General features: G+C 49.3%; 12 protein-coding genes, 3 long non-coding RNA genes and 7 pseudogenes across 83 annotated transcripts, besides 121 other annotated features; 11 read left to right on the top strand and 11 right to left on the bottom strand.

The window, feature by feature from the left end:
• Positions 1 to 4085: 4085 nt before the first annotated feature.
• On the bottom strand, positions 4086 to 41241 carry FAM76A (family with sequence similarity 76 member A). 6 transcript variants are annotated; one of them, NM_001143912.2, is made up of 10 exons: positions 41041 to 41241; positions 39666 to 39730; positions 36869 to 36970; positions 34545 to 34599; positions 33019 to 33171; positions 22391 to 22548; positions 18048 to 18134; positions 11872 to 12007; positions 7575 to 7676; positions 4086 to 6707 (listed from the first exon to the last, which is right to left on the bottom strand). In NM_001143912.2, exons 1-10 carry the CDS (start codon positions 41119 to 41121, stop codon positions 6621 to 6623), a joined length of 1026 nt encoding a protein of 341 aa, NP_001137384.1. In that variant the 5' UTR covers positions 41122 to 41241; the 3' UTR covers positions 4086 to 6620. The 6 variants fall into 6 exon arrangements, with proteins under 6 accessions (NP_001137384.1, NP_001137385.1, NP_689873.1 ...); NM_001143913.2 differs by lacking the exon at positions 18048 to 18134; NM_152660.3 differs by lacking the exon at positions 36869 to 36970.
• On the bottom strand, positions 26370 to 27272 carry RPEP3 (ribulose-5-phosphate-3-epimerase pseudogene 3; annotated as a pseudogene).
• Positions 40717 to 41416: a silencer, noted in NCBI's record as "silent region_528". NCBI's record gives its function as "represses an Ori minimal core promoter by ATAC-STARR-seq in GM12878 lymphoblastoid cells {active_cell/tissue: GM12878}" and the evidence as "EXISTENCE:reporter gene assay evidence [ECO:0000049][PMID:35858748]".
• Positions 40717 to 41897: a biological region, named in NCBI's record as "ReSE screen-validated silencer GRCh37_chr1:28051816-28052458".
• Positions 41255 to 41897: a silencer, noted in NCBI's record as "fragment chr1:28051816-28052458 (GRCh37/hg19 assembly coordinates)". NCBI's record gives its function as "represses an EF-1alpha promoter that drives an FKBP-Casp9 reporter gene in an ReSE screen in HepG2 liver carcinoma cells {active_cell/tissue: HepG2}" and the evidence as "EXISTENCE:reporter gene assay evidence [ECO:0000049][PMID:32094911]".
• Positions 73367 to 73471, bottom strand: RNU6-424P (RNA, U6 small nuclear 424, pseudogene; annotated as a pseudogene).
• Positions 79762 to 80393, top strand: CHMP1AP1 (charged multivesicular body protein 1A pseudogene 1; annotated as a pseudogene).
• Positions 84450 to 84744: an enhancer, noted in NCBI's record as "tiled region #2074; HepG2 Activating DNase matched - State 2:TssF". NCBI's record gives its function as "activates a minimal TATA promoter and a strong SV40 promoter by Sharpr-MPRA in HepG2 cells {active_cell/tissue: HepG2}" and the evidence as "EXISTENCE:reporter gene assay evidence [ECO:0000049][PMID:27701403]".
• RNU6-949P (RNA, U6 small nuclear 949, pseudogene) lies at positions 91493 to 91599 on the top strand (annotated as a pseudogene).
• Positions 94639 to 94978: an enhancer, noted in NCBI's record as "active region_568". NCBI's record gives its function as "activates an Ori minimal core promoter by ATAC-STARR-seq in GM12878 lymphoblastoid cells {active_cell/tissue: GM12878}" and the evidence as "EXISTENCE:reporter gene assay evidence [ECO:0000049][PMID:35858748]".
• Positions 95010 to 101138, top strand: IFI6 (interferon alpha inducible protein 6). 3 transcript variants are annotated; one of them, NM_002038.4, is made up of 5 exons: positions 95010 to 95079; positions 97856 to 97957; positions 98667 to 98744; positions 98827 to 98976; positions 100727 to 101138. In NM_002038.4, exons 2-5 carry the CDS (start codon positions 97888 to 97890, stop codon positions 100819 to 100821), a joined length of 393 nt encoding a protein of 130 aa, NP_002029.3. In that variant the 5' UTR covers positions 95010 to 95079; positions 97856 to 97887; the 3' UTR covers positions 100822 to 101138. The 3 variants fall into 3 exon arrangements, with proteins under 3 accessions (NP_002029.3, NP_075010.1, NP_075011.1); NM_022872.3 differs by having other exon boundaries at positions 97856 to 97969; NM_022873.3 differs by having other exon boundaries at positions 97856 to 97981.
• Positions 97757 to 97816: an enhancer, noted in NCBI's record as "active region_567". NCBI's record gives its function as "activates an Ori minimal core promoter by ATAC-STARR-seq in GM12878 lymphoblastoid cells {active_cell/tissue: GM12878}" and the evidence as "EXISTENCE:reporter gene assay evidence [ECO:0000049][PMID:35858748]".
• Positions 103833 to 104348: an enhancer, noted in NCBI's record as "H3K27ac-H3K4me1 hESC enhancer chr1:27989365-27989880 (GRCh37/hg19 assembly coordinates)". NCBI's record gives its function as "activates a minimal SCP1, AML or CMV promoter by ChIP-STARR-seq in primed H9 embryonic stem cells {active_cell/tissue: H9 hESC(primed)}" and the evidence as "EXISTENCE:reporter gene assay evidence [ECO:0000049][PMID:30033119]".
• Positions 104349 to 104864: an enhancer, noted in NCBI's record as "H3K27ac-H3K4me1 hESC enhancer chr1:27988849-27989364 (GRCh37/hg19 assembly coordinates)". NCBI's record gives its function as "activates a minimal SCP1, AML or CMV promoter by ChIP-STARR-seq in primed H9 embryonic stem cells {active_cell/tissue: H9 hESC(primed)}" and the evidence as "EXISTENCE:reporter gene assay evidence [ECO:0000049][PMID:30033119]".
• Positions 104418 to 104627: an enhancer, noted in NCBI's record as "active region_566". NCBI's record gives its function as "activates an Ori minimal core promoter by ATAC-STARR-seq in GM12878 lymphoblastoid cells {active_cell/tissue: GM12878}" and the evidence as "EXISTENCE:reporter gene assay evidence [ECO:0000049][PMID:35858748]".
• LINC02574 (long intergenic non-protein coding RNA 2574) lies at positions 104480 to 106874 on the top strand. Its single transcript, NR_151722.1, has 2 exons — positions 104480 to 104525; positions 106480 to 106874. It is a non-coding gene; the product is annotated as a long intergenic non-protein coding RNA 2574 (long non-coding RNA).
• Positions 107117 to 107356: a silencer, noted in NCBI's record as "silent region_527". NCBI's record gives its function as "represses an Ori minimal core promoter by ATAC-STARR-seq in GM12878 lymphoblastoid cells {active_cell/tissue: GM12878}" and the evidence as "EXISTENCE:reporter gene assay evidence [ECO:0000049][PMID:35858748]".
• Positions 107466 to 107966: an enhancer, noted in NCBI's record as "H3K4me1 hESC enhancer chr1:27985747-27986247 (GRCh37/hg19 assembly coordinates)". NCBI's record gives its function as "activates a minimal SCP1, AML or CMV promoter by ChIP-STARR-seq in naive H9 embryonic stem cells {active_cell/tissue: H9 hESC(naive)}" and the evidence as "EXISTENCE:reporter gene assay evidence [ECO:0000049][PMID:30033119]".
• Positions 112289 to 112691: a silencer, noted in NCBI's record as "fragment chr1:27981022-27981424 (GRCh37/hg19 assembly coordinates)". NCBI's record gives its function as "represses an EF-1alpha promoter that drives an FKBP-Casp9 reporter gene in an ReSE screen in phorbol 12-myristate 13-acetate-treated (for megakaryocytic differentiation) K562 erythroleukemia cells {active_cell/tissue: K562(+PMA)}" and the evidence as "EXISTENCE:reporter gene assay evidence [ECO:0000049][PMID:32094911]".
• Positions 115084 to 116050: an enhancer, noted in NCBI's record as "H3K27ac hESC enhancer chr1:27977663-27978629 (GRCh37/hg19 assembly coordinates)". NCBI's record gives its function as "activates a minimal SCP1, AML or CMV promoter by ChIP-STARR-seq in naive H9 embryonic stem cells {active_cell/tissue: H9 hESC(naive)}" and the evidence as "EXISTENCE:reporter gene assay evidence [ECO:0000049][PMID:30033119]".
• LOC729973 (uncharacterized) lies at positions 117262 to 117823 on the bottom strand (annotated as a pseudogene).
• Positions 122921 to 123020: an enhancer, noted in NCBI's record as "active region_565". NCBI's record gives its function as "activates an Ori minimal core promoter by ATAC-STARR-seq in GM12878 lymphoblastoid cells {active_cell/tissue: GM12878}" and the evidence as "EXISTENCE:reporter gene assay evidence [ECO:0000049][PMID:35858748]".
• Positions 129834 to 129893: an enhancer, noted in NCBI's record as "active region_564". NCBI's record gives its function as "activates an Ori minimal core promoter by ATAC-STARR-seq in GM12878 lymphoblastoid cells {active_cell/tissue: GM12878}" and the evidence as "EXISTENCE:reporter gene assay evidence [ECO:0000049][PMID:35858748]".
• Positions 132017 to 155138, top strand: FGR (FGR proto-oncogene, Src family tyrosine kinase). Of its 3 annotated transcripts, none has more exons than NM_005248.3 (13): positions 132017 to 132137; positions 142051 to 142113; positions 143273 to 143511; positions 144058 to 144160; positions 145545 to 145643; positions 149906 to 150009; positions 150196 to 150345; positions 151358 to 151513; positions 151589 to 151768; positions 152276 to 152352; positions 152619 to 152772; positions 153852 to 153983; positions 154080 to 155138. In NM_005248.3, exons 3-13 carry the CDS (start codon positions 143286 to 143288, stop codon positions 154286 to 154288), a joined length of 1590 nt encoding a protein of 529 aa, NP_005239.1. In that variant the 5' UTR covers positions 132017 to 132137; positions 142051 to 142113; positions 143273 to 143285; the 3' UTR covers positions 154289 to 155138. The 3 variants fall into 3 exon arrangements, with proteins under 3 accessions (NP_005239.1, NP_001036194.1, NP_001036212.1); NM_001042729.2 differs by lacking the exon at positions 132017 to 132137 and adding an exon at positions 140605 to 140742; NM_001042747.2 differs by lacking the exon at positions 132017 to 132137 and adding an exon at positions 140951 to 141156.
• Positions 132892 to 132941: a silencer, noted in NCBI's record as "silent region_526". NCBI's record gives its function as "represses an Ori minimal core promoter by ATAC-STARR-seq in GM12878 lymphoblastoid cells {active_cell/tissue: GM12878}" and the evidence as "EXISTENCE:reporter gene assay evidence [ECO:0000049][PMID:35858748]".
• Positions 134522 to 134571: an enhancer, noted in NCBI's record as "active region_563". NCBI's record gives its function as "activates an Ori minimal core promoter by ATAC-STARR-seq in GM12878 lymphoblastoid cells {active_cell/tissue: GM12878}" and the evidence as "EXISTENCE:reporter gene assay evidence [ECO:0000049][PMID:35858748]".
• Positions 134800 to 135300: an enhancer, noted in NCBI's record as "H3K4me1 hESC enhancer chr1:27958413-27958913 (GRCh37/hg19 assembly coordinates)". NCBI's record gives its function as "activates a minimal SCP1, AML or CMV promoter by ChIP-STARR-seq in primed H9 embryonic stem cells {active_cell/tissue: H9 hESC(primed)}" and the evidence as "EXISTENCE:reporter gene assay evidence [ECO:0000049][PMID:30033119]".
• Positions 134972 to 135111: an enhancer, noted in NCBI's record as "active region_562". NCBI's record gives its function as "activates an Ori minimal core promoter by ATAC-STARR-seq in GM12878 lymphoblastoid cells {active_cell/tissue: GM12878}" and the evidence as "EXISTENCE:reporter gene assay evidence [ECO:0000049][PMID:35858748]".
• Positions 135242 to 135291: an enhancer, noted in NCBI's record as "active region_561". NCBI's record gives its function as "activates an Ori minimal core promoter by ATAC-STARR-seq in GM12878 lymphoblastoid cells {active_cell/tissue: GM12878}" and the evidence as "EXISTENCE:reporter gene assay evidence [ECO:0000049][PMID:35858748]".
• Positions 141750 to 142044: a silencer, noted in NCBI's record as "tiled region #6936; HepG2 Repressive non-DNase unmatched - State 22:ReprW, and K562 Repressive non-DNase unmatched - State 22:ReprW". NCBI's record gives its function as "represses a minimal TATA promoter and a strong SV40 promoter by Sharpr-MPRA in HepG2 and K562 cells {active_cell/tissue: HepG2 | K562}" and the evidence as "EXISTENCE:reporter gene assay evidence [ECO:0000049][PMID:27701403]".
• Positions 142869 to 143690: an enhancer, noted in NCBI's record as "H3K27ac-H3K4me1 hESC enhancer chr1:27950023-27950844 (GRCh37/hg19 assembly coordinates)". NCBI's record gives its function as "activates a minimal SCP1, AML or CMV promoter by ChIP-STARR-seq in naive H9 embryonic stem cells {active_cell/tissue: H9 hESC(naive)}" and the evidence as "EXISTENCE:reporter gene assay evidence [ECO:0000049][PMID:30033119]".
• Positions 144107 to 144316: an enhancer, noted in NCBI's record as "active region_560". NCBI's record gives its function as "activates an Ori minimal core promoter by ATAC-STARR-seq in GM12878 lymphoblastoid cells {active_cell/tissue: GM12878}" and the evidence as "EXISTENCE:reporter gene assay evidence [ECO:0000049][PMID:35858748]".
• Positions 148644 to 148803: a silencer, noted in NCBI's record as "silent region_525". NCBI's record gives its function as "represses an Ori minimal core promoter by ATAC-STARR-seq in GM12878 lymphoblastoid cells {active_cell/tissue: GM12878}" and the evidence as "EXISTENCE:reporter gene assay evidence [ECO:0000049][PMID:35858748]".
• Positions 152157 to 152704: an enhancer, noted in NCBI's record as "H3K4me1 hESC enhancer chr1:27941009-27941556 (GRCh37/hg19 assembly coordinates)". NCBI's record gives its function as "activates a minimal SCP1, AML or CMV promoter by ChIP-STARR-seq in naive H9 embryonic stem cells {active_cell/tissue: H9 hESC(naive)}" and the evidence as "EXISTENCE:reporter gene assay evidence [ECO:0000049][PMID:30033119]".
• Positions 153642 to 154142: an enhancer, noted in NCBI's record as "H3K4me1 hESC enhancer chr1:27939571-27940071 (GRCh37/hg19 assembly coordinates)". NCBI's record gives its function as "activates a minimal SCP1, AML or CMV promoter by ChIP-STARR-seq in naive H9 embryonic stem cells {active_cell/tissue: H9 hESC(naive)}" and the evidence as "EXISTENCE:reporter gene assay evidence [ECO:0000049][PMID:30033119]".
• Positions 159750 to 160598: an enhancer, noted in NCBI's record as "H3K27ac-H3K4me1 hESC enhancer chr1:27933115-27933963 (GRCh37/hg19 assembly coordinates)". NCBI's record gives its function as "activates a minimal SCP1, AML or CMV promoter by ChIP-STARR-seq in primed H9 embryonic stem cells {active_cell/tissue: H9 hESC(primed)}" and the evidence as "EXISTENCE:reporter gene assay evidence [ECO:0000049][PMID:30033119]".
• Positions 159750 to 160784: a biological region, named in NCBI's record as "Sharpr-MPRA regulatory region 12291".
• Positions 160490 to 160784: an enhancer, noted in NCBI's record as "tiled region #12291; K562 Activating DNase matched - State 5:Enh, and HepG2 Activating DNase unmatched - State 4:PromP". NCBI's record gives its function as "activates a minimal TATA promoter and a strong SV40 promoter by Sharpr-MPRA in K562 cells, with weaker activity in HepG2 cells {active_cell/tissue: K562 | HepG2}" and the evidence as "EXISTENCE:reporter gene assay evidence [ECO:0000049][PMID:27701403]".
• Positions 162714 to 163253: a silencer, noted in NCBI's record as "silent region_524". NCBI's record gives its function as "represses an Ori minimal core promoter by ATAC-STARR-seq in GM12878 lymphoblastoid cells {active_cell/tissue: GM12878}" and the evidence as "EXISTENCE:reporter gene assay evidence [ECO:0000049][PMID:35858748]".
• Positions 162975 to 232957, top strand: AHDC1 (AT-hook DNA binding motif containing 1). 26 transcript variants are annotated; one of them, XR_007059182.1, is made up of 9 exons: positions 163015 to 163042; positions 163708 to 163805; positions 208319 to 208496; positions 208672 to 208897; positions 214017 to 214128; positions 214273 to 214310; positions 215013 to 219941; positions 221881 to 221946; positions 232286 to 232957. XR_007059182.1 is itself a non-coding variant. In XM_047418011.1 (9 exons), exon 8 carries the CDS (start codon positions 215087 to 215089, stop codon positions 219896 to 219898), a length of 4812 nt encoding a protein of 1603 aa, XP_047273967.1. In that variant the 5' UTR covers positions 163019 to 163042; positions 163708 to 163805; positions 176543 to 176667; positions 208319 to 208496; positions 208672 to 208897; positions 214017 to 214128; positions 214273 to 214310; positions 215013 to 215086; the 3' UTR covers positions 219899 to 219941; positions 232286 to 232957. The 26 variants fall into 26 exon arrangements, 23 of the variants coding, with proteins under 23 accessions (XP_047273975.1, XP_047273978.1, XP_011539557.1 ...); XM_047418011.1 differs by lacking the exon at positions 221881 to 221946 and adding an exon at positions 176543 to 176667 and having other exon boundaries at positions 163019 to 163042; NM_001371928.1 differs by lacking the exons at positions 163015 to 163042; positions 221881 to 221946 and adding exons at positions 163058 to 163096; positions 163339 to 163474.
• Positions 163804 to 163883: a silencer, noted in NCBI's record as "silent region_523". NCBI's record gives its function as "represses an Ori minimal core promoter by ATAC-STARR-seq in GM12878 lymphoblastoid cells {active_cell/tissue: GM12878}" and the evidence as "EXISTENCE:reporter gene assay evidence [ECO:0000049][PMID:35858748]".
• Positions 164367 to 164416: an enhancer, noted in NCBI's record as "active region_559". NCBI's record gives its function as "activates an Ori minimal core promoter by ATAC-STARR-seq in GM12878 lymphoblastoid cells {active_cell/tissue: GM12878}" and the evidence as "EXISTENCE:reporter gene assay evidence [ECO:0000049][PMID:35858748]".
• Positions 165090 to 165686: an enhancer, noted in NCBI's record as "H3K27ac-H3K4me1 hESC enhancer chr1:27928027-27928623 (GRCh37/hg19 assembly coordinates)". NCBI's record gives its function as "activates a minimal SCP1, AML or CMV promoter by ChIP-STARR-seq in naive H9 embryonic stem cells {active_cell/tissue: H9 hESC(naive)}" and the evidence as "EXISTENCE:reporter gene assay evidence [ECO:0000049][PMID:30033119]".
• Positions 165217 to 165266: an enhancer, noted in NCBI's record as "active region_558". NCBI's record gives its function as "activates an Ori minimal core promoter by ATAC-STARR-seq in GM12878 lymphoblastoid cells {active_cell/tissue: GM12878}" and the evidence as "EXISTENCE:reporter gene assay evidence [ECO:0000049][PMID:35858748]".
• Positions 166397 to 167352: an enhancer, noted in NCBI's record as "H3K4me1 hESC enhancer chr1:27926361-27927316 (GRCh37/hg19 assembly coordinates)". NCBI's record gives its function as "activates a minimal SCP1, AML or CMV promoter by ChIP-STARR-seq in naive and primed H9 embryonic stem cells {active_cell/tissue: H9 hESC(naive and primed)}" and the evidence as "EXISTENCE:reporter gene assay evidence [ECO:0000049][PMID:30033119]".
• Positions 167353 to 168310: an enhancer, noted in NCBI's record as "H3K4me1 hESC enhancer chr1:27925403-27926360 (GRCh37/hg19 assembly coordinates)". NCBI's record gives its function as "activates a minimal SCP1, AML or CMV promoter by ChIP-STARR-seq in naive and primed H9 embryonic stem cells {active_cell/tissue: H9 hESC(naive and primed)}" and the evidence as "EXISTENCE:reporter gene assay evidence [ECO:0000049][PMID:30033119]".
• Positions 168311 to 169266: an enhancer, noted in NCBI's record as "H3K4me1 hESC enhancer chr1:27924447-27925402 (GRCh37/hg19 assembly coordinates)". NCBI's record gives its function as "activates a minimal SCP1, AML or CMV promoter by ChIP-STARR-seq in naive H9 embryonic stem cells {active_cell/tissue: H9 hESC(naive)}" and the evidence as "EXISTENCE:reporter gene assay evidence [ECO:0000049][PMID:30033119]".
• Positions 170355 to 170880: an enhancer, noted in NCBI's record as "H3K4me1 hESC enhancer chr1:27922833-27923358 (GRCh37/hg19 assembly coordinates)". NCBI's record gives its function as "activates a minimal SCP1, AML or CMV promoter by ChIP-STARR-seq in naive H9 embryonic stem cells {active_cell/tissue: H9 hESC(naive)}" and the evidence as "EXISTENCE:reporter gene assay evidence [ECO:0000049][PMID:30033119]".
• Positions 170881 to 171406: an enhancer, noted in NCBI's record as "H3K4me1 hESC enhancer chr1:27922307-27922832 (GRCh37/hg19 assembly coordinates)". NCBI's record gives its function as "activates a minimal SCP1, AML or CMV promoter by ChIP-STARR-seq in naive H9 embryonic stem cells {active_cell/tissue: H9 hESC(naive)}" and the evidence as "EXISTENCE:reporter gene assay evidence [ECO:0000049][PMID:30033119]".
• Positions 172021 to 172150: an enhancer, noted in NCBI's record as "active region_557". NCBI's record gives its function as "activates an Ori minimal core promoter by ATAC-STARR-seq in GM12878 lymphoblastoid cells {active_cell/tissue: GM12878}" and the evidence as "EXISTENCE:reporter gene assay evidence [ECO:0000049][PMID:35858748]".
• Positions 173019 to 173592: an enhancer, noted in NCBI's record as "H3K27ac-H3K4me1 hESC enhancer chr1:27920121-27920694 (GRCh37/hg19 assembly coordinates)". NCBI's record gives its function as "activates a minimal SCP1, AML or CMV promoter by ChIP-STARR-seq in naive H9 embryonic stem cells {active_cell/tissue: H9 hESC(naive)}" and the evidence as "EXISTENCE:reporter gene assay evidence [ECO:0000049][PMID:30033119]".
• Positions 173593 to 174166: an enhancer, noted in NCBI's record as "NANOG-H3K27ac-H3K4me1 hESC enhancer chr1:27919547-27920120 (GRCh37/hg19 assembly coordinates)". NCBI's record gives its function as "activates a minimal SCP1, AML or CMV promoter by ChIP-STARR-seq in naive H9 embryonic stem cells {active_cell/tissue: H9 hESC(naive)}" and the evidence as "EXISTENCE:reporter gene assay evidence [ECO:0000049][PMID:30033119]".
• Positions 174741 to 175314: an enhancer, noted in NCBI's record as "H3K27ac-H3K4me1 hESC enhancer chr1:27918399-27918972 (GRCh37/hg19 assembly coordinates)". NCBI's record gives its function as "activates a minimal SCP1, AML or CMV promoter by ChIP-STARR-seq in naive H9 embryonic stem cells {active_cell/tissue: H9 hESC(naive)}" and the evidence as "EXISTENCE:reporter gene assay evidence [ECO:0000049][PMID:30033119]".
• Positions 185228 to 185757: an enhancer, noted in NCBI's record as "H3K27ac-H3K4me1 hESC enhancer chr1:27907956-27908485 (GRCh37/hg19 assembly coordinates)". NCBI's record gives its function as "activates a minimal SCP1, AML or CMV promoter by ChIP-STARR-seq in primed H9 embryonic stem cells {active_cell/tissue: H9 hESC(primed)}" and the evidence as "EXISTENCE:reporter gene assay evidence [ECO:0000049][PMID:30033119]".
• Positions 191150 to 191289: a silencer, noted in NCBI's record as "silent region_522". NCBI's record gives its function as "represses an Ori minimal core promoter by ATAC-STARR-seq in GM12878 lymphoblastoid cells {active_cell/tissue: GM12878}" and the evidence as "EXISTENCE:reporter gene assay evidence [ECO:0000049][PMID:35858748]".
• Positions 198184 to 198803: a silencer, noted in NCBI's record as "silent region_521". NCBI's record gives its function as "represses an Ori minimal core promoter by ATAC-STARR-seq in GM12878 lymphoblastoid cells {active_cell/tissue: GM12878}" and the evidence as "EXISTENCE:reporter gene assay evidence [ECO:0000049][PMID:35858748]".
• Positions 203601 to 204328: an enhancer, noted in NCBI's record as "H3K27ac-H3K4me1 hESC enhancer chr1:27889385-27890112 (GRCh37/hg19 assembly coordinates)". NCBI's record gives its function as "activates a minimal SCP1, AML or CMV promoter by ChIP-STARR-seq in naive H9 embryonic stem cells {active_cell/tissue: H9 hESC(naive)}" and the evidence as "EXISTENCE:reporter gene assay evidence [ECO:0000049][PMID:30033119]".
• Positions 209631 to 209720: an enhancer, noted in NCBI's record as "active region_556". NCBI's record gives its function as "activates an Ori minimal core promoter by ATAC-STARR-seq in GM12878 lymphoblastoid cells {active_cell/tissue: GM12878}" and the evidence as "EXISTENCE:reporter gene assay evidence [ECO:0000049][PMID:35858748]".
• Positions 211232 to 211787: an enhancer, noted in NCBI's record as "H3K4me1 hESC enhancer chr1:27881926-27882481 (GRCh37/hg19 assembly coordinates)". NCBI's record gives its function as "activates a minimal SCP1, AML or CMV promoter by ChIP-STARR-seq in primed H9 embryonic stem cells {active_cell/tissue: H9 hESC(primed)}" and the evidence as "EXISTENCE:reporter gene assay evidence [ECO:0000049][PMID:30033119]".
• Positions 223668 to 224185: an enhancer, noted in NCBI's record as "H3K27ac-H3K4me1 hESC enhancer chr1:27869528-27870045 (GRCh37/hg19 assembly coordinates)". NCBI's record gives its function as "activates a minimal SCP1, AML or CMV promoter by ChIP-STARR-seq in naive and primed H9 embryonic stem cells {active_cell/tissue: H9 hESC(naive and primed)}" and the evidence as "EXISTENCE:reporter gene assay evidence [ECO:0000049][PMID:30033119]".
• Positions 224186 to 224704: an enhancer, noted in NCBI's record as "H3K27ac-H3K4me1 hESC enhancer chr1:27869009-27869527 (GRCh37/hg19 assembly coordinates)". NCBI's record gives its function as "activates a minimal SCP1, AML or CMV promoter by ChIP-STARR-seq in naive and primed H9 embryonic stem cells {active_cell/tissue: H9 hESC(naive and primed)}" and the evidence as "EXISTENCE:reporter gene assay evidence [ECO:0000049][PMID:30033119]".
• Positions 229061 to 229662: an enhancer, noted in NCBI's record as "H3K27ac-H3K4me1 hESC enhancer chr1:27864051-27864652 (GRCh37/hg19 assembly coordinates)". NCBI's record gives its function as "activates a minimal SCP1, AML or CMV promoter by ChIP-STARR-seq in naive H9 embryonic stem cells {active_cell/tissue: H9 hESC(naive)}" and the evidence as "EXISTENCE:reporter gene assay evidence [ECO:0000049][PMID:30033119]".
• LOC105376892 (uncharacterized) lies at positions 236482 to 244715 on the bottom strand. 3 transcript variants are annotated; one of them, NR_188658.1, is made up of 2 exons: positions 244656 to 244715; positions 236482 to 236916 (listed from the first exon to the last, which is right to left on the bottom strand). It is a non-coding gene; the product is annotated as an uncharacterized LOC105376892 (long non-coding RNA). The 3 variants fall into 3 exon arrangements; NR_188659.1 differs by lacking the exon at positions 244656 to 244715 and adding an exon at positions 241317 to 241425; NR_188660.1 differs by lacking the exon at positions 244656 to 244715 and adding an exon at positions 241317 to 241425 and having other exon boundaries at positions 236482 to 236842.
• Positions 237640 to 238354: an enhancer, noted in NCBI's record as "H3K4me1 hESC enhancer chr1:27855359-27856073 (GRCh37/hg19 assembly coordinates)". NCBI's record gives its function as "activates a minimal SCP1, AML or CMV promoter by ChIP-STARR-seq in primed H9 embryonic stem cells {active_cell/tissue: H9 hESC(primed)}" and the evidence as "EXISTENCE:reporter gene assay evidence [ECO:0000049][PMID:30033119]".
• Positions 238744 to 239103: a silencer, noted in NCBI's record as "silent region_520". NCBI's record gives its function as "represses an Ori minimal core promoter by ATAC-STARR-seq in GM12878 lymphoblastoid cells {active_cell/tissue: GM12878}" and the evidence as "EXISTENCE:reporter gene assay evidence [ECO:0000049][PMID:35858748]".
• Positions 239124 to 239233: a silencer, noted in NCBI's record as "silent region_519". NCBI's record gives its function as "represses an Ori minimal core promoter by ATAC-STARR-seq in GM12878 lymphoblastoid cells {active_cell/tissue: GM12878}" and the evidence as "EXISTENCE:reporter gene assay evidence [ECO:0000049][PMID:35858748]".
• Positions 241244 to 241333: an enhancer, noted in NCBI's record as "active region_555". NCBI's record gives its function as "activates an Ori minimal core promoter by ATAC-STARR-seq in GM12878 lymphoblastoid cells {active_cell/tissue: GM12878}" and the evidence as "EXISTENCE:reporter gene assay evidence [ECO:0000049][PMID:35858748]".
• Positions 241244 to 241900: a biological region, named in NCBI's record as "H3K4me1 hESC enhancer GRCh37_chr1:27851813-27852451".
• Positions 241262 to 241900: an enhancer, noted in NCBI's record as "H3K4me1 hESC enhancer chr1:27851813-27852451 (GRCh37/hg19 assembly coordinates)". NCBI's record gives its function as "activates a minimal SCP1, AML or CMV promoter by ChIP-STARR-seq in naive and primed H9 embryonic stem cells {active_cell/tissue: H9 hESC(naive and primed)}" and the evidence as "EXISTENCE:reporter gene assay evidence [ECO:0000049][PMID:30033119]".
• Positions 243812 to 244394: an enhancer, noted in NCBI's record as "H3K27ac-H3K4me1 hESC enhancer chr1:27849319-27849901 (GRCh37/hg19 assembly coordinates)". NCBI's record gives its function as "activates a minimal SCP1, AML or CMV promoter by ChIP-STARR-seq in primed H9 embryonic stem cells {active_cell/tissue: H9 hESC(primed)}" and the evidence as "EXISTENCE:reporter gene assay evidence [ECO:0000049][PMID:30033119]".
• Positions 261806 to 262392: an enhancer, noted in NCBI's record as "H3K27ac-H3K4me1 hESC enhancer chr1:27831321-27831907 (GRCh37/hg19 assembly coordinates)". NCBI's record gives its function as "activates a minimal SCP1, AML or CMV promoter by ChIP-STARR-seq in naive H9 embryonic stem cells {active_cell/tissue: H9 hESC(naive)}" and the evidence as "EXISTENCE:reporter gene assay evidence [ECO:0000049][PMID:30033119]".
• Positions 262393 to 262978: an enhancer, noted in NCBI's record as "H3K27ac-H3K4me1 hESC enhancer chr1:27830735-27831320 (GRCh37/hg19 assembly coordinates)". NCBI's record gives its function as "activates a minimal SCP1, AML or CMV promoter by ChIP-STARR-seq in naive H9 embryonic stem cells {active_cell/tissue: H9 hESC(naive)}" and the evidence as "EXISTENCE:reporter gene assay evidence [ECO:0000049][PMID:30033119]".
• Positions 262979 to 263566: an enhancer, noted in NCBI's record as "H3K27ac-H3K4me1 hESC enhancer chr1:27830147-27830734 (GRCh37/hg19 assembly coordinates)". NCBI's record gives its function as "activates a minimal SCP1, AML or CMV promoter by ChIP-STARR-seq in naive H9 embryonic stem cells {active_cell/tissue: H9 hESC(naive)}" and the evidence as "EXISTENCE:reporter gene assay evidence [ECO:0000049][PMID:30033119]".
• Positions 274451 to 274500: an enhancer, noted in NCBI's record as "active region_554". NCBI's record gives its function as "activates an Ori minimal core promoter by ATAC-STARR-seq in GM12878 lymphoblastoid cells {active_cell/tissue: GM12878}" and the evidence as "EXISTENCE:reporter gene assay evidence [ECO:0000049][PMID:35858748]".
• Positions 275704 to 276248: an enhancer, noted in NCBI's record as "H3K27ac-H3K4me1 hESC enhancer chr1:27817465-27818009 (GRCh37/hg19 assembly coordinates)". NCBI's record gives its function as "activates a minimal SCP1, AML or CMV promoter by ChIP-STARR-seq in primed H9 embryonic stem cells {active_cell/tissue: H9 hESC(primed)}" and the evidence as "EXISTENCE:reporter gene assay evidence [ECO:0000049][PMID:30033119]".
• Positions 276249 to 276793: an enhancer, noted in NCBI's record as "H3K27ac-H3K4me1 hESC enhancer chr1:27816920-27817464 (GRCh37/hg19 assembly coordinates)". NCBI's record gives its function as "activates a minimal SCP1, AML or CMV promoter by ChIP-STARR-seq in primed H9 embryonic stem cells {active_cell/tissue: H9 hESC(primed)}" and the evidence as "EXISTENCE:reporter gene assay evidence [ECO:0000049][PMID:30033119]".
• Positions 276249 to 276801: a biological region, named in NCBI's record as "H3K27ac-H3K4me1 hESC enhancer GRCh37_chr1:27816920-27817464".
• Positions 276662 to 276801: an enhancer, noted in NCBI's record as "active region_553". NCBI's record gives its function as "activates an Ori minimal core promoter by ATAC-STARR-seq in GM12878 lymphoblastoid cells {active_cell/tissue: GM12878}" and the evidence as "EXISTENCE:reporter gene assay evidence [ECO:0000049][PMID:35858748]".
• Positions 276892 to 277071: a silencer, noted in NCBI's record as "silent region_518". NCBI's record gives its function as "represses an Ori minimal core promoter by ATAC-STARR-seq in GM12878 lymphoblastoid cells {active_cell/tissue: GM12878}" and the evidence as "EXISTENCE:reporter gene assay evidence [ECO:0000049][PMID:35858748]".
• WASF2 (WASP family member 2) lies at positions 277035 to 362972 on the top strand. Of its 2 annotated transcripts, NM_006990.5 has the most exons (9): positions 277035 to 277216; positions 338269 to 338441; positions 348114 to 348248; positions 348780 to 348933; positions 351100 to 351217; positions 352239 to 352369; positions 354475 to 354630; positions 356996 to 357510; positions 358856 to 362972. In NM_006990.5, exons 2-9 carry the CDS (start codon positions 338312 to 338314, stop codon positions 359011 to 359013), a joined length of 1497 nt encoding a protein of 498 aa, NP_008921.1. In that variant the 5' UTR covers positions 277035 to 277216; positions 338269 to 338311; the 3' UTR covers positions 359014 to 362972. The 2 variants fall into 2 exon arrangements, with proteins under 2 accessions (NP_008921.1, NP_001188333.1); NM_001201404.3 differs by lacking the exon at positions 356996 to 357510.
• Positions 277332 to 277391: a silencer, noted in NCBI's record as "silent region_517". NCBI's record gives its function as "represses an Ori minimal core promoter by ATAC-STARR-seq in GM12878 lymphoblastoid cells {active_cell/tissue: GM12878}" and the evidence as "EXISTENCE:reporter gene assay evidence [ECO:0000049][PMID:35858748]".
• Positions 277932 to 278131: an enhancer, noted in NCBI's record as "active region_552". NCBI's record gives its function as "activates an Ori minimal core promoter by ATAC-STARR-seq in GM12878 lymphoblastoid cells {active_cell/tissue: GM12878}" and the evidence as "EXISTENCE:reporter gene assay evidence [ECO:0000049][PMID:35858748]".
• Positions 283965 to 284014: an enhancer, noted in NCBI's record as "active region_551". NCBI's record gives its function as "activates an Ori minimal core promoter by ATAC-STARR-seq in GM12878 lymphoblastoid cells {active_cell/tissue: GM12878}" and the evidence as "EXISTENCE:reporter gene assay evidence [ECO:0000049][PMID:35858748]".
• Positions 285005 to 285054: a silencer, noted in NCBI's record as "silent region_516". NCBI's record gives its function as "represses an Ori minimal core promoter by ATAC-STARR-seq in GM12878 lymphoblastoid cells {active_cell/tissue: GM12878}" and the evidence as "EXISTENCE:reporter gene assay evidence [ECO:0000049][PMID:35858748]".
• Positions 311694 to 311843: an enhancer, noted in NCBI's record as "active region_550". NCBI's record gives its function as "activates an Ori minimal core promoter by ATAC-STARR-seq in GM12878 lymphoblastoid cells {active_cell/tissue: GM12878}" and the evidence as "EXISTENCE:reporter gene assay evidence [ECO:0000049][PMID:35858748]".
• Positions 336179 to 337152: an enhancer, noted in NCBI's record as "NANOG-H3K27ac-H3K4me1 hESC enhancer chr1:27756559-27757532 (GRCh37/hg19 assembly coordinates)". NCBI's record gives its function as "activates a minimal SCP1, AML or CMV promoter by ChIP-STARR-seq in naive H9 embryonic stem cells {active_cell/tissue: H9 hESC(naive)}" and the evidence as "EXISTENCE:reporter gene assay evidence [ECO:0000049][PMID:30033119]".
• Positions 348737 to 348916: an enhancer, noted in NCBI's record as "active region_549". NCBI's record gives its function as "activates an Ori minimal core promoter by ATAC-STARR-seq in GM12878 lymphoblastoid cells {active_cell/tissue: GM12878}" and the evidence as "EXISTENCE:reporter gene assay evidence [ECO:0000049][PMID:35858748]".
• Positions 361703 to 361997: a silencer, noted in NCBI's record as "tiled region #8314; K562 Repressive non-DNase unmatched - State 14:Gen5'". NCBI's record gives its function as "represses a minimal TATA promoter and a strong SV40 promoter by Sharpr-MPRA in K562 cells {active_cell/tissue: K562}" and the evidence as "EXISTENCE:reporter gene assay evidence [ECO:0000049][PMID:27701403]".
• Positions 363620 to 363689: an enhancer, noted in NCBI's record as "active region_548". NCBI's record gives its function as "activates an Ori minimal core promoter by ATAC-STARR-seq in GM12878 lymphoblastoid cells {active_cell/tissue: GM12878}" and the evidence as "EXISTENCE:reporter gene assay evidence [ECO:0000049][PMID:35858748]".
• Positions 364730 to 364809: an enhancer, noted in NCBI's record as "active region_547". NCBI's record gives its function as "activates an Ori minimal core promoter by ATAC-STARR-seq in GM12878 lymphoblastoid cells {active_cell/tissue: GM12878}" and the evidence as "EXISTENCE:reporter gene assay evidence [ECO:0000049][PMID:35858748]".
• Positions 367103 to 368055: an enhancer, noted in NCBI's record as "H3K4me1 hESC enhancer chr1:27725651-27726603 (GRCh37/hg19 assembly coordinates)". NCBI's record gives its function as "activates a minimal SCP1, AML or CMV promoter by ChIP-STARR-seq in naive H9 embryonic stem cells {active_cell/tissue: H9 hESC(naive)}" and the evidence as "EXISTENCE:reporter gene assay evidence [ECO:0000049][PMID:30033119]".
• On the bottom strand, positions 371388 to 374580 carry GPR3 (G protein-coupled receptor 3). The gene is made up of 2 exons (NM_005281.4): positions 374465 to 374580; positions 371388 to 373408 (listed from the first exon to the last, which is right to left on the bottom strand). The coding sequence occupies exon 2, from the start codon at positions 373401 to 373403 to the stop codon at positions 372411 to 372413; it is 993 nt and encodes a 330-aa protein (NP_005272.1). The 5' UTR covers positions 373404 to 373408; positions 374465 to 374580; the 3' UTR covers positions 371388 to 372410.
• Positions 372192 to 372989: an enhancer, noted in NCBI's record as "H3K27ac-H3K4me1 hESC enhancer chr1:27720717-27721514 (GRCh37/hg19 assembly coordinates)". NCBI's record gives its function as "activates a minimal SCP1, AML or CMV promoter by ChIP-STARR-seq in naive H9 embryonic stem cells {active_cell/tissue: H9 hESC(naive)}" and the evidence as "EXISTENCE:reporter gene assay evidence [ECO:0000049][PMID:30033119]".
• Positions 373818 to 374353: an enhancer, noted in NCBI's record as "H3K27ac-H3K4me1 hESC enhancer chr1:27719353-27719888 (GRCh37/hg19 assembly coordinates)". NCBI's record gives its function as "activates a minimal SCP1, AML or CMV promoter by ChIP-STARR-seq in naive H9 embryonic stem cells {active_cell/tissue: H9 hESC(naive)}" and the evidence as "EXISTENCE:reporter gene assay evidence [ECO:0000049][PMID:30033119]".
• Positions 374377 to 374876: a silencer, noted in NCBI's record as "silent region_515". NCBI's record gives its function as "represses an Ori minimal core promoter by ATAC-STARR-seq in GM12878 lymphoblastoid cells {active_cell/tissue: GM12878}" and the evidence as "EXISTENCE:reporter gene assay evidence [ECO:0000049][PMID:35858748]".
• Positions 374891 to 375427: an enhancer, noted in NCBI's record as "H3K27ac-H3K4me1 hESC enhancer chr1:27718279-27718815 (GRCh37/hg19 assembly coordinates)". NCBI's record gives its function as "activates a minimal SCP1, AML or CMV promoter by ChIP-STARR-seq in primed H9 embryonic stem cells {active_cell/tissue: H9 hESC(primed)}" and the evidence as "EXISTENCE:reporter gene assay evidence [ECO:0000049][PMID:30033119]".
• Positions 375428 to 375964: an enhancer, noted in NCBI's record as "H3K4me1 hESC enhancer chr1:27717742-27718278 (GRCh37/hg19 assembly coordinates)". NCBI's record gives its function as "activates a minimal SCP1, AML or CMV promoter by ChIP-STARR-seq in primed H9 embryonic stem cells {active_cell/tissue: H9 hESC(primed)}" and the evidence as "EXISTENCE:reporter gene assay evidence [ECO:0000049][PMID:30033119]".
• Positions 383869 to 388026, top strand: CD164L2 (CD164 molecule like 2). Of its 4 annotated transcripts, XR_241190.4 has the most exons (7): positions 383869 to 384050; positions 384535 to 384702; positions 384803 to 384874; positions 385378 to 385422; positions 387007 to 387151; positions 387693 to 387770; positions 387891 to 388026. XR_241190.4 is itself a non-coding variant. In XM_011541441.2 (6 exons), the coding sequence occupies exons 1-6, from the start codon at positions 383963 to 383965 to the stop codon at positions 387892 to 387894; spliced, it is 522 nt and encodes a 173-aa protein (XP_011539743.1). In that variant the 5' UTR covers positions 383869 to 383962; the 3' UTR covers positions 387895 to 388026. The 4 variants fall into 4 exon arrangements, 3 of the variants coding, with proteins under 3 accessions (XP_011539743.1, NP_001317377.1, NP_997280.2); XM_011541441.2 differs by lacking the exon at positions 387693 to 387770; NM_001330448.1 differs by having other exon boundaries at positions 387693 to 388026.
• FCN3 (ficolin 3) lies at positions 392378 to 398092 on the top strand. 2 transcript variants are annotated; one of them, NM_003665.4, is made up of 8 exons: positions 392378 to 392474; positions 392751 to 392846; positions 393193 to 393237; positions 393682 to 393714; positions 393939 to 394066; positions 396230 to 396359; positions 396472 to 396606; positions 397725 to 398092. In NM_003665.4, the coding sequence occupies exons 1-8, from the start codon at positions 392384 to 392386 to the stop codon at positions 397964 to 397966; spliced, it is 900 nt and encodes a 299-aa protein (NP_003656.2). In that variant the 5' UTR covers positions 392378 to 392383; the 3' UTR covers positions 397967 to 398092. The 2 variants fall into 2 exon arrangements, with proteins under 2 accessions (NP_003656.2, NP_775628.1); NM_173452.3 differs by lacking the exon at positions 393682 to 393714.
• Positions 399375 to 400316: an enhancer, noted in NCBI's record as "H3K27ac-H3K4me1 hESC enhancer chr1:27693377-27694318 (GRCh37/hg19 assembly coordinates)". NCBI's record gives its function as "activates a minimal SCP1, AML or CMV promoter by ChIP-STARR-seq in primed H9 embryonic stem cells {active_cell/tissue: H9 hESC(primed)}" and the evidence as "EXISTENCE:reporter gene assay evidence [ECO:0000049][PMID:30033119]".
• On the top strand, positions 400241 to 412018 carry MAP3K6 (mitogen-activated protein kinase kinase kinase 6). Of its 6 annotated transcripts, XM_047433689.1 has the most exons (30): positions 400241 to 400944; positions 402290 to 402306; positions 402400 to 402429; positions 402518 to 402541; positions 402808 to 402998; positions 403117 to 403285; positions 403654 to 403760; positions 404181 to 404351; positions 404449 to 404561; positions 404952 to 405111; positions 405335 to 405497; positions 405575 to 405682; positions 405807 to 405856; positions 405950 to 406045; positions 406194 to 406281; positions 406364 to 406497; positions 406834 to 406961; positions 407208 to 407344; positions 407680 to 407785; positions 408336 to 408493; positions 408591 to 408783; positions 408883 to 409021; positions 409326 to 409491; positions 409626 to 409802; positions 410088 to 410193; positions 410453 to 410612; positions 410702 to 410814; positions 411103 to 411176; positions 411457 to 411533; positions 411733 to 412018. In XM_047433689.1, exons 1-30 carry the CDS (start codon positions 400605 to 400607, stop codon positions 411809 to 411811), a joined length of 3774 nt encoding a protein of 1257 aa, XP_047289645.1. In that variant the 5' UTR covers positions 400241 to 400604; the 3' UTR covers positions 411812 to 412018. The 6 variants fall into 6 exon arrangements, with proteins under 6 accessions (XP_047289645.1, NP_004663.3, NP_001284538.1 ...); NM_004672.5 differs by having other exon boundaries at positions 402290 to 402429; NM_001297609.2 differs by lacking the exon at positions 402518 to 402541 and having other exon boundaries at positions 402290 to 402429.
• Positions 400317 to 401260: an enhancer, noted in NCBI's record as "H3K27ac-H3K4me1 hESC enhancer chr1:27692433-27693376 (GRCh37/hg19 assembly coordinates)". NCBI's record gives its function as "activates a minimal SCP1, AML or CMV promoter by ChIP-STARR-seq in naive H9 embryonic stem cells {active_cell/tissue: H9 hESC(naive)}" and the evidence as "EXISTENCE:reporter gene assay evidence [ECO:0000049][PMID:30033119]".
• Positions 400513 to 400622: a silencer, noted in NCBI's record as "silent region_514". NCBI's record gives its function as "represses an Ori minimal core promoter by ATAC-STARR-seq in GM12878 lymphoblastoid cells {active_cell/tissue: GM12878}" and the evidence as "EXISTENCE:reporter gene assay evidence [ECO:0000049][PMID:35858748]".
• Positions 400653 to 400872: a silencer, noted in NCBI's record as "silent region_513". NCBI's record gives its function as "represses an Ori minimal core promoter by ATAC-STARR-seq in GM12878 lymphoblastoid cells {active_cell/tissue: GM12878}" and the evidence as "EXISTENCE:reporter gene assay evidence [ECO:0000049][PMID:35858748]".
• Positions 400943 to 400992: a silencer, noted in NCBI's record as "silent region_512". NCBI's record gives its function as "represses an Ori minimal core promoter by ATAC-STARR-seq in GM12878 lymphoblastoid cells {active_cell/tissue: GM12878}" and the evidence as "EXISTENCE:reporter gene assay evidence [ECO:0000049][PMID:35858748]".
• Positions 401583 to 401652: a silencer, noted in NCBI's record as "silent region_511". NCBI's record gives its function as "represses an Ori minimal core promoter by ATAC-STARR-seq in GM12878 lymphoblastoid cells {active_cell/tissue: GM12878}" and the evidence as "EXISTENCE:reporter gene assay evidence [ECO:0000049][PMID:35858748]".
• Positions 406293 to 406362: a silencer, noted in NCBI's record as "silent region_510". NCBI's record gives its function as "represses an Ori minimal core promoter by ATAC-STARR-seq in GM12878 lymphoblastoid cells {active_cell/tissue: GM12878}" and the evidence as "EXISTENCE:reporter gene assay evidence [ECO:0000049][PMID:35858748]".
• Positions 406453 to 406582: an enhancer, noted in NCBI's record as "active region_546". NCBI's record gives its function as "activates an Ori minimal core promoter by ATAC-STARR-seq in GM12878 lymphoblastoid cells {active_cell/tissue: GM12878}" and the evidence as "EXISTENCE:reporter gene assay evidence [ECO:0000049][PMID:35858748]".
• Positions 406677 to 407212: an enhancer, noted in NCBI's record as "H3K4me1 hESC enhancer chr1:27686481-27687016 (GRCh37/hg19 assembly coordinates)". NCBI's record gives its function as "activates a minimal SCP1, AML or CMV promoter by ChIP-STARR-seq in naive H9 embryonic stem cells {active_cell/tissue: H9 hESC(naive)}" and the evidence as "EXISTENCE:reporter gene assay evidence [ECO:0000049][PMID:30033119]".
• Positions 407213 to 407748: an enhancer, noted in NCBI's record as "H3K4me1 hESC enhancer chr1:27685945-27686480 (GRCh37/hg19 assembly coordinates)". NCBI's record gives its function as "activates a minimal SCP1, AML or CMV promoter by ChIP-STARR-seq in naive H9 embryonic stem cells {active_cell/tissue: H9 hESC(naive)}" and the evidence as "EXISTENCE:reporter gene assay evidence [ECO:0000049][PMID:30033119]".
• SYTL1 (synaptotagmin like 1) lies at positions 413270 to 425180 on the bottom strand. 7 transcript variants are annotated; one of them, XM_005246022.4, is made up of 15 exons: positions 424835 to 425180; positions 421677 to 421905; positions 419633 to 419781; positions 419322 to 419394; positions 419190 to 419235; positions 418050 to 418122; positions 417704 to 417804; positions 417437 to 417550; positions 417070 to 417230; positions 416717 to 416813; positions 416250 to 416408; positions 415866 to 415944; positions 415647 to 415746; positions 413714 to 413919; positions 413270 to 413489 (listed from the first exon to the last, which is right to left on the bottom strand). In XM_005246022.4, exons 1-15 carry the CDS (start codon positions 424890 to 424892, stop codon positions 413350 to 413352), a joined length of 1785 nt encoding a protein of 594 aa, XP_005246079.1. In that variant the 5' UTR covers positions 424893 to 425180; the 3' UTR covers positions 413270 to 413349. The 7 variants fall into 7 exon arrangements, with proteins under 7 accessions (XP_005246079.1, XP_006711053.1, NP_001180237.1 ...); XM_006710990.2 differs by having other exon boundaries at positions 418050 to 418086; NM_001193308.2 differs by having other exon boundaries at positions 425052 to 425180.
• Positions 417217 to 417276: a silencer, noted in NCBI's record as "silent region_509". NCBI's record gives its function as "represses an Ori minimal core promoter by ATAC-STARR-seq in GM12878 lymphoblastoid cells {active_cell/tissue: GM12878}" and the evidence as "EXISTENCE:reporter gene assay evidence [ECO:0000049][PMID:35858748]".
• Positions 417377 to 417686: a silencer, noted in NCBI's record as "silent region_508". NCBI's record gives its function as "represses an Ori minimal core promoter by ATAC-STARR-seq in GM12878 lymphoblastoid cells {active_cell/tissue: GM12878}" and the evidence as "EXISTENCE:reporter gene assay evidence [ECO:0000049][PMID:35858748]".
• Positions 419066 to 419604: an enhancer, noted in NCBI's record as "H3K4me1 hESC enhancer chr1:27674089-27674627 (GRCh37/hg19 assembly coordinates)". NCBI's record gives its function as "activates a minimal SCP1, AML or CMV promoter by ChIP-STARR-seq in naive H9 embryonic stem cells {active_cell/tissue: H9 hESC(naive)}" and the evidence as "EXISTENCE:reporter gene assay evidence [ECO:0000049][PMID:30033119]".
• Positions 419605 to 420145: an enhancer, noted in NCBI's record as "H3K4me1 hESC enhancer chr1:27673548-27674088 (GRCh37/hg19 assembly coordinates)". NCBI's record gives its function as "activates a minimal SCP1, AML or CMV promoter by ChIP-STARR-seq in naive H9 embryonic stem cells {active_cell/tissue: H9 hESC(naive)}" and the evidence as "EXISTENCE:reporter gene assay evidence [ECO:0000049][PMID:30033119]".
• Positions 423840 to 423929: an enhancer, noted in NCBI's record as "active region_545". NCBI's record gives its function as "activates an Ori minimal core promoter by ATAC-STARR-seq in GM12878 lymphoblastoid cells {active_cell/tissue: GM12878}" and the evidence as "EXISTENCE:reporter gene assay evidence [ECO:0000049][PMID:35858748]".
• Positions 423928 to 424545: an enhancer, noted in NCBI's record as "H3K27ac-H3K4me1 hESC enhancer chr1:27669148-27669765 (GRCh37/hg19 assembly coordinates)". NCBI's record gives its function as "activates a minimal SCP1, AML or CMV promoter by ChIP-STARR-seq in primed H9 embryonic stem cells {active_cell/tissue: H9 hESC(primed)}" and the evidence as "EXISTENCE:reporter gene assay evidence [ECO:0000049][PMID:30033119]".
• Positions 424720 to 424769: an enhancer, noted in NCBI's record as "active region_544". NCBI's record gives its function as "activates an Ori minimal core promoter by ATAC-STARR-seq in GM12878 lymphoblastoid cells {active_cell/tissue: GM12878}" and the evidence as "EXISTENCE:reporter gene assay evidence [ECO:0000049][PMID:35858748]".
• Positions 425300 to 425559: an enhancer, noted in NCBI's record as "active region_543". NCBI's record gives its function as "activates an Ori minimal core promoter by ATAC-STARR-seq in GM12878 lymphoblastoid cells {active_cell/tissue: GM12878}" and the evidence as "EXISTENCE:reporter gene assay evidence [ECO:0000049][PMID:35858748]".
• TMEM222 (transmembrane protein 222) lies at positions 430802 to 445039 on the bottom strand. 6 transcript variants are annotated; one of them, NR_037580.2, is made up of 8 exons: positions 444811 to 444957; positions 436398 to 436482; positions 436065 to 436217; positions 435101 to 435132; positions 433148 to 433244; positions 432921 to 433051; positions 432448 to 432535; positions 430802 to 431823 (listed from the first exon to the last, which is right to left on the bottom strand). NR_037580.2 is itself a non-coding variant. In NM_032125.3 (6 exons), exons 1-6 carry the CDS (start codon positions 445002 to 445004, stop codon positions 431736 to 431738), a joined length of 627 nt encoding a protein of 208 aa, NP_115501.2. In that variant the 5' UTR covers positions 445005 to 445039; the 3' UTR covers positions 430802 to 431735. The 6 variants fall into 6 exon arrangements, 2 of the variants coding, with proteins under 2 accessions (NP_115501.2, XP_047287731.1); NR_037576.2 differs by lacking the exon at positions 432448 to 432535; NR_037577.2 differs by lacking the exon at positions 436065 to 436217.
• On the bottom strand, positions 440677 to 443328 carry ACTG1P20 (actin gamma 1 pseudogene 20; annotated as a pseudogene). The gene has a single exon (NR_033926.1). The product of NR_033926.1 is annotated as an actin gamma 1 pseudogene 20 (transcript).
• On the bottom strand, positions 441878 to 441983 carry RNU6-48P (RNA, U6 small nuclear 48, pseudogene; annotated as a pseudogene).
• Positions 443984 to 444530: an enhancer, noted in NCBI's record as "H3K27ac hESC enhancer chr1:27649163-27649709 (GRCh37/hg19 assembly coordinates)". NCBI's record gives its function as "activates a minimal SCP1, AML or CMV promoter by ChIP-STARR-seq in naive H9 embryonic stem cells {active_cell/tissue: H9 hESC(naive)}" and the evidence as "EXISTENCE:reporter gene assay evidence [ECO:0000049][PMID:30033119]".
• Positions 444531 to 445078: an enhancer, noted in NCBI's record as "H3K27ac hESC enhancer chr1:27648615-27649162 (GRCh37/hg19 assembly coordinates)". NCBI's record gives its function as "activates a minimal SCP1, AML or CMV promoter by ChIP-STARR-seq in naive H9 embryonic stem cells {active_cell/tissue: H9 hESC(naive)}" and the evidence as "EXISTENCE:reporter gene assay evidence [ECO:0000049][PMID:30033119]".
• Positions 444682 to 445031: an enhancer, noted in NCBI's record as "active region_542". NCBI's record gives its function as "activates an Ori minimal core promoter by ATAC-STARR-seq in GM12878 lymphoblastoid cells {active_cell/tissue: GM12878}" and the evidence as "EXISTENCE:reporter gene assay evidence [ECO:0000049][PMID:35858748]".
• Positions 445079 to 445625: an enhancer, noted in NCBI's record as "H3K27ac-H3K4me1 hESC enhancer chr1:27648068-27648614 (GRCh37/hg19 assembly coordinates)". NCBI's record gives its function as "activates a minimal SCP1, AML or CMV promoter by ChIP-STARR-seq in naive H9 embryonic stem cells {active_cell/tissue: H9 hESC(naive)}" and the evidence as "EXISTENCE:reporter gene assay evidence [ECO:0000049][PMID:30033119]".
• Positions 458370 to 458894: an enhancer, noted in NCBI's record as "H3K27ac-H3K4me1 hESC enhancer chr1:27634799-27635323 (GRCh37/hg19 assembly coordinates)". NCBI's record gives its function as "activates a minimal SCP1, AML or CMV promoter by ChIP-STARR-seq in naive H9 embryonic stem cells {active_cell/tissue: H9 hESC(naive)}" and the evidence as "EXISTENCE:reporter gene assay evidence [ECO:0000049][PMID:30033119]".
• Positions 458566 to 532761, bottom strand: WDTC1 (WD and tetratricopeptide repeats 1). 10 transcript variants are annotated; one of them, XM_047449749.1, is made up of 16 exons: positions 532689 to 532761; positions 506100 to 506246; positions 503967 to 504050; positions 484917 to 484963; positions 483753 to 483864; positions 479341 to 479528; positions 474805 to 474987; positions 473086 to 473180; positions 472573 to 472688; positions 470801 to 470876; positions 470046 to 470154; positions 469091 to 469264; positions 465741 to 465976; positions 463407 to 463581; positions 462009 to 462201; positions 458566 to 461016 (listed from the first exon to the last, which is right to left on the bottom strand). In XM_047449749.1, the coding sequence occupies exons 2-16, from the start codon at positions 506145 to 506147 to the stop codon at positions 460819 to 460821; spliced, it is 2034 nt and encodes a 677-aa protein (XP_047305705.1). In that variant the 5' UTR covers positions 506148 to 506246; positions 532689 to 532761; the 3' UTR covers positions 458566 to 460818. The 10 variants fall into 10 exon arrangements, with proteins under 10 accessions (XP_047305705.1, NP_001397696.1, XP_047305716.1 ...); NM_001410767.1 differs by having other exon boundaries at positions 462009 to 462143; positions 532689 to 532741; XM_047449760.1 differs by having other exon boundaries at positions 470046 to 470151; positions 532689 to 532733.
• Positions 458895 to 459420: an enhancer, noted in NCBI's record as "H3K27ac-H3K4me1 hESC enhancer chr1:27634273-27634798 (GRCh37/hg19 assembly coordinates)". NCBI's record gives its function as "activates a minimal SCP1, AML or CMV promoter by ChIP-STARR-seq in naive H9 embryonic stem cells {active_cell/tissue: H9 hESC(naive)}" and the evidence as "EXISTENCE:reporter gene assay evidence [ECO:0000049][PMID:30033119]".
• Positions 459421 to 459946: an enhancer, noted in NCBI's record as "NANOG-H3K27ac-H3K4me1 hESC enhancer chr1:27633747-27634272 (GRCh37/hg19 assembly coordinates)". NCBI's record gives its function as "activates a minimal SCP1, AML or CMV promoter by ChIP-STARR-seq in naive H9 embryonic stem cells {active_cell/tissue: H9 hESC(naive)}" and the evidence as "EXISTENCE:reporter gene assay evidence [ECO:0000049][PMID:30033119]".
• Positions 465313 to 465826: an enhancer, noted in NCBI's record as "H3K27ac-H3K4me1 hESC enhancer chr1:27627867-27628380 (GRCh37/hg19 assembly coordinates)". NCBI's record gives its function as "activates a minimal SCP1, AML or CMV promoter by ChIP-STARR-seq in naive H9 embryonic stem cells {active_cell/tissue: H9 hESC(naive)}" and the evidence as "EXISTENCE:reporter gene assay evidence [ECO:0000049][PMID:30033119]".
• Positions 465827 to 466339: an enhancer, noted in NCBI's record as "H3K27ac-H3K4me1 hESC enhancer chr1:27627354-27627866 (GRCh37/hg19 assembly coordinates)". NCBI's record gives its function as "activates a minimal SCP1, AML or CMV promoter by ChIP-STARR-seq in naive H9 embryonic stem cells {active_cell/tissue: H9 hESC(naive)}" and the evidence as "EXISTENCE:reporter gene assay evidence [ECO:0000049][PMID:30033119]".
• Positions 466485 to 466544: an enhancer, noted in NCBI's record as "active region_541". NCBI's record gives its function as "activates an Ori minimal core promoter by ATAC-STARR-seq in GM12878 lymphoblastoid cells {active_cell/tissue: GM12878}" and the evidence as "EXISTENCE:reporter gene assay evidence [ECO:0000049][PMID:35858748]".
• Positions 467367 to 467880: an enhancer, noted in NCBI's record as "H3K27ac-H3K4me1 hESC enhancer chr1:27625813-27626326 (GRCh37/hg19 assembly coordinates)". NCBI's record gives its function as "activates a minimal SCP1, AML or CMV promoter by ChIP-STARR-seq in naive H9 embryonic stem cells {active_cell/tissue: H9 hESC(naive)}" and the evidence as "EXISTENCE:reporter gene assay evidence [ECO:0000049][PMID:30033119]".
• Positions 476977 to 477962: an enhancer, noted in NCBI's record as "H3K27ac-H3K4me1 hESC enhancer chr1:27615731-27616716 (GRCh37/hg19 assembly coordinates)". NCBI's record gives its function as "activates a minimal SCP1, AML or CMV promoter by ChIP-STARR-seq in naive H9 embryonic stem cells {active_cell/tissue: H9 hESC(naive)}" and the evidence as "EXISTENCE:reporter gene assay evidence [ECO:0000049][PMID:30033119]".
• Positions 479636 to 480278: an enhancer, noted in NCBI's record as "H3K4me1 hESC enhancer chr1:27613415-27614057 (GRCh37/hg19 assembly coordinates)". NCBI's record gives its function as "activates a minimal SCP1, AML or CMV promoter by ChIP-STARR-seq in naive H9 embryonic stem cells {active_cell/tissue: H9 hESC(naive)}" and the evidence as "EXISTENCE:reporter gene assay evidence [ECO:0000049][PMID:30033119]".
• Positions 482338 to 482417: a silencer, noted in NCBI's record as "silent region_507". NCBI's record gives its function as "represses an Ori minimal core promoter by ATAC-STARR-seq in GM12878 lymphoblastoid cells {active_cell/tissue: GM12878}" and the evidence as "EXISTENCE:reporter gene assay evidence [ECO:0000049][PMID:35858748]".
• Positions 514256 to 514405: an enhancer, noted in NCBI's record as "active region_540". NCBI's record gives its function as "activates an Ori minimal core promoter by ATAC-STARR-seq in GM12878 lymphoblastoid cells {active_cell/tissue: GM12878}" and the evidence as "EXISTENCE:reporter gene assay evidence [ECO:0000049][PMID:35858748]".
• Positions 531891 to 531940: a silencer, noted in NCBI's record as "silent region_506". NCBI's record gives its function as "represses an Ori minimal core promoter by ATAC-STARR-seq in GM12878 lymphoblastoid cells {active_cell/tissue: GM12878}" and the evidence as "EXISTENCE:reporter gene assay evidence [ECO:0000049][PMID:35858748]".
• Positions 532101 to 532150: a silencer, noted in NCBI's record as "silent region_505". NCBI's record gives its function as "represses an Ori minimal core promoter by ATAC-STARR-seq in GM12878 lymphoblastoid cells {active_cell/tissue: GM12878}" and the evidence as "EXISTENCE:reporter gene assay evidence [ECO:0000049][PMID:35858748]".
• Positions 532341 to 532490: a silencer, noted in NCBI's record as "silent region_504". NCBI's record gives its function as "represses an Ori minimal core promoter by ATAC-STARR-seq in GM12878 lymphoblastoid cells {active_cell/tissue: GM12878}" and the evidence as "EXISTENCE:reporter gene assay evidence [ECO:0000049][PMID:35858748]".
• Positions 532691 to 532750: a silencer, noted in NCBI's record as "silent region_503". NCBI's record gives its function as "represses an Ori minimal core promoter by ATAC-STARR-seq in GM12878 lymphoblastoid cells {active_cell/tissue: GM12878}" and the evidence as "EXISTENCE:reporter gene assay evidence [ECO:0000049][PMID:35858748]".
• On the top strand, positions 532773 to 537571 carry WDTC1-DT (WDTC1 divergent transcript). Of its 2 annotated transcripts, XR_947117.2 has the most exons (3): positions 532773 to 532940; positions 533600 to 533757; positions 537432 to 537571. It is a non-coding gene; the product is annotated as a WDTC1 divergent transcript (long non-coding RNA). The 2 variants fall into 2 exon arrangements; XR_007065560.1 differs by having other exon boundaries at positions 532848 to 533757.
• Positions 537572 to 541305: the final 3734 nt, after the last annotated feature.

Below are 541305 nucleotides of genomic sequence, written 5' to 3'. Positions count from 1 at the left end.
ATACTTAAATGACACTCTAGAAATCAACGCAATAAAGTGGCATATATGAGGTGGGTAATGTGGAGTTGAAAAAGAGGTATAAAAGTTGTGGGTTGCAATAATGGTCTGACGGCCTAGAAGTGACATAGGACTAAAGTGACTTCGGAAGCAAAAAAACAAGTAAACATACATGTTCATTCTAATTTATGCCTCTATCACCTTCCTTCTTAGGAAACATAAAATGTTGATTCTGTAGAAGTCATAGATGATAATAGCTTACAAAATTGAGTGCATACTATGTACCAAGCACTGTTCTAAAGACTTCTACATGTAGCTGGGCATAGTGGCTTGAGCCTGTAGTCCCAGCTTCTCGAGAAGCTGAGGTAGGAAGATTGCTTGAGTCTAAGAGTTCGAGGCTGCAGTGAACTGTGATCACGCCACTGCTCTCTAGTTTGAGCAACAGGGTGAGATCTGAGTCTTTTTTTTTTTTTTTTTTTGAGACAGAGTCTCCCTCTGTCACCAGGCTGGAGTGCAGTGGTGCGATCTGGGCTCACTGCAACCTCCGACTCTCTGGTTCAAGCGATTCTCCTGCCTCAGGTTCCTGAGTAGCTGGGATCACAGGCACATGCCACCACGTCCAGCTAATTTTTGTATTTTTAGTAGAGATGGGGTTTCACCATGTTGGCCAGGATGGTCTCAATCTCCTGACCTCGTGATCCGCCTGCCTCAGCCTCCTAAAGTGCTGGGATTACAGGCGTGAAACGCCGTGCCTGGCTGAGATCTGATTCTGAAAAAAAAAAAAAAAAAAAAGACTTCTATATGTGTTATTTAATCCTCACAACAACTCTAAGGTAAGTAGAGACAGGAAGTCTCTACTTCAGGCAGCCTGACATCATAGCACCACACAGTCTCACTTTTCAAATAGGGTTGATAATTTGCTGGAAGTACAGCCTGGCAAGCCCTGGTAGTTGGAGAAGTCATGGATTCCAGTAATAGCTAAGAAGTATGAACTACTTTCCCCCAAAAGGTAATTTTTATTGCTATCTTCAAAATCCAGAGGTTCACACAGTCGTTACTTGATCCTATTGGCCAAAAGTCAATGTGGTAGCTAGCCTCCAAGGTGGACCCTCAATATCATCTTCTGGTATTAATGCACCTGGACAGTCTCTTCCCACATTGAAGTGTCAGTAACTTGACCCCTGTAACCAATAGGATATTGCAGAAATGATGGAGTGTGATGTCTGAAGGTAGGACATAAAGGACATTACAGCTTGCTCTCTCCGATCTGGTTTAGTTCCAAAACCCATTCCCTCTGTGGCAGGTTGTATTTTATAAGATGGTCAGCACAATAGCCTCCACCTCATATGCTCTTCTACTTTGTTGTCCTCTGTCCAGTGAAACGGCTGTATATGCAAAGTGAACTCCAAATGCCGAAGGAGCTGAGGAGCCAAAGGAGGAGGCAGACAAATCCAATTTGTCAGTATTGGTTGATTGACTGAGGGAACTTACACACAGAAGCATAGTCTTGGGCAGCCACAAGACAGGTAGATTTCTGTGCTGTTACTCCCCAGACCCAAAGCTTATATACCATAGTGAATAGGTATACATGTTCTAGGAAGCCAGTTAATTAAAGGCAATCCTCCAGGACAGGCAAAAGTGCCATGTGCATCATAGACTATAATTTGTGCAATTAACATCAAGGCTGACATGTTCTTACACCAGGGACAGTAAATAAAATAGCAACCAGCTAATTTTTGTATTTTTAGTAGAGATGGGGTTTCGCCGTGTTGGCCAGGCTGGTCTTGAACTCCTGACCTCGTGATCTGCCCACCTCGGCCTCCCAAAGTACTGGGATTACAGGCATGAGCCACCGCTCCTGGCCTGTTTATACTATTTTCTTACCCTACAGTGGTTTTAAAGGCTGAGTAAATGAGTCAATTAAGATAATTCACACAATAATTGTAGTCATAAATATAGCCTACAAAATAGGCGGGGCACGGTGGCTCACGCCTGTAATCCCAGTACTTTGGGAGGCCGAGGTAGGTGGATTGCTTGAGGCCAGGAGTTCGAGACCAGCCTGGCCAACATGGTGAAACCCTGTCTCTACTAAAAATAGAAAAATTAGCCAGCTGTGGTGGCGGGTGCCTGTAGTCCCAGCTACTCGAGAAGCTAAGGCAGGAGAATCACTTGAATCTGGGAGGCGGAAGTTGCAGTGAGCTGAGATTGCACCACTGCCCTCCAGCCTGGGTGACAGAGCGAGACTCCATCTCAAAAAACCAAAAAAACAAAAAACAAAAAAACAAAAACAGGCCTGGCACAGTGGCTCATGGCTGAAATCCTAGCACTTTGGGAGGCCAAGGCAGGTGGATCACCTGAGGTCAGAAGTTCAAGACCAGCCTGGCCAACATGGCATAACCCTGTCTCTACTAAAAATACAAAAATTAGCTGAGCATGGCGGCGCATGCCTATAATCCCAGCTACTCAGGAGGGTGAGGCACGATAATCCCTTGAACCCAGCAGGCAGAGGTTGCAGTGAGCCGAGATCGCACCACTGCACTTGAGCCTGGGTGACAGAGTGAGAGTCTGTCTCAAAAAAAAAAAAAAAAAAAACAAAGAAAAAAAACAAAACAAAAACAACCATAGCCTACAAAATAAAAGTATCTTCAACTTATTCTGAGAAAATTAGCTTTGAGTTTATAGAATGACCAGGATGTAACAGTGAGTGTCTGAAAGGCACTTCTCATTTTAAAACCTGCTGGCTCTAGGGTTTCAAAGGGATGCATTCCTCCCCTTCTGAGATGACATTTCAAAAAGCTTTCACTCATACTTCATGCAGATTCATTCTGTATTATATTTTGAATAATAATAATAAAAATCAAGGAACATTTGGCTGAGTGAGGTGGCTCACACTTGGGTAATCCCAGCTCTTTGGGAGGCCAAGGCGAGAGGATCACTTGAGTCCAGGAGTTCAAGACCAGTCTGGGCAACATACTGAAACCTCATCTCTACAAAAAATAAACAAAATTAGCCAGGAATGGTGGTACATGCCTGTAGTCCAAACTACTTGGAAGGCTGAGGTGGAAGGATCAATTGAGCCTGGGAGGTCAAAGGGGCAGTGAGCTGAGATCGCACCACTGTACTCTGGCCTAAGTGACAGAGACTGTCTCAAAAAATTTTTTTTGGCCAGGCACAGTGGCTCACACCTGTAATCCCAGCACTTTGGGAGGCTGAGGCGGGCGTATTACCTGAGGTCAGGAGTTCGACACCAGCCTGGCCACCATGGTGAAATCCCGTCTCTACTAAAAATACAAAAAAATTAGCTGAATGTGTTGGTGCGCCACCTGTAGTTCCAGCTACTTGGGAGGCTGAGGCTGGAGAATCACTTGATCCCAGAAGGCAGAGGTTGCAGTGAGCCGAGATCATGCCACTGCACTCCAGCCTGGGTGACAGAGCATGACTCCATTAAAAAAAAAAAAAGTTTTTTTTAAATCAAGGAACAATGGTGGTGTGGTGGTGTCCAATATTCCACTAAATGGAAGCCCCATAAGTACAATAACTTGGTTTTGTCACTGCTGTAACCGCGCTGCCTAGCACAGTGCCTATCACAACATGAGCACTTACACTGGGTAAACAGAATCACCAAGAGGCTGGGTGTGGTAGCTCATGCCTGTAATCCTAGCACTTTGGGAGGCTGATGAGGTGGGTGGATGGCTTGAGTCCAGGAGTTGGAGACCAGCCTGGATGGCAAAACCCTATCTTCACAAAAAATACAAAAATTAGCTGGGTATGGTGGCGTGCATCTGTAGTCCCAGCTACTTGGGAGGCTGAGGTGGGAGAATCCCCAGGAAGTCGGGGCTGCAGTGATCTACTTGCCACTGTACTCCAGCCTGGATGACTGAGTGAGACTCTGTCTCAAAACAGTCATAGAAGAGAGAAAGAAAGAGTTTATTCTCTAATGGACAGGAAATTCCCAATTAGCAGTTAGGCTTTTAATTTTTTAAGTCTATAAGCAAGACAAACTTTTCTAGGCTGAAGGGCTGAAGGGGATAACGGGGTATGTCTACTGGTAAACAGCAAGAAATAAAAACAAAATCCAACAATTACACTTGAGTCAATATGAATTTTTATTAACACACATTTGTCAAAGTCTGTACAAACCAAAACATTCCTGTGTTTTAAAATGTCCATTATTACAAACATACAAAGAAACAAAAGGTGTTACCAAAAGTTAGCTACTCAATTTCATGGTAAAACAGTGTCATGATTTTTAAAAATCAAAATTTCAAGACTGAGGTTTCTTCTTTCCCTTTTTGGAACTTATGGAAAGTTAGAAAACGTGTGAATTTGCTTTATATTAAATGCCAAGACCTTAAAAAAAGATTTAGTATAAAACTAAGTATGTTTTTATATTGTCATACATCATGTAACAGAATTTCAGTCCTTAAAATTAAAAAAAAACACCATGACTGTCATTTCCCCCTAATTTTTCTCCCATAGTCAATGCAAATGCATCTGAAAAATATTATGACAGTTTATCTTTACCTAAAAGCTTCTCATTCAAAAACTTTACAAAACTATTTAGCACTGCCATTTCCCTTGCTTAGAAGGGAAAATTATATCCCCTAGTAGGGTGATATATAAGCGACATGGTCCACTGTATCCCTTATCAGAAGGAAACCACCATTTCCACATCTCTGTCCAATTATGTGTAGGACTCCATTTATGAGAATGCTATCACAAATTATAGAGCATCTGCTTCCAGGAAACGCCTAGAAGTTAAATTTAGTACTATAATTTTTTGGTAGACTGAGGTACAAATGTTATCTGCCCTCATTATTATTTCTAACTCTAGTACCCCCTGCATAAATGATTCTAGGGTAGTTGGTTTTGTTGTTTCATGGCACACATGACACACCCTAATTCCTTTCACAAACATCACATAGAGGACCTGAGAGTATGCCTAGAAATGTAAATCTATCCCCTTTCCTGGAAAAGTAAATCCATATTCCTACAGGGTTAAGAAGGGAAGATAGGCAGGGCATACATAACTCTGGTTGAGGCAAAGTGCTTCTGAGAAGCACCTGTTTTCAATACATATCCATGAAAAGCAGGGAGTGTATGGGCTCGGGTGGGTGAGGAGTGGGGAGAAGGTATAGTGATACCACTTTTCCCAGACTCAAGAGTCCTTACTAGAGCAGCTCATGCTGACCCCAAAAATGCTCTGTAGTTCAAATATTATTCCTTTTTTTTTTTTTTTTGAGACGGAGTCTCACTCCATTGCCCAGGCTGCAGTGCAGTGTTGCGATTTCAGCTCATTGCAACCTCTGCCTCCCGGGATTCGAGCAGTTCTCCTGCCTCAGCCTCCTGGGTAGCTGGGATTACAGGTGCATGCCACCAGGCCCGGCTAATTTTTGTATTTTTTTAGTACAGATGGGGTTTTACCATGTTGGCCAGGATGGTCTCAAACTCCTAACCTCAAATGATCCACCCGCCTTGGCCTCCCAAATTGCTGGTATTACAGGCGTGAGCCACCGCACCCGACCATATTATTCCATTTTTAATCTGTTCATTCATGTAAAAAAACATTCTCTGACAGCAGCCCAGTATGACAACTGATATAAGCAAATAAAGGATTTTATTTTTTAAAGAAGTGGCAGTGTGAGAATTTAAAATCAATCACATAAAACAATCAGGAAAGGGGTGGGGAGAGAAGTGTCCAGTACAACCTGGACAACCTTGCTTTCTGCCCTTACTTAAAAAGACAGACGGTTCAAATCTTTGCTACCTCCCTTAAGTATCTCCATAAATGCTCTTCCAAGAAATCCTCCAAAAGGCACTTAGCTCCATACTTATGCATTGAATTGTTTCACCTTAGCAATCAGTTTTTAAGACTCCAAGGTAACAAGAAAGAAAAGATCTGATTCTTTTACTAAAAGCTAGTGAATAGGACTGTTTTTTTTTCAAGAGGCATCACTTTTACAAGAACTAGCTAGACCACCATTATTCCTTTATCAAGAAAAAGTTTCTTTTTTAAAAAATAAATAAAACTCTGGCTATACATAGTACAAAGTTCATACATAATACATCTGGAAAAAAACCGAAGAGTATACCCTGAAGCAAAAGGTTTATTGGAGAGAGAAAGCCTCTTCCATTATACCAAGTCTGAAGATGGCAGTTTTCAAAGTTCAGAGGGTGGCAGTGATATATAATTAATGCCAAACTGTTTGCTCATGGGTATGGCAGGATGCAATGAAGGACCAAAAAAAAAAAAAAAAACAAAAAACAAATCATTCTGCACATTACACTGAGCAGTGACCACCACAAAAAAAAAAAAAAAAAAAAAAAGAAAAAAGAAAAAAAAAGAATAGAACCAAAATAGAGAGAAGAGGAAGAAGAAAAAGAAAAGTCCTAATAGTGAGAGAAAGAGAGCGAGCTTGAAATCCCAAACACTCAAGCATGCAGTCTAACACAGCACAAACCAGGTGTTTCCATTCAGCCCACTGCAATCGCACAAAGAAGGATAACTGTAATAAAATAGAGATTTCTTAAGAAAGCTTGCAATTCCCACAGAACAGCCAGGTCTCCAACCCTAACCCTGGACAACTCCATTTGCTGTTGCTAGGGAGCCTCCTTGAGGTCTGTCATGGAGAGGTTATAGCTCCTGACTTCTCTGACTTCTTGCTCTTGGACAAAGCAGCTGCCTGCTTCAGGAGCTCTCGGTTTTTGGCCTAAAGAAAAAAAAAATCAGTGCAAGAAGGATGTTTCAAACAGGATATAAGCTATTTTTCATGCAGAGTAAGTGCAGATGCTAAGGCAGACAATGTGGAGGGTCAGAAAGAGATGAACAATTCTAGAGGTGGAAAACAACAGGAAGCTCTAGGGCTTGAAACTTGGTTCAGGAGAAAAAAGTATTTGCCAGAGGTTAATCAGTGTACCTCAATCTCTTGGGACCCACTGTTACAAAGGGATGCTTTATGCAATACAAACTGTGAAGTGACTTCATGAGCTGGATAAACAGAATCTATAATTCAGACATCTGGAATCACATCTGGTTTATTCAAAAATCAAAGAACATACTTAATAATTCTACTGTTTTTGAGGGGAAAAGATCAGAACACATCCAAGAGTGAAACAATACAAAGTATCTACAGGCTGGGCATGGTGGCTCACGCCTGTAATCCTAGCACTTTGTGAGGTTGAGGTGGGAGGATTGCTTGAAGCCAGGAGTTCAAGACTAGCCCAGGCAATATAGCGAGAGCCCATCTCTACAAAAAAATTAAAAAATAAATTAGTGGGGTATGGTGGTATATGGCTGTGGTCTTCGCTACTTGGAAGGGTGAGGTGGGAGGATCACCTGAGCCTGGGAGGTTGAGGCTGCAGTAAGCCATGATCGTGCCACTGCCCTCCAGCCTAGGCGACAGAGAACCTGTCTCAAAAAAAAAACAAAAAAAAAAAACCTAAAAGGGGGATTAACATGATTTGTTAATACTTTGAGAAAAAAAAGAAATCTAAGAGATGATCACTTAAAATACAATCAGCTAGGTATACCAGGTAGGTACACAATTTTAGCACATAAAATAAGCAGAGTCAGTCACCTGCAGTTGTTCTGTGACTTCTTTGTGGGTTTTCTCCATCTGGTTCATTTTGGCTCTCATCTGCGATTCCTGGTACTGAAAATCAGCCTTCAACTCTGTAATCTGAGGGAAACAAGGCAGAATAACCAGAAGAAATTTCTGTGCAATAAAAAAAAATTGCTTTCAGAGAGCTAAATGGTCACCCAAATTAATGAAATCCAGGGCTCTCCTGCAGATCCGTATCTAAATCAAAACCAGGGAATTCCACACCCTCTTTTTCTCTAAAGCTTTCCTGAAAATTACACAAAGTCCTGAACTAACATTTCTGAATATTTGAGAATAATAGTTGCTACCAATTACTGAACTTTTACTATGTTGCAGAAAAACTGATTATATGATTATATTACTTCAGTAGATCTTTATGATAACATTGTGAGAGTAGTAGTCCCATTTTATAGAGGAGAAAACTGATCTTTAGAAAGGGTTAAGGAATGTGGCCAAGATCATATACAGAGTTAGCAAGGGGCAGAGCTAGATTTCAAACCCCAGACCCCCTTCTGTTGACTGCTCTTCAAGGAAATTCTAAATCAGAGGTGATGTGTGAGCTGAGCTTTGAGATGTATTAACAATAGGCACATAAGGTGAGCAGGAGGGCAACCAAGCAGAGAACAGTATAGGCACAGGCAGATAAATGTGAGATAACAGAGATTATTTGAATGGCTGATGAGGTTGGAGAGATGGGCAGGCATTATGCTAAAGAGCCTGTATTCCAAGCTTCCTGAAAGCTTTGGGAAACAATCTGCTTTTGCTCCTTTAAAAACCCTAACTCTGGGCCAGGAGTGGTGGCTCATGCCTGTAATCCCAGCACTTTGGGAGGCCAAAAGGGCGGAATACTTGAGCTCAGGAGTTTGAGACCAACATGGGCAACATGGTGAAACCCCATGTCTACAAAAAAAAAAAAAAAAAAAACGAAAATTAAAATAGCTGGGTGTGGTGGTGTGCGCCTGCAGTCCCAGCTATTTAGAGGACGGAGGTGGGAGGATCGCTTGAGCCAGGGAGGTTGAGTTTACAGTGAGCTGAGACTGCACCACTGCCCAACAGCCTGGGCAACAGAGCAAGACCCTGTCTCAAAAAAATAAAAATAATAAATAAATAAAAACTATCTCTGCAAAGCAGTAGAAACAAGTGTTCATCTTGTCCCTGTTTTACAAAAATCCTTTTATGTGCCATTCTGATCTAGTCCATGGAGAGAATATACTTGGGCCATTTTCACTTGACAGTCATGTAGTTATGTGGATAGAACACAGATCTCTTCCCATGAATTTCCACCTTCCTAGCAGGAGAAAGCATAGCACAGTAGAAAGAACAGTAGAGTCAGAAAGACTTCCAGTCCCTTGTTCCGCCATTTACTAGCTGTGTGGTTTGGACATATTAACCTCTTCGGGTCTGTTTCCTCATCTGTAAAATGAGGTAGAAATTAGATGAATGCAAGTAAGGAATTTACATCAATGTCTTAGCTATTCAGAATGAATCACAGCATTCTGAACTTGGCAGAAAACAACATAAAGAGCCAGGGGAGATCAGAAACCCCTAAGAAGAAAAATACTGGAGGCATTCTTCATCTATGAAATGATTGTAACAATTCCCACCTCAAAGGCTTTTTTTTTTTTTTGAGATGGAGTCTTGCTCTGTAGCCCAGGCTGGAGTGCAGTGGCACGATCTTGGCTCACAGCAAGCTCCGCCTCACCGGTTCACGCCATTCTCCTGCCTCAGCCTCCCGAGTAGCTGGGACTACAGGCGCCCACCACCACGCCCAGCTAATTTTTTTGTATTTTTAGTAGAGACAGGGTTTCACCGTGTTAGCCAGGATGGTCTTGATCTCCTGCCCTCGTGATCCACCCGCCTTGGCCTCCCAAAATGGTGGGATTACAGGCATGAGCCACCAAGCCCGGCCTCAAAGGCTTTTTATAAGAATAAATGGGCCAGGCATGGTAGCTCATGCCTGTAATCCCAGCACTTTGGGAGGCCGAGGTGGGCGGGTCACTTGAGGTCAGGAGTTCAAGACCAGCCCGGCCAACATGGTGAGACCCCCATCTCTATGAAAAATACAAAAATTAGCTGGCTGTGGTGCCACATGCCTGTAATCCGAGCTACTCGGGAGGCTGAGGCAGGAGAATCACTTGAACCCAGGGAGGCAGAGGTTGCAGTGAGCAGAGATTGCACCACTGCACTCCAGCTTGGGTGACAGAGCAAGACCCTGTCTCAATCAAAAACAAAAACAAAAATCAGCCAGGTGTGGTGGTGCACGCCTGTAGTCCCAGCTAGCTATTCAGGAGGCTGAGGCACAAGAATCACTTAAACCCAGGAGTCAGAGGTTGCAGTGAACTATTGCACCACTGCACTCCAGCCTGGGTGACAGAGCAAGACTCTGTCTCAAAAAAAAAAAAAAAAAAAAAAAAAGAATAAATGAGTTAATACATATAAAGCACTTAAAACAGAGCTAGGCACGAAGTTAGCATCCAATAAAAGTTAGCTATTATTATTATAATATTAAGGCAAAATGAGATATTCTTTTTTGTTTGTTTTTGGAGACAGGGTCTGGCTCTGTCACCCACAGGCTGGAGTGCAGTGGTATGATCACTGCTCACCACAGCCTTGACCTCCCAGGCTAAGGTGATCCTCCCACCTTAGCCTCCCAAGTAGCTGGGACCATAGGTGCACACCATCAAGCCCTGCTAATTTTTGTATTTTTTGCAGAGATGAGGTTTCACCAATGGCCCAGGCTGGTCTTGAATTCCTGGGCTCAAGCAATCTGCCTGCTTCAGCCTCCCAAAGTGTTGGGATTACAGGTGTGAGCCAGTGTGCCCAGCCTAAAAATGAGATACTATTTAGAAAACCTGAAAACAAGATAACAGACATGAATCAGAGTAAGAATGTAAAAATGGAAGACAACTTCAGACCATAATAAGACTGGTCTTATTCTGAAGATATTAATGTGAAGATATTAGAAATATAAGATAGAAGATATTCTGATGTGAAAATAAAATATTAACACTGAGGCCGGGCACAGTGGCTCACACCTGTAATCCCAACACTTTGGGAAGATGAGGCAGGCAGATCACTTCAGATGAGGAGTTCGAGACCAGCCTGTCCAACATGGCGAAACCCCATCTCTACTGAAAATAGAAAAATTAGCCAGGCATGGTGGCAGGCACCTGTAATCCCAGCTACTTGAGAGGTTGAGGTAGGAGAATCGCTTGAACTCAGGAGGCAGAGGTTGCAGTGAGCCTGGGCGACAGAGACTCTGTCTCAAAAAACAAAAAAAGAAAAAAAAGAGTATTAATACTGAAGATAAACTAAGATATTAAAATATTAACATATTAAAGATGGGTCACTTAGTAAGAGTTGTCAGCAGTGGAAGCACAGTGACATAAGAGTCATGGCAGAAGGCCCACATGAACGCTGTTCAGGGAAGAGGAAGAAATGTCCCATGAACTTTGAGTATTATTGTCCCACAGACATGGCCATCCCCATGAGAAGAGAAAGAGACATTAGGTTCTTTTAGCCGGACAGCACTGAACATTCCAGTTACATAACTACCTCCTCGTGTCCCAACTCTATGCTTATTCAGCACCTTCTGATTACAGCCTCTCCAGGTAGCTCATGCCAAGAACTGTGTACTGTTTGTTACATGCTCCGCTGTGAACTGAGATGTGAACACTGGTTTTTTTATACATTGTCTCTGTAAGCTCAGTTAACAAATGTCCTCTCTGAGGCCAGGGGCAATGGCTCACATTTGTAATCCTAGCACTTTGGGAGGCTAAAATGGAAGGATCACTTAAGACCAGGAGTTCAAGACCAGTCTGGGCAACATAATAAGACCATGTCTCTACAAAAAATTTTAAAAATTGGCCGGGTACAGTGGCACATGCCTGTAGTCCAAGCTACTAAGTGGGCTGAGATGGGAGGATTGCCTGAGACTGGAAGTTAGAGGCTGCAGTAGCCATGATTGTGCCACTGCACTCCAGCCAGGGTGACACAGCTGAGACCCTGTCTCAAAAACAAAACAAAAAACAAAATGTCCTCTTTGAGAAGTGGAAGCTGCAAGTGCTGAGAAAAATCAGTTTTTTGAGCCCAACTGACTGGAGTAATGCCATCCCAAAAGTCATCTTGGCAGACAGCCAGCCTCTCCCCAGGATATCCCAACCTTGACATAGGCTCTCAACAAACATCAGTTAAAAAGGGTTATTATCATGTCCCATACCACATATCTCACCCTCGCATCATTCTGGTCAGAGAGGAATTAACTAAACCATACCTTCTTCTCTTTCTCTAAAATCATTTGATCCTTTTGATGCAACATCTTCTTCAGGGTAGCCACTTCTTCCTTCAGTTGGGCAATGATGACAAAGTGGTCAGTGCCTGGTGAGTCCAGAGCCAGGTCTGGGGAGAAGCTAAATTTAAAAATCAGGGGAAAATATTTTAACTTGGATGGATAAACTTTTCTCTACCTGAGGATGCATCCTAGACCACTTGTCTGCAAGCTCCTAAAGGGCAGGAATCCTAGCATCAAGCACATTGCACCACACATGCTGGGCTCAACGGCACTTGCTGAGCTGAACTGCAGAGGTAAGGTGGCCATCAGATAACTCTACGAACCAAAGCCACAACCTGGCAGCATCCCTGCAGCATCTTCTCTCACATTTAGGACGGAAATAAATGCCACATCCCAAGAGCTAAGGATACTGTTTCAGGTTCCTTAAAGATCCCCAGTGATGTACTAGAAAAACCATCCTAATTTTTGTGATTAGATAAATTCCTTAGAATTCCAGATAAATTATAAACTGTGAGCTCATGCATTTTTCTTTAATGCTTCCCTCAGAGCTCATCTTTCAGGTCCTTGTCTTCTGTCCCAAAGCACCGCAATGCAGTCAGTGTATCTGCCGAGAAGCTGCTGGATTCCCACCCAGGAGCAGTCAGTTCTTTTTCAAAAAAGATGAAACAGGAATGAAGCCAGCTTCCCCTACACTACAAATGGCCTGCAGATTGTCATTTCCAATATCAGGAATTCTGTAACATTGCTTTAGTAACGGAACAAAGAGGTGGCAAACTCCAGAGTCACACAACAACTTGGGCTTTTAACAGATTCCTCCCAATAACAGCATTAGAGCACTCTATTTTGTCAAAGTGCCAGATGGACTCCATGTCCTTTTAGCAGAGCCTCTTAAGAAGGGGCAGTTTTAGGCCGGGCGCGGTGGCTCACGCCTATAATCCCAGCACTTTGGGAGGCCAAGGCAGGCGGATCACCTGAGGTCAGGAGTTCAAGACCAGCCTGACCAACATGGAGAAACCTCATCTCTACTAAAAATAAAAAATTAGCTGGCCGTGGTGGTGCATGCCTGTAATCCCAGCTACTTGGGAGGCTGAGACAGGACAATTGCTTGAACCTGGGAGGCGGAGGTTGCAGTGAGCCAAGATTGCGCCATTGCACTCCAGCCTGGGCAACAAGAGCGAAACTCCGTCTCAAAAAAAAAAAAAAAAAAAAAAAAGAAGGGATAGTTTCAGGAAATCTGCAAAACCCCAAAATTATATGTACAATCTTGTCTACACATATAATGGGTGGTTTTTAGAGTGAGGATCCATAGCTTTCAATGGCCAGTCAGAAGTGCCTCAGACTCAAAGCAAGTTAAGGAATCACTGCCAAGAGGGTCAAATCCTGTTCTCTAGAGAGTTCTCAAAGAACGCTCTTTACTTTTCCCAGGACAATCTTTAAAGTAAAACACAAACCTGTTTTTCCTAAGCAGACACTGGAATACTCATTCTCAACTCCCTATATATAGTAACGACTCACTGTTCTTATATCCTAAACCACATCTAATAGCCAACATTTCTCTACACAGGAAGAAACTCCAAATAGCAAGCCTAACCAGTGGACAAACTACCTCACAGTTACCAAGTCAAACATTTCTATGGCTAGGACTGGAAGACATAAATAATCGACAAGAATATTCCTACCCTCCTCTCAGTTTACATGAAGCATATGAGAAGACTGTCAGAGGAAGAATGAATCAATGCTCTCATAACTAATGAATGGATGGAATTACTGCATAACAAAAATAAATGCAAAATCATAAAACAAGGTGTGCAGGAGAAAGTACTGAAAGGACCTATTACAGTCTCCACTAGTTTCAGATCTGGAAGCACCCTTAGAGCTGCAGTCTCACATCTGTTTCAATACCTGCTAAGGACCTGTCTTTCTTCAACTGAATAGAGTCTATTTAAACCCATAACTAGAGTAATGAGCTAATGTAAGTAACTTTTTGTTGTCCCCAAACCTCTTAATGCCCTACCCTTCCTGCTTCTTGTGAGAGGATTCCCCCCATACCAATAAATAGTTGACAACACCCATCCTTTCTATCCTGTGTTAGGGACTGACCTCACTAACTCTCTCTTTTCTCTTTTTTTCTTTTTGAGACAGAGTTTCACTCTTGTTGCCTAGGCTGGAGTGCAATGGCATGATCTCGGCTCACCACAACCTCCAGCTCACCACAACCTCTGCCTCCTGGGTTCAAGTGATTCTCCCGCCTTAGCCTCTCAAGTAGCTGGGATTACAGGCGTGCGCCACCATGCCTGGCTAATTTTTGTGTTTTTAGTAGAGACGGGGTTTCTCCATGTTGGTCAGGCTGGTCTCGAACTCCCGACCTCAGGTGATCCACCCACCTTGGCCTCCCAAAGTGCTGGGATTACAGGCGTGAGCCACCGTGCCCAGCCCTCACTAACTCTCTAATTCCTGGTTCAGTAAGAACTACTAGAAATGAAAAAAGATGGCTAGGGTAACAAGGCAGAAAAACCAGTCTCTTTCCTAATGGCTCCAATGACAGGGAACTACTACTTCTCCAGAAAAATTGTCTTTTACAAAAGCTCGTACTGTAAGAACAATTTTCTTGGGTTGAGCCAAAACCTGCCTCTCTATAACCCTACATATTGGTCCTGAGTCAGTCCTCAAAGGCTATACAGATTAATCTTTCAGGCACATTTCAGACGGAGAATAAAATGAAACTACGAGTTAAAAAAAAGAATGTCCTTTAGAAACAATAAACCACAAGCTGTGCCTGAGTGCCACCAGCTGTTGTGGCTGCTTTTTTGATTGCCTATGGAAAAATAAACACACATGATTAAAAAGTAGCCAGTGTATTTTCTAGAGGAAGGAAAACTAGAAATTAACTTATATTTTCCTAAAATTGAAAAGTTTTTGTTATAATTTCAACAAACAAATTAGGACATATTGAGACAGAGACTGTGGATGTTGTAGGATACTTAGAAAAAAAAGACTAAAGCATCTTATAAAGCCATTTTTGAAAGCTAAAATGTGTTCTGTCTAAAAAAAATAGAAGGCTAATGGATAAACAAAAAGGAGGAAAAATAATCAAACATAACTCAATATTAAATAAGAGAAGAGAATGTAGTAGTATAGAAAGGTCAGTGAAAAACCATTAGGCAGCAACTTGCAGAAAACATGGGGAATAAAAATAAAAGAATAAGAGCATAAATTTAAAAGTATATGAATATTTTAGGGGCTGGGTCTGGTGGCTCATGCCTATAATCCCAGCATGTTGGGAGGCCAAAGCAGGAGGATCACTTGAGGCCAGGAGTTCGAGACCCCATCTACACAAAAAAATTAGCCGAGTGTGGAGGCATGTGCCTGTAGTCCCAGCTACTTGGGAGGCTGGGGTGGGAGGATCGTTTGAGTCCAGGAGGTCGAGGCTGCAGTGAGCCATAATTGCGCCACTGCACTCCAGCCTGGGTGACACAGTGAGACCTTGTCTCAAAAGAAAAAAAACAAAAAAAGCCAGGCATAGTGGCTCATTCCTGTAATCCCAGCACTTTGGGAGGCCAACATAGGAGGATCACTTGAACCCAGGAGTTCAGGACTGGCCTGAGTAACATAGTGAAACCCTATTTCTACAAATACAAAAATTAGGCAGGCATGGTGGTGCATGTCTATAGTCCCAGCTACTTGGGAGGCTTAGGTGGAAGGATCACCTGAGCCCAGGAGGTCGAGGCTGCAGTGAGCCAAGATCGTGACACTGCATTCCAGCCTGGGCAACAGGGTGAGACCCTGTCTCAAAAAAAAGAAAAAAAAAAAAAAAGAAATGGGTAGCCAGTGAAATTTTGGTTTGGATGACATTAAAAAAGGACTGTCAAAAAAAATGTCAGAATGCTTTTTTCAAAGCAAAGTAAATGCAGGGAAAAAAAACCCACAACAAGTAAAGAGGACAGCAAAGTGGAATTTATCTTGTGCTATGAACATTTAAAAAAAAGAAATGCAAACAAGTAGAATAGAATGTTAAAAATGCTAATGCAGGAACATTTTAAATGGGTATGAAAATAGTTTTTGTGACAGCAGAAAACATTTCCAAATTTTCAAATTATAAATTACTTAGAAAAATAAATTAGCATGTCATTTTAAGGAAAAAGTTATCTCCCCTACCTTTTTTTTTGAGACAGAGTCTCACTGCCTAGGCTCAACTGCAGTGGCGCAATCATGGCTCACTGCAGCCTCAACTTCCCCAGGCTCAGGTGATCCTCCCACCACAGCCTCCTGAGTAGCTGGAATTACAGGCACACGCCACCATGCCCAGCTAATCTTTAGAGATGGTGTTTCATCATATTGCCCAGGCTGGTCTCAAACTCCTGGGTGATTCACCAGCCTTGGCCTCCCAAAGTGCTGGGATTACATGTGTGAACGACTGTGCCTGGTCAAAATGATCATTTAATATCTTTTCTGGAGGACACCATGAAAGACCATGTACCTATGTCAAGGATCAGCTTTCTACTTGAGGAAAACAGCATTGCTGATGACTGGATGCAATAAAACACTGAACAGAAAACTTGAGTTTTTAGCTTGGTGTATCCATAGCAATGGACAGCAAGAATAGTGGCAGTATCTCAAGAACAAAATAAGCTAATAGAAAGTGAACATTAAGGACTGGTTGGTTAAACTGGAAGATACGAACGAGCTTTTTCCAGGTCATTCAAACACAGCCTGGATCATAAATGAGCACAAAACAGAAATGAATCTAAAGCCATAGGTCTTGGCTTAGGCCTTTATAAAGCAGGGTGTTCAAAAAGTTCATTCCTTGAAGTAGTTTTTGCAGGGTCACATGCCCTGGCAGAGGTGATGGACAACCTGTGCCACATCCCTTTCTTCACAATGGCCAGACTAGCTTATGAGAGAACAGTAAAGCTGGCCAGAAAGATGATCTTTATGGTTCCTCCCCCCATGTAATCTGACTACCTAAATTAAGCATTCCAGAAGGTTCAATTCAAGAAGTTTAAAAATCAGTGAAACTAGTTCTAAAAACCTTGTAGAGTCTGAAAGCAAGTTAACAAAAAAGGCAATGGGAAAGAATGTTTTGTATCCCTCTAAATAAACAAAATCAGTCCTGGTAAGCCTATATGCTGGTCTGCTCCTATATCCACTACTGGCTGGGAAGGAGAACTGTGAATGGGAGGAGTTTTCAGGATGGAGATGATTTCAAAGATCGCAGGAAGTGTGTCAGGTGGTTTCACTTCAGGATGCCCAGGCCTGGAGGAACAGAAAAATGGTTGGTCCCAACACTTTGTTGAGAAGCAGCCCACTGTACCAACACAGATGGGACACTCTGGATATTAGGACCCAAGCAGCTCACAAGAGGAAGTACCACTGAGGAGGGGAGAGGAAAGTGAGGACTAAAAGTATGCATTTAGACTGGCTTGAAATGAAACAAAAACATGCAAATGCATCTCATTCTCTCCTGATCCAGAATCTGCACTGGGCTGGCTTTCTGAATGTTAAGGAAGTGTGGATCCTCACAAATTTGGCAACATTGCCTTAATCCCAACCTGTCTTTACCTCTCAAGATCAACTCCTCTCCTGCCTGCAGGAAGATATGGGCAGAGATCACAAAGAAAAGCATCCAGCTCTGGACTTCTTAGAATTAGTGTAGGGGAAGCTGGGCAAGGTGGCTCATGCCTGTAATCCCCGCACTTTGGGAGGCCGAGGTGGGCAGGTCACTTGAGGCCAGGAGTTCAAGTCAACATGGTGAAACCCTGTCTCTACTAAATGTACAAAAATTAGCTGGACATGGTGGTGCCCCTGTAATTCCAACTACTTGGGAGACTGAGGCATGAGAATTGCTCGAACCCAGGAGACAGAAGTTGCAGTGAGCCAAAATCGCGCCACTGCACTCCAGCCTGAGTGACAGAGTGAGACTGTCTCTTAAAAAAAATTATAATTTAGTGGACTGCAGAATTCAATTGCTATTAAATCAAGTTATGAGTTCTTATCTTTTAATGACAAGATTAGATTTATAAACAAATATCAGTACTGCTTACTTATAAGATTCACTGACAGCCACAGACTAATTCCAAGGCAGACCCTAAATGTATTCCTGTTTCAGGAACTGTGTATGCATTTCAAATGTGTGCGCACACATACTCCAACTGGCTCACCTGTCTCCATTAGTTGTGATTGACTCAAACTTGGACTTTTTCTTTGGGATTTCATTTTGAATTGAAGATGTAGAAAGTGTTTTCTGGCTTTTAATGGCAAAAATAGAGAGACACACATTAGAAATCAAAGATTAACAAAACATCACAATGAAAGTCTGTCAAATAGACCAATGTTAAGACAGCAGCTCTTCTATGCAAGAGCTAATAATTCTTGATTAATAAAGAATCTACCAAGGTGATGATTTTGTAGGCCTGGATGGATGGGTAGCTAGTTTCCACAGGATCAAAAAAAAAAATTCTTGGCCTTAATTAATTAAATATTACCTGCTTTATTAATAACCATGAGAACAAATATCAATAAAACTTCAATAAGAGGCCGGGTGCGGTGGCTCACGCCTGTAATCCCGGCACTTTGGGAGGCTGAGGCAGGCGGATCACGAGGTCAGGAGATTGAGACCATCCTGGCTAACACGGTGAAACCCCATCTCCACTAAAAATACAAAAAATTAGCCAGGCGAGGTGGCGGGCGCCTGTAGTCCCAGCTACGCAGGAGGCTGAGGCAGCAGAATGGCTTGAACCCCGGGGGCGGAGCCTGCAGTGAGCCGAGATCAATCCACTGCACTCCCAGCAATCCACTGCACTCCAGCCTGGCGAGACTCCGCCTCAAAAAAAAAAAAAAAAAAAACTTCAATAAGAAGTATAATCTGTCTTCTAGTTTAAAAAGTTCTTTTGGCTGGGCGCGGTGGCTCACGCCTGTAATCCCAGCACTTTGGGAGGCCGAGGTGGATGGATCACGAGGTCAGGAGATCGACACCATCCTGGCTAACACTGTAAAACCCCGTCTCTACTAAAAATATAAAAATCAGCCGGGTGTGGTAGCGGGCACCTGTAGTCCCAGCTACTTGGGAGGCTGAGGCAGGAGAATGGCGTGAACCCGGGAGGCAGAGCTTGCAGTGAGCCGAGATTGTGCCACTGCACTCCAGCCTGGGCGACAGAGCAAGACTCCGTCTCAAAAAAAAAAAAAAAAAAAAAAACTTCTTTTACATTTACTGTCTCACATGCATCTTATAATTCTGTGAGGTATAGATAAGTTATTATTTCTACTGTACAGAAATAGCTCAAGATCAACTTATCTACCAAGACACATATAGCTAGTTAGAAGTAAAGCTGGGACTAGAAACCAGGTCAATATATTTGAACTCCTAGTCTAGTTTTATTTTTATTTTTATTTTTTTGAGATGGAGTCTCACTCTGTCACCCAAGCTGGAGTGCAGTGGCACGATCCTGGTTCACTGCAACCTCCGCCTCCTGGCTTCAAGTGATCCTTCCACCTCAGCCTCCCGAATAGCTGGGACTACAGGTGCGCGCCAGCCACCACACCCAGTTAATTTTGTATTTTTTGGTAGAGACGGGTTTCACCATGTGAGCCAAGCTAGTCTCGAACTCCTGACCTCAAGTGATCCACCTGCCTCGGCCTCCCAAAGTGCTGGGATTACAGGTGTGAGCCACCACACCCGGCCAGTCTAGTTCTTCTTCACTATATTTGTGTTAACCTACTGGTATCTCAGTCAAACTACAAGACTAAAAATCAGTTTTAGCCCCAATAAGTTCACTCAAAACTGGTCTTGAAACAAAAGCTGGAACTCTGTCTCTGCTATGCAATCCTTTCACTTTGATGGGTGTTCAACAGCCAAGTTCAAAGGATTCCTCAGACCTTTTCTTACTTGACCTCTCTTCAGCATTTGATACCACTGATACTGCATCCTTCTTCAAATGTTCTCCTCGTTTGGTCATCCCACTTTTGTGACAGCTGCTTCTTAGTTCCTAAAACTTAAATACTGAATGCTTGTAGAGTTCCATTCTCAGCCCTGAATCTGAATTACATCATTTAAGAGCATGATTTTAACAACTACCTATCATAAGTGGTTGGAAATGGTGTTAACTATATCACCTGCATTAGAATCATCTGGGATGTTTATAAAATAATGTAGATTCCTGGCCTCTATCCTAGGTCCTACTGAATTAAATTCTGGGGTGGGACTGCTGCAGGAATCTGCTTTTTAATTTTTTTTAATTTTAGAGAGAGTGCCTTGCTCTGTTGCCCAGGCTGGAGAGCAATGGCATAATCATGGCTCACAGCAAGCCTCAAACTCCAAGGCTTAAAGCGATCCTCCTATCTCAGCCACCCAAGTAGCTGGGACTACAGGTGTGTGCCACTACACCTGGCTAATATTGTTTTTTGTAGAGATGGGGTCTCATTATGTTGTTCCTGCTAGTTTCAAACTCCTGGCATCAAGCAACCCTCCCACCTCGGCCTCCCAGAGCGTTGGGTTTACGGGTGTAAGCCAGCCAATGTATCTGGCCGGAATCTGCATTTTCAAATAATCCCTACCCCCAGTGATTCTTTTTATTGTTGCTGTTTCTTTTTGAGATAGAGTCTCGCTCTGTCACCGAGCATGGAGTGCGGTGGCACAATCTCAACTTACTGCAACCTCCGCCTCCTGGGTTCAAGCGATTCTCCTGCCTCAGCCTCCTGAGTAGCTGGGATTACAGGCATGCAACACCACACCTGGCCACTTTTTGTATTTTTTGTTTTAGTAGAAACAGGGTTTCACCATGTTGGTCAGGCTGGTCTCGAACTCCTGACCTTGTGATGCGCCCGCCTTGGCCTCCCAAAGTGCTGGGATTACGGGTGTGAGCCACCGCGCCCAGCTAGATTCTTATGTGCTACCTATGGCCCATGTCCAAACCTCTCTTCTAAGTTCTAGGCTAAGCTCCTAAAAGTAATTCTTCATGCTTCAAACTCAACTTTCCAAAACTAGACCCATTTCTCCCCTTCCTACATTCTCTCTCAGTTAAGGCTCTATCTATTCACCCAAATAAGAAACCCGGGAATTATCCTTTACTTACTCAGCTCTTGCCCATGTGTCTGTTCATCAGATTATCTGTTTCTCATAATTCTCCATCCAAAACATCTTCCTGAATCAACCTTTTCAATCTTCCACTGCCACTGCCTCAGGTGAGGTTCTTGTTTTAACATCTCTTACCCAAACTCTTAGAAAAAAGCCTTTAATTAGCCCCCAGTCCCTTTTTCCTCCAATGCATTTTCCACACTAGTAGTCAGGGTTAATTTTTTAAATGAAGATTTGGTCTCTCCTCTGCATAGATCCCTTCAATAGCTTCCCACTAACACCCTGACCTCAGGATCAAGTTTCCATTCCTTACCAGGATGCAGGACCCCTTTTTCCTTCCATTCCCCAGCTCCCAGCCAAAAGCTCCAGCAATATAAAAGGACTTACAATTTTCCAGGGTTCCATTTGGTCTCATGCCCTCCATGCCTTTGCAAATGCTATTCTCTCAGCCTAGAATGCCTCTGCCCATTCCTTCCCTGAGGATTCCAACTCGTCCTAAGATCTAGCTCTAATGCCAGCTCTTCTCCAAGCCTGCTTGCCTGACTTCTCAAGGCAGTTAATTACTACCCTCATGTCTGCATTCTTGACACGTTTCCACTGTGGTACCCGTTACATTATACTAAGATCATCTGTTTATAAGTCTGTCTTTCCTACCAGACTGCATACTCTTGGAGAGCAGCATGACTTGTATTCAGCTCTTCATTCCCACCAGCATCCCTGACCCGTGAGAATACTTAATGCTTGCTGATTAAACAAAGTCATAATGGTAATAACAAAACAAACAAACAAAAAAACCTGAAATGTATTGAATATTTTCTATATGCCAGTTATAAAAACAATCACTGTGCATGTACTATCTAATTTATCTTCACAACAACCCCTTGAGGTAATACTATCACTTCCCTCATTTTACAGATGAGAAAACTTGCCCAAGATCCCCGCAGAGAACCTGGCAGAGCCAGCATTCCATCCAGAGCCAGAACCGTTAACAATACTAGATACTCTGAAAGGACGCTTAAAACAACAATGAAAAGACATCTTTTTGACTAGGTGCCACCAGGACAAACCTAGGACATCTATCAGCCTCCTGGCTAAATATGCATTGAAAAAGCTGTATCTCTCAGAAAGTGAAATGTCCAATTTTCTGGAGAGAGAATCCACTCTAAGGGTGAGAACACTACAAACGAAGTTCCACAAACATTTCAGACACAATACAAAGTCAGGAAATCCTGACACTTTATGGAAATCTCTCTGGTCCTTGGAAGATATATGAACTATAAAATATGACAAATGAGCTTCCTCCTACAGACTAGTACCTACAGAGAATATAGAAAATGTATATGAGATGGTAGTATGTACCATGATGGTTATGTGAGCATTACATCTGACCTACCAGCACTTCTAGTCCCATCTCATGTGTCTTGAGGTTACCTGTTATAATGGCCACCACCACTCAGGCGACTATACTGCTCCTTCTCCTGGTGGCCAGCACGAGAAGAGCTACTCAGGTGTTTCCTCTGCTCTTTGGTCTTCTGAAGGACCCGTTTGTATGAAAGTGTGCACAGCCAGCACAGCAATTTCCCATCTACCTGAAAGACAAGGAGACAAAGATAAAGAAGAGGGAATTTAGCGCAGTGGCTGCAAACGTGGTATTGGGAGCTAGAATCTTTGGGTTCAGTCCCAGTTCTGAAACTTATGTGCTGTGACTTTGGGCATGTCACAGGGGGCTGCTACAAGGATCTAGTGACATAATGTAGGTAAAGCACTTAACATAGTGCCAGGCACATAAAAGTTGCTTAATAAATTTCAGCTGCCGGGCCGGGCGCGGTGGCTCATACCTGTAATCCCAGCACTTTGGGAGGCCAAGGTGGGTAGATCACGAGGTCAGGAGATTGAGACCATCCTGGCCAACGTGGTGAAACCCCGTCTCTACTAAAAATACAAAAATTAGCCAGGCATAGTGTCGTGCACCTGTAGTCCCAGCTACTCAGGAGGCTGAGGCAGAAGAATCGCTTGAACCCAGGAGGCGGAGGTTGTGGTGAGCCGAGATCGCGCCATGGCACTCTAGCCTGGCAACAGAGCGTGACTCCATCTCAAAATAAATAAATAAATTAAATTAAATAAATAAATTTCAGCTGCTAATTTTATGTATTTTTGTTTTGTTTCTCTTCAAGTTAGCAAACACAGACGAGTAAAATTCTCACAAGACCACGGTTCTCATTAAGGAAAACTCAGCAGGGAGAAGAGAAGACAGAAGATGAATTATAAAATTCACATTTACAGTTTTTTGGATTTTTTTTTTTTTAGTGATAGGATCTCACTCACCCAGACTAGAATGCAGTGGTGTGATTGTAGTACACTACAACCTTAAACTTCTGGGCTCAAGCAATCCTCCTGCCTCAGCATCCTGAGTAGCCAGGACTACAGGTACATGCCACCATGCTCACCTAATCAGGTGTTCGTTTTTTTTTTTTTCCCCAAACAGGGTCTTGCTCTGTTGCCCAGACTGGAGAGCAGTGGTATGATCTCAGCTCACTGCAACCTCCACCTCCTGGACTCAGGCAATCCTCCCACCTCAGCCTACTGAATAGCTGGAACTACAGGTGTGCACCACCATGTGTGGCTAATTTTTGTATTTTTTTGTAGAGACAGGGTTTCACCATGTTGCCCAGGCTGGTCTTGAACTCCTGAGCTCAAGTGATCTCCTGTCTTGGCCTCCCAAAGTGCTGAACTTACAGGCGTGAGCCACTGCACCTGGCCATTTTTTAAAAAATGACAAAATTTGTATATATTTATTGTGTAAAACATGTTTTGAGATATGTACACTTCAGGAAGCTGAGGCAGGTGGACTGCGTGAGCCCAAGAGTTCGAAACTACTCGGGGCAATGTGGCAAAACCCACCTACAAAAAGAAACACAACAAAAATTAGCCAGGTGTGGTGGTGCATGCCTGTAGTCCCAGCTACTAGGGAGGCTGAGGTGGGAGAATCACTTGAGCCTGGGAGGTCAAGGCTGCCATGAGCTGTAAGCATGCCACTGTACTACAGTCTTGGTGACAGAGCGAGACCCTTTCTCAAAAATGAATAAATAGATATTTTTTAAAAATGTATACATTGTGGAATGGCTAAATCAAGCTAATTAACACGCATTACCTCATATAATTTTTGTTTGTTTGTTTTTGAGACAGAGTCTTGCTGTGTTGCCCAGGCTGGAGTTGCAGTGGCACAGTCTCAGCTCACTGCAACCTCCATCTCCTGGGTTCAAGCAATTCTCCTACCTCAGCCTCCCAAGTAGCTGGGATTACAAGCGCCTGCCATCACACCCAGCTAATTTTTTTTTGTATTTTTAGTAGAGACGGAGTTTCACCACGATGGCCAGGCTGGTCTCGAACTCCTGACCTCGTGATCTGCCCGCCTCGGCCTCCCAAAGCGCTGGGATTACAGGCGTGAGCCACTGCACCTCGCCCAGTTGTGTTTTTGTTTGTTTTTTTGTGGTGAGAACATTTAAAATCTACTCTCTTAACAATTTTCAACTATAATTTCAACTATAATTTTATTAACTATAATCACCATGTTGTACAATGGATCTCTTCAACTTATTCCTCCTATGTAACTGAAATCCTTTGGCCAACATCTCCCCAAACCCACCCTCCTATACCTCAGTTTTAATACTTTATAAATGGTTCACAAAGTGGTATGCTGGATACCATCTCTCAGATGGAAAGATGGTCCCCAGAGAAAGAACAATGAGTGAACAGCTTCCAGGGCCCAGTCCCTCGTGGTGGCCTGCCATGGCACTGTTTGAATTAGAAAAAGTTGACTCCTTTGAGCAAAAGTAACTCTGCACCATGGAGCAGGGCCCAAAGCTAGGAAAGCATAACATGGCTTCTGCCACCCTCTGAAGCTGTGGTGTCTCTGTGCAGCATTCAGACTGAAAAACCACTGGAGGACACACTAGGACAGGTGACAGGGCAGCAGGGCTGGTTGGAATTTCTCAGGTTAGACAGGGAGTATGCTGATACATTATGGAATTTTACAGTTTTCATTTCTTATTTCTGAAATTAGATCTTGTGCCTCATCTTGAACATGGGTAGGCCACGTCATCATTTACCTGAAGTGTTTTATTTCATTGGCAAAAGCCTCTTTGCTCCCCATCCCCCAACCCATCAGTAAGTCCATCAGTCTGAATCTACTCACTTCTTTCTAACTCCACTGCTTCCATTTTACTAAAGACATACTCATCTCTCACTGCTGTGAGAGCTGCCCAAATGATCACCCTACCTCCAATAAGCTATTTCCCCATAGCCGCCAAAGGGTTTCTTAAATGTAAATGATTACATCCTCTCTCTTTTTTTTTTTTTTGAGATAGAGTCTCACTTTGTCACCCAGGCTGGAGCACAGAGACACTGTGTTGACTCACTGCAACCTTCGTCTCCTGGGTTCAAGCAATTCTCCTGCCTCAGCCTCCCAAGTAGCTGGGATTACAGGCGCCCACCACCACGCCTGGCTAATTTTTTTATATTTTTAGTAGAGATGGGGTTTCACCACGTTGGCCAGGCTGGTCTCAAACTCCTGACCTCAGGTGATCCACCCACCTTGGCCTTTCAAAGTGCTGGGATTACAGGTGTAAGCCACCGTTGCCTGGCCTGTTTTTCTATTTCTCTCTACTGTAAAATGGAAAAAAAATTTTTTTTATAGTGTAGCTAATATGCCCTCCTTAGGCATTAAGACACATTTCTGTTTGTAACCTTAATGCAGCCATATTTTTACTCTTTATGAAAAATCAAGTGGGCGCAGTGGCTCACACCTGTAATCCCAGCACTTTGGAAGGCTGAGGTAGGCAGATTGCTTGAGACCATGGTGAAACCTTGTCTCGACAAAAAGTACAAAGATTAGCTGGGCGTGGTGGCACATGCCTGTAGTCCTAGCTACTTGGAAGGATCGCCTGAGCCTGGGAGGCTGCGGCTGTAGTGAGTCTAGATTGTACTACTTGTACTCCAGCCTGGATGACAGAGTGAGACTCTGCCTCAAAAAAAAAAAAAAAAAAAAAATCAAATCTCCCAATAAAAACTGGGTATTTCACCACATGAATTGTTGTTGTTTTTTTTTTTTGAGACGGAGTTTCGCTCTTGTTGCCCAGGCTGGAGTGCAATGGCGTGATCTCGGCTCACTGCAACCTCCGCCTCCCAGGTTCAAGCAATTCTCCTGCCTCAGCCTCACGAGTAGCTGGGATTATAGGATTATAGGCATGCACCACCACGCCCGGCTAATTTTGTATTTTAGTAGAGATGGGGTTTCTCCATGTTGAGGCTGGTCTCGAGCTCCTGACCTCAGGTGATCCTCCCTCCTCGGCCTCCCAAAGTGCTGGGATTACAGGTGTGAGCCACCACACCCGGGCCCCACATGAATTGTTAAATTGCTTCACTAAAAATGTAGTTAGACATGCCAATTTGTAACCTCTTAGAATATTCTGCACAATCAATTTTAATCATTAGAATGAATAATTGCTCAGAAAAGCAGTATTGCCTCAGCTGCAATATGATTTGGTAGTCAATATTCCTGTTTTCTGGTAAAAAGGAGATCTCACGAGCAGCAACATTGGGCTCCTTGTGGTCTCACTGATCAAGAGAATGTTTTTGAGTGGCTTCTGAACATATATTTCTTAACAAGTCAATCACAGATCTGGGGTCCTCACTCCTCATAACAACGCTTCCAGACATAATCATGTTAGCTCCTGCCTCTGCACACTTGTGGACAGTGTCAGGACCTACTCCACCATCGACCTCTTATCCAAAGATGGGAACTGGGTCCTCAACCAGTGAATGTTTGGCACCATATCATCCATGAATTTCTGCCTTCCAAACCCAGGTTCCACTGTGATAACCAAGGCCGTATCTATTTGATTAGTCCATGGTGCCAAATACTCAACTGTAGTTCCTGGTTTGATGGTAAGGCCAACCTTCATCCCATTCTCCCAAATGTCTTCAATCAAAGCCTCTGAGTACTTAGTAGCCTCAAGATGAAAGGTGTACTGACTGGCTTCTGCTATAGCTATTGATTTTACCCACTGTTCCAGCTTGGACACCATCACATGTATGTCAAAGAAAAGGTCCTGGACTAGCTGCTTTTGAAAGCTTTCTACCACAGGATAACCAAAGGTGACGTTGGGAACAAAGTGCCCATCCATGACATCCAGGTGGACCCAGAGTCTAGAATACGGAGGCACTTGACCCCTAAACTGGCCAGGTTGCTGTTGAGGATGGGCGAGCCAATCTTGCAGCCTAAAGCCATAGCACTGGCTCCCAAGGGTAAGTTACCCTATGAGTCCATCTTCTCTCCTTAAAACCCAATGGTTTCTCATCATAGCTTAAAATTCAAACTCTGTACCATAGCCTATTTTTTTTAACATTATCATTTATTTATTGCTAACATGAATTCAAAGCAAGTATGCATTTTTGTGACAGGGTCTCACAATCTCGCCCAGGCTGGAGTGCACTGGTGCAATCTTGGCTCACTGCAGCCTCGACTTCCCAGGCTCAGGTGAGCCTCCTACCTCAGCCTCCCAAGTAGCCGAGACTACAGGCGTGCACCACCACATCCTGCTAATTTTTTGTATTTTTTATAGAGACGGGCTTTTGCCATGTTGTCCAGGCTGGTCTCCAACTCCTGGGCTCAAGTGATCCACCTGCCTCGGCCTCCCAAAGTGCTACGATTACAGGTGTGAGCCACCACACCCTGCCATATGCAGTTTTTTTTTATACTAGAACAAATCAGAAAATCGAGACATAATTGCCATCATCAAATCTTAATCCTTAGAGAAAAACATTTCCACGAGGTTGGCCTGAAGACACTAAGATTCTACCAGTTTTTGAGGTGTTCCATATTTAAGTAGTGTAGGCACTGTGGTTACTTCCAAGTTTTTTCTGAAGTCATTATTTGGATCTTTCCAATAAGGCTTTTCTTCTACTTGGCAGTAGGCGAACACACATCCTTCACTAACATGCTTCAGCCCCTGGTTCAGCATGCATACAATAGGGGCACCAGCTTTTCCTCCAGCATCCTTAGAACTGATAAAGTAGGTGAAAATGGTCTTGTCATTGTGGCGTTCCACAGCCCAGGTGAACTCCTCAAAGCTTCACACACACCTCCTTGTAGTGTAGTGGGCTATCTGCAGTGTGCCTCATGGCCTATGTTGACTTAAATATAGCCCCTTACCTGCCTCTATAACCTTGTTTCCTTCCTTTTCCCCAGGTTCACTCCATCTTCTTTCTGTTCTAATCATGTGCCAAGCTCATTCCTGCCTTAAGGATTTTCCACAGCTGGTCCTTCTTCCTGGAATTTTTGTCCTCCAGAGCTTCCCATGGCTACCACCTTTTCATCATCCTAGTTTCCACTCAAATGTTACTTCCTCAGAGGTTCTCCTGATTGCCCAATATAGGCTGACTTCCCAGTCACTCTCTGTCATGTACTTTATTTCTTTATAGCACTAATATCTAAAATTTATGTTAATTTATTTTTCTCCTCACCCTTTTCTCTTTCACACACATAAATGTAAGCTCTGTGAGAGTAAGGTCTTGTCTGTTCAGTTCATTAGTTTATTTCTAATACCTGGAACAGTGTCTGGTACATGATAGGCATTTAATTTTTTGTTAAGAAACGTAACAATGAACTTTGAAACCAAACTTCAATCTGGTTCATTTCACGGTTATGGGATACGACCTGAAAGTCTGTTTATTATTATTAATATTATTATTATTATTTTTTTTTTGAGACAGAGTCTTGCTCTGCCACCCAGGCTGGAGTGCAGGGGCGTGATCTTGGCTCACTGCAGGATTCAAGCTATTCTCCTGCCTCAGTCTCCTGAGTAGCTGGGATTACAGGCATATGCCACCATGCCCGGCTTATTTTTGTATTTTTAGTAGAGACGGGGTTTCACCATGTTGGCCAGGCTGATCTCGAACTCCTGACCTCGTGATCCACCCTCCTCAGCCTTCTAAAGTGCTGGGATTACAGGCGTGAGCCACTACGCCTGGCCTATTATTATTTTTTTAGAGACAAAGTCTCACTATGTTACTCAGGCTGGACTCGAACTCCTGGGCTCAAGTGATCCTCCCACCTCAGCCTCTAGGGTAGCTGGAACTACCACAGGATGCCATCAGGCCTGGCTTGAAGACCTAATTTTATTTATTTTATAGATAGGGTCTCATTCTCTCACCCACATTGCAGTGCAGTGGTATAATTACAGCTCACTGGAGCCTCGTACTCCTAGGCTCAAGAGATCTTCCCACCTCAGCCTCCCAGGTAGCTGGAACCACACATGCACCACCACGCCTGGCTAATTTTTTTTTTCTGTTTTTTTTTTTTTTTTTTTTTTTTGTTGTTGTTGTTGTTTTGAGATGGAGTCTCACTCTGTTACCCAGCCTGGAGTGCAGAGGCACGATCTCAGCTCACTGCAACCTCTGCCTCCCAGGTTCAAGCGATTCTCCCACCTCAGCCTGCTGAGTAGCTGGGATTATAGGCACATGTCACCATGCCCGGCTAATTTTTGTATTTTTTGTAGAAACAGTGTTTCACCATGTTGGCCAGGCTGGTCTTAATCTCCTGACCTCAAGTGATCTGCCTGCCTTGGCCTCCCAAAGTGCTGGGATTACAGCCGTGAGCCAACGTGCCCGGCCGAGATTTTTGTATTTTTAATAGTGACAGGGTTTTGCCATGTTGCCCAGGCTGGTCTTGAACTCCTGGCCTCAAGCGATCCGCCCACTTCAGCCTCCCAAAGTGCTGGGAATACAGGCATGAGCTACTGCACCTGGCATTTAAGGCATAATTTTAAAACACCCTGTAAGACCTTCCCCAGGTAAGAGCTTTCATTAAAGGGTTTAAAACAATACAACTCTACTAAAAGAGAACAAACAATGAATATAAAAATTGCACATAGATCCACAAGACATTTTTTTCAGATCTGTCTCTTAAAAATAAACTTTAGAAATAAAAGAGCAGGCCGGGCACGGTGGCTCATGCTTGTAATCCTAGCACTTTGGGAGGCTGAGGCGGGTAGATCACCTGAGATCAGCAATTCGAGAGCAGCCTGACTAACATGGAGAAACCCTGCCTCTACTAAAAATACAAAATTAGCTGGGCATGGTGGCGCATGCCTGTAATCCCAGCTACTCGGGAGGCTGAGGCAGGAGAATTGCTTGAACCTAGGAGGTGGAGGTTGTGGTGAGCCGAGATCGTGCCATTGCACTCTAGCCTGGGCAACAACAACAGCGAAACTCCGTCTCAAACAACAACAACAACAAAAAGAAATAAAAGAGCACTGGCCAGACGTGGTGGCTCACATCTGTACTCCCAGCATTTTGGGAGGCCGAGGTGGGCTGATCACTTGAGGTCAGTAGTTTGAGGTCAGGAGTTCGAGACCAGCCTGGCCAACATGGTGAAACCCCATCTCTACTAAAAATACAAAAATTTAAAAAATAAAAAAATAAAAAAATTAGCCAGGCGTGGTGGCGTGCACCTGTAATCCCAGCTGCTCTGGAGGCTGAGGTAGGAGAATCACTTGAACCTGGGAGGCAGAGGTTGTGGTGAGCTGAGGTCGTGCCACTGCACTCCAGCCTGGGTGATAGACTGAGACTCCATCTCAAAAAAATAAAATAAAATAGCATCCTCTGAGATTTAAACTATCAAAAACAAATCATCATAGATAACACTGAGTATTTTTCATGTACCAGATTCCGTTCTAAGAGTTTTACTAGTATCTTGACCTTTGTAACAGCACTAAGATCTGATCATCCCCTTTTACAGATGTGGAAACTGAGGCATTGATAGATTAACATGCCCAAAGTCACACAGTTAATAAGTGACAGAACTAAGATTTCAATCCACACATTCTGAGTCCAGATACCCTCCCCGCTTTCCTTTTTTTTGAGATGAAGTCTTGCTCTGTTGCCCAGGCTAGAGTGCAGTGGTGTAATCTTGGCTCACTGCAACCTCTGCCTCTCAGGTTCAAGTGATTCTCCTGCTTCAGCCTCCCAAGTAGCTGGGATTACAGGTGTGCGCCACCACGCCCGGTTAATTTTTTTATATTTTTGGTAGAGACGGGGTTTCATCATGTTAGCCAGGCTGGTCTCAAACTCCTGACCTCGTGATCCATCCACTTCAGCCTCCCAAAGTGTTGGGATTACAGGCACAAGCCACCAGGGTTGGCCCAGATCCCCTACTCTTAATCCCTAAATTTAGCTCTCTCCTAAAGTTTATGAACATGTAGATGTCTAAAAATATCTAAATACTTGAGACAGGATTGTAATTTATAAAGCAGAAAGGTAATGAATTCTAGTATAACCAGATTAGTAAAAATGAACTATTCCTATCAGTAATAATACAGGAGCCATTTACTCAGTTATATTATGTGCCAGGTTCAATATTGTTTTATATACCTATCTGAATTACATTTCCCCATGTGTTTGTGAAGTAACTACTGTTATTCCCATGGAGAAAGATGAAGAAAGTGATGCATAATGCGGGTAAGTAGCCAGGGTCATTCAGCTAGCCCCAGGAGTCGGATGGGACCCAGGTTTGGGGGACTGCTGCTTGTGCTACCTCCTGATTACTAATTCAGATTCTTCAGGATCTTGATACAGGGAAGAGATGTCCTGGTTGGCAGGCAGGAGTATCCTGGTCAATAGAAAGTTATATCCTTCCATTGTAAGTTAATGAATTTGGTAAGCAAGAGTCAGCCCTTGAGCCCAAGCACCTCTTAAAAGCACCTCTGGCCACTGAAAAAGAGTTTCTCAACTGCCATCTTTTATTCAACAAATACTTATTGAGCAGCTACTATGTGCCAGGCCACTGGAAATAAAGCAGAGAACGAGATGGACAAAGAGCTCACATTCTAGTCGGGGTGGACAAACATGCAACCAAATAAGCAAGACTAGTTTTCGATATGTGAGATGCTATGAAGACAATAAAATGGTATGATAAATAATGACTAAGGGAGTCAGTAAAAGGTCACTGTGAGCAGGTGGTACCTGAGCTGAAACCTGACATGAGGAGCCAGTTATGAGACTCTAGAGAAGGATGCATTAGGCACAAGGACAGACAGTGCAAAGGTCGGAGTGAGATCCGCATGTCAGACAGACTACAGGGTGGCCAGGATGGCTGGAGCAAGGTGAGAGGTAGAAAGTATGATGCAAGATGAGACTGAGAGCTGCGCATGGGCCTTGCAGGCCATAGAAGGGATTTGAGTTTTATTCTAAGCACAACTGGAAACCCGTGGAGGATTTTAAGCAAGAGAGTAATATGACCAAACTCTAAATCATTTTGATTCTCTCAAGGTACACCCTTCCACATAGAGCTTCCCTCTAATGTAATCTTGTAATCTTGAATTTCAACAGATAAAAACATTTAAAGAGCCAACAGATAGAAACATTTAAAGAGCCAGATAGTAAAACTGGTAATGCCACTCCATCTTGCTTAAGTTACAATCTCTCCTTTACAGAATTCCATAGAATTCTGCCAATCACCATTTCACTTACGTGATCACTGTAATTCAATTCTCGTGAAATGTTAGAATATAATGGTCCACATTTTATGAATGAAGAAAACAAAATATGAATATCTTCTTTAAGGTCAATAATAGAACCAGGAAAGAAACTGAGAAATCTTTCTTTGTTAAATGTGTGTTTTTTTGTTTTTTTGTTTTGAGATAGAGTCTTGCTCTGTCACTCAGGCTGGAGTGCAGTGGCATGATCTCAGCTCACTGCAACCTCTGCCTCCCGGGTTCAAGTGATTCTTCTGCCCCAGCCTCCTGAGTAGCTGGGACTACAGGCGCATGCCACCACGCCTGGCTAATTTTTTGTATTTTTAGTAGAGACGCGGTTTCACCATGTTAGCCACGATAGTCTTGATCTCCTGACCTCATGATCCACTAGCCTCGGCCTCCCAAAGTGCTGGGATTACAGGCATGAGCCACCACGCCCGGCCTATTAAATGTGTTTTTAACACAGTTAGTCCACCTTAATTTCTCTGAAAGGAAAAAAAGAAATCAAGAAAAACAGAGATTTACCTTCTTTCTATCATCTTTCCTGTCAAATGCACACTGCTGCTTGCACTGTTCACAAGAATAGGGTGGTCCATACTTCTTTTCTGAATTTGTGCAGCGCTGGCATTTATTCCCAATAAATGCTGCAATTATGTTGCAATACTGACAAGGTTTGGGCTTAAAAGGGGAAAAAAGAGTCAAGTAAGTATTACTTTCATAAAATACCACTGCATTTAAAAAAGCAATAATTCCTACTTTGTAGTTCATTAGTCATGGTACAAATGTATTGCCGACTTCATAAATCTGCTTTTATATTGACCAAATGAAGCCCAATTCTTTTTTATTGTTGTTGTTTTTGTTTTTTGAGTCTCGCTCTGTTGCCCAGGCTGGAGTGCAGTGGCGCAATCTCAGCTCAATGCAACCTCCACCTCCCGGGTTAAAGCAATTCTTCCTGCCTCAGCCTCCGGAGTAGCTGGGATTACAGGTGCCTGCCACTATGCCCAGCTAATTTTTGTATTATTTCCTAGAGATGGGGTTTCACCATGTTGGCCAGGCTGGTCTAGAACTCCTGACCTCAGGTGATCCGCCTGCCTCAGCCTCCCAATGTGCTGGGATTATAGGTGTGAGCCACCACGCCCGGCCATGAAGCCCAATTCTTAATACTATGTGAAGTGTTTTTCTGCACAGGACTATTGATTTTTAAATAAATAAATAAACAAATAACAAAAACCCATTAGTATGTATGCAGAGACTTCTATGAGACATGCAACAGAACCAGCTCTTTGGAGAAACCAGCAAGGGCTTCCAAATTTCTGAAAAGGCCTCTTTGCTATTATCAGTACATAAACATGTTGGGAGAATGCTTACAAGCACATAACATCCTGAACTGTAACACTAAGAGAAAAAGAGAATCATTCATCAAAATGACTAGTCAACTGTTACCAAACAAAGGGGTCAAAGTTATAAAAATTCATCTTGCCGGGTGCAGTGGCTCACGCCTGTGATCCCAGCACTTTGGGAGGCTGAGGTGGGCAGATCACTTGAGTTCAGGAGTCCGAGACCAGCCTGACCAACATGGTGAAACCCCATCTCTACTAAAATACAAAAATCAGCCAGGTGTGGTGGCATGTGCCTGTAGTCCCAGCTACTCGGGAGGCTGAGGCAGGAGAATCACTTGAACCCAGGAGGTGGAGGTTGCAGTGAACTTGACTGCCATTCCACTCCAGCCTGGGTGACAGACCAAGACTCAGTCACAAAAAAAAAAAAACAAAAACAAAAACAAAAAATTTCATCTTTCCCTTTCTCTTTCCATACTGGTCACTGAAGCCTCTCAATGAAAATTATAATCATAATCCTGGCAGTGTGACCATAAACACAGAGTTCCTTAACAATAAGCATTAGCTAAATGTGAAAGCTGAAATCAGTATCAGATATATTACACATAACCATTTATTCTAATAAAAATATTGTAATGGCATTAGTAGGCCACAGAAGGTAAGGTTCCACAAGACCCTAGTACTCACTGTTAGGTTTGAAAATATCCTACTTACCGTTCCATACAACTGCACGTTCTGAGCACATTTCTTGCATATTGTATTGGTTTTACTGTTAAGGAAGAAAGAGACACAGGCTTTTCTTAGAATATCTGAAAACTGATACCTCCTTAAGCCCAAGGAATTTGCTCATTGCTAAGGGCCAAAGTGAGATATGGTCTGGATGCTTGGTTAACACTAGCTTGAGTACCTTTCTAATAACTCTTTTATTTTTATTCAATATTTTTGAGACAGAGTCTCACTCTGTTCCCCAGGCTGGAGTGCAGTGGTGCAATCTGCTCACTATAACCTCTGCCTCCCAAGTTCAAGCGATTCTCATGCCTCAGCCTCCCAAGTAGCTGGAATCATAGGCGCGCACCACCACACCCAACTAATTTTTATATTTTTGATAGAGACAAGGTTTCGCCATGTTGGCCAGGCTGGTCTCAAACTCCTGACCTCAAGCGATCCATCTGCCTTGGCCTCCCAAACTGATGGGATTACAGATGTGAGACACTACACCTAGCCTCTAATAACTCTTTTAATTATTATGTGGCTGGGCGTGGTGGCTCACGCCTATAATCCCAGCACTTTGGGAGGCTGAGGGAGGTGGATCACCTGAGGTCAGGAGTCCGAGACCAGCCCAGCCAACATGGTGAAACTCCATCTCTACTAAAAATACAAAAATTAGCCAGGCGTGGTGGCGCGTGCCTGTAATCTCAGCTACTTGGGAGGCTGAGACAAGAGAATCACTTGAACCCGGGAGGCGGAGGTTGCAGTAAGCCGAGACCTCACCACTGCACTCCAGCCTGGGCAACAAAAGCAAAACTCCGTCTCAAAAAAACAAGTGAGGCTTTGGCTAAAATGGAGAGTGAGTTATTTCTGATTATGACATCCCCAAGTATCACTAAATAAAATTATCAGATACAGAAAACACCCTCAAAATATTATACTAAAATGGACTAGCAGGAAAAAAAAATAAATTCTCCTTAATTCGGATGAATAGTTGGGAAATTTGAGGTGACAAATAAAGTATGTGTGTCTGGAATATAAACTCAGAGATTCTATCTTTGCTAACCTTACTCTGTGCTCTCCTTCATAAGTAAAGGCATATGAAAACACCAGAGGTGGGGAAAAAGACACTATGATCAAATATTTTGTCAATATTTAGGCCGGGCACGGTAGCTCATGCCTGTAATCCCAGCACTTTGGGAGGCCAAGGCAGGCAGATCACCTGAGGTCAGGAGTTTGAGACCAGCCTGGCCAACATGGTGAAACCATGTCTTTACTAAAAATTCAAAAAAATTAGCCAGGCGTGGTGGTGTGTGCCTGTAATCCCAGCTACTCAGGGGGCTGAGGCAGAAGAATCGCTTGAACCTGGGAGATGGAAGTTGCAGTGAGCCAAGATTGCGCCATTGCACTCCAGCCTGGGCAACAGCAAAACTGTGTCTCGAAAAAAAAAAAAAAAAAAAAAAAATTCTGATTTCTCTAAGAGTTAAGCACTGACAAAAATAAAAACATCCTTTGCCTTGTGAAGATCCAGAGGTCCTATTACCTAAATGTGTGAATTAATAAAGCTGCCCGGGGGAAAAATCATCTTCAAATAAAAGTCTAACTCTTCACATGAGGAGGTAAAAATGAATGTCTTATGTGTAAGAACAATTTAAACAGTACTTTGGGGCTAAAAACTAATAAATCACATAAAAATCTTAAGGCCAGGCACAGTGGCTCATGCCTGTAATCCCAGCACTTTAGGAGGCTCAGCCTGGGAGTTCAAGGTTTCAGTGGGCTACAATTGTGCCACCGCACTCCAGCCTGAGTGACAGAGTGAGACCCTGTCACACACACACACAAAAAACTAGTCTATTCTCTGCTTTGTGATCATTTTCCCATATAATTCCTGTGAAAGTGACTATAAAGTTAAAATAGACAAAAGAAAAACCTCAGAGTAGAAAATATTTAAATTATAAATTATTTTTCAGGGCAATTTTCTGTTACTTTTAAAAGACAGTAAAATAAGTGAAGGACATTCAAAGAAATCTCTAGAAAGAGGATTACCATCAATGATTCTGTGATGTAGAATAGCATTTTGATTTACGCCTAGATTTACTACTGAAGGAATGGGGTAGATGTCAATATATACATATGTTCCTAACATGTTAAAAAACATGCAAAGAAAAACTAACTCTAGGCTGGGCGCGGTGGCTCATGCCTGTAATCCCAGCACTTTGGGAGGCCGAGGCAGGCAGACCACCGGAGGTCCGGAGTTTGAGACCAGCCTGATTAACAAGGAGAAACCCCATCTCTACTAAAAATACAAAATTAGTTGGGCGCGGTGGTACATGCCTGTAATCCCAGCTACTCGGGAGGATGAGGCAGGAGAATCGCTTGAACCTGGGAGGTGGAGGTTGCAGTGAGCCGAGATCGTGCCATTGCACTCTAGCCTGGGCAACAAGAGCGAAACTCTGTCTCAACAACAACAACAAAAAAAAAAGAAAAGAAAAAGAAAAGAAAAACTAACTCTATGATCCATCTTGAATTAATTTGTATGTATAGTGTAAATAAAGGGTCATAGTTCCTATCTCACCCCACATATGAATTAACTCAAGATGGACCATAGACCTAAATTTAAGAGCTAACATATAAAGCTTCTAGAGTATGATTCCACTAACATGAAGTCCCAGAATAGGCAAAACTAATTTATGGTGGAAATGAAAAGTAGAACAGGGGTTGCCTGGAGGAAGCAAGGGTGTGGGGATTGTCTAGGATGGGGCATGAGAGGACTCTATGGGGTGACAGTAACATTCTGTATTTTGATAGGGTTTGGGGCTACACAGATGTCTATGTTTGTAAAACTTGATGCATTTAAGATTCAAGCATGTTAGTGTAAGCCAATTTTGCCACACACACACAAAAAGAGCTGCAAACAAATATTTAACTCTAAATAATGCTGTGCATGCTGAAGTGTTTAAGGGTCATGTATACTGATGTCTGCAACTTTAAATACATCAGAAATAAAATGAATTGATATAGTGATGGAGAGAGAGATGAACAGATGGATAGGTGAATATATAGTAAAGTGTATATGATAGAATTTAAGTAGAGGGCATATGGGTGTTCACTAATTCTTTTAACCTTTTTTTTTTGTTTGAAAACATCCATGATAGGCTGGGTGTGGTCGGTCACGCCTGTAATTCCAGCACTTTGGGAGGCCGAGGCAGGCAGACTGGTTGAGCTCAAGAGTTCTAGACCAGCCTGGGCAACATGGCAAGACCCCTGTCTCTACTAAAGATACAAAAAAAAAGCTGGGTGTGGTGGTGTGCACCCCTGGTCCCAGCTATATGGGAGGCTGAGGTGGGAGGATCATTTGAGCCCGGAGAGGGGAGGTTGCAGTGAGCTGAGATCATCTCACTGCACTCCAGCTTGGGTGACAGAGAGAGACCCTGTCTCATAAAAGAAAAAAAAAAATCCATGATAAAATCTTGGAGAAGATATTCTAAGAATTGAAATGAATAATTAAAAATAGGCTTCTAGGTCTAATGGATGAATTAACAAATAGATCCCACTCTCCTCAAGGCAGGATCACCTACACTCACAGAAGTTCCACAAGAATCAAACTTGGTACCAAAAAAAAATCACTTTGTTGCTATGGAAATGCCCCCTAAAGATGTCTGACCACTCATACCTGCATTTCACACTTTTTTTTTTTTTTGAGACAGAGTTTCCCCCCGTCACCCAGGCTGGAGTGCAGTGGCGCAATCTCAGCTCACCGCAACCTCCACCTCCTGGGTTCAAGCAATTCTCCTGCCTCAGCCCCCCAAGTAGCTGGGACTACAGGTGTGTGCCACCACACCCAGGTAATTTTTTTGTATTTTTAGTAGAGACTGGGTTTCGTCATGTTAGCCAGGCTGGTCTCGAACTTCTGACCTCAGGTGATACACCTGCCTCAGCCTCCCAAAGTGTTGGGTTTACAGGCATGAGCCACCGTACCCAGCCCATTTCACACTTTTAAAAATGAGATTTGCCCAGGCGTGGTGGCTCACGCCTGTAATTCCAACATCTTGAGAGGCTAACGAGGAAGGAATCACTTGGGCCCATGAGTAAGAGACCAGCCTGGGTAACATGGCAAAATCTTATCTCTACAAAAATAAAAAAATTAGCTGGGCGTGGTGGCACACACCTGTGGTCCCAGTTACTTGGTAGGCTGAGGTGGGAGGATCACTTGGGCCCGGGAGGTCCAGGCTGCAGTGAGCCATGACGGCTCCACTGCACCCCAACCTGACTGGGAGAGAGAGACTCTGTTTCAAACAAAAAAAGAGATTTGCCCAAGGAAAGTGTAATGGCAAGTGAGTTTCAAATGTGACTAGAGCTAGCAAACTCTTATCAGGATTGTCACATTTCCAAAAGTATCTTCTTTGGGCTTATAAATTCTTCAATCTCTGTGTATGTACATATTGAAACATGAGGCTCATGTTTTACTGTTGTGGGATTGGTTTCTTCTTGACAAAAAGATTATAATCACAATATAAAATGATCAAGGGTCTTAAAAAGAACTTTAAAAATTTAAGCAGGCTGGGCGTGGTGGCTCACGCCTGTAATCCCAGCACTTTGTGAGGCTGAGGCGGGTGGATCACGAGGTCAGGAGTTCAAGACCAACCTGGCCAAGATGGTGAAACCCCGTCTACTAAAAATACAAAAAAACTAGCCGGACATGGTGGCAGGCACCTGTAATCTCAGCTACTTGGGAGGCTGAGGCATAAGAATCGCTTGAACCTGGGAGGGAAGGGTTGCAGTGAGCTGAGATCATACCACTTCATTCCAGCCTGGGTGACAGAGTGAGACTCCATCTCAAAAAAAAAAAAAAAAAAAAAAAAATTTAAGCAATCAATGGATAATAACTAGGAAACAATACATGTATTATATACCCTTCATTGTATATCTCACCCCACACATGAATTAACTCAAGATGGATCATAGACCTAAATATTTAGCAATTATAGTCTGTATATAATGTGATTGATTACAGATCTGTATTTTACAATGCAACTGATTATAGCATCTGTACATGAAATGCAATCAATTACAGATTTTAAGAGGAAAAAAGCCTATTAATATCTTTCATGGTCAACAAAACTCTACCTCTCCTGCTGGTACTCAGTCCTGCAGTAGGTGCACTTCACAACAGGGTGTGCAATCCGACATTCCTGAAATGAAATGAGGATATAATTTTAAAAGGCAGTCACAAATGGAAACAGCCTTCAGTAGGAAGCCGACCTGGGTACTATTTCTAGCATAGCTACTATGCTTGAGTGAGTCACTTAAACTTTCTGGGCCTTATTTTTCTCCTCTGTAATACTGGCATCACTTCCCTACTGTTGATGTGGGAGTTAAGTAAGAACTTATATGGATTATATGGAACTAGCCATAAATTGTAAAACAAACATATATATGAACAAGTCCCAGACTGGGAATCAGAAGCCCTGAATTCCAGGCCTGGTTCTTCTGCCACTGTGTGATTTTGCGGTTTACTTGTGAAATGAAAGTGCTGGATTAAAATTATTATTTATATATACATAACTTCCTTAAAATCATATATACATATTTTGAGGCCAAAAAGGGCACTCAAGCACTTGCATTCCCCCAGACCTGGTATATAAAAACTGGCAAATGGAAAGTCATGACCATCTGAGGCAAAAGTGACAATTATGAGTTATCCAAATCAGAGACACAAACTGGATTATTGGATAACCTCAACATTATTCTTCAGCCAGTTTGGTGACTTTTTAACTGTTGCCTCACAGCACCTCTAGTCACTTAAAAAGTAAAAGTGGGATAAAGCAACTTAAAAGAAAAAGAGAAGTTGGACCTTCAGGAGCAAAAACTGATCAGCAGCTAGTCAGGGAAGACCGAAGACCACCAACTGGATGCTGAGAAGTGATCCCTCGGATCTGTGAGCCTGACTGTGGGGCTTTTTTAAAACATAAAGCCTTGCTGCCTCCGATTCTGAGACTGGCCGAAAAGTGAGATGCTTAAAAAAAAAAAAAAAATCAAGCCTTGCTACCTCCGATTCTGAAACTGGTCGAAAAGTGCCCGTGAGGAGCCCGAGTTCGACACATTCCTCCAAGGCAGCACCCAACTTTGGAGTTCAGTCCCAGGAGGGGCAGGAGGTCCCCACCAGGGAGACCGCGGCGGCGGGGGAGGCAGCGCAAAGGGATCCCGAAGGCGACCAGTCAGGGCAAGCAGGGGACCCGCTGTCCCTCCCCCGACCTCACGGGGTCCGAGAACAATCCCCACGGTTGCTAAGCACCCGGACACGCCGGCCGCGGGAGCCTGGACCGGGTCCCGGCTCCCGCACGTGCCCCGCCGGCCCCCAGCGGGGTGGGTGCGGCTCCTCAGCCTGGCGGGCCTGCCACACCCTGCTCCGGGGACCCCGCCGGGCGTCCCCACAGAATCTGGAGCTCCGGGCCGCGCCTCCTGCGTCCCCAGTTCCCGGCCGCCGCCCCAGCCCGCGCACCTTGCACAGCTGCTGCCCCTGAGACAGCGCCTCGAAGGGGAAGCGCTGGTGGCACTTGGTGCAGGCGTAGAGCGCCGCCATGTCCGGCCCGGGCCGCGCTCACCGACCCGCCGGCCCGGCCCGCCGATTTATCTGACAGTCTGAGGCACAACCCGGCGGCGGCTGCAGGCTGCTGGCTGCGGCAGGCGGGCGGGCGCAGGCGGGTCGGGGCGGACCCGGGCGGGCTGGGGCGGGCACGGCGACTCTAGACGCCCGCTCACTGGTGGGCTTTGACGTCGATCAAGTGGGAAGGGGCGGAACACGGAGCTTTCGCCCACTCTGATTCGGTCTGGCCTGGAGTACGCCACTGTGACGCTCCAGGCCGCGATTATGTAAAGCGCAGTCACGCGGGGGCGCCACCTGGAGGGGACAGGCTCCCGGCCGGGACCTCGGAAGAGCTTAGGCTCCGCCCTACTTGCTCAGCGTTCCCGCCCTCGCTCCGCCTCTCCACGGCCTCAGGCGCATCTGCGCTTCTCGCGATACCTTCGGGGATTTGTGATGTTTTGGTTTCCATGGAGCTGCCCTCTGGGAGCACGAGGGGTACAATTGGAACGAAGGCGGCGCACAGTTAACTGGAACTCTGCAGCCGTCCAAGCCCAAAGAAGGTGGGGAGCTTGGGAAAGAAGTTCCTCATAATCGGAGCAGGAGGAGCCCGCCCAGCCTCGCTCAAAGGAGGAGACGAGACTCTGAGGGACAATTTAGAAGTGTGTCCTCAATTTAAGACACCTAAATAGGGAACTGTGGGGCTGTGGGCCTTAGGAGAGAAAAGGAGAGCCCCAGAGAGAGCACCCCTATGCTGCGGAAGAGGGACTAAAGAGATGGCAGTCCTTCCAGGAGGGATTGGACAGATATTCAGGCGTCCGGTGGCCTGCAGGCCCCCATCAGAGTGGGCTGCAATTGGCCCAGACCTGCTTCCTACTTTGTTTTCTCCGGTTTCACCCCCAGCTTCTCTCGCAAGCAACCACCTGGTGATTCCTGACGAGGCCTGACTTCCGGAAGGCAAGCCACGCCCTCCGGGCTCCCCTGCCTCTCTTTGGCTCCAGCTTGGCATGTATAGGAGCTGCCCAAGGAATGACAGACTTCTTGTTCTTGAGGTGTTGGCAAAGCTTCCTGCACTGCTGACCTATCCAAGTCCTGCCTTGTAGCTGCTCTTGGGCATAGGTTACTCTTGGCTCTGCCAACCACCCGTACAGGACTAATTGCAGTTTTACCTCAACGTGCGCTTTTTACAATTAAAAACTGACTTAATGGCTTCTATTTCCCTGCCTCAACAAAAAAAATTTACTCTCTCTGAACCCAAATCTGGCTGCTTCCTTGTAGGATCCCCCAAAGATGTGCATTAATCATTAGGATCAGAAAGCAAAGTTTCCAAATCACTGTTCCACAACTAACTACATGACCTTGGATCTATCACTGAACTTCTCACGGCCTCGTTTTTCTCAATTGTACAATGAGGTCATTGTGAGAATCAAAACCAGTACATGAGTCGGGGCGGGATGGCTCACAACTGTAATCCCAGCACTTTGGGAGGCTGAGGCCAGAGGATCACTTGAGCCTTGGGATTTAAGACCAGCCTGGGTCGGCCGGACGCGGTGGCTCACGCCTGTAATCCCAGCACTTTGGGAGGCCGAGGCGGGTGAATCACCCGAGGATCACCTGAGGTCAGGAGTTCCAGACCAGCCTGACCAACAAGGTCAAACCCTGTCTCTACTAAAATACAAAAATTACCCGGGCGTGGTGGCAGGCGCCTGTAGTCCCAGCTACTCGGGAGGCTGAGACAAGAGAATTGCTTGAACCTGGGAGGCAGAGGTTGCAGTGAGCCAAGATCATGCCACTGAATTCCAGCCTGGACTACGGGGCAAGACTCCGTCTCAAAAAAAAAAAAAAAAAGACCAGCCTGTGCAACACAGTGGGACCCCATTTCTACAAAAAAACTTTTTTAAAAATTAGCCGGGTGTGGTGGCACGAGCCTGTGGTTCCAGCTACTCAGGCGGCTGAGGCGGGAGGATCCCTTGAGCCTGGACAGTCGAGGCTGCCCTGAGCCATGATTATGCCACTGCACTCCAGCCTAGGTGACAGAGTGAGACCCTGTCTCAAAATATATATGCAAATACAAATAAAAACAGTACGTGGAGGAAAATGTGGGGAAATTGTTTAATGGGTAAGGGGCTTTTGGAGTGATGAAAATGTTTTGGAACTAGATAGAGGTAACGGTTGTTCAACATGGTGAATATACTTTTTTTTTTTTTTTTTTTTTGAGACAGAGTCTGGCTCTGTCTCCCAGACTGGAGTGCAGTGGCGCAATCTTGGCTCACTGCAACCTCCACCTCCCAGGGGTTCAGGTGATTCTCCTGCCTCAGCCTCCTGAGTAGCTGGGATTACAGGCGCGTGCCACCACCCCTGGATAACTTTTGTATTTTTAGTAGAGATGGAGTTCACCATGTTGACCAGGCTGGTCTTGAACTCCTGACCTCAGGAGTTCCTGGATCAGTTGATCCGCCTGCCTCGGCCTCCTAAAGTGCTGGGACTACAGGCGTGAGCCACTGTGCCCGGCTTTTTTTTTTTTTTTCTTGTGACGGAGTCTTACTCTGTCACCCAGGCTGGAGTGCAGTGGTGCGATCTCAGCTCACTGCAACCTCCACCTCCCGGGTTCAAGCGATTCTCCTGCCTCAGCCTCCTGAGTAGCTGGAATTACAGGCATGCACCACCGTGGCCGGCTAATTTTTGTATTCTTAGTAGAGATGGTTTTTGCCATGTTGGCCAGGCTGGTCTCGAGCTCCCGACCTCAAGTAATCTGCCCGCCTCAGCCTCCCAAAATCTGGGATTACAGGTGTGAGCCACCACGCCCAGCCTCAACATGGTGAATATACTAAATACCACTGAATTGTTCACTTTAAAATGCTTAATTTTATGTTATGTGAATTTCATTTCAAATTATTATTATTATTACTTTTTGAGAGAGGGTCTCACTCTCCCCCAGGATGGAGTGCAAAGGCTCAATCTTGGCTCCCTGCAGCCTCAACATCCCTGGGCTCAGGTGATACTCCAACCTCAGCTTCCTGAGAAGCTGAGACTACAGGCACACACTACCAAGTTCTTCACGGCAGGCTAATTTTTTTGTTTGTTTGTTTGAGACGTAGTCTCACTCTGTTGCCCAGGCTGGAGTACAGTGGCGTGATCTCGGCTCACTGCAACCTCCGCCTCGCAGGTTCAAGCAATTCACCTGCCTCAGCCTCCCGAGTAGCTGGGATTACAGGCATGCGTGACCATGCCCAGCTAATTTTTGTATTTTTAGTAGAGATGGGGCTTCACCATATTGACCAGGCTGGTCTTGAACTCCTGACCTCGTGATCTGCCTGCCTCGGCCTCCCGAAGTGCTGGGATTACAGGCGTGAGCCACTGCGCCTGGCCAATTTTTGTATTTTTTATAGAGGCGGAGTTTCACTGTATTGTCCAGGCTGCTCTCCAACTCCTAGGCTCAAGTGATCCTTCCACCTCAGCCTCCCAAAGTGCTAGGATTACAGTTGTGAACCACTGCATCTGGCCTCAAATTATGTTTTTTTTTTAAAAAAAAGAATGTAAGTGGCTGGGCGTGGTGGCTCACGCCTGTAATCCCAACACTTTGAGAGGCCGAGGGGGACAGATCACTTGAGGTCAGGAGTTCGAGACCAGCCTGGCCAACATGGTGAAACCCTATCTCTACTAAAAATACAGAAAATAGCTGGGCATCTGGTGAGTGCTCGTTATCCCAGCTACTCAGTAGACTGAGGCAGGAGAATTGCTTGAACCCGGGAGGCAGAAGTTGCAGTGAGCTGATATTGCGCCACACTGCACTCCAGCCTGGGCGACAGAGCCAGACTCCGTCTCAAACAAAAAGAAAAGAAAAAAGAAAAATGCAAGCTCAGAGCCAGACTGTGTGACTGAATCCCAGCTCTACTACTTAGAAGCTGTATAATTCTGAGCACATTAAAAACAAAACAAACAAGAAACAGTACATGTAACTTGGCACACTAATATATGTTAGTATTGGAAGAAAAAACTGCATTTCTTCTAGAGAGATGCTGGTGCACTGAATCGTGTAAACACAGCCTCCCTTTTCACACACAAACCCTACAGTGGGGTAAGAGCCTCTCTTTGTTCCCACTGTCTTCAGTTTTGAGTTCCACTCTATTACCAGTTTTACAATTACCTATTGGTTTTCATCAGACTGTGGGCCATCATATCAAGGCCATCTCTATAACCCCTTCACAAAGCTAATTGAACCATTCATTCGATAAATATTTATTTTTTATTTAATTAATTAATTAATTCATTTTTTTGAGAGGGAGTTTTGCTCTTGTTGTCCAGGCTGAAGTGCAATGGTGCAATCTCAGCTCACTGCAACCTCTGCCTCCTGGGTTCAAGGGATTCTCCTGCCTCAGCCTCCCAAGTAGCTGGGATTACAGACCTGTGCCACCACGCCCAGCTAATTTTTGTATTTTTCATAGAAATATGGTTTGGATTTTTGTAGAGACTGGGGTTTCACTATGTTGGCCGGGCTGGTCTCGAACTCCTGACCTCAGGTGATCCGCCTACCTCAGCCTCCCAAAGTGCTGGGATTACAGGCATGAGCCATTGTGCTCAGCCTATTTATTTTTTTGAGACAGAATCTCCCTCTGTTCCCCAGGCTGGAGTGCAGTGGTGCAATCTCTGGCTCACTGCAACCTTCACCTCCTGGGTTCAAGCGATTCTCATGCCTCAGTCTCCCAAGTAACTGGGATTATAGACCTGCACCACCACACCTGGCTAATTTTTGTATTTTTAGTAGAAACATGGCTTGGCCATGTTGGCCAGGCTGGTCTCGAACTCCTGAGCTCAAGTGATCTGCCCCTGTCAGCTTCCCAAAGTGCTGGGATTACAGGCCTCAAGCATCCTCCAGCCTTGGCCTCCCAAAGCACTGGGATTACAGGTGAGCCAATATGCCTGGCCATATCATGCCTCCTTTTTTTTTTTTTTTTTCCCAAAAAGACAGGGTCTGGCTCTATCGTTCAGGCTGGAGTGTGCCCAGTCCGTTCAATCAACAAATCTTTATAGAGCATTTGTGCCAGGCTCTGGCTTAGGCACTGGGGATACACTGGTGTATAAAAAAGACATGAGGGCTGGGCACAGTGGCTCAAGCCTGTAATACTGACACTTTGGGAGGCTGAGGCAGAAGGATCGCTTGAGCCCAGGAGTTTGAGAGCAGCCTGGACAACACGGGAAAACCCTGTCTCTACAAAGAAAAAAAAAATTAGGTGGTTGTGTTGGCGTGGGACTGTAGTCCCAGCTACTCAGAAAGCTGAGATGGGAGAATGGCTTGAACCAGGGAGGTGGTTACAGTGAGCTGAGATCACGCCACTGTACTCCAGCTTGAACTACAGAGACAGACCCGGTCTAAAAAAAAAAAAAAAGGCATGATATGGCCAGGCATGGTGGCTCACCTGTAATCCAGTGCTTTGGGAGGCCGAAGTTGAAGGATTGCTGAGGCCAGGAGTTTGAGACCTGCCTGGGCAACATAGTGAGACCTTGTCTCTACAACTTGGTGCGCACCTGTAGTCTTAGCTACTGAAGAGGCTGAGGCGGGAGAATCACTTGAGCCCAGGAGTTAGAGGCTGCAGTGGGCTATGATTGCACCACTGCACTCCAGCCTCAGCAACAGAATGAGACCCTGCCTCTTTAAAAAAAAGAAAGAAAGAAAGAAAAGAAAAGGCATGATCCCAGCCCTTGTGAAGCCAACAATGTAATGGCAAAGATAGCTAAGAAGCAAGGACTGTGAATTAAAAGATACACCACAGGGACAGACAATGAGGAGAAGGCAGGGGGACTCATTTAGATAGAGCCGGTCAGGGAAAAAACTCTCGGAGAAGATGCCAAGACCTGAAGGTCAAGAAGGACTTAGCCATGTGACTTAACCAAGAATGTTCTGGGCAGAAGAGAAGGGGAAGACTTTGAGATGAAATAGAACGTCGCATGTTCAAGAAATGGAGAAGAGGCCAGTATAGCTGAGGGTGAGTGAAGATGCCGCCAGGACACCAGGGCCAAATGTGCAGAGCTGTAAACCCTGCCATGGATATGGAGTTTGCTCAAAGTACAATGGGAAAGAAGCCAGTGACAGTTTTTAAGCAGGCAAATAACATGATTGGTTTATGGGTTTTTTTTAAGCTTTTTTTTTGTTTTAGAGATGGGGTTTCTCCCTGTTGTCCAGGCTGCTCTTGAACTTCTGGGCTCAAGTGATCCTCCCACCTCAGCCTCCCAAAGTGCTGAGATGTACAGGTGTGAGCTACCATGCCCAGTCTGGATTTATATTTTTAAGATTTCTTTGGCTGCTAGGAGGAGAAAAGACAGCAGGGGGCCAGAGTAAAGGCAGAGAGATCATTTAGGAGGATTATTGCAGGCATCTAGATGAGAGGTGATGGTTAAAAGTTTGCAGTGGAAAGAAGTGGACAGATTCAACATATATTTTGGAGGTAAAATCAATAGGACTTAGGGATGGATTGAATTTGGGAGGTGGTGAGGGAAAGGAAGAAATTATGGTCAATGTGCTCAGCTATGTGTGTGGTGGTAGTATTTCCAGCAAAAGGGAAGACTAGAAGGACAGGTTTCAGAGACAAAACCAAGAATTTTGTTCTGACATGTTAATTTCTAGATGCCTGTGGGGCATCTGGGGGAGACATCATGTAGGCAGCAGGCTCTATTCTGTGTATCTCTTAGAGGTGAGTTCTAGGATGAAGATACAGTTTTGTGGGGAATGTCAGCAGGTATGTGGTATTTAAATCCCTGGGACCGGATAATAGTATCTTGGAAGCCTAGAGAGAGAAGAGACAATGCCTCTTCTTCTTCTTTTCTTTCTTTCTTTTTTTTTTTTTTTTTGAGACGGAGTCTCACTTTATTGGCCAGGATGGAATGCAATGGCATGATCTCGGCTCACTGCAACCTCCGCCTCCTGGGTTCAAGCGATTCTCCTGCCTCAACCTCTCAAGTAGCTGGGACTACAGGCGTGCACCACCACGCCCGGCCAATTTTGTTGTATTTTTAGTAGACAGGGATTCATCACATTGGTCAGGCTGGTCTCGAACTCCTGACCATGATCCTCCCGCCTCGACCTCCCAAAGTGCTGGGATTACAGGCATGAGCCACCGCACCCAGCCGAAATAAAACTTTTTAAAAAACTAGATTTAATTTCTAATTTATTTATTCAATAAACATGCACTGAACATCTACTAAGTATCAGGCACAGTGCTAGGTCCTGGAAGCACAACGATGAAATGACCAAGACCTTGTCCTCCTAGAGCTTCCATTCCTGGATGAAGGAGACAGATTATATATGAGCAAATACATATATTTATTTATTTAAATAAATATAAATATTTACATATAAATAAATATGTTTATTTGAAATTGAATAATGCAATTTCAGGTGATGCTAAGTTCTGAAAAAATAAAGCAGGGAAAAGGAACATGGGATGATGGGAGTGGCTCTGTTTTATTTGTTTATTTTTTTAGATTCACAGGGTACATGTGCAGTTTGTTACAAGGGTATATTGCATGATGCTGAGGTATGGGCTTCTATTGTCCTGTCACCCATGTAGTGAACACAGTACCCAATAGGAAGATTTTTAGCCGTCATTCCCCTGTAATCCCAGCACTTTGGGAGGCTGAGGCAGGCAACTTGCTTGAGCTCAGGAGTTTGAGACCAGCCTGGGCAACATGACGAAACCCCATCTCAACCAATAATACAGAAAATTAGCTGGGCATGGTGGCATGTTTGCCTGTAGTCCCAGCTACTCAGGAGGCTGAGGCGGAAGGACGGCTTGAGCACAGGAGGTCAAAACTGCAGTGAACCAAGATCACACCACTGCCTTGTGGGTGACAGAGCAAGACCAGCCTGTGGGTGATAGAGCAAGACCCTGTCTCAAAAAAACCCAAAAAACTCTGTACCCATTTAGCAATAACTCTCCTTTCCCCTCTATGTCCAGCCTCCAGCCCCTGGTAACCTTTATTCTACTTTCTCTATGAATTTGCCTTCCTAGGTGACTGAAATCATAATGTTTGTCTCTTTGTGTCTGGGTTACTTCACTCGGCATGTTTTCAAGCTTTATCCATGTTGAAGCATGTATCAGAACTTCATTCCTTTTTACAGCTGGATAATATTCCATTGTATATATAAACAGTTTGTTTATCTTTTAATCTGCTGATGGACATTTGGATTGGTCCCACCTGTCTTAGTCTGTTTTGTGTTGCTATAACAAAATACTTGAGACTGGTTAAATACTTGAGACTGGCTAAATTATAAAGAACAGACATTTATTTCTCAAAGTTCTGGAGGCTGAGAAGTCCAAGATCATGGTGCCAGCAGGTTGGATTGTCTGGTGAGGGCTGCAAAGCAGGGAAGGGGCTAGAAAATATTGGCAATCAGGGTTCAGGGCAACTTTAATTTTTTTTTTTTTTTTAGACTGGGTCTCATTCTGTCACCTGCGCTGCAGTGCAGTGGTTCAATCATAGCTCACTGAAGCCTCAAACTCCTGGGCTCAAATGATCTATCTTCCTGCCTCAGCCTCCTGAGTAGCTAGGACTACAAGTGTGTGCCTTGTTGATTTTTGAATTAAATTGTTTGTTTTTTGTTGTTGAGTTATAGAAGTTCTTTATATATTCTGAATATTAATCCTTTGTCAGATAAATGATTTGCAAATATATTCCCCCATTTTGTGAGTTGTCTTTTCATGCTCTTGATAATGTCCTTTGATGCATAAACATTTTAAATTTTAATTTAGTCTAATTTAATTTTTTTTTTGCTTGTACTTTCGTGTTATAATTAAGAAACCATGGCTGGGCGCAGTGGCTCATGCCTGTAATCCCAGCACTTTGGGAAGCTGAGGCAGGCAGATCACCTGAGGTCAGGAGTTCAAGACCAGCCTAGCCAACGTGGTGAAACCCCGTCTTTATTAAAATTACAAAAATTAGCTAATTATGGTGGCGGAAGCCTGTAAACCCAGCTACTCAGGAGGCTGAGACAGGCGAATTGCTTGAACCCAGGAGGTGGAGGTTGCAGTGAGCAGAGATCATGCCACTGTACTTCCAGCCTGGGTGACAGAGACACCATCAAAAAAAAAAACAAACAGAAAAAAACCCATTGCCAAATCCAAGATTATGAAGATGGGATCATTTTAAGACTAGAACTTACATGGCTGGTGAGGGATTGGATCTGGTATGAGCAGTGAAGAGGAATCATGGATGCATCCTAGGTTTTTGGCATAAGCAACTGGGTAAACTAATAGAATTTACTGAGATGGGAAGAGCAGTAGAGGGACAGATTTGGAAGGGAAAAGCAAGGCTTCTGTTTTGGCCATGAAACTTTTGAAATGACTGTGAGATGAGTAGGCAGTTAGAGATACAAGCCTGGGGTGCAGAGCAGCAGTCAAAGCTGGAGGTGTAATTTGGAAGTCATGAATATTTTAGATTGTTTTACAAGCCATGAGATCACCTGGAGAGTGAGTGAAGGGAGAGAAGAGTTTTTCTTAGTCTGTTTTCTGCTGCTATTACAGAATAACACAGACTGAGTAATTTATAAACAATAGAGGCTTATTTGGCTCATGGTTATAGAGGCTGGGAAGTCCAAGAGCATGACACTAGCCTCTGGTGAGGGTCATCCCATGGCAGAAGATGCCATGATATAGTAAGAGAGGACAAGAGAGAGAGAAAAACGGGGCCAAACTGCTGTGACAATGGCAGTAAGCAATTAATGAGGGTGAAACCATGATGACCTAATCACCTCTTAAATGACCCACACCTTAATATCATCACAATTGTTGTTAAATTTCAACCCGAGTTTTGGAGGGGACATTCAAACCAGAGTAAGTTTGAGTAAGTTCCTAAGAGAGACTTGAAACTCCAAACATTAGGAGATTGGGAACCAAGGATGGGGTGGCAGAAGGAGGGCTGGTAATCTGACAAATGAGATAGAAGGTATAATCAGTGAGGTAGGAAGAAAACTAGGGGAGTTTTGCGTCTGAGAAGCCAGGTGAAGGAAATAAATAATTGGCTGTGTTAAAGGTTGCTTAGAGCTTTGGTAGAATAGATGTGTTTGCTGACCTTGATAAGAGTGGTTTCACTGACTTGGCAGAAAGAAAAGCATGATTGGAATAGGTTTTAATTTTTGTCTTTAGATAGAATGGGGGTTGTGGGGATGAGAAAGAGAGAATGAGAAGTGTGGAAGTGGAGCCATTGAGTATAGAGAAAGTTTTAGAGGAATTTTGCTACAAAGGAAAACAGAAAAATGAGGCAATAGTTGAGGGGGGCTGTGAGGGTCAGGGGAAGGCTGGTTTGTTTGTTTTGAGACAGTCTCGCTCTGTTGCCCAGGATGAAGTGCAGTGGCATGATCTTGGCTCACTGCAACCTCTGCACCCTGGGTTCAATCAATTCTCCTGCCTCAGCCTCATGAGTAGCTGGGATTACAGGTGTGCGCTACCATGCCTGACTGATTGTTTTTGTTTGTTGTTGTTGTTGTTGTTTGTTTTGTTTTTGAGACAGAGTTTCGTTCTTGTTGCCCAGGCTGGAGTACAATGGCGCGATCTTGGCTCACCGCAACCTCTGCCTCCCGGGTTCAAGCGATTCTCCTGCCTCAGCCTCCCAAGTTAGCTGGGATTACAGGCATGCGCCACCATGCCCAGCTAATTTTGTATTTTTAGTAGAGATGGGGTTTCTCCATGTTGGTCAGGCTGGTCTCGAACTTCCGACCTCAGGTGATCCGCCCGCCTCGGCTCCCAAAGTGCTGGGATTACAGGTGTGAGCCACCGTACCTGGCCTTTTTTTTGTATTTTTAGTAGAGACAGGGTTTCACCATGTTGGCCAGGCTGGTCTCGAATTCCTGACCTCAAGTGATCCGCCTGCCTCAGCTTTCCAAAGTGCTGAGATTACAGGCTTGAGCCACCACTCCCGACCTGTTTGTTTTTATTAAGTGGGGGCTATTACAGTAAAGGGGGAAATTGTGCAAGAGAAAGAGGAAAAACTTGTGGGAGCAAAATCTTTGATAGGTGAGTGGGGATAGGATCCAGTGTATAAGTGAAAATTTGGTCTTAAACAGGGATAATTTAGGTTGTCCCACAGTCCCAGGGAATGTGTGTAGGAGGTGAAATGGAGTGGGTTAGGAGTATATAAGTCCTTTTTACTTTTTTTTTTGAGGCCGAGTCTTGTTCTGTCATCCAGGCTGGAGTGCAGTGCACAATCATGGCTCACTGCAGCCTCAACTTCCTGGGCTCCAGTGATCCTCCCACCTCAGCCTCCTGAGTAGCTGGGACCATAAGCACACACCACCATGTCCAGCTAATTTTTGTATTTTTGGTAGAGATGGGGTTTTGCCATGTTGCCTAGGCTGGTCTCAAACTCCTGAGCTCAAGCAATCTGCCCACTTCAGACTGCCAAAGTGCTGGGATTACAGGTGTGAGCCACTGTGCCCAGCTTGTTTTATTTTGAGACAGGGTCTTGCTCTGTTGTGCAGGCTGGAGTGCAGTGGTGCAATCATGGCTCACTGTAGCCTCCAATTCCTGGACTCAGGTGATCGTCCCACCTCAGCTTCCTGAGTAGCTGGGAGTACAGGCACATGCCACCATGCAAGGCTAATTTAAAATTTTTTGGTAGCAATAGGGTCTTACTAGATTGTCCAAGATGGTCTTGAACTCCTTGCCTCAAGTGATCCTCCCATCTCAGCCTCCCAAAGTGCTGGAATTACAGCATGAGCCACCATGCCTCACCCAGGAGTATCTAGTTTTTATCACGTGTCCACACCGACATCCTCCTTCCCATCTTGTGTAAGGTCATCTGTCCATGTGGTTTGCTGTTGTGTCTGCCTCATCTGGACCTCAAGACCTCTTCATATCTGTCAGCAATATATGCCACACCTATTCTGCTCAAGGCCATTGGGGAAAATGTTTTGCTGCTCCCTTTGCCACCCTTAAGCAAGAGTCATACTCTTCAACTGTTCCTTCTCTTCTTCTCCTGGACTATCTTGGGTGTGGGAACTCCATAAGGTTTGTCACCCAGTGTAAGGTTGGGCTGCTGTAACAAAGAAAATGAACAATCATTTACTGGCTGGAACAAGTTAGAAGTTTACTTTTGCCTTCTATCATTGTCTAAGGGCTAACGTTCCAGGTCTGCTGGTGGCTGTGGTCCATGTTGTCATCCAGGTAGCTGTAAGAATTAAAGAAAGAGGAAAGAAACACAAAAAGGTGGCTTTCCAGTCAAGACAGATTTATTTTAGAGAAAACAAACCTGAGAGGCGCCTTCTGGCCGAGTTAGGTCAGAGACACACTCTTTTACAGACTGTGAGTTTTTAAGGATTCGGGGTAGGAGAGTTTATCAGAGGCTTGGACTGCTTCTGTATCTCTTTGTTCTTATCTGGGAGGGAGAGTTGTGTGTCTTGTTTCCATACATCTTTCTGCAGCTGCAGACATATCCCCTGAGTCTGCTTTTAGCTTCCCTTAGTGCACCTGAAGGGAAAGGAATGTGCTTATTAAGGCCCACTGTTTTACTGGGGCCCATTGTGTGAGGGTGAAGTTTGGCAGTTACCCAAGAGACTTTTCCCCCACCTGCCTCTGTGCCCAAGCTGTTTTATCTGTGGTTTACTGTCTGCTCTTTCTGGCTGCTTGTAGTTAGAAGAGAAGTGATTTCCTTGAAATGCATGAGGCTAGAAAGGGAGTTGGAACTTAAAGGGGCAGCGTTTGTCCAAGATGATGGTACTCCTCCTCTGTCAATACCCACATTCCTTCCACTGTCTGCGTGGTTGAGCTAGGTCATGTGGGGTTCAGCTAGGAGGAACAGTCAAAGTCCTTGGACCTCTTCTCTCTTTTGACTCCTAGGTGATCTCCTAGGATGAGATCCTAGGTGATCTCATCTAGTTCTTGGCTTTTCTATCACTGATGATTTTGAAATTTATCTTTAATCTGGCCTCGCCTCTGAACTTGACATCCCCATTTGGAGGTCCATAGCCATCTCAAACTTGATTATGTCTAAAAATGGCCAGTTCCTTCTGTTGTCCTCCCTCTTTCAGTGAATGACAGTTCCATTTTTCCAGTTGTTCAGGCAGAAAAGCTTGATGTCATTTTTGACTCCTCTTTTTCTCTCATATCCCAGATCTGGCCTGTCAGTAAATGCTTTTGGCTCCATTGTCAAAATACTGGTATCTTTCTCTAGTTGAACTCCTGTTATCCAAACTCAGAAACCAAAGAGATGCAGACAAAATGTTTCAAATATCCCTCAGTATCTGAGCCCTTACTACTGCTATTATCCTTAGACCTAGGCCCTGTGTTTTAGAGGACACTGCATATCACAAACACACAAAAAATAAGGATCACATGAGTGCCTCTATCACTGGGATCTGAAACTCAGGGCTGATTTAGCACAACCCGTTATCATACACATCTGCTCCAGGACTTGCACCATTCAGGCCCCGGGGAATGCTTCTAAAATGTCTTGCCCTATGTTCTAGAAACAAAAATGGACTGTGTTGATTGCTATAAAGGTTTACAGGTTGTTATCACTGCCAACATCAGAGACAGACACCGCTTTGGAGTCTGGGAAGGGCAGAGAGGTAGAAACGCTTAGGTAAGAGAAAAGACAGGCCAGGCACAGTGGCTCATGCCTGTAATCCCAGCACTTTGGGAGGCCAAGGCAGGTGTATCACCTGAGGTCAGAAGTTCGAGACCAGCCTGACCAACATGGAGAAACCCCGTCTCTACTAAAAATACAAAATTAGCCGGGCGTGGTGGCACAGGCCTGTAATCCCAGCTGCTAGGGAGGCTGAGGCAGGAGAATCGCTTGAACCTGGGAGGCAGAGGTTGCATTGAACCGAGATCACACCATTGCACTACAGCCTGGGCAACAAGAGTGAAACTCCATCTCAAAAAAAAAAGAGAGAAGACAAATTAATTGATTCACCAAATCCTTTCTGATAGCATGAATGCAATTAATTATTGCATAATGGAGTATCATTTCCCAGAGGTACCCAGTGTCAATCTTCTTGCTTCTTTTTCAATTTCAATTACTTTTCCAAACTGGAGGTGTTTGCAGATTACTTTGGTATTCACAACAACAGTTAGACATGGCAGCATGGAATGTTTTCCAATGGAACAAATCTTTTCTCATCTGTGTATGGATAGATCTACATGTAATAAGGGCAGAGCATGGTACAAATTCTTCCCATTGGCATTTAGATGGCTCTTGAACACTAAAATGGCAAGGTTTTTTTTAATTAATAAGATTTGATTAAATTTTCAAAAAATAACAGCTTTAAATAATATTGATTTAAAACTTTTTAATGCCTATAATTTGTGTTTGTATTTTATTTTATTTTTTGAGACTGAGTCTCGCTCTGTCTCTAGGCTGGAGTGCAGTGGTACGATCACAGCTCACTGCAGCCTCGACCTCCTGGACTCAATTGATCCTCCCACCTCAGCTTCTTAAGTAGATGGGACTACAGGCGTGTACTACCAAGTCCAGCTAATTTTTGTATTTTTTTGTAAATACTGGGTTTTGCCACGTTGCCCAGGCTGGTCTCGAATCCCTAGGCTCAAACAGTTCACCCGCCTCAGCTTCCCAAAGTGTTGAGATTACAGGCGAGAGTCACTGCACCTGGCCTATTTATTATTTTTATTTTTTAATTTTATTATTATTTTTTTGAGGTGGAGTCTTGCTCTGTCGCCCAGGCTGGAGTGCAGTGGCCCAGTCTCGGCTCACTGCAAGCTCTGCCTCCTGAATTCATGCCATTCTCCTGCCTCAGCTTCCCGAGTAGCTGGGACTACAGGCGCCCGCCACCATGCCTGGCTAATTTTTTGTATTTTTAGTAGAGATGGGGTTTCACCGTGTTAGCCAGGATGGTCTCGATCTCCTGACCTTGTGATCCACCCGCCTCGGCCTCCCAAAGTGCTGGATTACAGGTGTGAGACACCACACCTGGCCTATTTATGTATTTATTTTAGAGACAGTGTCTCATTCTGTCACCTAGACTGGAATACAGTGGCACAATCATAGCTCACTGCAACCTGGAACTCCTGGGCTCAAATGATCCTCTTGCTTCACCCTCCAGAGTAGCTGGAACCACAGGCGCAAGACACCACATCTATCTGCTTTTTAATTTTTAATAAATTATGTAAAATATTTTGGAGTAATTTTTAAAATATAGGCCAGCCAAAGTGGCTCTCTCCCATAATCCCAGCACTTTGGGAGGCTGAGGTGGAAGGATTGCTTGAGGCCAGGAGTTGGAAAACAGCCTGGGCAACTTAGAAAGACCCTGTTGCTATAAAAAAATAAAAAAATTTAAAAAATATATAAAACATTTTAAGTTTTAATTTTCACATTTATTTTTATTTATTTTTTGATCAAAATATATTCAAATTTTATATACTTTAAAACAGTTACATTTTAGTTTAAATTTTTTTTTTTTTTTTTTTTGAGATAGAGTTTCACCCTTTTGCCCAGGCTGGAGTGCAGTGGCGCAATCTCAGCTCACTGCAACCTCTGCCTCCCCGGTTCAAGAGATTCTCCCGCCTCAGCCTCCTGAGTAGCTGGGATTACAGGTGTGTACCACCATGCCTGGCTAATTTTTGTATTTTCAGTAGAGATGGGGTTTTACCATGTTGGCCAGGCTGGTCTCGAACTCCTGACTTCAGATGACCCACCTGCCTCAGCCTCCCAAAGTGCTGGGATTACAGGCATGAGCCACTGTGTCCAGCCTTTAGTTTAAATTCTTTAGATCAGGGGCTAGTAAACTTTTCTGTAAAGGGCCAGATAGTAAATATTTTAGACTTTGAGGGCCATTATGGTCTTTGTCACAACTACTCAGCCATTGTAGGACAAAGGTAGCCATGGACAACACATAAGTGAATAAGTGTGGCTGTGTTCCAGTAAAACTTCATTTACAAAAACAGGCAGCGAAGCCTGATTTGACCCACAGGCTCTAGTTTGTTAATGACTAGATTGTTACTGTCAAGGCTGAGTGTGGTGGCTCACACCTATAATCCCAGCACTTTGGGAGGCCGAGGCAGGTGGATCACCTGAGGTCAGGAGTTTGAGACCAGCCTGGCCAAAATGGCGAAAACTCCATCTCCATTAAAAGCACAAAAATTAGCCAGGCATGATGGCACATGCCTGTAGTCCCAGCTACTTGGGAGGCTGAGACCGGAGAATCGCTTGAACCTTGGAGGCAGAGGTTGCAGTGAGCCGAGATGGCACCACTGCACTCCAGCCTGGGTAACAGAGCAAGACTCCATTTCAAAAATAAATAAATGGGCTGGGCGTGGTAGCTCATGCCTGTAATCCCAGCACTTTGGGAGGCCAAGGCAGGTGGATCACGAAGTCAAGAGATCGAGACTGCCCTGGCTAACATGGTGAAACCCTGTCTCTACTAAAAATACAAAAAAATAGCCGGGTGTGGTGGCACATGCCTGTAGTCCCAGCTACTTGGGAGGCTGAGGCAGGAGAATCACTTGAACCCAGGAGGCAGAGGTTGCAGTGAGCCGAGATCACGCCACTGCACTCCAGCCTGAGCAACAGAGCAAGACTCCATCTCAAAAAAAAAAAAAAAAGAAAAGAAAAGGATACTTGCACACACATATTTATAGCACCACAATTCATAATCTCAAAAATATGGAAGCGGCCTAAATGCCCAGCACCAGTTAGTGGATAAAAAAAATGTGGTATGGGCCAGCTGTGGTGGCTCACCCCTGTAATCCTAGCACTTTGGGAGGCTGAGGCAGGTGTACCATGAGGTCAGGAGTTCAAGACCAGCCTGGCCAAGATGGTGAAACCCCATCTCTACTAAAAATACAAAAATTAGCCAGGCATGGTGGTGGGTGCCTGTCATCCTAGCTACTCGGGAGGCTGAGGCAGAGAATTGTTTGAACCCAGGAGGTGGAGGTTGCAGTGAGCCAAGATTGCACCTTTGCACTCCAGCCTGGGTGACAGGGCAAGACTCCTTCTCAAAAAAAAAAAGAAAAAAAAGAAAGAAAGAAAGAAAATGTGGTATGTATACACCATGGAATACTACTCAGCCATAAAAAGGAATGAAATAATGGCATTTACAGCAACCTGGATGGAGTTGGGGACCATTATTCTAAGTGAAGTAACTCAGGAATGGAAAATCAAATATTGAATGTTCTCATTTATAAGTGGGAGCTAAGCTATGAGGATGCAAAGGCATAAGAATGATATAATGGACTTGAGGGACTTACGGGGAAGAGTAGGAGAGGCGAGGGATAAAAAACTATACATTGGGTACAGTGTACACTACTCAGGTGATAGGTGTACCAAAATCTCAGAAATCACCACGAAAGAACTTATCCTTGTAACCAAAAACCACCTGTTTCCCAAAAATGATTGAAATAAAAAAAGAAAAACCTTTTCCTTTCTCTGCCACATGTCTACGCTACAAATTTTCCAAACACTTATGCTCCATTTCCCTTTAAATATAAGTTCCAACTTTAAGTCATTCCTTTGCTCCTGCATCTGAACATAGGCTATTTGAAGCAGTCAGACCACATCTTTAATATTTTGCTGCTTAGGAATTTCTTCCACCAGATACCCTAAGTCATCACGATGAAGTTCAAACGTCTACAGATACCTAGGGCATGAATTAAATCCAGCCAACCTCTTTGCTAAGGCATAACATGAGTGACCTTTGGTCCAGTTCCCAATACATTTCTCATTTCCATCTGAGACCTCAGCAGCCTGGACCTCACTGTCCATATCACTATCAACATTTTGGTCACAATCATTTAACCAGCTTCTGAGAAGTTCCAAAGTTTCCCTCATCTTCCTATCTTCTTCTGACCTCTCCAAAGTCTTCCAACCTCTGTGCATTACCCAGTTTCAAAGCTGCTTCCACATTTTCAGGTACCTTTATTGCAATACCCGACTCCTTGGTACCAATTTTCTGTATTAGGCCATTATTGCCTTGCTATAAAGAAATACCTGGCCAGGGCTGGGCACGGTGGCTCACACCTGTAATCCCAGCACTTTGGGAGGCCGAGGCGGGTGGATCACTAGGTCAGGAGATCAAGACCATCCTGGCCAACATGGTGAAACCCCATCTCTACTAAAAATACAAAAATTAGCTGGGCCTGGTGGCGCGTGCCTGTAATTCTAGCTACTCGAGAGGCTGAGGCAGGAGAATCAGTTGAACCAGGGAGTCGGAGGTTGCAGTGAGCCAAGATTGCGCTAATGCACTCCAGCCTGGCAACAGAGTGATACTCCGTCTTAAAAAAAAGAAAAAAGAAAAAATAGAAATACCTGGCCGGGTGCAGTGGCTCATGCCTATAATCCCAGCACTTTGGGAGGCCAAGGTGGGTGGATCACGAGGTCAGGAGATCATGGTGACCTGGCCAACATGGTGAAACCCCATCTCTACTAAAAATACAAAAATTAGCTGGGCATGGTGGTGCACACCTGTAGTCCCAGCTACTCAGGAGGCTGAGGCAGGATAATTGCTTGAACCTGGCAGGCGAAGGTTGCAGTGAGCAGAGATCGCACCACTACACTCCAGCCTGGTGACAGAGTGAGAATATCTGAGGTTGAGTAATTTGTAAGAAAAGAGGTTTAGCTGGGCATGGTGGCTTTTGCCTCTAATCCCAGCACTTTATGAGGCTGAGGCAGGTGGATCACTTGAGCTCAGGAGTTCGAGACCAGCCTGGGTAACATGGCAGAATGCCATCTCTACAAACAATACAAAAATTAGCCAAGTGTGGTGGCATAGACCAATAGGAGATCTAGTTTGTTTTCATAGATTCCAGTTCATCTTCATGGTGGTGTGCACCTGTGGACCCAGCTACCCGGGAGACTGAGGCAGGAGAATTGCTTGAACCGGGGAGGCAGAGGTTGCAGTGAGCTGAGATCAAGCCACTGTACTCCAGACTGGGTAACAGAGCGAGACTCCATCTCAAGAAAAAATAAAATAAAATAAAATAAAATAAAACAAAATAAAATCAGTGAAAAAAAAAACAAGCCTGAGCATGGTGGCTCATGCCTGTAATTCCAGAATTTTGGGAGGCTGAGATGGGAGGATCACTTGAGGCTAGGAGGTTGAGACCAGCCTGGGCGACCAAGTGAGACTCTATCTCTACAAAAAGTTAAAAATTAGCCAGGTGTGGTGGTGTGTGCCTGTATTCCCAGCTACTTAGGAGGCTGAGATGCAAAGATCCTTTGAACCCAGGAATTCAAGGTTGCAGTGACCTATGATTGTGCAGTGACTCCAGCCTGGGTGACAGAGCAAGACCTTTTCTCAAACAACAACAAAAGCAAAAACAGTAAGATTTTTAAAAACCAGAAAGTAGGAGAAAAAGATGTAAAAGATATCGCTGGGCACGGTGGCTCATGTCTGACCCCAACACTGTGGGAGGCTGAGGCAGGAGGATCACTTGAGGCCAGGAGTTTGAGAATAGCCTGGGTTAGCCGGGCGTGGTGGCGGGCACCTGTAATCCCAGCTACTCGGGAGGCTGAGGCAGAAGAATTGCTTAAACTCGGGAGGCGGAAGTTGGCAGTGAGCTGAGATCACGCCGCTGCACTCCAGCCTGAGCAAAAGAGCAAGACTCTTGTCTCAAAAAAAAAAAAAAAAAAAAAAAGAGAATAGCCTGGGCAATATGGTAAACCTGATCTCTACAAAAAATAATTTTTAAAAAATTAGCCAGGCACTGTGGCACACATCTGTAGTCCTAGCTACTGTGGAGGCTGAGGTGGGAGGACTGTTTGAGCCCAGGATTTTGAGGTTGCTGTGAGCTGCAAATGCACCACCGCACTCCAGCTTGGGTGACAGAGTGGGATCCTGTCTCAGAAAAAAAAAAAAAAAGAATAAAGATGTAGTTATCTTATGAAAGGTTAAAAAAAAGAAAAGTGTCTGAGAAGACTCCAGTAGAACAAAAGGAAAGAAAAAAGAGAGAAAAAAAGAATTATTCAAAATGATTTTTTTAAAAAGTAAATTTTGTCCTAAAGTCAAATGACTGGTTATTTAAGAAAGAAAAAATATAAAACAAACAAAAGGTCTGAGCAGGTTGTGGAAGGTCAGACTAAGTCATAAAAGGTTTATAAAGGATAAATTTATAAAAGAAATTTTATGTATTATCAAGTTGAATATACTTAAAAGAGGATTATTTGTAGGTCTTTCTAAAGATTGTGGTTTAAGCCAGGTCCAGCGGCTCACCCCTCTAATCCTAGCACTTTAGGAGGCTGAGGCAGGAGAATTGCTTGAGCCTGGGAGTTTGAGACTAGCCTGGGCAACATAGTGAGACCAGGTCTCTACAAAAAATAAAAAAAATTACGGAGGCATGATGGCATGTGCCTGTAGTCCCAGCCACTTGGGAGGGTGAGGAGGGAGGATCACTTGAGTCCAGAATTTAAGGATGCAGTGAGCTACAATATTGCCACTGCACTCTAGCCTGGGCAACAGTGTGAGACCCTGTTTCCAAAAAAAATTTAAATTTAAAATTAAAACATTAAAAAATGAATAAGCTTTAATATTAAAAATATAATTATACAAAACTAAAATTTTGTTCCCATATGATGAACAATAAGTTTTTCTTGAAGTATTCATCTGCTTTCAGTAAAATTGCAAAAGGTTTTGACTTTTAATTCTAAAATCTGTTTCTGTAAATTTTCAACCATCTTCCAAACTACAGCTTTTTTTTTTTTTACAGATTCCATTTAATTTTCCTAGTTTCCAGTTAGAAATAGAGTCTTCTTCATTTAGAATGATTATTTCATTTCTCAAGGTAGAGTTTTCCTCTTGAAGCTTCTCAGGTACATCTCTTGGAATTTCACCTTTTGCTGTTGATATAGTTCAGATTTTTGTTCTTGCCCAAATCTCATGTTGAATTGTAATCCCCAGTGCTGGAGGTGGGGCCTAGTGGAAGGTATTTGGATCGCTGGGGTGGATCCCTCATGCCTTGGTGCTGGCTTCATGATAGTGAGTTCTCACGAGATCTGGTCATTTAAAAGTGTGTGTACCTCCCCTTGGCTCTCTCTCTTGCTCCTGCTTTGAATGTGTGATGTGCCTGCTCCCGCTTCACTTTCTGCTATGAGTAAAAACTCTCTGAGGCCTTCCCAGAAGCAGATGCTGCTGTGCTTCCTGTATAGCCTGTAGAACCGGGAGCCAATTAAACCTCTTTTTTTGTTTGTTTGTTTGTTTGTTTGAGACAGGGTCTCACTCTGTCACCCAGCAGGCTGGAGTGCAATGGTGTGATCTCAGCTCACTGCAGCCTCAGCCTCCTGGGTGGTGGTCCTCCTGTCTCAGCCTCCTGAATAGCTGGGATTACAGGTGCCCACCACCATGCCCGGCTAATTTTTTTGTATTTTTAGTAGAGACAGGGTTTCACCATGTTGGCTAGGCTGGTTTTGAACTCCTGACCTTGAGTTGGTCTCGAACTCCTGACCTAAGGTGATCTGCCTGCCTCAGCCTCCCAAAGTGCTGGGATTACAGGCGTGAGCCACCACGCCTGGCCATTTTTAAAAAAATTTATTTACTTTTTGAAACAACCTTAAATAATCTTGTGTTTGGACAAAATTATTTATTTATTTATTTATTTTTGAGACAGAGTCTCGCTCTGCCGCCCAGGCTGGAGTGCAGTGGCGCGACCTTGGCTGGCTGTAACTTCCACCTCCTGAGCAATTCTCCTGCCTCAGCCTCCCGAGTAGCTGGGATTACAGGCACCCACCACCACACCCAGCTAATTTTTTTGTATTTTTAGTAGAGACAGCGTTTCACCAAGTGATCAAAATGATTTTTTGAATAAAGAACACATTTTTATGTCTTTTAAATAATTTTTTATCTAGAACATTTTTTTTCTTTCTTCTTTTCTTTTTTCTTTTTTTTTTTTTTGAGACAGAGTTTCACCCTTGTTGCCCAGGCTGGAGTGCAATGGCACGATCTCAGCTCACTGCAACCTCCGCCTCCCAGGTTCAAGTGATTCTCTTGCCTCTGCCTCCCAAGTAGCTAGGATTACAGGCTCCCGCCACCATGGCTGGCTAATTTTTGTATTTTTAGTAGAGACGGGGTTTTGTCACGTTGGCCAGGCTGGTCTCAAACTCTTGACCTCAAGTGATCCACCTGCCTCAGCCTCCCAAAGTGCTGGGATTGCAGGCCTGAGCCACCACACCTGACTTTCAAGAACACATTTTACTTGTTTGGTACCTGTGTATACAGAATTATATACATTAATTAGAATTTTAAACTCTTGTAAACCTTTATTTTTAGTGAAAACCTAGAAAGTAAGCAAATTTTGAATTGTATCTTAACATTTTATGAATACATAATTTTTTAGAAATTTTTTATAACATAATTTTTTAATGTGGAGCAGGATGTATTTATTAACAACTACAAATATCTTTTCGCTTTTTGTAAAATTTAGGAAGCCAAAAGTAAATATACTTGAATCTATGTTTAGCAATTAATGTGTAGCATTTTATCTTATTTGGAAATGATCCAGATACTTTATCAATATCTACTGCTTAATTTAATATATCATAACTTTAAGATGTCAAATTACATGAAAGTTTATTTGTAAACATTTATCCTATTTACATTTACCTTAATTGATTAATTTTTTTAATTACACCTAAATTACTTATTAATTTCTTAAGAGCAAAGACAATTCCATAAGCCCTTTCAGAGAAATGTCAGGGGTTTGGACTGGTGTTTTAGATGATGGTGACTGCTCCAGTGGTTTTAATTGGCCATCCTATGCCCATATTTAGAATATTTGTTTTTGCTCTTGAAAGATGTTTAGAAATAAGCAGGGCTTAGGGGGAGGCCAGTAAAAGAGCCAAATTGTTTACAGATGTGCATAACCAAACCAAAATGAAACCAAAATAAGAATGTTCACAAAAGGTTTAAGCCAGGTATGCAGACCAAACAAAATATCAAACCAGGCTTCCAGAACTACAGGTGAATTAACCAGAAAATATACGAGGTCCTCACAGACAGAACATAAACTCTGTAAGAGAGTATACTCACCAGAAAGACAAAATGTCTTTACATTGGAAAGAGCTCATCAGAAAAGACAAAGAGTCTTTTATCATCCCAGAAGGGATGCAACACTCTTTATTAAGGTGATGTTACTCAAATCACATCCCAAACAAAGTTAAAGAGCATCTGCCAAAAAGAGGGAGGCTTGGCTTGAGAGAAGACTCACCAGGGCAGAAAAAGGAGAGCCGTGGAAGTAGAGAGCTGAAAGGCCTCAAGGGAGTACTGCACCCTGGTTCCAAGAATCACCAGTTTATTCTGAAAATGATTATGCTTCAGATCCCACTTCTGACACCATGTTTGTCAACCTAAAAGACAGAGAGAGGCTCTCTAAAAGAAAATTATTTTTACTTGAGAATGAAATTTGCAACGGGAATACATATGCCATATTAAACTGTGTCTATATTCAGAGAGGTAAAGGAAGACAAAGGTTTTTGTTTGTTTGTTTGTTTGTTTTTTGAGACGGAGTCTGGCTCTGTCGCCCAGGCTGGAGTGCAATGGCACAATCTCGGCTCACTGCAAGCTCCGCCTCCCGGGTTCACGCCATTCTCCTGCCTCAGCCTCCTGAGTAGCTGGGACTACAGGCACCCACCACCATGCCCGGCTAATTTTTTGTATTTTTAGTTGAGACGGGGTTTTACTGTGTTAGCCAGGATGGTCTCGATCTCCTGACCTCGTGATCCGCCTGCCTCGGCCTCCCAAAGAGACAAAGGTTTTTAAAGGAAAAATGAGAATTGCATAATTGTTTTGAGATAATTATCCTTTTTGATTATCTTTTTTTTTTTTCTGAGATGGAGTCTCACTCTTTCGCCCAGGCCAGACTGCAGTGGTGCTATCTCGGCTTACTGCAAGCTCCGCCTCCCAGGTTCATGCCATTCTCCTGCCTCAGCCTCCTGAGTAGCTGGGATTACAGGTGCCCGCCACGGCACCCGGCTAATTTTTTGTATTTTTAGTAGAGACGGGGTTTCACCATGTTAGCCAAGATGGTCTCGATCTCCTGACCTCGTGATCCGCCTGCCTCGGCCTCCCAAAGTGCTAGGATTACAGGTGTGAGCCACCGTGCCCGGCCGAGATAATTATCCTTGATTACAATGATCAAATATTAATAACAAGGGTGATGCTAGTCTGAGATTGGACAGCAGTTGACAGATGTCCTCGTGGATATATTTTTGTGTGTATATAAGTTTGTGGTGGCCTTTGGGCAAGCATGTGGTTTTTGCAGAGTTTTCTGTTATATTTCTTATTATCAGGCATTTGTGCATAAGAAAACTCCCTTTTTGGCCTTCCCAATCTCCATTTGTCAGGGTTTTTTAATCAAAATGGGTGATTCTATTTTGATTCTGACAACTTTCACAAAAAACTTCTCACACCCCTGTTGCTGATACTCTGGTCCAAGCCATCTTAATTTCTCACCTGGCATAGTGGGCTTGGTAGTCAATTTAGCTAAGATGGAACTATGTTTCTTAGAAATCCCTTTCCTGTGTAGTTTTGGGTGAGAATTTGCCACCAGAAGAAGATGTGGACACAATTTAGAAAGAAGACGTTCAGATGTAGCCATGCTTGCAATTGGAAAGCCAACATAGAGTCAGATGCTACTGCAGTTTACGTGTGGTTTCATTAATCTGCTGGCTCCCCTTGTTGGTGTGAGGCAGCAGCTGGGCGCAAAGCCACTCCATCTCCCCCTAGACTTCTACCTTCAGCTTCCCAAACTCCTGGGCTAGATATATGTTGATGAAGGTCATCAGCTTCTCCTGTAGGTCATCATCAAACTTGGAGGCTTAGGGGTAGGGAGAAACCAATAGGAGATCTAGTTTGTTTTCATGGGTTCCATTTTGACCTTGTCCTCCCCCTTTTCATGTCCATTTTTCCTTTCCAGTTACCTGCCCTGATGACTTCTAGTCCAATACCAGATCCATAAGAAACAGCTGTGCGTAAACTGTTTAACCAGCATCCACAACTGCATCAGATCAAATCCCTATAATAAATCCCTTATTCTATATAACTTCTAATGGTTCTGCTTCGCTGATAGAACCCTAATACACCTGGTTTATTGCAATTGACTCCTAACTGATCTCCCTACTTCTAACCTTGCTCCACTGGGCAGATAGATGTGTTACTTCTCTGCTCAAATACCTCCAATAGCTTCTAAGTAAATGCCAAAGTCCTTACTTACTCTGACTGTGCCAGACTCAGCTTAGATGTCTCCCAATGGAAGGTCCCAGCAGCCAACATCGTTGTCTCATCTCCAGATATTATTGGCTGCCTCAGCCTCATGGGGAGACAAGTGCTAGTGTTTAGCATGAACTTGATTAAACCTGCTATAATGAGACCACAGCAACTTAAACACTTGTGTCTGACCCAACTAAGGATATAAAGGTTCTGATTTCCCCAGCAACTGCCCAGTGGAAGCAGTTAACACAATCCCAAAGTCAGGCTTTTACTTCTTTAGGATTGCAACCCCGAAGAAAGCATTAGCATACAACCTTTGATTCATGCTCTGTTTTCTAGGGAACATAGGCTGACATTTAGTACCAAAAGAGATCTTCAGGGTATGATTTCAGGGCTTGATTCCTCACCTACGTGAATGCAATTAGGACCTCATTGCTGGTAGTTAGTGGAATGATAATAACCCTTCCCTTCATTTGGCATTACAGTTATAAGACCTTTTACTTGTAGTAAAGGAAAGACTACGTGGAAAATCAGATCCAGGGCTGGGCGTGGTGGCTCACACCTGTAGTCCCAGCACTTTGGGAGGCTGAGGTGGGCAGATCACCTGAGGTCAGGAGTTCGAGACCAACCTGGCCAACATGGTGAAACCCTGTCTCTACTAAAAATACAAAAATTAGCTGGGCATGGTGGTGTGCACCTGTTATCCCAGCTACTTGGGAGGCTGAGGCAGGAGAATTGCTTGAACCCGGGAGGCAGAGTTTGCAGTGAGTTGAGATCGTGCCACTGCACTCCAGCTTGGGCAACAGAGCGAGACACTGTCTCAAAAAAAAAAAAAAAAAAAAAAGAAAGAAAGAAAAGAAAAGAAAATCAGATCTAGGATCAGGTAAAAAGTGCAGAGTGCAGAGTTGCAAAAGATTCTAAATGAACAGATTCGGTAGGTCTCCTATGTCAAAGTCAAGGCACTGATAGGGAAAAAGTAGGACCCTGAGACCGAGGATAGGAGCATTATGGTGGAGAAACCTAAGAATCTTTATCTTACAAATTCTCCTGAGTTCTGGGTGGCAGAAGCAGCCCCTTCCCTCTTGCCAGGGAAGAACAATTTTCTCTTGACTCATGTGAGGAAATGATTTCATGTGAACCAGGTGCTTCATAAGATGGCATCTGTTCTCCTTAAGACTTGTTTCCATCACACCCTCAAATAACTGAGGTCAATTCCTAGGAAATCCTGAGTGTGGAAATTTGCTTATTGGTCTCAGGATAAATAAGCTACACCTCAAAGGACGTGAAAGACTAGTGAATATATATGGAAATAATTTCAGGATTTTTAGGCATGGTGGTGAGGGTAGGGAAGCAGGCAGAATATAAGATTGGCTAATGGGGAATATATTGACATAAACCACTCTTCAGTAACTCAGGCTTCAATATTCTTGCAAGAATGCCTGGAGCTGGTCTCTGGTAGATAGTTTCCAAAGATGGTCACTATCAAATTCTTCCCTCCCTCTGTGTACATGCCACTCCCCACATCAAGAGATGGAGTCTATTTTCCCCCATCCTTAAATCTGCAAACACTTAATTAAGCCTAAACCAGACAGCAGAGTTGTGAGAAGTAATAAATTGCTGTTGTTTTAAGTCCTTAAACTTGGGTGGTTTGTTAATTTGCAATAGATAATTGAAATATAGTCTTAATAGTTTGCAAGGATGTTTCTTAGAGCTTGGGCTGGATGATGACCTACAATAAATGATCTCAATATACTAGAATTCCCATGGTTAGGGTTTTTTTTTTTTTTTTTTTTTTTTTTTTTTGAGACGCAGTCTTGCTCCGTTGCCCAGGCTGGAGTGCAGTGACGTGATCTTGGCTCACTGCAACCTCTGCCTCCTGGGTTCAAGCAATTCTCCTGCCTCAGCCTCCCAAGTAGCTGGGATTACAGGTGCCTGCCACCATGCCTGGCTAATTTTTGTATTTTTTCAGTAGAGACGGGGTTTCACCTTGTCGGCCAGGCTGGTCTCGAACTCCTGACCTTGTGATCTGCCCACCTCGGCCTCCCAACCATGGTAGAGTGTTTAATAAGAGGTAAGAAAGTTCAGGAAGGTAGGACTATAACACCCAAGAACTCAGCACCAGACTATGTTCTTTAGGAAGGCCCAGAGGATATTCTTTTCACTAAGACAATAAGTTCACTGATAAGGGAACACCAGCATCTTTGAGTAGCTCAGTGATGTCCGTCTTCAGTACTCTCGGATTAAAAGTAAGAAGCACTACCATGGAACTGAGATCCTAATTATCAATCCTAATGTTCAGATTTCAGAATGGCAGAGGTGACATCCAAGACCAGGTGAATATAATTACTGTTAAAGGCAGCAGTCCCAAAGTGGCAATGAGTGTGCCTTGACCTTCGAGGATCTATACGCTGATTATGGGAATGGGATACAGCTAACTGGATGGTCCTTGATTTTTATTTTTATTTTTTTAAATAAAGTTCTGGCAACCAGAAGACTGAATTAGCTGCTGCTACACTGGAAAATTCTGGTCCCTCATCTAGATTTTAAAATTTTTTTCATTTTTTTTTTCTTGCTCTGACACCCAGGCTGGAGTGCACTGGCACCATTATAGCTCACTGCAGCCTCAAACTCCTGGGCTCAAGCAATCCTCTCTCCTCATCCACTGCACCCAGCTAGATTCCTGACCAAAATTCACAGGACTAGAACCACTTAAATATAGGGTGACCATACCCCCTTAAGGAATGACTCTGTAATCATACCATCATTATATATAGTAAATATCCTTCCAGTCCTTCCCCAGAGGGCTGATCTGCTGCCATTTACCAGGGTAACTGTTCACTGAAAAAGAAGACTATCTAGAATTTTCAAAGAGCATTATAGAATCTGTGCTGTCACAGAAACTAGAAAACAAAATACCATCATCACTTCCTGATTAGAATAGGAGCTAAGGGAGGCCAGGTGATAGATGGAATTGACCTAAAGTCCAATGAGTCTCACAGAAATTAACAGAATCCTCTTACAATGTCGTGACCTGTGGATTAGAAGCTATTATGATAGGAAGAGTCAAGTGGGATCTCCTGAAACTATCTGTATTAGTCAGTGTTCTCCAAAGACAGTGCCAATAGAATGCGTATATTTATGTGTGTGTGTGTGTATACATATGTATATGTGTATATATACAGTAATATGCCACATAATGATGTTTCAGTCAATGACAGACTGCATATATGGCAGTGGTCCCATAAGATTATAATACCGTATTTTTACTGTACCTTTTATATGTTTAGATATGTTTAGATACACAAATACTTAACATTGTGTTACAACTGCCTACAGTATTCAGTACAGTTACATGCTGTACAGGTTTGTACTCTATGAGCAATAGGCCATACCATATAGCCTAGGTGTGTAGTAGGCTCTACCATCTAGGTTTGTGTAAGTACAATCTCTGATGTTCGCACAATGACAAAATCACCTAATGACACATTTCTTAGGACATATTCCTGTTGCTCTGTGACACATGACGGTATATATATAGAGAGAGTTTTTTTTTTTTTTTTTTTTTTTTGAGATGGAGTCTCGCTCTGTAACCCAGGCTGGAGTGCAGTAGCATGATCTTGGCTCACTGCAAGCTCTGCCTCCCAGGTTCATGCCATTCTCCTGCCTCAGCCTCCTGAGTAGCTGGAACTACAAGTGCCTGCCACCACGCCCAGCTAATTTTTTAGTATTTTTAGTAGAGACGGTGTTTCACCGTGTTAGCCAGGATGGTCTCCATCTCCTGACCTCGTGATCCGCCCGCCTCAGCCTCCCAAAGTGCTGGGATTATAGGCATGAGCCACCGCGCCCAGCCGTAAATACTTCTCCAGCTCTCTATTGGAAGGCTGTCAATGGTGAGTTGTGTCCAGAGCAACAGAGGGCTGTTGTTATATTGTGAAATATGTTTTTAGTCTTCATTCCTGTTTCCTGGCATACAACTCCCCAAATCCTTGGAATTTCCAGAGTGATGTCTTTTTATATGCTAATAATTGACTGGTGGCTAGCAGCTGCTAGGTAGCTTCAGGATGGAGGCTGGTGACCAGAAATACCTAGGCAGGATTACAGAGTTGAGACTTTCAGCATCACCCCCCTACCCAATGGGGAGGGCAGAGGGGCTGAAGGTTAAGTTGATCACCAGTGGCCAATGGTTTAATCAATCATGCCTACATCATGAGGCCTTCATAAAAAAAAACAAAAGGAGGCGAGGTGTCGTGGTTCATGCCTGTAATCCAGCACTTTGGGATGCTGAGGTGGGAGGATCACTTGAGCCCAGGAGTTCAAGACCAGCCTGGGCAACATAGGGAGACCTCCTTTCTACAAAAAAATAAAATAAAATAAATTAGCTGAGTGTGATGTATCTATAGTCCCAGCTACTTGAAAGGCTGAGGTGGGAGAATCACTTTAGCCTGGGAGGTAAAGGCTGTAGTGAGCCAAGATCATGCCACTGTACTCCATCCTGGGTGACAGAGCAAGACCCAGTCTCAAAAACAAAACAAACAAACAAATAAACCTAAAAAAACAGGGTTTGGAGAGCTTCTGGATAGCTGAACACATGGAGGTTCATGGAAGGTGTGTGCCCAGGAAGGGCCTAGGAGCTCTGTACCCCTTCCCTCATTTCTCATCCTCATTTCATCTGTATCTTTTGTAATATCCTTTATAAAAAATTGATAAACATAAGTAAGTGTTTTTCTGAGTTCTGTGAGCTGCTCCAGCAAGTTAATTGAACCCAAAGAGGGGATCATGGAGACCCAAACTGGAAGCCAGTCCATTAGAAGTTCTGGAGGCTGGACTTGTGCCTGGCTCAGGGAGCTTGAGGAATGAGCCCTAAACCTGTGATATCTGATGCTATATTCAGAGGTGTTTGAACCAGAGTGACTCCCTCTTGAATAGGAGCTGGGTAAAATGAGGCTGAGACCTGCTGGGGTACATTCCCAGAAGGTTAGGCATACTTAGTCACAGGTTGAGACAAGAGGCCAGCACGAGATACAGATCACAAAGACCCCGCTGATAAAACAGGATGCAGTAAAGAAGCCAGCCAAAACTTGCCAAAACCAAGATGGTGACGAGAGTAAGCCCTGATCATCCTCATTGCTCATTATATGTTAATTATAATGCATTAGCATGCTAAAAGACACTCCCACCAGCACCATGACAGTTTACAAATGCCATGGCAATGTCTAGAAGTTATCCTACGTGGTCTAAAAGGAAGAGGGGTGTGGTGGCTCATGCCTGTAATCTCAGCACTTTGGGAGGCCGAGGCAGGTGGGTCACCTGAGGTCAGGAGTTCGAGACTAGCCTGGCCAACATGGTGAAACCCCATCTCTACTAAAAATACAAAATTAGCTGGCTGTGGTGGTGTGTGCCTGTAATCCCAGCTACACAGAAGGCTGAGACAGGAGAGTCACTTGAACCTGGGAGGCAGAGGTTGCAGTGAGCAGAGACTGTGCCACTGCACTCCAGCCTGGGTGACAGAGTGAGACTCAGTCCCAAAAAATAAAATAAAGTAAAATAAAATAGGCCAGGTGCAGTGGCTCATGCCTGTAATCCCAGCACTTTGGGAGGCTGAGGCGGGTGGATCACGAGGTTAGGAGTTTGAGACCAGCCTGGCCAACATGGTGAAACCCCATCTCTACTAAAAATACAAAAATTAGCCGGGTGTGGTGGTGGGCGCCTGTAGTCCCAGCTACTTGGGAGGTTGAGGCAGGAGAATCACTTGAACCCGGGAGGCGGAGGTTGCAGTGAGCCTAGACTGTGCCATTGCACTCCAAACTGAGCGACAGAGCAAGACTCCCTCTCAAAAAAATAATAAAAGTAAAAGGAACTCTCAGTTCTAGGAAATCTCCACCCCCTTCCTGGAAAACTAATGAATAATCCACCCCTTGTTTAGCATATGATCAAGAAATAACCATAAAAATAGCCAAGCAGCAGCCTTCAGGGCTGCTCCGCCTATGGAGTAGCCATTCTTTTGTTTCTTTACTTCTCTAACAAACTTGCTTTCAGTATAAAAATGAGACTCTTGCTGGGTGCGGTGGCTCACACCTGTAATCTCAGCACTTTGGGAGGCCGAGGTGGGCACATCATGAGGTCAAGAGATGGAGACCATCCTGGCCAACATGGTGAAACCCCGTCTCTACTAAAAATACAAAAATTAGCTGGGCATGCTGGTGCGCGCCTGTAGTCCCAGCTACTTGGGAGGCTGAGGCAGAAGAATCACTTGAACGTGGGAGGCAGAGGTTGCAGTGAGCCGAGATTGCGCCACTGCACTCCAGCCTGGTGACAGAGCGAGACTCTCTCAAAAAAAAAAAAAAAAAAAAAAAAACAGCTGGGGCGCAGTGGCTCACACCTGTAATCCCAGCACTTTGGGAGGCTGAGGCAGGCGGATCACCTGAGGTCAGGAGTTGGAGACCATCCTGGCCAACATGGTGAAAGCCCGTCTCTACTAAAAATATAAAAATTAGCTGGGCATGGTGGCAGGCACCTGTAATCCCAGCTACTTGGGAGGCTGAGGCAGGAGAATCGCTTGAACCCGGGAGGCCGAGGTTGCAGTGACCCAAGATCGCGCCATTGCACTCTAGCCTGGGGGACAAAAGGGAAACTTCATCTCAAAAAAAAAAAAAAGAGAGACTCTTAATTTTGGGGGTCTATTTTGCCTTCCAACTGTGCTGCTTCTTAAGCCCTAAAAACTGCATGCTTTCCTGGCCCTATTCTCAAAGGGCTCCACTCTAAAGCCAGTAAAACAATTAAGACACTTAAAAACTGGCAAATGAAAAACTCTTAAAACTACTGGATCTTCTTCTGTCTGTTCAGCTGTATTTATGTGTTGTGTGCGATGTTTCACTACCAAAATACATTAAAGAGCTCTGATTAATCGGCTTAAAAATAATAAATGCATAAATAAATATTCTGTCAGAAAAATAACAATTTTAATGCCCTTTAGTTCACATGAGTTTAGTAATTTTGGAAAAAAGACAGTTTTAAAGATTATTGGTAAATTAAAATATCTTCAAGATGAAGACATTTGGTCTAAAAAAGGCGAGTAAGATATTAGGTTTGCTAAATGCTTTATTTTTTAATATAAAATACTTCATGAATTTGTGTGTCATCCTTCCACAGGGGCCTGGTAATCTTCTCTGTATCTTTCCAATTTTAGTATTGTGCTGCCAAAGCAAGTACTGCTAAATGCTTTAAGGTCATAAATTGCTTCTTTGACTTTGAAAATTGTTCAACTTACCTGCTTTGGAGCCATTAGATTTTAGGGAAGACTTGGGGACATATGGAGTTAGCCATGCTCCCTAGCTATGCTGGGAAGAGTTGGACCTTATCTTCACTTCTGTCTGGTATCCTAGGTTCCACATCTGCTACATAATTAAAATTGCTTACTTACCAGGTTTTTCACCAAAAATAAAAGTTGCTAAGAGATAACATTCTAACACATGTAATCAAGACTACTGAAGAAACGGTTTTACATGCAAGGTGTGTAAGGAAAGTAGAATATGTTTCCGGTAAAAAATTATAAGAAGGCATGGGAATGTGGGGTTTTTTGTTCCGGTTTAGAGGATTAAAGGATGGCTTTATGTTAGGTAGAATAAAGCTGAAGTTTTGGCCAAGTTATGGAAGGTTTGTGAAAGATTAATCTTGTAAAAATTCTGTGTGTGAACTTATTGGTCAAAATTAAAGGGATATTATTTAATTATTCAGCTTTTCTATAAATCAAACATTGAAATAAAAGCACAACAGGGTTTTCTTACACTGTTGATCTGCTTTTTAACAGAAAATTATAAAAGATTATAACAGGTTTATGAGACTCTTACCTTATGGTCAAACTGATCAAGATTGGGTAGATTTGTGTATAAGGTCTTGTTTAAAATTGGGTTTGATATTAATTGTATACTAATGCAAAGGTGAAATTTGGCTTTCTCTCTTGAACAGGATCTTTATGGAATATTGAAAAAGTGAAAGATTTTTGTTTGCCTTTTAAACAAACTACAAGAAAAAGGAGAGAAAATAGATTATTTGGAAAGCTAAGTCTTTCCTCTATCAATGAGTAAAAGTTTTCAATTTTTTAAAATCTTTGAGTTATCATATTGGCTAAATGAATGGCCTATGGTGACCTGAAATTCTATTTTATCAGTATTTTAAACTTTTGATATTTGACAAACTCCAAAATCAAATTATAAATTATATATTTTTATGATCAGATTAATCCTTTAGATATTAGGTCCCCCTAAAGCTCAAAAATGACATATTTGCCTTATTTGGTACACTAAAATTATACAGGAAGCATTGTCAAATGTGAAATGGTGTTTGGCTTTCTTTGGGCTGTATTTGTAGAAATATATTATTGGTATGTGTTCCAAAATTATGGGAAACCCCTCTGATTCTGATAAGACATATTCTACACTATCAGTAATAATTATAATTGTTATATAAAATTGTTGTATGCCACAGAAGTAACCCAAATTCCTAGTTAATTGTGTCTAACTGTGGCTGCCCTAAGACTTTGTCATCCACAGACAATTGTTGTCTTGTTTTGATCCTCTTTAAAGGGTGGTTTATAATCAGCTATAGGACTGACAAGTACTCTTAAATGCAGCTCTCTGATAACTTTGGAAAGTGTGCCATTAAAATAAAGAGAAGGAACTTATAAGACTTTCTTGGAAAACTAATGTAATTATAAATATCAAGCAAAACAGGAATCAATTGCATAGACTAAACTAATAGAACACCAAAATAATCTTTTTCTGATGTTTTACTTAAAATGTTGCTCATCCTTTCTGTTTGGTTTTTCAGAGTCAAGAAAACTTTTCTTTTGAGCTATCAACAGTTTTTAACAATTGAATAAAGCATACCCCTATGAGCAAAATTTTCAGCATATTTCTTTCTCACTACTTGATTTTACCAGAATTTGGAAACTATTTGTGAGTATTCTTAACTTATGGCACTATAGTTAAGTTATTTGCATAAGTGCAATAAGAATCTGTTTTGTTTTATAACAGGACACAGTTGGAGACACTGATTATTTTACCAAGGCTTTGACTGGGATGGTGTGCTTTCAGATACAGACAGCTTTAAAGAATGAAAGCCGACTAACAGAGTCAAAAAAAAAAAATGCCCCTTGAGAAAACTAGCCTTATACCCTGTCTATGCAATCCCTGTACAGGGTTCCTGATCTGTAGTAAGTAAAGAATGTCACTTTCTGACAAGCCCAGGAACCCCAAATTATCTTGAGAACTGGAAAGGAATTCACCCAACTCATACAGGTATTTTCAGGAATAGACAGATAAATTCTTGGCTGGGCTCAAGGCTTTAAAAAGTCTAATCTAAGATTACTTATGGAATAAAGTTCCATCAAAGCCAATTTTAAAAGGAGCCTGCATGGCAAATAATTAATCTTACTGCACTTTATATAAATAATCAGGACAAGTATAATAAGACTAAAGCTTATTTTGCAAACAAATCAGTCCTACCTTGACTTGTCTTCAATGAAAATGGGGACTGGAGAGAAAAAAATTATGTTTCAAAAACTTTTGTACATCTGTTATTAGATTCTAATCTCATCTTTGTTTTTGCGGGTTTTTTTTGAAATTTAGACTGACTCTACTTATTCCTGTAAATCAACCAGTGATCTCTGGCTGCTGCTCAAAAGAAAAGAGGGAAATAGGTAATGTAAAAATCTAGATCAGTATTCTAATTCTGGTCATGTATTGGAATCAGCTAGTGATCCCCTAACAACTTGGTTCCAACAATAGTCAAGTTCATGAAAAGCCTTCTTATTCAGTCTACTGGGATAATTTTACTTATTTCCTTTACCACTGTGGAATATATTGCTGTTGTACTATTTTGTAGAAACGCAAAATAAGGCTACTCAACATTTTCTTAAATTGAACATTTATTATCTTTCACATAGCACCTTTTGTCAGAACAGAAGGTGATATCTGGAAGAGTTATGAATGGCCTTCACCATAACTGACTGAGCTCTTCTCTACCCTGAATACAAAAGACCCTAATAATTAGGCAAAAATATTATCTCCCCTATTCAGCCTGAAGACGTTACAGAGGATAGATCTACAACCCTCTACAACCCTTAGGCTTAAGAGTCCCCTCGTAAAAGGGAGGGGGGAAATATGTCAGAGGTGTTCCAAGAAGAGCAATTCCATCTTGAACAGGGGCTAGATGAAATAAGGGTGGGACCTGCTGGGCTGCTTTCCCACGAGGTTTGGCATTCTTAGTCACAGGATGAGAGAGGAGGTCAATACAAGATACGGGTCACAAAGACCCCACTGATCCCACTGGTAAAACAGGATGCAGTAAAGAAGCTGGCCAAAACCTGCCAAAACCAAGATGGCAACGAAAGTGACCTCTGGTTGTCCTCACTGTTCATTATATGTTAATTATAATGCATTAGCATGCTAAAAGACACTCCCACCAGTGCCATAACAGTTTACAAATGCCTTGTCAGCATCTGGAAGTTACCCTCTATGGTCTAAAAGGAAGAGGAACCCTTAGTTCTGGGAAATCCCCACCCCTTTCCCAGAAAACGAATGAATACCTCACCCCTTGTTTAGCATATCATCAAGAAATAACCATAAAAATAGCCACCCAGTGGCCCTCAGGGAGTAGCCATTCTTTTGTTTCTTCTTAACAAACTTGCTTTCACTTTACTCTGTGGACTTGCCCCAAATTCTTTCTTGCATAAGATCCAACAAGAACCCTCTCAGGGTCTGGATCGGGACCCCTTTCTGATAACACTATCTCAGAGTAGGTAGTGTCTGAATTGAATCAGAGGACACTCAACTGGTGACTGCTGCTTGGTGTGTGGGGAAATCCTCACATACAAATTTGGTCACAAAAGTCTTCTGTGTTGATTGTTGTTGTTAAGTGAGATAATAGAACAGGCACACTGAGTGTTGTTTCCCCCCACCCTGGCAGAGTTGGTGTCACGGAAGTGAGATTTGCTAGAATGGCCTGGGCTGATGGAAAGTTGTGGTTTGGGAAGAGAAAGGATGAAAGAGTGCTGGGTGAGGAACTTTTGATCCCTGAGTAGCCATGTGGTCACCCATGGTTTAGAGCCGCAGCTGTGCTGTGCTCAGTTACTGAAGATAAAAGTTATGAATGGAATTTAGAGACAGAACCAACTCCTGGAGAGTTGATTCACTGGATGCATAAGGAAATGCAAACTAATAAGCAAAAAGAAAAACATTCTTGTTTACTGTTAACTATAATAGCTAAAATGAAATTGAAAGAGAGTGCTGTGTCAGACCTTGGTGCTAAACCAAGTTCAGATTTCAGTGAGTCTGAGCTTCAGCCACTAGCCTCCAAACTGATCCCCAAGGGAAAACTTACGCAGGGAAACAGAAAATAACTGAGAACTGGGTTACCAAGAGGACAGTCAATGTAGGGGAAGGGCAAAACCAAGTCACTATAGACTAGAGGGTACGATGTGAAGGAATTATTCCATTTTGTAGATTACTATCTTCAGCTTCCTGAGGAATCATTACTAAGATGGATTGCAAGAGTAACTAGATTTCAAGTGCTGCAGAATGGAAGAGCATGTTGAGGTTGATGCAGGATCCACAGCACACTACAGAACAATTGCAGGTAGCTATACATGACCCACACACAAACAGGAGGTTATTCCTGAGGGAACAGCCAGCCCAGTAGATTGGATAAAAGCCACTGTAAAATTTGTTTACCCTGAGAAGGGAGACTCTCCTGAAGGAGCTCAAAGAACTTCACCCAAAAATATGGCTCCCTTTGGTATAATGAGTATTTTAAATTTTTAATTAAAGGCCTTTCGAGATCCACAGCCACTAGAAGAGACTTCTCCCACTATCTATATAAAGACTGGATGGACTCTCCAAGAACAATTGTTTTTCCTTCCGCTCCCTGTTATTTCATTATCTATTACAGAAAAGAAGACCGAGAATGTAAGCACATTCTTAAACAGACCCATTCACAAGATAATATCTCTTTCAGGCTTATTTACTTCCAAGAGAACCATTTACAAGTTTGTTGTTGTCGTGGTCGTTGTTGTTTTTGAGATAGGGTGTCTCTCTGTTGTGCAGGCTGGAGTGCAGTGGTGCATTCATAGCTCACTGTAACCTCAAACTCCCGGATTTAAGGGGAGCCTCCTGACTACGGGTATGCACCACCAAGCCCAGCAAATTTTAAAAGTTTTTGTACAGATAGGGTCTCACTGTGTTGCCCAGGCTGGTCTTGAACTCCTAGCCTCAAGCAGTCCTCCTGCTTTGACTTCCCAAAGTGTCAAAATTACAGGTGTGAGCCACTATGCCCAGCCCGTTTATAAATTAATCTCTATTCCTCCGCCCCCACCCATTCATTCTCCCTAGTAATCATTTATTGTCCCTCAACAGAATTACCTATATTCCCTATCTCCCCCATCCCCTCTGAAATAAAGCTATAGAAGTATTTGGGCCTCATTGGGATGTTGGGTAAGCACTCTGTGATTTTTCCCTCATGTACACATTAATAAATTTGTATGACATTTCTCTATTAATCTGCATTTTGTGGGTTGAATGTACAGTGATCCTTGAGAGGGCAAAGGAGAAGTTTTTCCCTTGGCCCCTACATTCCCTATAAATGTCAAATGGAACACCCCAGATGAAGCAGTTGATAGGTTTCATATGCAAGCCATGTGGAGCTGGCTTTACAATGACCAGGCATTCACCCGCTAAGGATGCCTGTATATGGCAGATGCAGCTGACAGCCATAACTTAACTGAAGCGTACCCTGAGAATGATCCTAGGGTCTAAGAAGAATGTGTGTTCGGAGTCCTGAGCTAAGGAATCCGGGAGTGGCCAACCCAGAGTTTCACTCCTTATCTATGAAGGACATCTGAGCCCCTGGCTCATTCCTTGGAACACAGGCCATACAGGGGATGGAGTCCCTTTTTGTGGATTAACTGGAGGTTGCTGGGTAGAGGTTGCTAGGTGGAAGGTGCTAAGTGAAAATGCTGTATCAACTGCATGCGTTTCATAAAACGCATGCCCTGTTTCATAAATGCATGCTCCTGTCCAGCCCACCACCACTGGACCATCCCTGTGTGTAAGTTCCCCTCAGTAAACCCTAAGTCTCATTCACTGGTTCCGGCCTCTAGGACACAGTGCCATCCCTATTGGAGTCAACAGGAGTCCTGCATGACAATGCCTATTACCCGGGTCATGATAAATGCTGTGGTTCAGGCAGCCTCTTTTGCATGGGCACCTCATGTAACCTTACTACTGCAAAACTGAGCTATAGTCAGAGAAGCCTTATCAAATTTGCTACCTCAGCTTCCCCTCCTGGGTCTTACGGATGGTAATGAAAACATTAAGGCAACTAACAAGAGAATAGGTAATGGGAGAGGGGAGAATCAAAGGATTTCTCCCACGAAGGCAAACATTTTTAAATGGTTATTAAGAAATAAGGCAAGAGCCACTGGCACCTGATGCCTCCCGGAGTTCATGTCCCTTCTGCCTTTCCAAGGGGTGCTTCTGTCAGACTGGCCAGGGGACAATACCCTGTTCCAGTTGAAATTTATGGTGAAGCAGCTGGAGAAACCAGACAAGAAGGCAGAAAAGCACTCCTACGCCAACCAGGCCAAAGTGAAGAAGTCCCTTCAGCAGAAAAATGTAGAGTGCACCCGTGTGTACACCAAGAACACCATCTGCAAGGAGAACAGCAGCGTGAACTGGCTCTACATGGCATCCGCCTGGACACAGTGGCCCCCGAGGTGCAGACAGCTGTGACCATGAAGGTGGTAACCAAGAACATGGTGTAGGTGACCAAAGCCCCAGACAAGGCCTGAACACCACGGACCTGCAGAAGGCCTCTGCAGCGATGGACAGGTTTGAGTAGCAAGTGCAAAACCTGGCCATGCACACATTAGTGATGGAGGATTCCATGAGCTCGGCCGCCACACTGACCATGCCTCAGGAGCAGGTGGACAGACCCATTGTGCAGAGCGCCAAGGAGAATGGCCTGGAGGTCCTAGACCAGCTCAGCCAGTTGCCCAAGGGTGCCTCTGCCGGGCGAGAGCTCCGTGTGAAGCCAGGAGGAACAGCTGTCAAGGGCGTTAGCCGCCCTGAGGAATTAGCCGCACCCTGCCGTGGGCACCGCCTCTGCTCTGTGATGTGCCGCAAGGCTCCTGGCCTCCTCCCCTCCCCCCGGCATCTTGCCTTTTTGTTGATCCTGCAGAGCTGCAGCTGGCAGCTACTGTCGCCCAGCTCCTCTCACCTGCCTGGCCTAGGTGGCCCTGGAGTTGTTCCTGTTTTCTTAGGTTGGGCGGTGGATCTGTGTCCTGGTGTTGAGTAGGGGTGACTTCTGTGACTCTGGGGCCAACAGCTGGGAGGTCAGCAGGCTCTCTTTTGCTCTCTGTGGAGTCGATGGGGTCTGGCCAGTGGGTGCCATGTAAACTTTTGCTCAACACTGCGGGGACCTTCAGACTCCGTGATAGGAGACATGCTGCTCACTGTCAGCCAGTGGGGGTCAGGGCTGCCCTGTTTTCCAGGCAGCTCCTGGAGAAGGCCTCTCCACGCACCCTGCCCCTACCACCAATGGGCAGGAGGTCCCACCATGTGAACGGACACAGCCTGAAGAGGCACCAGTGGCTCGTGTGTGCTGGGGAACGTCAGGTGCCACCCAACACTGTCTTGGTGGCATTTACAGATGATGACCCTCCCCCTCTTCCTCCTCTGTCATTCTAGGGGTGGGGTCTGGGCTGCTCCTGACAGCTGGCTGAGCCTCCCTGGGCCTCCTGCCCTCAGCTCCCCTGGTTCTTAAAGCTGCCCAGTCCATGGGGACAGAAACTTGCCCAGCTCCAAATCCAGGAGTTTCCACCCTGGGGTCCTCATCCTTGCTCATCTGCCACCTCTGGAGGTGCCTTGGGCTACATGGGCTGTGCTGTTGTGTCCCCTCAGCAGGGGGTCTGTCCATGCACTGGCCAGAATTGAGCATGTGCGTGGGGCCTCCTCGGTGATGCTGCCTGTGTGCCAATCTCTTCTGTCTCTCTAAATAACTGGGTGCCTCCCCCGACTGCACCCCATCCTACCTTCCCAGCGTGGAAGCCAGAGTGGCTGGTGAAGGGAGCTTAGGAGAGTCACCTTCAGCTGGGCCAGTGGCTCTGTGAGGAAAACCTGTGCTGTGGCCACGCGGGCACCACCAGCTGCAGCTCATCAGGAGGACTCGGAGAGGGGGACGGCAGAGAGAGGGCTTTGGGCACAGCCTGCTGTTTTGTTTTTTCTGTTCCCTAAAGTTTACTTCATTTTCTTGAAGCTTCCAGGGTTTTGTTGTTGTTTGCCAAAGTAGAAAGGACAGGTGGCAGGCGGGGAGGGTGAGTCCCAGCCCCTCCTCTGCACCAGGGCTGCCGCGGTGTCATGGCTCTTATGAAGGGAAGCATAAGACCCTCACTCAGTGCGTTTGGTTTTCTTTTCAGGATTTCAGAGCCCCTGGGAGGAGATCCCATTGGTGGGTCTGGACATGCGGAGGTCAAGGCACCATCTGGCCATGGTCCTCTCCAGCCTCCCCAGAAATTGACCCACATGCTGGGTGTTGAAACAAGGTCCCTCTATCCCTTGCAAATAACAGCTTTGGAATTAACAGCTTTGGGGAGCTACCTTGTCCTCCCAAGGGTGCAGGGCTCCACAGAGCCAAGGGCCAGGCAGGGGCTACCTCAGCCCTGTCTCCTTGGGCACCAAAGCAGGGATTTGTTGAAGGAGAGAGCCATGTTTGCCCTTTTCCTAAAATGCTGCTGTAAATAAACAGGTCCCCCAGCAAGCAAGGAAGCAAAGGAAGGAAGGAAGGAAGGAAGGAAGGAGAAGGAAAGAAGAAAGGAGAGAGAGGGAGGGAGAGAAAGAAGAGAACACTGATAAGGGTGAAACTAAGAGGAAAAAGAAAGGGGAGAGTCATGAGACTCGTCTGAGCAGGATGGAAATCCTTAGATGGTTATTAAGAAATAGGATGAGTAAAATAAAAATTAATGAGGTTTTAAAAAAGGAAATTAATGCAGTGAAAACAAATGTCTTTTTTTTTTTTTTTTTTTTTTTTTTGAGACAGAGTCTCGCTCTGTCACCCAGGCTGGAGTGCAGTGGCATGATCTCAGCTCACTGTAACCTCTGCCTCCTGGGTTCAAGCAATTCTCCTGCCTCAGCTTCCCAAGTAACTGGGATTACAGGGACCTGCCACCACGCCTGGCTAATTTTTGTATTTTTAGTAGAGATGGGGTTTTGGCATGTTGGCCAGGGTAGTCTTGAACTCCTGACTTCAGGTGATCTGCCAGCCTCGGCCTCCCAAAGTGCTGGGATTACAGTCATGAGCCACTGCGCGTGGCCAAAATAAATGTCTTAATACAACACTATTGAAGGTTGGGTGGACCAAAGAGAGTCTCTGATGGTCTTCAACATTAAAGGCCCCAAACCAGTTTGCTCTATTTCCTCCAGTTTGGTGGAATTTTAAAAGCAGGAAGGTAAAGATTTACAATAAGAAACCCTACCTGGAATTGCCTGGGGTGATGGTCAGACTGGTTAATCAAGGGAAGATTGACAGAGAGGCCAGAGTCTCCTGGCCTGGCCTCTGGCTAAGGACCTAAACACTTATTGCCCAAGAGAGAATAAAATGGTCTGGGGAGGGGGTGGAGAAGAGAAGTTCCCGGGACATAAAAATATACTTGGTCAACAGGATTCTGAAAGTGGGAATGTCTAAACAGGCTTTACGTAAAGGCTTAATGTAAAGTGGTTGTGTCTCCTTTACCTAATGTTTTATGGAAATGGGCATTGTATATGACAGGGTTGTTCCCTCTACCTAGAACTGTAAAACAGAAGGCATGTAAATCCACCCTTCTGGAAATTTTAGTTGGACATGCTAAATGGAAACCCAAGCCCACACTGTAGAGTAGAAGCTGGAGTGCTGATAGGGACAAGTTCTCCATTCGATAGCTCTTTGTGGAGCATTTGCTGGGGCTATGACAAAAGCCTATGAGTGGCTGGGCATGGTGGCTCATACCTGTAATCCCAGCAATTTGGGAGGACAAGGCAAGAGGATCATCTGAGGTCAGGAGTTCAAAACCAGCCTGGCCAACATGGGGAAACCGCATCTCCACTAAAAATTTGAAAATTATCCAGGAGTGGTGGTGGGTGCCTGTAATCCCAGCTACTCGGGAGGCTAAGGCAGGAGAATTGCTTGAGCCCGAGAGGTGAGGCAGAGGTTGCAGTGAGCAGAGATGGTGCCACTGCACTCCAGCCTGAGCAACACAGCAAGACTCTGTCTCAGAAAAAAAAAAAAAAGAAGAAGAAGAAGAGAAAAGGCTGTGAGCACCTGCAAGCAAAGACTACTGAGATTTTGGACTAGACAATTTCCACTTGAGGGGCACTTACTAACTTGTTACGGGACATTAACTGAAGCTACCCCTGTGACTGAAGGACATAAAATGATCTTGACACCTGAAATACCCATGCGATCTCAGGTGATGTCACAGAAACACTCAAATAGAGACAGCAGTGTCCAGAAGAGTTCCATAACAAAATGGAAATGGCTTATACAGAAGCATGCTACCTGGGGAGTGCCAGGAGGAGATAAAAGAAAGGAGCCTCTTTTCTGCTAGGACTGGTTTGCGTGAGGAGCTGCTGGCTTCTACAGTGTCCCATAACGGCTCTCAACTGGCCAGCAAACAGCTTGGTTTGTGGATGGCAGTTCCAAGGTGAATGGACAACATTCTGTTTGGAAGGCTGCTCTGTTGATCAAAGAAGTGTGAAAATAAATAAAATGTAAACCTTGTTGGAACCCCACAAACACCTTAAGCTTTGAGAGAGATGTGACTGTGATCTTGTAGCAGGACAAGCCACGGACAAAACCCCTCAGACACTGAGTTAAAGAAGGAAGGGCTTTATTCGGCTGGGAGCTTCGGCAAGACTCACATCTCCAAAAACCGAGCTCCCCAAGTGAGCAATTCCTGTCCCTTTTAAGGGCTTACAACTCTTAGGAGGTCCATGTGAGAGGGTCATGATCGATTGAGCAAGCAGGGGGTATGTGACTGGGGGTGGCAGGCACTGGTAATCAGATCGGAACAGAACAGGACAGGGATTTTCACAGTGCTTTTCCATACAATATCTGGAATCTATAGATAACATAACCTGTTAGGTCAGGGGTCAATCTTTAACCAGGCCCAGGGCATGGCGCTGGGCTGTCTGCCTGTGGATTTCATTTCTGCCTTTGAGTTTTTACTTCTCTCTTTGGAGGTAGAAATTAGACAATATGAGGGGTGGTCTCCTCCTTTAATCTGAGTCTCATATGGTTACTACTTCCGTTTCTCAGATTATAGATTAACTCGCTTTCTTGTTTGTCTTATTCTGTACAATGACTAAGAGAGTTACATGATGTCAGGAATAAAAACCACCCTTCTTCCTAATGAATGACCCTTTGTGTAGATTAACTTCCCCATTGTTGTCCTGCTTTGCCTAGACCAGATAACAGAAAACCCATGACTATTACACCCTCTGTAAAAAATTTTAAATGCACCCATTCCAAAAAGAAACACTGCATAAACCAATCAAATTGCTGTACCTATGCACCAATTGTGTGTGAAAAATGTAAGGCCAGGCATGGTGGCTCACACTTGTAATCCCAGCACTTTGGGAGGCCAAGGTGGGAGGATTGCTTGAGGCCAGGAGTTTGAGATCAGCCTGGGAAACAAAGCGAGACCCTGTCTCTACAAAAAGTAAAAAAAATTAATTAGCCAGGTGATATGGTTTGGCTCTGTGTCCCCACTCAAATCTTATCTTATAGCTCCCATAATTCCCACATGTTGTGGGAGGGACCTAGTGTGAGATGATTGAATCATGGGGGCAGGTCTTTCCCATGCTGGTCTCATGATAGTGAATGGGTCTCACAAGATCTGATGGTTTTTAAAATGGGAGTTTCTCTACACAAGCTCTCTATTTGCCTGCCACCATCCACATAAGATATGACTTGCTTCTCCTTGCCTTCCGCCATGATTGTGAGGCCTCCCCAGTCATACGGAACTGTAAGTCCATTAAACCTCTTTCTTTTGTAAATTGCCCAGTCTTGGGTATGTCTTTATCAGCAGCATGAAAATGGACTAATACAGTAAATTGGTACCAGGAGTGGGGCGTTGCTGAAAAGATACCCGAAAATGTGGAAGCTACTTTGGAACTGGGTAACAGGCAGAGGTTGGAACAGTTTGGAGGGCTCAGAAGAAGACAGGAAAATGTGGGAAATTTAGAACTTCCTAGAGACTTGTTGAATGGCTTTGACTAAAATGCTGATAGTGATATGAACAATAAGGTCCAGGCTGATGTGTTCTCAAATGGAGATGAGGAACTTGTTGAGAACTGAAGTAAAGGTGACTCTTGTTATGTTAAAGAGACTGGCGGCATTTTGCCCCTGCCTTAGAGATTTGTGAAACTTTGAACTTGAGAGAGATGATTTAGGGTATCTGGTGGAAGAAATTTCTAAGCAGCAAAGCATTCAACAGGTGACTTGGGTGCTGTTAAAGGCATTCAGTTTCAAAAGGGAAACACTATAACAAAATTTGAGGGGTGCATTAAAGTTTGGAAAATTTGCAGCCTGACAATGCAATAGAAAAGAAAATCCCATTTTCTGAGGTGACTTGGGTGCTGTTAAAGGCATTCAGTTTCAAAAGGGAAATACTGTAAACAAAATTTGAGGAGTGCATTAAAGTTTGGAAAATTTGCAACCTGGCAATGCAATAGAAAAGAAAATCCAGGCCAGGCACGGTGACTCACACCTGTAATCCCAGCACTTTGGGAGGCCGAGGCAAGCGGATCACATTAGGTTGGAAGTTCAAGACAAGCCTGACCAACATGGAGAAACCCCGACTCTACTAAAAATACAAAATTAGCCAGGCGTGGTGGCGCATGCCTGTAATCCCAGCTACTCAGGAGGCTGAGTCAGGAGAATCGCTTGAACCCAGAAGGCAGAGGTTGCAGTGAGCTGAGATCATGCCATTGCACTCTAGCCTGGACAACAAGAGTGAAACTCCATCTCAAAAAAAAAAAAAAAAAAAAAAAAAAAGAAAGAAAGAAAGAAAGAAAAAGAAAAAGAAAAAAGAAAAGAAAAGAAAATCCCATTTTCTGAGGAGAAATTAAAGCTGGCTGCAGAAATTTGCATAAGTAACAAGGAACTGAGTGTTAATCACCAAGACAATGGGAAAAATGTCTCCAGGGCATGTCAGAGACATTTGTGGCAGCCCCTCCCATCACAGGCCTGGAGGCCTAGGAGGAAAAAGTGGTTTCATCAGCTGGGCCCAGGGTCCCCAAGTTGTATGCAGCCTAGGGACTTGGTGCCCTGTGTCCCAGCCACTCCAGCTGTGGCTTCAGAGGGTGCAAACCTCAAGCCTTGGCAGCTTCCATGTGGTGGTGAGCCTACAAGTGTGCAGAAGTCAAGAACTGAGGTTTGGGAACCTCCACCTAGATTTCAGAAGATGTATGGAAATGCCTAGATGCCCAGGCAGAAGTTTACTGCAGGGGTGGGGCCCTCCTGGAGAATCTCTGCTAGGGCAGTGCGGAAGGGAAATGTGGGGTCAGAGCCCCCACACAGAGTCCTTACTGGGGCACCATCTAGTGGAGCTGTGAGAAGAGGGCCACCATCCTCCAGACCCCAGAATTATAGATCCACTGACAGCTTGCACCGTGCACCTGGAAAAGCCGCAAACACTCAACACCAGCCCATGAAAGCAGCCGTGAGGGAGGCTGTACCCTGCAAGGCCACAGGACTGGAGCTGCACAAGACTATGGGGACATACCTCTTATATCAGCATGACCTGTATGTGAGACATGGAGTCACAGGAGCTCATTTTGGAGCTTTAATATTTGACTGCCCCCCCCTGGATTTCAGAGTTGCATGGGGCCTGTAGCCCCTTTGTTTTGGCCAATTTCTCCCACTTGGAATGGCTGTATTTACCCAATGCCTGTACCCCCATTGTATCTAGGAATTAACCAACTTGCTTTTGATTTTACAGGCTCATAGGTGGAAGGGACTTGCCTTGTCTAGGATGAGACTTTGGACTGTGGACTTTTGAGTTAATGCTGAAATGAATTGAGACTTGGGGGACTGTTGGGAAGGCATGATTGGTTTTGAAATGTAAAGATATGATATTTGGGAGGGGCTGGGGCAGAATGATATGGTTTGGCTCTGTGTCCCCACCCAAATCTCATCTTGTAGCTCCCATAATTCCCACATGTTGCAGGAGGGACAGTGTGGGAGACGACTGAATCATGGGGTAAGGTCTTTCCCCTGCTTTTCTTGTGATAGTGAATGGCTCTCACAAGATCTGATGGTTTTAAAAATGGGAGTTTCAGCCAGGCATGATGTACGCCTGTAATCCCAGCACTTTGGGAGGCTAAGGCGGGCAGATCACCTGATGTCAGGAGTTCGAGATCAGCCTGGCCAACATGGTGAAACCCCATCTCTACTAAAAATACAAAAATTAGCCAGGTGTAGTGGCATGGGCCTGTAATCCCAGCTACTCGGGGGGCTGAGGCAGGAGAATCGCTTGAACCGGGAGGTGGTGATTGTACTGAGCTGAAATTGTGCCACTGCACTCCAGCCTGGGCAACAAAGTGAGAACTTGTCTCAAAAAAAAAAAAAAAAAAAAAAAAAAAGACATACAACTCAAAAGATATTGCCATAATTAGCTGAGCATGGTGGTGCCCACCTGTAGTCCCAGCTACTTGGGAGGCTGAGGTGGGAGGATCACTTGAGCCCGGGAGGTTGAGGCTACAGTGAGCTGTGATCACAACACTGAACTCCAGCCTGGGTGACAGAGCAAGACCCTGTCCCCTGCCCCTGCAAAAAAGATACTGCCACTTTACTAAAATCCTATTCAATCATTAATAGTTAGTCCCATCCATCATATTGTATGAATGTCTCCCAGGGTGATGTCATTCAGGTTTGCAGGCTTCCATTCAATCTTGTCAGGTTCCAAAAGCAGGAGTGATCTCACCAAATATATATCACTCTTTCTGACATCTGGGATAACTGACCACAGACAATGTCATCTCTTGCTCTGAGCTCCTTTTGAGGTGTTAATGTAATATTGGGTTTCCCTCAATTCATAATCCATTTATTAAATTCTTTACCCTCAGCTACTATCCCTCTTTCTCTCCATTAATATCCAAAGATTTTACCTTTGGAAGGGACATTAAGATTGCCACTGTGCTGGTCTAGATTGCAGCCAGCAATACTAGTCTAGTAAGTACTCCTTAGTTCACTCCAATTTGAATAGGATAAGGTAGCAAAGGTGCAGAACTTGGCGGGTGATTTTTACCACCAGGCAGTAGGGCTGCATTCATTGTTAACTCCAATTTTGCACAACCCACCTCCATCAGGCCTTTAGGAATTGTGACATAAAGTTTAAAAACGTAGTTCTAGTTTTTTGCTTAGGAATCATCCCTGCTGCCAGCACTTTCCAGAACTCAGGGAAACACTTATATTTACTAGTTTATTATAAGGGATACTACAAGTGGGGACTGTGATATTATAGCTGCAGCCCTGATCCTAGGACTACATCAGGAAGAGGAGGAAAAAAAATTTTTTTGAAGTGATTTGGGGAAGAAAGAAAAACAGTTATGGCCATTGTACCAGTGTACTCCTCCCTTGGCAAGAATTGAATAATCATACCAGCATCCTCCTTGCTCCCTTTTTTCCTGATCTATTGGAAAAAATGAGGAAAATCTAGTGGGGCCACTCCTTTAGTCTCCACTTGTGTTGTGTGTGAGCAACATGTAAGCCAGCCCTTCATGCTTTCATCTCCCCCTATTTTAGACAACAAATGTTTCAATTACCCACTCCACTTCTCTATCAAACTATTACTTTGAGGAGGATATCTCTCTGCCCATTATTATTATTTTATTTTAATTCCTTTTTTTTTTTTTTTTTTTGAGACAGGGTCTTGCTCTGTCACCCAGGTTGGAGTGCAGTGGTGCAATCACAGCTCACTGCAGCCTCGACCTCCCAGGCTCAAGCGATCCTCCCATTTCAGCCTCCAAAGTAGCTGGGACTACAGGTGGGCACCACCATGCTTGGCTAATTATGGCAGTATCTTTTGAATTTTATGTCCTTTTTTTTTAGACAGGGTCTTGCTCTGTCTTGGAGTGCATGGAGTGCAATGGTGTGATCTCGGTTCACTGCAACCTCCGCCTCCCGGTTCAAGCAATCCTCCTGCCTCAGCCTCCCGAGTAGCTGGGGAGTTGTATGTACTTTTTGTTTTTGTTTTTTGTTTTGTTTTGTTTTTTTTGAGACAGAGTCTCGCTCAGTCGCCCAGGCTGAGTGCAGTGGCGGGATCTCGGCTCACTGCAAGCTCCGCCTCTCAGGCTCACGCCATTCTCCTGCCTCAGCCTCCTGAGTACTACAGGCGCCCGCCACCACACCCGGCTAATTTTTTTTTTATTTTTAGTAGAGATGGGGTTTCACCCTGTTAGCCAGGATGATCTCGATCTCCTGACCTCAACCCACCTCAGCCTCCCAAAGTGCTGGGATTATAGGCATGAGCCACTGCACCCGGCCTTGTATGTACTTTTGATGTAAGAAATTTTGGTTTTTAGAGGACGGGTTAATAGGTGCAGCAAACCACCATGGCACACATATACCTATGTAACAAACCTGCACGTTTTGCACGTGTATCCCAGAACCTAAATTAAAATTAAAAAAAAAAAGAAAAAGAAAGAAATTTGGGTTTGAAGGCCTGGTGCAGTGGCTCATGCCAGTAATCCCAGCACTTTGGGAGGCTGAGACAGGTGGATCACTTGAGGTCAGGAGTTCAAGACCAGCCTGGCCAACATGGTGAAACCCTGTTTCTACCAAAAATACAAAAATTAGGCAGGTATGGTGGCACATGCTTGTAATCCCAGCTACTTGGGAGGCTGAGGCAGGAGGATCACTTGAACCTGGGAGGTGGAGACTGCAGTGAGCCAAGATCATGCCACTGCACTCCAGCCTGGGCAACAGAACCACCATCTCAAAAAAAAAAAAAAAAATGGGGTTTGAAGACCAGAGGTGGACAGTGATATTGTGAAATAGATATTTGAAATAGATAACGAAGCCTCCATAAAAAACCAAAAAGACAAGGTTCCGAGAGCTTCCCAATAGCTGAACACATGGATGTTCCTGGAGGATGCTGTGCCCATTCCCCCATACCTCATTTCCTGGCATACAATTCCTAAAATCCTTGGTATCTCCAAAGTGATGCCTTTTGTGTGCTAATGATTTCTTATTTGTTTATTTTTTAGAGATGGGATCTCACTGTGTTGCCCAGGCTAGACTTGAATTTCTAGGCTCAAGCAATCTTCCCACCTCAGCCTCTCAAATAGCTTGGACTATAGGTGTATGCCACCATGCTTTGTATACTAATGATTGACTGATGGCCAGCAGTCTCTAGGTAGCTTCAGGATGGGGCTGGTCACTGGGAAGACCAAGGCAAGGTTAGAGGGTTGGGACTTTCAGCTCCACCCACTGAAGGGGAGAGGGACTGAAAGTCAAGTTGATCACCAGTGGCCAATGGTTTAATCAATCATTCCTATGTAATGAAGCCTCCATAAAAAAGCAAAAAGACAGAGTTCCGAGAGCTTCCCAATAGCTGAACACATGGATGTTCCTGGAGGACGCTGTGCCCATTCCCCCATACCTCACCCAACACATCTCTTCATGTAGCCTTTCTAATTTCCTGTGTAGTAAACTGCTAACTGTGTTTCCCTGTGCTCTAGGAGCCTCTCTAGCACATGAATTAAACCCAAAGAAGGGATTATGGGAATCCCAACTTGTAACCAGTCGGAAGTTCCAGAAGCCCTGATTTGTGTCTTGAGGGTGAGAGTTGAGGAGTCCCTCAACCTGTAGGATCGATGCTCTCTCCAGGTAGACAGTGTCAGAATTGAATTGGAGGCTGGGCACAGTGGCCTATGCCTGTAATCCCAGCACTTTGAGAGGCTGAGGCGGGCAGATCCCTTGAGCCCAGGAGTTCGAGACCACCTGGCCAACATGGCAAAACCCCATCTTTACAAAAAATACAAAAATTACCTGGGCATGGTGGTGCACCCCTATAGTCCCAGCTACTCGGGAGGCTGAGGCAGGAGGATCGCTTGAACACAGGAGGTCGAGGCTGCAGTGAGCCGTGATTGAGCCAGCCTTGGTGACACAGTGAGACCCTGTCTGAAGAAAAGAAAAAAAGTGCTCACTTCAGCAGCACATATACTAAAATTGGAATGATACAGGGAAGATTAGCATGGCCCCTGTGCAAGGATGATACACAAATTCATGAAGCGTTCCATATTTTTATTTTAATAATTAAAAAAAAAAAGAATTGAGGCCAGGCAAGGTGGCTCACGCCTATAATCCCAGCACTCTGGGAGGCCGAGGTAGGCAGATCACCTGAGGTTGGGAGTTCGAGACCAGCCTGACCAACATGGAGAAACCCCGTCTCTACTAAAAATACAAAATTAGCCGGGTGTGGTGGTGCATGCCTGTAATCCCAGCTACATGGGAGGCTGAGTCAGGAGAATCGCTTGAAGCCGGGAGGCGGAGGTTGCGGTGAGCCGAGATAGTACCACTGCACTCCAGCCTGGGCGACAAGAGTGAAACTCCATCTCAAAAAAAAAAAAAAAGAAAAAAAAAATTGAATCGGAGGACACCCAGCTGGTGTCTGCTGCTTGGGGCGTGAGAAAAAAAACCCACCCACACATCTGGTCTGTGGCGATTGTTGTGTTCAGTGAGAGAATAGAAAACGCAGGCCGGGCGCGGTGGCTCCCGCCTATAATCCCAGCACTTTGGGAGGCCGAGGTGGGGGGATCGCGAGGTCAAGAGATCGAGACTATCCTGGCTAACACAGTGAAACCCTGTCTCTACTAAAAATACAAAAAATTAGCCAGGCGTGGGGACGGGCGGCTGTAGTCCCCGCTACTCGGGAGGCTGAGGCAGGAGAATGGCGTGAACCCGGGAGGTGGAGCTTGCAGTGAGCCAAGATCGCGCCACTGCACTCCAGCCTGGGCGACAGACCGAGACTCTGTCTCAAAAGAAAAGAAAAGAAAAGAAAAGAAAAAGCACATTAGGTCATTTTGGTTTTTTTCTTTCCTCTTAACTGTGTAGCAGGTTCAGGCCACAAAACAAGCTATGCTGCCACTTCTGATTATATGATCCTACAATGTTGCTGGATGTATCTGTGTGAAGGTGGATAACAATTCTGTAGGGAGGGAGAAAAAAGATTCTGTAGAAAGTTTCTGAAAGCCCACATAGGAGAATTACGGTTAGGATTCTTAGGATTCTGCAGTAAGGCTATGCTTACTGTGGTCCCTTTGGGAAAAGAGGCCCTGATGTGTCACTGGGCCCCAGTAGTGACTACACATCTCACCACTGGGTGCCAGGTAGCTATATATCTTAAGTTGGGTATTATCAGAAAGGTAGAGCAGCAGTTCCATATGTGATGGAAGCTGGGCGCATTGGCTCATGCCTGTAATCCCAGCACTTTAAGACCTCGAGGCAGAAGGATCACTTGGAGCCAGGAGTTGGAGACTAGCATGGGCAATGTAGTGAGACCTCCATCTCTAAAAGAAATATAAAAATTAGCTGGGTGTGGTGGCACATGCCTATAGTCCCAGATACTTGGGAGGGTGAGTTGGGAGGATTTCTTGAGCCTAGGAAGTCAAGGCTGCGGTAAGCTATGATTGTACCACTGCACTCCAGCCCCGGCAACAGAGTGAGACCCTGTCTCTAACAAACCAACCAACCAACCGACAAAACAACAAAGAGGCCAGGCACAGCAGCTCACACCTGTAATCTCAGCACTTTGGGAGGTAGAGGTGGGTGGATCACCTGAGGTCAGGAGTTCAAGACCAGCCTGGCCAACATGGCAAAACCCCATCTCTACTAAAAATACAAAAAACATTAGCCGGGCATGGTGGCGCGCACCTGTAATCCCAGCTACTTGGGAGGCTGAGGCAGGAGAATCGCTTGAACCCAGGAGGCAGAGGTTGCAGTAAACCAAGATCACACCACTGCACTCCAGCCTGGGGAACAGTGCAAGACTGTCTCAAAAACAAAAACAAAAACAACAAAAAACAAAGAACAAAACAAAACAAAAAATATATGATGGAAATGGTATATTCAAGGCTGAGCAAAGGGGTCTAAAAGGCTTGAGTAAATTAAATAAACAGGGAGCTCAGAGTCCTGTGGCGCCCAACTCTGTTTCTCTGGGTTTTCTCTTTGACCCATATATATGGCCTCATGGAGTGTTCCCAGCAACCAACAGATAATGGAGGAAAGGAGTCAAACTCAATTCACAGATAAGTCAGTATAATATTTTGGTATCAGCTGGAAACGGACCACTCTATTACAGCCCCATTTGGGGGTGGCACTGAATAATAGTGAATCCTCCCAGGGGGCAGAACTAGGAGCAGTATACCGTGTTGTTCCCTCTGTATGCAGAGAGAGAGAGAGAGAGATGGACTGAAGTACAGACATACACCAATTCCTAATAAGAGGCAAATGGCTTGGCTGGTTGGTCAAAGGCATGGATGGAACAAGATTGGAAGATTGGGAATAAGCAGGTGTGGGTTAGGGGCATAAGAATGAACTCTGAATGGGCATAAAGCACCTGGATCTCTATGTCTCATGTTAATGCTGACCAGAGATCATCTGCTGCAGAGGAGGCTCTACAGCCCAATGGCCAGGATGTCCCATCCTGTGGATGTCAGCCAGCCTCTAAACTTAGCCTCACTATTGCCTTGCAATAGACCTATGAGTGTCCAAGGTGGTAAGGATGGGGGTTAGAAATGAGTCCAACAACTTGGGCTCCCTCTCACCAAAACTGATCTGGCAATTGCCAAAATATAGCCAATCTGCCAGCAGCAGGTAGCAATATGGCAAAATTTCTCAATGAGAATAGCCAGCCATCTGGTGGCAGGTCAATTATTTCAGACCCCTTCCACTTGGGAGAAGGCAATGATTCATCCTTACTGGAATTTCTATGTTCTCCAAATAGAGGTTGCATTTCTGACCCATAGCACTTCAAGCATCACCATCCAAAGGCTTTAAAGAATGCTCAGTTCATTACCTAGGGCCAGGGGACCCATCTTGAAACTCAAGATCTATCATGATGGCCACATGAACACAGGCTTCACTGGTCTTACCATATGCCCATGACCCAGAAGCAGCCAGCCTGAGAGAACAATGGAACAAAGTGACTTAATTTCCAAAGTTCTGGGGGTTTATAAACAGCATATGGTATGTCACATGACTACTGTGGGATTGGAAAAAGATCATGTAAATAGAGCACTTTGCACAGACCCTGGCATGCAGCAAGTGCTCAATAAATGATAGGTGTTGTTTACTAATTGGACTGAATGGTGAAAGGCCTGTGTGCCCCAGGGGGAGCTGGTGATCAGGCTTCACTAAGCCCAGTATGGCCGTGGCTCTCATCATAGTGTGACATGCTTTGAATACCCTTAGCGGCTCCAAAAGTCCTCAGCTTGAAGTGCATTTTTCTGCCAGCAGGCAGCACACAAATGTTCCCGCTGGGCGGAGCTGGGAGAGAGGGGAAAATGAAACTCTGCAGAGTGCAGGAGCTGGGAGAGAGGGGAAAATGAAACTGCAGAGTGCAGAAATAGAAACTCCGACAGGGATTGGCTGCCTAGGGTGAGACGTGGGAGGATCCACAAGTGATGATAAAAAGCCAGCCTTCAGCCGGAGAACCGTTTACTCGCTGCTGTGCCCATCTATCAGCAGGCTCCGGGCTGAAGATTGCTTCTCTTCTCTCCTCCAAGGTAAACTCAGGAGCTATGAAGTGTGGGCATCAAGCTGCCACCCTCTGCCAGGCTGCCTGTCTGCCTGTAAATCTCATGTTCTGAGAGCCAGGAGGCCCCTTCTCCTGGGAGGCAGCACTCCTGGGTCCCTTTTAGTGCTCTGGGCTGGGACTTGTCTAAGAGGATGGGTTGGAGATTTTTAGGGAGATGGGATGCAAAACCCCAAGTGGCATGAGACCCAGCTTACAGGTGCAATATCAGCGATCTGTGGCCTTAACACTGTCACCTCTTGGAGCCTTAATTACTTCCTCTGTAAAAGGAAAGTTAAGTTGCCTTTGCTGCTCAAAGGACTGGATGATTTTAGAATCCCCTTTATTATAGGATCCAATGTGACAGTGAGTTCATCTTTAAGGATAGATGAAGCCATCTGGAGTGGTTGTTAAAAATGTGGGCTTGGTGGCCGGGCGTGGTGGTTCACGCCTGTAATCCCAGCACTTTGGGAGGCCGAGACCCACGGATCACGAGGTCAGGAGATCGAGACCATCCTGGCTAACACAGTGAAACCCTGTCTCTACTAAAAATACAAAAAAAATTAGCCGGGCTTGGTGGTGGGCGCCTGTAGTCTCAGCTACTCGGGAGGCTGAGGCAGGCAGGAGAATGGCATGAACCTGGGAGGTGGAGCTTGCAGTGAGATGAGATTGCGCCACTGCACTCCAGCCTGGGCGACAGAGAAAGACTCCATCTCAAAAAAAAAAAAAAAAAAATGTGGGCTTGGGTATTAGCCAATTGTGGGTTTAAACCCTGACTTTGCCATGACCTGGCTAGGCAGCCTTGGGAATATTACTTAACCTCTCTGAGCTTCAGTTTCCTTATCTATAACATGTGGTTGATAACAATGGTACCTACTTCGTGGTGTTGTTATAGGTACAAGTGGACTGCGTGCCATAAAGTGCTAAGTACTCAATACATGAGAGGAGTTTCTTGTTTTTCTTTTTAACTTAAGAAAATAGCATTGATCTGACAAAGATCATATTAGAGGTGAGTCTGAGGGCATATGCATTTTCCAGTTTTGTGGTATAAAGGAAAGAGCATAGGTTCATGAATTCTGACTGTCTTGAATGTGTACCCATGTTGCACAATTTGCTGTGTGACCTTTATCCCTTGTGATATTGTAAAATATATTTTTTCATCCCCCAGTTCCTGGCATACAACTCCTAAAATCCTTGGAATCTTCAAAGTGATAAATATCTTTTGAGTGATAACTGTCTAATAAGTTGACTGATGGCTGGCATTTCCTCTGGGGAGGGGAGAGGGGCTGAAGGTTAAGCTGATTACCAATGGGCAGTGATTTAATCAGTCATGCCTATGTAATGAAGCCTCCATAAAAACACAAAAGGACAGGGTTTGACAAGCTTCCAGATAGCCGAATACAAGGAGGTCTCCAGTGGGTGGTGCTTCTGGAGAGGAATGGAAACTCCATGCCCTTTCTCCCATACCTTGCCCTATGCATCTCTTCATCCGGAGCATTTGTAATATCCATAAGGAACCAGTAAATGTAGCTGGGTATGGTGGCTGATGCCTGTAATCTCAGCACTTTGGGAGGCTGAGGCAGGCAGATTGCGTGAGTTCAGGAGTTCAAGATCAGCCTGGGCAACATGGTGAAACCCCATCTCAAAAAAAAAAAAAAAAATTAGTTGGGCGTGGTGGTGCATACCTGTAGTCCCAGCTATGCTGGAGGCTGAGGTGGGAGGATCACTTGAGCCTGGGAGGCGAAGGTCTCAGTGAGCTGAGATGGGGCCACTGCACTCCAGCCTGAGCAATAGAGTGAGACCCTGTCTCAAAACAACAACAAGATCAATTTTTTTTTTTTAAAGAAAGAAACCAGTATATGTAAGTAAAGTGTTTCCCTGAGTTCTGTGAGCTGCTCTAGCAAATTAGTAAAACTGCAGGAGGGAATTGTGGGAACCCCAGTTTATAGTCAGTCAGAAACACAGGTAAAACAACCTAGGGCTTTCGATTGGCAGTCTGGGGGACTGAACCCTCAACATGTGGGATCGGCCACTATCTACCCATAGTGGTGTCAGAATTGAATTTGGGGACCCTCAGCTGGTGTTCACCAGAGGACTGATTGTTTGCTTGCTGGTGGGGAGAAACCCCCACACTTCTGCTGTCAGAAGCCTCTCGTACGGTGAGGGAAACTGAGTTTCTTTTTCCACACACCCTTCTGTGCTTTCTTTCTGAAAAAAAAATTAAGTTGATGTGAGGCCAACGTTTGGTGCCAGTAGATATTCAATGCATTGTAAGAATGAGTTTGTCTTAAAAATTTTTTTAAAGCAAATTCTATGCGTCAGGCACTGTTCAAAGTGCCGGGGATACAGCGTGGAACAGTTATTAAATTAACAAGTACCCTCTGAAATAGACTCTATTAATACCCCAATTTTAGAAATAAACAAACTGAAGCCCAGAGAAGCAAAGTACCCTAGTATCCTGCCCAAGGTCACTTGGGTACAAGGCCAGGAACAACCACAGTCATGATATTGACATCTGCGGAGCTTACCACGTGCCAAACACCGTGCGAATCCGCACAGAATCCGCACACCCACCGGTTGGGGCAGGGACATCTCTGCCACTGATGCGGAGAGGAAACGGATTCCCGAGGCTCCTGAGAGGGATCCTGGGTTCCATTCACCACACCTCGCTGCTTTTTACTGATTCAGTTGGAACTGGAAGGGAAAACAACGGAGCTGATGAGCTCCAAAAATGCTCCGGGGACCATCTCCCTCTCGCCCGTTCGCAGGTCTAGTGACGGAGCCCGCGCGCGGCGCCACCATGCGGCAGAAGGCGGTATCGCTTTTCTTGTGCTACCTGCTGCTCTTCACTTGCAGTGGGGTGGAGGCAGGTGAGAATGCGGGTAAGGATGCAGGTAAGGGGACAGGTAAGGGTGCAGGTAAGGATGCAAGTAAGGGTGCAGGTAAGGATGCGGGTAAGGATGCAGGTAAAGATGCGGGTAAGGATGCAGGTAAGGATGCGGGTAAGGATGCAGGTAAGGGTGCAGGTAAGGATGCGGGTAAGGATGCAGGTAAGGATGCGGGTAAGGATGCAGGTAAGGATGCAGGTAAGGGTGCGGGTAAGGATGCGGGTAAGGATGCAGGTAAGGATGTGGGTAAGGATGCAGGTAAGGGTGCAGGTAAGGGAACAGATAAGGGTGCAGGTAAGGGGACAAGTAAGGAGGCATATAAGGGTGCTGGGGGATGGGAGGAGTGTGGGATAAAGGAGAGAGTTTCAGGGTCCGGGGTGTAGAGGGTCTGGCGTGCTTCTGTAGAGACCCTGGCGTCCATTCCAATGGACAGCGCAGGGTTGGTGTCGCCAGAGTCCCAGATTCAAATCCCACTACTCTGTTCATTCCTCCATCCTACCGAAATTTACTCGATGCTAGTTCTGTGCCAGGCTCGGCGCCTAGGGGAAAGTCCCTTCCCCTCTGTGAGGCTCTCTGAGTAGGAGAGTGGTGGCCCCCGCCTCCAGGAGTGGTCCTGAGCATCAGACACAGAGTAGGGGACCCCTGTGTCCCACCCCAACACCCCCACTACGCTTTGTCTGCTCTCCTGCAGGTAAGAAAAAGTGCTCGGAGAGCTCGGACAGCGGCTCCGGGTTCTGGAAGGCCCTGACCTTCATGGCCGTCGGAGGAGGTGGGTCTGGAGGGCGAGGATCTCGGGCAGGCGGGGCGGGCCTCTGCCGCGGACGCTCCCTCACCTGCTCCTGTTCCTCCAGGACTCGCAGTCGCCGGGCTGCCCGCGCTGGGCTTCACCGGCGCCGGCATCGCGGCCAACTCGGTGGCTGCCTCGCTGATGAGCTGGTCTGCGATCCTGAATGGGGGCGGCGTGCCCGCCGGGGGGCTAGTGGCCACGCTGCAGAGCCTCGGTGAGTGCGGGGCCTGGGCCCCTGGTGGGACGTTCTTTACTATTATTTTCATCATACATCTGGGGAAACTGAGGCACTCAGGAATTAAGTAATTTACTCAAGTAATTAAGTAGTTTACCAGGAATTAAGTGATTCTTTATTTATTTATTTTGAGACAGAGTCTGGCTGTGTCACCCAGGCAGGCTGAAGTGCAGTGGTGTGATCTTGGCTCACTGCAACCTCTGCCTCCCTGGCTCAAGCGATTTTCCTGCCACAGCCTCCCAAGTAGCTGGGATTACAGGCACACGCCACCACGCCCGGCTAATTTTTGTATTTTTAGTAGAGATGGGGTTTCACCATGTTGGCCAGGCTGGCCTCAAACTCCTGACCTCAGCTGATCCGCCCGCCTCGGCGTCCCATAGTGCTAGGATTACAGGCGTGAGTCACCGCGTCCGGCCAGAAATTAAGTAACTTACTCAAGTCTCCCTGCTAGTTTAGACCAGAGCCTAGATTCTGACCCAGTCAGTACAATGCGAGAAGCCCCATTCTCAGCCTCAAAGGCTGGGTGCCTCACTGATGCTTTGGCCAAATCACAAGCCTCAGTTCCCTCAGCGGTGCGTGGGGATGATCATCCTCAGTTTAACATTTTTTGAATCTGCTCAATCTCAGAGACCACAGTAGCAAAGAAACATAGTAGAGTAACTCAAATCAATCTCACACCAAACTGGTCTTGACTTGCACTTTTTGAACACCATGGAGGGAACAGATAACAGAGCTCACAGTGACTCTTCTATCGATTGATCAATCTATTGATCTATTTATTATAGATAAAGGTCAAAACAAGGTCTCACACTGCCAGGTTGGAATGCAGTGCATGATCACAGCTCACAGCAGCCTCGAACTCCCAGGTTTAAGCTATCTTCCTACCTCAGATTCCCAAGTAGCTGGGACTATAGGCGCATACCGCCACACACTGGCTTTTTTTTTTTTTTTTTTTTTTTTTTTTGTAGAGACGGGGTCTCATTGTGTTGCCCAGGATGGTCTTGAATTCCTGGGCTCAAGCAATCCTCCCACTTTGGCCTCCCAAAGTGTTGAGACTGCAAGCATGAGCCACTGTGCTGGCCCAGAGTGACTCATAAAAAATGGCCTTACTTCCCTCTCTCTCCTCTCTCCCCACCCACCCCCACCTCTCTCTCGCGCTCTGAGGCCTCCAAAATCCTGGAGAAAACCTGCCCCTGACAAACTTCCCTCTCTGCCTTTCTGAACCTCGCATCTTCTCTTCTCTCAATTCTGAATGGCAAAAGCCCAAAGAACCAGCCCAAAAGAAGAGAGCCCTGCTCAGACGGGGCCACACCCCTGCAATGGGAGGGGAAGAGTGTGGGCGAGCCCAGGGACACCTCTGGGCTATCAGCTAGTTGTCCTCTCACATGGCACATAGCTGTGACAAGATGAAATGATCCCTGGCTTGTGAACCCCCCACACCCACACAGGGCTCCACGAAGGTGGCTGTTAGCATGATTAATAACATGGCGTTTCCATGGCAGACATCAGGTGAAGGAGCCATTATTTTTGCCTTTTTCATCACTGAAACACATCTCTGATTTGGGATGTCAAGGCAATGGGACTCACTTTGTAGTAGTGCCATCCCCTCTCAGGGCCTCTGTTTCTCCATCTAGACATAAGGGGTTGGACTCAACCAATGGTTTCCAGACATTTGGATTCCCAGGCCTGGCACTTGGGCCCCAGTGACTCATCTGTGTTTGCTTTACAGGGGCTGGTGGCAGCAGCGTCGTCATAGGTAATATTGGTGCCCTGATGGGCTACGCCACCCACAAGTATCTCGATAGTGAGGAGGATGAGGAGTAGCCAGCAGCTCCCAGAACCTCTTCTTCCTTCTTGGCCTAACTCTTCCAGTTAGGATCTAGAACTTTGCCTTTTTTTTTTTTTTTTTTTTTTTGAGATGGGTTCTCACTATATTGTCCAGGCTAGAGTGCAGTGGCTATTCACAGATGCGAACATAGTACACTGCAGCCTCCAACTCCTAGCCTCAAGTGATCCTCCTGTCTCAACCTCCCAAGTAGGATTACAAGCATGCGCCGACGATGCCCAGAATCCAGAACTTTGTCTATCACTCTCCCCAACAACCTAGATGTGAAAACAGAATAAACTTCACCCAGAAAACACTTTGTCCTGCTGTCAATCATGTTTGCAGTGAGAAGCCCAAAACAATCTGGCTCTGGCCTGCACCATCCACACACCCCCATTCCCATTTTCCCCTCGAGTCAACCACAGCTCCTGGAACACAACCAGTTGATTTTGTTTCTGGGCCTTAGCACATGTTGGTCTCTACCTGGATGCCTTCAGAAGCTCATCTGCCTGAAAAACTCCCTTCCATCCTTCCAGACTCAGTTCAGACATCCCCTCCTCTGGACTCCTGCCTAGCAGGTCCTCCTGTATAAATGGACAGGCTTGATTCCACAGGGTGCTTGGGGAGGCAGAACTCAGTTTGTTCTCACTGAGAGAAGCTTCCAGGTACTTCTCTGATTAGGCAGAGATGGAGAAGCCAGGTCTCCGTTCTCTCAAGAAGCGCTAGTGATCACCCTCAGATGGAGAATAAAGGCCAGCCCTTCGCTCTGGGGAAAGGGCGTAACAGCAGCTTTTCGAGGGCTCGGCAAGGTCCCCCTTTCCTCATAGGACTCTGGGGATAGGGAGAACAGTTTGCATATGGAATTCACAGCCCTTCTGAATAGGAAGGAGAAGACAACCCAAGCACATAGGAAGCATTCCGTAAATGTCAGTTATGATTGATGAAGGACTTGCATAAAACAAAGAGGGAACAGCCAAGTGACAACCAGGAATTAGCTCATCTGACTTTGGAGTCAGGGTTTACTCTCTGGGGCTCACAGACCATATTCTTCCTTTCTTCCAAAGTTGGCACCAAACTAGGGTCTCTGCCCTTAGAAGAAGCCCCCTCCACTTATTCCCTTGGACAACATCAAGGCCAGAGAGATGGGCAGCCCTGCCCCAGGATTTTAGATCTGAGGCCTCAGCAGTCCTCAGGCTGAATGACACTGGAAATGACCAGTTCTTTATGGGAGACTCCACCTTCCCCAGGATCCCTTGGGACCGGCCTGCGCAGGATAACTCCTTGCCTTCATTCTGTAAGTGATGGCAGGGGCAAAGGACACCACAGCGGATGGGACCCAGTTCCTACCTACTTGAGGCTCACGATGCACAAATGAGGACCCCACCTTTTCCTTCCCTGTCACCACCTCCCCGCCCCCATCTCCTTTCACCCACCCTCACCCTTGCCAGGGACCACAATCCTTGCCAGGGACCACAATCATCCTATCTGCAAAGCCTGTGGCAGAAGGGTGAACACACACCAGAATTCACCATCGCGAGTCGAGAGATGCTCAACACACTTTTAATTAATTATTTTTCTTGAGACAGAGTCTCACTCTGCTGCGCAGGCTGGAGTGCAGTGGCGTGATCTTGGCTCACTGCAGCTTCTGCCTCCCAGGTTCAAGCGATTCTCCTGCCTCAGTCTCCCAAGTAGCTGGGATTACAGACACCTGCCACCGCCCCCAGCTAATTTTTGTAGTTTTAGTACAGAAGGGGTTTCGCCACATTGGCCAAGTTAGTTTTGAACTCCTGACCTCAGGTGATCCGCCTGAGGATCACTCCCAAAGTGCTTGGATTACAGGCGTGAGCCACCGCACCTGGCCTCAATGCACTTTTAGATGCCTCCCTGGCAGCAACCTTCAGAGAGACACATGGCTGTGTCCCCGCCCAGCTCCAGGGCTGAGTCACCTCAGACAAGTTAAGTACTCTCTTGGGGTCCCAGCTTCCTTGTTTTTGTTGTTGTTGTTTGAGACGAAGAATCTTGCTCTGTCGCCCAGGCTGGAGTGCAGTGGTGAGATCTCAGCTCACTGCAACCTCCACCTCCTGGGTTCAAGCAATTCTTGTGCCTCGGCCTCTCAAGTAGCTGGGATTATAGGTGTGTGCCACCACGCCCGGCTAATTTTTGTATTTTTAGTAGAGACGGGGTTTCACCATGTTGGCTAGGCTGGTCTCGAACTCCTGACCTCAAGTGATCTGCCCACCTCGACCTCCAAAAGTGCAGGGATTACAGGCGTGATCCACTGCACTCGGCCTTCTTTGTTTTCAAAACTAGGGCTGGGGGTGTTACATATTGTGGTCTCCAGGGCTTCCTCCTCTAAAACATCTGCTGAGCCTGAAGCGCATGCTTCTGAGTCCCCTCAGCCTTGTCAGATCCTGGCTTTCTGAGGATGAATTTTATTTTTGGAAGCAGCCAAAAGCCACTCTGTAGTGCCAACTTTGGTGACTAAAGTGGGTGACGGTGCGGGGCGATACCATGTTTGGTCACAAATGAGGGTAACTAGAAACTAGCAGGGCTTGTCTCTACTAAAAATACAAAAATTAGCCGGGTGTGGTGGCGGGCGCCTGTAGTCCCAGTTACTCGGGAGGCTGAGGCAGGAGAATCGCTTGAACCCAGGAGGTGGAGGTTGCAGTGAGCCAAGATCACCCCATTGCACTCCAGCCTGGGCGACAGAGTGAGACTCCGTCTCCAAAAAAAAAAAAAAAAAGAGTCCAAAAATAGATCCCATCTCTGACTGCCAATGTAGAGGTTCTCTGTCCTCATCACTTTTCTCTGGACCTGTTTCCCAGATTGTAAAATGGGGAAGGGAAGGAGTTGAACTCTCGTCCAGACCTAGAATGTCTTTCTCCAGTGCTCAAGTTAGGAGCGTCTTGCTCTTAAATAAAATACTTTAGGGATTTCCTTGTTCTTTAAGGGCCTTCCAGGTCCCCCATACCCTTGAATCACCACTCTCCCGGCAGGGGCTCTCACAATTTCATGGTGCTATGTGCGGATCTGACCACCAGGTGGCAGTACAGTCCTATCTTGGACTCCATCAGCCCTCATCAGCCTTTAGCAGCTCCACGATTACCAACAGCCCTCTCTGGGGCAGGCAACCAGGGTTAAATAGAGACGGAAATGAATAGACCTCGCCCCTGCTCAGCAGCAGGAGCTACTGAAGCTCACAAGAGTGGTCCATCAGAGAATCCCTCCAGGGCCCACCTCCTCTTCCCTTCAAGTCCTCAGTCCTACAACTTGGGGATCTCCAAACTCCTGTAGTCAGGTCTCACCTCCAGGCTCACTGCCTGCGCTCCCAGACCCAAGTCACAAGGATGAAAGTTAACGAGAGGAGCACACCACACGCACTTCTTGGCTGGGCAGCAGAGGGGGATGCTGGGAACTGGGCATCACTAGATTCTGCCTGGAAAGGGGGGTCTGGGCCAGCCGAGGGTCTGGGGCAACAGTAGCTGGAGGCTGCCGAGGCAGGGGAGGCCTGTGGCTTCCTGTGAAGAACAGAGGAGCCACTTCCTTTAAGCAGATGGCTGGGGGAGGGGTGGAAGATGAGGGAGCATAGGCTTCCTGGCTTAGCGGGCGGAAAAGGGGTCCCAGGAAGGCCCCATGAACAGGTCCAGAGCAGCCTTCTCTTTCCCTCTTTCTGGGTCTCCATGGAACAGACAGCTGAGACAAGGTAAGGTCACACTTGTGAAGTTCTGTGCCGTGAAGCCACAGAAAGGATAGTCAGGTTAGGGAACAGGCTCATCTGTAGAGGCCAGTAAAGAAATGGAGCCTTGGTTATTCCAAAAAGCAAGTCCAAGCACCTACCCCCCAGTATCCAAGTCCCAGTCCCCAGCCTCAGAACCCAGTCCCAGAAATCCAGCCCCCATTTCCCCGCTCCAAGCACCAGTTCCCAGAGAAACGTCCAGTGCCAAGTCAGAAGCTGGCAGAGGCCCACTGGTTCATTATCTGTGTGAACAAATGGCATGGGCCCACAGGAGAGATTTTTTTTTTTTTTTGAGACAGGGTCTTGCTCTGTCGCCCAGGCTGGAGTGCAGTAGCACAATCACGGCTCACTGCAGCCTTGACCTCCTGGGCTCAAGTGATCCTCCCACCTTAGCCTCCCAATTGGGACCACAGGCATGGACCACCACATCCAGCTAGTTTTTTTTTTTTTTTTTTTTTTTTAGATGGAGTTTCGCTCTGTCACCCAGGCTGGAGGGCAATGGTGCAATGGTGCGATCTCGGCTCACTGCAACCTCCACCTCCCGGGTTCAAGCGAGTCTCCTGCCTCAGCCTCCCGAGTAGCTGGGATTACTGGTGCGTGCCACCATGCCCGGCTAATATTTGTATGTTTAGTAGCTACGGGGTTTCGCCATGTTGGCCAGGCTGGTCTTGAACTCCTGACTTTAGGTGATCTGCCTGCCTCAGCCTGACCACAAATTCTTGATGAACCAGTAGAGCTTGCCTCCCAGCACCCACAGCTACCAGGGCACAGCGTGGTTTAACTGCTCCAGGTTCTGATCTGCAGAAGGGGTAGGGGTCTTCACTCAGCCATGATCACTATCCTTGGAACCCACCAAACTAAGCCCATTTCTCCTTCAGTCTTTCACACTTGGGCCAAAGACACCTCCAGGCATGCCGGTGCCTAGGCCAGACACCTTCCCAAAGGCTTTTCCCCCTAACTTTTCAGTGATGGCTCCTTCTGCACTCTTTGGTCTTCACTCAAATGTCACCTCCTCAGAGAAGCCCTCCCTGACCACCTACTTTAAAATTGCCTCCTTGTTTCTCTCTACCATAGTAATTGCCAACTTGTCTGCCCCTTGGAATCATCTGAGAGCTTAAAATTGTATGGATACCTGTGTCTCACTCACGGTGTGGGAACAGCTTGCTCTCCATGTCACTCTTTTAATTTTCTGTATAAAGCCAGTAAAGACATAGAGTCTTGGTGACTCCAAGAAGTAGGCCCGGGTACCCAACCCCAAGTACCCAAGTCCCAGTCCTCAGCCTCAGAGCCCAGCTCCAAACACCCAGGTCCAAAGTTTTACATATATTAACTCTTTTCATCCTTACAATAATTCTCTCGGGTGTTCTTAGGATCCGCATTTTACAGATGAAGAGATCAAGGTACAGAGAGGTTAAATAATTTCCCTAAGGCAAGCAGCTAGCAAGTGACAGGACAAGGATTTGAACCCAGAGAGTCTGCCTCTGTAGAACAGTGCCTGGCATCTAGAGGGGCTCAATAAATAATTGTCCAATGAATGAATGACTTAATCTTAACTCCCTCTGCCTCACCCACCCCCATATTCAATCCATCAACCCACCTGCCTGAGGATTGTATCTTCTAATTATTTATTGAATCTGTTCATGTCCCACCCACAGTAGCCTCCCTCTCATCTAGCTTACTACCTTCCATGCTGGAGGGCACCTCCTAGGTGTCCCTGTGTCCACTCTTACTCCCGTATCCACTCCTGTCTATTCTCCACACAGAGGTAGGGAGATTTTAAAACACTAAGTACCCAGTGACTGCCCACAGCACTTAGAAGAAAATTCTATTTCCTTACTATGGCCTCCAAGGTCTTAAATAATTCGCTCCCGTAAACCTCCAGAGCCTCATCTCACTCAGTTTCCTTTCCCTTATTTTCCAGCCTGCTAGCCTCATTGCCTTTGCACAAGCTCTTCCCTCTGCCTGGAACACTTGTTGCTTCAGGAGTCGGCTCGATGTAACTTCTACAGGGACCTGAGCCCCAATCCAAGTTAGACACCTGGTTATTGCAGCAGCCTGTATCTCACCGTCCCAGAATGAATCATGACTGCAATGAAAACGATGGCATGAGCATTTGTTACCATCAGGCTTCCGCCCTAGATTATGAGCTCCCTGAGGACAAGCAGAGGGTTCATCTCTCTTTATAGCTAGAACCCAGCACAGCGCCTGGCACTCAGGAGGCACCCAATTACTTTGGCTGACTGGATAGACATACATACAGACGGACGGATAAATGGCTGGAAGAGGAGTGATTGAAAAAATACATTTTAAAATGCCCTGGCTGCATTTCTTAGAGCAGTTATAATGCGCGCAATTCACACGGGAATTATTTTCACCCTTTGAGGGTCCGCACCCACCGGTGCCCCAGTCGCCTTTCCCAGGCAAGGCCACTGGGCGGGGCATCCGGGGCCGTCGGAGTGACGTAACAGCGGGGCGCGTCCGGAGCCGGCCCTCACTTCCTGATTGGCAAGCGCGGTGGCCACACCCACCGCCGCAGCCGTCGGAGTAGAGATGGTGGCAGCGATGGGCGGAGGGGGAGGCCCGGCGTTCGCGCAGACGGCGGTGGGGCGGTGGGGCGGTGGGGCGGTGGGGCGGCCGCGCCGGCTTCAGGGCGTCGGGGTCTCCCGGGGCACGTTCATGAAGCCGGCGAGGTGGAGACTGGGCGCCGAGCGGTTTGCGAGGCTCGCGCGGTTCCGGGGGGCAGTGGGACGGCGGAGGGCTCGTGCGCTGCGGCTGGACCGCTCCCCGCGGCGGGCCGGGCACAGGGTGTGACCGGGCCTCCGGGCGCTCGCTGCAGCGCGTCTATTTCGGTGCCTCTGACCTCAGCGAGGAAAGTCCCAGAAACACAGCCCCACCCTCCCTCTCACCCTCCTTGACACGCTCGCCTCTTCCCCACCACCCCAAACTCAGACCCAGAAGAACTGCGGGAAACTAGGCGCCTGCAGACCTGGTTTCTTAGCCCTAACTCTGTGTGACCCAGAACAGGAGTCCATGACTTGTGGACGTTAGTCCGCTTATCTGTAAAATGAAGCGACACCTGCGTTAGATGATGCGAGGTATGAAGTACCCTGCACTAGGGGTGCTGGTGCTAGGTGCTCCAGGGTTACTAGTTTCTTCCTGATCCTGCCGCTGATGTGCTCTGTGTCTTAGAGCAATTTCACTTAACCTCCGGGGCCAGGCTTCCCCCATCCTAGGATGAGTCAATTGCCTTTCTAGTCCCAGGGTCCTGGGGGCCAGGCCTTCTTGAATCATGGAGTCCGTGGCAAGCTAAGAGCAGGCACCGCCTCCTGGTGTCGGGGCTCTTGCCTTTCTGAGCCCTCACCCTCTTCTTTCCCCATGCTCCCCACCCCCCAGCTCAGGGCCCTCCAGCCTTGTCTCTTGACTTCTCTAAGGTTCCTCTGACAAGTGAGTTTTCTCATCCTCCCTGATGGCTCGAATGAGGTTGTGCCTAAGATGGCTGGGCTCCCCAGAGGCTCTTTGAGGTTTCAGTCTGCTGAGACCTTAAAGGGCATCCCAGGACAACCTTCCTGCATGTTCCTACCAAGGTTGAGTCACTCCCCTGCACAAAACCATTCAGAGGCTCCGTATGGCCCTCAGGCCACTTGGCAAGACCCACAGGCCACAATACCAAGGTCTCTCTTCTCAGCCAAGCCCCCAGGCAGGCTATAGCCAGACTCAACTTTCAGCTGTCTTTCCTCTCTCCCAGTGACACAAACCTCTGCTGGGATCACTTCTTCCCTGAGCCATCCCCTCACACCTTTTACCTGGCTAACTCCTCATCCCTGATCATCATGGAAGAGGATGGATCCTGACCCCTAAGGTGGGTCTCAGTTCAGCTGAGGACTGGTGAGTGACTGCTGACCTCACTCAGCGCAGCCACTCCCCTCCTTGCCTCCTTCCCTCTGCCCACGTTGAACTTTCAGCTGCTTGAAAATACATGTCTCTCTCGCCTCTGAGCCTTTGCACCTGTTTTTCTCTCAGACCTAAACACTCTTCCCTTCCCTATTTAACTTGTATTTATCCTTCAAAAAAAAAAAATCTCAGTTTAGGGCCAGGTGTGGTGGCTCATGCCTGTAATCCCAGCATTTTGGGAAGCCAAAGTGGGCGGATCACCTGAGGTCAGGAGTTCAAGACCAGCCTGGCCAACATGGCAAAACCCCATCTGTACTAAAAATAGCAAAAATTAGCCGAGCATGGTGGCATGCACCTGTAGTCCCAGCTACTCAGGAGGCTGAGGCAGGAGAATCGCTGGAACCCAGGAGGCAGAGGTTGCAGTGAGCCGAGATTGCACTACTGCACTCCAGCCTGGGCGACAGAGCGAGACTCCGTCTCAAAAAAAAAAAAAAAAAAAAAAAAAAAAAAAAATCAGTTTAGAAGTCAGTTTCTCTATGGGTTGGAGGCTGGAGTTCATGACCAGCCTCTGCAATATAGAACACATACTGTCTTGGCAGTATTTAATGTCTCCCCATTAGAATGTAAGTTATCGGTTGGCAGTGGTGGTGGCTCACACCTGTAATCCCAGCACTTTGGGAGGCCAAGGTGAGATGATTGCTTGAGGCTAGGAGTTCAAGACCACCCCGAGCAACATAGCAAGACCCCATTTCTACTAAAAAAAAATTTTTTTTTTTTGAGATGGAGTTTCACTCTTGTTGCCCAGGCTGGAGTGCAATGGCGTGGTCTCATCTCACTGCAACCTCCACCTCCCGGGTTCAAGCAATTCTTCTGCCTCAGCCTCCCAAGTAGCTGGGATTACAGGCATGCACCACCATGCCTGGCTAATTTTGTATTTTTTTTAGTAGAGATGGGGTTTCTCCATGTTGGTCAGGCTGGTCTCGAACTCCTGACCTCAGGTGATCCACCCGCCTCAGCCTCCTGAAGTGCTGGGACTACAGGCATGAGCCACCATGCCTGGCCTCTACTAAAAATTTTTTAAAATTAGCTGAGCATACCTGGCATGTACCTGTAGTTCCAGCTAATCGGGAGGCTGAGGCATGAGCATCACTTCTGCATAGGAGGTTGAGGCTGCAGTTAAGCTTAAGATCAAGCCATTGCACTCCAGCCTGGGCAACAGAGCAAGACCCTGTCTAAAAAAAAAAAGAGAAGAGAAGAGAAGGGAGGGAAGGGGAGGGGGCGGAGAGGAGACCGAGTGTGGTGGCTCACACCTGTAATCCCAACACTTTGGGAGGCCGAGGCGGGTGGATCACCTGAGGTCAGGAGTTCAAGACCAGCCTGGCCAACATGGCAAAACCCCATCTTTACTAAAAAAATACAAAACTTAGCCAGTCGTGGTGGTGGGCGCCTGTAATCCCAGCTACTTGGGAGGCTGAGGCAGGAGAATCATTTGAACCTGGGAGACGGAGGTTGCAGTGAGCCGAGATCGCGCCATTGCACTTCAGCCTGGGCAACAAGAGGGAAACTCCGTCTCAAAAAAAAAAAAAAAAAAAAAAAAAGATGTAAGTTACAGGAGAGTAAAGATGCCTTGTCACTATATCTCCTAATGACAATGATGGCCACAGGCCCTGGCCCAAAATGGAATCTCAGTAGGAGTTTATTGAATTAATGAGTGAGTGAATCTCTACCCAGTGCTTGTCCAGTCCCTGCTTACATACCTCCAGAGGCAGGGAGCTCACTACTCTTGAAGCAGCCCACTCCGTTTGCAATTAGAAGACCTCTAATTCCTGCCCACCCCCAACCATTGCCGAAGAGATTCCCTGGAGCTGAGGCCCAGAGAGAGTGATTACCTTGCCTGAGGTAGTTGGTGCAGAGCCAAGACCTACTCAACTGTCCTGAGGGCATGTGCAAGCTCACCTAATCCTGAAAGAGCCCCTAGGTGTCAGCACTGGCCAGATCCCCCACAGCCTGTACCCATTTGTAGGCCTGGGACTTGAGCCGCCATCGCAGCCCATTTCCCCTTTGCTCAGGAGCAGCCAACCAGCATCTGCTGAAGACAGGGATAGCAGGTCCCCAGTCTGGGAGCGGGGAAGCTAAGAAGGAAGCACTTTCAGGTAGCACTGGACTTCTGTTGCCCCTTTCAACCCCCATGCCAGCCCTATAAAGCAGGACTTGTCGTTCCCATTTTACAGATGCGCAAACTGAGGTGCTAGTTACCTAAGATAACACAGCAAGATAGTGGCAAAGCCAGGCCTAACTTCAAAGCCTGACCTCTTTCCTCTGCCCCTCAGCTTGGTGCCTCTTGTCTATCTGCCCTACTTCCAGGCCAATTCTTTCCTAAGCCTCATGAGGTCCTGAAGTGTCCTGTGGCTTTTGTTCCCCAAGCTGGGTCCCGCCCACAGTGAGGACTCACCAGCTGTGCTTTGGCAGCAGCTAAGAGCTGGCTGAATAACAGGAGTCATCCCTTCCTTCTGTATTTAGTCACTCCCTAAAACTGCAGGGGACCCCGACCAAATTAGGTAGTGGCCAAGGAGGTGTTTTGGAGAGGCCAAGCCCCTGAAACTAGGCCAGGCCACCTATTTGCTGTATCACTTAGGTCTGTTTCTTTCATGGAGCCTCAACTTACCATCTATAAAGGGGGTGAATTATCCTTTCTCAGGGCCTCTGTGTGCAAGGATTCAGGAAAGCTGCTCTCCTCTCTGCCAGGCCACCTCACCTTTGCACCTTCACCTTGAGGAACAGATCCCCACCCCACCCCCCCCGGCCAGGGTCCTTTTGTTGGCAGAACTCCAGCATAAACTGCACATAACCTGATTGTTAATGGGGGCCACAGATCCGGGGTTGGGGGCCCAGCTCCCCAGCTTCAGCCCTTCCTGGCCTTGGTTCCTGCTGGGGAACAGGCTCTGTCATCATGTCTGCTTCCTCTTCTTTCTGTGGCCTTTGCAGAGCCATTTCCCAGGGGGCTCTGCCTCTCCTGCCTCCTGTCTCCTCCTCTGTCTTCCCACCCTTCTTCCTCACACAGTGTTTATCCGCGCCTACTCTGGGCCTGGCACTTGGCTCATAGAGCTGAATAAGCTCAGGGCCTGTCCTTGCAAAGCTCACAGTTTGATGGGGGAAAATGGACAAGGAAACCAAGTTACAATTTATTCACCCATCCCAAATCCTATTGCCCTCCCTGCCGCTACCCTCACCCCTGCAGTCTGCACTCCACGCAGTAGCCTGAGTGATCCTGTTAAAACGGAGGTCAGAACATGTCACTCTTCTGCTCAACCCCCTCGCCCCCCCCATGGCTCCTGGTGTCAGAGGAAAAGCCAATGTCCTTGCTGTGACCTACAAGGCCCTGCGTGATCTACCTCACTGCCTCCCACTCTCTGCTCTGATCACTCCCTTCCAGCTGCACTGGCCGCCTTGCTGTTTTTCAGCATGCCAGGCGTGCTCCTGCCTCAGGCCTCTGCATTTGCCCTTGGCCCTGCCAGGCATGTCTTCCCCCAGGTAGCCACGTGGTCTCCCATCCTTCACTCAGGTATCTCCCCCTCATCCAGGGGACTTCCCTGGCTGCCTATCTAAATATTACCCCTTAGTTGCCTTCTGCTCTTTTACCTGCTTTATTTTTTTTCTTAGCCACTACCAAATAACATGTAATTATTGATTTTCTTTTTCCTGCAAAGGCATAAATCCCATGAGGTCTCCTGAGGTTCCCCACCCCCAAAAACAAACAAAAAAAGGACAGAAGAGAGAGAAAGAAAAAGAATGCCAGAAAAATTCTGGAAAAAAAAAAAGGCAACACTCACTGACTACTGTTAGATAACAATATTTAAAGCCTCAAAAATTAAAACAACTTGGGGCTTGATGGGGTGGCTCACGCCTGTAATCCCAGCACTTTCGGAGGCCAAGGCGAGTGGATCACTTGCGGTCAGGAGTTCAAGACCAGACTGGCCAACATGGTGAAACCCCATCTCTACTAAAAATACAAAAATTAAGAGCCGGGCATGGTGGCTCACGCCTGTAATCCCAGCACTTTGGGAGGCCGAGGCAGGCGGATCACCTGAGGTCAGGAGTTCGAGACCAGCCTGGCCAATGTGGTGAAACCCTGTCTCTACTAAAAATACAAAAATTACCTGGGTGTGGTGGTGCATGCCTATAGTCCCAGCTACTTGGTAGACGGAGGCAGAGAACTGCTTGAACCCGGGAGTTGGAGGTTGCAGTGACCCAAGATCATGCCACTGCACTCCAGCCTGGGCAACAGAGTGAGACTCCATCTTAAAAAAAAAAAAAATACAAAAATTAGCCAAATTAGCCTGGCCTGGTGGCAGGCGCCTATAGTCCCAGCTACTCAGGAGGTTGAGGCAGGAGAATCACTTGAACCCAGGAGGCAGAGGTTGCAGTGAGCCGAGATCATGCCACTGCACTCCAGCGTCCTAGACGATGAAAAGAGATTCCATCTCAAAAAAATAAAATAAGAATAAATAAATAATTAAGTCTGGGCATGCTGGCTCATGCCTGTAATCCCTGCACTTTGGGAGGCCGAGGCGAGTGGATCACTTGAGGTCAGGAGTTCGAGACAAGCCTGGCCAACATGGTGAAACCCCTTCTCTACTAAAAATATAAAAATTAGCCAGACGTGATGGTGGGTGCCTATAATCCTAGCCACTTGGGAGGCTGAGGCAGGAGGATTGCTTGAACCCAGGAGGCAGAGGTTGCAGTGAGCCGAGATCAAACCACTGCACTCCAGCCTGGGCGACAGAGCGAGACTCGGTCTCAAAACAAAACAAAACAAAAAATAATAATTAAAACCACTTGGTTTGGTTCAGGAAGAGACAAACAGACCAATGGACTAGAATAGAAAGTCCAGAAATAGACCTAATTGCACGCGAGAATTTAGTATTTGATAAAGGTGTCCTCTCAAAGTGGAAAATGGACTCTTTAATAAATGGTGTTGGGACACCTAGGTAGCCAACTAGGAAAAAAAAAATTAGATCCGTGCCTCACACTGAGCACCAGGATGAGCTCCCAAGGGATAAAATATTTAAATGTTTGAAAAATCAAAATAAAACCGTAAAGGCACTAGAGGAAAACATGGGAGAATGTATAATCTCATAGTGGAGAAAGTTTAACCATGACTCAAAAATCAAAAAGCTGTAAAAAGAAAAGATTGATAAAGTCAACTATATAAAAATCAAAAACTTCTGCATGGAAAAACACTATAAATCAACGCATAAGACAAATGACAATCTGGGGGAAATATTTACAACTCTAATCACAGACAAGGGAACATCTCGCTTATTTAGAAAGAATTCCAGGAAATTGATTAATCTTATAGAAATAGAGGCCTAGGCCGGGCGCGGTGGCTCACGCCTGTAATCCCAGCAATTTGGGAGGCCAAGGTGGGCAGATCACCTGAGGTCGGGAGTTCAAGACCAGCCTGACCAACATGGAGAAACCCCGTCTCTACTAAAAATACAAAAAAATTAGCTGGGCATGGTGGCGCCTGCCTGTAATCCGAGTTACTCAGGAGGCTGAGGCAGGAGAATCGCTTGAACCTGGGAGGCGGAGGTTGCAGTGAGCCGAGATCACGCCATTGCACTCCAGCCTGGGCAACAAGAGCGAAACTCCATCTCAAAAAAAAAGAAAAAAGAAAAAAAGAAAGAAATAGAGGCCTAGCATATGAACTGACGGTTCCCAGAAAAGTAAATATAAGTGATTCTTAAACACATAAAAAGAAGCTCAAACTCAAAAGAAATGCAAACCAGAAAAACTAGACTAGAATATTGCTACAGTTTGAACATTACGCCGCGAAAAGCAGGTGCTGGGAACTTAACCCCATACAACAGTGTTGGGAGGTTGGGCCTAAGGAGAGGTGTTTAGGTCATGAGGGTTTCACCCTCATGAATGGATTGGTGGTGCTGTTATAGCAGGAGTGGGATTATTATTCTGGGAACAGATTCATTATAAAAGGGCAAGTTCAGTTCCCTTTTCTTCTCTGTCACCCTCTCTTTGCTCTTCCACCATGGGATGACACAGCAAGAGGGCCCAAGCCAGATGTGGGCCCCATGATCCTGGAATTCCCAGCCTCCAAAACTGTGAGCCAATACACTTCTGTTTATGATTAATTATCCATTCTGTGGGATTTTATTATAGCAGCACAAAATGGACTAAGATACGATGTCTTATCAGTCTGGCCAAAAAAACCCCAAAAGCTGAATAACATATTCTGTGAGCATTTCTATGAGGAAATAGTACTACTCTCACACATGTTCTCACACATGACTCTCACATGTGTGAATATAAATTGGTAAAAGGGCATTTTGGCAAAATCTATCAAAATACCTTCAGATAACCTATTTCTGGGAATTCATCTTCGGATAGACTTGCATGAGTAATAAATGATGTATGTATAAAGTTATTCTCTGCAGCACTGTTTCCATAGCCAAAGACTGGAAACAACCCAACTGTCGATTAGTAAGGGGCTAGACTAGGTAGAGCACAGTCCATCCACAAAATGGAATACTATATGGCTACGAAAAAGAATCAGGGAGATCTGTGTGTTCTAGTAGGGAAAGCTTTATAAAGGATACTGAGGGCCGGGTGCAGTGGTTCATGCCTGTAATCCTAGCACTTTGGGAGGCTGAGGCAGGCGGATCACCTGAGGTCGGGAGTTTGAGACCAGCGTGACCAACAGGGAGAAACCCCATCTCTACTAAAAATACAAATTTAGCCAGGTGTAGTGGTGCATGCCTGTAATCCCAGCTACTCAGGAGGCTGAGGCAGAAGAATCGCTTGAACCCAGGAGGTGGAGGTTGCAGTGAGCCAAGGTTGCACCATTGCACTCCAGCCTGGGCAACAAGAGTGAAACTCCATCTCAAAATGAAATAAAATAAAGGATACTAAGTTTGGCCATGCACGGTGGCTCACACCTGAAATCCCAGCACTTTGGGAGGCCGAGGCGGGTGGATCACTTGAGGCCAGGAGTTCAAGACCAGGAGTTCAAGACCAGCCTGTCCAAAATGGTGAAACCCTTCTCTACTAAAAATACAAAAATTAGCCAGGTGTGGTGGTGTGCACGTCTGTAGTCCCAGCTACTTGGGAGAATTGCTTGAACCTGGGAGGCAGAGTTTGCAGTGAGCTGAGATCGTGCCACTGCACTCCAGCCTGGTGACAGAGCGAGACTACTTCTCAAAAATAAATAAATAAACAAATAAATAATAAATAAATAAATAAACCATATTACTCTCCTGCTCAGAAACCTTCCAGTGGTTTCCCATCACATTGATAATAAAACCAAATATCCTTCCTGTAGCGGAGAAGGCCCACCAGCGTGAGCACATCCTTGCTGAACAGCTCTCAGTTCATCTCCCCTCGCTCACTGTCTTCCAGCCACACCGGCCCCCAGGCAGACTCTCGCCTTGGGACCTTTGCACTCACAGTTCCCTCACTTTATTCAGGTCACTGCTAAATGTCACCTCTGCAAAGAGGCCTTCTTTCACCTAAAAAATACAAAAATAAAAAAAAATTCTTTTACACAGCCCTGACCCCTGATTGCCAAGACGTTCTAGCCCCTTCCTTTCTTTGCTTCTCTTCAAAGCGAGTCTCACCAGTGATGTCACACATCTGTTGATTGTCTCCTCCACTTCTAAGTTCCAAGAGGGGAGGGGACTGGAGCTGCCTTGTTCACAGCCCTCTCCTCAGGCCCTAGCACAGGGCCTGGCACATTCAGTAAATATTTGTTGAATGAATGGATGAAATGTGACACCAGATGTAAAGTGCTTAGCATGGTCCTGGCTCACAGCAGGGGTTTGATAAATGTGACTTCCTTCTCCTTCCCTGGGACACCTTCACACTCCTCTCACCCCTGCCCCTCCAGGAATACCTCCCATGTGACCACATGGGCTCCTTGTCTCAGGGTGCCCTCCCTCTCTTCTTTCCACGTGGCCTTTTCATTTGGCTGTTGACGGGCGGGGGGGATATGACATGACTTCTCCATTACACAATGGTTCCCCTGTGCAGGAACTATGGGAACCATGGTTCCTACTCACTCAGCCTCCCTCCTTTTCCAAGGCTCACCCTATGAAGCTGCCTACAGGGCCCACACGTATCATTTCCTGACTCTGATAAGGAATTCCCCCTCTGGTTTGTTCTGTTTCTCTGTCAGTTCCTTCTGCAGTCTAACCGAAATCATTCTTGCTGCAATAAAGAATGAGTTTCCTTTATTTCCCTAGGGCTTCTGAGAAAGCAGCTGGGCTAATTTTTTCCTGTAATATTTTGGTAGTTGTTAAGGGTTTGGAGGTGAACCCTCCCCACGGAGTCTGCAGTCTCAATTCTCAGGCAGAGCAACTCTTGTCAGCTGCTTGGCAGGAAAGGTTTCTCTTTATTCATCTTAGAGGATTTCAGCACACCCTGCAGGGCAGCCAGCTCCCCAGGACTGTGGCCCATCAGGTGGTTGGGAGCCAGGGACAAGATGGTGGACATGGTTGTGGGCATGACTGAACCCAGATGAGAGGTGAGGTTGGCACCTTAACCTTGACCACCTCACTCCCACCTCTCCCTTCTTAATTTATCCATCCATTTAGTCAGTCAGCTCAGAATAAGAATCAGAAGCACCAACTATGTGCTAGGCACCCAGCTCTTATCTTCTCTAAGTCTTGCTTTCTCTGTCTATAAAATGAGATAATAGTACTTACATGGTCATTGTGAAGATTAAATGAGCTCATGTATATAAAACCCTTAGCATATCCTTGGCTCATTAAAAATATTCAATAAACATGTTATTTTTTTTTTTCAAAGGAGTTGATTTAATTTCAGGTGATACAAAGTTTAGGGTAGAACAAGGACCAAAGAGCAGACTCTGGCAAGATTCTGAGCTGGTTTTACTTTTAAATTCACAGTTATGGTAGGAATGACTTAGTGAAAACAACTAAAGAGATGATGAGCCACTGTAAGATTTTTTTTTTTTTTTTACAAAAGTTTATTCTTAAATGTACAACAGCTCCAAGATAACACTTTATTCCAGCTATACGGGGCAAAAGATGTTATGGCAGGGAATAGAGAAGTTTAAATACGGATGAAATAAAGGGTCACCATCTCCTCAGGCACAAGGAACAGCTTGCTTTTCGCCAGATTTCTTAATTCCACCTGTGGCCAAGGGCCCCTTCCCCGCGGCCTTCGCTTTTAGCTCCTCGAGTTTCTTCTGCTCCTCTTTTTGTTTCTGCTTGAAAGCCTTGTCTTCCTCGTCCATCTCCTTGGCCTGCTTCTTGGGCTGTTTCGGTGGCTTCTTCTTGCCACCTTCGTGGCCGGACATGGCACCTGCCGCCCCTTCCGCAGACCCTGCCACCAGAAACCTAAACATGTTATTTTTCAATTCAACCAGCAAATACTGAGAGATGCCATCTCTGGGCCAGGCCCTCAAGAGTCCAGTGGGAAAGGCAGATCTGGAAACATATATTTATGAATAAAGTGCAGGCCAAGCTCACACCTGTAATCCTAATACATTGAGAGGCCAAGGTGGGAGGATTGCTTGAAGCCAGGAGTTCAAGGCCAGCCTGGGCAGCACAGCAAGACCCTGTCTGTACAAAAAAATTAAAAATTAGCCGCATATGGTTGTGCACAGCTGTAGTCTTAGCTACTCAGGAGACTGAGGCAGGAAGATCATCTGAACTCAGAGGTTTGAGGCTGCAGTGAGCTAGGATCATGCCATTACGCTCCAGCTTGGGCGACAGAGTAAGACCTTGTCTCTTAAAAAAAAAAAGTCCAAACAACAGAGTATTTGGGGGACAAGGTGGGGCTGGGAGCCCACCTGCCTGCTGCTCGGCTGGGTGACCTTAGGGAAGGCACACCCTCTTTAGTTCTGCCAGGGAGAATGCAGGAGTTGAGATGGGGACTCAGGCCTAAAAATAAGGCAGGGCAGGACTAAAGACTTGGAGTTGAGCCAGCTAGCCTGCTTTCCAATCTTGCCTCTGCTGAATTCTCCCGGTATGACCTTGGGCAAGCCTCCTGCCACTCTGAAACTCAGTTTCCTCCTCTGAATAGTGGGGTTGGGGATGATCTCATCAGGTGGCAGGGTGGCCGTGAGGATGCAGAAGAGGGCAGATGGCAAAGTCAAAGGTGCTATGCCCTGTGTGGGAGCCAGCCCTGGCCCACCTGAGGATGAGGAGGAAGTTCTCCCTGTGCAGCTCCAGGTACTCCTTGCTGCTATGGCTCCTCCCATGCCAGTGGCAGGAGTGATCCAAGAGGCTGAGGGTCAGGTCCTTGCTGTGTTCCATGAAGTCTGGCCTGGGGTTCCCTGGCACGCAGTGGTGTACCTAGGCTGAAGAGTTTCAGTTTCATGCAGAACACATCTTGGGGTGGGGGCACAGGGGCACCCAGCATATTACATCTGCTCCCACCCTGAGCCAGAGGGGCTGAGTGCCTGGTGTGGGGCCTTGGCCTGCTCATTGAGTCACTATATTCTTGGACTTCTCTGGACCTCAGTTTCCCCATTTGTAGAATCGGGATAATGGGCCGGGAGCAGTGGCTCACGCCTGTAATCCCAGCACTTTGGGAGGCTGAGGCAGGCAGATCACTTGAGGTCAGGAGCTTGAGACCAGCCTGGCCAACATGGTGAAACCCCATATCTACTAAAAATACAAAAATTACCTGGGTGTGGTGGCCGGCACCTGTAATCCCAGCTGCTCGGGAGGCTGAGGCAGGAGAATCACTTGAATCCGGGAGGTGGAGGTTGCAGTGAGCCAAGATTGTGCCCGCCACTGTACTCCATCCTGGGAGACAGAGTGAGACTCTGTCTTAAAAATACGTGTGTGTGTGTGTGTGTGTGTGTGTGTGTGTGTGTGTGTGTGTGTAGACAATGAAATTGACCGTACGGGAGAGTCTTTCAAAATTAACCTGGTGCTAGAGACCACCTTTCTCTAGCTTGTGGTCCACTCCATCCTGCCCTCCTCCTTCTCCCGGCCCTGGTGATGTTAAGCAAGGGGGTCTCTCCTTCGGACTGGGGGTTCCCGAAAACACAGCTTTATATCTTTCCTCAAACAGGGGGCAGGGCTATGTCTCTTCCGTGAGAGCTCCAAAGGTAGTATTGTCTAACAGTGACGGTGTACTTACATGTCAGGCACTTCACATGTGTCAGCCCAATTCATCACATCACATGGGTTTTTACTAATATACCCATATTACAGATGAGGAGACTGAGACTTAAAGAGTTTATGCAGCTTGTTCAAGGTCATCCAGACAGTAGATGGAGGAGTCAGGATTTGTCCAGAGGCCCATTTCAGGGTTATGGAGAGGAGGCAATGTTAGTCAATTCAGACAGACCCTGGGCCACGCCCCAGCTGTTTCACTCATGCACTAGCTGCGTAACCTTGGGAAAGCCTCTGAAATTCTCTGGCCTCAGTTTCTCTATCCATATAACAGAGTGATTCTACCACAGGGAGAGAATGTGTGTAAATGTCTAGACAGGATATGGCACACAGTAAGTGCTCAATAAGTGGTGTTTCCTTCTCCCTTCCTTCTTTTGCTCCTCTGGTAGGAACTCCAGGCCTGAGCATATGCCAAGCCAAACTGGCCTCCTGTCTCAGAGGGACAATTTTGTGTTCCCTCCTCTCATACTGATAAGGCTTAGGGGACCACTGAGAGCCCCCACTCCCAGATTGCCTTGACTCCCAGGGAGCTTGAGTCACCTGGCCGGTGAGGGGACAGTCTCCAGGCTGATGGGGACACAGCCCAATTCGGGGGGAGGTCCTGGCCCCACACCTGACACTGACTGAGGAACCACAGCATTGTGCCACCTCATTGCGCAGCTGGGGCGTGGCTGGGGCGTGTGGATACAGGAGGCACAGAGTTGGTGCTCTGGAAGGGAGCGTGTCAGGGGTTCTAGCCTATGTCAAGTTAGCCCCTGGGGCCACTCACTCTAGGGAAGGTGGAATGTGTTGTGGTGTGAACAGCAGCTGGTGAAGTTGGCATAGTTCCGCTGGTGCTTGTCAAAGCGAGAGCCCAGTAAGTAGCTAAAGCAGTGCCTGGTGTAATGGATAGGAATTGTCCCCTGGGGGGTTGATGTCACCCAGAACTGGCACTAATCTCTTCCCTCCATCACCCACTGACACCCTTTCTAGTATCAAGCACTCCTGGCCCCCAAGGTCCTCAGATCTCACAAGTTACGGGAGGTCCAGGAGCCACTGAGACAAAGCCCAACAGAGCGCCCATACTCAGGAAATTAACAAGCCTCCCATCAAAGCAGGAGAGATGGAAGTAGACTGCAAAGACACCCCTGGAAGCAGAAGGTTCTGTGCCCAGGAATGCTCCCTACTTCATCTGGGAGTCCCACTCTTGGGAGAGAGCTCCGGGGGAGGGAAGGGAGACTTCCCTGCAGGCAGAGGGATGGCCAGGTTGACCTGGTCCTTACCTGGAAGCCCCAAAGCTCAAGCAGGATGCTCTGCATTGGGTGCCCTGGGACTGGCTGCTCCTTAGTGCCACTGACTTGGAAATAAACAGCAGACATCCCCAAGGCCATGATCCCTGGTGTCACATTTTGGCACATGCAGAAGGACTGCTGTGGCGGAGCTGGAGGGCTCAGTCCTGACCTGCCCTGGTGGACAGGAGAAAGCAGAAGACTAGACTCCCAGGGACCCCCAGGATCCTTGACCTGCAGACTCAGGGCTGAAGGGGGCTCCCTGGGCAGCCTCCAAGGGCATACACCTTTCTCACTCACCTCTGAAATATACCAGCCTACCCTGGAAGATTCCAGCGTCTCACTGAAATACTCTAGGTCCTCTCCCACTCCCCATAATATGCCTGAAATAACCCAGCCTTTGTGAAACTCTTTAGCCCCCACTGTGCAATACTCTGATCGTCGCGGAAGTTCTCCAGCCCCTATGGCAAACCTCCACTCCACTCTTAAAGTCCAGCCTCAACTTGAAATTTTTGCTCCAACTTTAAATATTCCAATCCCCTTGAAATATTCCAGCACCCATTCGAATACTCTGCACTCCACTTTAATACCCCAGCCCTCACTCCCACCCCCAGTGAAAATCGCCATTCCATCACCTCCAGCCCCTCTATAATGCTCTGTCCTGCCCTGAGGGAAGGATGGACTCCACGGCCTCCCCAGAGTGCACTACGGTGGTCCTCACTCTGGTCCCTGCTTGTTCTCATGTCCTCGTAGGCCTCAGATGGCTCCTGGACGTCAGTGTAGGGATGCGTCAGCACTCCTGGTGGGAGGGGGCTGTGTGATGACCCCACTGGCTTCCTCACTGCACTCCAGGCAGGTAGAGTCCACCCACTCTAGAAACCCTCCTCCCACCCCCAGAATAAGAGTCTCACTGACCGTAAATATGGCAGCAGTCACTGAAAGTTGGGGGCACCCAGGCCCTGGGGGATGGCACACTCCTGACCTGCCAGGTTGACTTGTTGTGAGCCCCCTGGGGTGGGTCAGCCCCAAGAGGTAGTCCCACAGGCTCAGCCGCCGTACTTGGCCCAGGTTCCCCATCGTGCTGCACTAAGATACCTGTCCTGTGGCTCCATGGGTCTGCTAGGCCAAGGCCAAGCTGCCTCCAGCCAAGGAGCACAGTGACCCAGCACAGGCTCTGGGTCATCAGGGAGCAGAGTGGGGCCCCTGGGACAGGCCAGTTGGCCTGCCTGCCCTGCTTTGTGTTTGGCAAAGCACCACCCCCTGGGATACTCCCTTATGTGAGAGTGAGCGTAGGCAGAGCCTAGCAATCTGTCTATAAAGTGGCTGCATGGATGAGGGACATTATTATGGGTTCTACAGCTGAAGGGAACTGGGTTCCAAGCCCAACTCTGCTGTGTTACCTTAGGTAAGTCACTTTCCCTCTCTGAGCTACAGTGGCTTCACCTTTGAAGCAGAGATAATAACTGTACCCTTGTCTTGCCCCTTACCAGTTTGCTTCAAGGCTCAAGTAAGATATTGGTTATAGGATTTATCTGTCATTTGACAAATATGTATTGAGCACCTACTATGTGCCAGGCCTACTCTAGATCTAGACATGTGGTATTTAGTATCTCTCTCTGCATAAAGCAGCTTGTGATGATGAAGAGACTAGAATCTGGGGTGGTGATGGGAGAGATTCCAAAACTCCTCATCAGACCTCCCTCCCTGGCTCCTGACAGCTTTTTGTATACCCGCTATGTACAAGATACTTTCGAAGCCATCATTTCCTTTACTCCTCATCCTGATAATCAGATATTACTGTTCTAGTTTTATCGGTGTGGAAACTAAAGCCCAGAGTTGTTAAGACATTTGCCTAAGATCACACAGCCAGTAACTTGTGGGTCCTAAATTTGAGCCACGCTGCCTTTAGCAAGAATGGAGGTGAGAGTATCACCACAGCATGTCCACACTGTGGGGTGATAAGCTGGGTCTGTTCCTGGGGGGTCCTGGCAGGGGCCTCAGCCAGTATCGTCCCTGTCCCCTAGGAGTCCCCAATGCCATAGAGGACTAGAGGACCAGACTCCAAGAAAGACATTTGAAGGTTAAACAGGCTTCTTGGGGCATCTTGTCCCACCTTATCCTTGTACAAAAAAGGAAACAGGGGCCCAGAGAGAGGCAGACACTTGGTCAAGTTCGCACAACCTGTCAGAGGCCTTGCTTCTTATCCAGGCAGAGATGCCTGCCCGAAAAAGGCACATCGTGCCACAGGACCCCTGGTGGTGCAGAGAAGAAGTGCTCAGGGCTTAGAGAAGGGAGAAAATACCGCTCTCTCGGAGGCTAAGCCTGGGCAAAAAAGGGGACAGAGAGGCTGCCAGGTGGGAGGACCTTTGGGCAAAGGCTTGGTGGTGGGACTTGTGGTCGGGGTCACCATGCAGGTGCATTCCCTGCCTGTGCATGAGGTCAGTCCGTGTGAGTCCCCTCTGCATGCTCACCTTGGTACCTCCCGAGACCAGCTATTCTGCTGCTGAGCTATTCCCACGGCTGTAGTTCTTCCTGCTCCTGAGCTGAAATCCTCCCTGCTCGAGTCTCCACCCGCTGGTCAGAGTTCTGCTGTTTGGGTTCCCCAAAAATGAGTGTCATGTCTGGCACTAGAGCCACTGAGTGGGAGGCTGAATCAGAGATTTCACCTGTGGGCAACCTGTTTGTCCTTCAGAATCCTCTGAGACGTCATCCCTCTCCACTAGGCAAAGTTTTGTCCTTCCTTCATTCCTGTTTTCTCAGTCGGTCTTTATTAAGCACCTAGTGGGTGCCAGACGCTGCAAGATGCTGGTTGAACTATGCTAAGTTAAAGCGACGAAACCTAGTGGAGCCCAAAGTCAAGGAAGGAGAGAGAAAAACACATCAACTAATATGCACAATGATAGTTGGGTCTTTTTACCAAAGAAATCAACCAAGGTTTATGCATTACATTTGGTGGTGATGTCTCTTTGAAGTCCCTTATAATACAAAACAGTCACCCTCTACTACTGACTTTCTTATGGCAATATTTATTTATTTATTTATTTATTTATTTTTGAGACAGAGTCTTGCTCTGTCGCCCAGGCTGGAGTGCAGTGATTTCGGCTCACTGCAACATCCGCCTCCCGGGTTCAAGCGATTTTCCTGCCTCAGCCTCCCGAGTAGCTGGGATTACAGGTACCCGCCACCATGCCTGGCTAATCTTTTGTATTTTTAGTAGAGATGGGGTTTCACCATGTTGGCCAGGCTGGTCTCAAACTCCTGACCTCTGTGATCCACCTGCCTCCACCTCCCAAAGTGCTAGGATTACAGACATGAACCACCACACCCGGCCAAAAAAAAAGAATTATTCATAGTGATGGTATATACATACATAGGAAGCACGGTTATGGGGCGTCCACCAGATCTCTTCATTGAAAAAGAGTGATCCTCTTTGCAAATACCAAATCATCTGTGTGGGGCTCCTTTCACACTGTGAGAACATGGTCTTCTTTTTTTTTTTTTTTTTTTTTTTTTTTTTGAGACGGAGTCTCGCTCTGTGGCCCAGGCAGGAGTGCAGTGGCGCAATCTCGGCTCACTGCAAGCTCCGCCTCCAGGGTTCACGCCATTCTCCTGCCTCAGCCTCCCGAGTAGCTGGGACTACAGGCGCCCACCATCACGCCCGGCTAATTTTTTTTGTATTTTTAGTAGAGACGGGGTTTCACCGTGTTAGCCAGGATGGTCTCGATCTCCTGACCTCGTGATCCGCCCGCCTCGGCCTCCCAAAGTGCTGGGATTACAAGCGTGAGCCACCGCGCCCGGCCGAGAACATGGTCTTCTTTAAAACTTTTCACCTAGGGGTTTTAGCATCTGTGATGGATTGAATTTTGTCTTTCCCAAATTCATATGTTGGATTCCTAACCCCTAATGTGACTATACTTGGAGACGAGGCCTTTCTGGAAGTAATTAAGGTTAAATGAAATCATACGGGTAGGACCCCGATCTGATAGGGTTAGTGTCCTTATAAAAAGGGACACCAGGCTTGGCATGGTGTCTCACCCCTGTTATCCCAGCACTTTGGGAGGCAGGAGGTTCACTTGAGCCCAGGAGTTCCAGACCAGCCTGGGCAACATGCTGAGACTCTGTCTCTACAAAAAAATGAACAGTTAGCCGGGTGTAGTTGTACATTCCTATGGTTCTAGCTACTCGGGAGGCTGAGGTGGGAGGATCGCTATAGCCCAAGAGGTCAAGGCTGCAGTGAGCTGTGATCATATCACTGTACTCCAGCCTGGGTGACAGAGCGAGACACAGTCTTAAATTTAAAAAAATTAAGAGACATCAAAGAGCTTGCTCTCTCTCTGCCATGCGAGGACACAGTGAGAAGGTGGCCATTGCAAGTCAGGGAGACAGCCCTCACCAGGAACTGACCCTGCTGGACATCACTGATGATTCTTTATTTTTATTTATTTATTTATTTTTTGAGACAGAGTCTTGTTCTGTCACTCAGGCTGAAGTGCGGTGGCATGATCTTGGCTCACTGCAACCTTCACCTCCCGGGTTCAAGCAATTCTCCAGCCCCAACCTCCTGAGTAGCTGGGACTACAGGTGCATGCTACAACGTCCCACTAATTTTTGTATTTTTAGTAGAGACAGGGTTTTGCCACATTGGCCAGGCCGGTCTTGAACTCCTGACCTCAAGTGATCCGCCTGCCTTGGCCTCCCAAAGTGCTGGGACTACAGGTGGTGAGACACCACCATCAATCAACCATTGATGATTCCTTAAATCAGTGATGTAATTGGGATTACAAAATGGAGTTTTTCCTGGCTGGGCACGGTGGCTCATGCCTGCAATCCCAGCCCTTTGGGAGGCTGAGGCAGGTGGATCACTTGAGACCAGCAGTATGAGACTAACCTGGCCAACATGGTGAAACCCATCTCTACTAAAAATACAAAAATTAGCCAGGCATAGTGGCGGGCACCTGTAGTCCCAGCTACTTAGGAGGCTGAAGCATGAGAATCACTTAAACCTGGGGTTGGGGGAGGGGCGTGGAGGTTGCAGTTAGCTAAGATCGCACCACTGCGCTCCAGCCTGGGTGAAAGAGTGAGACTCCATCTCAAAAAATAAAAATAAAAATTTTTTAAATGGAGTTTTTCCAGTTCTCACATTCCCTCTATATTTATTAGTGGGCATTTTCTTTCTTTCTTTCTTTTTCTTATAGTTCTGGAGCCTGGGAAGTCCAAGATCAAGGTGCTGGCAAGGTAGGTTTTATTTTGAGGCCTCTTCTCTTGTCCTGTAGGCAGCCACCATCTTGCTGTGTGCTCACATCTAGCTGGCATTTTTCTTGTTTTCTTTTTCTTTATGAGACAGAGTTTTGTTCTTGTTGCCCAGGCTGGAGTGCAGTGGTACAATCTCGACTCACAGCAACCTCTGCCTTCCAGGTTCAAGTGATTCTCCTACCTCAGCCTCCTGAGTAGCTGGGATTATGGGCGCCCACCACCACACCTGGCTAATTTTTGTACTTTTAGTAGAGACGTGGTTTCGCCATGTTGGCCAGGCTGGTCTCGAACTCCTGACTTCTGGTTGATCTGCCCACCGCAACCTCCCAAAGTGCAGGGATTACAGGCATAAACCACCACGCCCGGTTTTTTTTTTTTTTTTTTGAGATGGAGTTTTGCTCTTGTTGCCCAGACTGGAGTGCAGTTCCTCAATCTCGGCTCACTGCAACCTCTGCCTCCCAGATTCAAGCAATTCTTCTGCCTCAGCCTCTGGAGTAGCTGGGATTACAGGCACCTGCCACCATTCCCGGCTAATTTTTTGTATTTTTAGTAGAGACAGGGTTTCACCATGTTGGCCAGGCTGATCTTGAACTCCTGACTTCAGGTGATCCACCCGCCTCAGCCTCCCAGAGTGCTGGGATTACAGGCATGAGCCACCACACCCAGCTTTAGCTGGCATTTTTCTACAAAGAGGATCTTCAACTAGAAATGAACCACAGTTTCTCCTTAAAAAGGCAGGATAAATGCTTAATTCTCTAAGGAAAGGGTTTTGTTTTTTCTTTTTAAACAAGAGATTCTAGAATGTGTTTGTATGCTAAGAGGATAACTCTGTGGAAGGAAAAGCTGGATGGTACGAGAGATGGAGTTACAGAGGTGTAACATCCCCAGAAGGTGAGAGGATTTAGAATTCAGGTGGGGAAGGAGGAGAAGGGGTAGGATGTTGGAAGACAAAAGAAAAAGTGTGAGCTGCTCATCTGGGCAGAGTGATAGGGCCTGCTTAGTGAGAAATGCACCAGAGGATTGCTGGGCCTGGTTAGTGTCCTATTGAGGCTGGGAGTTGCGACCCTGTCTGCATAGCAAGCAGTTTTCTCCTCCACATTTAGAAGGTAAGGGAGGTCGGGCGCAGTGGCTCACGCCTATAATCCCAACACTTTGGGAGGCCGAGGCAGGTGGATCACCTAAGGTTGGGACTTCGAGACCAGCCTGACCAACATGGAGAAACCCTGTCTCTACTAAAAATACAAAATTACTGCACTCCAGCCTGGGCGACAGAGTGAGACTCCATCTCAAAAAAAAAAAAAATACAAAATTAGGCAGGCGTGGTGGCGCATGCCTGTAATCCCAGCTACTCGGGAGGCTGAGGCAGGAGAATCGCTTGAATCTGGGAGGAGGAGATTGCGGTGAGCTGAGATCGTGCCATTGCACTCCAGCCTAGGCAACAAGAGCGAAACTCTGTCTCAAAAAAAAAAAAAAAAAAAAAAGAAGGTAATGGTTAGATTCCTGCAGGCCTGGGTTTTCCAGGCAGGTACACTGGAGGGAGAGGGAGGGAGAGGGAGGCCGGACAGTGCCAGGTCTTTGCAACGAATGACCATAAGGACTGACAGCAGAATCTAGGCTGGTTGAAAGCAGGAGTGAGAAGAGGAGGAGAGTGATGGCTAGCTGGGAAATGGATGAGAGAGGTCTCATTGGGCTTGCTGGGCTTTGATTTTTGATTTTGGTATCAGTTTTTAGAATTGTTTTATTTATTTATTTAGAGACAGGGTCTTGCTCTGTCACCCAGCCTAGAGTGCAGTGGTACAACCATGGCTCACTGCAGCCTCGAACTCCTGGGCTGCCCAGGCTGGTCTCGAACTCCTGGCTTCAAGTGATCCTCCTGTCTCAGCCTCCCAAAGTTCTGGGATTACAGGTGTGAGCCACCATACCTGACTTAGAATTGTTTTCAAGGAGCTTGTGAATACATGGGCTGAAAGGATAGGAAACTGTGGTCAGAGAGTTGAGGTTTAATTGAATGAATGAATGAATGAATGAATGATAGTGAACACTTATGTGGTATTTACTATGTGCCAAACACTCCTCTAACAGCTCACTGATTTCTCTCAAGACTTCTGTGAGGTGAGGTCTACTAAATTTCCATTTTACATATGAGGAAACTGAGGTACAGAAAGGTGAAATAACTTGGGCAGGGCGCGGTGGCCCACACCTATAATCCCAGCACTTTGGGAGGCCAAGGCAGGTGGATCAGTTGAGGTCAGGAGTTTGAGACCAGCCTGGCCAACAGAGCGAAACCCTGTCTCTACTAAAAATACAAAAATTAGCTGGGTGTGGTGGCTCACGCCTGTAATCCCAGACACTCAAGAGGCTGAGGCAGGAGAATCGCTTGAACCTGGGAGTTACAGTGAGCCAAGATCACATCACTGCACTCCAGCCTGGGAGACAGAGCAAGACTCTGTCTAAAAAAAAAAAAAAAAAAAAAAGGTGAAATAACTTGTCCAAGGTCAGAGTTGGTCTGCAAACCAGGCAGCCTGGGCCCAGAGTCTGTGTTCCTAATCAAGGTTATTCTGAAAGGATGAATGAGGGCATAGAATCCACTTTGCTCGTCCTAAGAAGTGCCAGCTGTCTCCTGACCTCAGATTGGGTCAGAGCCCTAATCTGGTTTAGAGAGGTCCAGAGACAAAAAACAATGAACACAGAAATATATAATTCCAGATTGTGATAGCCATAGAGGAGACAAACTGGATGCTGAGACCGAGAATAAGGAGACCTTCTTAGATGTGGCAGTCAGGGGAGGCTTCCCTGAGGAGACGGCACTTCAATTGAAGAATAAAAAGGAAGCAGTACTGTGAAGAGCAAGAAGAAGAGCATCCTAGGAAGAGGGAACACCATGTAAAAAGACTGTGAGACAAAAATTCAGTGTATTCTAGGAACTGAAAAAGATCCAAATGTGGGTAAAGGGAAAGATGGCTAAAGCTGGGACTGGAGAGGAGGCAGGGGCCAAGCACACAGGGCCTCAGAGGACAAGACAAAGCTGCTGGATTTTATTATTCTTTATTATTATGGTATCGTATGTATTGTATTTTTATTTTTCCAAGCAAAATGAAAGGTAAGGCACTGGGAGATTTTAAGCAAGGGACTAATGTGGCCCAACACATATTTTAAAAAGTAGAAGCAATTTTTTTTTTTGAGACGGAGTCTTGCTTTGTCGCCCAGGCTGAAGTCCAGTGCCGTGATCTCCGCTCACTGCAACCTCCGCCTCCTGGGTTCAAACGATTCTCCTGCCTCAGCCTCCTGAGTAGCTGGGATTACAGGCACCGGCACCACACCCAGCTAATTTTGGTATTTTTAGTAGAGGCGGGGCTTCACCAAATTGGCCAGGCTGGTCTCGATCTCCTGACCTCAAGTGATTCGCCCGCCTCAGCCTCCCAAAACAATGGGATTACAGGCGTCAGCCACCGAGCCCGGCCTGAGAAGCAATGTTGTCATTTTGTTCTTCCATTCATTTGCTTATTCAGTCATCAATTCTTGAATTTCTTCATTCATTCTTTCTTACCTTCCATTATTTAGTTTTTCACTGGGCTTTCCTTTGTTCATCTGTTAATTCCTTTGTCCTTTGGTTGATTCACGTGTTCCTATACACAGAAAGCCTGCTACTGTGTGCTGGGCCTTGTGTGGGTACTGGAGGCATCTACAAGAGCCAGACCCCTGCCCTTGAGGAAAACATATCCCACACACCCATCCCCCAGGAACCAGTGGTGCCCCAGGCAGAAGATGCTGAGGTTCTGCTGGGGGTGTGGAGTGGGTAGAGGCAGCAATCAGGGAAGGCCTCTAGAGCAGATGCTTGTGAGTCAGACCTTGAAGGATGACAGAGCGAGCATGATAGATTGGGGGGATCCCCCAAGAGCAGGGACCAGTCTCTCATCTCTGTGTTCCCTAAGGCTGGCACCTAAGACACAATTATAAACGTTTGCTTGTTTGCTAATTGAACATGTGGGCCGATGGCCAGGCAGGGAGCATTTGATGGCGGAGGTGATGCTGCCCGGCTAGGGTGAAGCCACTCTTCCAGAGACCCTGCACTGCCACTGGCTCCTCTGTCTTCCTCCTCATCCCTCCTCCCATTTCCTAAGAGAAAAGCATTCTTATCTCCATCCCACCACTCTGTTACCCCAGGCACATTGGGCCACACTTGAGCATGTGTACGCATGCACACACACATCCCCACATGCCCCTGCCCATACAAAGAAACACACTTGCCTGCACACCATGGCCTAGTTGTTGATTCCAAAAGCAAAGTCATCATGTCATTGCTTTCTCTCTCTCTCTCTCTCTCACACACACACACACACACACACACTTCTGTGTTTACGCACACTCTCCCTGCCTCTCACCACATCCCAACAGACACATCCTTCTCCACCAAACAGCCCTCCCCACCACACCTCTTCCTCTCCTGGACAGGAGGGATATTCCGGGTTCTTGCTTTAAGGCTGAAGTAACAGTGGTGGGAGTGGGGACTGAACCCCAGATTGAGGAGGGGTCAGGGATCCCTATCAGACAGAGAGACTGGAACTGATAGAGGATGCTACCGTTTCTCTTTTTGTTTTTAAAAATCTTTTTCCACATGTTCTAAGATACTCAGTTTTTCTTCCTTTTTTTTTTTTTTTTTTTTTTTCTTGAGACGGAGTCTCGCTCTGTCGCCCAGGCTGGAGTGCAGTGGCGCCATCTCGGCTCACTGCAAGCTCCGCCTCCCGGGTTCACACCATTCTCCTGCCTCAGCCTCCTGAGTAGCTGAGACTACAGGCGCCCGCCACCACGCCCGGCTAATTTTTTGATTTTTAGTAGAGATGGGCTTTCACTGTGTTAGCCAGGACGGTCTTGATCTCCTAACATCGTGATCCACCCGCCTCGGCCTCCCAAAGTGCTGGGATTACAGGCGTGAGCCGCTGCACCCGGCCTTTTCTTTCTTTTTTTTAAAAAAAGTCATTTTCTGCAACAAAACCCACATTCTTTTTTTGTGTTTTTTTTTTTTAAGGCAGGGTCTTGCTCTGTCACCCAAGGTAGAGTGCAGTAGCTCAATCACAGCTCACTGCAGCCTCGACCTGCCTGACTCGAGGGATCCTTCCACCTCTGCCTCTGCAGTAGCTGGGACCACAGGTGCACACCACCACACCGAGCTAACTTAAGAAAAATTTTTTTTGGTAGAGATGGTGTCTCCCTATGCTGCCTAGGCTGGTCTGGAATTCCTGGGCTCAAGCAATCCTCCCACCCAACCTCCCAAAGTGCTGGGATTACAGGCTGAGCCACTGCCCCCAGCCAGTTACTCAGTTTTTCTAAAACTTGGGTGCCTGGGGGAGGCTGACACCCTTCCCACTCCTCTGAAAGGCAGTTTCCTAAGGGAAGGGTCTTCTGCTGCTCACCACCCTTAACAGCCCTGTGTCCCCAGTGCTCAGCCCCTGAGGAAGGGAAGGCGTGCTGACAGGGTCCATGTGATCCATGTCCAGTGGCTCTGGTGACAGCAGTCTGAAGTCAACTGGCTGTGAGAACTCGAGTAAGGCCAGTCCCGATCTGGTCCTCAGTGATGGAGAAAAGCCCCTCTTAACCTCCAATTCAATGATCCTAAAAGAGCAGGTGCTTCGGGGGTGCTGAAACTGCGCTTTTGGAGGGGGCTTTTGGGAAGGCCGGGCTGGGGACTCAGGTCTGGAGGGTGACAGAGCCGACCTCCCGTAAACCAGGGAGGAGGAAGGTGGGGGCGGGTGGGCCTAGGATCTGGGGGCGCCTCCTCGCTGCGGGGAGCTGGCTTGGGGCTAGGGCGTGACTGTCTCCCTGCCACCATCACCGCCCGCCGGCCGTGACTGCAATAAGAGAAGTCCGAGGCGGCTTCCTCCTCCCTGCCCAGCAGGGGCGGCGGTCAGAGGCGGGCAGCACCCCAGTTCTCCCCGCACGCCGGCACTCGCGGCTGCTGGAGCCCCGGCTGGCTCACCCCGGGGCCGGGCAGAATTGGGCTCCAGGTAAGCGACAGCGTCGGGTGGGGACTGGGCAGGTCAAGCAGTGCCCTCCCCCTCGAGGCTCTGGAGAGAGGACTGGGGGTACACGGGAAGAGAAGCCTGAACCTGGGGGTCGGGGGACACATGAGCAAGGTGACAGCCAAAGGGACCCCAGCCCGAAAAGGCCTAAGGAGGAAAACGGGCGACCTGAAAAGCAAGGCTGATAAACCTGGAGGAGAGGGCGGAGGGGAGCACGGGGGAAGCCGACCAAAGGGACCCCCAAAAAGGTCTAGTGGGTAAAATGGAGGGGACTGATAAGAGTTTAGGAAGGGGGCTGAGGTGGGGGAGAAGGATTAAGGGGAATCCCCAGGACGGTCTGGGGGAGAAACTGAAGGGATCGTGAGAGTGGGACTTTGGGGAGAAGCCGACGGGTCTGATGGGTCCAGGAGAGGGGAAATGGGTGGGGGTGCTGGAGGGAACAGGAGAGGGAGCTGGCGGGAAGGGGGTTGAGGAGAACGACTTCTGGAGGACGGAGAACCTGGGGTGCAATTGCGGGTCCAGGAAGTTCCCCTCTTCCGAGCCGGCCGAAGTCGGGGTGAAGCCCACAGCCCGCAGGGTAACGTTAGCGGCCGCGACCGCGGCCCCGCGACCCTCTCGGCCCGCCCTTGCGGTAGGTTCCGGGCTGCAGGGGACTCCTGCCGGGCGCGCGAGGCGTGGGTCCCCGCTTCCTGGGGAAGTCCCCGCCCTCGGCAGGGACAGGCCTCTCCGGGCGCCCCCTCCGCGCCCGCGGCGGTCTCGGCCCGCGCTCCCCGCTGGATCCGGGAATTGCTGCCGCCCCGACGGAAATCCTGCCTTTGACCGCGAGTGCCCGCAGGGGCTGCCTCCAAGGCAACGAGAGGGCGGGCCGCGCTGGGCCGCCGCGGGGCTCCGGGTGGGCGCAGCCCCCTTTGCTCTCCGCCTTCGCCCCCTTTTGGAATCCTCGGTCTGGTGGGTGGGGGGTGGGCTTCCCGACCGAGGTAGGAGGCGATGCCGCTGTGTTCAGGGATCCTGGGGTGGAGGATCTGCTGTTTGAGAGACCTGGGTTCTTAGCAAGACTGGGCCCTTAATTGCTGTGTGACTGTGGGCAAGTTACAGGGCTTCTCTGGGCCTCACTTTCCTCATCTGAACTATGGTGAGAAATGATCCTTGTGTCCACTCTTCCCCCACGAGAATCAGGTGCAGAAAGCAGTTTTTGCTGAGTGTCCTGAAGGGTTAAGGGCTATCCCTGACTCAGCGAGCCTCCCCTTCACCTTCTCAAAAACATGCAGAGGAGGCCAGCCTGGGCAGCACAGGGAGACCCCCGTCCTGTCTCTACAAAAAAATATAGTTAGCCAGAAGGCTGGAAGTGGTGGCACCTGCTGTAGTCCCAGCTACTCCAGAGGCTGAGGCCGGAGGATCGCTGGAGCCCACGAGTTCAAGGCTGCAGTGAGAGCTCCTGGATGAGAGAGTGAGATTTTGTCTGTAAACAACAACAACAACAAAAAGCATGGAGGGGGACCAGACTGCCCGGCTCTCACTGACAGGGCCTCCAGGGACCAGCACACAGTTGGCGTCTAAATAGTTTATGGCTCTGATGAGAGCCCATACTGGGGAGGTCAGCAGAGTTAAAATCTGTCTCACACCCTCTCTGGTGCTGCATCCAGTTGGCCGCCCCTCGGGTGTGTACTCTCAGGGGCCCTGATGTCCTTGGCATCCTTCCGACTGTGGTGATGATGGGAGAGCAGGACCCTGTTCCCACTTCACAGATGGGAAGATGGAGGTTTGGGAGTTGGCAACCTGCAGGGCCAACAGTAGGGACCAGAATTCCAGGACATCTCGTCTCTGATGTAGCCTGAGCTGAGGCCTGAATCCTTACCTCATCCCTACCAAGTTTCATGTACCCTCCGGGGAGGAGGGTGTGGGGTTTAGGGGCTTCATGACTACTTCCTGTTCCAGTGAGTAGGTGCTCTCACACCCTCCTCCAGTGAGGGTGTGAGTGTTTGTATGTTTTGGGCTCTGAGTGAATGAGCATGAACCCTTGAGCATATGAGTGGATGTTTGGGTGATCTCTGCAGCCACCTGGGGCTGATGTGGCAAAGGAAGTGGCCAGACCTCAGGAGGCTGGGTAGGGAACCCCAGAGCTGGGGAAGTAGGGGCCAGGGCTCTTCCCACGCAGAGCAGACTGGGCTGACCTAAGGTGGGAAAAGGCAGGATGTCCCCCTCACCGCCCCACTCCCCTGAGGGACCAGGGAGGGGGCTTCCTGTCTGGCCACACTGTGAAATCTAGACTCCCATCCCTTGGCTGCCCCTGGACCCCCGCCCCCCGCCGCCATGGCTTCCATCTCCTGAAAATCCTGAGTCCCAGGCCAGATGGCATCTAAAGAGCTGTGTTTTAGAGGCTGGTGGGTGGTTTTCAGCAACAGGTGGAAAACCACTTTTACCCACAAGAAGTGGAAAAAACTGCTAATGGCCTCGGGACCACATGGAGGGTAAAGGCCACCCCCGATCCTGCACACACCTGGCCTCACCACGGTGGTGGTGGAGTCAGACAGGGTTGGGTGGGTATGTCTTCTTCAGGAGGCAGTTTCGAGGCCTCAAGAAAGGATGGTGTGAGATGAAAGGGGGTTAATGAAGGCAGGGCACGGTGGCTCACGCCTGTAATCCCAGCACTTTAGGAGGCCGAGGTGGGTGGATCACCTGAGGTCAGAAGTTCAAGAACAGCCTGGCCAACATGACTAAACCCCATCTCTACTAAAAATACAAAAATTTAGCTGGGCATGGTGGCAGACGCCTGTAATCCCAGCTACTCAGGAGGCTGAGGCAGGAGAATTGCTTGAACCCGGGAGGCAGAGGTTGCAGTGAGCCGAGATCGAACCATCGCATTCCAGCCTTGGCGACAGAATGAGACACTGTTTCAAAAAAAAAAAAAAGAAGAAGAAGAAGAAGAAGAACAAAGAAAGAAAGAAAGGGAGTTAATGAGCAGTGGGGGCCTCAGCAAAGGCACTGGCATTCAGCCAGGTGGAGGGTCTCGGTGAGAGGACTGAGGGTGAGGGATGGAAGCCCGCCCGGTCTGAGGGATAGGGCCTAGTGAGAGATGCGGCACAGTGGGATGGGAGTCACCTGCAGACCTCAGCCTTGCTCCCTGACCCTCCAGCCCTGGCCTGCCCCCGGCCAGCCCAGAGCCTGGAGGAGAAGCCGGAACTCTTGCAGGATGGTGGTTTCCTGCCCCTGCCCAAAGTCCCGGTTCCCTTTTGATGAAATCCCCCAGGCGGCTGGGCCAGCTCAGCCCTCTCACCTCACCCTGGGAACTTCTCTTTCTTCTCAGCCCTGCCCAGTTCTGTACCCTCTGGTCCCACACCGTCACTGCCACGGAGGACCTTCCTCAAGGGAAAGGAGGGAAGTGAAAGTTCACTGGGCACTTACTGTATGTCTGATGCTTTCAGTGATGTGACCCCATTTGATGCTGAGAAGCAACCCCAGGAGGTGGACATTTGTATTCTTATTTTATAGGCAAAGATGCTGCCGCTCAGGGAGATGAACTGACTTGCCCAATGCCTTAAGCTAGTTGTCAGGCAGGCTAGAATTTGAGCCTAAATCTGCCTCTAGATCCCACAGATACTTGGTGAGGGTTGCGGGGGCAGGACATCCTGTGTCTACATCAAAGAACTGGCATAGCTTTGGGAAGTGTGGGCCTCGAAAAAGGATGGGTGGACCTGGGGTTCCTATGTCCAGCAGTAGGGGTGAGTGGGAGGCAGGGTCCCTCCCTGCTGGGTGACCAGCTGCCATATGACAGGGGTGGTGTGTTCGACCGGAAGTATGACATTCACTAGTTAGGAACAGCATGATCTCCTGCTCAGGCTTTGGAGAACACAGCAGTGGGGGAGGGAACAGAACTCTGGACTTGAATTAATAGTCCTGACTTTGAATCCCTTGTCTGGCTGTGTGATCCTGGGAAAGTAACTTCCCCCTATGCAAAAGAGAAGGTGGAGTGGTAAATGGTCCCTGGGGGCCATTCTGGTTTTGGTTATTGGTCACACTTGGCCACTGCACATCGGGCAAGAGCCACATGTCATGAAGCCCTCACAACAACTACTCAGAAGGTGCAGATGCAACAACTAAGGCTCAGAGGCTTATGTCAAAGATCCAAGGTCATAGAGCTACTGAAGAATGGAGCTGGGGAGGGCCACAGGGCAGATGTTGAAGTGAGGAGCACTGCGGTCCAGGGTTGGACCTCAGTTTGATACTTGTAACCTGATTTTGACCCTGATGGGGATCTCGGAGGCGACTCCTGTAAACCAGATGTTCAAGAGACATATTTATAAACAGAACCAAGTGCCCAGAATGATGCTGTGGCTACTCTCTGAGCTGCCCCCTTTCTGGTATTAGCAGGCAGCGAAGTTCAGTGCTGAGAAAAGAGAGACCTGGCTTCTTCAGATTCAGCGACTGCCTGAGAAAATCTGGGCAGATATGGCTCTCTCTCTCTCTCTCCTGCGCCCCTCCCTCCCCCCACCTGCGCCCTGCCTGCTGTATCAAGGATTTAGAGCATGAGGCACAGGGCTGAGAACACTAGGTGCTCCTTAAGAGACACACGTTATTGCAGGGGTGTCCAATCTTTTGGCTTCCCTGGGCCGCATTGGAAGAAGAAAAATTGTCTTGAGCCACACATAAAATACACTAACACTAATGATAGCTGATGAGCTTTAAAAAATTGCAAAAAAGGCCGGGTGCAGTGGCTCATGCCTGTAATCCCAGCACTTTGGGAGGCCGAGGCGGGCAGATCACGAGGTCAGGAGATCGAGACCATCCGGGCTAACACGGTGAAACCCCGTCTCTACTCAAAATACAAAAAATTAGCCAGGCGTGTTGGCAGCGCGCCTGTAGTCCCAGCTACTCAGGAGGCTGAGGCAGAAGAATCACTTGAACCCAGGAGGCGGAGGTTGCAGTGAGCCAAGATTGTGCCACTTTACTCCAGCCTGGGCAACAGAGTGAGACCCCGTCTCAAAAAAAATCACAAAAAAAATCTCATAATGTTTTCAGAAAGTTTACTAATATGTGTTGGGCCACATTCAAAGCTGTCCTGGGCTGCATATGGCCCATGGACCATGGGATGGACAAGCTTGCATTATTGCTTCTACTAGGATTACAGAATGGACTAGTGGTTACAGTGGTTTTTGGCAACAAGTTGATCAGCATTGCATTTTAGCATCCTTTACTCACAATGTAATCTTGGGCAAGTTACTTAACATCTCTGTGCCTCAGTTTCTTCATCTGTAAAATAAGGGTAGTCATAAACCCACCTCATAGGTTCACCAAATAAGACCATGACTGGGAGTTACTTGGCAAGATGCTAGTCACTGTGTAACTGTTTAATAAATTAGCTCATTTTTACTGCCACCTGGATTTCTAGGAAGTCAAATTACTCTCCAAAGAATTGGTGGCACATAGAGATCAGAGCAAGAGGAGGATGAAGAGTCCTAGGGCTATTTTCATGCAGATGTCTGAGCAGAGTGAACCCAATCTGCTCTCCCTCCGTCTTTTTCCCTCCTTGTCTCTTTAGCTCTCTCTCTCTCTTTCTCTTCATCTCTGCCTCTCTCTGTTTCTATCTCTTTCTGTCTCTTGATTACTCTTTCTCCTTAATTCTCATTTCTGCCTCTGTCTCTTTGTCTCTGTTTCTTTCTGGCAGTGTGTGCTGGAGCCAGCTACTTACTGGCTCAGGGGAGTTCATTCTGTGTGTCTCTTCCACCCCAGCTTTCAGGAAGTCACTTTGGTAGCTTTAAATCAGCCATTGTGGGAATATTTACACCATGGAAATCAGAAAATGTGACAAATCAGGGCTTTTTCTTTTCTTTTCTTTTCTTTTTTTGAGAGTCAGTTTACCAGCATACCACGCTGTGTTTCTCTGTCTCTGTCTCTTCCTTCTATCTCTCTGTCTTTCTGTCTCTCTGGCTCTTTCTCTTTATCTCCCTGTATCTCTCAAACTCTGCCTCTCTCTCTCTTTCTTTCTGCCTCTCCTTTTTCTGTCTTTCCCCATCTCTTTCTTTCCTCTGACAAAACAGCATGAACATGGCTACATGCAGTGTGGCCCCTCCCTGCCTTGGGCCATGCAGATGTCATACCCTGTGCCCTACATCCCCTGACGCCTCAGCATACTGGTCCCCAGAGAGCCAGGCCTGGCCAGGGCTTTGGTCTGCATCAAGTTTGGAAGTGATAAGACCCAAGAGCTGCCTACCTCTGCCTGCTGACGACACGGTCAGTCCTGCCAGGGCTCTTCCTGAGCCCACAGAGCTTCCTTCTCAGATGCTGATAGTCTCTCCCTTCCAGCCATACTGGGCATGCAGAATTCAGGGATCCCCTCCATCTGATATAGATATGTTGTGGCAATATATACGTGGGTATTATTGGAAGTGGCAATATTGTATCTGTGTGTGAACATGAGAGATTGTATAAGTCTATGTTCTCCTATAGAGGAGAGCTCTATGTGGGTCCATGTCACCGGAGAGGGCTGTGTATATCTGTGTGTGTGTGTGTGTGTGTGTGTGTGTGTGTGTGTGTGTATCCCTACATGGGGGGTGGGGGGACAGTGTGGGGGCATCCGCATTTGTGCATGCTAGCAGGAATGGCTGCATCTGTCTGTATCTGTGATAGGCAATGGAGAGAAATGCTTGAAAGCTCAGATTCTGGAGCCAAACACCAGGATACATCATGTCTGTGGCCTTCTTTTTTGAGACAGAGTTTCACTATGCTGCCCAGGCTGGAGTACAGTGGCATGATCATAGCTCACTGCAGCCTCTATCTCCTGGTCTTGAGTGGTCCTCCTGCCTCAGCCTCTCGAGGCACGTGCCACCATGCCAAGCTAATTTTTGGAGTTTTTTTGGTTTTTTTTTGTTTTTTTTTTTTTTGAGACAGAGCTTCACTGTCACTCAGGCTGGAGTGCAGTGACAGGCGTAAGCCACCGTGCCTGGCCAATTTTTGTATTTTTTGTAGAGATGGGATTTGCCATATTGCCCAGGTTGGTCTCGAATTCCTGGACCCAAGCAATCCTCTTGCCTTGGCTTCCCAAAGTTCTGGGATTACAGATATGAGCCACTGTGACTGGCCAACCCTGGGCAGGTTTCCAAACCTCTCTGTGCTTCAGTTGCCTCATCAGTAATAATAATACTTAGGCCAGGTGCAGTGGCTCACCCCTGTAATCCCAACACTTTGGGAGGCCAAGGCAGGTGGATCACTTGAGGTCAGGAATTCAAGACCAGCCTGGCCAACATAGTGAAAACCCATCGCTACTAAAAATACAGAAATTAGCCTGGCATGGTGTTGGGTGCCTGTAATCCCAGCTACTCAGGAGGCTGAGGCAAGAGAATGGCTTGAACCCAGGAGGCGGAGGTTGCAGTGAGCTGAGATCATGCCATTGCACTCCAGCCTGGGTGACAAGAGTGAAACTCCCTCTCAAAATAAATAAATTAATAATAATAATACTACTTAAATCATAGGGTTGTGTGGATAAAATGAGATAATATAGGTAAAGTGCTTAATGCAGTGGCCAGCGCATATAGTAAGCGCTATAAATTTTGTATTTGCTATTCTTTTATAGAGGATGTGTGTGTGTGTGTGTGTGTGTGTGTGTGTTCATGTGCATGCACATCTATGTGCAGACGGATGAGGGCTGGAGGTGTGTGTATATGGGGTGTGTGTACACTAGAAGATGTTTGTGCTAGGAATCTGTGCAGAGGAGCCTGGAGCCTGTGCATGAGGCAGCTGAGGTAATGTGCCAACTGAGAAGGGGTCTGAAGGGCTGTGTGGATCTGGGTATCAGCATGGTGCGCCATTTGAGGTGTGTATGTGTGTCTTCCTGTGAGAAGGCTTTATTCTCACCCTTGGTTTTTCTGTTTTCTTTTTAAAATAGAGACAGGGTCTTACTCTGTCTCCCAGGCTGGAGTGCAGCGGTGCAATCACAGCTCCTGCAGCCTCGAACTCCCAGGCTTAAGCAATCCTCCCACCTCAGCCTCCCGAGTAGCTGGGACTACAGGTGGGTGCCATCAGGACTGGCTAATTAAAAAAAGATTTTTTTTTATAGAGACGGGGTGTCCCTATGTTGCTCAGGCTGGTCTCAAGCTCCTGGGCTCAAGCAATCATCCTGCCTCGGCCTACCAAAGTCCTGGGATAGCAGGTGTGAACCACTGTGCCCGGCCTCACCCTTGTTTTTGTATCAGCCCCATCTCTCTTTTCACCAGTTCCTGAAATCCCTCCCGCTGGGCCCTGGATGGCTTCCAGTCCTCCACCTCTATTTTCTGCCCTGGCTCTAACTAGCCCTGTAGCATCCTGGGGCGTTTTAGACACAGTGGTTTCATCCCAGGGAGGGGTCCCGGGGCAAAGGTCTCAGGCAGGGCCCAGTGAACAGGGGCTATTTTAGGGCAGGCTTCTCACCACAGCCCGCCCCACAGTTCACCACATGGGTGTGATGCCCCCACCCCCACCCAATACACACATGAGAGATCACTTAGAGCAAAGGGTGAGAGGGGCAGGTGGGGCTAGGGTGGAGACCAAAGCACTGATGTGACGGAACCATCAGCCAGGCAACTGGACCTGGTGGATCCAGGAAGACTTTCTGGAAGAGGTGAGTGGTGCTAGGTAGAAAGGATAGGACCCAGAGAGAAGAGGAAGAGAATATCTGTAAGGATGACTGGACTGGGGATCGAGAGAGAGAAGCTGGGGGCCCTTTCTTCTAGGACCTTGGGGCCCCTCTGGGGCAAATCAGGGTTCACAAGGTTGGCCCCACCCTAAACTCTCCATTCTCACATCTTAGGAAACCAAGCCCTCTCACCAGTCGGTTCCTCTCTGAGTGTTGCAATGGCAATGTTTCTGGCAGGGTGTGGGGGACCCTTGCTCAATGACCTCCTGCCCTGTTGCTCAGAGGATACCGCTGCCAGAAAAGGGTTGGCTCATTGTGGGGCTTCCCAAGGTACTCTGGTAGCCCCAGCTTCTGACCTGGTCCTTTCTCTGGTATGGGGATAGGAGGAGAGCTCCGGAGGTAGGTATCCACTCTCACTCAGCCACCACATGGAACCCTAGGGTGGCTGGGAGCACAGCAGGGTTCAGAGGAAGGACTGTTTTTTGTTTGTTTGTTTGTTTGTTTTTGAGATGGAGTCTTGCTCTGTCACCCGGGCTGGAGTGCAGTGGTGCGATCTCGGCTCACTGCAAGCTCCACCTCCCAGGTTCAAGTGATTCTGCTGCCTCGGCCTCCCAAGTAGCTGGGACTACAGGCGCCCACCTCCACGTCTGGCTAATTTTTGTATTTTTAGTAGAGACGGGGTTTCACCATATTGGCCAGGCTGGTCTCGAACTCCTGACCTTGTGATCCACTCACCTCGGTCTCCCAAAGTGCTGGGATTATAGGCGTGAGCCACTGCGCCTGGCCGGAAGAACTGGTTTTTAGGAGATGGTGACTGGGGACTGTGAGGGAGCTGAGCATGGCTTGATAGAAATCCTGTTAGAGAGATGATTATAATGTTCAAAATCATGTGTGTCTGAGTGTGTTCGTCTGTTAACCTGGCAGGCACCCCATGTATATGTGCATGTGTATGTGTGTGTGCTATTGTGAGCTTGGGCTTGTTAGAGCCTGTATTGGCGTGTGATGGGGTTGGCACGCACACTCATGCAAATATATGCTGTGAGTGTTATTGTGTGACTGTGCTGGTGGGTCAGGTGAGTATGAGTGTGAAAGAGAGCTGGTGTGGGTGGTTTGCCCTATGTGACGGGGGTTGTGTAAGTGTGCCAGGGGTGATAGGAAGGAAAGTGAAGGCAGAAGTCATGCTGGGGCAGAGCCCAGGCCTTCTGGCTTCCTGAAGAGGGCAGGAGCTGGGCAGCTGCTGACAGAAACATTGGCAGAGACTTCATCTTCCTTGTCCTTCTGTCTCACCCTCAGGTCTCTGACCCCTCCCAAGGATCATGCCGCAGCCCCACTGACCCAGGAGTAGGGGCCTAAGGGGTGAGTGGGGTAGACTGAGGGCTTTCAGGGTCAGGAAACAGGGTGGGGGTGGCCTTCCTGAACCCCACAACTCCTCACAGCCTCCTCCTCCTACAAGGACCCTGTTGCTAGGTAACGGATGGGGGAGCCAGAATGAGGCAGCTTGAGAGGCTGAAGGCTGGACCCACGACAGGAAATGGCCTTGATCCCCCTCTGCAGTGACTCTCCAGGTGCAGACACACAGCCTCACACACACTCACACACAAACATGCGCAGATATATAGACATACATGCAGAGATACACACATCCAGAGACAGGCACACTGCTCCCACACAGAGATAGGTGCACATTCATAGACACACAGACACAGAGACACCCACTCACACAGACAGGCACACACATACTCACACAGAAACACATGCACACAAACACGGTCTTACAGACATATACACATGCAGCCAAACACATACACAGAGACTTTTATACACTCTCGTATACACACAAACCTGCACACACAGACAGACATCCACAAAGAGCTGCACACACATGCATACCCACACAGGCAAACTCACCCATACTTAGAGACACACAAAGACGCACATGTACAAGCACACTGAAAGAGTCACAGAAACACAACATATCAAAGCAATAGGACCCAACCTGAGCAATATAGCAAGACCTTGTCTCTACTAAAAATCAAACAAATTAGCCAGGGGTACTGGCACGCACCTGTATAGTCCCAGTTCTTGGGAGGCTGAGACCAGAGGATCACTTGAGCCCAGGAGATCAAGGCTGCAGCAAGCTATGATTGTGCCACTGCACTCCAGCCTGGGCAACAGAGTGAGATCTTGTCTCAAAACAAAACAAAAAAAGCAAAGCAATAGGAGGCAAAAATATGCAAATAAGCATAGCAATATCCCAATGTAGAAAGCCAGCCCCAGAGATATAGACATGAGCCAATGGGAAGAGAAGCACTGAGGGGGGACATACTGTGAGGCAGACTGAACGGTACAGTAGGTGGCCCAGTTCCGCCTTTATCCCTTACAGGGAGGACCCCAATCTAGGCCCAAGAGGGAAAGCCACGTGCCTGTATGAGCGTATGAGCATGTGCATGCGCGTGTGTGCACAGGGTGGTGCACCTGGCAGGGGTCCTTGAGTGAGGCATGCCCCATTCTGTAGCAGGGAACCTGGAATGGGCTGTGTGTTCTGCAAGAAATTGGAGCCGGTGGCCACGGCCAAGGAGGATGCTGGCCTGGAAGGGGACTTCAGAAGCTACGGGGCAGCAGACCACTATGGGCCTGACCCCACTAAGGCCCGGCCTGCATCCTCATTTGCCCACATCCCCAACTACAGCAACTTCTCCTCTCAGGCCATCAACCCTGGCTTCCTTGATAGTGGCACCATCAGGGGTGTGTCAGGTGAGTCCAAGGGGTCGGAGGCAGGAGCTGCCTGGATCCTGGGAGAAACTGAGGGAAGAAGAAGAGATGCGAACTTGCCCTTAGGAGCCTCCAGGAGGATGTGGCAGATACAACCCCGCTTTCAAGATCACATGGGCTGAGGGAGTCTGTACAGCCCTCCCATCAGAAACCACAGTCTGCAGGGGAGGGTCAAGAAGCTCTACTCCCAGTCTGAGAGGGGCAGGATCCTGTGACAGATGCAAGTGACAAAGAGAAACTTCTTGCCCTTTTAGGTGCCACTTCCCAGATGGGAAGTCTTCTTGGTGGGGAAGAGGAGGAGTGGGCAACAAGGGGATCCTCCATGGTGGGAGGAATGGGCTTGAAGTTGTGTGTCCTAAGCTGTGGAGACCAAATCAGAAATTCCTTGGACCCCAAAGGCCTTTGGGAACCAGAGCACTAAAGGAGTGGGGAGGTGCAGCACCTGGCTGGGGAACAGGAATTTGGGGTGCAGCCCCCTTGGTGCTTCTGCCCCATGCCCTACCCTGCTGAGTAGCCCTGACTCTGCAGGGATTGGGGTGACCCTGTTCATTGCCCTGTATGACTATGAGGCTCGAACTGAGGATGACCTCACCTTCACCAAGGGCGAGAAGTTCCACATCCTGAACAATACGTAAGTGACCAGGCCACCTAGTCAGAACATTGCCTGGGCTGGGAGCAGGACACAGACAGGAATCCCACCTGGTCCCTAGCCTCAGAATGCTCCAGCCTAGTTGGGAACACATATACATAACAATAAAAACCCTGGGTGACTGCAACTGTGTGCTGGTTGAGGGGGGTGGTGTTGGGCCACTGCACCCGGCCTGGAGGAGATGATTTTTAAGCTGAGGCTATAAAAATGAAATAGACGGCCGGGTGCAGTGGCTCATGCCTGTAATCCCAGCACTTTGGGAGGCCAAGGCGGGTGGATCACCTGAGGTCAGGAGTTCGAGACCAGCCTGGCCAACATGGTGAAACCCTGTCTCTATTAAAAATACAAAAATTAGCAGGGCATGGTGGCGCATGCCTGTAATCCCAGCTACTTGAGAGGCTGAGGCAGAAGAATCACTTGAACCCGGGAGGCAGAGGTTGCAGTGAGCTGAGATTGCACCACTGCACTCCAGCCTAGGCAACAGAGGGAGACTCCATTTCAAAAAAATAAATAAATAATTAAAAAATAAAAAATAAAAATGAATAGACAGTGAAGGAAGAGGTAAGAAAAGAGGAAGAGAGTGAGAGAGAATGAGAATAAATGATGACTTCTGGAAACCACAAAGTGGTTCACCTTAGGTGGTTCATAAAATATGGGATGCAGAATGGGAGAGAACAGAGGCTAGAGAGGTAGGCAGAGGCAGATTCTGCCAGGCTTTTTTTTTTTTTTTTTTTTGAGTTGGAGTCTCGCTCTGTCTCCCGGGCTGGAGTGCAGTGGTGCAATCTTGGCTCACTGTAACCCCCGCCTCCTGGGTTCCAGTGATCCTGGGACTACAGGCAAGAGCCACCAAGCCTGGCTAATTTTTTGTATTTTCAGTAAAGATAGGGTTTCACCATGTTGGCCAGGATGGTCTCGAACTCCTGACCTCAGGAGATCTGCCTGCCTGGGCCTCCCAAACTGCTGGAATTACAGGCATGAGCCACCACACCTGGTCTCTGTCAGGCTTTTTAAGCCACATTGAGAAGTCTAGATTTTATCCAGAAGGAAATCAGTAGCCATTTTCTGTGGGGAAGTGACCTAGTCAGCTGTCCTCTGAATTCCCAATCCCCAGCCCAACCCAGCTGGGGAGCCCAAGGAAGAAGCTAAGAGCCCTAAGTGCCCCCGAGCTTATTCCTTCTGCAGGGACAAGCCCTCCCAGGGAAGCTGCAGTGGCTGGGGCAGAGCGGACAAAAGCCCCAGTGGTGGGGGGTGTCCAAGATGAGGGTTTGGCAGGATTCATCTCTGCAGACCTGTGTGGCTCCACCTGGCCTCAGGGTGCCTTGGGGGCTGGAGGTGCTGCTGACCATGCCCTGTTCTGTGCCTACAGTGAAGGTGACTGGTGGGAGGCTCGGTCTCTCAGCTCCGGAAAAACTGGCTGCATTCCCAGCAACTACGTGGCCCCTGTTGACTCAATCCAAGCTGAAGAGTAAGTAGGGATTGGGGCAAGACCAGCCCTATGGACAGGACCCTGGAGTCCAGACTCCAAGGCCACCTCTTGGACAAGTCATTGCTCCAGTCCGAGCCTGTCTCCTTATCTAATAATTTTGTAAGGTCATTGTGAGAACAAAAGAAGATTGTACTGATAATAATAATAGTAGATAATAGAGCATGTACTATGTTCTGGGCACTATTCAAAGTACTGTCTGTGTATTAACGGGGTTAGAAATTACTACTATCCTATTTCACAAATGAGGAAGTTGAGGCACAGAGAAAGTAAATATCCTGTGCAAGTTCACATGGCTAGTGAGTGGTGGAGCTGATGTATGAACCCAGATAGTTGGGCTGCATTTGCTAAGCATTACACATATTGCCTCCCAGTAAAAACAACAGTGTATGAGCTTTAAAAAATTGTAAAGTGCTGAAAAAGTGCAAGGGAGCATTACTAGGAATTAATTCTATTAAGGAGGCAAGAATTTTTCTTTTTCTTTTTCTTTTTGTTTTTCTTTTCTTTTCTTTCTTTCTTTCTTTTTTTTTTTTTTTTTTTTTTTTTTTTGAGACAGGGTCCTACTCTGTTGCCTAGGCTAGAGTGTAGTGTAGTGGCACAATCTCGGCTCACCGCAGCTTTGACCTCCCTGGCTCAGATGATTCTTTCACCATGCCTGGCTAATATTTTTTTTTTTAAGTAGAGATGGTGTTTCGCCATATTGCCCAGGCTGGTCTTGAACTCCTGAGCTCAAGCCATCCGCCCATCTTGGCCTCCCAAAGTTCAGGGATTACAGCCATGAGCCACCGAGACCTGGCCCAAGAGGCAGGAATTTATCATTCATTGAATACCTTTATATACTTGAGCAAGTATACTACAGCAAGTATTTATCTCCTTGGTTCACTTAATTCTCACAATAACACCGTTATATTATTAGTTTTTTAAGAGACAGGGGCGTGCTCTGATGCCCAGGCTGGGGTACAGTGACATGATTTTAGCTTACTACAGCCTCAAACTCCTGAGCTCAAGTGATCCTCCCACCTCAGCCTCCTGAGTAGCTGATACTACCGGTGTGTGCCACCATGCCTGGCTAATTTTTGTATATTTTTTTATAGAAGCAGAATCTTGCTATGTTGCTCAGGCTGGTCTCAAACTTCTGAGCTCAAGCAGTCCTCTCACCTTGGCTTCCCAAAGTGCTGGGATTTCAGGCATGAGTCACCATGCCTGGCCTTGATATTATTATTTTAGACAGAGTCTTGCTCTGTTGCCCAGGTTGGAGGGCAGTGGCGTAATCTTGGCTCACTGCAACCTCCACCTCCTGAGTTCAAGCAATTCTCCTGCCTCAGCCTTCCAAGTACCTGGGACTACAGGTGCACGCCACCACACCTGGCTAATTTTTATAATTTTAGTAGAGACGGGGTTTCACGATGTTGGCCAGGCTGGTCTCAAACTCCTGACCTCAAGTGATCTTCCTGCCTCAGACTCCCAAAGTGCTGAGATTACAGGCATGAGCCACCGTGTCCGGCCCCTTGATATTATTATTGTTCCCATTTTACAGATGAGGAAACTGAGGCTCAAAAAGCTTTTAAAAATCTATCCTCACAAATGTCATACATATATGAGAAAAGAAGGGATTGAAGAGACTTTGCAGAGTGAGAATCCAGGACTCTGTGACTGATTTGGGTTATGGGGAGTGGGAGGAATCAAGGGTGGCTCAAAGTCTCCTTAAGGAGCTGGGTGGATGATGGCACCATTTGCTAAGGCGGGAAACACAGGAGCAGGTATAAGTTCATGAGTTCTAGGGGGTACTTGTTGGATTGTGGTTTGTGGAGAGGAACATCCAGGTGGACGAAGCTGCCAGCAATTCGATTAGGTTGTGCTTTGTATGGCAGGCAACCAGCCCATGCTAATCCATGCCCCTGAATCAGCCCAGAGGAAGGGACACCTTTTCTTAATTGCCACTAAAACTCCTCAGTTTGTTTGCTGTGGCCCTTGCAGAGGGCACAACGGGCTAGGGCAGAAATTTGGGACTCATGAGAGTAAAGATGATCATTAAGGCTATATAGGAGGGGGCTGGGGGCGGTGACACATGCATGTAATCCCAGCACTTTGGGAGGCCGAGGCGGGCGGATCACATGAGGTCAGGAGTTCAAGACCAGCCTGGCCAATGTGGTGAAACCTTATCTCTACTAAAAATACAAAAATTAGCCGGGTGTAGTGGCAGGCACCTGTAGTTCCAGCTACTCAGAAGGCTGAGGCAAGAGAATCACTTGAACCTGGGAGGTGGAGGTTGCAGTGAGCTGAGATCGAGCCACTGCACTCCAGCCTGGGTGACAGAGCAAGACTCCGTCTCAAAAAAAATTAATTAATTAAAAATTTTTAAAAAAGCTATATAGACGGTTAAGGAAGAGAGTGGAGAGTGCAAAAGGTTGGCCCTAGGACCCCACTTTGGGGAAAGCTGCCCTCGAAGGAGAAGGAGCCATTGGAGAAGAGAGGAAATCCAGACCAGGCCAAGTCAGAACAACCGAGAGAGCGGAGAAGCTTCAGGAAACAAGAGAGGGCGTGTCAGAGGCTACCGCTGGATTTGGCAGTGGGGGTGACCTTGGTGAGAGATTTCTCTGTGTGAGGGTGGGAGGCGGAGGCCAGACAGCAGAGCCTGGGAGGGAGTGGGAGGTGAGGAAGTGGAGACCCAAGTGTGAAGCACTTTTTCAAGTGAAGGGAAGGCGAGAAGATACAGCAGAATGTTGACGGCAAGATGGAACTTAGAATAGTTTCCTTTGGGGAAGGGAGAAATGTGGGCATGTTTGGAGGTTGTTGGAATAGAGAGGCTGCATGCAGGTGGAGGCTGCTGGCAGGAAGTGGGTATCACTGAGCAGGAGCGGGTAGGCGAGGTTCAGAGGTCAAGTGCGGTGAGGCCCAAGTCTGGGGAGGTGGTAGGAGGCGTGAAGAAGAGGACGGACAATTATGCAGAGGACAGGAGGTTTGTGGGGAGCTTCATGCTTGTGTCCACATCTTGGAGCCAGTGTCACCAAGCACTGAGAGGTGCTCAGTGCAGTGTTGTGGTTACGGGTAGTGTGGTTAGGAGCACAGGCCCTAAAGCAGACAGCCTGGGTTCCTGTTCTAGCAACTGCTGCCCTGACTGTCTAATGGGGTTTAACAATAGTAGCTATCTCACAACATTGTTAGGAGAATTAAGTGAATACATACGTGTATTAAGGCAGACCCTAACACGAAATATGTGTGTTATTATTATAGTGATTATTAAGGAGGTAGCTAATGTCATGCGTGTGGGAGCGGGGAGGGCTTTGAAAAAACTTGACAATGTGTCCTGTCTATACAGTCCCTCAACACTTCCTCCGTCCCCCTCCTGCCTGCCCTCCTGGACACACCACTTGCCAATGCCTTCCCCTGTTTCCTGAACTGTGCCTAGTACCCAGGGGCGGACTGACCTTCCCAGGGTCCACTGAGACTTCCACCACCCTTGGTTTGAAAACACGAGGCTCCTTTAATTCAACCCAAGATGGCCACAGGCCAGTTTCATGATCATCTGAGTCTTCTATGGCACCTGTGGTCACTTCAGCTCCCCCATTGTACCTGCACAGTTGGTTTAGGGCTACGGTTCAATCCCAGAAAGAATCCCCAAGGGAGAGGAGTGATTGAGGCCTGAGGTTGAAGTTTAGACTTAGGACAACATCCAAGTCTAAGAGAGTGCAGGAAGAGCAGTAGCCGGGGCGGGAGCAGCCAGAGAGAAGAGAAGCAGGAGACTGTGCTGCTCTGGAGGCCAAAGGAGGAAAGAGTTTGGAGGTGGAGGTGGGAGAAGGATCTGAGTGATCTGATTACTGGAGTGGTGAAAAAAGAACTAGGGAGAGCGGCAGAGGATTTTAGGTGGAGCTCATTAGCCAGCCTGTGGACAGGTCACTTTCCCTCTCTGAGCCTCAACTTCCTCATCTGTAAAATGAGTGCACAGAAGGGCTACAGTGAGATGAACTGAGGCTCCATGGCACCCTGATGACTGTGATTGTAGCAATTTTAATTCAAGAGAAACCTAACGAGAAGAGATGCTAACCTTTGCAGGGCACCTACTGTGTGCCAGGCATTTTACACTCCCCTTCTCTGTAACCCTCCCAGCCAGGATGTGAAGCAGGTGTACCAGCCCCATTTTACACATGGGGAAAATGGAGTCTTGGCTTGTGAGGTGACTGTGCAGGAGGCTGAGGTGAGGTTTGAGCAGAGCGTACCTGACTCTTGCCTGCCTTTCCCAACAGGTGGTACTTTGGAAAGATTGGGAGAAAGGATGCAGAGAGGCAGCTGCTTTCACCAGGCAACCCCCAGGGGGCCTTTCTCATTCGGGAAAGCGAGACCACCAAAGGTAGGGGTGGTGCCACGCCCCAAGGCGACTGGGAGGCCCAGCCATTGGGGTAGGGCTAGGAGCGGTAGGCTGCTTGGGTTAAGGCCAAGACTGGGACCAGGTCCTAGGGATGCTGCTGTCGGGCCTCTCCCAGCTCCCAGACTAGGGCAGAGGAGAACAGCAGATCAAAAGTGATCCTCTCCACAGGTGCCTACTCCCTGTCCATCCGGGACTGGGATCAGACCAGAGGCGATCATGTGAAGCATTACAAGATCCGCAAACTGGACATGGGCGGCTACTACATCACCACACGGGTTCAGTTCAACTCGGTGCAGGAGCTGGTGCAGCACTACATGGGTGAGGGCAGGGGCCTCAGATCCCTGAACCAACCAACTGAAGCATTGTCCAGATGGGGGAACTGAGGCCCAGAGAAGGGAAGGGACTACCAAGCAGTATTGGCCAGACGGAAACCAGAACCCAAGGATGGGGTCTGCCAGCCCAGGATCCAGCTCTGTGAGCTTCTGGAGGAAAGCAGTCCTTCACCAAGCAGCACCCCCTAATGACTGAGCAAGGCATTGGCCAGTTTCTTGCCTCAAGGCCTCAATTTGTGGAAACTTGATGGAGTGTTTGTGCCGCCTGAATGCCCCACCAAGGCACCAGGACTGCCCTGTGGGCAGACAGGGAGCCATCATCACAGGGCCCTGAGCAGGGGGTGACAGAGGCTGGTCTCACTTTTGTGAGAAACTCTGGCTGCTGGTGGAGCTTGGATGCCAGGGGCCAAGGCAGAGTGAGGGGTCCATTAGAAGGCAGTGGCTGTTGTCCAGGTGAGAGGTGGTGGAGGCCAGACTAAATCGGTGGCAGTGGAGTAAAGATGAAGCAGACGATTCTGAAGCTGGGTAGGAGGCAGAATAGGCCTGACTTGGTGGAGAATTGGCTGTGGGGGTGAAGGGAAGGCAGGAGTCAATGCCCACGTTTCTGCCTTGATTGGTTATGCCAAGGATGAGGTCCACGGAAGACCGTGGGCCTCATGTCCACACCTTTGCCTGGAATCCCAACCCCATTTCCACCTGTGAGAATCCCACCTTATCCTTCAAGGCCCAGCTGGAGGCTACCTCCTATGGGAGGCCCCCAGTCCTTACAGAAGGCTTACAGGGATCATCTCTCCCTCTGGGTGCCACCCCCTTCCTTGGGCACCAACATGTTCCCCTATTTAGTGGATCGGGTTGCCTTTCTTCCTGGCCTGTGACCTCACTTGGGGCCTAGTTCCTTATAACTGATCTTAGGGTCTGGCACCAGGCTGGGATAGGATAAGGAGTGGAGGGGGGTGTCCTGGCCCACCTGTGACTCTACTTCATGACCCCTCCCCTAGAGGTGAATGACGGGCTGTGCAACCTGCTCATCGCGCCCTGCACCATCATGAAGCCGCAGACGCTGGGCCTGGCCAAGGACGCCTGGGAGATCAGCCGCAGCTCCATCACGCTGGAGCGCCGGCTGGGCACCGGCTGCTTCGGGGATGTGTGGCTGGGTACGGAGCTCCCGGGGGCCGGGACGAGGGCCTGGGCTCGGGGGAGAGGGTCCTGACAAGACAGCCTCCGAGCAGGCACGTGGAACGGCAGCACTAAGGTGGCGGTGAAGACGCTGAAGCCGGGCACCATGTCCCCGAAGGCCTTCCTGGAGGAGGCGCAGGTCATGAAGCTGCTGCGGCACGACAAGCTGGTGCAGCTGTACGCCGTGGTGTCGGAGGAGCCCATCTACATCGTGACCGAGTTCATGTGTCACGGTCAGGAGGCGGAGCCTGGTCGGGCGGGATTCGGGGTGAAGTTAAGAGGGGAGTTTTCAGGCGTGGGACCTGGGACGCGATCTGTGAGGGACAAGGGACAATGGGCAGAGTCCCACTAAGGGACCAGGTGTGTAAAACGACTGGAGGGCTGAGGTGGGAGCCGGGCCGAGTGAGACCACTAGGGAGCTGGGGAGGGGGGCGGTGCCTCCGGTGTTAGGCGGGTAGGGCTTGGGCTAACGAAGGCAGAATCGGGAATGAGGGAGGGTCTGGGGCGGAGTCTGGGTGGGTCGTGTCCGGAACACCAAGGAACAGAAGAAACGAGATGTGGGCAGAGTCCGTGTCTGGCAGCAGGGCCAGGACGAGACAAGTGAGGGGTTGAGGCACCCGCGGGGTCCTAAGTGAGGGGCGGGTCCAGGTGGGAGGGGCTGAGGGGCGGGGTCAAGCGAGAGGAGGAGGGGCTGGGGCCCGGGGTAGGGCTTTGCCGCTGACTTTCTGGCTTCTTCCCAGGCAGCTTGCTGGATTTTCTCAAGAACCCAGAGGGCCAGGATTTGAGGCTGCCCCAATTGGTGGACATGGCAGCCCAGGTAACTGGGCCAGCAGCCTTTACCTCCCGGACCTCCCACCTATTAACTGTTCACAAATTCTCTGTCCCTTCAAACGCCTGGGAGGGCGGCCCCGCCCCCTGCATCAGCTGTGCCTCCAGCTGTGCCTGAGAGGTACTGCCTCTCTTTCTGGGCCTCAGTCTCCCCCTCTGGAAAGTGGGTTTTTCAAATGGTCCCTCACCCCTCAAACAGGCCACGGTGTTGTGAGTCCACATGAGCTCCCATCTCTCCACACTATGGTCCCCCAGGTAGCTGAGGGCATGGCCTACATGGAACGCATGAACTACATTCACCGCGACCTGAGGGCAGCCAACATCCTGGTTGGGGAGCGGCTGGCGTGCAAGATCGCAGACTTTGGCTTGGCGCGTCTCATCAAGGACGATGAGTACAACCCCTGCCAAGGTGCCCTGCTTCACCCCACCTTCCAAGAGCTCCCCATGCAACAAGGGACTTCCATGGGGCCCCACGCACTCAGGAACCCTTCCTCACTCCAGGTCGCCCGAGTCGCCCCATCCTGATGTAGTATGAGAGGCAATTCTGGGCTCAAATCCCAGGTCGGCCACTTACCAGCCATGTGGCCTTGGGCAAGTCACCTAACCTCTGGGAGCTGCCGTTTCTCTTCTGTAAAGTGACAATATTCAGATAACAGGAAGTCAGCAGATGTTTACCAGGCACCTGCTATGTGACAGGCACAGCTATAATTCTTGAATGAAAGACAATGGCGTGTAACAGTGGGAATTCTGTAGCCAGAATGCCTGAGTATGAATCCCAGCCAGGTATTAACTCTGTGATCTGGGCAAGTTACCTAACTACTCAGTGTCTCCGTTTCCTCGTCTGTAAAATGAGTCTCTATCTCATGGGGGTTTTGGGAGGGTTAAATGAGTTAATGCATGCATATCACTTAAAACAGTGTCTGGCACACAGGAAAGGCTAGCCAAGTATTGGCCGTTATTAGGATAAGAATTATTGCGATTTTTGGAAAGTGCCCATCACTATACTAGACACATAGTAGGTGTTGACTAGATACCATGTCCTTTCTACTATGCCCAGAGACCCTTGTGCTCAGGATCCCCGAAATCCTCATCCCTAGAGTCCCCATTCTCTCTCTGTCTCTTTTTTTTTTTTTTTTTTTTTTTTGAGATGGAGTCTCACTGTCACCCAGGCTGAAGTGCAGTGGTGCGATCTCAGGTTATTGAAGCCTCCCAGGTTCAAGCAATTCTCCTGCCGCAGCCTCCCTAGTAGCTGGGATTACAGGCACCCGCCACCATGCCCGGCTAATTTTTGTATTTTTAGTAGAGACAGGGTTTCGCCATGTTGGCCAGGCTGGTCTCAAACTCCTGACCTCAAGTGATCCGCCTGCCTTGGCCTCCCAAAGTGCTGGGATTACAGACGTGAGCCACTGCGCCCAGACCCCATTCTCTTAATCCAGCTGTTTCCAGGGACCCCCTCACTAACTTTCCCTGCTCCCCCATCTTCTCCAGGTTCCAAGTTCCCCATCAAGTGGACAGCCCCAGAAGCTGCCCTCTTTGGCAGATTCACCATCAAGTCAGACGTGTGGTCCTTTGGGATCCTGCTCACTGAGCTCATCACCAAGGGCCGAATCCCCTACCCAGGTTTGCCTCGCCAGGGGTAGGGCTGGGGTGGGGGATGGTCACGGGGAAGGGCTTCCACCTGGCTGTCCCTTTGACTGACAGAGACCCATCCTTCAGGCATGAATAAACGGGAAGTGTTGGAACAGGTGGAGCAGGGCTACCACATGCCGTGCCCTCCAGGCTGCCCAGCATCCCTGTACGAGGCCATGGAACAGACCTGGCGTCTGGACCCGGAGGAGAGGCCTACCTTCGAGTACCTGCAGTCCTTCCTGGAGGACTACTTCACCTCCGCTGAACCACAGTACCAGCCCGGGGATCAGACATAGCCTGTCCGGGCATCAACCCTCTCTGGCGGTGGCCACCAGTCCTTGCCAATCCCCAGAGCTGTTCTTCCAAAGCCCCCAGGCTGGCTTAGAACCCCATAGAGTCCTAGCATCACCGAGGACGTGGCTGCTCTGACACCACCTAGGGCAACCTACTTGTTTTACAGATGGGGCAAAAGGAGGCCCAGAGCTGATCTCTCATCCGCTCTGGCCCCAAGCACTATTTCTTCCTTTTCCACTTAGGCCCCTACATGCCTGTAGCCTTTCTCACTCCATCCCCACCCAAAGTGCTCAGACCTTGTCTAGTTATTTATAAAACTGTATGTACCTCCCTCACTTCTCTCCTATCACTGCTTTCCTACTCTCCTTTTATCTCACTCTAGTCCAGGTGCCAAGAATTTCCCTTCTACCCTCTATTCTCTTGTGTCTGTAAGTTACAAAGTCAGGAAAAGTCTTGGCTGGACCCCTTTCCTGCTGGGTGGATGCAGTGGTCCAGGACTGGGGTCTGGGCCCAGGTTTGAGGGAGAAGGTTGCAGAGCACTTCCCACCTCTCTGAATAGTGTGTATGTGTTGGTTTATTGATTCTGTAAATAAGTAAAATGACAATATGAATCCTCAAACCATGAAATACCCTTGAACCTTCCTTTGGGAGCGGGGGTGGTCAATAGGGGGTGAACGGACAGATATGGCTACAGGCAGCAGCAGGGGAAGCTGGAGAGGGCCCTAATGCCTACCAAGCACGGGGCATCCAAGGTGTGGAGTTTTAGAACACCCAGAGTCCCACTGCTCATCTGCACGTGAGTTTAGAAGACAAGCAGCTGAAGATACATTAAAATGTCCCCTTCGTTGCTGATATGGCCTTCAATCTGTGTATAATAGGTTTGCTAATTCTTTATCTGAGTTCATCAGATTTGCCATTCATCACAGGCGCAATGGGACAACCTTAGGCCTCCTTTGCCAGGGCAGGGAGGAAGACCACAGTGGACCCTCTGGAGCTGTCAGACTCTCCAAAAGAGGACAGAAGAGAGGGGAGGAGAGAGAAGAGGCCTGAGGGTTAGTCTAACTCACTGGATCTCATTAGGGGAGTTTTGCCCCCAGGGGAGCTTTTGGAGAGGTTTGAAGGCAGTTTGATTTGTTTGGATCCTACAGGTAGGGTTCAGGGATGCTGAACAATCTGCAGTGCACCTGCGCGATGATGAATCTTCCCACTCCCTCGTTCCCCTGAGAGAAACTCTGGAAGCTGACATGCCTCCGTGTGGAAACAAGGGGAGCAGGGAATAAAGATTCCCACCTCTCCCATCAGAAAATGTTTGTTGACCATCTGACTTACTAAGGGAATGGACAGAGAAGGAATCTGGGAGCTGGGAATCACTGCAGCAATTGGCAAATCATTACTGAGCATTGACTCTGCAAAGCATTGACTCTTTGCTAAGGAGGACCCTGGGAACACAAACATGAATAAGACCTGTCCCTGCCCTGGAGGAGGAGTTCATAGTCAAGCAGAGGAGGAAAATTATAATAATAATAACTCACTTATTAAGTGTCTTCTGAATGTCAGATGTATTTACAGCCATCTTTTCAATTTAATCCAGTACTGAGCCTGGTTCTGTGATTAGCCCCATTTGTAGGTGAGAAAACTGAGGCTCAGGGGTTACATGATGTACCAAGAGCATGCAGTGTATGTGACAGAGCTAGGATTTGAACCTAGATCTTACACCAAAGCTCATGGTCTTTTCACTAGACTTCATTGCCTCTAGGCTTTGGGAAGAGAGCCTCTGTGGAGTGTGTGTGTGTGCGTGTGTGTGTGTGTGTGTGTGTGTGTGTGATCCTTCCTCCTCTAGTTATTGGTAGAAAGATTCCCTGGAAATCCTCCTATGCTGGGTGACCTAAAGGAAAGAAAGATAAGGCAATCAATGCAGATTGAGAATTCCCTGTGTCCTGCCCTGTGCTGGGGGTTGCTGAATGAGAGCAGTAAGATGGAGAGAAGCCAAATGGCTGCTCAGAGGGGTTGTCATAGGGGTGGGAGCCTTAGCTCCACAGAAAAAGTCTCAGGGGCCAAGGCTTCCCAAGGGCCACAGTTTCTGGCTGACCAAACTCACAAGAGCCTGATGTATAAGCCAGAGGCCAGTGATTCTGCCTGCCATGAAATAAGCAGAGAAGAGCACGGCTCTGGAGCTGTAGTGCCTGGTGTGAATCCTGCCTCCACCACTCACTAGCTGTGTGGTTTAGTGCAAGTTTTTCACCTCTCGAAGCCTCAATTTCCTCATCTGTGAAATAGTAATCAAATGATCAATACATGTGAGCTCTCTCTGTCACTACCATTTGCAAATTGTTGACTGTGTGCCAGGCATCCTGCTAAGTGCATGCATGCTGCGATTTTATCCTCGCAGATCCCTATGAGGAGGAGTTTGTTGTATCTTCATGTTGCTAATGAGGAAACTGAGGCACAGTGAAGTGAATCAGCAGGACAGAAGTGGCAGAGCAGGGGCTTACACCAAGTCTTCTGACTCCAAAATCAGTGCTCTCAGTCTCCACAGCCTTTTTCTGGGACCAGAATATTCTTGTCTGCCCTACAGGGCTCTGTCTGGTACCAGGATGCCCGTTTGGTTTCAATGAAAGCCCAGCAGGGCAGTGAACCACCTGGAGTTCACCAGGGCCCTCGCTGCTCCTCAGTAGAGACCAGAGCCTCCTGAGCCTGGAATCCCTGTGTCTACTGGTGCCTTCCTTGTCTCTCCCTCTGAAACAGCTAGATGAATTCTCCCTTGCACCCCGTTTTCTGTGCAGCCTTCTGTTCCCTTCAGATAGAGCACAATGCAATTGATTAGGCTTCTGCTTTCTCAATTTCAATCACATCCTCGCCCTGCCTCCCTGAGATTACAGGCGGGTCACCTTGATTGCGGTTTGCACCGTTCACAAAACTCTTCAGTCGTTTACAAAACCATCTCTCGCCTCATTCACTCCCCCACCTGGCTCTTCTCCTCCGTGATGCGTGGATTTTACTGGTTTAAGACTCAGAGGGCAATTTTATTTCCAAGTTCATGGTGGGGGAGGAGGACACCTAATTGACTAATGCGGGTATTTTGCATGCATCATCTAATTTGATCTTCACCACAAGGCAGCGCAGATGTGTGATTATCCCCATTTTACAAAAGAGGAAACAAGACTCTGAGAGGCTACAACACTGGCTCAAGGTCATACAGGTGGATGGTACAGCCAGGATTTGAACTCAAAGTCTCATGTGTTCCCCGGGTCACATTTCTTTATTTGAAGGAGCAGCATGGGAAAGTGTCATATTGACCCAGAGTCAGGTCCAGGAAGGGCCTGGTGCACGTAGGGCTCAGGGGTAGCTCCCTACATGCTGAGGATTGTACTCGTAAAAGAACTAAGTCATTTATTAATTTCACACACATCTACTGATGTCTCCTGTAGGCTGGTCCTGTCTAGGAGGCAAAACAGTAAACAATGACAACACTTAGGGGCAAGGTCAGTCTGGGAGCCAAGTCTGGGGGATTTCTTGGAGTCTGTGAAATAAAAGTCTGCCTGATGAAGCAGCCAGAGGGTGAGGTCATCTCCAGCAGAGGGAACAGCATGTGCAAAGGCCCAGACGTATGGTAGAGTAAGGCCCATTCAGGCCAGGCAAGTGCCAATAATTAGGCATGGGAGGGCTGAGGGTGCAGATGAGGCATGGAAGACGAGGGATGGAGAGTCAGAGGCAAGAAGTAGGAGGGGGAAAGCCAAGGGGTATGGGCTCTGAGTTGTGGGGAAAAGAAAGAAGAAATCTGGGGGACCCAGGACTTATTGTGGGGAATGGAGTCTACTCTGGATCCCACTGCTCCGGGACTGAGCTGAGTGGATCCTCTCTCCACTCCACCAGGTACAGTATCGAAGACACACACACACACACACACACACACACACACACACACACACCCCAGGTACAGTATCGAAGACACACACACACACACATACCCCAGGTACAGTATTGAAGACACACACACACACACACACACACACCCCAGGTACAGTATCGAAGACACACACACACACACACACACACACACACACACACACACACGAGCCTGGATGGTCCTGCAGTGATGTTCACACTCTCTCTAGTGGTGACTCTGAGTACTACATCCAAAACTGCAAGAAACTTTCCCCCCTCCCGGGATGGGAGAACCAGGTCTCTTCAGAAACTTCCCACCACAGGACAGGAGATATGGCACAGTTCCTGCTCTCAAAGAGGTCACAGTTTAATGGTGATGGGTGCTAACAGGACAGATGCGGGCAGAAAATGACAATAAAGCTATGTGGGAGAACAGGGGAGAGTCCTAACTCAACTGGGCAGGGGGAAGTCTGGGAGGCTTCTCAGAGGAGGTGTTGATTCATCAGAAACAAGAGTAAGAGTTTGCTTGGTAAAGAAAGAAGCAACAGAAGGACATTCCAGACTGGACAGAATTAAGTGAGCTCAAAGGCAAGAAATGAGACTGCTCAGGGAGTTACAATTAGGTAGGTGTGCTAGGAATGTGAAATTTCAGAGGGGTTAGTGGCTAAAGATGAAGATGGCAAAGGCAGGCATGGGTCTTGTCTACCATGCACTCAAGCTGGGATCCTAAGCCTTGGACAATGGGGAGCCACTGAAGGGTTTTGAGCAGGTCAGATTCACTTTTTTTTTTTTTTTTAGACGGAGTCTCACTGTTGCCCAGGCTGGAGTGCAGTGGTGCCATCTCAGCTCACTGCAACCTCTGCCTCCCGGGTTCAAGTGATTCTCCTGCCTCAGCCTCCCAAGTAGCTGGGACTACAGGCGGGAGCCACCACGCCTGGCTTATTTTTGTATTTTTAGTAGACACGGGGTTTTGCCATATTGGCCAGGGTTATCTCGAACTCCTGACCTCAAGTGATCCGCCCGCCTCGGCCTCCCAAACTGCTGGGATTACAGGCATGAGCCACTGCGCCCAGCCAGATTCACTTTCAGAAGGAACTCTTTGGTGACAATGGAGAGGAAAGATAGGAGGCGAAGAGGCAGGAGACGGACACCCCTCTGGGACACAAAGAACCATACCAGGTCACACTCATAGGACACACAGCTTTGACCGCGCCTATGAACCAGACATAGCGATACAAGTAATGGCACCTACAGACGTGTCAGTGGGATCCCAGGCTGAGCACCCACAGACAAACATGCACTGCTTCACACTCAGACACAGAAGTCAGGCCTGCAAGCGAAAGCAAACCGAGGACACAGGGTTACCCCCCAGACACAGGCGCACAGCGGGAATCACACAACCCTGACGGCCACAGGAATTCACACACACTCAGTGTGGCTGTCAAGGGCCCGACCCTGCTCCCCCTCTGTCTCCCCCAGGTCCCTCACCACCTCCGGCAGGAACAAAGCTGACCTTTGCCCTCTGGCCTCTGGCCTCTCCTCCCACACCCCCTGCCCCAGAGGGAGGAGCTGTTTGAAGTCTGGGCTGCAGCTGGGGTTTCCTGTGGCCTAGAGGAATGTGGGAGGACTTGCACGGGGGAGGGGAAAGGGGCTGGCCCAGGAGGAGGGCTAACAGAGCCTGGGGGCCTTAGTCCCCACTGTACCACAATGAGGGAGGCTTCCTGCTTGCGTGGTCTCTTGGGCTCCAGCTTTGAGCTGTTCCCATCCAAAGAAGGGGAAAACCAGGGCCATAATGGCTCCAGTCCAATGGGCCTCTTGTTCCTGGATCTGCAGCTCAATAGCTTAGGATAGGCCCGCAACCTCTCTAAGCCTCCGTCTCCCCTTCTGCATACTGGGCTGAACCACCCTCTAGCAGTCCACACCTCTCCTGAGCAGCCCCAGGAGTAGGGCCACCCCCAGAACTTCCATATTCAGGGAGGGCCGTGCTAGTCCCTACCCAAGACTCACTTCATCCTGCCCTTTCCATGAGGTCTGGGGGCCTGGCTCCAGGCTGCTGGGACCTGTCAGTTATTGTCATTATTAGTGTGACTCATCATCTCTCTCACCATGCCCTTGCCAGTTTTCACAGTGCTTTTACATCTATATGCTCAGTTAATCTTCTCAACAGCTCTGCTTCTATTTTACACATGGGAAAACTGAGACTCACACAGATTGAGGACACACAAGTAAAATCAAGATCAGGACCAGGCCTGTCTAGCTCCTGCTCCACATGGCCTCTCAAACCCAAGGCCCCATTCCAGACTCTCATCTTTATTTTCCAGGGTCTAGCTACACCACCTTCTGCTTACACCGAAACAAAAGCGGCTGGAGGGAGCTGAGCCCAGAGAGGGATGATGCAGGCTCTTCCAGAACCTGTGTCCTCTGCCTCAAGCCTTCTTTCCCTCCTGCTCGCTGACAACTGCTGAAGCAGAAACGAAGATTAGACACTAGGTGGCAGCAGCAGCCCACGGGAAGACAACTTGAGTTTGGGGAGACCACCCCCCGCCAAACTCAACACAATTTGGAGAGGCTCCACGAAAAAGACCAGCCCCCAAATAACAGGGAGACTCTGCAATGCTTGGTTTCCAGTGATGATCAACACTTTAAGGGCCAATGGAATTCACCCTCACAGGGGAAGGGGACCGCTGAAGTAGCCTGGGGTGGGAGGGGCATGCTCGAGAAACCCTACCTAACTTCTATTTCCCTCTAACTCATAGAGCCATGGGCCCTACTAATCTTGCCCTCTGCATCTCATTACTTAACCTCCCCCTCCCATGCTTTTCCCAAACTCCCCTTCATCTCAACCTACTGGGGCTCTCCACACCCCAGAAACCATCCTATATTATCCCACCCAACTCCCTCCTAAAACTTGATTCAAACTGAGTAGAGTCTTCATGACTACAGGCAGAATCTAATGGGTAATGGGGGAAGGGAGAGAAAGGAGGAGGAACCTGGGTCTCTTTCACCCTCCCCAACGCCGAAGTCTGTCTGTCCTATAGGGGGCCAGCTAGGGCAAGGTGCCAAAGCCTCATCTATTTGGGATCACTTCAGGCCCAGGCTTTGGAGCTGCAGAATCTCTAATGACTTTAGCCACTACTTTTATGAGCATCTGACCTTATATTTCCCATTCAATGAATAAATCTTTGAACCCAAGTCCTAACTTGTCTGCAAGGAGAAGCTGCTCCAAGATGAGGGCCTCTCCAGTCGGTCATGGCAGCCCCATGATGCCAAATCAATAGTGTCCCGTTTAGAGCCCTAGACCTCTCCTATTACTGCTGCACACACCCTCTGCCAAGGGCCAATAGAGAGTGTTCCCCAGATCCCCTCTCTTGTCCTCTGGGGGTACTGGACTGCCATAGAGAAGGAGCTTGGAAGGAGTGAAGGTGTGGGGAAGATAGTGACCAGGGAGTTGCGGTTGGCAAAATGTCACCAGCTGCCTTTGTCACACACTGGCCAACACCCTGCAAGGCCAAAGGAAGAGTCAGAAACAGGTAGGCCAGAGACAAAGGCACTGCTCTAGGAACTTCAGACCTGGAGCAAGATAGACAAGGCCAGCAGACACAGGGTGTGGAACATCAGACACACAGATGAGGTGGTCCAGTGAGGTGGGACCGCCGCAGGGCCAGTCAGGGCCGGCGTTGGTAGACACCTAGGACACAGGACACGACAGCCACTATGCATTATTCATCTCCGTGTCCCTTGCAAGCCCTGCATACCTCAGTTAACATTTGTTGAAGTGCCAAGAAAGGACACACAGACACAGGGAGAGAAGGTCAGTTACAGAAATGGAGGGAGTCACAACTCCTTGTCATAGCCCAGGGGTTAAGCTTGTGGGGTTTGGAGTTAGTCAGACCCTGGTTCAAATCCAGCTGGGTTCAGCCACTTGCTAACTGGAGAACCTGGACCTCAGTGCCCCCATCTCTAAAATGGAAATAACAGCACTATTTTACCGCAGCAGTTCAGCCATCTCCGGGGGCGGTAACAAGGCCCCCAAGCAGCGCACATTCCCATCTGTGGGATAGGCTAGGCAGGGGCTGGAGAACACATGTGACCTGAAGAGGAGGTAGGTGAAAGTGCTGAGCCCAGCCCCCGGCCGCGGCAGGAGGTCAGCACCGTTCAATCTGAATCCTGCTTCCTGACACAACGCAAATGCTCAGCAGAATTCGGAAAAGGGTGTGTGTGTTCTATCTGCGGATTATCCAGGACTTTTGAGCCCTCGCCGCCCTTGGACATATAGGAAAGCTGGGAGTTGCAAGGGCGAAACCGAGGTCGGAGTTTGAGAGGAGGGGTCACTGAGTGAGGAAGCAGCGCTGGCTGGGTCTCCCCCGCTCCCCCGCCCCAGCAGCCCTCCCGCCATATATACTTGAGCTTTACTCAATAAGAAACCTTTTCAGAAAAGGATAACGTCCCCAGATTGAGAGAGCCGGTCCTCTCCTCTGCCCTCTCCCCCTCCCATTTAATTGGGACGCCCCAGAAAGTCGCAGCCCCTTTGGCTAATCCCCTGGTTCCCTATTCCACTCCCATTCCACTCTCAGACCCCGCCCCTTCACTCCCACCCGCAACCTCCGCTCGATCCAGAGCCCCCCGGTGGAGACAAGGAACACAGGGACCATTCTTAACCCTTGGGGAGGATCTTCGCCCGTTGGTAAACGAGGACGCGCTCCAGCCAGACGAGCCCCAGGCGCGGGGTCCCCGGGGCTCCTGGCCGCGCCGTCGGAGCAGCCGGCGCGGCCCCGCCCTCCCCGCGCGCGGAGCGGCCGGGGCGGGGACTACAAGTCCCGGCGTGCCGCGCGCGCGCTCCCCCCTGGGGTTCCGGATGGTGAGCGGCGAAGGTAAGGCGAGCTCGCAGAGGCAGCGGCGGCGGCGGCGGAGACGGAGAGAGGCAGGCAGGCAGGGCGAGGGCGAGAGACGGAGGGAGGGAGCGAGCGAGGCGGACCAGACAGACAGACAGGCGGGCGGGCGGGCAGAGCGAGCCACCCGCCAGGCTGCGCTCAGCCCCGCTCGCAGCGGAGAGAGCAGAAGGCAGGAGGAGGGAGGGGAGGAGGGGGAGGGAGGGAGAGAGGGAATCCAGCTACCACCACCCAAAGCCAGCGTCTGCTTTCTGTCCTCATTTCCTTTTCCCACCCAGCTTGGAGAGCAGAGAAAGGCAGAGAGAGCGAGAAATAGAGACAGTCTGAGAGACAGACAGACAGCCAGAGAGAGCGGGAGGGAGGAGGGCGGAGGAGGAGGAGCAGGAGGACTACGCGGGGCGCGTTCCCTCCCAGGTTTGCTATTGGGGGGGGTGGGGGCGGGGGTGTCCAGGGCTGGGAGAGTGTGTGCGCGGCGGGAGGGCGAGGGGGGCGCAGAGAGAGCGAAGGAGTGATCGAGGTGGGGGGGCGCCGCGGGAGCGGGGGGCCGTGTCCAGCGGAGTTAGCGGCGGAGAATGTGAGCCGAGGCGCGAGCCATGCTGTCAGCGACGGCGGGCGGCTCAGGGCTCCTCCACGACTCCTCTCCTCAGCAGCCGGGCGCCCGCGTCGCTGCCACCGCCGGAAGACAGACGTCCCCCAAAACCCCTCGCCTGGCTCGGACCCACGGAGCCGGCAGCCCAGCACTCCGGTGAGTGGCGCCTCCTCCCCAGCCCCAGACCCCCGCTGGGGACCGGCCGGCCAGGCTCTTTTGTGCAGCGCACGGGGGGGGCCTGCGTCCCCCGGTCCGGTCCGCTGGACCCGGTGGCTGCGGTGCCCGCGGTGCGATCGGTCTTTGTTTCCACCGGGGCCCGCGGCTCGGCTGGGCTCGGCTCGAAGCCTGGCAGGCAGCGCCGGGAAGGGGGAGGGGGAGGTGGACGGGGAGGGGGGGCGGGGAGGGGGGGTTCTCGGGTTTCCTGGCCGCCCCGCGGCTCCCCCGGCTCGGGGGCGAGGTGCGCGCCCAGCGCTGCCGCGCGCCCCCTCCTCCTTCCCCCTCCCTCCGCCTTTGGATTTAAAACTGCAATTTGCTCTCCAGCTTGCTGAGAATGTGGGGGGGGGGGGAATGAAGGGGGGACCGTGGGAGCGGAGAACAAGGCTGGATTTTAGGATCGGCGCTGGGAAAAGGGGAGACTGCGGAGGGAGGAGCCCCTCCCCTCCAACCCCCAAATCCCTAGGATCCACTGGCTCTCGGGGAGTTGAGGGGCGGGGACCTAATGACCCGGAGGGGGTGTGGGGCGGAGGAGGGATTTGGGGGCGGCTAGGGCTGGAGGGGTTGGGCCGCGTGCCCGGTTACCTGGCGAACAAAGTCGGCTCACTTTTGCATAAATAAATAAATAATCGCCTATCAATGCGTTTCCTCTGGGGCTCTGATTGAATCGGCCCCCTCTTCCCCAGGGGGTGGGGTGCTGAGTGACAGCTGTCAGCCCCCTAGGCAGGGAGCTGGGGTGAATTGCTGAATCTCTGCTCGCTGCTTGAGGGCGCCTTCCCCTGCTGGGTCTGGGTCCCCGGGCAGAGCCAGAGGGGCAGGGGGCTGGCTCTGAGTCTAGGAAATAACCTTGTTTCCTGTTCTACAGGAAAAGGGACAGCAACCCAGAGTTTGGGGGCTGGGGATGAGGACTGATGGGAGCTTGGGGGGGTTCCCCAGCAGCCTGACCCCCCAGCCTCCTGCCAGGCGAAGGGGCCAGCTGAGGGAGGAAGGATGTGGGCCTTGCTGGCCGGAGGCGGGAGCTGGGGCTGTCCCTGAGGCGGGCAGCGGGCACAGAGCGGGAGGAGGGAGAGAAGCGGGGGCGGGAATTCTCTACCGCAGACCCTGGGGGCCAGGGCCAGATGTGGAGGGGTGGGGAGTCTCCCCTCCCTCCCAGCTTGGGGGCCCTGGGGCTGGGCTGGGAGGGGCTGAGCCTGGTGCCCTCGGTTCTGCACCAGTGCCTGACTGGCAGGGCCAGCTGAATTTGGGCCCAGGCGTCACCCTGGGAGGCAGGGCCGGACTGTACCAGCCTGGTCCCTGAGCACAAGGAGGGACCCTTGGGGGGCCTGTGCCTGTCTGGCTGGGCAGGCGTTTCCCGCCGGACCAGTTGGTGTCAGGCGGGACTTGGCCCCAGCTCCCTGGGCAGAGCTCAGGGTGTGAGGACAAGCTTTGCCTCCGGGTCAGGGTGGCCACATTTTGTCCGCTGCTGCTGTCGCCGCCGGCTGGGCGGGGGCATGTGCCCGGGCCTGGGCAGAGTCCTGCCAGGGGCATTTGGGGTGTTTCTATTGTTGGCTTGTTCCTGTTCTGTGTGGCTGTGTGAGCTGGGGCTGTAAGTGAAAGATTACCAGTCTGTCCCCCAACCTGGGGTGGGGGGGTAGGAAGGCTGGGTTGTGGGGGGACCCCCCAGGTGGCATGTGCATGCTGCTTGCCATCTCCCTCCTTTGAGCAGATGTATATTTATTTTTATAGTAATGGAAAATCAAACTGGATAGTAAGTTGAATTCATTTTTTTCTCCTGCTGTGTCAATAGTTGGAGTAATCCCCAGAGACTGGTGAACTTCTGGCCCCAGAGCTCCCACTCTTCAGGGGTTGCAAAGACCAGTAAGGGCATAAGCTTTGGGGGACCAGTGGCTACCAGCCCAAACCAGTGAGTTGTCCTTCTTCATCTGGCTTTGGGGCAGATGCCCAGGTGGGCAGGCATTGCCCCCTCCCCAGGAATCACCCACAAGCCCAAGGTGTAGTCTGGCCTTTCTAGTCTGGTCAGTGCCTAACTGTGCCCAAGCCCTCAGGAACGTTCCCCTGGTGGGCGCTCTCCTCCGCCTGGGCTCCCAGCCCACGTGCCGATATTTATTTTCTGTAGTAAAATCCATTTTTAATGCCGTTACTTTTGAAATAATATAGAGAGAAACAAATGTGATGTGTTTAAGTTGCCCTCTGTGAGTTTTTAATGTGATCTATGGCTGAGGTAGTGATGGAAGGAGCTGTTGGGCTTGGAGAAATTTGGTGTCATAAAGAAAAAGAGCTTGCTGTTTATTATTGTTGCTGGGCTGGGGGGTCTGGAACAGGGTCGTGGGGGCAGGGAGCCCCTACCACCCTCAGGCGCTGTGGGACAGCATAGCTTCTCAGTTTCAATGCGTGAGGGTTCTGGGGTTATTTTGCATTGCTCCCCAGCCCTTGATGGGGCCTTTGGGGAAGGGGTTTGGGAGCTGGGGGACTTTGTTACCCCCACTGCATGGGCTTAGATCTGGGCTGGGAGGCTTCTGGAACCCCCTGCTGAGCTAAGTGGAGGTGTACAGTAGGGAAGTTGGACTTGGATTCAAAAGGTTAAAAGATGGGGTCTCCACCTGATTGCTGTGGTTGTGCTGGAGGCTTGAGGGGCAGACTGCCCCTGGCAGAAGACATTTGGGTAGGGGGAGCTGTTCTGGACTGGCAGAGCCCCAGAGGGACATTGTTGTTCTCCAATCAGCCTGGAGCACTGACTTTGAACCACTCCCACCTCTATGCTTCTGTTCCCCATTGGACAGGGGCTTCCTCCAGGCAAACCTGATCTCCCTCATTTCCCCCTTCCCCTCTTCTGTCCCACCCCCAGGTCAATTTCAATTTTTTTTGTTTTTTTTTTTTGGTTTGTAGAACACAGAGCTCTGTGTCTCATGCCAGCCACCCAAGACCAGGGGGTGCCATGCCTGTGTACCAGATGCCCAGGCCCTTCTGGTCTGGCTTGGTGAGGTCAAGCAGACTCACTATTATGGGATGGAGCCCAGCTCTGTCTCTGGGTCCCCTGGGTCTCTTGGGACAGAGTGGGGAGGCGGAAGCCAGGATGGAGTGGAGCTGGGGACTATGGGAGGAAGCAAGGGTAACATTGTTGCTAATGCCTGCAGATGGGCCCCCCCCAGGGAGGGGGGCGGGGGAGCGACCCACAACCACATGCATGGTGAAGAGAGAGAAAGATGGAGACCAAAGCCAGTGATGAGAGTGAAAGAGAAAACAGGCAAGAAAATCTGGAATTACAGCCCCTGGAGGTGGGGGCCGGGGACCAAGAAGGCCTAGGAATATACCACTCCCCTCCCTGGAGCCAGAGAGGAGGCAGCCCTGAGGTCCTCTCACCCAAGATCAGATTCTGGGGTTGTTTTTGGAGGAGAGACAAGCAGATGTTTGGGAAGAGGGAGGAGGACAGGTGGGAGAGAGAGAGAGACTCTCACAGGAGGAGGGAGAATGGGGAGACAGATTCCAGGGTTTTCAACAAATGTTTCAGGTCCCAGGGTAGCATCTCCCTTCTGCCCTCCCCAAATGCCTGGAACAGAGCTGAGCTTTTCTTGGGACCCGGGGGGGCGTGGCCTGTGGCAGGTACTGCACCCTACAGGTTGTCAGGTGCTCTGTGCCAAAAGACACCCAGGTTATAAAAGCGGGAAACATTAGGGTCCCAGAGGTGCCAGGAGCATCATCCAGTTGGACGCCCCCCACTTGTTTGACGAGAGAAAGCCAAGTCTAGGGAGAGGAGCCACTTGCTCAGGGTCACAGATACCTTTGGCAAGACCAGGCTGGGACCTGGGCTGTTTGCACTCCACCTCACTGTAGTTAGAGAATTGGAACAGCTGCAGGGGGCCTCCTGGGAGTGGAGGGGGCCGGAGCCTGGGGAGAGAAGCAGGCAGGCACCCTTGTGGCCAGAGCCCCCCCAGGGGAGGGGGAGGCGCCGCTGCTGCCGGGAGAGAGAGGGAGGGAGGCGAGAGAGGAGGGGAAACAGTGAGTCAGGCTTCCAAGAGCTGAGGATGAGAGAGCCAGAGCTGGGAGGGAGAGGGCAGGGAGGGCTGCTCAGAAGGGAGGAGAGGGAGGGGGCCCAACCAGGGGCAAGGAGAGCTCGAGAGGGAGGGAGCCAGCCCCTGGCCCTGGCCCTGGCCCTGGCCCTGTGGTAGGGCTGTGTGGAGGGTGTAGCCAATATGGACTTTACCCATGGTAGGTCAGGAAGGAGCCTGATTCTGCCCCTGCAGCATCTCTTTCTTCTTTCCTCATTTATGATCCTACCCCAGGGTCTCAGGAGGGATGACTGTGTCCTCCCATCCCTTCCTCTTGGGCCTCAGTTTCCCCATCCATTGTGGGATTTGGACTGTGAGCTATTGGAGAGGGAGTGGGGGACAGGGACAGAGTAGCCAGGGAGAATGTTAAGGGATGCTGTCTGAAGCTGCTGGCTTTGTGACGGGGGCGCTGTCACCAGTGCAAGGTAGGGTGCTGGTCTCTGCGTTCATGTCATGACGGTGGATGCTGGTGTTGGGGGGCTTGGGCAGGCGGTGAGCACTGGGATGCACTGTATATATTTGTGTGTGAGGTGCTAGATTCAGGATGGCCAGTGCCTAGACAGGGCCAGGGTCACTACATGGCCAAAACCAGCCTCCACTGTTGTGGGGGTGACACTGGTGTGATCCCCCCACGTCCCTATGGGTAGATGGAGGTGGGAATGGCCCCAGTGCAGTTGGCAAGAACAACCCCTCATGCCTGGAACTGGGACCAGAGCAGGAGGGGTCCCCAGGGACTGCCTGGAAAGGAGGAGGGAAGGAGCCCCCCTCCAGCCCAGCTGACAGGAAGCCCTGGCTCCCAGCCCCTCCTTCGCCCAAGGCCTGGCCTCTCCTGGCCCCTCCCTCCTGGATCCCAGCATCTCTTCCATTGGCCAGGGGATGAGGAAGGTGGGCATCAAGGATCCCTCTCCTGCAGGGCCTGGCTCCGGGGGCAATGGTGAAGTGAGAGTAAAGTGAGGCCCTGCCTCCCTCCAGCCCCCTTCCAGCCCCCTCCACCACACACACAAACCCAACTGCAATGAGGCCCTGTTTTCTCTCCTCTTCTGCTCTGGGGTCCTTGGCCTGGGAGCCCAGGGGAGGGGCTGCTTCTGCAGCTGGCTGGCCCCGAACTCCCAATTCAGCCCAGCTGCCACTGAAGCTTCCAGAAGCTGCAGCTCTGCACCCCCTCCCCACCCCCTGAGCCAGGAGAGGCCTTGCTGACCTGGGGGAGGGTGCCTTGGGGAGCGAGTGGGCACCCTTGGAAGGACTAACACAGACAGCCAGACAGATGGGTGGTGAAACAGATGGACAGAGACACCCACACACAGACAGACGGAGAGAGACGGACAGATGGACTGGGACAGGGAGAGACGGACAGACAGAGGTGCTGGCAGAGAGAGGAGGAGGCAGAAAAATGGAAGACAGAGACTTAGAGAAAAGAAAGGAGACAGAGTGACTGAGATGGAGAAGGAGAGAGATGGGGAGGCTGAGAGACAGGAAGAGATAAAGAAAGGGGGAAACCCAGACAGACAGAGAGAGGGAGGGAGAGGGAGGGAGAAGACTGCAGGCTGCAAACCACAAACAGGGATTTGATGAGAATCTGGAAGGTGTTTTCTCCCTCTTCCCTCCCCAAACCCCCAGGCCAGCCAAGTCTCCATTCCTTCCACCCCCGGCTCAGTTTCCAGCTGCTAAAGAGGTCAGGGAGAAAGAGCAAGAGAGAGAAGCCGCCCAGAGCCCCTTGCTCCCTGCTCCTCTTTTCATAGGGGGAGGGGGTTGCTGAGAGGCCTGCAGCCCTGACCCCTGCACCAGATGCACATGTGCACCTCTCTTGTCTTGGGAAACACCCCCTCACATTCACCCGGGGGATGCCCCTCGTATAAACGCAGCCCCCACGGTCACACCTGTCTACACAGGCCCTGCGTCTCTCTCTCTCTCTCTCTCACACACACACTCTCACACTGTCACACACACACACACACACAAATTTGTGACATGTAAATCTCCACCCTCACACTCATTCTGCATCTCACGAACATAGCTGGTGAACACGCACCTGTGCTTCCTTCCCTGTACAGGTGTTGACTCACAGGCCCTGTCATGGGACACCCTCCTACATACAGTGGCAGTCACACCAGAGCACACAGAACCTCCCCCTGCCACCTGCCCCCCACCCCCATACTCTAACCCGGCTGGCAAGGTGGGGAGGCAGAAGGTCCTCTCAGTCGGTGAGAGCCCTTCTGGAAAGCTTCAGGGCCTGACCTGGACACAGAGAAATGCCCAGTGGCTTGGGTAGTGGGGAGCTGTCTCAAAGGTGGTGAGGCATATGTGTATAAACATGTGCTTGCATGTGCAGGTAGAAGGGATGGCGAGTGTCCTCATGGAGTGTGAGAGAGACTGGGTGTATGTGAGATAGGGTACGGGTGTGACAGGGAGCTCCAAGGTGTGTGGAGTGTGTGGGTGTGTGTGTGAGAGTGACTTGTCAGGTATGTATGTGTGGATGCACGTTTATGTGATAGGTGTGTGTGTAAGATGGGTGTGTGTAACTGTGGGTTTTGCAGGGTGGGGTATGTGTGATGGGGGTACATATATGAAGGTTTAAGGGCATGGGGCAAACTGCATGTGTGAGCGTGCAGTGGCAGGCATGCATGTGGGAAGGTGTATGAGTGCGTGTGAGTGTAGGGACTATGCAGATATGAGGGTGTAGTTCAGGTGTGAGGCTGGGAGCCTGTTGCCTGGATTGGAGCAGTGTTTTCCAAGGCCTGAGTGCTACCTGAACAGGAACATCCAGCACAAGCACGTGGGAAGGGGCCCCCGGCCTGGAAGTTGGGCACTGACCCACACAGATGCACAAGGACAGACATACCCGCCCCTGTCCTCCCTCTTCCTCTCTTCTGGCGTCAGTGGTTTTTAAAGGAGCCTCCGTGAGGACTGTTTGCTGTGCAGTTCCCCCACCCCCAGCCTGTGTCTCTTCAAACGCAGTGCTGCCCTCCAGGCAGCTTTGTGGAGGCTCCTGCCTCGACCATCTGAAGGCAGATGGGTGGGCTTGGATCCGCTGCTGCCCCCCAGGGAGCGAGGAGGCAGCTCTGCTCCTTGGGCCTGGGCACAGGCTGAGACAGATGGACTGCCTGTCTCAACACCCCCGCACAGGCACCCCATACCATAGGGGTTCTAGCGGGTAGCCCCCAGTTAGGCCCCGGAGCAAAGGCCAGGATGCTGCCCTTCATTCTCCCAGAGGGGCATCCCCCCTAACACACACAAACCCTGCAGCCCCATCACCTCTCTGGGGTCCAGGGACTCAGTTACAGCTCCCAACACCTTCTAAATAGACAACTGCCCCACATACACACTCACAGCTCTAACACCTCTAAAACACAACTGCTCCACCTACAACACCCAGCCCACACACTTCCACACACACACTCTACATACAGATACCCCCCGACATCCAGCTACCTCACATGCACATACCCCCAAACACACAACCACCACATGCTTACCCACAACCTGCAACACCTCCCTGACACCAGGAACCTGGTTACAGCCCTCATACCTGTGCATGCACGGACGATAGCCTGTGGCACATCTCTGATATCAGAGACCCATTCTTCCCTTCCCACGTATGGAGGGACCTCAGGTCTCTAACGCCTCCCCAGACCCTTGCAGGTACCCAATTAAAATCCCAATAACCTTTCCAGAGACACTCCCCAGCTCCTCCCCAAAACCACAGTGCATCCTCCACCAACCACAACACCTTTCCAGGCACATGTTCACAGCCCTAGTACTTAACCAAAACCCACATTTTTATGACCCCCCAATACATCCCTAAACACCCCAACACACACACAATCACACACACACACACACACAGCTATCACACCCTCAGCATATCAACCCCCTATCCAACCCCAACACTGCCAGATACACCCAGGACCCAGCTACAGCCCTGCTACCTTCCCACTGACTCATACCCTCAAAGCCCTGACACCTCCCCAGACACACACACTCTGCCCACAGCCCCCAACGTTTCTCCCAGCTATAGCTCAGCACTTCCCCAAACACCGGTATCATCCCCTATACCTTTCCAAACATACAGCCTCCCCCTACAACACACATACACTCACTGCTTCAAACACCCACTCAAACAAGAACACCCTCTGTAGCCACAACATTTGCCTCAAACACACAGACATGGCTTCGGTTCTAGTATATCTCTAACAGATCAGGCCCCGAAGCTTCTAATACCTCCTGAAACTTGTGCACACTGCCTCCTGGATCCCGGCACCTCCTCGACAGGCAGTCCTAATGGCCCGGCCCCACCGCTTCCCAGACAGTCTCAGCTCCGGTACTTTTCCTCAGCCACCTAAGGGCCCAGGGACACCCCTACACCTCTCCAAACACCCCGATACCACACCTGTACACAAAGACAGCCTCAGCTAGTCACAACCCTGCACCCATTCTGTGCTCCGCCTGCACCCCACGGCACCCTGTCACATACCCCGCCTAATCCTTCTGCAGCCCTCACTCCCACCGTTGGCACATTCCAGCACACCCTCTCCCCCACCTTGTTCCCCTAGACAGCCTCAGCCTGTCACACACATTGCTCACTCTTGTGTGCTCTCGCTCTCTCTCTCTCTGCTGCCCAGGCCTCCCGCTCTTCCCAGAGCCTCCTCTGCCTGGGGAGGCATCTCCACCCCTTCACCGCCCCAGGCCTTTCATTCCTGGACAGTGAGGCTGGACATCTGGTTCAAAGCTGCCCCACCCAAGACCCTGTGCTCTGGGCACCCTGGCCTGGGCTTAAAGGTTTGGGGCCTCTTTGGGGTGGGGGCAGAGCCCCTTGGCACCTGGTCATCCTGGTCTTTCAGCCAGGAACTCTCAGTACCCAGCCCTGCCCTGGCTCTGGCATGTATGTGGGAGAGAGGGACAGGGGGAGTTGCCCCCAGCCCACACTTTTTCAAGTGCTTGCCAAATCACTGCCTCCCTCCCCCAACCCCTTGGCTCACCTGAGAGGGACATGGGGCCTGGGGCTTCAGGGAGAGGGATGGGGAAGGTGCTGGATTGACATACTACCCCCCACCCCCAAATCCAGGCTGCGGGGCTTGGTCTCCCTGGGAGTCAGTTCCGACAGTGAAGGTTACTTTACTAGATGCATGATTTTAAACGGAATCTCCACCATCTGTTCCACCCCCTAATTACAGATGCACAGAATCCGCCTCAGAGGGCAGCATGAGGGGAGTGATTTAGAGGCTGAGCTGCTTCTGCCTGCATTAGGACTGGGGAGATAGGGGGGCTCTGGGTATTGCTCACAGCCCCCAAATCCCTTCTCTTTCCTAGAGGTCCCTCGTGCCTCCTCTCTTGCTGAGGGAAGGCTCACAGAAGGGCTCCACTGATCCCCAAGACCCTAAAGAAGAAGCAACTGCAGTGCTGTGGGAAGGGTCCCCAAGACATCGCCTGTGTCCCAGCCCAGCAAGTCCTGGGATGCAGGCTCCATTAGGGCCTTAAAAAATTCAGTGAATCGATCTCCTGCCTGCCTCTTGTGCCCTGGGGAGCCGCAGGCACTGGCTTAGCCCAGCTGTCTGCCCACCCTGGGGGGATAGCAGGGATTGGTGAGATAGGGAGGGGTTCAGAGCAGAGGTGGGGCAGCCAGGTTCTGGCAGCAAAGCCCATGGGCAGGCATGCCAAGACCCACCGGGGGTGTTTGCACATATGTGCCCATCCGCCCTGGCACAGCTGGCATGCCTGACCCCAGCTGGAGCCGTGGCTGTGGGACTGGGGCAGCACCAAGGGCCAGAGGGAATGGGCCAGGGCCTGGGTCTTAGGGTTCTGAGGGACACACGGCTACGCCCTGAGAATGGGTCCATCTTTGCCCATGGACACCAGGGACCTGGGTCCCAGCCTGCCTGGGGGTAGTGGTGGCGGCAGCAGTGGGCACACTGCGGTAGACTCTGGGGCATTCACTGCAGGGAGAGAGGGAGAGAGGTTGGGCTGGAGGAATTTTAAAGATTGCTGCAGGCAGGAGGGTCTCTGGAACCCTGTGGAGCGGGCAGTCATGCAGAAGTAATCCTATCGCTGCCTGCCTGGAGGAGTGGAGGGGGAGGGGAGGGACGGAGCTGCTCCCCCTTCCCCACCTCAGCCCCTGCCCCAGCCAGCCCTGGAGGGAGCCCGGGACCCTAGGGGCCTTCCCTGAGGAGACACCGTGTCTACTCCGTTCCACCGAGGCCTGTGTCCCCTGGAGGGGCAGCACCGCAGCTGTTGCTCAGCTCCTTGCTCTGGGTTTTATAAATAATGCAGCTCGGAGGTGGGGCCAACTCTGCCCCTGGTCACCTTGGGTCACCCAGTATGGAACCTCCAGCTGGCAGGCCTTTGGCAGAGCCCCTCTCCCGTCCAGCCTGCGCCTCCTCGTCTGCTGTGTGAGCTTGGGCCAGGGGCCCAAGCCTCTCTGAGCTGGGCCCGAGGTAGAGGAGTGCGGAAGAACCCAGAAACCCTGGGTCCTTTCGTCCCACCCCCAGCCCTCACAGGTTAACCGGCAGCCGGCTCAGCCAATCCAGGCTAGAGAGGGATGACCTGTCTACAGGGGCCTCCTGCGTTCCGGCCCCTCCATTTTGCAGATGGAGCAACCGAGTCCAGAGGGGTGCAAGGGTGGTCAAGGCCAGCCAGCTGGGGAGCCCCCTCCTTCCTGCCCCATTCTGCTGTCACTCAGGCTCTTCTCAGCCTCAGCTCAGCTAAGAGCAGGGCCTGGGGGGGGGAGGGCGGGGGATGTTTGGGAAAGTGGTTGCGGCTGAGAGGTTGCCATGGCGATGCTGCAGGATGCCGAGCTGAAGTGGGGGTCCCACAGGGTCTCTGGGGCCCCCAGCTCCGCACCCCTGTGGTCTTCTCCTCCCCATCTCCTGTCCCCCACCCAGATGTCTGTCAGGCGGCTCCGGTGACAGGCTGGGTGGGTGACAGGTGGTGCAGGTGATGGGCTGGGTGGGTGACGAGCTGGGTGGGTGACAGGTGGTGCGGGTGCGAGGCAGGCAGGTGACAAGCTGGGTGGTGACGGGCTCTGTGGATGACAGGCAGGGGGTGTGGTTGGCGAGGATGCTGTCTCCTGGCTGGTGGCCTGTTGCAGCCCCCTACCCTCATGCGTGTGCACACACATAGACTCTGGGCTCAGAGCTTGGGGCTAAGATACTAATGAGGCTTATTACTTGTGGAGGGGCAGGTGCCTAGGCTCACTAATGAGAGGCCTTTAACAAATAGGGGAGACAGCTAGGGGGCTTCGAGGAATTCGGCTGGCCCTTCTGGGCTGAGACCCTGGGGGTCCTGACCTGGCTCAAGGATGAAGCTGGATCGCCTCCAGCCAGGTCGGGGATCCCTCTTCCCCCTTCTCCCTGGCCACTGGATTTATGTTAATACTAACCACAATTATGATCGCTACCATTGTTCAAGCACTTATTATGTGTCAGGCACTGTGCCAAGGCCTTTGCATGCATTTTCTCATTTCAACTCAACAGTCCTAGGAGAGAGGCACTATTACCCCATTTTACAGATGGGGAATCTGAGGCTGAGAAAAGGCACAGGACTTCATATAACAAGTTACTGGTGCAGCTAGGGCATTAATCCGGGTCTGTATGTCCCTAGAACATGTGCTCTTAACCACCCCACCAGTAAAACTCAGGTCTTGGTGCAGACTCCAGATCCTCTCTCAGGGACTGGAAAATGGGCATGTGGTGGAGGGGTGATCACCATAAACTCTTCAGCTCTGACTTGGGTGGCTGTGAGGACTCCTCCAGGTAGCTGCTGTGACCTTACCCCATCTGGGCCAGATTCTGGACAGAGGGCAGGGCCTAATGCTAAGGGGGGTGAGCCGAAAGGTGGTCACCTGGGATATCTGAGCCACTTTCTGCATTGTGCAGTGGGAAGGCTGAGGCCCAGAGAGGAGCAGTCACCACCCAAGGTCACACACCCTGTGAGCTGCAGGGCCCCGTGGGATCCCAGGTCTCCTGGCCTCTTGAAAGGGCAGGGCTGGGTGTGGTGCCAGAGCGGGGAGGCTACCTCCTCCTGGGCCCCACCCACCAGCCTAGTTTCCTCCCTGGATGTTGTGAGCACCCAGCTTCTAGGAGGGTGCAGGGGTCTGTTGGCAGACTCCTTAGGGCCATGCTCCCTCCCCATCAATCTGAGCCCCTAGTGTCAGTTGTGCCGCTCCCTTTGGAACCCATTGGGGTGGAAACTCCCTGGCAACAGCTGATGGATGGGTTAGGGCTTTGACATTGGCCTGGGGCCACAGCATGGCCCTGGAGGGACCAGGCTGGGGCTGGGAGGTGGGGGTTGGAGGGGAATTTAAGGGAAAAGAATTAGGCTCATAAATCATGGAGCATCTCGTTTCTCCTCCTCAACCTTAGTCTCTTAGCAAACCTGCTCTCCAACTGCTCATCCAAGGTGCTGGGGGTTGAGGGAGCCCACCTGCCTGTTCCCCACTCCCTCCAGCTGATGCTCATCCCCTCCGGAAATTGCACCCTCCCACGAGAAAGAAAGAGCTGCAGCCACTATTGCTAGGCAGCATTAAGACAAGTCCAGATGACTGGATTTTGCCTCTGACTCATTGTGATGAGTAGGGCGGAGGGCTTCACTGCCTCAGTTTCCCCAACTTTGGACCTTAAATCCTCTCCTGATGCCTCTCAGCCCAGCCAGGAAGGAGAGCTAAGACCAAGAGGGATTTAACAGATGCAGGACACACAGCCTTGTCCTCAGACCCCCCAAGTCTGAGAGAAGCAAAACACTCACCTTGAGAGCCCTCGGACTTGGAGGTGAGGTGCAGAACCCAGGCTGGGTGTGTGCTGAGGGGTGGTGGGGGTGGGTGGTGCTGGGTGGCTGGCCTGGGAATACTTTCTTAAGCTAAGGCTGGGGCTTAGGGGAGGCCAGAGGAAGGGTAATAGTTTGCCTGGGGGTGCTGGGAAGCCATCTTTGGTTGGGAGGTGTGGGCCTGGAAGGGTCTGGCCTTCCCACAGGCCCAGGCAAACAGTAGGTTGGAGTTGTGGGCCTCCCCGCCCAGCTCCCCAGGGAACTCGCTGCTGCCTGGCCCCAGGGACCCAGGCATCCTGGCGGGTGAGGGCGGGTCTCCAGCAGGCGCGCTGCCAAACCCCGCAGCCTGCTCACCAGGAATCTTGTTGCTGAGAGATGGAAAATCCCGGCCGGGGCCTGCAGCTCATCCCTCCCCTCCAGGAGAAGGAGGGGCCCGAAGAGTCCTTCCTGTACCCCCAGCTCTCATCTCAGGGCAGGGCTCTCCTCAGCAGTGGGTGGGGCAGGGGGCCCAGGACAGGCCTCTAAGGCCCAGTCACATGTCCTGGAGCCCTGCCCAGCCCACAGTGGGCACTAGGGCACTCTGGAGGCAGAATGAGCCTGGTGCAGCAGAGGAGGGGGTGGGGGTGCTGAGGGCAGAAGGCGGCCTGGGTGGGGGCCGGTGCCTGGCCCTGGCCCCACTGGCTCCCCCAGGGCGGAGGGTGAAGGGTTGGTTCTCTCCTTGGACAGGAAGACGAATGATCCCATTATGGGAGCGTGATTTTATTCCACGTGTCACAGAGTCTGAGATTAACTTGCTCACCAGTCTGTGACAAACCCCTCACACCCAACACACAGATACAGACACACACATATCCTTGGTCTCACAAACATCACACAGACCTAGATAAGCATCTCCATACTACAACACATGGCATAGTCTCCCATACAGAAACACAAGCACACGCTTAGATACACCGAAGCCTAGACCCACAGTCTCAAAAGCACAATGTGCCCTCACTCACACCAAGGCCGCATGGACCCACAAATGCAAACAGTAGTCCAGCAGGATGCTGGCACTCTGTACTTAGACATGCATGGAGTCTAGGACACACATAGACACCCACAAAACCAGACACTGCCATGCAGACAGGCATAGATCACCAGCCACACACACTGAGACAAAGGCCCAGAAACATATAGAGACAAAGACAGGCACAGACACACAGCCAGTGGTACTCACACGAGCACAGGCGTGCACACCCGGACACAGACAAAGACAAAGAAATGCCCAGAGGTTTTACTGTGGACAGATGTAGAGGCACACGCACATCTGGGCCTCGTCCTCGACCTCCCTGCCTAGGGACATGGTAATCTGGCGCCTGTGGCTCCAGGGAGGACTCTGAGGAATCTTCTGCTCTGTCAGAACCCCCCACCCTGGGCCCAGGGCCAGCCCCCACCTCTGGCACCAGGCCTGTGGTCGAGGCCATGGCAGCTGCACCCTCAGCAGAGCCCTGAAACCTCTTACCTACCTTCCCCACTGGTCACACTCACAGGGACACCATCTCCTCATGCACATGTTCACAACAACAGCCCCCCCATACATAGTTTCTCACTCACTCACCCTTCCTTCATGTGTTCCCTCTTGTCTTTCTCAATCACTCCCTCCTAGCAGAAGTGCACAACCTCCATCATGTACACACACGGCATCCTGTGCACACACAGCCTTCCTCACACACACCCATACATACCCAAGCCGTCATGGCATGCGTACACAGCCCCCCTACAAACACACACGTACATGTTTGCATACTTCCCTGCCTTCTCACACAGGCCAATTCACAAATGCAGCACACACATGCGTCCTCACCTCTTCTTGCCCATGTGCACACACACACACTGAGAGCCTCCCTCACACCATCATTTTCCTTCCTCTGTCTCTCATAAACACTCTCTCTGCCAAGAGTGTGGCCTGCTGCAGATTAGCCCTGACGGTATTTGTTACTGCTCTTCACCATGTCCTTGCCCTTCCTGGCCTCAGTCTCTCCCCGTCTATCTCCGGCCCTGCCTGCTGTGGCCTTGTATTCTTTTGTCATTCCTCTGTTTAGTCAGCAGGTCTATACAGAGCATTCATTGATTCATTCAACAAATATTGATTGAGCATTGATGATGAGTTAAGCCCTGGGGATACTGTGGTGACCAAGATGGACATGAGCCCTTCCCTCACAGGCTCTCAGTTTTGTGACCAGCCTATTTGTTGCCTGTCTCTTCCAACTCCATTGTAAAGTAACCCTTGATCTTGGATGTTGAGAGATGTGTAGGAATTCATAAGAGGAAGCGTGGAAGGGTGTTCCAGGCAGTGGGAATAGCATATGCAAAGCCTGAAAGTGAATCAAGTGTGTTATGCTGAGAAAACGGAGGGACGTTCACAGACCAGAGGAGACACTGCAAAGAGGCCAGAAGGCAGATGTCACGGCGTGCAGATGCCATGCTCTGGGGCTTCAGTTTTATCCAGTGGGCTTCAAGGGGTTATGGGAAATCTTTGCTGGCAGGACCAGGGGAGGGAGAGACTGGAGGCAGGAAGGCTAGTTGAGGGGCTTTGGAAGTGCAAGTGGGAGATGATGGTCTAACCTAGAAGTGGTGAGTAGGATGGAGAGGAGATTCAATTAGGGTTAAGGATCAGTGGGGTTCCAGTTCCTGAGCTGAGTGACCTTAGGCAAGTCATACAACCTCTATGAGCAAGGTTCGTCGTGCAAGGATGGGGTAGTACAGGTGTTGGGCTTGTAGTAGCTGCTCAATAAATAATAGCCATTATTGTCAGTTATCACTTGGACATGGGGGGACATCAGATGAAGAGATTTACTGAGCATCTTCTGAGGGCTGGGTACTGTGCCAGCTGCTGGGGCCCAGACTCTTTTCTTAGTCTACAGAAAGCTCACCTGATAACCATATCACACAGACAGCAGAGAGTGAGTCTTCACCTTCACCTCCACCCCAGAAGCTTAAAGGAAATTGTCAGGGTTCTGGGTGGCTCATGGAGGAACTGGTATTGAGCTGGCTGGTAGAATTTGGGCAGGGAGAAGTTGGGGAAGGAGCTTCCAAGCAAGCTAGGTGAACAGCAAGGCCGAGGGCAGGAACTGAGGTTGGTTGAGGTCTAACCAGTTGCTGCGTAGGACAGAAGGGAAAGTTGTGGAACGGGCCTATGGAGGCGAGGCCTCAGAGGCTAGGCTGGGAGAGGGCAGCATGGAACTGAGCCGCCCTCTGAAAATCCAGTGTTGTAGTGTGACATGGAATGTACCCCTTAGAGAGTCAGCTTCAGGCTCTCCTACTAGGTCACTGGGTGACCACAAACAAAATGCCTTGTCTTCCCCGGCCTCAGTTTCCCCATCTGTGCAATGAGCCGATTAGTCTTGTGTAGGAGGGAATTCTGGCATCACGTCCTAGGGGTTGGTTGGTCTAGCCAACTGGGTCAGGCATTTTTCTGGCTTGGGATTCTGGGCCTCAGCAGTACTTTCTTCCAGAGCATCCTAAGCCAAAAGTGGAGGAAAGTGAGGGGTCCTCAGAGATGGATTTTGGGGCACTCCAAATGAGGGGCCAGGGCCTCAGCACAGAAGAGGGGGGTCTTGCCGAGACCTGACTCCAAGCCCCAGAGGGGACCCAGAAGAGAGGACCAGGGTGCCTCTTTTCTTCTGCTCTGACCTGTGTGGTGGTAGATGTGGCCCAGTGTCCAACCCCCCGACCTAGAGGGTGTCAGGACCCTTCCTGCCCACTGACTGGGGAGCAGGGCTTGGAGTGCCCTGGGGATAAGGAGCCAGGAGGCCAATCTGGGGTGGCAGAGCCAGGTGGGTGCCTATGGGTAGCTGGGCTCTGCCTTTGATATTTGGGGTTGCCGGGAGTTGTGGTGTAAGGCAGGTTTTGGTGACACACGCCTCCAGCCCAAGCTGCCCTGGATCCTGGCTTCAAGGGCCCCTTTAAGCATCTCACCTGTGAGGTAGGGCTAGGAGAGAATTAATTTCCTGTGCTATTTTAATTTTGCTGTATTTAATCTGCTGTTTATTTTAATTAATTAATGACGGGTAATCGCCTATCATAACCTACTGCCGCTGGCTCCTCTTCCTTTTCAAATGGGTGGAAGGCTGGGCCAGGTGATTGCCGGGTTAGCTGTGGGGGAGAGGGAGGTCCTTGGAGGCCTGTCCCTCTCCCCTTCTGCCTGTCTCATCCCAGGGGTCCTCTCCACCAGGGGTCCTCTCCTCCCATCTCACCTGTGGCTCCTCCTTTCCCTCCCTCTTCTCGCCCAGGTCTGCTTCAGGGCCTTGGAAGTAGTGACTGTGGCAATGAGGGGCCTGACCTGAGGCCCCTGCCTGTCTCTCAAGAAACAGTATTTTGATGTCATAGGATGGTAGTTGGAAGGATGGGGAGCTTGCCTTGGATGGCGCTTAGGCACCCTTGGGGAAACTTTTGAAGTTGGGGGTCAGTTTTTAACAGCAGCTCCTTTCCCCTCTCCCCCACCCCAGTGCCCAGACAGCATGCCCATCCACATTGTCGGGCCTGTGGGACACCAGCATGTCTTAGTATCTATGGACATATCCGGGGGTATGATTTCAGTTATTCATTAATCCCTAGGACAGACCTCCAGGGGGATTAACCCCTTGTATAGAGGAGATGGCTGAGGCTCAGAGAGGCTAAGTAACTTGCCCAGGGTCACATAGCAACTAAGCAGCAGGGCCTGAATTCTGGCCACAGTCTGATTGCATGGAAAGAGTTAACAGTTGGAGGAAGGGGAGGGGAAGTGGCTTGAGGACTAGGGTGGGGGGATTAGGTCAGAAGACTGATTAGGCCGGGAAATGGGGTCCTCTGCCTCTGGAGGATGTGGGGAGGAGGAGGGGGTCCCTGCCACAAGGGGCTTCTCGAAGGTGTGCAGTCTCTGCTACCTCTTCCCGTTTCCTTGTGTGTCTTCAGTTATCTGTTTGGAACAGGGGCTTTGTCACTAGCTCTGTACCCTACCACAGGAACCTTTCTAGAGCTAGGTGGAGCTCAACTTTTATTTATTTAACAAACATGTATATAGTGTTTACTATGTTCCAGATACTATTCCAACTTTATAAACAGATCTTCACTTAATTATTATTGCAGCCCTTTTATTAGTGTCTTTGTTTCATATATCAGAAAACTGAGGCATAAAAAGGTAAAGTGACTTGCCCAAGGTCACACAGTCAGTATGTGGTGGAGCCGCCCTTTGAACTTGGAAGGCTAGGATCCAGAGTCCTTGTTTGTTCATTTGTTCCTTCTTTTTTTTTTTTTTTTTTTTTTGAGACAGGGTCTTACTCCTGTTGCCCGGGTTGGAGTGCAGTGGAGCAGTCACGGCTCACTGCAGCCTCGACTTCCCAGGGTCAGGTGATTCTCTTCTCAAGTAGCTGGGACTACAGGTGTGCACCACCACACCTGCCTAATTTTTTGTGTTTTTAGTAGAGACGAGGTTTTGCCATGTCGCCCAGACCAAGTAGCTGGGATTACAGGCGCCTGCCACCACACCCGGCTAATTTTTGTATTTTTAGTAGAGACAGGGTTTTACCATGTTGGCCGGGCTGGTCTCGAACTCCTGACCTCAGGTGATCTGCCCACCTCGGCCTCCCAAAGTGCTGAGATTACAGGTGTGAGCCACCACGCCTGTCCTGTCCTGCCCCCTTGATGCCCTAAGTAGGAGATGGGAGCCCTGAATTCCTGGGGGATAAGGCATCTCTGGGGAGCCTCTAGTCTAGGCCGAAGGGGAGACCTAGCCCTGCCCTTCCCAACACTAAGTTTGATGGGGTGATAAGGCAGAGTGCTGTGGGGGAAACAGGCAGAGTGTCAGGCTGTGCCTCGCTAGGAGTGTGCAGATCAGTGGTTCAGAAGCCTCTATAGAGCACAGCTCACCCCGCTACAGTGCTGGCCACCAATGGGAGAGGTGGAAGGGTTGGCCTCAGAGAGCTTGCTGCCCAACTAACTGGAAAAACAAGGCTGATAGGTGTGGTCAATTCTCAACAGTGGGATAAAACAATAAGAGAAAAACATTGCAAAAAAATCATGTCATTTAAAGAATTTGGGCTTTGAATCCTGTGTGTCCTTAGTTACTTGACTCCTCTCTGAGCCTCAGTTTCCTCACCTGTTGAGGGGAAATAATAATGGCATTGATGCTATAGGGTTTTGTGAGGCTCAAATGAGATAAAACATGAAGGTTTAGCTTTGGAGCAGGGGCTCAGTGAGCATCCATCTAGATGCTAAGATCCAATACCTGGAGAAAGAAAGGGTCCCTCCCTGGGGTTGGCATCAGAGCAGATAAGGATGGGAATGGTGAGGATGGAATGGGCAGTGAGCGTCCCGACTTTGGAGTCAGACGGCTTGGGTTTAAATCCCAGCCCCTGGGAGCTGCTTTCCCTCTCTGGGCCTTGATTTCCTTGTCTGTAAAATGAGTATAATACTAGTTCTCCTCTCCTCCATAGGGTGTTGTGAGGATTAAATTAGCTAATTAATTTATTCAACAACTAATATGAAGCACCTGCTGGGTGCCAGACATGTTTCCAGTCACTGCAGATCATAAGGGGTCATGTTAGCAATCTTATTGTTACCACCATAATCTGGAAAGAGGGGACAACTGCTTGGGAAGGAGGCAGAGAGGAGGCTGAAGCCTTCAGAATGGAGATAAGTGAAATGATAAGATGCTATAGAAATAATAAAGAGCTGATACTTAGTGGTTACTATGTGCCAGGCACATTTGCTCATGAAGCAGGGGCTCATATTATCCTTATTTCACAGATAGGAATCGGGTTCAAAGAGGTACAGTGACATGCCCAAGGAAACACAGCTAATAGGGAGAGGGTGGAGCTGCAGTGTGAGAGACTCAAAAGCCACACTATTAGTCACAAAGCTTTAAACCTGATTAAGAGACGGGTTAGGGGTGAGGGCATTGATCCAGCAGAGGAAGGAGGGAGAGACCTGGCCAGGAGAGGGACAGGGGGAATAGAAAGGAAGGACAGAGGTGGGCAAGGCCTTCAACTTCAGGAAACAATTAGAGAATGAACCAAATCAACATACACTCCCCGAGTGGGTTTTCTCAGCAATAAACAACAAGACATGAGCTCAGGGAAGGGAACAAGTGAAGTCTGGAGGGAGGGCTTCCCAGAAGAGGTGAATCTTGAGAAATGGGTAGTTGAAAGAGATGGGGGAGCCAGAGCATGCCAGGCAGGGTGCCGGGCACCAGCAAAGGCCCTGAGGTGAGAATGAACGCGGCTTAGGGCTCAGAAGTGGGAGGAAATTGCTGAGTGAGATCAGGATGAGGATTGGGAGGGCTGGTGGCCTCAAGGACATAGGGAGGGTGACAGATTCGAGAGGCTTAGCTAATGTAGAAATAGAAATAAACGGCCAGGCATGGTGGCTCACGCCTGTAATCCCAGCACTTTGGGAGGTTGAGGTGGGCGGATTACCTGAGGTCAGGAGTTCGAAACCAGCCTGGCCAACATGGTGAAACCCCATGTGGTGGCAGGCACCTGTAATCCCAGCTACTCGTCAGTCACTTGAACCCAGGAGGCGGAGGTTGCAGTGAGCCGAGAGTGCGCTATTGCACTGCAGCCTGGGTGACAGAGGAAGACTCCGTCTCAAAAAAAAGAGAAATAGAAATAAACCCCCATCTGGACAGAAACTACAGTATAGTGATCAAGAAGGCAGGCTCTGCAGTCCAATCCTAGCTAAGTTGTGTCCCACCATGTGAACAGGGCAAGTCAACTGAACATCGCATCTCCAAAACACAGGGTCATCAAAGTACCTGACCCCTCCGATGAGATGCTCTGTGAGGAGTGCTTAGCACAGTGCCTGCCATGCAGTAAGCACTTGACTCATGCATTCATTCCTTAACCATCAAGTGCACACTTGATGTCAGGCACTTTTCTAGGACACACAGCAGTGAACAAAACAGACACAAATCCCTGCCCTCAAGGAGCTTACATTTAGAGGGTAAAACAGACAGTTAATGTAAAAACAAGTGAAATAAATGGTCGTTAGATGGTGATATGTACCAAGGAGGAAAATGAATCAGAGAAGGGGCATTGGGCATGCCCACATTACAGGGTTACTGCAGTTTTAAATCAATGTACAGATGGAGGCTGTTGTTACTCTTATTTGTATAGCAGGTTTTAGTAGAAAAAGCACCTTCCAGTTTACAAGGCAGTTATTCCTTGTGAGAATCAAGTGAGATACAGGTATTGCCATCCCAATTTTATAGATAAGGACAGTGTGGCTTGAAGACAACAATCTGACTGAGTCAAGAGTCATGACTTTGAGGACAGTGCTATACCTGCTAACTCCCTGTGGGATTCGCTGTTCTGTTCCTGAAAGTCTAGAGGATAGATGAAAAGAGATGATGGGAATTGGAGGGGTGTGGGCAGTGCCGAGGTGGGTCAATGTCCAGGGATGGAGCTGCGCTGGAGAGCAGGGGCAGAGGCCTGTTTCCTGGAGCCAAGCCTGGCCAGCTTCTGCTGGTCTGGCGGAATCAGGGTGAGTTCAGAGGTTGGCTGGACCCAGAGGCAATCCCAAGGGCATAGCAGGGGAGGCCTGAGACACTGTGTGATTGAGCAAAGGGGCAGAATCTGTCCAGAACGGAGTGAGTGTGTGGGTGGTGTTGAGACTCAGGGGAGGGGAAGAGAGGAGAGGAAGAAGTCAGCCCCGCTGACCAGATGAGAGAGAACAGCCAGGAGGTTGGTGGGGCCAAAGCTGGCTCTGAAGGCCCCTGAATGTCAGGCTAAAGACCTTGGCCTTGATGTTGTCGTCAGCAGTAGGGAGCTGTTAAAGGTTTCAGGGCAGACACGCAGAGTCATGAGAATGGGATTTGAGGAAGATGTAGCTAGCTCGAGGTGGAAGAGATTCAGAGGAGGTGACTGGAGGTGGGGGAGCCCACCAGGAAGCTGTCATGGCCAAGTAGGTGAGACATGATGAGGTCAGATCAGAGAGACCACTTGGACTGGAGGAAGGAGTAGGGCCTGGGAGAGGATACCCCTGGGTTCTGGCCTTGGATCTGCCCAGATTTTCTGAGGGTCCCTTCTTTATTACACACCTCTATTTTCCCATTTGGATTGAACTAAAGGCGTGCCTGCCTTTTTTTTTTTTTCTCTTGGTTACCATTTTGGCTAAGGACCCATTTTGAGAAGATGATGAGACCTAGGGGCTTTCTCTCCAGAAAAATTTTTTTTAAAAATATATTTTTTTAAAGTTTTGAGCCTGGGCAACATAAAAAATTAAGTAGCCAGGTGTGATGGCACATGCCTATGGTCCCAGCTACTTGGGAGGCTGAGGTGGGAGGATTGCTTGGGCCCAGGAGGTTGAAGCTGCAGTGAGCTATGATCACGCCACTACACTCCACCCTGGGATACAGAGCGAGACCCTGTCTCAAAAACAAAAACAGGCGGGACGTGGTGGCTTACACCTGTAATCCCAGCATTTTGGGAGGCTGAGGTGGACAGATCACCTGAGGTCAGGAGCTCGAGATCAGCCTGGCCAACATGGTGAAACCTCGTCTCTACTAAAAATACAAAAATTAGCTGGGCATGGTGGCATGCACCTGTAATCCTAGCTACTCGGGAGTCTGAGGCAGGAGAATCGCTTGAACCCGGGAGGCGGAGGTTGCAATGAGCTGAGATGGCACCACTGCACTCCAGCCTGGCGACAGAGCGAGACTCCATCTCAAAAAAAAAACCCAAGTTTTTGGTTGGTTAAAATGTTGTGAGGTTTATAAACCTGTGAAGTCCATCTATGGAACTAAGCTAGATGATCAATAGTAATAAAAATAGCAGCTAGCATTAAATGCTTATTATGTGCCAGGCACTGGGCAGAGCAATATACCTCATGATCTTGTTAAAGCTATACAACAACCTGTGAAATAGTTACCATTTTACAGACGAGAAAACTGAGGAGGCCTAGAGAGATGAAGTGGCTTGCCCAGTCAGGGTTGGAAGTTAAGCCTGGGCTTGTCAGATCCAGACCCTGAGATCTTAACCACAAAGGTTAGCCAAGGATTCTAGGATTCAGGAAGAAGAAATGGCAGGGAAGGGGACAGGTATGGGAGGGTTTTCAAAGAAAGCCGTGGAGATAGCAGAGCAGGAGAAAAGGGAAGAGGGGTAGTGGTGCCAGCTCAGCTCTGAGGAGAGACGACGCATCAGGTAGTTGGAGGTAAGGGGCTGGAGATGCGGATTTCATTTAGAGCCCCCTGGCCTGGCTTCCAGAGGGCTTGGTATCTGTCCCACATGACCCCCAGCTAAGTGACCTGCTCTGGAGCCTGCTGGGAAGGGGTGGAGGTGGGGCCACTCTATCTCTTGGCCTCATTATATTTTGCCCCCTTGTTCTGGAAGGGCTTACCCCTAACTCTTTGACTCAGCCTCCAGTGCTGTCTCTGGAATCTACCCTCCCTCCCACATCCCAAGGCCATCAAGAAGGGCCCATGGGCCTTGATCTCTCTAGGGGAGTTAAGAAGTAGAGACACCCTTTCCATCCCAGAGAGGAGTCCTGGGGCCCATCTGCCGAGATCAGAGTAGGATTTGGAACCCAAGCACCAGGGAACCAATGTTAGGCTCTGGTTTTAGATCCTGGCGGGCAGCACTGTCTAGAACCACAGCAGGAGGTGATCTAGATTAGACTAGGCCATGGTCTTGGGCTGGAATCTAAATTTATAGTGGGTTGGATTTGTTGCTCATCTAAAATGGTCATTCTGGAAAGTAAAAATTTTAGACTTTGTAAGCATTCAGTCTCTGTCATGAGTAGTACTTAACTCTGCCATTGCACCTTGAAAGCAGTCATAGACAGTGCATAAGCGAATGAGCATGGCTGTGTTCCAATCAAACTTGAATTATAAAAACAGACAACAGGCCATGGACCATAGTTTGCCAACCTCTGATCTAGAACCTTATTCCTCCTGAGGGGTGTGTAGATTTTAAACCTAATTAGACAGTGATCTAAGCAAACAATGTTGACATGTCAGGCTGGAACCTAGATCCATGGCAAGTTAACATGAAAGGTGATCTATAGTCACACTCTTGCTGGGATCTAGATATTGGGGATTGATGAACAAGAAATGCACTAAATAGTGTGTATAAAGCAGACTAAGCCATCATCTCTGGCTGAACCTAGATTCACGGAAAACTGGGGTGGGGTGGTGTGGGGTGGTGAGATTTAGACTAACACATAAGGCTGTGGTCTAGATATGAGAAAGTGAGTGAGCTAAAGTCACACAGATACGGATCCAGAGAAGGCAAAGCTTTAGTCCAAAGCCAGAACCCACAAGACCTAGAACACCAGCCTGGGCAACGTAGTGAGGCCCTGTCTCTACAAAAACGTTAAAAAGTTAGTTGGGCATGGTAGCATGTAGTCCCAGCTATGCAAGAGGCTGAGGTGGGAAGATTGAGCCCAGAAGATTGAGGCTGCAGTGAGCTGTGATTATACCGCTGCACTCTAGCCTGAGTGACAAAGCCAGACACTGTCTTAAAAAAAAAAAAAAAAAAGATTTAGAACAGGACTATCCAGTAGACACATAATAGAAGCCATATATGTGTCCGGGTGTGGTGGCTCACGCCTGTAATCCCAGCACTTTGGGAGGCCGAGGCAGGTGAATCACAAGGTCAGGAGTTCAAGACCAGCCTGGCCAACATAGTAAAACCCCGTCTCTACTAAAAATACAAAAAATTAGCTGGGCATGGTGGCAGGCACCTATAATCCCAGCTACTCGGGAGTCTGAGGCAGGAGAATCTCTTGAACCTGGGAGGTGGAGGTTGCAGTGAGCCGAGATAGCGCCATTTCACTCCAGCCTGTGCGACAGTGTAAGACTCCGTGTCAAAAAAAAAAAAGAGAAGCCACATATGTAATTTAAAATTTTCAAGTAGCCACATTAAACAAAGTAAAAAGACATAAAAGGAAGTAAGTGGAATTAATTTTAACAATTTATCTTTCTTTTTTTTTTTGAGAGGGAGTCTTGCTCTGTTGCCCTCACTGGAGTGCAGTGGCACAATCTCAGCTCACTGCAACCTCCACCTCCCGAGTTGAAGCGATTCTCCTGCCTCAGCCCCCCAAGTAGCTGGGATTACAGGTGCCCACCACCACACCCAGCTAATTTTTGTATTTTTTGTAGAGATGGGGTGTCACCGTGTTGGCCAGGCTGGTCTCGAACTCCTGACCTCAGGTGATCCACCCACCTCGGCCTCCCAAAGTGTGGGATTACAGGCATGAGCCACTGTGCCTGGCCCAACAATTTATCTTATATAACCCAATATATCCAAAGTACTAGCATTTTAATGTATAAGCCTTATAAAAATTATTAATGAGGTATTTTATATTTAAAAAATACATTAAGACTTCAGAATCTGGTGTATATTTTGTACTTACAGCACATTCCAGTTCTGACTAGCCACACTCACATGTGGCTAGTGGCTACCATGTTGGACAGCACAGATTTAGAAACAGGCTTTTCTTTGGGACCAGGGTCCAGAGGAGTTATGAGCCAGAATAATCTGGAACAAGTAGGGTTGTACTCGCCAGAGGTTACACCCTTAGCAGACTTGAACTGGGTGTAGTCTGACTGCCTGGGAGAACATCTGGGCTGTGGGCTGGGGAGTCAGGGGTTCCCTCCCCTGGAGTCTTAACTCCCTGGCCTCAGGTGGAATCTCTGTTGGGGCTCTGGCCTCTCAGGGTATTCAGTATCACCTCTGAGCACTGGCCCCCAGTTCCTGTCCCTTATCCCAGTGTCACCTCAGTCTTGTCTGGCCTGGCAGGTCAGGGGGAGGGGAGCAGGGTGGCAGCTGGACCCTTGAGAGAGCAGGAGCTCCACCCCTCCGAGCCAGCTGCTGCCAGCCTTCCTGGACTGACTCTGTGGAAACAGGGGGCCCAGAGACAGAAATAAACTGCCAGGTTTCCGGGGCGGAGTGGGGGGCCTGCCAGTCTTTGTGCTTCCTTGCTTGGGAGTGGGGGGAGCAGGAAGCAGCTCCAAGCCCTGTCCTAGGCTGTTCCCCCTGTATGCCATCTCCCCTCACCCCCAGATGCCCCTGCCCCCATGGCTCTGAGGCTAGGCTGAGTCTAGAATTTGATGGATTAGTGAAACCTAGGGGCCCATAGTCTGGGACTGACACTTGGGAGCAGAGAGTGGTCCTTAGGACTCTGGTCCCAGCTTGGTGCCCATTTCTAGAATCCTGTCCTGGGGGCCCCTCTAGCTGCCGCACGGCAGGAGCTGAACAGATTCAGAGGGCTGCAGTGGGGCAACCGACCAGGAGCTGAATGATTTGTATTGGATGCCCACGTCTGTCATTCACTGGCCAAAGGCAATTTTCTTTCCTCATTTATGATCCTATCCCCGGGTCTCAGGAGGGATGACTGTGTCCTCCCATCCCTTCCTCTTGGGCCTAAGCTTCCCCATCCGTTGTGGGATTTGGACTGTGAGCTACTGGAGAGGGAGTGAGGGACAGGGACAGAGTAGCCAGGAAGAATGTTGAGGGATGCTGTCTGAAGCTGCTGGCTTTGTGACAGGGGCGCTGTCACCAGTGCAAGGTAGGGTACTGGTCTCTGTGTTCATGTCATGACGGTGGGTGCTGGCGTTGGGGGGTGTGGGCAGGCGGTGAGCACTGGGATGCACTGTATATATGTGTGTGTGTGAGGTGCTAGACTCAGGATGGCCAGTGCCTAGACAGGGCCAGGGTCACGGGTCACCACATGCCCAAAAGCAGCCTCCACTGTTGTAAGGGTGACACTGGTGTGATCCCCCCATGTCCCTACGGGTAGATGGAGGTGGGAATGGCCCCAGTGGAGCTGTTGAGAACAGCCCCTCATGCCTGGAACTGGGACCAGAGCAGAAGGGGTCCCCAGGGACTGCCTGAAAGGGAGGAGGGAAGCAGCAATGCTTGTCCTGCCTGTGTCAGGGTGAACACTGTGTTCAGTGGTTAACGGGTTCTGGAACCAGAGTTTTTCTGACTTTAGGCTCTGACATTGTGTGACCTTTGGTGGGTCACTTAACCTTCGTGAACTTCAGCTTTCTCATTAACAAAAAGGGGATAATATTACCTACTTTATGGAGGCCTTATAATTGAGTTAGCGCATGCTAATAATGCAGGGCAGGTGCCCTGTGTTAGCAGTGACCATTGGGTAGTCGCTAGGCACAAATAGGTGGTCAGTGAAAACGCATTGTTCAGATGTCCGGACGCTTTCCCTGCAGAGGGCCTTTTCAGACCCCTTCGTTTTAATAAGGAAAACGGAGGCCCCCAATTGTGACAGCGTTTTGCCCAAGGAGAGGCACACAGCAAACAAAACCTTTATATGGCACCTACCCTATAAAGCCGGGTAGCTCAACCCCAATTTACAGGTAAGGAAATCGAGGCCTGTGATTGGCCGCCGGTTCACGGTGGCGCTATCCAGTTAGGCCTCAGTCCGCCGCTGCGGAGGGAGCGCCGGGCCGCCAGTGCTCTCTGCAGGAGGGGCGTGCAGGTAGCGGGCGCCCTGGAGCCACTGCCCGAGCCAGGCACGCTATTAATAACCCCGCCACTCAGCCGCGTCCGAGAGCGCAGGTCCGGACCGCTGCCGGGCGCCTCCAGTCCCCGGGCCGGGGCAGAGCCCGAGCCCGACCCGGATCGCGACGGCCCTCCCCTCCCCCCGCCACGTGACCCCGCCCCCCCTCCCATTCAGCGGGCAGCAGAGGGCCCGGCCTGGCGGGCCGGGGGCCAGGAAAAAGCCGAAAACACCGAGGCCGGGCCGCTCCCCTCCCGCTCAAAATAGCCCCCGGTCGGGGCTGCCACGCATTCCGCCGGGCCCGGGGCGCGGGAAGGGGCGGCCGGCTTGGCCCCCGCCCGGCCAGACGTGGCTACCCGGCCGGGTTGGACCGGGTGGGGGCCGAGGGCGGGCCGCGCGGCCGGCCGGCATGTGGCTCTCCTTCGGGGAGCCTTGGCAGCCCGGGCTGCGCGCTGCGCGGGGATGATGGAGAGCTTCTGGAATTTCCTGCAGCTGGAGAGCGCGGCCGGCCGGGGGAGCGAGCTAAGCGCGCAGCTCGGGCAGGGGCGCCTGGCGCCCGACCCTAGGGGGCGCCTCCGCGGCGAGGGTGGTGGGGGGAGACCTCGCCGCCCGGCCCCAGACTGCGGGAGTGGAGAGAGCACCCCTCGCCTCCTCGGCCTCTCTTTTCGGGTCTGGCGGGGGTCCAGTCCCGCCCCTCCCGGCTTGCGCGGCGGAGAAGGGCCAGGTGCAGGCAACGCCCCTCCCCCAGCCGCCTGGTTTCCCTCTCCGCCCGTCACCTCCTCCAGGAGCCAGAAACTCTGTGGCCTCATCTGGGAGGGGGGCGGAGGTGGCAGGGATCAGTGGGCAGCTTAGCCTGCCAGGTAGCCCCAGAGGCGGCGGCGGCGGCGGGAAAACTCGGAGGCGGGCTCTTCGGGCCCTGAGAAGTGCTGGGCCTGCGGACTGGAGCTTCTTGCTCCAGCCAGAGGAATCTGAGGGCTGCTAGGAGGGAGGCAAGGCAGTCTTCTCCCAGCATGCAGCACCCCCGCCCCGCCTCCCAACTGCGGAGCCGATGTGGGGGCAGATGTGCTGGGAAAATCCTGGATAATTTTCCCGACGGCGACAGTAGCTTTCTTTGAGAGCATTTCTGCACCTTGCAGGCCCCAGAGTCCAGAGAAGGGCCCCGGGATGGGAGGGGCTTCATTTTACAAGAGCCCTGAGAATCCAGGAGTAGGTATGTGACCTCTCAGGGCTCACTCTTGGCACTATGGCTTGGGGAAGGAAAGAGGTCTACCCTGCCCTTTGTTGGGCAGGGGAAGGGACGCTTTCCCACAACTTTGTTCCCTTCCAGCACCATTTGGTGCTCTGTAAACTGATGAACCTTTTGGCAACTCAGCAGGCATCTTCCCCATCTGATGGTGGACCCTTCTCCCCCTGCCAGTGGCCCTTGTTCAGTTCTGTTTCCTGCCCCCACCTAGCATACTCTCACCATGGTAAACAAAAGCAGTCGGGATAGGCACGCTTCACCTATGCCACAGTTGCCACTCGCTGGCTGTGTGACCTTGAACAAGTCCTTTTACTCCTGAGTTTCCCTTTCCTCACGTGAAAAACTAGATAACACTAGATAGGCCATGGCCTTGTGGTGGGGCTCAAAGTTACACAACATTTCAATCAGTTAGCATAGCATCTGCACATAGTAAGGGTGGGAAATGAAGGGCACCCGTGTGACATCCAGCCCCATCCTGAGGAATAGAGGTAGCCCCCAAAACATTTGAATTCCCTTCCCCTGCACCAAGCCTGTGAGATTTCACTTCCCAAGGTCTCTGTCACACTAGTCTCCTCACAGTGCTCCTTTTGCCTTCCACTGGGGGTGGGGCGGGGGCTGGCAGAGAGCTCCAGGCTGGCTCCCCAGGGGATGGTCCAGGCAGGCTGTGAGGCTGGTGGAATTCTGCTTTCCTCTTCCTCTCATCTCCTTGCTGACCTTTCACTCCATCACTGCCAGATACCCAGATTCAAATTCAGATGCCTCGGGGTTCCTCCTTAGCCCAGGATGTTGGGCCTGGGCCTGTGTCAACTCCCAACCTCTCCTATCCCCAGTTCTCCCTGTTTCCTGTTTGATTGGCCTTCCATGTCCACTGGGAAAGACCCTGGTGTACTGGAAGGAGCTCAAGGCCCCATTTGTTGTCTGTGTGAACTTGAGCAAATTACCCTACCTCTTGTGAGCCTCAGTTTGCTTTTCTGCAAAATGGAGTTGAAATAAAAACTACCTGGCAGAACACCTCTTTACTCATGCATCGCAGAGGCTTCCTGGCAGAGATCTACGTAAATAATAAAAGGCAGGGATGCCCTGGACCACAGAGGGAACTTGCATTCAAGGCCAGGTATAGGGAACTTTGTAACCTTCCCTTGCCTTTGGTTTGGGGAGACAGCTCTCTGGGGCGCTGGGATAGGAAGTGGAGCAGGAATGAGCATCCACCAGCTCTTTTTGGCAAAGCCTGGATCCCACCAAATTTATGTGGCCCAGATTCCAGGGCTGCGAGGTGCTCATGTCTTTGGATGCACTGTTGGGCAGTTCTCATAAACTCTCTAGGACTACAGATTCCCCTCCCAACTAGTCGGTTCCACCTCCCTCTGCCTCAGAAAAGCCTTTCTGGGCTAACTGTACCCTACTCCCCAGTGTCTTTACCACACATAGAGGGCTCCCACTGGGGAACTATGAAAGAAAAGGGCAACCAGGAGTTCGGCTGTGTGACGTTAGGCAGGCTGCTTCCCCTCTCTGGGCCTTGGTTTCCTTCCTCCTGCATAGCGAAGGAGGTTGGATTAGTGGCTCCCTAAGGCACCTTCTAGCTCTGACAGGCTCCAAGCCTGTGTTGACTGATGTGTCCTAGGAGATAGGCGCACACAGAGAACCAAGTCAGCTCGGAGATTCCTGTCAAGGTATCCCCACCCCACCCCCAGAAGGCTGGAGTGCCTCCCTTCCTGAGACACACCCTTCAGGGATACTGGTGGAGGTTGTGGTGGATGGAGGGGGCTTATCACCCAAGCCAGTGGCACCGCTGCTTCCCTAGGTCTCTGTTGTCTGTGGAGAGGCCTGTGCATAGGAATAAGAGCTTGTGTCAGGCGGGGCTGTGAGACTGTGTGCTTCTAGGGGAAGGGAATGTGTGTGTCAGTGACCAGTCGGCCTCCAGGGAATTGGGGCATGGCGCACAAGACAGCTAGCTCATGGGTTGGTGTCTCCAGAAGAGCGATCGCAGGGGCGGTGTGTTGAGGTGTGTGCAGGACAAGGAGGCTGGCAGTGGGAGGGAGGAAGAAACATCCATGAAGCAGAGAGCCGGGCTTTGGGTCAGGACAGGCTCCTCAGAGAGGCTCCAGCCTCCTGGGGAAGCGGCTGGAGTCAGCACAGTCCCACACTGCGTGGTTTTGCCTGCACCTGGGTTTGTCAGTTGTTTATGGATGTTGAGCTGAGTGGCACTGTTTGGAATTGGAGTTGTCATGTACTGTTGTGGGGGTATCTGTAGGGGTGTTGTCAGGGCCTCTGAACAGTGCATGTGTGGCTGGCTAGGGTACGGACGTGTAGCTGTCCAGAACAGTGTTGTAAGGCAGTAGGCAGCTCCTGGCCGTTTGGGCTGCTATCAGATGTCAGGTTGTACTGGGACCATCCGGTGGTGTTTTCAGGCTGTGAGTGAATCCTGGCCATGTTTTGGGTGCCTCTTCCCTTCTATCTTTGTACAGAGGGGGGCCCCAGGACACCTGGAGGGAGGTCTCCTGTCTTAATCAGTCCCTCCACAGGTAAGCAGGCAGGCAGCCTCAAGCCCCCTCACTCTCAGTAATTTTACCACGGTGCCTAAGTCAGGAACAGGCGTGAATTGACCTTTTAACCCCTTCCCCACCACGGGATTAGACTCTGTTTCCTGTTCAATCTCCTCCAGAACCAATTCCACCCCGTCTGGACCACCCCCCAAAATGGATAAGCAACCCCCTCCATTTCTTTTCTCCCCCACCCCTGTCAGGCCTTGAGTTGGGGGGCTGAAGGCCAGGCTGGTGCAGGGTCTGGCAGGAGCTGAGGGCCCAGGTGGGAGTGATAAATATTGAAGAGGAGGGATTTCGGTGTGGGCTGGAGCAGCTGCAGTGGTTCGAGTGTCACACTATCTCTCCCCAGGTTTACTGACCCATTTCCATTCACGCGGCTGCTGGTTTCCTAGCAACGGCAACAGTCCCCCCAGAACAGGCGGAGTGTGTGTCTGCCATTAGCGACTGCCGCAACTGTGTCAAGGTTACCCCGCTCCCTGCAAACCCACCCCGGCGGGTTTGTTTTCTGCCAGCGCCTGGCACACACCATGCCAGCCTGGGAGGGGGAGGGGAGGGGGCTGGGGGCCAGCCCCAGGGCTTGGGTGAAGTAGGGGGCCGAGGAGGAGCTGCTGTTCCCGGTCCAGTGGGAGCCAACTTGGACTGAGGCCGAAGCAGCCACCCCCCCCTCCTTGGCTGGTGGAATTCCTGAGCCTGAGGGGAGCAGGGGGTGGGGCTGTCCCTCAGCCCTGACCCCCGAGATTCCAGAGCCTGGGGGGAGGGCTGTGGGCCGAGGGGGCCTCCAGGAAGCCTGTCCGGTCTGACCCCACCTGACTTGTTCTGCTCCTGCCCTGGCTTCTTCCTCCTCCTGCTGCAGCTCAGGGTTCTGCTCCGCTCCAGGCTCTTTGTCCCAGCCTGCCTCTGTGCCTGGTCTCCCCCATCAGACTCCCCAGGGCAGGGTTGTATTTCTCCTGTTGGACTAGGGGTTCCTGAGGTTGGGGTTCATAATGCCTCCTTTCCTTCTCCACCCTCAGCACTAGCTCATGACTATTTTTCCAAATGGCATGGGAGATGAGATGGGACATTTGGGGTGGCAGAGAATACTAGTGGGGACTTTCTGGATACCCTCATTCCACCACCGCTCGCTAAAGGAGATTCTTCCTACACTCCCTCCACCTGGCAGCCCACACTGGGTCTGGCCACAGGAAGTAGAGTACCCTGCCTTTTCTTCCTGAAAGTCAGGCTGCAAAGGGTTAAAGGAGCTCTCCCACCCCTTGCGTTGGTATGTGAGCTCCCCCAGGCTGGGGGGATGGGAGAGTGGGGGGGTCTGTCACCTTATAGCCACTCATGTGGTCAGCTCAGACCTGACCAGTCACATTCCTGCCCAGGAGGGCTGGGGCTTGAGGCAGAGGGGCAGGGGCAGGGGCCTGGAGGGGGCTGGTTTGCAGGAATGGAAAGGGGGAGCCAAGAAGCTGGGGCAAGGGGCTGCTGGGCAGTATTAAGATACATAAAGCTTGAGTCCATCTCCTCATTCCTCTAGGCCTCAATCTCCCTATCTTTCCTCCCAGTTTGCACCCCCTAAAACCTTCCAGTGGTGCACATGCCTGTGACACAGGTACAGACCTGGTCCCAGTTCTAAACAAAGAGAAGAGTGTGGCCAAGGCAGTTTCTGACATGCAGGGCAGCTCAGGGACTTGTTGGTAGCCTGCAGTGTGACTTTCTGGTGCTTAGGGGAGGTTGGCTAGGTTTTTGGCTGGGTCAGAGGATTTGAGATCTAGGGTACGGATCAAGCTGTGCTAGACAGTAGAAAGAGACCTGGGCGGGGACCCAGGAAACTTGGTTCTTTGCCCAGCCCTGTGCCTGACTCCTCATGGCCTCAGTATCCCCATTTGAAGGGTTTAGGCCAGTGGTCTCTAAAAGCCCTCCTGTCCTGTTAGTCAGTAGCCCTGGGTGAGGGATGAGGGGTGGGGGGCGATGGTCTGGAGGGGTGTGGGAAGCTGCCAGCTCAAGGGGGAGTTTGCAACGTGATCCCAGAGCGAAAATAGCCCAGGTCATTTTCAGCTGCTTGGGCGGAGGTATCTGATCCCGGCAGGGCAGCTTGGGCAGGGGGCAGGGAGGAGCATTCTGTAAAGCTCTCTGGGAAACCAGACCCTAGGATGGGAGGGTAGGGAAAGGTTGGCATGCCCAGCTGGGCTTCCTGAGACCCGCTGGGGGCCCAGGAATGGAAAGATGAGGAATGCAGAGGGTTAACAGGAGGTGAAGGCTGGACTCCAGCCCCCTTTGGGTCCTGGCCTGGCTGAGGTGAAAGGTCAGCTCCAGGGAGTCTAGGCACAGCTGGGGAAAGAGTAACCCGATCCTTCTCCCTAGCCAGACTCAGGGCATCACAGTGCCGCCTCCCCCAGGAAAGGTGCTTTGACATCCCCAGGAAGGAGTTTGTTTCTACTTGTTCTCAGCAGGGGTTGGGGCTAGGGGAGGGTCCAGGCCTGTCGGGTCAGGGAGAGAGCTACAGGCCAGGCGCCCCAACCAATATGGCAGTGCTTTGTCATCCGGGGGTCAGGGGAGGTGGAGGTGAGCCTGCTGGAAAGGTTAGAGGTAGCCTGTTCTGGCCCTGCTGTCACGCTGCCCCATTTATGACTCCTGACGGCCAGCATCAGGGCTGGGGAAGCTTAGAGGTAGGAGATGTTCTTCCCTTCTCCAAACACACTGAGTAGTGAGAGAACCCGCCTGGTACTAGACTGTGACAGCGAGGTATGTTTGGGGTGGAGAATTACACCTCAACTCTGAGATAGATGGCTTTGCTGTCTGCAGTTGTGTGTGTGGTGGGGTGCTAGGGTGTAAGGTGGTGTGATGGGAGGCTGAGATGATGCGACATGGAAGAACATGGGGTTCAAATCCTTGCCTGTCTTAGGCAGGCTATTTTACCCAAGCCTCAGTTCCCCCATCTACAAAATAAGACTAATAGTACTCACCATGTAGGGTGATGATGAGGATTGGCACAGAGTAAGTGCTCAGTAAAAAGTAACCTTAACAAGCCTTATTGGATGCCAAGGTCACACACAGTGTGGAGCCAGGATTGCAGCTGGCAGTCTGACTCCAGAGCAGGGGTTGGTGAGCTATAGACCATATGAGGGAGAAGACAGTTTCCAGAATGTGACTGCGTCAGTGTCCCCAGGGCTGTGCACTGGGCGATGGGGGGTAGTATCCAGATGATTTGGGGTGGGATGGGGTGAGGGGGCTTTGAGTATGTGGCAAGTGGGCGGGGGGGTTCAGGGCAGGGCTCTTCTTACGGCCGATTTCTGGGGCTTTCGCCAGCCCCCCGCGCCCCACCCTGGCAGGCTTTGTGCGGGTGTGTGGGTGTAGCTGTCCCTGGAGTGCGGCTGTAGGTATGTTTGAGAAGGCGCAGGCATCCCGAGAAAGAACAAGTCGCCTTTTGTACGCGTCCAGCCCCAGGCTGGGCTGGGCGCTCTCTGGGGGATCCCCTGTTTCCGCGCCCAGCTCCCCGCCCACGAAGAGCGCCCCGGCCCGGCCCGGCCCGCCGCAGGCTCCCACCTGAGGGGCGCAGCGAGCGGAGCGCCCCCTCCCGGGCACCCGCGCCGCGGCCGGGGGAAAGGGTCCGGGGAAGAGGGCGTGTCCGAAGCCCCGACCCCGCCCCTAGCGACATCACTCCAGGTGCTACCAATCTCCGGGAGCCCGGCCCGCGCGGCCCGCCCCCTCGCGGGCACCGCTCCTGGTGTTCGGGACGCGCCGTGGGTGGAGTCGGCGGGAGGTGGAGGAAAAGGCAGGGCCGGCCTAAGGGGCGGGGAGACCGTTGAAGGCCTCGCCCTTCCAAGTCTGGGAGAGGCTGAACACGCGAGCGACCTGAGACCGAGCTGCTCTGCTCCCGTGAAGCTCCTCACAAGACCTCTCTCCTGGAGTGCTCCACCTTCCAGCCCACCTGCCCCAAGATCTTGCCAAGTACCACTTTCTGCAGGAAGCCTTCCTAGAACCTACCCTGCGATCTTTTCTGATTACCCGCACCCTCTAGGACCCTCTGTAGTTAAGGGCAGTACCAGCACTACTGCCAGCGCTAGCTGCCATCCACTGAGCAGTTTGCTCAGTGTACCCCCACACTGCTCCATGGAATGGCTTACCGGCTGCATTTCTGCGGGCTGTCCACCTTGTACTATCGGGCCCTTCTCACCCACAGGGTTGGGTGTGCCTCTGGTCAGGCGTTACAGACACCGGCCCGCCTCAGAATAGCCACCACTGCATCCAGAGTCACACAGAGCAAGGAGGTAGGAGCATCAAAGCTGGAAACCAGGTTTCCCAGCTTCCTTCAGGCCTTTGGTTCAGGTGTGTGATTAAGAGCAGGGAGTTGCACGGAGACTTGCTTTAGGCCTCACCTTTCCCCATAGGAGGCCTCTGCCCTTCCCTGTCCCTCCCCACAAACTGGAAGAGCCCTAGGCCTACCTTCCTCTGCAATCCACAAATCTGGACGAGAACCCCAACTTCTGTGAAGAGGGAGAGATGTTGGGGGAGCTGGGAGGGCTTTTGCAAGCCAAAGGGGCAGTTCTGGGCTACAAGGAGTATTGTGGGCCCAGTGATTTGGGGGTGCTTGTGTTGGGGACATAATGATTTAGCTTGCAGGTGGGAGGTTCCAAGTTGAGCAAAGAGGAGGGTTAGGAGCCACAAGTATGTGGGGTTCAGTGCAGTGCAAGGGAGGCAGGGATTATGCTGGGCCAGCACTGCCCCCACCAATAGCCTGGCCTGGTGGAATGCTGGGAGGCCCCAGGGATGGGGCCAGGCAGCCAAGGTGTCTCCGGTGGCACAGAAGCAGTTAAGAGCTGCCTCAGCCTGTTCCTTCAGACAATTAGTGACATCTCGCTTGACAACACCACACTGAGCCGATGCAGACCTCAGCCCCCCTCCCGGCCCCCCGACGGCCGCTTCAGCTGTTTATTCTTGGGCTTTAACAATTGGGATTCTGACTTGGAGGAGCGGGCGCCCCGCGCTGCCCTCTGACCCACCGTCGCCTTGGCAACTGGAGCCCGGTAGGCCTGGGCTCTGCGTTAGGATTACAGATCCTGAATTCACAATCTTGCTGCTTCCCTGCAAGCAGCAGTGGCAGCAAGCAGCAGCATGCAGGATCTTCAGCTAGACTGGAGGGGACAGAGAGGAGGAGGGTCCCCAGGGCCAGCCTGAGGCGCATGCAGGAAGCTGGGATGCCCACAGACGGCCTGGAGAGCAGTGCACCCTCCACAGCCTCCCTAGGATTGGTCAGGGCCTAGAGCCATGCTCCACTCCCAGCATCTCTGTGGCTCTCTGGAAACTTTCTTCCTGGTAGAGCCCCGAGGGCAGGGGCGAGGCTTCTTCCTTACCCTGCCTTTCTGCCTCAGCCCCCTACCATGCCCAGAGCTCCAAGTGCCAGCAGACTGTGCCCCTGCCGTGCCCGCCTCCATGGCAACAGGCCCCCCTCCCTCGACAGCTCTGCTCCTTCTTCCCCCCACCCTAGCAGCCAACTGCCCCAGCTGAAACCAGAGCCGATGCATCTGTGAGCCTCATGCCCAGACCCACATTCCATTTCTGTCCTCTGTCCCCCCCCAGTTCTGGCAATGACATCCCTCCTCCTCCTCCTCCTCCACCCCCCTCCCTCCTCACCTCTGCCTACTGCTGTTCCCCCCACACTCTAACACTTAGTAGTGTCACCCCCTCTTCCCACCCCATCTGAGTGTGTCTCACCCTCCGACTGTCGCTGTGGGGCTCTGGGTGTGTCAGTCCCTCTGTCTGTCTCCAGCTCCCGGGTCGCTGGTGCTCTGTGCCTCCGCCTGTCTGTGCAGACTCCTCAGGTTCCTTCTCCATCTCTTCCCCCCTGTGCGTGTGTCTTTGTCTCTGCATCATCCTGCCTGTCTCTCTCTTTTGTCTTTTTCTTTCTCCTTGTCTCTCTCTCTTCCTGAGTCTCTTTCTTGCTGTTTTCCTTCCTCTGGCATGGTCGCCCTCTCTCTCCCTCTCTGGCTCTCGCCCCCTCCCTCCAGATCTTTTTCTCCTTCTGCCTCTTTCTGCCCTGTTTCTCTTGCCTCAGTGTCCTTCATCTTTCTGTCTCTCTTCCTGGATCTGAATCTCTGCCTTGATTTCTCCCGCCCCCTGTCTTTCTTCTGACTTTGTCCTTCTAAATACATATCTTTCTTTCAGAGCTGGGCCTTTCAGTTCTCCTTACTCTATTTCCTACCAGGTTGTTTCCTTCCCAGGCCTATGAAGATTGGGGAGCTGGTGCAGGGGGCAGGGCTCCAGAGTCACCCCAAAGGATCCCTCTTTTTAGTAGGGGCCAGATGTCCTGGAAGCCCCACTGGGCTTATGTGGTTGAACCTGAAATGGAGGGTGCAAGGTTGAAGAGCCTACAGAGAGTGTGGCACCAGGAAACAAGAGTGTGAGTCTGCCTTTCCAGGGTTTTAGGGGATGGGCTCCATCCATCTAGTCTACCTTCCACTAGCCCAGGGTAGGAACAGAAGATAGTTCCAGGAGCTAAACTGGCCCAAGAAGCTCTCTAGAGAACAGGCCTCACTGATTCTTGGGATTTGTCCCTTCCCTTGCTAAAATGATGGCAAGTTCAGACTGTGCCTCAGTTTCCCCAGATGGTATAGGGATACTATCCTTGCTTCATGTCTGACTTCTTTAAAGTGCTTTGAGTTCCTGGAACAAACTCAAAGTTATGAGGAACAAGGAAAGACTAGAGTGACTCCCGCCCCTTGCTCACCAGCGCCGGGGGACACCAGACAGAATGTTTGTCCAGGGCATGGGTGGAATCAGGGTCCTGTCTCCTTAAGGGTTGGGTGGAGGACAGTGCCTCGCCTCCCTTCAAGACTGGCAGCCCCTGCTGTCTGGCCCGCCCTCCCAGTCTGGGCAGTGGCCTCTGTCCTTCCTCTCTCGCCCCTCTTCATGGAATGAGCTTGGAGTCGTGGGCAAACAGGCCCTGGGGTAGGGGAGTCAGGCCTCACCTCTGGGTGTGGTGAGGCCTGGTCAGGCAGACCGTTCTAGGATCCTGGGGTCTGGGCACTACTCACCAAGGGGCCAGGCGGGGGAGTAGGGGTGCCTGGGGGAGGCAGGTTGCACGCAAGGCATGCTGGGCCCCCTCGGCGGGTGGGTGGGGGGAACAAAGCTGGCATCGAGGCCTCAGCTAAAATTAGCCGCTTCCCTGCGCGGGAGCGAGCATGCCTGCCAGCCGCCCAGATCGCCGCTGCCTCGGCAGGCCATCTGTCGCCACGCTTTACTCAGTCCCCCAGGGCCCCCCAGCTCCAGCCACCCCCAGGGGCTAGGGGGACTCTGCTCTGAGGCTGTCCGTGGCCAGGACTCTAGGCTCTTGTGCTGTCGTGCTGTGTGACCTCAGGCTAGGCCTTTCCCTCTCTGGGCTCCTGTAAAACGAGGGGCCCTAGACACTGACATCTCAGGTCCTCTAGTCCTTCCAAGCACCAGGTGCTGCTGCTGGTCATGATGGGGTGGGAGGTGGGGTGCCTCCCTCCCCTTAGAGCCACTCCTCTTGTCCAAGCTTTGGGCCAAGTGGGGTTTAGGGTAAAGGTAGGGCATGGTGGACTCCTATCAGATTCATTGGTCTTCATCGGGCGGCAGGGAGGCACTGCATCCAACAACACCCCAACATCTCCCCTGTCCCCCTCCACACTTGACCTCCAAGCAGTCTTAAAGAAACAGCTCCAGGTGGGGAGCCAGGAGATGGAGGCTGAGTTCAGCTGATCCTAATTTGCTCTGTGGCTTGGGCAAGTCTCTTAGTCTATTTCTCCCTCTCTTCAATCAGAAGCTTCCCATTTCTTGAGGAGCGGCCCACTTTATGCTACCTTGTCTCATGAGGCTGGCACTCTTGTCCCTTTTGTACAGATGAGGAAGATGAGGTTCCTTGTGAGGAAGCAGGGGAGCAGGGGAGGCGGGCTGGAGCCCTCTGTGGCCTGAAGTTCTGCCTGCTGGTCTCCAGCTTCAGCTTCTTCTTTCTGACCCTGGCACTTCTCTCACTGCGGCCCCTTCCCCCCTCCCCGAAGCCAAAGAGGCTGAGCTGCTGCTCCAAGGTCACCCAGCTTGGCCCTGGAGGAGCTCAGACTGGAACCCAGGCCTCTTGGCTCTTGGCCTCCCTCACCACTATGGCCAGCAGGCTGGGCCTGTTCCCTGGGTGAGTCATGTTCCTGGACTTTGGCCTCCTTGTCCCCAGCTCTGTGGCCTGAAGTTTGGAGAGGGGGCCTTTGTAAGGAAGAAGGGCTCCCCTGGAAGCTATGGGGGTCTCAAGCCATTATCCCATACTCTTCCCACTGAGCACATGGTGATAGCAACCCCTAACCGCCCTACTCCCCACTGATCTCTAAGCAGTCTCATAGTAACAGCGCCTCAGGACAGCCCTCCCTCCACCACTCATTCAGCCCCCTCCCTAGATACACAACTACAGTGAATAAGAAATGGAGTGGAGTGAGGGCTGGGGGAGGTGGCATTTCCAGGTAGTCAGTGTGTCCAGGCAGCTTCCTCCCCAGCACTCCTCTCCCCCAGCACCCGCCACTGGGCGGGAAGCCACAGCACCTCCCCTCCTGGTGTCCAGAGGCCAAGGTCACACCAGAGCCCTGTGTGCCTTCACCTCCTCTGGGGCCAGTGGTGTTTGTCACTGGGGCAATGTGTGGCTGTGCCCGGCTCTGGCAGTGCTGGGGTGACATTCATGCCGTGTGAGCTGTGACGCCTCTGCAGGCAGAGGGACGGCACCACCCAGGCTGGTGACAGTGATGGGGGAGGGGTGAGGTGGGCTGTCACCTGTCCAAGGCAGCCGGGGAGGTGACATGTTGTGTACCCATCCCACAGTCTGCAGGGAGGATTCCCAGGCAGGGGCGAGGTTATGTCCCTGCCTCATGCTGTGTGGTGGGTGGAGGGGTCCATGCCTTCCTCACACCTGGAAGATGGGACTTGTCCCACGTGTGTGTGTGTGTGTGTGTGTGTCTTGGTCAGCTGTGTGACAGGTTCTGTGTGTGTGTGCATGTGTGTGTGTCTTGGTCAACTATGTGACAGGTTCTTTGTGTGGGTGTGTGCATGCATGCGTGCGTGTGTGTGTGTCTTGGTCAGCTGTGTGACAGGTTCTGTGTGTGTGTGCATGTGTGTGTGTCTTGGTCAACTATGTGACAGGTTCTTTGTGTGGGTGTGTGCATGCATGCGTGCGTGCGTGTGTGTGTGTCTTGGTCAGCTGTGTAACAGGTTCTCTGTGCATTAGTGGGTGTGGGGGTGCCTGGTTGCGTGTCAGTTATGCCACTGTGAGGGGTAACAGACGCCTGCCCCATGCTGTCGAGGGTGTGTCAGGTGTGCCCATCTCATGTTTGGAGGAAGCGACAGGTTATGTGCTTAGTTCATCCCGTTAGGAGGGTTGTCACCAACTTGTGCGCCTGTCTCTGGCTGTTGTGTGTGTGAGATGTCACCATGTGCCCGTCGCAGGCTGTTGTGGGGAGTGGCATGTGTGATTCTCTCATGCTGTTGGGAAGTTGTCAGTAACTTGGGAGCTCGTGTCTCACTCTAAAGAGACGACATGTTTTCTGGTGATACGGGGCTGGCAGCTGGTGGGGCCTTCCCATGCAGACCACAGAGCCCCAAAGGGCTGGCCAGAGGAAATGCTTAGGGCCCTGAGCAGAGGGACAAGTGGGAGCTGGGGGGTGCTCAGTCCCGCATGATCTACCCTCTCACCCATATGTCAGCCCGTGGGACTGTTCCCCAGGGGGAGGGACCCAGCATTCTTCAGATGGTGTGGAGAAGGGCCTTTAGGGCCAGGGCAGGTGTGTGTCTGTGAGGTGGGGCACCAAGGCAGGGTTTGCATGGGAGGCAGGGGGCTGTGTCCCTGAGGGCCTGGGGACCCTATTTCCTGCCTCTCCTGCCCCTGAAACTGTTAAACTAATTAAGGCTCTGGAGCCACAGGATTAATCGGGGCAGCTCTGCGCGGGCCGGGAGCTCAGGTAGTCAGTCGATCAGTGCACCGGGGAGGATATTGGATTTCTGAACCGCAAGTCAGCACTATTCGGGCCTGTTATCTCTCCCAGGCTCGGGGGTCAGGAGGCGGGAGGCTTGGCGCACTGGCCGCCCCCGCCGAGCCAGCTTGGGCGCGTCCACTCCCCCTGCCCACACATCCCAGCTCTGGCCTGTCTACTGCCCACACAGGCCTCCCCTCGGCCCTTCTCCCCGGCCCACCCTGCCTCTGCTTCGCTGCCTCTTTCTCAGGCTCCTGCAGAAACCCCTGGTCCCTGCTCTCTCCTGCCTTTCCCATCTCTGCCTGGCTCGCTTCCCCCGTGCCTCTCTCCCCTCTGGGGCTCTTCCTTGGTCCTTACTGGCCTCAGACTCACTCTGGGCCTGAGCTACCCCCTCCCCTCAGCCTCTGACAAGGTCTCACCCGCCTCTCTCTACCTTCCTCTCCATCTCCCTTCTTCCATGAGCCCCTCATCACCAGTCCGTCTCTGCTTTTGTGTTTGTGCGTGCCCGTCTTCCAGTTTCTGTCTTTCTCTGTCTCTCTGTCTCTGTTTCTCTCCCCATGTCTCTGTGTCTCCCTGTGTATCTTTCTCCCTCTTCCTCTCTGTCTTTTCCTCTCTCCCTCTGGCACGCTCTCTCTCTCTGTCTTTTCCTCTCTCTCTCTTGTGTGGTCTCGGCTGGTGTCTGCAACCAGAACAAATCTCCCCCAGCCAACACCCCCTGAACAAGGAGGCCAGAGCAGCTAATGGGAAACATGTGATTCTGCCTTGCGCCTGGAGCACCGTGAAGGGAGCCTTAGTCCCAGCCCAGCCCCTGCACCCCTCCTTGCTGTGTTCCCCCCACCACACTGTCCTCTGCCTCCCAGCAGCTCCCCCAGCCTGTGTGGGCACTGTTGGAAGTTCATTTACACTGGGTGGGGGCCTGACGTTTATCTGCTGGGGAGTATCAGGTTGTGGAGGGGCTAAGGGCAGCTTTGCTCCTGAAGTTCCCCCCCAACACTCAGGGCCAGGCAGACCCCATGCAGACTCCTCCCACCCACCACCACCATATGTAGGAGAACAGGGCCAAGATGAGCCGAGCTGTGGGGGCCTGAATGGGGGGCAGCCAATCTACCCCCACTGGAGGGCTCTAGGGCCACCCAGATTTCCATCTTTTCCTTCCTCCTGGGCCTCTGGGGAGCTGCAAAGGTGGGGGCTCCCCAAGGGCTTGGGAGCTGCCGGGCTGTGTTTCTGTGCCCACCCAACCACAGGGAAAGGGGGGACAGATCAGAGGAGGGAGGCTCTGGCAGGTTGGAATTCTCCTTCTCTGCCTGTGGATAAATTGTCCCTAATCCAGGCTTGGGGAGTTGTCTGGCTCCTACAGAGAGAGAGAGAGAGGAAGGGAGGGAGAGGGAGGGAAGAGGGAAGCAGGCACACACAAACACAGTGACACAGACACACACACACCGTCTCACAAAGGGTATCTCACATGCATGCACACACGCACTCACACACTGAGCCCTTCACAAAGGTACCACACAAACCCTGGGGCACCGTTGTGCTGACACACCATGGCACACAGACCTGCTCACACATGTTGACGCTGACACACGGCCATACTGGCACAATCATACAGTGACATAGCACAAGGACCCACTGACATACACAGAGACACGCTGTGGTACACAGACACACAATAAGGTCACACAAATCCACACATGCATGGACACACACACGAGCACATACTGACCCATGGTGAAAGAGACCCACAGGGACACTGTGGCCAGTCACACTGCCACACCATGACCCTGAAAACCCAGAGAAAGGCAGAGGTGGGAGGGAGGCAACACTGATCCACAGTGACACCAGTGCCTGCAGTCACAGGCCTCGAGATTGGAAACCTGCAGGGACAGCAGAGGATCAGCCTCACGCCCCCACCCCCTGCCAAACACACATCCAGAGAGCTCTGAGACAGGCAGGAGCCGGTTTGGCTCCTGACACAGCGAGATGCAGAGAGCCAGGCAAAGCGTGTGCACACCCAGGCATGCTCACACCCAGCCACAGCTGGGCTCACCTGGCTACACACAGGCACACATGCACCCCTGTGTCCTCACACACAAACAGGCTTAGCTAGACTCACACACACACACACACACACACAAAACGAATAGAAATAAACGTGAAAAGTGCACATACCCACATGTATGACTGAAGACACCAAATCCAGGCACACACTTAAGCTGGCATCACACATACACACACACAGCTGACCACAGCAGCCACAACTGAGCAAACGCGTGATCCCACACATGGACACGCTTAAGCCCACATGTACCCACACAGACGTACAGAAATACAGAGAAGCACACGAACAGGCTAAATAGACCCAGGAACCCACATACAGGTATATTTACCCAGACAGCTGAGCCTTGACAGATATGCATTTGCACAGGCAGAATCTCGATCACACGCATACAAACTCCCAGGCAACCAGAACCTATAAGCAATCCGTGAGGCCTGGTTCCCAGACCCCCTCTGGGCTCCAGTACAGACCTCGAGGAGGCAGACAAATGGGCAGGAAGCAGGGGGGTGGTGAGGAGGGCCATGGTTATTAAAGAAAACAAGAGACATAACTAGTTACTGATGGAAATGGGTAAACGCCAGCTGCATATACACCCTTGTGGAAATTCGCATCCACCATCACTCTGAACAGCACCTCTCACATCTGCATTGTCAGTAACCTGTTTGCATTATAGTTTCCCCAGATGTTCCTCCCCATTCATAAGATCTCACTTTTCCTATTTTATACATGAGAAAACTGAGAGCCAGAAAAGTTAACTGACTTGCCCAGAGTCACACAGTTATGAAGGTTGAGCCAAGGACTGTCAGACTCCCAAAGGCCAGGTTCCTTCCACTATAGTATATGTGCATGTATATGCATGTGTGTACATAGATGTGCAAAAACATTGCTTCTCAGTAGGAGCCTGGGGTTTCAAGAAACAGGTTTGGCTGGTGCAGTGGCTCATACCTGCAATCCCAGCACTTTGGGAGGCTGAGGCTGGAGGATTGCTTGAGCCCAGGAGTTCGAGACCAGCCTGGGCAAGATGGTGAGACCCTGTCCCTACAAAAAATTTAAAAAAAAAATAGCCAGGCATGGTGGTGCATACCTGTAGCCCCAGCTACTCGGGAGGCTGAGGTGGGAGGATCACTTGAGCCCAGGAATTCAAGGAGGCAGTGAGCTATGATCATGCCACTGCACTCCAACCTGGGCCACAAAACGAGATGAGGCCCTGTCTCTCTTATTTTTTTTTTTAAAAAGAGTCTCACAGTTCCCAGGTGGGATAATGCGATGAGGTTGGAGGTGGATGGGACTCCATGTAGGAGAGCTTCCTGGCTCAGTGTCCGCCTGCACCCTGCTGTCTGGCTGGCTTACCCTGTGTCCATGCTTATCTCTGTGGTGCTGTGTTTGCTTCCACAGATGGGAGCTTGCCTGATTGTCAACCCATCGGCCTGGACCCCAGAGCCCACCCAGTTGAGCGTGTGCAGAGGGCCCCGAGTGCGGGGCGACGCTCAGGCCGTTGCAGAGACCACCCTGGAGATGCTGATGAAGACAGGCCTTTCCTGCTGAGCCCAGCCTATCTTCGCAGCCTGCTCAGGTAACAGTGTGCAGGGAAGTCAGGCTTGGGCCTGGGCCACCCCCAGGAAGTGGGGATCAGGGGAACTTGCCTCCCAGTCCCAACAGGGATCCCCTCCCAGCTTAGGTCAAAAAGAGCTTCTTTACAGAATCAAAACATATTAACCCAACATTTACTCAAACTCCCCATTATCCAGAAAGGGGAACTGAGGCTCATGGATATACAGTGAGTCCTACCTCCTAGCCTGAGGACTCTTCCCTGCGCCTTGATGACCTGAGAGAACTGGGAGGAGAAAGGGGTTGTGACAATGACCAGGACTCAGGGCAGAGGTGGAAACCAGAGTGCCTGATGTGTGCAGCTGCTGACCCCCCCAGGACACCTCTCTACCGGAGTCTGTGGAAGCAGAGAACTGGGAGGCCAAGGTGAGGTGCTGGGAGGGCCTGGGTAGCCCAGGTATGCTAAGGTGCCCTTGCAGGACAGGGAGGGGGCGGGGGCAGTGGCAGGACCCACCTCCCTACTCCTGGCCCAGGTTAGCCCACCCAGGCTCAGGAGCTGCAGAGCCAGGTGAAGCTGCCCTGCCCTGCAGAGGCAACTCCCTGAACTGACACATGAAGCCTGCGGCTCCAGGAAGCTCCCTAGAGCTGAGCCTGCCTGGGGACCCCACCCTACTTCCAAAGGAGCATTCCTGGGGCCTGAGGTCTGGGGGTGGAGTCTCCTGGGATTGTAAGGGTGGGGAGGTACAGCTGTGGGAGGATGCGAGGCTGTGTGTATCCGAATGTAAATGTACAGGGCACTCAAGCTTGTGTGCAAGCAGGTGTGTGTGGAAGGCTCTGTCCTTCCGTGCACATGGGGTAATATACAAGAGTTGTGTAAGTGGACTGGGCTGGGGAGCGTTCAAGGGCTGTGTATGTGGTACCCGGAAGTATGAATATGCAGGATTCTGGGTGTGTACTGGGCAGGTGTGGGGATACTGTGTGTGCCACACTGGATGTCATGTGTGCAAGGGTGCTAGTGTACACTGGAGAGATGTGTGTATAGACAAGATCTGAATACACTGCGATGGTACGGTGTATGCACACGGGGATCTGTGTGTACACTGGCTAAGTGTGTGCTCAGGGTTCTGGGTGCACAGTGGGAGTGATGTGCACATGTGGCTCCATTTGTGCTTTGGAGGTGGGTTGGGCAAGCCTTGAGCTGAGCTGGGCTCAGCAGTGCCCAGCCTTGTGGCCAAATTGCTGAAGTCACTTCCTTTCCAGCAGCAACTTTCCAGGAGGAGGAGTTCTTCAGACCTGGGCGGGGAGCGGGGGGGCGTGGAACAAGGAGCTCTCTGGGGAAGGAGGTGGGCGGGGGTGAGAGGCTGCAGGGAAGGCCTAGTGGGGCTGGAGGAGGGGAGTCCTCCGGGAGACAGAAGGAAAGACAAGGACGGGAGTCTGGAAGGGCCAAGGGCAGGAGGGGAGGGGGGCGGAGCAGGGCGGGAAGCTTAGTCCCTGGGTGACCTCGGAGGGAGGAAGGGAGGGCCGCCGGCAGGGTGACCCTCGGGTCCAGCCAGAGCTGGCGGTGGCGCCCACACACCTGGCACCCAGGGCAGGGGGCTGGCAGGGGGCGGTTCTGGGGCAGACCTGCTTGCCAGGTGCCCTGTTCCAGGGAGGAAGGGGGTGGGCGAGGGTTGCACAAAGGAGCTCTGTGTGGCTGGGGGTAGGGTGGGGTGGGGTGTGCACTGCTGTGCTGTGCTGTGGGGGGGCCCTGATGGCCCCAGGGGGCGGGGCAGGGCCAGCTCCCCTTGGGGGCATCAGTGGCTCCAAGGGGACACCTAGTGGCGAGGGAGAGTAGTGCATCTAGTTGGATGGCTGTTGGTGGGAGGTGGTGACTAGAAGCTGAGAGGAGGATAGATTAGAAGTCAAAAATTAGAACTGATGGTTGGGACTAGGACCGTTGTAGGAGGCTGCAGGGGAGGGCGCTGAATCTCTGGACACCAAAGAAGTTTGATTTACAGAAGCCCAACCTAAATTCAGACACCAGCTTAATTGAATGAGATGGCTGTTTGTTCTTAAGGGCATAACTTAACCTCTCTGTGCCTCTATTTAAATGATGCCAAATGAGTGACAGCTGCCATTATTATTGCCATCATTGTTATTTGTATTATGATATTGTGCCTGGGATCAGGTTGAAAGAAGATATTCAGGTGTTACTGTGTGGGCAGGTAGGCGGCTGAAGGGAAGGAGGTGGACAGAGGTGATGACTAGTCCCTGAGGGACAGATCCTGAGAGATAAGGCCCCTGGAGGAAAAGGGAGGTGATGGGAAGGTCTCAGAGCAGCAGTAATGGCCCCTTTGATGCAGTGTTTTCCATTTGAGGACATCCCAGGGCCTTCGAACCAGGCTGGGAGGGAAATGGTGGGGGAGGAGGAGTGTGCAAGCTGGAGAGAGGGTCATGAGGCCGGAAGTGAGAGCTGGGGCTGGCAGCCTGGCTCCCCTGGGGAGGCAGTGGGTGGGGGAGGGGAAGGAGGGCTGGGGAAGGGGTGGGGTGGTCACAGCCACAGCCGGGGAGGGTGGGGCTGGGGACTCAAGGATGTGGGCTGGCGCTTCCCGGCACTGTGCACAGCAGGTTGGGGCCCCCAGCCCCCTCCCAACCAGCTGGTGTCCCTATGGGCAAGCTCAGACACACTGACCCAACAGCAGACAGGCAGACAGAAGTACCCCTTTGACTTTGTCCACAGACCAGGGCTAGGTGGTACCCTTGGGAGGGGTCCAAGAGAATGGCCGCCGGGGTGTGGTGAGGAGGGGAGCCAGCTGTTTCCCTCAGATCCTGGAGGCTGCAAAAGAGAGCAGTGGCCAGCCTCAGGAGGCCTGGCAGGAGGACGTGCCCAGAGGTCTTCACGGGTGGGTTGAACAGAAGCCACCACCGGAGAGGAGGTTTTTCTCTTCTGCCAAGATCACACCCTCAGGCCCCAGCTGGGAGGTCTCCAGGGCGGGGAAGGCTCGGCTAGCCTGACCCTCAGTAAGGGAGGGAGGGAGGGGGCTTCTGGTGGGCATCTCCAAGTGGGTGCCAGGAGCCACGGCCCAACCACACTGTTGGAAATTGGACTTGGAGGTTCCAGAGTCTGAGCCCCTTTTCTCGTTTGTGAGGGTGTCACCCACTGTCCTCCCTGTGAGGGCAACAGTGCTCCAAGTTCTTGGACTAGAGAGATCCTGACCTGGGAGGGGCCAGGTCCACAGCCAGGCCTGGGAGAGAGCAAAGTAGGTGGGACCAGTAGGTGGGACAACGAGGAGCAGCTGAGTCCTGGAGCCTGCAGAGAGAGAAGGAACAGTGGATAGAGGGATGTTCCACCTGGGTGGGCAACCAAAGGGCCCCTTCCTGTGCCATTTTGTGACCTCGGACAAAGTCTCTTTCCCTCTTCAAGTCTCAGTTTCCTCATCTGTAAAATGGGAGGGGCATGAGATGGCACTAGAAAGTGTCCCCACTGGGGTAGCTGGTTAAAAATACAGATTCCCAGATGTCCCTTCACATCTATGAGTCACATTCCCCTGGACTAGGGCCTGGGTATCTGGAATGTTACACAGCTCCCCCAGGCCCAGGCTTTGGAAGCCAATGGGTTAGATAATTTTAAGGTTCCTCCCAGCCTTAAATTAGACCACGGCGCTAGAAGGAGCATTTTCAGAAGTGGCTGAAGGATTGTTACAGGAGCTGGGAGTGGAAGGAGGCTTTGGACTTAAGGCAGAATTAGAAATCCTGCCTCTTAGCAGCTATGTGACTTCAGGCAAGTTACACATACACTCTGAGCCAGTTTCCCCTGTAACATGGGGATAATAAATCATGCCTCCCAGGCTGCTGTGAGGATTCAGTGGGTCACAGATGTGTAGGTGCTTTGTAGATTGCAAATCGCTGTCCCCCAAAGGGGAGTAGAGAAGTGTCTCTTTCTACTTTATCCTGTCCCCGAGTCAGCTCTGCAGTCTTCCTGTGGGGTGACAGCATGGGTAGGTGGGGAGAATCTACATGGGTCTGTGGCACATAGGTCCCAGGGATCCAGTACTAGGTCAGAGCCAAACATTAGGCAGTGAACAAGGTCAGTCTTTAAGACCCTCACAGTGTTGGGGTCCATTCAGCTCCCTGCTCCCTGAGATCCCGGCTCCTGGGATCAGCCATGGCCCTGAGTCCTCAGGCTTCTTTGGGAGTCAGACATGCCTGGATCTAAATCCCAGCTCTGCCCTGACCAGCTCAGGGAGTCAGTCGGTAAATATTTATGTAGCATTCATAGCCCAGGCCCCAGGGTCAGGTGATACAGCGATAAACAAGACAGATGTGATCCCTGCTCCTGAAGAGCCCACACTCTTGTGGGGGACACACTAAACAGCCAGTCACGCAAGTAATTGATTATAGTTGCAATGAATACTATGAAGGTGAAATACATAGGGCTCTGAGAGGATGTAGCAGGGGCCAGGACAAGGCCAGAGGTAGGATGGAGCAGCAGAGTTTTTCCGATGAAGGTGGAAGAAGGATCAGAGAATGTCCCTTTTCACATTCTTAGGTCCCTCTCTCAGCATCCTTCTTGGGTCTGGAGAAGAAGAAAGAGCCTCAAGGGAAAAGGCAGGGTTGATTGCTTTGCGTACCTCATTTGTGTGCGTTCATTCATGCAACAAACTTTTTTAATTTAATGTTTTGGAGAAAGGATCTCACTCTGCTGCCCAGGCTGGAGAACAATGGCACGATCATAGCTCAGAGCAGCCAGCCTCAACCTCCTGGGCTCAAGTGATCCTCCCACCTCAGCCTCTTGAGTAGCTGGGACTACAGGTGTGCACCACCATGCCCAGCTAATTTTTAAATTTTTGTAGGGACGAGGTCACGCTATGTTACCCAGGCTGGTCTCGAACTCCTGGACTCAAGCGATCCTCCTGCCTCAGCCTCCCAAAGTGCTGGGATTACAGGTGTGAGCCCCTGCGCCTGGCCAAACAGCTGTTTTTTTTTAAGCGCTGCTGTAGGCCATGTGCTGTTCTGAGTGTTGGGAAATACATATAGTGGTGAATAGGACAGATATCCTTGCTTTTATGGTGTTTACCATCTTCCAGGGGGTAGTTTCTGTAAGACTGGGGAGGATAATCATATTGATCTCATGTTTGTCTGGGGAATTTGATGAGATAATCTATATAAAGTGCTTGGCCCAGTGTTTGGCAACAGAAAATGTCCCCAAACTATGGGCTTTTATTGTTGACTCCCGGTGTGATTGCTCTGACCTCAGGCATCTTCACTTTTTCTTTGCAGCTCTTATCCCACTAGTAATTAAGTCATTTATAATGATCTGATCAGTGTCTGTCTGTCCAGTCCTTGTCCAAAGTAGGTACTTTATAACTAATGAGTGTATGAATGAATGATGTTACTTTTATCTCTGAGCCTCCATTTCTTCATCTGCAAAATGGGGTTATTAATAGCCCCTACCTCACAGGATTGGTATGAAGAATTAAATGAAACGATGCCTGGACAGCTTCCAGCCCAGTACCTGGCGCGCAGTAGGTGCTCACTAAACCTGAGCTGCGATGGTCCTTTCCAGGCGCTGTCCACGCCCCGAGGCCTGGGCTCAGGCCGAAGTTGCTCCACAGCACCCCCAGCTGACAGCCAGCGACTGGCAGAGCCCCCAGGCACGGGGGCCCTCTCTCTTCCAGGTCAGCCGGGTGTCTGCGCTGGACAGAGCGCTGAGGGAGCCGGGGGTGGTACCTGGAGGAGGCTGGGCCGGTGGGCAGGGGTTGAGCTGTGGCCACCAGACCATTTGGGGAATTCAGATCTATTGCCCGTCTTGTTGCCCACAGAGATCTCCAGTGTGACAGCCCAGGCGGCAGAGCCGAGGGTGAGTGGTGGGGGTTCTCCTGGAGCCCTTTCGGGGTAAGAAGGAGGGAGGCCGTGCCCTTGTTAGAACTTCCTGGCCTTCTCCTTAAGTTTGATCACCCTGCTGATGTGCTTCCCTCTCAAAGGCAGGGGTCCTGTTCTTCCTGAGTGCATAGCCAGATTCCCAAAGGGGATGAGCTGTCAATAAGTGAAACTGGGCCGGGCATGGTGGCTCACGCCTGTAATCCCAGTATTTTGGGAGGCTGAGGCAAGTGGATCATCTGAGGTCAGGAGCTCCAGACCAGCCTGGCCAACTTGGTGAAACCCCGTCTCTACTAAAATACAAAAATTAGCCAGGTGTGGTGGCGCATGCCTGTAATCCCAGGTGCTTGGGAGGCTGACACCTGAGAATCGCTTGCACTAGGAGGCGGAGGTTGCAGTGAGCTGAGATCACGCTGCTTCACTCTAGCCTGGGCGACAGAGTGAGACTCTCTTCCAAAAAAAAAAAAAAAAGTGAAACTGGGCCCATGAGGGGCTCACTATACACATGGTGGTTTGAGAAAGGCTGGGAGTCAGCAAGGGGATGGGGCTTGGGGTGGGGAGGGGAGCTTGGTAAGGAGATGAGACCTCAGGAGGGAGGGGTCCAGGAGCTCATCAAGGATATGGGAAGCTGATGAGGATGTAGGTGTTCAGTAAGGGACCTCCTGCTCTTCCTGCCTGGCAGGTCCTGGTCCCGGCTTCTCGCACCCTCATGTCAGCCCCGGCCCCGCCCGGCGGCCTGCGGAGGACAAGGTCAGGATGCGTGTGAAGCCCCAGGGCCTGGTGGTGACTTCCAGTGCCGTGTGCAGCTCTCCTGACTACCTCCGGGAACCCAAGTACTACCCCGGCGGCCCCCCCACCCCCCGGCCCCTGCTTCCCACCCGGCCCCCTGCCAGCCCACCTGACAAGGCCTTCTCCACCCACGCCTTCTCCGAGAACCCACGCCCACCCCCACGCCGGGACCCCAGCACCCGGCGCCCACCAGTCCTTGCCAAGGGGGACGACCCGCTGCCCCCACGGGCAGCCCGTCCTGTCTCACAGGCCCGCTGCCCCACACCGGTCGGAGACGGCAGCAGCTCCCGACGCTGCTGGGACAACGGGCGGGTGAACCTGCGACCAGTGGTGCAGCTGATTGACATCATGAAGGACCTGACACGCCTCTCCCAGGACCTGCAGCACAGTGGTGTACACCTGGACTGTGGTGGGCTCCGACTGAGCCGCCCGCCTGCACCGCCACCCGGCGACCTACAGTACAGCTTCTTCTCCTCACCCAGTTTGGCCAACAGCATCCGTAGCCCTGAGGAGCGGGCCACCCCACACGCCAAGTCGGAGCGGCCCAGCCATCCCCTCTACGAGCCTGAGCCTGAGCCTAGGGACAGTCCCCAGCCTGGCCAAGGCCATAGTCCCGGAGCCACGGCTGCGGCCACGGGTCTGCCCCCAGAGCCTGAGCCAGACAGCACTGATTACTCAGAACTTGCTGACGCCGACATCCTTAGTGAGCTGGCCTCCCTCACTTGCCCAGAGGCCCAGCTGCTAGAGGCCCAGGCCCTCGAGCCACCATCGCCCGAGCCGGAGCCTCAGCTCCTGGACCCCCAGCCCCGCTTCCTGGACCCGCAGGCACTAGAGCCGCTCGGGGAAGCTCTGGAGCTGCCACCCCTGCAACCTCTTGCTGATCCTCTGGGGCTGCCGGGCCTGGCTCTCCAGGCCCTGGACACCCTGCCTGACTCCTTGGAGTCGCAGCTGCTTGACCCCCAGGCACTCGACCCCCTGCCCAAGCTGCTTGACGTCCCAGGTCGCCGTCTGGAGCCCCAGCAGCCCCTGGGGCACTGCCCACTGGCCGAGCCCTTGCGCCTGGACTTGTGCTCACCGCACGGCCCCCCCGGGCCTGAGGGTCACCCCAAGTACGCCTTGCGGCGCACTGATAGGCCAAAGATCCTGTGTCGCCGGCGGAAAGCCGGACGGGGACGCAAGGCAGACGCCGGACCCGAGGGCCGCCTACTGCCCCTGCCTATGCCCACGGGGCTGGTGGCTGCCCTGGCCGAACCCCCACCACCACCGCCTCCTCCACCCCCTGCCCTGCCAGGCCCAGGCCCGGTCTCAGTCCCAGAGTTGAAGCCGGAATCTTCCCAGACCCCAGTGGTCTCTACCCGCAAAGGCAAGTGCCGGGGCGTGCGGCGCATGGTGGTGAAGATGGCCAAGATCCCCGTATCGCTGGGGCGGCGGAACAAGACCACATACAAAGTGTCTTCCTTGAGCAGCAGCCTGAGCGTGGAGGGCAAGGAGCTGGGCCTGCGCGTGTCGGCTGAGCCCACCCCGCTGCTGAAGATGAAGAACAATGGGCGGAACGTGGTAGTGGTCTTCCCACCCGGTGAGATGCCCATTATTCTCAAACGTAAGCGCGGCCGCCCTCCTAAGAACCTGCTGCTGGGTCCCGGCAAGCCCAAGGAGCCAGCTGTGGTGGCGGCCGAGGCAGCCACTGTGGCAGCGGCCACCATGGCCATGCCAGAGGTAAAAAAACGACGGCGGCGGAAGCAGAAGCTGGCATCTCCCCAGCCATCCTATGCAGCAGACGCCAACGACAGCAAGGCCGAGTACTCAGACGTCCTGGCCAAGCTGGCCTTCCTGAACCGCCAGAGCCAGTGCGCTGGACGGTGCTCACCGCCCCGCTGCTGGACACCCAGTGAGCCGGAGTCGGTGCACCAGGCCCCCGACACCCAGAGCATCTCCCACTTCCTGCATCGTGTGCAGGGCTTCCGGCGGCGTGGGGGCAAAGCAGGCGGTTTTGGTGGCCGGGGTGGGGGCCATGCGGCCAAGTCAGCCCGATGCTCCTTCAGTGACTTCTTTGAGGGCATCGGCAAGAAAAAGAAGGTGGTGGCCGTGGCAGCCGCTGGGGTCGGGGGCCCGGGCCTTACTGAGTTGGGGCACCCACGCAAACGGGGCCGGGGGGAGGTAGACGCTGTGACTGGGAAGCCAAAGCGCAAGAGACGGTCCCGGAAGAATGGGACTCTGTTCCCAGAGCAGGTGCCCAGTGGCCCAGGCTTTGGGGAGGCAGGTGCTGAGTGGGCCGGGGATAAGGGTGGTGGCTGGGCCCCTCACCATGGGCACCCAGGCGGACAAGCTGGCCGAAACTGTGGGTTTCAGGGGACCGAGGCCCGGGCCTTTGCCTCCACTGGGCTGGAGAGTGGAGCCTCAGGCCGTGGCAGCTACTACAGCACGGGTGCACCCTCAGGCCAGACCGAGCTCAGCCAGGAGCGCCAAAACCTCTTCACCGGCTACTTTCGCTCGCTGCTCGATTCGGATGACTCCTCCGATCTCTTGGACTTTGCCCTCTCAGCCTCTCGCCCAGAGTCCCGGAAGGCATCGGGCACCTATGCAGGGCCACCCACCAGTGCCCTGCCTGCCCAGCGGGGCCTGGCCACCTTCCCTAGCCGGGGAGCCAAGGCCAGCCCAGTGGCAGTGGGTAGCAGCGGGGCTGGGGCGGACCCCTCCTTTCAGCCTGTCCTGTCCGCGCGCCAGACCTTCCCACCAGGACGAGCAGCAAGCTATGGGCTAACTCCAGCCGCTTCAGACTGCCGGGCAGCCGAGACCTTCCCCAAGCTGGTGCCCCCGCCCTCAGCCATGGCCCGCTCACCTACCACCCACCCGCCTGCCAACACCTACCTGCCCCAGTACGGCGGCTATGGGGCCGGACAAAGCGTATTCGCCCCAACTAAGCCCTTTACAGGCCAGGACTGCGCTAACAGCAAGGACTGCAGCTTCGCCTATGGCAGTGGCAACAGCCTCCCTGCCTCACCCAGCAGCGCCCACAGCGCCGGCTATGCCCCACCGCCTACCGGGGGCCCCTGCCTGCCACCAAGCAAGGCCTCCTTCTTCAGCAGCTCTGAGGGGGCCCCCTTCTCTGGTTCAGCCCCCACGCCCCTGCGCTGTGACAGCCGGGCCAGCACAGTCTCGCCCGGTGGCTACATGGTACCCAAGGGCACCACAGCCTCTGCCACCTCTGCAGCCTCTGCCGCCTCCTCCTCCTCCTCCTCCTTCCAGCCCTCGCCCGAGAACTGTCGGCAGTTTGCGGGGGCTTCTCAGTGGCCTTTCCGGCAGGGCTATGGAGGCCTGGACTGGGCCTCAGAGGCCTTTAGTCAGCTCTACAATCCCAGTTTTGACTGCCACGTCAGCGAGCCCAACGTGATCCTGGACATCTCCAACTACACACCGCAGAAGGTGAAGCAGCAGACGGCTGTGTCGGAGACCTTCTCTGAGTCATCCTCCGACAGCACCCAGTTCAATCAGCCGGTTGGTGGCGGGGGGTTTCGGCGTGCCAACAGCGAGGCCTCAAGTAGTGAGGGCCAGTCGAGCCTGTCCAGCCTGGAGAAACTGATGATGGACTGGAACGAGGCATCATCTGCCCCCGGCTACAACTGGAACCAGAGTGTCCTCTTTCAGAGTAGCTCCAAGCCGGGCCGTGGACGGCGGAAGAAGGTGGACCTGTTCGAGGCCTCACATCTGGGCTTCCCGACATCCGCCTCTGCCGCTGCCTCAGGCTACCCATCCAAACGGAGCACTGGGCCCCGGCAGCCGCGAGGTGGACGGGGCGGTGGGGCCTGCTCAGCCAAGAAGGAGCGGGGTGGCGCAGCGGCCAAAGCCAAGTTCATCCCCAAGCCACAGCCAGTCAACCCACTGTTCCAGGACAGTCCTGACCTCGGCCTGGACTACTATAGCGGGGACAGCAGCATGTCACCACTGCCCTCACAGTCGAGGGCCTTCGGCGTGGGAGAGCGAGACCCCTGTGACTTCATAGGACCCTACTCCATGAACCCGTCCACGCCTTCCGATGGCACCTTTGGCCAAGGCTTCCACTGCGACTCGCCCAGCCTGGGTGCTCCCGAGCTTGATGGCAAGCATTTCCCACCGCTGGCCCACCCACCCACGGTGTTTGACGCCGGCCTGCAGAAGGCATACTCGCCCACCTGCTCGCCTACACTGGGCTTCAAGGAAGAGCTGCGGCCACCGCCCACAAAGCTGGCTGCCTGCGAGCCCCTCAAGCATGGACTCCAGGGGGCCAGCCTGGGCCACGCAGCTGCAGCCCAGGCCCACCTGAGCTGCCGGGACCTGCCGCTGGGCCAGCCCCACTACGATTCCCCCAGCTGCAAGGGCACAGCCTATTGGTACCCTCCAGGCTCAGCTGCCCGCAGCCCGCCCTATGAAGGCAAGGTGGGTACAGGGCTGCTGGCTGACTTCCTGGGCAGGACGGAGGCCGCGTGCCTCAGTGCCCCTCACCTGGCTAGCCCACCAGCCACGCCCAAGGCCGACAAGGAGCCACTGGAAATGGCCCGGCCCCCTGGCCCACCCCGTGGCCCTGCTGCAGCCGCTGCTGGCTATGGCTGCCCACTCCTTAGTGACTTGACCCTGTCCCCCGTGCCGAGGGACTCGCTGCTGCCCCTGCAGGACACCGCCTACAGGTACCCAGGCTTTATGCCCCAGGCGCATCCTGGCCTGGGTGGGGGCCCCAAGAGCGGCTTCCTGGGGCCCATGGCGGAACCTCACCCCGAGGACACATTCACCGTCACATCCCTGTAGTGCCAACTGAAGTGCCGACTGGACCGCGAGGTTTTGTTCCTGGGTGAGTCTGGGGATGTGGGCGCAGTGGGCAGAGGCCTGGGGGTGGGAAGAGGACATCAGAGCTTAGGCAAGGACAGAGGTATGGAGTGCAGGAAGCAAATGCAGGATTTAAGGGCAAGGCTGGGGACTGAGAGCAGGGTGTAGGGATTCAGGATTCGCTGTTGCGGACAGTCTCAGGAGGAGATGGGGTGCTTGGGCTGGGAACTCAGCAGGGGGCTTGAACGTTCGGGGGGGTCTTGTGAATTGAAATGGCCAGAGGACTACACACTGGATGGGGCCCTGTAGTTTGGTTTATTAAGCTTTCAATTATTTGTTCATGCTATGTCTTGGGCAGGAAGTGAGTATTTCCCAGGAAATACGCTGATAAGGGTGGGCATTTGTATCGCCCTGTGTGAGACAGGTGAAGGGAGAAGCAGGTTGGACGGTCGTCTACCCAGGGCCTATCCAGAGGACCAGCCCTGCTGGCACCCCCATTTCCCTGGGAGCTTCACTGATTCTAAGAGGCAGCCTGGTGAGGGCCAGGCCAAGAGTGGCCAGTGTGGCGTGGTCACACACTCTGCAAGGGCTTCACAGGATGGTCCAAAATGTCCTCTCTTGGCCTCCCAAGGTACCCCCAAAGGCTATTTTCCAACATCTTTGGTCTGAGATAGGCTAGGTGTGGCCAGGAGCATGTGGGGTAGGGACCCAGAAGTGGAGAAGGGGTGCTGGGGTCCCACTGTCCCTGCAAACCTGCAGCCAGTGAGGCTATCTTCAGGCAAAGGTATTTTGACCCTAGAAAAGCCAGTCCCTTTCCTGAAGCCAAAGACTTTTCTGAGAGTTCAGTTAAAGAGTGTTAAATGTTTTGATACTGTTTTTATCAGGTACTGTGACCTCATTAGTTGGAGTCAGTTTTAGTATTCTCAAGATTTGGTGTTTTAAAAAAGGAAAATAAAAGACAGAAAATGCCCCCAAAATGATCAAAGGGAACAAGGTTGAAGGAGCCATCTTCTTGAAGAACAGCCTGCTCCCGAAATACAGCCGCCACTGGCCCCACTTTTGGACAACAGATCTGTCACAAAATTGGCCCAGATGTGGTGGTTGGTGATGGGGCAGACTGGGGGCATGCCTGCGTCCCTCACCCTTCACCTCTGCTGCCACTGAAGCTTCCTGGGAGTTTCTCTTCCTGGAGGAGTAGCTGGGCTCCTGGAAAGTCCCATCCGTGCTCTGGGAGGCCATTCAAGGCCAGGGTGACTCAGGGTCCTGAAGTCATGTCAGTGGAAACTTGTTGCCCCCTCTCTGCCAGACCCCAGCTCCCCTGGTGCCTGAAGGTGACAAAGGGCAGCATGCAGGAGTCCGGAGGCCTCCGGGAGGACCATTCCCAGATTGGCCACCAACTTCCCACATGCCCTTGACCAAGCTTTTGCCCCTCTCTGGGCCTCAGTTTCCCCATCTTTTCAAGGAAATTTACTTTGATAATCCCTTAGGCTCTCGCAGCTCTGCATGGCAGAGACAATGAAGCAAACTTTTTTTTTTTTTTTGGCAGCATCTTTTCCTTCCTGATGAAGCCAGGCCAAGATTAAAATGGCCTTCCATTCCCCATGCGTCTCATTGCAACCAGCAGAGCCTCAGATCTGAAGCAGGCCAGGGAGAAACTGCTTAGGGTTTAAAATGTCAAACTCTTGATCCTTCTCACTGGCGGGGAGATGTCTCATGGATAATCCAGAAATGTGAAATAATCCAAAAACCGTTCCTCCCAGGCTCTGGGTGGGAAAATGGACGGGTGTGGGGGCTGGGTGTTTGGGCAGGTCACAGCTCAGTGAAGTACATAATGGAACCACCCAGTGAGGCCTGAACGCAGGAGGAACTGGGATGCCATCCAGCCCCACATTCTGGCCCTGCTCCCCACTCAGGGCTGTGAGTTAACTGCGCTGTCCTCAAACCAATGCATTCCATTGTTCTAGAGACATCTGTCCAGCACCCACTAGAAGCCAGGCATTGGGGGCACCACAGTGAACACCACAAATGAGGTACTGGTCCTCAGGGGGCTTCCCATTTAGAGGGAAAGACAGCAAACAGTGGCATTAAGCATGTGTTGATTCCAGCTGTGGGAAGCACTGTACAAGAGAAAAAAGCTAGAAGCTTGTGAGCGCACACAGCATGCTGACCGGACCTTGAAGCTGAGGCCTGAGGAATGATGGGGCTGAACAGCTGGCGGGGAGGGGGAAGAACATTCTGGGCAGAGGGAACAGCAGTGTGGAAAGCCTGGAGGCAGGAAGGGACTCAGCTTTAAGAAACTGCCTATGGGAAGGCAGTAAAGCTAAGTGAGGGGATGAGGCAAGCGAGGCCAGATCATGCGGGGCATTAGAAGGAGTCTGAATTTCATTCCCAGACACGTGGGGATCCACTGAAGAGTTCCCTGCTGGAATTCCCCAGGCCACCGTGGAGCAGGGCTAGTGTTGAAGCAGGGAGACCAGCTGCAGTAGTCCACACATGCAGTGATGATGGCCCAGGCCAAGGTGGTGGGACGGCTGCCCCCTCTCTCTATCTAAGATGACCCACAGGCTCTAGGGCAACCCCCCAGTGCCAGGGGATGATCAAAATCACCACGGGAATGAGAAAGAGTTGGAGATACAGAGAAGGAGAGTGGCAAGGAAAAAGTTCATAGAGGGAGTTGCCACTCTCAACAGAGGGCTTAAGCAGAGAGGACAAGGACACGCTCATTCACCAATAGCAGTGAGCAGTTTTGACGCCAGGCACTGGAGAAGCAGCAGTTGAGCTTAGTTTCCCAACCTGAGCCCCTGTGTGTCCATCCAGTGCTGGGTACTGGGGAGACAAAGCAGGCATGACCCCTGTCCTCCAGTTCAGCCTCCACCCCAGGAAACTAAAACAAGTACACAAAAAACCTGAAAACACCTGGCAGAGAGTGGCAGGTGCCCAGAGGCAGTGAGAAACAAAGATTTGCTGGACAGCTGGGTGTTGTGGTCAGAAGTCAGCCCTCTGCCCCCTTGATGAGAAAAGGGACATTTGTGCTGGGCCCTTTATGTAACGCTGCCTCACTGACCCTTCACAGCAGACTATGAGGTGGGGTGTGTCTCCCCACCACAACCCCCTGCCTCCCGCCCTATCCCACATTAGAGTTGAGGAAATGGGTGCAGCTCTGAACCTTGCCCAGGGGATCCATTGGCAGATAGTGGAGCCAGGATTAGAACCCAGTACTGTCCCTCCTGAGCCTGGGTGCTCTGCCATATGGCTGCCTCTCATCTCCCCACGCCTGATTCCCCATCTGCAAAAGGATAGGTTGGATTGGACAATCCCTACACTTTTTTTTTTTTTTCTTTTTGAGATGGAGCCTCACTGTGTCGCCGAGGCTGGAGTGCAGTGGCACGATCTCGGCTCACTGCAGCCTCTGCCTCCTGGGTTCAAGCGATTCTCCTGCCTCAGCTTCCTGTAGCTGGGATTACAGGGGCGCACCACTGTGCCCAGCTAACTTTTTTGTATTTTTAGTAGAGATGGGGTTTCACCACATTGGTCAGGCTGTTCTCGAACTCCTGACCTTGTGAATCACCTGCCTCAGCCTCCCAAAGTGCTGGGATTACAGGTGTGAGCCACCGCACCCGCCCCAGTCCCCACAACTCTTGCTGGGTCTGACATCTTAAATGGATTTTGAGGTTCTGTGGAAGAAGCTGCACTGGAGCTCAACCTTCAAGAATAGGCAAGGTTTGCACACATGGAGACCGGGGGAAGGGCATTCTGGGCAGAGGGAACTGTGGGCAAAGGCAGGTCACATCCCAATGTGGATTAGAAGATAAAAGCTCAGAGGAGACAGAATGGGGAATGTGGAGCCTGACTGATCTGAGAGCTGTGGCTGATGGGACGGGGAACAGAACGGGTCAAGCAAGGAGGGGGCCTTGGCCCTGTGCAGACATCTTCTCTGGGCCTCTAGATGGAAAGTAGAGCCAGACAGACTGGCTCCACGTTGGGCCCTGTGGGCTAAAGATCGACCCTATCAGACCCTGGGGACAGGGGTGGGAGGGTATGAAGGGCCCTCCAAGGTGTTCAGGATTCTCGAGTCCCTCTCCCCTCCCTACTCCCTCTCAGGCCTGACCTGAGGCCAAGAGAAATGTCACAGGTCCTCCAAGGTTACGCGGCTAGGGCCTGACTGAAGCAGGAAGCAGTTTCCAAGGCCACCATCCAGCCGGGGTCAGCAGGCATGCCCGGGCCTGGACCAGGCCGCAGCTGCTCTGGGCTTTGTCTCTTCGTGTCTTGAAACCTCGAGAGGTCACTTGATCTTGCCTGTGACTCTGAGCAAGAGGCCTTACGTCAGGGCCCAGCCAGTCCTGCCCTGACTCTTCTGGGCACAAGTTCTTCCCCACACTCTCTGAGGCCATCCTCCCTCTGATCCTATCTCTTGCCACTCCTGCAGCCATGTTTAGGCCAGGCCTTGTTCTGAGCCCTCATTTCCTGAAAATGTAATCTCTCCACGACCATACCGACTCACCCTTCTTCTTTCTTATCTTCCCACGTCCCAGAGCAGGGCCACGGAACTGGAGGGTGGTGGCTGGGAGCCTGCCTGTGGACACAGATAGGCCTCTATGCACAACCCAGTTCCATCCCTTACCAGCTAGGTGACCTGGTGAGTCATGTCACCTGATGAGTCACGTCACCTCTCTGCATCTCTTGTGAGAATTAAATGAGATTACACGTGAAGCCCTTGGCCAGGTCCCTGGTACACAGTGAGCACGTAGTCAGCGGCTGGTGATGGGTAGGTAAATACCCGACAGAGGCTGAACTCCGGGGCCTCTGACCAGCCTGTGTGAGTCACACACCTCCAACCCTCGCCTCTTGTACCTTCATGCAGGACCATAGAGCCGGCCCTCCCTCGCCTGTGCTCCTCCTAGGAAGGAGGTTGTATTCTAGTGTGGATTTGGGGCCTTGGGGGAGGCTTTGTGATAGCACCTAGTTCTTTGCGTTAGCAATTGGGCCGAGTCCTCCCTGGAGGACCCAAGGACAAAATGACCCGGCTCAGCTAGAAATGCTGTCATCACAGTTATGCACACCAGTCCTCTCCCCCACTGCAAATATGAAAAATATTTTCTTGTGACTGTAATATGTCATGATTTTTCCCCTGGCAGTTGTGCCATCTTTGTCAGCATAACCTTTGCTGCCATAGTGCACTGCGTTTGTGCTGGAAGGCTGGGGGAAGTAGATAAATTCTGTGTTCACACACATGAGCTAGTGACCTGCTTGGGGCCAGGCATTGTATCCAGTGCTGCAGGTATCACTGAGCAAGACACACAGTGCCCTGCCCCCACAGGGCTTGCAGCCTTTTACAGGTGTTTGTTTAAAACCTCCTTGCCAGGCGCGGTGGCTCACGCCTGTAATCCCAGCACTTTGGGAGGCCGAGGGAAGAGGATCACCTGAGGTTGGGAGTTCGAGACCAGCCTGGCTAACGTGGTGAAACCCTGTCTCTACTAAAAATACGAAAATTAGCCGGGCATGATGGCAGGTGCCTGTAGTGCCAGCTACTCGGGAAGCTGAGGCAGGAGAACTGCTTGATCCCGGGAGGCGGAGGTTGCAGTGAGCCAAGATCACACCACTGCACTCCAGCCTGGGTGACAAGAGCAAAAACTCTGTCTCAAAAAAAAAAAAAAAAACCTCCACATGGGCCGGGCACAGTGGCTGATGCCTGTAATTCCAGCACTTTCAGAGGCCGAGGCGGGCAGATCACTTGAGGCCAGGAGTTTGAGACCAGCCTGGCCAACATGGTGAAACCCTGTCTCTACTAAAAACACAAAAGTTAGCCAGTTGTGGTGGTGTGTGCCTGTAGTCCCAGCTACGTGGGAGGCTGAGGCAGGAGAATTGCTTGAACCCTGGAGCCGGAGGTTGCAGTGAACTACGATCGTACCACTGCACTCCAGCCTGGGCGACAGAGCAAGACTCCGTCTCAAAAAAAATAAAAAATAAAAAATAAAAATCCTCCACATGAGCATCACTCTCTAGAACAGGGCCTGGGACACTCCCATGAGAAGGAACAGGGACCACCCTCTAAAACCGTTGTGAGCAGGGCAGGCAGCAGGAGATTCCTGGAGGCAGGAAATGGGTCTTGACAAATTTGAGACTTCAGAGGCTTTAGCTCTAGCTCAGCCACCTGGGTTTCTGGCCCCACTCCCTCCCTGCTCCAAGCACGCACCCCACCCCCAGCCCCCCAGTTCATTCTCCCCATTATGGCCACCAAAGTGCTTGGGTTTTGTTGTTGTTTTTTTTTTTTTTTTTTTTTTTTTAGCATTTTTAGATGCACAGTGTCTGGAGTCCCTAAAATATTTATTGGATGAATTGATTAAAACACATCTGCTCCTGTGACTCCATTGCTCTACACCTTCTGATTGCTTCCTTCCCTCTCCAGCCTCCTTCCTTGCCTATAAAATCAAGGCCCAGCTTCCCAGCATGGTATTCAAGGTATTCCAGGCTTCCGTCCTGGCACCCAACCTTTTTTTCAGCCCCGATCTTCCTCACACACACCCTCCCTTAACAGCCAGGAGCATGTGTGGAAACAGGAGGGAGCTCTGGGAGGGCTGGCTCCCAAAGGTGCCCCGTGCTTTTGCTGTTCCTGGCCTGGGTGGCCCTTTCCTACCCCATCTCCCACCTGTCAGTTCCTATCTTTCACTCAGACATCACTTCCTCCAAGAAGCATTCCAGGGTCCTTCTCAGGTCCAATTAATCTCTCACCCTCTCTGCATCCGTGACAGCCCTTCCTGGGAATGCCCTCCTTGCCACGCCACCAACTCCTTTAGGGCAATTACTCATCTCTGGGCACCGTCCTCCCCTCCCCCACCCAGTGTCTCATCATGCCTGGGACATTTCAGGTTTTTTTGTTTTTTTTTTTTTAACTTGAGTTGAAGAAAAGCATGTAGAATAGGGAGAATTCTAAGAGGAAAGGTTAAGCCCTGGGGAACGGGATGGGACAATTTCACCCTGTCATCAGGAAGTGCTCCTAATAGAAGGGCAGGGACAGGGTGTGTAAATAAACCAGTTCAAATTCTCAGAGCTCACTGGGCCTGTGGACCTCTCCAAGCACAATCCATCCAGTTTACAAAGAGGGAAAGGTCCTCGCCTGAGGACTCAGAGCCACCTGGTCATTGAAGCACAGAAGGTAGAGCCAGGAAGGGCCCCTGGGGATTGCCTGGTTCCATGGTTCTTGCTCTTTCCTCAGCCTCCACTTCAGTTGCATGTCCGACACAAACCCATCAGGAATGCCTGTCTTTACATATGGCATCTCCAGCTGGAGGGTGGAGAGTGGGGGAGAGAGAGAGAGAGAGAGATGGAGGAGGTGAGGCTAGCCTCCTCCCAGGACAGGTAAGGAATGTGAGGCTCTGAGAGGTGGTAGAGACACAGGGTCACACAAGGCTGGGGAACCCCATTTGGTCCTACTGCCTCACAGCTGGGGAGATGAGAAGAACCTTAAGGAGGGAATGGCTGGCAGAGCTAGAGTTTAAGGAGCACCTCTGGTCAGTAGTGGACTCACATTTGAAAAAATTCTCAGGCCGGGTGCGGTGGCTCACGCCTGTAATCCCAGCACTTTGGGAGGCCGAGGTGGGTGGATCACGAGGTCAGGAGTTCGAGACCAGCCTGACCAACATGGTGAAACCCTGTCTCTACTAAAAATACAAAAATTAGCCAGGCATGGTGGCGCACACCTGTAATCCCAGCTACTCGGGAGGCTGAGGCAGGAAAATTGCTTGAACCCAGTAGGCAGAGGTTGCAGTAAGCCAAGATTGCACTGCTGTACTCCAGCCTGGGCAACAGAGCAAGACTCCATCTCAAACAAACAAAAAAAAAATTCTCCAGGCCTGGCATGGTGGCTCACCACGCCTGCAATCCAGCACTTTGGGGTGCCGAGGTGGGAGGATCGCTTGAGCCCAGGAGTTTGAGACCAGCCTGGGCAACATAGTAAGACCCCATCTCTACAAAAATACAAACTAGACAGATGTGGTAGCATGCACATGTAGTCCCAGCTACTCAGGAGGCTGAGGTGGGAAGATCGCTTGAGCCCAGGAGTTTGAGGCTGCGGTGACCCTCGATCATGACACTGCACTGCAGCCTGGGTGACAGAGTGAGACCCTATCTCCAAAAAAAAAAAAAAAAAAGAAAAGAAAAAAAGCTTCTCTGGAGTAGAGGGAGACACAAACACAGCCTCCCCATCCCTGATTGGGAGCCTCATCGATAATTCAGTGAATTCCAGGTCCAACGGTACTTCTGCATACCAGTTGTGGGCTGAGCCCCCAGGAAGCAGTATCCTCTCCACATGGAGATGACTCACAGGCCTGGCTGCCTAAAAATGTTACAGGGATGGATCAGGCTTTGGGCCTCTGTGGTTTGCCTGTGACCCTTTGTCTTTGGGGCACCATCCCAGTGCCGGAAGATCTCTCCCATCACCTGTTCAGCTCCCTTATTTTATAGAATAGAAACTCAGGCTGCTGCAGTGGCTCACACCTGTAATCCCAGCACTTTGGGAGGCCAAGGCAGGTGGTTTGCTTGAGTTCAGGAGGTCGAGTCTAGCCTGGGCAACATGATGGAACCTTGTCTTTTCAAAAAATAAAATAATTAGCCAGGTGTGGTGATGTGCGCCTGTAGTACCAGCTACTCAAGGTGCTGAGATGGGAGGATCTCATGGGCCTGGAAGGTGGAGGTTGCAGTGAGCCGTGATTGTGCCACTGCACTCTAGCCTGGGTGATAGAGTGAGAACCTGTCTCAAAAAAAAAACAAAAAACAACCAAAAAAACCTGAAGCCCAGAGAGGGAAGGGACTTACTCTGGGTCACACAGGAAATCAGCCTCTCAAATTCTAATGCACTTTTTCTTTTCTGGTTTTTTTTTTTTTTTTTTGAGACAGTCTTGCTCTGTCACCCAGGCTGGAGTGGAGTGGCACGATCTCAGCTCACTGCAACCTCCGCTTCCTGGGTTCAAGCAATTCTCATGCCTCGGCCTCCCGAGTAGCTGGGGTTACAGGGTGTGTGCCACCACACCTGGCTAGTTTTTGTATTTTTTGTAGAGACGGGGTTTCTCCATGTTGGCCAGACTGGTCTTGAGCTCCTGAGCTCAAGAGATCCACCCACCTCGGCCTCCCAAAGTGCTGGGATTACAGGCGTGAGTCACCCTGCCCGGCCTCATGCACTCTTTTTTGCCTTCTGCTCTACTGCCTTGTTTGACATTGGACCCTTTCAAGAGAGTAGAGACTAGAGAGTAGAGGTTAGACCTTAACTCATGCCCTGGCAGCCAGTGGGCATGAATACATGTTTGCTGTTCACTTAAATGAAAGCACAAATATATATTCCTTTTCCTTTTTGGAGGAGAGCAGCCCCCTCTGGACAACCTGATTTATATGTGCTCTGCAGCACTTTGAATCTCTGCTCAGCTGTCCCTCACTGCTGCCAGTGCCAGTCCCCCCCTTGACAGGCAGAGACCACTTAATGCCCTGGCACCTCAGATGGTGAAACCACCGGAGCATGAGGACTCAGAGGAATGTGGCTCTGCAGTTGTGTGTCACGGAGGCACTAAAAGGTGAAGTCTGCAGAACAGTGGTTGGTGTGCTGGGGGCCGGTGCGTGCTAGCCCTGGGTGTGCAGCAGTACCACATATAGGTTCCTGCCCTGGAGGAGCCAGGTCGGGATGACAAGGGTACCGTAGCTATGGTAACAGGGTGGTCTAAGGAGGTGTTCTGAAGGTGTGCAAGGCCGGAGCTGGACCTTGACATGCTGACCAGACTCAGGTCAGTCCCCGCTCTGTCACTCAGTCAGCGTACGTCTTGGCCCCAGCATGTGCTGGGTAGTGTTCAGCAGTGGTTGAAGAGCCACAGTCTCTCCTGCCACGACCAGGTTAGCTGCCTCCCCAGGACCTTCCGTGGCACAGCCCCTGTCTCCCTGCGTGGTAATTACCCTGGTTTGGGGTCTGCTTTGCTTTCCCCTCTATCTGTGAGCCTCTCAAAGACAGGAACCAGATCGGTCTTGGTCTCTGCTTTGTCCCCAGTGCCTAGCACTGGGCTGCCTGGCACGTTAGTGTCTGGTCCTGCTTTGTGGAGAGCTGAACCTGGTGAGGTCAGGGTTCCACACAGCCACAGCATTCTCCCCCACCTCCATGAGAGAACCCTGGGGCTTTTGGGCTTTGATTTCCCCCCTCCCCCGCTCCTTCCCATCCCGAAGATTCTGCCAAAGTCTCTGGCTGGCCAAGTCCTGAAAGCTGGGGAGGGTAGTGGGAGGAGGAAGGTGAGACGCGATGGGCGGCTTAGCAGAGGGTGAGAAAGCCTCCTGCTGCCTGGCCGCAGGCACCGCGGGAATGGTTCTGGCAGGAGCCGCCTGCTGGGCTGAGATCACCATGGAGACCTGGCTTAGAGAGGGTCACTGGCAGTGGCTAAGGGCCTGGGGTGGGGGTGGGGGTGCAGGGATTTGTGCAGAGGCTCCCAGCCTGCCCCGGGGCCCTTGGAGGGAGCAGGGGAGGCTGGCGTTGGACAATATCAGTTTGCCAGTGGTTTGGAGCAGCCCATCCTAAAGTCCCCTTCCCTTGTCACCCCCAACACCCCAACAGAGGTTCTTTAGCTTGGCAACTGTTCTTCAACCGCAATAGAGCAGTCCTCTGGATAGATGCCCCCAGCGCTCTGGCTCAAGCAGTTACCCCAGATAAAATCATTCTGCTCCCTAATAGACACCCCTCTTGTCTCTGCAGCCTGTTTACCGCCTGACTGTGGAGAGCTTGCATTCATCCCAGCAGCAGCCCTTGCCCCAAGAGCTGCTTTTCTACCTATCACCCCATTGCAGCACAGCTGTCACCCTCCCAGGCACACCGCTCGCCCCTACGGCTAGTATTCCATCCTCCTGCAACTGCAGGCAACCTGACAGCTTAACAAAGATGCAGCTCTTCTCCTCTCCTATGCCTCTGCCTGCCACCTGGTCTGGTCCACCAGGATGAGGTGCTGCCCTGCCTCTGCAGGAGCCCACCTGGTTCCCCTGGACCTTGGGGGAGTCCTGGCAAGTCCAGCCTCAGGACAAAAGTCGTCCCCGGGGCTGACTGCCCAGCAGACAGCAGCCGAGGCTGAGCAGAATTTAAATGTGGCTCTGGTAGAAAGGGAAGCCAAGAAAGTACAAGGGAGGAGAGGCTTTCTGCCGCCGCCTGATTCCTGCTGGTGTGGGGGAGGACGGATGGGCTCCTAAGGAACCTGAGGAGGCCCTTTCAGCATCCTCACCTCGCCCTTTAATTCGGATGGAGATGGTCGCACACTGAGGGTGGGAGATGTGTGTCTCGGGGCTCTGAGAGGAGGACAGAAGTCTGAAAGGACCAGGCTAATAATGACTGGAGCTCTTAGGAAGTCCCGAGCCCATCCCTGTCCTTCAGGGGACCTTCTCACTCACCCTAGCAGAGCTGTGAATCCAGGGGGTCTAGCCAAGCTGGGGGTCTGGGTAGGGAAGTCAGATCCCCAGGGCCCCGCAAGCATAATGAGAACTGTCTGGGAAAAAGGGGTACTTCCAATCTCGAGTGTCTGGCGATGGGAGGAACTGGGAACTTGGGAGTGTCTGAGCTTCAGGAAGGCAGGGTTAAGCCAAACACAGATGGCATTGTGTTGGGCAGTTTCTCTGTTCTTTCACTGAGAAAGACTTCCTCCTCACCTCACCTCTCTAAGGAACAGAATGGCATTGGTAAGAAGAGGATTGGATTTAGAAGAAATAAAAGCAGTTGTTCACACCTGTGCTGTGTGCTGAGGCCCTGCCCTCCCCATGATGTCATTCCTCAGAACAGCCTAAGTTGGAGGAATTACTAAACTCATCATGACATGAGGAGGCAGGTTTGGAGAGCCTAACTGCCCCAGAAAAATAATAATGAATAATAATCAGTATAATTTATTATGCACTTAAGGACCAGGCTTCATCTGTCCTATACCGCTGAATCCTCCCAGCAAACCAATGGGGTAGTTCAGTTATCTTCTTTTTACAGATGGGCAAACTGAGGCTCACAGAAGTTCAACAACATGCCCAAGGTCATAGCACTACTAAAGGGTGGCACTGGTATTTGAACTCAGCTGTGTCTGATTCCAGAGCCCAAGCTCTTAACAAATTCCACTGCCTGGAACCCCACCTCCTCACCCAGCACCTGCTTCACCCTGTGTTTTGGGGCTTGGACACGCATATTTTACAGATGGGGAAACTGGGCTCAGAGAAGGCAGGTCTGAGTTTTTGTGAGAAAGAACAGTGGTTAGCTTTCCCCCTCACCCTGCTGAATCCTGGGAGGAGCTGGGTGGGGGTCTCCCTCTTCACTTCCCTGATCTCAGAGCACAGTCGATGCGTGCCGCTCACTCCTGCCTCTTCTCTTGTGTTTCTTTGCAGCTTTCAGAAAACCAACGCCAAGATCCCTCCCAGCGTCCACATCGTCCTCTGGCAGGAGCTCCTGCCCCTCTGCCTCCCACCCTGCCCCCTACACCCCCTGCAGACCCATCTCCCTCCACCCCCTCCCACCCATCTCCTCCACGCAGAAGCCGAAGGTGAGCCCTTTCTGCACAAAACCAGCAATTGTAAATACTTTTTAAAAATGTACAAAACTTAAAAACAAAACACAGTTTTAGAAAAAGACAAAAAAAAAAAAGAGAGAGAGAGAGCGAGAGAGCGAGCGTGTGCAAGAGGTTGCGAGCGGGGCCCCGAGGTGTCCAGAGCCCCTGCAAGTATGCACTGAGAAATTTATCTACAGGTCGTTTGACAAAAATGAACAATATCCTATTTATTGTATATACTGTTTTATTATAAATCGTGGATTGTATATTGCATTCTGTAAACCTGCTGTGGTCCCGTGGTGTGCAAATTCGCATGGTGGGGGGGAGGGAGAAGAACCTCTTGCGGGAGCTTTTTTTTTCTTTCTTATTTTTCACTCTTTTGGGTTTTCTCTTCTGTTGTTGTTGTTGTTGTTTTCTGTTGGCAGGACACACCCAAAGATCCAAGTTTGTATTAAAAAGAAATGAAAAAAAGCAAAAAAAAAACAAAAAAAAAACAAAAAAAAAAAACCAACCTTGTGTCTTGTGAAAGGGGGAGTGAGGGTGGAGGGAATGGAAGGGACACCGCTGGGTTTTGTCACCAGCTACTGGTTCTCCAGAGGAGTTGAAATACCTACACGTGTTCCTGGCCACTGAGTTTTCCCTTCTGCCTGAGATCTGGGTTCCCCCTCATTTCACTCCAGGCCCTGCGTCTCCCCTGCCTCTGAGCTCCCCACTCTGCTGCCGAGGACATCCTGGCCCTTGATCATGCGTTCAGTCCCAGGTCCAGGGATTCTGCCTCTTGGACCTCCATTTTGTCCTAGGTCCTGGGTCTCCTCTGACTCTCCCTATATTCTATCCCAAGTCCAAGGTCTCCCCAAATGCTGGGTTTCCTCTCCCTGAGGAACCTCCATCATGGGGCTCCTGCTTCTGGACCCCCTTATTCCATCCAAGGTCCCAGGTCTCTGCCTCGAGTCCCTTTGTGTGTCCTGTGTATTCATGGCCTTTGGGCCTCACAGTTCTACTCTGGTTCAGGGACATCTCTCTTGGCGACACTCATTCCGTCCTAAGTCCCGGAACCCTCATGGGGCCTCCCTTTCCCACTAGGATTGGAGTGCCCCCCGTCTATGTATCTCCCATTTGCCCCAGGTCATCAGTCTTCTCTGCTTCCAGGCCCCTCATTTTACCCCAACACCCCCACATCTGCTTATGCAGAACCTGGGATATGACGAGGCCAGTCACCCCAGTGTTGCTCTGCCCTCCCCTTTCTGTCTACCCTGAACTCCAAATGTTTCCTCCCTGCTTTGGTAAACTTTGGAAAAAGAAAACTCCTAACCCTGTGCCTGCGTCTGGTGGGCCTGGAAGAGCTGAGCTGTTTCCTGATCCCTGACTTTGGGGACCTCTTGGGTGTCCTTGCCCAAATGATGCCCACTTTGGCCTCCCTGGTCTTTGGGAAGCAGTTTTTCCCATAGACCCATTTTATGTTTAAGTTCTGCTGAGTGTGGCTTCACGTCCCTCCTCAGTGAAGCTCAGGGAGATGCCAAGGGATCGTGCCACGGGGCCTGCCCTCCCTGACCCAGCCAGCTAGGCCCTGGCCTCAGGAGAGTCAGAGGAGCCCGTGGTCTGAGGAGGAAACACACCTTCTGGGCACACCTGTCTGGAAGAGGCAGGAGGACTCAGGTCACAGTCCCCTGAAACTGTTGCCTCTGTGCTAGATGCAAAAAGCTCATCCACCCACCAAGCCCCCTCCCTACATCCCCCAGACTCAGAGATGAAGACATTACCCCACGCTTCCTGACTGCTGACGGGGAAGACAACACTACACTCAAGCTAACGATGCAATATGAGCTGGAAGTGGGGGCAAGAAGCAGTGAGACCCCCTGAGAGTTAGGGAGGAGGGCTTCTCTGAGGAGAAAGCTTCTACAGAGCCAAGCCTAAGGTGCTGGGCAGAAAAGTGAGGGAGTTCCTGGAGGAGGAAGAGGATGTGCAAAGGCCTAGAGATGCGAAAGGGTAACAGGAGGCAGGAGCCACAAGCAGTTAGCTCTGTTGGGCACACGCTGTGTTTAGGGAGGGGAGAGGGCTTTGGCAAGGTCACTCTGGGTAAGGTGGAGGCTGGTTGGAGCGGGTGGGCAGCATCAGAGAAAGCAGTGGATGAGGCTCAGATAGGCCAACCGCAGAGAAACCTGTGTTCAGCCTCAAGAATCACCCGCAGGGAGAAAATGCCTGTGTTCAGCGGCTGCTGAGGAAGAAGAAGAGACTCGGGGAGGCTGTCCAGGTGGGGCAGGCCGGGCCCAGTTGGCTTCAAGGGAATCAGAGTGGGGCCTGGTGAGTCCGGCTGAGGGCTCAGAGGAGTGGCGGCCCAGAGGAGGTTTCGGGGAGGGGAGGAGACAGTGGTGGATTGCTCAGTGGAAGGGACTGGGGCTCAACATGAGATAGGTCTTGAGAAGGGGAGGAAGGGCAGTGAAGGGTTGTGGGCCCCAGGGCTTTGGAACTGGGGCAGAGAGAGGAGACCCAGGAAGGAAGTGGGAGTTTGACGGGTTGATTATGGCACAGTGAAGGGGCCCCTTAACTCGAAGGGAAGATGGGGGTTCACTATGAAGAGAGGGGCATAGGGAGAGGGAAGTGATGGTAGGAAGGCTTGGTGAGAACAGGGGCTCCAGGAGATGGGAACGGAGGGGCAGCAAGAGAATGGGCGCTCAGGAAGGGGAGGGGTTTCAGCCTAGGGCCTGCTGCTTAGTAAGGGGTGAGGCAGGCTGTGGTGTATTTTGGAGACCAGACTCGGGAGATGGACCAGGGCCTCTGGGATGGAAGGTTCTCTGTGCCCTTAGTTAAGGGCAGCAAAGACCCTGCACAGTGTATGGTGCAGGTTTGGGGCACACCCTGTTTTGATCCGTTCTTTTCAGAGGTCAGGGCCCTACCACCGCCCCAGTGCCACACCTGATCCCAGAATGCATCAAGGCAATGTGGCTCTCAGATACGTGGGTTTCGCCATCATTTATTAAACACTTCCCTGAGGCGTTTATTCTTCAGAACAATCTTTGAGGTAGAGAAAGATGCTCACTTGGTTTACAGATGAGAAGACAGGTTCCCAGACACAGAGTAAGGGACTGGTCCAAAGCTCACGTGGAAAGTGGCAGAAGTAGGCTGGCCTAGGCTTTAGGCCCTTCCTTTATTTTTTTCCCCCTTTTTGTATTTTTCTTCTATTTCTGCTTTTTAGAGATGGTGTCTTGCCATGTTCCCCAGGCTGGTCTCAAACCCCTGACCTCAAGCAATTCTCCAGCCTTTGCCTCCCAAAGTGCTGGGATTACAGGTGCGAGCCACCACGCCCAGCCTTTTTTTCTTTGTTAAATTTTTTTCCTGCCTGGTGCGGTGGCTCACGCCTGTAATCCCAGCACTTTGGGAGGCCGAGGCGGGCAGATCACCTGAGGTCAGGAGATCGAGACCATCCTGGCTAACATGGTGAAACCCCGTCACTACTAAAAACACAAAAAATTAGCCGGGCGTAGGCGCAGGCGCCTGTAGTCCCAGCTACTCAGGAGGCTGAGGCAGGAGAATGGTGTGAACCCGGGAGGCGGAGCTTGCAGTGAGCCAAGAGGGCGCCACTGCACTCCAGCCTGAGCAACAGAGCGAAACTTCGTCTAAAAAAAAATTTTCCCCTTTCCTTTTTCTTTTTCTTTTTCTTTTTTCTTTTTTTTTTTTTTTTTTTATCCCAAGACAGAGTCTTGCTCTGTCTCCCAGGCTGGAGTGCAGTGGCGCAATCACGGCTCACTGCAACCTCCGCAGTGGCAGCAATTCTCCTGCTTCAGCCTCCCAAGTAGCTGGGATTACAGGTGCCCGCACGCCCAGCTAATTTTTGTGTTTTTACTAGAGACAGGGTTTCACCATGTTGGCCAGGCTGGTCTTGAACTCCTGACCTCGTGATCCGCCCACCTTGGCCTCCCAAAGTGCTGGGATTACAGGCGTGAGCCACTGCACCTGGCCTTTCTTGCTTTTTCATAACAGTTTTAAGGCGGGGCGGGGGGCGGAATCTGCTTATAAAATCCAAAAATTAATCCATTCTATAATTTAAAAATTTTTAATAATAGATATATGGCACTTATATATGCCAGCTGTTCCAAATGCTTTGCATATGTATTAATGCATTTGGTCTCCACCAGAATCCTATGAGGCTTCGTTGTAATGATTATTATCCCCATTTTACAGACAGGAGACTCAAGTGCAGAGAGGTAATTTATGAAGACCACTCAGTGAGTACATTCAAACCAGAACTTACTAAGTGGTGACACCAGAGTTCAGACCAAGCAGTCTGGCTCAGAAGTCTGTGCTTCACTGTACAGTTAAAAGTGAAAATCCTTGGGCGCAGTGGCGCGCGCCTGTGGTTCCAGTTCCTTGGGAGGCCGAGGCAGGAGAATCGCTTGACCTGGGAGGCATAGGTTGCAGTGAGCTGAGATCGCGCGACTGCACTCCAGCCTGCGTGACAGATCCAGACTCCATCTCAAAAACAAAAAAACAAACAACAAAAAAAGTGAAAATCCTCTCTACTCCCATCCCTGGCTATAACCCCTGTGTCAACACTTGTTAGTCTATTCATGTACATAAGGGGTTCTAGATCCTAGAAAGGAATTGCCTGGAGAGCTTCAAAATGCCGATGCCCAAGTCCTACCCCAAAATATTCCGATTTTATGGGTCTGGGGTGGGGCCTGGGCATGGGGATTTTTGAAAGCTTCTTGGGTGGTTCCAACACACAGCCCACTGGATAACCTCTAATTGAGCTGTTGAGCTGAGTGTCACACACACCTGTATTTAGTGTACTGTCCTAGGTGTGTGTACACTGTGATATCCATTAGCGTTTTTCACTCTGAGTGGCTGTCAGTTACTATGGGTTCTCCCCCACACCAGAGACCTGGTATGAACATATTTATTCAAACATTTCTTAAGCACCTTCCAGGCACCGTCGAAGGCACTTGGGGAGTCAACAGTGAGCAGGACAGTCAGGGGCCCTGCCTTTGAGTGTCTAATCTGATGGAATTGACAAATTTAGTCATGCGTTTTTCCCTGTGAGTAGCAGGGGTTCGAGCCCCTCGAGGGTTGCTGAGAGGGGGAAAGAGGGGTGGACATCTGACCCTCACACCTTAGGACGGGGAGAGACTTTCTGGTGTGGCTGTGTATGCTGGGTCTTCTGGCCCTGTGTGGATGAGATTGAGAGAGGGAGGCCCAGGGCATGTTTCTGGGCTTGAATGAGTGTGGCTGGCTGTGTGGCATGTGTGTAAAGGTGTGCATGATTTGGGCCTGTGAAAATGTGGACGGTGGTGGTGGGGAGAGGAGGTTTTGAATGGAGGGGGGCTGTGTACAAGGTAGGCACTAGCCCAGTGCGTCACACAGATGCGCACATGCATGTACACGTGTCCACACACACACAGCCAGCTGTGAGGAGGAGGCTGGCTTCCAGTCCCAGGGCCAGGAGAACTCTGCTTTGGGTATGTGGGGGAGGCACAGCTGGGGCTGGAAACTCTAGAGTGGGAGGGAGGGAGAGAGGAAGGGAGGCTGAGGAGCCGCATCCTTGATCTCTTCTGTTTCTGCAGTTCCGGACGCCGTGCTCTGGGTCTCTGTGTGCCTCTGAGTCTCCCTCTCTCTAATGTCCGGATCTTGGCATCTCTGTGCCTCTCTTCTCCGTCTTGGGCTTTGAGGCTGATCACGTGACTGGATCTCCACCTCTCCAGCCTACTTGGCTGTGTCTCCCTCCATGTCTCTGTCTCTGCCTCCATGTCTGCCTCTGCCTCTGCCTCCGTGTCCTTCCCTGTCCTTGCCAGGTGGGGGGAAGGGGGCCCAGTGCTCAGGGAGCAGGTGTCGGCTCACTCAGGCAGCAGGGAGTGAAGCCGAGGAGGGCAAAGAGCCAGCAGCCCCTGGACACACAGCCACACTCCAGGAGACGTGGGGCACTCACAGGAACACACAGTGATATGCATGGAGAGAGGGGCTCCTGAGGGCACTTACAGGGACATAGACGTACAAAAGTCCACACACAGCCACACCCGAAACACTCAGGGATGCCAGACAGATATCCACGGGCCACACACAGACACAAAGGCGCACACACAGGTACTCATTCTGGCACACACGGACATCCAGAGTCGCCGACACACCCAGGGCGTTCCTCCTGGGGAAAACCCAGAGACATGGACGCGCACACGGACACACACACACCCCTTGGGCTCGTACAGACACAGATACAGAGGCACAGGTACGCTCGGTTAACTGGCAGTCACTCAGGCACTCGGGGCTAAGGAGGCAGATGAGCACAGACAGGCACAGACCCTCCAGGACAATCGGAGACCGACATAAAAGCACAGCAGGCCGGCCGAGGGACCCACTGAGGGGCACACCCAGGCGCGGGCAGAACGTCCTCAAGGACACACTCCTCCCTCGGGCCTCACTCTGGAGCACCTGGGGACACGCCCATGGGCGGCTGCACGGGCGGCAGGACGCCCCAGCGCACCTGGCGCCCCCGGCGTTCCCCTAGGCGCCCGAGCCGAGTGTGCGTGCGTGCCCGTGCGCGCCGCCACCTGTGGGAGGAGAGGTGCGCGCTGCGCCCGGGGCTGCCCGCCTAGCGCTGCGCGGGGGGAGCTGTTGCCATGGCGCGCAGAGCGCGGCCGCATACTAATGGGGCGGCCACGGGCGCTGCCCCCACAGCTGCCCCCCTGCCGGCCGGGCTCCCTCCTCCAACTCCTTCCTCCGGCTCCAGCCAAGTCACCCCGGGGCTGGCGGCCCTGGCCCACGCACCCCACCCGGTGGGCCTGAGCCCCTTGCCTAAGGCCTAGGGGCCCTCGCCTCCCCTTTCCCGGCAGAGAAGTCCCAGGCCGGGCAAAGGGCGGCGCTGGGGCCGGCGAGGGCGAGGGCGACGGCGAGGGCGAGGGCCTGGGCGCTGCGGGGGCTGCCTGGCCCGGACTCAGGCACCAAGCGGGCACGGCAGCTGGGAGCGCAGGTGCTGCCCTGGAAATGGGGTGGTTGTCCTGGGAGGGGGCGGGACAGGGGAAATAAAGGGGGAATTTAACCCTTCCTTCCCCCAGGCTTGGCTGGGGAGGGGAGAGGCCTTGACCAAGCCCTGCGCCATCTGCCTCCAGCGTCTCTCCAGTCCTGGTTGTGGCTGCACTGAGGGTCCCCATCCCTCAGGACGTGCTCCTCATCACTCCAGGCCCTAAAGTGACTGGTGAAGTTAGGGGTGTGTGAAGTGCCCCAGGACTAGGTGGAGGGGGTGGTGGCACGTGAAGGGTTAATACGTCCTCATACCTTGATTCCAGTCCCGGAGCTGCCCTGACCCCCTACCCCCTCAGTCCCGCTGTGTTAATTGGCGCGGAGGGGTGAGGCCTATCCTGGCGTGGGGGGAGCCAGCAGAGGGTTTGCAGGTAGAGGCAGTGGGAGGGGGCCTAATGGAGGGGGGAGCCAGGCGGTTGCCTAGCAACCCCACAGCTGTCTGTTGACCTAGAAGAAGCTGCGCCGTCTTGACACAGCTGGTGTTTACATGTAACCGAGGCTCTGGCTTAGCGCTTGCTTGGAGGAAAGCTGAGGTAGGGCCCTCGTGGCAGCCTGGCCCCGGCCCCCGGCTGTCGTGGGCTCCCTGCCTGCCTGCCCTCTTTGCTTCAGCTCCCACCTGAAGTCCAACGGAGAAAGAGTGGGAGAGCAGATCTCAGGGTTGCAGGCTGTGGGGCTGGGGAAAGTTGCTGAACACACACACACATACACACACACACACACACACACACACACACACACAATGCCTGAGGCCTTCCACACAGAAATGGTGGGAGATTAGGAAAAGCAGAGGCAGATTCCAACCCACATGGAAAACACCAACATACAGAGGGACACGTGGCCCTACAGACCTGCAAAATCAAACTGACCTAGGCACGCAACACAGGCACGGAGGTACCGCAGACATAATGACAACCAGGAAGACAGACACACAGACACACAGAAACATGGTAATTGAAACACTGACACACAGATGCACCTACATACACCTCCATACACAGAACAAACAGGCACTGACCTTCTGACAGAGACACACACCCGAGCACATTGACACACAAACAGAAACCCCCCATGGTGACATCAGCAACTCCCACATGAATGCAGAGTCCATCCCTGCTAGTATCTGCAGGCCTGCACAATGAAAGGCAGAAACCCACATACACAGTCATCCATGTGCACACACAAGAACACAGAGAAGGTCGGGTGTGGTGGCTCACGCCTGTAATCCCAGCACTTTGGGAGGCCGAGGCGGGCAGATCACCTGAGGTCAGGAGATCGAGACCATCCTGGCTAACATGATGAAACCCTCTTGCTACTAAAAATACAAAAAATTAGCCGGGTGTGGTGGCACACGCCTGTAGTCCCAGCTACTCGGGAGGTGTCAGAGCGAGACTCCGTCCCCCCCTCCAAAGAAAAAAAGAACACAGAGAAACATACAATACACTCAACTTGTACCGATTGACCACAGTGCCCAAGGCAGGCAGTCGCTGACACCACTGATGCAGGCAGGAGCCCGACATGTGGAGAGGCACAGGTCCCCAGAGGACCACGGGCCCTGACATGTCCCACCTGCACCCACACAAGTACCCATAGCACAAACACGTGCCTGCCTAGGGTGTGGTGTGGGCAGAGCTGAGACTCCTCCCTACCCACAAGCTCATCATCACAGCAGATCTGCCCTGGGGTCAGAGGGCCCTAGTGGCCCCAGAACCAGAGCCCAGTGAAGCCCTGTCTGGCCTGGGCTGCATCCGTAACCCTCAGGCTTAGGGAGGAGACAGCACCAGCCTTTTCCCTGGGAGCCCCTGGCCTGAAGGAGACAGAGCTCTGTCCCCTGGAGTCCCTGGATGGGCAGAAGAGGCACAGACCTGCTCTGTGGAGCTCCAGTCTGATGGGGGCCATATCTCCTTGCCAGGTAGACAGACACACAGACACACACAGCTCCTGGGGGGTTCTTGAGGGCTTCCTGAAAGAGGTGAGCCTGAAGCCTGGCTTTGGAGCCCAAGAGGAAAGGGGGAAGGGTGTGTACGAAGGAGGGCCTCCCTTCCTTCCCCTGTGCCCCGCCCCCTCATCCAGCAGTTCCTCCTCCCCGCAGGGCCCAAGGGGCCGGCTGGGGCCCCACAGTCCCATCAGCCCAAGCAGTGAGCAGAAGGAGGAGAGCAGATATTTTTAGCTTCTCTGCCACTGACATTTCGCAGCAGGCGACCTGGGGTGAAGCTGAGTGAGTGCTGAAGGCTGGGAGAAGCCGACAGCGCCTTCCCACCCCCATGTACAAGCACACACAACTGTGCATGCACACAGTTGTGTGCAATGCTCACAGACGTGGCCCAGCTTCAGGTACACAGTCACACGCCTAGACACACATGCACCTGTGCACGTACTTGGTTCATAGGCCACTTATGCTAGAAACCTCACACACTCAAGACACAAAAAATTTATCCATTCACACACCCAGACACACACGCACGATTCATACACCTAACACACTTCCCACACCCTGCCAAGCATGCACACTTTCATTCATCATTCATTGGAGAAATATGTATACAGTGCCTACTAAGTGTTGGGCCCTATTCTGGACACTAGGAATAGATTAGCAAAATAGTTAGCAAAATAGATAAAAATTTCAGTCCTAATAGAGTTTACATTCTGACAGGGGAAGTTTGACAATAAACAAAAAATAAAAAATAAAGTATAGCCTTAAGAACCACAAATATAGGCCAGGCACGGTGGCTCGCACCTGTGATCGCAGCCCTTTGGGAGGTCGAGGTGGACAGATCACTTGAGGCCAGGAGTTCAAGACCAGCCTGGGCAACATGGCAAAACCCCGTCTCTACTAAAAATACAAAAATTAGCCAGGCGTGGTGGCACACACCTGTGATCCCAGCTACTCGGGAGGCTGAGACACGAGAATTGCTTGAACTCAGGAGGCAGAGGTTGCAGTGAGCCGGGATCCTGACACTACACTCCAGCCTGGGTGACAAGAGTGAAACTCCATCCAAAAAGAACGACACATATAACCTAATCCCCCAAAATACACAACCGCACATGTGAACAGCTTCCTAATATTCACTGCTCCACAAATACACACAACTGCACACACAACCTACAGGCAAGACTCATACAGGTAACTCCACACATATACCTCAAGACAATTACAAACATGTATACACATCCACACTTATATGCAGTTACACATTTAACATGTAAATACTTAAGCAATTCAAACACATGGTACATATTCATCCAGACACACACACACACACACACACACACACACACACCACACACAATTGTACAGAGCTATACAGTTCACCTGCCTACATACACAGGATACAGCCTCCCCAAGAACATGTAAGGCAGGTTCACACAAATCCTTCCACACATAGACAACCACTCCCTGCCGGTCATAGACACACATTCCTGCAGTCCTTCCCCTCCCCACTGAAATCCCAGCTTGTCTGCCACTGGGTCATGTATGTTCATAGGTGTCCACACAGAGTCCTAGCGTACTCGCAACCTCACGCACACTCTCAACAACCCTGCTGCAAAGAGACCACACACACTAAGTCAACGCATGCCCAGGTTCATGCCCCCTAGGTACCTGCAATCCCCTCCCTCCTTTTCCCATGAGGGCAGTTCGGTCACTGCACCCCACACCTGCACCCCGAATACTGACCCCAGGACTCCAACCCAGCTGCCCCCAGGGTTTGGGGGTTGGGCCCAGACCCTACAGGAGCCCTGGGGTCCTCTCCCCAAGGCCCCAAGAGGCAGGACTCAGAGTCTCTGAGCTCAGAGCTCGCCCCTGTGCCCAGGCTGGAGGTGGAGGTAAAGGGCAGCCTGGGCTTCTCAGCTCTGCCGCCAGTGCCCTCCCCTTGCTCTTCTCTCCTCCTTCCTCTCGTCTCAAATTCCTTTCGTTCTGTTTCTCTGTCTCCCCATCCCACCCCTATCTCTCCAATAGCCCTTGGCCAAAAACCAAGCCCTCTTCTCTTCCGTATTCTGCCAGAGGGTATTGAAGCCCTGTGACAAACAGATGGACTAACAGGCAGACAGACATATCACTTGGGCAACAAAAGCAACACAAAAAAGAGGTCGTTGTCATATCCCGAAGACCTGGGAGGAAGAAAAGATAAATGGACCAAGGGAAAGATAAGACTAAGTGGCCCATGGGCCAACATGCACAGCTAGGAGAAGGAGCCCTGGATTCCAGTCCTGGTTCTGCTGTGTGACCCTGGATCAGCTGCTGCTCCTCTCTGGGTCTTTTCTGCCTCTGTACAAACAGGGAGTTGCGGTAGGTGTTTTTTTGAGGCAACAGGACTCTCAAAGACACTGCAGCAGTTGTATAAACAGGGAGAGGAGCTGGGGGCCTTGAGGGCCTGGTTAGAGCCATAAAAGCCCCTCCCCAGAGGCTCTCCACAGCCTCTTCCCCGCCCTAGGCCTGGGCTCCAGTCTGGGTTGAAGCACCAGAGGCCAACAGCACCCCCTGCCCCCAACATGCATAAACACATGTGCTCCTCCGAGACTCAGCTACTTCCTTTGCCCTCTCTGGACCTCAGTGTCCAGGCTTGTGCATTTAGGGGCTCAGGTTTGGGCTCTGTGCCTATGAGCCAGTCTATGTGTGCACTGTCTGTCTGTCTGTCCGTCTGCCAGCAGCCTTCAGGCGCCAGGAGGGGAGGCAGCAGTGGAAGGTGGGGGCAGGGAAGGAGGTAGCGTTGACAAGTTCCAATGTCTGGCTTTCCCTCCTGGAAACCCCGAGCTGGGGCTGGCCCCCCCTTCCCTTCCTGTCTCTCTCGCTCAAGCACGTCCCTTCTAAGAGCCCCTCTCTGCAGACGCCCCCAGTGGAACCAAGCCCAGATTCGCTGCCAAGAAGGCCGACATTTCTTAGACTTGCCACGTTAAAGGGGCCTGCACAGGCACGCACTCAAATCCCCCCCTCCATGTCCTCCGCCTGTGCACATTCAGGCAACCCGAAACACACAAAGACACGGTTGGACACAGCGGCCACCTGTGCACACAGGAGGTAGCACATGGAGCGCATCTGACCCCGGGCTCACAGACAAGTACAAACATAGCCATGGACTCCCTCCGCCCTCCTCCATTCAGCCTGCCACAGACCCAAGCACGCAGTTTCCAGCGCACCGTGCTCACAGACACGCACAAACGCAGTCACACGCAGGGCCTTGCCACATAGAGAAACAAGTGCAAACCTGTAGCACAGCACCGTCACCATCACCACCACCGCCGCCGCCACCGCCCTGTGTAAATGCAACCACAGAAACACAATGCCTGTGCTGCCTGTTCCCTGTACACACAGCCAAGCATATACAGTCACACAGTGTTCCCCTGAGTCACTCTCAACAACCACACAGACAAAGTCTGTTGGGCACAGAGGCGCCCATACCCATCCTCTGGACATTTGGACTAGCCCACACCACCAGTACTGTGCCTTCCTGGGCACAAGACATGCACAAAATCCCAGCCACCTGCAGAGTTCCCTTCTGCACACACACTGTCCCTTGCACATACACAGACAAGCTCAAACCCACAGTTATGCTGTTATCCTCTTGTACACCATAAAATCACAGGGGCTCCCAACACACCCAGATGTGACATACACAAACTCAGGCACATGTACCGACTCTTTTGTGCATACAAAGATTTATTGGCACTGACGTGGTGCCCATCTGCTACCATGTGCACACACTGCTAGATCTCGCACGTCTCTGTACACAGGCCTGCGTTCAAACTCAGGGCATACAGCTTTCCCTTGTGCTTACACAAACACACAGTGGCCCCCGATGTCGGCACAAACCCACACACATAGCATCATCACCTGTGCACATTGAGGCAAACACAGACTCACAAACCACCCCAACGTGCTCTTCCATGCACACACATATGTGTGCATGCTCCCACAGACAGACCCAGCTATCGGAACCTCATTCTCAGACACTGCAGTCCCCTGGCCCCCAACCCCAGCTTCCTGCCTCCTTCCCTTGGCCGGCGAGGGTGGGGAAGGGCTGGGAAGGCTGGGGGCTGGCTCAGCCCTTGTTCCCTCCCTCCACCGGCTGGCTCGCTCCCTCCTGTCTGGCAGAGTCAGCCAGCCAGCCCAGCCCCGGCTCCGGCAGCCCTGACTGCTCTGGGCAAACTCTCGGCGGGTTGGTCTCGGCTGATGCCGCATCAGCAGCAGCAGCAGCAGGGGCGAGAAGGCTGAGGGTGGATGCCAACGTGGCAGACGGCAGGCAGGGCGGCAGGAAGGAAGCTGGGCCCGTTCTGCGCCCACTCACTGGGGGAGACAAAACCAAGGGGGCTGGATGAGCAAGCGAGGCAGCTGGGCAGGGGACCTCGTGCACAGCCTGGCTCTGGGCCCACACTGGCCCCAGACTCACGGAGTGACCTTGGGGAACTTGCTCCCCTTCTCTGGCTCTATTTGCCCCTTCAGCAAGTGGATAGTATGGACTGGACACTCCTCCAGGTCCAAATCCTTGCATCCAATTCAGTGCTCTGTGGCCTCGGGCTAGTCCCTTCCCCTCTGGAATCTTAGCCTTTCAGCCCAACAATAAAAATTCTTCACCTCTGTATGGCTACAACTATTGATAAAAGGTTTTCAATCTACAAAATTAGCACCATTTTATAAATAAGAAAACTAAGGTTCAGAGAGGTCAAACAATCCACCCAAGGTTACCCAGCAAGAGAGTGACAGAGCTGGAACAAGACCTCAGGGCTTCTGCTTTAGTCTCCAAAATCAGTACTGCCTCCCTTCTCTTCCAGCCATCCCATGCCCCAACTCACCCTTCAGGGTTGTCTGCCCACACCACCTCCCAGCCCTGGGCCCCACTAGAGCCACCTGGCTCTGCCCTGGGGAGTCAGGGTGCAAAGGCCAGACAGGCCTCCCACCAGCATTCCAGCTGCCACTGGGAACACAGCTGTCAGCAGGGCCGGGAGAGCCAAAAGCCGCCTCCCCAGCAGGCCCGCATAATTGGTACATTGTCAGCTCAAAAACAGAACTGCTATGGGATCTTGGGCTCTCCAGGCCTCAGTTTCTTCATCTGGCTGGCTGTCGTGGAAAGGAGGAGATGATCTCCAAGGGCCTTTTCAGCTTGGAGTGTTGCCTAAGGAGTGACCGAGGGAGGAGGCAGCTGTGCCAAGGTCCCCAGCCAGCCATGGGTGTGCCTCAGGTGTCCAGAGCCCTGGAATTGGGTCTCTGCCTCACCTTTAGTTTGGGGTGGGATCTGCATCCTCTCTGAGGTCCCGCAAAAGGGAAGGGCTTGGAGAGAGTTTGCAGGCCGGATGGATAGACACACAGATGGAGGAACAAAGGTCTGAAGGAGAGAAGGAAAGAAAGTCTTCAACCTGCACTGAAGGAGGGTGCAAAGGCAGAAGACCGAGGGAGGCCCCCATGCCCTTCCTTTGTTTCTTTCGCCACCCTCTCCTGAGGCTCACTCTGCCCAACCCCACAGGGCTCAGTCTGTGGGAAGGACAAATGTGGGACAGTCACAGGCAGGTGCAGCATGCTGTGGGATGAGCCCGGGGACTGTGGAGGAGGCCCTGCTGGTTTGTGGGGGTGAAGAAGATTCTGGGGGAGGCATCACAGGTAATGAGCTCAGGTTTCCAGGAAGAGGAAGAGTTAGCCTGTATGTGCAATGATTACCCCCATTTTACAGATGGGGAAATCAATGCTTAGAGGTAGAGAAACAGAGTCAGGCCTTGCACCCAAGCCTGCTTGACGGCAAAACCAGTGTTTTTTGTGCTATGCCATGCTGCCTCCCGAAGGAGTGCGTTGCTAACGGTGGCATTTCAGATGTAGTGACAGTGCACCGGGAAGAGGTTCTGGACAGATGGTTCCCAACTGGGCCCCTGCCTCAGGCTAGCAGAGCAGAGGGTTGTCAGGGCAGGCAAAGCACGCCCTCCTCCACTCTGCTAGTGTGTGGGCTGTGGGCAGGTCCCCGCTCCACTCCTCACCATCCCCCTCCAGCCCTTTGGCCTTGCCTGGGTGACCTGCATGAGCTCAGCTTCCCAGCAGCCCTGCAGAGGAGTCAGCCTGGGCAGAGGCTGCCTCTGCCCTCTCGCTGCTTGGCAGTGCCAGGGGAGGCGGGGCCACGGAGGGGTTGGGGAGACGTCCAGCCACCAGACCTCCGGTCCTGTCCCCCAGGTCTGGTGCCCCTGAGGTCTTCTGCAGAGGGCCAGGCTGGGACAGGTAGTGTGGAGCTGGGCACGCTGGTCAGGCCCGTCCCTGTCGCTGCAGCCTTGTTGAGCTGCCATTAACAAGTGGCCGGAGGTTGCCGTGTCTCCATGGAGACCAGACAGTTAGTGCGGCTCCGGGGTGAGGGCCGTGATTAGTGAGTGTCAGCTTTGCCAGCCCTGCTCTTCCCACCGCCCGCCTGCCGCTGGGCTCAGAGACAACAGGCCTGGCAGGGGGATGGGGAAGGACTGGGAGGGGGCTCAGGGCCCTCACAGGCAGGGGGGCTCCCAGGCCCAGCCCCAAGTGCTATGTCTTTGTCTCCCCCAGTGGCTCCTCAATTCCCCCTCCTCTAGTCTCCCGCGTTCCCTCCCCAATCCATCTTCCACACAGCGACCAGGGTGAGCTTTCTAATACGAGCTGCATCCTGACACTGCCTTCCTTTAGAACTTTCCATGGATCCCCGTCTCCTGGAGGCTAAGAGTCAAATTCTTTATCATGGCATTCAAAGAATTCATTCATTCATTCATCACTCATTCATTCAACAAATATTTTTTGAGCACCTACTATGTGCCAGGGAGCCTGCCAGGTATACATGGTCAATAAAACCAGCGAGATCCCTGCCTTCATGGAACTTCCAATCTAGTGAGGAAGACACACTGAGAATAAAATACAAGTCAACGGATACACGATTACAATCATGAGAGTTGGGAGGAAGTGGAGAGAGTGCATTGGTAGAGAATAATTTGTAGGGGAGGCAGCCGAGTTAGAGTGGTCAAGGTGGCAGCATTTGGACAGTCACAGACATTGCTGAGGATCCATCAGTGTGCACAGCATCCCAGAAGGGAAGAATACTCCAAGGAACGGCCTGGGCCAGGGCCCCAGTCTCCTACCAAGGTAAGGCTCCGCCCTGCCCCTCTGCCCTGGCCTACTCCTCCCTCCCTCCCTCCAACCCCCTCCTCCATGGCTCCTATCTTGGTTAGAGGCACAGGGCTTACCCAGGTGAAAAAAAAAACACCTCTGAGTCATCACCAACTCCTTCTTCTCTCCCTGTGTTCTCCTCTCATGATTCCTGGGTCCCGTCAATTCTATCGTGTCTCTTCTCTCCTCGCTGCCACCGCAGACCCTGTCACTTTCACTCAAACTATCACACCTGCCCCAACAGGCTTAGCCATTCATTCGTTCCCTACCGATCATGGATTGAGGCTCCAGGCATTATGCCTTAGGGCCTTGTGGATACAGCAGTGAGCAGTGCCACACAGTCCCTGCCCTTGGCCAGAGTCCAGTCGACGAGGCAGGCAGGTGGGCAGGTCTGCAAGCACAGAGGAGGAGTAAGTAGGAGCATCTAATCTGGACTGGGAGGGGTGTCTAGTAGAGCTTCCGGGTGGAAGTGCTGGCTAAACTGAGACCTGAAGGTGGGCAAGGAGTTAGCCAGGCAAAGTCAAGGGAAAGATACTCTAAGCAGAGGCAAGAGCACGTGGGAAGGCAGGAAGTCAGAGAGGTCCGAGCCTGAGCTAGGGCTGGTGAGGAGCGTGCTCAGATCTGCTCCCCGACAGCCAGGCTCTCCTCGTACAGCTCACGCTCCACACTGCGGCTAGAATCACCTTTCTAAAATAGGCGCAATAAGGCCAGGCACCGTGGCTCACGCCTGTAATCCCAACACTTTGAGAGGCCGTGGAGGGTAGATCACGAGGTCAGGAGATCGAGACCCAGCCTGCCCCACACGGCAAAACCCCGTCTCTACTAAAGATACAAAAAAATTAGGTGGGCGTGGTAGTGCATGCCTATAATCCCAGCTACTTGGGAGGCTGAGGCAGGAGAATCGCTTGAAGCTGGGAGGAGGAGGTTGCAGTGAGCAGACTGCACCACTGCACTCCAGCCTGGGCAACAGGGCAAGACTCCATCTCTAAATAAATAAATAATAAAAATAAAATAGGTATAATCCTGTCCCTTCCCAGCCCTTAAACTCCTGCTCTGTTTCCCCAGTCCTTTAAAGTCTGCCCTCAATAGCAAGGCACTGGAGGCCCTCAAAACTGCCTTTCGAACCTCATTTCCTACCACTCCTCTCAGCCAACTCTGTGTTCAGCCACACCCAAACAGGTCATATCCTTCCATATCCCTGGGCCTTTGTCCACAAAATACATTCCTCCTGGAATGCCCTCTGCCACTTTTCCGGGTGAACTCTTCATCCTTCAGAGCCCAACACAGATGTTCCTTTTCTCTAAGAAGCCTCTCTGGACCCCCACCTCCCCAACAAAAATGAGTTTCTCTTCTATGCCCCATTACAATTCATTTTTATTTATTTATTTTTTGAAACAGAGTCTTGCTCTGTTGCCCAGGCTGGAGTACAGTGGTGGGATCTCGGCTCACTGCAACCACTGCCTCCCAGGTTCAAGCAATTCTCCTGCCTCGGCCTCCTGAGTAGCTGGGATTACAGGTGCACTCCGCCATGCCTGGCTAATTTTTGCATTTTTAGTAGAGACGAGGTTTCGTCATGTTGCCCAGGCTGGGCTCGAACTCCTGACCTCAGGTAATCCGCCCGCCTTGGCCTCCCAAAGTGCTGGAATTATAGGCGTGAGCCACTGTGCCCAGCCTATGCCCCATTACATTTAATTCCAGATAGCTAATACTCACTGAATGCTTCTTTCTATGTGCTAGGCTTTACATAAGCATTCCATGTTCGTGATCATATTTAACCTTCATGGTTATATTATTAGAAAGTGTCATCACTCCCATTTTGCTCATGTGAAACTGAGACTCAGAAAGGTTAAGTAACTAGCTCATTTCACAAACATAATCAGTGATAGAGCTGGGATTTGAACCCAGGCAATTTGTTGCCACCATTTATATGCTTAATCCTTATTCCACACTGCTCTACAGTAAGGTGTTCTAGCAATGTATTTGCCTCCCCTACCAGACTAGCAGCACTTGGAGGACAGAGGCCTAGACTAACTCATCCAGGGTCTCCAGGTCCCAGCACATGGCTCCACACACAAGTCACGGTGTGCAAATGTGTGTAGAATGAATAAATAACTTTAGCTAGAATGCTGCCGGAGGTTGAGATGGGCTTAAAGGTTACTTAGGGCAAATTGAGCCTCCGTATCCTGTGTGGGTCTGGTCATTATCCTGGGACAGATACCATACCCACTCCAGCACCTAGCTCTGGCACAGCCCCAAAAAGGATCTGCTGGTGGCTTTGGGATTCCCATCCCTTGGCTAGCAGCCCCGTTGGAGTCAGACAGATTCAGCTTTGAGTCCCAGTTCTCCCCTTAGATATAGCAAATGACTTCACCTCTCTGAGTCTTAGCTCTTCATCTTCAAAATGAGCTCAATAGTACCTGCCTTTCAGGGTTGTTGTGAAGATAATGAATGGCAGCCATTTTTACTATTTCCCAAGTGTCAGCTATGTGCTGTGCCAGGGTTTGTCATTTACTCTTAATTAGTACAGACCTTAGGCCCAGGCAACCGTGGAGACAGGGGCCCCAGTGTTTTAGAAGGCCACCCTGGCCCTCCTCCACTAGGTGCCTCCCCATGGAGTGAGGAGTCAGAGAGGCCAAGAGGACATACCCACCCAGAGACCACCGTTACCTCTTTCTAGACCACCTCTGAGTACCCAGGATCCTAAATTTCGCTGAGCTAGTTTCCAGGGCCTGGGTGGGCCCTTCCCTCATCCAAACCACACTTCCAGGGTAGATTCCTAGGCCTGAGGGGTGGCCAAGGGCAGCAGGGGTGGGTGGATACAGCTTGACACGCAGGCAATGGGGCAGGCAGGGAATGTGGGAGGAGAAGGGCCTCTGGTGTACTCTTTTTTTTTCTTTTTGTTTTTGAGACAAGGTCTAGCTCTGTCACCCAGGCTGGAGTAACATGCCTGGCTTATTTTTGTATTTTTTGTAGAGACAGGGTTTCACCATGTGGCTCAGGCTGGTCTCAAACTCCTGGGCTCAAGTGATTCACCTGTCTCAGCCTCCCAAAGTGCTGTGATTACAGGCGTGAGCCACTGTGCCTGGCCTGCTGCTATACTCTTATTAGGGACGAGTTTGCCCTCACTAATCTTCACAAATGCCCTGAAAGGCAGGAATTATTAGCTCCATTGTATCTATTATCTTCTATCTATCTATCTATCTATCCATTTATTTATTTTTTTAGAGACAGGGTCTTGCTCTGTCATCCAGGCTGGACAGGGTGGAGTGTAGTGGTGTGACCATAGCCCACTGCAGTCTCAAATTCCTGGGCTCAAACAATCCTCCCACCTCAGCCTCCTGAGTAGAGGGTTTTTTGTTTTGTTTGTTTGTTTGTTTGTATTGACGGGGTCTCACTATTTTGACCAAGATGGTCTCAAACTCCTGCACTCAAGTGATCCTCCTACCTTAGCCTCCCAAAGTGCTGGAATTACAGGCATGAGCCACTGAGCCCTGCCTTGCCCTATTTTATTTTATTTTATTTTATTTATTTTTTTTTTGAGATGGAGTCTCTCTCTGTTGCCCAGGCTGGAGTGCAGTGGCATGATCTCGGCTCACTGCAACCTCCGCCTCCCAGGTTCAAGTGATTCTCCTGCTTCAGCCTCCCAAGTAGCTGAGACTATCGGCGCATTCCACCATGCCTGGCTAATTTTCGTATTTTTAATAGAGACAGGGTTTCACCATGTTGGCCAGGCTGGTTTCGAACTCCTGACCCCAAGTGATCCACCCGCCTTGGCCTCCCAAAGTGCTGGGATTACAGGTGTGAGCCACTGCGCTTGGCCCTGGCACCCCATTTTAAAGATAAAGAAACTAAGGCCCATCTAGAGGAGTGACTCCAAAGCCTGTTCATTTTACTCCGTCTGAGGAGGCTTTAGATCTAAATGTTTTACATATATTTTCTCATTTAATCCTCACAATGACCCTATGATGTAAGCAATATTATTATCTCACTTTTCAGATGATGAGACTGAGGCACAGAAAGGTTAAGAAACTTGCCTACGATTGCATAGCTCATGAGTGGCAGAACTGGGAGTTGAACCCTGAGAGTCAAGCTCTTAACCATGGGCTCTGCTGCCTGTTACCATGATCATAGTTATAACTCAGTTCCTTAACTTGGCTAGCAACCCCCTGCCTCAAACATCTGCCTGAGGACAGGAATACAGTGAAGGTGCTCTGGGTGCGCTCTGGGCGAAAAGCCAGAAAGAGGTAGAAATGGAATCCAATCTGAAGGCACCTGGGCAGAACATGTGGAAGGAGCTAGGGACTGGGGCTTGACCCTGCTCCTCACCCTCTGTCCTGCAGTGCCAGGACAGCTGGGCAGGGCCCCGGGGGCCGTTCAGAGAGAGGGACCTCTGGCCTGAGCCTCACGCTATGTCCTCCTTCCCAGTCTGTGGCTTGAGAAGATGGCACTTTCCCAGGACCGAGGCAGAGGCTGCCCCACCACTTCCCCTCCAAGGCCCAGCTGTGAGGCGCCTGCCCAAGCTCCCACCAGCCCCGCCTCTCCCACTCCCCGGCCAAGCTGCTGCTGCTCTGTGGTCACCTGGACCCAATTTTCTTCTTCCTGCCTCCTCCCATCTCTGGGAAGCACCCCTTGGTTGCCCTGCCAATTTCCAAAGGCTTCTCCCCCAGGAAGCCATCTCTGCCTTTGCCCCAGTCTTACCCCCAGGTCCCCTACCCCGACTCGGAACACTCAGGCTCCTGTCCTTTCACCCCCACACACAGATAATCACTTGGACCATCAGCCCATTTTCCATTTGGTTCCTGGCGGAACACCGGGTCCGCCTGGCCAAACTATGAGTTCCCTTTCCCTGGGCGGTATCACTTCCTGTGCTTCCCTCTCCCCCAGCAGTGCCTGGCAGGGAGGAGGCCACAGCCAGAGGGTTGCCCATGCATCAGGAACTGAACCTTAGCACTGAGAGGCCTGGAATCAGCATGACTATTCTTCAAGCTTTGGAGGTCAACCTCCCTGTCACTTGCTAAATGAGAAAACCCAAGAGGCCCGGGGAGGGGAAGGGACTTGCCTAAGGTCACCCAGAGGCCAGGCCAGGACTCAAATCCAGGTCTTCCAACTCTCAGACCCAGGCTTCTCACACTGTGTGAGATCAAGTTTCCAACCCTCCCAGGTACTCCTCATTTTCAGACAGATGACCAGAATAGTACCTGAGAATGTACTGTCAGAAACTCAGGAGTTAATTCTGCCCCAAAGGCCATATCTGGAAAAGTCCCAAAGAGATTGTTAGCCCAATCACCCTCCATCCACTCCCATCTTTTTTTTTTTTTTTTTGAGACGGAGTTTCGTACTTGTAGCCCAGGCTGGAGTGCAATGGCGAGATCTCGGCTCACAGCAACCTCCGCCTCCCGAGTTCAAGCGATTCTCCTGCCTCAGACTCCTGAGTAGCTGGGATTACAGGCATCTGCCACCACGCCTGGCTAATTTTTGTATTTTTAGTAGAGATGAGGTTTCACTATGTTGGCCAGGCTGGTCTGGAACTCCTGACCTCAGGTGATCTGCCTGCCTCAGCTTCCCAAAGTCTTAGGATTACAGGCATGAGCCACCGCGCCTGGCCATCCACTCCCATCTTACAGACAAGCACACTAAGACCTGAAAGCAGACTGTCTCTAAAGAAAACAAAAAGGGGGCAGGGCGCTGTGGCTCACGCCTGTAATCCCAGCACTTTGGGAGGCCGAGGCGGGCGGATCACGAGGTCAGGAGTTCGAGACCAGCCTGGCCAACATGGTGAAACCCCGTCTCTACTAAAAATACAAAAATTAGCCGGACATGGTGGTGGGCGCCTGTAATGCCTGCTACTCAGGGGGCTGAGGCAGGAGAATCGTTTGAACCTGGGAGGCAGAGGTCGCAGTGAGCTGATATCACGCCATTGCACTCCAGACTGGGCAACAAGAGCAAAACTCCGTCTCAAAAAAAAAGAAAGAAAGCAAGCAGAATGGACCTCCTCAAGGTCACACAAAGCTGGGGCTAGAGCTCAGACAGGATTCCAGGTCGAGTTCTTGGAAGAATTAAGCATGGCCACCCAACTCATTCATTCAACAACGATTTGTCTGAGAACCTACTAATTCCAGGCTCTGTTCCAAGTGCTGAGAATATAAGGGTAAGAAAGACAATCATAAGGCCAGGTGCGGTGGCTCATGCCTGTAATCCCAGCACTCTGGGGGGCCGAGGTGGGTGGATCACCTGAGGTCAGGAGTTTGAGACCAACCTGGTCAACATGGCAAAACCCCGTCTCCACTAAAAATATAAAAATTAGCCAGGTGTGGTGGCACATGCTTGCAATCCCAGCTACTCAGGAAGCTGAGGCAGGGAGAATCACTTGAACCCGGGAGGCGGAGATTGCAGTGAGCAGAGATCACGCGACTGCACTCCAGCCTGGGCCACAGAGCAAGACTCTTGTCTAAAAAAAAAAAAAAGAAAGCAAGAAAGAATCATTGCTGGAAGAAACAGGAGGGGGCTTCTGGGTACAGGAAATGTTCTGCATCTTGATCTGGGGACTGGTTATATGAGTGTGTTCAGTTTGTGAAAATTCATATCAAAGTGTATGTTTTGATATGTGTACTTTTCTGCATGCATATTTCAGTTATATATTTTATTTATTTTATTTTATTTTTTTGAGACGGACTCTCGCTCTTTCGCCAGGCTGGAGTGCAGTGGCACAATCTCGGCTCACTGCAACCTCCACCTCCTGGGTTCAAGTGATTCTCCTGCCTCAGCCTCCCCAGTAGCTAGGACTACAGGTGCTTGCCACCACGCACAGATAATTTTTGTATTTTTAGTAGAGACGGGGTTTCTCCATGTTGGCCAGGATGGTCTCGATCTCTTGACCTCATGATCTGCCCGCCTCAGCCTCCCAAAGTGCTTGGATTTACAGGTGTGACCCACTACACCTGGACTGATTTTTTTGTGTGTTTTTTTGAGACAGAGTCTTGCTCTGTCGCCCAGGCCAGGGTGCAGTGGCGTGATCTCAGCTCACTGCAACCTTTGCCTCCTGGGTTCAAGTGATTCTCCTGCCTCAGCCTCCCAATTAGCTGGGACTACAGGCAGTTGCCACCACACCTGGCTAATTTTTGTATTTTTAGTAGAGATGGAGTTTTGCCATGTGGACCCGGCTGGTCTTGAACTCCTGACCTCAGGTGATACAACTGCCTCGGCCTCCCAAAGTGCTGGGATTACAGGCGTGAGCCACTGCGCCCAGCCTAAAATGGATTTTTTTTATTTTGAGATGGAGTTTTGCTCTTGTTGTCCAGGCTGGAGTGCAATGGCATGATCTCCACTCACCGCAACCTCTGCCTCCTGGGTTCAAGTGATTCTCCTGCCTCAGCCTCCCGAGTAGCTGGGATTACAGACACGTGCCACCATGCCTGCCTAATTTTGTATTTTTAGTAGAGACATGGCTTCACCATGTTGGTCAGGCTGGTCTCGAACTCCTGATCTCAGGTGATCCGCCCACCTTGGCCTCCCAAAGTGCTGGGATTATAGGCGTGAGCCACCGCTCCCAGCCTAAAATGGATTTTTTAAAAAGACAGTCACAAGCACTGAGCTCACAGGGCTGTAGTATAGTAGGGAGGATGAGACATTAAACAAGGAATTACACAAATAATTGTTTAATTACAGTTGTGACAAGTGCTACAATCAAGTGGAAGGTGTTATGACGTATGGAGTAGGATGACCTGATCTAGTTTAGGAGTAGTCAAGGAAGACTTCTCAAAGGAGGTGGGGTATCAGCTGAACTGTAAAGAATAAGAGTTAACAGGGTGGGAATGATTCTCAACCCCTACCTCACACTGCACAAAAATTAATTCAACATGAATCATGCACCTAAATGCGAACACAAACACTTTAAATCTTATAGAAGAAAACATACAGGGCTGGGCTCAGTGGCTCATGCCTGTAATCCCAGCATTTTGGGAAGCCGAGGCGGGTGGATCACCTCAGGTCAGAAGTTCGAGACCAGCCTGACCAATAGGGTGAAAACCTGTCTCTACTAAAAATACAAAAATTAGCCAGGCGTGGTGGCGTGTGCCTGTAGTCTCAGCTGCTTGGGAAGCTGAGGCACAAGAATCACTTGAACCCAGGAGGCGGAGGTTGCAGTGAGCCAAGATCTCACCACTGCACTCCAGCCTGGGCAACAGAGCAAGATCTGTCTCAAAAAAAAAAGAAAACATATGGGAATATTTTCATGACCTGGAGATAGGCAAAGATTTCTTTTGTTGTTGTTGTTGTTGCCGTGTTTTAGAGACAAGAGTCTTGCTCTGTTGCCCAAACTGGAGTGCAGCGGCATAATCATGGTTGACTGCAGCCTTGGACTCCTGGGGTTAAGCAGTCCTCCTGCCTCGGCCTCCCAAAGTGCTATGACTACAGGTGTGAGCCACTCTTCCCGGCCTAAGCAAAGATTTCTGAGGCATTGAAAGCACTAACCATAAAACAAAATTATCAGGCAGTGGGGGAAACATTCAAGACAGAGAAAACAGTATATGTGAAAGCCCAGAGGGGAGAAGGGGAAAGGTGTGTTGGAAGAGCTGAGGAAAGGCCAGAAGAAGCAAAGTCAGGGAGACAGTGAAGTGAGAGAAGGGCCAAGAGGTTGGAAACAAAGGTCAGGGATAATGTGACTTTAACCAGGGTTTGCAAAAACCTAATATTACCCTCTTTGACGTGCTCAGGACTACAAGGTGTTGCCTACACAAAAAGGAGAATAAAAGGGAACACGCCCCCCTTCTCCCAGCTCAGCAACAAGGCAAGGCCAGGCTTGGATTCTGCTTCTTTGCAATCAAGATATAGTTTTTTTACAACTTGAAAAGTCACTTAATCCAGGTGCCAGGATGAGGTGGGGCATTGCAGGTGGGGACTCGGGCTGTTAGGCCCCGTCCTGCCAGGCCCAGCCCTGGTCTTAGAGGAGCTGGAGTTTGCCAGCTCCCACCCACGCCTCAGCTCCTGCTATAGCCCCACCCCACCCCTGCTCAGCACCTGGACCTCCTCATCTCCTCTTCCCTCTCTCCCTCTCTTGGAGGGCTGACAAGTCCCACAGGAAAGAAAGAGCTCAGAGGTCAGGAGTTTCCTCCACCTACTCGCACTCCCACATACATCCCAATATACCCCAAAACAGAGCTGGAGTGGGGGGCCTCAGGCAACCAAGTACCCACAGAGTTCAGCTGTCTCATCAGTCAGGCCTCTTCCCTGCAAGGCGCTCAGGAAAGACTGACGGTGGTGACTCCATTCAATTCAACCAACATTGAGTACCTGCTGCATGCCAGGCCCTGTGCTAGAGTTAAGAAGGGTGTTGTTCCCACTCTCTGGGAACTCTTGGGGCAGTGGGGGAAAGATGGTGCACACAGCCAACAGTATTACACGTGCTTTATAGTGGTGCAAAGTGCAATTGAGTATACAAAGTGAGACTGATTTCACTTGGGGAATGGTGAGTGGATATCAAGGAAAATTTCCTCTGAGCAGTGACATCTGAGCTGGGCCATAACAAATCAGTAAGACTGCCAGTAAGAAAAGGTCTTTGAGGCCAGGCATGGTGGCTCATGCCTTTAACCCTAGCACTTTGGGAGGCTGAGGTGGGAGGACTGCTTGAGGCCAGGAGTTCAAGAGCAACCTGGCCAACATAGCGAGACCGTCTCTAAAGGAAACAAAAAGGAGCCAGGCGCGATGGCTCATGCCTGTAATCCCAGCACTTTGGGAGGCCAAGGCGGGCGGATCACGAGGTCAGAAGATCGAGACCATCCTGGCCAACATGGTGAAACCCCGTCTCTACTAAAATACAAGAAAAAAAAATTAGCAGGGCATGGTGGTGGGTGCCTTGTAGTCCCAGCTACTCGGGAGGCTGAGGCAGGGGAATCACTTGAACCTGGGAGGCGGAGGTTGCAACGAGCTGAGATCATGCCACTGCACTCCAGCCTGGTGACAGAGCAAAACTCTGTCTCAAAAATTAAAAAAAAAAAAAAAAAAGAAGTGCTCCTTTTGGCAGAGGAAAGTATAAGAATTATAGTGACTACCAGGAGTGTGAGGTAGTTTGCTCAGCACCTTATGTATTCATTTAATTGTCACGATGACTTTGTGAAATTGTGTAATTATGGCCATTCTCCAGATGTGGCAGCTGAGGCTTTGAGACACACAGCTAGTAAGCGGCAAAACTGGGATTTCAACTCAGTGCTGTCTGCTTCCATGAGTTGAACTTCTGCCACCTAGAGTAGCCTGAGCAAAGGACATGTGGCAACTTGAGCAGAGGGCCATGAGGTGAGGGCTGGAGGGCCTCACCATGAGGTGAGGCAGGGGTTGGGTTGGGGGAGCCTTGGTTGAGGAGTGTGGGCTTTATCCAGAGAGCAATGGCAGTGGGGGGCGGTATGGGAGGTTCACTAATGGGGGTGTGGGGTAAAGAAAGATGATGCTTACGATTAGCTTTCTGTTTTCAGAGGCCCTCTTTGAAGAGAAGAAATTAGAGGCAGAGAAACCTGTGTGGGAGTGGCTGTAAAAATCCAAGAGAAAGATGGGGGTTGAGGGATGAAGAGGAAGGTAGGCATCTGGGAGATACCGAGCGGAACCTGGGGACTGATTGGTTCCAGTGGACAAGTGGAGGGAGGAGTCCAAGCTGATGTCCCAGGATTTTGCCTGTGTGCTCCAAAAGGAACCCCAATTATTAGGTTTTGTATTTCGTTTTGTTTTTTGTTTTTTGAGATAGGGTTTCACTCTGTCTCCCAGGCTGGAGTGCAGTGGCGCGATCAGGGCTCACTGCAGGCTCGACTTCTCCCCAGGCTCAGGTGATTCTCCCACATCAGCCTCCTGAGTAGCTGAGACTACAGGTGTGCTCCACCATGCTCGCTCATTTTTTGAAATTTTTGTAGAGATGGGGTCTTGCCATGTTGCCCAGGCTGTTCTGGAACTCCTGGGCTCGAGCGATCCACCCACCTTGGCCTCCCAAAGTGCTCAGATTACAGGCATAAGCCACCATGCCCAGCCTTGGCTACTTTTTTTTATTTTTATTTTTATTTTTTTTTGAGATGGAGTCTTGCTCTGTCACCCAGGCTAGAGTGCAATGGCGCGATCTCGGCCTCCTGGGTTCAAGCAATTCTCCTGCCTCAGCCACCTGAGTAGCTGGGATTACAGGCACGTGCCACCATGCCCAGCTAATTTTTGTATTTTTAGTAGAGACGGGGTTTCACCATGTAGGTCAGGCTCAAACCCCTGACCTCATGATCCACCTGCCTTGGCCTCCCAAAATGCTAGGATTACAGGCGTGAGCCACTGCGTTCGGCCAATTTTTTAAATTTTTTGTAGAGATGGGGTCTCGCAGGCCAGGCGTGGTAGCACACACCTGTAGTTCCAGCTACTCAGGAGACTGAGGTGGGAGCCTGGGAGGTTGAGGCTACAATGAACCCTGATTGTGCCACTGTACTCTAGTCTGTGCAAGAGAGTGAGACCCTGTCTCAAAAAAAAAAAAAAAAAAAAAAAAAGCCGGGTGCAGTGGCTCACACTTATAATCCCAGCACTTTGAGAGGCCAAGGCAGGCAGATCATTTAAGATCAGGAGTTCAAGATCAGCCTGGTCAACATGAGAGATGGGGTCTATGTTGCCCAGACTGGTATTAAACTCCTGGGCTCAAGCAATCCTCCTGCCTTGGCCTCCCAAAATGCTGGGATGAGAGGCATAAGGCACTGCGTCCAGCTCCAGTAATTAGTTTTTAACAACATACTGGGCACCCGCTAGCCGCCTACCATGACTCAGCCCCACATGTGGCACCTGCAAAATTCACTCCTGATGGGTGCTTTATTCTCCTCCAAATACTCATTTATATTCATCACCTATTTGTGTATGTATTTATCTAACATATATGGAGCACCTGCTGTATGCCAGATGCTGTGCCGGGAACCGGGGATACATCAGGGCACAAACTAAACCCGTGTCATTAGTGATGTAATGGTTATAGCCGGCGGTCTGCATTTGAATCCTGATTTGCAACTTATTTGTGGTGAGTCCTGGCTCAGCCTCCAACTTGCTGTGACTTCAGGTGAGTGAGTGAACCTCTCATTGTCTGTTTCTTCATCTGTAAGATGGCGATACCAACAGTACCTACCATGCAGATTAAATGGGTTAAATGTAAAGTCCTGGGCCCCGGGTCAGCATTTGACATTAGCTATTATTAGAGTTTACATTTTAACGAGGATCCAATTGCACAATTAATTATTTAATTCATTATTATTATTATTGAGACGGAGTCTTGCTCTGTTGCCCAGGCTAGAGTGCAGTGGCGCGATCTTGGCTCACTGCAAACTCCGTCTCCTGGATTCAAGCGACTCTCCTGCCTCAGCCTCCTGAGTAGCTGAGACTACAGGCGTGTGCCACCATGCCTGGCTAATTTTTGTACTTTTAGTAGAGACGGGGTTTCACCATTTTGGCCAGGCTGGTCTCAAACTCCTGGCCTCAGGTGATCTGTCTGCCTCAGCCTCCCAAAGTGCTGGGATTACAGGTGTGAGCCACCGCCACCCCTGACCTATTTAATTTATTTTTATTTTTATGTTTGAGACAGGGCCTCACTCCGTCACCCAGGCTGGAGTTCAGTGGCACAGTTACAGCTCACTGCAGGTCACTCCTCAACCTCCCAGGCTCAATCCATCCTACCACCTCAGCCTCCCGAGTAGCAGGGACTACAGGCACATGCCACCATGCCCAGCTAATTTATTTTTTGTAGAGACAGGGTTTTGCCATGTTGCCCAGGCTGGTCTTGAACACCTGGCTTCAAGTAATCCTCCCACCTCAGCCTCCCAAAGTGTTGGGATTACAGGCCTGAGGCACCACACTGGCCAATTATTTAATTATGTACAACCATGATAAATACAGCACTGCCGTCTTTTTTCTTCTGAAGGTGCCTCCTTCAGAAGTTGAGGGCAGGTTTTAGAGCAGGTGATGGTCCCACTGAGCTGAGCTGAGTGAGTTGGGGCTGGCCAGGGAAAGCATGAGGGAGGGAGGGGTGGTCGAGGCAAAGGGCACAGTGAGAAGGCAGACCCGCAGGTGGAAGGAGGCGCTGAGAGCTTTGTATTTCCAGAACTTTACTTGGAGCCTCAAAACAGTGCTGAGAAGTAGGTCAGGCAGATACTATGCCCCCATTTTACAGAAACGGCACTAAGGCCCAGAGAGGAACAATGACTTAGCAGGTCTGTGACAGAGGAGGCTCCGTCAATGTTCTGCCAGCTGATCCAGGGGGCTGGAGAGGACAGGCCTGAGAAGAGGCCTTTGTCCCTTTGCCGGCTGGGGCGGGAGCAGCAGAAGCTGAGGCTGCAGCTGGCCACCAGCAGCTGTGGTGGCCAGAGCTGCATTCCTTCCCCTGCCAGTGAGCAAGTCCAGGCTTATGGCAGGGGCTGGGAATTTTCTTTTTGTCTTTTAAAAAAAAAGCACTTTAGTCAACATTAAGTTGTGACTTCAAACAGACACAGCTCCTAAGTGTCCTCCCCAGCCCTAGTTCTCTCCAACTCCCCAGGGTAAGCCCCCAGGCAGCCAAGTTTCTGGGAAAGGCAGGAGGCCTGGACTTGGAGTCCAAAGACTGTGGTGAGCCTTGGCTCAGACTCCCGCTTGCTGTGTGACCTCAGGCAGGTCACCACCCTCTCTGGGCCTGAGTGTCCTCTGCAAAACAGGGAAGGGAGGGTTGGATGACATAAGGTGGGGTGGGGAGCCCAGCAGCTGGCCCCAGCCAGTGGCAACACAGCTCTGCTGCTCTCCAACTTTGAGGCAGTGGGGCCTTGGGGGTCCGGAAGCTGGGGACAGGCAGCCTTTCATCTCTGCTGGCCCAGGGTCGCTGCAGGTTGGCAGGCCCCACATCCCGAGATCGCGTTTCAGGCTGGAAGGGGCCTTCCTGTGACCTCAGCCGGCCAGGCCTGCCCCTGCCTCCCTCCTCCCCATTCTCACCAGAGGGAAGCAGGCAGTATCCCGCCCAAGGTCACCAGCCAGCAAGTGGCTGTCCTTCGGCCTGCCCTTCCCTCCCACCCGAGCCAGCCCCCACCGGCCTCCCACTGTAAAGCCTCAGGTCTCCTGGGCCATTAGGAATCTGCCAGGCGAGGCGTGGTCTTTTTCCTCTCTCTTGTTTCTTGGCTTGTTTTCCCAGTTCTCCAACAGCCGCCTCCTGCAAAAGCCTCTGGGTGCGTGTACAGGAATATTTTTCTTTAAAAAAAAAGAGAGAGAGAGAGAGATTGAAGAAAGACAGAGAAATACAGCAGAGTTTGGGTAAAAAAGCAAGCAACTCCTTAATCCTTTCCCTGTAACCTCTGGCTTCTCAGCTGGGTTGGCCCCAGGCACTGGGAAGGCAGGCTTTGCTGGGGTGAGAGGCCTGGGCTTGTACCCCACCGCCCCCTCCTCACCCGCCTCTGTTCTCCGGGGTTTGGTCTGACTTTTGGAGCCAGGAGGAGACGAGCTGCAGGGCTCAGCAGGGCTGGGAACACATGGGGGTGCTGAGGGGCTTGGCTGGGACTTTGCCCCCTGCCCACTTGGCCACCTTCTATGGAGGCTACAGGATCCGAATATTTCACCCATAACTCATTCCCTCTCTTCCTGCTTTCGTTCCTTTATCCTCTGTCTTCGGAATCACTGGCCTGTCCAGTGCTAGCTCCCTGAGTGCCATCTCCCATCCCTGCACCCTGTCACCCCACACGGGGCTTGGCTTTCTTGTTTTGTGAAAGTCATACACTTTCACACTTTGTCTTTATCCAGTCAGACCCCTCTGTAGAGGTGGCACTCAGTGTCCTGCCCTTTGTCCTGTCTGAGGAACCAACCCCTAATTATCTGTTGTAGTCACAGTTCCTGGGTCCATGCCTGACATATAGGAGGTATGTTGGGGTGCTTCTCGAATGAATAAATTCAAATCATAAATAGGTCGCTCAAAATATTCAGAGTGAGCTGGGCGCGGTGGCTCACGCCTGTAATCCCAGCACTCTGAGAGGCCGAGGCAGGCAGATCACGAGGTCAAGAGATCGAGATCATCCTGGCCAACATGGTGAAACCGCGTCTCTACTAAAAATACAAAAATTAGCCAGGCGTGGTGGTGCGCACCTGTAGTCCCAGCTACTTGGAAGGCTGAGGCAGGAGAATTGCTTGAACCCGGGAGGCGGAGACTGCAGTGAGCCGAGATCGCGCCACTGCATTCCAGCCTGGACAACAGAGCCAGGCTCCATCTCAAAAAAAAAAAAAAAAATTCAGAGTGATCCTGCAAAAGGGACATTTGATTGTGACATATCTCTGTTAGAACTCTTCCATGCCTCCCCAGCACCCCCAGAATCCAGTCCAATCCTCTGTCTCCACCTCTCCCCACTCACCAGCCCTCATCAAAGGATGTCCTTTTCCCCCAGTGAGCCATCATTTTTTCTCTTGCCTCTGGGCCTTTGCACATGAAATTCCAACCACCTGCCTGCCTCTCCCGGCTGTCTCAAACCTGTTCCCTTGTCAGATTCAAGGAGCAGAACACACAAGTGTTCAGAGCCCAGCAAAGCAGGGATACTCAAGACTTTTTTTTCAAATGGTTTGACATTCAATAATTTTTAAAAATCACTGAAATAGGCTGGGTGCGGTGGCTCATGCCTATAATCACAGCACTTTGGGAGGCGGGCGGATCACCTGAGGTTAGGAGTTCGAGACCAGCCTGGCAAACATGGTGACACCCTGTCTCTACTAAAAATACAAAAATTAGCCGGGCATGGTCGTGGGTGCCTATAATCCCAGCTACTCCAGTGGCTGAGGCAAGAGAATTGCTTGAACCTAGGAGGTGGGGGTTGCAGTGAGCCGAGATCCAGCCACTGCACTCACTCCGGCCTGGGCAACAGAGTGAGACTTCATCTCAATAAAACAAGCAAACAAAAAATCACTGAAATAGTGCTCATGGGAAAATTCAGAACTTTATTGGAGCTTCTTGGTCTTATTTTCTGGTGAGTTTTGTTTTTATGTTGAATTTATACCTAGGTTGGTATGGCACTAGGTGACACGATCTGGCTCTGGTCTTTAAGTCTCAGCCTAGATGTCAACTACTCCTCTACTGACTCCTCCAGACCGGTTTAGGTCTCTTCCTGGTGCTCCCGAAGCCCTTCTTCTTTTTTTTTTTTGTAGAGATGGGATTCTCACTATGTGCTGGGATTACAGGCATGAGCTGCCACACCTAACCCCCTATGGATTTTTTATATCCATATTTTTGTTTTGCTTATTCCTTTTCATTTCCTTGCCCCAAGTCTGTAAGCTCCCTGAGGGCCTAATATTTTTCTTTTTCTTTTTTTTTTTTTTGAGACGGAGTTTTGCTCTTGTTGCCCAGGCTGGAGTGCAGTGGTGCGATCTCGGCTCACCCCAACCTCCACCTCCCGGGTTCAAGTGATTCTCCTGCCTCAGCCTCCTGAGTAGCTGGGATTATAGGCATGCGCCACCATGCCCAGCTAATTTTGTATTTTTCGTAGAGATGGGGTTTCTCCATGTTGGTCAGGCTGGTCTCGAACTCCCAACCTCAGGAGATCCACATGCCTTGGCCTCCCAAAGTGCTGAGATTTGGGATTACAGGCATGAGCCACTGCACTCGGTCAATATTTTTCTACTTCTTTTTTTTTTTTTTTTTTGAGGTGGAGTTTGCTCTTGTTGCCCAGGCTAGAGTGCGATGGCGTGATCTCGGCTCACCACAACCTCTGCCACGTGGGTTCAAGCGATTCTCCTGCCTCAGCCTCCCGACTAGCTGGGATTACAGACATGTGCCACCATGCCCGGCTAATTTTGTACTTTTAGTAGAGAACGGGGTTTCTCCATGTTTGTCAGGCTGGTCTTGAACTCCTGACCTCAGGTGATCCACCCGCCTCGGCCTCCCAAAGTGCTCGGATTACAGGCTTAAGCCACCGCGCCCAGCCATATTTTTCTACTTCTATACCTGCAGTGCCTAGTATGGAACCTAACATAAAACTGACCCAAGACATGTTACTCTCCAGTCGTTTCTTTTTTTTTTTTATTTCTTCTAAAAAAAATGGGATACATGTGCAGAACGTGCAGGTTTGTTACATAGGCATTCGTGTGCCACGGTGGTTTGCTGCACCTACTGATCCATCCTCTAAGTTCCCTCCCCTCACCCTCCAAACCTCAAACAGGCCCTGGTGTGTGCTATTCCCCTCTCTGTGTCCATGTGTTCTCAATGTTCAACTCCCACTTATGAGTGAGAACATGCGGTGTTTGGTTTTCTGTTCTTGTGTTAATTTGCTGAGGATGATGGCTTCCAGCTTCATCCATGTCCCTGCAAAGGACATGATCTCATTCCTTTTTATGGCTGCATAGTATTCCATGGTGTATATGTACCACATTTTCTTTATCCAGTCTATCATTGATGGGCATTTGAGTTGGTTCCATGTCTTTGCTATTGTAAATAGTGCTGCAATAAACATACATGTGCATGTGTCTTTATAGTAGGATGATTTATTTTATTTTATTTTATTTTTTGAGACGGAGTCTTGCTCTGTCACCCAGGCTGAAGTGTAGTGGCACGATCTCGGCTCACTGCAAGCTCCACCTCCTGGGTTCACGCCATTCTCCTGCCTCAGCCTCCGGAATAGCTGGGACTACAGGCGCCCGCTACCATGCCCAGCCAATTTTTTGTATTTTTAGTAGAGACAGGGTTTCACTGCGTTAGCCAGGATGGTCTCGATCTCCTGACCTCGTGATCCGCCTACCTCGGCCTGCCACAGTGCTGGGATTACAGGCGTGAGCCACCGCGCCCGGCCAGTAGAATGATTTATATTCCTTTGGGTATATACCCAGTAATGGGATTGCTGGGTCAAATGGTATTGCTGGTTCTAGACCCTTGAGGAATTGCCACAATATCTTCCACAATGGTTGAACTAATTAACATTCTCACCAACAATGTAAAAGCGTTCCTATTTCACCACAGCCTCACCAGCATCTATTGTTTCCTGACTTTTTAATAACTGCCATTCTGGCCAGGCGCAGTGGCTCATGCTTGTAATCCCAACACTGTGGGAGGCCAAGATGGGTGGATCATGAGGTCAGGAGATCGAGACCATCCTGGCTAACACAGTGAAACCCAGTCTCTACTAAAAATACAAAAAAAAAAAAAAAAATTAGCCAGGTGTGGTGGCAGGCGCTTGTAGTCCCAGCTACTCGGGAGGCTGAGGCAGAAGAATGGCGTGAACCTGGGAGGCGGAGCTTGCAATGAGCCGAGATCGCACCACTGCACTCCAGCCTGAGTGACAGAGCGAGACTCTGTCAAAAAAAAAAAAAAAAAAAGTTAGCTGGGTGTGGTGGCACCCGCCTGTAGTCCCAGTTACTGGGGAGCCTGAGGCAGAAGAATCTCTTGAACCTGGGAGACGGAGGTTGCAGTGAGCTGAGATCACGCCACTGCACTCCAACCTGGTGACACAGCAAGACTCCGTCTCAAAAATAAATAAATAAATAAAAATAACTGCCATTCTGACTGGCGTGAGATGGTATCTCTTTGTGGTTTTGATTTGCATTTCTCTGATGGCCAGTGATGTTGAGCTTTTTTTCCTGCGTTTGTTGGCCATGTAAATATCTTCTTTTGAGAAGTGTTCATATCCTTAACTCACTTTTTGATGGGGTTGTTTTTTTCTTATAAATATGTTTAAGTTCCTTGTAGATTCCGGATATTAGACCTTTGTCAGATCAGTAGACTGAAAAAATTTTCTCCCATTCTGTAGGTTGCCTGTTCATTCTGATGATAGTTTCTTTTTTCTCTCTCTCTTTTTTTTTTTTTTTTTTTTTTTTTTAAGACGGAGTCTCCCTCTGTCTCCCAGCCTGGTGTGTGCAGTGGTGTGATCTCGGCTCACTGCAAGCTCCGCCTCCCGGGTTCACGCCATTCTCCTGCCTCAGCCTCCCGAGTAGTTGGGACTACAGGCACCCGCCACCACGCCCAGCTAATTTTTTTGTATTTTTAGTAGAGATGGGGTTTCACTGTGTTAGCCAGGATGGTCTCAATCTCCTGACCTCGTGATCTGCCCGTCTCAGCCTCCCAAAGTGCTGAGATTACAGGCGTGAGCCGCTGTGCCCGGCCGATAATAGTTTCTTCTGCTGTGCAGAAGCTCTTTAGTTTAATTAGATCCCACTTGTCAATTTTGGCTTTTGTTGCAATTGCTTTTGGTGTTTTTGCCCATGCCTATGTCCTGAATGGTGTTGCCTAGGTTTTCTTCTAGGGTTTTTATTCCTCAGGCTTTTTTTATTCAGTCCACTTTGCAGGGTAGATCATATTCTGTTCCTACTTCCTAATTCTGCCTGAGGAACTCCTACTCACCCTTCAAAACCCCTTCCAAATGGCCCTTCCTCTGTAAGCCTGTCCCAATCTCCCAGTTAAGTTCTCTACTTCTATAAGCTCATAGCTCCTACTGCAATCAGTGTCTTCCGCTTTTATTGTAATTTTTATGTATATCTTCTCCCTCATCAGATTGGGAGCCACTCAAGGGCAGAGTCTGAGTGGACTGATCCCTCCGTCCCCAGTGCCCTGCACAAGCCTGGCCAGGGCAGGCAGCAATGTATCCTTATTAAATGAATAGACTGGAAGATGTCATGAAGGGGGTAAAACTGAGGCAGGATTTTGGGCTGGGTGCCGTGGCTCATACCTGTAATCCCAGCACTTTGGGAGGCCAAGGTGGGCAGATTGCTTGTGCTCAGGAGTTCAATACAAGCCTGGGAGGCTGGGCCGGGTGGCTCATGCTTGTAATCCTAGCACTTTGGGAGGCCAAGGCAGGAGGATTGCTTGAGGCCAAAAGTTAAAGACCAACCTGGCCAACATAGCAAGACCCCCAGCCCCACCCCCATCTCTATTTAAAAAAAGAAGAAGAAGAAGACCAGCCTGGGCAACATGGCAAAACCCCGTCTCTACAAAAAATAAATAAATAAATAAAAATTTGCCGAGCATGGTGGCACGCACCTGTAGTCCCAGCTACTTGGAGGCTGAGGTGGGAAAATCACTTGAGTCCAGGAGGTAGAGGCTGCAGTGAGCTGAGATAGCACCACTGCACTCCAGTCTGGCGACAGAGTGAGACCTTGTCTCAAAAAAATAAAAAACAAAAATAAATAAATAATTCAGGCCGGGTGCGGTGGCTCACACCTGTAATCCCAGCACTTTGGGAGGCTGAGGTGGGAGGATCACCTGAGGTCGGGAGTTTAAGACCAGCCTGACCAACATGGAGAAACACTGTCTCTACTAAAAATTTAAAATTAGCCAGGCGTGGTGGCACATGCCTGTAATCCCAGCTACTCGGGAGCCTGAGGCAGGAGAATTGCTTGAACCCTGGAGGCGGAGGTTGTGGTGAGCTGAGATGGCGCCATTGCACTCCAGCCTGGGCAACAAGAGTGAAACTCTGTCTCAAAAAAAAAAAAAAAAAAAAAAAAATTCAAGCAGGATTTTGAAGGTAGGAGGAAAGAGAATAACAGGTACTTACTGAGGGCATAGTACCAATAAAAACAGGCTGGGCACGGTGGCTCACGCCTGTAATCCCAGCACTTTGGGAGGCCGAGGTGGGCAGATCACGAGGTCGGGAGTTCGAGACGAGCTTGGCCAACATGGTGAAACCCCATCTTCAAAAAATACAAAAATTAGCTGGGCATGGTGGTGGGTGTCTGCAATCTTAGCTACTCAGGAGGCTGAGACGTGAGAATCACTTAAACCCAGGAGGCGGAGATTGCAGTGAGCTGAGATCATGCCACTGCACTCCAGCCTGGGTGACAGAGCGAGACTCCATCTCAAAAAAAAAAAAAAAGAAAAATCATAATCATCAGCAGCAGCATCATCATCATGGGAACTATCACTAAATGTGCCATAGTGTGATGAGTAAGAGCACAGATTAAGCTCTACCCCTTACTGGCTGTGTGAGCATGTGCAAGTTATAGAAATCTCCTTGTGCCTCAGTTTCCTCATCTGCAAACTGGGGTTAGTAATAATATCTACCGTATCAGGAGTTAAATAGGTAAATATATGCAAGGTGCTGAGAACTATGCCAGGTACACATGGGCACTGTGTATTTCCTATCACTGTTATTGCTGAACACTTTGGTCCTGCCAGGCAGTTTTATCTGCCATCTCACTTGGTCCTCACAGCAGCCTGAGAGACAGGGATTATTGTCCCCTTTTACAAAGAAATGAGGCGTAAACAGGCCAGGCAGCTTGCTAAGGTCACTTGCTGGGTAAGTGGCAGGAATGGGATTTGAACCTAGGTCTCTCTGCCCCTCCCACCCACCCCATTTCCCTGACTGTGGAACCTGCCTGAAGGAGGAGGAGGAGGAGGAGGAGGAGGAGGAGGAGGAAGAGGAGGAGATGGCATAGTGGGAAGGCAGGGAGGCTTCACCGAGCTGGGGCCTTGGAAGCAGAGCAGCAGGCATTTTTTCCAGAGCTTTCATTTCCGTCTGCTTCTTCTAAGCAGGTGAAAAACCCCACAGAGGACCCTTCCCTGAGTACCCCCGCCCCCACCCTATTTCCTCCCCCACCCAGCACTGCCTCTGTCCCCCACACTGGGAGCGGGGAGGTCAGGCATGCAGCGTGGGGGATGCAGGGGAGGGGAGTGAGGAGGTGGGGGAGCATCATTCCAGATCCTTCCCCTCAGCAACCCTCTCTTCCCCATCAAAGGCGCTCAGGGAGGAGAGAGCATTCCAGGTGGAAGGAATGGCAAATGCAAAGGCTGCAGATTAAGGATGTGGAGGTGGGGAAAGCCTGCGAGCTTGGCTGGAACCGAGGTTCGTGGCCCCCTGGGATTGCTCAGTGAAGAACTTGCTTGACGAGAGAAAGAGAGAGAGAGAGAGAGACTGTGGACCTAGCAAGAGCTGAGGATGCCAGAGGGAGGGGGGTGACCTGGAGATCATTCTGGGCTCTGAGTACAGTGCTCTCCACCCTTCTCCCCTCAGATGGGGGTCAGGGAGAGGGGAGGGGTGATTCTTCCTGGTCCCTATGCTTTGTTGCTCCCCCTGGAATTCCTTAGCTGACTGCACTCTGTCAGTTCCGTACCCAGTGCTGGCTCATAGCTTTTTAACACATTCTCTCATTGCATTTGTATTTTCTCTTCAGCTCCATGAGACTAGTTTTATTCACTCCATTTTATAGGTTAGAAAACTGAGGCTCAGCTAGGTTGTTTTTTTGTTTTTTTGTTTTTTTTTGTGGGGGCGGGGCGGGGAACGGAGTTTCACTCTGTTTGGCTGGAGTGCAGTGGCGCGATCTCGGCTCACTGCAACCTCTGCCTCCCGGGTTCAAGCAATTCTCTTGCCTCAGCCTCCTGAGTAGCTGGGATTACAGGCGCCCACCACCATGCCCAGCTAGTTTTTGTATTTTTATTTTTATTTAAGAAAAAATGTTTTTTGAGCCGGAGTCTCGCTCCGTCGCCCAGGCTGGAGTGCAGTGGCATGATCTCCGCTCACTGCAACCTTCGCCTCCCAGGTTCAAGCGATTCTCCTGCCTCAGCCTCCCGAGTAGCTGGGACTACAGGCGCGTGCCACCACGTCTGGCTAATTTTTTTGTATTTTTAGTAGAGACGGGGTTTCACCATATTGGCCAGGATGGTCTTGATCTCTTGACCTCGTGATCCGCCTGCAGCTGAGATTACAGGTGCCTGCCACCACGCCCAGCTAATTTTTGCATTTTTAGTAGAGACAAGGTTTCACCATGTTTGTCAGGCTGGTCTCGAACTCCTGACCTCAGGCAATCCGCCCGCCTCGGCCTCCCAAAGTGCTGGGATTACAGGCATGAGCCACTGTGCCTAGCCCTGTTTTTTACATTTTTATCTATTTATTTATTTATTTTGAGCCTAGGTTAGGAAACTGGCTAATTCTTGTATTTTTGATAGAGATGGGGTTTTGTCATGTCACCCAAGCTGGTCTTGAACCCCAGGCTCAAGCGATCCCCCTGCCTTGGCATCCCAAATTGTTGGGAATACAGGTGTGAGCTACCATGCCTGGCCCTTTCCCCTCATTTGTAAAATGAGGATGATAATAACAGGACCTAATTTATAGGACTGAGGCTGGGCGCAGTGGCTCACGCCTGCAATTCCAGTACTTTGGGAGGCCGAGGCGGACAGATCACTGGAGGTCTGGAGTTCACGACCAACCTGGCCAACATGGTGAAACCTCGTCTCTACAAAAAATACAAAAATTAGCCAGGCGTGGTGGTGCAAGCTTGTAATCCCAGCTACTTGGGAGGCTGAGGCAGGAGAATTGCTTGAACTGGGGAGGCAGAAGTTGCAGTGAGCCAAGATCATGCCACTGCACTGCAGCCTGGACGACAGAGCAAAACTGTGTCTCAATAAATAAATAAATAATTTATAGGACTGATATAAGGATTGACGAGTTAATGCATGTAAAGCAATTTGCACATTCCTGGCATGTAGCAAATGCTCACTAAATGTTGGTCCTTATTAATATTACCACTAAATGCACAATACCACCTCCCACTCTGAAAGCAACTTCTTTATCTGCATTGCCTAAAAGGAAAAATTAAGGCTCCTATTTTGGGACAACCTTCAAGCAATCACTGTGCTAAGTGTTTCATATTTATGATCACATTTAATTTGAACATATCTGGAAAATAAAAACAATTATGGCCAGGCCTGGTGGCTCACGCCTGTAATTCCAGCACTTTGGGAGGCTGAGGTGCTGAGTCCAGGAGTCCTAGACCAGCCTGGGCAACACAGCAAGACCCCATTTCTATTTTTTTTTTGAGACAAAGTCTCACTCTGTTGCCCAGGCTGGAGTGTAGTGCTGCGATCTCGGCTCACTGCAACCTCTGCCTCCTGGGTCTACGCCATTCTCCTGCCTCAGCCTCCTGAGTAGCTGGGACTACAGGTGCCGGCCACCATGCGCGGCTAATTTTTTGTATTTTTAGTAGAGACGGGGTTTCACCGTGTTAGCCAGGATGATCTCGATCTCCTGACCTCGTGATCTGCCCGCCTCGGCCTCCCAAAGTGCTGGGATTACAGGTGTGAGCCACTGCGCCTGGCCGACCCCATCTCTATTTTCTAAAATTATTAAATAAAAACAATTATGATTTTCATTTTATCGATAAGGAAATTGAGGCTCAGAGAGGTGAAGTCACCTGCCCAAAGTCACACAGCTAGGAAGTGGTATAATAGTGATTCAAATCCAGGTTTGTCTGGCTCCAAAGTCTCGTATGACAATTCAGGCCGGGCACAGTGGCTCATGCCTGTAATCCTAGTACTTTGGGAGACTGAGGTGGGAGGATCGTTTGAGCCCAGGAGTTTGAGACCAAGCTGGGCAACATAGGGAGACTTCATCTCTAAAAAACAAAACAAAAAAAATCAGCCGGGCATAGTGGCATGCACCTGTAGTCCCAGCTATTTGGGGGGCTGAGGTGGAAGGACTGCTTGAGCCCAGGAGTTCAAGGCTGCAATGAGCCATGATTGCACCACTGCAAGCCAGCCTGGGTGACAGATTAAAATCCTGTCCAAAAAAAAAAAAAAAAAATTAAGTTCAGATGACAACTTGTCCAGTTCATGGATGTCTGTATCAGCTTGAACCCAAACCATCTGCTCCAACTGCTGCCTCAGGCTCACTTCCCTCCATGCTGGGAAGACCAAGCATTGTTTACCGAGCGACTTTTATATGCCAGACAATTTACATATATTTCCCATTAAATCCTCACCCCCACCTTATGACCCTCTATTGTTATCCCCATTCCTTAGAAGAGTAGCTGAGACACAGTGAGGTTTGATGACTGTTCAGGTCACACAATCCTCGGTGAGTTGGCAGAGCTAAGATTCAAACCCAGGTCGGTCTGCCTCAAAGCTTGCATTCTTTCAGGGACTACGAGAAAAGTACAGAGACCCTTGGTGAACAGCACTACTTTCTTATCTATTTATTTATTTATTACGTTTTTAAATAAATGAGATGGGGATCTTACTTTGTTGCCCAGGCTGGTCTCAAACTCCTGGCCTCAAGTGATCCTCCCACCTTGGCCTCCCAAAGTGCTGGGATTACAGGCCAGCCCCCACTTTCAAAGCTGGGTTTCCTCCCCTGTAACATCCTCAGTCATTCATCAACAACCATGATACTTTTCCTGGTGGCCCACAGGCCCTGAGTGCTCCACCCTTCCTCCCCACTGCCACCACCCCCATGGGCTTCCATGCCTTTCCACACCCTTTCCCTTGGCCTGCAACACTTCTCCCAACCTCTTGCTCATTCAAGAATGGATGAACCCCAGGCCAGGTGTGGTGGCTCATGCCTGTAATCCCAGCACTTTGGGAGGCCAAGGCAGGTGGATCACTTGAGATCAGGAGTTTGAGACCAGCCTGGGCAACATGGCGAAACCCCATCTCTACTCAACATACAAAAATTAGCTGGGTGTGGTGGCACACACCTGTAATCCCAGCTACTCAGGAGGCTGAGGCACAAGAATCGCTTGAACCTGGGAAGCGGAGGTTGCAGTGAGCCGAGATTGTCACTGCACTCCAGCGTGGGTTGCAGCCTGGGTGACAGAGCGAGACTGTCTCCAAAAAAAAAAAAAAAAAAAGAGTAAATGAACCCCCATTCATCAACTCACCTCAGACATCATCTCTTCAGGAAAGTCTCCTTTGACCCCACCCCATCCCCTGACATTCACTCTCATAAACACATTGCACTTTACCTTCTGCTTCCTTATCTCAGTTTCTGTTTTTGATTTGTCTGATCACTTGGTTAACAACTTTCTTCCTTCCCAGACTTTAAGTTCCATGAGGGTCTGAGTCTGTTTTGCTTGCTATTGTAGCTACGCCACTGTCAGGCTGCCCTCTATGTGGTGGGTGCTTAATAATTTTTTATTGAATGGATGAATCCATGAATGAATAAATAGCTACCAGGCACTTTATACACATGACTCATTAACGCTACAATTAACTAATTGAATCCTCACAACTGCCCTTTTGTCATCATTTCAGAGAAGAGGTAGGTGAGGCTCAGAGAGCTAGAAAGTGGTGGTGCTAGGACTCGATCTCAGGTCTGCTTAACCCCAAAGCCACTGCTTTCTGCACAGCTGCCTCCCAGCACCCAACAGCCACAGCCAGGATTTAAATAGTCCTTGGTTGTCAGACCACATGTCCCAGTTTGAGCCCGGAGGACACCAATTCGGATGGCACCAGGGCCCTGCTGGCACCACCCCCTTGGCTGTCTCTGCCCTTCTGAAGTCTTAGGCTGCTTCCCCTCCCACTCCCTTCTTGGCCTCCTTCCTTTCCAGGGAGGGAAAAGGACTAGGAATTACAGCCAAGCAGCTCTTCTGGGAAAAACAATCCTGTGGTGAAAAGAGCCCTGTTCTGAGAGCAGAGAAACCTGGATTTAAGTCCTGGCATGGAGGCGGCCCTGCTGAGGGCTCACAGTGGCATCACGGCCCCCCTCTGAGCCTCTGCGTCCTCGTTTGAGATTCTGTGTAGGTTCTCAACCCATCTGTCACCCCCTTTTCACGTCCTGACTCCTAGGACCCCAGAAACAGCCTGGGCACACCCCTAGTGTCACTTTTCCTCAGGAACCCTGGTGGTTAACAATAGCTGGGGGGTGGTCTGTGCCCAAGTCTACATTGATCAGAGAGATGAGGGACTGACCTGGCACCCTTAAGACCTTTCCTGGAATGCTAAGGGGATGGGTGAGGGAAGAGTGGAGGGGAGGGGAGGGAAGTCATTCTCATATGATACCAGGCCTGAAAGGGAGAAATACAGGAATGGAAACCAAAAGAAACAGGTTTGAGTTCCGGGGCTGTTTCAAAGTCCCTGAAGGACCCTGGGTAAGTCATGCAACTTCAGAAAGACTCAGTTTTCTCTTCTGCAAAAATGAGGGTAATACCTGCCATACAGGGTTGCCCTAGAGAATTAAGTGAGGTATCTTTGCTAACATGTTAATTTGTCACATTTCTATCTAGCTGTGGCATTTTTTTTTTTCTTTTTGAGACTCGCTCTGTCTCCCAGGCTGGAGTGCAGTGGCATGATCTTGGCTCACTGCAACATCCACCAACCAGGTTCAAGCGATTCTCCTGCCTCCCAAGTAGCTGGGATTACAGGCGCGCACCACCACGCCCAGCTAATTTTTGTGTTTTTAATAGAGGCGGGGTTTCTTTTTTCTTTTTTGGAGACAGAGTTTTGCCCTTGTTGCCCAGGCTAGAGTGCAATGGCGCGATCTCGGCTCACCGCAACCTCTGCCTCCGAGGTTGAAGCGATTCTCTTGCTTCAGCCTCTGGAGTAGCTGGGATTACAGGCATGTGCCACCATGCCCGGCTAATTTTTTGTATTTTTAGTAGAGATGGGGTTTCACCATGTTGGCCAGGCTGGTTTCAAACACCTGACCTCAGGTGATCCGCCTAGAAGCGGGGTTTCACTTGGCCAGACTGGTCTTCAACTCCTGACCTCAAGTAATCCGCCCGCCTCGCCTTGGCCTCCCAAAGTGTTGGGATTACAGGCGTGAGCCACCGCGCCTGGGCGTTTTTTTTGTTTTTTTTTTTTTTTTGAGGTGGGGTTTCGTTCTTGTTGCCCAAGCTGGAGTGCAATGGCGTGACCTCGGCTCACTGCAACCTCCGCCTCCCGGGTTCAAGCGATTGTCCGCCTCAGCCTCCTGAGTAGCTGGGATTACAGGCATGCGCCACCACGGCTGGCTAATTTTGTATTTTTAGTAGAGATGGGGGTTTCTCCAAGTTGGTCAGGCTGGTCTCGAACTCCTGACCTCAGGTGATCCGCCCGCCTCAACCTCCCAAAGTGCTGGGATTACAGGCATGAGCCACCGCGCCCGGACAGCTGCAGCCTTTTATAATCAACAAGACGAGCATATTCCCCACTCATGCATGAGTCCTCAACAACCACTCCCGCATGTGAGGCACAGACGACTGCTCCTATTTTGCAGAAGGACAAACTGAGACCCAGATAAATTCTGGAAGTTGTCTGAGGTCGCAGAGTGAAGTGGCTGAACCAGGGTTCCGCTCACTTGACCATGGCTTTTCAGTACTATCCCCCATTCCCAGGACCCGGGCCTTGCCCCGGATGGACTGTGCAGGACGGGATAGAGCTTGTGACTCACTCTCCCCACCCTACTTTCTGCCCTGGCTGAGACCGGAGTGAAGGGACAACACTATGCGCAACTTGAGGGGTGTCCACAGAAAGTTTACGGGCTTGGCCCCTTCCTTTCACTAAATCTAGCGGTTCTTTCAAGGCTAACAAGAAGAATTCTTCTTTCAACACACTTTGTACGAGTTTTTACACTTTCTTAGGTGAGCTTTCCCTACTTTGAACTTAGGAGTCGGTTTACCTTAATCTCCGCCCCCCACTTCACTTGGTTTGCACCCCGCTGTTTACTCCGATTGCGGAAGTCGCCCGGGTGGAGCTCTGGGGAGGGTACCCGTGAGTACGTCTTTTGCGTAGTTATTTAACTGGCGTTTTACTCAGGCCAATGGAATGCCCCGAAGCCCCGGGTGGGTGGGGCAGTGAGCCAATCAGGGCCATTGGCGGGGTGTGGCTGCCGCCCAGGGCGGGGAATCGCGTAATGGCGGACACAGGCAGGGCGAGCGCGGCTGGGGGCGTAGCGCGCTGAGGGGGTCCGGCCGTTTGGCAGCCCGCGAGGCGGTCCGCGGGAGCACACTCTGTGCGGAGACTGGGCGGCCGGCCGACCCTTCCTGTCGCTGACGGCGACTGCGGGAGGCCAGGTGAGCAACAAGTCCCCTTGGGTAGACCCCGCTGGGAGGCGCGGGCCCCGGCCGGGCCGCTCTTCCCGAGCCGTGCAGGGTCTCGGGGGACTGGGTGCCGGGACTCCTACTGCGGACTGGCAGAGGCCGGGCGAGCGGTCAGCGCGGGGTGGCGTCTTAGTCCACCCCACCCCCTCAGGGAGGGAGGGAGTGACCCGAAGTCCCCTTCGGAAACTTGGAGGGGTCCACAAGTCTGAGGGACTATGAGTGTCCCGGCCTGACCTGGTTCTGCCATCAGCTCGCTGTGTGATCTTGAGCAAGTCACTTTCCTCTCTAGGCCTTAGTTTACCCCCTGTGTAAAACGAGGGTTTCGTCGGCAGATGTATGTACAGGAGTTGGGTCCCAGCTGTTGTCTGAGATCTTGGACAAGTTCTTCCCCAGGCTGAGCCTCAGTTTCCATCTCTGGACCATGAAGTAATTGAGGTGCTCGTTGAGGCCCCGGCCTGCTAAATTGAGGAGGACACTGTGTGTGTGTGTGTGTGTGTGTGTGTGTACGTACCATGAAGTAATTGAGGTGCTCGTTGAGGCCCCGGCCTGCTAAATTGAGGAGGACACTGTGTGTGTGTGTGTGTGTGTGTGTGTGTGTGTGTGTGTGTGTACCATGAAGTAATTGAGGTGCTCGTTGAGGCCCCGGCCTGCTAAATTGAGGAGGACACTGTGTGTGTGTGTGTGTGTGTGTGTGTGTGTGTGTGTGCGCGCGTACAGGATAGTCTGCAGAGTAAGGAGGAGAGTTGTCTAAAGGGGCTGTTCCAAGGAGGACGTGGGTGCTACCCAGACCATGATGGGGTGAGCTGGGGTCCTCTTGGTTCTCCAGGAATCCTAGAGCCTCTGAGAGGGAAAGTTTTAATATGGTTGTCCATAGAACCGGAGAAGAGGAAGGACTCCTTGGAGCCCCTTGGGGCTCTGATTGGAATTTAGGTCCAGAATTCAGGAGGGTTAGAAGGAAGAGGAAGAACTTTTATGGCAGCCCTACTAGGTGTCAACCCTTGCTTAGGCATATGTTCTTATTTTTTTACAGTGACTCTTGAGAATTTACACATAAGGAAACTGAGTTTCAGAGGAGTTAAGTAATTTGCCCAAGGTCGCACAGTAAAGGGCAGAGGTTACTTAACTAAATTGTTTCCTCTGAGAATCACTGGGCAAGGGGGAAGTCACTGCCCACTCAAAAGATAGTGTTAGGGAAGTTTGCCTTGTTACAAATGGGGGCAGAGGTCTGGCCTCAGATATGTGATTTGACTTCTGGCATGGGGACAGTCTTGATCTCTGGAAGGTTAATTATAAGTCCAGCCCCTTTATTCAGTCTGTAAGTTGGAAAGAACTATTTGTAAGTCGTAAAAGTCCCTTTGAAGTGTGTGTCAGGACCTCAGAGAGCTCCATTTGAATCCTGGTAGGGTTGCCTGTAGAAAAAGTTCAGCAGCTATTGGTGTATATAGACTAGACTTTGGTTCAGAGTGGTGCCAGCCCATTCGCTTCTTCTCCTCCATCAGAGGGCCACATTTTCTTGGGATGGGAGAAATTTCCCATTTGTTCAAATTTCTTTGGATTTCTTGGGTGAAAGGTTCAATAGCCCACCTCTGATTAAGCTTAATATCCCTTTCTTTGTGCAACCTGTTTTTTGACTTCTAATGAGTGAAGATTGTGGATTTGGGGTAGGCGGTAGTTGGGTGCAATAACTTGCTGCCCTTAATTTTTCCAAACCTCAGAGCTTTTGGTTAATCAGAATAGTAGGGACGGCTATGGGTATTGTTCTCATATGTCAGTAGTGGAGAAGAAAATTGGAAGAGGAAGTTACTGAGAAAGAGGGCGTTTCTTAGCAGTGGAGCCAGTATGTATTTCTTTGTTTGAAATTCTAAAACCAGAAAAGCAGCAACTACAGGAGGAAGGAAGGAAAGAACTGTGAAACTTTTTCCTGTTCAGATATCTTTAAGAGCTGTTCCTGTCTCTATCCATGTCCCAGGCTCTACTTTCATAGAAAAAGTCAATTGTAATTTGTTCAGTTTTCTTCTAGAATGAAATAATTTTAAATCTTAAACCCTCTGAGAATAGTTGTTTAAAAATCAGAGCATTTTATTGAGTAAATTATTTACAATGGATTATTCTTTTTCTCAGCATATTACTAATTTGGTCTTATATATAAAATATATGTATAACATAATAAGAATATAAAATAAATATATAATATATAATATACATTATATAATATGATATACATTATATAATATAATGATATACATTATATATTGTATAAAATATATATTATATATTATATAAAATATATATAATATATATTATATAATATATAATATATATTATATATTGTATAAAATATATATAATATATATTATATATTATATAAAATATATATAATATATATTATATATTGTATAAAATATATATAATATATATTATATATTGTATAAAATATATATAATATAACATATATTATAATATTATATAATATATATTTATATAAAATATATTTATATAAATATATATTTATATTTGTATATATATTAAATATATATATTTATATAAAATATATATTATAGGCCGGGCATGGTGACTCACGCCTGTAATCCCAGCACTCTGGGAGGCCGAGGCGGGTGGATCACGAGGTCGGGAGATCGAGACCATCCTGGCTAACACGGTGAAACTACGTCTCTATTAAAAATACAAAAAGTAGCCGGGCGTGGTGGCGGGTGCCTGTAGTCCCGGCTACTCGGGAAGCTGAGGCAGGAGAATGGTGTGAACCCGGGAGGCGGAGTTTGCAGTGAACCGAGATCGCACCACTGCACTCCAGCATGGGCGACAGAGCGAGACTCCGTCTCAAAAAAAAATCTCTCTATATAGATTATATTATATATATAATCTATATTTTATATATATGTTATATATAATATATGTAACAGATTATATATAAAATTTATATATAATATATAAATGTAGATTATATGTAAATATATAGATTATATATAATATATATCATCTATAATGTATGAGTTATATATGTAAAATATAATCTATATATTATATATATATCAGTCACCCAGGCTGGAGGGCAGTGGCGTGATCTCGGCTTACTGCAACCTCCGCCTCCCAGGTTCGGGCGATTCTCCTGCCTCAGCCTCCCAAGTATCTGGGACTACAGGCATGCACCGCCACGCCTGGCTAATTTTTGTATTTTTAGTAGAGATAGGGTTTTGCCATGTTGGCCAGGCTGGTCTCAAACTCCTGACCTCGGTTGATCCACCTGCTGCGGCCTCCGGAAGTGCTGGGATTACAGGCGTGAGCCACCACGCCCAGCTGAGTCTTTAGCTATATTTTAACTGTGATTTCAACCTAAGGAATTGATCTAGATATTAGAGGATGCAAATATCACCGTCACTTGAAAAACACATAATAATGTGTTTGGCTTTTGACATGTTAAGTCTTTTTATGCGTTATTTTCCAGGATTGTGTGTATGTGATAGTTGTGAAGACACTGAATTTATTGCACGTGAAGCTCTATTAATACATTCATTCCCAATATGTTATATTTTCTGTAAAATAATTAGTCTTAATTAGTATACCGGTCCACAGTACCTTATTCAAAATCCTTGGCACCAAAAAAAAAGTTCTTGGGACCAAATGTATATCTGAATTTAAAAATTTTTGGATTTTGGGGTTTTAGAAAAGAAATATGGTACTATGTGTTATGTAATACCCCAGAGAGGTCAGGGCAGCACTTTTTAAATCAGATGTATTTTATTATTTCTGTAGTAAAATGTCTGGATGTTCATACTAACTGGGATAAATACTGTACTGTCATTAGCCTTATGTCATTTCTTGTCAGGTTTTGCCTCCAAATGAATAATGAAAAATTTATTTTTCACAGCCTTTGCATTTTGCAGATAAAGTGAAGGGACTGTAGATCTCTATAGGTAAAACTTACGTGATAGGCCAGGTGCGGTGGCTCAAGCCTGTAATCCCAGCACTCTGGGAGGCCGAGGCGGGCAGATCACAAGGTCAGGAGTTCGAGACCAGCCTGACCAACATGGTGAAACCCCGTCTCTACTAAAAATACAAAAATTAGCCGGGTGTGGTGGTGCACGCCTGTAATCCCAGCTACTCAGGAGGCTGAAGCAGGAGAATCGCTTGAATCCGGGAGGCGGAGGTTGCAGTGAGCTGAGATCACGCCACTGCACTCCAGCCTGGGAGACAGAGCAAGACTCTGTCTCAAACAAACAAACAAAATTACATGATAACAAGAGCAATTACAAGGAAAAATATTGTATAGTCCAGTTAATTTCAAAGTCATGTGTCCTAAAAACAATATTACATAGAAGACAGACACCTTTTGTTGTTTCTGTCATACAGAAATCTTACTGTGATTAAAATGTGCCTGATAAGCATTTTTCCTTAAGTACCACAATTTATGCTTTAATATCTTCACTAGTCTCTGAAATTTTAGAATGACACCCTCCACCTCTTTTGTTTTTAATTTTAAAAATTTTATTTCTTTTATTTTCTTTTTTTCTTTTTTTAAACAGTAGAGATGGGCTCTCGAAATGTTGCCAGGCTGGTCTCAAACTTCTGCCTTCAAGTGATCTTCCCGCCTTGGCCTCCCCAAAGTGTTGAGATTACAGGTGTGAGACTTCATGCCCTGCCCCCACCTCTTCTTTAAATAGTAATTTGTAGGGTCTTTGCTCATCATTTTTTGTATAGCATTTAAGAGAATTGTACTTTTTGCATATAATTCAGAGAAAAACAAATCAAATGCAGATCTGTAGATTCATGTTTGCCAATTTTTTTTTTTTGAGACCAAGTTTCGCTCTTATTGCCCAGCCTGGAGTACAATGGCGCAATCTTGGCTCACTGCTACCTCTGCCTCCTGGGTTCAAACAATTCTCCTGCCTCAGCCTCCTGAGTAGCTGGGATTACAGGTGTCTGCCACCACGCCCGGCTAAGTTTTGTATTTTTAGTAGAGACGGGGTTTCTCCAAGTTGGCCAGGGTGGTCTTGAACTCTTGACCTCAGGTGATCCACCTGCCTTGGCCTCCCAAAGTGCTGGGATTACAGGCATTAGCCACCACACCCGGCCATGTTTGCCAAATTTTAAAGCTGATTTTTTTCCTTTAGAGTATTCTTTTTTTTTTTGAGACAGAGTCTCGCTCTGTCATCCAGGCTGGAGTGCAGTGGCGTGATCTCGGCTAACTGCAACCTCCGCCTCCCGAGTTCACGCCATTCTCCTGCCTCAGCCTCCCGAGTAGCTGGGACTACAGGTGCCCGCCACCATGCCTGGCTAATTTTTTGTTTTGTATTTTTAGTAGAGACAGGGTTTCACCTTGTTAGCCAGGATGGTCTTGATTTCCTGACCTCATGATCCACCCACCTCGGCCTCCCAAAGTTCTGGGATTACAAGCATGAACCACCGCGCCCGGCCTAGAGTATTCTTTAGAATGAGGTAAAAACTGTCAATGGGATTTGGGTCAAAATTTTGTTTATTTTTAATTTATGAAGCTTCCACAATTTGCACATCTTGGTGTAAGGAGTTTACTAAAATACATTTAATTTTGAGTATTTTTATTTTAAGTGTATGCTATATGAGAAACTTCTGTTTACCAGCCATATGAATTTGGGTGGTTTCTTTAAATGGCCAAGGGCCTCTACTAGCACATTTTCAAAACTCAGGCTACTCTTAGTTTTCTCGGACATCTCTACTGTAGAGTGAGGTGGACTGGTATTGTTGGAGGATGAAGAATTATTTTTTCTCTTTAGAAGAAAGCCCCATGACAGCATGGATTTGTGGAATTTTGTCCTTTAAGAAACCAAGTAGCTGCCTGGTTTGAGGGCCTGAATTCAGCCACCTACTTGGGGTGGCTCCATAGTTCCTAAGAATGGTACCTTCACTGTTTTGGAGATACAAAGGATAAGAAACTGTATCAAGAGTTGCAGGTGGAGTCAGTGTGTGATTGGACTAGGGAATGGGAAAAATTATTGTTATTATTTGAGACAGGGTCTCACTCTGTTGCCCTGGCTTGAGTGCAATGGCAGTATCACAGCTCACTCACTGCAGCCTCAACCTCCTAGGCTCAAGCAGTCCTCCTCTTGCCTTAGCCTCCCAAATAGCTGGGACTACATGTGAGCGCTACCATGCCCACCCAATTTGTTAAATTTTTTAGAGACGAGGTCTAACTATGTTGCCCAGGCTGGTCTTAAACTGAGCTCAAGCCATCCTGCTGCCTTGGCCCCCTAAAGTGCTGAGATTACAGGGATAAGCATAAACCACCATGCCCAGACCCCTCACCCCCTTTTTGTTGTTGTTGTTTGAGATGGAGTCTCACTCTGCCGCCCATGCTGGAGTGCAGTGGCGTGATCTCGGCTCACTGTAACCTCTGCCTCCTGGGTTCAAGGGATTCTACTGCCTCAGCCTTACCTAGTAGCAGCTGGGATTACAGGTGCGTGCCACCATGCCTGGCTAATTTTGTTTTTGTTTTCCGAGACAGAGTTTTGCTCTTGCTGCCCAGGCTAGAACAATGGCATGGTCTCGGCTCACTGCAACTTCTGCCTCCCAGGTTCAGGGCGAGTCTCCTGCCTCAGCCTCCTGAGTAACTGGGATTACAGGCATGTGCCACCATGCCTGGCTAATTTTTGCATTTTTAGTAGAGATGGGGTTTCACCGTGTTGGTCAGGCTGGTCTAAAACTCCTGACCTCAGGTGATCTACCCGCCTCAGCCTCCCAAATTGCTGGGATTATGGATGTGAGCCACCACGCCCGGCCTAATTTTGTATTTTTAGTAGAGATGGGGTTTCACCATGTTGGCCAGGCTGATCTCGAACTCTTGACCTCAAGTGATTTGCCCACCTCGGCCTTCCAAAGTACTGGGATTACAGGCGTGAGATACTAATACTGCTTTAATTATGGCCTTTGTATTCTGCTTCATTCTTGTGTGCTCCTCTTCCATTTCATGGTCCGACCAGGAATACTTAAGCAGCATCCCTGGTTGCCAATAGCACCCCCTCTGCCCCAGTTGTGATAACCAGAAATGTCTCCAGATATTGTTACTTTTATCCTGGGGGGATAGATTTCTCCCTGTTGTGAGCTACTGTATCAATAGGGGTAGGAGTGGTGGAGCAATAGAGGAAAGTGATTATAGATGTCCTCAGGTGCATGTTCTCCTTTTTCTCCTTCTTTCTGGTTATGCAGTTCCTGTCCCTGACTTTGGATAAGAAAATGAGAAAAATCAGGAGGTGACCATTTAAAAATAGCCCCATTATTTTTATTCTGTTCAAGTTTTATTTTATTTGGTTTAAATATATTAGAGCAGGACAGATAGCTGAATTATTTATGCAGATCTATGTAAATTTAATTTCTACCACTGATTAAGATTACATAGAGTAAAGAACTACTGGACTATTACTACCTACCTTGCATGAAAGACTGTTTCTAAGAAAAGCTCATAGCTGAAAAGTTTAACACTTAAAGGATAACCAGCATTGCTTATATAAAGAACTTGCCAGAACTTGTCAGGATTCTTGCTAATTTTTGAGCTTCATGGCTAAGATGTATCTCTTGATGTCCCCGCATAAACACTTCATAACTCCAAAAAACATGTTTAGAATGGGCATGCTTTTCTAAGCTCAGTATTTTTTGTGACAGGCGGATTGGTCAAGGCAGTGGTCCTTAATTCCTCTGGGCATTCATAAATTAATGACAAGGTAGTGGTAACATTTGAAGACTTCATTCTCTTTTGGCCAACTCTGTACAATATAACATTATAATCATTCATGTCTTAGTCACCATTAAGGTAAAGTTGAATGAGTGTTTTTTCCTGTTCTGTTTGAAGTTATGAATGGTACTTTACAGAATTCAAATGTATAGTTATGAATAGTATCTCAGAATAGTTACCATTTATGCAAATGAAACACACTTCTTAACTTAGAAACCAAACAGAATTGAATTAGAAAAGAGAAGAATAGAAACAAGAATTGTTGAATGCTTGCTGAAGAAATAATGTTCAGATATAGAAGTATCTCAGAAAAATTTGCTTTTCATGATGATTTCCAGACTAATAAATAATTTGAGATTGATAGGAGAGGCTATTAAACTTTGCCTGTGATATTTCTTTTCAAGCTCTGTTTTTCTTTCTGGTAAAATACAGAGAAGTCTGAGATGTACTCTCAGCTGTAAGATTAATTCCATTTGAACAAAATAGTTTCTTTTTTTTTCTTTTTTCTTTTTTTTGAGATGGAGTCTTGCTCTGTCGCCCAGGCTGGAGTGCAATGGCCCGATGATGTTGGCTCACTGCAGCCTCTGTGCACGCCCTCCCTGCTCACCCCAGGCTCAAGCCATTCTCCTGCCTCGGCCTCCTGAGCTAAGTAGCTGCGATTACAGGCGCCCACCCCCATGCCTGGCTAATTTTTGTATTTTTAGTAGAGACGGGGTTTTGTCATGTTGGCCAGGCTGGTCTCAAACTCCTGGCCTCAAGTGATCTGCCCACCTCTGCTTCCCAAAGTGCTGGGATTACAGGCGTGAGCCACCACGCCTGGCCCCAAGTTTCTTATTTTGAGAATACAGAAGGCTTTTTGAGAAAAAGCAGTGGTTTGACTCATTTCCAATTTGAGTGAACATGTGTATGTGTATACACACATGCGTTATTTTTTTCATACGGAGTCTCCCTCTGTCGCCCAGGCTGGAGTGCAGTGGCGTGATCTCGGCTCACTGCAACCTCCACCTCCCAGGTTCAAGTGATTCTCCTGCCTCAGCCTCCTGAGTAGCTGGGACTACAGGCGCGTGCCACCACGCCTGGCTAATTTTTTTTTTTTTTGTATTTTTAGTAGAGACGGGGTTTCACCATGTAAGCTAGGATGGTCTTGATCTCCTGACCTCCACACATGCATTCTTTTTTTGTTTTTTTGTTTTTGTTTTTTGAGACAGACTCTCACTCTGTCACCCAGGCTAGAGTGCAGTGGCGTGATCTCGGCTCACTGCAAGCTCTGCCTCCCAGGTTCACGCCATTCTCCTGCCTCAGCCTCCCGAGTAATTGGGACTACAGGGAGGAGCTGGGAGTAGCTGGGACTACAGGCGCCTGCCACCACGCCCGGCTAATTTTTTTGTATTTTTAGTAGAGACGGGGTTTCACCGTGTTAGCCAGGATGGTCTCGATCTCCTGACCTCCACCCGCCTCGGCCTCCCAAAGTGCTGGGATTACAGGCGTGAGCCACCGCACCTGGCCCAACACATGCATTCTTAAATATGTCGTGTGGCTTGTGTGAATTTTAAGCTTTGTAATTGACATAGTAAAGTAACAAGAGCAGTTCATTTACTCTCAAGTATTTTGATTTGAAACCTCCTCTCCTTCCTCCATACCTGGCTTATGCCTTTGTTCTAGCAAGTACTCAGTTTATTTCTATTTTATTATATTTTATTTTATTTTTATTTTCTTTTTTTTTTAGATGGAGTCTCATTCTGTTTCCAGGCTGGAGTGCAGTGGTGCTATCTAATCTCACTGCAACCTCTGCCTCCCGGGTCCAAGCGATTCTTGTGCCTTAGCCTCTCGAGTAGCTGGGATTACAGGTGCTTGCCACCATACTCGGCTAATTTTTGTATTTTTAGTAGAGATGGGGCTTCACCATGTTGGCCAGGCTGTTCTCGAACTCCTGACCTCAAGTGATCTGCCCAATTCGGCCTCCCAAAGTGCTGGGATTACAGACATGAGCCTCCACACCCGGCCATAAGTACTCAGTTTAAAAAGTTTGCTCTTAAATCAGGTCTTGAGAAATTTTGTTTAACTGTGTAGAAGAAGGTTTTGGGTCATGCCTATTGATACTCCTTTTCATTCACAATTGGGAACTATAAGTGAATTTCCCTTTGTAGAATATTGATAGTCTTTAAAGAATAGTATTCCTGAATACCAACGGCATCTGTGGAATTATGAGAATTATAAGACTAACTTCTTCCCTATCTTTACTTTTAAAGTTCCTTCAGCATTCATTGGATGATAATTTGCAAAGCATAGTGCTCCACTTTGTTGTATACTATTACAGACAGTCCCCAGCACTTGAGATATGTTAGTAGCTACTTTTTTGTTTGTTTGTTTTTTTGAGACGGAGTCTTGCTCTGTCACCCAGGCTGGAATGTAGTGGCGCCATCTTGGCTCACTGCAGCTTCTGCCTCCCTGGTTCCAGTGATTCTCCTGCCCCAGCCTCCTGAGTAACTAGGATTATAGGCATGTGCCACCACACCCAGCTAATTTTTGTATTTTTAGTAGAGACGGGGTTTCACCATATTGGCCAGGCTGGTCTTGAACTCCTGACCTCAGGTGATCCACCCGCCTTGGCCTCCCAAAGTGCTGGGATTACAGGCGTGAGCCACCGTGCCAGGCCATTAGTAGCTGCATTTTATAGATAAAGTAAACTGGTTCTGAGAGATTAACTTCCTCAAAATTATTCAACTAAATAATGGAACATTTGAAATTGAAATGTCTTTTTTAAGATGAGATTTATATTTATTTTAAAATTATTTGGAATTTTTAAATAATAAAATAGAGATGAGGTGTGGGTATGTTGCTAAGGCTGGTCTCCAGCCCCTGGCTTCAAGTGATCCTCCCACCTTAGCCTCGAAGGTGCTGCCAAGATTACAGGTGTAAGCCACCAAGCCTAGCCAAGATTTTTTTTTTTTTTGAGATGGAGTCTCACTCTGTCGCCCACACTGGAGTGCAGTGGCGCAGTCTTGGCTCACTGCAACCTCCGCCTCCCGGGTTCAAGCAATTCTCCTGCCTCAGCCTCCCGAGTAGCTGGGATTACAGGTGCCTGCCACCACGCCTGGCTAATTTTTTGTATTTTTAGTAGAGACGGGGTTTCACCATGTTGACTAGGGTGGTCTTGAACTCCTGACCTTGTGATTCACCCACCTCGGCCTCCCAAAGCTCTGGGATTACAGGCGTGAGCCACCACACCCGGCCCTAACCAAGATTTTTAAAGGTAAAACTTATATACAGTGAGATGGAAGTATATAATTAGACGAGTTTTGACAAATGTAAACACCTATGTAGCCAACACCCACATCAAGAAATAGAACATTTTGGCTGGGCGCAGTGGCTCACGCCTGTAATCCCAGCACTTTGTGAGGTCGAGGCGGGTGGATCACCTGAGGTCGGGAATTGGAGACCAGCCTGACCAACATGGAGAAGCCCTGTCTCTACTAAAAATACAAAAAATTATCTGGGTGTGGTGACGGATGCCTGTAATCCCAGCTACTCTGGAGGCTGAGGCAGGAGACTCGCTTGAACCTGGGAGGCGGAGTTTGCAGTGAGCCGAGATCACGCCATTGCACTCCAGCCTGGGCAACAAGAGTGAAACTCCATCTCAAAAAAAGGAAAAAGAAATAGAATATTTTTATAACCCTCCAAAGTTCCCTCCTTCCAGTTCCCCTTCCAGTCAATCTCCACCATTTTATAGGCAACCAATGTTCTGATTTCTATCCCCACATATTAAATTTACCTATTCTTGAATCATATAGTATGCACACTTTTGTGTCTGACTTTTTCTGTTCAACATAAAGTTTTTCACATTTGTCCATGTTAATGTGTATACGAACCCAAGTCCTTTGATGCATATCTAGAGTTCTTTCCAACAAACCACAGCTACTAATTTGCTTATTCTTACATCATATCCTTTTTTTTTTTTTTTTTGCTTTGCTATTTGCATGAAATTTATTTTCTACTTCTTTTCTTTCTTTCCTTTTTTATTTTTTTTGGAGGTAGAGTCTTCCCTCTGTCCCCCAGGTTAGAGTGCAGTGGCAGGATCTCGGCTCGCTGCAACCTCTGCCTCCCGGGTTCAAGCAGTTCTTCTGCCTCAGCCTCCCAAGTCTCTTTTTAGTAGAGACGGGGGTTTCACCATGTTGGTCAGGTTGGTCTTGAACTCCTGGTTTCAAGTGATCCACCTGCTTCAGCCTCCCAAAGTGCTAGGATTACAGGCATGAGCCACTACACCCGGCCTGCCTCCCATTTCTAATATCCTAGATTTATTTATTTTTATTTTTTTTTTTATTTATTTATTTTTTTTTTTTGAGACGGAGTCTCGCTCTGTAGCCCAGGCTGGAGTGCAGTGGCGGGATCTCGGCTCACTGCAAGCTCCGCCTCCCGGGTTCACGCCATTCTCCTGCCTCAGCCTCCCAAGTAGCTGGGACTACAGGCGCCCGCCACTACGCCCGGCTAATTTTTTGTATTTTTAGTAGAGACGGGGTTTCACCGTTTTAGCCGGGATGGTCTCGATCTCCTGACCTCGTGATCCGCCCGCCTCGGCCTCCCAAAGTGCTGGGATTACAGGCGTGAGCCACCGCGCCCGGCCGATTTATTTATTTTTAAAATCTCTTTGAAGTTACAAAAGTAATACTTGCTCATTGCAACAGATTATTTTTTATTTTTTGAGACGAAGTCTTGCTCTGTCACCCAGGCTGGAGTGCAGTGGCATGATCTCTGCTCACTGCAACTTCCACCTGCCTGGTTCAAGTGATTCTTCTGCCTCAGCCTATCGAGTAGCTGGGATTGTAGGCATGTGTCAACACGCCCAGCTAATTTTTGTATTTTTAGTAGAGATGGGATTTCGCCATGTTGGCCAGGCTGGTGTTGGACTCCTGGCCTCACGTGATCTGCCAGCATCAGCCTCCCAAAGTGCTGGGATTACAGGCGTGAGCCACCGCGCCTGGCCTTAAAAAGACATTTAAAAAAAATCTGTACTCATATAGAAGCCCCTCTGGTCCCTTTGGTCTTCTGTGATATCTTTCTAGGCCTTCTCTATTTTACCTTTTTTGTGCTATGATGACTACAACTACACATTCTATTCTAGGTACAGGTACACTTTGGTTTGTACAAGGATAGGATAATATGTTCTGTGTTTCCAAAGCTTTCATAATGACAGCCAGTATTTTGTTGCCTTTTTGTAGCTGTATTCAGGGTACAGTCTAGGGACTTTGAAACCCCTTTCCTATGTTAAAACAGGTAGTTTTAGAGCTCATCGTTTGATAATTATAGTTTGAACTATTTTTCTGTCACTGAATTACCTTATTTTTGTCTACATGGAAGCTGTTTTTCACATTGCTGAACACACAGAGCCTTGCACCATTGTACTTCTATGTGTTGCTGTAGAGTCATCTGCAAACTGGGAAGATTTCACTATTGTTTTTTCTAGATAATTTCTAAAAATGTTAATTGTGGTACATTTCAGCCTTGATCCCTTGGGGACCCTTTGTTTATACATCTTTAGAGAAGGGACTGTGTCACAACTCTCTTATTTCTGTTTTTAAATGAATTCTCTGGGGGAAAAATAGTCTACTTATTTGCTCTTTTCAGAAGCCTCTGGAAGAGGTTTTTTTTTTTTTAAATTTTGTCCACTTAATTCTCATTATACCATGTGATGTAGTTTGAATATGTATCCTCTCTAAATCTCATGTTGAAATGTAATACCCAGTGTTGGAGATGGGGCCTGGTAGGAGGTGTTTGGGTCATGGGGGCAGGTCCCTCATGAATGGCTTGGGCCATCCCCTTGGTGATAAGTGAGCTCTCGCTCTGAGTTCACATGTGAAGTGCCTGCTTGCGCTTTTCCTTCTGCCATGAGTAAAAGCTTCCTGAAGCCTCCCCAGGAGCACATGCTGGCACTGTTTCCTGTACAGCCTGCAGAACTGTGAGCAGTGAAACCTCTTTGCCTATAAATTACCCAGTCTCAGATATTTCTTTATAGCAATGCAAGAATGGCCTAAGACACCATTTACCTTCTCATCAGATGTGTATATGTGTTACCTAAGGCCTCGTAAACAGTAGGTTTTCTGTAAGCCTTTGCTATATTAAACATTCAACAATAGGATAATGCCTAGTATTGGGTTATTAGTTTAACATTCAACAGATGTGTTAAGTGCCTACTGTGTGTCACGTACTACTAAGGATACAACTCAGTGATCTTGAGAAGAAACAAGGTGCATGCTCTCATGCAGTTTGGGAAGCCTTGGATAGACAGTAAAGACATAAATAAGGCTGGGTGTAGTGGCTCACGCCCACATGGGGAGGCGTGAGGCCAAGTATTTTGGGAGGCTAACGTAGGCAGATCACTTGAGCCCAGGAGTTTGAGACCAGCCTGGGTAACATGGTGAAACCCCATCCCTACAAAAAATACAAAAATTAGCTGGGTGTGATGGTGTGCACCTGTAGTACCAGCTGCTCAGGAGGCTGAAGTGGGAGGATCACTTGAACCCAGGAGGCAGAGGTTGCAATGAGCCAAGATTATGCCACTGCACTCCAGCCTGGGCAACAGAGGCAGACACTCTCTCAAACAAAACAGAACAAAACAAAAAGACATAAAAAGTTAAAGATTGTGATGTATGTTAGAAAATAAAATAGGGTGCTATAATAGAGAGTAATAGAGGAACTTAGATAAGGATGGTCAGGAAAGGCTTCTCTGAGAAGGTGATATACTGAAAGTGAAGAATGAAAATGAACCATTGAAATAGAGAAACGAGGGAAGAGAGTTCCAGGGAGAAGGAACTGTTGATGGCAGAAGCCCTGAATCAGGAAAATCCTTAGTGTATCCTGAGAGTGATGGAAGCCTACCATGGCTATGTATTAGTGAACGGTGGTAACAAAATATGTGATTGGAGAGATGGGTAGGAGCCAGATATTTCAAAGCTTTTTAGGACTGTTAAGGAGTTCTGTTTATTTATATTTTGAGACAAGGTCTTGCTCTGTTGCCCAGGCTAGTGGCACAGTCTTGGCTCGCTGCAGCTTTGAACTCCTGCCTCAGCCTCCTGCGTAACTGGGACTACAGTTACATAACACCACACCTGCCTAATTTTTAAATTTTATGTGTAGAGATTGCATCTCACTGTGTTGCCCAGGCTGGTCTTGAACCCCTGGCCTCAAGCAGTCCTCCTGCCTCAGCCTCCCAAAGTGGTGGGCTTTCAGATGTGAGCCACCACATCTGGCCAGGAGTTTTGTGTGTATTTTGTTTTGTTTTGTTTTGTTTTTGAGACAAGATCCCACTCTGTCACCTAGGCTGGAGTGCAGTGGTGCGATCATGGCTCACTGCAGCCTTAACCTCTGTGGCTCAAGTGATCCTCCCACCTCAGCCTCTTGGGTACTTGGGACTACAGATGCAGGTCACCATGCCAGGCTAATTGTTTTATTTTTTATTTTTATTTTTTTTTTGAGGCAGAGTCTCGCTCTGTTGCCCAAGCTGGAGGGCAGTGGCATGATCTCGGCTCACTGCAACCTCTGCCTCCTGGGTTTAGGCGCGATTCTCCTGCCTCAGCCTCCTGAGTAGCTGGGACTATAGGCTCATGCCACCATGCGCAGCTAATTTTTGTATTTTTAGTAGAGGCGGGGTTTCATCATGTTGGCCAGGATGGTCTCGATCTTGTGACCTCGTGATCCGCCCACCTCAGCCTCCCAAAGTGCTGGGATTAGAGGTGTGAGCCACCATGCCCAGCCTAATTGTTTTATTTTTTATGGAGATGGAGTCTCACTATGTTGCCTAGGCTATTCTTGAACTCCTGGGCTCAAGTGATCCTCAGCTTCAGCCTCCCAGAGTGCTGAGATTACAGGCGTGTGAGCTACTTTGCCTGGGTGTGTTTTATTTTTAAGTAAATGGGAAGTCTGGAAGAAGTGTTTTGTTTTTAAATTGAGGTGCTTGAAGATTTAAAAAAAAAACTTTTTAATGAAAAAATATCAAGCATACATGTAAGTAAAGAGAATGATGTAATGAACTCCTATGTATCTATCTCCTAGCCTCAACAAGTATCAACTCATGGCCATTACAACAGGTCTTTGAATAACATTATTTTGTTCACCTTCATTGCGTTATAATGTTGATGAGAAAAAAAATGTATTCCTGGCCGGGGCTACTGTCTGTGTAGTTTGCACGTTCTCCCCACATCTGTGTGGGCTTTCTCCAGTACTTTGGTTTCCCTCCAGGTACTCTGGTTTCCTCCCGCATCACAGAATTGTTCGTGTTTGATGAATTGGTGTCTCTAAATGGTCCCAGTCTGAGTGAGTGTGGGTGCGTGTGTGATTGATGGGATGGCATCCTGCCCAGAGTTGGTTCCCACCTTGCTCCCTGGGCTGTTGGGACAGGCTCCGGCCACCCATGACCCTGAACTGGAATAATTAGGTAAATACTTATCTTTCTTGTTTTTATTAATCTTTCTTAAATGTTTGTGTAGCTCACATTTGTTTCAGTGTTTAATATTGGAAGTGTTTTGGTCTTTCTTTAGAAGTTTGGTGATGTTTTTTGTGACCAGAAATATGCTATAGGAACTTAACTCTTGTTTACATTAGACTGTGGTAAAATTGGTTTTGTTATACATTGTTTTGCTTAAAATAGTAATATCCAAGAATCTATTGATGAGTTAAGTGAGGACTTACTGTGTTGTTTCTTCCAATACCCCTCTTTCCTCCTCTGTTACAATTTTTTCCATGATTAACAATGTAACTTTTTTTTTCTTTCTTTTTTTTTTTTTTTTTTTGGCCATGGAGTCTGGAGTCTTGCTCTGTTACCCAGGGTGGAGTGCAGTGGTGCAGTTTTGGCTCACTGCAACCTCAGCCTCCCGAGTAGCTGGGACTACAGGCACCTGCCACCACGCCCGGCTAATTTTTTGTATTTTTAGTAGAGACGGGGTTTCACCATGTTAGCCAGGATGGTCTTCATCTCCTGACCTCGTGATCCGCCCGCCTCGGCCTCTGAAAGTGCTGGAATTAGAGGCATGAGCCACCGCTCTTGGCCATTTATTGGCTATTTATATGTCTATTTAAATCTGTTGCTTCTTTTAAAATTGGGTTATTTGTCCTTTTATTGTATTTTAATAGTTCTTTATTCCGGATACAGGTTATCAGATAAATTATTTACAAAGATTTTCTCCCATTCTGTGGGTTGTCTTTTCACTTTTCATGATCATGCCCTATAAAGCACAATTTTTTTTGTTGTTTGTTTCCTTTTTTTTTTTTTTTTTTGAGACAAGGTCTTGCTGTGTCTCCCAGGCTGGAATGCAGTGGTGCCATCATGGCTCACTGCAGCCTTGAATTTCTGGGCTCAAGGGATCCTCCCACCTCAGCCTCCTAAGTAGCTAGGGCTACAGGCTCACATCTTCATGCCATACTAATTTTCTTCCTTTTTTTTTTTTTTTGGTAAAGATGGGGTCTTGCTTTGTTGCCCAGATTGGTCTTGAACTCCTGGCCTCAAGCAATCCTTGCCTTGGCCTCCCAAGGTGCTGGGGTTACAGGCATGAGCCACCCTGGCCTGATTTCCCCTTTTTTTTTTTTTTTTTTTTTTTTGGAGACGGGGTTTCACTGTGTCACCCAGGCTGGAGTGCTGGAGTGCTGGAGTGCAGTCGTGAAATCTCAGCTCACTGCAACCTCTGCCTCCTGGGCTCAAGCAGTCCTCCCATCTCAGCCTTCCAAGTGGCTGGAACTATAGGTGCTAGCCACCATGCCTGGCTAATTTTTGTATTTTTTGTAGAGATGGGATTTCACCATGTTGCCCAGGCTGGTCCTGAACTCCTGAGCTCAAGTGATCCACCTGCCTCAGCCTCCCAAAGTGCTAGGATCACAGGCTTGCATCACTGCACCCAGTTTTGATTTACATTTTTTTTTTTTTTTTTGAGTTGGCGTCTTGCTCTGGCACACAGGCTGGAGTGCAGTGGCGTGGTCTCAGCTTACCACCACATCAGTCTCCTGGGCTGAAGCAATTCTCCTGCCTCTCGAGTAGATGGGATTACAGGCACCCGCCACCATGCCCGGCTAATTTTTTTATTTTTAGTAGAGACAGGGTTTCACCATGTTGGGCAGGGTGGTCTCCATCTCCTGACCTCGTGATCTGCCCGCCTCTGCCTCTGAAAGTACCGCGATTACAGGCATAAGCCACCGCGCCTGGCCCTGATTTCCATTTTTAAAAGATTAATCCAGTTGCTACAAAGAGAGTGGATTATTTGGGGGCAGGACTTGATTGAGGTGGGTTGAACAGGCTACTGCAGAAATCTAGGCAGTGATGAAAGTTTGAACTACTAGGTAGGTCGCTAAAGAGATGGAGAGAAATGGATGTGTTTAGTATATATTTTGGAGGTAGAGCTGATAAGGCTTGTTGATGGGTTGAATTTGTGGGTCAAGGAAGAAGATAAGGATTGAACAGGCCTTCCTTCTGGACATTCTTCTCTTAGCTTTTATGACACAACATTGTTCTGGTTCTCTTTCTGCCTTCCTGATCCTCCTTTGTCAGTCCCTAAGTTGTCTCAGGCCTTGCTTCTCTTTTTTTTGCTTTTGTATTGAGAGGTCATCTACTCTTTGTGTGTGTGTGTGTTTGAGACAGGTTCTTGCGCTGTTGGCCAGGCTGCAGTACAGTGGCGCCATCTCGGCTTTCTGCAGCCTCAGCTTCCTGGGCTGAAGTGAGCCTCCCACCTCAGCCTCTCAAGTAGCTGGGACCACAGATGTACACCACCATGCCCAGCTAATTTTATTTTTTGTGGAGCCAAGGGTCTTGAACTCATGGACTCAAGCGATTCTTCCGTCACAGCTTCTCAGAGTGCTGGGATCACAGGTTTGAGGCTCTGTGCACAGCCTACTCTTTTTTTTTTTTTTTTTTTTTGAGACAGAGTCTCGCTCTGTCGCCCAGGCTGGAGTGCAGTGGCGGGATCTCGGCTCACTGCAAGCTCCGCCTCCCGGGTTCACGCCATTCTCCTGCCTCAGCCTCCCAAGTAGCTGGGACTACAGGCGCCCGCCACTACGCCCGGCTAATTTTTTGTATTTTTAGTAGAGATGGGGTTTCACTGTTTTTAGCCGGGATGGTCTCGATCTCCTGACCTCGTGATCCGCCCGCCTCGGCCTCCCAAAGTGCTGGGATTACAGGCGTGAGCCACCGCGCCCGGCCCACAGCCTACTCTTATGTCTTCTGTTACAACCTTCATGCAGTAACTGCCACATCTATATTTTTGCCTCTCAGCTCCAGTACCAGAATTCCTATTGGACCGCTTCACTGATATCCTACTTGCACCTCCAGCTTTTCATGAGCTGTCTGCTTTTGAGAACCTGTGGTCAGATTGTACAGGTTGTCTCCTCCTTGCTTGGGAGGCATGTTTACTGGTTTTAAGGATGGGTTTTATACCTTTTATGTAGGTTTTAATGATGAGTCCTTTGCTTTAGAGAAGTGCATTCCCAAGAAAATGCATAGCACTCCTGGGCAGCATTTTGTTCTTCAGAACCTTGTGAGGAACACAGGTTCAATGAGAAGGTTCAGCTTATCTCCTGCCCACCCCACTCCCCAGCCCCCCAAATCCCCTGACTTACTGCTCTTCATTTTGACTCACATATTTCTATTTATTTATTCAGTCAGTCAGTCATTTATTGAACACTATTCAGGGCTGGTATAGGTCTGCCAACATGCTAAACATTGGCCCCACCATTCTCCCAGTTCATCCAGTTGTAAAATCTTAGTTACTGTTGACTTCTCAACTCCTGCTTGTTTTCATGCCCAGACACTCTCAGATCCCTCCCTGTCTTTTCCTCCCACTACTGCATTTTAGGTCCTGTGTTACCTTTTGCCTTGATTATTTATCCTTATTTTCATCCCCCTCCCCAGCTCCATTCTTTTCTACTAAACTTAGGTGAGGTGTATAGTTTCTTCCTAAATATTCTATCATCTAGAACTCCAAATGTGTGACTCCCAATGCTTATTGACTAAAGTACAAACTCAGCCTGATATTTAAGATTCTGTGGTCTAGCCCCTACTTGTCTTTCCAGCTCTGTTTCCCACTACAGGCGCAATAATGCGCTCATCTTCATTTCCCAAAAATGTTTCATTATATTCTGCCTTTGTGCTTCTGCTGACACTGTCTGTACACTTCAGATATAATACTCCCTGTCACTACATGTCCAAATCCTGCCTATTTTTCATGCCCAGTTATATGACACTCTTCTATGATGGCTTCTGATATACTTAAAAACTACCTTGCTTATGATACTTAAACCGTAACTTCACCTTTTTTTTTTTGACACAGAGTCTCATTCTGTCGCCCACTCTGGAGTGTGGTGGTGCGATCTCTGCTCACTGCAACCTTTCTGCCTCTCGGGATCAAGTGATTCTCCTGCCTCAGCCTCCCGAGTAGCTGGGACTACAGGTGCACACCACCACACCTGGCTAATTTTTGTATTTTTAGTAGAGATGGGGTTTCACCATGTTGGCCAGGCTGGTCTCTAATTCCTGACCTCAGGTGATCTGCCAGCCTTGGCCTCCCGAAGTGCTGGGATTACAGACATGAGCCACTGCGCTTGGTCAACTTCATCACTTTTTACCTTGTTTTATGTTTAGGTACTTTTCTGATTTCTCCTATATGACTAAAGTCCTGAAACAGAAACTGGTTCTTGTATTTCTGTGCATCTTCTACAATGTTAGCGCCTTTGTGCTCAATAGTTACTCAATAAATATTTGCTGAATGTGATAATGTTGTAGTGTGTCCTGGAGGCGGTACACTAGATCGAATGATCTCTTGAAGTATTAGCCAACTCTGTGACTTATTTTCATACATTTTTGTAGATTCAAAAGCTACAAGAAGTTTTTATAGATAAACTTGTCTGCTCATCTCGTTCTTTAGAAAAGTATAGAAAATTTCAAACATATACAGATGTGGAGAGGGTGATATAGTGAGGCCTTACATGCCCAACACTCAGCTTCAACAATTATTAGCTCATGGTCAGTCTTGTTTCATCCATACCCCTATTCGTTCCCTCATCCCCCTTAGATCATTTTGAAACAAGTCCCAGACATCATATCATTTAAATGCTAATTTCTGTGTATAGCTGTAAAAAATAAAGAGACTGTTTTTAAAAAACATAACCACACTGCATCCTGTTAATGTTCAAATTTCCACAATTAATTTCTCTTTCTGCTCTCCCTTCATCCCTGCCACCCCTTCTCTCTGAACATTTGGTTTATTTGAATCAGGTTTCAGACAAGGTTGATACATTGATTTGGTTTACATAGCTTCTATGTCTCCTTTTTTTTTTTTTTTTTTTGAGACAGAGTCCCACTCTGTTGCCAGGCTGGAGTGCAGTGGCGCGATCTCAGCCCATTGCAACCTCCGCCTCCACCACGGCACCCAGCTAATTTTTGTATTCTTAGTAGAGACGGGGTTTCACCATGTTGGCCAGGCTGGTCTTGAACTCCTGACCTCAGGTGATCTACCCTCCTTGGCCTCCCAAAGTGCTGGGATTACAGGCGTGAACCACCGTGCCCGGCCTCTTTTACGTCTTTTTTAATCTACAGGTTCTCTCAGTTCTTTTTTTTTTTTCCCCGGAGACGGAGTTTCGCTCTTGTCGCCCAGGCTGGAGTGCAATGGCGCAATCTCGGCTCATTGTAACCTCTGTCCCCCAGGTTCAAATGATTCTCCTACCTCAGCCTCCTGAGTAGCTGGGATTGCAGGCATTAGCCACCACGACCAGCTAATTTTTGTATTTTTAGTAGAGACGGGATTTCACCATGTTGGTCAGGCTGGTCTCTAACTCCTGACCTCAGGTGATCCGCCTGCCTCGGCCTCCCAAAGTGCTGAGATTACAGGCGTGAGCCACTACGCCTGGTCAGTTCTTTTTTTCTCTGGTGTTTTTTTTTTGTTATTGCTGCTGTTGTTAAAGAAACAAAGTTGTGTAATTCTCCCGTTCTGGACTTTGCTAGTTGAATTTCTGTAATTCATTTATATTCCTCTATCCCTTTTATTCCCTATAAACTGGTTGTTAGATCTAGAGAGTGTTGTCTAACAGAAATATTCAAGCTTCTAATTAAATTTAAAATTTCAGCCTGGTCAACATGGTAAAACCCCATCTATACTAAAACAGAAAAATTAGCTGCTTGTGGTGGCATGTGCCTGTAATCCCATCTACTTGGGTGACTGAGACACGAGAATTGCTTTAACCCAGGAGGTGGAGGTTGCAGTGAGCTGAGATTGTGCTACTACACTCCAGACTGGGCGACAGAGTGAGACCCTGTCTCAAAAAAAAAAAAATTATTTGGCACATTAAAAAGATAAGAAGAAACAGGAAATTGCTCTGTCACCCAGGCTGGAGTGCAGTGGCGTGATCTCGATGTACTGCAACCTCCGCCTCCTGGGTTCAAGCGATTCTCCTGCCTCAGCCTCCCCAGTAGCTGGGACTACAGTCGCGTGCCACCACGCCTGGCTAGTTTTTTATATTTTTAGTAGAGATAGAGTCTCACCGTGTCAGCCAGGCTGGTCTCCATCTCCTGACCTCGTGATCCGCCCACCTCGGCCTCCTAAAGTGCTGGGATTACACGTGTGAGCCACTGCGCCCCCCGGAAATTCATTTTAATAATATACTTTATTTTGGCTAGGCGTGGTGGCTCACGCCTGTAATCCCAGCACTTTGGGAGGTCAAGGCGGGCGGATCACGAGGTCAGGAGATTGAGACCATCCTGGCTAACACGGTGAAATGCCGTCTCTACTAAAAAATCCAAAAAGTTAGCCGGGCGTGGTGGCAGGTGCCTGTAGTCCCAGCTACTCGGGAGGCTGAGGCAGGGGAATGGCATGAACCCGGGAGGCGGAGCTTGCAGTGAGCTGAGATTGCACCACTGCATTCCAGCCTGGACACCATCTCAAAAAAAAAAAACAGAAAACAAACAAACGAAAAACTTTATTTTACCCAATAGTTGCAAACTATTATTTTTTTCTTTGTGTGTGTGTGTGTGTGTTTTGGTTTTTTTTTTTTTTTTTGAGACAAGGTCTCACTCTGACACCCAGGCTGTAGTGCAGTGTGGCATTATCTCGACTCACTGCAACCTCCACTTCTCAGGCTCAAGTGACCCTCCCACCTCAGCTTCCCAAGTAGCTGGGACTATAGGCGTGCACCACCAACCCAGCTAATTTTTATATTTTTTATAGGGATGGGGTTTCTCCATGTTGCCCAGGCTGATCTCAAACTCCTGGGCTCAAACAATCTGCCTGCCCCGGTCTCCCAAAGTGCTAGGATTACCAGTGTGAGCCACCGCACCCCAGCCTGAAAAGTCTTATTATTTTAACATTAATATAATGACATATAATCAATAAAAAATTATTGTGATTTGTTTTTTTCTTGAGCTGAGCTCTCACTCTGTTTTTCAGGCTGGAGTACAGTGGCATGATTTCAGCTCATTGCAGCCTCAACCACCTGGGCTCCCACCTCAGCCTCCCAAGTAGCTAGGACTACAGGCATGCACCACCACACCCAGCTAACTTTTAAATTATTTGTAGAGACGGGCTTCATTATGTTGCCCAGGCTTATCTTGAACTCCTGGCCTCAAGCCATCCTCTCACCTCAGCTTCCCAAAGGCTGGAATTTCAGGTATGCACCACTGCGCCCAGCAGCATCCTTTTTTAATATTAAATCTTTGAAAGTTGGTGCTTTGCACTTACGGCACATATCGGTTTGGAGTGGCCCTGGTTTTGGTGCTCCATAGCTGCATGTATGCAGTGGCTCCTGTTGTGCAGTGCTCCTCTAGAGGCTTGAACTGAATCCGGTTGCTTTTTTGGCAATAATACTTCATAAGTGGTGGTGTATTATTCTGTGAGGAGGCTCATAATGTCCAGATGTCTCTTTTTCTGTTGTACGTGGTCATGGATGATGATTACCTAGATCCATGATTTCATTAAATGTGTGAAAAATGATTAGATTTTAATTCTATCATTCTTTTTTGTTGTTGTTTATCATCTGGAATACTTCAAAAAAGAAAAAGTTTACTTTATCAACTCTTTGGTTACCCTGGGGTTTGATATGTACAAGGAAGGCAAGGTAAATACTTAATTCATTCCCTTTATTCTTTCATTTACTAGTTTTCAAAATAATGAGTTGGTTTTCAGATATACTCCAGAGAGGACCAGTGACTTTTTAGGGTTTTTTAGGGCATGATCAGGAACTTTTAGGTGTTAACATATTTGATGTGTTTTAATCCATTGCAGTTATTCTTATTGATGTTAACTTTGTTTCATATTGGACCAGTGGGAAGTTCTTCAAGCTAGCTCCTGATTCCTTTTGACATAATTTCAGCAGTCTTTGATAGTGTTCCTTGCTTTCTAGCACGATAATGTGTTCCCAACTCATCTTGTACATTTTCTGCCCTTTCCCCTAAGCTCTGGATCCTCTTATTGCGATATTGTGTTTAGAGACCACATTATTAGCTCCCTCATTTTGTAAAAGAGGCAGCTGAAGGCAAGAGAAGTTGAGTGATTTAACTAAGGTAGCACAGATTTAGTACCGTAATCTGCCCTAGAACCGTAGCCTTCCTTAGCCATTGCCATTTTGTCTTGCTTCCTCTGCCTAGTCTCTAGGACAGGTGGTTTAACTACATTTTAGCTTATACTGTAGGGGTCATCAGGGGAAGATAGGTTTTGTGGGTCATCATGGAGGTAGTATTAAACCTCATTAATTTGGGCTAATTGGGGGAAAACCTAGTGAGAGTGTTGTAGGTTATTTTTCTTTAGATGCAGCTGTTACTTTGAGTTCATACAGTAATTGAAACTAGGCTAATAGTGTTACCAGGTTATTTTGTTAGATAGAGATCCTTGTACCTGGTTTAATGAATAGCTGAGAATGGTGTGCAAATTAACTTTAATTGTATGTAAATTAGACTTGAAATGCTTAAAAACAGCTCATTAAACATTTCTCCCTGCAATCTTATTTACACTGTTTTCTTAGTCTTTATTAGAGTGCAGAGGTAAACTTCAGCTCAGTTCTGAATATATCTCAACTTTCATGTGTGGAGTCTATATTAATAAAGTGTGGCTGTAGCGTTCAGAGAATTTTAGAAAGATATTTGAGAAGTAAAGAGGAACAGCATCTGAAAGTCAGACATCTGGCAGTCTCAGCCAGTCAGAATGTGTTTCCTTGCGTCTTTAAAAGTAAGCTGTTTTTCTCCTGCTGCTTTCGGAAATAAAAAATAAAAGTAAAGGCTGTAATCCCAGCACTTTGGGAGGCCAAGGCGGGTGGATCACAAAGTCAGGAGTTCAAGACCAGCCTGGCCAACATGGTGAAACCCTGTCTCTACTAAAAATACAATAATTAGCCGGGCGTGGTGGCACGCGCCTGTAATCCCAGCTACTTGGGAAGCTGAGGCAGGAGAATTGCTTGAACCCAGGAGGCACAGGTTGCAGTAAGCCAAGATCGTGCCACTGCACTCCAGTCTGGGCGACAGAGCGAGACTCTGTCTCAAAATGAATAAACAAATAAATAAATATAAAAGTAAGCTGGAAGTGCTTCTAAGTGGTAAAGATTGTTCATTTTACTTCAACAGTAGCATCAGCTCAGGACCTCACTCAGATAATTGTGTATATTGACACACAGAGGACCCAGGTGTATGAGGGCTGACTGTGTGGCCTATTGACTCTGTGGCCCAAAGTGTCATTTGACCTCTTTGAGCTTTAATTTATTTGTCTATAATTAGGTAGTTAAAATTGGGAGTAGTAATATATGTTTTTTTTTAACCTCACAGACTAATTGTAAGATTCATATCAGCTAATTAATCAAATGATATTTATTGAATTAATGAAAGATATGAAAGTACTTTTTTTTTTGAGACCGTTTTCCTCTTTTGCCCAGGCTAGAGTGCAATGGTGTGATCTTGGCTCACTGTAACCTAACCTCTACCTCCTGGGTTCAAATGATTCTCCTGCCTTAGCCTCCTGAATAGCTGGGATTACAGGCACCCACCACCATGCCCAGCTAATTTTTTTTATTTTTAGTAGAGATGGGGTTTCACCATGTTGGTCAGGTTGGTCTCTAACTGCTGACCTCAGGCAATCCACCCGCCTCGGCCTCCCAAAGTGCTTGGATTACATGCGTGAGTCACCATGCCCAGCTGAAAGTACTGTTTAAACTAGAAGCTTTGTATGACCAAAATTATTATTAGAATAATATAGATGAGGCTGGGAGGCTGAGGTGGGCGGATCACCTGAGGTCAGGAGTTCCAGACCAGCCTGACCAACATGGAGAAACCCTGTCTCTACTAAGAATACATAATTAGCCGGGCGTGGTGGCACATGCCTTTAATCCCAGCTAACTCGGGAGGCTGAGGTTGCGGTGAGCCAAGATCCTGCCATTGTACTCCAGCCTGGGCAACAAGAGTGAAACTCTGTCTCAAAAAAAAAAAAAAATAATAATAATAATATAAAGGAGGCATGTTAATATATACTAATGATCAGAAGCAGGACAGCAGACAAGAGATTCAAGTTGTCTGTCCAGAACTTTGCAGACATTTTACTATATAGGCATATGTAAACCTCACACCTCAGGTGCCTCTGACAGTATCATAGTTTTTTTTTTTTTTTTTTTTTTTGAGACAGAGTCTCACTCTGTCGCCCAGGCTAGAGTGCAGTGGCGCTATCTCGGCTCACTGCAAGCTCCACCTCCCGGGCTAACTCCATTCTCCTGCCTCAGCCTCCTGAGTAGCTGGGACTACAGGCACCCGCCACCACTCGGCTGATTTTTTGTATTTTTTCTAGAGACGGGGTTTTACCGTGTTAGCCAGGATGGTCTCGATTTCCTGACCTCAAGATCCGCCTGCCTCAGCCTCCCAAAGTGCTGGGATTACAGGTGTCACCGCATCCGGCCAGTATCACAGTTTTATAGCAGTACCACTGCAGATGTGAAGACCCTGAGTTTCTAAGAAAAAGTTAAAATATCTATAATATATTCTGTTCAGAAAATAATTGATATGCACAATATATTTTACAGATTTTCATTAAAATACCTTCAAAAAGCATAGTCTCTAAATAATTATTTCCATTATCTGACAGTTTTACCTTATATGAAGTCTGCCATTCTCTAAAAGCAGCTAACGGCCAGGCATAGTGGCCCATGCCTGTACTTCCAGCAATTTGGGAGGTCCAGGCAGGCGGATCACTTGAGGTCAGGAGTTCAAGACCAGCCTGGCCAACATGGTGAAATCCTGTCACTACTAAAAATACTAAAATTAGCCAGGCATGGTGGCGCGCACCTGTAATCCCAGCTACTTGGGAGGCTGAGGCACAAGAAATGCTTGAACGCAGGAGGCGAAGGTTGCCGTGAGTCTAGATCGCACCATTGCGACAGAGTGAGACTCCATCTAAAAAAAAAAATTAAAATAATAAAAATAAAAGCAGCTAACACCTGCACTGAATATCAGCAACTGTTCTAAATTCCTTATTATATTTACTCTTTCATTTTTCTCAATAATCTTATGAAGTAGGTGCTATTATTAATCTCCAATTTATAGATGGGGAAACTGATATACAGAGAGGTTAAGAAATCTACCCAAGATTCTTTATTGGGATTCTGGGTTGAGGGAAAAATTTTCCATAAAGAGCATTAGTAGGGAAGGGTATGGTGGCTCATGCCTGTCATACCAGCTCTTTGGAAGGCCAAGATGGGAGGATCGCTTGAGCCCAGGAATTTGAGACCAGCCTGGGCAACATAGAGAGACCCCATCTCTCTCTCTCTTTTTTTGTTTTTCTTCAAGAGCATTAGTGAGACAACGGGTAAAAGATACGAACTTTACATTAGATAATAATAGTGTGTTATTGTTAAATTTCCTAATGTGATAATTGAACTGTAGTTTGTTTTTAGAAAATAACCCATTGAAGTATTTGGAGAAAGGACATGATGTCTACAACCTATTATCAAATGGTTAAAAAATTAATAATAGGGCCAGGCACGGTGGCTCACACCTGTAATTCCAGCACTTTGGGAGGCCAAGGTGGGCAGATCACGAGGTCAAGAGTTTGAGACCAGCCTGGCCAGCATGGAGAAACCCCATCTCTATTAAAAATACAAAAATTCGCCGGGAACGGTGGCATGTGCCTTTAGTCCCAGCTACTTGGGAGGCTGAGGCAGGAGAATTGCTTCAACCTGGCAGGCAGAGGTTGCAGTGATCCGAGATCGCACCACTGCACTCCAGCCTGGGTGACAGAGCGAGACTCCATCTCAAAAAAAAAAAAAAAAAGTAATAAAATAGTGAGTGGCCGTGTGTGGTAGCTCAGACCTGTAATCTCCACACTTTGGGAGGCCAAGGTGGGAGGATCACTTGATCCCAAGAGTTTGAGACTGCCTGGGCAACATGGTGAAACCCTGTCTCTACCAAAAATACAAAAAATAACCAGGCCTATTGGTGTGTACCTGTAGTCCCAGCTACTTGAAAGGCTGAGGTGGGCCAGGCGCGGTGGCTCACGCCTGTAATCCCAGCACTTTGGGAGGCCGAGGCGGGTGGATTACGAGGTCAGGAGATCGAGACCATCCTGGCTAACACGGTGAAACCCCGACTCTACGAAAAATAAGAAATTTAAAAAAAAAAATTAGCTGGGCGTGGTGGCGGGCGCCTGTAGTCCCAGCTGCTCGGGAGGCTGAGGCAGGAGAATGGAGTGAGCCCGGGAGGCGGAGCTTGCAGTGAGCCAAGATCCGTCGTCACTGCACTCCAGCCGGGGAGACAGAGCGAGACTCCGTCTCAAAAAAAAAAAAAAAAAATGCTGAAGTGGGAGGATCGCCTGAGCCTGGGAGGTCAAGGCTGTATTGAGTCATGGTAGCGCCACTGCACTCCAGCCTGGGCGACAGAGTGAGACCCTGTCTTAATTAATTCATTAATTAATTAATTCTGTGTGTGTATGTGAATGTGTGTGGAGAGATGTGTAAAGTAAATGTGGCAAAATGTTAGCAGTTAGTGAACCTAAGTGAAGGGTATATGAGAATTCTTTGTAATATTCTTGCAACTTTTCTCCAAGTTTGCAATTATTTCAAAATAAAAAGTAAAAACCTTTTTTTTGTTGTTTGTTTTTGTGTTTTGAGACGGAGTCTTGCTCTGTCACCCAGGCTGGAGTGCAGTGGCGTGATCTCTGCTCCCTGCAAGCTCCGCCTCCCGGGTTCACGCCATTCTCCTGCCTCAGCCTGCCGAGTAGTTGGGACTACAGGCGCCCACAAACACCCCCAGATAATTTTTTGTATATTTAATAGAGACGGGATTTCAGAGTTTCACTGTGTTAGCCAGGATGGTCTCGATCTCCTGACCTCGTAATCCACCCACCTCGGCCTCCCAAAGTGCTGGGATTACAGGCGTGAGCCACTGCGCCTGGCCAAAAACTTTTCTAAGGTTATACAGCTGAAGAGTATATTTAGCAGAGCTGAGATTTGAACCCAGGTCATTTGGTTTCAGAATTCATGTTCTGAATTATAGGACTATTTTGCTCTATTCACAGTGTTAGATAAATGAGGTATATCTGTACTCCATTTTGGCTATGGGACTATGATTGGACGCTGAACATGGGGCTATGTTAATAGCTCTGCCTCCTGGTTCTTCAAGGATAGGGTGATCATATAATGTGTAAACTGGTTCACTTTTAAGAGTGAGAGAAAATACTTTTAATAATCACTCTGGGATGATTGATGTAAACCAAGGTGAATGGACACCCTGAAAGGATACCTCTTGGCAGAGTTTAGTTTTCACAAATGTGACAGGACATGATAATTGCTTCATTATAATTGAATCTTGTTTACCATGGATTCTTATTTACATAATACAGGTGCATTTTTTCTTTCGCCAACAGAACTCAGGCCTTTACCTGATTCATTTTCATATTCTCTCGATTTTGCTAATTCTTTTACTTCCCTCCAGACCACTCAGGAAATATTCTTTGTCAAACTTCATTTCCTCCAAGTCTGAAAAATACCAGCAGGAATTTCTATAACACTTGTCCCATTAAAAAAAAAATTGGCATTTAAAACCATAAATCCCAAAATATCTTTATTAACAGGATTTCTACAAGGAGAGGAGCTGGTAAATGCATCTGCATTACTGGACTGGCAGAGAAATATTACTGTCATCAACTTCCTATAGATACTTGGAAATAACCTTATTGTATGGTACTAGAGGCTGTGTTAATGTTTGTTAAAAAGGATTATACCAGTCTAGAATCAAAGCATATGTGTTATCTCATTGATCTGTTATACTTATTTGCAGTAACACTGTTCTGAAGCTGCGTCCAATTAGAGGTTGTCCTTCATTGATAGAGGGCTAGTATTTGTAGTCAAATCGCTAAACTTTCAAAATTATTCTAATAGAATCTATTGTGGATTTTTAAAGATCAAACTACCTTTTTGCTTCCTTATACAGTATGTATTTAACCAAGTATGTATCCACTAGGGTGATAGGGGGTGGGACAGGCAAGGACACTGAAATTTATATCAGATAGCCTTCCTACCAGTTAACTACTGTGGTATAAAGTTTGGAGGAAGAATGGATAAAACACATGTGAACATAAGTTTTTTTTAAACCACTAAAATGACTTTCCCCTTAAATTATGAGATGTACTTTTATAGTAATAATAGTCTTGATTACATTTTTATTTTTTAAAAATAATGTATATTTTATAGTTCAAAGCTGTTTAAATTTCCTATTCTTGGTGGCTGTTTTCTTTAAATTCAGTGAATTCCTATATTTAAAAGGATAGATGTTTTATTTATGTCAGATTTATGAATGTGGCCCAGCAGGATGGCTCAATGCCTGTAAATCCTAGCACTTTAGGAGGCTGGATCACTTGAGCTCAGGAGTTGGAGACCAGCCTGGATAACATAGCCAGACCTTGTCCCTACTAAAAATTTTAAAAATTAGCCAGGTATGATGGCACATACCCATATTCCTAGCTACTTGGGAGGCTGAGGCAGGAGGATCACTTGAGTCCGAGAGATTGAAGCTACAGTGAGGTATGATCACACCACTGCACTGCAGACTGCATGACAGGCACGGCCAGGTCTCAACAACAACAAAAAATTCACAAATGAGAATGGCCTCTGAAACTTTTTTTTTTTTTTAGATGGAGTCTCGCTCTTGTTGCCCAGTGGAGTGCAATGGTGTGATCTCGGCTCACTGCAACCTCCGCTTCCTGGGTTGAAGTGATTCCCCTTCCTCAGCCTCCTGAGTAGCTGGGATTACAGGCGCCTGCCACCTCACCTGGCTAATTTTTGTATTTTTAGTAGAGACAGGGTTTTACCATGTTGGCCAGGCTGGTCTCAAACTCCTGACTTCAGGTGATCCGCCTGCCTCAGCCTCCCAAAGTGCTAGGATTACAGGCATGAGCCTCTGCGCTCGGCTGCCAATTTTTACAATTTTTTAAAAAAAATTTTTTAATTTTTTATTTTTTTTGAGGCAGAATCTCGCTCTGTCACCGAGGCTGGAGTGCAGAGGCGTGATCTCGGCTCACTGCAACCTCCACCTCCCAGTTTCAAGCAATTCTCCTGCCTCAGCACCCCGTGCAGCTGGGATTACAGGCATGCACCACCACGCCCAACTAATTTTTGTATTTTTAGTAGACGGTTTTTCACCATGTTGGCCAGGCTGGTCTCAAACTCCTGGCCTCAAGTGATCCACCTGCTTTGATCTCCCAAAGCACTGGAATTACAGTGAGCCACTGCCCCCGACCTAATTTTTACTTAATTTTTAAAAATCTTTATTTTTGAGGAAAACTACAAATATTTGTTATCTTTAACTGGGATCAACCATGCATTAATGAAAATGAACTATTAAAATAATAAAATAAATACCTATTTGCCTTGAATTACCAATTTTATGTTTTTTATTTGACATAGGAAATCAACAAGGCCTTTTTTTTTTTTTTTTTTTTTTTTTTAAGAATCTCGCTCTGTCACCCAGGCTGGAGGGCAGTGACGCGATCTTGGCTCATTGCAACCTCCGCCGCCCGAGTTTAAGCACTTCTCCTGCCTCAGCCTCCCAAGGAGCTGGGACTACAGGTGCAGGCCACCATGCCTGGCTAATTTTTTTTTGTATTTTAGTAGCGACAGAGTTTCGCTGTGTTACCCAAGCTGGTCACGAACTCCTGAGCTCAGGCAATCCGCCTGTCTCGGCCTCCCAAAGTGCTGGGATTACAGGCATGAGCCACCGCGCCCAGCCAACAAATACTTTTGACAACACAGTGTGTGCAAAAGACACAATCTCCTGTCCAAAAGAAACCTATATTCTGAGAACACAGAGATACGTTAAAATATTGAAATATTAGGCTGGGTGTGGTGGCTTATGCCTGTAACCCTAGCACTTTGGGAGGTAAAGGTGGGAGGATTGCTTGAGGCCCAGGAATTTGAGACCAGCCTGGGCAAAATAGTGATACCTAATTTCTACAAAAATTTTTAAAAATTAGCCAGGAGAGGTAGCTCACACCTATAGTCTTAACTACTCAGGAGGCTGAGGCAAGAGGGTCACTTGAGCCCAGGAGTTTGAGGCTGCAGTGAGCTATGATTAAGCCACAGCCCTCTAGCCTGGGCAACAGAGTAAGACCCCGTCTCTTAAAAAAAAAAAAAAAGGTCACAATATTGTTGAATCCCAGATCTTTATGTCTGGATTATACTCTGCCATTATTCCATTCTTCCATTCTTCTATCCGTTTTGTCTTAATAACAATAATTTTTACTAATCCACCTCCTGGGCCCAAGTGATCCTCCCACCTTAGTCTGCTGAGTAGCTGGGACTACAGGCGTCAGCCACCATGCCTGACTAAGTTTTGTAAGTTTTTGTAGAGGCAGAGTTATATCATGTTGTCCAGGCTGGTCTTGAACTCCTGAGCTCAGGGGATCCACCTGCCTCAGCCTCCCAAAGTGCTAGGATTATAGGCATGAGCCACTGCTCCCGACCCTACTAATCAATTTAATAAATACTGTGCCAGTTAATTTGAGGACTTACATAAAAATGGACAAGCTCCTAGGAAAAGATAACTTACCAAGATGATGTAAGAAAAAAATAGAAAACCTGGTCTGACGTGGTGGCTCATGCCTATAATCCCAGCACATTCGGAGGCCGAGGCAGGTGGATCACTTGAGTTCAGGAGTTCAAGATCAGCCTAGCCAATATGGTGAAACACCCCATCTCTACTAGAAAAAAATACAGGCAGGACCCGGTGGCTCACGCCTGTAAATCCCAGCACTTTGGGGGGCCGAGACGGGCAGATCACCTGAGGTCAGGAGTTTGAGACCAGCCTGGCCAACATGACAAAACACCATCTCTACTAAAAATACAAAAAAAATTGCCGGGCGTGGCGGCGGACGGACGCCTATATTCCCAGCTACTTGGGAGGCTGAGGCAGGAGAATCACTTGAACCCGTGAGGCGGAGGTTGCAGTGGAGCTGAGATCGCACCATTGCATTCCAGCCTGGGTGACAGAATGAGACTCTGTCTCCAAAAAAAAAAAAAAAAAAGAGAAAACCTTTAACTATTAAATAAATGGAAGTTTTACTTAACTTCTTCCAGAGGAAAGCACCATGACCAAATTATGTATTTATTTATTTATTCCTAACCACTAGGGAATATCCAAATAATTTTCCAGTTAAATTTGATCACTTTCAAGATACAGCCTATAGTTTTAAAATCAGTTCTAAATTTCACTTTCCATGTTGTTGTCCCCTACATTAAAATGGTGAACTATGGTTTACATTTTTACTTCCTGGCCTATCTGATATGGACCTCTACTAAGGGGACCCAGTTGTCCTGTTTTCTTTTTCATTAGCTCCTACTCCTTATCTCCTTCCTTGCTTTTTCTCTGATTTTTTTTCTTCATAGTCTGCAAGAGTCAGAAAGAACCTTTCCATTGTTGTTTTTTTTTTTTTTTTTTTTTTAGAGTCTCGCTCTGTAGCCCAGGATAGAGTGCAGTGGTGCAGTCTCAGCCCACTGCAAGCTCTGCCTCCTGGGTTCACGCCATTCTCCTGCCTCAGCCTCCCGAGTAGCTGGGACTACAGGTGCCCGCCACCACGCCTGGCTAATTTTTTGTATTTTTAGTAGCGATGGGGTTTTATTGTGTTAGCCAGGATGGTCTCGATCTTCTGACCTCGTGATCCGCCTGCCTCGGCCTCCCAAAGTGCTGGGATTACAGGTGTGAGCCACTGCACCCATCCTAACCTTTTCACTGTTTAGAGATTTGTTTCCCAGTAGATTTATGTTCATCTTTCTGTCCATTTATCAGGAATTTTATGAAGATTTGATGAGTGACAGAAGGGCTGCTTAGCACCACAGGATTTAAAAGATAGTACCTTCCCTCAAAGAGCTCACAGTCTTCGTGTTCCAACTGTAATATGGGATGGATTCTATAATAAAGTAATAATAGAGTTCTCTTGGAGTAGATGAAAGCTTGATTAATTTTTTCTGGGGAATGGGGTCAGGATAGCTTCATGGAAGCAATTACACTTGAACTGGGCCGGGAAGCGTTAATCACATTCTAAGAAGCAGGAAAAAAACAAAAAGGTAAGTAATCCAGGAAGTGGCAAATGTCTTGAGTGAAATCACAGAGACATTGGAGTGCAGGGCTTCTGTGGTGAGCAGTGAGTGGCTGCAGGCTAGAGCATTGGAAAGGTGTGGCCAGAGATGAGGCTAAACAAGTATGTTCGTGTCAGTTAGTGAAGGGCCTTAAATAACACATTCTCTCTGATCATTCCTAGTCTGATTTTTCTCAGTCTCGGCCCTTCTCACATCCCTAACCCACCCCCAATTCTCAGATAAAAATTTTCAGGTTTCCTGCTATGTCATGTGTTGATATATGCCAGAGATTTGGTCATACAGTTTTACCTTAGTGCTGAAAGAGACCAGACTTCATCTGGTTAATTATTAGGAGGCAGCTGCTGGCACATACTCTAGCCATTCCAGACTTTCATGGAGAGAGCTTGATCTCAGTGTTTTGGAAAAACAAAAAGTAACTCCTTCCTATGAAAAGGGGTGGGGTGCTCAGCCTCATCAGTAATCGGAGGAATGCAAATTAAAACTGCAGTGATATATTGGTTTTATGTTCATCAGATTGGTAAAAATTAAAGTCTGACAAAAAATGTTGGGAAGGATGTGAAGCAACTAGAACTCTGCAAGCAGAAGTGTAAATGAGCACAACCATTTTGGAAAAACAATTTGGTATTGTCTCATAATTAAAGATGTACATGCCCTGTGACCCAGAAATTCCACTCCTGGGTATTTACCCTAAAGAACTTTACATATGTGGACCAGGAGACATGTACAAAAACATCCATAGCAACACTGTTGACAATAGCAAAACAAACTAACAGAAAATTCAAACTGGAGAAAAAATCCCAATGTCGATCAACTTGAGATTGGATAAGTTAATCATGATATGTTCCTACAATAGAATACTATATAGCAGTGAAAAAGTAAATCGCAGCTATAGCAACATAAACTAATCTCAAGAACAAAAAGTTGCAGAAGGGTATATACGTTAATATTAGAAATAAAAAAATCAGGTCAAGACCAACCTGGGCAATATAGTGAGACACTGTCTCTACAAAAAAATTTTAAAAGTGGCTGGGCGCAGTAGTTCATGCCTGTAATCCCAGCCTTTTGGGAGGCCAAGGCGGGAGGATCCCTTGAGCCCAGTAGTTCGAGACCACCCTGGACAACGTAAGAAGACCCTGTCTCTACAAAAAATTTAAAAACTAGCTGGGCATTGGTGGTGCCTGCCTGTGGTCCCAGCTACTTGGGAGGATCTCTTGAGCCCAGGAGTTTGAGGCTGCAGTGATCTGTAATTGCACCACTGCACTTCACCGTGAACAACAGGAAAACAGTCTCAAAAAAAAAAAAAATTAGTTGGGCATGGTGGCACACGCTTGTGGTCCCAGCTACTCAGGAGGCTGAAGTAGGAGGATTGCCTGAGCCCAGGAGTTACAGGTTACAAAGAGTGATCATGCACTGCATTCCAGTCTGGACAACAAAGTAAGACCCTGTATCTTTAAAAAAAAAAAAAAAAAAAAAATATATATATATATATATATATATATATATATATACACACACACACACACACATATATATATACACACATATATATACACATATATATGTATATATATTAGAGTCATATGAAGTTCTAGAATGTGACACTAAACAATATAACATTTAGAGATAGAAATGTGATAAAACTATAAAGTAAAGGAAATGGTAAACACACGTCACACGTTTAAGATAGTTATTTCAGGATAAGGAAAGGAGATGGCTTTGGGAGAGTATGCAGGGGGCTTTAAGGCTAATAGTAATATTCTTTTTTGTTTTTTTGAGACAGAGTCTTGGTCTGTTGCCCAGGCTGGAGTGCAGTGGCGTGATCCCAGCTCACTGCAACCTCTGCCTCCCAGGTTCAAGCATCCTTCTGCCTTAGCCCCCCAGTAGCTGGGATTACAGGCATGTGCCACCATGCCTGGCTAGTTTTTGTATTTTTAATAGAGACTGGGTTTTGCCATGTTGGCCAGGCTGGTCTTAATCTCCTGACTTCATGATCCTTCTGCCTTGGCCTCCCAAAGTGCTAGGATTACAGGCGTGAGCCACCGCGCTTGGCCCTTTTTTTTTTTTTTTTTTGAGACAGAGTCTTGCTCTGTCACCCAGGTTGGAGTGCAGTGGAGTGATCTCCACTCACGGCAACCTCTGCCTCCTGGGTTCAAGAAATTCTCCTGCTTCAGCCTCCTGAGTAGCTGGGATTACAGGCGTCCACCACCACACCTGGCTAATTTTTGTATTTTTAGTGGACACAGGGTTTCATCATTTTGCCCAGGCTGGTCTCAAACTGCTGACCTCAAGTGATCCACCCACCTCAGCCTCCCAAAGTGCTGGGATTATAGGCGTGAGCCACCACTCCCGGCAGTATTCTTCTTAAACTGGGTGATAGATACACTGACATTTGCTATGTCATGATTCTTTAGAGTTTACATATATTTTTAATTTTTAAAATTTTTATTTTAATTTTTTGAGATGGAGTCCCATTCTGTCACTCAGGCTGGAGTGCAGTGGTGTGATCTCAGCTCACTGCAACCTGCCTCGTGGGTTCAAGCAATTCTCCTGCCTCAGCCTGCTGAGTAGCTGAGACTGCAGCTGTGTAACACAACACCTGGGTAATTTTTTGTATTTTTAGTAGTGATGGGGTTTCACCATGTTGACCAGGCTGGTCTCAAGCTCCTGACTTCAGGTGATCCACCCACCTCAGCCTCCCAAAGTGCTGGGATTACAGGCGTGAGCCACCGTGCCTGGCAATATTCTTCTTAAACAGTGATAGATACACTGACATTTGCTATATCATGAGTCTTTAGAGTTTACATATATTTTTAATTTTTAAATTTTTGTTTTTATTTTAATTTTTTGAGATGGAGTCCCACTCTATCACTCAGGCTGGAGTGCGGTGGTGTGATCTCAGCTCACTGCAACCTGCCTCCTAGGTTCAAGCAATTCTCCTGCCTCAGCCTGCTGAGTAGCTGAGACTACAGGTGTGTGACACCATGCCTGGGTAATTTTTTGTATTTTTAGTAGAGATGGGGTTTCACCATGTTGGCCAGGCTGGTCTCGAACTCCTGACCTCAGGTGATCCACCCACCTCAGCCTCCCAAAGTGCTGGGATTACAGGCACGAGCCACCGCGTCTGGCCTATTTATTCATTTATTTATTTATTTTAGACAGTCTCACTCTGTCACCAGGCTGGAGTGCAGTGGCACGATCTCAGCTCACTGCAACCTCTGCCTCCCTGGTTCAAGCGATTCTCCTGCCTCAGTTTCCCAAGTAGTTGGGACTACAGGTGCGCACCACCACGCCCAGCTAATTTTTGTATTTTTAGTAGAGATGGGTTTTCACCATGTTGGCCAAGATGGTCTTGATCTTTTGACCTCGTGATCCACCCGCCTTGGTCTCCCAAAGTGTTGGGATTACAGGCGTGAGCCACGGCGCGCAGCCTGCGTCTGGCCTATTTTTTTAAAAACTATATCTCTAAATAATTTTAAAGCATTAAGAAAAGATTGCTGACACTTGATCTAGCCTAGTGTTCTCCCTAGTTCTTCTTTTGCAAATAAACACATTTTTCAAAAAGTAAAAACTGAGGCTCAGAGAAATTAAATACAGTGGTCTCCTGCCTTATCCAGTTTCAGTTACCTGTGTTCCACTCTGGTTCAAAAACAGGTGAATACAGTGCAGTAAGATGTTTTGAGAGACCACATTCACTTAACTTTTACTAATATTACTGTAATTGTTCTATTACTGTTCTTAATGTCTTACTGTGCCTAATTTATAAATTAAACTTTATCATATGTATGTATAGAAAAAAATACACCTCAGTACTATCTGCAGTTTTAGGCGTCATCTGAGGGTATTGGAACTATGTTCTGAGGATAAGGGGTGACTACTGTAATTTAATTGTTCAAGGAAGAAAGTGTACCTGGTCTTTCAAACCCAGTATAGCACACTTTGTAGCATCCTGTTTTGCAACTCTCCTGTTCTGTAGATTCTGTCAATTAGAAATGCTTCCACTTGGACTTCTGCCTTAGTCTTTCACTCCCTCATGTAGTACATTCTCCATACTGCTGCCAGAGAGAGCTTTCTAAATGCAAATCTGATCATGTCACTCTCTGGCCTCAATCTTAAATAGCTCCCTATAGCTTTTAGCACACTCTGTTAAGTGCTGTAGCCCGGCATACAAGGCTCTCTGTGCCTCAGCTTTTGTCTGCCTTATTAGTCTCATCACTCATGACTTCCTGCACTTCAGCCACATAAGCCATTTACTGTTCCTGGAACACTGTTTTTGCCTCTGCATATGCTACTCCCTCCACCTGGAAGTTCTTAACTAGCTTTATTTGTCCTTTAAGACACCTTTTCTTAACTGACTGCCCCTCTTTGCCCCAACTTGAGCTGGATACTTCCATTATACCTTGAACTTAACATTTGTAGTCACACTTACCAGAGTATTATTGTCCCCTTTATTTATATCTCCAGGAGCTTGCAAGCTCTGTGAGGGCAGAGGAAGTATTAAATTAATATCCTAAGTGTGTGGCACAGTGCCTGGTATATAAGTTTCACTGAATGAACAAATAATTGTATATTACTTTATACAAAGACAATATATATGTATGCTTTTTTTTTTCTTTTTAAGAGATGGGATCTCACTATGTTGCCTAGGCTGGCCTCAAATTCCTGGGCCCAAGTGATCCTCCTGCCTTGGCCTCCCAAAGTGTTGAGATTACAGGTGTGAGCCACCATGCCTGGCTCCATATATATTTCATAGTTGTCATTTGTGTGCCAGATTTTCACCAGCTCTACCCATATTTATTGAGGAAAGAAATGAAGAAGGGAGGGAAGGGAGGAGAAGGGAAGGGAACAGAAAAGAAGGGAGAAGGAGGCTGGGTGCGATGGCTCACACCTGTAATCCCAGCACTTTGGGAGGCCAAGGCAGGCAGATCACCTGAGGTCAGGAGTTCGAGACCAGCCTAGGCAACATGGAGAAACCCCGTCTGTACTAAAAATACAAAATTAGCCAGGCGTGGGGCGCGTGCCTGTAATCCCAGCTACTCAGGAGGCTGAGGCAGAAGAATCGCTTGAACCCGGGAGGCAGAGGTTGTGATGAGCTGAGATTGTGCCATTGCACTCCAGCCTGGGCAACAAGAGTGAAACTCTGTCTCAAAAAAAACAAAAAAGAGTCTGGGAGAGGGAAAAAAGAAAGGCAGACAGCTTGGTGGGTAGATGGGTGGGACAAAAGTATTGAGGAGAGGAAGACAAGAAGCTGGTTTGGGAGATTCAGGGTCTTATTAACATTTTAGGCCAAGTACCTGGAAAGTTTAAAACACCCTGTATTTCTTTGGACATGTGCTAATTATCATGACTTATTCTGACATTTCTTAGCCTTTTTGGAAATTTCTCTTCTTGGCTGATAACTATCATTTTTCTCTCTTTACATTAGGGAGTAAGAGCTTTGAGGTACAAGAATGAGACGGTTGTGGCAGACAGCTCATGTTGTCACGGTAGTCTTGGTCTCTAATTTTTTTTTTCTTTTTTTGAGACGGAGTCTTGCTCTGTTGCCCGGGCTGGAGTGCAATGGCGTGATCTCCACTCACCGCAACCTCTGCTTCCCGGATTCAAGCAATTCTCCTGCCTCAGCTTCCCGAATAGCTGGGATTACAGGTGTCTGCCACCACACCCAGCTAATTTTTGTATTTTTAGTAGAGATGGGATTTCACCATGCTGGCCAGGCTGGTCTCGAACTCCTGACCTCAGACGATCCGCCCACCTCAGCCTCCCAAAGTGCTGGGATTATAGGCGTGAGCCACCATGCCCAGCCAATAATTTTCAACTTCTTTTTCTGCTCTGTCCCAGATTGGACCCTGAGTTTGAGGGGTAAATGTAGATCCTCTCTCGTGACCTGGTGGGATGCCAGAATCTATTTCTAAAACAAAGGTTGAACTTGGGTTATCTTCTCTCAGGAAACAGTGCTATAAGACTGGAGTTCCAGACACCCTCCTTATCCTTATCTTTGTGAGAGCCAAAGCACAAGAAGCAACTATGGCTTCATTCATTTGATTTGATAAACTTTTTTTTTTTTTTGAGATGGAGTCTCGCTCTGTTGCCCAGGCTGCAGTGCAATGGCCCGATCTCAGCTCACTGCAACCTCCGCCTCCTGGGTTCAGGTGATTCTCCTGCCTCAACCTCCCAAATAGCTGGAACTACAGGCATGCGCCACCATGCCCAGCTAATTTTTGTATTTTTAGTAGAGATGGGGTTTCACCATGTTGGCCAGGCTGGTCTCGAACTCCTGACCTCAAGTGATAGGGCCCTCCTTGGCCTCCCAAAGTGCTGGGATTATAGGCGTGAGCTACCGCACCTGGCCTTGATAAACATTTATTGACCATTCTCTTGGTACCTAGCGTGGTGGTAGGCACTAAGATTAGAGATGACTCATAGCAGCCTCAGAGAACTCACAGTCTAGTAAGAGAGCAAGTGAAAAAACCGCTCATTTTAATCCCGTGTGATGGTATAGACATGGACAACGTGTTATGGATATTTAGAGAACCGTTATGGCATGTGGAAGAGGGGACGCCAGCTTCCTTTGGGGCAAGGCCTATCAAGAGGTGTTTCGCTTGAGCTCAGACTTGGAAGACCTTATAGGCTGGTGGGGGTTGTGGTGGGTGGTCAAACTTGAGCAAAAGTATGGAGGTAAGAGAGAACATGGTACAGTGGGGTGTGATGGGAAGGTCTGTAGGACTGCAAAGAAAGGTATATGTGTATGAGAATGTGACAGGAGATGAAACCGAAGGCATATAAAGGGCCATATTGTGGATGACCTTTTTTTTTTTTTTTTTTTGAGATGAGGTCTCTCTCTTTCACCCAAGCTGGAATGCAGTGGTGTGATCTTGGCTCACTGCTACCTCCGCCTCACAGGTTCAAGCGATTCTCCTGCCTCAGCCTTCTGAGTAGTTGGGACTATGGGTATGCATCACCACACCTGACTAATTCTAGTAAAGATGGGATTTCACCATGTTGGCCAAGCTGGTCTCGAACTCCTGACTTCAAGAGATCCACCCACCTCGGCCTCCCAAAGTGCTGGGATTACAGGCGTGAGCTATTGTGCCTGGCCAGTGGATGACCTTTTCTACTTTCCTAGATAAACTGGATTGTCAGTAGAAGTGTTTCCATTTGTCCAATGTTCGGTGTTAGTGTTTTACTATTGTCTTTTGAGTAACTGAGTTTCATCACTTTTTATTTCTTTGATTTGTTCTTTTTATGATACCCAAATTTGGAACTCTCTTTATTCTTCAGGTGATTCTGCTTTGAGTACGATCTAGTCAAACCCTACACTCAGACATTGTGGAATGGATGATACACTGCTTTTAAGGCAGTTTGGAAGGAGGATGATTTAAATGACCTTCAAAGAGTAATGTCAAGCCCCCATGTCAATGTCACTGCAATTCATGCATGCATGGAGAATAGGAAAGGAACTTAATTGTGGAGGAGGGGAATTGTAACCCTGTTTGAATGGGTAGTTGAAAGTCCTGGGCCCGCCCCTAAGGCTCAAAAAAGGACTTTCTTACATTTGCTGCCAAGAGGTCAGAGGGAGAGCCCATATAAATACCATCCTCCCGCGGGGTGTGTGAGCCAGTCTTATTCTTTTACTTCCACAGGTGCAGAACAGGTTCACCAAATAGTATTCTGATCTCCCTTGAACAGAATCTGACATCATATTGTCCTTCTCTAGAAAATCAATCCCTTTAAAGCATGGAACATGGCAATTTTAGGTCAGTAGGCATTTAAAGACACCTTTTTAACTTTCAAGGGCTGGCCTAATAAGATATATTTTGTACAAAATACCAGTGTTATCAAGATGAAACTTGAATCATTTAAATTTTGCAAGAGACTTAGTTTTAGCTGCTTGTGTACCTTTTACCTATGAAATTACTTCTTATTTTCTTTTAATGGTGCTGTCCTTCTGGAGCACTGTGATCATCATCAGGTATCAGGCTCCATTCCTTCAGCTAAACTTTCGTGACTGTTCGGAATCCATTAGTGTTTGAGATGAGGGAACCCACAGCAACCCATGTCACTGTCTTTTCGGACCACAAAATAACTTTCCATAGTTAGGCTGGATGACTGCAGAAACCAGTGCCTTACATAGTCAGGAGCTGCTGCAACATAGCTACAATCTGAACAACCAAAGGAATTAATCACAGCCAGCCTCATCCATTTCATTAATTTGTTTTGCCAAATGGTATCAGTGAGGCAGAGGTACACCTTTGGCTCATTAATACAAGATCTGAACGGGAAAAATCTATTTCATTGAAATCCTTGAGAGTTGCTGAAAACACATGATATGTCTTAGTACTTTAAATAGAACTGTTCTAATTTGGAGGGAAACTGCTGTACAAACATGGCCCATTGATACCTTCACAGCTTATCTATTCATGCCGCTCTTGCCATTTCTGAATTTTGGAAAAAGTTCTGTGTTAATGTAAATATAATTTTATTTTTCTAAATACTCATATCTTAAAATAATACTCATTAATAGATTTTGGTAGGAAAACTCCATCTTCTTAATTTTTCATTTATATAAGCTTCTTCCCTGCATTCTGGAAGACATTCTTCAGTGTATATACTGTGTCAAAGCCCATTTTCAAGGCAGTTGATAGAGATTTAGCTATGCAATTTATTTACCATTGGTCACCAAGAAAATAAAAATGGAAGAACCAGAAGGCCACTGAGGGAAAATGTTATAACAGCATACTCCAGGGGCTAGAGACCAGAGAGCAAGAAGAATGCTCACGGGTGGTCCCAGGGAACTATGATTGATAGTAACAGAATAGCAATTAGGTAATGGAAAGTTCCGGCTACTGTACCAAAGACATTCTTCATCTTTTTTTTTTTTTTTTTGGAGACAGGCTCTCACCCTGTCACCCAGGCTGGAGTGTGGTGGCACAATCTTGGCGCACTGCAATCTCCACCTCCCAGGCTCAAGCGATCCACCCACCTCAGCCTCTTGAGTAGCTGGGACTACCAGTGTGCACCACCACGCCTGGCTAATTTTTGTGTTTTTTGTAGAGATGGGGTTTTGCCATGTTACCAAGGCTGGCCTCCAACTCCTGGGCTCAAGTGATCTGCCTGCCTCAGCCTCCCAAAGTGCTGGTTGGGATTATAGGCGTTTCTTCTAACAAATTTTGTCTTGGAGTTGTCTTTACAAGTGAAGCTTTTGTGATTTTTGGAATGCTATAGAATTCATCTCTAGGCTTCTTGTCCCACTAAAGCATTAGAATTTAAAACAGACCCTTTAACATGATTTATAGCAGACAAGAAATACCAGTTCAGTTTGGGCAGGTGGTATTTAATTGCCCCTCTTTGCGGTCCCTGTAAAATTGTTTGTGGGTGAAATCACAACAAAGATCCATAAAGAACAGCTTTATATATATATTGAAAGAGATACCAGTTTCTTGCATTTTTCTAATGTCAAAGGTTAATTTAAAATATTAATGCTGAAAAGATTAAGATATTAAATCTAGTAAAGAATACATGTACATATTGTAATTACTTTTTACGATTAAAGTAATTGGATTATATTTAATGAGCTATTTACATTTAATAATTAAAAAAGACTTATCTTTTCAGTATTTCCTATATGCAGAAAGAGATGGGAGAAAACTCACTTCTGATATAATTATCTTAGTTTGGGCTAAATAGGAAAAACAACTGTGCTTTTTAGAAAAAGAGAAGAATATTATATTAAAATATACATACACAGATTAAGAATTACCCATAGGAGTGTTTTAGTTCATTGTAAAAGAAGATGGAAGATTAGGTGCTTTAAAAAAAAAAAAAAAGTCCCTGATGAGAAGATTTGATGAGCTAAACAGAGAATGAAACTTAAAGCGATTCTCAGGGACCCTGTAGATAAAAGTAACCCGTCAGAAGTGTTGGAACCCCTAATGCCTAGCTGTTTGAAAACAGGAGTTTGAAAAGCAGTAGCATCTGCACATGTTATCTGAGGCTGGGATTTTAAATAAGCCTGTGTTTATGTTGTTTAAAGGAAAGAAGTGAAGCCCCTGAGCATCTGGCTAAAATTGGGCGCAGAGAGGGAGAAAGCAGTATGTTATACTCATTAACACCATTTCAGTTTTAGGGTAAATAGGAATGCTTTCTTGTGTTAGCATGCAGTCTTTTTTCCATGGGAGATAAACTAGTCTGGAATTTGATGGCACTTGTGTACAAAGATGAGAACTATGGGCGTATTTGTCTAACTTCTTAGTTTGGGTGTTTTGCATAGAGTCAGTGTGGTGTCATGGAAAGAACATGAAGTTTGGACACAGTTGGACCTGGGTTTGAAAGCTGTCTGTCTGTGTGACTTTCATAAAGTTATGAATCACTCTGGGTTTTAGTTTTCTGATCTGTAAAATCAAAATATTACTACTTACCTTGGAAAATTGGAGGACTAGAAATATTCAAGAAAATGTGAATAAATATCTGGTACATTTTAGGAATTTAACAGGTATTTATTGAGCAGACACTGTAGGATGAAAAGAAATTTTAAGAATCCTACTTTGTCTCCAGATAGTTGCTGTTGCTACTACTGCTTTATGTTAGGTTTAAAGATATTTTGTTTTTCAATTCCTGTACTCAAAGAGTTGTATACACCAAAAATCTGTGCTATAAAATAGACTGTAGTGACTGCTATAAAAGAGGTTCAGCATACCTCATTGGCACTTGGAGGGAGGAAAATGACTTTAGACTGGAAGATTCAGGGAAGGCTTCTTAGAAGTGGTGACACTCACCTCGGGCTTTTAAGATGAAAGATTGTTTGTGTGTTTTTATAAAGAAATACCACAATCCAGATAATAGTCTCTTGAAGAATGTATTGCCTTCAAAGTACTTAAAGTGAAAATACTGGATTGACTCTTGACTGTGATTGGGAAGACTGATACCCTTTGTTGTAATCCTTAAAATAGGTATAATGTAAGCAGAGGCCATCCATCTTTTTCAGTATTTGTCTCCATGTTCCTGAAGAGCCTGTCTCAGAAGGTAAGAGGCCCACCTACTTCTTGGCCTCCACTGAAACCAAATAAAAGAGGACCATTTAGGAACACCTTTGTGTAATGCTCTTTGTTGTTTAATTTGACCTGCTGTCTTTAGATTATTTCATTACTAGGAGGTAGGTCCATATAAACTCGCCATTCCTTCGAGTTAGTAATAATGAGAGCTATCAGTTACTGAATACCTACTGGGTGCTGGGTACCCCTCTGGAATGCTTACATATGTTATCACATCTTATTCTTAGAACTATCCTAGGTTGGCCATGGTGGTTTACGCCTGTAATCCCAGCTCTTTGGAAGGCTGAGGTGGGAGGATCACTTGAATTCAGGAGTTTGAGACCAACCAGGGCAACATAGTAAGACCCTGTTCCTACAAAAAGTGAAAACATTAGCTGAGCATGGTGCTGCACGCTTCTAGCCCCAGCTACTCTGGAGGCTGAGGTGGGAGGATTGCTTGAGCCCAGGAGACTGAAGCTGCATGAGTCACGTTCACACCACTGCACTGCAGCGTGAGTGACTGAGCCAGACCCTGTCTCAAAAAAATAAAAACAACTAAGGCCAGGCGCGGTGGCTCATGCCTGTAATCCCAGGACTTTGAGAGGCTGAGGCGGGCAGATCACAAGGTCAGGAGTTCGAGACCAGCCTGGCCAACATGATGAAACGCCATATCTACTAAAAATACAAAAATTAGCCAGGTGTGGTGGTGGGTGCCTGTAATCCCAGCTACTCATGAGGCTGAGGCAGGAGAATCACTTGAACCCAGAAGGTGGAGGTTGCAGTGAGCTGAGATCACCCCCCCCTGCACTCCAGCCGGGGCAAAAGAGCAAAACTCTGTCTCTAAATAAATAAATAAATACAACTATAGTATAAGGTAGTTTGTATTTTCCCTATTTTATGGATGAGGCTCAGAGAGATTAACTACCCTAAGGTCATATAGCTAGTGGCTCAAGAAATCCTTGCTTTCTTTGTCTGAACATTCTTCTGGATTTACCAAGCTATATTAAATTTTTTTTTGTTTTTTGAGGTGGAGTTTTGCTCTTGTTGCCCGGGCTGGAGTGCAATGGCGCAGTCTTGGCTCACTGCAACCTCCGCCTCCTGGGTTCAAGCGATTCTCCTGCCTCGGCCTCCCAAGTAGCTGGGATTACAGGTGCCTGCCACCACGCCCAGCTAGTTTTTGTGGTTTAGTAGAGACGGAGTTTCACCATGTTGGCCAGGCTGGTCTTGAACTCCTGACCTCAGGTGATCCACCCACCTCAGCCTCCCGAAGTGCTGGGACTACAGGCATGAGCCACTGTGCCTGGCCTTTTTTTTTTTTTTTTTTTTTTTTAAGAGACGGTGTCTTGCTCTTGTTGCCTGGGTGGGCCTCTTACTCCTGGAGTCAAGCGATGCTTTCACCTCAGCCTCCCAGGTAGCTGGGACCACAGGTACATGCTACCACACTTGGCTAATTTTTTATTTATTTATTTATTTAGAAACAGGGTCTCACTGTGTTGCCCAGGCTGGAGTGCAGTGGCACAATCACAGCCTACTGCAGGCTCGACTTCCTGGGCTCAGGCAATCCCCCCATCTCGGCCTCTAGAGTAGCTGGGACTACAGGTTTTCGGCACCGTGCCTGGCTAATTTTTTTTTTTTTTTTTTTTTTTTGAGACAGAGTCTCGCTCTGTTTCCTAGGCTGGAGGGCAGTGGCGCAGTTTTGGCTCACTGCAACCTCTGCCTCCCAGGTTCAAGCGATTCTCCTCCTGAGTAGCTGGTTTTACAGGCATGTGCCACCACACTTGGCTAATTTTTGTATTTTTAGTAGAGACGGGGTTTCACCATGTTGGTCAGGCTGGTCGCAAACTCCTGACCTCGTGATCCGCCCACCTCGGCCCCCTAAAGTGCTGGGATTATGGGTATGAGCCACCACGCCCGGCCCTTTGGCTAGTTTTTTGTGTTTTTCATAGAAATGAGGTTTATCCATGTTACCCAGGCTGGTCTCAAACTCCTGGGCTCAAGCAGTCTGCCCATCTCAGCCTCCCAGAGTGCTGTGATTATAGGCATGAGGCACCACGCCTGGCCTATTTTTATTTTTAATTTTAACTTTAATTTTTTTGAGATGGAGTCTCGCTCTGTCTCCTAGGCTGGAGTGCAGTGGCACAGTCTGGTTCACTGCAACCTCCACCTGCTGGGTTCAAGCGATTCTTCTGCCTCAGCCTCCTGAGTAGCTGGGACTACAGGCACGTGCCACCACGCCTGGCTAAGTTTTGTATTTTTAGTAGAGACGGGGTTTTACCATATTGGCCAGGCTGGTCTTGAACTCTTGACCTTGTGATCTGCCGGCCTCGGCCTCCCAAAGTCCTGAGATTACAGGTGTGAGCCACTGCGCCCAGCCTTTATTTTTAGTTTTTAACTTTGGTAGGTACATAGTAGTTGTATATGTTTATGGGATCCAGCATATTTTAAAATTTTTTTGTAAAGATAGGGTCTTTCTATGTTGCCCAGGCTGGTTATATTGATTATTTATTTTATTTACTATTTTTTTTTTAGAGATGAAGTCTCATTTTTTTGCCCAGGCTGGAGTGCAGTGGAGCAATCAGTCATGGCTCACCACAGACTCAAACTCCTAGGCTTAAAGGATCCTCTTGCCTCAGCCTCCTGAGTAGCTGGGACTACAAGTGCACACCACTGCACTCAGCTGAGTTTTTCTTTCTTTCTTTTTTTTTTTTTTTTTGAGATGGAGTCTCGTTGTGTCGCCAGGCTGGAGTGCAGTGGCACAATCTTGGCTCACTGCAACCTCCGCCTCCCAGATTCAAGTGATTCTCATGCCTCAGCCTCCCGAGTAGCTGGGACTACAGGCATGTGCCATCACGCCCGGCTAATTTTTTTTTTTTTTTTTTTTTTTGAGACGGAGTCTCGCTCTGTCACCCAGCCTGGAGTGCAGTGGCGCAATCTCGGCTCACTGCAAGCTCCGCCTCCCAGGTTCCCGCCATTCTCCTGCCTCAGCCTCCGGAGTAGCTGGGACTACAGGCGCCCGCCACCACGCCCGGCTAATTTTTTTGTATTTTTAGTAGAGATGGGGTTTCACCATGTTAGCCAGGATGGTCTCGATCTCCTGACCTTGTGATCCGCCCACCTCGGCCTCCCAAAGTGCTGGGATTACAGGCGTGAGCCACCGCGCCCGGCCATTTTTAGTAGAGACAGGGTTTCACTCTGTTGGCCAAGCTGGTCTCGAATTCCTGACCTCAAGTGATCCACCCACCTCGGCCTCCCAAAGTGCTGGGATTACAGGTGTGAGCCACCACGCCCAGCCACGTTTTTCATTTTTTATAGAGACAGGGCCTTGTCATTTTGCCCAGGCTGGTGTCAACTTCCTGGGCTCAAGTGATCCTCCCACCTTGGCCTCCCAAAGTGCTGGGAGTACAGTCATGAGCCACCACTCCCAGCCAGTAAGTATTTGTATATCCAAACATAACTAAACATAGAAAAGGGGCTGGGCATGTTGGCTCACTCCTGTAATCCCAGCACATTGGGAGGCTGAGGCGGGCAGATCGCTTGAGCTCAGGAGTTCGAGACTACCCTAGGCAACATGGTGAAACCCCATCTCTACCAAAAATACAAAAAATTAGCTGAGCGTGGTGGCATGTGCCTGTGGTCCCAGCTACTTGGGAGGCTAAGGCGGGAGGATAGCTGGAACCCAGGAAGGGGAGGCTGCAGTGAGCTGAGATTGTGCTACTGCACTCCAGCCTGGGTGACAAGAGTGAAACCTCATCTCAAAAAAAAAAAAGTGTTATGATCTTATGGGACCACTGTCATATATGTGGTCCATCATAGTCCATCATTGACTGAAATGTTGTTATGTGGTACATAACTATTCTCTTGTAAGTCTGAGTTATAGAATGCATTTTAGTGTTAGAGAGATTTTTTAAAGACCACCGTGTCCACCTTCTGAGGCTGGAGGATTGCTTGAGCTCAGGAGTTCATGGCTTTAGTGCACTATGATTGTGCCTGTGAATAGCCACTAAATTTCAGCCTAGGTAACATGATGAGACCTTGTCTCTAAAATAATATGTTTATATTTCATTGACTCAGGTATACATTTTTTCCTCACATTTTAACATCGCTTTTTTTTTTTTTTAAGACAGGGTCTCACTCTGTCACCAGGCTGGAGTGCAGTGGTGTGATCACTGCTCACTGCAGCCTCGACCTCCTGGGCTAAAGTGATCCTCCCATATCAGCCTCCTGAGTAGCTGAGACTACAGCTGTGCGCCACTGCATTCAGCTAATTTTTGTATTTTTTGTAGACGGGATTTCTCCACATTGCCTAGACTGGTCTAAAAAGCGTGAGCTCAAGCGATCCACTCTCCTTGGCCTCCCAAGGTGCTGGGATTATAGGCATGAGCCACCATACCCACCCCATTTTAACATCTCTTGAATCGTAATGCCTCTTTCAATCAGTGGCATCCTAAATTTGATGAAATATGGTAGAAACCCATTGGAATTGTGACTTTTCCATAAATACTAGTGGTAAAGTTCAAGACTTCTGTTTATCATATTAGCTCTCCTTGAAAAACCTTTCCGTCTGTTTTTTTACATCCAAATTCTATCCAGTTCAGATACTAGGTTTTGGGTTTTGTTTTGTTTACTTTTGTTTTTTTGAGACAGAGTCTCATTCTGTCTCAAAGGCTGGAGGGCAGTGGCATGGATCTTGGCTCATTGCAGCTTCAACGTCCCGCGTTAAAGTGATTCTCCTGCCTCAGCTTCTCAAGTAGATGGGACTACAGGTGTGTACCACTACACCTGGCTAACTTTTAATTTTTTTTGTAGAGACAAGGTCTCACCATGTTGCCCAGGCTAATCTTGACCTCCTAGGCTGAAGTGATCCTCCACCTCGGCCTCCCAAAGTGCTGGGATTACAGGCATGAGCCACTGCACCCAGCCCCAGTTCAGATCTTTAAGGTTCCAAGGAGTCTGTTCAGTCCCTTCAGTTCACAGTGATCTTTTCATCCTTTCTATTGTCATAATTGAACTTCTATTTATTTGCTATATTGTTACTTAACTGTGGTTTTCTCTCTCTCTGAACTAAATTATAAGCTCCTGGAGTCAAGGGAAGAGATTTTATACTTCTTTGTGTCTTTTAGTGTCTTCTTGATAAATATTCAGTGATTGATAACAGCACTATAATTAGTAGTTAACCATTAATACGACCTGAAGCTTATTAAGACAGTATTGTATAATGCTTAAGAGAACCATATATAAACATTTAGAACAGGGCATGTGCTAGATAGATGTCAATCATTCTACTGCTACTACTACTACCACCACCACTACTACCATGATACTACTATTACTACTACTGTTGTTTTAATTATTCTGTGCTAGGCACTGTGCTAAACGTTTTATACATGCATTATTTCATTTTTCTTCACAACAACTTTACAGACAAGGGGTCATGATAATGATTTAACAGGCTAGGAAATAGACTGAGAGACTGCTTGCCAAGGTTCCAAAGCTATAAAATGTGGCAGTGGTGGAGTGAAACCCACACCTGTGTCTCTTAATGTTCATGCTCTTGCTCTGCCCCACTGCTTACTAGATTTTTAGGGCTTTGGCAACTTCCTGGTAAACTGAGGTTAGAAAGGAAAGAACAGATACTTATTTTTCCCTCTGCTCAAGGACTTTAGCTTGTAAGTCTCATGCTTTGAGTGCTGACTGAATGTTGTGAGAGGAAGTAGATGTACAGCTGCCCTTTGCTGCTGACTCTTAGTCAGTTGCTGGTGGCTTGGCCATTAGTGACAGATATGTGTGTGACACTTTTTCAGGAATGAATTCTTGTTACAGCTGGCTATTGAGTAGTTCATATGGAATTGCATGGCAATTTGCTCCATAATTCCACTCCTTGTCTCACATGTAGTTGTGATTGCTAGGTCTCTCTCCTCACTTAAGTTGGTGTATTAATAGTCACATCTCAGGACTGCTGCTTCCGCCCACCTGCTCCATGACCACACAGTGTGTTTGTGTATTGCCCTGAAGTGTCAACAAAACATTTTGCTGAATTTTCTTTTTGTTGTTGCTCTGCAACCATCTTTTCCCTGGCCTTTCTCAGTTGTGTAAAGTTGGTTTCTTTCTTGGTCTTTCCATCCCAGAGAGGGTGCAGTTACTGCAAAGAGAAGCTTGAAATAAGAAGTAAGGCATCATAACAATTAAAACAAATGGTTACACAGCTAGCCAGGTGAATTGAGACTTAGTGCCTGATGTGCAGTTCAGCTCTTATTATCTCCTTCCTCTTCTATTTTCAAACCTGCCACTGTAGCTAATCCACCAGTGGGTACTCTAATACCTTGACCAAAGGAAGTTTAACCTAGTACAGTACTCAGTGCTGCTTGCAAGAGCCAAGAAAGAAAGGTTGCAGTCTAGCCCCATCTTCTCCATCGCATAGTATGATAGTAAAATGGGGTTAGACCCTTCCATAAAACCAAGCTGTGTATTGGACTTTTGGCTGTTTGTCTGGGAGAATACATGCCCAGGTTTGGCTTCCTCCCAGGTACTTGGAGAGGAATGCATTTTGTATCTGTCCTCTTATCTCAAATTTCTGGGTACCATCAACTGGAGAGCACTCTCTTCTGTCATTGGCTATAAATTTAAAAAGAATCGTTTAAATATGAAGGGTATTTTATTGGGGCTTGTGTGAGTTATTGACATATTTCTAGTAATCTAGTGAATGATTTGAACTGATTTGTTGAGGTTTGATACTTTTTTTGTTTTGTGTGTGGGTGTTGTTTTTTCAGAACAGCTTAGTTGTTTTTCATGTTAAACTCCTGTGTAAATTTAATGTTCAGTTGATGACAATGGCTGAAAGAAATCTGATACCTTATTAGGAGTAAAGGGTAAGATTTCTCCATTTATAAGTACAATTATTCATAATCTATATTTATCCAATCAAAGTAAAAGCCCATTTAGATGGGTAGTTTGAAGTATTTCAAACCATACAATTTTGGTGATATGGGTTTTACTAGAAATTGGCATTAGATTGGGAAAGTAAAATGAACTTTGTCTGTAACTGAAAGTCATCAGTGACCACATTGTAGATCCTGTGTAATTTAAGTGGATCCATAACAAGGAATTGGGCCAAGATGGAGATACAAGAAATACTTTATGCGGGTAAATCTTTTCCTCAGAGCTCAGAATACTTTGCATACAAAATCTCTGTTTCATATAGCATCTTTCAAGCATTTTTTAGTGTAGTTTACAGCTGGACTAGAGGGATGAATTGAAATTTTATCCCCGATTGCCTGTCATCATTAGATTGAAAGCTAGAATCCAGGTTTCCAACTCACAGTTTAAATGTATTTTCTTTTGGACAACCAGATGGATCCTGCTAAAAAGAGAGTCTAATTTTGGCCATTTAAAAGACAGTTTTCTATGAAAAAGTTGATACTAGAAGAAACCAATTTTGAAGGTTAAAGAGATTCCCCCAATTTTAGTTTTAAGAACGAAACTATGATTAGACCCTTAAGTGTAAAAGGGTAAGAACAAAAGGTGCTATTGCCCCCAAAAGATAATAAAAAGTTATGGAATTACCAGGTGTGAATGAATGGTCCTTCATAGATGTACCTTATGCTCAAGGAGTAAGATACTGGAGTTTAGAAGTTCTGTTTCCTCAGCTACTGTCTTAAAGCCATATCAAGACAAGAAGTATCCCTACACTGATTGGATGTAGGCACAAAATTGGTGTGTCATTCCTTTATGAAATTGGAAATATCTCTTTTAGATCACAAGTAAGCCCTTTTTCTCAGTTTTCCCAGTCAAATACTTTCTGTATCTACCGCAGGAGTTCCATTTCTGTCCTACTAGCTCCTTTGGACATTGTTTTAGTGACCTAAACAGATTTGTCATTCCTTGTGCTTGGAGAGAGAGTGTGGTTATATTTGTTAGTTTAGCCCCACCCTGTATTTCAACAGGAAGTGGGTGGGTGCCTAAGCTTATAATGAAGTGTTCTTCCTTGTAGTTGCTGCATGGTAATGAGGACTGCTATATGCAACAGTAAATTCATACTTTAAACATTTTAATATACAGACTTAAATTTCAGTAAGACCATGTATTGTCTGTCATTTTGAAGTCAAATGACTATTCGACTTTCCAACTGAAATTCTTAAACCTAGTGAAATGCATATTCTTTTTCTTTTTTGTTTCTTTCTTTTTGAGACAGGGTCTGGCTCTGTCACCCAGGCTGGAGTGCAACCACTCCAGCTGGTGTGATCGTAGCTCTCTGCAACCTCCAAGGCTCAAGCAATCCTCAGTCCTCCTGCCTGAGCCCCCTGAGTAGCTGGGACTACAGCCGCATGCCACTACACCCAGCTAATCTTTTTGTTTTTAATAGAGATGAGGTCTGGCTATATTGCCCAGGCTGGTTTCGAATTCCTGGGCTCAAGCAGTCCTCCTGCTGCTGCCTCCCAAAGTATTAGGATTACAGGTGTGAATCACTACACCCAGCCATGTTCTTTAACATAAAGAAATGTATCTCTTGAAAGAGGAAACTCAAGAGTAAACCTCTTCTCATATGTCCCCATCCAAAGTGCTGTTAACTATAGAACAGTGGGAAACGCTGAAGTGAAAGCAGAAGTCCTAATTGCCACACATGCAACATCCCCACATGTTCCATCCCCTGCTACTGCTGATCAGCATTTTGGGGGTATGTTTCAAAGAGGAACTGCCTTGAGAAGCATTTCTGTTGTGATGGTTATTGCTATAGCTCAAATATGTTTGCTTTTTGGATGTGACCATAGAAATCTGCAGGTGTTATCAGTGACCTTGGCTCAAAATGTAGCATTGTTTATTTGTCATGAACAGCTAGTAATAAACATAGCCAGAAGAATGAGCAGTCATCTATCTGTCTTCTGGTAATAACAGGAGTTCAGAGTGTGGGGCACAGATGAGTGCATCCTCCCTTCTCTCACAGATATCCCTCCCTTTTTGTTTTCTTCTACCCTCCAACCCCCAGCTCACCCCATCCCACCCCACCCCACCCCACCCCAGGCTGTTGGGAGCAGTCATGAGAGTTCAGAAAGTAGGGTGGATATCAGAGTCTCCGTTGCCTAGACTGGAGTGCAGTGGCACAATCATACACACTGCAGCCTCAACCTTCTGGATTCAAGTGATCCTCCCACCTCAGCTTCCCAAGTAGCTGAGACTATAGGCATGTAGCACCACACACCCAGCTAATTTTTAAAATTTTTTGCAGAGACAGGGTCTGGCTTTTTTGCCCAAGCTGGTCTTGAACTCCTGAGCTCAAGCAATCTTCCGGTCTCAGCTCCCAAAGTGTTGGGATTACAGGTGCGAGCTACTGTGCCTGGCCCGAGTCTCTTTTTAACTTTATACTGACCAAAGGTGATATATAAAAGTATTCCATGATAGGCTGGGCATGGTGGCTCACGCCCGTAATCCCAACACTTTGGGAGGCCAAGGTGGGCGGATCACTTAGGTCAGGAGTTCGAGACCAGCCTGACCAACATGGAGAAACCCCATCTCTACTAAAAATACAAAAATTAGTGGGCATGGTGCTGTATGCCTGTAATCCCAGCTACTTGGGAAGGCTGAGGCAGGAGAATTGCTTGAACCTGGGAGGCGGAGGTTGTGGTGAGCCGAGATTGTGCCATTGTACTCCAGCCTGGGCAACAAGAGCAAAACTCCGTCTAAAAAAAAAAAATTGCATGATAACTTCAAATATACAGACTTGAAGAATCTCACTGTTTGAGGGGACCTTAAAGGGCCTCATCCAGTTTCCATTTCAAAGCACGAATGCCATCATGGCACTAACAGTCCAGACTGGTACTGCCAGGCCATGGCTAGGAAGTTCTGGCAGTCTTTTATTTGTTTTCAGACTCATTCTCAAGTCCCTTAGGCTGAAACTTGCTACAGATGAAGATGGGGTTACTGCTGAATCTGGCCTGGATGTCTGGAGCTGGTCCAAAATACAGTTTTTCTTTGAAATTTTTTGGGTAGCTAACTCCTTGATCAGTCCAGGAGCCCCTTGGGTATAAATAACCTCAGGGCTCTGTCTGGAACTTCCTTTGGGCCATTCTAGATCTCACAGGTCCTAGTAATTAGACAGATGTAGACCTGGAGAAGGGGCATGATTCATGGCTATAATCTGCCCCTCTCTACAGTCCCTAAATGTGCCTCTGATTGTGTGTTCAGAATGCAAGTGGATGTTGGCTGAGTGAGGAGATCATGGCAGCTTGGGTAGAAGCACATCTAGAAATTTTAGAGCTGGGAAGCTTCTAAAAGATGTTTAGCTTAGTCCATTTATTTTGTAGATGAGGACACAAAGCCCAGAATAAAAATTATAACATCTTTGATTTAGAAGGCATTGTAGAGGTCATCTAGTCTGACTTTCCAACACCTTCATAAATGCTAGAAATTTCTCCCCCAACGTGCCTGATAGCTGGTCATCCAGAGCACAGGGCTGGAGAACTCATAACCTTATCTAAAGATAAGCCATTCTACTATCGGACAATTCTAATTAAAATGACCTAGATAAATTGAAATCTACTTCCCTGTAACTTTTATATTCTCAGCAGTTCTAATTTAATTGCTCTCCTATTTGACATCTCCCAAGGTAAGACCTTCTCAAATCCCCAAATTAGCAGATATCACTATAGTATATAATTTCCCTAATCAAAGTAAAAGATGTCTGAAAAAGACCTTCACAGATTCCATAAAGATAGGGCATTCCACTCTTTCATGTATCCAGAATTTCCTTTTTTGACCAAGAACCACCACTTCACTGGTTTTCTTCACTTTCTCTTTGTTTTCCTTCACTGGCGCTAGCATTCAGCTCTTTTCTGACGCTTTTGATAAAGAAACATACATTTTATCACTTAGTGAGTATAACTGTATAAAACTAAAGAGAGCAGCCGGTGGGGCTGAGGGGCTGGACTCACCCCTGCAACTGCCACCTGTCTAGTTTCTCAGTTCATATTTGCTAGCTGTGGTAGGGTGGGCCTTTACATTTGTACTTTCTCCTTCTCAGCCTGTGAAGAATTTCCCAATTGGTCTTCTTACTTCCAGCCTTCTGCCCAAATATAACTCCTGTGCTTATGCAGAATGATTTGTCTAAAATGCAAATGTGACCCTGTTGTCCTTCCATAATTCAGTGGTTCCCCAACATCCAGTGCACTATACCAGTAAGGTGCTACTGATGATAGAGGAGCCTTTCTCAACTGGAGTTCCATGAAAGAATTAAATCTTAATGTCATTAGGCATTCATTATATGTAATATATTAACTTTTCTCCAGTACGCGTAGAATGGTGCTAGTTATGTACAGTCTTGAGGGGAATTGAGAAAACTGTCACTCTAATCATCCTTTTTGTTCTGTGGTTCAGATGAGGAATCCAGTTATGAAAGACTGGAAGAAAGAGATAGTATATGTTCTTCAGGAGGTCCAGGATCACAGCTGGAAGCAGCCTCCAGGAAAAACCTGCCAAATTCCTTTGAAGGCTAGAGTTTTGTCTTTAAACTTTTAATGTAAATATTGCATTCCACCATATAATATGTCTATGGTTAAAAGTATTTTTAAATATTTATCAATGAGGGGCCCGGGTATGGTGGCTTACACCTGTAATCCCAGCACTTTGGGAGGCCAAGGTGGGAAGATTGCTTGAGGCTAAAAGTTAGAGACCAGCCTGGACAGCATAGCAAGGCCCCATCTCTATAAAAGATAATAAATTAGCCAGGCATGGTGGCATGTGCCTGTAGTCCTGGCTACTTGTGAGGCTGAGGTGGGAGCATCACTTGAGCTCAGGTGTTTGAGGTTGCAGTGAGCTATGATCATGCCACTGCACTCCAACCTGGGCAACAGAGTGAGGCCTGGGTGACAGAGTGAGACCTTGTCTCTTAAATAATAAGATAAAATATTTATCAGTGAATAGGATTTATTCTACAGGAGGATTTGCCTAGGGTCTGTGGAACCACAAATAACTGCCTCTTTTTTTTTTTTTTTTTTTTTTTTGAGACAGAGTTTCGCTCTGTCGCCCAGGCTGGAGTGCAGTGGCGCGATCTTGGCTCACTGCAAGCTCCGCCTCCCAGGTTCACACCATTCTCCTGCCTCAGCCTCCCGAGTAGCTGGGACTACAGGCGCCTGCCACCGCGCCCAGCTAATTTTTTGTATTTTTAGTAGAGACGGCGTTTCACCATGTTAGCCAGGATGGTCTCGATCTCCTGACCTCGTGATCCGCCCGCCTCGGCCTCCCAAAGTGCTGGAATTACAGGCGTGAGCCACCGCGCCCGGCCTATAACTGCCTTTTTTTAAAAGCCCTGTAGTGGGTTTTTTATTTTATATATATTATTTAATGTCTCTAGGAAAATTGCCCCCAAGATCACACAGTAAGGTGTACTAGTCAGGGTGCTAACCTAAGAATGTGTCGACTCCATAAAGCCGATACATTTTCTATAACTTGAAGTGTGAGAGAGAGAGCCTGGAAATCTTTTTGCCCAATTCTAAGTTTATTTTCACCTGAATGTAAGATTTTTTTCTTCTTGGTCAAGTTACTGTTGTGGTTCAGATCATGCATAACTCCATGCTTCTTGTACAAACCAATCCTTGATTATCCAAAAGAAAAATGAGCAATGGTGCATGTCATTTCACATACAAGGAATTTTGTCTCTCTTTGGTGGCTTTGAAACAAATCACTTTAAACGATAGCAGATAAACTTTTCTAATTGTTTTGTCCTAATAGATATTGACATATTGTTATTTCTCGAGTACCCTCCCGCTGGTTGTGGTAAGTGGCCTTTTTGACAATAAGCCATTTGCTTTAGAAAACTTGGTTCCAGGTAAACCCCAAACAGATGACATACAGTTAGTTGTTTGTTCTGCTTATCCAAGGCACTTAGAAAACCATAAGTGCTAAAGTACCAAGGTGTTAGAATTTGCCCCCCACCCTCAATCTGAAATTTATGTAGCCATCTGGAATCTAGTTTCCATTAGGTATCCAGAGGGAAAGTCCAGAATGCCCTGTCATTGGTCACATTCAGCACAGCATTTCAAGGTGGTCTGGTTCTTTTAGCTCCTCTGAGAAGCTGGAATGAGTACTCAAATGATTACCAGTGGAAGAGCCACAGTGGCTGTTTCCAGTCATTCCTGGCTGTACACCAAATTTCTGGTTGATCTTGAAAGTTTGAAATTTGGGAATCTAAGGACACCTAGAGGATGGTGTTCAGAGCCCTGCAAGGTTCTTTCATATGTAACCTCCTCCCACCTTTCCTGTTCTAAACTCTCTTTACCATGTGTTACTGAAGATTGCATCTTAGTACCTGATACCCTTTACATTAAATAAAAGAGGGAAAGAGTTAAATTGGAAAGTCCAGGGTTTGGACTAGAAAACCCATGGGGTCAAAGGGGGAATTCAGCAGAGAAGTGGAATGGAAATCATTTCCTTAGACAGTAGACAAGTATTCAGGAAACACCTCTGCACCCCAAAGATAGGCACAGCTGCCACACAGTGACTATTAAAGGGAGGTTCAAAGTTATAAGCAAACAGCTGATTCTCTTGGTTCTTGGGCTGTTGCTGTTGGTGACAGGAAATCTTGTTCCCCAAGCTGCTGGCTTCCTGTTTTATTTTTACTTGTAGCAGATCAGAATGTCCATAACAAGGAGCAGTCTGTTCCGAAGGGTTCTACTCCCCCTTTGAGCCTGAAAGATTTTTTTTTCTCTTTTGGTCAGACAATATGTCTGTAATATTTAGTTTGGTTTAAGCATTTTGTATTCACAGTCAACGTTTTGGTGATGAGCTGGTATTTTAAGATTTGATGTAAATAAACCCTTGTTTTGCTTTTTTTTTTTTTTAAATATATAAAGAGGAGTTTATAATATTGGGGACTTGGCCCAGCTATTCGGAAAGCTAAGGTAGGAGGATCATTTGAGCAAGGCGGTCAAGAATGTAGTGAGCTGTGATCGCACCATTGCACTCCATACTGGATGACAGAGTGAGACCCCGTCTCAAAAAAACAAAAAGGCTGGGCGTGGTGGCTCATGCTTATAGTCCCAGCACTTTGGGAGGCTGAGCTCAGGAGTTCGAGACAAGTCTGGGCTACATGGCAAAACCTCATCTCTACAAAAAAATACAAAAATTAGCTGGGCGTGGTGGTGCATGCCTGTAATCCTAACTACTTGGGAGGCTGAGGCAGGAGGATCGCTTGAGCCCAGTAGGTGGAGGTTGCAGTGAGCTGAGATCGTGCCACTGCACTCTAGCCTGGGTGACAGAGCGAGACCCTGTCTCAAAAAAGAATAAAAAATAAGAAAAAAAATTGAGGACTTAGGTATGTTAACTTTATGCTTTACCTTTTCATGTGAAGTGAATTTGTCATTTTCCCTAGCATGAAAACCATTAGGCTGTTTTAGATTTCTTTAGTTTTATAAGATGTGGAAAGAGGATCAGTTCATTGTGCCTTGACTGTAGTCATATCCATTTTGTGGAAATTAAAACCCTCTCCTATCCTTGTAAAACTAGGAATTCGGTAATCTAAATCTAAAACAATAGCTCAGCATGAACCTGAAGTGCTGGGGGATTTCCTAGGGAAAGGGGCTCAGCCCACCGGATAAGAAACAGTAACTGGAAGGTTTCCGGATCTGCTCCAGACATTTCCTGCTGTCTCTAGAGCCTTTTGGCCCAGGTGTGTTGAACCGGATGGGAGCAAGAAAGGGAGCTGTTGGGTAGAAGAGAAAGCACCAGGGAATCTTACAGCACAGTTTACTCAGCATCATGTTTGACATATTGAATGTGTAAAATTTTTACTTTATATTCTCTCGTTCAGTCAATTTACAAACTAAACTTAAGAGATACTGGCATTAGTAGTTAGCTATACTTTTTTTTTTTTTTTTGAGACGGAGTCTTGCTCTTGTCACCCAGGCTGGAGTGCAATGGCGCAATCTCAGCTCACTGCAACCTCTGCTTTCCGGGTTCAAGCAATTTTCCTGCCTCAGCCTCCTCAGTAACTGGGATTACAGGCACCCGCGACACGCCTGGCCAATTTTTTGTATTTTTACTAAAGACAGGGTTTCACCATCTTGGCCAGGCTGCTCTCGAACTCCTGGCCTTAGGTGATCCACCTGCCTCAGCCTCCCAAAGTGCTGGGATTACAGGCGTGAGCCACCATGCCCGGCCTAGTGGTTAGCTATACATTAACAGCCATTTACCAAGGAAGGACTGGAAAAGTTAATCCTGATGTATATCAATCACTATTGGCAGCTTGATTTCGTTGTGGAGATTATCAGGTGACAGTGTTCTTTTTTGATCTTTATAATTGGTGGCCTAGAATCTGATCTGTCCTGGTTATGAACACCCCAGGGATAGGATCTGTACCGTCCAGTGTCTGCTGAATGGGCTGTTTTCTAACCATGCCTCCTTGCCTCTGGAGACTCTTGTTGGTTGGAGCAGTAGTTGGCACTTTAATGTTTCTATGCTGCCTATGTACCTCAGGCAGCAGTCACCAAGTCCAGAATTTCTAAACTTACATAGCAGATCTTCTAATAGCAAACCTTAAAAAGGGCAAGGGAGAGAGGACTTAAAAATGAAAGAAAAAAAAAGATAGGGAGAATGAAGATTTTTTTTAAAGCTGTTTTAGATCAGGGTAAGACCAAAAAAAAAAAAAAAAAAGATTCACACAGCCCTAGTGTGCCTGGAATTTGTGGTTGAGTAATACTTTCCTGTTATTTCTTTTTTAGGTTGTTTTTCACCATTCAGAACATTGCCTGAAGCAGGTCCACCATGCCGTTAGTAACGAGGAACATCGAGCCAAGGCACCTGTGCCGTCAGACGTTGCCTAGCGTTAGAAGCGAGCTGGAATGCGTGACCAACATCACCCTGGCAAATGTCATCCGACAGCTGGGCAGCCTGAGTGAGTGCCTCAGAGAGCCTGTGCTTTGCCCTCAGGGGTCGTTGGTGCTCTTTATTTAGTTTCCTTCTCCTCCCGCGTTCCTATTTCTCCCCCATCTGCCTTCCCTAGGTAATGCGAAAATGTATCCTCCCTCTCCTCCCCAAAGAGAGGCTCCCTTTTGGTGTAGCTTCTTCTCTTCAACCTTCTTTATCTACCACCACCCTCTAGGTTCCCTCCTCCCTCCCCCTCCACCTGCTTCAACAGAAATCTGTGGGAAGGGTGGCAGGAAGGGCTGCAGCAAAAACTGCAGACGGAATGACAGAGCAGAATTCTGTGTGTGTAAAGTGGGAGGTTCACAGAGCAGTATCTTGGGTCGGGGAATGTGCCTGTAATTACACGAGCTGTTCGATGTAGCCTGACTTTGTTGAAGCCTCAAATGTGCCAATAGTTTTTATCTACCCAACACCCCCACCCCTTTTCTTCCCAAAGAGGAGTAAAGCAAACATGCCTTCGGAGAGATTCTGACTGACTTGTCCACCCTGGTACACATTTAATTGTGCTGCAAGCCCCCAGGTCCAAGTTCAGGGTACAGATTACTTCTGCAGTCTCTGGGGTATTGGGAGTTTTGCAAGCTGTGTGAACATACAGTGACACAAATAGTAGCTGGAGCCATTCTTCCTTAGGAGGAAGATGGGGGTTAGCCCAGACTGTTTTGGAGCTGAAGGAAAGCCAGCTCAACTATATATATTTTTTTAATTGGCAAGAATGAATGAGACTGCCTTGGGTGGGGTACATGCATGTGGTTTGGATTTCATTCTGAATCAAGTTGACTTTGTTTGCTTGAAGCTGAGATATGGGAAGGGCAGATGCTTGGATTGGCTCTGCATTTATCTAGTGCCACTCCAGCTCCCATAAGAACCTCCGTCAAAATGCCATTTTAGTGATCTTCCTTAGCAAAGGCATCTTGGTGTGAATTATTTCAGATAGTCACCCCTCCTATCGCATCACTGCCCTTAGTGAAGGCAGTGGAATATCAAGAAAGCCTGCATTCTCCCGTATAGCAATAGGCCCAGCCTTTAAAATAGGAGGCTGAGGAGACAGAACTCTATGACCAGATGATGTATGGAGTCTGAGATTCCTAAGCCTTCACCTACCTCAGGGATCATCTCAGTTGATCCAGGGCTTAGAGAAACCTAGATGGGGCATCATGAAGAAATGAAACCCTGCCAGTGCCTGTCTTACACAAAGGAACACTGACAGTAGCACAACAGCAGTGCAGCTGACGAGGAAGCACATCAAGGCTGCAGAGACCTCACTGCTTTTTAAAGGCATAATTTCTGCCTCTCTCTGTCTCTCTCTGAGAAGGCCAAATGGGTGGAAGTCAATCAATCACACACTGGTTCCTTCTTCATAGGACAAAGAACATCTAGCTAATGATGCTTCTTATTTCCACTTACTGAAGTTACGCTCTCTCTCAGCTATTTTTCCAGGGTGGTGTTGATGGATGCCATTGCTCACACTCCCACTTGTGATCAGACCACTCCTATCTTGGGGAAGCTGATCTGAGGGCCAAAGTCACCTTATGCCCAAGGAAACAAGATTTTCTTACATTGTGGGGGCTAACTGATCCTTTATTCATCCAATAAACTTGTGTTGAACATATTTTATGTACCAGCTGCTGAGGGGATACTCAATAAGAATAAGAATAAGAGGCAATAATAAGAAATTGTCTCTGCCCTCCAGGACTCATAATCTACAAGGGGAGGCAGAAATAAATAATTCCTAAGAGGAGAGAATGGGAAGAGAGTGAGAAGGGAACCCACATTTGTTGATTGCCTACTTTATGCCAGGTTTGGATAAGATCTTGACATAGATTATCTCATTTAATCTTCTCAGTAATCCTATGAGATTAGGTGGTGGTATTCCCATTTTTCAGATAAAGAAAATAAGGCTCAGAAAAATAAGGTAACTTGGCCAGGCACAGTGGCTCATGCCTGTAATCCCAGCACTTTGGGAGGCTGAAGGGTGTGGATCACTTGAGGTCAGGAGTTCTAGACCAGCCTGGCCAACATGGTGAAACCCGTCTCTACAAAAAATACAAAAATTAGCCAGGTATGTTGTCACACACCTGTAATCCCAGCTACTCGGGAGGCTAAGGCACGAGAATCGCTTGAATCCGGGAGGCGGAGGTTGTAGTAAGCTGAGATTGTGCCACTGCACTCCAGCATGGGCGACAGAGCGAGACTTCATCTCAAAAAAAAAAAAAAATTAAGTTAACTTGCCTAAAGAGATACAGCCAGTAAGAGGCAAAGTCACTGTTTAAACTCAGACTTCCTACAGATTTCTCAGCTCTGTCCCTTACTCGCTGTCTCTGCCAATATTGCCCTGGTTTAGACTTCATTGACTTTCACCTAAACTATTACCCAAGCCTCCCTCTACCTTCTTTCTCTGATCCAACCCCCTTAAATCTGTTCCTATATCCCTGCCAGAGTGATCTGCCTAAAAATCAAATCTCACTTTTTACTTTTTATGATTCTGAATTTCTGAAGGTTTGAAAGTTCTGTGTTAACTTTTGTAATGTAACAAGTGTTTTTATAGTCAGAGTACACATCGCAACTATTTCTCTCCCCTCTTCCTCACTGTGGAATTATTTAAGTTCCTTGGCCTAGCATTCAGGACCCTGCAAGACCTGCCTTCCTTTCTAGCCTCATTTTCTACAGTCTGTCTTCCATTTTACAATTTTTTTTTTTAATTTTTGTGTTTTTGAGACAGAGTTTTGCTCTTGTTGCCTAGGCTGGAGTGCAATGGCGAGATCTCGGGTCCCTCCCTGCAGCCTTCGCCTCTGCGTTCAAGTGATTCTCCTGCCTGAGCCTCCCGAGTAGCTGGGACTACAGGCATGTGCCACCACACCCAGCTAATTTTTTTTTTTTTTTTTTTTTTTTTGAGACGGAGTCTCACTCTGTTGCCCAGGCTGGAGTGCAGTGGCGCCACCTCGGCTCACTGCAAGCTCTGCCTCACAGGTTCACGCCATTCTCCTGCCTCAGCCTCCCAGGTAGCTGGGACTACAGGCGCCCGCCACCATGCCTGGCTAATTTTTTTGTATTTTTAGAAGAGACAGGATTTCACCGTGTTAGCCAGGATGGTCTTAATCTCCTGACCTCGTGATCCGCCCACCTGGGCCTCCCAGAGTGCCGGGATTACAAGCGTGAGCCACTGCGCCTGGCCAATTTTTTGTATTTTTAGTAGAGACGGGGTTTCATCTTGTTGGCCAGGCTGGTCTCAAACTCCTGACCTCAGGTGATCCAACCGCCTCAGCCTCCCAAAGTGTTGGGATTACAGGCGTGATCCACCACGCCCAGCCTTCATTTTACAGTCTTTTAAAATGGAAAAAGGGGGCTTGGCATAGTGGCTCACACCTGTAATCCCAGTACTCTAGGAGGCTGAGACACAAGTATTGCTTATGCTCAGGAGTTCGAGACCAGTCCTGGCAATATACTGAGACCCTGTCGCTACAAAAATTAAAAAATTATCCAGGTGTGGTGCTGTACACCTGTAGTCCTAGCTGGTTGGGAGGATAAGGTTGGAGGATCGCTTGAGCCTGGGAGTTCAAGGCTGCAGTGAGCCATGATCATGCCACTCCAGCACTGGCCAACAGGGCGAGACCTTGTCTCAAATAAATAAATAAAATGAAAAAGGAAAGCAAAAAAGAATGAATTATCAGCTACTAGTAATTCTCCTGAGACAGACCATGCTCTCTCATATGTCCATACAGTGCTCTTGCTATCCCCACTGGCTGAACAGCCCTTGCCATCTTTGTCTGTCTGGCTGCCTGTAGCTGATCCTTCAAGGCCCAGCTCAGGAATCTTCTCTTCCAGGTTGGGCTAAGAGTGTTCCTCTGAGCTCCCGTTACATGCCTATATTATCCTATCACATTGTATCACAAATCACCTATGTCTCAATTAAAAATTATTGGCTGGGCACAATTGTAATCCTAGCACTCTGGGAGGTGGAGGCGGGAGGATTGCTTGGGCCCTGGAATTTGAGACAGCTTGGGCAACATAGTGAGACCCTGTCTCTACAAAATATAAACGAAATTAGCTGGGTGTGGTGGCGTGTGCCTGTACTTGCAGCTATTTGGAAGGCTGAGGTGCAAGGCTGGGGTAGGAGGATCACTTGAGCCCAGAAGGTGAAGGCTGCAGTGAGCTGAGATAGCACTGCTGCACTCCAGCCTGGGCAACCAAAAAAAAAAAATTGTTGAAGGTAGAAATCATGTATTGTTTGTTCTTGAACCCCAGTGTCTACCTTGTATAGTACCTGTCACCCAGTAGAAACTCAGTAAATGTCGAATAATTCACGCCTATATATTTCCCACTATTCCGTGCTATTGATGCACAAAGAATGTAGGAATGGAAAGAATACTTTCTGTGGGTAGTGGGGGCACAGGTAGGGATAGGCGGGGTCAAGGAAGACTTCACAGAAGAGGTTACATTTGAATGGGACCTTGAAAGATGACTGGGATTTCATCTAGCTGAGAGGAGTGCAGGGAAGGGTTCATATGTGCTTCAGGCTCATGACCTTGGCCTCATGTGCATTGTACCTGGGTGGAACTTCTCAATTTAGTAGTGAAAGTCTGATTATGGAATGGATAAAGCATAAAACTAAAAATTCCACAGCCATAGATGGCTCTGTGACAGCACATCCAGAATTCTTATTTTTTCTCAGAATAGTGAGATTGGCATTTCGCATATTCGGTTGCTGTATCTTAGGAAATACAGGCACAGCCAGCCAGCACTTTGTATCAGTATTGTGGCCACTCGGGAGAATGGAACCCCCACTTGGGTCATTAAAAAATCAAGCTAGATATTGGGTTTCTAACTGACTGCAGTGTGGGTGAGGGGGTGGGGCATGCCATTGGGGAGCTCCAAGACTCCCACTCAGACTTCAATAAGAGCAGCTTCACATTTTTAAACATCAGTTTTACCTGTTCTACTTCCACGTAACATTTCATTTGAAGTGTTCTGCTAAGGAAAAAACAAAATTGAAGACTGCTTCCTAGAATCTTTTGCAAAATGTGGTATCTGTATGAATGTTGGATAATGATGGATATTGGGTCTGTCTTGGTAATCTGAGTGAGTGAAATTTAACTCTGAACAAGACACTTTGGTTTTTCCTAGTTCAGTATCACACTTCTGTTTTCAGAAGTTGGAGTAATTTTTAGCACTTGAAGAATAGATACTATCAAATTACTGATTGGAATTATATTTAAAATTTTCCTCTAAGCTTAAAACTTAGGGTATTTAGGCTGGGCACAGTGGCTCACGCCTGTAATCCCAGCACTTGAGGAGGCCAAGGCGGATCACTTGAGGTTGGGAGTTCGAGACCAGCCTGGCCAACATGGTGAAACCCCTTCTCTGTTAAAAATACAAAAATTAGCTGGGCCTGCGCCTGTATTTCTACTTGGGAGGCTGAGGCAGGAGAATCTCTTGAATCCAGGAGGCAGAGGTTGCAGTGAGCTGAGATTGTGCCATTGCATTCCAGCCTGGGCAACAGAGCAAGTCTCTGTCTAAAAAATAAAAAAAAAAAATTTGAAAATCAAAAACTTAGGGTATTTAGAATTAACACTTTTTTTTTTTTTTTTTTTGAGATGGAGTCTCACTCCGTTGCCCAGGCTGAAGTGAAGTGGTATGATCTTGGCTCACTGCAACCTTTGCCTCTTGGGCTCAAGCGATTCTCATGTATCAGCCTCCTGAGTAGCTGGGATTACAAGATGATGTGCCACCATGCCTGGTTAAATTTTATATTTTTAGTAGAGACAGGGTTTCACCATGTTGGCCAGGCTGATCTCAAACTCCTGGTCTTCAGTGATCCACCCGCCTCGGCCTCCCAAAGCATTGGGATTATAGGCATGAGCCACCGTGTCTGGCCTTAGGTATTTACACTCTTAAGTCATGTAATGTGGTTGAGGAGTATAAGGAAGAATCTCATTGTAACAACTCACATTTTTAGCTCACTTAATCCTTATGGTAACTTGATGGGGTAGATATTATCCCCACTTTACAGATGAGGAAACTAAGGCTGGGAGATTGTGACTTGCTGATGAGTACACGAGTATAAATAGAAAGAGCTGAGACTGATTCCAATTTTCTTTTTTTTTTTTTTTTTTGAGACGGAGTCTTGCTCTGTCACCCAGGCTGGAGTGCAGTGGCACAATCTCGGCTCACTGCAAGCTCCGCCTCCTGGGTTCATGCAATTCTCCTGCCTCAGCCTCCTGAGTAGCTGGGACTACAGGCGCCCACCAACACGCCTGGCTAATTTTTTGTATTTTTAGTAGAGATGGAGTTTCACCGTGTTAGCCAGGATGGTTGTGATCTCCTGACCTCGTGATCCGCCCACCTCAGCCTCCCAAAGTGCTGGGATTACAGGCATGAGCCACTGCGCCCAGCCCAGATTTTCTGGTTTGAAGTCAACTGCTCCTTCCATGTCTCAGTATAGTTCTAAGTCTGCCTCGGGCCTGAGGTGATGAGATAGTGGGGAAGCCTTCACACCACCTCACTTCCTCTTAAAACAGAGATCTTATTGTTACCAGTTTTATATGTTGAGGTTCTGTGTAAGATTTTTTCTTGAAAACCACTGTGCCACACTGAGCCTCTACTTCTACTATCACTATCCCCTTCACTTAAGGAGCAGGAAATCCTAGGTACTCTTGGTGACTCTTGGTGTAAGTTGATTGTTTTTTTTTTTTCCCCCTCCAGAATAGCTGGATGGTTAATAGATATTTTTCTTTTTTCTTTTCTTTTATTTCATTTTATTTATTATTATTATTTTTGAGATAGGCTGGAGTACAGTGGCATGATCTGGGCTCACTGCAACCTCTGCCTCCCAAGTTCAAGTGATTCTCATGCCTCAACCTCCTGAGTAGCTGGGATTACAGGTGTCCGCCACCACGCCCAGCTAATTTTTTTTTTTGAGATGGAGTCTCGCTGTCTCACCTAGGCTAGAGTGCAATGGCGCGATCTTGGCTCACTGCAACCTCTGTCTCCCAGGTTCACGCAATTCTTCTGCCTCAGCCTCCTGAGTAGCTGGGATTACAGGCGCCTGCCACCATGCCCATCTCATTTTTGTATTATTAGTAGAGATGGGGTTTCACCATGTTGGCCAGGCTGGTCTCAAACTCCTGACCTTAGGTGATCTGCCTCCCTTGGCCTCCCAAAGTGCTGGGATTATAGTCATGAGCCACCACGCCTGGCCTAATTTTTTTGTAATTTTATTAGAGGCAGGGTTTTGCCATATTGCCCATGCTGGTCTCAAACTTCTGGCCTCAAGTGATCTGCCCACCTTGGCCTCCCAAAGTGATGGGATTACAGGCATGAGCCACCATGCCTAGCCTTCTTTTATTTTTAACAGATATTTTTGAGCTTGGTTTGTTTTCCACACATAATGTTGCATATTTCTCTGTTTCAGCCTTCCAAACACAATTTTCCATTACCTAGACAAGCATGATACAGTATGGTTTTCATAGGAACTTAGCCATATTAGAACAGGGATCAAATAAAATCCTCAACCTGCAGAGTAGAAATGCTTGTCAGCCAATTTGAGTTCTTTGAGCTCAGGAGCGTCCCATAGTTGTTTAGGTCACAAACGATCAATATGCAAGGACTTGCTTCTTCCTTGATTAGAAGTCCTTATTGACTTAAATTTACCAGCAATTCAAAATATGCAGTTGATTGGTCTTATCCCCACTCTTCAGGTTGTACTGGGAAGGTGAGCTGCAGTTCACCCTGAAGGTGTGGTTTTGGCCTTTCAGGCTATTTTTTCCCCCTCAAATATGGACTAAGCATAAATGTAGTTTTGAAGCTAAAAATTAGAGCCTACTTTAAATAGTTCTCAAAAAAAGATTATCATTTGATTGGGCACAGTCTCTTATGCGTGCCTTCACCTTGCAAGAAGCTCAGATGGTAGGCCCGGGCGTGGTGGCTCATGCATGTAATCCCAGTACTTTGGGAGGCTGAGGTGGGCAGATCACCTGAGGTCAGGAGTTCAAGACCAGCCTGGCCAACATGATGAAACCCCGTCTCTACTAAAAATACAAAAAATGAGCCGGGCGTTGTGGCAGGCACCTGTAATCCCAGCTACTCAGGAGGCTGAGGCAGGAGAATCACTTGAACGCGGGAGGCAGAGGCTGCAGTGAGCTGAGATTGCGTGCCACTGCACTCCACCTGGGGGATAGAGCAAGACTCTGTCTCAAAAAAAAAAAAAAAAAAAAAAAAGCTCAGATGGTATATTTATTTGTATGCACCACTTTTCATTCCTAGTAAGAATGTGCCTGTGGCTTGGAATGACAATATAGAGGTAGTGTCAAATTGCTGTTATGTTTCTTTGGCTGCAAATTCTCCTTGCATTCCAGGGTTGAAAGTACGGAACTTTTCTTTTTCTAAAAAACAAGACATTGTGGAAAGAGACCACTGCTATGTTGTTTTTCAGAGAGGGCTTGAAAGTTTCAGCTTTTCACTTGGTTCCTGAGATGTAGATTTGAAGGATTGTAACCTAGAGCAGACTTTGAAAGTTATAGGTTACAAGCCGGGCATGGTGGCTAGAACACCTGTAATCCCAGCACTTCGGGAGGCCAAGGTGGGCGGATCACTTGAGGCCAGGAGTTTGAGACCAGCCTGGGCAACCTGGCAAATCCCCATCTCTACCAAAAATACAAAAATTAGTTTGGCATGGTGGTGCGCATCTGTAATCCCAGTTACTCGGGAGGCTAATACATGAGAATCGCTTGAGCCCAGGAGATGGAGGTTGCAGTGAGCCGAGATCACGCCACTGTACTGCAGCCTGGGTGACAGAGGGAAACTCTGTCTCCAAAAAAAGAAAAAAAAATTATAAGTTATAAAACATAAAGGAACCTTCCCACCTCTTAAAAGAAGTTGTATATCTCTGCTATGGCTTGTTGATAAGCTCAGGGCCCCTCAAAGATAACACAACTGATCATAGTTGTTCACTGTATTTTCAAGGCTCCATTGAGGAACTAATTTCCTATTTTTCATGTTAATTTTAGATACGTAGAACGTCCTCTGAACTCCCAATCTGTTTTTCAGAACCGTTTTATAAGGTACTTTTACAGAACAGCAAGAGGCTAAGGGCTATAGGCAAATGTGTAGTGTTTATTTTATTTGGAGTCTCGCTCCGTCACCCAGGATGGGGTGCAGTGGCTCGGTCTTGGCTCACTGCAACCTCCGCCTCCCGAGGTCAAGCAATTCTCCTGCCTCAACCTCCCCAGTAGCTGGGATTATAGGTGCCTGCCAGCACGCCTGTCTAATTTTTGTATTTTTAGTAGAGACGGGGTTTCCCCATGTTGCCCAGGCTGGAAATGTGTAGAAATATTATCTTTTCTTCCAGGCTTAATTTTTTGCATTACACCTTTCAGTTTTATTCAGCCTGTTTTGAGTCTCATGACTGTTCACGTCTGTCAAGAAGACTCTATTAGTTATAGAACATATGCAGGCTTCCTAAACTATGAAGAGTATTTCTCTGTCTCTAAGAGCAGTCATCTGCATATAGCCCAAACCGTCTTAGGGTATGTGTGTGTATATGTATGTGTTTGGGGGTTAGGGAACACGATCTTTAGTAGCCAGTTTTTGTGACCATTTACGTTACTTCTATGCACTAGTGACTTGGTTTCTTTGCTCTTTCCAGGTAAATATGCAGAGGACATTTTTGGAGAGCTCTTTACTCAGGCAAATACCTTTGCCTCTCGGGTAAGCTCCCTTGCTGAGAGGGTCGACCGACTACAGGTTAAAGTCACTCAGCTGGATCCCAAGGAAGAAGAAGGTAAGAAAGCTGAGCTCAGCATTTGCAGGCTCTGCTGAGCAGTTTTGTAGAATTTTTTTTCCCTGATTTATTTAAAAAAAAAAAAACGTGAGGAGAGAAATCACAGAGACCTATAGAGTTCTGCTTTGAAATCACACAAGCCTGAGTGCTGGAAAGAACCTTTTTAGCTCCACCACACCCCCATGCACTCCTTTCTCCCATTCCCCCAATTCCTTCTTTCTCAAATTTCCCCTCCCTCAATCGTATTTTGCTACCATAAAAGTACTTGGAAGATTCATTCCTCCTAAGGAGAGGCCTGCTAGATCTGGCCACATAGTAAACCTTTGTGTTGCCTCATTTTGTTCAGTCGTGAAACGACTGGGCTGCTGACAGCCTTGTGGGGCTTCCCCAGAGGGGGAGGGAAAAAAAAAGCCTGGCTGCGGACAGCCACAGCCAAGAAGTGCAGCAGCTGAGGCCTCTCCGACTGGTGTGACTCAGTGTTTGCTCAAATAGCCTGTCGTCCATTTTCTAACGCCTTCCATCTTCTCTCAGTGTCACTGCAAGGAATCAACACCCGAAAAGCCTTCAGAAGTTCCACCATTCAAGACCAGAAGCTTTTTGACAGAAACTCTCTCCCAGTGCCTGTCTTAGAAACATACAATACCTGTGATACTCCTCCCCCTCTCAACAATCTTACCCCTTACAGGTAATGGCTGGCTAGTTCCTCCCTTTTTCAACCTATGGTTTAATAACGCTAGATTTTTTTTTGTCTGAAGCGGTTGTTTCCATCAGAGGATTGTATCTAAAAGCTTACTGCCTACCCCAAAGTTGTGGTAGTTTCTGTGGCAGCAGAAACTAAAATTTACACCATAAAAATTGTCACTTATTATTGTTTGGTTTCTGAAATTCATAGTGAATATAATACATATTGAAAGTTTACTGTAACCATTGCATGCTACAGAGTTTAATTTCATATAAGCCAGGTCCATCTTGGATTCCATCCAAGGAATTTAGTTATTATAGAACCAAAAGGACTTTGTTACAAGGCGGTCCTACAGCATGGATCCCAGGGGCAACATTCTAGCAAGGCTCCCACTTACTTGGAAACCACTAGATTACCAGATGTTTGGGTGTGTTAGTGGGGCCAGCCTCTTGGCCTGGCTGCTCTGGGCCCAAAGGGGTCTTTCCAAAGCTTAAGGAGTAATTCGCATTCTTCCAAATGAGCATCGTTCACTTTGTTTTGAACATCCTTTGGACATTTCCTTCTGTAAGGACCTACTCTGCTGTGCCTGGACTTGAAAAAGAAGGTAGCCTTATAGACAAAGCCCCTCTCCTCTAGTGGTTTGGTAGTTTTGTCATCCTGCAAAAAACCACTGAAGAGGGGCAGAAGGTGAATATTTATCTTGCTTACACCCATATATATCTTTGGAGCAGGTAAAAAGTAATTACAGATAGCTGGAGGCAGATGTCTTCTATCAGACATGTGTACACTGCAAGGTAGAGTGTGTGTGTGTGTGTACCCACGTGAAATTCAAGGACACCAGTCAGATTCAGGGAGCCTTCTCACACAGATATAAAGTACATGGCATCTGTCCTTCATTTTACTTGTAAAATTATGTTTGCCCCTTGGCTTTCAAAGGGACCAGCATAGCAGGACAGAGGTTTGACTCTGCAGCCTCCGTTATTGAGTCTAGTTGGGTTTGGGCAGAGGGGTTGTGGGGCAGAAAGGGGTCATACAACTGATAATATTGTAGCGAGTATAACATAGGGTTTGTGTGGTGGGATTGCATAAACAAATGATATTAGGAGAATTTTATTCTTCAGTTAATGGTATTTTTCTTTTTAGCATACAGTGTCAGAATTAGCGTGGCCTCTCAGTTATCTGAACTTGGCCTAACAGAAATGAGTGGTGGTGTATCTAACTCAGGAGAAGATTTAATATAGAAATTATTAATGTTTGATTTGGAAGTGCTTTCTGTGTTGTGATAGGATTGGAGGGTAGGGAATAGAATTGCCTTTCCAGTTCTTTTTAGTTCAGAATAATGTTAAGATAAATGTTCACTCCTAAGCACATCCTTTCTGGATAGTGAGAGGACCTTATCCATGCCAAAATGCAAGATTCCAACTAGGACCATTGAATCTGGCAGATAGCCCTTATATGGACACTAAGTAGTTTACTCTGTCCCACTGGCACAGCCATTAATTAGAAGCTGGTGATTAAACCTTGTGGTCTTACAACAGCTGGCCATCTTTTCTCACTGGAGCCCTCTTGTGGTTGGGGTGTATGTGGATGCTGAGCTGTTCTAGAAGGGAGCAAGAAGGTGGAGTGCTGTGGTTGGTTTTCTGTGTGTGCAGAGAAATAACAGCTGTAAACCACACACTTTTCACGTATATATGTGTACATATGCATACACATGAACTCCCACATGTGCACACAGGTTTCCAGTGGGTGGGAAGCTACTGATGCTTTCTAGAGAGTCCTTGGGGAACTGGTGGGAAAAGAGGAACCAGTGGTAGAAATCCCCTCTGATGTACCAGGAAATCCGAATATCCTCAGGGAGATCTCTGTGGCCATGCAGATCATCAGAAGTAATCAGGATCCCTGCTGCTATCACCTGTACTTGCCCTGACAATGCAAATTCATCTACCAGGAATTGAAAGTAAGGCTAAGGTTCTTAAAAAGTCTGATAAGTAGAGAGGTGCCATTCGGGGGCATTGAAATGCTGGTATGGGAGAGGAGGTATGCAATCGATTCAAATGACTTCTTGATTCCTTGGTGTAAAAACTGCTAACTGGTAGGTGTTTGGAATATTGGATTTGGTTGGGAGCTCATCTGTCTACTGACAGCTACTTGTCTTCATTTCTATCCCAGGGACGATGGAAAAGAGGCACTCAAATTCTACACAGACCCTTCATACTTCTTTGATCTTTGGAAGGAGAAGATGCTGCAGGACACCAAGGATATCATGAAAGAGAAGAGAAAGCATAGGGTGAGGGGAAAGGGGCCTCTGTTCTCCACATCAGTAGGCACGATTGTGGAGGGGGATAAAAAGGAAGCCAGTGTTATGTGAAGTAATCATTTCAAGTGGCTGCTTGCTTGGATGCCAGGTGAAACTCTTAAAAAAATGTGTCCACACCAAGCACAACCAAGATGAAAGTATAAATCATACCAAAAATGTGTTTGTTCCCCCCAGTGCTATTAACAATTGAGTATATTCAGGCTGAGTTTTAGAAATTGACTTTTCTATTCACCATTTATTTCTCTTGCAATTTGCACCTGACTCTGCTGGACACTCAAGCTAGGCTAGTCCCTTCTCCACTAGTTTTGCAGCTCATTTCTCAGAGATCAGCACAAGGTTCTGCAGTGTTTGATTTGCAACAGGAGCAGTTTAATGCCTTCGCTACGGGCTGGGCGGGGCTAGGGTGGGGGGATATATGTAGGTTTTGAAGATTCTCCCTCCCCATAGACTCTTCCTGGTATGTATGTGACCTACCAGTTGCAACCTCAGTCCCATTAGCATGGCTGCCAGGAGGCCCAAGAGAGTGCCAGGGGCAAGAGCAGCTGCACAGGCGGAAAAATTCTTCATTGATTTTTGTTTTGTTTTGTTTTGTTTAAACTATTTCCTTATATGTGCCCCAGATAACTGCAGGTCTCATTACATCTCATCTCTCTTGACTGACCTTTGGGGCTGAGCAAATAATAAATAGCTGTTTACTAACATCTAGCAATTAGAGCTTTTCAAAAATGTGAATGAGTTATCCAAAGAGGAAGTGGGGTTCCCGTTGCTGGAGGCATTTGAGTGTGGGATTGAGCAAATGTTTCACCCGGGGATGGTTTGGATTAGATGGCCTCTGGGTCACTTCAAACCCAGTAATTCTGTAAGTTCTGTAGTTATTGTATGTTGTCTAGGCAGATTATCTCTTAGATACGCATCCATGAAGATGGGTAGAATTTTAATGAAGAACTTGGAAAATGTTCTACAAAGACCTTCCTGTTCCTTTTCATTATAGAAAGAAAAGAAAGATAATCCAAATCGAGGGAATGTAAACCCACGTAAAATCAAGACACGTAAGGAAGAGTGGGAGAAAATGAAGATGGGGCAAGAATTTGTGGAGTCCAAAGAAAAGCTGGGGACTTCTGGGTAGGTAATGCCTTTGTACTGTTGGTAGCATTCTTTGAAGGGGCTGGGGACAACAGTCTGACAGCTCTGGTGTGACACCTTTCACACCCCCTGAAGTCTGTCTCTGTGGCTTAGATCAATACCACTGTTAATCAGCTACTTTAAAGTGCATCCATCTGGTGATGAAAATTTGCTAAATAAATCAAGAGATTCAGCAATTTAAATGAGGTGATTGGAGTGGTCTGGAAAAGAAAGCCCATGGCTCCTAGTGCCCTTACTCTGCGAGATACACATCTAAGGGCCCCAGAGGAAAGATTGGAAAGGGAAGAAAAGTGGTCTTGGGAATCCTTTGCCTCCAGAGCATTGATTTGAAGGTCATGCCTAAGAACTGGGCATTTCACTCTCAGGGCTGGGGAGGGCTAGGCAAGAAAGCTGTTCACATCACCAAAGCAACTTTTCAGTCAGCCTTTGTCAGTCATGGGAGAGAAGCTAGCCAAGGGACTGAATGCAGACCTCATAGACAGTGTGGGAAAGGTTGCTTGGCCAGTATTGAGGCTATATATCTCTGTGGAGAAATAAGAGGTGTCAGTCTGACCCCATTTCCCAATACCAAATCACACTGGAGGTTTAAAGGGGGAAAAAGATGGTTTTAAAGCTTGGTTTGATGCTTATCCTGGTGTCTGACCTGGTTGACATTCAAAGCCAAGTCACCATGACTGCTTGGCATGAATGTCGCCCTGGTTTTTTCTCTAAATACACTGCATCATGGCTGTCAGAGAACCATGCCAGCCCATGCTGGGTGTCTAGGAATGATAAAAGGAAAGAGTTGAGTTGTTCTTGCTTTTAGAAATAACTCTACCATGAAAATCTTGACTTTTAAAAATCTTGACACTTCTGACACTTGTTCTTCGTGGATTAAGAGATCTGCTTTAAAGAGTGATGAAGATGGTGAAAGGAAAAAATGAACCTTTTTCTCTACTGGGAAATCAGCCCTGAGGGTACCTTCATTACCTTCACCTCCCAGTAAAGGGGGACATTTTGTTCCACGGACCAATCCTGTTCAGACAGGCACTTGTCATAGGTTCAATGACTCTAAGGCCAGAAGCTTATGTGTTCAGAATGCCAGCTACCCATGTGTGTCTTCTTTTTGTGGAGTAGGAAGATGAGGATTTGCCTTCCATTTTCCTGTTGTCCAGGCGGTTTGGAGTTGGGGCTTCATGGTTAGTCTATCTGGACATGCCTGTTGGTGAACCTATAAAGAGACGTGCCAAGGCTCCAGGGCTCCAGGCCTTGGGGATTTTCCACATCAGAGCATCTTTTGATTCAGTTAGTTTTCTCCAACTCTGTTCTCCCTGAGGTCTGTTTTAGATGAGTTCTTTAGACCCCAACAATGGTGGAAAGAGGGGGAGGTGGAGCAGAGCAGGCCAGATTTTGCTAGCTGATGCTTGGTGTATTTGTGCTTGTTTGAAGTTTTGTTGTTGTTCACCCAGAACAAATTCACCCAAGGCCCAGTGCACTGAGGGACAGGTTTTCATGAGACAAGCCCTAGCACGCTACTTTAATCGTCAGCTCATTTGGTTTGATAAGAGACCTGGCAGAAAGACCACATTTACTACCACATAGCACCCTGCATTCATCCTCAGCTTGATTTTGCAATCCAGTGCCTCCTTGGCCTTCGAGCTCTCCAGAGGCTTGCTGACCTCAAAATCAGTCTGTGTGCCAGTCACGTGTTTGCAGCTCACTAGCCTCTGAGACTTGGCTTCACATTTGTCACAGGACAGACTTTGGGATTCAGGTATATCTGCACCTGACACTGGGGAGAGAATTTAAAAGAACTGCTGGGTTTGACAAGGCCAACACTGGGCAAGGAACAGCATGGTTTTGATAATCTGGGTTGAATCCTGTTACTACAAACAATTCAGCATAAATATCTGGGATATATTTGACAATAGAATATTTAGTCTTAAAATAAAATTTCAGTGTAACAGAAAATATGTGGGAAATATACCTATTTTACTTCTCCCTAATAGCTTTTGTATCAAATGCATTTTTGTAGTACCTTTTAAGAAGAAAAAACCCACTCAGGCTCTTTAAATGACAGTTTTTGGCATTCGGTTCATTGTCAGGTATCCACCCACTTTGGTGTACCAGAATGGCAGCATTGGCTGTGTTGAAAACGTGGATGCAAGTAGCTATCCGCCACCACCACAGTCAGACTCTGCTTCTTCACCTTCTCCTTCCTTCTCCGAGGACAACTTGCCTCCTCCACCAGCAGAATTCAGGTAAATGGTGGTACCTACTCCATCCACTATTGGTAGTTATACACTTGAGAACAAAAGAATGGACCAGGAGCAGTGGCTCACGCCTGTAATCCCAGCTCTTTGGGAGGCCAAGGTGGTGGGAGGATCTCGTGAGGCCAAAAGTTCAAGACCAGTCTGGGTAACATAGCAAGACTTCATCCCTACTAAAAATCAAAAAAATTAGCCAAGCATGGTGGCAAACGCCTGTGGTCCCATCTACTCAGGAGACTGAGGTGGGAGGATCGCTTGAGCCTGGGAGGTTAAGGCTGCAGTGAGCCATGATCATGCCACTGCACTCTAGCCTGAGTGACAGAGCGAGACCAAAAACAAAAACAAACAAAAAGTTAAAACCCTAGGTCAAGACCACTAAAATAACTTCAAACAAGACTGTCTAGATAATAGAAATAATTAACACTGTATGTATATGTTGCTTAATTCTCATAGGAGTCCTCTTTTGAGGTAGGCACTGTTACTATCCCCATGTTACAATGAGTAAACTGAGGCACAGAGGGGTCAATGAAATGACCCAAAGGTCACAGCCAGTAAGGGCAGAGCCCTGATTGGTCAGTTGAACTCCAGAACCTATATTCTTAACTACTCCTGTTTTGCCTATACCGAAACAAATGGAAATCACCAGCTTCTTTCTTGTTTTTTCCTTAACTTTATTTTATTTACTTATTTATTTATTTTTGAGACGGAGTCTCACTCTGTCACCCAGGCTGGAGTGCAATGGCGCGATCTTGGCTAACTGCAAGCTCCGCCTCCCGGGTTCATGCCATTCTCTTGCCTTAGCTTCTCGAGTAGCTGGGACTACAGGCACCCACCACCACGCCCAGCTAATTTTTTGTATTTTTAGTAGAGACAGGGTTTCACCATGTTAGCCAGGATGGTCTCGATCTCCTGACCTCATGATCCGCCCACCTCGGCCTCCCAAAGTGCTGGGATTACAGGCATGAGCCACCATGCCCAGCCTTTTCCTTAGCTTTAACTCATCATGAAATGAAGTGGTACAATCTGCTGTCCATGATATAGTTAGCAGTTACCTTGCCCAGTTGTCTAGGAACCTAGCATAGAGTCACTTCCTCTTAGTGCTTCTGGTTAGTTTCACTGCTGTGTCAAATCTCCAGAAACAATGAAACAAAGGGAAAAGGGGGATGAAACTCCAAATTCGTCCATTTTGATATTTGTGCATGTCCCTGGCAGAGGTGTACAGTGGAAGTGTTAGGCAGTAATGACTGAAAAGAGATCTGAGAATTGTTCAGATTGCACTGTTTTCTCCGTTACTTTTGTCCTTTCTGATGCCTGATAAATGAGAGCTTTGAAAGGTGCACTTTTCTCCTTGGGTACTTCTTAATTAGAAATTGAGTATGTTGAGGACCCCTCGGATGGAGACCTAAAGCTGTGCTGTCCTCCTTCTCTCCCCTCATTCTTCTTGGCCCTAGAAACCATTAATCCCAAATCTCCTTCTGCTTCCCAAATCACTTCCTGCTGGTGGCCCTGTCAGATGCAGCTAAGGCTGGAAGGTCTGTGGAAAATTCCAAAATGGCTGCTTTTCTAAGGAGTAGCTGTTAGTGCAGGGTAGATACAAAGGTGGAAAAAGAAAACCTTCAGCTTCACACATGGCCTGAGACCTTGCAGCTGCAGCCGAGCAAATCTGATCCCAGGAGAGGTGTAGCTTTAATCCTCTTTCAGGCCTGGGTCAGGAGTCTGGTGGCACATTCATTTCCCATCTCTGCAGATTCTCGGATTGAGATTCATTCTCTCTCAAGATTTCCCCACATGAGCACTGAAGATGCATTCACCTAAATCTATATCCCACTCAGGTGTGGTCAGCCTGGCTTGGGTTTCCTGCCCTCTCCAATGCTGGTGAATGTTAATAGCCTGAGAAACAGAGCCTAGTGTGTGGGTGGTGTTTGAATTTTTATTCCAGTTCTTTCTTGCATGCACCCTTAAACTGGCTCCAGGATTAAACTAGCAACTGCCATGGACCATCCTTCTTAGGGAAGGGGAGGGAGGGTGCCTTCCCCTTAGAGCTGGAAAGGCAGAGGGGGCCGAAGAGATGTCTCAGCTAGCCTGTACCTGATAGAGGAATCTCAAGTCCACTTCTTGCAGGTAGTTTTACTCAATCTGTCTATCCTCCTCTACTGGTGGGAAGCTCATTACCTTAAAAGGCTGCTTATTTCATTATTGGTCTGTTATGACCATCTGTAGGCTTTTCTTTCTGTTTAAGTGAAAGTGAAATGGTATAGTCAACCAAGATAAACCTCGGTCTGTAGACAAGGCTAACTGTAGATAGGTGTCTGCATTCTAAGGGTGATGGTGAGTCTTTTTTTCTTTGGCCTTTTAGTTACCCAGTGGACAACCAAAGAGGATCTGGTTTGGCTGGACCCAAAAGATCCAGTGTGGTCAGCCCAAGCCATCCACCACCAGCTCCTCCTCTAGGCTCTCCACCAGGCCCTAAACCCGGGTTTGCTCCACCACCTGCCCCTCCGCCACCTCCGCCTCCAATGATAGGCATCCCACCTCCACCACCGCCTGTAGGATTTGGGTCTCCAGGGACGCCTCCACCACCCTCACCCCCATCTTTCCCACCTCACCCTGATTTTGCTGCCCCTCCACCTCCTCCTCCACCACCAGCAGCTGACTACCCAACTCTGCCACCACCTCCCTTGTCCCAGCCAACAGGAGGAGCACCTCCTCCTCCCCCTCCTCCTCCTCCTCCGGGGCCCCCTCCTCCCCCTTTCACTGGTGCAGATGGCCAGCCTGCTATACCACCACCGCTTTCTGATACCACCAAGCCCAAGTCCTCCTTGCCTGCCGTGAGCGATGCCCGTAGCGACCTGCTTTCAGCCATCCGTCAAGGTAAATTTCAATGGTGGGTTTGGGACTGTGGAGCCTTGTCTTTCTGAAGCTGGGATGACTGATTGGGGGATGGGTGAGGGGGTCCCTGTGCCCTTCCCAGGAAACGGCTTTCATTGGGTGGGGAGAGATTGGGACATTAGGCCTGGGAGCAGCCTGAGAAAAGGCTTCACCCTAAAAATATGGAGATTTAGATTTCTTTCCACCTTGGTTTAAAGTAAAGGATTCTTTTCTTTTCTTTTTTTTTTTTTTTTTTTTTTTTTTTTGTGGGGGACAGAGTCTGGCTCTTTTGCCCAGGCTGGAGTGCAGTGGCTCGATCTCGGCTCACTGCAAGCTCTGCCTCCCGGGTTCACGCCATTCTCCTGCCTCAGCCTCCGGAGTAGCTGGTACTACAGGCGCCTGCCACCACGCCCGGCTAATTTTTTTGTATTTTTAGTAGAGATGGAGTTTTACTTTGTTAGCCAGGATGGTCTTGATCTCCTGACCTTGTGATCCGCCCGCCTCGGCCTCCCAAAGTGCTGGGATTACAGGCGTGAGCCACCGCGCCCGGCCAAAGTAAAGGATTCTTAAGCTGGGATCTTTGAAGTCCTTGGAAATATATGCTTATGTGTGTTTGCATGCATTTTTTTTTCCTTGGGGAAGGATCCCCATTTTTCATCAGTTTCTCCGAAGGGTTTTGTGCCTTCGAAAAAAAACAAGAATCACTGTCCTAGTGGGTCCTTGTTCAACTGGACTCAGCAACTCCCCAGCCTTCTCCACTGCTCTGCCCTTCGTGTCTTCCTTCCTTGCCCCCTGCCCTCTTTCTAACTCCTTTTTTCTCCCATTTTCTTTTATCTCCTCTTTTCTCCTCTTCCCTCCCCTCCCCTTCCCTCCCCCTTCATCATCTCACCCTCCTGGAACATTGGAGCATTTATTCTATCAGGGGCCAGGTCTGGTCCCAAGGTGTTATCGTGGTTTGTTCTGTTTGTGATCCTCAAAAAACTTCTAATCTAGAGAGGACAGTCTATGGCAGCTGAGCCCCATTATAATTGATGGAATTGGGCAGGCTGAGGGTCTGCTAGATGGAATGTGGTGGCTGCTCCCCACTTCAAAGCCTTATGAGAAGTCCTCACCAGCCTGAAAGTGTGTAAACCAGAAAGGACAGCAGGCTGCCTTTCAGACACACCTGTGACATCAGGGCCATCAATTTCATAAACTCATCTTCTTCTGCTTTTCCATAACAACCTTCTTTTTCTCTATCCTTTCCAATACCACTTACCCATTGGTGGCCACTCCCTCTTACCCAGTTCCAGATGGATTCCAAGGCTGAGGACACGCCTTCCTCACCCTTCTGTCTCTTTGCCACTAGGTTTTCAGCTGCGCAGGGTTGAGGAGCAGCGGGAACAAGAGAAGCGGGATGTTGTGGGCAATGACGTGGCCACCATCTTGTCTCGTCGCATTGCTGTTGAGTACAGTGACTCAGAAGATGACTCCTCTGAATTTGATGAGGACGACTGGTCCGATTAACTCTTTCTGCCTGCTGCCCACCTTCTTTTTCTTTCCTTCCTACCTGCCTTCTTTGATGCCAACCCCAACAGACCCGTAGGGGGAGAAAAGGGAGGAAAAAAGTAATTTTAAGGGGCCAAAGCTTTCCCTGAAGCAACCAAAGATATATCCAAGTGCTTCCTCCAAGTCAACATGTATTTCCTCTCCCCATTTTCAGGCCCTGTGGGGCTCCTGAGGTTCAGTAGCTGGGATGTTCCCTCTTTCCTTCAAGTGCCTGTTGCATATTGAAAGGAAGGAGAAATCCCAAAGCAGATTCCTTTGATCGGGTTTCTGTTGGAGATGGGGCTTCCCTTAGGAGCCATATTCAACTACAGCCTTCTAAAACCTGTGCCCTCAGCCACTTCGAATGCCAGCCACCTTCTGGTTCTAAAACGGGGAGTGGTCTGAATGAACACAGCTGACCCCTTTCCCGCGCACTGAAAGGGCAGAGTAGGCCGAAGGGTCCAAGGGCCAGACTGCCTCACCCTCTGCCCTAATCAGCAGGGTGGGCCTGCCTTTTGCTAAGCGATCTCTATGCCTGGGATGCCCTTTATTCCAGGAGGCATCAAGCCTCTAAAGAATGTCTCACCTCCTCTGCCCAAAAATGATGCCTTTCTGTAGGCTGGTGTTGTTGCCTCCCTCCCAGGATCCCTTTGGTGAGTATGGTGTTCAGGATGCACCACCACCACCTCTAGATACCTTCAGGCAACACAGCCCAGTTTTAACCTCTAGTATCCATGACCAAACTATCCCTGACACATGAGGACAGGGGCCTCTTCTGGCTGTCAGGAGCAAAGCCTGAAGACTTGGAGCTGCAGGACTGGAAGAACAGTGGAGCCCCGTGGGTCTCACCCTTTAAGGATGCTGAGGCCTAGAGATGGGAAGTGACTTGCTCAAGGTCACACAATTGGATAGTGACATAGCTAGAGCGCAGAGTTCCTGATTCCAAGTCACCTGTGCTTTCTGGGACCAAAGAATGGGCACCTGCTGGAGTCCGGGCAGAGCTTTCTCAGTTGTATTGCTACTCCAGACCTCACCATAGGTTGGGGTCCCAGTAGGAAGGCTCAGGGTCTGTGCCAGCCCTGTCGGTGCTGCTCAGACCTTCATAGCCTCTCTTGTCATTCTTTGTTGCCCCTTTTCTGTCACCAGCCAACCACATAGCCTTGGGACCAGCCTCTCTGGGGGACCAGAAGTAGTGAGAGAAGGAAGGGGATAGGCAGCTTTGACAGGTGCTGCTTTCAATTCCTCTGCAACTCCTCCCCCTTTTATTTCCCCAATTTAAACAAAGATTCTGCCAACTGTGGAAACTTCAGTCCCTCAGGCTGGCAGCCATGCCAGTACCTGCCTGGGGGTGGGGGGTGCCTGGCAGCCATGAAGCAGGCTGAAAGGCAGAGGGGCTCCAGGTCCTGTTTCCAGCTCCCCTCACTGCACATGGTGAAGCTCGCTCCCTCCCTCCCTCCCTTCCCGCTTTTCCCAGAGCTAATACACAGGTGCTATTATTCAGAAAAAAACTGGTCAGCTCTAGCCAACAGTGAGGTTTCTTTTCTTCTGCCCTAACTATTGTGTAGCCTCTTATGCTGAAATCGGCTTCTGCTGGCTTCTCCGGCTTTCAGAGCCCTGAAACAAAGAGAAACAGGATCTGTCCCTACCCAGCACAGCAAATGGTTGTAGTAATTGCCAAAGCCCTCATAAAGCCCTCCGGCTTGAGGAGAGAGTGTATAGTCATGGGTTCTGCCTCTGTGCCCTTGCTGGCCGCTTCTCCTCTGCCTTCTTTCCTGGAACTCAGGGTGTGGGGACTGAGCCTGTAGGGGACAGCATGCCGTCTTGCTGTGGCCACTCCCAAGTGTGCCCTCTTCCCTCTTTACACATCAGGTGTCTCTGGCACAGGACTTGGCACTAAGCTCCATGCTGAGACACCAGGCTATGTGGGCCCCCACCTTGTTTCCCAGCCTGCACCTTAGAAGCCGAAGGTGCTTTCATCAGAACCCTAAAATGGTCGTTGAAGGCGCCTGGGCCGCAGCCCAGCAGTAGTTGGAGAGGCAGGCAGAGGGCAGTGGTTCTCCCAAATAGGAGACCTGGGGCCTGGCCAGGCCAGGGTTTGGGCCTAATGGCTTTGACTAAATTACCCCCATCCTCCTTGCCCGGAAAAGGGAGAGCTAGAGCCACTCACTGTCATTCTGCTCTGACCTTGAAGGGGGCGGTGTTGGCCTGGCTTCTGGAATGGACTGAGTCCATCGTGGAAAGGGCTGGGGGCAGGAGGAGGTGGGGAGGGGCACTGCCTGCGGAAGGTAGGATTAGATCATTAGCTCAGTGACCTCCTAGGGTTTCGATGTGCTATGTTCTCATCCTACAGTTGGTTTGGTAATGATCTGCAAGTCCCGGAGAGCAACAGCACAGCTCTGCCTGACGCTCTCATTAAAATCTATGCAGCCAAGCTCGGCACTTTGTAGCAGCCGGCCTTGCGAAGCCTCCTCAGCTCGGGGGGCCGGGGACCCAGTGAGCCGAGAGGCCCTCTGGGCTCCACTTATGCATATGCACCAAAAAAAAAAAAAAAAAAAAAAAAAAAAAAAAGGCTTCTTTAGACCCAGAGCCCTTTAAGATGATAAAGGACCCAATGCAGGTAATCCTGTTTTTGGACTCACGTAATGTAGAATGCAAAGTTTAGTGATTATTTAATCTGGGCCTAAGCTAGTGAGAGTATGGAACAATGGCCCATAAGGACTCCTAAGCGCCGAAGCCAAGGAGCCTCCTCCCTTCCTGGTTCACCCCGCCCAAGGGACCTGCCCCCATTCCTGTGGCCCTGGGGCCCAGCTTCCAATAGTGTCAGAAGCAACTTGTGGCTTTGCCTTGGTTGTGAGATGGGTACATTCCAAAGGAGCAGCCTGGGGGAGGGGGCAGGCTCAGCCAGCCCTTGGAGGCTCAGAGCAGCTGGCCCAGGCTCCAGCTCGCCTCCAGTGGAAGCCCGAGCGCCCTCAGAAACGACCCTGGCCAATGTCAACGCAGAGCCGAGGCGGTGTTGTCACGGCTAATGTGAAATCTCTTCCCGTGGCGCCCATCCTCTGACTCTGCAGTGCCAGCTTGGACAGATTGAGGTCTCTGTGGCTTTGGTGACCCTGCTTAAGCATTCCCACCGTGTCCCAGCTCTGCTCTAGGACTGCCTCCCACTGCGGCCCCTCACCTGACTTCAGGGTATGGGGAGGGAGGGAGCCAGTGCTCCAAGGCCAGGGGGCTTTGCTCATGAGAGATGTCAGGCTTCCTGGAGGCATCAGGCTTTGAGCCCTGCTGGGGTCCAACTGACCTGGGACCAGGTGTCGCGCAGAGATGTGCCTCATTCTGTGCCTCCTTCTGTGCCTCCTACCATGTTCCCTTTAACTGTGCCTCAGTGTGGGTTAGGGAACAATTTTGTTATTGTATTAAGTTTATTCAGTTAATTCACTTGAGGAACTAACCAGTTTTTACTTTCTGTCTAGAATGATGTACATGTAGTAGAGTAAGCCATAATGCTCCCAAAGTGCCTTGTTTTCTCTGATACAAACATATTTATAAGGACATATTCCTGTGGGTTCTTGGGTGTGTTTGCCACATCAAGATTTTAGGGAAGGGGGGTATATGTGTAGTAGGGATGCCGTTTGAAAACAGGCACTCTTCCCCTGAGGATGGGAAAGGAGCTCTTCAGTTGGAGATCTAGGCAGTGGGTTAAGCCAGACCCCTAAAGTGACCCTTTCCTCTTCTGCCCTATTCTTCTCAGACCCTCAGAAAGACATCCAATTTTTTTAAATCCCTGTAGCTCCAAGCCTGGTCTCATTTGCTTCCCTGCCAGGCTCATCGTGTGTATACCACATTTGTGCCCCACTGACCTGAAGGTTCCATGTAACTGTATACACATGAATACTTAAATGCCAACATTTAAAATAATTTGATAAAGTCTTTGTAGCCACTCAGCCACCTCTGGTGTTTGTGGTATTGTTTTAATGGGACAAGAGATTAGAAGGAAATGACACTAACAGCCACAGGTGGTGGCCAGAGCTCAGGAGGGGCTCCAGTGTGGGTGGGCCTAAAGGGCAGGAGGCTTTTGGGTGTGGAAAGTGCATTGTGTGCAGAGGTGGAGAAGGCTGGAAACCATTTCAGTTTAGGAGGAGACCCAGGTTGGAGGACCTGCAGACCCAGATACCCAGTCCCCTTCTCACCATGAGAAAGGGGGTGTGCTGGGGCCTCAGGAGACAATCTGCTGGCAACTGTTTGCATCAGGCAGGAGAGGAGTACAGGCTGAATGCTGATGCTGCGCCCAACATCTGGCCGGCATCTTGTCTGCCTCTCAGACCCAAGCAACTTACCTTAAATAGAACGATTTACAATGGAATCCGATAAAAGGTTTAGGCTGCTGCACGCCCCTTCTCCTGCCTGAGGAAGGCGAGGGGGCTGGGTTTGTATTCTGACCCAAAAAATGACCTACCCAGGAAGCAACGGTTGTTCCGAGCACAGCTGCTGCGGGTAACTGTCCCTGGGGGTAATTTATGAGCAGACACCCAGTTCCGGGCCCAGCAGACACAGTGTAGTGGCCCCCGGGAGAGGGGCGGGAGCAGAGTTGGTGACTGCGGGTCACGCCTGCTGTTCGGAGAGAGAGTCACCCACTGGCATCCCAGGAGAGGCGGCAGAAGTTTTGAATTGTCAGCAACTGCTGCGCCAGCCGCTCTGAGCTCATCGCTGGAGGTGGTGGTGCAGAGAAGGGGGCCGCGGAGCCAGTTCGCCCTTGCAGAGCCCCTTTGCTCCACCCGCCTGCTCAGGCCTGTGTTTAGTCAGCACTTGGCTTCCCTAGGCCGGTGACTGACAGGCAGCCAGACACCCGCCCTGGCAGAAGACAAAATGGTGGTTCGGGAGCCGCCCTTGCTAGGGAATTGGAGGGAAGGAATGTGGCTTTGGGAAGCAAGAGGCCTGAGCTTGAATTCTGGCCCTGCCACTCGGAAGCTGTGACCCTGTGCAAGTCGCTTCACCTCCTTGGGCTGATCCTGAGAAGAATAAGCATTTATTGAGCGCCCACTACCTGCCAAAGACTGCATATCTTTTATTTCATTCTTAAGAGGCAAGGGTCCCCCATTTTACACAGAAGAGAAACAGATTCACAGTTGCCTAAGATCACATAGCTGGCCAGGAACAGAACGTGGTTCAAACACAGGCCTCTCTCTAGCCAGAGCCCAATGCTCTGTTTACCATGCAACTGAAACGGCTTGAGTCTCCATCCAAAATCATTGAGGGCTTTAACGTTGTAGGGAGCCTGTTAAAGGTTTCCATTCTTACCTGCCCCACTCCCTGGTGCCCAGTTTTATAAGGGCAGTGAACGGTGATGGTCATTTTTGCTCTCGCTTTGAAATCAAGTGAGCTTGGCTGAGGGCCTGGCTATCCCAGACCTTTAGAGCAGGAAGTGCCTGCACCCTTGGCTACCTAAGAAGAAAGTGGGTTCCCTATAGGTATGGGCTGGGGCTTCACAGAGACACGTGAGTGGGCACATGAGGACCGGTGCACATATCGTGCACAGATCCCTGTTGTTTGCACAAGGACACAAACCAGCACATGATTTCAGGAACCCATAATCGCAGGCAGCCCTCACACATTCCTCGGGAGCCGCCCTCCCTACTTGCTGCCTCCACCAGTTCCTCACTGCCCCCTCCTGGCTGCCCAGTGGCCAGGGCAACCTGGCACCATTTCCTGGAAGTTCTGCTCGGGGCTAGTTGTCAACCAGTTCCCTCCTAGATCATGGGGCTGGGAGCAGTTTCAGGTGCTCCCACTGAACTGCCCCTCAGCCCCAGGAGGTGTGGGCGCTTAAAGGGTGCTCTTGAAGCTTAAGGACAAAAAGCCTTTCATGGGCCAGGCACGGTGGCCTACACCTGTAATCCCAGCACTTTGGGAGGCCAAGGTAGGTGGATCACTTGAAGTCAAGAGTTCAAGACCATCCTGGCCAACATGGTGAAACCCCGTCACTACTAAAAATACAAAAATTAGCCAGACTTGGTGGCGTGCGCCCGTGGTCTCAGCTACTTGGGAGGCTGGGGTACAAGAATCGCTTGAACCCGGGAGGTGGAGGCTGCAGTGAGCTGAGATTGTGCCACTACACTCCAGCCTGGGCAACAGAGCGGGACTTCATCTCAAATAAATAAATAAATAAATAAGCCTTTCACATCCAAAGGAATCTTTTATGGGAGAATTGCCAGTCCCTTGATGACAGGGAGAGTGGTTAATATTTGGGGCAAGGGGTCCTGCCTAGCTGCCTTCCCTGCCTTTACCTAAGAAGCTGTCCGTGCATGTCCACGGTATGCACACACGAGCTCACACTGCACACATCATTAAAAAGGAGCAGACTTCCTGGCTGAGAAGTCAGAGGTCAGATCTAGCTCCCACCTTGGGCCTCAGCTTCCTCACCTATTCAACAAAGAGTTGACTGTGATGATGTATGTAGCCCCTCCACTCTGGCGTTGCACCATCTTGGGAACTGATGCCGCTCCCAGAGTGTGTGTCTTGGAAGGATTACAAATACAACGCCTTTTGTTCTATTTTATAGATGAGGAAACAAGATACAGAGAGCCACAGCAACTTGCCTGAAGTCACACAGCAAGCTAGCAGCAGACATGGAAATAGAAACTTTTTTTCCAATGCCCTAGACTGCCTACAAGAGAGCAGAACACCTTGTGGGCTTGAGCCACAGCCAAGGAGACTGAAACTGCAAGGGAAGCCAGAATCTCTGGCCTTTTGTGTTGGAACCATGACAGGGTCCATGTGGCTGCCTGAAGGCTTAGGGGGAGTCCAGAGGAGGTCCCAGGACCTCTCCCCAGGAGGCTGGGGAGAGACAGGTTGGAACTTGAGTGGGTTCCATCACTCCCTATCCCCACCAGTAGACTGAGCAAACCTCAAGCTTTTATGTAAAGCCAGAGGCTAGCTAAAGAGGGTTCTCCCTAGCGTGCGGCCATTTGGTAGCTTGTTCATCAGGGCATATACACGCATGTGAGCGGTGTGCATGGATGGATGTGCATGCATATCTGGACTCCACATGTATAAATCATAATGTGGATAGTAGTTGGATGTTGGTGCATGCCTGCAAGCACACTTAGAACCTTCATGGGCATGTGTAATGTGTAAGTGTATGTGTTTGTGAGCCCATATACATGCAACTGCATTCGTGTGTTTGGATGTACATATATAAATGATGTCTGCATATCTGGCGGGTGACTATGAACATATGAAATTTTGCTTGCATGCATACTTGGTACATTTATGAGTGTACTTGGGTCTGTGCAGATGTTCACCTGTTAGTGTGCCAAGTGGGGTGGAATATGTCTGCACACATGGCTGGTGAGTGTGTGTAAATGTGCATGCAGGGCTGGCTTCAGGTGACTGTGTAGATAATGAATCATAGGAGTGCCCTCCCAAGAGAGTATGAAGCCAGTGTTCTGCCCAGCCCTGGAATAGGGGGTGCACTACCTGGCTCCAGCCAGTCACAATGCAGGGCTTGCAGTACCCCCACCCTCACCCTCAACATGCACAGTATTCCCTAGACCCATCCTGCTTGGCCAATTTGCAGCCTCTTGCTCCCAGCTCCTGAGAAGGCCTGCAGCAAAGTCAAGGGGCTGGTGGCCAATTAGCGAGGGGGTTAATCATGGATCGGAGGCCCCCCGGGGGGCGGGAAGCTGAAGGCAGGCATTGGGGTTGGCAGGGCCATGAGCTGCCTGTGATGACGCAAGGAGAGAGGGAAGACAAGGAGCGGAGGTTGAGCCAGCCCGTTGGTTCTGGAAACCGAGGGTCAGCCTGTAAATTCAGGATTGCTGAGCACTGCCAGCAGCGGGGAACATTTGCAAGTGTGTGTACGCTGTGTGTGAAAGGGCGTGCACATGCATTCATTCAAGTCCTTGAATCTGGTGCTGCATGCAAATGTGTATACATGACTATGGACATTATATGCAGTGCGGTTTTGTGTATATGTGGCTGTGCTAATGGGTTTAGGTATGCATACATGGTTGTTGTGCCTGTGTACACACACACAAGGGTGTGTACATGTGTGCAAGGGCATGTACATTGAAGTGTGTGCTTCAGCACTAAATATGCACAGAAAGTTGACATGGTCAGTGTACACATGTGCAGTGATGTATCTGTGTGCACAAGTGTGTGTGTGCTAGTGTGCAGGTGCATCTGGGTATACCTACATACATGTCTGCCTGTGTGTGTGTTCTCAGAACAGCCAGGTGCCTATACATGTGTGCCTGCATGTGACATGAGTGTGTGTCTGTGCACGCAGGTCTCAGCATGGAAGGAGCTGGGGGATGCGGGACTGGCGGTCTCCAGGCTCCAGGAGGGAATCTGACAGCCGAGCCTTGCCGCAGCCCCCAGCCCCGGGAGCCTGTTTTCCAGCCTGCGGAAGCTGTGAGCCCGTGAACTCATCTTATATTAATAGCTACTGTCTCCTCACTTATTGCAAGGAGAGGCGGACATGGCCCCGGCAGGGGCTTAGCACTCAGGGCTGCCCCCACACACCCACATAGGACCAAGGGAGGCGGGGAGGAGAGATGGGCTCCAGCCCCATCCCAGGGCCTACCCCAGCAGGAAGGTGGGGCTCTTGGCCCTAGCCTTGCCTCCCCCAATTCAGGGGGCCACGTCACCAGCTGACCTTCCTGGACCCCTGTAGTTGGGAGGGATCAGGCATGGGGGTTGGAAAGCTGTCAGAGGCAGAGAGGCTGGGAGGTGTGGCTACCCCTCCCCAATTACACACAAGCAAATGCGCGGGCGCGCGCGCACACACACACACACAAAGCATGCGGTGCTGAGCAGCTCCAGGCTGTGGGCACCAGAGGACTCTGAGGCTTGAAGGAGACACAGGAGGCCTCAGTCTGAGTGGGGAAGACACAGTCCTACCCTCAGGGATCCTCAATCTGAGGCAAAAGACATGACCCTGTTCTCAAGAGGCCCCCAGCCTAAGGGAGGAGACAGCTCTGCTCTCAGAAGTTCCCAGCCTGAGGGGAGAGACATGACTTTGTATTCAGGAGCCCCTAGTTCTGAGGAGAGAGAAAGATCTGCCTTCAGGAGCCTTCGGTTTGAGCAGACAGACATCCCTTCTCTCAGGAACCCTCAACTGGAGGAAGGACACACAGCCCTGTCTTCATTCTGAGGAGGGAGGGAAGACTTCTCTACAAATATTTACTCAGGGGAGGTGTAGTAAGGCATATTGTATGGATCACATTCTCACAGCTACAAAAGGGCTCAGGCAGGGAGGCTTCCTGGAGGAAGCATGGAGTGGAGGTACTGGGAAGAAGTGCTAAGCTGATCTGCAGAATCCTGGGAGGAGGGAAAAGCCAGCCAGCCCCACCACACACACAGGAACCAACCTGAGGGACAGATTCAAACACCCCTCAAGGTAGGCCCAGGACCCAAAGCAGAGACCCCAGATCCAGTCTGCCAGAAACACCTCAGCTCCAGCCCACAGCCACCCCCAGAGAGACAGAGGAAGCCCCTCAGTGCAGGGGCCCGACACAGGCCCTCCCAGACACAAGGATGGCGGCAGGTCCCTTCTTGGGCCCTGGAGCTGGAAGCTGGGCTGGGGAAGCAAAGGGCTGAGACTCACCCAGGGTAGGACGGGCACCTGGCCTCTCTCCTCTGGACCTTGGTGGGGCTCCTCAGGAGCATGATGGTGGAGGCAGCAACAAGGCCCTGCCCTGTGCTGTGCCTCCAGAGGTCTGGGTTTAACCTGGAGACCCCCTGCTTTCCCCCAGCCTGGGGATTTACCCCAGTTTCCTTGCTTGATGTTTCTGGGTTGTTCCTGAAACACGCTCCCTCATCCAGGAAAGAAAGAGATTTAGAGTCAAATGGGCCTGGGTTCAAATCCCAGCTCAACTCCTTACCAACCCTCTGACTTTGGACCAATCCAATGTCACCTCTCAGGGAGGCTTTTCCTGGGCACCCTAATTTAAAAATTACTCACACCCTCCCCATCCTTCTTCCCCTGCTCTTTCTCTGAGGACTTACCACTGTGTAATATTACATTTTGGGAAAAACTTTGTATTACTATTTCCCCCAGCTAGAATTTAAGCTGTCCACAAGGACAGCAGTGAATGAATGAAGGCCCATTACTCTTGGAGCCTCAACTTCTTCTTTTGTAAAATGGGGAGGAGCAATGGTACCCATTTGACAAAGCCACGGTGATGGTATGGAATGTTTGGCGTGGGGGAGGGGCCTGCTGAGTAGGGACTTTTCCCAGGGACCTGTCAGGAGGGTGGGGATAGAATAAAGCTTGGCCTGACCTGGTGCGGCCTCCCTGCTTTGTGCCTGGGCCTATTGGCATGACGACTCTCCTCAGACTACTGGGAGGGATTTTTTTGGTTGGGGGGTGGGGACGGAATCTCACTCTGTTGCCCAGGCTGGAGTGCAATGGCGCGATCTTGGCTCACAGCTCACTGCAACCTCTGCCTCCCGGGCTCAAGCGATTCTCCTGACTCAGCCTCCCAAGTAGCTGGGATTATAGGCTCCACATCCGGCTAATTTTTTGTATTTTTAGTAGAGACAGGGTTTCATCATGTTGACCAGGCTGGTCTCGAACTCCTGACTCAGGTGATCTGCCCGCCTCGGCCTCCCAAAGTGCTGGGATTACGGGCGTAAGCCACCACACCTGGCCAAGGGAGGGATCTTTACACCAGACAAAAGGGCTCTAACTCTGCCAGGGAAATGGAGAAAGGCCTGTGTCCTAGCCTGGCACAGCTGTGCGAGTTTGAGCAAATGGTTGCTCCTCTTTGGGCCTCGGGCTCCTGTCTGTATGTGGAGGGGTGAGCCAGAAATGCTCCAAGAGCCCCACCTCCAAGCTTTGCCCAAAAATAAGGCTTGGGAAGCTGGGAGGCTTGGCCAATCAAAGCTTCCTCTTCAGCCACACCCCAAACCTGCTGCTGCCCTGGCCTGATAGACACATTCTTTCTGGGGTCAGCTTCCTCTCCTCAAGTACCCAAACTCTGGGTCCTGCACACATATGTCCCCAAAGGCACACACTGATAGTCACTCACCTTTGCGTAGAAAAGCTCTTCTGACTCCAAAATGACCAGACCCCCTCCGACCACTTCCCAAATGTGGCCCTAAAAATGAACCCCAAAATAAATCAGGGTCCAGCTGGGTGCGGTGGCTCACGCCTGTAATCCCAGCACTTTGGGAGGCTGAGGCGGACGGATCACCTGAGGTCGGGAGTTCGAGACCAGCCTGGCCAGCATGGTGAAACCCCAGTCTCTACTAAAAATACAAAAATTAGCCAGGCGTGGTGGCAGGTGCCTGTAATCCCAGCTACTTGGGAAGCTGAGGCAGGAGAATCGCTTGAACCCAGGAGGCGGAGGTTGCAGTGAGCCGAGACCACGCTATTGCACTCCAGTCTGGGCAACAGAGCAAGACTCTGTCTCAAAAAAAAAAAAAAAAAAAAATCAGGGTCCAGAATGTCCTAAGCTCCAGGCTTGGGAAGGAAGGAAATCACTCACTACACAGCACAGATTCTGGAAACAGATGTTCCTGGCTCTACCATTTTTTAGCTGTATGGCCTTGGGCCAGCTGCTGTCCCTCACTCAGCCTCAGCTCCCTCGTTTGTAAAATGGAGAAGACACTACCGGTGCCATGGGATGCTTATTAGGCATAAGCGAGGTAGCATGTGTGCCAGACACACAGTAGGCACCCATGATTAGAAGGACCTATTATTGGCCAGACGCGTTGGCTCACGCCTGTAATCCCAGCACTTTGGGAGGCTGAGACGGGTGGATCACGAGGTCAGGAGATCGAGACCATCCTGGCTTACACAGTGAAACCCCGTCTCTACTAAAAATACAAAAAAAATTAGCCGGGCGTGATGGTGGGCGCCTGTAGTCCCAGCTACTCGGGAGGCTGAGGCAGGAGAATGGCGTGAACCCGGGAGGTGGAGCTTGCAGTGAGCCGAGATCACGCCACTGCACTCCAGCCTGGGGGACAGAGCGAGACTCTGTCTCAAAAAAAAAAAAAAAAAAAAAAAAAGTAGGACCTATTATTATTAAGGAAACTGACATGCTTTGAGCATATTCATCATGTCTAAGCCCCACAGTGGCCGGTGTGGGCAGGATGTGAGCATCCTTGACCCAGGAAGAGCCAAGCACCCAGGTTCCTGTCACCAGGAGGAGGTAAGGTCCTTGCCAGTCAGTGCCCAGGTCTGAGCAGAGGGGCACTGACATCTGAGAAGGAGTCACCTGCCAGCCACCCTCCACCCTCTGTCCAGCTCCCCAGATCCCCCAACAGGCCCCCCAGGCCTGGCTTGACCCTCTCATTCCAGGCCATCCCCCATCAGGCCCCACTCCATACCCTCCACACACACATAGGGAAACATATTTATGACAAAATCATTTTTTATTGAGTTGGGTTGGAGACGGGAACAGGGAATGCACTGGGGGCCATACCCCGGTTGGCAGAGGGGTGGGGTGTTGGCTCGTGCCCCCCCTCCTTTAGGGCACCGCAGGGTGAGGCTTGGCCCCCAGGCCATGGCTGTGGCCCTGGACGCCAGGCTGGAGTGGAGCTGGGGTTGCATTCTGGTCCCAGCTGCCTGGCCGGGCTGCAGTTTTCCCCAAATGGCCACCAGAGGGCAGTCGGACCCCAGCGCAGAGGAATTTTTGGTTGCTCAGGTGATGGCTTCTTAAAAAAATAAAAAACCAGAGGCTGGTGTGTTCCCCTTCCAAACCCGAGGAGGGCAGGCCTGGGGAGAAGGCTCTGGTTTCTATGATCTCTTCGATAAAAAATAATCCAAAATAATAACAAAATACGTGGTTTCTCTTTCACCCTTTCCCCCCTCCAGGAACTGAGGTCAGAAATGGGGGTGAAGGGACAAGGGATACCCTGGTATGGCCTGGATATCAAGGTGTGGGCCTCTTTTTTGCCCCTTACCACCCATAAGTAAATTTATAAATAAATAAATCAATCATAAATAGACACTGTCTTTGTATATGTGCATATATAATCTTTCTCTCTCCTATTTAGGCAACTATGTGACTAATCTCTCTGACTCTTTAGCTCAGAAATTCAAACATAAAGTGACATGGTCAAGGTCAAGTTTGGGGGAAGAGGGACATCTGGGACTTGGAATGGCACTGTAAAACTCCCAGCATTCTGGAATTGCAACCCAGCTGGGCTGTGAGACATTTCTGAGTAGAACACTGACCACCTGAACATTCTGGAACCGTGGAGCCAGCTGGGCCCCCATAGGGATCTGAACAGAACCTTGAAACACCCAATGTCCTAGAACTCCAGAACCAGCTGGGTCTGGGGGGTGTGGAGCTGGGGGTTTGGAAAGAAGCCCTGGAGAGCCTAACATTCTGGAATTCTGTAGTAATCAGGGTTGAAGGGTCATGAAGACTCAGCTAGACATCACTGGGGGAGCGGGATCGGAAGGGGATCTTGGAAGAGGAACAGCAGCAGCAGACAGCCCACAGCACTTTCTGCACATCCTGGTTGCGGAAGGCGTAGATGATAGGGTTGATCATGGAGTTGTAGGTGGCAGGGAGCAAGGTAAGATAGGTGTAGAGAGGTGGAGAGTGGGCATCACCCAGCAGGCAGTAGACAGTGAAGGGCAACCAGCAGGCGGCAAAGGCTCCAAGCACCACGGCCAGTGTGGCAATGCCCTTGCGGGTGGCCACATAGTGGGAGGCAGGCAGCAGGTGCCGCTGAAGGGCAATCTGCTGGGCATGGCGGCAGACGATGCGGCAGATTTGGGCGTAGAGCTGCAGCATGATGCCAAACACCATGAAGAAGGCAATGGCCAGAACTACCAGATGGTTCTTGGAGAGTGGATAAACCACGCCACATGTGGTCAGGCCATCCAGGCAGTTCCAGGCCAGCACAGGCAGCAGCCCCAGGCCCAGGGCACCTCCCCACACTAAGGCCAGCATCACATAGGTCCGTGTCACTGTTGTCTCTGAATAGTAGGTGAGGGCATTGTACAGAGAAAGGTAGCGGTCGACAGTGATGGCCAGTAGACTGCCGATGCTGGCGGTAAAGGCCATTGCCAGCACGCCAACCAGCACCAGGCTCATCTCCGCTGAGCCGATGCAGAAGACAGCAGCAAAGTGCAGGACCAGGCCCAGGCCTGCCAGCAGGTCTGCCACGGCCAGGCTGCCCACCAGCAGGAACATGGGGGCACGGAAGGCAGGAGTGCCCACGATGATGGCCACCACTAGCGCATTCTCGCAGGACACCAGGGTGCCTGAGATGCAGAGCACCACATCCCAGGCCTTAGGCGAGGGCAGTGGTGCGGCTGGACCTGTGGGCCCCTCTGCTGGGCCCACGCTGCTTACATTCACGTTGCCTGAGCCAGCTGAGAGCCAGGCCAGAGGGCTGCCTGCACCCCACATCATGGTACCTGCAGGAGAAAGGCCTTGTGAGAAGCTGACCAAGCTGGGTGATGGGAGTTGGGGTCTGGAGGGGGTGAGGTGCTTCTCAGGATACGTGGTGGGAGTCTCTCCTCAGGATACCTGATAGGGTCCCAATGCCTTATCCCCACATTCATGCCCTGGGGCTCTTCCCAGGATACCGCTGTCCCCTCCAATGCCCCCAGGCCTCTAAACAGGGGTCTCTTCCTGGGGATCCCTGTCCTAGGTCCTGCAGGTCTCTTTTTCCCACGTGTGTGACCAGAGGAGAGACAGAAGAAGGGGTACTATAAGTGGAAGAGGGCCATAGGATCCAGGGGATGCCCCCGAAGGCTCAAGATTGGGGTAGGGAAACATCTACCCCATCAGGGAGACTGAGCAGCTCCGCTCCCTCCCATCAGAGATGATGATGCTAGCTCGTGCCTGAGGCTCCCAGACCCCTCACGATTTTCAGTACTGCCAGCCTTAGACTCCGCCCCCAGGGAATGCGCGTGAAGCTCCCGCCAGCCATCACCCCGCACTCCCGCGGTAACACCTGGGAACTCAGCCCCCCACCCCCCACCCTCCCAGACTTCTGTTCCTGGCTGGACCCTTCTTTCCGCCTGAATCTCTAGGTCTCTGGGCAGACCCCCCTGCTGGAAGACTGGATCCCTGAGTCAGATGCCTCCTTCTGCCCGGACACCTGGATTTTGGGCCTGACTCTGCCTCCTGCCTGGATACCTGGATTCCTAAATTGGACACCTCCTGCTGTTCGGACCCCTGGGTCCCTGCCCCAGACGCCTCCTGCCGGCTTAACCTCAGATGACCATCAGTCCCTCCAGGGCCTCGGGTCCCTGCAGGAATGCTTACCCTTCGCCGGGTCATCCAACTCAACCCCAGCACTCGAGCACTTGGGCCCAAGCCTGCTAACCCAGAATCGCCTAAACCCAGAATTCCCACCTCGAACTCGAACCCCGGCCGGCCACTAGGAGCCTTCCGCCGGCCCAGTGCCCCAGCATCCTGCGTGCCCTTCAGGACCCCTGGTGCCCGCGGCGGGGCCCGCTACTCACCGCTCAGGACCAGGCGCGGCCGGGCCGCGGGGAGGCTCCGCTCGGGTCCTGGCGGCGCAGGGCGTGCGTGGACCCCGAGAAGCCCCCGCGGCCGCGGGAGAAGCGGCGTGAGTCACCCCGCCCCGCCCCCGGCCACCGGTTCGGTGACGTCAGCGGTCCGATCAGCCAATGGGCGCGGCGCGCTGGGGCGCAGCGCGCGTTGCGCGGCATAGTAATAAGGCCTCGCACCGCCCGCTCCCCCATTCATAAAAAGCGACCGTGGCTGCGGCCCCGCCCCCTCCCGAGTCCGCCCGCGCTGTCCTTGACGCGGCGCCCTCTGCGGGCCGGGGGTTTCAGAGGCGCCGGTGCGAGAGCCTTGAAGTCTCAGAGAGGCTGCAGGGAACGTGGTGGAAGAGTGGAAAGGGGGCCCGGCTAGGCTGTGGGGTGATGGGACCCTTGGGTGGCAGAGAGGCTGACGAGATCCAGGTGACGAAGGAAGAGCTTGTGATGGGGCTGGTTGGGCTTCCCTGGTGAGAATGACAGGGTTTCCAAGATGATGGGGCCCTGAGGTGACGATGACAGGGAGCACGAGGGAGCGGGGAGGTGGGTGGCAGTGACGACATTAGCATGGTGACAGAATCTTGGGGTGGGGGGTGATGGCCGTGGGACGCTAACGGTAGAGGGGAAGCCCTCAGGGCAACCATGGCAGTGTCAGGGTGACTATGCAGCAGGGGGGAGTTCAGGGACCCCGGGATGGCAGAGGCAGCGGCCTGGGAACATGGAGTGTCCAGGTGACTTCAGGTCACCATTACCCTGTCAGAATGGCTGGGGTACTGAAGCGACAATGCTAAGCCATGAGGACTGTGGGGCCCTGGAACGAAGATAGCAGGTGGCTGTGGTGAGTGGGCTCCAGGGTGAGGGGCACAGGGTAGAGGGTCTGGACTGACAGTGACCAGGCAGGTAAGTTGCTGCCAGGGCAAGTCCCGTGATGCCGGGGCTGGGATAAGAGCTGGGTGACGTCACTCATGTCAGCCCAATAGCGCCCTCACAGCACCGGAGGGGTGGGCCTGGCAAGATTTCAAAACCTGAATTATTTATTCCAGTATCTAGAAAGCCAGCGTGGAGGGGGTGAGGGGTGCACTTCCCTGAAGCAGGAGGAGATGGGGAGCCGGGAAGAACTTGGAAGCAGAAAGCCTGGCAGCTCAGTCCTCAGGGCAGGCCCCTCTCAGCCTCCTATTTTAGGCATCCTGATGGGTGGAGCAAGGAGAAAGAGCTCCCTCTTCCCCAACGCCATCTGCCCTTAGTCCAGGGGAACCACTCTGGGCAGACTTCTCCAGATGTGACAGATGTGGCCAGTCCTGCGGCAGGGGGACTGGCTGCTCCTTCTCCCTGTGTCTCTTGCCTTGATGCTCCCTGGAATCATGCAGGCCTGTGGGAGGGGAAGATGAGGTTAAGAGGCCTGAGGATCCCAGGCCCCACTGGACACCCCCATCACAGCACCATCACTGCAGCCCCCATGGTCAGCCTCCACCAGGCAGGTTTTGGGTTTGAGTGTGAGGCAGCAGAAGGTCAAGTGGCAGGGAACATGGGAGGAGGAGGGGGTCGGAGCTGGAGAAGAGGATTCATTTCAGGTTGGATGTGGTGAGTTTAGGGGGCTTAGGGGGTGGAAGTGTCCAATCTCAGTTTCTCCATTTCCTAGCTGGGTGACTTTGGAGAGTTTCTTCAGCTCTCTGTGCCTATTTCCTCATCTAAAACACAGGGATAATATTAGTACCGGCCTCATGGGGTTGTTGAGTGGGTTCTACTTGCCATTGGCCATCAATGTTACAGCTGGATAATGAGGGACACCTGGGAGGTGTAGGCATGCAGGTGGCAACTGATGTTTTAGGGGTAAATAATGTCACCCAGGGGCGGGAGCAGAGAGTGAGGAGTGGCTTCAGGGGCTCCTCCTCCTGGGCTCTTGCACCTGACCCCTCTGACAACAACCCTTCTCTTCATCCAGGTCTCTGCTCCCGAATTACTTCTGAAACAGGCTGCTCTGAACTCTCAGATCGCCACTGGCCTCCCCATCACTCTCCCTCCCCTTCTCTTGATTTATTCATTTTTGGAGGATGAAGCACTCTTGAAATTATAAATGAATTCATGTTTGTTTGTTTTACTACATGTCAGCCCCACTAGAATCTAAGCTCCAAGAGGATACTGACTATGTCCCATTTCTGCTAGAGAACAGTGCCTGATATGTAATGGGTATTGAAGAAATAATCATGGACTGGATGATTGACCTAAAAGGGAACAACCAGAGGAAAAAAGGAAAACAGAGAGAATAGTAATATGCCTGGTGCCCAGGAAGGTGGGGGTGTCAGAGAGAGGATCCAAGGGCATCAGGGCCCCAAGACTCAGGGTCAGGGATCCATTTACTCCCCCATCAGAGCTGGGTCCCTACAGAGTTCTGGTCTCTGCGATGGGTGAAGGCTGCTGGGAGGTTGGCATCAAAGGGGGGTATCAGGGACTATCTTCTACTACTCTGAATGGCAATTATATATTTTTTAAGTTTTCGTAGCTTATTGATCCTCTGGTGAAAAATCTTCACCATTGCTGCAGATAAAGCCATTCCTGTTTGCCAGCACCAGCACCACACTCTTGTGACTCCCTGGCTGTCGTCATTCTGTTCTTGAGTTCCTTTAGCTGTTTTCTTGAGGTCTTTTTCTTTTATGTCTTGCAAGTCTGTGTTTGGATTAATTTTTCTTTGCATAATCCAAGGAATCATAAATCATAACCAAGCCAGTTGTCTTAACACCACCAAAATGGGTTCTGTCTTTTTTTTTCGTTTGTTTGTTTTTTGAGACAGGATCTCAGTCTGTCACCCAGGCTGGAGTGTAGTGGTGCAATCAATGCTCACTGTAGCCTCAACCTCTTGGACTCAAGCAATCCTCCCATCTCAGCCTCCACAGTAACTGGGATTACAAGCACGTGTCACCACGCCTGGCTAAGGCGTGTAATTTTTGTAGAGACAGGGTTTCGCCACATTGCCCAGGCTGGTCTTGAACTCGTAGGTTCAAGTGATCTGCCCACCTTGGCCTCCCAAAGTGCTGGGATTACAGGCATGAGCCACTGTGCCCAGCCCAAAATGGGTTCTAAATACAAAGATGAAATCCAGAGTGGTCTTCTACTTTTTGACTAGTTTTCTGTCTTAGGTATTGTTGTCTTCCCAGGGTGAAGGACACGGAAGACCATCATTTCCACTGAAGTATTGGTCATGAACTTCCTGATCCTGATAGTTATCCTGTTGTTTGCAAGGGAAGTTGATCCTAAGGCAGCCAGAGAGGAAAAGAGAGTGCAGTGACATTTCTTTTCTTTCCTTTTTTTTTTTTTTCCGAGACAGTTTTATTCTTGTTGCCCAGGCTGGAGTGCAGTGGTGCAATCTCGGCTCACTGAAACCTCTGCCTCCTGGGTTCAAGCGATTCTCCTGCCTCAGCCTCCCAAGTAGCTGGGATTACAGGTGCCCGCCACCATGCCCAGCTTTTTTTTTTTTTTTTTTTTTTGTATTTTTAGTAGAGACAGGGTTTTACCATATTGGTCAGGATGGTCTTGAACTCCTGACCTCAGGTGATCCACCCTGCTCAGCCTCCCAAAGTGCTGGGATTACAGGTATGAACCACCGCACCCGGCATGCAGTGACATTTCTAACCCCGAGAAACCCAGGAGAGCCAAGAGACTAAAGGGGGGCTATGGGTTTTCACGTGAACCTCATGTGCTCTCCCTCACGCACCAAAAGTGCTCATACCAATCAGGTCTCCATTCCCCGCATACTTGCTCTCTAAAGGAAGAGATAGTTCCTTCTCTCCTATTCTCCTCATGCCCTCTGTCCCTACCTCCTTGACACCTCCTCCAACCCTTCCCACCTACCAGGTGCCCAGCCAGAGCCCAAGGCTTACAACAACCTGCAAAAGTGAGGGACCATGTCTCCATTTCTTGGGTGAAGCCCAGGAAAGCCAAGGGACTTGCCCCAAATCACATAGTAAATGGCAGAGCTGGGATCTGAAGCCAGGTCCATCTGTCACCAAGTCCAGTGTGCCTTCCATTCTGGCCTAGATGTCACCTTCTTCCCAGAAGGGGCTGAGGCTAAAGTTTGACTAGGGCTGACAATACCTGCAGTTCTCCAGGTGGCCACCAGATGGCTGTGAGGACTCACTTCCAGGTGAGACTTTTATCCTTGCCTCTTCTGTCTTCACCAGTTGGAGAAATCCCTTGGGGAGGGAGGAATTGGCGGGGAGGGGGTGTTCGTGCGTGTGTGCTTGTGTGTGTGTGTGTGTGTCAGTCATAGATAATCCCCACACCTGAGTCCCTTGTCTAAGACCCAAGGGTCTAGGCATCATCAGTGCCCATATTCTTAGCATAGACCCATTCATTCAGCCATTATTTACTGGCAGTTCCCCTGGGCTTAGGGTTTGTTCAGTGGGTGCTAGGGACAGAAAGATGATCTGGCCAAATTCCTGCCTTTTCAACAGTCAATAGACACATTTATTGAGCATCTTCTATTTCCCGGGTACAGAGAATACAGCAGTGAACAAAAATCCCTGCCATCTTCAATGAGCTTCAGTTTTATTAATTAATTTATTTAGTTAGTTATTTTGAGACATAGTCTTGCTCTGTTGCCCAGGCTGGAGTGCAGTGGTGCAATCTCAGCTCACTGCAACCTCCGCCTCCCGGGTTCAAGCGATTCTCCTGCCTCAGCCTCCCGAGTAGCTGGGACTACAGATGCATGCCACCACGCCTGGCTAATTTTTGTATTTTTTAGTAAAGACAGGGTTTCACCATGTTGGCCAGGCTGGTCTCGAACTCCTGGCCTTAGGTGACCTGCCCACCTCGGCCTCCCAAAGTGCTGGGATTACAGGCATGAGCCACTGTGCCAGGCCAAGCTTCAGTTTTAATCTGGAGGGATGGACAATCTACAAATAGATCCTTAAAATCTATTCAAGTAGGGAGCTCTTGGGGGCCTCACAGACCAGTGGGACAAACATGTACACAGATGGTCACAACATGGCATAGTAAGTAAGGTTACTTAATAAACATCTGGCTGGGCATGGTGGCTCACGCCCATAATTCCTGCACTTTGGGAGGCCGAGGTGGGTGGATCACCTGAGGTCAGGCGTTCGAGACCAGCCTGGCCAACGTGATGAAATCCTGTCTCTACCACAAATGCAAAAAATTAGCCAGGCATAGTGGCAGGCACCTGTAATCCCAGCTACTCAGGAGGCTGAGGCAGGAGAATCACTTGAATCTGGGAGGCGGAGGTTGCAGTGAGCCGAGATCACCACTGCACTCCAGTCTGGGCAGCAAGAGCGAAACTCCGTCTCAACAAACAAACAAACAAAAACCCCAACATCTATTCAGCCCTTACTGTGTGCAAGGAGTTCACTAAGGAGGGAAGATCAACATGGTTCCTGCCTTCATGAAGCTTACAGCCTAGGAAACAAATGAGTAATTAATTATACATTAGCTACCTGCTCTGAAGAAAAGAGCAGCTGTTGGGATGTAGGATCACCAGGTGGCCTCTTTTAGGGAGGGAGGTCATGGAACAAGTCACGTGAAGAGAGAACAGGAGTCTTAAGGAGAGGACACGACAAGTGTAAAGTCCCCAAGAAGAGAAAGCATTGATGGGTGTGAGGACCAGAGAGAGGAGGCTAGTGTGTCTGCAGCTAAATCAGCAAAGGGGAGAGGGAGGAGAGGCGAGGTGGGCAGAGGCAAGATCATGTGAGACAGAAGGGAGCTCTTGGGGGCTTACAGACCGGTGGGACAGACAAACATGTACACAGATTGTCACAACATGGTACAGTAAGGTTACTTAATAAACATCTGGCTGGGCACAGCGGCTCATGCCTGTAATTCCTGCACTTTGGGAGGCCAAGACGGGTGGATCACCTGAGGTCAGGAGTTCGAGACCAGCCTGGTCAATATGATGAAACCCCGTCTCTATTAAAAATACAAAAAATTAGCCAGGTGTGGCAGCGGGCGCCTGAAATCCCAGATCAGTGAGACAGACGCCATTGGTGGGAGGGAAGTGTTATGATCTGAACTGACACGTTATCAAAGGGTCACTCTGACTGCTGAGTGCAGAACAGACTGGAATGGGGAGCAGGAGCCCCACTAGAAGGCCACTGCAGTCATTCAGGCAAGAGATGGGGAGGGCTCTGAAGTGGAAAAAGCAGATGGATTTAGATCTCTAGCTAAGTGCTGCAGCAGCTCAGCCTCATTCTGTGACAGTCACAGAAGGCTTCCTGCAGGAGGTGGTCTTGTAGTGGTGTCTTGAAGAATTAGTTTGCCAGGCAAATGAAGTCCAAGGTTGAGGAGGACCCTCTAGGAGAGAGAACAGCTAGGATAGAGGAAGAGAGGTATAGGGGGAAGGCTCTGTTCTATCTTCTTAGAGGGTAGGAAGGTGATGGGAAGCACCCAGGCCAGGATAGAGAGACTTCTAGAGCCAGAAATCAAAGGGTTGTGGAGGTCAAGCCATTGTTGAAAAGTTGTTAGGTGGGGCCAGGCATGGTGGCTCACACCTGTAATCCCAGCACTTTGGGAGGTCAAGGTGGGTGAATCATTTGAGGTCAAAAGTTCGAAACTGGCCGGGCACGGTGGCTCACGCCTGTAATCCCAGCACTTTGGGAGGCCGAGGCAGGCAGATCACCTGAGGTCAGGAGTTCGAGACCAGCCTGACCAACATGGTGAAACCCTGTCTCTACTGAAAATACAAAACTAGCTGGGCGTGGTGGCACATGCCTGTAATCCCAGCTAGTTGGGAGGCTGAGGCAGGAGAATTGCTTCAACACGGGAGGCAGAGGTTGCGGTGAGCTGAGATTGCACCATTGCATTTCAGCCTGGGCAACAAGAGCGAAACTCCCTCTCAAAAAAGAAAAGTTCGAGACCAGCCTGACCAACATGGTGAAACCCTGTCTCAACTTTAAAAATACAGAAAATTGGCCGGGCACGGTGGCTCATGCCTGTAATCCCAGCACTTTGGAAGGCTGAGGCGGGCGGATCACAAGGTCAGGAGATCAAGACCATCCTGGCTAACATGGTGAAACCCTGTCTCTACTAAAAATACAAAAAATTAGCCGGGCATGGTGGCGGGTGCCTGTAATCTCAGAATCTCAGCTACTTGGGAGGCTGAGGCACAAGAATCCCTTGAACCTGGGAGGTGGAGGTTTCAGTGAGCTGAGACTGTGCCACTGCACTCCAGCCTGGGCAGCAGAGTGAGACTCAGGCTCAAAAAAAAAGTTGCTAACTGGAAGAGATATGGTCAAATATATGATTTGTGAGGGCCAGCATAGGAGGGGCCTGGAAGCTGCTGAGATGCAGTGAGGCGTACAGAGGGAATACAAGGGGACAGAACCTGAAGGACTTTTTAAAATTAATTAATTAATTTTATTTTTTATTATTTTTATTTTATTTTTTTATTAGACTTTAAGTTCTAGGGTACATGTACACAACGTGCAGGTTTGATACATAGGTATACATGCGCCATGTTGGTTTGCTGCACCCATCAACTCATCATTTACATTAGGTATTTCTCCTAAAGCTATCCCTCCCCAAGCCCCCCACCCCCCAGCAGGCCCTGGTGTGTGCTGTTCCCCCTCTGTGTCCAAGTGATCTCATTGTTCAATTCCCACTTATGAGTGAGAACATGCAGTGTTTGGTTTTCTGTCCTTGTGATAGTTTGCTGAGAATGATGATTTCCAGCTTCATCCGTGTCCCTGCAAAGGACATGAACTCATCCTTTTTTATGGCTGCATAGTATTCCGTGGTGTATATGTGCCACATTTTCTTTTTTTATATATATAATATATATATTTTATTATACTCTAAGTTCTAGAGTATATGTGCACAATGTGCAGGTTTGTTACATATGTATACATGTGCCATGTTGGTGTGCTGCACCCATTAACTCATCATTTACGTTAGGTATATCTCCTAATGCTATCCCTCCTCCCTCCCCCAGAACCCGAAGGGTCTCTTTTCCCCTGAGTGGGCAGTTTTGGGGGCCTCAGGGACACTCAGGTGGAGATGCCGTGGACCCATGGGAGGCACAGCAGAGGGAGCATGGCCTCCAGCATCATTCAATCCTAGCTTTACATCCTGGCCTGCTGCATTGAAACCCTGTGCCCCTGAGCAGCCTGCAAATGGGAAATGACAAAACTCATGCCTAGAGGGTAGCTGTGGACATTAGATGGGAAGTTGCATGTAAAAGCTCTCAAAATGTACATTCGGCTAGTAAGGGGTCAATAATTGCTAGCTATATATTGTCAGTTACAGGTGTGGCAGTTGTGAAGTCAGAACTGGCCTGGAGATGATTAAGAGATCTGTTGGCTCAAAAAAAATTTTTTTAATGGGTGCATAGTGGGTGTATATATTTATTGGGATACGTGACCTGTTGGCATTCATTCATTCATTCATTTAAAACAGGGTTTCACTCTGTTGCGCAGGCTGGAGTGCAATGCCATGATCACAGCTCACTACAGCCTCAAATCCCTGGGCTCAAGCAATCCTCCTGCCTCAGCTGTTGGGTTTCAAGTGGGGACTGATGGCAGTGGAATGTCCAGGATGACCCCAGGAGAGTGTGGAACAGGGCTTGGGACTAACCTGGGCCACCATCGATTAAGAGAGGGTTAGGAGAAGCAGATGGGGGAAGGAGGGGAGAGGAGGGGAGGAGGAAGAGGAAGGAGAGGAAGTGCCCCCTAAGGAGCCTGAGGAGAACCAAAAGAGGCTGGTGCCAGGGCAGGAGTGGTAGCCGTGGGGAAGGCTGCGGAGAGGCCCAGTTGGCCTAGTAATGGCGTCACCCCTGACCTGGCCAGAGGGTGTGGTAGGCCAGAGGCAGACACAGCGGATGAGGGGCAGAAGGGAGGCGGGTGGAGGGGTGCAGTGAATGGAGAGGGAGCACCGAAGCTAAGCTTGGGCAGCCAGAGGGCAGGGGCCAGCTAGGGCCCGGCCCAGCGGTCATGGGGCCTGGGTGGAGGGTGTACAAAGCGGGGCCTGCACCGAGCCCTGAAGGCAGGGAAGTGACCTCGTCTCGAATCCAGATTTTTGCCACTGCCTCTCTCCGTGACCTCGAACGAGTCACTCATCTTGTCTGAGCCTCAGTTTCCTCACCTGTGAAGTAAGGATCAAAGCAGTCGGTACTTTCCAGAATTTTCAAGAAGCTGCCCTTGGAGGCACATAGTAACCACGCCAGCCACCAGTCCTGGACCCCACCTGCTTTAGTCCAAGCCCCGCCCCAGACCCCCGAACTCACCTGGCCGCGCACACTAGCCACGCCCCTAACTGGCCCCGCCTTCACCTGGCTCCGCCCCGACCGACGAGCCCCGCCCCACCTGCCGCTCCCACTGGCCACGCCCCCACCTGGCCACGCCCCGGTTGCCCAGGTCTCGCTCCGCACACGCTCAGCCGAGCCCAGTCTGGGAGGGACGCGCCCGGCAGCTGTCCACCGATCCCGGCCACCGCCCCCGGCCACCCCCACCCCGCGAGCCCATGGAGGCTCCGGGACCCCGCGCCTTGCGGACTGCGCTCTGTGGCGGCTGTTGCTGCCTCCTCCTATGTGCCCAGCTGGCTGTGGCTGGTAACTCGCGGCAGGGTCTGGCTAGGGGCTCGACGGGGACGGATGGAGCTTGCACCTCAGCCAGCCGTCTCCCCAGGAGCAGCCTGGGCTTGAGGGGAGGGGGCTTTCCGGCCAAGTGCAGGCCTCCAGGGGTGGGAGAGGGGGCTCCAGCTCTGTGTGGAGCCCTGTGTGTAAATATAGGCCCCAGGTGTGGGGGCCTAGGGAGCTTCAGGTGGTCTGGGGGAGGTGGCTCCAACTGAATCTGGGAACCCCGGGTGTATGCAAAGGGAGGGGCTCTGGGTGAATGTGGGGAGGCTCTAGGTGTGTGTAGACCTCTGCTGTGGAAGCTCCAGGTGTGCGCTGGGGCTTGGGGATCCAGGGGTGAGTGTGAGAGCCCAGATGTGTGCAGAGGGGCGAGGGCCACCGGAGTGTTGGGTGGGAGGGTGGGCGGGTGCCACAGCTTGGCTTCGAGGAATTCTCCCTTCCCACTCCACCGCACTACCAGGTAAAGGAGCTCGAGGCTTTGGGAGGGGAGCCCTGATCCGCCTGAATATCTGGCCGGCGGTCCAAGGGGCCTGCAAACAGCTGGAGGTCTGTGAGCACTGCGTGGAGGGAGACGGAGCGCGCAATCTCTCCAGCTGCGTGTGGGAGCAGTGCCGGCCAGAGGAGCCAGGTATGGAGCTGAGCCCTCCCCAGATTGAGTGCCCCCAGCTCTGAACCCCAAGGCCCTGGCCCCTCTCCCCAAACCTCCCCCCTGCACCTTCTCTCACCAGGACACTGTGTGGCCCAATCTGAGGTGGTCAAGGAAGGTTGCTCCATCTACAACCGCTCAGAGGCATGTCCAGGTAAGGGGGTTCTTGCACCTAAGCCAAGTTGCATGGGTCTCCCCAGCCATAGCCTGCCCCCCAGGAGGAAACAGCCTCTCTCAGGCGGTGGATTTTGCTCACCCATACCTGGGCCCGGTATCAGTTCTGCCTTTAGCTCACTGAGAAGTCCCCTCCTCTCTCTGCCTATTTCCTCATCTGAAAATTAGTACAGGTGTGTGGAGGGGATGGGAGTGTTAGCTCTTCTTCTAGTTTAAGGCATAGCAAGGACTTTGGAAGTTCAGAGGGAATGAGAGGGAGTGCTTCCTGGAGGAGGTGGCATCAGTAATGAGCCTGGAAGGTAGAGATGGAGAGAGAGCACATCTGGTGGAGGGAACTGTGTGGGGCTTGCAAGTATGTTGGATGTCTAGAGTAGGGACAGGGCTGCATCTGAATCGGAAGTTTAGCGGTGAGTGGGGGCTGGGGTCTTGATGGGAGTCAGGGGGTGGGAAGGCTGCTTTGCTATGGATCACCTGTCTCCTCAGCTGCTCACCACCACCCCACCTATGAACCGAAGACAGTCACAACAGGTGAGTACTCCCTGGAGACGGGGCAGTGGGAGGAGCAGAGGTGCAGGGGAAGACAGCTCTGGGCTCAGGCACTGACATGCTCTGTGACCTCGGCCCTGCGCCTTCTCCCTCGGAGCCTGTCTCCGCATCTGTGAAATGGGTTGGATGATGCCTTTCTCATAGAGTTGCTCTGCAGGTTTTATGAGAAGCTGTACAGTGCCCACTTCAGTGTCTGACTCACTGAAGGCAATCAAGAAATGACAGTTCCCATCCCTCCTCCCCATTGCCAGTTCTGGGAACTCAAGGTCACCCCTCGGGACTTGTCCTTGGAGGTGAGGGTGTGTGGCTCGAGTTGCTCAGGAGACATCCTCAGTGCCTGCCTACTGCACCCTCCAGGCCCAGAGAGGGTCACAAGGCGGGTTCCTGGCGGAGTAGAGGCAAGAATGCCACCCTTTGCTTCCCACTCCCTCTCAGGGGCTGGAGGTCACCAGACTTGGCAGGGATGGCTGAAGAGGCCCTTGGTTAATTAAAGCCAGAAACCGATCTCAGAAGCTGAATTATTGATGGCTCAGCTCCCTCAGCTGGAGCCCCGGATCAGCCTCATGTGGCTCATTTCTCCCCTCTTCTGCTCCTCATCCCCCAGCTTCCTTCTCTGGGGCTCCCTGAGCGGGAGCTGGGACCACTGTTTGCCCTTCATATTGTCAGACTCCTTCCACCCCTTACACCTTCTGGGAGGGAGACCCAGTTCAGGCTGGGCCCCTTTCCACTGTCCCAGAATGATCTTCCATCCACCAGCCCTGCCCTGTTCTGGGCACCCAGCCCAGGGCCTGAAATCAAATCCCTGCTAGGAGTGGACAGGTACCGTGGCACAGCTGGGAGCCACCCAGGCATAGCCTGGCAACCATGGCCCTAAAGCCCTACCTTCTAAGGGGCAGAGGAGATGGTCAGGGGACCCTGTGTGAGTCTGGCTATGTCCTGTGAGGTGACTTTGGCCAAGCCTGTCCCTCAGCCATGTTCCCCCTGACACACACTGTCCAGTCCTCGCTTACCCACTTAGCAGGGTGACAGTTGGGGCCTCCACTTCTCCCCCTGCTCCTTCCCTCTCTGAGGGCTCTGACATTGGGTGACACTGAGGTCTTAGGGCTTAGGAGTCCTGAAAAGGGACTATATCGTCTGCATCTTGGCTCTGAACCCTGAGGTCCAAGGCTGAAAGGAATTGTGAGCAGGGGAGGGTCTGAGTTCTGGCTCTGTCTTCACCCTATTGGGCTGGTGAGGCCCAGGGAGGGTGGGAGCCCAGTCACTGGTCCAAGCCACCAATTGGACCATGTGATCATGAGGCCCAGAGAGAATGTGGGTGGCATAAAAGCCACAGAGCAAGCCAGGAGCAGAGCCAGGGCTGGACAGCACCCCACCCTCCCCTGCCACTGTTCCTCCCACCAGGCGCTTCCCAACTGCCTGCGGGATCTGGACTAAACGGAGCCCAGGGTTTAAGCACCCCATATTGAGGACCGGGGCCTCCAGGTTACTTGTGCCAGTTATGAGGGTAGGACTGGGATCCTGGTTCACAGTGACTGCTATGACCCCTGCCCTGCCTCACCCCTGCAGGGAGCCCCCCAGTCCCTGAGGCCCACAGCCCTGGATTTGACGGGGCCAGCTTTATCGGAGGTGTCGTGCTGGTGTTGAGCCTACAGGCGGTGGCTTTCTTTGTGCTGCACTTCCTCAAGGCCAAGGACAGCACCTACCAGACGCTGTGAGTACCTGGCCAGCAGCAAGTACCTGAGTCCCAGCTTACCTCCTGGTTCCTGCCCCACCGTTCCCCTTCAGTACCCAGGGTGCTGTCTTCTCCATGGGCAAGCCCTCAGGACGGTGACAGCGTGCTCCATGTGAGCCACACCCCTTTTGTCTCCTCCAGTTGGGGTGTTTCCTTTGTCAGATGTTGGCTGGGACCAGGACTCAGCCTGGGCCAGTCTAGGAGCCCAGCTGAGCCCTCCTGTGTCTTTTCCCTTCATGCTGCCAGCAGGGAAGAGAACCAGTAGGTGCCAGCCCAGGCAAGCCTGTGGCCCGCGTTTCTGTGGCTGTGGGCAGGAGCTGGGCCTTGTGTCTAGTTGGGTTTTGCTCTGAGAAGGGGAGCTGTGCCTGAGGCCCTCTGTGTGCCGTGTGTGCTGTGGGGCGGGTCGCCACAGCCTGTGTTAAAGTGTTTGCTCTTCCTCTGCTGCCTCCTCTCGAGGCAGGGGGTCCTTGGCTGGCTGAGGCAGTGTCACCTTCCTGAGTGTCCTCTTTGGCCTCTGCAGAATCTGACCCCTTTGGGCCTGGACTCCATCCTGAGGGGAAAGGAGGATGCAGAGGGTGGCCTCTGGGCACCCTTGTGGGTAAGCGGGGGGCGGGGGCGGGAAAAACTCTGGCCGCCAGTTTTTGGCTCCTGCGGGCACCAAGCAGGCTCAGTGTCTGATGCCTGACATCTCCTCCTGTCCTGGGCCTGGAACCTGCAGCTGAGAAAATCCCTCAACCACCTCGTCTCCTCCATCGCCCCTGCTGGGCCCCCCAGCCTGACAGTGGGTTGTATGCCTGCCTCTTTCCACCAACTGGCCTGGGCACTGCCCCCAAATAAAGGAACTCTGCACTGCACTTCATGTCCTGTGTCTTGGGCTGTGTGTGGATTGGATGGGGTGAGGGTACGGCCATTGTCCTCTTCTTAACGGGAATTCCAGCTAGGACTGTCGCTGTTACCTTTTAAAATATTTTCATCTGGCCAGGCGCAGTGGCTCACGCCTGTAATCCCAGCACTTTGGGAGGCCGAGGCAGGTGAATCACCTGAGGTCAGGAGTTCAAGACCAGCCTGACCAACATGGTGAAACCCCATCGCTACTAAAAATACAAAATTAGCTGGGCGTGGTAGCACACGCCTCTAATCCCAGCTACTTGGGAGGCTGAGACAGGAGAATCACTTGAATCCAGGAGGCGAAGGTTGCAGTGACCCAAGATCGTGCCATTGCACTCCAGTTTGGGCAACAAGAGTGAAACTCTGTCTCAAAAAAAAAAAAATGTTCATCTTTGACACCTGCTTAACCCCCACCCCTTGCCCCTTTACAGATGAGGGTACGGAGACTCAGGTAAGTACACATGCTGAAGTCACACAGCTGGACAGGGCAGGGCCGGGGTTTCAATTCAGGCTTTTCTGGGCTGGGCATCATAGTTCATGCCTAAAATCCCAGCACTTTGGGAGGCTGATGTGGGCGGATCACTTGAGTCCAGGAGACCAGCCTGGGCAACATAGTTGAGACCCCATCGATTAAAAAAAAAAAAAAGTAAAATTAAAATAAAAAATAAAATGAATTCAGGCTTTTCTGACTCCAGAGTGAGCAGAACAGCATTCCAGAGGCATCTCCAGGCTCTCTCGGCCTCCAAAAGTTAGGTCTCTGCCCCCGCGCCAAGGGGGAAAGGGCCCCAGGGACTCCACGCAGCCATTCCTGGCCTTCCTCTCTCAGGCTCTCCTGGGAAGGCCTGCCTTCTGTCCCCAGGCACCGAAGTCTTCCCTGACGGTAACATCGCCCATGGATGGGCGCTTGCCAGGAGCCAGGCATGTAGCTGCGAGTTTTATAACTTTTTATTTTATTTTATTTTTTCTTTTCTTTTCTTTTTTTTTTTTCTTTTTTTTTTTTGAGACAGAGTCTCACTGTGTCGCCCAGGCTAGAGTAGAGTGGTGAGATCTTGGCTCACTGCAACATCCACCCCCCCCTGCCAACCACAGTCCACCTCCTCACCCCTCCCTTGCACCTTCACTTCCGCCAAAGCTCCAAGCCTCTGGAAATCAGCCTCCCCTTTGTGCACTCCCCCGTCTCCCTAGAGCCCCTGCTGCTTCCCCTGTATGGGATATGATAACACCCCATCTGCCCTTGCCTTCTCTCTTCTCTAGGCTTCTGCATGAGCAGCTCCTCCTGCCTGGGTCACCCTGCCCTTGTTTCTCCCCCAGCATGAGTTTTCTTCTTCACCCTCCTCCTTTATTGGGTGCTTTCTTTTTTTGCAAAAGTAGTAAATGCCTGTGAGGGTTTGAAAAAGGACTATACAGAAGAGTGAGAACTGGGCTGGGTGCGGTGGCTCATCCCAGCACTTTGGGAGGCCGAGGCAGGAGGATTGCTTGAGCTCAGGAGTTGGAGTCAGCCTAGTCAGCCTGGGCAGCATGGCGAAACCCCATCTCTACTAAAAATACCAAAATTAGCTGGGTGTCGTGGTGCACGCCTGTAGTCCCAAGTACTCAGGAGGCTGAGGTGGGAGGATCACTTGAGCCTGAGAGGTCCAGGCTGCAGTGAGCCAAGATCATGCCACTGCACTCCAGCCTGGGTGACAGAGTGAGACCCTGTATATATTAAAAAATAAAAAACTGGCCAGGAGGTATAGTGGCTCACACCTGTAATTCCAGCACTTTGGGAGACTGAGGCGGGATGATTGTTTGAAGCCAGGAGTTTGAGACCAGCCTGGGCAGTATAGTGAGAACCCATCTCTACAAAAAATAAAAATTTAGGCGGGGCAAAGTGGCTCACACCTGTAATCCCAGCACTTTGGGAGGCCAAGGCGGGTGGATCACTTGAGGTCAGGAGTTTGAGACCAGCCAGACCAACATAGTGAAACCCTATCTCTACTAAAAATACAAAAATTAGCTGGGCGTGGTGGCACACACCTGTAATCCCAGCTACTTGGGAGACTGAGTCAGGAGAATCACTTGAATCCAGGAGGCGGAAGTTGCAGTGAGCCGAGATCAAGTCACTGCACTCCAGCCTGGGCAACACAGCAAGACTTTGTCTCAAAATAAATAAATAAAATAAAAATTTAGCCCGGTGTGGTGGCTCTGCCTGGCATCCCAGCTACCGGGAGACTGAGGTGGGAGGACTGCTTGAGCCCAGGAGGTCGGGGCTGCAGTGAGCTATGATCACACCGCCACACTCTAGCCTAGGTGAGAGAGTGAGACCCTGTCTCCAAAAAAAAAAAAAAAAAAGAGAGAACAACTCCTTCCCTGGTCCTACTCTCCAGAAATAACCACAGTTCACAAGGTCTGTGTCAGACCTCTTTCTGTGAATTTACAAAATACATATATACACACCTCTAGCATTTTAAAAATACAAAGTGGGATAATGCTGTGCATACTGTTTTGCATTTTTGCCCCTCTCATTTTAGATCAGATTCACCCTGTGAGTTGTCTGAATGGTCCTAATTCATGTGAATGCCATCAATGACTGGTTGGGTCATTTCCACACTGATGCTTACAAACAGCGCCATGGTAAACAGGCTTGTCTGCAGATCTTGGCATACTCGTGGGACAGTCTGGGGAAGACAGATTCCTAGAACTGGAATTGCGGTCTCAGGATATCCCTCTCGCGGACACATCCTGTCAGGCAAACACTGCCTCCACTTCCCCTGATACCACTTGCACCTCAGCCCTCTCCATAAGCACCAGGGAGGTGCAGAGGAGGCCTTGAGGGAGGGTTTCCTGAATGAGTGAATGAATGAGCCCTGCCTCTCCTCCCTTATCACCTGAGGTCCCTCTCCAGCTCAGGCCTGATCCTTCACATCTGGACCCTGGCTGCTGCGTCCTCCCTGGCTTCCCGGCCTCCAGGCCTTCCTACATGGGCTTCCCGCTCAATTGGCGTACATTAGCAGCTGTTTCCTAAGCCTCACGGGACTCAAGGTTGAGCATGGAGTCACTTTCTTTTTTTTTGAGACGGAGTTTTTGCTCTTTCGCCCAGGCTGGAGTGCAGTGGTGCGATCTCGGCTCATTGCAACCTCTGCCTTCGGGTTTCAAGTGATTCTCTTGCCTCAGCCTCCTGAGTAGCTGGGATTACAGGTGCATGCCACCAAGCCCGGCTAATTTTTGTATTTTTAGTAGAGACAGGGTTTCACCGTGTTAGCCAGGCTGGTCTCGAACCCCTGACCTCAGGTGATCTGCCTGCCTCGGACTCCCAAAATCCCGGGATTACAGGCATGAGCCACCGCAGCCAGCCAGAATCACTTTCTTAATGGTGCTTTTCCCTGGCGGGGGCATGGGGCTTGGGTAAAACTCTGTTGCTCTCAGCATATAAGTGGCCAAGAGAACAGAAGTCACGTCCCATCACTGGGCCTCAGTTTCTCTTTCCTTATTCATTTAACTCTTTCTTACTGAGCACCCATTTTGTACCAGGCCCATAATGCAATAATAAGGATTAATAGCAAGTCCATGTGAGGATCGGAGGTGACGTCAGTATGACGCTGGAATGCAGTAGATGCCCAGGAAATGGTAGCAGTTGTCACTATTCATAGCATTGACAAGGATCAGGGAAGGATTCCCAGTGGAGATGGCTGTAGAGCTAGACCTTCATGGACAGATGGGGCTTCACAGGTAGAGACGACTGTGAATGTAGAGGTCTGGAGAGATGGCTGGGGAGCCCTGGAAGCCAGGATCAGAAGTTGGACTCTTTCAGTGTGCGGTGGCTCACACCTGTAATCCTAGCACTTTGGGAGGCCGAGGTGGGTGGATCACCTAAGGTCAGGATTTCGAGACCAGCCTGGCCAACATGGTGAAACCCCTTCTATACTAAAAAAAAAAATACAAAAAATTAGCTGGGCTTGGTGGCGTGCACCCATAATCCCAGCTACTTGGGAGGCTGAGGCAGGAGAATCACTTGAACCCGGGAGGCAGAGGTTGCATTGGTTGCATTGAGCTGAGAGCACGCCATTGCATTCCAGCCTGGGCAACAAGAGTGAAACTCCGTCTCAAAAAAACAAAAAAACAAAAAACAAAAAACAAAAAGATGTTGGACTCCATCCTGGTTGGATAGGGCAGGGATAATGCCCTTTCTCTCTGGGGCTGAAGGAGGAAATACTCCCACCCCCTGCTGGCTCCAGTCTGGGTGGGGTGTCCCTGGGGGACAATGGGAGGAAGTCTTGTTTCATGTCCTCCCACCAGCCTGGCCCCCTTATAATCTGGCATCCTTCCCCTGGTGGGCCCAGCAAGATGGATCTACTGTGGATCCTGCCCTCCCTGTGGCTTCTCCTGCTTGGGGGGCCTGCCTGCCTGAAGACCCAGGAACACCCCAGCTGCCCAGGTGGGCACCTAGGGTGCCCTCCTCACCAACCCACTCCTCATTCCCTCGCTGGGTGTCCCCCCACCAAGGCTCATCAACCTCAAGGAGCAGGGTGGGAGTTTCATAATCTGGGCTCTGCATGTAAATATATGCAAATGGATGCAAAGCACACGAAACCTTGCCAGCTCAGGAGACAAGCATCCTGACAGTGGGAATCTGGGAGACAGGAAGAGAACTGAAGAGGGGTCTGGAAGAGACAGTCTACCCTGTGCCCACCCTGCCTGTGTCTCCCTGTAGGACCCAGGGAACTGGAAGCCAGCAAAGTTGTCCTCCTGCCCAGTTGTCCCGGAGCTCCAGGAAGTCCTGGGGAGAAGGGAGCCCCAGGTCCTCAAGGTGAGAGGGGCTGGGGAGCGGGCTGGGATCTTGGGAATGGGGAAGGCAGGAAAGTAGCAATTTTTGTCTGTGCTGAGGGGCCACGACAAAGGAGCAAGGAACCTACTCTGTGCCAGCTCCAGGCTGGGCACCCGGCATCCTAAGATCAACTCTGCCAGGTAAGTGGTTTCATCCCCATTCTGCTGAGGAGGAAAGGGAGGTTCAGAGAGGATAAGATATTTGCCCGCAATCACAAAGTGAGTGAAGGGTGAAACTGGGATTTGAACCTCTGGCTCCAAGTCTCTTGTTTCTTTTTGGTCCTGGGCATGGGGTGGGACTCAGGAAATCTCTGCCTTTGTGATTTCAGGGCCACCTGGACCACCAGGCAAGATGGGCCCCAAGGGTGAGCCAGGTGAGTAAGTGGGGCTGGAGGCCTCCCCGCTTTCTTTGCCTCTGTCCCTGGACTCTAGGGTGGGATCTCTGCTTGGCTGCTGTGCCTATGATGGCTCTCTCACAGGGGAATGGATGGCTGGGAGGAGTGGGAAGGATTAGGAGAAGGGCCTGGCTACCCTATGATGGCCCTCCTATTGGGGATGGAGGGCTGGGAGGAGTGGGGAGGATTAGGAGAAGGGCCTGGGTACCCTATGAAGGCCCTCCTACAGGGTTTGGAAGGCTGGGAGGAGTGGAGAGGATTAGGAGAAGGGCCTGGGTACCCTATGATGGCCCTCCTACAGGGTATGGAAGGCTGGGAGGAGTGGGAAGGATTCGGAAAAGGGCCTGGGTACCGGCTCCACTGGTGGCTCAGCGCTGGGGTGCTGAGACATCAGAGCCAACACTCATCCCTTCTCTGGGGCAGGAGATCCAGTGAACCTGCTCCGGTGCCAGGAAGGTGAGGCAGCCCTTGCAGGAGCCAGGAACTTGGGATCACATGGTGTTGGGTGTTGGCAGACCCCCAAGTGTGGCCAAGATCCTCCCCACAGCCTCCTCAGAACCCTTCTTCAGGGACCTGAAGGAGCCAAGAGGGTCCCTAGGGTCCCACACTTGTTCCAGTGCCTGGGGGTGGGGGTCAGGGAATAACCTGGGCACCACCCCAGTCCATCTCCCCTTTCCCAGGCCCCAGAAACTGCCGGGAGCTGTTGAGCCAGGGCGCCACCTTGAGCGGCTGGTACCATCTGTGCCTACCTGAGGGCAGGGCCCTCCCAGTCTTTTGTGACATGGACACCGAGGGGGGCGGCTGGCTGGTGAGTGTCTGAGAAATGGGCTAACAGGCCAGGCCCACTGGTCACTTCTCCCCCTTGGCCCCTAGGGGAGCCAGAACCCACCAGAGCAAGGCATTTCCTAGAGGAATTCACTGACAAATGTTTAGTGAGCCCCCAATGGGACCTGAAGAAGTATGAGGGCTTCACAGAGGAGGTGCCTTTTGAAAAGACCTTAAGTTGAGTGCAGTAGCTCACGCCTGTAATCCCAGCTACTTGGGAGGCTGAGGCAAGAGAATTGCCTGAACCCAGGAGGTGGAGGTTGCAGTGAGCCGAGTTCTTGCCATTGCACTCCAGCCTGGGTGAAAAGAGTGAAACTCTGTCTCAAAAAAAAAAAAAAAAAAAAATAGGGTAGGGAGGGGCATTCCAGCTAGAAGTAAAGATAAACTCAGGGAGGCAGCAGAGTAAAAGGTTTGCAGGGAACGCGTGAGTGAGCTGAGAGCAGGCGTGGGTGTCGGCTAAAGTCTGCCGGCACTGACGGAACATGGATTGAGGACCTCTGTAAAGGCCAGTTCATGGAAGGCACTAAATGATCAACTTAAGAAGTGTGCAGCGCGCCCAGACGCGGTGGTTGGCTGGACGTGGTGGCTCACGCCTATAATCCCAGCACTTTGGGAGGCCAAGGCGGGCAGATCACCTGAGGTCAAGAGTTCGAGATCAGCCTGGCCAACATGGTGAAACCCCATCTTTACTAAAAATATAAAAATTAGCCAGGCGTGATGGTGGGCGCCTGTAATCCAAGTTATTCAGGAGGCTGAGCTGGGAGAATTGCTTGAACCCCGGAGGTGGTGGTTGCAGTGAGCCAAGATTGAGTCACTGCACTCCAGCCTGGGCAACGGAGTGAGACTCTGTCTTAAAAAAAAAAAAAAAAAAGAAGAGTGTGCAGGGCAATGGGTAGCCCCAGGAGAGTTTTAAGCAGGGGAGGGGCCAAGTAGAACTTCTGTTTTAAAAAGATGATTCGGGCTACACCATGAAAGATGCACTGCATTGGGGGACCAGTGGAGGCAGGGACATGGTTTAGGAAGACAGCAAGGAGCCAGGCAGTAAAGACAGTGGAGCAGGCCTGACACAGTAGCTCACACCTGTAATCCCAGCACTTTGGGAGGCCGAGGTGGGTGGATTGCCTGAGCTCAGGAGTTCAAGACCAGCCTGGGCAACATGGCAAAACCCCATCTCTACTAAAAATACAAAAAATTAGCTGGGCGTGGTGGCAGGTGCCTGTAATCCCAGCTATGCAGAAAGCTAAGGCACGAGAATTGCTTGAACCAGGGAGGCAGAGGTTGCAGTGAGCCGAGATCACACCACTGTACTCCAGCCTGGTAACAGGGGGTGAGACTCTATCTCAAAAAAATAAATAAATAAAATAAGACAGTGGAGCAATGGAAATAGAAGTACTTAGGTTGACAACTCTATAGGACCTGGGGCCTACTTGGCTTGGAGGGGGAGGTGGAAGACATCAGGGTAAGGCCAGGGGTCCAGCTTGGGCTGTGGGAGTGGCCTCTCTAATGTAAAATATCTTGGTTTTTTTGTTTGTTTGTTTGTTTTGAGACGGAGTCTTGCTCTGCTGCCCAGGCTGGAGTGCAGTGGTGTGATCTCGGCTCACTGCAACCTCCACCTCCCAGGTTCAAGCAGTTCTTGTGCCTCAGCCTCCTGAGTAGCTGGAACTACAGGTGTGAGCCACCACACCCGGCTAATATTTGTATTTTTAGTAGAGACGGGATTTCACCATGTTGGCCAGGCTGGTTTCAAACTCCTGACCTCAAGTGATCCACCCGCCTCGGCCTCCCAAAGTGCTGGAATTACAGGCATGAGCCACCAAGCGTTCTTGGTTCTTATAGTAAATGAAATTGGGTTATTTTGACTGACACCCAGCAGCGCTGGCCATCTCCTGTGGGTGGGGACAGTGTTTTGTCAATTCAGTCTTCCCAGGGCTTGCAAGGCTGTGGCATGAAGTTGAGTGTCAGTAAAAGTTAACAAGGGAATGTAGAGTTCATAGAAATATTCAAAGCTAACTTGAAGGATCCCCATTTTATCAACAGGCCCCAATCCAAAGAGAGAGTGGGTATCCACCCACCCCTCACAGTTCCTGCACCCTCAGCTGCCAGTGCCCAGCCTGGAGTAATAGCTGCTGTGCCCCCCCTCCCCCAGGTGTTTCAGAGGCGCCAGGATGGTTCTGTGGATTTCTTCCGCTCTTGGTCCTCCTACAGAGCAGGTTTTGGGAACCAAGAGTCTGAATTCTGGCTGGGAAATGAGAATTTGCACCAGCTTACTCTCCAGGGTGAGTTCCCAGCAGGGTCCTGGAGTCTGGGGGTTACTGTCTGCCATCCTGAATCCCTGCCCCACCCCCAAGAACTGAGGATTCCTCCATCCCTGCCTCCCCTTCTTTCCAGGTAACTGGGAGCTGCGGGTAGAGCTGGAAGACTTTAATGGTAACCGTACTTTCGCCCACTATGCGACCTTCCGCCTCCTCGGTGAGGTAGACCACTACCAGCTGGCACTGGGCAAGTTCTCAGAGGGCACTGCAGGTGAGTGAGCCTAAGGGGAGCAGAGGAAGGAGGCTGGATCCTTTCCCAGTGCTGCCACTGCCCCCATGAATGACCCAGGGCAATCCTGTCTCCTCTGTGGGCCTTAGTTTCCGCATCTGAGAAATGGCAATCATGAAACAGGATGGTGCAACAGTGAAGAATTTGGGATCTGGAGGCAAACAGACCTGAGTTTGAATCCATCTCTGCCATTTAGTACTTATGTGACCTTGGGCAAGTCCTACCCCTCCACTGAGCCTCAGTTTCCTCCTCTATAAAATGGGCAGGGAGGCCGGGCACGGTGGCTCATGCCTGTAACCCTAGCACTCTGGGAGGCCGAGGCGGGCAGATAACTTGAGGTCAGGAGTTCAAACCCAACCTGGCCAACATGGTGAAACCCCGTCTCTACTAAAAATACAAAAAAATTAGCCGGGCGTGGTGGAGGGTGCCTGTAATCCCAGCTACTCGGGAGGCTGAGGCAGGAGAATCACTTAAATCTGGGAGGCAGAGGTTGCAGCGAGCCAAGAGAGTGTCACTGCACTCTAGCCTGGGCGACAGAGCGAGACTCCATCTCAGAAAAAAAAAAAAAGGCGGGGGGAGCGCAGGGAGGCAAGGAGGAAGTTTTGGGTGCCGCCTGAGGCTCTGTTGAGTGTTAGTGTTCTCTGCTTTGGAAGAGGAACCACGGAAGTCTTCTTTCAGAGAAACAGTGACTATTGGGGAGAGATTTAAAAGAGGGAAGTGGTTATGAGGGAGTGCCTCAGGGAACCACCTTTCCTGGCCAGGCACCTAAGAGGTTCCTCCCAGCTTTTCCTAGCAGAGTTGCTCAGACTGGATGGGAGCTGAGAGAAGACAAAGGAGCTAGAGGGGGGCCGGGGATTCTGGAGGGGGTAAGACAGGGGGAAAAGCTGGGAGCTTTGGAGCCAGACAGTCCCGAGTTCAAGTCCTGCCGCTGCTTCAACCAGCCGAGTAACCCTGCGCAAACAACCTGGCCCCTTGGTGTTGCTCGTGGGGCCTGATAAAATTCAACTCTTAGTTGCTCTGAGACTCCCATGGCATTATATCTCCAAAGGTGCCAGGCGTGGTGCTGGGCACCAAGGTGCTTTCCATCCCTTCCCTGCTAGGGGATTCCCTGAGCCTCCACAGTGGGAGGCCCTTTACCACCTATGACGCTGACCACGATTCAAGCAACAGCAACTGTGCAGTGATTGTCCACGGTGCCTGGTGGTATGCATCCTGTTACCGATCAAATCTCAATGGTCGCTATGCAGTGTCTGAGGCTGCCGCCCACAAATATGGCATTGACTGGGCCTCAGGCCGTGGTGTGGGCCACCCCTACCGCAGGGTTCGGATGATGCTTCGATAGGGCACTCTGGCAGCCAGTGCCCTTATCTCTCCTGTACAGCTTCCGGATCGTCAGCCACCTTGCCTTTGCCAACCACCTCTGCTTGCCTGTCCACATTTAAAAATAAAATCATTTTAGCCCTTTCAAGACTCTTCCAGTTACTGGGAAAAAACCCTAGAGGGCAGAGCAGGGACACAAGTTTCAGCTCCATTCAGGGAAGAATTTCCTTCCAGTCAGGAAGATGGAAAGGACAGCCTCTAAAGTAGTGAGGCTTCTGTCTCTGGAGGTGTGCAAGACAAGGCCAGAGGGGCATATAGTGGAAGGACTGGAGGAGATTCAAGCATCCATTGACAATTTCCTGAGGCTCTCTGGGTCCTGCAAGTGGATGGCTTTGTGGCAGGAATTGCACAATTGCACAGCTTTTTTGTTTGTTTGTTTGTTTGTTTGTTTTTGAGACGCAGTCTCGCTCTGTCGCCCAGGCTGGAGTGCAGTGGCACCATCCTGGCTCACTGCAAGCTCTGCCTCCCAGGTTCACGCCATTCTCCTGCCTCAGCCTCCCGAGTAGCTGGAACTACAGGCACCCGTTACCACGCCCGGCGAATTTTTTGTATTTTTAGTAGAGACGGGGTTTCATCATGTTAGCCAGGATGGTCTCAATCTCCTGACCTCATGATCTGCCCTCCTCGGCCTCCCAAAGTGCTGGGATTACAGGTGTGAGCCACTGCGCCCGGCCGCTTTTTTTTTTTTTTTTTTTTTGAGATGGAGTCTTGCTCTGTCGCCCTGCCCAGGCTGGAGTGCAATGAGCCAGAGGGGCATACAGTGGAAGGATTAGAGGAGATCCAAGCATCCATTGACAATTTCCCGAGGCCCTCTGGGTCCTGCAAGTGGATGGCTTTGTGGCAGGAATTGCACAATTGCATAGCTTTTTTTTTTTTTGAGATGGAGTCTTGCTCTGTCGCCCCGCCCAGGCTGGAGTGCAATGGCACGATCTCCACTCACCGCAACCTCCATCTCCCAGGTTCAAGTGATTCTCCTGCCTCAGCTCCCAAGTAGCTGGGATCACAGGCAGGTGCCACCACACCCAGCTACTTTTTTTTGTATTTTTAGTAGAGACGGGGTTTCACCATGTTGGCCAGGCTGGTCTCGAACTCCTGACCTCGTGATCCACTCATCTTGGCCTCCCAAAGTGGGATTACAGGCATGAGCCACCGCCCTGGCTGGGAATTGCACAGCTTTCTCAGCCTGTCGGTTGCCCATGCCTGTCCTTTGTAAGTTGTCTGTTTTCCACTCCAGCCTCTGTTGCAGGCCAAGTTCTCAAACTCTACCACTTCCTGCCTATCTCATTGGGTGTCAGTTCGAATCCAAGGTCAAACCAAGGAAGGTACCTTTTTCTTCCACAAGGCAACAGGGCAATGAAACAGCCATTGAGTAGCATTTAAGCAGTTTATTTGCCCAAAGCCACATTCTAGTAAGTGGCAGAATTAAATAGTTAAGAGTCTGACAGGCGGTCCTGGGTTTGCACCCTGCTGTCATGTGCTGAGTGATCCTGGACAAGTTATTCAACTTAAGTCCCCAGTTCTTGGTTTCAGGGTCCACTGAGGCTTCTACCAGGTTGCTGCCTCACTCATTAATTCACACAAGAAAGTTGGGGACTCTTGGGGATTTGAAGCTGAGAAGCTGCTGTAGTGCAAAGGGCTGGGGTTGACTCCTTCAAGGGGTGGCTAAAGAAATGTTTAGAGTTGTTTAGAGTAGGAAGTGCTTCTCAGGTCCCATGGCCACGTTCTGCCTAGAAGTCAAAGGTCAGCGGGGGTCCACAGCAGGTTGGGTCCTGGGGAAAGCAGCCCCCTAGTGACAGTTAAGGCTCAGATGCCAAGTCCCACTCCAGGACTGAAGGCTTTCGGGCAAGCGGCCTAGGGTGTAGGTTTCCCCCATCCCAGTCCCTCCCTGCCTGCGCTCACTGGGCCCGGGAGGACACCCATTGTTCATCATGCTCTGCGCACCCTGATGTCTCTAGAGAGCCATTCATTCAACAGATACCTGCAGAGCAGGGCCTGCATATCGAACCTTTTCCCTAGCCCTGGCCTCCTCACACATTTTATGTGCACTTGCTGTGAGCAGTCCACAGTCTTTGGCGTGCACAGGGGCACAGGCTGTTCCGGAAGCCGCCAGTCTCCAAAGTTCTGGCGGGAGAGAAGGGAGGGGAGAGGCTGAGTCTCAAGCCGCTAGGGAGCGGCTCTGCCCCAGGGCCGAGGGTGGAGCTTTCTGGGTCGGCCGGGAAAGGGCTGGGCTTAGCCTACAAGTGAAGGCAGGGCAGCGTTGGCGGGCGCTCCCTTGAGAAGTCCAGGTGGCGGGCACCTCCGAGCCGATTCCCAGGATCCCCCAAGTGGCTCTGAGCTGCCGATCACCGGATGCCCCAGATTCCTGGGACCCAATCCCGGATTTCAGAACCTCAGGACCTTGCAAGTCCGAGCTAGGATTTCTCCCTGGACTTTAGATTCCTGGAACGGGACGTCAGGCCGTATTCCGGATCCCTAGATCCCGTGGGAGATTCTCCGATTCCGAACGGATTCCAGATCCCAAGATTCCTGATCTGCCGGCCCAGGCTCCTGCCCCGCCCCCGGTTCCCAGTGCGCGGCGCCCCGCGCCTGAGCGCCCCCGCATGGCGGGGCCGTGTCCCCGGTCCGGGGCGGAGCGCGCCGGCAGCTGCTGGCAGGACCCGCTGGCCGTGGCGCTGAGCCGGGGCCGGCAGCTCGCGGCGCCCCCGGGCCGGGGCTGCGCGCGGAGCCGGCCGCTCAGCGTGGTCTACGTGCTGACCCGGGAGCCGCAGCCCGGGCTCGAGCCTCGGGAGGGAACCGAGGCGGAGCCGCTGCCCCTGCGCTGCCTGCGCGAGGCTTGCGCGCAGGTCCCCCGGCCGCGGCCGCCCCCGCAGCTGCGCAGCCTGCCCTTCGGGACGCTGGAGCTAGGCGACACCGCGGCTCTGGATGCCTTCTACAACGCGGGTGAGAGCGCTGGGGGCGGGGCCGGATCCGGGCGGGACTCAGGGTCCTGGGAGGGGACCAAGCCGGGCTCGAAGGCTCAAGGGAGGGGCCGAGAGGGGTACCGGGTCTAGGGGACTTAAAGTGAGCTAAAGCTGAAGGGCTTGGGACAGGGCCGTGAAAAAAGTGGGATTTAGGGGATCTGGGGCGCGGCCGGGCTCGGGACGAGACAGGGATCCGGGCGCGGCTCTAGGGCTCGAGGTTGGGGCTTAGGCACCCTTCAGTCGGAGCGGTGCCCAGCCAGCGGGGCAAGGATGGGGAGGGGCTTTGGAACTCTGGGGCGGGGCGGGGAGCGGCGCGGGGCTGTGGTGTCTCAGGGGTGGGGTTGGAGAACTCAGCCTCACCCTCAGGAGAATGTCACGCGGATCTCTTGAGGACAATTACTGGGAGAGGAGCTTGGACTTAGGGAAAGGGGCCGGGAGGCTGGAGTTCAGGAGTCCTAGCATACTATTTCCAAGGATCGGGCTAGGAGAGGCAAAAAGAGAAGCGAAGGGGCCCGACGGGACTGGATACTGGGTGAGGGAGCTTAGGTTAAGTGGCCTCAGCGGCCCAGAAAGAATGGGCGGGGAAGGGGCGGGGAAGTGGGCGGGAAAGGATGGCTCAGGGGCGGGGCCAGAAGGAGGCTATTCCCCCGCGAGTCACTCCTCCCTCCAGCCAGCCCGGATGCTCGGCCCCCATACTTACTTGCTTATGCTAGAGTCCAGTAGCTGTGCTTCCTGGATGTCCATGAAATCGTAGCCTAAAATGAAGGCTGACCCGACCACTCGGACACAAAGATACAATTATCGACAGACACAAATCGCATACATGTTGACTCATGCAGGCCCTAGCAGACGCTGTCACACACACAGATACAGTCAGACATAGTAAGCTATACATGTCACAGATATACACATACATACATTTAGGCACAGCGTTGTCTATGCACACTGATGGTAGCCCCTTTCAAGAGCCTGTGCTGAAGACCAAAGGGAGGGGACTTCTATGTTTGCGCAACTCCCACCTCCTAAATGGCCCGTAACAGACTCAACTGGTCCACAGCCTCCCTTCCCCCATGCCAGGTGCTCACAGGCTCTGAACCGTGGCCTGAGGGTCCCAACCCAGTGAGCCCAACTCCTCTCCTGCAACACTACAGAGATCAGTTCTGTGAAAGTGCCAGGGGAACCCTAAAAAGGGCCGACTGAAGCCCAAAGCAGAACCAGACCCTACTGGAGTCCCACAGCAAGGCAGGTCAAGCCAGGATGGACCCCGGCTCCTTCCCCATCAAGCTGGGCTTCAGGGATCAGCGCCACCCCCTCTGTGCCTGCAGATGTGGTGGTGCTGGAGGTGAGCAGCTCGCTGGTACAGCCCTCCCTGTTCTACCACCTTGGTGTGCGTGAGAGCTTCAGCATGACCAACAATGTGCTCCTCTGCTCCCAGGCCGACCTCCCTGACCTGCAGGCCCTGCGGGTAGGTGGCCTGGGGCTGGTGGAGGCAGGCACAGGGCTGGGGTAAGGCCTACACAGAACACCAGTATCTGACTGTCTGCCTCCTGCAGGAGGATGTTTTCCAGAAGAACTCGGTGAGCAGAATCCACCTCTCACTCAAAAGTGCCCTTTGACTTCCGCTATGACCTCTGACCTCCACTAATCCCCCTGGCCTCCTCAGTCACCTAACCCCCCACTGACATCCCAAGTATTCCTCTGTTTCCTGTTGCCTCCTCTCATGACGGGTGCCCCTTTCCTGCGATTCCAATTCCCACTGATGCTGACCTTTGATGCTCTCACTCCCCTTGTCTAGCCCTGTGCTGACCTCTGACCTCACTGATTCCTGCCTCCCTCCCACCAGGATTGCGTTGGCAGCTACACACTGATCCCCTATGTGGTGACGGCCACTGGTCGGGTGCTGTGTGGTGATGCAGGCCTTCTGCGGGGCCTGGCTGATGGGCTGGTACAGGCTGGAGTGGGGACCGAGGCCCTGCTCACTCCCCTGGTGGGCCGGCTTGCCCGCCTGCTGGAGGCCACACCCACAGACTCTTGGTAATGAAGGCCCCCAGGGAGGGTGCTCCAGGAGGGGGCTGGTGAGGGTATGGTGGGCTGGGGCTGAGGTACAGGCCCCACCATTCTCTCTCCCTGCCTCCCCTACCCTGGGCATCAGTGGCTATTTCCGGGAGACCATTCGGCGGGACATCCGGCAGGCGCGGGAGCGGTTCAGTGGGCCACAGCTGCGGCAGGAGCTGGCTCGCCTGCAGCGGAGACTGGACAGCGTGGAGCTGCTGAGCCCCGACATCATCATGAACTTGCTGCTCTCCTACCGCGATGTGCAGGTGCGTGGTGTTCAGAGAGGCAGTAGGGCAGCTGGCATTTGAGGTCAGACAAACCCAAGTTCAGTTCCTGGCTGGGCCACTTGCTCACTGGTGGCTTTGGGCAAATTATCCAATGTCTCTGAGTGTTGGCCTCCTTATTTGTTAGAGAGGATGAGCATGTCGCTGCCTCCTGGGGCAGTTGTGGGGTTGGGAACGCCCAGCATGGGGCATACAGTAGGTTCTCCCTGTGAGGTGTGTCCGCTGGGCCTGAGGGAGGCGTGCAGAAGATGGTGGCTGGGTGGGATGTCAGGAGTGGGACAGGACCCTGGCTCAAGGTTCCTTGGGGCCTGGAGGCCCATGATGCCAGTGCTTGCCGTTCCCTGATGCAGGACTACTCGGCCATCATTGAGCTGGTGGAGACGCTGCAGGCCTTGCCCACCTGTGATGTGGCCGAGCAGCATAATGTCTGCTTCCACTACACTTTTGCCCTCAACCGGTGAGTGGCAGAGCAAGGGTTAGGTCATAGCCACATAAAGGTTTCCGAAACCTAGGTCTCTGCGTGCAAAGCCATTGCTGTCTGGGATCACTGCTGTTCGGGGAATTTGCTGACCGGGGTCACTGATGTCAATAGGTCCCTGTTGTTCTGAGTTACTGCTGCCTGGGTCGGGGTGGGGGAGGTGGTGCTGCCTGTGGTATGGTCACCGCTGTCCAAGATCACTGCTCCTAAGAGTCATCGCATCTAGGAATCACTTCCATCTGAGGTCACTAGAGAGGTCAGTGCTGGCCAGGGTCATTATCATTTTGAGGTCATTATTGTCAGGCCCCTGGAAGGGTCCCTGCTGGTTCAGTGTCTAGAGGTCCCTGGACAGAGTAGGCCAGGGCCATCAGGGAGGGCCTGAGCCCATCTTTTCCCTAGGAGGAACAGGCCTGGGGACCGGGCGAAGGCCCTGTCTGTGCTGCTGCCGCTGGTACAGCTTGAGGGCTCTGTGGCGCCCGATCTGTACTGCATGTGTGGCCGTATCTACAAGGACATGTTCTTCAGCTCGGGTTTCCAGGATGCTGGGCACCGGGAGCAGGCCTATCACTGGTAAAGAGCACAGTGAGTGGCCGGTGGGCTAAGCTGTGAGATGAGGGGTGGTGCTGTGGGCATCAGTCCAGCCCTGTGCCCCCTACCCCCACCCCAGGTATCGCAAGGCTTTTGACGTAGAGCCCAGCCTTCACTCAGGCATCAATGCAGCTGTGCTCCTCATTGCTGCCGGGCAGCACTTTGAGGATTCCAAAGAGCTCCGGCTAATAGGTGAGCACAGATCCTGGCTCTTGTCTCGTCACCCACAGGGGTTCCGAGGGGCCTGGGAAGAGGGCAGGGAGAGAGCACACTGGGCAAGAGCTAGGATGAGCTCATCCATTTTGGACTGTCCTGCCCATACCCACACCTGGGTCCTCATACCTGTTCTGGGCCCTCAGGAGCCCTCAAACCCACAAATGTTCCCAAACTCACATCTGCGTGTCCATTACATCCTGAATTCCACATATACCTGTGCCTGAGCTCCTGTTCCCACCCGAGATCTTGCCATACTCAATGCCATACTCATATCTATGTTCATGTCCACACTCGGGCCCACAGAAATGGTGGGCCTCACTCACCCCTGCACCCACACTCACTGGAGCCCATGCCTCTCTCCCCCAGGCATGAAGCTGGGCTGCCTGCTGGCCCGCAAAGGCTGCGTGGAGAAGATGCAGTATTACTGGGATGTGGGTTTCTACCTGGGAGCCCAGATCCTCGCCAATGACCCCACCCAGGTGGTGCTGGCTGCAGAGCAGCTGTATAAGCTCAATGCCCCCATATGGTAGGTGGCCCCCTCTGCATTCTTGGCCTGACCTGGGCTGTCAGCTCCTGCACCTATGTCCATTGGCATGCTAGACTGAACCCTGAGCCAATGACCTGGCTGCTTTTAGACCAGTGCCCGTGGCACCCCATGCCAACGTTCTAGCTATATCCAGGCCAGTTTCCTCTCCCTGGCAGTGCTGGTTGGTGCCTGGGCTGAACTGAGGATGTGGCTTTGCATGCAGGTACCTGGTGTCCGTGATGGAGACCTTCCTGCTCTACCAGCACTTCAGGCCCACGCCAGAGCCCCCTGGAGGGCCACCACGCCGTGCCCACTTCTGGCTCCACTTCTTGCTACAGTCCTGCCAACCATTCAAGACAGCCTGTGCCCAGGGCGACCAGTGCTTGGTGAGGCCTGTAGGGGTGGTGGACCCGGGAAAGGGGTAAGCCCCTTCTGACTGACCCCACTCCCCAACTGCCTGCAGGTGCTGGTCCTGGAGATGAACAAGGTGCTGCTGCCTGCAAAGCTCGAGGTTCGGGGTACTGACCCAGTAAGCACAGTGACCCTGAGCCTGCTGGAGCCTGAGACCCAGGTGAAGTCGCTGCTGAGGCCCCTCACTCACCTTTGCTAGGACCTTTTCTGTGGAGCCTTTCTCCCATCCTCAGACCCCTCTCCTGTCACCAGCACTCCCCATCACACCCCATTTCTTCTTGCAGGACATTCCCTCCAGCTGGACCTTCCCAGTCGCCTCCATATGCGGAGTCAGGTGATAGGCGGGACCTGGGGTGACTGGAAAGACGGGAGGTGAGGGTCGCTGCCACCCAGCCTGACGCTTACTGGGTTCTTCATCCCTTCCCAGCGCCTCAAAGCGCGACGAGCGCTGCTGCTTCCTCTATGCACTCCCCCCGGCTCAGGACGTCCAGCTGTGCTTCCCCAGCGTAGGGCACTGCCAGTGGTGCGCAGCCTTTCATGGTCGGGGTACTCTGAGGGCCAGGATGCCCGGGGGGGAGTGGGGGAAAGAAAGGGACGACGTCCGTTGGATGCTCCGGCTTAGGTGGGGACCAAGATGCCCCTCCCGCGGGTCTGACCTCCCCCACCTTCAGGTTCTGCGGCCTGATCCAGGCCTGGGTGACGAACCCGGATTCCACGGCGCCCGCGGAGGAGGCGGAGGGCGCGGGGGAGATGTTGGAGGTGAGGACGCGGGACTGGGAGCTCGCGGAGGGCGAGGGGCCGCGGGCCCTGCTGAACTCCCATCTCACCCCGCGCCCGGCAGTTTGATTATGAGTACACGGAGACGGGCGAGCGGCTGGTGCTGGGCAAGGGCACGTATGGGGTGGTGTACGCGGGCCGCGATCGCCACACGAGGGTGCGCATCGCCATCAAGGAGATCCCGGAGCGGGACAGCAGGTGCGGTGCGTGGCAGCGCGGGTGGGGCTGAGGGCTCGCGAGGGCCGAGTGAGCCGGGCCACGAGCGGAGCGGCTCCTGTGGGCGGGGCCTAGTGGGCGGGCTCGTAGGACCTGAGAGTTCGAGCCCTGTGGACTGGGCCCGTGGGCGGAACAGCCAGGACCGTGCGGGCGGGATTGAGGTCTGGAGGGTCCTGTGGGCAGGGTAGTAAGGGTGGGGAAGGTCGGAGAGGGCTTGTGGGCGGGGCGGGTCCTTGGGGCGGGGCCAGGCTGGCGTGGGATGGGCGGGGCTTCTCTGCCCACCTCGGTCCCTTTCCTCTCTCCCTTACCTCCCCTCAGGTTCTCTCAGCCCCTGCATGAAGAGATCGCTCTTCACAGACGCCTGCGCCACAAGAACATAGTGCGCTATCTGGGCTCAGCTAGCCAGGGCGGCTACCTTAAGATCTTCATGGAGGAAGTGCCTGGAGGTACCTGCCCTGTGTGGGATGGGAATGAAACCGAGGTGTGAAGCATGGGACCGAGGCAGGCAGGGGTAGAGAGCCCTAGGGGGAAATGCACCCTAGTGCGTGTGGGTGGTGTAGCCTAGAATTAGCTGAGGAGTGGCGCTGGGTGATGGAGTTGGGCTACAACATGGGTGTGTCTGGGCCTTGAGCAGAGAGATGTGGGCTGGAGCCAGTGGGTGGGAAGAATGAACTTGGACTGTCCCCACCCAGGCAGCCTGTCCTCCTTGCTGCGGTCGGTGTGGGGACCCCTGAAGGACAACGAGAGCACCATCAGTTTCTACACCCGCCAGATCCTGCAGGGACTTGGCTACTTGCACGACAACCACATCGTGCACAGGGACATAAAAGTAAGCCCTGGGGCTGGCCCGCCCTCATCTGCTGAGGGTGGCGGGGAAGGAAACATGGTCCCAGACGCAGGCTGGCAGTTTAGATTAAGTGAGCAGACCTGTTGCAAAGGGTAGGGAATTCATCAGGGAGGCTCCTTAGAGAAGGAGGGGAAAGGTTCAGCTCTGAAGCCAAACCAATTGTCAGCTCCCAGAGGGGCATATAAGTGGGATGGCAAGGGGAGAGTGTTGACAGAGGCAGGACCAGGCTGGGATCTCCAGGAGATGGGATCCCAGAAAGAGGGTCTACTTCTGCTGGCAGGGGCCCAGACCAGTGTCCACTAATGGCTGTCAATCAGGGGGACAATGTGCTGATCAACACCTTCAGTGGGCTGCTCAAGATTTCTGACTTCGGCACCTCCAAGCGGCTGGCAGGCATCACACCTTGCACTGAGACCTTCACAGGTAACAAGGTGTGGGGGTGGTGAGTGGGGATGCTGACCTGGGGCAGAAGATCTCTTGGAACTTTCCAGGGAAGGGGGTTTCTCCTAGGCATGGAGTTAGAGTCCTAATGGGGAATGAAACCCAGGGTGAGTGATTGGGCCAGGGCTGAGGTGGTGGCATCTGGAACTGGAGCTTGGAGAAGTGATGAAATTGACTTTAGCACTTGAGGAGTGTTGATGCAGGCCAAGGTGGGAGTTGGAGGAAAAAGCAGGTGATGGAGTTCAGGGGGACGAGGCAATCCAGGATGTGTGCTGGAGCACTACTGTGGGTGATGGAGTCTGTGAATGTGGTGGAGCCCAGGATGAATGACGGAAGCCTTGGCAGGCGATGGAGCCCAGGGTGGTGATGGAACTCAGGATAGATGTTTGATGACCAGGATAGGTGTTGAGGTATATTTTGGATGATAGGTTCAGTATGGGTGCAGTCGGCCTGAGGATGACGGCATTCCCCTCCCTGCTCCAACCCCATGATGAAGCCTAGATGGGCATTGGTGCTCCTGTTTCTGTCCTAGGAACTCTGCAGTATATGGCCCCAGAAATCATTGACCAGGGCCCACGCGGGTATGGGAAAGCAGCTGACATCTGGTCACTGGGCTGCACTGTCATTGAGATGGCCACAGGTCGCCCCCCCTTCCACGAGCTCGGGAGCCCACAGGCTGCCATGTTTCAGGTGAGACCTCTTTGGGCCTGGCCCATGGAAGTGGCATAGGGCCAGCCTGGGCCTTGGACACCTCTGAATGTCACCCTTGTTCACCCTCCCCCCACAGGTGGGTATGTACAAGGTCCATCCGCCAATGCCCAGCTCTCTGTCGGCCGAGGCCCAAGCCTTTCTCCTCCGAACTTTTGAGCCAGACCCCCGCCTCCGAGCCAGCGCCCAGACACTGCTGGGGGACCCCTTCCTGCAGCCTGGGAAAAGGAGCCGCAGCCCCAGCTCCCCACGACATGCTCCACGGCCCTCAGGTGCTTGCGGGTGGCGGGATGGGCACAGTGGAGGGCAGAGGAGTTGTGGAGCTGTGAGGGTGGAGGAGAGCCCAGCTGATGGCTCTGTCCCTCCCTCAGATGCCCCTTCTGCCAGTCCCACTCCTTCAGCCAACTCAACCACCCAGTCTCAGACATTCCCGTGCCCTCAGGCACCCTCTCAGCACCCACCCAGCCCCCCGAAGCGCTGCCTCAGTTATGGGGGCACCAGCCAGCTCCGGTGAGACCAAGGCTCCTGGGATGGGTTCCTTTTGCCTGGTTTTGCCTTTTTCTCCTCTCCTACAAAAGCCCTCCCTGGGGACCTGGGCACCTTGACCACTTGTGAATGTGGCATTTGGTGCCTCCCCATGCCCTGTTCTGGCAACTCTAACTTGGACTTGTTGTGTCCTCTCAGTGCGGGGTTTATCTATGTTCATGCCTGTGAGGTAGGCATAAAAGTAGGAGAGCCAGGATTCAAACCCGGCAACAGAGGTGACTGGCCGGTTGCTGCCCGTCCTCAATCAGCAGCTCGCCCTTGTGCCCAGGGTGCCCGAGGAGCCTGCGGCCGAGGAGCCTGCGTCTCCGGAGGAGAGTTCGGGGCTGAGCCTGCTGCACCAGGAGAGCAAGCGTCGGGCCATGCTGGCCGCAGTATTGGAGCAGGAGCTGCCAGCGCTGGCGGAGAATCTGCACCAGGAGCAGAAGCAAGAGCAGGTGGGCGGCCCACTCTAGCGCCCCCTGGTGGTCGCAAAGGGTCAGGACACCTGTTGATGTCCCCGCCCCCTACCTCCGCGGCAGCGTCTCTTTTGGCTGGAGCACTCGCTGACAACCCCTCTCTTCCTTCTCAGGGGGCCCGTCTGGGCAGAAACCATGTGGAAGAGCTGCTGCGCTGCCTCGGGGCACACATCCACACTCCCAACCGCCGGCAGCTCGCCCAGGAGCTGCGGGCGCTGCAAGGACGGCTGAGGGCCCAGGGCCTTGGGCCTGCGCTTCTGCACAGACCGCTGTTTGCCTTCCCGGATGCGGTGAGGGCGCCTTCTGGTAGTTAGAGCTGCCCAACAACAGGTAGTGAGTTCCCCGTGCCTGGTGAGGTGCCAGGACTTGACGTTCCCAGATTCCCTGTCTCCTCTGTGAAGATCAGGCCTGCAGCAAAAAACCGTCTGCCCAGTCCTAGCTTCCCAGGCCTTCCCTGGACCTCAAGCCCGCCCACCCCACTCGCCTCCCGCCGAAGACTTTCTAGGCCTTTCCAACTCAAGCCCTGCCTCTAGTTGAGGCTCAGCTGTCTCAGCGGCGCCTCCCTCCCCCTGCAGGTGAAGCAGATCCTCCGCAAGCGCCAGATCCGTCCACACTGGATGTTCGTTCTGGACTCACTGCTCAGCCGTGCTGTGCGGGCAGCCCTGGGTGTGCTAGGACCGGGTAGGAGGGGAATGCCACGGGCCTCCTGCCAGCGAGGGTGTGGTGCTTGCTGGGCGCGGTGAACATCGAATGGGGCCGGTGGGGGCCAGGCGGGACAGGGGCAGGCAGGCGCCGGTGGGGGCGTGACTAAATGGACATCTCCCATACCGGCACCGCCTGGGGCCTGCCCAGAGCCGGGCACCCTACCCCCGCACTTTGGGGTCTGGGGTTCCCAAACGGGCGTTGTAGCCTTGCCTGAGTTCACCGCACTGGGCTGCAGAGGTGGAGAAGGAGGCGGTCTCACCGAGGTCAGAGGAGCTGAGTAATGAAGGGGACTCCCAGCAGAGCCCAGGCCAGCAGAGCCCGCTTCCGGTGGAGCCCGAGCAGGGCCCCGCTCCTCTGATGGTGCAGCTGAGCCTCTTGAGGGCAGAGACTGATCGGTAAAGCCCCTTGGAATCGCTCATAGCCTCTGCCGGGCTTCAACCCACTCACCACTCACCGCTCCATTCTACTCTTCTGCGCCCCACAGGCTGCGCGAAATCCTGGCGGGGAAGGAACGGGAGTACCAGGCCCTGGTGCAGCGGGCTCTACAGCGGCTGAATGAGGAAGCCCGGACCTATGTCCTGGCCCCAGAGCCTCCAAGTGAGTGGGCCTTGGCTGGAGAACATTATTGGTGGGTTCAAGGCAGCTTCTAGCACAAGGCACCCTTGGGCTCATCACCTGACTTGGGCTCATCACCTGAGCGGGCCTTGGCGGGAGAACATTATTGGTGGGTTCGAGGCAGCTTCTAGCACAAGGCACCCTTGGGCTCATCACCTGACTTGGGCTCATCACCTGAGTGGGCCTTGGCTGGAGAACACTATTGGTGGGTTCGAGGCAGCTTCTAGCAGGAGGCACTCTTGGGCTCATCACCTGACTGCTTCTTGACAGCTGCTCTTTCAACGGACCAGGGCCTGGTGCAGTGGCTACAGGAACTGAATGTGGATTCAGGCACCATCCAAATGGTGAGTCGGGGAGTGCTTGGCTATCCCTGACCTCACCAGCCAAAGCCTCCATCTCTGTCCATCTTCCTGCTCTTCTACTGTGCCCTCTGATGCAGAGAATCTCACTACCAGAAGAACACTTAGTATTCTCGTCCCATTGTATGGATGAGAAAACTGAGGCCCAGAAGGGTGTGATCTGCCTCATTATTTTGGCAACAGAGCAGAGCTAGTACCTGGGTCTCGACACATCTTTCTGTAATTTCTTATTTCCCTCTTTCTGCGGGTCTTTGACCACATCCAGCTGTTGAACCATAGCTTCACCCTCCACACTCTGCTCACCTATGCCACTCGAGATGACCTCATCTACACCCGCATCAGGTACATCCTGGGCCCCCCAAGTGTGAACCATGCATATGGCCTCATCCTGGCCAACTGCAGGCCTGCCTAGGTTCCTTCCTGGAAACCAAAGGGGCACCTGGGTCCCCTAGGGACAGAGGGGGCACTGGGCAGACAGTGTGTGCAAGATAGAGTCCAGGGCCACCTTCTGGCTGAGCCACACTGAGTCCATTACCCCCAGGGGAGGGATGGTATGCCGCATCTGGAGGGCCATCTTGGCACAGCGAGCAGGATCCACACCAGTCACCTCTGGACCCTGAGAGCTGAATGAGGGCATCATAGGCCAGACAGGCCCAAGGATGGATGAATGGAGAGGACAAAGGCAGCTTCTGACACACCAGCCCCAGGACCTGGGGCGACTGGAGGAAGCCAGGCGAGTGGGGCCCAGGACTGGTTCCAGTGAGAGAAACCAACCACAGGCACCCAAGCACTACCAGACAAAGCGTATTAAACAGAACACTTTTGAACCTTTGTCCTGGCAATTTTGGAGGTGTATGGTGGGAGGGGTATCCTGGGAAGAGCCCCCTAGGTCTTTTTTAAAAAATTTTTTTTGTTGGCCGGGCATGGTGGCTCATGCCTGTAATCCCAGCACTTTGGGAGGCCAAGGTGGGCAGATCACGAGGTCAGGAGATCAAGACTATCCTGGCTAACATGCTGAAACCCTGTCTCTACTAAAAATACAAAAAAATTAGCTGGGTGTGCTGGCGGGCACCTGTAGTCCCAGCTACTCGGGAGGCTGAGGCAGGAGAATGGTGTGAACCTGCGAGGCGGAGCTTGCAGTGAGCCGAGATTGCGCCACTGCACTCCAGCCTGGGCAACAGAGCGAGACTTTGTCTCAAAAAAAATAAATAAATAAATGAAAAAAAAATGTTTTTAGGCCGGGTGCGGTGGCTCATGCCTGTAATCCCCGCACTTTGGGAGGCCGAGGTGGGTGGATCATGAGGTCAGGAGTTCGAGAAGAGCCTGACCAACATGGTGAAACCTCGTCTCTACTAAAAATGCAAAAATTAGCTAGGCGTGGTGGTGCGTGCCTATAATCCCAGCTACTCAGGTGGCTGAGGCAGGAGAATCGCTTGAACCCAGGAGGCAGAGGTTGCAGTGAGCCGAGATCGCGCCATTGCACTCCAGAGCGAGACTCCGTCTCAAAAAAAAAAAAAAAAAAACACCTTTTTTAGAGACAAGGTCTTACTCTGTCATCCAGGCTGGAGTGCAGTGGCATAGTCATATTCACTGCAGCCTCAAGCTTCTGGATTCAAGCGATCCTTCCTCCTCAGCCTCCTGAGTAGCTGGGACCACAGCTGTGCACCACCACACCCACCTAATTTTTAAACTTTTTTTTTTGTAGAAATAGCATCTCGCTTTGTGGCATAGCTCACTGCAGCCTTGAACTCCTGGGCACAAGCAATCTGCCTGCCTCAGCCTCCTGAGTAGCTGGGACTACAGGCATGTGACACCACCACCTGCAGCTAATTTTTAAAATTTTGTCGAGATGGGGTCTCATTATGTTGCTCAGACTGGTCTTGAACTCTTGGGCTAAAGCAATCCTTCTGCCTCAGCCTCCCAAAGCATTGGGATTACAGGCGTGAACCACTGTGCCTGGTTTCTCTGAAGTCTTTGTGGCAGAGTCTGAAGTTCCTTAATCTGGCCCCTCTTACTTCCCTGGCTCTTTCCTACAATCACCTTTCTTCCTCCCTGCCCCAGCAGACACCAGCCTTTTATTGCTCTTAGAATAGACTTTATTGACTTTAGCCAAGGGCAGGCCCTGAGATGGGGGTCCAGAGAGAGAGGCTTGGTGGGGCTACGTCCTGGGGGCCAGGTTGGTTCTGAGGGGTAGAAGGCCATCCACCCATTCGCACGGCTGCTCCAGGAGGGCTTGCCACAGCTGCTTCTCCTCAGGTGTGGAATCCATCCAGGGCACCTGCAGCCCATAGCTGCTGCCTGGATGTGGGTGGGCAGGGGTTGAGGGCATGATCACACTGGACACCTTGGGGCCCCCAAACACCTGCCTGGTCCCAGATTATGCACTGTCCCCCGTTACCACCCTCAGTTCTCAGTAGATATCAAAGCTCAGGAAAGGACAGAGAGGTATCCAGGGCCACACACTGAGCCCCCATCTCCCAGGGCCTGTCCCAGGGCCTGTCTCAGGGTGCTGTCCCACTTACCGGTGCCCAGGCTGAGGCGTGTGCCCCCCAGCTGGCGGTTGGCCAGGGCCCCATGGTCCCAGAGGGAGAGCTCGGCACAAGCCTGGCGCAGGTCAGCAGGCCCAAAGCCATCGTACACCATGGTGTGATTGAACACAGGGCTGAGGCTGCGTCGCACAACCCTTGTACGCTGGCGGCTGGCCTGGCTGTCATCAGGCAGCACGAAGCTGTGCGGGAGGTGGCCTGGCATCAGGTGACCCCCCTCACACTCCCTAGAGTCATCCAGTCACCACGTCCCACTCATTCTCTCTCACATATGTCCATGTCCCCTGGCTCCTGCCTGCCTGGCCTTAGACCCTCACTGCCCTGGGACCTTTGCACCAGCCTCCTCTCAGGTCTCCTGGCTTTAAAAGTTACAGCTCCTGGCCGGGCGAGGTTGCTCACGCCTGTAATCCCAGCACTTTGGGAGGCCGAGGTGGGTGGATCACCTGAGGTCAGAAGTTCGAGACCAGCCTGGCCAACATGGTGAAACCCCATCTCTACTAAAAATACAAAAATTAGCTGGGCATGGTGGCATGCACCTGTAATCCCAGCTACTTGGGAGGCTGAGGCAGGAGAATCGTTGGAGCCCAGGAGACTGCGGCTGCAGTGAGCTGAAATCACACCACTGCACTCCAGCCTAGGCAACAGAGTGAGACTGCATCTTAAAAAAAATAATAATAGCCGGGCGCGGTGGCTCATGCCTGTAATCCCAGCACTTTGGGAGGCCGAGGCGGGCGGATCACGAGGTCAGGAGATTGAGACCATCCTGGTTAACATGGTGAAACCCCGTCTCTACTAAAAATACAAAAAAATTAGCTGGGCGTGGTAGCGGGCGCCTGTAGTCCCAGCTACTCAGGAGGCTGAGGCAGGAGAATGGTGTGAACCCAGGAGGCGGAGCTTGCAGTGCACCAAGATGGTGCCACTGCACTCCAGCCTGGGCAACAGAGCGAGACTCCGTCTCAAAAATAATAATAATAATAATAATGTTACAACTCCTATTCACAGGGCTGCAGAGCAATGTCTCTGAAATGCAGTTCTGCTATTCTCGCTGGCTCAGTGACTTTTATTATCTCCCTGTTGCTCCACCACCACCCCTCCTCAAGCAGTTTCCAAGGTTTTTTTTTATTTTTTGAGATCGAGTCTCGCTCTGTTTTGCCCAGGTTGGAGTGCAGTGGCGTGATCTTGGTTCACTGCAACCTTCTGGGTTCGAGTGATTCTCCCGCCTCAGTCTCTCAAGTAGCTGGGATTACAGGCACCCACCACCACGCCCGGATAATTTCTTGTACTTTTGATAGAGATGGGGTTTCACCATGTTGGTCAGGCTGGTCTCAAACTCCTGACCTCAGGTGATCCACCCGCCTCAGCCTCTTAAAGTGCTGGGATTACAGGCATAAGCCACCGTGCCTGGCCTGTTTCCAAGGTTTTCAAAGCCTGGGAACCCCCTCTGCAAAATACAGTGTTGCTCAGAAGTACAGTACCTCTGTACTGCAGCCTCTGGCTGCATCAGAGTGGACACCCAGAAGTGACCCGCCCACCTCCATTTCACTCTCTAACAGTGGGGGCAGCACCTGGAGGCACCCCTAGAAGTCCCCTAGAAGCTTACACTGAACTATAAGTTCCCAGCCAAGCCCCACAGCCTGGCCTCCCAGGTTCTCTATGGAAGGACCCTTGCAGCCCTCAGCCTCAGCTTTTCAACAAGTCCTATAGGCGCCAGTCACGCTGAAATGCAGCTCCTCAAAGGTGTCCTCAACTTCCCTGACTCCAGGCCTTTGCTCAAACCGTCCCCTTCACCCCTGCTCAGTGGTGAAAGCCCAGGCTGCGTGATCAAAGGTTGATTAGTAAGGGTTTGTGGAGGTTGGGCACTCCACTGCAGGCAAAAGAATGGGAAGCCCGGAGGGCCAGCACTCCTCACCATTGTACGTAAGTGTCCAGGGATCCTGCCCGCAGCGGCAGGAGGTCCCGAGCCTCCTTCACCCAGAAGTGCAGCTCCCCGCTCGGGGGCAGTCCTGCGCCTGCGGAGAGGCTCGGCTCAGGCCCGCACACGGATGGAGTCCACCGCCCCCAAACCCGGGGACTGGAGTCTCCCGCTTTTCAGGGCGTGTCCAGCTTGGCCTCTCCGGCTGTCACTCACCCTCGGAGCCGGCGGGGACGTACTTGAGGGACAGGGCGAGTAACCCGCGGCTCGGAAGGTCGTCGGGAGAGGGTGGGACCTGCGAGAGGCGGGCTTATCGTGGAGCAGGGGCTAATGGAAAGGGGCCTCAGGAGGGTGGGGTCTGCAGACCCGGATGGGGTGCGGCTAGAAGAGACGGCGGGGCCTGCAGGGGCAGAACCTAGGGGTCCTAGCGCCCTCGGGGAAGGGGCCGTGGCCGGCCGGGCTTCGCCTGGGGCCATGAGGTTAAGAGGTTGAGGGGAGGTTCTGTCGAAGGCGGGGTGTGAGGGGGCTGCGGGAGAGCCTGGTGGGGTAAATGCAGGAGACCCGGGCCGCAGGTCTCCCCACGCGGCCTGGCTGCCTCACCCGGGGCTGCAGGGGGAGCCAGGTGGGCTCAGAGCCCCAGTCCCACGTGTCCAGGGGCACTTCAACTTCGCCCAGAAAGATGTTGCGACCCAGGCTTTCGCGGTGCCACACAGACAGGCTCAGCACGCGGCCCTGAAGCTCGGCCTGCGGGACGGAGTACTGAGGACAGGAGGTGAGCTTTAGTGGAGCACTGCTGGTGGCCCGCGTAGATGCTGCGCGAGTTGGCTGAGGCAGGTCCTACCGCGTTCCTACCATGATGGAATTCTGGGGAGCCCCTAAGGGCATTAATGGGGACCTGCACTATCACCACGCCCACCACGAGGCTGACAACACTGGATAACGAGTTAATGGGCCCCCTCCGCCGATCCTCCGGGCAATGACGTTACTGGCTGCCCTTGCCACCTAGCCCCGCAGGAAGGGGGCGTCCAGTTCATTAACGGGGAACCGCATCGTGGTCACAGCCTCACCCGGAGAGTCTCGTTGAAAACCGGATTCAGATTCCGTTTCTTCACCGCCGTCTTGCGCTTGCTCTGCTTATCCGGGAGGAGGTAGCTTTTGACGTAGCTGGGGAGGTGAGAACCCGAGGTGAGGAGGGGCCCTCCCAGAGCCTTCTCCCCTGCCTGTGGGCTCCCCCAGCCACCATCCCGAACACGTGCCAGGCCTCGTGCTAAGCGCTTTACAGGGATTGTCTCGCTTAATCGCACGCCTCCCAATAACGCTGTTGTTCCCATTTTGAAGATGAGGACGAGGAGGCCGAGACCCTGTGAATGGTGGGCTGGGCTGTGACAGCCGCGCCCCGCTTGGCCGGCGGGGCACTCACGGGTCCGAGCGGCGGCGCCGGGCGGCGGCCAGGCCCTGGCACTGGATCACGTGCACGCGCAGCTCGGCGGCGCCCGGCTCGTAGTGCAGCGCGAAGTGCACGGAGCCGCGGACCTGCACCGCCTCCGCGTCGCCTGACAGGCTCATCTGGCTGCCGCTCAGCTGCGGACGGGAGTGGGTGGGAGTCAGGGCCGCTCGCAGGGCTCACGTCGGGGCCGCGGGCAGCGCGGAGGCTTCAGACCCGGGTCATAGGTGGCAGGCTGGGGGGCTGCAGCGGTGGGTCCCGCGGCGAGGGAGGGGCAGGCAGGGGCTACGCATCGGAACGGGTCCACCCCCCGGCCGCCCGGGTCCCCTCCCTCCCGCCTCACCGTGGAGGAGTTAAGGCTGGACACCGAGGAGCTGCTGCTGAGCATGCGGTCGAGAGAGGGGTCGGGCCCCGGGGCCTCCTCCCCATTCTCCAGGATCTGGGACGCGGCCTTGGTCTGCAGAGGGGGCAAGTGACGGGGCGCCCCTTCTTTCCCCACCCCTGCCCCGAGCGCCCTGGGTCGCGGGCGGCTCGCAGCCCTGGGCAGGAGCGCTCCCCGCCCGGAGTCCGCTCCGGATGTTGAGAGCAGCCACGGGCCACTCCCGCCTACCTGGGCTTGCTGGGGCCGCGGCTCCTGCTCTCCCCCCGACGCGGGCTCCAGCTCCGGGTCAGCCTCCTCGGCACAGACCTGTTGGTCTCCTTGGCCAGGATCTGGGGTGGGGCACGAGATGCTAAGCGAGCCCTCTCCTGCCCTCCCCTAAGCAAATTTGTAGGAACTGGTTTACAACCCCAGCGAGCTGCAGATTCAGGCCCCGGTGCTGCCCTGGGATCGTCCCCACCTCCGACGCGGGGTGGGAGTGGGGGTGACGAGGGTGAACACAGGTGGTTGGGGCCCCTTAGAGCTGCCTCTGACCCGCGAAACCTCTCCGTGCTCCCCAACAGGCGCTCCCACTCACCTTCCTGGGCCTGGGACGCCTCCTCAGGATCTGAAGCCTTTAGGGGGACAGAAGGCGATGGGAAATCAGGTCCCTGAAGGAAGAAAGGGGTAGAGGTCACAGTACGGGGGCTGGTGAGGAAGAGGTCAAAGGTCATATTGGGGTCAGAGGTCATAGGGCTCCAGCCAGCTACCCCAGTTTCAGGTTTAGGGCAGCCCTCCGGGCAGGGCTGGCAGCCAGCTGCAGGAGCGGTGAGACCAGTGCTTCACAGCCCACCCCGCAGGGCTTGTGCCGCCTGACTCCCTACTCCCATTGGTGGGGTCATTCGTACCTGAGTCCTCCACCTCTGCCAGGCCAGGCCAGTCCCATTCCTTTCTCACTCCTTTTTTTATTTTTATTTTTTATATTGACCCATTGGTAGACAACCTTTTTTCTTTTTTTAAATTTATTCTTATTATTTTTAATTGAGACAGAGTTTCACTCTTGTTGCCCAGGCTAGAGTGCAATGGTGTGATCTTGGCTCACTGCAACCTCCGCCTCCTGGGTTCAAGCGATTCTCCTGCCTCAGCCTCCCAGTAGCTGAGATTCCAGGTTATGCACCATCATGCCCAGCTAATTTTGTATTTTTAGTAGAGATGGGGTTTCTCCATGTTAGTCAGGCTGGTCTTGAGCTCCTGACCTCAGGTGATCTCGGCTTCCCAAAGTGCTGGGATTATAGGCGTGAGCTGCCACGACCGGCCTTTTTTTTTTATTTATTTTTTATAGACATGGGGGGCATTTTGCTATGTTGCCCAGGCTGGTCTTGAACTCCTCGGCTCAAGCGATCCTCCCACATCAGCCTCCCAAAATGCTGGGATTACAGGCATGAGCCACCGTGCCTGGCCCCACTTCACCCCTTAATAGCCAGATTCAGAAGTTCCCTTAGAGGCTGGGTCCATATACCACTCACTGTTCACCACCGTTCACCACTGTTTACCACCATTCACCACCGTTCCCCACCGTTCACCACTGTTCCACCCAGGAGGTGATGAGGTGCAGACACAGGAAGGAACATTTCCAGGGTCTCCCCATTCCCAGGCTGGGGCTCTTTCCCCCCTGCCCCCTGCACATTCCACCTCCCCTCCAGGGACACTGTACTCACATGTTGGCTCATTCACTTACCTCAGTCTCCCTGAGCCTCTCCTGAGGGGCCTCATCAATGGTGAGCCTAGGAGTAGGGAGAGGACGCTCTCAGAGGGAGGGACCCTGGTGACTGGTGGGCACCATCTCCCCCTTCCTGAGACTCCTCCTCACCTGGGCTCTGGCCCCTCTTCCTTCTCTTTCACAGCAGCCTCAGCCTCCCTGTCGTGGCCTGGAGCCTGGTCTCCTGGGCGCAGGTGAGAAGTTCTGTGAGCCCCCATGCTCAGGAAGCCTGGCTGTGACTCGGGAGAGGCCCTGGGAGATACCCACCCACCCCATGCCCACGGAGGGGCATTGCCCACTGAAAGACACACAGTACTGGGGGCAGCCAGGACTGGAGCCCTAGTGGTCCTCTCTCCCTGTCCACATACAGCCAGCGCCCTGGACGGCACATGGCTTGCCCTGCCCCGAGGATCTCCTCTCACCCCTGGTGCTCTTCTTCCTGCGCATAGACGCTCGGACAAGGTCAGAGCCGAAGTGGGCATTGTGGTGCCGCTGGGAGCGTGCTTCCTGGAACCAGTCCCCTGTCAGGATCTTCAGCTGCCCAGGGTCTGCCACTGAGGCCCGGAGCTTGCTGGAGGAAGGGGGAGGGTGTGGCTGTCATGACTCACCCAAGCAACATTCCCGCCACCTACATTGTTAACAGGCTTGGGACCAGGGGCCAGGGACCCAACAGCAAATCAGACTTGATCTGTGCTGTGGAGGAGCTCGGGCTGCTGGGGAGACCAAGTCCAGAAGAGACAAGTACACTGTAGTGAGGTGGATGATGTGATAGAAGTAAGAAGAGCCAGCTCTGCCTGTGAGAATCCAGGAGGGCTTCCCAGAGGAGGTGACATTTGAATTGCCTTTATTTATTTATTTACTTAATTATTTTGAGATGGAGTCTCCCTCTATGCCCAGGCTGGAGTGCTGTGGCGCAATCTCAGCTCACTGCAACCTTCACCTTCCAGGCTCAAGTGATCCTCCCACCTCAGCCTCCTGAGTAGCTGGGACTACAGGCGTGTGCCACCATGCCCAGCTAATTTTTTATATATTTTTTTGTAGAGACGGGGCTTTTCCATGTTGCCCAGGCTGGTCTCTAACTCCTGGACTCAAGCAATCCACCTGCCTCAGCCTCCCACAATGTTGTAAGTCACTGTGCCCAGCCTTGAATTTCTTCTTAAAAGACAAATTGGAACTCTCCAGGTAGAGAAGGATAATAATTATTATACTTTTAATTTTATTATTTTTTTTTGAGACAGGGTCTTGCTCTGTTGCCCGGGCTGGAGTGCAGTGGCATGATCATGGCTCATTGCAGCCTGACCTCCTGGGTTCAAGCAATCCTCTCACCTCAGCTGCCTAAATAGCTGGGACTACAGGCGCACACCACCACGCCAGGCTAATTTTTTATATTTTGTAGGAATGGGGTCTCACTGTGTTGTCCAGGCTGGTCTTGAATTCCTGGGCTCAAGCAATCCTCCCGTCTCAGCCTCTCAAAGTGCTAGGATTACAGGCGTTGCCACTATCTCTGGCCAATTCCTCTTAAATCAGTGAAGTAGGACTCCTTAGCCCCATTTTACAGACGACGAGCATGGTGCTCAAGGAGGTCAGGTGAGTTGCCAAGGCTACGTAGCTAGGAAGTGTCTGTCCCCAAACATTGCTTGTAACGCCCATGCTCTTCTACAACTGTGCTCTTCCAGGAAGAAGTACCAGCATAGGCATAGAAGTGAAGAGTGGGTTCAGGGACTGGGGAGCACCTGAGTGGCTGGAGGGGTCACTTTGTGTCTGTGTGTCGGGTCGGAGTTATGGTGAAAGAGGAGATGGTGGGGGCTGGCAAGGACCGACCAGGGAGGCCCAGTGGACCATGCCTAGGAGCTTGCCCTTGATACTGGGGAGCCAGGGGAAGTTTTCAGCGGGGATATTAAGGACGGATCTGGCCAGGCACGGTGGCTCGCGTCTGTAATCCCAGCACTTTGGGAGGCTGAGGCGGGTGGATCATCTGAGATCAGAGGTTCAAGACCAGCTTGGCCAACATGGCGAAAACCCATCTCTACTAAAAATACAAAAATTAGCTGGGCATGGTGGCATGTGCCTATAATCCCAGCTATTTGGGAGGCTGTGGCAGGAGAATCGCTTGAACCCGGAGGGGTGGAGGTTGCAGTGAGCCAAGATTGTGCCACTTCACTCCAGCCTGGGCGAAAAAATGAAACTCTGTCTCAAGAAAAAAAAAAAAAAGCAGACAGATCTGGGGAGCACCAGCTGCAGGAGGTGGGCCCAAGAGGCAAGCCTGGAGGCAGGGAGGCTGGCGAGAAAGCTGGTGCAGTCACCCCTGGAGAAGTGATGAGCTGTGAGCTGGCCAAGGCCAGAGGAGACTGAAGGGCAAAACCAAGAACCACGCAGACATCTGACAGGCAGTGGTGTCGGTAGGGAGCAGGATGGGGGCCACTCAAGCCTCTTGGTGCTCCCCGGCCAGGGTCTGCCCTGCCTTACCTGACCCGCCCCTCCTCCAGCTGGCGCAGGCGGGCATCTCGTTGGAGGACGCCAGCAATGGCCTCCTGCTCCTCCTCTGTCAGGAAGCTGAGGTCCAACAGTCCTTCAGTCTCAGGCTTTGGCCCATGCGCCATGGGGAGGGAGGGCAGAGCCCAAAGCCCCTCTTGCGATGGGTGGCCCCTCTGGGGCATCAGCTGGGGCTGTGCCCCAGCTGGGCACACGGAGCTTCCTGGGGGCAGACCGAGGGTCAGGTCAAGCCCTGCACAAATGCTTGGCACATCCTAGAACCAACAGCCCTTTTCTCCCCAAACACTTGGCCGGGTATGGGTAGGGTGCCACCCCAGGATGGCTGAGCTCAAGGTGGGGTGAGAGACACTCATGCACACATGCATACACTAGCCCTTGAACACACTTGGAGACACAGTGGAAGAAGCAAGAGACACACATGCACACACCCTGAGGTAGGGCCACACAGGACTGCAGCGATGGAACACACAGACACATGTGCACACGCGGGTCCATGTAGGCATAGATATGGTCGCACATGCACACAGACACCTGCATAAAGACAGGCGCATGCACAGCTGTTCCCCCAGAAAGGGCCCTCTGCAGACACAGACCCGGACCCATGCCCACGAGAGACATGCACACACATTCTTTTTTTTTTTTTTTTTTTTTTTTTTGAGGAGTCTTGCTTTGTTGCCCAGGCTGGAGTACAGTGGCACGATCTCATCTCACTGCAACCACTGCCTGACGGGTTCAAACCTCCTGCCTCAGCCTCCTGAGTAGCTGGGATTATAGGCACGCACCATCACGCCCAGCTAATTTTTGTATTTTTAGTAGAGACGGGGTTTGACCATGTTGGCCAGGCTGGCCTCGAACTCCTGACCTCATGATCTGCCAGCCTCAGCCTCCCAAAGTGCTGGGAGTACAGGCGTGAGCCACCACGCCCGGCCCTACACATGTTCTTAAATCTGCACACAGTGGCCAGGCGCGGTGGCTCACGCCTGTAATCCCAACACTTTGGGAGGCCAAGGTGGGCCGATCACCTGAGGTCAGGAGTTCAAGACCAGCCTGGCCAACATGGTGAAACCCCCTTCTCTACTAAAAATACAAAAATTATGGCCAGATACAGTGGCTCACCCCTGTAATCCCAGCACTTTGGGATGCCAAGGCGGGCAGATCACCTGAGGTCAGGAGTTTGAGACCAGCCTGACCAACACGGAGAAACCCCGTCTCTACTAAAAATACAAAATTAGCCGGGCATGGTGGTGCATGCCTTTAATCCCAGCTACTCGGGAGGCTGAGGTGGGAGAATTGCTTGAAACTGGGAGGCAGAGGTTATGGTAAACCGAGATCACACCATTGCACTCCAGCCTGGGCAAAAAGAGTGAAACTCCTCCAAAAAAAATGAAAAGAACAGAACAATTAGCTGGGCATGGTGGTACATGCCTGTAATTCCAGCTACTTGGGAAGCGAGGCAGGAGAATCACTTGAACCCAAGAGAAGGAGGTTGCAGTGAGCTGAGATGGCGCCACTGCACTCCAGCCTGGGCAAGAGTGAGACTCCGTCTCAAAACAAAAACTAACAAAAAAACCTGCACACAGCATATGCACACCAATGGGGATAGGCCCACCCGGATGGGTTCACCTAGACAAGAACAAGTCTGGGGACAAATATGTCCCTCGATAAAGATGTACATAAAAATCATACAGACTTTGGCACACATACATTGCCCGGCTAACTGGGTTGTGAGCTCCTTGGAGGCAGGGAGAGGGAGTCACCCTCAAAGCCATTACTTTGCACACAACAGATGGTTGGTAAAAGTTTGATTAATTAAATGCAGAAATATGCCTGCACACACATGGGAATGCACACATACAACCACCCACCTAGACAGACAGATACACACACACACACACGTACACACACACACATCTGCTCACTCCCCCGCACCAGGAACCTCACAGCCTGGGTCCCCTCCTGCCACCACCTCCACCCTGCCCTGGCCCACTTGGCCTTCCTGTCTGAGGCAACCTCCTCCTCAGCCCACACCCCCAACTTCCTCTCCTGAGGTAACTGCCGCACCCACTCCCACGGAGGCCTCCAACCCAGGGATGCCCCCGCCGCCAGCCCTGCCCTGTTGCCTGGAGCCACAGGGCCCCTCTGTTCTGGCCACACAGTTCTCCCCAGACCAGGCTGGGGTCCCGGCGGTGGAGGCCTAGGCTAGCGCAGCAGCCCATGCTCAGGTACCACAGTGACTCCGGAAAGAAAGCATTTGCCCAGCGCTGAGGGGCATGTAGACGTGGCAAGGGGCCCATGACTTGGTCAGGGCTGTGTCCTGAGCCCACTGGGCGGCCTCTCCTCTCTTCCCCGCCCCTTCCATTGCCACGGCTCCAGGTGGGGCTGAGACCGGCGGAGGCAGCTTGGCGGGCAGGTCCTGGCTTGTGTCCGCCGCCTGCTATGCTCTGTCCCCTCCCAGCTGAGTCAGTGGCCGAGCCCCAGCGATCCCTCTTGACACCCTCAGGAGCAGAAGGCCTCAGCACGGCTGCACGGTGTGCATTCACTCTGTGGATACCTGTGTGCTCCACAACAGCAGTTTCCCTGGACTTCTGTGGCCAACGTGTGAGCCCACGTTCGGCCTCCCCTGTGGATTGGGGTGTGAGCCCACGTTCGGCCTCCCCTGTGGATTGGGGTGTGAGCCCACGTCCCTCTCTGTGCCCTGTTGTGTGGCTGTGTGGGTCCGAGTCTGGTGGGCATGTCTGCGTTGCGTGAGTCTGTGAGCTGTGTAGTTGCTGTGTGTCTTTGTGTCCTGTTGCAGTGTGATGCTGCATGGTGACTATATTGTCTGTGTGGTGTGTTCAGTGACTTTCTAGGTGACAGCGCCGTGTGGGGTGTGTACAGTATGCATTGTGCATTTCCTCCTGTGCTGTATGTGTGACTGGGCTGTGTGCTGTGGGGTGTCCCCTGGTGCCTTGGGGGCCACCAGGTGTGTGTGTCTGAGTGTGGATGGAGGCCGGGGGGACGTTCGGCAGAACTGAGCCTATTTCTGTCCTTCAGGCCTGCCTGAGCTGGGCCATGGGCATCAGCCCAGCGTCCTCAGCAGTGCCCCCTCCCTGAAGTCCCCTCTCCTACCAACCAGAGGCAGAATCTCCTACCAGAGTTAGGTAGGAGTTTGGTCTTCTCTGCTGTTTTGACACGGTGGGACAGACCCATTGGTCAAGAGGAGGGTCTGTCCATCTGTCCAGCTGTTCCAGTTCCAGACATGTGCCCACCTCCCCCAACCCCAAGGTGCTGGAGGGTGCTCAGGATACCAGGTGGCAGTGCCTGCGTCTCTGGACCCTGGCAGGGGACCCTGGCACCGACACGTGTTACCTGTAGGGGTCCAGTATGGGAGGACACCTTCGCAGGTGGCTCCAGCTCCCCTGGCAGCCGAGTTTCAGGGACCGGGAGAAGAGCCGTGAGGGAAGAAGGCTGACTCAACAGGCAGCCCAGCCAGCAGCTGCCCCACACGGAGGAGGAGGAAACACCTCGGCAGGGCCTGATGCAAAACCGGGCCTGGACTCCCAGCGCCCGGGGGTGCGCCCCCGCAGCCGACTGGAGAGGCCCAGCTTGGCCCCAGCTCCACTGAGCAGGCCCTCTAGAACGGGTAGCAGCCCCACCTTGCCCACAACGGGGCTGATAGGAACTCGCTTTGAAAGCAAGTTAGAAACCTTTCTTTTCCAGCCCCAAGGGGAATGGCAGGATGGCAGACTTTGCAGTTAGACCACCCTGTGCAGAGTCCCTGCTCTGCCAGTGGGTGTGTGATGTGACCTTAAGCAGGTCTCTTCCATTTCTTCTGATGCAAACTGTGGGTAGCAGAGTGCAAGGAGCCTATACTAAGGGAAGTGAAAGTGCCCGGTGCGAGCTGGCATAGTCGGGGTGAGGTGTCCCCACTCCAGCATAGCCTAATGCCCACGGCCATCTCAGCAGCTGCTGCCCTCTATATCCACATGCACTTCTGGGACATGCTGGCAGAGCAGCCCTCTCTGTCCCCTCTGCTGTCCTGAGCCCCATCTGTTTGAGGAGGCCTGAACTCTTCTAGTGCCAAGGTGAGGGTCCCACACCCTCTGTCTATGTGGAGCCCCCCTGAACTCACCCCATTCTACACCTAGATTCTGCCCACCCTGAGATTAGAAGGTTTGGGCCCTAGATTACATTGGCTTCAGGACCATGAACCTCCTGGGTTGTCTTGGGCACAAGAGGCCACACCAAAGCTTTCTGACTCCCCCCAAGTCCACTTCACTTCCCATGGCCTGCCCTGGCCCAACCCCCTCCCCTGAACCTAGGGCCATGGATTAAAGATTAGTGGGCTCCTCATAGACCCCTGGGAGAGGCAGGACAAGGGGTGGATTCTAAACAAAACCAGTCTGGGCACAGTGACTCATGCCTGTAATCCCAGTACTTTAAGAGGTCGAGGTGGGCGGATCACTCTAGGACAGGAGTTTGAGACCAGTCTGGCTAATATAGTGAAACCCCGTCTCTACTCAAAATACAAAAATTAACCGGGCATGGTGGCAGGTGCTTGCAGTCCCAGTTACTCGGGAGGCCGAGGCAGGAGAATCGCTTGAACCCAGGAGGCGGAGGTTGCAGTGAGCCGAGATCGCACCACTGCACTCCAGCCTGGGCAACACAGCGAGACTCCGTCTCAGAAAAGCAAACAAGGCTGGGCGTGGTAGCTTACACCTGTAATCCCAGCACTTTGGGAGGCCGAGACGGGTGGATCACGAGGTCAGGAGATCAAGACCATCCTGGCTAACACGGTGAAAACCCATCTCTACTAAAAATACAAAAAAAATTAGCTGGGCGTGGTGGCGGCTGCCTGTAGTCCCAGCTATTTCCCGAGTAGCTGAGGCAGGAGAATGGCATGAACCTGGGAGGTGGAGCTTGCAGTGAGCCGAGATCGCACCACTGCACTCCAGCCTGGGCGACAGAGCGAGACTCCGTCACAAAAAAAAAAAGAAAAGAAAAGAAAAGAAAACTAAACACCCACTCTTCCTTCCTGTAATCAGAACCGACTCCCACCACCACTGAGAGACAGAGGACCCTCCTCCACCTCAGAACCACAGTGGAGGCTTCCCTACTTATTTTTTGCAAATTAATCTTATTTTTCTCATCTGTTAAATGGGGGTAATCTCTCCTTAGAGGGTTTTCACTAAAATTCAGTGAGATCCTTGCAGACTTTTTTTTTTCTTTTTTTTAGATGGAGTCTTGCTCTGTCGCCCAGGCTGGCTTGGCTCACTGCAGCCTCCGCCTCCTGGGTTCAAGTGATTCTCATGCCTCAGCCTCCCGAGTAGCTGGCACTACAGGCGCCCGCCACCACGCCTGGCTAATTTTTGTATTTTGAGTAGAGATGGGGTTTCACCATGTTGGACAGGCTGGGCTCGAACTCCTGGTCTCATGTGATCTGCCTGCCTCAGCCTCCCAAAGTGCTAGGACTACAGGCGTGAGCCACCTTGCCCAGACCCCAGTACTCTTGATTAATGCATTTATGCACCCACACATGCAATACCCATGGAGCAGCTGCTGTGGGACCATTACTGTGATGCTGCCTCCTTCATTAAGGCCCTCAAAATGGAAGGAGAGTGGCCAAGAACATCCACACCCCTTCCTGCCATCCTGGTCCTGGCGCCCCCAAGGATGTTTCTCTGCCCTCCTCTCACCTCCTTAGCAGCTCTTCCTCCTGGAAGGCATGAAACTTCATTATCTGGTCTTCGGGTTTCTAAATTTCCCTTCCTTTCTCTGCTCTCCTGTCCTTCCTATAGCTGTGACTCCCTGACGCTGATACTTCCAGCCATCTCTCCTGCTGTGTCTCAACCTGCATTCCTCTGGCCTCTTCCCCACTTGAAACCTATTTCCAAGTTTCCACCTCTGTAACCAGCCCCCATCATCCTGGCCCCTGGCCTCCTGCTGCTTCCTGCCACCTCCAGATGCTGTCCACACTTCACTCCAGGTGCCCTCCCATCTGTGTGTCTCTGCTGTCCTCCCCCTGCCCAGGTCTCAGTCCCCGCTCAGCCTCTTCTGGAAGCCTCCTCTTCTCCTGCCTCCTTGCGGCCACACAAGGCCACTCTGGCCCTATGTTGCACAACTTTCAAACGTACTTTTCTTTGTCATCCTCTGGTTTGGAAGGTGCCAGCAGACAGCCAGGCCATCCCTCGGGCCCATTCATACATTTCTAAACCAGTCCAGTCCCCTTTAGACACGTCCTGAGATGGAAGTCTCACCACTTCCCAGGACAGCCTGGCCCTCAGCCTGACCCTCAGGATTGCTGCCCTTACTCTGGCTTTCTCCCCTTCGTCACCTATACCCGTAGAGCCTTAGCTGTGGGCTATTTCCTGTCCTTCAACACCCCTGGGCCTTCTGTGCTCCCTGTGGGAATACTTTTCCCCAGCTCCAGGACTAGCTCAGCCTCCTCCAGAGTTCAGTGCCCCTGCGCTGCAGCCAGTCTCTAGGCAACATCCCTCTGTTAAGAGGGACATTAAGAGGCAGGGTCCTAGAGGCCAGCAGATCTGGGTTAAAATCTGGCTCTGCCGCATGGTTCCCTGTGGCCTGGGATCAATGACAATCCCTGTAAGCCTCACTCTCTTCCTTTATGAAGTGGGGACAATAGCCATCTCACAGGCCTGCTGCTGTCAGGAGAGCTTGTTTTTCACCTCCGCGGCCATTCTCCTTTCGCATCACAGCACCTCTCATTTCCACTCCTGTGCTCCAGTGAGGCCATCGCACAGGGTGGCTCTGAGTGGGGGCTCTGGAGCCCAGCTGCTGGGTTTGAACCATAGTTCCACTCTTCCTACCTCTGTGACCCGGAGCAAATCACTACTTCTCTGCTTACTTCTTCATCTGTAAAATGGGATGATGGCACTTACCTTGTTGCAGGGCTGTTGTGAGGCTAAGATGGTATTTTATTACAAGGCCTAGCACAGAGTAAGCACTCGCTAACTGTTGGTGACTTTTTTTTTTTTTTTTTAAGAGACGGGGCCTTAGGCCGGGCATGGTGACTCACACCTGCAATCCCAGCACTTTGGGAGGCCGAGGCAGGCGGATCATGAGGTCAGGAGTTTGAGACCAGCCTGGCCAACATGACGAAACCTTGTCTCTACTGAAAATACAAAAATTAGCCGGGCATGGTGGCAGGCGCCTGTAATCCCAGCTACTCGGGAGGCTGAGGCAGGAGAATCGCTTGAATCCGGGAGGCGGAGGTTGCAGTGAGCTGAGATCATGCCATTGCATTCCAGCCTGGGTGACAAGAGCAAGACTCCATCTCAAAAAAAAAAAAAAAAACAAAACAAAAAAAAAGAGAGAGAGAGAGGGAGAGACGGGGTCTTGCTCTGTCACCCTTGACCTCCTGAGCTCAAGCTATCCTCCCATTTCAGTCTCTTGAGTAGTAGCTGGGGCTGCAGGTACGCACCATCATGCCCAGCTAATTTTATTTTTTAATTTTTTGTAGAGATGGGGTCTCACTTTGTTGCCGAGGCTGGTCTCAAACTCTTGGGCTCCCTCCCTCCTCCAGCCTTGGCCTCCCAAAGTGCTGGACACTGTGGCTGACCCTGTTGGTGACTTCTATGGCACAATTTTATGTCCTGTTTCCCCCAGGCAAATTTTAAATTCTGCTAGGCTAACGCAGGCCTTAAGCCTTTTTTCTATCTATTCTACTGTGGCTGTCTTTGGTTTATTTTTTAATTTTTATTTTTGAGACGGAGGCTTGCTCTGTCACCCAGGCTGGAGTGCAGTGGCGCGATCTCGGCTCACTGCAAGCTCCGCCTCCCGGGTTCATGCCACTCTCCTGCCTCAGCCTCCCAAGTAGCTGGGACTACAGGTGCACGCCACCATGCCCGGCTAAGTGCTTGTATTTTTATTAGAGACGGGGTTTCACCGTGTTAGCCAGGATGGTCTCGCTCTCCTGACCTCGTGATCCGCCTGCCTCAGCCTCCCAAAGTGCTGGGATTACAGGCGTGAGCCACCGCAACCGGCCTGTCTTCAGTATTGAATTTGTCCCCCCTCAACCAACTCTCGGATGGACCCAATATGCAAAACAGGTTTTTGAAAATGGAATTGCTGGGGCCAGGCGTAATGGCTTATGCCTGTAATCCCAGCACTTTGGGAGGCTGAGGCGGGTGGGTCACCTGAGGAGTTCGAGATCAGCCTGGCCAACATGGTAAAACCCCGTCTCTCCTAAAAATACAAATATTAGCCCAGCGTGGTGGCGGGCACCTGTAATCCCAGCTATTTGGGAGGCCGAGGCACGAGAATTACTTGAACTCAGGAGGCAGGCGTTATAGTGAGCTGAGATCGTGCCATTGCACTCCAGCTTGGGCAACGGAGTGATTCTGTCTCCAAAAAATAAATAAATAAGAAAGAAAGAAAAAAAAGAAAAGTAAATGGAACTGCTCTGAAGTGGGGAGAGGTCACCTCTGCCTTGCCCTGGAGAAGTCCCAGGCTTGCAGACCACAGCACTGCAGGGTCTGGGGTGAGCTGGCAGATGCCTGACCAGGGACCCCATGGCCAGCTGCTAGAGCATGTCCTCAAGGCCACGTTCAAGACCAAATCCTTGGCTAGTTCAACTGAAGTGATGCATGGACAGGGTTGGGAAAGGCTTCAGGGAGGAAGCGGCTTTTAAGCTGGGCCTTGGTTAGGCAGGGCCGCCATGAGAGGGATGGTGGAGAGCAAAGGATCGGAGGCAAGCGAAGGCTGGATGGATACAGTGACCAGAGGCTGGCAGTGCTCTTGGCTCATCCCCAACTCTGTACCCCGGCGGGTGGTGGGGACAGCAGTGGAGGCTCTACTCAGCCCTAACCCCAAGCCTACAAGTCCTTCCCAACAGGGACGATGGAAGGGGTTTCAATGCCCACCTGCCTCAAGAGGAAAGCTTTGGAATGGGGAATGGAGAATGGCAGGGAATCCCCAGACTTCAGGGGCGGGATATACCTGAGGGATGCTGATGGCCCCAGGCACTGGACGCAGACTCAACCATGGTGCTGGCAACTAGACCCTTGTCAAGGGTAATAGGGTCCCAAGAATACCAAGACGCTATGAGCTAAGGGGCAAGGGGGCCCCAGAGAGGGAGAAAACAATGACAGGGCACCAACTGGAGTCAAAACTCTTTATTGTCCTGCCCAGGGAGCCCTTCCCAAAGGAATCCACAGAGCAGGGGGGCGAGGCGGGCGGCACAGGGCCTTGGTGACAACGTGAAGGGGGAGCTGGAGTTAGGTGGGGGACAGCCCCTTCAGCTCCCTGATGGCACTGGCTGTGCTGGCAGGCCACCCAGGGGAGCCATCACCAGCATGAGGTCCACACCTGGGGCTGGGGCTGAGTGCTGTCTACACTGCTCTGTCTACACGGTTACTCTGGCACTTGTCAGGTCCACTCACCTCTCTGGCCTCAAACTGCAGGGGGAGATGGGTCCAATGCTGGGAGGCACTGGGAGGCCGTGGAACAGTGAAGAGCGGACTGCACGGGCTGGAGGATGCCAGATGGGCACACATGTCCCCCAGGGCAGCTGCCGGCAGGAGTCTGACAAAGGGACCCAGCCAGCCCCTCTGGACCATTCTAGAGGCCAGTGGTGAAGGTCCTGAAGCAACTTGGCTTATAGAGACACGTTAAGTGTACCCGGTGCACCCCATGCTGGGACCAGCTCTGGTCCCAGGGCCACCTTGACAGGTGAGCCCAAATGTCCTCCTCTCCCCATACTGGGCACTGGGCTGAGGCAGGACCCCAGCAGGTGGTGGCGGGAGCAGCTCTACAGCGGGAAGCCAAAGCCTTTCAACAGAAGAACAAAGGGGCTTCCAGGGCCGGAGTCACAGGCCTGGGGAGGAGGGGACAGGGTGCTTCTGAGAGGCAGGGAGACAACAAACCCCCACTTCATGCTGGTCCTCAGTCCTTCCATCCTGCCAGCCCCGACCCCCGGTCCACAACAGCAGGCCCAACCCTGCCTTTTGGGGTGAGGAGAAAAAAATCTGGAACCAAAAGGGATGGCGGCTGTTTCCTCGGGACCCTGGTGGGTGTGGGGCCACCGAGCAGCCATCACCGGAGGTTAAAGACCAGGCTGACGGTGAGGATGATGCCCAGGAGAAGGATGAAGGGCAGCCAGGTCTTCACGAAGGCCCCAACGCTGACAGAGAGAAAGGAGCGAGCATAGGTGGGCAGGGCCTGGTGAGCAGGCATGCGGCCCGCAGCCCTGAGCACCCACAGACCCCAATAGGGCTGCCATCCCTAAGGAAAACCCAACCACCCCCTCACCCCAAACTTGGCCAATCAAGGAAGCAGGCTGGGCATGGTTGCCCACTATGGGGGATCACCAGCTATGGTCCCGGGCAGGGGCTGCTCCGCGCTCCTGGTGATTTACTGACACCTCGCTGGTTGGGAACAGGAAACATGCTCCCCATTTCTAGGCCTCACTGGCTCCATCTATAGCCACCTACCTCTAGGGTCTCCAGCAAGAGGACCAGGAATTGCAGTTTGGGTATGGAAGCCACGTGTGCCCTCTGCCTATGGACTTCATAATGGGGACTACTGGGAGCTCTGGGGCTGGCAAGGGTCAGCAGTGTTGTGGCTGGAGCCAAGCAGCTGGGAGCCAGGGGTCTGGGTTCAACCTCTGTGTGACCAGTTATTCTCAGGGGACTTCTAAAAGCCATGCAGTACTTAAAAATATCCCTAAAAGTCTTCTTTTCAGAACCTCTTAATGATGAACGTGGCTAAGAGGAAAGCTTGGAGAGGCGGCCAGATCAGCACTAACCTATGCTGGCTCACGAGTCTGGGCTCTGCTGTGTCCATGCTGTGGCGACCATGGGCGACTCACTCAATCTCTCTGCCTAGGAAGGGACCTGTGGGGCAGTCATTATGAGAGGATCTATCTGCTCACTTTACCGGAGCACAGGGATCCGTAGAAGCCTCCCTGAGGAGCCGGAATCATTGCCTGCATTTCACCAGAGACAGCTGTGGCTAAGAGAGACCAAGGCAGTTGCCCATGGTCTCACAGCAGGCAAGAGCCAGAGCTGCATTTGGGGCCCAGGTGGAGCTGGACTTCAGCACAGCCACCTCCCTCTCCATCAGGCCCTCAGCTCGTCACTCTAGAACCACCACGGCTCCAACTGGCATCTGTTCCAACTGTCCTGGCTGACTGAAGGACGCTAGGAATGGTCTTTCTAGGATCCTTGGGAGAGCAGCCTCTGGGCAGTGTGTGGGTGGGCAGGCAGGAGGGCAGCTCACCTGACGTACTTCCCGTAGAGCAGGCAGAAGAAGCAGAGCGTCACCATATTCCAGTTGGTGCTGTTGTTGTAGCGCATCAGATTCAGGGCCAATGCCACGTGCGAGTGGCAGTTGTCACAGCAGAGATTGTGCTGGAGGCACCAGAAGGGCTGGTCAGGATGGGCTGCAGGGGAGCCTCCCCCCTGGTCCCCACCTGGGGAGTGCCGGTGCCGCCCTGGCCCACCTACCATGCGGTGCTTGTACTCCTCAGAGGCGTCGTGCACAGCCGTGTCCCATGCGTTGGGCCCGCTAGCATAGACCTGAGCAGGGTCCAACTTCCAGTACCTGGGGGGAGAGAAGGGCTCTGGACACTTGCTTGGCTCCTTTGTGCCCTCAGCTCTACGCACGTCCTCTGAGGCCTGCCCTGTGCCCGGGCCTGAGCTGGGTGCTGAGATGTACAGTAAGCCAGATCTGGGGCAAGTGTTATGTGGCAGTCAACTGTGACACAGGGTGAGGTGGCTGGTGCCATGGGGGATCCTGGGGGGATATGGAATGAAATTGGGGGTGCTATGCTCTGAAAGTCTGTGTCCCCAAGTTCATATGTTGAAATCTTAACCCTCAAGGTGATGGTATGAGGAGGTGGGGCCTTTGGGAGGTGATTAGGCCATGGGGTGATTAGCTCTCATGAATGGGATCCGTGTCCTTATAAAAGAGCCCTGAGGGAGACCCCTCACCCCTCCACCACGTGGGGACACAGTGGAAAGGCACCTCAGGCCCTCACCAGACACTGACTCTACCAGCACCCGCACCCAGGACTGTCCAGTCTTCGGAACTGTGAGAAATACATTTCTGTTGTTTCTAAGATACCCAATTGATGAGATTTTGTTATGGCAGCCAGAACGGACTAAGATGGGGTGTGAGAAGGCTTCCTGGAGGTGACACCTGGGTCCAGTATGAAGGAAGAGGGTTAGGCAGGCATAGAAAGAAGAGGTGGGCATTCCAGGCTGAGGGAACAGCTTAAGCTAAGTGACAGGCATAAAACTGTGCAGCATGTCCCATAACTGAAGTGACTGAGCCCTCCTGGAGGATGCAGAAAGAGAAACACGGTGATGGAATGCTGGCAGCTAAGGCTGGAGATGCAGGTGAGGCCACATCACGCGGGGAGTTTACCCAGCAGCAAGCACTCTCCCCTAGTCTCCCAGGCAGCTTGCCAGGGTGAGTGGCAGGGAAGCTGATGGTGCTAAAGCCCATAAACCTCAAGGTGGGTGAGAATTGCTGTTCCAAGCACCAGAGTGCCCGGTGGGTCTCAGGCCAAGGAGAGCTGGGAGGTCAGGGCGCCCCCTGGCTGTTGTGTAGGGGAATGGCTTGGTGGAGGAGTCTAGAGACCATGGCCTGGACTGGGGCCGCTTAGGGGCTACTGCTTGGAAAATGATGCCCTTAAAACTGTCCTTGAAGAGCAGTCTGGCAGCGAACACCTGGTGGCCCAGAGACTCCTGGACTACACTGCTGCCTGCCGGAGGAAGCCAGAGAGGGCAGCAGGAAGCCCTGCTCCAGGCCATCTCAGCTGTGTGGGACACCAACTCCTCCTCGGCCCAGTCTCTCCTCCCAGTGCAGCCTTGGGCAACAGGTCACCTGAGGACACTGATGACTGAGGCACTCTCACCAGGCCCACAGCTGAGGTGGGCACCCGAGACTGCAAAGATGAAGACCAAATGTCCCAAACCAAACCAGCAATAGCTCCCAGAAGGTTGAACGGTTTTTATTCTCTCCAACCAGAACTTTCCAGCAGAGCTCCAAACAATGCCTCTCTTCTACCTTCCATGCCTCATTTGTTCCCAAAGGGCAGGAGAGTGAGTCTAGAGGGAGACAGATCTGGGTGTGGGTCCCAGCTCTGCCACTTCCTGTGTGACCTTGACCAAGTCCCTTCCCTTTCCTCACCCTTGCCATGGAGTTGAAAATACAAACCTGAAGAGCTGTGGCAAGGCCCAGATGGTCTACAGGTAAAGGCCCTAGCCAGGGGCTGGTGCGGTACACACTCTGTATGGGGTTGCCATGCTCTGGTGGACCCTGGCTGACCTCTCCCCCGACCCCAAATACTCTATTCTCAGGGTGCTGGCCCCTCCTGTGCCCCAGAAGGCCTGGCCCGCCCCGGCAGGAGCGACCTGCCTCTAGAGCCAGTCACATGGGTGTTCATCACTTACTTGGCAGGCTTTCCAAAGGCCATGTTGTCCTCCTGTTGAGGGACAAAAGCAGAGGTCAGTGAGGAACTTACATTTGGGCCAGATGACAAACCTGGGTAGGTGGCAGAAGTGCAGTGACTTAGAAGAGGGTATGTCAGGGGTGGGGGGGCCAGAAGTGGGGCCTGGGCCCTGCCCTGGGGCTGGCATGGCATCTAAAGAGCTAGCAGCTGTTCTGCAGGAAGAAGGCAGTGTGGCACAAGTGCACAGAGCACTGCATCAGAGACCAAAGATCTGGGGCTCCAGCTGCCACTGTCCCTTGGTGTGGCACCCAGGAATTCTCTTGCCCTCTCTGGGCCTCATTTTCTCCAAGTTCTCTGGTCAGTCTTCTCTGATCTCTGAGGACCAGCAGGAGGTTTCCATCATGGTCTGGCCTCCTGACTCAACAGTGGTGGCCCACATGGAGACCATCTCCTCGCCCAGCAGTCTGACTGCATTCATAGCAGGGCGGGGGCGCTGGGCCCAGAGGGACTTCCTGTGAGGGAGACACTGCAGTGAAGTCCTAGACTCATCACATTATTCCTGGGGTACAGGACTTACACAGAGACAGACTCTGGGTTCAGATCAGGGAGACCCTGCTGACAGACCTGGTCAATGATTAATCACCATAAAAATATATGATAAAGTAATGGATGTGAAAGTATTTTTAAGTACAAAGTGACAGACCTTTGTCGTGTTAAGATGATCATGACAACTATTAATATAAACAGGTTGGTGCCACCACACCCCTTCAGTCCAGCCTCTGACACCTGGAGACAGGATGATGCATGCTCCTCTGCTGCTAGCCCACTGGACCAGTCTTGGTCACAGCCCCAGGGAACAGACCTGAGAACACAGCTGCTTCATTCTAAAGCCCCACCCCCTCTTCTCCATGGCCACACCCAGGGAACCGAATCAGCCTCCCGTGTCCCCCCACCTTGACTCCCACCTTCTGAAGGTCCAGAGATGTGGTTCCTGGATGGTCTGACTCTCCACTCTTGCCTCTAATCCCTACCCATGTCTCGGTACCCCAGGGGTGGGGGCAAAGGGCTGGGTCAGTTACTTAAGAATCCTTCTGGCCACACTGCCCTCCCGGCCTGTCCTGGAGGCAAGAGAAGGGGGAAAGGGGTCAAACACTGGTGAGGGGCAGAGGGCCAGGGCCAGGACTGCGGGTTATCTACGTTCTCCTGGGTCTGGGGAGACGAAGCCTGCCTGCAGGCAAGACAGGACAGCCTTCCACTTAAACCTTGGAACCCCCCGGGTGGGCAGAATGGGGACTCACTGAGACAAAGTAGGGGCCCGCGAAGTCCCGAATGACTCCTGTGGATGTGCAGATGCCCATGTGGCCGATGATGGGGAAAAACCACCTGTGAGGAAAAGGACGGGGAAGGGACAGAGCTTAGGGGATCTTTCAGCCAGTTAGACGGACGCTGGGGACCCTTCATACAGTACAGAAGCATGTGAATATTACGTTTCATTGACAGGTGGCCATTAGGGTGGTCCAGAAGGCTGGGGAAGCACAGACAAGGGTAACTGCAAACCGACAGCACAATGGGATACCTCAGCATCCCGCCAGGATGGCTGTAACTCAAACGACAGCAACACCAATGCAGGTGAGGGCAAGGGACAACCAGAGCTCTCATTCACTGCTGGTGGGAGGGATAAACTGTTTCTACCTTTTTTTTTTTTTCAAATGGAGTCTCGCTCTGTCGCCCAGGCTGGAGTGCAGTGGCACAATATTGGCTCACTGCAACCTCCGCCTCCCGAGTTCAAGCAATTCTCCTGCCTCAGCCTCCTGAGTAGCTGGGACTACAGGTGTGCACCACCACGCCTGGGTAATTTTTGTATTTTTAGTAGAGATGGGGTTTCACCATGTTGGCCAGGATGGTCTCGATCTCTTGACCTCGTGATCCACGTGCCTTGGCCTCCCAAAGTGCTGGGATTACAGGCATAAGCCACTGCACCCGGCCTACCATTTTGTTTTTGAGATGGAGTCTCGCTCTCTTGCCCTGGCTGAAGTGCGGTGGCACAATCTCAGCTCACTGCAACCTCCGCCTCCTGGGTTTAAGCAATTCTCCTGCCTCAGCCTCCCGAGTAGCTGGGACTACAGGAGTGCACCACCATGCCTGGCTAATTTTTGTATTTTTAGTAGACATGAGGTTTCATCACGTTGGCCAGGCTGGTCTCGAACTCCTGACCTCAAGTCATCTGCCTGCCTCGGCCTCCCAAAGTGCTGGAATTACAGGCGTGAGCCACCGTACCCGGCCTGTTTCTACCATTCTGGAAAACAGTTTGGCACTATACTAAATGCCTCAGCAGTTTCACTTTTGGAACCTTCTTTGCCCTCACCCCTGGGAAATAACATTTGCCAAAACTCATTGAACTGTACTCTTAAAATGTGTACATTTTATTATATGTAAACTATAATTCAATAAAATTGATAAAAACAACTAGAAAGAATCCAAATGTTCAACAACAGTACGATGAATAAGTGTGGTATAGTTATACATTGAAATAGTCCATAACAATGAAAAACAGTGTCACTTCTGCTACACACAACACAGGCTTTCACAGACATAAGGGTGAATGAAGGAAATCTTACACAGAGTACGTAACATAGCACTCTGTTTACGTGAAGTCCAAGAAAAGGCAAGACTGATCTATGGCTAGAGGTCCACAGCGGGGTGGAATCTGTGGTAGAACTGACTGGGAGGGCACAAGGGGGTCCTCTGGGTCTTAGCATTGCTTTCTAGCCCCCGTCTGGGTGGCGGTTACATGAGTGTGTGATATGCAAAAATTCTTCCTGCTGTATACTTGAGATTCGCACACCGTTTGGTACATAAGTTATACCTCAATAAGAAAGTTAAAAAAAAAAAAAAAGGTGGGCGGTCATGACACCAGTATGGGTGGGGGAGTTCAGGAAAGGCTTCCCTGAGGAAATAACAAAGAAACAGAATGTGCAAGGGTAGAAATTGGAACAGAAGCATGGTGTATGCCAGGAAATAAAAGTTCCTTTTTTATAAACCATGGGCATTAAAAAACAACAATAAATCTCAGATGCACCCCAATATGTCACACATAGGAACCCCAGACCTGTCTGTGTTCTGAGAACCATGGCCCTACAGGACCTGGGTGCTGGAGAGACTGATCCAGTTTAAGGAGAACTCACAGGGCCAGTGGCCGAGTCCTGGCCTCAATGCTGCCTGGGCACGAGCATAAAGCACCTGGCTAGGGGTGCAGGCCAAGCCTCCAGAGACGCAGTTTAAAAAAGCAGTTACAGGGGGCTGGGGTGGAGCCAGTAAAGACTTCACAGAGGAGGTGACTTTTAACCTTGACCTGTGAAAGGACACAACATCAACAGGCAGAAAACAACACTGCAGAGCAAGAAAGTGGTACATGTGCCTGGAAGAACGAAAGGGGGAGAGGCCAGCTCAGGGGCTACTGCTGTACCACTGGCAAGAGATGATGGAGGTCCTGACTAGAGGATCAGGGGCAGGGTGGTGAGAAACACATGGATTCAAAAGATCTTTCAAATGAAGACTGGAGAGTTTACGACTGACAGGATGGGGGTCTTCCAGGTCTACAGCTTGAGCGCTTGAGACAATGGTAGGGCCAGAGTGGTCTTTTGAGAATTGAACTCAGATTCCATCATTCCCCTGTTCAACACCTATTAATGGCTTCCTACTACACTTATAATACACTTCGAACTTCTTCCAACACTGTGGTGCTAATTATCCCTTGAACTTCATCTCAGTCCCCTCTCTAGCTACACTGCCTGCTTGTGGCCTCAAACACGCCAAATCCTCCCACCCCATGCTTTCTCTGTATCTGCCCTCTCCTCCGTCTGGAACACTCTTCCCAGAGAGCATGGCACAGCTGACTCCTCACTGATTAGGCCTCAGCCTCACTGTCACCTTCGGAGGTCTTGCCTGAACGGTGTCTTCCAGCACAGCCACCCAATCCCAGATCCCACTACAATGCTTTACTTCCCTCATAGTATCTACTACCATCCAAAATTATCTTGGTTATTTATATGCTGTCTCTCCACTAGAACATAAGCTCCAAGAGAGACAGGATTTTTTCTTGTTTACTACGGCAGTGCCTGTATATAGCTGCAACTCACTAAATATTTGTTGACTAAATAATGAATGAACATCCTGCATTTAAGAGTAGAGTCTGGGGCTGGGTGCTGTGGCTCACGCCTGTAATCATAGCACTTTGGAAGGCCAAGGCAGTTGGATTGCTTGAGCCCAGGAATTTGAGACCAGCCTGGGCAACACAGTGAGACCCTGTATCTAAAAAAATCTAAAAATTAGCTGGAGGATCACTTGATCCAAGGAAGTTGAGGCTGTAGTGAGCCAAGGCTGGGCCCAGGAAGTTGAGGCTGCAGTGAGTCAAGGCTGGGCTCAGTGGCTCACGCCTGTAATCCCAGCACTTTGGGAGGCAGAGGCCGGTGGATGACTTGAGGTCAGGAGTTCGAGACCAGCCTGGGAAACATGGCGAAACCCTGTCTATACTAAAAATACAAAAATTAGATGGGCATGGTGGCATGTGCCTGTAATCCCAGCTACTCGAGAGGCTGAGGCACGAGAATCACTTGAACCCCGGAGGCGGAGGATGCAGTGAGCTGAGATCACGCCACTGCATTCCAGCCTGGGTGACAGAGCAAGACTCTGTCTCTAAATAAATAAATAAATAAAAATTAAAAACAACAAACAAACGCCAACAGTGAAGTCATGCTCAGATATCATCTGGGTTGAGGCTTGCCTTTGTTCTGGGCAAGTTACTAATTCCCATCTCTCTGTGGATAGTAAAAATTACCTTAATGAGGAGCTATTGTGAGGATTAAATGGATAGACTTATCCATTTACACAGTGCCTAGGACTCTGCCTTCCGCTTGGCAGCTGCTCAATGTTGTCATCTCGAGGTGTTCAATACATAAGCACTATCTGACTGACTGCACTAACATAGAATAAGTTGCAGAAGATCCACAGGCCACAGGATGGACATTCAGGATTATGGGAAAGTAGCTCATCCTGATCTCAGGACTGCCCTCCACCCCCATCTCTGCCCCCTAATCCTTTCATCTGCTTGGGAGGAAGTCTGGGTCCAACCAGGATTCCACACGCCACAGCTGTGCTGGCAGCAGTGGATGGAAATCAGAGTAAAGGCTGGAAGCCCCAGAGAAGAAACCCTCAAAGTGGTTTGTCAGCCTGGAAGCTCCAGGAAGGCAGCTCCAGAGCCGCTTTGTGGACTACCTTCTATTCAGGACCTAGTACATAATAGGTGCTTTATAAAGATACAATAAATGAATAAATGACTCACTCATCCTGGAGCTCAATCTGGGAAGGTAGGCTAACTCAGCAAAAGAGCACCACACTGGCTTCTAAGCCTTACTTCCTCATCTATAAAATGGTGACAACAGTATCTACTTTCATAGGTTGACATTAGGATTGAGTGAGTGAACATACAATGTTTAGGACAGAGTAAGCATCTAATCTTAGCTGTTTTTATTAGTAGCAGCAGCTATTAAACTAGTTTCTTTTTTTTCCCTTTTTTTTGGTTACAGCAGCACTTTTATTTTTCCTTACACAATGACATGCCGCTGGGGCCTAATGTTCTCACATAACAGTAGAAAACCAAAATCTGTTCTCATCTCCTTAAAGAATCGAGAATTGCATACAAAAAAAAACCTTACATAAATTAAAAGGATGAATACATTTACAGGTGTAAATGCAAACTGCTTCCAACTCAAAGCAAGTCACAGCCCACAGTGTTCTGGCAGGAAAACATCAGCTAAGAAAGGAAACTGGGTCCTATGGCTTGGCCTTTCCAACCCTGACAGACCAGCAGGACAGAAACAACTGGTTCAGGAGCCCTTGTCAGCCTCTAGAGAAATCCCAGAACACTCAGCCATGACATATTAATACCCTGCAAAGATCGGAGACTGCTGGCCATGCAGACTCACCAAGTCGCACTTGTCTTCCACAAGCACATTCTTACCTTGCCACGCAGTGACCAAGCCACATGTACTAAGGGTTGAAAGCAAAGATATGTACAGGGTATTAAACAAATACCAAGGGGAACAGTTAACTTGAATACAAGGTCAAAATCAGCAACAAGTTCTACAATCCAGTGCTGATATTAGATACAAGCTTCAACGACAATTTCTTTTCGAAGGCTTATTCCATTTTCGTGAGGCTAGCATGAGGTATATGCATTTGCCAGGGCCAATTTATACTTCTGAATTAACCCATGCAGCAAATGCTACGCATCGGCTCGCAGTCCATTTAGAAGCATTTGCGGTGGACGATACAGGGGCCTGACTCGTCATACTCCTGCTTGCTAATCCACATCTGCTGGAAGGTGGACAGTGAGGCCAGGATGGAGCCGCTGATCCACACAGAGTACTTGCACTCTGGGGGCACAATGAGCTTGATCTTCATGGTGCTGGATGCCAGGGCGTTAATCTCCTTCTGCATCCTGTCGGTGATGCCCGGGTACATGGTGGTGCCTCTGGATAGCCCTATGTTGGTGTACAGGTCTTTGCGGATGTCTACGTCACACTTCATGATGGAGTTGAACGTGGTCTCGTGGATGCCGCAAGATTCCATACCCAGGAAGGAAGGCTGGAACAGCGCCTCCGGACACTGGAACCGCTTGTTGCTGATGGTGATGACCTGGCCATCCGGCAGCTTGTAGCTCTTCTCCAGGGAGGAGGATGTGGTAGTGGCCATCTCCTGCTCGAAGTCCAGGGAGACAAAAATATGGAACGCTTCACGAATCTGCATGTCATCCTTGCGCAGGGGCCATGCTAATCTTCTCTGTATCGTTCCAATTTTAGTATATGTGCTGCTGAGGCGAGCACTAAACTGGTTTTTCATGCAGAATTACCAACATCTCTGAGGGGGTAGACAGATCTTTGGGTTCCATTTCCTCCTCTGATCTCTCCTCCAAAGACAGGTGACAGTTACTTGCGCCACATCTATGCCTAGCTCTGCAATCATCACTATACAGTAATACTACGATGGCTAATTGACCTTTCTCTCCCTCCTGCTGGAGGTGAGTCCTTTGAAGGTGACATGGTTTGGATCTGTCCCCGCCAAATCTCCTGTCAAACTGTAGTCCCCATATTGGAGGTGGGGGCTGGTGGTGGGATCATGAGGCTGGTTTTCTCATAAATGGTTCAGCACCATCCCTTTGGTGCTGTTCTCGTGATAGTGAGTTTTCCCAAGATCTGGTTGTTTAAAAGTGTGTAGCATCTCCCCCCTCACTCCCTCTTGCTCCTAATCCCGCCATGTGAGATGCCTCCCTCCCCCTTTGCCTTACACCATAACTGGAAGCTTCCTGAGGTCTCCCCAGAAGCAGAAGCCACTATGCTTCCTGTATAGCCTGCAGAAGCATGGGTCAATTAAACCTCTTTTCTTTAGAAATTATCCAGTCTCAAGTATTAGTGCAAGAATGGACTAACACAGAAGGGAACATGAACCCTTTGACAGGAACACAGTGTCTTATTCATCTTGGTCTTATGAACACCTGTACACAGATCTGAATAGAAATGGGCTATGAGCTGCTTTTGGCCCAGGTGACAAGGGATTGTGGTGCCTCCACCTCACGCTGCTACCATTCTCCGCAGAGGACCACGCCACAGATGGTGTTTTTGAGAATAAGAAAGGCTAAAGAGAGTTTAGGATCACAAGACAGGTTTTAAGAAAACCAATACATTTCCTGAGTATCCCTCCCAGTTATTTTCTTTTTTTTTGAAACGGAGTTTTGCTCTTGTTGTCCAGGCTGGAGTGCAAAAGCACGATCTTGGCTCACCGCAACCTCCACCTCCCGGGTTCAAGTGATTCTCCTGCCTCGGCCTCCTGAGTAGCTGGGATTACAGGCATGTGCCACCACCCCGGCTAATTTTGTATTTTTAGTAGAGATGGGGTTTCTCCATGTTGGTCAGGCTTGTCTTGAACTCCTGACCTCAGGTGATTCGCCCGCCTGGGCCTCCCAAAGTGCTGGGATTACAGGCCTGAGCCACCACGCCCGGCCCCTGTTATTTTCACACTAATATTTTATTTTCTTCACAGCACTCATCACTATCAGGTGCTCTTTTATTAGCTTACTTGTTTACTGTCTATCTCCTTCCACTATGACTTAAACTCTCAAAAGTCTAAAGACCATATCTCCTTTATTCATCACTGTATATTCGCATCACCTAGAACTATCTGGGAACACAGGGGTCACTTAGCACATGTGTTAGAAGAACACTGAATGAATTAATGTGCACATTTTCCTAAGATTTTATTTCACTATTTATTTTGAGACGGAGTTTCACTGTGTTGCCCATGCTGAAGTGCAGTGGTGCAATCTCGGCTCACTGCAAACTCCACTTCCCGGGTTGAGGCGATTCTCCTGCCTCAGCTTCCAGAGTAGCTGGGATTACAGGCACGTGCCACTATGCCCAGCTAATTTTTGTATTTTTAGTAGAGACGGGTTTCGCCACGATGGCCAGGTTGGTCTCGAACTACCTACCGATCCACCCTCCACTGCCTCCCAGAGTGCTGGGATTACAGGCATGAGCCACCGCGCCTGTCCCAATATTTTATTTTTAAAGAACAGATTTGGATGCTCTTATATGCATAAGTACTTGAAAACACAAAATAATTCAAGTATTTTAACATAATTCAAAAACTACGATCTTTTTAGAATCAGCAACACCTAAGGCCCCAAATGATCCCTTCTCCACATCACCACTGGCTGTTATTGATAGCGGAACAAGCTATCCCATCAGGTGAGAGTGGATAAGATGTAGTGCAAAGAGCAAGTTAGATCAGAAGACTGAGCTCTTCATGCCTTTGCTTATTGGGGTGCGAACCTGATCAAGACACTTAATGCTACAAGCAGCTCAGCTTCACCATCTGAGAAGATAACCTACCTTAGAAAATGGATGTTTAATTCTGATAAAATGGGTGTTTAAGAGCTTGGCAAACTATCCAGCACGGTGAGGAGGGGTTACGTTTATCAGCTGTCAAGGTTGAAGCAGGAGGGCAAACCACCTCTCCCCATATGAGAGCTCCTCCCAAAAGGCGCCAAGTAGTACCAGAGCACCTGCTTCTCCCCTGACAAAGGCTGATGTTACAGAAAGAACTTTGGTCTGGGAGGCAGACAACCTGGGATCTAAACCCAGTTTGCAACTGAGATGGCACGTGAGACAAAGGGTTGGACTCTCAGATCTCTGGGGGCCCTTCCAATGTTGACATCCCAGGATCTCGTGTGGTCCCAACCAAACTCCCACTCTTGCTCCCAGACCCAGCAGTATGTCTGGAATATGGTAAGCGACCAGTAAGCATTTGCTCAATGAGAGAATAAACCAGTGAATTAATAAAAATGTCTCCTCAGATCCGATAAGGGGCTCCCTCTTCTACACACTCACAGCTCGAGTCTCCCAGCCACTTGCCCTTTCCTGCTGGCCTACAACTCTCTCCCTGGCTACACCAGGTGTATTGAGAGCAGGGAGCGTGTCCCAGCCGTGTGCACAAACTGGCACTACATGGATGGCGGGGTTCTGGTGACTGGGCGAGGCGTGCGGGCCAGACCCGAGGAAAAGGCTTGCTGCGCGTTGGGGCCGGAGGCTAGCCCGGCCCGACTCCGGCTCTCCCTGGGCCCTCCTCGTCCCCAGGCGGATGCCGGAAGAGACTCACGTGAGCACCGGGATGGGCGTCCACACCACGCAGTAGGGGAAGCGACTCCGTTCCACATCCATGGCGACGCCGCCGGAGCCTTGATATTGCTTCATGTCCGTCTCGGCCGCCGTCGGCGCCTCCACTTCCGCCATCCTGGGCGGGGGTGGCGGCGGCGGCAACAAGAGCAGAGAACTCCCTTCCGCTTCCGCCATGCGGCGCGCGCCCCGCTCCGACTGGCCCCGGCTCTGGTGCCGCTCGTCCCCATGGCGTCACTTCCCGGAGATGGGGTCCGCCCCGCTTGGCCTTCCCCCGGGAATCCGAGCCGCGTTCCTCTGGGCCCGGCCAGCCCCGCCCCACTCCCTATGCGCCTGCCAGCCCCGAGTCTTTGCCGCTTATGCCCCGCGGCTGCAGAAGGGATGCTCTCAGGCAGTTCGCAGTCTAGCGCCGGAGACTTATAGAGAACTCTAATTCAGTACGCTGAGGGCTCCTAGGAGGTGTGGTACAGTCGCTATTTATTGAGCACTTCTTAGGTGCCAAGCACTTGACATGAATTGTTTCTAATCCCCATAAACTAATTAGACATCCAAATTAGGTATTCCCTCCTGTTACAGGTGAGAAACTGAGGTTCAAAAGGTGAGAGACCACGATGCAAACCCAAGTCTTTTTTTTTTTTTTTTTTTCTGAGGCGGAATTTTTTCTCTTGTTGCCCAGGCTGGAGGGCAATGGCACAATCTCGGCTCACTGCAACCTCCACCTCCCAGGTTCAGGCGATCCTGCCTCGGCCTCCCGAGTAGCTGGGATAACAGGCGCGTGCCACCACGCCCGGCTAATTTTTGTATTTTTAGTAGAGGTGGCGTTTCACCATGTTAGCCAGGATGGTCTCAAACTCCTGACCCTGTGATCCGCCCGCCTTGGCCTCCCAAAGTGCTGGGATTACAGGCGTGAGCCACCGCGCCTGGCCCAAACCCAAGTCTTATACCTCCCTTGCCCTTTTCATTCTGTGGCCCTCTCACGAGGTAGTGGTAGCATAAAGGAAGACACACACAGTTGTGTGTGCGCACGTGTGTGTGTGTGTGTGTTTTATTGTATATACAGGGAAGACTTGCTGGAAGATAGGATATTATTGAGTTGAGTCTTGATGTTTGCCATGTGGCACAGGAGTGGAAGTATGAGTGCAGCGGTACAAAGAAAGGAAGGCCGTGCAGAGCAGTGTGTGCAAGAGTGTGAATACTTACTGGAGTAAATCATAAGCCTTAGATGTGATCCAATCCCTTCATTGTACAAATGGGAAAACGGGCTCAGGGAAGTTAATTGTTTGAGATCACACACAACCATAATTAGAGAGAAGCCAGGCTCAAATGTTGGAGACTTTTGGCTTTTTAAAGGATGTCAAGACAAAGAAAATGAAGTCTACTGGGGTCTACTGGGGTGGGGAGGGGAAGTTGGGGACAGCCCAAAGTCAGAAGGAAGGCTGCCACTAAAAATCAGCCTTAAAGAAAAAAAAAAAAGAATAAAAAGAGTAATCAGGTAAAGGAAGGTATGGACAAATGCACTCAGGAAGTTAGGAGCTTCCCATTTGGGGAAGGTCCTTCTTCCACTGAATTACCCTCCCTCAATGCTGATCTATGGAGAGCTTGCTGTCCTGTTTGTAGCACCTAATATTTTCATGTTTTTTTGTGGGGGATGTCTGTCTCTGCTATAGAACTCTAAGGTCCTTGACTTCAGTAGCTGGCACAGTTCCTGGTGCAAAGCATATGCCCACTAGATGTTTACTGATTTATTAGGTGATTGAATAAATGGATGTTTTATAAAGACCTCAGAGATTCGCAGGCATGATAATGATTACAGTGGGTTAGAAAATGATTCTAACCCACTCCAAATTCTTTGAGCACGTTTGTACCTCTCCTTGACCCCTGTGCAGTGTGTGATCCTTGAAGGGCAACAACCAGCATCCAGCACAGGGTTTGGAATAGATTAGGTGTGTAGTTTACAGTTGTTGAGAATAAATTACATGACTTCTTGATTCAATCACTGTAGTTATCTAATCTCTTCTGGACCACAGGCTGTGAGGAAGGTCTGTGCCTTAGACATCTCCCTACCATGACTGTCAGCCCATAATTCTAGCACAGGGTTGCTGGGTACCCTTTAAACATTTATTGTAGGTATTGATGAATAAACAACCAAAGTAAGTCTCTCAGGGCCTGCCACAAGTTTGGTAGTACTAATACACGTACCACATTTAATCTGCCAAACTTCAATGGCTTCCCGTTGCACTTCGTATGAAACACAAATATCTTACTATGGCTCACAAAGCCCTGCACCATCTGGACCCATGCCCCTTCCTTATTTACTATACTACAGCCATCCTGGCCTTTTCTTTCAGTTCCTCTCATGCACTCCTTCATATTCCAGGGACTTGGCACACACTGTTCCCCTCTGCCTGAAATACTACTCCTATCTACTTAAAGCGGCTAACTTTCATTCTTCCAGTCTCAGATCAAATATTACTTTCTCAGCCCATCCCTGGTCTCCCAATCTAAATGAGAAAGCCCCCATTAATCTCCTGTTCTTTTTCTTCATAGCTTCTTTGTAGCTATGTACTATTTGCCTCCCCCACTTGACTGGAAACTCTATTTGTCTTGCTAACGTGTGTATACCCAATGCCCAGTATAGTGCCTAGTGCATGGTATTTGTTTAATCAATATTTGTTAAATTGAATGAAAGGCAAATACTTACAGGCTTGGTATCACGTGCTGGTTACAGTCTAAACGCAGGAACCTGCTACCTCTTGGTGTCCCAAACCTTTTCAATGGGCTTGGGTTGGTGGGAACAGTGCTCAGGCAGAGGATCAGACCACAGAGCCCTGGCTCCTTTCCTAAGGTCCACGTCATCCTACCCTTGGCCTAGGCAGCTGCAGAAACGTGGCATGAGGAGGGCCGGGTACCTGGAGGTAGAAGCCAGATCCTCTGGTGCCTGTCCCACAGGCTTGCCCCGCACCACAACCCATCCACAAGATTTTTTTTTTTTTTTTTTTTTTTTTTTGAGACAGAGTCTCACTCTGTCACCAGGCTGGAGTGCAGTGGCACAATCTTGGTTCACTGCAACCTTTGCCTCCTGGGTTCAAGCAATTCTCCTGCCTCAGCCTCCCCGAGTAGCTGGGACTACAGGTGCGCAACACCACACCCAGCTAATTTTTGTATTTTTAGCAGAGATGGGGTTTCACCATGTTTGGCCAGGATGGTCTTGATCTTTTGACCTTGTGATCCACCTGCGTCAGCCTCCCAAAGTGCTGGGATTACAGGCATAAGCCACCGTGCCCGGCCTTTTTTTTTTTTTTTTTTTTTTAAATAATGGATTCATCCCTGCAGAACACTCCTTCTCACATATACACCTTGGTTCTCTCACCCAATTGTAAGAGTCTCTCTGGCCTGTGCCCTGGACTCCTCTGCTGTTGCTTCCTTATCACCCATAAACAGATGGGAAATCTCCATCAAAGACTAATATTTCCTTCCAGGCTCACAGGATCACAGCAGGGTCCTGGAGGAAGCTCCTGTTATGGCTGAGCTTGGGACAGGATTGATAGGTTTCAGAGCTATCCCTCCCCCAACACACACCCCAACCTAAAATAGGAATGACCATCTGGATCCACTTATGGGTTTGGCTGGGGGAGGGAAGGATGCCAGAGCTGAAACTGTCAAGCTGGGAAACCTTTGAGGGTAAGATGCTGCTTGTTTGAAGGGTGAGCTTGGGGCATTTCCTCTCTTGGTGGGAGTCAGCGCACCCCCTCAATTGGCCCCATGTATAAGTCCCCAGGACTCACAAATCTCCTCTTTCAGGATATCTCGCTCCTGGCATTCAAGGCCCCTCATGATGCCCTCAAATTTTCCTTCCAGCCTCATTTCTCACAGTCTCCTTCGGGACTTGCCTGGAGTTAGCCTCACTGGCCTGTTTGCCCTTCACAGAACAAGTCCTGCACTTCATACCCTGTGTGTTGGCTCACACCATTCCCTCATCGGGGATGTCCTTCCTTTCCTCTTCTACACTACTTTCAAGGTTTCAGGCAAATGCTCCCTCTTTGCTCCCAGAGCACGAAGGCTGTGTTTCCACCTATTGAATATTCATGTGTACTTGCATTAGCATTAGCTGTTTACATGTCTGTCGCTCCCAAGAGACTGTGAACTCCTTGAGAAGGGGACTAACTGGATCTATTGGTCCCTGTATCCAACTAGGCAACTGGCAGAGAGGAAGTGCTCAGGTAATGTCACTGGAGTTATTTGTTGACTGTAGATGTCTCCTTAAGGGCTCTGGGGAAGAATCACCTCAATCCAGGGAAAGAGCCTGAGCCAGGGGCATGCTGCAGTATATGCAGCATGTGGGAGGACAGCGTACTCTCTTCTGCTCAGCTTCATCATTGCCCTCTCTGGCCCCTGGAAGCTGGGCCTCTTTCCATTATGACTCCAAACCTTCCCATGGTGGGGAGGAGATTAAGGGGACCAACTCAGTGCAATAAACTATTTCAGAGCAAACCCACTGGTCCTTTAGACATCAGAGTTCACAAAACGACTTCCTTTTCCATTCCATTTTTTTGTTTTATTTGGAAATGGAGTCTCCCTTTGTCACCCTGGCTGGAGTGCAGTGGGGCCATCTCGGGTCACTGCAACCTCTGCCTCACGGGTTCAAGTGATTCTCCTGCCTCAGCCTTCTTAGTAAGCTGGGATTACAGGTGCACACCACCACGCCCAGCTAATTTTTTTTTTTTTTTTTTTGAGATGGAGTCTTGCTCTGTTGCCCAGGCTGGAATGCAGTGGCACTATCTCAGCTCTCTGCAACTTCTGCCTCCCAGGTTTAAGTGATTCTCCTGCCTCAGCCTCCTGAGTAGCTGGGACTATAGGTGTGCACCACCATGCCTACAGATTTTTGTATTTTTCGTAGAGACTGGGTTTCACTGTGTTAGCCAGACTGGTCTTGAACCCCTGACCTCAGGTGATCCACCCACCTTGGCCTCCTGAAGTGCTGGGATTACAGGCGTGAGTCACCGCGCCCAGCCCCAGCTAATTTTTGTATTTTTACTAGAGTCGGGGTTTCACCATGTTGGCCAGGCTGGCCTTAACTCCTGACCTCAAGTGATCCATCCACTTTGGCCTCCTAAAGTGCTGGGATTACCGGCGTGAGCCACTGCACCCGGCCTCCATTCCATTTTATAGATGGGCTAAGTTACCCAAGGTTATAGAAAGCACAGCTAGGACCAGAATCTAAGTCTCCCACTTTGGGGTGCCCAGGAAAGCATGATGGCTACACATGTGGACTCAGGAGTCAGCCAGCTCAGTGTTTGAACTTAAGCTTTGTCAATATCTGTCGCACCTTAGGAAAGTAGCAGAACCTGGTAGGGCATCAGTTTCCTTCTCTCTAAAATGAGAAATAGGCCAGGCGTGGTGGTTCACACCTGTAATCCCAACACTCTGGGAGGCCAAGAGGGGAGGATTGTCTGAGCTCAGGAGTTTGAGACCAGCCTGGGCAACACAGCAAGACCTCATCTCTACTAAAAAAAAAAAAAAAAAAAAAAAATTAGCTGGGCATTGTGGCACATGCCTGTAATTCCAGCTACTCCAGCTACTCGGGAAGATTGCTTGAGCCTGGGGGGGCTGCAGTGAGCCACTATTTGTTTGTCTATTTATTTGAGATGGAGTTTTACTCTTGTTGCCCAGGCTGGAGTGCAATGGCGCGATCTGGCTCACTGCAACCTCCGCCTCCCAGGTTCAAGTGATTCTCCCTGTCTCAGCCTCCCAAGTAGCTGGGATTACAGGTGCATGCCACCATGCCCGGCTAATTTTTGTATTTTTAGTAGAGACGGGGGTTTTACCATATTGGTCAGGCTAGTCTCGAACTCCTGACCTCAGGAGATCCACCCACCTCGGCCTCCCAAAGTGCTGGGATTACAGGTGTGAGCCACCACGCCTGGCCAGTGAGCCATTATTAATTTCATCATCCAGGTATTAAGCCTGGATGTTGATAGTTATCTTTTCTGCTCCTCTCCCTCCTCCCACCCTCCACCCTCCAGCAGACCCCAGTGTCTGTCTCCTTCTTTGTGTTCCTAAGGTTTTGTTTTTTTTTCTTGAGACAAAGTCTTGTTCTGTCACCTAGGCTGGAATGCAGTGGCACAATCTTGGCTCACGGCAACCTCTGCCTCCTGGGTTCAATCGATTCTCATGCCTCAGCCGCCCAAGTAGCTGGGATTACAGGCGCACACCACCATGCCCGGATAATTTTTGTATTTTTAGTAGAGATGGGGCTTCACCATGTTGACTGGGCTGGTGTTGAACTCCTGGCCTCAAGTGATCCTCCTGCCTCAGCCTCCCAAAGTGCTGGGATTACAGGTGTGAGCCACTACATTTGGCCTGGTGATGACCCCTTTTAGGACTTACTAGAGTGATGAGGGGAGACCAGCGTGAGAGTCTCTAAATCACTGTAAAATAGGGGTAAACTATGGCCTCATTAGGACCAGGACCTTATTTTATATGTAAAAAAAGAACTGGGTGGGAGCAGGAGGCAGAGCAACCAAGTGGCACATTCCTTCTTCGGGCCGCCACCCCTGCCAGACATGTTAATATCCCTAGACCTGACAAAGAACCTGGCACGTGTGGGGCACTGAATGATGGCAGAATATACTGGGGAGGACTCACATTTCACAGTAAAATCCAGTGTTCAGCAACCTTGTACAATCCCTGTATTTGCTATTCCTCCAGATAATCTGGAGACTCCAGGAAGGCAAGGAATATGTTGTGTACAATTTTGTTATGCCAATGCCTGGCCCAATGCCAGACACAGAGTAGGAGCTCAAAAGTATCATGGGCCAGGCATGGTGGCTCACACCTGTAATACCAGCATTTAGGGAAGCTGAGGCGGGAGGATCACTTGAGGCCAGGAGTTTGAGACCTGCCTGGGCAATATGGCAAGACCCTGTCTCTATTTAAAGAAAAAAAAAAAAAGTACTGTGACCTATTATAAGAAAATGGTTTATAAAGAATTGTACTAGGCCGGGCGTGATGGCTCACGCCTGTAATCCCAGCACTTTGGGAAGCCAAGGCAGGCGATCACCTGAGGTCAGGAGTTCGAGACCAGCCTGGCCAACATGGCAAAACTCTATCTCTACTAAAAATACAAAAATTAGCTGGGCGTGGTGGCACATGCCTGTAATTCCCGCTACTCGGGAGGCTGAGGCAGGAGAATTGCTTGAACCTGGGTGGCAGAGGTTGCAGTGAGCCGAAATATCACGTCCTGCCCTCCAGCCTGGGCCACAAAGTGAGACTCCATCTCAAAAAAAAAAAAAAAAAAGAATTGGACTAGGAATTAGGGATCAGAAATCCAGTCCTGACTTTGGTTCTAATTCACTAGGGTGCCTCAGGCAAGCCCATCCCTTTTCCTGCCACTCTTTGAAACTCATGGTCCCTATCTGTACAATGTGGAGATAGAGCTAGATCAGTGGTTCTCATCTCTGGCTGCACAGTAAAATGAACCTGGGATGATTTAAAACAATGGATGCCAGCCCAGGTCAGGAATGGAGCAGGACAAAACTCCCATGCTGTTTAGTAGTGGGAGCGCCTGTGAACAGCCACTGTGCTCCAGCCAGCGCAGCAAAGCAAGACCCCACCTCTTAAAAAAAAAAAAAAAAGGACGGATGCCTGGGCTCTACCTCAGACCAATTAAAACAGAATCTCTGGGGTGGGGCATGGAAAGTTATAAAAGCATCCTGGGTGATTCTGATTTACAGCTAGGGCTGAGAGCCTCTGAGTGAGATGACTTCTCATCACCTTTTAAGTTCTGCAACAATATTTGGGCATGCTCTTAAGCAGAGACAGGAGCAGCCCTCTGGGGCCACACTTGCCCTCCACAAATGCAGAAGTCCCTATTTCTAATCTCTGCTTTACTATACATTCACAGTATGGGCTCATCTGAGCCCCAGACTCTATTATCCGCAGGGCTCATGAATGCTTTGGATGAATCACACATGTGGACACTCTTAAAAAATGGAGCACCACTGATCTTTTTGCTGTCTCTGTAGTTTCGCCTTTTCCAGGAAGTCATCTAGTTGGAATCATATGTAGCCAGTTCAGTCTGGCTTCTTTCACAAAGCAATACACATTTAAGTTTCCTCCATATCTTTTTGTGGCTTGATAGCTCATTTCTGTTTATCATGAATAATATTCTATTTTATGGCTGTATCAGTTTGTTTATCCGTTCACTTTTTTTTTTTTTTAATTGAGACGGAGTCTTGCTCTGTCGTCGCCCAGGTTGGAGTGCAGTGGCACAATCTTGGCTCACTGTGACCTCCACCTCCCAGGTTCAAGCAATTTGCCTGCCTCAGCTTCCCAAGTAGCTGGGATAACAGGCACGTGCCACCACGCCCGGTTAATCTTAGTATTTTTAGTAGAGACGGGGTTTCGCCATGTTGGCCGGGCTGGTCTCAAACTCGTGATCTCAAGTGATCCACCTGCCTCAGCCTCCCAAAGTGCTGGGATTATCGGCGTGAGCCACCGCACCTGGCCTCCATTCACCTTTTGAGGGGCATCTTGGTTGCTTCCAGTTTTGGCAATCATGAATAAAGCTGATATAAACATTCATGTACAGGTTTTTACATGGTCATGTTTTCAACCCTTTTAGTTAAATACAAGCAGAGCGACTGCTGCATTGTATGGTAAGAGTATGTTTAGCTTTGTAAGAAACTGCCAAACTGTCTTCCAAAGTGGCTGTACTGTTTTGCATTTCCTCTGCCAATGAATGAGAGTTCCTGTTCCTCTACATCCTTGTCAGCATTTGCTGTGGACAGTTTTAACATTTTAGCTATCCTAGTAAGTGTGCAATGTGCAACGGTATCTCATTGTTTTAATTTGCAATTCCCTGATGACATAATGTTAAAAATCTTTTCATATGCTTACTAGTCACCTGTAAATCATCTTTGGTGTGGTGTTTGGATCTTTTGCCCATTTTGAAATTGGGTTGTTTCCATATTGTTGAGTTTTAAGAGTTCTTGGCCAGGCGCAGTGGCTCATGCCTGTAATCACAGCACTTTGGGAGGCCAAGGCGGGCAGATCACGAGGTCAGGAGATCGAGACCATCCTGGCTAACATGATGAAACCCTGTCTCTACTAAAAATACAAAAAATTAGACAGGTGTGGTGGCGGGCGCCTTTAGTCCCAGCTCCTCGGGAAGCTGAGGCAGGAGAATAGCATGAACCCGGGAGGCAGAGCTTGCAGTGAGCTGAGATTGTGCCACTGCATTCCAGCCTGGGTGACAGAGCAAGACTCCGTCTCAAAAAAAAAAAAAAAAAAGTTGTGTATTTCGAATACAAATCCTTTATCTGTGTTTTACAAATATGTCTCCCAGTCCTTGGCTTTTCTTTTCATTCTCTCCACTGTGTCTTTAACTGAGAAATTTTTTATTTTAATGAAGTCCAACTTGCCAATTTTTTTCTTTCATGGATTGAGGTTTTGGTGTTGTATCTAAAAACTCATTGCCAAATCCAACAAAATAAGTGGCTGGGACTGCAACTCGGATTATGTTAAAGCTATAGATCAAGTTGGATTTTTTTCCTATGTTATCTTCTAGAAGTTTCATAGTTTTGTATTTTAAATTTAGGAGGTCTGTCATCTATTTTGAGTTAACTTTTGTAAACAGTGTTAGGTCAGTGTTTAGATTTTTTTTTTTGCATATGGATGTCCAGTTGTTCCATCACTGTTTGTTGATAAGACTATCGTTTCTCCATTGAATTGACTTTACTGCCTTGTCAAAGATCAGCTGACTGTATTTGTGTGTGTCTATTCCTGGGTTCTCTATTTGTTCCATTGGCCTATTTGTCTATTCTTTTGCCAGTACCACACTGTCTTGATTATTGTAGCTTGATAGTAAGTCTTGAAGTCAGGAGTGTTAATCCTCTGAATTTGTTTTTCGTAAGTATTATGTTGGTTATTCTGGGTCTTTCTTCTTTTTCTCCATTTTTAACAAGAAGTTTATTTAAACAACAAGATGCTTGACTTTAAAGGAAAACTATTTAGGATTTTTTTTTAAGAGTAATTTATCTCTAGTTAAAGACAGATTGCCCTACATGTAAGAGCTATATACACGAAAAGTTATAAAATTGTCCTTGGTTTTACAATGATAAATGAAAAACATTAAAATTCTCCAATTGAATAAGGTATGCAAGGATTTTTTTTTTTTGTTAAAATAGTGAGAACAAAATAACATTGCAATGTAAGATAAGAGTTGAATGAGCATGCCACTGATGGAGAAAGGGAGGTAATTTTCAAGAATCGGTATTTTTCCCCACAGATATGTTTTGATTGACATCAAGTGGATGTCATTGGCCATTTAATATTTAAAACAGCAAAATGCTTGTGAACATACACCCATTATTTTATGTACAATAAGGGAATGGGTAAGGGAAAAATAAAAGAATAGAGAAAACTATACTATAGTAATAGTCATGATGTGGTGGAACCAAATTGCAGTTTTCTAATTGAGAATGTAATCTTGGTCTATAAGAACAAAGTTCTAGAGTAAAGAAGCAGGTTCCTTTTTCAGTAGACACTTCTTGTCTGTTGCTGAAACACATCAATTGTATCTTCATCCTCCATTTCCAACTGTGCAGGTGTGTCTGTTTCATTGACTGGTTGCCTGTCAAATTAGAATCTGATCTGCCTCACTGACAAACTCTGTCATTCACAATAGACTTTCATTACTCTACTAAGTGGTATATGACTCTTTTTTTTTCTTTTATGAGATGGCATCTCGTTCTGTCACCCAGGCTGGAGGGCAGTGGCGCGATCTCGGCTCACTGCAACCTCCGCCTCCCGGGTTCAAGCAATTCTCCTGCCTCAGCTTCCCAAGTAGCTGAGACTACAGGCACATACCACCATGTCCAGCTATTTTTTTGTATTTTTAGTAGAGACGGGGTTTCACCATATTGGTCAGGCTGGTCTCAAACTCCAGACCTCAGGTGATCCACCCACCTTGGCCTCCCAAAGTGCTGGGATTACAGGTGTGAGCCACCATACCCGGCCGGTATATGACTTTTAATTTTAAACTGCACCATGGAACAATCCTGCCCCATTACCTTCAAATTAATAAGATTGTTATTCTCAGTCTTGACTCCTTCCTTGGGCTTTTCATCAGCCACACGAGTGCTGGAGTCTCCTCAGCTGCTACTTCACCAATGAGGCACCAGGTCTGCACAGAATGAATGAGCACACAAACGGCACCAGGAGAGGCAGAAGGAGGTGGAACAGTGGAACTATTCTGGGTCTGCTACATTTTCATGTAAACTTTAGGATCAGTTGGTGATACTCACAAAATAACTTGCTGGGACTATGACCAGGATCACATTGAAGCTATAGATCAAGTTGGAAAGAACTGACATCCTAATATTGAGTTTTCCTATCCGTGAACATGGACCATCTCTCCATTTACTTGATCTTCCTTGGTTTCTTTTATCAGTTTTGTAGTTTTGCTCATACAAACCTTGTACATATGTTGTTAGATTTATTCCTAAGTACTTTTTTGGGGGGATGCTAATGAGGGCTGAATACGTGGAGGACAAGGTGCTTTTAGAACAGTGAAACTATTCTGTATGACAATGTAATGGTGGATACGAGACATGCATTTGTCAAAACCCATAGAACTTTGCAACACAAAGAGTGAACCGTAATGTAAACTATGGACTTCAGTTATCATAATGTATCAATATTGGTTCATTAATTACAACAACACACTAATGCAAGATGTTAATAATTGGGAAAATTGAGCTGGGGAAAGAGGGTTATATGAAACTCATTATACTATCTGCTCAATTTTCTGTAAGCCTAAAACTGCTCTAGAAAGTAAAGGCTATTAATTTTTTAAAAAATGGAGTACCAACTCCAAATGAAATGGAGACCCTCGTGAAGTCTTCCAATGCCTCCCTTGCCTACAGGATTGAGTCTGTGGTCTCTCACCAGCCATAGGAAGTCCTTCAGTTTGACTGCTCCTCCAGTCTACCCTCTACAATCCAGCCAGATGGAGTCACTCAGGGTTCATGAAGGAACCTGAGACTCTGCACTACTCCCTGGTCTGGAACATTGTCCTTCCTTTGTCTGGTCTGGAAATGCCTTCAAGAAGCTTCTGCAGACGTTAATTTGGGTACACAGAGGAATGATACCAGCCCACAGTATCTGTTTTATAATACCACCTATTGTGTTTCCGGCAGGACCTCTCAGTAGTTTCAGTAGTGGAACTGCTATTCCCACAGACTAAACCATAGTTCCCCAACTGTGCATCAAGGTGCCTGAGGGCACCCACAGCAAATTCACAGGGGGCAAAGTAGGATATTTTGAAAGATATTCAACATCTTTGGCTAATGAGAGAACTATTAGCTCAAGGTAGTTCACAGTTCCATTATTACATTATGCCACAATCCTTTTGATGATGTCATCTTTAAGAAGCTGGGTCTTGGCCGGGCGCAGTGGCTCATGCCTGTAATCCCAGCACTTTGGGAGGCCGAGGCGGGTGGACCACAAGGTCAGGAGAGCGAGACCATCTTGGCTAACGTGGTGAAACCCCATCTCTACTAAAAACATAAAAAATAAGCCAGGTCTGGTGGCAGCTGCCTGTAGTCCCAGCTACTCAGGAGGCTGAGGCAGGAGAATGGCATGAACTCAGAAGGTGGAGCTTGCGGTGAGCCGAAATCGCACCACTGCACTCCAGCCTGGGCAACAGAGCAAGACTCCGCCTCAAAAAAAAAAAAAAAAAAAAAAAAGAAGCTGGGTCTTTAGTGGTTGCTGTGATAAAAAGCAAATGAAAATCAATGTGGGACAGGAAATGAAGGCAGCAGTGTTTGCTTTGATTAGAAAATTTAACAAGTTGTTCAGTGCCCAATGGGCAGCATAGATCCCATTAGTAATTGCAGTTGTTTAAGAATGAAGGCTGGGCGCGGTGGCTCACACCTGTAATCCCAGCACTTTGGGAGGTTGAGGCGGGCAGATCACCTGAGGTCAGGAGTTTGAGACCAGCCTGGCCAAGGTGGTGAAACCCCATCTCTGCTAAAAATACAAAAAATTAGCTGGGTGTGGTGGCGGGCACCTGTAATCCCAGCTACTTGGGAGGCTGAGGCAGGAGAATCGCTTGAACCCAGGAGGCGGAGGTTGCAGTGAGCCGCAATTGCACAATTGCACTCCAGCCTGGGCGACAAAAACGAAACTGTCTCAAAAAAAAAATAAAAAATAAAAAATAAATAAAAATGCAAAAAAAAAAAAATAGCTGGGCATGGTGGCACATGCCTGTAATCCCAGCTACTTGGGAGGCTGAGGTAGGAGAATCACTTGAACCCGGGAGGCGGTGGTTGCAGTGAGCTGAGATCATGCCACTGCACTCCAGCCTGGGCAACAGAGCAAGACTCCGTCTCAAAAAAAAAAAAAAAAAAAAAGAATGAAATAAATATTGTTTCTTCCAATTCAGGTGTATTATTTTTTAAATGGCAACTAACTTGTTAGGACATAAATACTTTTTAAGTGATTTGGACTTAACTACTTAATAAATTGAACTGTTATTTCTTTTGGCTTAGAGGCTCCATGAAAAAATTACTGAGATGGTAATGGTGCTGTGAGCTAAGAAAGTTCAGGAACCTATAGTCTAAGAGATTATCTAATCCAGGGCACTTCAAAAACTTGCATATGTGAAATCAATTTAGTGGGTTATAGCCATATTTTTTTCCCTAATAAAACAGAAGGGTAAGCAGAGTACACTGCATGTAGCAAGGGTAAATATTATTGTGTAAAACTTTTGTTCATTTTTTTTATATATATATACACACACACATATCTACAAGTAATCATGTGTATATTGGGTCACAATGTAAAATGGTTTGAAAAACCACTAAGATTCCAAGTCCCTTATTTTACTGATGAGAAAACAGCCAGAGAGTGAAAGCTGATGATTACAAATCACAGCCATGAGAGCTGGGCTCTGCACTCAGCCCTGCTGGGCTGGGTGGCCGCTGCTCACGGTGACCCTTCAAGGCAGGCCTCATTCTGTCCAGTAGAGGTGTGGTTACTAAGTCATAGAGCTACAGAGGTGAGGGACCAGGTGCCCTCACTTTGGTTCCAAGACCCATCTGCACCCCACAAATGCCACCAGCCACACCTAGAACAAAATGGTTTTAATCAATTGCGTCACCCTCACTCTCCTGGGAGCGGAGCAACAAAAAGGCTCGGCTCCTGCCCCCAGAGGACAGTAAGGCTTATGTGTCTCTCCACACTGCAGGGCCCAGGCTGGGCAGGCAGGGGGTGGGAAGCAGGACAGGGGGCAGGGAGGGAGGGTGGGAGGCAGGGAGGAAATGGCAGGTGGCTGGAACACAAGAAAGCAAAGGGGACCCAGCTGGTCCTTGGGCCCCAGGGCCCAGCCCCAATACTCCTGCTCTCCCTTCTCCCTGGCTAGAGAAAGGTCACGGAGAAGAGACAGGGGAGCAGGTCCCAGCAGCAGGAGAAGCAGCAGCAGCTGTTTCCTTCACCAATAAATATACTTCATTACCAAGCTAGAAGAGAGGGGTGGGAAGAGGGACTGGGGTGGGAAGGAAGGGGGAGAAGCTGCCACCTGTGTTGCTGGGATTAAAGCAATGAGATGGTGCCAGACCCCCCACCACTATCCTCACCCTCCACTTGTCTTCTTAAAACTGTGAAAAAGCTTTTAACATGGCCCTCCTGTCTCCAGGGCTGCTCTGAAGCCTGACTGAGAGGAGGCACCTGGCAGAGACAGGGGCTGAGGGAGGGAGCGAGGGAGTGGAGGGAGAGGAGAAGGGAGGCTGCTTTTCCCCAGGGGCTGCAGCTGGAGGGCTGGAGCCAAGTAAGCACTGAAGGGGAAGCAGGGAGGGAGAGAGGGGGAAGGATGAACCAACTACCTGGAGCAGCTGGAGCTAAGAGCCGGGGGCAGAGGGGAGGAGAGGCCTGGTGAGTGGTGGGTTGATCGCTGCATCCAGTGTAAAGCTTGGGGCTGCTGGGGAGGGAGGGGCCGAGTAAGGGACTTTCCCATCTGAGTGGCTCAGGAGACCCACCCCTCTCCCCTCAGAGCAGCAGGGGACAGAGAAAAGCCATCACTTCTTTGGTCTTTGTGGCGGCTCAGCATGTGGGATGGGAAGGAGGGCAGAAAGGGCAGAGAAGGGCCCTTAGCAGGAAGCGCCACCTCAGCAGAGTAGGCCTGGCTGGGAGCTCTGGCAGAAAGGTCACAGTGAGGCTGAGGAGCGCCCAAGAGGAGAATGGCCGTAGTGCAGAAGTGCTGGCATGGATGGGTGGGGTAAGGTGCAGTGCCCCACCCTCTGCCAGGGCCCTTGGGAAAGGCAGAGCCTCCAGAGGTGGCCAGTGAGAGTAGGTGCAGGGCCAGAGCTAGTAGCCAGGAGAGGAGCGAGGGTGCTCCACAGCGACCTCAGCAGGTGGCCTGGTCTTGCCCACTCCAGGGCTCCCATCCTTCCTTTGGGCTCCGCTCTAACACTGGTGGCTCTGGAGGGAGGGTGGGACCCATCCTTTTTCAAAACCTTTCCTGAAGACCACAGGGGAGCTAGCCTTGCAGGCTAGGGAGCAAGAGTGGCAACAGGCCAAGGCGAGCCCTTACCAATTGGGAATCCCACTCCTCCTGCTGCTGCCAGCTAAAGGGCAGGACAGTCCCTGAAGACAGTTCAGCTTGTTCCTCCCCACCTGAGGCAGAAGGGGTTTTGAGGCAGGCCAGAGCCCTCCAGGGACATGAAAGCAGGAGATGGGGGGGGGCATATGGAGGGGTGTCCCCTCCTGCTCTTTTTTTCAGGGCTGGGGATAGTCAGGGGACAATCAGCCCAGAGTCCGAAAGCCAGCAAGTTGTAGCAACCTCCACCCCTAACGCCAAACTAACAAACAAAACAGGGGAAATGAAAAAAAAGGGTGGTGGGGAAGACAAACCAAAACAGAATCCCCTGACCTCCTGCCCAGGGCAGAGGGTCCAGCCAGTAGCAGGGGCTGGGGACCAGGGCTGGAGGGTCTAGCTGGGCCGGCACTGCACCTGGCCCTCAGAGCTGTCCTCATCATCAGAGGCCCCGGCACCCCCACTGCTCAGGCCCGTGATCCGGTAGCCCATGTTGAGCAGCATCACCTCCAACGGGTCTGCATTCATGCGCCGCTGGTTGGCCTGTGAAGCACCCTCCATATCTTCCACGACTCGGCCTGTGAGGTCTTCACTCTGTGGTGGAGAAAGGGGTGACACACGTGGGGCTCAGGGAGGGAGAGGCACCAGGGTACACGTATAGGGGAGGGGGAGGGAAATACACAGACTAAACTATCTATAGGGGGAGGTACACATACATGCCAGGAGGTGTATATGGTGGAGGGGAACACACAACCTTGGCTACATATTGTTGGGGGTGCTCACGCTGGAATATATATGGGAGATACGCCACCTCAGGATATACAGGCAGGTCATAACATGCTGGGATATACGTGGGGGACAGTACACACCAGGATATGTTGGACACACATACTGGGATACCTGGGACAAGGGGCAGATACAACTTCCCCACCCCATTCTGTTTTGTTGCCACAACTCTTGCTTCATCTTTCTTTCTCCTCTCCTCTCAATGGGGAAGCCTATAGGGGTCCTCTCTTTAAAAGTCACAGCAAATTATCTTGGGAATCAGACATACCACTTGACTTTTGTTTTGCCAGCTGGGAAGAGGGAAGCAGTAGGGCAGAGGGGAAGGGGAGGCACCAAGCCAGCTTCCCTGGCTACCCACCCTGGGAGTGGAGGGGACTCCACTGTCCTAAGTGTCCTTGTGGGCTGGACACTTCACAGGCATCTCTTCTTTACTTCTCACCACAACCTTTCAAGGTGGTGCTGTCATTCCCATTCCCAATGTACAGATGATTAAAAGCCTGGGTCAGAGATGGTGAAGTCTCTCAGGCAGCGAGTGAGGAGACTGGATTCAAACTTAGGCCTACCAGATGCCAAAGCCTGCATAGTTCCCTTGTGACCAGGGCCTCTGCACAGCTTCTGGAGAATTGCTGCTGCATTTGGAGCTTCTGGAATCTGAGAACACAGCCTTGGGCCCCGGGGTAAGGCTTACTTAGCAGCTTCTAGCCTCTGGGTGGCTCATTTCTCTTCCCTGCGCTAGCAGGCTCCACTGGAGCCTTCCACAGAGTCCCTGCCCTCCTCTCTGCTTGGCTCTGCACCCTCACCTCTGGTCGGGGGTTCCAGAGCCGCACAACAGGATCGATGCCACTGGTGGCCAGGAAGCAGTAGCTGGGGTGTGGCTGCAGGCAGTTGACAATGGACTCATCCCCTTGGAGCACACGGACCAGGTTGGTGGTCTCCTTTTCCCAGATGAAGAAGGAGCCATCGTCAGAGCCACTGACGATATACTGAGCGTTGCTGGCGGGGGGGCAAAGGGCAGGGAGGTCAGGTGGGGTACTGCCCTACAGCCTCAAGTAGAGGCTGCATGGCCTAGGTAAAGGGGGAGCAAGGAAGTCTGCAGCCACTCAGTCCCCCACACGCTGGGGTGTGCACTTGACCCAGAATTCCTCCAGGTATATAGCCCTGGTCACTGTTCTCTTAAACCTAGGGCCAGCGACTACCTGGATTTCTCCAAGACAGTCTCCCCTATAGTTCATTATTACCTCCTTGGGCCAGGATCATCTTACATCATCTCTCGGGTCTCCAAAATACCCTGTTTTAAGCCTCCCCTGAGCAGTTCCAGGCTTCTGGCATCCAGACTCCCCCTGCCCCTCACACACCACTGACATTTAGAGGGCATCTTGATGGATTCTTTTTTTTTCTTAGAGACAGGGTCTCATTCTGTCACCCAAGCTGGAGTACAGTGGCATGATCATGGCTCACTGTGGCCTTAACTGGTCCTCCAATGTCAACCTCCTGAATAGCTGGGACTACAGGTGCACGTCACCACACCCAGATAATTTAAAACATTTTTTGTAGAGATGGGGGTCTATGCTGTCCAGGCTGGTCTCAAACTCCTGGGCTCAAGCGATCCTCCTGCTTCAGCCTCCCCAAGTGCTGGGATTACGGGCATGAGCCACTGTGCCTGGCCTATGGAGAGATTCTTGATTCATGTTCATGTGTCTCACCTACCCAAAGAAAGTACATCTACAAATGAGGGGTGGGGATGATGGTGTCTGAAACACAGAGTTTGTCCCTTAGTACACAGGGCACAGTTTTGAGCACAAAACAGATGTGCCAAGATTCCCAGCCTTGGAGGGCTGCTGCCTCATACTCTCAAGCAGAGGGAGGTTCCTTGAATGCAGATAAAGAAACCAAGCTCTGGCACATGCAGACAGAGGGAGAAGGAGGTGGGGGATGAAGGAGTAGTTCAGGCACTGCGCTGGAGGCTCTACTTGGGTTATCTTATTAGTCCTTGTTATGGCCTCATAAATGGGCATGGCAGGTTGGTCATTTCATAGATTAAAAAACTTTAGAGGCTGACAAAGGTGAAGCCATTTGCCCAAGGGTACAGAGGCAGAGCAGGGATTTGAGATTCTTCTCTGAAACCATTATGCCCCAACACTCCCCACTCAACCTCCCGCTGCCAACTGGGCTGCACCCTCCTCTTCAGGGCCTCGGACCTGCCAAAGAAATTGGCCTCTTTGATATCCGTGGTGGTGTTGCAGTGGCCGCAGTAGCGGAACTGATAGTCGTAGCTTCGCTCCCGCAGCACCATTTCATCCTCTGAGATGGAGTCCTTGCGGCTCGTGCTGCGGAGGCGGACTGGGGCGCCGCCACCAGGTCCCTTCTTCTCCTCTGGGGGCAGAGATCCAGAAAAGGTAAGCGCCTTGTTCCTTTCTCTCCTTCCCTATTTTCCCCCACCTATGGCTCTGTTTTCAGTCCAAAGTCTGACAACATAGAGCTACCTGCCTCCACCCTTATCCTGGAAAACTGGGGAAAGGTTGTGAGGAAGATGCATCTTTGGATCTAGCCCCTGAGGATGTTCAAGAGGAGACCTTTGATGCCAGGAGGGCCCTGGTTCAGGTCCCTAAATGAGGGCCTGAAAGCCCCAAAGATGCAGAGACTCAAAGTCTGTTTCTGTGGAGGTAAGAGGCAGGGGAGGGTAGAGTGAGGCACTAGCAAAGAGAGAATGGATGACTTTTTTTTTTTTTTTTGAGATGGTCACGCAGGCTGGAGTGCAGTGGCGTGATCTCGGCTCACTGCAACCTCCACCTCCAAGGTTCAAGCGATTCTCCTGCCTCAGCCTCCTGAGTAACTGGGACTACCAGGCACGTGCCACCACGCCCAGCTAATTTTTGTATTTTTAGTAGAGACGGGGTTTCGCCACATTGGCCAGGCTGGTCTCAAACTCCTGACCTCAGGTGATCCACCTGCCTTGGCCTCCCAAAGTGCTGGGATTACAGGCATGAGCCACCGAGCCCAGCCTGGGTGACTTTTATAAACAGATTCATGGCACTTAGGGCAGTAAGGACCATGCCCTTACCCTCTGGAAGACAAGTTATTAGGGTCCCAAATGAGAGTCACTGATCAGTTAAGTGACAGGTAAAGTCACACAAGTTTTCTCAGTTCCTTAAAAGTGACTCACTCATACCTGCTTCAGGGCCTTGGAGCATGCTGGTTCATATGCCAGGAGCTCTGCATCTCCCACAGCTACATTTTGTTGTTGTTGTTGTTTGAGACAGGATTTTGCTCTGTCACCCAGGCTGGAGTGCAGTGGTGTGATCATGGCTCACTGTAGCCTTGACCTCCTGGGCTCAAGTGATCCTCCTGCCTCAGCTGCCCGAGGAGCTGGGACTACAGGTGTGTGCCACCACCCCTGGCTAATTTTTTTTAATTTTTCTTTTGTTGAGATGGGATCTTGCTATGTTGTCCTAGCTGATATTGAACTCCTGGGCTCAAGCTATTTTCCCACATCAGCCTCCCAAAGTGCTGGGATTATAAGCGTGAGCCACCGCGCTAGGCCACACAGCTATATTTTGTATCTAGTTAATGCTTCCTTTGGATCCTTTAGATCTTAGTTTAAATGTTTCTTCCTGAAGAACCCCAGAATGCCATCAAGCCCACCCCCTCCCAGCATGCACACCATTCAGGTCCCCATGGCACTTGTCATACTTTTTTGTTTCTCCTTTATCACTTGGTTCCTTCACTAGACTGTAAATGCCATAAACACAGAAATTCCACGTGACTTAGTCACAGCTCTATTCCCAGGACCCAGCACAGTGCCTGGCACATGGCAGGTGTCTGATAACTATTCATTAAACAAATTAATTTATCACGTGGTTGGTAAACTGCAAAGGAGAGAGGTGAAGATCCATGTCTGCCTCCTATGAGCTCACCGTTCACGTTTACAGACCACACTCCGATGGCCCAGTTCATTCTCCAGCACACTGAGGGGAGCTGGGCAGGGCTTCGTGCTCTTTGTGCAGGTAGGTAGAGAGGCTGTGCTTTCTTCAAGGCCACACAGTCAGGTGGTGGAGCTGCATTTGGAACCGAGGCCCCACATTCCAAGCCTGAGGCATTTCTACTGCTCTGCGCTATTGTCTCTGCTGCACTTGTACACTCGGAACAAACACAATGACCAGCTTCTGCCTCTCAGATGCCCAAGTGGAACCACCAGGGCCCTGTCTAAGCAGGTGTGAATGCCTAGCGGGAGCCTGACTGAGCTCAGCTTCCTCCTATCCTGGGCACCAGGCACTCCCCCAGGTGCTTTAAACATGCCATTTAAACATGCTGATCCTCAATAGAAACGCTCAGTGGGAGGTGCTGGCATGCCTCCTTTTCAGACCAGGAAACACTCTGAGAGAGACACCAAGTAACTGCCCCAAAGTTGCATGGTTTCTGAATCAACATCTGAACCCAGGCCTCTCCAATCCCAGAACCATGACCTCTCCAGAATGTCATGCAGCATCTCAAAGAGAAAGAGTAACAGCACCCCCTCCTCAGTGCCCACTCACCACCATCATTTTTAGAGAAGAGGGCAGCTGTGATGTCGCGGCCCAATGCATCACAAGCGCTGCTGTGGGCCTGCTCCGGAAATTTCCCTTTGAAGTCGTCCAGGCACTCCAGGGCTTCAGCCACATACTTGAGCTCAAAGAGGCAGCGGGCCAGGCGAAAGTGTGCCTTCAGGTGGCATGGGTTTAGGGAGATGGCCTTGAGGCAGTCCCTCAGGGCATCATAGTGGTCACCATCCCTGGGAAGGCAGGGAAGAGCGGCTTGGAGGTGGAGCCACGTGGCAAGCAAGGGGTCCCCATTCAGTCTCCTCTGCTTCCTGTGGCCACCCCAGCCCACCACTGACAGATCTCATGGCAAGGGGACTTGAGGACGAAGAGAATCCTGGCTCAGCCCAGGCCTCCCCCATCAGGAGACAGAGTATGGTTAAGGAGCAAGCCAGGAAACCCTGAGGTCTTGAGGGTGGCAAAAGCTGGTGTCAGGCTGCCCTCTGCTGGGCACAGAGTGCAACTGCACACTGGCTCACCCCAGGCACCCGCAGCTCTGCAGCAGAAGGCCTGGCATCTTGCCCACCACAGGCTCCCCAAGCCCTCCTTCTCTCTTCCCCCATCCACCTTCTCAAATCACCCCCGGCTGGCCTTCAAAGCCACATCCAAGGCAGGGGGCCCTCAAGGACAGTTCTGTGGTCTGGGGAAGCCAGAAGTGTCAGGCTGGGGACGCAGGGTCTGACCAGCAGGCAGCAAGCCCTCAGCCAGACCCCCCCCTGTCCTGGCTGACTGATCCACAGCAGCTGTGGCCTCTACCTCCTGGGGCTGGAGGATGGGGCCTGACAGTCTGGCAGAGTCAGCTCTCTGGAAGCTGATGGTAAGGGGGGTTGTGCACACCAGGAGCTCCAAATCGTCCCCACTCACTTCTCCAACCTCCTGAAGCATGGATGAAGGGAAGTGGGAGTGCTTTTGATGGGGAAGCGGGGAAAGAGGAAGTGAAAGGAGGTCAGAGAAGCCCCTCCTTTTCCCACCCTGTGCCAGAATATAGGAAGCATACTCCCCCAGCACCCACAGACCTGTCCTTGCCTCTTGTCTGGAGAGCCAGACAGGCCACAGGAACTGCTTCTTCAGAAGCCATTTTTTTTTTTCAGCTGGGCTGGAGTAGGCCTAGGACCCAACTGTGCCAAGCAGCAGTAAGAGGCACCCCTTAGAGTTAATGGCCCCTTCTCCAAGGGCACAGCTCACAACAATCCGGCATGGCTAAGGCAGGCCTGACATGGGAAGGTTCTTCCTGAGCCTCCTTCTGCAGCACTCAGAGGGAGCACCCAGTCCTCGGAACAGCCACGCTCAGACCAGGAACCAGCAGCTCAGCCCATGTGGGGGCAGGCAGGAAACAGAGCTGCTTCAATGGCGTGGCCTGCGTCAGGATGAGTGGCTCTGACGAAGGAGCAGGCACTGTTTGGAAACCCAATTACTGCCTGCAAGGTGCCCCTCTGAGCTCCTGGGGAGAGCCAGACCAGAGACCAGCCAGGAGCCAGAGGGTGACAGCTCCCACTGCATCCAGGAGCAGATGGCAGCCCTGGGGAGACTGGCCCAGGACAGAATGTGACATTCTAGGGGTCACTGGCAGGCATGTGGGGATGGGGGTAGAGAGCAGGCTGGCCCCAGGGCTCACCCTTCCTAGACTCACTGCCAGATCAATCTCCCTGAAAGGACAGCCCTCGGCACATCCCTCTCCTGCTCAGAACTCTCCAGTAGCTGCCCATCATGCACTGAATCGAGGCCAACGTCACCGCTCTGCATTCCAAGCTCTCCCTAGGCCGGCCCCAGGCTACCTCACAGACTCATCTCCTGCCAGTCCCTTTCCGAACCCTCTGCTCCAGCCAAATGGATTTGCTGTTCTGCAAACAAGCTCTTCAGTCAGTCCCCCACCCCCATGCCTTTGTTCACACCATTTCATCTCCCTGGAATGTCCTTCCCCCACAGGCCCCTCCTCTCCTTCATCTCCTGTCTAAGCCTGCCTACACTTAAAGCCCATTCAGACGCCATGTCTTTCTGATGCTTCCCTGCTCCCCAGCTAAAGCGACCCAACTTTTCTTGATGCCCACAGCCCTTTACCTGACCATTCACAAGACTCACTGCTTCCTATCTCTTTAATGCTGAACTATGTCCACCACTTTACCCACTGTCTGGAGAGGCTCCTCTGGAGCACAGGAACTCAGAGTGATAGAACTTTGTGTTCCTAGTACCTAGCACATAGTAGGAGCTCAGAGAACATGCTGAGGGCACATATGGATTAGGAAATCACCAACCTCTCTTAGCAAGAATGCAGGAGTGAAGCTGAGCTCTTAGCCTACAGCCTGGATGAGGACCACTGAGTTCTACCCAACTGTTTGTTGGACAGAGAGGTGAATCAACTCACGATTCATCCAAAACAGTCATCTCCTGGGTTTGGCTACCACCTGAGCCCTTGGCCAACTCCTGATGCCTTAGCTAAGGCCGGGGGACAGCATCTTCCCCACCCCCACCTAGCATTACCATCCTGCTGACTTGGGTGGGTTTCTTAAGTTTCCCTCTCTGGCCTGCCGAGTTGCAGCCAGACGATGGCACACCAGCTGGCCTGTCTGTCTGGGCAGAGCCGACGGATGCCAGACGGAGCAGAAATGGCTGTGGGCCCAGCTCTATCCATCTCTAGTCCTGGCCCTGGCTGGGGGATGGGGGGGCGGGGTCTGCATGTCTGCTTGCCTGCTGGTGCTGCAGGCAGTAGGGCTGGGGGCCCTGATGGTCTCCAAAGATGAGGAGTTCTTTCAGATATGGTCTACTTCTTTATTACCAGCCACCATACCCTAGCGTGACCCATAGCCAGCTTTGGATCTCTGGGATATGGTTTGTACTCAGTCCAAAGGGTCTAAGAACACAGAAAGCAAGCCTTAGAGGGGCAAGGGACTGCAGAATATTTTAGACACATACCAACTGAATTCACCAAACCCCTCATTTCCACTTAGCAAGATTCCACTGCTCTTCAAAGTCCAATTCTCCAACAGTTGGGACTAACAGTCCTCAACTCATACTTCCCCAGGGGCCACAGCACTTTATAATAATATGCCATGTAGAAACTAGTTTTGAACATGTTCCACGTAACTGTGAGCTTCCTTAGTGCTTGAGACTTCCTGATTAATGGGTCAGGTGCCTGCCCACCATTAGCCTGGAGGTGGGGAGGAGAGGCCAAGAAGCCCTAAGAGGCAGCAATATGTTCTTGCCACTTTCCCTGGATGCCTTGGCAACTTGGCTCCATCAGGCCCCTGCCTTTTGGTCCAGCTGCTTTCTCCCTCATCCTGACCCAGATCCCCTCTGCAGTGGCCACTCACCACTTGCGCTTCATGTAGGCTGCTGCTCGGTTTCCATAAAGCATGGCATTGTGAGGGGCCCTCTGCACAGCCTTGCTGTAAAGCTGAATGGCTTGGGTCCACTGCTGGCAGGCAAAAGCCTCATTGGCTTGCTGTTTCACACGCTCCAGGTATGGTGGTAGCTCTACTTGGGGGCTGCAGGGGAAATAGAGCCAAGTCAGAACAGTCAAAGAAGGTCAGAGCAGCCCCTCAGGGAGTCTGTAACATGGCCTGAGGGCCACCCAGATTTTCTTGGCCCCTGGGATCTGACTGCTATCTGGAAGAGGGGACCACTACCCTGGTCTGGGATATTACCTATTACTGTGATAGGGAATACCATTTGGAATTTCATTCCAAATACCATTCCAAATACTCTCAGCCAGTGAAAAGAAGGGCAGAAATGAAGCTGTACTTCAACTCCTGGGCATGGTAGTAGCTGATACCACCTGCCTCCATGCTGAGCTGAACCTTATGACCACCCGAGTCCCTCCTGTGGATCGCTGTCTAGAGAACTCTATTTCTCTCAAGGCTAGGGAATTTGAGCGCCTCTGTATCCAAAGCCCAGCACAGAGGCTGGCAGAGAAAAGAGGCAAGGATATGCTATAGGATGGGGAATAATATAATGCGGAGGCCCATTTGTATGCAGCCCCTTTTTGGAGACAGCTCAGTGCTAAGAGGCAGCTAGCTCCTGAGTCCTGACCCCAGTTACTGGTACCAACAGGCTAGAGCTACAGTCTGACCATGACTAGTGTTCTGCCAGGCAGAGGGGCACTGGAAACACTAGGCACCCTCCAAGAAGGCTCTTTGCCTTGGTCCTCACTCTCTGGGATGCATGAGTGGGTGTGGGTCAGGAGGAAGATTTACAGGTTATGTCCCTCCCTCCAGTCCATATAGTGTAACTGGGGCTTGGAGGGCTGGACAAGCCAGCTGGCCTCACCTGACATGTCCCCTACTCTCCGGCAGCCGGAAGCCATTGCTATGAAGGTGCAGGCCATTGGACACACCGTTGGACACACCGTTGGTGGACATCTTGCCATTCTGGACTTCTGGCAGGAGATAGTGAGAAAGTGACAGCAACAACTCAGGAAGAGGACCCATTTCTTCCTGGCAGCCCTCTAGCTTCCATCACGGGGTCTGATGGTTCCATCGTGGGACTGTTCTCCCAGAGTAAGATCCATTCCCAGAAAGCAAGTTCTGACATAAAGAAAAGCCCGTGCGCCCTCTGCTGGCTGGCGAGGGACACAACTTCACCGTGGCATTACTCAGCTGGGGCTGGGGCTGGGGCTAGGGCTGGGGCTGGGGCTAGGGTTGGGGCTGGGGCTAGGGCTGGGGCTGGGGGTGGGAATGGAGTGAGGAGGTGCCTAAATCAACTGTAGGCCCCAGGAAGAAATCAATGAGAAGACTGGGCCAGGATACAAAGGAGAGGGGAACTATTTCAGGTTCTCAAGAGCCAAGCCATGGAAGGAACCTGTCTTTTCAGAGGGAAGCAAAAAGGGCAGTGATGCAAAGCTCTTGAAGAGATCTCTGCTCTATTGTCATCCTCTTTCTTACTGCATAGGTGGGGTTATTTCAGAGATCTGCTATTTTTGGAGGATCACGGTCCAGAGTAAAGGGCAGGCTTCTCAGCAGGTGTAGCATGCACTTAAGCTCCCCTACACCGCCGCAGTAGAGATACCCTAAGGGAGAACTTACCCCCCGAGGAGTGGCATTTTCTAGGCAAGAGGAAGGTGTACGGCCGCTGCTTGTAAGTCAAGTCAAACAAATAGACCTAGAGTTGAGGGGGGCAAAAAAAGAGATGGAAGCTGTGAGGTAAGGATGTGGTTGAACCAGTAAGCAGGTCTTGGTTTCTCAAGAACTAGAGTCTTGGAACACAGTGAGTGTTGAGCATAGAACAATCAAGCTATCCTAAGAGGTACTTCCAGCAAACCTCAGGCTGGAAAATCTTCCTAGCTCTAGCATTCAGGGTGGGCTATCTGATCTACCCAAAGTCCTGCTTGAAATACTATCATTAATTAGAATCACATTTGGCTGGGCATGGTGGCGTAGCCTGTAATCCTAGCACTTTAGGAGGCTGAGGCAGGAGGGTGGTTGCTTGAGCCCAGGAGTTTGAGACCAGCTTGGGCAACATGGCAAAACCCCGTCTTTACAAGAAATACAAAAACTAGCCAGGTGTGGTGGCGTGTGCCTGTGGTCCCAGCTACTCAGGAGGCTGAGGTGGGGGAATCACTTGAGCCTGGGATGTCGAGGCTGCAGTGACCTGAGATTGTACCACTGCACTCCAGCCTGGGTGACAGAATGAGACCCTGCCTCAAAACAAACAAACAAACAAACAAAATAGAAGGTCAGGTGCAGTGGTTAATGCCTGTAATCCCAGCATTTGGGAGGGTGAGGTGGGCGGATCACCTGAGGTCAGGAGTTCGAGACTAGCCTGACCAACATCGTGAAACCCCATCTCTACTAAAAATACAAAATTAGCCAGGCGTGGCATGTGCCTGTAATCCCAGCTACTTGGAAGGCTGAGGCAGGAGAATTGCTTAAATCCAGGAGGCAGAGCGGAGGTTGCAGTGAGCCGAGATCGCACCATTGCCCTCCAGCCTGGGCAACAAGAGCGAAACTCCAACTCAAAAAAAAAAAACAAAAAACACGTCACATGTTTAAAAAGATGAAGAAGTCCTCAAAGGTCACAAAGCCAAATGTTTACCCTAGCACTACTCCTGAGCTTTTCATGATTCCTTGGACAGGTCCAGGAATGTCTGGCTTATCCTCACCTATTCTGCATCCCGCTTCATTTGTATATATTTGGGCCTTGCCTTGTAATGTCATTAACTGTTTCGTTTGTCATGTCTCCCATCAGCCTGGGGATGGATCATATTTCCCACTTGTCTCTATTATATTTATAATAATGCGAGTCCCAGAGTAAGTGCTCAGTGTTGGTAGAGTAAATAAATGTATGCAAGGCTTACTAAATATCCTGAGAGCACACAAACAGAAGGTTTAGCAACCTGCCATTATCAAAGAACACTTCCCAAAGCTGGCACTAACCCACAGCTTGCTCTGAGCTGCATGCTCTGAGCCCCAGGGATTTCCTCCTAGGAAAATAGCAGACGAGGAAACTGAGGCTCAGAAAAATAAAGAGACTTGCTCAAAGTCACAGTAAACAGCTGCTGAACAGCAGGCCAGCATTTGAACAGAAGTCTGTCCATTCCAAAGCCTATATTCTTAACCAAAATGCCATACTATCATATTTCTATCTAGTTCATTAAGAAAAAATGAAATAAAAAGACTGAGCTAGGACATCTCTCTGGGAACTCCAATGATGCCACATCACCCCCACATTTCAATGTAACATCATTTACCATAAGGCTGTTGTGTCTTGTCTGCCTCAGCAGTGAACATAAGGTACATGCCCCTGGCTGCTGGGCATGGAATGGTGATGGGGCAGAACCACCTTATGCTGTACATACCTGTTCCCCCCCCATGTTGACTAGTAGCTCTGTGCCATTGGGGCTGAAGGTCACATAGGTGGCAACCAGCACTCTCAAACGGTTGTTGTAGTCAGGAAGCTTCACTGGCAGGTGACCTGCAGGGAATAGCCCAGTCATACTAGGGTCCCAGTCCCTTTCAAAGGGGCATGAGATTGTGTGAAGTCAGTCATATCAAAAATTATACCAATCAACTTTAGCATAAAAGCAGCTACAAGTGTTGAGCCCTTACTATATGCACTGGGCTAGTTGCTTTATATATTTTATCTCATTTAGTCATTATAACCCCATTTTACTTAACCTTGATGAGTTTCTTTTCTGTAATTTGCTGAAGGTGACATAGCTTGTCAATGGCAGAGTTGGGATTAAAACTCAGGTCTGTCTGACTCTAAAACCCTTGCTCTTGACCACCATGCCATGCTGTCTCCCTGGACTGCCCCCAAAAGAGTCAGCATCTAGCCGAGAGTTTGGGGCCAGAGCTGTGCTGAGCGCTACCTGCTACGTAATACTGGGCTGCACCGTCCGGAAGGGGTTTCTGCCGGTCACAGAAGGTGTGCACACCCGCTGAAGGGCTCTGCTTCATGCTCTTTCTGGTGGGAAGGAAAATCATATAGGTTAAAGTTACAGCACTGCCCCTGGCTAGACCAGACCACACTCACTAGACGAAAACTTACATTTGTATCTGAGACATACAGGAGGTATTTTTCCTCCTTACCTAAGCAACCCCAAAGGCCCACCAACTAGACAATTACAGACATATACATTACAGTGCTTTACCAGGTAGGTCCTATAAGCTGTCTGGGTCTTCATGACCATCTTATTTTTCCCATTTTACAAACAAGCAAGCTAAGGTTCAAGACCCGCTCCAAGCCATGCAGTGTGTGAGGGGCAGCAGTGGTCACCAAGCCCATGAATGAAAATAAACAGGCGACATTCCTGCATCCATCCCAAGAATCATGGAAAGCCCAGGCTGGAGAGGCAACTCAGGTCTGAGAGTGCTGTGGGGGTTCTGAGTGTTATAAGAACTAGCAGGAAATATTATATACAGTGATTTCTTTAAGAAAGACACTATAAGAGATTTATATAAGAAATTATAAGAATAAATAAATATAAGGAAATCATAAGGAATTTATGTAAGAGATTATGGGTAATTTATACTTTTTTTTTTTTTTTTTTAATTGAGACTGAGTCTCACTCTGCCACCCAGGCTGGAGTGCAGTGGCAGGATCTCTGCTCACTGCAAGCTCCGCCTCCCAGGTTGACGCCATTCTCCTGCCTCAGCCTCCCCAGTAGCTGGGACTACAGGCACCCGCCACCACGCCCGGCTAATTTTTTGTATTTTTAGTAGAGACGGGGTTTCACCGTGTTAGCCAGGATGGTCTCGATCTCCTGACCTCGTGATCCGCCTGCCTCGGCCTCCCAAAGTGCTGGGATTACAGGCGTGAGCCACCACGCCCGGCCTAATTTATACTTTTCATATTTTCCAACATAAGCGAGGATTAAGTTTTTTAAAAAATCACAAAATTGAAGAAAGTCCATTTCATAAAGAAGAAGGGGCCAGGCTGGGTGTGGTGGCTGACGTCTGTAATCCCAACACTTTGGGAGGCCGAGGCGGGCAGATCACCTGAGGTCAGGAGTTCAAGACTAGCCTGGTCAACATGGTGAAACCCCGTCTCTACTAATAATACAAAAATTAGCCAGGTGTGGTGGCAGGTGCCTGTAATCCCAGCTACTCGGCAGGACAACAGCTTGAACCCGGGAGGCAGAGGTTGCAGTGAGCTGAGATTGTGCCACTGCGCTCCAACACGGGTGACAGAGCAAGACTCTGTCTCAAAAAAAAAAAAAAAAAAAAAAGTAAAACAATAAATAAATAAATAAAAGAAGGGGCCAGGCACAGTGGCTCATGCTTGTAGTCCCAGCACTTTGGGAGGTCGAGGTGGAAAGATTGCTTTAGCTCGAGTTTGAGACCAGCCTGGGCAACAAGGAAAGACCCCGCCCCTATAAAAAAATTAAAAAATTAGCCAAGCGAGGTGGCGTGTGACTGTAGTCTCAGCTACTTGAGAGGCTGAGATGGGAGGATCGCTTGAGCCTGGGAGGTTGAGGCTGCAGTGAGCTGTGATAGAAGAAGAGGGCATGGCAATGGCAGTGAGGGAAAGGGGCAGTAGGTTCTCTGGGGACTTACTCACAGGAGACAGGAGGCTGAACTATTCATACCTGTGGTTATGGATCATGCGGATGTCATAGAGCCTCACGAAGGGCCCGCTGGCCCCAACTGCCAGGCAGTTGTTGTCCTGGGGGTTGACAGTGAGGCACTTGGCCTCCACCAGCTGGCCACAGTACTCTGTCAGGTCAATCAGCACCTCCGAGTGTTTGCTGTTCTCTCGAAGGTCATACTGGCTGTGAGAGAGGACAGAGTTAGGGAATTGGGGCTTGGGGTCCTTGAGAGGAAGGCAGGGGAAAAGATAAGTTCTTGTTATGCAAGAGGATTGGGAGGGACTTTGGACCTGTTTCTAAATAAGAATGTCAAAAACAACTCCCATTTCTTGAGTGTCCACAGTGTGCCAGGTACCTGTAGTAGGCTTCTCACACATTCTATTCTACTAGAACTCCTAAGGTGGATACTATTGTACATATTCTACAGATGTTAGTATTATTGCTACTATTATACTACTACTGATTACCAACACTTAGTGAAAATGTGCTTTATGTCCAGTATTGCCCCTTAATTAATTCCTAACGCCATCCCTAGGTATCATTAGAATACTGAAGTTCAAAGATGTTGAATAACCTGACTGAGATGACACTGCTAGTAAGTGCAGAGCTGGGGAAGCTTTCTGAGACTGCATCTTAAACACTGCTCCGTTCCTACCTAATCTAGTTTCTTTCATGAAACAAGGTATGGAGGTGACAGAAAAGAGACTCTGCAGATCATCTAAGAGCTATCTAGATATACCATGGGCCAAGGCAAGCCTAAAAGTCTCATCCACGCAGTAAAGGTAATGCCAAAAAGTCTACCAAACAGCAGCAAACTCCCACCGCTCCAGACGGGGAAACTTTGTGCTGCCAATACACAGGTATCCTCAGAGAGTGGTGGGTAGGGGGGACATCACCTATATGCTCTCCCCTCTTGCCTAGACATCTGTTATCACCTCTTTGCTGTTCACCTTGTCTTTCTAAGCCATCTTCACCAGGCTGCTCTTCCTAAAATATTATTTTACATCACTCTCCTGCTCAAAAAAATTGCAGAGATTCCTCAATACTTTTAGCACAAGTTTACTTTTACCAAACTCCTCAGTCTGGTTTTCAAGACTCAATTTCACATTTCTCTCCAACCTTATTCCTCAGTTTTCTAAATGTGGGTCAATTATAACTACAGAATTCTTTATCCTGCACATGCCATGTTTATTTCTGCCTTTGCAAACTCTGCTCAAGCTGGGGAATACACTCTGCTTTTCCTTGCTCATCCAAATCCTGTCTGTTCTGGAAGGCCCAGCTTATGTTCACCTTCTGCTAGGACACCTTCTCTGACTGTGCCTATGCCTAAACACTTAGGATCCTACCCAATGCGCTAGACGCTCCGCTTCTACCAGCTGGCCCTGGCAAAATCTGGTCAGCCAAGGTCAAAAAGTGCTACACAGAGTTGGACCTGCCACTGACAAAGTGCATTCTGTCTTCTGAGGTTCAGGGATGCAGTGACTTACCCCAGTCAAATACTGAGTGCGATTGCTAGGATTTGACCCCAGGTCTGTCTGACTTCACTGCCTTGCTCTTGACTATGTTATAATTTATATATGACTTAGATATTCCTCATCTGTAAAAGGAAAGAGGGCACAAAGTCCTACAGGAACTCAAGGGAGACAGATTAAAGCAGGCTGGGGAGATAAGAAAGAAGTTCTAAGGTCACAGCTGAAGAAAGGAGTTAAAGAAGGGCAACGACACCATTTTAGAATGAAGGGAAGTAGAGGCAAATGTGTAACAATGCAGGGCACTGGAAAAGGGGACAGTCCATTTTACCATTTCCGGGTGGCTTGCCCCCTCCCAGGTATATAGCCACTGACCAACTGTTCAAGAGAAATGTATCAAGCGGCTCTATGTGCCAGGCGCTGTGCTGGGCTCTAGGGATACAACCAAGAACAAGACAGACATGGAGTTGCTCTAAGAGAGTTTACTTTTACTATTTAGTGAGGATACAGACAAAAAAGTAAACCAATAAGTAAAAATAAAATAAGGCCAGGTGTGGTAGCTCACACCAGCAATCATAGCACTGTGGGAGGCCGAGGTGGGAGGATCACTTGAGCCCAGGAGTTTGAGACCTGCCTGGGCAACACAGAGAAACCCCATCTCTACAAAAAAAATAGAAAAATTAGCCAAGCATGGTGGAGCGTGTCTGTAGTCCCAGGTATTCAGGAGGCTGAGGTGGGAGAATCGCCTGAGCCCAGGAAGTCAAGGCTGCAGTGAGCCATGATCACGCCACTGCACTCCAACCTCGGCAATAGAATGGAGTGAGACCCTGTCTCAGAAAATAAATTAATTAGCTCCCTCTCCCTCTCCCCCTCCCCCTCCCCACGGTCTCCCTCTCCCTCTCCCCACGGTCTCCCTCTCCCTCTCTTTCCACGGTCTCCCTCTCCCTCTCTTTCCACGGTCTCTCTCTGATGCCGAGCCGAAGCTGGACTGTACTGCTGCCATCTCGGCTCACTGCAATCTCCCTGCCTGATTCTCCTGCCTCAGCCTGCCGAGTGCCTGCGATTGCAGGCGCGTGCCGCCACGCCTGACTGGTTTTCGTATTTTTTTGGTGGAGACGGGGTTTCGCTGTGTTGGCCGGGCCGGTCTCCAGCTCCTAACCGCGAGTGATCCGCCAGCCTCGGCCTCCCGAGGTGCCGGGATTGCAGACGGAGTCTCGTTCACTCAGTGCTCAATGGTGCCCAGGCTGGAGTGCAGTGGCGTGATCTCGGCTTGCTACAACCTCCACCTCCCAGCCGCCTGCCTTGGCCTCCCAAAGTGCCGAGATTGCAGCCTCTGCCTGGCCGCCATCCCGTCTGGGAAGTGAGGAGCGTCTCTGCCTGGCCGCCCATCGTCTGGGATGTGAGGAGCCCCTCTGCCTGGCTGCCCAGTCTGGAAAGTGAGGAGCGTCTCTGCCCGGCCGCCATCCCATCTAGGAAGTGAGGAGCGTCTCTGCCCGGCCGCCCATCGTCTGAGATGTGAGGAGCGCCTCTGCCCGGCCGCGACCCCGTCTGGGAGGTGAAGAGCGTCTCTGCCCAGCCGCCCCGTCTGAGAAGTGAGGAGACCCTCTGCCTGGCAACCACCCCGTCTGAGAACTGAGGAGCCCCTCTGCCCGGCAGCCGCCCCGTCTGAGAAGTGAGGAGCCTCTCCGCCCGGCAACCACCCCGTCTGGGAAGTGAGGAGCCCCTCTGCCCGGCCAGCCGCCCCGTCCGGGAGGTGAGGGGCGCCTCTGCCCGGCCGCCCCTACTGGGAAGTGAGGAGCCCCTCTGCCCAGCCAGCCGCCCCGTCCAGGAGGGAGGTGGGGGGGTCAGCCCCCTGCCCGGCCAGCCGCCCCGTCCGGGAGGGAGGTGGGGGGGTCAGCCCCCCGCCCAGCCAGCCGCCCCGTCCGGGAGGGAGGTGGGGGGGGGGTCAGCCCCCCGCCCGGCCAGCCGCCCCGTCCGGGAGGTGAGGGGTGCCTCTGCCCGGCCACCCCTACTGGGAAGTGAGGAGCCCCTCTGCCTGGCCACCACCCCGTCTGGGAGGTGTACCCAACAGCTCATTGAGAACGGGCCAGGATGACAATGGCGGTTTTGTGGAATAGAAAGGGGGGAAAGGTGGGGAAAAGATTGAGAAATCGGATGGTTGCCGTGTCTGTGTAGAAAGAAGTAGACATGGGAGACTTTTCATTTTGTTCTGTACTAAGAAAAATTCTTCTGCCTTGGGATCCTGTTGATCTGTGACCTTACCCCCAACCCTGTGCTCTCTGAAACATGTGCTGTGTCCACTCAGGGTTAAATGGATTAAGGGCGGTGCAAGATGTGCTTTGTTAAACAGATGCTTGAAGGCAGCATGCTCATTAAGAGTCATCACCACTCCCTAATCTCAAGTACCCAGGGACACAAACACTGCAGAGGGCCGCAGGGTCCTCTGCCTAGGAAAACCAGAGACCTTTGTTCACTTGTTAATCTGCTGACCTTCCCTCCACTATTGTCATATGACCCTGCCAAATCCCCCTCTGCGAGAAACACCCAAGAATGATCAATAAAAAAAAAAATAAATAAATAAAAATTAATTAATTAATAAAAATAACTACAGGTGGCAATTAGAGTTACAGAGGATATAATTGTTAAAACAAGCATAACGTCTGTCTACTTTAGACAGGATGGTCAGAGAAGGTGCTTCTGAAGAGGTAACTGAAGCTGATCTCCTTAGGATAAGAAAGAGTCCGACATGGGAAGAGCTGGGGACAGAGAATCTCAAGTAGAGGAAAGAGTAACGTGAATGCCCAGAGGCAGTAGAGACCCTGGACACCTGAGGTGGTGAGAAAAAGCTTGTGGGCCTAGAGGTAGTACAAAGGAGGGCAAAGAGGGAGGAAGGTGAGGGCGGAGTAAGCAAATGTTCCCAGTGGAGTTTGTACACAGACAACTGCCCTGGGCAGACAAAGGAGGTTGGACCTCTGCTGGAGGGAAAGAGCTAGGTCTGTAGAAGGAAACACTATAGGATGATGGGATGGGGGAGCGACAGGCTCCACTAGATGCCCCAGACTCTTACCGGATAAGCCCATCCTCAGCAGCACTCCAGAATGTGTTGGGCCACATGGGCGCTGTGGCGATGCGCTTCACCCGGTTTGTGTGGTCTCCAAACATGTGGATGGTCTCCTTTACTGTCAGGTCGTGCACATGCACCTTAGAGTCGGCTGCCCCCGTGATCAAGATGCGGTCCCCAGCGTGAGGCAGGAACTATATAGGAGAAATGGAGGAAGGGGTGGGTGGTAAGAGTAGAAATGGCCACGGAAGGAGGCTAGCCTGGATGTCTGCACCCTTTTCTCTCTCCATGTCAGATAAGAGAATGAGCCCATGCAGGCTGGGCGCGGTGGCTCATGCCTGTAATCCCAGCTGCTCAGCAGGCTGAGGCAGGAAAATCCCTTGAACCCAGGAGGCAGAGGCTGCAGGAAGCCAGAGGCTGCAGTGAGCCGAGATTGTGCCACTGCACTCCAGCCTGGGCAACAGAGCGAGACTGTCTCAAAAACAACAACAACAACAAAAAACAAAACAAACCCTTGAGGTTCAGCAGTAATATACAGCAAGATTGTGTTCAAGCCCAAGTCTGTCTGACTCCCACATGCCCTACTTGCCTCATTATGACTACTTAGTAACCTAGAGATTAAGTAATAAATTAGTCCTGAAGTGAAAAAGACTTTGAGTGTTTAAGGGAATGGGTGTGTGTGGGTTTTTTTTGTTTTTTTTTTTTGAGACAGCGTCTCGCTCTGTCACCCAGGCTGGAGTGCAGTGGTGCAATCTCGGCTCACTGCAACTTCCACCTCCCGGGTTCAAGCGATTCTCCTGTGTCAGCCTCCTGAGTAGCTGGGATTACAGGTGTGCACCACCACGCCCAGCTAATTTTTGTATTTTTAGTAGAGACAGGGTTTCACCATGTTGGCCAGGCTGGTCTCGAACTCCTGACCTCAGGTGATCCACCTGCCTTGGCCTCCCAAAGTGCTGGGATTGTAGGCATGAGCCAGAATGCCCTGTTGGGAGTGAGTGTTTTAAATTAGTTTGACTGCTTCTGAAAAACAATCTGGTAATAGTAACAAAGATTAAAAACAATTTCTAGTTTTTGACTCAAAACTTCCACTTCCAAGAAATAATCCAGGCCAGGCGTGGTGGCTCATGCCTATAATCCCAGCACTTTGGGAGGCTGAGGCGGGCAGATCACAAGGTCAGGAGATCCAGACCATCCTGGCTAACACGGTGAAACCCCGTCTCTACTAAAAATATAAAAAAATTAGCCGGGCGTGCGCCTGTAGTCCCAGCTACTCGGGAGGCTGAGGCAGGAGGATGGTGTGAACCCAGGAGGCAGAGCTTGCAGTGAGCTGAGATCACGCCACTGCACTCCAGCCTGGGCAACAGAGCGAGACTCCATCTCAAAAAAAAAAAAAAAAAAAAGGAAATAATCCAAAAAGAAAAAAGGGACCTGGTCAGAAATGCTTGGATGCCTCTTATAATAGCAAATATTGGAAACAGCTCAAATGTTGGACAATAGGGAAGGGCTGAGCATCAAGAGGATACATCTCTATGCAGTATTTATTAAAAAAAAAAACAAAAAAAACCGGCCAGGTGCCGTGGCTCACACCTGTAATCCCAACACTTTGGGGGGCCGAGGTAGGCGGATTACCTGAGGTCAGGAGTTTGAGACCACCCTGGCCAACATGGTGAAACCCCGTCTTTACTACAAAAAAAATTAGCCGGATGTGGTGGTGTGCACCTGTAATCCCAGCTGCTCGGAAGGTTGAAGCAGGAGAATCACTTGAAGCCGGGAGGTGGAGGTTGCAGTGAGCTGAGATGGCATCACTGCACTCCAGCATGGGTGACAGAGCAAACAAGACTCCATCTCAAAAAAAAAAAAAAAAAAAAAAACCACCATCCTGATAAAGGCAAGAACAAAATACTCCAGATGACATCTGATAAGAAAAAAACAGCTGCAACCATAGCTTCAAATAATGAAAAAAGAAAGTATGCAGTTCTGGGCTGGGCGCTGTGGCTCGCACCTGTAATCCCAGCACTTTGGGAGGCGGAGGCAGGTGGATCACCTGAGGTCGGGAATTCAAGATCAGCCTTACCAACATGGAGAAACCCTGTCTCTACTAAAAATACAAAAAATTAGCCGGGTGTGGTGGTGTATGCCTGTAGTCCCAGCTACTCGGGAGGCTGAGGCAGCGGTGAGCCGAGATCTTGCCACTGTACTCCAGCCTGGGCAACAAGAGCGAGACTCTGTCTCAAAAAAAAAAAAAGAAAAGAAACAAGAAAGAAAGTATGTAGTTCTATCACATAACTTTGAGGATAAAAAATATTTGGGAGTGGTGTTGAATTCTCGTGTGAGTTCAAAAAATTGAAATATCTTTTTTTTAAAATTGAAAAGTTCCTCCCTACCCACAACAAGGCTGAGTGGTAGTGTTGGGGGAGGGGCAATGTCCTACACTGAAACAGCTGATGTCCCACTTGACTTTAAATGTTCACAAAGAACAACAATTCACTCTTTCCACATAGGCTTCTCTAAGGGCCATTAGAACAAGGTCTAGCCAGGCACTGTGGCTCATGCCTGTAATCCCAACACTTTGGGAGGCTTAGGTGGGTGGATAACCTGAGGTCAGGAGTTCGAAACTGGCCTGGCCAACATGGTGAAACCCTATCTCTACTAAAAATACAAAAATCTGCCAGGTGTGGTGGTGCACACCTGTAATCCCAGCTACTTAGGAGGCTGAGGCACAAGAATCGCTTGAACCCAGAGGCGGAGGTTGCAGTGAGCCAAGATTGTGCCAACTGCACTCCAGCCTGGGCGACATTCAGAGTAAGACTCACCCTCAAAAAAAAAAAAAAAAAAAAAAGACCAAGGTCTAGATGAAATAGACATGATTTAATTATTTTAGGGACAACCAGTAGTCTTTAATCCTGTCTAGAGACGGCATACACTCAATGCACAGCAGAAATAAACTGGGGAGCCCTTGTCATGATCTTGTGGCTGCTGCCACACGCATCACACACCATAGTCACCACCAGGGGGAGCGCATGAGTTAAATACATATACATCTGCAGTGTTTCCACTACCTAAAGAAAGAAGAATCCTTTTCAGGTTGTTTTTTTTTTTTTAAATAGAAGAGGAGGCTGACAGTCTGCATGTAAGTGCCGTTCCCAAGGTCTTACCGTTAGGGAGTATCAAGACCATTATGAAATTCTGGTGTTAGAAATCAATGTCTTGTGCTCTGATGCTAAACTAATGGCTTAGGTCCCCTTCCCCAGGCCTGACTGTGCAGACTAAAATTGGACCTAAACTCTTTGCAGGGGAAGAAAGCAGTTTCCGTTAGTCATATAAGAGGTAAATCATCATTGTTCTGTCTCTAAAGGCGAGAATCATAGCTTGAGAAGAAAAAAGGGTTTAGGAAAACAAGTAGGTTTGGAGCTATCATCTTGTTCAGGTATCTTGTAATTCCTCTTGATATTAATTACGAAAATATTTCTTAGAATAGTGAGGGTTTCCGAAGGACAACTTCATTCTCACATCTATCCATTATAGAATCTCAGAGCTGGAAAGGCCCTTCCTTGCAGGCCATTTCTTCCAACTTTAAATCTTGGAGATAAAGCACCTGGCGAGTGGACAAGTGCAGGGATAGGACATTTACTCATCTCCTCCAGGGGCCCATTCTACATTTTTCAAAGAGCTCTAAGCATTAGACAGTTCTTTCTTTCCTCAGGCCCACATTTAATTCTGTGGACTTACAGCCACTAGTCCTAGGTCTGTTTTCCACAACAAAAAAACATGTCTCATGTCATTTCCAGGGCTTCAACAGAGCTTCAAAGGTCTGAAGACACTTGTAAGTCCCCTTCTCACCTCTCCTCCGCTCAACTCCCCTCCTCCAACAAATCAAAATATTCATTTCCTATGAAGGGGTAGAACAGATAAAAAGCACTGGGCACAGACTTTATTTTTATCAATTATCTCATTGAACTGTCACATCAACCTTGTAGACTGTTATTTCCTTTTAAAAAAATTAATTTGTTTACAAATCTGGGAGATTTTCCTTCGCTGCTTCCTTTTTTACAGATGAGCAAACAGGCTCAGACAGGTCAGGTGATTTGCCCAGGTCACACAATGCCCAAGAAGCAGATAAGGGAGTCAAACCCAGGTATGCCTGCTCTCTAAGTTCACGTTCAGAACCATACCCCCACCACTACCATTCACATAAAGATAAATTCATCTAGAATTGGCCGCTTAGCTCTAAAAGAGGAAGAAGAACATGGAAGAGAAATGAGGTTTCAGGAATCACCAACAGATACTTAGATCATAAGGTTGTCTGTGACCCTAGACGGTATATGGGACACACACATACCAACATGGCGTGGCCACAGCCCAGTCACTCTTGTGCTTGATCTGTGGCTTGTGCTTGCTCTGTGGCTTGTCCTGCTCACCTTGACAGAGAAGATATTTGCGGTGTGTCCCGTGTGCATGGAGAGCAGCTTCTTGTGGTGCAGCGGGTCCCACACAATCGTGTGCTGGTCATCGGAACCAGAGGCCAGCAAGCTGAAAGCAGAGTGAGGGATTGTGATCTCTCCTCAAATTCCTAGGCTCCCTTTCCCCATCCCATGTTCTCAGTTTACAAGGAGTTAGGTTACAGAATTTGAAGAACAGTAAATGTCACAGAATTTAAGGTTGCCTTGTAAACAGCTGATTCTCTTCTATTTTGTCCTGAGAAATTTCCATTATTCTTTTTTTTTTTTTTGAAATGGAGTCTCGCTCTGTCCCCCAGGCTGGAAGTGCAGTGGCGCGATCTCGGCTCACTGCAAGCTCCGCCTCCCAGGTTCACGCCATTCTCCTGCCTCAGCCTCCTGAGTAGCTGGGACTACAGGCGCCCGCCACCACACCCGGCTAATTTTTTGTTTTTTTGTAGAGACGGGGTTTCACTGTGTTAGGCAGGATGGTCTCAATCTCCTGACCTCGTGATCCACCCGCCTCGGCCTCCCAAAGTGCTAGGATTACAGGCGTGAGCCACTACGCCCGGCCAAGAAATTTCTATCATTCTTAAACACATTGGCTTATTAAAAAAACAGGGTTTTGGGCCGGGCGCGGTAGTTCATGCCTGTAATCCTAGCACTTTGGGAGGCTGAGGCAGGTGGATTGCCTGAGCTCAGGAGTTTGAGACCAGCCTGGGCAACATGGCAAAACCTCGTCTCTACTAAAAATACAAAAAATTAGCCAGGCATGGTGGCGCATGCCTGTAGTCCCAGTTACTTGGGAGGCTGATTAAGGAGAACCGCTTGAACCTGAAAGGCGGAGGTTGCAGTGAGCCAAGATCACGCCATTGCACTCCAGCCTGGGTGACAGAATGAGACTCTGTCTCTAAAACAAAACAAAACAAAACAAAACAGGGTTTGGATGGTCATCCAACTTTCCATCTATCTGAGATTGTTTAATTGTGTTGAAAATTATGGGCTAAGCTGAAGAACGGCAGACAGCAGCAGTCTCTTTTCATTTGGGTCCAATCTTTTCCTTGGATCCTCTCAGGAGGAGCCTTGCTGTTCCACCCTCCTTACTTCCTTCCCCAGCACCCTTCAGGTGCTCTAGCTCATACTTACTCTCCTTTCTCATTCCACTCCAGACAGTTGACACATCCTGAGTGACCCTGGGGGAGCAAATGAAGAGACAGGAAGAGAGTTGGTTAGGGGTTCTCCTGGGGAACTCAACACCAAGAAGTGGAACTGAACAGGTAAACCAGTCTTTCCATTTTCAATATTTTCCAAGTGCATGTGAGTGGCCAAAGTGGACTTAAACTGACTAGCGTCTTACAATATATAAAGTACTTTCATATTCATGATCTCACTTGATACTGGGCACTTCTGAGCCATAAAGGACAAGTTTCATTGATCCCGTTTTGCAGAAAAGTAAACTGAAGTTCAGACAGTAGAAAGCAGTAAAAGTGAGATCCAAACACATTTCTGCTTTTACCATTAGAAGGAGTATGTCAGCCAGGCACAGAGGCTCACACCTGTAATCCTAGTGCTTTGGGAGGCTGCCCAATCTGCTTTGGGCAGATTGCTTGAGCTCAGGAGTTGTAATCAACCTGGGCAACACGGCGAAACCCCATCTCTACAAAAAACACAAAAATTAGTTGGGTGTGGTGGCATGTGCCTGTAGTCCAAGCTACTCGGGAGGCTGAGGTTGGGAGGATGACTTGAGCCTGGGAGGTGGAGGTTGGAGTGAGCTGAGATCGCACCACTGCACTCCAGCCTGGGCGACAGAGCCAGACCGTGTCTCAAACAAAACAAAACAAAAACAGAAAAAGAGATATGTCTGAAACAGTACCTTCAAGGGATACCCTCTCAGTCACAGAAAATTTGCCAGGAAACATTCAATCCAAGGACAGCCAATTAACTAGAAGGCTAATCTTTTATTCACCCAGCATTTTTTTTTTTTTTTTTTTTGAGACAGAGTCAGGCTGGAGTGCAGTGGCATGATCTCAGCTCACTGCAACCTCCGCCTCCTGGGTTCATGCCATTCTCCTGCCTCAGCCTCCTGAGTGGCTGAGACTACAGGCGCCCGCCAACACGCCAGGCTAATTTTTTGTATTTTTAGTAGAGACAGAGGTTTCACCGTGTTAGCCAGGATGGTCTCGACCTCATGATCCGCCCGCCTCGGCCTCCCAAAGTGCTAGGATTACAGGCGTGAGCCACCGCGCCCAGCCTCACACGGCAAATTATTCATCAAGCACCTACTGCATGCCAGGTACTGTTCAGATGCTGGGGGTACAGGAGTATAAAAAACTCCTTGGATCTTCCAGAGCTTAATTCAAATAGGTAGAGCCTGGTGCAGTAAGGTAAATTAGGTCAGAGTCTTTATCTTGGGGATTTGAAAAAAAAGAGAGAGAGACTCTGTCTCAAAAATAAAATAAAATAAAATAAAAATAAGAAAAAGAAAAAGGAGAGAGATACCAAACAAACCCAGAAAAAAACAGGAATGTCAGGCTTTAGGAAGAGGCTTAAAGGATCTTTGAGAACATTTTCTGACTTTCAGGCAAAGCCTGTGATCCAGTTTGTGTAGCTACACATAAGGACCCTCTCTTAACTACAACCCAGTGAGATTCATCATATACACATTTAACGTACCTGCTGACTTCAGGCCTAAACCCTTGTGTAATGAGGCTCAACCTAAAGGGTCAATGTCAAAGAGCATGAAAGTTACAGATATTTAATGAAGCCTCCACAAAAAATGCCAACTAGGAAAGACAGGAAGCAGACAGCCAAGTGCTTCTCTCTAACTTCTTAAAAAACAGCATGAATGAGTCTGAACAAGCAAGATTTAGATTAAAATCCAGCAAAATTAACAGAACACTTACTAAATGCCAGGGTAGATGCTAAGCTTTCACTTTTGTCAATTTATTTAAGCTTCACAATACACATACTTATTACCATGTATTAAGGTTATGTAGGTGCAATATTTTAACAGAATGGAGTAAGTTCTGACAGCAAATAAAACTTTAAAAAATTCCTCACTCACTCTCCATTGACTTAATGATATGTTGTCTTAAAGTCAGAATGATTTGAATATCCAGACATTTCCATAAAATCTTTTCTTTTGTTCCTTCTTTAATCCAGCTCAATGTTTTCTCAAATTTTAGTGTGCCTAAGAATTACTTATATGGAGTAGTAATAATTATAAGAATAGGTAAACTTAGCTTACTATGTGTCAGGCCCTGTCCTAAGTACTTCACATAATTACCCTTGAAAATCCATTAAGTTGTCCATAAAATACAACAAATATCATTTTATGTGTACAAGCTGTATTTCCTTGAGCAAGTTCTTTAACCTCTCTGTGTCTCAGGCTCTACATCAGTAAAAAAGATAATAATTGTAGATAGCCTCATAGGGTTGTTGTGGGAAATGAACAGTATTTGTAAAGCACTTTGAGTGGTTACTTTGATAGCTGAGTGGCAGAATCAGAAATAAAATCCAAATATGTCTTTTCCATTGCACCAAGAGAGTTCAAGACTTACAGCACAGGCTGGGCATGGTGGCTCACACCAGTAATCTCAGCACTTTGGGAGGCTAGGCAGGAGGATTGCTTGAGCCCAGGAGTTGGAGACTAGTCTGGACAACATAGTGAGATGCTAGCTCTACAAAAATTTAAAAAATTAGCCAGGTGTGGTGGCGTGCACCTGTAGTCCCAGCTACTGGGGAGGCTAAGGTGTGAGGATCACTTGAATCCGGGAGGTGGAGGCTACAGTGAGCCATGATCACGTCACTGCACTCCAGCCTGGGCAACAGAGCAAGGCTCTGTCTCACAAAAACAAAAACAAAAAAATCCCAAGAAACAAAAAATGTAAGCACAGCCCAATGTGAACTATATTGGAGAAAGAAAAATCCTCCTAAAAGTCATGAAAAGGAGCGATTATATTTCTGGTCGGGCTCCAGCGATCCTCCCACCCCAGCCTCCTGAGTAGCTGGGACTAGAGATGCGTGCCACCACACCTGGTTAATTTTTGTATTTTTTGTGGAGATGGGGTTTTGCCATGTTGACCAGGCTGGCTGGTTTTGAACTCCTGGGCTCAAGTGATCTGCCTGTCTCAGCCTCTCAAAGTGCTGGGATTACATGCGTGAGCCACTGTGTCCGGCCTTAATTCAATCTTTTAACAATTATTCAAGCACCTATTATATACTAGGCATTCTTACACATGCAAAGGTTGTTGTGGCAATTAAGAGAACTCTAGTAGGGTAAGAGAGAAAATAAACAAACATATAAATCAGTAAGATGAATTCAGATGGTACTAAGTGTGATGAATATATGTTATTTATTTTTATTTTTTGAGACAGTGTATTACTGTGTCACCCAGGCTGGAGTGCAGTGGCGCAATCTCAGCTCACTGCAACGTCCACCTCCCAGGTTCAAGTAATTCTCTGCCTCAGTCTCTCAAGTAGCTGGGGTTCGAAGCACACATCACTGCACCTGGCTAATTTTTGTATTTTTAGTTGAGACGGGGTTTTGCCATGTTGGCCTTGGCCTCCCAAAGTGCTGGGATTACAGGCATGAGCCACCATACCTGGCCTGGATATACTTTAGATATAGTGGTCAGGGAAAGCCGCTCTGAGGAATTAATATTTGAGGTGAAATCTGAATGCTGAGAAGTAGCAAGTTACATAAAGATGTGAAGGAAAAGCATTTCAGGCATATGGAATAATGAGTATAAAAATAACAGGCCTGATAATGCCAAAGAAACAGAATGAAAGCCAATGTGGTTAGAGCATTGTGATGAAGGGGACAGAGTAAGATGAGCAAGATGGGCTCAGGGAGGTGAGCAGAGGCCAGATCCTAAGGGTGTTTTACAGGTCATGGCAAGAAGCTTCATGGGGCCAGGAATTGTGTTGGTCTTATTCACTGCTATATTATTTTCCCAGTGTCTAGAACATTTCTGTCATATAGTAGGCATTCAATATTTGCTTGAAAATATGACTGAATTAATGAATAGTTCCTAGTTCTGCCCTCTGGTACTTCAAAGCATGAGTTTACTCCATCATCTAAAGCAGAGGTCAGCAATCTTTTCTGTAAAGGCTCAGATAGTAAATATTGTAGGTCTTGCAGGCCATATGGTCTATATCACTACTACTCAATTCTACCATTGAATCACTAGAGCAAACATAAGCAATACATAAGTGAGTATGCTGTGTTCCCATAAAACTTTACTTATAAAAACAGGTGGCAATAAATTTGAATTTAAAGCTCATATGGGCCAGGTGTGGTGGCTCACGCCTGTAATCCCAGCACTTTGGGAGGCTGAGTTGGGCTGATCATTTGAGGTCAGGGGTTTGAGACCAGCCTGGCCAACATGGTGAAACCCCATCTCTACTAAAACACAAAAAAAATTAGCTGGGTGTCATCATGCATGCCTGTAATCCCAGCTACACAGGAGGCTGAGGCAGGAGAATCGCTTGAAACCAGGAAGTGGAGGTTGCGGTGAGCCAAGATCATGCCACTGCACTCCAGCCTGGGCAACAGAGTGAGACTCTGTCTCAAAAAATTTTTTTCAAATTAAAATAAAATAAAGCTCATATGGAAATACCAGAGACCCAGAATAGACAAAACAATCTTGAAAAATGAACAAAGTTGAAAGACTCATACTTCCCAATTTTATAACTTACTACAATGCTACAGCAATCAAAACAGTGTGGTACTGGCATAAGAATAGACATTTAGATCAATGGACTAGAGTTGAGAGTTCATAAATACATCCTTAAATTTACAGTCAATTGATTTCTGATAAGAGTATCAAGACAGGCTGGGAACAGGGGCTTGTACCTATAATCCCAGCTATTTGGGAGACTAAGACAGGAAGATCACTTGAGACTAAGAGTTTGAGACCAGCCTGTGCAACATAGCCAGACTCCGTCTCTTAAAAAAAAAAGAGTGTCAAGCAATTAAGTAGAAGGAAAGAATAGTCTTTTTAGCACATGGTGCCAGGACAAGTGGATGTCCACATGTAAAAGAATGAAGTTGGATCCTTACCTCACACCATACATAAAAATTAATTCAAATGGATCAAAGACCTACATATAAAATCTAAAACTACAAAACTCTTAGAAGAAAACACAGGTGTATATATTCATGACCTTGGATTAGGCAATGTTTTTTAAGACACAACACCAAAAGCACCAGCAACAAAAGAAAAAAAGTTTAGTTGGGCATGGTGGTGTGCGCCTGCAGTCCCAGCTACTCAAGAGGGTGAGATGGGAGGATTGCTTGAGCCTGGGAGGGTAAGGCTGCAGTAAGCCATGACTGTGCCACTGCACTCCAGTGAGGGTTACAGAGACAGATCCCATATCAATTAAAAAAAAAAAATAAAACATAAATTGAATTTCATTAAAATTAAAACTTTTATGCAAAGTCACCATTTAAAAATGAAAAGACAACACACAAAGGAAAAGAAACAAAATTTCAAATCATACATATCTTATAACTCAACAATAAAAAAGGACAACCCAATTAAAAAATGAGTGAAGCATCTCAACAGACATTTCTCCAAAGAAAATACACAAATATGACAACAAGCACATGAAAACATGCTCAACATCATTAGTCATTAGGGAAATGAAAATCAAAACCACAATGAGATACCACTTCACACCCACCAGGAGGGCTATAATAAAAAAAAAATTTTTTTTTCTTTTCTTTTTTTTTTTCGAGACGAAGTCTTGCTCTGTCACCCAGGCTGGAGTGCAGTGGCGCAATCTCGGCTCACTGCAATCTCCTCCTCCTGGGTTCAAGCAATTCTCCTGCCTCAGCCTCCCAAGTAGCTGGGACTACAGGTGTGTGCCACCACACCTGGCTAAGTTTTGTATTTTTAGTAGAGATGGGGTTTCACTGTGTTAGCCAGCATGGTCTCAATCTCCTGACCTTGTGATCTGCCTGCTTCGGCCTCCCAAAGTGTGGGATTATAGGCATAAGTCACCGCGCCTGGCCTATAATAAAAAATATTGATAATAAGAAGTGTTGGCAAGGATGCAGACAAATTGGAACCCTCACACATTTCTGGTGGGAATGTAAAATGGTGGTACCACTTTGGAAAACAGTTTGGCAGTTCCTCAAAAAAGTTAAACACTGAGTTACCATATGACCCAGCAATTCCACCCTTCGGTATATACCAAGAAAAGTGAAGAAAACATGTCCACACAAAAACTTGTACATGAAGGTTCATAGCAGCATTATTTATAATAGCCAAAAAATAGAAACAACCACATGTTCCACCAACTGATGAATGGATAGACAGAATGTGGTACATCCAAATGATGGAATGCTATTTGGCCGCAAAAAAGAGAAGTACAGATTCATACTATAACATAGATGAATCTTAAAAGCATTATGCTAAAAAGCCACACACTTTATAATTTCATTTACGTGAAATGTTCAGAATAGGAAAATCCATTGCAACAGAAAATAGATTAGTGGTTTCTGGGGTAGGGCCAGTATGGGAGAAGGAAGTGACTGCTAAGATGGGTAAGAGGTTCCTTTTTGGGGTGATGAAAACATCCTGGAATTAGATAGCAGGGATGGTTGCAAAACTTTGTGAGTATAGTTTGTGAATAGTCAAAACCACTCAATTAAATAAAATAACAAACAAGCAAACAGGCGACATTCTGGATTTGGCCCACTGGCCACAAATTGCTGATCTGGATTTAAAGGACAGTCCTCACGAAAGGAAATCTCTCACAAAGTCAGATCCCCGCTCCATCTTTTTCTTTATTTTTTTTTTTTTTTTGAGACAGAGTCTCACTCTGTCGCCCAGGTTAGAGTGCAGTGGTGCAATCTCGGCTCACTGCAACCTCCGCCTCCTGGGTTCAAGCAATTCTCCTGCCTCAGCCTCCCAAGTGCTGGGATTACAGGTGCCTGCCATCATGCTTGGCTAATTTTTCGTATTTTTAGTAGAGAAGGGGTTTCACCATGTTGGCCAGGCTGGCATCTTTTTCTTTAAACATGACTGTTTAATGAACTTGGTATCTAGTTTACTTCTCTAAAATGGTATTACCTTAAAAAGCTCTGACAAGTCTTTGTTAGAATAAGGTTACACTATGCCCATGGAACTGCTCTGGTCTACCAAAGCTATTCACAAAGGAAATCAATCTAGTTTCATATGACTTGTTTCCATAAATTCATAATTTGAATGTATGCTAAAATAATATAAGAAACAAAATGGAAAAAGCAAGCAGGCCAGATTGTAAAGGTGAGATAGATACATAATGTTTGCAATTGTTTAAGGATAATATGAAGAAAACTAATAAGGCAAGAGAATAAATCCACCAAGCCAGGAACTATCTATTAAGCCATTTTTAAAACAGACATATGGTTGAGGTGGAAAGGATATGAACTCTGCAGCCAGATAAGCCTGATATAAATCTTTTAAATCTTATTTCTACCACTTATCTGACCTTAGAAATGCTGAGTTTTACTCTGATTTGTAAAGTGAGATTCCTTTCTTCTTCTCTCTACCATGTGTCTAATACGGTGCCAAGAAATCCCACAAGTGAATGAAATAGCAGGAATCAAAGTGTGATCACAACTTCCAAGGTGATCTTGGGAGATCCCTGGTAATACATACAAAATGAAAGCAAGCAACTCCCCAAAAAAGTGAGGACTGCAGGCCATGGCTGGAATCCCAGGATATTTGGTTCTTGTCAGTTGTGACAATAAAACTCATGAGATGAGCTGGCACATGTAACTAAAGAGGGATGTGGAATGCTCAGCAAAAATGTCCAAGGAAAGTGGAAAACTGATTGGGTCTTATATACTAGAACGGCTTAAATTAATCCTCATTAATTTAAATTTAAATTGTTTAATCTCAACCTCCCTTCTGGCTCTCTTACTTGGTTGCTGCCACTACAACAGTTCTTTGTATTTTCTTTTACTTTTAAAAAATGTTTTATGGAGATGGGGTCTTGCTGTGTTGCCCAGGCTGGTCTCAAACTCCTGGCCTCAAATGATTCTCCTGACTGCCAAAGTATGGGGTTATAGGCATGAGCCACTGTGCCCCAGCCAGTTCTCTGTATTTTCTTTTCTTTTTTCTTTCCCTCTCTCTCTCTCTCTTTTTTAAAGACAGTGTCTCCTTCCATTGCCCAGGCTGGAGTAAGTGGTATGATCATGGCTCACTGCAGCCTCAACCTCCTAGGCTCAAGCAATCCTCCCATGTTAGACTCCCTAGTAGCTGGGAGTACAAGCACACACCACCACACCTGGTTAATTTTTGTATTTTTTTGTAGAGATGAGGTCCTGTTATGTTGCCCAGGCTGGTCACAATTCTGGGCTCAAGTGATCCTCCCACCTCAGCCTCCAAAGTGATAGGATTACAGGTGTGAGCCACTATGCTCAGCCCTTTGTATTTTCCTAATGAACAATTTAAACTTTCTATTTTGAAACAATTTCAAACATAAAAAGTTTGCAAGAATAGTATAAGAATGCCCATATATACATTTTACCTAATTGATAAATTAAATAATCTTTTTCCCTCTCCCTCCCTCTCCTTTCTCTCTCTCTACACACGCACACACACACACACACACACGTGTAAAGTACTTAGTACTTTTTTTCTGAACCATTTGAGAAATCAGTTGTAGACTTCAGGACCCCTTACACTTAAATACTTCAGTGTATAATTCTTAAGAACATTGGTCATTCTTTTATTTAACCAGCGCATATTTATCAAAATCAGAAAATTTAACACTGATACAATACTGTTGTCTAACGTATAGTCCATATTCAAATTTCACTAACTGTCCAATAATGTCCATTTTATTTTCCTCATTCAGAATCCAATCCAGGATCACACACTGCATTTGGTTTATGTTTTCTTAATGTCATTAAGAAAATTAGTCACTGGCCGGGCACGGTGGCTCACGCCTGTAATCCCAACACTTTGGGAGGCTGAGGCAGGCAGATCACGAGGTCAGGAGATCAAGACCATCCTGGCTAACATGGTGAAACCTCGTCTCTACTAAAAATACAAAAAATTAGCCGGGCGTGGTGGCGGGCGCCTGTAGTCCCAGCTACTTGGTAGGCTGAGGCAGGAGAATGGCGTGAACCTGGGAGGCAGAGGTTGCAGTGAGCCAAGATCGTGCCACTGCACTCCAGCCTGGCTGACAGAGCGAGACTCCATCTCAAAAAAAAAAAAAAAAAAAAGAAAAGAAAAAGAAAATTAGTCATTTTCTGTTTCTTTTAATCTGAGACAGTTCCTCAGCCCTTTTTTGTTTCCTATGACACTGAAATTTTTGAAGACTATATCAACTTTTGCCCTGTCCCAAGACTAGAATTAGTTATTTCTCCAAGGATCCCTGCTTCCTTTTAATAGAGAATGGCATTTAGAAACTAGTAACCCATAATTACTATGGTATTACTGCTTCTAAATTACCTTTGCGTGGACAGAGCTGGAAATAATAGATAAATACAAATTTCTATATATGTAGTTTATTTTTATTTTTTTAGAGACAAGGCTGGGGTTGCCCAGGCTGGGGTGTAATGGTGCAATCATAGCTCACTGCAGCCTTGACCTCCTGGGCTCAAGTGATTCCCCTGCCTCAAACTCCTGAGTACCTAGAAGTACAGACATGTGTAACCATGCCCAGCTATTTTTTATTTGTGGAGATAGGGATCTCACTATGTTACCCAGGCTGGTCTCCAACTCCTGGCCTCAAGCTATACATGTTTTTAAAATCATGAGTTTATATTGAAACAAGCTAATTCCAATCCAGTACCTTAGAGTTCTTCCTCGTCTTTCCCTATTCCATATTTGAATTTCCCTTCTACAGTGAGAACTCTGGCTCCCAACAACATTGACTTCTTTATTCAATTCTGTAACATACACAAAGTAGTTATGGAATTGCTACAGCAATACTGCTACAAATGACAAATCTACTAAGTAGAGCTCAAGATTTCTTTGAAGTTCATTTTATCTTTACACTGAAAATATATACAAAGTATCATGTTTAAAAATTGGCTGGGCATGGTGGCTCACGCCTCATCCCAGCACTGTGGGAGTACTTGGGAGGCCAAGGTGGGATCACTTGAGCCCAGGAGTTTGAGACCAGCCTGGGCAACACAGCAAAACCTTGTCTCTACTTAAAAAAAAAATTTTTTTTTTTTAAGACAGAGTTTCACTCTTGTTGCCCAGGCTGGAGTGCAATGGCACGATCTCAGCTCACCACAACCTCTGCCTGCCGGGTTCAAGCGATTCTCCTGCCTCAGCCTCCCGAGCAGCTGGGATTACAGGCGTGCACCACCTCGCACGGCTAATTTTTGTATTTTTAGTAGAGACAGGGTTTCACCATGTTGGCCAGGCTGGTCTCGAACTCCCAACCTCAGGTGATCCGCCCGCCTCGGCCTCCCAAAGTGCTGGGATTACAGGAGTGAGCCACCGTGCCTAGCCTATTTTTTATTTAAAAAAAAAATTTTAGGCCGGGCGCAGTGGCTTACGCCTATAATCCCAGCACTTTGGGAGGCTGAGGCGGGCGGATCACCTGAGGCCGGGAGTTCGAGACCAGCCTGACCAACATGGAGAAACCCCATCTCTACTAAAAATACAAAAATCACCAGGCATGGTAGCACACGCCTGTAATCCCAGCTGCTCGGGAGGCTGAGGCAGGAGAATCACTTGAACCCAGGAGGCGGAGGCTGTGGTGAGATGAGATCATGCCATTGCACTCCAGCCTGGGCAACAGAGTGAGACTCCATCTCAAATAAAATAAATTAAATTAAATTAAAATAAAATAAAATACAAAAAGTAAATTACATGAGTTAGTTGGCATCCCACTTCCCAACTTTGCTGATTTAATTTTACTTTTTGAAAACGTAAAGTCTCAACATGGTTCTAAAAGTAAACAGGCATGGTGGCTCGCACCTGTAATCCCAACATCTTGGGAGGCTGTGGCAGGCAGGTCACTTGAGGCCAGGAATTTGAGACCAGCCTAGCAAACATAGTGAAACCTTGTCTCTACTCAAAATACAAAAATTAGCCAGGCATGGTGGCAGATGCCTGTCATCCCAGCTACTCAGGAGGTTGAGGCACATGAATTGCTTGAACCCAGGAGGCAGAGGTTGCAGTGAGCCAAGATCACGCCACTGCACTCCAGCCTGGGCAACAGAGACAGGCTCTGTCTCAAAATAAAAATAAAATAAATAAAAGTAAAAACTACAAAAAGGTCCACAGAAGAGTTACTCACCTTTCTCTACCCTTCTACCTTATACCTCCCACCCGCTGGAGTGACCAATTTCATTAGTTTCTCCTTATCCATCCTGTGCTTCTGTTTACAAAAACCATGCAGGTGCATATATCAATTCTTATTCTCCCTCCTTTGTTACACCAAAATTGGCAAAAATTATATTAAAATGGCCCTCAAGCATATGGAATATATATTAAACTTCATTCATAAGAGAAATGTAACTTAAAACTATACTGAGACACTTTTCACTAGTTAGAATGATAAAAAAAAATTCAAAAGCTCAACCATACAGTCTACTGATGAGTTATGGAGAAACAGGCACATTCATGCATTGCCAGTGGGAAGACAAAATGGTGCAACTCCCATGGTGAAGAATTTGGCAACATCTGTTTTTATTGTTTGTTTGTTTGTTTGTTTTTGAGATAGGATCTTACTCTGTTGCCTAGGCTGTTTTATTATTTTAATTTTTAATTTTTTGAGGGAGAGTCGCTCTGTTGCCCAGGCTGGAGTGCAGTGGCACAATCTTGGCTCACTGCAACCTCCACGTCCCCCCAGGCTCAAGCAATTGTTGTGCCTCAGGCTCCCAAGTAGCTGGGACCACAGTGGTGTGTCACCACCCCTGGCTAATTTTTGTATTTTTAGTAGAGACAGGGTTTCACCGTGTTAGCCAGGCTGGTCTTGAACTCCTGAGCTCAAGGAATCCGCCTGCCTTGGCCCTCCAAAGTGCTGGGATTACAGCACTTGCCCTAATTATGCCTCTTAAATGTCTCTCAAATCCACTGACTTCTCTCCATCCAAATTACTGTTATTTTAGTTCAGGTAACCCATCACCTCTTCCTGAATCACTGTCATAACCTCTTAACTGGTTCTGCCTGTCTCCAGTTTAAACACCTGCAATCTATTCTTCATTTTGAAGCCAACATTAATTTTTTAAAAAGCATAACTCTGCTCAGGTATGGTGGCTCATGTCTGTAATCCCAGCACTTTGAGAGGCCAAGGTGGGTGGACTACATGAGCCTAGCGGTTCAAAACCAGCCTGGGCAACACGGTAAAACCCTGTTTCTAACTAGCTGGGCATGGTGGTGCATGTCTGTAGTCCCAGCTGCTCAGGAGGCTGAGGTAGGAGGATCACCCAAAGCCCAGGAGGTCAAGGCTATCGTGAGCCATGATCGCATCACTGCGCTCCAGCCTGGGTGACAGAGCAAGACTCTGTCTCAAAAACAACAACAACAACAACAACAACAACAACAACAACAACAAAGGCCGGGCGTGGTGGCTCATGCCTGTAACCCTACCACTTTGGGAGGTCGAGGCAGGCGGATCACAAGGTCAGGCGTTCAAGACCAGCCTGGCCAATATGGTGAAACGTCGTCTCTACTAAAAATAGAAAAATTAGCCAGGAGTGGTGGTGCACACCTGTAGTCCCAGCTACTCAGGAGGCTGAGGCAGAATTCCTTGAACCTGGGAGGCGGAGGTTGCAGTAAGCCAAGATTGTGCCACTGCACTCCAGCCTGGGTGACAGAGCAATTCCATCTCAAAAAAAAAAAAACCGAAAAAAAAAAAACAAAAAACAAAAAAAAATCTGATCATGTTGCTCTTATGGTCAAAACCATTCAATGACTCTCCATTGTCCATCGTCTTCCACGTAGCTTACAATATCCTTCATTATGAATAGCCCATCCACACTTACCTCACCAACCTCATTTCTCATCCCTCTTCCACTTGGACTTTGTGACTAATTGTTCTCTTGAACTGAGTATTCTCTATTCTCTCTTGCCACACTCATATGTTAGCCTAACGAATTTACTGTTTTGTACTTTTTTTTTTTTTTGAGGCAGTCCCACTCTGTTGCCCAAGTTGGAGTGCAGTGGTGTGATCATGGCTCACTGCAGCTTCAACCTCCTGGGCTCAAGCGATCCTACTGCCTCAGCCTCCCAAGTAGCTGGGGACTATAGGCATGTGCCTCCACACCTAGCTGATTTTTTTTTTTTTTTTTTTTTTTTTTTGGAGAAACAGGGCCTCCTTATGTTACCCAGGCTGGTCTTGAACTTCTTTCTGGACTTGCCATCCTCTCATCTCAGCCTCCCAAAGTGTTGGGATTTACAGGCGTGAGCCACTGCACCCAGCCTACATTTTTAATTTAAAAAAGTATCTTGGGCTGGGCGCAGTGGCTCACACCTGTAATCCCAGCACTTTGGGAGGCTGAGGAGGGTGGACCACCTGAGGTCAGGAGTTCAAGACCAGCCTGGCCAACATAGTGAAACCCCATCTCTACTAAAAATACAAAAATTAGCTGGGTGTGGTGGCGTGCACCTGTAGTCCCAGCTACTTGGGAGGCTGAGGCAGGAGAATCACTTGAACCCGGGAGGCAAAGGTTGCAGTGAGCCAAGATTGCGCCACTGCACTCCAGCCTGAGCGACAGAGTGAGACTCTGTCTCAAAAAAACTAAAAAATCGGCTGGGCGCAGTGGCTCACACCTGTAATCCCAGTACTTGGGAGGCCGAGGTGGGTGAATCACGAGGTCAGGAGATCGAGACCAGCCTGACCAACATGGTGAAACCCCACCTCTACTAAAAATACAGAAATTAGCCAGCCATGGAGGCACACGCCTGTAATCACAGCTACTTGGGAGGCTGGGGCAGGAGAATCACTTGAACCTGGGAGGCGGAGGTTGCAGTGAGCCAAGATCACGCCACTGCACTCCAGCCTGGGTGACAGGGCAAGACTCTGTCACAAAAAAACCACAAACAAACAAACAAACAAACAAACAAAACCCTAAAAAATTAAATTAAAAAAAAAAGTATCTTGAAAGCCAATCTGTTATCTCTCTGGCCTATAACTCTGCACTCATCTGTGAAATCTCTCTTTTTTTAAGTTTTCATTTTTGATGGTATAGAGACAGGGGTCTTGCCATGTTGCCCAGGCTGGTCTCGAACTCCTGAGCTCAAGTGATCCACCTGCCACAGCCTCACAAAGTACTGAGATTACAGGGGTGAGCCACCATGCCTCGCCTGTGAAATTTCTCAAAATGATGATGAACACATTGGGGTTTGAGAGAGAGTATTTGTTGAGCATTATGTTTGATATAAGACAGAAGGAGTATGATAGTAGCAAAAGTTGGTACAAACACCATGGAAGGCAATTTTGGTAATATTTATCAAAATCACAGATGTGTATATCCTCTGACCTACAAATTCCACCCTAGGTATTCGTCTGATAAGAGATATAACCACATGTGCCAAATGATGTCATAAGGAATGACCTTGTACATGCAAAAAATTGTAAATAATCTACATGTCTATTGGTATGGATAATTTAAGTAAATTATGGGTCCACATACACAACAGAACACTCTGAACCATGAAAGAATTAGAAATTAGAAATATGTATGAATATGGCAAAATTATGAAAGTATCTTTTTAAAGATACTTCATTGTTTTAGACCTTAATTTTTTAGTAAGTTGTTGATTTTCTTACTGAAACAGCAAATATGTTAGGCTAACATTTGTGAGAAAAGGTAAGAATTTTATGCATAAAATTCCTCTGAAAGGATACTAAAACTCATTATATTAGTCAATTCCACGTAACTGGATTACATAGCTGGGAAAAATAATGAGGAGATGACTTTTTAAACTTTTGAATTTGAACCATATGAATATTGACCTATTAAAAAATAAGGTGAGTGGATCACTTGAGGACAGGAGTTTGAGACCAGCTTGGCCAACTTGGCGAAACTCCATCTCTAGCAAATAAAAAAATTAGCTGGGTGTGGTGGCACACGCCTGTAATCCCAGCTACTCAGAAGGCTGAGGCACAAGAACTGCTTCAGCCCAGGAGGCGAGGTTGCACTGAGACGAGATTGGCCACTGCACCACAGCCTAGGCGACAGAGTGAGGCCCTGTTGCCAAAAAAAAAAAAAAAGAAAGTAATCCAAGTTAACTTGGAGGCTTTTTAAACTGTCAGCTCTGTAGGTATAAATTCTATCAACATACAGGAAGGGTAACAAATATCAAGACTAGCTAAAGTCTGAATTTTAAATGGACATAAAATGTAAACTATAAAGTCAAAAAGTAAAAATCAGACCAGATTATTAAGGCGGAAGCTACAGAAATCGCATGGTTGAATAGGGATAAGGTTATGAAAGCTACCTCTAACGTGGAAAAACAAAAAAGTCAATCACACCAACAGGTTTTTATTGAGCATCTACTAAATGTCTGACACTATCTCATAATAGTTCTCTTTCAGCTTCCCTTTGCATTTTTCAAAAGCATACAGAGTAGAAAATTGGAAAACCCAGGAAAAAATGTTTTGCCCAGATCATAAAGAAAACATAACCAGTAACCACCAAAAGGCAGCAGCTTTTACTGTTGATCTTCCCTCTTATCCCACCCTTACCTCCCACTAATCACCTTTTCTTAATGCCAAAGATAAACTATTATTGACTAACATGAGGTCCATATGTGACAATGATGGAAATAAAACAGGGAAAGAAATGACTGAAGAAGTTTTAAATAGCTAGATGCCATCAAATCACCATCTTGGGACTGGCGTCTTAGGAAACTTTAAGAGCTTTCCATAAATAACAACAATAATAGCAGCTAATGTTTGTTGTGTGCCATGGACTTATACAATATACTGGACACTGTGCTAGGTCCTTTACATAAATTAACTGACTTACACCTAAGAGACATTATTTTACAGATGAAGAAATGGCCTTTAGAAGTTAAACAACTTCTCCAAGTTCATATTGCTTATAGAGGTATTTTAATTACTATTTGGGGTAATGCAAATAGTATTCCCTCCAACTCCAAACCAGGAAAGAGGAAAACAGATGGCTTTTTGAGAGTTAGACTGTAAAAATCAACACATTCAAGCTTTTTCTCCTCCTTGGCTACCGTGATACCATGTTCTCCTCAGACCTCCATGGCTATTCTTTCTGTCTTCAGTGGGTAGAGGAAGAGGAAAAGTAGGTACTCTCTAAATGCTGAAACACCTTGGTTCTTGGTCCTGGACCCTTTTCTTGCTCCTCCTGCTTTTCCCCCAGGCAATATTATTCAGGCATCCCATTCCATGGCTCTATAGAGTAGTGGTTCTTAACATTTCCAGTTTCAGGACCCCTTTACGCTATTAAAAATTACTGAGGATCCCAAAGAGCTTTTGTTTATATGGGTGATATCTGTCAATATTTATCATATTAGAAATTAAAACAATTTTTTTTTTCTGAGATGGAGTTTTGTGCTTGTTGCCCAGGCCTAGAGTGCAATGGCGAGATCTTGGCTCACTGCAACCTCCACCTCCGGGGTTCAAGCGATTCTCCTGCCTCAGCCTCCCAAGTTGCTGGGATTACAGGCACACACCACCATGGCCGACTGATTTTTGTATTTTTTTGTAGAGATGGGCTTTCTCCATGTTGGTCAGGCTGGTCTCAAACTCCTGACCTCAGGTGATCCCCCTGCCTCAGCCTCCCTAAGTGCTGGGATTACAGGTGTGAGCCACTGCGCCCAGCAATTTTTTTTTTTTTAAACAGGGTCTCACTCTGTCACCCAGGCTGGAGTGCAGTGGCACAATCACAGCTCACTGCAGGCTTAACCTCCTGGGCCCAAGTGATTCTCCCATTTTAGCCTCCCAAATAGTTGGGACAAGTATGCACCACCATGCTTGGCTAATTCATTTTTTAAAAAATGTTTAGTAGAGACAAGGTCTCGCTATGTTGCCCAGGCTGGCATATTCTTAATTCACTAAAAAACAACAATAAAAAACACATTTTAGATGAAATAACTATATTTTCCAAGGCAAAGAATTTAATGAGAAGAGTGGCATTGTTTTACATTTTTGCAAACTTCTTTAATGTCTAGTTTAATGGAAGACCAGTAGATTCTCATCTGCTTTTGTATTCAGCCCATTGCAATGTCATTTTTGGTTGAAGTATATGAAAAAAATCCAGCCTCACAAAGAAGCTGGAATTGGAAGGAATATTTGAATAGCCTTTTCAGGTAACTGTGTATATCTTTCTTTGATACTATGCCAAAACTCAACAAGTACTAATTTCTTTTAAGCTTACAGTGTGGGCTAGGCACAGTAGCTCACACCTGTAATCCAAGCACTTTGGGTGGTTGAGGCAGGTGAATGGCTTGAGCTCAGGAGTTTGAGACCAGCCTGGGCAACATGGTGAAACCCTGTCTCTACAAAAAAATACAAAAATTAGCTGGGCATAGTGGCATGTATCTGTAATCCCAGCTATTCAGGGGGCTGAGGCAGGAGGATCACTTGAGTCCAGGAAGTTGAGGCTGCAGTGAGCCATGATGGCACCACTGCATTCCAGCCTGGGCAACAATGCAAGACACTGTTTCAAAAAAAAAAAATTAGATTCAAAATGTGATCTTGGCTGGGTGAGGTGGTTCACGCCTGAATTCCCAGCACTTTGGGAGGCCAAGGTGAGAGACCTGTTTGAGGTCAGGAATTGGAGATCAGCTTGGGCAACACAGCAAGACTCCAACTCTACCAAAAACAAAACAAAACAAAACAAAACAAAACAAAACAAAGACCCACAAAACACATGATGTTGAGGAAGAAAAGAGAATGGAACCAACATTATGGAGTCTCTATGTCAGACACAATGAAAAAGCTGAATTTCTGGACCAAAGATCTGGCCTATCCATGGACAGGACAGGACAAACTTGAACAAGCGTTCTGGTTTTTGGTTTTGGTTTTTTTTTTTAAACATTTTATTATTTCATTTTAATTTTTAGAGACAAGGTCTTGCTATATTGCTCAGGCTGGACTTGAACTCCTGGGCTCAAGCAATCCTGTCTCAGCCTCCCAAATAGCTGGGACTATAGGCATGTGTCATTGAACCTGGCTTTCTTTTATTTTTTTCTTTTTTGAGACAGAGTTTCACTCTGTTGTCCAGGATGGAGTGCAGTGGCACTATCTTGGCTCACTGCAACTTCCGCCTCCTGGGTTCAAGCAATTCTCGTGCCTTAGCCTCCCAAATAGCTGGGATTACAGGCATGCACCACCATGCCTGACTAATTTTGTATTTTTAGTAGAGTTGGGATTTCACCATGTTGGCCAGGCTGGTCTCAAACTCCTGACCTCAAGTGATCCACCCTCCTTGACCTCCCAAAGTGCTGCGAATACAGGCATGAGCCGGTCTTTTTTTTTTTTTAAACACCTATTCTCAGTCTACATCCCTACAGCATTGCTTTGATGCTAAAATAAGAAAGTGTGTGTGTTTGTGTGTGTGTGCACGTATACATTATGTGTATATGTATATGTATATGTATACGTATATGTATATGTATATGAAAACACTATAAATTCTATATTCCTGTATACGGGTAGGAAATCTGTATTCACTGCCCAAGCCAATAGTAAAAATAGTGGTATGGAATTGAACAAACTTTTTTAAAGCAAATAATATGTCCAAAAAAATAATTTAAGGCCAGGCGCGGTGGCTCACGCCTGTAATCCCAGTGGGAGTCCAAGGCGGGCGGATCACGAGGTCAGGAGATCGAGACCATCCTGGCTAACATGGTGAAACCCCGTCTCTACTAAAAATACAAAAAAATTAGCTGGGCATGGTGATGGGCGCCTGTAGTCCCAGCTACTCGGGAGGCTGAGGCAGGAGAATGGTGTGAACCCGGGAGGCAGAGCTTGCAGTAAGCAGAGATCGTGCCACCGCACTCCAGACTGGGTGACAGAGCGAGACTTCATCTCAAAAAATAAAATAAAATAAAAAAATAATAATTTATATGTGACTATGTCAATTGCTGATCTTGATTCAGATTTAGTTGTCTACTGAAGGAGAAGTAACTGTCAGATATGGCCTGCAGAGAAACACTTGTTTATGCCTTGATAAGGCCAAGAGGATTTCTGCAGGCAGAGAATGGACAGCAGGCCATCTGCATCTAAGGTGCAAACTGGATCTCTTACCTGCAGCTCTGCTTCCAGGCCCAGCCGCCGGATAAAGGGGTCAGTGACATGGTAGCGCCGCTCAAAGCTCAGGGCACCCCGCTCCTAGGGGACAGAAACAAATTCGTGATTTCATTGATTCAATTAAATATGATTTATTATGTGCCTATTATATATCCAGCTCTTTCCTGGGCACCACAGGAGCTAAAGAAGACAACAAGGAACTGGCCTACAGGACTTTGTATTATTCTGGGGCAAGGATTAGAGAAGAATAGAAGACAGTAGTATATAATTAAGCACTAAGTTGTGCCGTTCATTTTTTTTTTTAAAGAAAGCAAAAAATTTTTAAAAAGGAAAGAAGAAAAATTGGAAACAATGGGGAATAGTTCCATATTTAGGTTGGACAGGGTGGGCATCATCTTTAGGACACATATTGCACACAAAGGGAAAAAAAACCCCTGCTGATTCCATGCCTCTAGGAAATGGCCCCTGTCTTTGAGGACCACTCAGTCTAATGAAATCACACACAAAAAACTTCCACAAATGGACAAAGCTAAAAGGATTCAGGGGCTGGGCATGGTGGCTTATGCCTGTAATCCCAGTACTTTGGGAGGCCAAGGAAGGCCAAGGAACCTGAGGTCAGGAGTTCAAGACCAGCCTGGCCAACATGGTATAACCCCATCTCTACTAAAAATACAAAATTAGCCAGGCATGGTGGCACGTGCCTGTAATCCCAGCTACTCGGGAGGCTGAGGCAGGAGAATCACTTGAACCTGGGAGGTGGAGGTTGCAATGAGCCAAGATCATGCCACTGCACTCCAGCCTGGGCAACAAGAGCAAAACTCCATCTCAAAAAATAAAAATAAAAATAAGATAAATAAAAGGATTCAGGGATGCAGGGAAAAATACACAAATATGCCAAGTACATGGCTCATGTAGAGGCACATACTCAATCCTTCTAAATGGTGACCACAGCTTATGCTGCATGCCACTTGATTTTTTAAAAATTTTTAGTTAAAAATTTTTTTAGGTCAGGCATGGTGGCTCACGCCTGTAATCCCAGCACTTTGGGAGGACAAGGTGGGTGGATCACGAGGTCAGGAGATCAAGATCTCCTGAGTAACACGGTGAAACCCCGTCTCTACTAAAAATACAAAAAATTAGCTGGGCGTGGTAGCATGCGCCTGTAGTCCCAGCTACTTGCGAGGCTGAGGCAAGAGAATCACTTGAACCTGGGAGGTGGAGGTCGCACTGAGCTGAGATCACACCACTGCACTCCAGCCTGGGCAACAGAGCAACACTCTGTCTCAAAAAAAAAAAAAATTTTTTTAGTACTTTAGTACTTTTTAAGCACTTAATTTGTCAAACAACTTTCTCAAGCTCATTCAGATTTCATTCTCAAGGTCAGCCTACAGGCAGATGGCCATTATCATCATTTAACAACATAAAACTGAGGCACAGGAGGTAAAATGACTAAAGACCTATAGTTAGTTAATTAGGGCAGTGGTGAGATGAAGCTCCTGACTCCAGCTGGGGATTCTTACCAGTGCTGGAGCACATCATGCCTTGGTTTAATGTATTGCATTAAACCTCTATGGCTCCTTTTCTGAGGGTTTCTCTAACAAAGCCTGGGGCTACTTCAATAACTGAACTTGACTGCCCAGTCATCCATTTATCTCACAGGTATCAGAGTGTCTTCTACATACAAACTGCAGAGGACAGGCTTTAGCACAGGAGAGCCTCAAAGAGAATACAAGCTGAACTGGGACTAATACTCTCCCAGGATCTCTTACATATACAACTTGGCAGCTGGAGCAACATGAAGAAGTTATATTTGCTCTTGTGCACCACCTGCCCAACACAAGGATGTGTATGTATCTGCACAACACATTGACAGCTCCCCTCCCTTGCCAGCCTGCATTAATCTCAGCAGCCCAGGCACAAGTATGTGGACAGAGTCTCCATGAAATCCATGTTCTTAGACAATACAAGATGGAGAGAAAGAGACCTTGATTCTAGTCCTGGGTCTGCCACTAACTAGCTACGTGACTTTAGGCAAGTCACAGACTATAGATTTCAGTTTTTTCATCTGTAAAATCAATCTGTGGGAAAGAAAAGATCTCATGATCTGGTGCAGAAGTCTGGGCTGCTTACCTTGATCTGCCTACGGATGAGGTCTCTAGTTATGTTGACTTTCGCCATCTTTTCTTAATGGTTCAACAGAAGGAAGCTATAATAGGATCTTCAGGACCCCTGAGCATTCCAGCCAAGCCCAGGTCCACAAAATACACATTTAATTACCTGGGGGAAAAAAATCATCAAACTTTGGAGGATGGATAATAAAGTGACTCCCAAGACCTAATTCCACCCCTAAAACAGCCCACCCAGTGAAGTGGCCCTTGCCTGTCATTTGTGGCATGGTGGGCTGGCCCTGCTCCATAGTGTTGAAAAACCTCTGGAATGGGTGAAGTGGGTGGGGAGAACAGTAGCACATCCCAACAAGCATTGGAACAAACACGGAAGAAATATGTTATGCTTCATCGGAAAATGGCAGGTTGTGTATAAGTATGAAGGATAATGGTAGCATATCCTTAAAGTTAGAACAAGGCAAAGCTAGAAAGACATCAAGTTTCACTTGCTCAGTAGGCATCTGTGGCAGCTCGTCTGAACTTTTAGTTATGCTTCAAATCTCTGATCCTCAGCTTGGCTCTCCCCGAAACCAAATCAGTATCACAGACAGAACTCTCAAGTCTCCAGTAGATTCACAGAATTAAACAGTGTAAAGGAAATGTAATGGTGACCGTGTCCAAGACCCAACCTAATAAAGAAATCCTTCTTTAACATCCTCGTAGGGCCGGGCGCGGTGGCTCACACCTGTAATCCCAGAACTTCGGGAGGCCGAGGTGGGCGGATCACAAGGTCAGGAGATCGAGACCATCCTGGCTAACATGGTGAAACCCCGTCCCTACTAAAAATACAAAAAAATTAGCTGGGTGTGGTGGCGGGTGCCTGTAGTCCCAGCTACTCGGGAGGCTGAGGCAGGAGAATGGCGTGAACCTGGGAGGCGGAGCTTGCAGTGAGCCGAGATTGCGCCACTGCACTCCAGCCTGGGCGACAGAGCGAGACTCCATCTCGAAACAAAACAAAACAAAAAAACAAAAACAAAAAACAAAAAAAATCCTGGTAGGTAGGCTTTTAGTCTCACTACTCTTTTTTTCCTGAGACAGGGTCTCACTCTGTCACCCAGGCTGCAGTGCAGTGGCATGATCATGGCTCACTGTAGCCTCAACTTCCAAGGCTCAAGTGATCCTCCCATCTCAGCCTCCTGAATAACTGAGATCACAGGTGCACACCACCTCTCCCAGCTAATTTTTTCTTTTCTCTCTTTTTTTTTTTTTTGTAGAGATGGAGTCTCGCCATCTTGCTGAAGCTGGTATTGAAATCCTGGGCTCAAGAGATCTGCCTACCTCAGCTTCCCAAAGTGCTGGGATTACAGGCATGAGCCACTGCGCCTGGCCTAGCCTTACCACTTGTTGAAGCAACCTGTTCCTGTGTTATACAACTCTGATTGTTAAAAATAATAAGCAATTCTATTTCTGAGGATTTGCCATAAGAAAAAGAAAAGTCAGGTGTGGTGGTGCAGTGCTGTGCACCTGTAGTCCCAACTACTCAGGAGGCTGAGACAGGAGAATCACTTGAGCCCAGGAGTTCAAGCCCTCCTTGGGCAACATAGCGAGACTCTGCCTCTAAAGAAGGAAAACAATTTTATCATAACAAAACTCAAAATATGGCTGGGCAGAGTGGCTCATGCCTGTAATCCCAGTACTTTGGGAGGTTGAGGTGGGAGGACTACTTGAAACCAGGTGTTAGAGACCAGCCTGGGCAGCAAAGTGAGACCTTATCTATACCAAAAAAAAAAAAAAAAAAAAAAAAGTTGGGCATGGTGGCATGCGCCTGTAGTCCCAGCTACTCAGGAGGCTGAGGTCGGAAGATCACTTGAGCCCGGGAGTTTGAGGCTGCAGTGAGCTATGATGACACCACTGCACTCCTGCCTGGGTGACAGAACAAGACCCTGTTTCTAAACAAATTAAAAATAAGTAAAATAATAAAAAGAAAACAATAGCTCTCTTTGGTTAATGATATGACTGACTTTTTCTACTTTTTAATATTTTCAAAATTATTCTATAAAAGCACACTAATTTGTAATCAGATTTAAAAATACTAGACTTTCAAGGAAAGTTCTGCCTCCTGGCATTTTCACCTTTTAGTCCTGGTTCCACCTCTGAAGCCACACAGAAGTTTAGTCTTTCTTCCCAATGATGGCCCTTTGTGCTCAGAAGACGGCTCTCAGGGTTTACCAGTTCTCTCTGCCAACCCTGCCAGTCATTAGGACCTCACAGGGCTACTTTTCAATCTCTCACCAGCTGGCCTCCTCTACTGAAATCACGTTTTTCACCTGATCTGTGAGCAGACTCCTTCCTTTCCTCTGTCATTTAACCACAAAAGAAGACTCGACACCTAAACATTATGTTATTGCAGATTTTGTTTTCCTTTAGTGCTAGGCATGCAGTAGGACAATAAAAAAAACTCGCTGCCAAATTAGATGTTCTCATTCAGTCCGAGTTCTTTGGGGCTAACGCCTCCATAATCAATTTTGGGATAACAAGCTCTTTCTTTCTTTCCTTCCCTCCCTCCCTTTCTTTTCTTTTTTTTTCTTTTTTTTTTTTGGCAGAGTCTTGTTCTGTTGCTCAGGCTGGAGTGCAGTGGCATAATCTTGGCTCACTGCAACCTCTGCCTCCTGGGTTCAAGTGATTCTCATGCCTCAGCCTCCCAAGTAGCTGGGACTACAGGCACCTGCCACCACGCCAGCTAGTTTTTGTATTTTTAGCAGAGGCAGGGTTTCACTATGTTGACCAGGCTGGTCTCGAACTCCCGACCTCAGGTGATCCGCCCGCCTCAGTCTCCCAAAGTGCTGGGATTACAGGTGTGAGCCACAGTGCCCAGCCATTTTTTTTTTTTGTAATTGAGATGGGGCCTCATTATGTTGCCCATGCTGTCTCAAACTCCTAGGCTCAAGCAACACTCTCACCTTGGCCTCCCAAAGTGCTGGGATTACAGGCATGAGCCACCGTGCCTGGCAGGACCATAAGCTCTTTAAAAGACAAGAACCGCCAGGCGCAGTGGCTCATGCCTTAATCTCAGCACTTTGGGAGGCCGAGGCGGGCGGATCACGAGGTCAGGAGTTTGAGACCAGCCTGGCCAATATGGTGAAACCCCGTCTCTACTAAAAATACAAAAATTAGCCAGGTGTGGTGGCACACGCCTGTAGTCCCAGCTACTCAGGAGGCTGAGGCAGGATAATCATTTGAACCCGGGAGGCGGAGGTTGCAGTGAGCCTAGTCTGCACCACTGCACTCCAGCCTGGGTGACAGAGCAAGACTCTGTCTCAAAAAGAAAAAACAAACAAACAAAAAAACAGGCAAGAACCTTCCCTTACAACATGAAACCATTCAGCATTGCCATCTTAGTGTCATTACCAGGGAGATATGGCAGTCGCTGGCATTTTTAAGAGTAAGCATCAAGAACACCAGGAATACCAGCTGAGAACTATAGTTTCATGATGATTTTTGCAGGAGTCTTTGGCCATCAGATTAAAAATGTGAATTTGAACAAATTAATGTAAGCTAAACACTAGCCTGAAATGGCATCTATAGCTCTGCTTTGTGATATACTGGTCAAAGCCAAACAACAACAGTAATTTCCCCACAAGCACCAAGAATATGAGGTGAGGATGATTACATTGGAAATAACACCAAAGAAGTGAGTATATCTGGTATTAAGAAAGAACAGTTGTGTGGCCTTGCTTAAGTCTCTTAATCTTTCCAAGTAGACACTCATTCCTGTGACTCACAGGCATAGGACGCATTGGAACAAACACTGACGGGGTTACGTACGCTTCACCCGAAAAAGGCTCATTCCTTACCCCCAATACCCTTTTCCTTAGAAGGCTGCTGTGGAGCTCAAATGAAACAATGTAAGTCAAAAGGTTTTTAAGAATATAAATATTTTTATTTACTAAGAAATATATGTTGCCAGGCCGGGCACGGTGGCTCACGCCTGTAATCCCAGCGCTTTGGGAGGCCGAGGTGGGCGGATCACGAGGTCAGGAGATCAAGACCATCCTGGCTAACATGGTGAAACCCCGTCTCTACTAAAAATACAAAAAATTAGCCGGGCGTGGTGGCAGGCGCCTGTAGTCCCAGCTACTCGGGAGGCTGAGGCAGGAGAATGGCAGTGAATCCGGGAGACGGAGCTTGCAGTGAGACGAGATCGTGCTACTGCGCTCCAGCCTGGGCAACAGAGTGAGACTCCATCTCAAAAAAAAGAAAGAAATATATGTTGTCAAATATTAAGCACTTACTATGTGCCAGGCATTGTGCTGAGGGTTTTACAGTCATTCATTCAACAAATGAACATAAGGAGCTTTTACTACATGCCAGGTGCTGTTCCTGGCACAGAATGAAGGGATATATCAATGAGCAAAACAGGCAATGTCCTTGCTCATGGTACTTACATTCTAGCAGGAAGGGACAGACAATAAACAATGAAATAAATAAAAATAAGAAAATATCCAGTAGTGGAAAGTGTATGATGGCAATAACACAAGTTGAAGTGACAATAACTGGTGAGCTACTTTTAGACTTCAGGTCAAAGAAACTGTAGTGGACATTTGTCGAATTTTCTGGCTTCTCAGCATTTGAACGCTTCTTATATTTTGGGAATTCCCCTTTTGAGTCTAGTGGGAAGCAGAGCCCCTTACCACTATAAAGTGAGAAAGGAGGTGACTGAGATTCTCTTTCTGAGGCTCCCTTGCAGCTACAATGTGAATATATGGCCCAGGCTATGCCAACCAGACACATCACCCCTAAACCCTGAACTGGGATCTAGTGTCTCAGAGTCAGAGGACCACAGAGAGTTCACCTGGAGTGTAGCAAGGGGTGGCCACAGTGGCCATTAAGTCCAGTGCAGCAGGTGGTGTTAGCTGTGTAAGTAGTGGTGGCAACAGTGTGTTCACCAGGCTGAGTCTATGAATGATTTTAGTCGTGGGTCCTGCCTATTGCCCAGTTTCTCTTGTTTTAGCATTCTTCAAGCATGACTCTATGACCTTCCCTGATGTTTTGTGAATTTCCTTAATATCTTTTCAATAATCAGCCAGAGTTGGTTTCTGTTGCATACAACTACAAATCCTGCCTGATAGAGAGGGGTTCTCTGAGAAGATGACATTTAGGCTGAAACATGAATGACAAGCAGCAGCAAAGAACTGGGGGAAAACCACTTCCAGGGAGAGAGTGCTAAGACCCCAGAAGAAGAGTGGTTCAAAAAGTTTTGGCCGGGTGTGGTGGTTCACGCCTGTAATCCGAGCACTTTGGGAGGCTGAGATGGGTGGATCAACTGAGGTCAGGAGTTCAAGACCAGCCCAGCCAACATGGTGAAACCCCATCTCTACTAAAAATACAAAAATTAGCTGCGTGTGGTGGAGCATGCCTGTAATCCCAGCTACTAAGGAGGCTGAGGCAGGAGAATCGCGTGAACCTGGGAGGCAGAGGTTGCAGTGAGCTGAGATCGTGCCACTGCACTCTGGCTTGGGCGACAGAGCGAGACTCCATCTCAGCAAAAAAAAGTTTTACGGGCTGGTCCAAAGGTACCAAGTTATCTCAATTGATTATTCACAGTTACATATTGAACTCCTTGTTCTACTGTTTCCCCTCTTGTCACTACTGCACTTGTCTTAAACAAAAAAAGCTTGTAGGGTAGATGCTCTTACTGTCATAATTTTACATATGAGGAAACATATTCATAGACATGCAACAATTTTCACAATATTACACAGCTAAAACTGGAGATGGAACAGGAACTCAAACCCAGGGCCATGTGATTCCAAAGTCCATTCTCTTGACAACTATGGTATGTAATTTCCTAGAGTAGCAATCACTATGAGAATCCACCAAAAGAGCCCACTAAATTGCCATGACTTATTCATTAATTTTCTTAAAATGTTAATGGGGTATTTACCTAGCACCAAGCACTGTGATAGACAAGGAGGAATAATGAGATGAAACACATAGTAGCCATACTAAGAAAGCTCAGTATCAAAGAGAAGGGGTTTTTAGCTAAGACTGGTGCGTGGCTTGGAAATACTAAAAGGAACAAAAATGGGGGGAAAAGAGAAACCAGACAAGCAGGAAACCACAATTCAGGTAAATGGTAAAATGGAAGTTGGGATCAAATTGGTAGACAGGTTTAAAAAAAAAAAACAAAATGTCAAATTTGGCTAGGCACGGTGGCTTACGCCTGTAATCCCAGCACTTTGGGAGGCTGAGGTATGCAGATCACCTGAGGTCAGGAGTTCAAGGCCAACATGGTGAAACCACATCTCTACTAAAAATACAAAAAAAATCAGCCAGGCGTGGTGGTGCATGCCTGTAATCCCAGCTACTGGGGAGGCTGAGGCAGGAGAATCGTTTTAACCTGGGAGGCGGAGGTTGCAGTGAGCCGAGATTGCGCCACTGCATTCCACCCTGGATGACAGAGCGAAACTCCGTCTCAAAAAAAAAGTCAAAATTTAATACAACTGATGCCTACTTAGCATTCTTTTTTTTTTGAGACAGAGTCTCACTCTGTCACCCAGGCTGGAGTGCAGTGGCGCGATAGCTCACTGGAACCACTGCCTCTCAGGTTCAAGCGGTTCCGTGCCTCAGCCTCCCAAGTAGCTGAGATTACAGGAGTGCATCACCATGTTTAGCTATTTTTTATGTATTTTTTGCAGAGACAGGGTTTCGCCATATTGGTCAGGCTGATCTTGAACTCCTGACATCAATTGATCCACCTGCCTTTACTTCCCAAAGTGCTGGGATTACAGGCGTGAGCCACCACGCCTGGCCTGGTTAGCATTCTGGTGAATATTTCTGCTCCCATCCTGAGAAGAAATGATAGCATACTGGTAGAGAGCTCATCTTGGAGCATGCCTATCTTCTCTCCTCTCAAGAAAAGGGACTCAGTGCCTTTCCACAAGCTTTTACAGGCAGACAAACTAACTAGAAACACTTTATTTTAAAAAATCATTTTGTTTTTTTCTTTTTTTTGTTTTTGTTTTTAAAACTGGAAACACTTCTAAGTAGAGATTATTTAAAAGGTTCACATCGGGAAGGAAATACCCTTAAATCTACCAAGGGGCATAACAAGTTTCATACCTCAGTCCAAAAGTCTCTCAAACACAAATAATCAGATCAATAAATCAATAGTTATTCGAGGATGAGAAGATTTAAACATGATCAAATTTTAAAAGCATTATTTTAAGGAGGGCTTTGAGCTCAGATATAAAATGACATGAATGAGAGATTTGGATTGACACAATAAAGTTACATATATGATTAAACACTAGAAAAGACTACATCAAGGGGATTTCTACCTGGTGCAGTATGCAAATTACATAATGTTCAGTTCTGCTAAGAGGCAAAAAGGCTGAAATTAGTGACTAAGAATTCATAAAATAAAATTTTCAATGTCTATTTTGCCAGGCACTGTGATAAACTTTGAAAATATAGCAGATGCCTGAATGTGGCGGCTCACGCCTATAATCCCAGCATTTTGGGAGGCAGAAGTGGGAAGATCGCTTGAGGTCAGGACTTCGAAACCAGCCTGAACAACACAGCAAGACCTTGTCGGTTAAAAAAAAAAAAAAGAAAGAAAGAAAGAAGAAGAAAGAAGAAAGAGAGAAGAAGAGGAAGAGGAAGAAGAGAAGAGGAAGGAGGAGGAAGGAGGAGGAGGGAGGAGGGAGGAGGAGGAGGGGAGGGGGAGGGGGAGGGGAAGAAGAAAGAAGAAAGAAGAAGAAGAAGAAAGAAGAAAGAAGAAAGAAGAAGAAGCAGAAACAGAGAGGAGGCCGGCCGGGCGCAGTGGCTCACACCTGTAATCCCAGCACTTTGGAAGGCCAAGGTGGGCAGATCAAGGAGGCCAAGGTCAGGAGATCAAGACCATCCTGGCTAACACAGTGAAACCCTGTCTCTACTAAACGTACAAAAAGTTAGCCAGGTGTGGTGGCACGTGCCTGTAGTCCCAGCTACTTGGGAGGCTGAGGCAGGAGAATCACCTGAACCCGGGAGGCGGAGGTTGCAGTGAGCCGAGATTGCACCACTGCACTCCAGCCTGGGTGACAGAGTGAGACTCCATCTCAAAAAAAAAAAAAAAAAAATCAGAAAGAACAACATGAATTAATAAGTTAAACCTTCTCTATACTCATTTGTTCCTACATCTTAGAAGCACAAAAATGACAGTGAGGGAAATGAACTAAACACATCATAGTAGAATAAGAAAGACAACTTAGAAAACTGTAATGGAAAAAAGGGACCACAGGGACTATAACAGACCACAAGTAACTTTTTTTTTTTCTTTTTCTTTTTTTGAGACGGAGTCTCGGTCTGTCACCCAGGCTGGGGTGCAGTGGTGCGATCTCAGCTCAATGCAGCCTCCACCTCCTGGGTTCAAGCAATTCTCATGCCTCTGCCTCCGGAGTAGCTGGGATTACAGGCATGTGCCACCGAGCCTGGCTAATTTTTGTATTTTTTGCAGAGAAAGGGTTTCACCATGTTGCCCAAGCTGGTCTCGAATGCCTGGCCTCAAGTAATCTGCCTGCCTTGCCCTCCCAAAGTGCTGAGATGTGCCTGGGCACAAGTAACCTTTAACATGTATTCTTCATTCTAAAGAGAGCACAGTTAACAATATACCCTGATTTGCATACTTGAAGCTCTAATAACATTAATGGCTCATTTGTCTGCAGAATATAAAAGCTCAACAAAAAATTTCTCGAGCTAGAGGACAAAGGTTTTTTAATTTTATTTTTGTTTTTTGAGACAGGATCTCGCTCAGTTGCCTAGGCTGGAGTGCAGTGGTGCAATCACTGCATCACTGCACTCTAGCCTAGACCTCCCCAGCTCAAGCAATCCTGCCACCTCACCCTCCTGAGTAGCTGGGACCACATGTGTGTGCCACCATGCCCAGCTAATTTTTAAAATTTTTTGTAGAGACATGACCTCACCATGCTGCCCAGGCTGGTCTCCAACTCCTGGGCTCAAGCAATCCTCTCGTCTCAGCCTCCCAAAGTGCTAGGATTACAGGCATGAGCCACCACACCTGGTAGGTTTTTTTTATTTTTGAGACAGAGTCTTGCTCTATCACCCAGGCTGGAGTGCAGTGGCGCGATCTTGGCTCACTACAACCTCTGCCTCCCGGGTTCAAGCAATTCTCCTGCCTCAGCCTCCCAAGTAGCTGGGATTACAGATGCCCCCACCATGCCCGGCTAAGTTTTGTATTTTTAGTAGAGATGAGGTTTCACCATGTTGGCCAGGCTGACACACCTGGCAGATTTTGATTTGTTTAATAGAGACAGGGTCTTACTCTATCACCACTATATAGTGGTGCGATCATAGCATACTATAACCTTGAACTCCTGGGCTCACACAGTCCTTCTTCCCACCTCAGACTCCCAAGTAGCTAGGACTACAGGCATGCACCACCATTCCCAGCTAATTATTGTTTTTTCCTAAATTCAGGGTCTTGCTATGTTGCCCAGGTTGGTCTTGACTGCCTGGCTAGCTTCAAACAATCCTCCTGCTTCAGCTCCCCAAACTGCTGGAATGACAGGCATGAGGCACTGTGCTCCGGCCCAAAGGTCTACTATAAGTTAGGATATTGTGGACCAGCTCTAGTAGATACTCAATGAATTAAGGAGAAAGAAAGCAGCTGATTTCTGGGAGCTGAGATTATGAAAAATATAAAAATACTTAAGGCACAGAAGAAGACACAAGACACAATGTTACAAAGAAAATATGAGTTGCTATGCAGATGTTACACCTCCCAAAAGGTATTCTATTCCTGGAGCTCTAAAATGCCTAGCATATCACCATGTAACCCCATCATTTCTATAAACTTTTAACTTAGAATACTGGAAAACTTTCTTCTATAAGCCTATCTCTATGATTTTAAAGGATACTAACAAGAAAATAGAAGTCTGGCTAGGTGTGGTCGCTCACACCTGTAATCCCAGCATTTTGGGAGGCCAAGGTGGGCAGATCACCTGTGGTCAGGAGTTTGAGACCAGCCTGGCCAATATGGTGAAACCCTGTCTCTACTAAAAAAAAAAAAAAAAAAAAAAAAAAAAAAAAAAAAATTAGCCAGGAGTAGTGGTGCACGCCAGTAATCCCAGCTACTCAGGAGGCTGAGGCAGGAGAATCGCTTGAACCTGGGAGGCAGAGGTTGCATTGAGCCAAGATCACACCACTGCACTCCAGCCTGGGTGACAGAGTGAGACTCTGTCTCAAAAAAGAAAAAAAAAAAAAACAAGTCAATTAACAGCTCGATTTGGAGGAATTAGTCTAATCATAATGCCAAGGTGATCAGTAATATAATAGCCTGAGGTTAACATGACTTAGAACAAAGTACATTTGTGAAGATCACTCATCTAGAACCAAGAATTGAATGGTAATATCCAAATATGAAGAACCACTCCTTTCATGTGTGCTATAGTCCTTGTTTGGCTCTGGATAACGCAGCAGAAAGAGAAAAACATATAATACTTAGGCACCTGGGCCTGAATTCCAGCTTCCCCCTCAGTGTACCAATTAGTACCTACATAGGGAAGTTACTTAAATTTTCTGAGTTTCAATTTCCTCATTTGTAAAATGGGGATGCTAACACCTACTTTAATGGGTTGTTGTGAATACATGATAAAATATATATGAAAATACATAACAGGGCTGGGTGTGGTGGCTCACGCCTGTAATCCCAGCACTTTGGGATGCTGAGGTGGGTGGATCACCTGAGGTCAGGAATTTGAGACCAGCCTGGTCAACATGGCAAAACCCCGTTTCTACTAAAAATACAAAGTTACTTGGGAGGCTGAGGCAGGAGAATCGCTTGAACCTGGGAGGCGGAGGTTGCAGTGAGCCGAGATTGCACCACTGCACTCCAGCCTAGAGGATACAGAGAGACTCTTATCTCCAAAAAAGAAAAAAAGAAAGTACATAACAGTATCGTATCTAGATTGTAGTAGGTGCTCAACAAATGTTAGCTAAATTTGAATTCTACTAAAACCTGGTAACCCCTGTTATATTTGCTCAGTAGCATGGATTATAACATTTCCCCCGCCCCAATTTCCCTACCAGAGATGAAGCTGACAAGGGGTATTTCATTGTAGGATGGCAGGGGCAGAGTATAGGATGTCTTTATCACCTGTTAGGTTTGAAACGCAAGATCAGAAGGAAAATCGTGACGTTGTTAAAAGTGAAGAAATGCCACACAAAAATCTGTGCAAGAATGTATTTATAGCAAGGCCAGGTGCACTGGCTCACACCTGTAATCCCAGCGCTTTGGGAGGCCGAGGGAGAATCACTTGAGGCCAAGAATTTAAGACCAGGCTGGGCAACACAGCAAAATCCCGTCTCTACAAAAAATAAAATTAGCCAGGTGTGGTGGCCATGCATCTACAGCCCTAGCTACTCAGGAGGCTGAGGCAGAAAGATTGCTTGAACCCAGGAGTTTGAAGTTACAGTGAGCTATGATCATGCCACTCCAGCCTTAGTGAGAGTGAGATTCAGTCTCAAAAAGAAAAAAAAAAGTTTAGAGCAGCATTATTCATAATAGCCAAAAGGTGGAAACATCCATCAACTGATAAATAGATAAACAAAATGTGGTATATCCATACAATGGAATGTTATTTGGCCATAAGAAGGAATGAAGTACTGATACATGCTACAACATAGGGGAACTCTAAAAATATTATGCCAAGTGAAAGAAGCCTACATATTGCATAATTCCATTTATATAAAATAGAACAAAATAGAATAGAAATAGGAAGTAGATTAATGGTTGCTTAGGGCTGAAGGGAATGGGGGGATAGAGAAGTGACAGCTAAAGGATATGGCTTTTTTTTTTTTTTGAGACAGTCTCACTCTGTTGCCCAGGCTGGAGTGCAGTGGTGCCATCTTGGCTCACTACAGCCTCTGCCTCTCAGGTTCAAGTGATTCTCATGCCTCAGCCTCCGGAGTAGCTGGGATTACAGGCATGCACCATTATGCTCGGCTAATTTTTCGTATTTTTAGTAGAGATGGGGTTTCACCATGTTGGCTAAGCTTGTCTTGAGCTACTGGCCTCAAGTGATCTGTCTGCCTCAGCCTCCCAAAGTGCTGGAATTACAGGTGTGAGCCACTGAGCTGGGCCGGGATATGGTTTCTTTTTAAAAAATTTAAGGCTGGGTGCAGTGGCTCACGTCTATAATCCCAGCACTTTGGGAGACCAATGTGGGAAGATTGCTTGAGCCCAGGAGTTTGGGACCAGCTGGGAAACATGGTGAAACCCTGTCTCTAAAAAAAGTTAAAAAATTAGCTGGGCGTGGTGGCACACCTACAGTCCCAGCTACTTGGGAGGCTGAGGTGGGAGGACTGCTTGAGCCCAGGAGGTTTCGGCTACAGTGAGCCAAGATCACACCACTGCACTCCAGCCTGGGAGACAGGGCAAGACTCTGAATAAAAAAAAATAATAATAAAAAGTTTTTAAGTGAAATTCACATAAGATGAAACTAATCATTTTAAAGTGTATCATTAACAGACAACCTATAGGATGGGAGAAAATACTTGCAAACTATGCATCTGACAAAGGTCTAATATCCAGCATCTATAAGGAACTTAAACAAATGTGTAAGAAAAAAACAATCCCATCAAGTGGGCAAAGGACATGAACAGACACTTTTCAAAAGAAGACATACATGTGGCCAACAAGCATATGAAAAAAAGCTCAGTATCACTGATCAATAGAGAAATCCAAGTCAAAACCACAATGAGATACCATCTCACACTAGTCAGGATAGCTATTATTAAAAAGTCAAAAAATAACAGATGCTGGTGAGGTTGCAGAGAAAAGGCAACACTTTTACACTGTTAGTGGGAGTGTAAATTAGTTCAACCATTGTGGAAAGCAGTGTGAAGATTCCTCAAAGAGCTAAAAACAGAACTACCATTTGCCCTAGCAATCCTATTACTGGGTATATACCCAAAGGAATATAAATAGTTTCACCATAAAGACACACACACTGTGCAGTATGTTAATTGTGGCACTATTCACAATAAGCAAGACATGGAATCAACCTAAATGCTCATCAACAGCAGATGGGATAAAGAAGATGTGGTACAGGCTGGGCACAGTGGCTCACGCCTGTAATCCCAGCACTTTGGGAGGCCGAGGCGGGCAGATCACCTGAGGTCAGCAGTTCAAGACCAGCCTGGCCAACGTGGAGAAACCCCGTCTCTACTAACACTATAAAATTAGGCAGGCATGGTGTCAGGTGCCTATAATCCCAGCTACTTGGGAGGCTGAGGCAGGAGAATCACTTGAACCCGGGAGGCAGAGGTTGTAGTGAGCTGAGACTACGCCATTGCACTCCAGGCTGGGCAACAAGAGTGAAACTCCATCTCACAAAGAAAAAAAAAAAAAAAAAGAAAGAAAATGTGGTACATGTACACCATGGAATGACCATGCAGCCATAAGAATGAGATCATATCCTTTGCAGGAACATGAATGGAGCCGGAGGCCATTATCCTCAGCAAACTAAAGCAGAAACAGAAAACCAAATATGGCATGTTCTAACTTGTAAGTGGAAGCTAAATGATGAGACTTCATGGACACAAAGAAGGGAACAACAGACACTGGAACCTACTTGAGGGTGGAGGGTGGGAAGAGGAAGAGGATCAGAAAAAATAACTATTGAGTACTAGGCTTAGTACCTGGGTAACAAAATAATCTGCACAACAAACCACCATGACATGAGTTTACCTGTATAAAAAACCTGCACAAGGCTGGGCACAGTGGCTCACATCTCTAATCCCAGCATTTTGGGAGGCTGAGGCAGGTGGATCACTTAAGGTCAGAAGTTCAAGACCAGCCTAGCCAACGTGGTAAAACCTCGTCTCTACTAAAAATACAAAAATTAGCCAGGCGTGGTGGCAGGCACCTGTAATCCCAGCTACTCGAGAGGCTGAGGCAGGAGAATCGCTTAAACCCAGGAGGCAGAGGTTGCAGTGAGCTGAGATCATGCCACTCTGCTCCAGCCTGGGCAACAGAGGGAGACTCTGTCTCAAAAAAAAGTTTAATTAATTAAATAAATAATAATGCAGAAATAGGCTGGGTGCGGTGGCTCACGTCTGTAATCCCAGCACTTTGGGAGTCCGAGGTAGGAGGATTACTTAGGCCCAGGAGTTTGAGGCTGCAGTGAGCTATGTTTGTGGCACTGGACTCCAGGCTGGGTGACAGAGTGAGACCCTGTTTCGAAAAAAAAAAAAAAAAAAAAATGGCTGGGCGTGGTGGCTCACGCCTGTAATCCCAGCACTTTGGGAGGCCGAGGTGGGCAGATCACCTGAGGTCAGGAGTTCAAGACCAGCCTGGCCAACATGGTGAAACCCCATCTCTACTAAAAATACAAAAATTAGCCGGGCGTGGTGGCGGGCACCTGTAATCCCAGCTACTCAGGAGGCTGAGGCAGAAGAATCGCTTAAACCTGGAAGGCGGAGGTTGCAGTAAGCCCAGATCGTGCCATTGCACTCCAGCCTGAGTGACAAAGCAAGACTCAGTCTAAAAAAAAAAAAGGAAAGAAAACACATGTCCATACAAAAAGCTGTACATGAATACTCAGAGCAGCATTATTCATAATAGCCCAAATTAGAAACAACCCAAATGGCCATCAATTGATGAATAAATATAATGTGTTAATATCCACTGTAATGGAATATTATGCAGCCATAAAAAGGAATGAGGTACTAATTCATACAACAACATGGAAGAAACTTCAAAACATTCTGCTAAGTGAAGGAAGCCAGTCACAAAAGACTACATGTCGTATGGTTCTATTTATGTGAAATGTCAAGAATAGGAAAACCTACAGAGACAGAAAGAGATGGGAGTGTTGGGGAGGAATGTGATAGCTCAAGGGTATGTGTTTCTTTTTTAGGTGATGAAAATGTTTTGGAATTAGATAGTGGTGACAAGTTGCACAACTTTGTGACTATATTAAAACCAATGAATTGTATAATTTAAGAGACTGTCTATTTTATGGTACGTGAATTATATGTCAATAAAGAAGAAATACCTTAAACCCTTTGCTCTCTCAGTCTATTCTGCCGTTTGTAAAATGAGAGGTGGACTCTGAGATAAGCTACAAAACCCCTTCCGATGACACTATGCTGAGATTTTAAGTAGACACTACTGGTTAGCAGCAGACCAGAGATGGAACCTAAAACATCTGTATTCTCTTTCCTCTGGACATGCTACCTCCCATAGCATGTCCCATAGGATTACAGTGGCTCATGCCTGTAATCCCAGCACTTTCTGGGAGGCCAAGGCGGGTGGACCAGGAGGTCAGGAGTTCGAGACCAGCCTGGCCAACATGGTGAAAGCTCGTCTCTACTAAAAATACAGAAATTAGCTGTGCATGGTGGCAGGCACCTATAATCCCAGCTACTCGGGAAGCTGAGGCAGGAGAATCGTCTGAACCCGGGAGGCGGAGGTTGCAGTGAGCCGAGATTGCGCCATTGCACTCCACCCTGGGTGACAGGGCAAGACTCTGTCTCAAAAATACAAACAAACAAAAAAAAAAAACCAAAAAAAACCCTTTCTTTTCTCTACCTCAAAATCACAGGTTATGGAAAGAAAATTCCATTCTTAGCCTTTCCTTCATCTGTCTCCTACCTTGAGCTGTGGTTATTTACGTGGCTTCTCTTTCTTAGAAGATTAAAAGCATGCTGAGGGCCTGCTCTTCATCCGATTCATCCATTGATCCCACTGGTCTTCCAGGAGTGATGTAAGCTTAGCAGGCACCAATAAATATTTGCTGAATGAATAATGGCATGACTGCCTTACACACAATGTTTTATACCTATCAAAGCACTTTTGTTCAAGCTTTTAATTTGAACTTTGCAACAATCCTTTTAGGAAGTTAGAAAGCTAATATAACGCTGCTATGAATAATGCTGCTATGAATATTCATGTACGATAATAATCCCCATTTAACAAGGGAGAAGTGAAGCAGAATACTACATGGTACTGAGGAAGAAGCACTGGACTGGGAGATCTAGGGTCTTGTGCTCCAAGCCAGCCTCTGCCTTTAACTGGCTGTATGACCCTGAGTGAGGCATTTTGCTCTCTCAGTCTATTCTGCCGTTTGTAAAATGAGAGGTGGACTCTGAGATAAGCTACAAAACCCCTTCCGATGACACTATGCTGAGATTTTAAGTAGACACTACTGGTTAGCAGCAGACCAGAGATGGAACCTAAAACATCTGTATTCTCTTTCCTCTGGACATGCTACCTCCCATAGCAGAGACGTGCCCCCAACCAGGGTGACAACTGACCCCCTTTCAACATTCTGAATTATGCAAAGATGTATGCAAGTTTCCTTTCACTCTATTTATAGTGGTTCTATTGGAGCAATCCTACAAAAAAGATGAAAGATGCAACGAAGCAAGGACTCAACTTCACTTTCAATGCATAAAGGTCATTGGAAATAACATAAGGCCAGGTGTGGTAGCTCATGCCTGTAATCTCAGTGCTTTGGGAGACCGAGGCAGGAGGATCACTTGAAGGCCGGGAGGTCGAGAGCAGTCTGGGCAACAGAGTAAGATCCTGTCTCTATAAAAAAGTTTTTTAAAAATTAGCCAGGCATGGTGGCACACTCCTGTAGTCCTAGCTACTAGGAAGGCTGAGGCAGGAGGGAGGAGGGAGAATTGCTTGAGCCCAGGAGTTTGAGGCTATATTGAGCTATGATTGTGCCTCTGCACTCCAGCCCGTGTGACAAAGTGAGGCGCTGTCTCAAAAACAAAACAAAACAAAAGAAAGAAAGAGCATAATAAAATGAAGAGTGTAGCTGTGGACCTAACAGATCTTAGGTTCAAATCCCAGTTCTGACACCTATTTTCTGTCTGACTTGACATTTCTTTTAAATTTTTTTTTCTTTTCTATACCTCTTACGTCTCTTCATCTTTTTAATTTTTTTAAAAAAATTTTTATTTGTTTTGAGACAGGGTCTGGCTCTGTCACCCAGGCTGGAGTGTGGTAGCATGATCTCAGCTCACTGCAACCTCTGCCTCCCGGGCCCAAGAGATCCTCCCATCTCATCAGCCTCCCGAGTAGTTGGGACCACGGGCATGCACCACCCACACACACCTGGCTAATTTTTGCATTTTTTTTTTTTTTTTTTGTAGAGATGGGGTTTCACCATGCTGCCCAGGCTGGTCTCGAACTCCTGGGCTCAAGCGATCTGCCCACCTCAGCCTCCCAAAGTGTTGGGATTATAGGCATGAGTCACCATGCCAGACCCTGACTTGACACTTCTAAACCTTAGTTTCCTAATCTGATAATACCTACCTCTGCAGGGTGAGGAGGAACAGAAGCGCTTGCATGTAAAATGCCTGACACTGATCCTATTAAATAATATTTATTGAACATTCTAACAGTTTACAAGTGTCATCTCACAGACTCCTCATAATAATCCTATGAGACAGGTGCTATTGTTATCCTCATCTTACAGATGCAGGATCTGAGGCACAGAAAAGTGAAGTTGCCAAAGCTACACAGTTCTTAGACAGAGAGTCAACCTATACAGTCTGACTCCAGGGGCCAGGCCATTGGCCACTAAATAATAATTACTGGGCCGGGTGTGGTGGCTCACACCTGTAATCCAGCACTTTGGGAGGCCAAGGCGGGCAGATCACTTGAGGTCAGGAGTTCCAGACCAGCCTGGCCAATGTGGTGAAACCCTGTCTCTATTAAAAATACAAAAATTAGCCGGACATGGTGGCAGGCGCCTGTAATCCCAGCTGCTGGGGAGGCTGAGGCAGGAGAATCACTTGAACTCAGGAGGCAGAGGTTGCAGTGAGCCAAGATCGAGATCATGCCACTGCACTTCAGCCTGGGTGACAGAGTGAGACATTGTCTCAAAAAAAAAAAAAAAAAAAAAAAAAATTACTGGCCAGGGAGCAGCGGCTCACACCTGTAATATCAGTATTGATACAATTTCAGGAAGCTGCTGAAACTTTGTCTCTTACCATTCCTTAGGGTTAAGCTGCCTTGACTCTGCTGATCTCAAACACAAATTTAAAGAGTGCCATTTCAAGGTCATGGACTAAGTTGGTACAAGGACAGTTTCTGGGAAAGCTTTCGCTGGTAGGATAGACTCATCACCAAAGCATCTTCAGGAAACTTCTTAGCCATCTTTGAGGCTCCTGGCTTAAATAATCCCATGTAGGACTGCTTGAGGTTTTCTCTGCAGAAGAGAGCTGCTTCTAAGCAATGCTTTACTTTCTGGGAAGCTTTAGATAAAAACTCACCTTGATGTCTTCTCCCCTGCCCAGTGGGCTCCGTATTGCTGTTTGAGCTTTTAAGAGACAGGGTCGCCTGGGTGCGGTGGCTCACGCCTGTAATCCCAGCACTTTGGGAGGCCGAGGTGGGTGAATCACCTGAGGTCAGGAGTTTGAGGCCAGCCTGACCAACATGGTGAAACCCTGTCTCTACTAAATACAAAAAATTAGCCAGGCGTGGTGGTGCATACCCGTTATCCCAGCTACTCGGGAGGCTGAGGCAGGAGAATCACTTGAACCCGGGAGGCAGAGGTTGCAGTGAGCCGAGATTGCACCATTGCACTCCAGCCTGGGCGACAGGAGCGAAACTCCGTCTCCGTCTCAAAAAAAAAAGAGACAGGGTCTAGCTCTGTTCCCCAGGCTGGAATGGAATGTAGCACTATCACAGTTTACTGCAACTTTGAACTCCTAGGCTTAAGGGATCCTCCTGCCTCAGCCTCTTGAGTAGCTAGGATTACAGGTGCAAATCACCATGCCTGGCTACTTTTATTTTTATTTTTTGTAGAGATGGGGGTCTCATCATTTTGCCCAGGCTGTTCTTGAAGTCCAGGCCTCAAACAATCCTCCCATCTCACCCTCCCAAAGTGCTAGGGTTACAAGTGTGAACCATCTGGCCAGGCACGGTGGCTCATCCCCGTAATCCCAACACTTTGGGAGGCCAAGGCAGGAGGATCACTGGAGGTCAGGAGTTGGAGACCAGCCTGGCCAACATGGTAAAACCCCGTCTCTACTAAAAATACAAAAATTAGCCAGGCGTGATGGCACACGCCTGTAATCCTAGCTACTCAGGAGGCTGAGGCAAGAGAATCGCTTGAACCCAGGAGCCTGAGGCTGCAGTGAGCCAAGATTGCACCACTGCACTCCATCTTGGGTGACACAGCGAGACTCTCAAAAAAAAAAAAACAAAAAAAAACAGTGTGAGACATCACACCCAGCCACTTGTTTGAGCTTTGTGAAAATTTTTTCTGGATGTTTTCAGAACTTTGTTTTCCAGTGATCATAGCTAATTTTCCTGTCTGCTCTTAGGCCTCACAATTACCTTAAGATAGTGGAAGGAAACAGAGAAAAGGGAGCATATTTTGATAATGCTATACTCTCTCACTATTTAAAAGCATCTGCAGTCTTTAACTTGCATCCTGACAAATCCTGCCACAATTCAAAATATCTCTTGTAGAGAAGGCTCTGGAGTTTCATCCTGTAACTCTACTACTAGCTGCAAGGTCAAGGAAAACTAAACCATTCAAGTTAGAAATGTTTCCTTTCTAACTCAGTGACAGTAGTGTTATATCCAGATGTGTAACTCAAAAGGGAACCAGGTAGGCCATCAGCACCCAAACACTCAGGCCTCAACTATGAAGCTCCCTGACCATGAATGCCTAGCTCCCATTCTCAGGAAGGCCCCCTAAGAGGTTCAAGGATAAGCAGTTTTATAGAATTTGGGGGGTCATGAATAAGGACAAAATTGTACAAAAGTCCTGATCCAAACACTGCCCTCAACAGCCTCTGGAGAGCTCCCTGGGCAAGGTCTGATCCTGTTCTCCACCCCATCTCCAAGAAAATGGGGTTAATACCTCCCCAGATGGCTATACGGAGGATTAAGGGTCATTATTCTTGGCACTGAGCTCTGTTACAGCTCTAGCAGTTGTGACCTTGTATCCTAAAAGAAGATAATAAATACAAAAATGCCAACGGTGACCCTCAAATCTGGCTCTGCAGTAGTAGCTGAGAATTTTCTTTGCACAGGGCCTCTGACACTGCCTCCTATACACTCTGGCCTTTTGACTGCATCCTCCCCTTATTCAGGCTTAAAGTTTTTTTGTTTTTTTTTTTTGAGATGGAGTCTCACTGTCACCCAGGCTGGAGTACAGTGTTGCGATCTCAACTCACTGCAACCTCCACCTTCTGAGTTCATGCGATTCTCCTGCCGCAGCCTCCTGAGTAGCTGGGACTACAGACACCCGCCACCACGCCAGGCTAATTTTTGTATTTTTAGTAGAGACAGGGTTTCACCACCTTGGCCAGGCTGGTCTCAAACTCCTGACCTTGTGATCCGCCCACCTCAGCCTCCCAAAGTTCTGGGATTACAGGCATGAGCCACTGCGCCCAGCCCAGGCTTAAAAGTTTTTAAGGTATTAGTCTTCAATGCCACAAAGCCCTTCAAGGAGTCAGCAGCTATTACTTAATAGCTCAAAGAATGGGCCCTAGAACTCTCAGAGTTACACATAGGCCTGAATTTACCCAGAAGAAGCCAACTAAGTGGTATTCCTTTACATCCAAGCCCTGGCTCTTGAGGGCAATCAGTGAGGTCTAGTAAAAAGGATATATTTCATCATTTAGTCCTCAAAAACCCACTAAAAAGTAGGTACTACAATAAGCCTCATTTTATAGGTGAAACTATAGCTCTGAGAGGATACATGATTGGCCCTAGGTCACAGAGCTAAGGAGGAGACATGGGTTCAAATATCAGCCCTACACTACTAGTTGTGTAACCTCCAGCATATTCCTTAACTTTAGTCTAGAGTCTCAGTTTCTCATTTGTAAAGTGGGGATAATGGTAATACCTTCCTTCCAGGGGAGCTCTGAAGATTATAAGAGACATTATAGAAAAAGTAGAGCTGGGCCTGGTGGCTCATGCCTGTAATCCCAGCACTTTGGGGGGCCAAGGTGAGTGGATCACCTGAGGTCAGGAATTCGAGACCAGCTTGGCCAACATGGTGAAACCCCATCTCTACTAAAAAAATACAAAAATTATCCAGGCATGGTGGCGCGCACCTATAATCTCAGCTACTCAGAAGGCTGAGGCAGGAGAATTGCTTGAACCTAGGAGGCGGAGGTTGCAGTGAGCAGAGATCGTGTGCACTCCAGCCTGGGCAATAAGAGCAAAACTCTGTCTTAAAAAAAGAAAGAAAAAGTATCTAGCAAGTGCCTGGTATATACTAAATATTCAATACATGTTAGTTTTTTTGGGTTTTTTTGGTTTTTTTTTTTTTTTTGAGACAGAGTCTCACTCTGTCCCCCAGGCTGGAGTGCACACGATCTTGGCTCACTGCAACCTCTGCGTCCCAGGTTCAAGCAATTCTCATGACTCAGCCTCCCAAGTAGCTGGGATTACAGGTGTGCACCACCACGGCTGGCTAATTTTTTGTATTTTTAGTAGAGACAGGTTTGCCATGTTGCCCAGGCTGGCCTCCAACTCCTGAGCTCTGCCCACATCAGCTTCCCAAAGTGCTAGGATTACAGGCATGAGCCACTGCACAACTGGCTTTTTTTTTTTTTTTTTTTTTTTGAGACAGGGTCTCTGTTGCCCATGCTGGAGTTCAGTAGCGCAGTCTTGGCTCACTGCAACCTCTGCCTCCTGCACTCAAGTGATGCCCCCGCCTCAGATTCCTGGGTAGATGGGAATACAGGCACATGCTACCACACCTGGCTAATTTTTAAATTTTCTTTTTGTAGAGACTGGGTTTCACTATGTTGCTCAGGCTGGTCTCAAACTCCTGGGCTCAAGCAATCCACCCACCTAGGCCTCCCAAAGTGCTGGGATTACAGGTGTGAGCCACCGTGCCAAGCCATGTTAGGTTTTACAGATCAAACAGACAGGGAGGCTGGGCATGGTGGCTCACACCTGTATTCCCAGGACTTTGGGAGGCTGAGGTAGGCAGACTGCTTGAGCCCAGGAGTTTGAGACCAGCCTGAGCAACATAGTGAAACCCCATCTCTATGAAAAAATTAAAAAATTAGCCAGGCGTGATGGCACACACCTGTCTTCCCATCTACCCTGTCTCATAAAAAAAAAAAAAAAAAAAAAGCCAGGAGCGGTGGCTCATGCCTGTAATCCTAGCACTTTGGGAGACCGAGGCAGGTGGAACTCAGGAGTTCAAGACCAGCCTGGGCAACATGGCAAAACCCTGTCTCTAATAAAAATACAAAAAAATTAGCCGGGGCTGGGCGCGGTGTCTCACACCTGTAATCCCAGCACTTTGGGAGGCTGAGGCGGGCGGATCACCTGAGGTCAGGAGTTCAAGACCAGTCTGGTCAACATGGTGAAACCCCATCTCTACAAAAATACAAAAATTAGATGGGCGTGGTGGTACATGCCTATAATTCCAGCTACTTGGGAGGCTGAGGCATGAGAATCACTTGAACCTGGGAGGCAGAGGTTGCAGTGAGCCGAGATCATGCCACTGCACTCCAGCCTGGAAGATGAAGTGAGGCATGGGAATCACTTGAACCTGGGAGGCAGAGGTTGCAGTGAGCTGAGATCATGCCACTGCACTCCAGCCTGGATGACGAAGTAAGACTCTGTCTCAAAGAAAAAAAAAAGATGTGGCAAACTCTCTGCTTGAATATCTGCAATGATGGGTAACTCACTCCCTCACAAGGCAGCCCATTTTGTTTTTAGAAAGCTACATTATCTCCTATCAAACCAAAGTCTACCTTCTTGGAAATTATGTCATTTAATCCTGAGATGCCTTCTAGAATCACAGAGAACATCCAGTTTCCTTTCCCCATGACAATCTTCAAGTATTTGAATGAGGTATCATGTTCCCCCAGGCTCTTAGCCTTGGTCTTTTCAGTTCTTCTTCATGTGTCACAGTCCCAGAGGCAATTCAATATCACAGAGCAGAGAGACCTGGGTTTGAATTCCAGTCCTTCCTCTTACTTGCTGTGTGACCTTAAGCAAATAACTTAATTTCTCTGAATCTGTTTCTTCATAGGTATAATAGGGAAAATGATTCTCACCTCACAGGACAGTCATGAAGGTTACACTGGATAAAGTAAAAATACTAGCTAGCACTGAGCTCAAGATATACCAGGCCCTGAATAAAATGTCAGTCACTTTTTAGGACATATCCCAACTGGCAAATACCTCTCAAAGTAAATTAACTACACCAAGGAACTGGCTTCTTTCTTTTTTTTCTTTTCTTTTCTTTTTTTTTTTTTTGAGATGGAGTTTCACTTTTGTTGCCCAGGCTGGAGTGCAATGGCACGATCACAGCTCACCGCAACCTCCACCTCCTGGGTTCAAGCGATTTTCCTGCCTTAGTAGGAAAATCCCTCCTGAGTAGCTGGGACTACAGGCGCGTGCCACCATGCCCGGCTAATTTTTTTTGTATTTTTAGTAGAGATGGGGTTTCACCGTGTTAGCCAGGATGGTCTCAATCTCCTGACCTCGTGATCTGCCCACCTCAGCCTCCCAAAGTGCTGGGATTACAGGCGTGAGCCACCGCGCTCAGCCAGGAACTGGTTTCTAATAGCAACTGCCAGAACTTTGGCTTTTCAAGAGATGACAGCTAAGAAAGTACAACCTAAGGGTTTTGTGGGCCCAGCAATCTGCAATGGCAGCCTAAAGATACAGTGGAGCATCTGGAAAGGTGAGGTGGAAAGAAGAAAGGAAACAGAATAGATAACTAAACCAGTGACCCAAAGAAAACACAAGTATCACCAGATTACATGTTCTGTTTGACTTCCTCTCTGAGACTCAGAACTGCACATGTCAGCAACATTCCTTAATTTTTAAAAAGAGAGAAGAGAGTGGTCACGGAGGCCGTGTCTGTAGTCCCAGCTACTAGGAAGGCAGAGGTACGAGAATCCCTTGAGCTCAGGAGTTTGAGACCAGCCCAGGCAACAGAGTGAGACCCCATCTCAAAAAAATAAAAATAAAAGGAGAGGCCAGGTGCGGTGGCTCACACCTGTAATCCCAGCACTCTGGGAGGCCGAGGTCGGTGGATCACGAGGTCAGGAGTTCAAGACCAGCCTGGCCAAGATGGTGAAACCCCATCTCTACTAAAAATACAAAAATTAGCTGGGCATGGTGGCAGGCACCTGCAATCCCAGCTACTTGGGAGGCTGAAGCAGAGAATTGCTTGAACCCAGGAGGCTGAGGTTGCAGTGAGCTGAGATCGCGCCACTGCACTTCAGCCTGGGCAACAGAGCAAGACTCCATCTCAAAAAATAAATAAATAAATACATACATACATAAAGGAGAAAAAAATAAAAATAATTAAAGACCAAGTCATAGTCTAGATCTTCCTTAGCAGTTGGCCCAAGATCCACAAATGTTTGGCAGTGGGCTTCAAGATTTTCAGTTGTCTTTCCAGATCCTAAAGTCTAGGTGTGCAAAAACACCCTACATAAGATGCCCAATGAGTCAATACTGAACTCCTCCCGGCTAAAAAAAACTGTCAATTGTATGAAACTGGTAAATAGTTGTTAACATCATCATCATAATATTTACACGTGTTCTCTCTTTCCCTCGTGACCCTCAATGAAGGTGTCCCAGGCAGAAATATGGGCTACTGCTCAATTATTCGGCAGAGTTGATCCAAAAGCACTGTTCCTTCAAATTGAGATAAGACTCGAACAGAAGTGCTCCCATATAGGTCAAAAAAGGAAAGGAGAGCAGGACTCCAGCCTTAAAGCAGCATGATCACAAACTATGACGGAAAAGGTCATTTCCCACCTGCCAACGAAATACAACAACCTACAATGAAGAAACCTCAGTAAGTCTCAGACTTGGCCCAAAGGAGCCCAACTAGTTACTCCCTGGTCTGTTACAGAGGATCTGGCTATTACACTCAACAGCAAAAATTCAATTCAATCCCGCTAAAGATATAAGAATCACAAGGAAGAATAAGCCAGAACTCAAGACAGAAATAGCATTAAGTAGTTCCTTCAGTACAGTGAGCAGAAGCTGGCCACTCAACGACTCTAAAAGACACAGAAAAGCTTAGTAGGGACCACTGGGCATACCGGTGTCCTAGGTGGGGATTTCGTAACGTCTTTGAGTCAGAAGCTGCCCTCAAAATAGTTTCTTCTCAAAACGGTTTCAGGCTTTGTTAGAAAGGGAAGACTTCACTGCCACTTTACCCAGATCATCTACCCCATCCTTGGAATGAATGGGGAAGCTTCAGCCACCCTACCAGGCTCCTAAAATCACCAACTTGAGAGAAAAACTATAACGTTGCTCTACCAGTACTTCAGGAGGTTAAAGAAAGTCACAGAAGAAAAGAACTCTGGGGAAAACAGTCAAATTCGGCTATTAAGACATTAGTTACAGGCCCCTGTACCTCTCCTCTAGAAACCCTGGGAGTACACCCGCAGAGGAGAGAGAGCCCAAGCCACCAAGCAAAGTCAACCAATCTGGCAAAGGGGCGTCCCACTGCGGCTTTCAGTCCAAGAAGTGGATCCTGCTGGTTCGCAGTCTCTCTTCTATCTCCTCACTTCCTATTTACCCTTTGAAGTGGGTACTGAATAGCCCGTTCCCAAGCAGAGGCCCTTTGTATACGGGGTGCTACAGTCGCCTGGTGGAAACACCTTGGCAGAGTTGTTTGGTGCCAGGATGGGCCACTGAAGGCATCTGCTGTGGACACACACACACACACACACACACACACACACACACACACACAGAAAGAGAGAGAGAAAAACAGAAAGAGAGAGAGCGAGAAGCTAAGAGGGCAGGTCAGGTCGGCGTTGCCCTCCCAGCACTTACACCTGCCCCTTCTTCCTGACTCCGGCGCCAGATCAGATGTCAAACAAAAACTCCGCAAAAAAGTCCCATGATGGAATGACTTCCACCTCTCCCTCCGCAGAGCCTCCCCGGACTCCCACAGCCTCCCCCCGCGTCCCGACCAAACCCTCCGCCCCCACCCCGCCCCCGGACCACTCTGCCCTCCGCCCCGGCGAGGCCTGGCCCCTCTCGGGACACCCGGGGCCCCGAGGCGGGTAGGCTCAGGCCCCCAGGCCGGCAGGGCTGGAGCCGGCCCAGAGCGGGCGGCCCGTTCACCGGGGCTGCGGGAGCCGGTCCCCGCCTCGGCGCCCGCGGAGGGCAGGGGGCGGCGGTGACCCGTACCTGTCAGGTCTCTTCCCCCGACCGGCAGCGGCGCAACTTCAGGAGCCCATGTCCGTCCGGGGGGGGCGGCCCCTCTCCCGGGAAGGGGGGCGCGGATCCCGGGGAGGGGGCTGGGGGGCTCGAGCAGTTCTAGCCCCTTCCCATGCTCCCCGCCCGGCGCCTGGCCGGGGCCGGACAGCGCCTCCGCCCGCCCCTGCGCACCGCCTCACACCCGCGCTCACACACACTCACACTCCCTCGCGCGCTCTCACACACGCACTCCCCTCCCTCCTCCTCCTCTGTTTATCTCCTCCAGCTGTCTGGGGACCCAGGAGAAGCCCAGCAACGCGCCTGCGCCACGCAGTCTCCGCCTCCGCCCTGCGCCTCGCAGCCGGCGGGTACGCTACGAAGACTGCGCCCGGCCGCTTCCAGAATGGCTAGCCGGGCCCCCCCACTTACCCCCCCGCGCCCGGTCAACGTCTGCTGCCGGCGGCGCCCACTAACCTGCTAGTGGGGGAGCCCCGCACCGCCGTGGCCAATGGGCTTCGCCGCTTGCGGGACCGGCAGCCAGTGGGCGGGCGGGAAAGCTGGGCTAAGCCCTGGGGCACCCTGGGAGTCGTAGTTTTTCGCCGTCGAGGAGTTCCTGCAGAGCGGGCTCACCCCGCCCGGTTGCCATTAGTTACCCGGACGCACCTCCCACCCCACCACCGGGTAAAACGCTCCTCACACCGCTTCTGGGACACCCGCCCACACGCTCGCCCACTGAACCCCAGGTCCCCTCACAGCCCCTTAAGAGCTCCTAAGACTTCCTCTCAGCCCCCGAATTCTGGGACCTCTCAGGCTAGGGCCCCGGGGGGCTCCTCAGCCCACTCCTTCCTGCTCTGGGGGGCTGCTGAAGTGGCACAGTCCTCACTGACGTCTCCTGGGCCTTAAGGAAGAGAATGAAAGAGAATCGGGCCTACGCTGAGTAGCCTGGAGAGGAGTCAGCCACACACACTCTGGGTGCCCTCGGGGTGATGGGAGCGACTAGGTCCATCTGACCCTAGCGGAGTCACTGCTGCTCCCACCTCTGAGGAAGAGACGCAGTTCCAGCCTTGTGGAGTCCCGGGTCTGATGGAGGAGAGACCCTCCTCTTTATTAAGGAAGTTCCCAAGGTGACAAGGGTGGCACTAAGCCTATCTTCTTAAGGCAGAGACCAGGCCCCACCCGTGAAACCTCAAGTCAGAAAGGGAAGACGTGTCACCTTCTGACAAAGGAAACTTGTCACCCATAGGGTGCCATTTGTCAGATACTAACAATAATTCACTTTTATTCGCACTGGATTGGGTACAGTCTCTTAGCTAGGTACTATTGCTGTCTGTGTTTTGCAGAAAAGGAAAGCTGAAGCAGAAAGGCTAAAAGCAACTTGCCCCCGGGGTCCTGATAAGTTGGCAAATTGGGAATTAGACCCAGATCTGCCTGACACCAGAGTCTGAGCCTTTTAACACTGCCTGTCTTTCCTGTGAAAACCAGACAGCACCCGCTCTCAGTAAGGACTGAATATATGTATTTGGCATTTATAGTGTTTATCACTCCATGTGTCGCTTGTTTTTTTTTTTTTTTTTTTTTTTTTTTTCCAATTCTGCTCACATCATGAGTACGAATTTGTCTGTGAATACCTGAATACTCCCAGAGACAAAGGTAGTATTCTAATTGCTGGTGATTTCTCCGCAAGGGAGATTTCTCCCCATTTAGAGGAGTAAGAACCTATCCTTGTGAAACCGCTCACAAAGCCTTTTATGCCTTTCTCCTAAAAATATTGTGGGTCATTCCCCCTGAACTCTCCACCACAGCTGTTCTACTGAATATAAAAAATCATAGACTTTGGGACTAGAAGAAAGCTTTGAGATCATCTATCTGCAGCTCCCCAGGTTCAGGCTGCAACCTTGGTTAGGGTCATTGGGTTAATTAAACTGAATAATATCTAACATTTATTGAATACTTACCATGGGAGATAAGTGCTACTAGTGAATTAAGAAATACTCCCGGGCTGGGCGCGGTGGCTCACGCCTGTAATCCCAGCACTTTGGGAGGCAGAGGCGGGCGGATCACGAGATCAGGAGATAGAGACCACCTGGCTAACACGGTGAAACCCCATCTCTACTAAAAATACAAAAAAATTAGCCGGGCGTGATGGTGGGCGCCTGTAGAACCAGCTACTCGGGAGGCTGAGGCAGGAGAATGGCGTGAACCCGGGAGGCGCAGCTTGCAGTGAGCCGAGATCGCGTCACTGCACTCCAGCCTGGGCGACAGAGCGAGACTCCGTCTCAAAAAAAAAAAAAAAAAAAAAAGTAAAAGAAAAAGAAACACTCCCGGCCGGGCGCGGTGGCTCACGCCTGTAATACCAGCACTTTGGGAGGCCAAGGGCGGGTGGATCGCCTGAGGTCGGGAGTTCAAGACCAGCCTGGCCAGCATGGTGAAACCCCGTCTCTACTAAAAATACAAAAATTAGCCGGGCGTGGTGGCGCGTGCCTGTAATCCCAGCTACTCAGGAGGCTGAGGCAGGAGAATCACTTGAATCCTAGAGGCGAAGGTTGCAGTGAGCCGAGGTCGTGCCACTGCACTCCAGCCTGAGCAACAGAGAGAGACTCCATCTCAAAAAAAGAAAAAAGAAAAGAAAGAAAGACAGACTCCCACAATCACATAGCTAGGAAGTGGTACAGTTGGGATTAAAGCCTACACTATTCAAATCCAGAACCCTCATTTTTAAATCATTTTAGCATCCTGTGTTTTTGGCAGAGACCACCCCCCCCCCCACTTTTTTCTTCTTTTTTTGAGACAGAGTCTTGCTCTGTCGCCCAGGCTGGAGTGCAGTGGGGCAATCTCTGCTCACTGCAAGCTCTGCCTCCCGGGTTCACACCATTCTCCTGCCTAAGCCTCCCGAGTAGCTGGGACTACAGGCGCCCGCCACCAGTTTGTCATTTCATTTAGTACAGACGGGGTTTCACCGTACTAGCCAGGATAGTCTCGATCTCCTGACCTCGTGATCCACCCGCCTCTGCCTCCCAAAGTGCTGTCACTACAGACATGAGCCACCGCGCCCGGCCAGAGAACCCCCATTTTAAAGTCTTGTTTAATGCTGGCAAGGTCACAGAGGATCTTAGATATACTGATAGAGAAGAGTGGGTGATGTTTCTGTGACTCCTAGCACAGTCTATGGCACATAGCAGAAACTCAGTAAATATTTGTTGTCAGAATGAACTTTCGTTGGTAGAGACTGATGACAGGAAGAAGACTATTTCTTTTGAGACGGAGTCTTGCTCTGTCGCCCAGGCTGGAGTATAGTGGTGCAATCTCGGCTCACTGCAACCTCTGCCTCCTGGGTTCAAGCGATTCTCCTGTCTCAGCCTCCCGAGTAGCTGGGACTACAGGCACATGCCACGACGCCCGGCTAATTTTTGTATTTTTAGTAGAGATAGGGTTTCACCATAATTGGTCAGGCTGGTCTCAAACTCCTGATCGCAGGTGATCCACCTGCCTTGGCCTCTCAAAGTGCTGGGATTAGAGGCATGAGCCACCTCGCCCCACCAGGAAGAAGACTATTAACAACTGCAGTTACTATTTATTATTTTCTAATAGATACCACTCGTACTCTTACACTTGCTTGAGTTTCTCTCTTTCTCACTTCCTCTCTCTCCATATAGGCAGAGACCTATACATAAATCTATACATACATATGTGTACACGCACGCACACACACCCATATACATTAACACACACTAACTCATTTGCTTCTCCCAACCACGTTGTGAGTTAGGTATGATTCTTACTCCCATTTTACATAGAAGAAACAGAGACTCGGCCAGGCATGGAGGCTCACGCCTGTAATCCCAACGTTTTGGTTCCAGACCAGCGTGGGCAATACGGCAAAATCCTGTCTCTACAAAAAATATAAACATTGGCCAGGCGCGGTGGCTCACGCCTGTAATCCCAGCACTCTGGGAGGCCGAAGCAGGCAGATCACGAGATCAGGAGTTCGAGACCAGACTGGCCAACATAGTGAAACCCCGTCTCTACTAAAAATACAAAAGTCAGCTGGGCATGGTGGTGCGTGCCTGTAATCCCAGCTATTTGGGAGGGTGAGGCAGGAGAATAGCTTGAACCCTGGAGGCAGAGGTTGTGGTGAGCCAAGATCACGCCACTGCACTCCAACCTGGGCAACAGAGCAAGACTTCGTCAAAAAAAAAAAAAAAAAATTAGGGCAGGCATGGTGACTGGGCCGGGTGTGGCTCATGGCTGTAATTCTATCACTTTGGAAGGCTGAGGTGGGAGGATCACTTAAGGTCAGGAGTTTGAGACCAGCCTGGCCAACATGGCCAAACACTGTCTCTATTAAAAATACAAAAAAAAAAAAAAAAAAAATTAGCCAGTTGTGGTGATGCGTGCCTGTAGTCCTAGCTACTTGGGAGACTGAGTTAGGAGGATCGCTTAAACCTGGGAAGCAGAGGTTGCAGTGAACCAAGATGGCACCGTTGCACTCCAGCCTGGTACACAGAATGAGACCCTGTCTGGAAAAAAAAAAAAAAGGAGAAGAAAGAAGAAGATGGTTAAGTTCAAAATCAGACACATGCTTCCCAGCCACAGGTGTTTTCAGATTATGAAATAATTTTCTTTTTCTTTTTCTTTTTTTTTTTTTTTCAGACGGAGTCTCACTTTGTCACCCAGGCTGGAATGCAGTGGCGAGATCTCGGCTCACCACAACCTCCGCCTCCCAGGTTCAAGCGATTCTCCTGCCTCAGCCTCCCAAGTAGCTGGGATTACAGGTGCACACCACCACACCCGGTTAATTTTTTTTTATTTTTAGTAGAGACAGGGTTTCACTATGTTGGCCAGGCTGATCTCGAACTCCTGACCTTGTGATTTACCCGCCTCGGCCTCACAAAGTGCTGGGATTACAGGTGTGAGCCACCATGCCCGGCCTAAAATAATTTTCTAACCAATAGAGTTGGACTACTTTGAGAGGTTGTAAGTTCTTTGTTTCTGGTAGTATTCAAGTACAGGCTATATACACATGTGTCCAAGATACTCTAGAAGCAATTATTGCATTAGGTAGATATTTAATTAAGTGACCATTTCCAATTTTTTTATTTGGCTCTTGGAAACAGACAAGGATTATTCAAATAAAGCTATGACAGTGAATGTTGCTGTTTTTTCTCTCCTAAGAGCATGAGATGATGCCTCAACTGATCACCAACTCTGCAGAGGCAGTCACTGATACTATCATTTTCATCTCCTAATTGGATTCCTAGGCAAAAGTGGACATATTCAACCTACAATTAAAGATGCTTATATTTTACAACCCAGCAATTCTACTTCTGATATCTTAGGGGATCTATTGCATGTGTGTACGAGGAGACATTGGCAGGAATATTCCTTCCAACTGTATTATAATAGCAAAAATGTTGAAACAACCTGTCTTTCTGTAAGGGGAATCAATGGATGAATTGTGGGTTAGTCATACAATGGAGTACCATACAACCAATTAAATGATTTACATGCCATCGAGATAGATAAATCTTAAAAACATAATGAGTTAAGGAAGTTTAAAGATAATACATTCAGTATGGCATTTATGTAAAATTGAACACAAAAATGTCATATATTTATAAATATATATGTAGAAAAATACAAAAAGTTAAATGGGAAAGACAGCAATTTTGGGAGAGTGCTTACTTCTTTTTTTTTTTTTTTTTAACAGTACTACTTCTGGCCAGGCTGGGTAGCTCACAACTGTAATCCCAGCACTTTGGGAGGCCGAGATGGGGTGGATTGCTTGAGTCCACGAGTTTGAGACCAGCCTTGGCAACATGGCAAAACCCCATCTCTACTAAAAAATAAAAAAAAAAAAAAATTAACTGGGCATGGTGGCACACCTGTAGTCCCATCTACTAGGGAGCCTGAGGTGGAAGAATCACCTGACCCCGGGAGGCTGAGGCTGCAGTGAGCCCAGATCATGCCACTGCACTCCAGCCAGGGCAACTGGAGTGACACCCTGTCTCACAAAAGCCCCCCAAACTCCCCAAAACAGTACTGCTGCTTGTGGAGCAGGGCTAACTCATGGGCAGTACATTCTGAATCAACCAGCGAGTGTGCTCACTTCTAAGAAAGAGGAAGAAAAGAGGTGGGGACGGGATTTTAGCTGTATTTATATCATTTTATCTCTTAAAAAAAGAGATTAGAAAAAAGATTAGAACTAAATATAATATTTATATTAAATATTAAACAAAATGTTAAACATCACTTTTATCTTGGTGGTTATATTATCTGTAGATTTCTGAATATTTGAAGTAGTTTCTAATTAAATATTACCAATTTTTTTTTTTTTAAACAGAGTTTCACTCTTGTCACCCAGGCTGGAGTACAGTGGCGCGATCTCGGCTCACTGCAACCTCTGCCTCCCAGGTTCAAGCAATTCTCCTGCCTCAGCCTCCCAAGTAGCTGGGACTACAGGCACGAGCCACCATGCCTGGCTAATTTTTGTATTTTTTGTACAGACAGGGTTTCACCATGTTGGCCAGGCTGGTCTCCAACTCCTGACCTCAGCTGATCCACCCGTCTTGACCTCCCAAAGTTCTGGGATTGCAGGCATGAGCCACCACACCTGGCCACAAATTTTTTTTTAATTAAATGAAGAAAAAAATCCATCTTGACAGGCACTAAGCCTGACTAAAAGTTAAAGGTCTGTAATCTCTATACTGTGATAATTATTATCATACAAAAATGTCATCTTTTTTTTTTTTTTTTTTTTTGAGACACTGTCTCATTCTGTGGCCTAGACTGGAGTGCAGTGGTAGGCTCCTAGCCCCCTGTAGCCTCAATCTCCTAGAGTCAAGAATCCACCCACCTCAGCTTCCTGAATAACTGAGACTACAGGCATGCACCACCACTCCTGGCTAATTATTATTATTTTTTTTAGAGATGGGATCTTGCTATGTTGCCCAGGCTGGTCTTAAACTCCTGACCTCAAGCAGTCCTCCTGTGTCAGCCTCCCAAAGTGCTAGGATTACAGATGCGAGCCACCATGCCCAGCCTCATACAAGAATTTCATTGTTTAAACAATAACAACAGTCTGGGTGCGGTGGCTCATGTCTGTAATCCCAGCCAAGGCAGGAGGATCACTTGAGGCCGGGAGTTTGAGATTAACCTGGCCAACATGGGGAAACCCCTGTCTCTACTAAAAATACAAAAATTAGTGGGGCATAGTGGCGTGCACCTGTAATCCCAGCTACCCAGGAGGCTGAGGCAGGAGAATTGCTTGGACCCGGGAGGCAGAGGCTGCAGTGAGCTGATATCTGTGCCACCGCACTCCAGCCTGGATGACAGAGCAAGACTCTGTCTCAAAAAAAAAAAAAAGAAAAACAAAACACAGTAACAACGAAGAAGTATTACCTCCTTTTATTTCATTTAGGACTTTTGGTTGCAAAGCGTCTTGGGAGTACAATCTAAGTCACCATGAGAAAAGATAGAGACCCACTGATTTTAGTTAGTTCCTTCGTTTAACCAAGGAGAAAACTGTGGCCTAGAACAATTTGGTAACTTGTTTAAAGTCACAAATCACCAAGAGCCCAAACTCTAAACTCTAGTCCAACTCATTGAGAGTTTCCAAACTTCTCTTGTGCATATACTGTACCTGTGTTCCAGCTGTGCCTTCCACTTGGAATCACTCTCCTACTCCCATCCCTGTTCCTTCTCTAAAATCCTACTTAGCTAGGCTAAGAAAGAATTCGCCAATCTAGGCCCAGTGCGGTGGCTCACGCCTGTAATCCCAGCACTTTGGGAGGCCAAGGTGGGCAGCTCATGAGGTCAGGAGTTCAAGACCAGCCTGGCCAACATAGTAAAACCCCGTCTCTACTAAAAATACAAAAAATTAGCTGGGTGTGGTGGCACATGCCTGTAATCCCAGCTACTCAGGAGGCTGAGGCAGGAGAATCACTTGGACCCAGGAGGTGGAGGTTGCGATGAGCAGAGATGGCACACTGCACTCCAGCCTGAGCGACAGTGTGAGACTCTGTCTCAAAAAAAAAAAAAAAAAAAGAAAGAAAGAAAAAAAAATTAGCCAATCTTACTCCCCAGACTCGAGTCTGAGTGGGCCCTAATCAGCTTCCCTTCTCTGTACCTTCACTTCTCTGCTCAACCTTTTAAAATTTTCATTTATTAAATTTTTTTTTTTGTTTTTGTAGAGACAGGATCTCACTTTTTTGCCCAGGATGGTCTTGAATTCCTGGCCTCAAGCAATCCTTCTGACTCAGCCTCCCAAAGTGCTGGGATTAAAGGTTGAGCCACTTCACCCCGTCAGCAGCACGTTTTCTTGTTGGAACTATTCTGATCATTAAGCAGTTCTTCTTAATGATAAAGTTCTAACTTCCACTTATTTGTCCCAGCTCTGTTATCTGTGGCAACATAGGTTTTGTATGTTAAATGAGGTGATTTTTGTGTAAACTGTTAAGGTCTGGGACAATTTGGGGGGATTAGCAGGAGCGGTAGTCATAATGATCCCTTTTGCCCTTAATAAAGCTTCAAGGGCTAGGTGCAGTGGCTCATGCCTGTAATTCTAGCAGTTTTGGAGGCTGAGGCAGGAGGATTGCTTGATCCCAGGAGTCTGAGGCCAGCCTGGGCAACACAGCGAGAGCCTGTCTCTCCAAAAAAAAAAAAAAAAAAAAAAAAAAAAAACCTTCAGTGCGTGGTGGCTCACACCTGTAATCCCAGCTACTTAGGAGGCCTAGACGGAAAGATAGTTTGAGGCCAGGAGTTTGAGACCGACCTGGGCAACACAGAGAGACCTCATCTCTGAAAATACTTTTTAAAAATATTAACCAGGCATGGTGGCATGGTGGCATGTGCCTGTAGTCCTAGCTATGTAGGAGGATGCCTTGAACCCAGGAGTTCAAGGTTACAGTGAGCTATGATCGTGCCACTGCACTCCAGCCCAGATGACAAAGTGAGACCCTGTTTCTAAAATAAAAATAAAAACAACTTCAGGCAATGAAACGTTCATGTCCCCACTAAGCCTTCTGTTTCCTAAGCTAAACGTCTCCAT

This window comes from Homo sapiens, chromosome 1 (genome assembly GCF_000001405.40).
Source record: "Homo sapiens chromosome 1, GRCh38.p14 Primary Assembly".
Lineage (NCBI taxonomy): Eukaryota > Metazoa > Chordata > Mammalia > Primates > Hominidae > Homo > Homo sapiens.
The sequence above is the reverse complement of the archived record's forward strand: the minus strand, read 5'-3'. Positions and strand labels throughout refer to the sequence as shown.

What these genes read in the sequence shown, in the direction of transcription:
- FAM76A (NM_001143912.2), bottom strand. Translation starts at nt 41,121, where the DNA reads ATGGCGGCGCTCTACGCCTGCACCAAGTGCCACCAGCGCTTCCCCTTC. An exon ending in AGGGGCAGCAGCTGTGCAAG is followed by an intron (nt 39,731 to 41,040) that starts GTGCGCGGGCTG and finishes ATTTCATTTCAG; the next exon opens with GAATGTCGGATTGCACACCC. An exon ending in GGTGGTGGCCATTATAACAG is followed by an intron (nt 18,135 to 22,390) that starts GTAACCTCAAGA and finishes TGCCATTAAAAG; the next exon opens with CCAGAAAACACTTTCTACAT.
- IFI6 (NM_022873.3), top strand. Translation starts at nt 97,888, where the DNA reads ATGCGGCAGAAGGCGGTATCGCTTTTCTTGTGCTACCTGCTGCTCTTC. An exon ending in CTTCATGGCCGTCGGAGGAG is followed by an intron (nt 98,745 to 98,826) that starts GTGGGTCTGGAG and finishes CTGTTCCTCCAG; the next exon opens with GACTCGCAGTCGCCGGGCTG. An exon ending in GGCCACGCTGCAGAGCCTCG is followed by an intron (nt 98,977 to 100,726) that starts GTGAGTGCGGGG and finishes TTTGCTTTACAG; the next exon opens with GGGCTGGTGGCAGCAGCGTC.
- FGR (NM_005248.3), top strand. Translation starts at nt 143,286, where the DNA reads ATGGGCTGTGTGTTCTGCAAGAAATTGGAGCCGGTGGCCACGGCCAAG. An exon ending in GACCGAGTTCATGTGTCACG is followed by an intron (nt 151,769 to 152,275) that starts GTCAGGAGGCGG and finishes GCTTCTTCCCAG; the next exon opens with GCAGCTTGCTGGATTTTCTC. An exon ending in GGGCCGAATCCCCTACCCAG is followed by an intron (nt 153,984 to 154,079) that starts GTTTGCCTCGCC and finishes CCCATCCTTCAG; the next exon opens with GCATGAATAAACGGGAAGTG.
- AHDC1 (XM_047418019.1), top strand. Translation starts at nt 215,087, where the DNA reads ATGCGTGTGAAGCCCCAGGGCCTGGTGGTGACTTCCAGTGCCGTGTGC.
- WASF2 (NM_006990.5), top strand. Translation starts at nt 338,312, where the DNA reads ATGCCGTTAGTAACGAGGAACATCGAGCCAAGGCACCTGTGCCGTCAG. An exon ending in GGATCCCAAGGAAGAAGAAG is followed by an intron (nt 348,249 to 348,779) that starts GTAAGAAAGCTG and finishes ATCTTCTCTCAG; the next exon opens with TGTCACTGCAAGGAATCAAC. An exon ending in AAGAGAAGAGAAAGCATAGG is followed by an intron (nt 351,218 to 352,238) that starts GTGAGGGGAAAG and finishes TTTTCATTATAG; the next exon opens with AAAGAAAAGAAAGATAATCC.
- GPR3 (NM_005281.4), bottom strand. Translation starts at nt 373,403, where the DNA reads ATGATGTGGGGTGCAGGCAGCCCTCTGGCCTGGCTCTCAGCTGGCTCA.
- CD164L2 (NM_001330448.1), top strand. Translation starts at nt 383,963, where the DNA reads ATGGAGGCTCCGGGACCCCGCGCCTTGCGGACTGCGCTCTGTGGCGGC. An exon ending in CCGCTCAGAGGCATGTCCAG is followed by an intron (nt 384,875 to 385,377) that starts GTAAGGGGGTTC and finishes CTGTCTCCTCAG; the next exon opens with CTGCTCACCACCACCCCACC. An exon ending in ACCGAAGACAGTCACAACAG is followed by an intron (nt 385,423 to 387,006) that starts GTGAGTACTCCC and finishes TCACCCCTGCAG; the next exon opens with GGAGCCCCCCAGTCCCTGAG.
- FCN3 (NM_003665.4), top strand. Translation starts at nt 392,384, where the DNA reads ATGGATCTACTGTGGATCCTGCCCTCCCTGTGGCTTCTCCTGCTTGGG. An exon ending in GGGAGCCCCAGGTCCTCAAG is followed by an intron (nt 392,847 to 393,192) that starts GTGAGAGGGGCT and finishes TTGTGATTTCAG; the next exon opens with GGCCACCTGGACCACCAGGC. An exon ending in CCGAGGGGGGCGGCTGGCTG is followed by an intron (nt 394,067 to 396,229) that starts GTGAGTGTCTGA and finishes CCCCTCCCCCAG; the next exon opens with GTGTTTCAGAGGCGCCAGGA.
- MAP3K6 (NM_004672.5), top strand. Translation starts at nt 400,605, where the DNA reads ATGGCGGGGCCGTGTCCCCGGTCCGGGGCGGAGCGCGCCGGCAGCTGC. An exon ending in CGGGAGCAGGCCTATCACTG is followed by an intron (nt 404,352 to 404,448) that starts GTAAAGAGCACA and finishes CCCCCACCCCAG; the next exon opens with GTATCGCAAGGCTTTTGACG. An exon ending in CAAAGAGCTCCGGCTAATAG is followed by an intron (nt 404,562 to 404,951) that starts GTGAGCACAGAT and finishes TCTCTCCCCCAG; the next exon opens with GCATGAAGCTGGGCTGCCTG.
- SYTL1 (XM_005246022.4), bottom strand. Translation starts at nt 424,892, where the DNA reads ATGGGTCTGTCCCACCGTGTCAAAACAGCAGAGAAGACCAAACTCCTA. An exon ending in GAAGAGGGGCCAGAGCCCAG is followed by an intron (nt 419,236 to 419,321) that starts GTGAGGAGGAGT and finishes CCCTACTCCTAG; the next exon opens with GCTCACCATTGATGAGGCCC. An exon ending in AGAGGCTCAGGGAGACTGAG is followed by an intron (nt 418,123 to 419,189) that starts GTAAGTGAATGA and finishes TTCTTCCTTCAG; the next exon opens with GGACCTGATTTCCCATCGCC.
- TMEM222 (NM_032125.3), bottom strand. Translation starts at nt 445,004, where the DNA reads ATGGCGGAAGCGGAAGGGAGTTCTCTGCTCTTGTTGCCGCCGCCGCCA. An exon ending in ACGCCCATCCCGGTGCTCAC is followed by an intron (nt 436,483 to 444,810) that starts GTGAGTCTCTTC and finishes TTTTCCTCACAG; the next exon opens with GTGGTTTTTCCCCATCATCG. An exon ending in GCCTTTGGAAAGCCTGCCAA is followed by an intron (nt 433,245 to 435,100) that starts GTAAGTGATGAA and finishes CTCTCCCCCCAG; the next exon opens with GTACTGGAAGTTGGACCCTG.
- WDTC1 (XM_047449749.1), bottom strand. Translation starts at nt 506,147, where the DNA reads ATGGCGAAAGTCAACATAACTAGAGACCTCATCCGTAGGCAGATCAAG. An exon ending in AGCCCAGTATTACGTAGCAG is followed by an intron (nt 472,689 to 473,085) that starts GTAGCGCTCAGC and finishes TATTCCCTGCAG; the next exon opens with GTCACCTGCCAGTGAAGCTT. An exon ending in TCAACATGGGGGGGGAACAG is followed by an intron (nt 470,877 to 472,572) that starts GTATGTACAGCA and finishes CCTCAACTCTAG; the next exon opens with GTCTATTTGTTTGACTTGAC.